Here is a 549,260-nt window from a genome sequence, read left to right on the forward strand (position 1 = left end):
GTACGGCACATATGCCATAGCGGCTGTGGACGGAACGGGATGGGTCCTCCGAACCGAGGAAATCGCAGCGAGATCTATCCTAGAAGCGGAAGAGGCCGCCATTGCTAGTGCAACCGCAGTCGCAGGGACGCTCTTCATAGTATCGGACTCAATTTCAGCGATCAAAAGCTTCAGATCGGGTCAAGTAAGCCAAACCATGGCTGAAAAACTTCAGAGGCCGGAGATAAGCATCAGACTTCTCTGGGTCCCTAGCCACAGGGGAAACACCCACAACGAAGCTGCCCACCTCACATACCGTGCAACTACTAACCGGGCCGAGGGGCAGCCTCCTCCGGAAAACCCTGAAACACTGTCACTAAGTTACCGAGATCGCCTCCGTCGGCAAAGAGAGCAACGACAGATTTCCCCGCCTCCATGCGGCGGCCTAAACGGACAACAGGCCGTGACCCTGCGCATAGCTCAAACGTGCAATGTGCTCAGCCCCAGGAGATTAGCGGCCATCCTGAAGGATGACAGCGTCTCGACATGTATGTACGTTTTGCGGCTTAGCACAGGCTGGACAGGATCACATTCTATAGAGATGTGATTGTCCCCCGCCCCCCAAAGAGCTCCTGCGGCTAGCCCCCTCACCTCAGGAATGGGAGAAAGCGCTGAGAAGCGTCGACCAAGAATCACAGTCCAGGCTGGCGGAATATACGGCAACAGCTGCGGCCCCCTGGGCCCCGTCCTAGCCTCGCCCCATGACCTGGCTCCCCCTTCCCCTTCCTCTAATATTTAATAAAGTTGTTTCCTCCCCCTCCACCCATCTTCGGCATGTGTTCCAAGGGAAGAAGCACTTCATGTACCGCGTCCAATTAACCCACAGTAAGTATGGCTTTGGCGAAGCTGTGCAGAACTTACACCTTCCTCCGATTATTCAGCTACGGAAATTACTGCCTCTGACTTTTCCTCCCTGGTCGCTTTCGCCTCAAGATATAAACCAGTTTGTACCCGGTGTAAATGGGACAAAGAGTCGCATCCCACAGGCCGCGCTCCAACAGACCACTCTCCTCTACTTAGCCGAGAAATATACTCAGCACACCTACATCTACACTGATGCCTCAACTACTCGGGAGACTTCCTCCTGTGGTCTTTATGTGCCCTCAACAAGACAAATGCTTTCTTATCGGCTGCAGCGGAGGACTTCCTCAACGACAACAAGGCTTCACGGCTTCAAAAAAGCTGTCCTCTATATATTACGCCGAGCGCCTGATCAATGGGCGATTTTCACTGACTCTAAAGGAGCCCTACAAACATTGTGCGGTCTCTTAAAAAAAAACAATCAGCCTGTTTCTTTCGACATTGCGTACTTGCATCACTTGGCCATTGCATCAGGCCACTGTATCAAATTTCAATGGATACCTTGTGGTATTCTGTCCAACGAAAAAGCAGATGAAGCAGCACGCAGAAGTCATCAACACCAGAACTATAAGCGGATTTATTTCATTAGATCTTATGCTTCCCAACTAGCTCAAAGATTTGCCTCTGAAGAAAAGGACCGGCTGTGGAGCTTGCTCACCCAACATTACCCTTTTCTTTACTCAATCGACCCAAATCTCAGATCCAGACTCGCACCCAACATTCTTCGCCATTTGGAAACTCTATATCATCATCTTCGCCTGAACTCCGCCTATGGAAATGGCTTACGGTACCACTTCGGTTAAGTGACAAGTCCACGCTGCAACAACTGTGGCTCAATTGAAAACGCGTGGATCATATCCTGTTTGAGTGTCGAGCGTATATACCGACGAGCGTGCGTTCTATGAACATTACATGCACTCGCTTACACAGAGACCTTTGTCATTTGACTGTCTTGGGCCCTTTAGCCTGCCTCACACAACAGAGGCGTGCGATGAACTTTTTATTCACATACTTAGAAAACATTGGTCACCTCGACAAACGGTAGTTATCCTCTGTCACCCTCACGTACCTTTCAAGCAGCGAATTCTGTCACCTCATTGTAGGACGGTGCATACACTGAAGGACTGAAGCATGCCGTCGGCCATGAGTAAGAAAACCCAGTGCTCACTTTTTTAAAACTTATTCCTTTTTTTTGCGCCTCTCTCCTACTCTATTTCTCTCCCCAATTCCCTTCCCCACGCAAAGTAGCATGTCAACGATCTCTCTACGCCGCCTAAAACCTCTGCCTTTCATTTAAGGACTCTCTCTCTCTCTCTCTCTCTTGATGAGTGATGACAACTTCGGAAAATGTCACTCGAGGTCTTTGTGAGGGCAAGATGGCCAAGTGGTGACCGAGAATGCGGAAAATAAGTCGAATGTTTTCCCTGATACAATCAACAGTGATATATACAAGGTGTTTCAGTGAGCACTTTCAAAACATCTTTATGATTGCCTGTGGCAAATTCAGTTTCAGTCCATGAGCTCGTCTCCTCGAAGAGTCGGACATTACGTAAAAAATATGAAATGCATATTCGCTAATTAAAAAAATACACTAATGATGTTTTTTAACTAATTACGCTATGGTACATATTGCAATTTACAAATACTAGCTGGTGAGAGTGGAAGGCATGTCCACTTGAAAAAAATTGTGTGGATGACACCATTTAAAAGATATGCGCCGTCAAACTTGCAGTAAGAATGCGCTGTCGTTCCATTTATGCATTGAAACACTAAAGTAACTGGAACGCCAATGAAAAGTTTGGGAACTAATATCTTGAAACTGTCGTCATCCTGAGAATTCGTTCCAAGTAGATCCGCCTTACGAACTGCTTAGCTATAATTTGTAAATTGCAATACGTGCCATAATTTAAGGTAATTATTTCAAAACTTAATGAGCAATTTTCTTTAATTACACTATTATGGATCAATATTTTTTAACTAATGTCCGCCCCTTCGAATAGACCAGCCCATGGACTAGAATTGTGCTCTCTGCCACAGGCAATATAAAAATAAATTGAAAGTGTTCGCTGAAACACCCGTTATGTTTCAATTGAATTATCTCTGGCAAGCACGATTGTTGCAGAAGTTGAATCACTTCGAGGTAGTCATAGACTCGTGCATAGTGCCAGGCCACGTGGAAGCTCAAATGAGCGAACATTGGACTTGCACACATTGGACAGCACTAGCTGACAAGCTGTTACACAAGAATCTTAGAAATAAAGCTTTGCATAACTGCAACATGGAGCCTGGATGTTCCCCATGATTTCTACATTAACGGACAGACTGTCAATTATGAAAGGATTCATCAATGTTTAGGCATCATAACTGGTAGGAGCCTTCCACGGAGTCCCCATTGAGCATAACCTTAAGGAGAAACTTGGCCATTGCGCATGCCTTGAAATTCATGTGTAGTAACTCCACCAAAATCGTGTTACACGTATATGTGACAAGCAGTTACTCCCTCAAATGGAGTTGACGGTAGTCTCTTTTGTTCACAGAGTCCGCGAGGTCCTTCTGTTATCCACGCCAACGGGGGAGCACCACTCTCTCCTTCCAGCTCCTTCTTTCCTGCAAGAAAACTCACCGGTGATCAGGAGCGGCCGGAGCAACGACATGGCAAGAGTGGCCTGAAACGGAACGATAAAACGAGCGAGTGTACAAAATGGTGCGCCTAGTATAAACGACACGCGCTGGGGAAAAAAGGTGGGAGAAAACAGGGCCATTCCGACAAGCGGTAACTGCACTTTTGCAGAGGAGAAGAAAGGGTGTTGAGGAGGGTGGCATTGGGGAGCAAGGAAAAAAAGGAACACAGCGCTGTTTCGGGTACGGTTTGATTACCTGGTGAAAGGGCCATTTGAGGCCCATTGTGGTGGTCCGGCAATGGTGGCTCCGCGGAAGCTCCCTCTAGCTCTTCGCTCTCGCCCTCCCCGCAGCGCCAACTAGCGGATTTCCCATCGGCGGTTTGGCGAGAATGTAAAGTGTCCCACTCTCCCCACGGTTTCCTTCTCATCCTACCTTTTCTTTCTCTCTCTCTCTTCCGCGGCTGCCGTACGCGAAATAAAAATGTAAACAGAAAAACGAAAGAGCGCTGCGGCCGACCGCGAGCAATTTGCGGACTTGAAGCCCTGGATCGTTTGTTTCTCTCGGCCGTCGGGACGCACCTTATGGAACAATAAAGCTCGGCTCTGTGATTGTTGAAACAAAAGGTAATGGCCCCCGAATTGCGCTGCAGTGCCGTCTCTTCCGTTATGTGTGTGCGCTTGTGTGTATAGAGTTCAGCGCCGTGCCTACACTGTTCGTTTTACTCTCGGTGTTTTTTGCTCATTCTCGGTACAGCGCGGCGCGTTGTAACGACTTTCCATTTAAACGGAAGTGGACGCGCTCGGGTGGCCTTCGGTTCATTAAAATGATTATGAGCATCACGACGGCCGGCCATTCGAACGCAATACGGTGGAAGATGGTTTTTTTTACAACGACTTGAGTGCCGCCTAGTAATATGGTTCTTTCTTCTCGGAGAGGCACGGCAATTCAAACCGAAGTTTCGGCGCTGGCCGAGCAGTTCTGGGGCAATAAAAATTCGGCGGGAGGTTAGCTGTCGGTTAGTTTCTTAGGGAAAATTACTGACGCGCGCTGCTAAACTCCAGCACCTAACCGAAGCAAGCTATATTGATTAAAAGGGGTGTGAAAGAAATCAGACAAAATAATTAATTTTGCATTTTATTGGTCGCATGCTAAAAAAAACGGTCCAGTTTATTTTTCGAGGCGTTGGTCCGCACACATTAAGTTTATATTACAGGCATATTTATTATTAAATTCATACGCGTTGTATATTTTGCTTCTCACAATCAGCAGGTAACTAAAGGAACGGACCCCGACTTAAGGCCGTTGGGGTAGCGCTTCAGAAATAGCGTCGCTTTTCTTAAGAGAATTGTACTTAAATCTAAGAAAAAACGAGGTAAGACGAAATTAAACGAGCCTTTTAAGAGCGCTAGCTGCTGAAATGCTAACTCTACCTATCAAAAAAGGTCACCAGGTCTCCAAGCTGCATCTGGAGGTCTATTCGTATCGCAACCTAATACTCCGCGATAAAGGAAGAGGGCCTCAGCTGTCGTAGCAAGTGATAACGCGGCTATAAACGTAAGTTCTTAAAACATAACGTGCACGAACATACGCGGATCGGGCAAAAATTGGCAAGATTCCGCCCGACTATGTCCTAGATACGCCTCCAGTCCATCAACAGCCTCGAAAAGTAAGGAGAAAGAAACACTGCTACTAGCAACTGATTCGTGCAGCGCAAAAAAACTCGCAAGAGCTGCTGCTCTTTAAAGCTTTCTAGAGGGCGATTAGAAACAATCGGAATAGCTATAAAGTATTTCTGAGTCCTCCTATTTGTTTACCCACCGGGGGCCGTTATTAGATCGGCATTCAAAAGGTACGCGCCTTGTATACTCAAACAAAAGAGAAGCGGCGGCCGCTTTTCACAATATAGCATGCAATATGCTGTCTAGATCACTACTATCATGTTTTGCCTTTACAGAAACGAAGCAAAAATGCAGACGTGAAGGTCGTCCGATAAAACACCCTATTTCATCGCAACGCCCGTTTCTTTCTTCGTTGGTTTTTTCGCGCTCCGCGCCCCTGCCTACGTCGTTTTATCACCTTTCTTCCTCATCCTCTCCCCCTCTGGTCCCCTAATTCAGCGGCGCCTTCCTTTGTCTCCCGCGCTCCCTGCTCTCCGCACGCGCCGTTCCGCGAGCAGCCAATAAACGTTCGTCCCCAAATTGCTCCGCCCCGCGTTGACACTTCGGCCGGGAGCGCGCCCTCCCTACTTCCCCTCAACTAACCGTTTTCTGTCCCGCTCCTTTTCCTCCTTCCTCTGGTCACTTTGGAGAGACCGTTTTCGGAGGCAGCGATCGCGACAAGCGTGTGTCGGAGTGAGCGCGTCTTGCTTCACGCGGGCGAGGTACTCCCGACACGACGACACACCTTCTCTTTTGATGTTATCGCTAGCTAAAAATAGCGCAACGAACGATGAAACGAAAGATGATACGCGTGGGAGTTATGAGGTGTGGAATTACTGATTAGCTGCCAAAAAAAGCCTCCTGTTTTACATTAAATCGGGTTCGGTTTGCTTTCTCTCTGAAATTGCCTATGCACGCTGTGAAGGATTGGCTGATGAAGGCTAATGTGATGAAATCACCGTCTACGTCGTTTTCGCCGGCGCACGCAATCGTTCTCATCATTCCATCCGCCTTTGCACTTAGCCGCCTTTAAAGCGTACTTTTTTGCGAGCATTACTAGTATGCGGCGAAGCCTACTGTAGAACTTTTGTGGAGGCAACGTGGTGTTTTGTTCTGGATTGCAACGCCCTGCTCACGGAGCATTTTAGTCGCTTGTCGTCCGACAGCCTGCAGGATTAAGTGGGCATCCGCCCTCGTGATACCGCTAGGGCCGTATAGAGACCCCATCCTGAACCGCACAGCGAGTGTTACTGCCCAAATCGTCCGACATTTGCAAATATTGAAAAGCACTGTGTAACGTTTTCTTGAGCGTGAGAATTAATAGCACGCATCGGGAAATGATGTTCCGCCCTGTCACTAATCGTTGTTCCGTATCGATCGCGTGTTCTCTTTCGTGCGCCCTTCCACAGCGCCTCAAAAAGCATGCACTCTGGACTGTTGCGCGCGAATTCAAAGCTCACTCAATGCCGCTGTTCTGGTGTGCAGGCGGTCGCGCAAGCCAACCACATGCACTATCAGCAGTCCGGTGGGGATTAGGACGGCGTTTCGAAAGCTCTCCTTGCAACGGTCTATACAAGGGGGCTATACTGGAAAAGATTAGGACAACGAAATTGGTGTCAAATCAGGCGAAGAGCGCGACCGTCGAGCAAGCGACGACTATCGTAGCTGGTTGAGAGCGTACGGAGGCAACTTCCAAGTAAAGATTATAGCTTGTCGAGGATATCAAGTGAACGTTCGCAAGGATGTCCAAATAACAGCGTATGTTTTCGAAAGCAAGTATAGTGACGTGCCGAAAGCATTTGAGAGGTATCGAAGGCGTGCGGAAGGGTCAATGAACGCTGTGAAAGATCGAAAGACTGCGAAACGGCTCAGGATGGCGGCGAAAGCTTAGCTGTCGTTTGCTGAACTCACCACACGTTGGTGCAAAGAATATTGCTTGTTCTCTCTACGCTGAGGCGGAATCGTGGCAGGAATCGCTGACGGACGCATCAACTAAGGAACGTTTGCTATACCACCCATAAATCTGACGCAGGCAATGTTAATAAAATTTCTGCTTTGTCCACTTCTCACATGTGTGTCCACACGTATACGCGTGATATTACTCGTCTGATGCTTTGGGAACGAAATTTTCTTTACGCATGCGTGCTTGTGCTTCTATAAGTCCGCAAGATAAGCTATATGAAGGAGGTAGACTGTGAAACTGTGCAAGCGGCTTAATTGGGCTTTTCGACGCATGACGCGAGCAAACCAAGGCAGACCGCAATGAACTAATGCGAATCAATCACGTCTAATACTTTACCCATTGCGAAACTAACTTGGGCCGGAAGCATATCTTTAGGACATGACTGAGGGGGCTTCGAACTTTACTGCCACAGGTCTCGGTGCTCTACTTACACCGTTGATCGTAAAGTGTACCATTACGAGCGCCCCACTTTCGTGATCCTTTTTTGATACACCGTTGTAGCCGACAGCACCAAACTGCGCCGTCCGAACTGAATACCATCCGGAACAAGTCTTTCTCGCTGCCCGTCGCTATTACTCCCCGCATCGTGGCCTTTCCATTTAGGTATCACTCCGTGCCACGTAATCACCGACATCATTAAACAAGCCCACTCGTGGTGGACTCGGCCCCGGCTATACTGGACACAAACTCCGGTTGAACGGAGCGGCGCTGCTTCTCCTTCGTCCTACACCGGGAGAGCCCGCGCCTCATTGATCTCTCCTGCTTCGCGGAAAAGACCTCCCACGCTAAATCAATCTGCAGCGAACGCGGTCAGCGCTTCGGTGAAGGCGATGGTCGGGGGTTGGGGGGGTAGGGGGGTTGTAGCTCGTCGGCTCCGCAGGCGGTCATTAGGCCCATCCATCCCCATCCGCGCGCGCACTCTTTATTTCGCACCCTGGGTGCGCGGAAGCTATTAGCGACCTCTGACGCCAGGCGAACGCACCACCTGCGAACCGCACCGGCTGGCGCTACCTCAACGCTGTCTGCGTCGACTGAGCCTAAAGGGGGGGAGGGGGGGGGAGAGAGAGCAGGACGTTAGCTTAAAGCTACACGTACGTACATTCGTTGAGACTCGAACGACGGCTCTTTTTGTTGGAGACGGATGGTCCTTCAACCATTGCCTCTCTTGATGCTCAGTCGAAATATTCGCCTGTGGTTAAGCCTCAGCATTTCGACTTTTACGTGCATATGACATCTTCTTGCACGCATTTCAGACACCGGTTTCGTTACATTATTTTTCTGAACAAGGTTTCATTGACCAATTGAAGGTTGACGGTGCAGCAAAAAAATATAAATTATAAGCTATGACGGCTCCGTGGTGGTGTTGCCGTGTTCTTCTTTGCTCTTGCGCTATCGAATGTAGTTGAAGTGCGGTATAGTACTGAGAAATGCGAAATTGTTAATATACGTTGTCATATGCTACCAAATTAAATATTCCATGGCGAGTTAGCGGCAAATGCGATAGAAAAGCGCAAGCGTTAGGTCGCACCTCTTTCAGGTGTCGAATCCATGATTTAGACCACTTTCACCACTTTGCAAAGTGCGGTTCGGGACAAATTTTTCAAGCGCGAAAAAGACACGGCACAAAAGGAAGGTCAAACACAGGTGCCGTGTCCTTTCTTGCGCTTCAAAAATTTGTCAAGCATGCGCCAACCAGGCCTACAGAAAGTTATTCTAAGCCGTGTTTTCAGGAGGTGACTCGGCGCACGTACTGCCTCTTCGAGGAGCGATGCGCAACTGACGGTGTTCCGCAGCAGAAGACCGTAAATTTCACTATATACTCGTTGTGCATGTATATATAGTATACCCTAAAGTGACAGAAACCGTGCCCAGGACACGTGCATGCCATAAACAAAGGCGAGATAACCAGCAGGAACGAAACGCGACCGGGACAATGCCAAGCCCCTGTAATATATATATATATATACGCTTTTCCAAGCGATGCCATCCCTCTCTACCATGTGACCGCCTTCACATGCACTTTTTTTTCCGCTTTGACACTCCCAATGCTCACGCAGCAAGTCCGCATGAATGCGTGCGCCAGGCGCTCTTTGTTCTGCGCTGGGGGTAATCTGCGTCCGTACACTTTCTTGTTGGACGAAGCTTTGCCATCCCGCATTCTTCGTAGCCTCCGTCCTGCCTCGTCACCCATCAGCTCCTTATCGGTTGATGAGTTATAGAAAACGCCGGTGTTCCTAAAAGGCAGAAAAAAAGACGTATAAAACCTCATTTCTGTGCACGTTTATATATGTAGTCTGATACATGGAGGCTGCGCGAAAAGTACGTTGCGAACGTCAAAATTGACTTTATTTGCAGTAAAATGTAACCAAGGTGTGACCATACTTGTGATGACGCTATATAGCAGCGAGGAAACGCGGAAAATCAAGACATATGAGTAAACCTGAACACGAGATTGCTCTTCTCAAAACACACTCTGAAGAGATGTCTGCTGCTCAGCTCCTTTCCATGACGCGTCTGTCAAGTAATTTTCTGATTTACGGTTTCTGAATTTCTGACTTACGGTTTCTCGCTGACCACGTCATGGCTGCACGGCCACAACTGCTTGTCTGTGCGTTTTCACTGCACATTATTGGTTTAGGCGCTGCGTTGACCCGTAATGCATAACCAGCTTGCCCGATGTTCTGCCATACCAAGAGTAGATATACAAAGGCAGCGTCCTACAAAATAAAACCGATCGAGCTTCTTCAGAGCCCGAGGTCGGTCGACGAACGCCGTTCCCCGCCACTCCACTGCGGCGCGCACCTCCACTATAGCACAGCGCACAAAACAACACGCGGCGCTTTTCCTGTGGCCCCAGTTATACAAACAGGTTGTGTATGTGCGCCCGGGGTGCCTGCGTTACGACCCCGTTATAAGCGTATTATAAAGCCCCCCACGCCGCGGGGGGTGCCACACACCGTTTCGTAGCGTAAAGAGCTCCCCTATATACTCCCCCCTCCCCCCCCCCCCACCCACTCCCCATCCACGCGCACACACACCTTCTGCTTTCTCTTGTGGTACCCCTCACTTGATTCCTTTTTGCCACAGAGCGGCGCTGACAGCCCCGTTATTGATGTAGCCGCCGGCGGGTTTACGCTGGTGTCACAAGACGGCCGCTCGCGATAGGCCACCATTGCTCATCGCTTTGTTCGCGCTAACAACGCGCCGTTCTTCCCTGAATGCGGAAACGCGCGGGGATTTGAGAAACTTCTCGCCGCTCCTTCTTGCTGCCCACTCAATCTCGGGCATGCTCCTTATTTCTTCGCTCCTTTACCGCAGTCACCCCCCCCCCCTGCCTAACCCCCCCCCATCTTTTGGGTATCTCTTTCAAACCACTCCGTTTTCTTTCCTTTCTTTCTATTTATTTTCCATCTTTCCATCTTTTCACGAAAGCCGCGTGTTCGTGTTTCAACGTCTATTCGCTGTCAGAGCGCAACACCCGCTTAAAGAGCCCTATTTCGAAGTGTTCCGCAGGTATATCCTCTCGAGCGCTTGCTTGTCGTGATTTCGCGAAAGGGAAGGACAGGTGCGATTTATCACTATACGCTGAGAATGCGTCGCCTTTTCCTTTGTTTTCGTTCTCTCTTCGTTTATTACTTTTTGTGTAACTTTTTCATGTCCTGGCAATTCGCTCAGCCAAGTGGGACTGCGGGCGCTCGCTCATCGGTCTTTTCACAGGGATTACTTTTGAAGACACGTCAGTCGAATCGCATCGGTATACCGCGTTCGAGTACTTTTAGAGCCATGGGGGATCGCGAGTGCTCTTTCGACAGAACGTTTGGGCTAGAGTAGATTATTATAATGGCGCTAAGCTTGACGCTGTGCTTGGGTCAGACGCACGGACACACAGAGCCGGTCAATTACCGGGTCCGCCTGCAGCTAACAACTTCCTCCGCCTCACACAGAAACACTAAATTATTCCTCAAAACTCTCATTGAACTTCAAGGTTACTGGAAGCGCTCTTCCGTTGCGCGTAAAATACGGCTTCCTGACGGGCCGACAATGTCATGTAACAAGAAGCTAGAGTTGCGGTGTAAGTGTGTAAGTGCAGCTTGACTTTAAAAGATTGTCTGTCTGACGAGCAACAACTGCATAGTCACGCAAGGCATGTTGCAAGTCCTCAAGGTCATTGCACACAGAAACCATTAGCGAATCTGACAACTGAAGCTTGCACTTAAGGCATCGTTCACTTAGGCCACGTTGAGCCATGATGCGGTGAAAGCACGCTTGGCCCTGTCTGCTGAGCCCTCGTGGCATTTGAATGTTTGCGTATGTTTGCGATCCTTTTGTACATCACATTTTTCACCCAACGCCTTGAGTAACACGCCAGGCCGCCAGCAAAGCTAACAAAACACGTCCACATATTCATCAAAGCTATAGAGACAACAAAATAAAATGATAAGTCGAGCTAAATTGATGGATTATTGGTCTTTAAGTGTACCTTCGTTTTCTGTGTGCCACTTGATTGCGTAGAAAAAAGTTGCCGAAGGTACCACCGCATGCTGCTCCTCAATTTTAACCACCCGCGCCAAAACGGGCGAGTTGACGTAATCTCCACGTGACCTACTTCTGCGCCGTTCTCCGTGAATAAATCAGTGCTGACGTCACATTTTAGATACCGTAGCCCGCAACAGATGGCGCCTCTTCGATTTGCCATTTTCGCCATTTTCTCGCGGACAAACGCTCTGTTCTCGCTACAAATTGCGAACTCGTTATTCCTAAGCCTAATATTTCAATCTAGCTCGACTTAATGTTTTCCTTTAGTGTCCCTCGAAAGTCATCATCATCTCTCGATCTCCTTGTAAATGTGCAGCATATATCAAAATAAAAATCATTTCGTTTAAAGTGGCAAGTTCAACGGACTGCTGTGCGCGTACCAACAACGCTGCAGCCTATGCTTAGAAAACCGGGATTCGGCAACGCGGACCAAGCACGCAGCGTTGAGACACACATGTACTCACGCTATATATATGCTCTGCGCCTCGCAACATCTGGATACACATTTCCAACTCGATATCGTCCTATGAATGAAATGCGCTGCTCACCATAACAAAAAAAAAAAAAGAGGAAGGCACTCACCGTGCACTGAGGCACAGATACGATTTTGTACTGAATCTGGAGGCCCGTGTATACGTGTGCTGAACTCAGGAAACGCACGCCCGCTGTCAACGTTCCCTCGCTGTATACGCGAGAAAGACGGCGCTCCTTTCGATTCGGCGGTCCTCGAAAGAATCCATTTTGCGGACTCTCCCTCCCAGCGAGGGAAGAATAACAGCGCATCTGTCTTCCGGACCGCAGAGGTCCCGTCGTGAGGTGGGACAGCGCCTGGATTGCCCACTTACAGCGATTCGCATTCTTCAGCCGTCTAATGGAAGGCTTCGTCGGGGACCCGGTGGCATAGGAAGCGCAGCGCGCGGACTGGGGAAATTCATCACGTTGTGGACACGGGCTCCCATTACAGGCGTTGTCCGTCTGCACACGAGAGCGTGGATGTGCGTCTTGCGTGGTCGTCACTCCGCTTGCACTTCTATCTGGTAGATATCGTGCAATAAACCTTTTTTTCAGTCTTGCCTCTGTTCGCAGGTGGCAACAGCGGCTTCCTTGTGGGTCAGCACGAAGGGAGTTTTAATGCATTAGCATTATAGGATGTGGAAGCGGGGGAAAAGCGTATTTGTGCGAAGGGTGGGAAGCCGGTCACGTGGTATAGGTGGAGAGGGGATGGGAGAGCGCAGAAGAACACGTGTATCTACATACAGTTCAGAAAAAAGGTGCACACATACGAAAAATCCATGTTTACTTGCTTAAGTTTCGGCCGTGGCGAACGAAGCCGAAACGCTCTTGATGCGCAAGCGTCAAATGGCCCATTCAGCGAATAAAGCCGTCTTCTGTCGTGCGTAGCAGCGAAGCGGCACCTACAGGCCCATTGGCTGCGAAGCGAGCTCGCTTGCCCACAAGGAGTTCATAAGGACCGTTCATCGGTGTTCACAACTCATAAGTGCACAGGTGTCATCGGATTTCTTTTTTTGTGTGTGTCTTGAATACGTGCATATATATATATATATATATATATATATATATATATATATATATATATATATATATATATATATATATATATATATATATATATATATATATATATATATATATATATATATATATATATATATATATATATATATATATTCGAAAAATCTAGAATCACCCCCGCCCACTCTCTTTTCGCTGCGACATCACGACGAGATGGGTGCGAGAAATAACATTTTATTTTGCAAACATTCAAGAGAAAAATCGGGGCAGACAGTGAACCCACCGTTTGTGTAGGATGCTCAGTCACTATCGCTGCCACTCGAGTTCGTCGCACCGCTTGAACCGCTGCTCTCGGTATCCCACAGCAGGTCGTCTTCCGTTCCGTCGAAGTTGCTTGTGATCGAGGTACTTATTAAATGATTTGACCACAACGTCCACTTGGACCCTCTTCCACGAGTCCCAAATCCACTTTGCGACGGTTGATGGGGGCGCTTTCTGCAGCTTTCCCGTCGGCGTCCTAATTCTTCCGGACGCGTGGTCCGGAAGCGTCCAATGCGTGGGTCAGTGACCCATCGCAGATGAGTAGGGTGCTATTGACAGGCCGTTTCTTATTATAGGGCATGACCACGGTCCAAGCACTGCTCACAGTTGGAGAACGTCTGCCAAGGATGTTCAAACAGTCACGCAGGCGAACTCGCTGCCGATCATACTGAGCACATTCTATATGGTAATATATGCTACTCTTAAGCGTCGAGGTTGTCACGAAAACTATAATCTGAAAACGTTCCTCTTTTAGTACGAGGCGAGATGCGAGGCGCGTAGCCAACGTCTAAATGCATATACGGTGAATGATCGTGTCGAACATGCCGTCAGTCTTTTGGTTCGATGGCAATCTCAGAAGTGGGTCATCTCTAGTCGTAGTACGGTACACTTATGCATCATCACTTCGGTAGTAAAGACACCCATCACGTAAGGTCTTGGGTAGGCCGGGTGGGGAGGGCGTACCTTGTTGAGGAAAAGGGGACGACTACCCTTAGAAGCGACTCTTAATCAAATCGCTTCCACGATTCGGAGATACACTGAAAGGTCAGTAAGATATCAGCGGGCAGAATTCTGCGTGAGTTTGCGGTGTTCATACTCACGTCAACAGTGTGGCGAGTTAGCGTCACCTTCTTTGGTAAGCCCTGCACGCACAAGACCTTGTGAGCTATCGCTGTGGAGCGGAGAAAGACTCTTTCTGGCCCTAGAAGGCTATTTTTGCGGATGTCTACGCGGCTCGCCGATAGCTACCACGTCCTTGACCTTCATGTTCAAGGTTTCATGCGCTTCCGCGAATTTCTGGCATCTATTGGGGAAACAAACGAAAGTCGACGTTAAAACTGAAAATTGTGCGACAATGACCACTTGGACTACTTTACCAGCTGCCGTTGATGTGTCTATTAGGCATCCACCGTGAACTTCTAAAAAGGCTACGCGTGAATAAGAAATGTATCCGTTTGTTCTTGGGTTTTCTTCGTGCAGTCTCAAAGTCACGCGTGTGGCCCGGTGTCTCCCATTGCGTCTCCAGACTTCCCAGGGGCAGTTGACCCAGTGCCTCGGGCCGGTGAGTTAGCCTCTGGCAAAGCCCTTCTCCGAAGAACCGGCGTTGCGCCACGATGCCACTTTTAAGCTGAGTATGCTACGCGCCCTCAGTCTATCGATTCCGAAACTAAGAAAACGTGCTGGGCCACCCTGGGTATGTTCCAGTATCTATCTATCTATCTATCTATCTATCTATCTATCTATCTATCTATCTATCTATCTATCTATCTATCTATCTATCTATCTATCTATCTATCTATCTATCTATCTATCTATCTATCTATCTATCTATCTATCTATCTATCTATCTATCTATCTATCTATCTATCTATCTGTCTGTCTGTCTGTCTGTCTGTCTGTCTGTCTGTCTGTCTGTCTGTCTGTCTGTCTGTCTGTCTGTCTGTCTGTCTGTCTGTCTGTCTGTCTGTCTATCTATCTATCTATCTATCTATCTATCTATCTATCTATCTCTTACAATACTCACAGGGTCCATTTGGCCTTATGGAGGAGGTAAATATAATATCCATAAAAAGAGAACATTAGAAATGAAAACAAACAATGAGTGAATGTTTCTTTTAATCATATATGCAGAACTAGCGTGAACTATATGCAGGGTGAAGTCGCTGATAAGTCTTTGTGTCTTCGGTGCAGGTAATGTAGGAGGGAAGGTGGTTCCACTTGGTAGTCGTCTTGGGCAAAAAAGAGTCAAACAGTGCATTCGTTCGGCAAAATGAACCGAAACGTTTTGCGGGTTATCGACTCTGGAAGACACATACACCTGCTGCGGCGCTGGCGCGCAAGGTGTTTCGTGAAGGCATCGCCACTAAATCGACACGACGGCACGCCACCCTCGCTCTCGGAAGCCTGTGTTATCCGAGCGTTCCTTGTCCGCGCAAGGTCTCGCCTGCGTTTATGTAACTGCGCCGCGGTAGCCGCTATAAGGAAATTAATCTATGAAAGAAAACTGAATAAATTCGAAACGCAGAACGTTGGCGGCAGTGAGATTCGAACTTGCGACCCCATGCTCAGATGATGAGTACCTTGTCCACTGGGCTAAACCAGCGCCTCCAAGATAGCAGGTTTGTGTACTATTGTTTACTATGCTATTTGGACCGATATTTCCATAGACAAGGCCGGTGTGACGAATGCGGTGACGTCAAAATCACCGCGGCTTACGTTTCAACTCGCTCGCTTGCCCGCGAGGAGTTCATAAATCGAATGACCGCTCAGCGGCGTTCAATTAGACATTAATGCTTACGCATTCACAACTCATAAGTGCTTGTGTCCTCGAATTTTTATTTATTTATTTATTTATTTATTTATTTATTTATTTATTTATTTATTTATTTATTTATTTATTTATTTATTTATTTATTTATTTATTTATAGTACTCTCAAGGTCCGGAGTTATTACAGAGAGGAGTGGTATTATAATACATAACATATGCAGATAAGTGTTAACCAAAAGCATTGCACACGACAGTCTTTAAGTTGTTGGAATCTTGGATGTGAGCGATAGAAGCAGGAAGGTGGTTCCAGTCGACGCATATTCTAAGCATGCAATAGTGACATGAACAGGTTCATGCGGCATGCTGGCACTTCTACGTTTACCTTGAAGCTGTGATCTGTCCTGGGTGTAATATATTTTGGGTGAAAAAAGAAAAGAAACGCTGTCTTTCAAAACTCAGTTGGAATGGTAGATTTTATGAAAAAGGCAGAGGCGGAAACACTTATCACACGCTGAGAAGAGGGGTAAATTTAGTGTTCTTTACATGTCCGTGACGCTGGCATGACGTGAATAATTCGTGAGAATGAAACGAGCTGTGCGATTTTGTATATATGCTTTCGACTGCGTGGATTGGTGTAATTTGACTATATGGTTCCAGATAGAGGAGCCATATTCGAGTTTAGAGCAAACCACGGTTTTATAAAATGGTAATTTGAGCGAGACAGGTGTATTGTTGGAAGTTCCGGCGCAAGTACTCAAGCATGCGGTTAGCGTTATCCTGTACAAGTACGCCACAACAGGGTGTTTGTGATGTATACATCACAATTCGTACAAGTGCCTTGGCCTGTATACAGGCCAAGGCACTTGTACGAAAAAGAGTGCGCATTTGGGCTGGTTGGTTCATGATTCCGAGCAATAAGCACTTCCGAGCAATAAGCAATAAGCAATAAGCAATAAGCAATTCCGAGCACCACGTTAGTGGTGATGCATGTGTAAGCCTCCCGTCCATTTCTCTCCTTCCAAAGGAGATTGCCTTCTTATCACATTAATTGCATTCCCCCTGCGCATGCCCTATCCTGTAGATTCTGTAGTTTCAGATAGCGGCGGAGCATATATATGCTGACTGACGGAATAAACACACTTTGGTTGTTAGTCAGCGCCGTTGTCTGTGTCCCTTCACTCGTCCTGTCGTTTAGCGCTGTTTTTATTGCTCGGAATCATGAACCAACCAGCCCAAATGCGCACTCTTTTGCAGTTTATTTCTTCTACATCGGGCTCTTTTCCTTCGTGTGTGCCTTTCTCGTGTTTCCGTTCTTCAGTCATTTGCATCAATTTGCTCGCCACCGCAACTTGTAGAGCTCGCCTCTACACTTACTCGCTCAAGCATTCTTACCTACCGCCGGAAGTCGCCATGTTGTTCGGGGGACTGATGCCTTCGGAGGGCCACATCAAGAGAACGTGCCGAATTTTGCGCTCTGAAGCATTTCGACAGGTACGCTTCTACACCGACTGCTTGCAGGTTGTGAACCAGAACGAGCTGCATTTCCACAGTGCTCAGAAGAAGTTCCATCAAGATTTGCGAATGGCGTCTCAGACAGCAGACTTCCTGTGGGGCAACTTGGTGGTTCGACTGCCTAGGAGAGGACGTAGGAATCCGGGGCAAGGCCAGGAGGTAACAACATTCGGGGATGCCTCAATTCCCAACAATGTCACCGATCTACTCAAGCTTGGTCCTAAATTTTGTGAGCACCCTTCTTTGGACAAGACGGAACTGCTCAGCCTCGTCAGGACAGCTGCCGGTAGAGCAAGAACAGATGAAGCTGACAGATGCATCAGAGAAGGTGTCGACTGCCTGCCCCAGCAGGTCAAAAAAGGTAACACAGTTCGGCTCCGCACAGCAGTGACCGTCCTTCGAAATGCGGGGCTCAAGCTGCTCCTATCCGACAAAGAAGGCGGTTTTGTCGTGATGCCTGGTGACCTGTACAAGAGCAAAGCTGATTCGGCCATTCTAGGCAACTTCAAGGAAGTGCATGGGGTGGCTCCTGCGAAGGTCAAAACACAGGCTGTTCAGCTCTGCGAAAAAGCCGGACTCTCCAAGTTGGCCTCCTCCATAAAGGCCTGCAAGGAAACCAGCCTTTCGGTGTTTTTCAGTGCCAAGACGCACAAAGAACTGTGCCTGTTTCGGGCCATTGTTTCTGAGCGTGGAACCTGGCAACGACAATTGGGAGTGTTCCTGCAAAAGTTTTTGTGCCTCCTCGACATGGAGGACCCCTTCCTCATAAAGACGCCAGGTACTGTCTCCACCTTCCTCCGTGAGGAATGTCCAGAGGCCGTCCGAGCCTTTTCCGTGGACATCAAGGACTTGTACTACTCCTTGCCTCAAGATGATGTATGCATTGAAGTCGGCCATTGCATAGACAAATATGGCGTGCTTAGGTTTCAGAATGCATGTGGTATCAACGTCGACAAGTTTTTAGAGCTTTTAAGGTTTTATATGCTTTCCACTTTCGTTTCAATGGAGGATAAGCTTTTTATACAGAAGAAAGGTGTGTGCATCGGTTCATGTATAGCCCCTGTTCTTAGCGACATTTTATTAGCCAGCTATGACCGCAATCTTGTAACTAAGCTTAGCCAGACAAGCACTGTAAAAGTGATGCGATACGTCGATGACTTTCTAATTTTTTACAATACTAACGCCACTGACGCGCAGCCTGCTGCTGCTATAATATTTGACTTGTTCCGCACAGTTCTAGATTCTTTCGAATTGACCACGGAGCATCCGTCAGACAACAAACTCCGTTTCTTAGACTTGGAGCTAACGTTCTCAAGCAACCATGTATGTTGGAGTTACGCTCCTCGGTCTCATAAGCACCTTCTTCCATTTTCGTCCGCGCACTCAAAGATAGTCAAGCGCGGTATAGCAAGTTCCTGCATGAAGGCGGCCCTCATCCGGTCATGTGACCACCAAGTGGATGTAAGCTTCGAAAAGCAAGTAGCCAGACTGAAGCTCGCAGGGTTCTCGGTACCACTTTTGACCAGCATTGCCGAAAGCCTCGTAGCGAACCTTAAAGGAAAGCAGTCGGCAGCTGCCCTGTCCGAGAATCGCTCACGGCAAGTGGTTGCGGTAATACCATATGTTCACCAGGTTGCGCACAACCTCAAAAAAGTTGTCAGTAGGGCAGGTGTCAGGTTGCTGTTTACTGCCAAAAATAAGTTAGGTAGCCTGTGCCACCAAGTTAATAGGGTAAGCAATAACAACAAAAAAAGTTGTAAAAAACAGCACAGACAGAGGTTTGTAGCTGACTGTTGTGACTGTGTGGTTTACAAGATCCCTCTTTCATGCAAGCGTTTTTATATCGGCCAAACGGGGCGTTGCATCAACGACCGCATGCGTGAGCACTTCAACAAATTTCAAAAACGGGCAAAAGATAGTCAGTTGTCGCTACATTGCAATGAATGCGGCTGCAAGCCATCCTTCGAAGGTGTAACATATTTGTCAAAATATCGTGATGACCGCGCACGCCTTATATCCGAAGCCTTCCACATTCACGTTAGTGGTGATGCATGTGTAAGCCTCCCGTCCATTTCTCTCCTTCCAAAGGAGATTGCCTTCTTATCACATTAATTGCATTCCCCCTGCGCATGCCCTATCCTGTAGATTCTGTAGTTTCAGATAGCGGCGGAGCATATATATGCTGACTGACGGAATAAACACACTTTGGTTGTTAGTCAGCGCCGTTGTCTGTGTCCCTTCACTCGTCCTGTCGTTTAGCGCTGTTTTTATTGCTCGGCACTTGTACGAATTGGTTATTTCAGAACATATTGCATTAAATCTCGTGAACAAAAAGTTTGAGATGACGTCTCAATGGATGCCCTCATGTTGGTATTGATGGTAAAGAAAGACCTAGCAATTCTCTTGCCGGCGAATCGCTTTCAAGGCAGTCATCGGCAAGGAATCCGATGAGTGGCCACCCTCATAAAGCGACAGTACATCGTCACTTTCAACCTGTTTGGACACCGCGACAACCACCCTTCACAATGCACGAAATTGATCGGCCTACATCCCGCGTATTATTGTTTTATCGTTTCGGGACAGTCCTGACTTGGAACACCAGGTTAAGACATTCGCACGAGCGCCCTATTCACCGACTGCGGAATCGTTTTATTCAAGTGAAGGAAATACAGTGATGTTCGGCTTCTTAATTACCATGCTCGCGCAGCGTTTAACAAATCAAATGTCATGTCACAATATTCGTCATCCGTCTTGCCCGCGTTTCATTTCTTTAACGCTGCGAGCCCGGTGCTTCCCAGTCACGAACGGCATGCTCGTTATCAATGTGACGCAGCATTATCGACAGGAAAGTAGCGAGCGCCGAGTTTTCAACAAAATAAACGCAAGCAAGGCAGATGACGATTATCGTTGTGGGACAAATATACACCCCAGAGGGTGCAACCGTCTTGAGAGTGTACACTCCTACACTCTTAGAAAAATTTACACCCTTTGGAAGAGGAAATGAAGAAGCTGATTAGGGCCCAGGATCAGACCTCTCAAACCCTGGCAGTCCAGAGGGCTCGCGACAGGGCCGTCAGGTTCCACCTGATGGTCTCCGAGTGGGCCTAGCCAGGTGGCGTGGCGTTTGCTTACGTCTCTAGTGGACAAAATAAAGTTATTTCATTCACTCACTCACTCACCCTTTGGGGCGTATCTTGTCCCACAACAATAATCGTCATCTGTCTTGCCCGCGTTTCCTTTCTTTAACGCTGCGAGCCCGGTACTTCCCAGTCACGAACGGCATGCGCGTTATCAGTGTGACGCAGCGTTCTTGACAGGAAAGTAGCGAGCGCTGAGTTTTTAAGAAAGGAAACGCAAGGAAGGCAGATGACGGTTATTGTTGTGGGACAAATATACACCCCAAAGGGTGCGACCGTTTTAAGAGTGTAGGCAGAGTTACACCCTTTGGGGTGTATCTCTGCCACACAACGATAATCGTCATCTGCCTTGCTTGCGTTTCCTTTCTTGAAAACGCCGCGCCCGCTACTTTCCTGTCTGGAATGCGATCTCATATGCTTACACTCTTAGAAATATTTACACCCTTTGGCGCTTATCTTGTCCCACAACATTAATCGTCATCTGTCTTGCCCGAGTTTCCTTTCTTAAAAGCTCGGCGCTCGCTACTTTCCTTTCGAAAAGCTGCGTCACACTGATAACGCGCATGCCGTTCGTGACTGGGAAGTACCGGGCTCGCAACGTTAAAGAAAGGAAACGCGGGTAAGACAGATGACGATTATTGTTGTGGGACAAGATACGCCCCAAAGGGTGTAAATATTTCTAAGAGTGTATAACGCGCATGCCGTTCGTTACTGGTAAGTACCGGGCTCGCCGCGTTAAAGAAAGAAAATGCGGACCAGATACACTCTTACACTCTTAAAACGGTTGCACCCTTTGGGGTGTATATTTGTCCCACAACAATAATCGTCATCTCCCTTGCTTGCGTTTCCTTTCCTGAAAGCTCGGCGCTCGCTACTTTCCTGTCGAGAATGCTGCGTCACACTGATAACTCGCATGTCGTTCGTGACTGGGAAGTACCGGGCTCGCAGCGTTAAAGAAAGGAAACGCGGGCAACACGGATGACGATTATCGTTGTGGGACAAGATAAACCCCAAAAGAGTGTAAATTTTTCGAAGTGTGTAGGCAATGTTACACCCTTTGGGGTGGATCTCTGTCAAACACTCCACTCCTAGAAAAATTTACACCGTTTGGGGCGTATCTTGTACCGCAACGATAATCTTCATCTGTCTTGCCCGCGTTTCCTTTCTTTAACGCTGCGAGCCCGGTACTTCCCAGTCACGAACGGCATGCGCATTATCACTGTGACGCAGCATTCTCGACAGGAAAGTAGCGAGCGCAGAGTTTCAAGAAAGGAAACGCAAGCAAGGCAGATGACGATTATTGTTGTGGGACAAATATACACCCCAAAGGGTGCAACCGTTTTAAGAGTGTCTTAGAAAAATTTATACCCTTTGGGGCTTATCTTGTCCTACAACAATAATCGTTATCTGTGTTACCCGCGTTTCCTATCATTAACGTTGCGAGCCCGGTACTTCCCAGTCACGAACGGCATGCGCGCTATCAGTGTGACGCAGCATTCTCGACAGGAAAGTAGCGAGCGCCGAGTTTTCAGTAAAGGAGACGCAAGCAAGGCAGATGGCGATTATTGTTGTGGGACAAATATACACCGCAAAGGGTGCAACCGTTTTAAGAGTGCACAACGATAATCGTCATCTGCCTTACTTGCGTTTCCTTTGTTCAAAATGCCGCGCCCGCTACTTTCCTGTCGGGAATGCTATGTCATGCTAATAACGCGCATGCCGTTCGTTACTGGAAAGTAGCGTGCTCGCCCAGTTAAAGAAAGGAAATGCGGCCGAGACAGATGACGGTTATCGTTGTGGCAAAAGGGTGTGATTTTGCTTAAGAGTGTACGAAAAGCGCGTTCATTAGCAACTCTTGATAATCCTCTTGTAGTGAACATCCAGATTCTGCAGCAGCGGAAGATTGCAAGGTCGCTCGGAAAGTCTGCTTTCGCCGCTTTCGCTTTCTAAAAAAGCGCCATCTCACAAACATATCGCGAACAAAGTATTTTCTTTAATAATGCCGCCCTGCCAAATACGGCGGATTTCAAAAATGAAACACCAACTATGTGCGGCTGACGTCATCTTTGTTGCTCTCGATTGCATAGAGTCTCGGTTGCTTTCGGAACTTGGCGTAGCAGAGATCTTCGTCAACTGGTAAGGAACATCTGTTGTCCTGCCGATACGAAGGATTACACCACTCTGAGTTCTCCGTGATCATCAGAAGGTATGCTGTCTCTCTATATACGTGCCTCACAAACAACATTTAGCACTCTGTCAACCACAAGTCGTAAGGTGACTCGAGACCGCGGATCCTTTTGCGCAACAACGCTGCTGCTTCATCGATTTACTTTCACAGGAACGGTCGTTTTCGAAACACAACTGTGTGTCCGTTATCGAAGCATTTTCTTCGTTTAACGTTTCAAGAAACGTTGATGTAGTTCGCCGACACCGTGCCGAGTTTCTTGAATGGATCGCAGCGTGTTCGCCATATTGAAGAACCATGACTTATCTAACAACAGCGCGATTTTATCTGCATTGTTTTGTTCTTTTAGTTTAACGTTGTTGCTATAAAGGCAGAAGCGAAACGTCCTCGTGGCAGTGGTATTGCCCCTGCGTGGCCGGCTCGACTAAGCGCCCCTAGTTTCCGCTTGAAGGAGACCGAACTTTCTCGATCTTTCCACGTTCACGGAGAACTTTCATCAGTAGTTTCTGCACTGAATTAAGGCTGCCTTATCTCACTACAGGTAACTACGGTCATTCTTTCTCTTCTATTAAAGTAAAAAAATACTAAATATAGTCCGCAACTAGTCTGTCTCGTGTAGCGTGACGCTCTGTGAGTCAACCGTCTATCGGTTCATGTGGCATACAGCAGTAAACTGCAATTTCCTTGCCGTGTCATTGCTGATTGTTTCGCCAGCTGCAAGTTTACGTATGCGCCGAATGTGAATATTCGCATTGTCTCGTCGGTGTAGCGGTAACAGAACTATAGCAAATGTGACAAAGCGTCGTTCGTGCTTACTGGATTTCGGCGCGTTCTCCGTAAGACTGCAGGCGTTGCACTGATTGTCTGCTTTATTTTGATTAACTTTCCTGTGAACTTTTCGTTGAAAACCTGATGAACTGTGAATGTTCGTGATGGATTGCCCCATACCAGTCAGTACAGATGGATGCAATCCTTTTATCGGACTTGTGTCGGCGTTGGTAACACCCCTGCGAACATCTGTCTACCGTTTTGCGTAGCAGGTAAACATTACTAATGAGTATAGAAAAAGGAAAGCTATGACATATTGGCATTGGAATGATTCTGCTGTTTTGAGTAACAGGCATCGCGGCGCTTTGTGCAAGTTCATTGAAATGTATAATGCGTCTGTTTAATTAATATTGTGTATATGAGGAAGCTTTGGCGGAGATGAAAAGTTGCGAAGGAGCTGCAGTGCAAAGAAGGCATTCGAGGTGTTTGACACTGAGCAATAAAGTTTGCAATTTGTGAGGTTATTTAGCGTTCATCTCCACCTTTTGGAACAGATATAAAAATGTGGTCCACTAAGTTTTGTGGAGGTGGCAGAACACAATTTTTTTTATGCACGCTTACTTTTCATAGCATGCTGTTACTAAGGATGATGCAAACAATCTTGCACCAAATATCTTTTTTACTGGTTTCTGTCAGTCAGTAATGGTGGAATTTTCATCAATTCTGTATCACATAATTAACATTCATGCACATTCCTAAATAATTTTAACTTTAACTTAATTCCAGCCATTGTGAACTTGCCAGCAAGTGTGGTTTTGCCATTTACGTTTGCTGGTTTTAGCATGTTTTGGCATGCTAAATGAGCATGGCACATTTAAATGCTTAAGTGGAATTGAGGTATTCCATCATTGCGGGCACATAAAAGAGTGACGTATCTCGAAAATAAAGAGTTGCAATAGGTGTGAGTGGACATGTATTGATTTCTTTAAAACCATTTCATAAATCGCAGGCATCTAATAAAGTTCATAGTAATCAGAGTAAATATTAAAAAGGGCCATGAAGTTTTTCTGAATATAGATGAATATCAGCTGTTCTACAAGTATGCCGCGAATTGCAAGCCTATCATGCTTGTTGTCAGTATTTATGGATATGTTTTGGTGTCATTTCAAATGTGCCCTGCTATCATGCTCCTGGCTCACTGCAGAGCGTGCCTGTGATATGTTATTATTGCTCCTGGACTGCTGTACTTGTAACACTTCATGGTGTCTTGATATTTGCCAGCTGGACTAGTACTAGAACATGTGATGTTGAATCACTGTCCGAAAGCTGTGACATTTGCCTTGATGCCTGCCAACTGTAGTTGACATTGCGCTGCTGCTGGTTTCATTATTTCTTTAGTTGAAGCTTGCCCTTTTTGCTCCCCATCTTCTGTGCCTGCTACCTGTGTTCTACCTCCTTTGCAAGGCAGTAATAATTTTTCTGTGGCGAGTTGTTACCTGAAAGCTCGCTGTGTGTATAGATATCTGTAAACAATTTTATATATGTTCCGCTAAATACTATAGGAGGCACGTTTTCAATCTGCTGAGTGCATCGGTGGTTAATTGTAGGCTGGCATTGTTAGTTACTTCTTCAAGCATACAAAATTATCACTTGGCAGTGTCTCAGCAACACTAGCACACACGCAGCTAGTACTTCTACATGATGTGATGGCTAATTGGCTATGTCATTGCACTGCTAAGCCCAAGGCTGCAGATTTGTCACCCAGCTGCTGCAACCACATCCCTGGGCAGAAATGCGTACTTACCAAGCTCTCTCTGTGTGTGTCAAAGAAGCCCAGGTGGTCAGAGCTAATCCTGAGTCTACTGCCACGTCTTTCATTGCCCACGGGTTACTTCGCAGTTATATTAAATCAAGACCTGACAAAATAAGTGCATTCATCTATTCATCCAGTGGATGGTGTGGCTTGTAAGAGAATTCTCACGCCAATGATTGGCAGCTTATTAATGTTCATTGATATGCTTATTGTCAAATTGATCAATTTTCTTGTAATAGCTAAACCTCCCCAGTTTACATGTTGTAAATAATAAAAATGGTGGGGGAGGGGAATTTTTTTTTCCTCTAGTCCTAAGGAGGAAAATTCAGCGAAATAGTTATGGTTCTGGACAGGGTAAAAACTCACATCAGATAGGGAATGGAAGTTGTGTCTTGATACTCATTCTGGTTTTCTTTGTCTCTGTTGCTGCCCTCAGGATGTCCTACTATGATGCAGAAATGGGAGGGCTTGGCAGCACTTATAATGGAGCATCCGCCTTCTCGGAAAAAGCGATCCGCCATGGTAAGTAAGCACTCAAGTCTGACTTGAGTCTAACCAGCATCCTGTTTTTCTCGTTGTTATACTTGTAAGTTTCGCATGTTACCCATTTTATGCCTTGTACACCTTTCTGAAATGTCTAGAAGCCACTATGTGCATAACAGGACTTGTCATCAGACCACGTACTTAGAATCACTTGGAACATTTTCTGCTCCCAAGCCTCGGACATTGATCAGCGTGGTTTTTGCTCCATCTCCTGAGCGTTGGTGCCATGCGCATATCATGAGTGGCATGTCACAAGGCCTGGTGACAGATGTTGCTTAGGCGCTGGTTTGTAAACTTTTCAAAAAGTGTACATCACATGAAGTGCAAGCAGGAAAAAAAAAGGGGGAAAAAAAAGAGAGAACATTTGGACACCTATAATGCAGGATTAAGTACATCAGGGTGCAATGTGCCATTACTGCACAGCCAAATGCCTTATTTTATCCACCCGGGAATTATGATGGACTGCTGGCAAATCTACTGGGTACATACTTTTATGCCACATATAGTGATGTAATCTGTCATAAAAAAAATAATTAAAGGTGTGATAGAAGATTATTTCTGCAATTTCTAGTGAATTATGCTAATTTGAATTTAATTTTGTTTTTATGTAATGTCAGTCATGCCATTTTATTTCATGGAAATAACAATCACTCACTCAAAATACATTTGTAAGTTATTTATTGGCTTGCAGGCGTTATGGGACAAGAAAGTTTTCTTCACCACTGCTGGTAGGCCCTAGCAAGTCAAGCTTCTCACAAACATCATAGTACCTTCAGTAATGATGTCATGCATAGCAGCATTCTGTGCTCTGAAATGAAATTAAGCCAGCCTATGTAAACAGAGCATTCAATTTGCATGCAGCTCAAGGTCCATTTTAGTTCCCTTCACATCACTGCGTGGAACTATCTAAAACAAAAAGTGCACACAAATCTACATAGCGGTACTGATGGGGTTACACAATTGCCATTTGTTGGGCGTGTTGGTAAACTGAAAGCATATTTAGCGCCAGCAAACAAGGACGGAAGGGAGACGACACCACAATGCACTAACTTCAACAACTTGATTTTCAGGAAATACACCTATATAAACCATGCTCAGTGGCGCCACCTCATCCAAATCTTAACCATCCAAAAAAGCCGTCTCCTTATCTAACAAGTCGACCAAAGGGGCACTAACACACGTGTCACTATTCCGCCTGATATCCTGATCCTCAATAATCTCTCGCACGTCTTTATCTTTGTGCTTTGCGAGAACGCGGCAGGATCCATACACCGGCGCACAGTAGGGAAGGTTATCAGCAGCAGGGTTTCCGGAATCAGTACAAGTTTCGTTCGTAGAAGGGCTGCTAAAGAGGTGGAGGTCAGATAGCACAATTCGCGACATGGCAAATCAACGGGTGGAACGCAGAAGGAAGGTAGCGGTAGTGCCCTACCTGCATAGAATGGCACATAATGTTAAGAAAATGGCTTGTCGGGTGGACACAAAAGTGATCTTTTCAGCATCAGAAAAGCTGGCAAAAATATGTCGATTAACGGACCCGTACCGTAAGCCAGCTGCCGGATGCTCTACAAATCATCGAAAAGCGCCAGTGGGTTGCGTAGAAGCTGTTGTATATGAGCTTCCGCTGTCCTTTGGGAAAAAATACATCGGACAAGCAGGCAGATGTCTTAATGACTGATTATGGGAACATAGCCTAAATGTGAAAAATAAGCAATACGGTCATCTGTCAGTCCACTGTCAGGAATGCGGCTGTGCGCCGGTCTATGGATCCTGTCGCGCTCTTGCGAAGCACAAAGATAAAGAAGTGCGAGAGATTATTGAGGCTCAGGCTATCAGGTGGAATAGTGATACATGTGTTATTGCCCCTGCGGTGAACTTGTTAGATAAGGAGACGGCTTTTTGGGATGGTTAAGATTTGGATGAGGTGGCGCCAGTGTGCATGGGCTATATAGGTGTATTTCCTAAAAATCAAGTTGTTGAAGTTAGCGCATTGTGGTGTCGCCTCCCTTCCGTCCTTGTTTGCTGGCGCTAAATATGCTTTCGGCTTACACAACTGTCATAGTTGTTTCGGAAAGGTATTAGAGGTTGTCTATAAACATTTCAACACCATTAACAGTTGTAAGACACTGTCAATGAGGTCAACAAAGTCTAGTGCTTTACATCACCATAGCTGCAAAGCTGAGTTCTGGGTTTGATAATGCAGTAATAACTATCATCCTAGTTCAGTGCTCTCTCTTCTCTCCTCCAACACAGTCATAGCATGGATGCTGTCAAAAGCAATTAGCCACTAAAATTGCTGCAGCCCTGTGACCCGATGGCGGGTGCCTGCTTTGGCAAATTTTACTGACCCTTGAAGATGCTGAAATGCTTAAAATGTGTTTCTGGTGTCTTGACTTTCCCTTGTTCTGCCTTTGGTTGCTGCTACTCTTTTGCAAAGAGCAGGGGAGGTCTGGCAGCTTGCAGAAGATTCAAGCGTGCCTATGTTTCTTAGGGGTCTTTTTCCTTTTTTTTTTTCAATTATGTTCTACCCTATTATTTTGTTCTTGTATTGCTTCTAAAAACACTGGGTTTTGAAGGTCATGAGTTTAGTAAGTGTCACAGCCATCCATATTTCAAACAAAACTATGCGCCATGTATATAAACACGCACCCAAAAGAAAAATATTTAATTTGCACTGTAAAAAATCCATGATTGCCAATGAGACAGAAAAACAAAACTTGTATGTTGCGGTAAAGTGATCATTTTTTTTCTGTTGCTGTATTGTTACTCATGTACTAGCTTTTCCTTCCTTTTTTTTTTTTTTTTGACACTATCTGTGTACCACCTCTCGTTCAAAGTTTGCTATACTTTCACTTAATCTGACTGTCACTACAAATGTGTTGAGAACATCATAAAATGTTGCATTAAGCCAAGGGAGACAGCTTGTACTGCCCCCACAATGCTCACTGACGAGGGCCCTGTTGGTGCATATCCTTGTTTTAGTTCACGTAAAGCTTTTCGCATGGCTGTGAAGTGACACCTGGAACCTATAGCACGAGAGGCAAGGTTTTACACACGTCTCTGACCAAATAGAACTCGCCAAGGTTTTGCAGGTTTTCACAGTGCTTAGAGTGATTCCCTCTGCACGCAACAGCAAGGTTGCTCTTGCATACGCTTACCTCCCATTAAGTATGTTATAATTACATTCCTGTAGAAAAGCAGATCATAATGCCTCTTGATAAATTCTACTTTAGCTGCTGCAATGGCTTCATGGCTATGGCATTTTACTTAATGAGAGCAGCATTCCGGCCAAGTTGGTAATCCATTACTAAAATGATATTGCGCGACAAAAAAAAAAAAAAACGACACGGACGTGAGAGAAGACGACACACCAAGCTTGGTGTGTCCTCTTCTCTCACGTTCGTGTCGGGTTTTTTTTTTTTTTTTTTTGGTCGCACAATATCATTTAAGTAAGGCATTTCACTGCAGTGCACGAAGCAGTGGGTTCAATTTCTGGCCGCAGAAGCTACATTTCAGTTACATTGGGATGCAAAAAACGCTCATGTACCACACATTTGGTGCATGTTAAAGAAATCCATATGGTCACATTTATTTTGTAGCCCTCCACTTGGGGATTTTTCGTAGTCTGTGCATTGCTTTGGCAAGTTATGCACCATCATTAAGTCAATCAGTCAGTCAATCAAATAAGGTAAACCTTATTACTTTTTGAAGAAGGAAAAACTTTGTTTTACATAATTTTCTCACAGTGACCTTATTGAATTGTTTTTGTATACAAGGCTTGCATTATATCATTTGTTGAATAATTCATTAATTTGTTTGTTTGTTTCCATAAATATTCATAGTGCTATGCATATGTGACAAGCCAGATTATGTAACATGTCAGTCTTGGACAGAATTTGTGGTTGTTCTGTATAAATCCTTGTCTATCTCTCACCACTGCTGCTTTGCTGCAGGGTTCATTCGCAAGGTGTACGGAATCCTCATGGTGCAGCTGGCCATCACAGCAGGATTCATTGCACTCTTCATATTTGAGTATGTATCGCATAGGTTCATGGCACATTCATATTGAACTATATTTTGGTTCTTTTAATTCTCTGTGTAACCATTAGTATGCTGCCCAAAGTACTTTGCACAGTGTCAGGACCAGTCTGAAGGTATTTTGTTATCATTACAGCATGTGTTCACATAGCTACTAAATTCTGTGAAGGCATGCCATCACACTTTTGCTAACATTAATTCTTCTTTTCATAGCAACAGTTCATGTTTCTGCAAACAATTGAAGCTGGTAACATTTGAACAGTAGAATGGAACTTCACAGGGATGCAGTTATATAGGCTCTAAGAGAAACACTTGAGTAAGTTTAGATTTCGTTAAGATTTATTTACACTATGCTTGCCTTTCTTTTGAGAGAAAATATTTATGAATAGGGAAAATAAATGCTTAACTTCTCTTCTTCAATTTTGTACCCAGAACACCATTTTCAGAATTTCAGAAACTTTATTTTCCAAACAGTGTGCTGGAATGTCAGCTAAGCTAAATGCCACAGAAGCGGCTTTATATTGCCAAGTTAAATGGCAGCAGCAATTAAGGATACACATCTCAATATATTACACAGGCCATAAACATGGTAAATAAAGACAAGTGAATTACAACAGACAGAGTATGTACTAACGTATTGGTATACATTCAAGACATGACCAAATGGCACTAAAGTTTATTGCAAGCAGAACAAAGTTCAAAGGTTCAGTAACTAGAAACACAAGGTAAACATATTTCTACAGTACGTAGGAAAATGATCTTAGGCAGGATTGTACAAAAGTAATTTCACAGCTGTTATTTATTCCAGCCTTCTTCTAGTGGCATGAGTGGGATGCCAGAAACCTCGTTGTATATTCACATACTTTATCTGCTCTTGTGCAGAAATTGTGCACAAAAGTTGCTAGGTTGAGTCATGGCTTCCTGTCGAACAATTCCTTTAGTAAAAAACTTATAACAGTGAGCAGACACTGCTGAAATCTGTGTGATCTCATGCAGGGCTGTAGCAGGAACTTCGAGGTGGTGGCAGCCACGTGGCTTTCATTTTTTCATCTTTCATAGAAAGACACCATCATTTCATCATTCATGGCAAGACACTTCAAAAGTGTCATCTACCAGTCTGACTTAGACAAACGTTTCATTAATGCATTTTCGCAGCACAACTCTTTCTTTATTGCGTTGTAAACTGAGCCACATTGTAATGCTTTCCTCTTTCGCTGCTCCTAGGCCAAACGTGCAACTATATTCACGACAGCACCCAGCACTCTACATATCTGCCATGTAAGTACAACATCAACTGTTATTTGGGGTTGGTCGGGACTTCTCCACCAAGCCTGAGTTACTCATGCAGCCACTCTATTGCAGGGTCATAACGTTTGTGCTCATGATCGTGCTTGCCTGCTGTGACGCTGTTCGTCGTGCGTTCCCTATCAACTTGGTTCTGCTCTTGTTATTTGTGAGTATTGCACTGCTCTCTCAACTATGCTTTATGAGTCTTCATTTCTTCCTCTTATCTTGCACTTCTTCTTTTTGTCATGTCTCACAGATGTAAAACACGACAAACTCCTACAATGTGAAGGCTTAATGAGCACATATATTTGCCATATTGAAGGCAAAAGCAAACTTCACATGTAGCGGCGCATATATCTTGACGTATAGAAGCTCTGCCTAGTATAGAAGCTCTGCCTGCACTAGCTTATCTGTAATGGGTGCATGCATGGCACAAATTAGCTTGCACACACTAAGCTGTCACATGGATGGGGTGATAGGGGTAATATTAAGCAGTAATACTATGCACTGCCCAGCCACGTACCCGGAGGGCCCCCCTCCCTGACCACCCCACCACTCCTCACACACTCCTAAAGCGATGCCAAGTCAGTGTTAAGACTTGACAGCTATTCAGCGGTCAACATTTTGTTGGCTTTTTCACTCCTTTTGTATGGCGGTAGTTATTGGCATCTCTTGAAATGTGAAGGCCAGTTTTCTCGTAGATTCGGTGCCCGCGCAATTAACTCGAGGTGCATTGAGTTGATCACCATCTATTGCTATGGTCACGTGCATCACTGTTGCTTCGTTAGTTCAACCTTCTTTGTTTAGACTGATCCAGGGACCAGGAAAGGGATTCAGTTTTTAGTGAGCTGGTCTGTATGCTCATGGAACGAGTTGCGGCCAGAGAAAACGCCAACTTTTCCTTTTGCTTCATTATTTCCTCGAGTGATGGCTCGCCGCAATGCTGGCAGATCCCCTGAACCATATACCCACTATGTGGGTTAGAAAGGTTGAAAATAAAATAATGCGAGACAGCATCCATCATCAAACCATGCAATAACCTTCAGACCCATAAGCAACATGACTGTCACCCGTTACCTCGTCTGTTCTTTCCCTAATTGTACAGCACTTCTTGTGCAAAACTGTCAACTGGAAGCAAGAGTCGCAAGGAGTTGCGAAATTAAGCGATCTACTAAGGGAAAGAGCCAAGGCAAGAGCCAAACAGGAAGGAAAAGCAAAAATTAACAAATTTTACCGTTGTTTATGAAAATATTTATGGATCAACATCTTTCTATTTGAAAACAAAGTAGAGAAAACTCCGTTGGAAGTGGAGAACAATTCCGTGTGTTCTGAATTACGCTTCTACAGTTACCAGTCAAGCCGCCTGACAAAGCCACTTCTCTGCTGTGCTTATGTGGGTGTTTTACTAATATTTCGTGGTGGGCGCAGTACCTCTAGAACAGCAGCACCCTGCGCTCTGTGTGGTTGTATGGGACTGGCGGCCACGCATCATTGCGCAACTTCCCAAATAACAATACGAGTTGGTTTTGGCACTTGGTAGAGCAGCAAACGAGGGATCAAAAAGAACTGTGATTGTTCCACAAATATATAATTATCTATAATTCTTTCAGAGCTAACATAAAAACGCTACTATAGTCGGATACAACTTAAGTCTGCAGTGAAGCCTCGCCCAAGCCCTCATAACCACCAGTCACTGTTCCTCCGCGAGGCTGCAAATAATTCATACTTCAAACTTTTCCTGTTACCCAAACAAGGTGCAAACCACAAAAATTTAATTATTAGAGCATTTTTATATGTTTTTCCTCGCCTATCATAGTTGAATAGTGAAAGCCTAATTCTTTATTGAATTGAAATAAAATGCTTGCTTCGCTGCAACTATTTATTGTCACAGTTTCACTTCAATTGGCAGGGAAGTTTCATGAGTAAAATGGGCTCAAATGGGAAATGAACTGTACCACAGACTTTTGAAAAGAGAAATGCTCAGACTCCATACACTTTGTCCATGTCTGTTGCACACCTCACTGCTTCCGCCGATGAAAAGACTGCCAAGAACAGCGGACTCTCTGGAGCTATCAAGTTCAACGCCATTTTGAAAAAGCTGCATGACGATGATTTTTTTTGTTTCTGTGATTGGCTGGCGGAGTAATACAACCCTGTGCGGTCCGTGTGCCCTGGTTGCTAACTACTGTTTCTTTTTTTTAAGTTGTATTCTACTATAGAAATCTTTATTTTACACTTTCGCTTGTTTATTTGTTCTTGGCAGTGTTCTTCCTGCGCTACTTTCCTACGCGAGTCTATTTGATCTAGTTCCTTGTTTGCCAAGTAAAGGAGAGATGTATCTCAGAGGCCTAGCCTACCTGTGGGATACACCTTATTTCACTTCTCTTTTGTGGGTTTACGCATCTTTATGGTGAATAGAGGGTGTTATTCATATTTCTACTAGCAAGGTGCCCCCCCTCATTTGTGTAGAAATGTTACCTTGGGTTGCGCCCCCCCCCCCCAAAAAAAAAAAAATCCTGGGTGGGTGCTTGGCACTTCCCACATTTCCAAAAGTAGCCCTCTAGTGCATGGACGTGTGGTTTTGTACTTCAGTATTTATTGACATAATGACCTTTCTGGATGAACCATGCAGTAAACGGAGTCAGTATGCAGCATTTACTACTGAAGTTGCATTTGATATTTGCTGATAGTCTTGCCAAAAATGTCTGTCAGCAAAGTCATTGTGCAGTTGTGTCTTCTTGTAAACGTATTCTTTTTCACTCCCGTTTTTGTAGACTGTTTGTGAAGGTGTTCTGCTTGGCACGGTCTCAAGGTAAGTTCTTTGCATTTATTAGCCGGAATTTGCTGGCACACAAACTTGTAAGCATCATAATACTGAGTCTGTGGTTATGTTACTTATTGCACCACTGTTTATCAGCTATAAGGTGACAACGCACTTCTTCATGAGTTTCTTGGTTAAAAAATTGTCTTCGCTTTATAGTGTGGTACACACGAAGAGTGGATCTCTGCCATAAAGATATGCAAAGTCAGAAGCTCCTGCGTAGCCAGAACTTGCAATTTGCTAACCTGCAGAGGTTAGCAAACTTGCTGTAGTACACTAGTGCTAAAGGGGTGTGCCAGCAATTGTTTAAATGTTTCAGCAATATAATCTTAATTTATTGATGGAGTGAAGGAAAATCAGTTGATGCATTTTCATCTTAATCAAGGACAGCTGTTCCTCACGATTTTAAGTGTAAACGGTCGCCTTGTGTGAGCCCTGGCCTCTCAGTTTATTGTCGTTGATAAACCTAATAAAGCAATTGACATGCGATTTTCATTGCTCTTATTCCTTCAGTTTCTACGAAGTGAAAGAAGTGATGATTGCTGTGGGAATCTGCACTGTAAGTAGGCCACAGTGTTCTTACATATTGCAAGTTGTTGTCAAGCCTTCTCACTTTAATAATTTGGTATCACACTTGGCTTTTTATTTGCGCTTTTTTTTTCATTCACATTTTGTGCCAGGTGTACTATAAAAACTGTTTCCTTGCCTGCCATGTAGTGACAGTCGAACCAAGCTGACCTCGGAAAGATTTTTCATTTTTCTACATTTATGACCTGAATGGTCTTGATCATAAAATCTGTTTCACATTGCATTAGCAGCATGCACATAAAGGCTGTGTTTGTTATTAAAACATTTTTTTCCTATCTTGGATAGGTTGTATGCCTCGGGCTGACCCTGTTTGCTTTCCAAACAAAGGTATGTATCTCACAGGAACCGACTTCCTTGCTTACAGTAAAACCAAGTTTGTGCTCGCCTCTTCATGCTGCAATCTTCCTTTTTTTTTTTTTCTAGTGGGACTTCACCGCAATGTCTGGCATCCTGTTCGTCTGCGCCTTGGTCTTCATGTGCTTCGGCTTTGCCCTGATCTTCATCAAAGGAGATGTGAGGCCTAAGTCACCTTTTTTGCGGAACTTTGTGTCTCCCAAGCTCTTCACTGATGCAGCTGTTTTCCTTTCCTCAGATTGTGCGTCTGGTTTACGCGTGCATTGGAGCCCTCCTCTTTTCTGTGGTAAGTTCACATAAGAAAAAAAATTATTCTGTGTTTGAAGTGCTAGCTTTAATCTTATTGGATATTGACACTTCTAGCTTGCCATTGTTTTATCAATTTTACCATTTTATTACTTGGACCAAAGGAGATGAGCGAGTCAGCAGCTGTGCCCACCTCGAATTTGTAGTGTAGTTATCATTTTGCATACATTTGTCAAACTTCGGTATTGCTGCTGCACATAGCATCAGCCCGGAATTGTATTGATTGCAAATTATTTTCATGGTCAGCAAGAAATGCTGATGGAATTCTTCTTCTTTTTTTTTTCACTAGTATGTTGCTTTGGTACATCTCACTACAAACGATTTTGTGGCGCGGAAGTCACGAGAAAGTTAAACTAAACTACCTTTAAGATTCTCCACTCGGCCTAGATTTTAGGTGTACAATGTGCTGGCGCATGGGGAAGTATACAGTTCACATATTAATTCTAGGGAGGATACAGTGCTTCCAGTGCAATTTAATACAGACCCTGTGCTCTTAGGTGTTCTTATGGTCAGGGGTTTCATTTCTGGCAATTACATCCAGCATTAAAGATGGAGCAATAATATTTTTGAATGAGATGCCAAAGAGGCCGGCTACTATAGTGGTTATACTTACTGAAAGATCACTTCATACCTAATGTTGGATACCTAGTACCATAGCAGTATTTGACTCTGTTACCTAGTGTCTGACTTTTTTTTCTCCTTTTTTTCTGCTCTTGTGCACTATCCCACCTCTTTCCCCTGTGCCCATTTATCACGACCACTTCCTTAGTACCTAGTTTTCGACACTCAGCTGATGCTCGGTGGCAACCACAAGTATTCCGTGTCGCCGGAGGAATACATCTTTGCAGCGCTGAGTCTCTACGTGGATGTCGTCAACCTCTTCCTCATGATCCTGCAAATCGTTGGTTATGCCAACAGAGACTGAACATCTGGTTAGTTTTCTTCATCAGTGTCTCTTCTTGGTTCCCCTCCTGGCTGGTGCTGCATGCTCATTCGGCTGCTCAAGTTGCCTCCACGTTGCCCATGCTTTATATGCTTTTGTTTCGTTTGTCCACTTATTTTTCTTCATGCATGGGTTGGCACTCCTGCTAAGAAGCACATATGCCTTTGCTTTCGCTTGCTCAGAATGCTTGCATTTGATTCTCTGTGGAACCTTCTTGTCTAGTGCCCATTTTTCTGCCTTCCACATTTTCAAATCTTCTTTCTTACCACCTATTTCTTTCTGTAAATTCAGTTTGAATGTTCTCTTTATTAGTTATTAATTGCTACATAACATCTCATATTGGCTTTCCTCCAGTGACACATATAGTCATCTCCCCTATTGCAAAAACCAGCATCTTCCAGTGCCTTCTAGTGTGAAACCAGCGAGTTTTTTGGCACTGGATCGCACTGGGGATGCTGACGCTCAATGGGAGTCACTGGGACACCAGTGAGAATGCTGGATAAGAACTGGATCACACTGGATGAGATGCTGGTATCACTGCTATGATGCTGGGGCGCACTGGTTTGTGCTGTAAACACACTGGTTCTCGCTGCAGTTCACTGGTTCGCACTGGTTGAGTTTGCTCTGTACTGGTTTCAGTACGCAAAGAGTATAGACGCTGTTGAATATTAAATACTTTATACAATTTCATCGCTAGATACTAGTTTCTTATCCTAAATGGTGCTATATCTTGGGGTCATAAAAGTCTATTTCGTGTCGCAGCTTGGCATAAATGTGCATGAGCTGCCCTGCTTATGCGTGCATGTTTGACTCTGAAGGTCACTTTCGTTTTTTGCATTTCCCTTTTGACTGGGTGGATAGCTATATTCTTGAACGAAACCATGCAAATGCAGATGACGCCTCATTTTTTGTAGTTTGTATGCAACCGATGCCTGTGAGTTATAGCTGTTGTTGCATTGCTGTGGTGTCGACACGAAACCCAAAAGTCACTTAGACGTGTACAAACGGACAACCAGAAAGCCTGCCGTTGATTGATATTATCGCACCGATTACAAAGCTGAGGCGATTCATGCGTTTCCTCTTTTTTACTAAAATATAATAGATAAAAGGCTCTCAGGCTCAAATACACACATCTTAGCAATCGCCCGGTACCCGCACCAAGGTCGTTCCCTTCCACCAAAGCTTAAACATAGCGTATCCGCAGAGTCTGTCTACATGCTATCGGCCTGTCTGGACTCAGAAATCAACAAGTCTAACAAGGATAAATCACTCTATATTTAAGCTTTCGCATTGGTGTTCCTAAATAAACAATTTTTTCGTCAGTACAAAAAGCGATGAGCGCCAATGCGACGTTTATATTATAAACATCGGTATATGTGCTGTCACCAAAGGCTGCCAGCACACTCACCTATGCTTCTCTGACGAAGATATGTGACTAGACAGACCTGTCGATTGAAACACATTGTTAAATTAAGAATACGTTGCATATCCTGTGCACGAAGAACAAGAAACAGCTATCAAAATCTGCAGTAACAGCCCATACAGCGGCCGGGTCGGTGGTTTATTGAGGACCTTTTTCGAAGTTAAAATATCGATCTCAAAAGAAAATCATCATTATGGCACTTCCAAGCATACTATTGAATACGGATAACTTTTTCTTTCTGATACAGGCATAAGTCTTAGTTGCAGAGCGATAGTGCATCTACCATGTCTATGCGAAACAAACTGCCGCTAGGTTTTGATATGGTTAATTATTCACAACGGTCCATGTGCTGGCGTGGCATAGTGGTAAAGTGCTGGGCTTGGGATCTACAGGTCAAACGACCGAATCCTCATAACATTTTTATTTTTACTTCCTTTCTTATTATTTTTTTTTTTATTGCAATGAAACTCGCTCTGTTGCTTTCTGTATTCAAACAAATACATGTGATGGCCAAGCGCCACATATTTCGCACTCTGGAGCTGCTTTTCGCACCAGTACCCGGTGCCTTCCCAGTATGCCACGTCTGCCCAGTGCCCCGGCATCCAGCGTGCAATACTGGGCCCATAATCAGGCATGGCACTGGACATCGGATACAGGGTTTTGCAAGAGGGTCTGCTCTCTCTCTCTCTGTCTCTTTCTCCTTTTTCTTTTTCTTCAAAACATGGACTGCATGACTATCTTGATACTGCATGGCTGAGGACAAGCTCAACCCATCTGTGTTCTTATGGCTGTCGTATTTAAATGTCTGGTCTTGATGTCAGTATTGTGTACCATGCAGGCAAATGCTCTGTGTATTCATCTTTTGTTCACATCTATGCATAAGCAACAGGTTGAAACTGGTACTTTTGGGTATTGTTAAATTTGCAAAGATTGTGACTTGTACATAGAATTCTATGTCTGCATTTAACTTGGCACCTTATTGTGAGCACCAATTCTACTAACCAACCTGGAGTGCAACGGTGTTTAGTTATTCTTGGCATTGCAGAAGTTTCATTCTTCTTTGTGCCGACCTTTCAATGCAAAAAAAAATAGCGCTTGGAGACAGGCAACCCATGCCTTGTGCTGGAAGCGCATGTTGTCATTCAGTCAGCAGCAAATGCTTCCTTAGAAGCTGCAGTGCCGTGCTCATTTTGCAGACAACTTCCGTAGGGGCACAGGACTTGTAATTGAGTCTTGTGTATTTGCTTTGGCACCGTCTTAGCTTATGATACATGTCATTAACGCTGTGCATTAGATCGAGAAGCTGTCAGCAAACTACGGCTTTACAAATGTGCTATGTAAGCGAACAAGCCAGATGTGAGAGCGCGGTGAAAAGCATTGGCATAGCCAGGCACTGGCGTAGCCACTTTCATGATGTTAATAAACTTGAGGAAAGCTTTCTGTTAGGCTACTTTGTACATGCTGTTAAGAATGAAAACAAGGCAAAAAAATGGGATAAAAAAGACCTACAGAAAGTCAATTTGCACATGGCAAAATATACGAAGGACGGCAGTGCTAGGCCAGGGAAGCTAAGAAACTGCCACAACAAGTAGGTGGGAGGGCAGGTAGGTGAATGGCTTCTAAATCCATGCAGAAACAGAAATAAGGAACATTAGCGGCCGCCACACCGTTCTACAAGCCAGTGAATATTAATGAGTATGACAGTGACTAATGGAAAGAAATTTCGAAGGGATACTAAATGCAAATATTAAGGTAAAGTGATAGATTAGTGCTTGAGAATCTCTAAGGCATCATTATTATAGCAAACAAAGCTTTAATAATAAAATCGAAAAATTGAAGTTAATGCGGGACATCATTAGTCTTTCCCGGGACATTCAAGTACTTGCCCGATGATGAACACACTGCTCAGTTAAATTCTCTCAGTAGTACTCAACCACTACCTGCAAAAAACATCCTTTGTATTGTATTATAAGATGAAATAAAATTCTACTTGTCCAGTTCTATTTCATATTTAGGAAAAAAACTCATTGAAATTGCCCTTGACAACGATGCGGGCGGTCGAAAGGTTTCGTTTTCGCTCAGCTCTATGCCACCCATGCTTTTGGGTTTCAGTAGTTTCATTATCACATAGTGCTGCACTGGTTGTGCTGGCTAGTGAAACTTGCACAAACTGCAAGTAGCAGAGCATTCAACTTTCATGTCACGTCACGAGATACCCGAATGATCTACACCACTTGACCAAAAAGCAGCTGCAGTGGCGAATCTACCACTCTGTCTTGGCTCGGTACCACCCTCTGTCAGGCGCTGTTCTACTCATGGACGGCAGCAAAGGGTGGTGATGGCATGTGCAACGTTGCCACTCCCTCGATTGGGTGGCGGGAGATTTGAATTTCGAAAAAGGTATTCGGACCCTTCAGGTGCAATTTTCTCGTAAACTAAGTCTTCTCTTGGCATGAAACAAGCATTGCAAAGTTTCTGGAATGGTATTTAAACAGTTCATGCCAGCTTAGTATTTGCCTTTAGTGTCCCTCTAAGAAGGTGAGTGTCATCAGCTGAGGGTTACTTACCCCGTTGTCACATGTGTTGCTTACTGCAGAGAGCCCATCCTGGCTAAACGTCTCGGTAATTTTCAGAATAGATGGTTGTCGGGAGACACGATGCTTTCCAATCTGTCATAGCTACTGGCCCTTGTTTTACTGCGAAGTAAACAATGGAGTTTTACGTGCTAAAACCACGATTTGATTGTACGGCAAAATACAGATGCCGTAATTTTCACTAAGGCTTCTAAACACTAAGCAGCCCTGCTTCTAGCTGTCTGCCTCATCAGTTGCCGAGTGTAATCAAATAACAATACGAGTCGCGTGATGGCTACGATACGAAGATCGCAAGTTCATTCCCAACGTCTCTTCAATAAAGTCGGACAGCAGGTCACCGAAAGTGAGTGAAACTTGCATCATATGATACTATCAAAGTTCTAGCGCAGGGCTTTGTTCCTGTATTCTTAAATTTGAATGATATAGCATACCCATCACACCAAAAACATGATTGAGTGATAGGCAATTTGCAAAATAGTGCCCGCCCTCTTCCATATGTAGCCGTGGCCATACCACTCCCCTGAAGATATTGCTGGAAAACAGCGGTGATCTCCACTGTTACCTGGGCTGCAACAAGTTGCGGCCTGCAAACAAGAAGACACGATAGTGTGCTGTTTTATTGTTTGGCCCCATTTTCACGCTGTTCGTTTTTCCAAGTCATGTACCAGCTAGGTCACTGACGTACGTTATACAAATGCATCAATTCGTAAACTATATTTATTTATCATCATTTTTAAAAATATCAAAGATGATAGCATAATTTGATACAAGTGGCTGCATGCCTTAGCAATGAAAAACTTTTGTCCAAAGCTAAGCAAAGTGTTTTGGCGACACAAAAATGTGCATCCTCGTTAAAGAATTGTTGACCGGGGAGTGCTAGGAGTTTGTCTTTGCGTGATGTACTACCGTTATATATATTAACAGAATGTTATGGTGCTCCCGCACCGCGGGATGCCGCGCGCAAAGGTCGGCGCCATGAAAGACGATGAAACATGTGGGCTGCATATTCTTATTCTGGCCCGCCATAAAATAGAATTGTCTATCTTATAAGACGCCCTCTTCAATCTACATTACATTTTTGTGGTGGAGGTGCGGTGTACATGCTACCATTCCCAGATCGATCACCGCCTACAAGATCAGTACGAAGTCCGGTCAAGCTGACTCCAGTTCATGTACAGATAAGCTGTTCACTTCAAGGACTCCCACCTGAGCACGAGCCTCTACCCAATCCAGTCAGAAGGATGACTACATCTGTTCCGTCTTCTTCCATAGCGGTACCAACCGAGGTCATCCTTAACCAGCTGCGAATCCCCACATCCTTCCATGGGGACTCCTTCGAGGATGTTGAGGACTGGCTCACTCACTTTGAGCGTGTCGCAGAATTCAACGGCTGGACTCCAGAGCACAAGCTACGCAATGCCTACTTTGCCCTCGAGGACTATGCGCGGACATGGTTTGAGAACCGTGAGGTGGCCCTATCGACATGGGGCGAATTCCAACGGCAGCTAATCAGCACATACGCCAGCCTTGATCGTAAGGAGCGAGCTGCACCTGCAATTCAGGCGAGAGTACAGCGGCCGAACGAAAGCATCACAATGTTTGTCGAAGATATATGCCGACTTTTTCGATGCACGGATCCATCCATGCTGGAAGAAAGGAAGCTCAGGAACTTAATGCGCGGTGTCAAGCAAGAGTTATTTGGTGGCCTAATACGCAACCCACCAAAGACCGTTGCAGTTTCTCACGGAAGCCATATCAATGGAAAAGGCACTGCAGCAGTGAACAAAGCAGTACAACTGTGACATGTCGACCTTATCGCGTGACCCTCTCGCTATACCCTTGGACAATACCGATGCCTTGCGGCAGCTCATTAGGCGGGTTGTCCGAGAAGAGCTTCAAAAGCTTCAGGTGGCTCCGGTATCGGTACCGCGAGTCGCTCTGGCTGAAGTCATCTGGGAGGAAATCAGGCAGGCAGTATGAGTCCCGGAGTGAAGCGAGACATCACAGCACGAGGTACGGTAGCCACAGCCTCGCATGTCGTATGCGGAAGCTGCGCAAAGTTCATTGTCCGCGACTTTTTACGATGTGCGTTATGTCCCGGACTTTCATGGTGTGCGCGCCATTAAACAAGTAACTGGCAAAGTCAGGACTCGCCGCATGCCATTCATGGCTGAAACACGACCACCCCGCAAAAGTGATGTATGGCGCACTGCAGACTGGCGGCCCTTGTGTTTTCTTTGCGGTGAAGCCGATCACCTCTACAGGGTGATCAGGATCACCTCCTTACAGCTGAGCTGGGCTCTGTGAATTTTCACTGAATGCACCGTGACCACACAATGGTGAACACCCCTTGGAGATTGAAGCCTACCTTGCGGACGCCAGGACCTCATTTGCCCCACGATTTCGTGTCCCCCGGTCACCGTCACCCGCCCAAAACAGGTCTTCCAGCCCCGTCTTCACGCTGAGCGCAACAAGGCGTCGCTCACCCAGCCCTGCCTTCCAGGAAAACAGTCCAGTGACCTGCAGAGGTGAGGTCCCTGACGTTGCGAACGCTGAAGATCCTCCACTAAGACGAACGCGATATGACGTAATTGAGACTCAGAAAAAGCAGTGTAGTTTGGTGTCAGTACCTTGCGACATACCTGTTACCATAGATGACCACGAAGTCACAGCGTTAATCGACATGGGTGCGGACACGTCTGTTATGAGTCAGAAGCTTGCGCTTATACTGAACAAGGTTTTGATGCAATGGACCGGGACTCAGATTCATACTGCAGGAGGGCACATCATAACTCCAATGGGCCGGTGCATGGCACGAGTCAACATTTGGGGCTTCACGTACATCGGCGATTTCATCATTTTCCTGAATGTTTAAAGGAACTTATACTCGGCATTGATTTCCTTCAGGCGAACGGTGCCATCATCGACCTGCAAGAGTCTAGAGTCGGCTTTGCTACTACCCAAGCCATAGCGAACAGCAATGACAATGACCGTGACATCGCGCTTCGCGTATCTGACGATCACGTCACGTTGCCACCCAAGAGCAGCATGCTTACCCTTGTCCCATGTGACATGGAGGACGACGCCAAAGGAATTGCTGAGGCAAACATCCCCCTGCTTCTTGAGCGCCACATTTGCATAGCCAGAGGGCTTCTTCAGGTGCGAAACAAATGTTCAGTCATCTTGCTATCAAACTGTACTGCGAGGAACTACAATCGCATTTCTTCGCGAAATCATTGATGTTACTGACATTGCCACTTTGGAAATCACATCATCTCGGCAATCTGAGTTACCCAGCCTAAAATAACGGATTCACGTTAACGCTGCTCTGCCAGACCATCAGAAAGACCGTCTACTGAGTCTCGTGAATGAATTTGCGGACTGTTTCTGAACATTGTCCGAAGTATGGCGCATGTCCATCACAAAGCACCGTATTATTACGGACGAGTCCGCACGTCCCGTTTGTCGGCATCATTACAGTGTGTCTCCAGCGGAAAAAGAAGCGATCAAGCATCAGGTGAAAGAGATGCTCCAAGATGACTTGATCCAACCATCAACAAGCCCGTGGGCCTCCCCGCTGGTGTTGGTCAGAAAGAAAGACAACACACTACGCTTCTGTGTAGGTTATAGAAAGTTGAACCGTGTCACCAAGCGCGATGTTTATCCATTGCCACGCATCGACAATGCATTGGATCGTCTACAGCATGCCAATTTCTTTTCTTCATTAGATCTTAAATCAGGGTATTGGGGAATCGAAGTCGATGAACAGGATCATGACAAAACAGCGTTTGTGACACCTGACGGGTTTTATGAGTTTAAAGTTTTCCCCTTCGCTCTCTGTTCTGCACCTGCCACCTTTCAGCAGATGATGGATACCGTGCTTGCTGAACTCAAATTGCAAACCTGCCTTGTATACTTGGACGACGACGTCATGTTCTTGAGCACGTTTGACGAACATCTTGCACGACTTGAGAGTGTCCTTGCAGCGATCTGTACTGCCGGCCTCACCATCAAGCCTGAAAAATGCTACTTCGGGTTCCTAGAGCTCAAATTTTTGGCCATGTCGTTGGTCCTAAAGGCGTCCGACCAGACCCCGACAAGTTAGCTGCCGTAGCCGAGTTTTCGCCACCCATAGACAAGAAGGCTGTCCAACGCTTCCTTGGTTTATGCGCATATTATAGGCGCTTCGTAGAGGGATTCTCGAGAATTGCTGAGCCTCTGACACGGCTCATATGCGACGATGTGCCTTTCATTTGGGCGGACGAGCAGCAGCAGTCGTTGAATGAATTCCGCAAGCGTTTGCAAGCAGCCCCAATACTTGCTCATTTCGACGAAGATGCCAGCAATACGGGTCATGGCACAGTTCTTGTGCAGTGGCAAGCTGGTGCGGAATGCCTATTACTTATGCAAGTTGCAGACTCACCAAGGCTGAGAAAAACTACTCAACCACTGAAAAAGAATGCTTAGTGGTTGTGTGGGCAATTGGTAAATTCCGACCCTACCTGTGTGGTAGACCCTTTAAGGCTGTCAGCGATCACCACGCCCTGTGCTGGCTTGCCAAACTCAAGGATCCTTCAGGCAGACTAGCCCATTGGAGCCTGCGCTTACAAGAGTACGACATTACAGTTGTCTACCGACCTGGAAGGAAGCACAGCGACGCTGACTGTTTGTCAAAGTGCACCACTCCCTACGACGTCCTCGGACCCTGACCATGGCTTGCCATTTGTCTGCGTTATCGACGCCCTAAAGATGGCTGAGCAGCAGTGCGCTGATCCTGAGCTGCTGCCGCTGATCGAGCACCTTCAAGGAGTTGAAGGTGTCTTACCCCGCTCGGTCATGCGCGGCTTATCATCATACTCTTTCCACGACAACCTCCTTTACAGGCAAAACTGCAGAAGCAGTCCAAATACGTACCTCCTTGTCGTGCTGTCAGCACTGCGCTAAGACATTTTGCAAGCCAGTTAAACCGGCTGGCTTTCTCCACCCTGTGGACCCTCAACCACTGTTCCAACAAATAAGAATGGATCTACTTGGGCCATTCCCAGTGACCTCTTTGCGCAACAAATGGATAGTCGTCGCTACTGACTACTTAACCTGGTATGCCAAAACTGAAGCTATTCTGCAAGCAAACTCGTATGAAGTACCCAAGTTCTTTGTACGCGACATTGTCCTATGACATGGTGCACCATCTGTTCTCGTCACCGACCGCGGTGCAGCATTTACAGCCGAACTTATGCAGGACGTTCTCCAGCTGGCGCATTGCTCTCACCGCAAGAGCACTGCGTATCACCCTCAAACCAATGGATTAACTAAACATCTGAACATATGCTCTCCATGTATATCGACGTAGAGCACAGGACGTGGGATAAAATTTTACCCTATGTGACCTTCACGTATAACGCTGCTGTACAGGAGACTACACAGTTTACGCCGTTCGAACTTGTATACAGGTGCCACATCGCGTCAACACTTGACACCGTGCTACCTCTGGTTGATAGTAGCCCAACCAGCTAACATGCGGAAGAGTTTGTACAAAGAGCAGAAGTAGCATGCCACCTTGCTCGGCATCGTATCCGGAGCCAACAGCATACCTACACCCTTCAATAACAACCAGAATCGACGCGACGTCCATTACAATACCGGTGCCTTCGTGTAGGTCTGGACGCCCATCCGTCGCCGTGGACTCTCGGAAAAGTTGCTCTGCCGGTATTTTGGTCCCTACAAGGTTACACGATGCCTCAGTGACGTGACCTACGAAGTCGTCCCCTGCAGTTCTGACCCCGGTTCACTCCGTCGTCGTCCTCGCGCTGAAGTTGTTCATGTAGTGCGCATGAAACCTTACTATGCGCGTACGTGAACCCCGAGATGCACCTGAGTAGCTCCATTTTCTTGTCGCTGAAAGAACTTTATCACGCGACCGAGACGGTCGCTTTTCGCATGGGGCGCATTTGACACAATTTTGTGAGGCTCCCGCACCGCGGTACAGCACGCGCAAAGGTCTGTGCCATGAAAGAAACTGAAGCGCGTGGGCTGCACATTCTTCTTCTGGCCTGCCATTAAAGAGAATCGTCTATTTTGTAAGACCCCGTCTTCAATCTACTTTACATCTTGTTGCACACTACCTTCTTTGTGCTCAAGCTCTGCCAGCTGTTTTAGAACATCCCAGTTGTGGAATTCATTTCATTTCATATGAACCATTCTTTGCTTAATCATGCAGGCACTTTGCAGTAGGTAGGTTCCTTTCTTACTTCGTTTCAGGCATATTCAATAAAAAAAATTAATCAGCCCTTCCTCTCTGTGAAGAAGGACGAGCAGTGAAGCTGTGGTGTGCTCTACCTCAATCGACGCATCTATGGAAACGTTGTTGTTGTTGTTTTTGGATACAGACAGCGAATACATCTTTTTAGTGTGCAGTGATTTATTATTGTTCTTTTATGAAGTAGCGACGTGTGCAAGTACCGCCGCATGGCAGATGGGAATTCCACAGTATTTACAACTTCACTGTGAACTACGTAATTGCGAAAAGTAGGGGAAATTAGGTATAATGTTACAGTCGTTTTAGCAGCTAATTGTCGTATAATTTGTTTCGGTATAGTTTCAGTAAAACGATTTACAGCTGTTCTCTGTAACCACACTCCCTCCGTACACGGCGATGTATTGACAGCAGACAGGAATTCTGTAACGTTTACAGCTTCACTGCGAACTAATTATGACAAGTAAATGAAACTCGGCGTAACAATAGAGTTGTCTTAGCGGCCAATTGCAGTATTTTTTCCAAGATACCTTCATTACATTGAGAGCTACCGAGCATTCGCAAGAAACTGTCGACATGATGCGTATATGGACGGACATCATCCACCTCCAGAGGGTAGCTGTATACAGCTTCTCTGTAAAAATATCTGTATGATACTGAGATAAAACAGGGATATCTCAGCACAACAGCCCGATTTGAAAATGGTTAGACCACAGTTGCACAAATACATTTCTCAAGCCAATGCTAACTAGCTTTTTCAGATGATTGGTGTGTGTGTTGTCGCCTAGCAACAACTTCTTTAGAAAAGTAAGACCATGTATGTGCGTGCCGGTTTCCATTAGGCTACAGACACAGAAATAGAATGCCACCACCAATTTGCTGCTCTCATCGCACACACTTGCATCACACACTATTGCTCACCTTACGCAAAGTTGGTGACATCCAGTGACACTCTCCAGAAACCCAAACTATGCAAGATAGCTAGCTACTTGCATAATGCTTCGCATAACATTGATGGCCATGGTGTATGGCTTCTGCATATCAAGCTTTATTTTTTCAGCAGTGGTGAGCAAAGGAAAGTGTGATAGTGTAAAGTAAAATAGAAAATCTGCAGACTTTTGCAGCCTTGCAAAATTGCAACCAAGTACCCAGGAAAGCTCTTTACATCACTCTTTTCAAACAACTGCCAGTTGGGGTGCAGTCCTCGTAGTACACCGTAGTAGCATAGAGAACACTGTTGCTCAGGTACATCTATGAACGCTGGCTCAGTCACTAGGTTCCATGACTATCGCCATCAACGCTCACTCAAGTACTTTCCAAACAGTGGAATCACTGTCTGCACTGTGGCGAAATTGTTGCTACAGCTCTGCTGACCACATGAGAAAGCACTAACACTGGCCAGGGTCTGGTGCTTATCCTGGCTTGTGCTTATTCTGGCACAGCACCCTTGAAACTGTACACTCTTGCAATGTGTGTGCTAAGTTTCACAGTGAAATATCTGCACATTCTCCTACATGGACAATTTTAGAGCCATTTTGCTACCCAAAAGGGCATTTTTCAGCTGTTTATCACTATTGTGACACGACTATAATCACTTTGGGACTTCGAGATCTTATCAGCATTCTTGACTGACAATCACCGAGGCACATCGCAATGATTATAATTTTACATTACCTTGTGGCTCTCTTATTCAGCCTACAATTTGTGGGTTTTGATTGCACGTTCTTGCAGGTTTATATTCTACCTATACAAGGTTTCTGTCTGGCTCACCTAGTAGTTACCGCATTTCACTTCTATACATGCTTAAACACATCCATAAATATAAAATGTGCAGGCAAGCATTGTCATTATTTGAAATGTTACATATTCAAAAGAAGTAAATGTATCTTGAATAGGGATGGGAGCTGTCTTTGCATATGTGTAAATATTTATTGTAAGTGTACATATGCACACATTAAAAGAATGCGTCTTCGACAGCTTGTTTTGACATGCCCACATTGCCATTAAATTTGCTTATGGCCAGATGTTATTTATACGCCACTGATAGAAGACAGTAACCTCAAAACAGCAAACCATTACTCCACAATGAAACTCTTGAAAGGAAGACTGATTTGTGTACTCACTCAGTCAGTGTTTTAATTTATAGTTCTTTTTGTTGCACTTTCTTCCTGCAGTACCTCATCTTTGACACGCAGCTTATGATTGGGGGGCGGCACAAGTACTCCATCACGCCGGAGGAGTACATATTTGCAGCCCTGACACTCTACATGGATGTCATCACACTCTTCCTCTACATCCTGGAAATTGTGAGCCGTGCCAGTGGCGACAGGCGGGGTTCCTCCAGCTATGTCTGACATCATTTTTGTTGTCTCCTGCCGTGTCGGCTTTCTTCGTTACATTCCTGTGCCGAGCGAGTGGCTGCGACATCTGATGGTGCAAAACTGCGCACAAAAATGCCTGTTTTTCTTTTACATTCACGGCAAAGTACCACCTTTTTCTTTCTTTCGTCTTCTTTGTCTTTTTAGCTGTTAACCATCTCTCATCTTTGTCCTTCTACCCATACAAACGTGTACAGGTGACATGATGTACAGAGTAGAGATTTGGTATTTAACAGTACAGTGGCACAAGTTGAGCCGGCGAGTAGAATGCAGACCTTGCCTTTTTCTTGGACAATTAAAGCCTGTCTTTTAAATGTATAGCCTATTGATGGTGTAGAAGCAGGGCCAATGTTAACTCAAGAATAATTGTGATCCTACTGCTGACATGAATATGCAACAACTCCAGAACCAGCAAGCTGTGTTGAATAAGTCTTTGGGTGTTTTTACATCGTGTTTTGTTGCGCTTGTTCTAGTAGGCCTACCCATGTTGTTGCACAGCAGAAAGAAAATGTGAACCTCTTTTCACGGCTGTTTTATTAAAGGCAATCATGTGGTAAAGTGCTAATGTTTGCCAAGATGTCCACAGTGTTGTTGGTCTTGTCGCCATTTCACAAGTTTTTAGGATCCAATCGATTTGGCTTGCTCATTGCTGCTCCATTATGCTGTTTCATTGCAACCATGTGCATAGCTTTCCTGATGCACGGCTTAATATTTATAATGTCCATGTTAAACTTGGTCTTCTCACTTTTGCACTATGCTGATGTGGCTTGTAAACAGCAAGTTTGCTTAAAATTTCTGCTGGAGTTATAGTTCCTGACTATCTCAGACATGTTCAGTGTGACAGCTGAAACTTCATGTGAATAAAGCAAGTATGTAATAATATGAACCATTCTAGCTCTCATGCAGAAAGGCTTGTAGTTTTCAACTGCATCAGGAGTTGGCAAAATATAGCCATTCTGTTTCTGCATATCATGTTTGCCATTTGGCTTTAATTATACTGCACTGCTAGCTGAATTACAGTGCAAAGATAGATGTCAAAGTTTTAACAAAATGCCACTGCTGTAATCGTAATAAAGGGACACTAAGGAGAATTGAGCCATATCTGTAAAGTACATTTTGTGAACTGTAAACGATTCATTCTTGCCTGAAGTGAAGGCTCAGTGCACATGAAAAAGACTCAAAAAGGAAATAGGAATGGCAGCACATTGAAAGTCTGACATCAGCTCTATGTGACATCATAAGCTTTGAGAGCATCTGCTCGTGCCTCATTGTTGCTAAAAAAAAAAAAAAGATTGCTGTTTCCATGACACTGCAATTAACTTTTCACAATCGCGACTTGGGCGCAAGGTCTTTAGGAAGGCAAGTTGGGCCATTTCTCCTTCATTTCCCTTGTTTCTAATAAATTTTTTTCTGCCCTAGAAATGCTGATAGAGTATTAAATGAGTAATCCATCCATCTAAACTATTTTACCAATTCTGTTTAGTGTTCATTTAAAATAAGTCTCATATCACATGCTTGGCAAGTGAATTTGTTAACATGGAATGTTTCTTGGATCCAACACCTGAGGAAGCAGCAGCGTGGCCCATGGTGTCACCTTTGGCATTGACCTATCTTGGCCATTGGGTTATTGTGTGAACCTGCTATGTATATCGATCAAACATAATGGCTTTGTAAAGTATGTTAGAAAAGCTACTGACTGTTAGTCAGCTTTTCTTTGTATAGAGAGAGAAATGTTTTATTGTATATTGCTCAGTTTCTTATTGAACACTACCGTCAATTAGTGAGAGGGTGTAACAATCCATCAAAAATCGGCTTGAAGTTGGTAGATGATTATACAAGGTGCTTTCTGTAGCACCAGGTCAGCAATAAGCATAATGTTGCAACTTTTCATTATTTATGTTTGATATTTCAATGCTGTAATTTTTGAAAGTTTGATTTTAATATTTGCAGTGAATAAATTTTCTATTTAAATGGTTAACCACTGAGCTTTATGTAGAAGTAAGCCGTTTGCTAAATGGGTCTCATACATTCCTTTGAGTGTCTGTGCTTTTTTTTTTCATACCTACGCACATTCTTTGCAATAAGTTTAGCATGTTCAGTCTCTGTTCATGTTTCTCTGCACAGAGATTTTCTTTCTTTAGCTTACACTTTTGTTTATTCAAGGTGAGGCTAGTTCACAAGTTACTGAGGCTAATTGTCTAGTCACCCATTTTTGTATGCATGCCTGGTGACCTTTTATAATAATATCAGAGGTGCCACAAGATGACTATTTACCAGATCCGTGTGAGTAATGCATTTCTTTTGTATTGCCATTTAAAATGAGCTCCTAGCTGTTTGTCGCAACGTTTGCACCTTAATGCGCCATGCCCAAGCAACAGGAAAGTTCCATTGCACATCAGATCTTGTGCATACCTACTACTTACTTGGTGCTTGTTCTCTCGTGACAAACGTTGAACAGACAGCGGTGTGATATAGCCAGGTTGCTTACACATATGTCAATCTAGCCCAGATCGCATTCACATTATTTCGTGGTCCCATGTGTGTCCCATGTACATATGTTTTTCCTGGATATAGTGTATATGCACCTCTTCGCGCTGGCAGCTGGTAGATCAATACAGTTCACTTGCAACTAATCGTTTGTGATTGCAGCTCCGTTGTACACAGCCGTAGCTCAGTCGTCAGTGTATCGTGTTGCTGGCAAATAAAGATTCTACTTTAACTGTTGATGGCAATTTCATTCATGTCGCAAGACTGAGCATGGCTAAATTGAATGGTGCCATTTAAATTCCTATTTTTGTAGCCGAGATTCACCTCTACACGCAGTTTCCCATGTGAGATGGGTTGGGTGCTGGCCATGTGCCGACTATGAATACAGCATTAGTCAAGTTTAGTTTATTGGCTATCTTTCAATAAGCCACCTAGATGTGAAGATTCTCCGTTAGCTTTGTGTATGTAGGCAAGAACAGAGCCATAGTATTTCACTTTCGTTCTGTTCCCTGGTGGATCCTGGAATGAGTGAAGGGGTGATGGGGTGCTCTGGATCTACTAGTGAGGATGGAAAGACTCCTTTCATCCAGGCAACTGCAAGCACACTGCGAATTGCTTTTAACAAATGATACTGTGCATATCAATCCTTGTCACATTGCCAAGAACTGATTTACCTTCCTTGAGTTAGCATTTCACACTGTACCATGCAGCTGTTTATATTTGCTGCCTTCATACATGCTCGGAAATGTGCTGTCAGAAGCTACTTTATCATTCCGTAGAACAGGAAGAGTGCTGCAAGGTTGTGTAACCAGACAAACATGCCTAAATCAAGTGTTTATGCACAATAAAAAATTATCCACAATCCATACAAATTAACGAATATGCTGAACTGAGAAAGAATGTCCTTTTTGCACTTCAGGTAGAGTTGATGGCAGCAATCTGACGACGACGGTTCTTCACCTGAGCCTCTCGGGAGAAGGTGTGGTTTTCCCCTATAGAAAAATGAAAAAAAGCAGTGCACATTGGCCAAAAATGGGGAACAATTAGAAGCAAACGACCCTTTCCTATGCAAGACAAGGGACACAGTCCACCGGCACACTTTTTATTGGCGGCTAGCTTAAACAGGCGAGCTTAAACTTCTAGCGCACATATGGAGGATTCGCTTTTTACACAGTTACAAGTGGCTGTTTCTCTCTCTCTCTTTTCGCCAACTTTTACGTGGAGAGGCAGCAGTGCTATAACGCCGAGTGTTTTACCGGAGCGTAGCCGGAGACTGTGGCTCCAGCGCAGTTATCGGCGCTTCTAGTGAGCATGCGCAGCGACTTCCACTCTGATCGCAGGGCGCTTTTTTCTTAGCGAATCCTCCTGGAGTTTCCCGACTATAGCTCCTGATGCATGCTGCTGCTTTTTTGCCGAATACAAAAGAAAAATCATATAGACAAAAAATATAATATAAACTACACAAATAATAACATAGTCAACTTTATCCCTTTGTCTCTTGAACCCGTACTCATCTCGGCACACTCTGTCCTCGCCATTCTTCCCCCGACGAACATAACCTTCGTCCTCGTGACATATCACTGCGTCGACATCTCGCAGTCTGCGTTCTCATGAACTGCAGTTTGCATTTCCGCTTAGATGGTGAACGTTGCAGCGCATAAACATTGTATCACATCATACAATTGTGACTGGTGCGGAGCCGTTGTGACTATACGCATCGCATTTACTGTTATAGTCCATTTAAATAACCATTCCACACAAATTTCAACACGTGCACTTTTACACCCACGCAGGTTTTGAAAACTGCACATGCGCTTGCTGGAGCGCAAAAGCTCGAGCCCGCACACCTTGCTTTTGCCGCACCTCGCGAGGAATGGCGGCTTCGACCCACAAGACGCGCGCCCAAATGGCGCCCACTGGGCTCGCGATTTTCGCCTGGGTAGACATCGTTTCGCACTTTTCTGAGGCAGCCAGAGCATCGTTGTCTGGAGCAGGTATCTCTGCTCGCGTCACGCTTCGACGCGTGTGATCTGCACCGCACCATGTGCGCATGCGTAGGCGCGTTGGCGCGAGCGGTCGCGCGCCGGCAAGCGCACATGTAGTTTTTAAGAGGAAGCTTTAGCTTGTGTGCTCTTATCTAAATACATGTAAAAGAATTCTTTTTCGGCAACCAGTGCACCAAATTTGGCGAAGTTTGTCGCATTTAAAAGACAAATATAAAATCTAGTGACTGTTGCTTTCGAATTTCCTATTTAGGTCGTAAAATAGGCGTAAATCGAACATTTTCAGAAAACAAAACTGCCAAGTATACAGCTCTATAACTCGGCAATGAAAAATGATACCACAATTCTGTGAATTGCATCTAATGGTATATTGTTACGGGGATGTTGGGAGTATAAGACTGTGTTTACAGTGCATATACAAGCAGAGTCATTGGGGTTAAAAATGGCTGACTAGTAACAACACGCAGCAGCCAGCCGTGTCGCGATCTTCTTCTTCCTCTCTCTCTTCATTCATCCTTCCGTAACAATATCTAAAGCGGAAAAAATTGTTATATATTACACATGAATCTAAAAATAATGGAGTAATATTGAAATGCAGCTTTTGCAGAACCTTCGTACACAACGTAACGAATTTATGTACGATATAAATTGACATATTGAATTTTTCCGCTTTGAATGATCTAATGGACGCCGTTGACAGAAACGAGGTATATGTTCTTGATGCAGAGCTATTAATTTGTAAACTTCGTGCTTCTATTTTTTTCGAACTTTTGGATTTTTGAAAATGTTTTTGACAAAATTCAAGCACTAAATCGAAATTCCGCTCCCCACAGTCACTAGAATTTAACTTTCTCTCTAAAATGCAACACATTTAATTGAAATTGGTCCAGAGGTTATCTCAGAAAAGCGTTTTTGCGTTTTACATGTAATTGAATTGGCCGCGTTGGAGTTGGGCCCGAGCTAAAACCAGTGGCCCCCTAGATATCAGCGTCTATGCTTGATCTGTGATACTTTCCTGCGTCGTGGTAGGTGTAAACAGAACCTTGTGTGATAAAAATGCGCCCTATTTTTACCCAGATAAGTATAAACGTAAGGTATGTTATATGCTTTCCAGTGACATGGCGAGTGGTGCTTTTATGAAGGTGTTTATAGATACACTACACTCTTAAAAACGTTCTTTGTCCATTGGGGTTTATGTTGTCCCACAACGATAATCGTTATCTCGCCCGCATTTCCTTTCTTTAACGCTGCCAGCCCAGTACTTTCAGGTCACGAACGGCACGCGCATTATCGGCGTGACATAGCATTCTCGTCCAGAAAGTAGCGAGGGAATATTTTTCAAGAAAGGAAACGCAAACAAGGCAGATATGACAGATTATCGTTGTAGGCCAAGTTAATCCTCAAAACGTGCAAACTCTTTTAAGAGTGTACTTAGACCAAATTTGGTCTGAAACTTACTGCTATGCAGCACCCCACGCAGCGTCCCGGCAGTAAAACCATAAATCTATAGTGCTTGTTCCAGGACGACCCAGCGTGCCCCTAGCGGGTTTACCGCTGCCTCATTGAAATCCGGCGAGCTTCGTGCCTACTGTGCAATTCAATGTTGGAAGACGCATTGGCTTTACGCCGGGAAACTCCTCAAGACGCTGGTTCTTGCAGTATGGTTAGATCACGCCACGGTCATTCAATACTGATCCCGCTTAAGTCACTTTTTTGGATACAACATACTGTGTCCGATGTAGGGACTCTAATATTCAAAAAAGAAAAAAAAAAGAACGCCCTCATTCAGTGGCGTAGCTAGGTCGTCTGGCACCCGGGGCCCATAGGTCTTCTGTCACCCCCCTCCCCGGGTGTAGCCGGCGGAAAGAGGGGTGTCTTCAGACGTATATGACACCCCCCCCCCCTCACTGGCTCCTTGCACCCGGGGCCCACGGCCCCCCGGCCCCCCCTGTTGCTACGCCACTGCCCTCATTCGTAGTGAATGAATGGACAAAACTTTTATTTGAAATCACTGGCTGGCGGTTTCTTCAGTTGCGGGGGTACGCAATGGCAGTTAGTCGGCCCGGAGTCCCAGAAGTGCTCGTCCAGGTCGGAGCTGAGCAGTGTGGATTCGTAATGATGACGTGGTGATATATGGATGCTTTCAGGCTTATGGAGTGTTGTGTTGGCGTTTGTGTAAGGTAGTGTTGACTCAGGGTAAATGTAATGGTAAATAAATGTCTTGGAGGTGGGCCGTTGTCTTGCACTGCAATCAAAACAGAGAGCTACTGCTGATGATGAACCCATTTGCCGATTATGGCTTTTTTTATTAATTTGAGCTTGTCGACATTTTAAGATGAGCAGGGTGCGTTTTCCAACGTACCTCATCGGCGGCACCATCGCTCAGGTAGCTGTGCGCCTTGTCCTCACGCCATCCTGTATCACCGACGTGACGTTTCGCCTGACGCCGTCGAGGAAACTGGTGAACCGATCTGGAAATAGCGCCACGGTTACGTGCCAAGATAAGCCTACGTACAGCTAAGTACTTTTGGCCCACCACAAACAAACAAGCAACATGATTGCGAGCAGTTTTGCAGCAGGTGATTCCAGGAAGACGTCATTTATTAGCGAAGTCATTTTATTATTATTTCGCTGTATATTTCGGAACCCCTTTAAGCTTATCTCGTGCTTTCGGCCCGCGTTTAGTGACCATTGCTTTTAAATGAAGCAGTTTGCCCGAATAACGTCATGACAATTCACTTTCAGCCTCGTATCCAAAACTACAAACACAATGCGTGCCGCGGAATTCCCATTAACTTTGTTCTACAACATATGGCATAAAGCTTGCTCGCTGTGCCCATTCCATCTCCGAATAGAAAATTCTGTTTATTTAGGCGCAATTGCAAGAAAAGTAGGAAGATACCTATAAAGAAAGGGGTCAGACAAGGAGACACAATCTCTCCAATGTTATTCACTGCGTGCTTGAAAGAAATATTCAAGTTACGAAATTGGGAAGGCTTAGGAGTAAGGATCGACGGCGAATACATTAGCAACCTTCGGTTTGCCGATGACTGTTCTATTCAGCAACACTGTGGACGAGCTACAACAAATTATTGATGTCCTTAACAAAGAGAGTGTAAGAGATGGGTTGAATATTATTATGCAGAAGACAAAAATAATGATGAATAACCGGGCAAAAGAACAAGTGTTCGGGATCGCCAGTCAGCCTCTAGAGTCAGTGAAAGAGTACGTTTACCTAGGTCAATTAGTCACAGGATACCCTGATCATGCGAAGGAAATTCACAGAAGCATAAAAATGGGTTGGATCGCAAACGGCAGACATTGTCAGCTCCTGACGGGAAGCTTACCATTATCATTGAAAAGGAAGGTGTATAATCAGTGAATTTTACCGTTGCTGAGATATGGGGCAGAGACTTGGAGACTGACAAAGAACCTTGAGGACAAGTTAAGGACCCCACAAAGAGCGATGGAACGAAGAATGCTAGGCATAACCTTGAAAGACCGAAATAGAGCGGTTTGGATCAGAAAGCAAACGGGTATAGCTGATACTCTAATTGACATTAAGAGAAAAAAATGTCGCAGGGCAGCTCATGTAATGCACAGGTTACATAACCATTGGACCATTAGCGTTACAGAATGGGTACCAAGAGAAGGGAAGCGCAGTATACAGGACGGCAGAAGACTAGGTGGTGCGACGAAATTGGGAAATTCGCAGGTGCTAGTTGGAATGGGTTGGTGCAGGATAAGGGTAATTGGAGGTCGCAGGGAGAGGCCTTCGTCCTGCCGTGGACATAAAATAGGCTGATAATAAGATTCATGCTCTGGTTAAAATGCATGTACACGTACGAGTGGCTGCGCGTGTCTGTCTATTTTAGTTGTTGCAGCCCGTGTTGACGTGCATATGGCTTTAAAGTGGTGGCTTCTTTCCTTCTTCTTCTTCTTTTCCTGTTCGGTATATAGCACAATATAAGGCAATAACAGGCTTTCCGAACATGACCATCGCGGCTGCTACGTCTCACATAGGTAACGCGCGCGGTTAACAAGGCTGTTCGAAACAACGCGCATTTTCGACCGTTGTATGTCAGTCACGGGACACGCATTTTTCTCTGGTGTGCACGCCGCATGCATGTAGTCAGCTTTTGTCCCCCATGCCCACCTGGGGGAACCTAAACGTTGTGAATTCCACTCGGGCTGAAGTCGCCCACTCACCGATTCGCTCTTGCGTGTCTTGGCAGAATATGCGCAGTGAAATTCACATGAAATCTATTGCATATATCATATGCACAAGGGACACTTTTACGCGAGCGGCCTGTCCCGAATGCTTACTCATGGCGCCGGAGATGTCGTCGGACATTCGGCCGAAGACCAAGTTGAAGGCCTGCTCCACATTGCCCTCCAACGTTTTGTTGAGGACTCCCTGCCAGAAGCGAGTGTCGATCAGGCCGCCGGCTGGCTGGTCCTGGCGCTGCAGCGCGCTCCTGGCGCGAACTTCAGTGACGAGCACTGCGGAGAGCAGCGTCAGCAGCAAAACGAGCGCGCAGGACCTTCCGTGTTTGTGAGAGACCATGATGGATGCCCCAAGCCTGCGCACGCGAGAGAGTGACGTGCACGCAGTGTCGTACACTCAGTGGATCCGCTACGTCCTGAGCAAGCGCGTAGCCAGGATTCTTTTTTTTTTTTTTAAGGGACGGAGCCGGGAGGGCTAAGCTGCATTTCGGGGTTGGGGTTGGGGACTGAGGTTTCATAATTGGCCGTTAAGTTTCCCATGCTTGGTGCATAATAACAGAACTATTGCCTAAAAGCGCCTTGTTTTTCTTCTTTTCGCCGTCCATGTCGTGCGCTTGGCCTGCCGTACCAACTAGCTCGGATCCAGACCCTTGTTCAACATTACCTTGAGCAAGCCCTTGGTCTGCGTGAAGACGTCTACCATCTTGTACATCGTGTCTAAGACGGGTGTTGAAAGGATATGCGCCTTTATTTATAGGCTGCGTGCCAGGTATAAAAAGGAGCAGGACGCCGGCCAGAAAAATTTCGGGGTTGAGGGGCCTGACACCCGGTAGCCCCCCGCACCCCTTTGCCTACGCCACTGGTCCTGAGGCATGGAGGCGCCCGGGATTGGTCTTCCTGTCTTTTACGTTGTGTGAGGGAACGCATACCTTGGAAAAAAAAAAGTTTAGTACGCACGTATCGATTGTCCCCAAACAATAACAATCTTTCTTGCTTGTGCTTCCTTTCTTTAAACCTCCGCGCTCGCTCCTTTCCTGTCAAGAATGCTGTGTCACGCGTGTACGCACATGCCGTATATTACGATTATTTTTTTTGAGACAATATAAGGCCCAAAAGTTGCTAACACTTCTTAGAGTATGTTTGTTCTGGCTTTACAAAGAAACAAACTTAGAAAAAGTATACCCCGATTCACCATAATGTGGCTGTGCAGGCTTTATGGAAACTGCGAGCGGTTTTCAGCCATTCGAGACTGCTCGAGCCAGTACAGGCGATGTCCTGACGTAGAGGGACACTCTGCGCGCGACCATTTCATGCTCGCGCTCCCTCACCTGATGACGCTAGCTGTGTATATGCCTTCCAAGTTCCACTTCAGGGGGCTGTACCAAGTATTAGGGACGTGAGAGGCACGTGTATCGGTGGGATCGAGGAATTCCGGAGTAATTTTGACCACCTACAGGTTTTATTGCGGTAGCAGTTATATGGACGCTCGAGTTGTGCCGGAGCCGTCGTGCGGTCGTGTTATTGAGCGGATGTTCAGCTTCAGAGTCAACCTTTACTCGATGCTGTACTCAGTCTGCAATAATACCTTGCTTCTCCGTCCTCCATGTCAACGTATTTAATGCACACGTCCGCTTTGTCTTAGTGGTTTTGGCGCGTAAAACATCAGAATTGAATTTTCTTTTTCTTAGTGACGTTGCCTGGGCCGACTAAAAGAGCGCATTTCTGTGTCTTATGTGTAAAGAAAAGAAGAAAAAACGGAAAGCGCATTAGGAACCCGGACGTCCAAATACTTATGCCTGCACCTGCATTCTGAAAACAAAGGGAATGAAGGAAAGTCCGTTTTATGAATAGGTGTTTGTTCCATGTTCCAACACATCTTCAGAGTGTTGTGCTTTTACAGCCTAAAAAGTTTACCCTTTGGGGGCGTACCTTGTCCCCGTACGACAATCGTCATCTGTCTTACTTGTGTTTCCTTTCTTGAAAACAGCACTTACTACTTTCCTGTCAAGAATGCTATGTCACTTTGACAACTGGCATACTGTTCGTGACCTAGAGCTATACGGGCACGCAGCGTTAAAGATAAGAAAGAAACGCAAAAGAGATGAGGGTTATTGTTTGGGGGACAAAAACCCCAAAGGTTGTAAATTTTTGTTGTAATCTGGAAACAAAGGGAGTGCCGAAAACTCCTTTCGGATAATAGGTGCTTGTTTCATGTTTGACTCTATTTTCAGTATTGTTGCGCATCTAGGTGGAGTACATTCGTTATGCTTGCAGTGATTCTTCGAAGCAGAGAGGACGGTGATACGAAAATTGATATATATATATATATATATATATATATATATATATATATATATATATATATATATATATATATATATATATATATATATATATATATATATTGAAGTAGACGCGCGTATGAAGCGGTTTATTGACGTTTCGGCCGAGGTCCGGCCTTCATCAGAATACATTGCATGGTGTCAGTACAGTTAATATACATGTGCCTATCAACCAAATGAAACGTCAATAAACCGCTTCATACGCGCGTCTACTTCACTGTGAATATTTACCCGGACCCGGAACTGCTTTTTTCTGGTGTATATATATCATGATATCATATATATCATGAATCATGGTATATCATATCAGTCAATCAATGATATAATGTCATGTTTTATTGCGATAGCAGTTATATGGACACTCCAGGCGCATTTCTGCCGTCGGCGTCGCTGTCGCCGTGAGGTTCCGTATGAGTGAAAGCGTGTGAGGGTGAGCTGGCGAACGCGGTTCAACCTCGCGTGCGCGAGCGAGGAACGCGGCCCGGGTGCGTGCCCTCTCCTGTAGCGCGCGAGGCGGGGGGTCAGGCGAGGGAGGAGGAGCGTTCTTCTCCGGCGGCTGCTGCCTCGATGTCCTCCTCTCCCGCTGCTCCGTACAGAGTGGAGGCAACCGCGGCGTCTACTACGGCGTTGGCCACGCGAATCGCGGACGCGTTGCCGGCGCTCGTGTGCCTTGAAAGTGATCTGCAACGTGGCCAAACCAGCATGTTTCTTTATGGCCAAAGTGCGCGCCCGCGCGGGTCTCATCTTCGAAGCGATCTGCGATGTTTGCAGAGTGCGCGTAGTGCCGATATATTCGTATGCGCTGTGCTTTCGACGTTTCGTTCACGTTGAAGCGAGAGATGCATGAAGGTCAATTCGCCAAGCTGCTACCGCGATTCCTCACTCCAGAATTATGATAGCGAGTTTCCGCGCTCATCGAGCGAGATGTGTTCATGTTTACCTGTGCGTGCTTGACACCGTGCTGGTTAATTTAGTTAAAACATGTTGGCGGGCTAGTTGGTTTAAGTCCATGATAGAATGTGTAAGCGCGACTGAACAAGGACGTAGAAAGAAGGAGGCACATAATCACAGCGCTGTCTCTGTGTTCCTGTTTCTTCCTACGTCCTCGTTGAGTCACGCTTACAAATTCCATCATTGTTAATTTAGTTAGCAAGCGAATGTTTAAAAGTTTATATCGCCGATAAAACTACTATCCTTACTTCGCACAGCTATCTACGAATTTGCTATCGCAATCGGTGCTTCGCCTTTCGGGCGGAACTGCGAATTTTTTGCTGAACTCCTTCTTTTCTCAAGAGTTCATGGAACATAATTGCAGTTCTCAGCCTTCGTGGTTCTTCTCAGGCATTCTTTCCCACTCATCGTTGTCCTATCTGGATGACTCCGTTTATTTACCCCGCTCTCGTACTAAATGAAGCGAATTCACGCCTCAAGATATATGCATATCTACCATGGCGATGCGTGTCGTTATGTGGACCTTCTCGATATAATGCCGCTAATGGTCGGTATGAACGCTAGCGTGCATTTATGCCCGCGCAATCTTATAAAAGCTTTTCACGATATTCGATTATTTAACGCAACGTGCTGGACCAATCATGATTAGAGTTCGTAGAACTTTGTGGCGTTGGTGTTTACCAAGAAGGCCGCGAGTGCCCATTATTTTCCACGCAGAGTGCGCATATCTTGAAGAAACTTAACAGTGAATTAGTCTAAAGCGCTTGGTTCCTCATTGAATACTCCTGCTGAATTTCTTCAAATGAAACAAGGGCGTTTATTACCGAAAAATATATGAACAAATCCCCCTATATGGACAGCATGGATTTGCGAGGGATTGTCGCTTATTTGTTCCGTTTTTGTTCACTACTAGTAATGACCCATGAAAGTTGCCAGACTAAGTTTTCATTTATTTTCGAACGCGATACAATTGTCTATTTTTTTAACAATACACGAGGTGACCATTTTTATGTATTCTGGAATGTTCAGATTTCGCCTGTCGCTAGATAACGAAATTTTAGTCCTATATAGCCGGATTATTCAGAGAAGTCGAGATTACTTATACGAGAAATCGAAATACATATTCAACTAGTTAAAAGTCGCTAATTAACTTCTTATTTGATTGCATTACGGCACGTATTGCAATTTGCAAATTGTAGCCGGCAAGTTCCAGTTCAAAGACAAAGATTATGCCATCTGCGACAGGCGATTTTTGAATATTCCGGGAAATTTAAAAATGATCACCCCGTATAATCAATTAACTAGTCCAGACTAACACGTACGTTTCTGTAATGTATAGCGTCACGATTTGGTGCAGAAATACCTACGTAACGCACCGCCTGTCGCAGCGCTTGTCTTCGTCGTTCTCTTTGGTCCCCCTGTAAATGCATACGTGCTGTAAGTGATGTTTGCTTCTTTTTAAAACCTTTCAGGCATACCTTGCATGCATCTGCTCACAGTATAAGACATTGGCTCTTTCTTTTAAATCTACCAGTCTATAGCAGAACGTAGTACTGATTTCTACATGTAGCGCGTCACCTTAAAATTTCTGCCGCGAGTTCCCAGTTCGATATTGTTCGCATTTCGGCGACGACACGTAAACGAGAAAAAAACATAACATAGGGCTATTCTTTTTCGACGCCTGAGCACGCACCCAGGGAACGGCCTAATGTGGCTCGTAAATGTGCGGCGATCATCCACTACGTAGAAAGAGCACGGCAACTCACCTGGTGTGGGGAGTGGCCGCTGCTTGCTTGCTCTATCGCGACAACAATAGCACACGCTCAGATCGAATCTGGAACGCATGTCGGATGGGCGTCCCTTTTATATGTGTACGCTCGCTTGCAGAAGATGAGTCCCCACGCTTCATTGGACCTAGCTGTCGATGCCTTGTGTCTGTCTCCCCTCCCAGGCGAGAGCGTAGCCCCAAGGACAAAGTCTCGGGTTCGCTTCAACACTGCGCGAGTAGCGACGGCGCCGATGAGTGCGTCATCATGTGTGCGCGCGCTCTCTCTCTCTCTCTCTCGCACGCGCGTTTCCTCCGAGACAAGGCTTCCGTCGTGTTTGACATCCACTGTTTACTTTCCTCGAAAAAGGCACACACGACTACGGCTGTAAACGCGTGTTAAAAGACCAGTAGCCAGCGATGAGTGTGCCAACGACGCAGCCGTGACGAGTTCCTGGCATCCATGAGAACACGTATAAAGGAGCGCTCTCACCAAATCGAACGATTGCGCGGTCTGTTCATATGAGTGCGTATTTTCATTTCGAAATGAGGTCCCATTGTTTCCCTGAGCTGTGTTCTCGCCCGTACAAGGACTAAGGTCACATCCTTAATTGTGTTGCCAAGGAAGAGGGAGAAAAATGTGGAAACCAATGAGTGCTCGCGGTGGCATTGGATTAATCATTGGATTAAGTGTTACACTAAGACATATAGCCTTCGACAAACATTTTATTCTGACAGAGGCTGCTTTTCGGCTGTATCTCCATGAGGTCGTTGATGTAATGACAATAAAATGTGTGAACTGACTCGGGCTAACGTAAGCGAGCTGTATACTGAGTACCGGCTCGCGGGCTAAGCTATCCGCCCGACTCTCATTTGCCCCGTTTCCTTCTTCCTTTGTTTGTTTGTTCTTGCTTTTTTTATTTTTTCCTAAACGTCAGTATTCGGATTTGTTTTGTTTCTTTAGCGGGTAGCTCCGCTCGGCACGTTTGGTACTGCGTCGGAAAAGAATGCGAAAGGGGCTGTCGGGAAGCATATCCAGGTCGACAGGTCATGGTGATGCAGAAGTAAGTCTACTGCCGACCTTGTGGTGATGCTGTTGCCTTCTAAACACGAAAACATGGTCGGATTACGAAGTCGAGTGACTCAAGAGCTTTGATTTCGTCGCAGGCCCTGGGCTTATATAGTATATATGTATATCTTCTCATCAAGCGGGCCGAGTGCATTCAGAGCTCGGCTTCAGACTAACGTTTTTGAGATTGTTCGCAAAGTCGTGTGCAATACAATTGTATGTTGCCAACCCCGTCACCTAACTAGGGCGGAGGAAGTTGTGCTTAGGAGACTGCGGGCCGGAATTGCCTCTACACCGGCTGTCATCGGTGTATATATTTCCCTTTGCCGTGAGTGCTGCTTTCAGGATTCGCTCCAAGTGAAGTGGATACGCCAATTCCGAACTCGCCGGCTACAATTCGTAAATTCCAACATGCACCGTAAACAGCTAGAAGCCTCATTTCTGGAATTTTGTTAATTAGTCGAATATGCATTTCGATTTCTCGTGTAAGTATACCAACCGAGTGATCCAGCTCAAGGGCTAGAATTGTGCCATCTATCAGTCGATATTTCGAAAATTCTGCATAGCCTAAAGAATGATACAATGCAGTACATAAACCGCGCTATGCATCAATGCAGCGTTCGCAGCAATCCCAAAGGGTTTGTTTCAGAGGAGGCATCGGGTGGGGAGCCGAGCAACAGCTGCAGGGTGCGCGTTCCACGACGCCTCTGACGCTTCATCAGGCGGTGTCGCTCTTAGCGAAAAGGAGCCGATGACGCACGACAGCGTGATTCAGACTTGTCAAGACTTCCTTGCTGCGATGCGGGCGCCGCGGTCATTGGCGCAGTGGTGAAGCCGACTGAGCTAGGTTCGCAGCGCGCTCGTGCTCCCTACGCTTGCCCAGCGGTCATCTACGGCACTCGACCTCCTCATATTGAAGGCGCGTGACAAGATCGCTTTTTTTTGGCAGGTTTTTAAGCACTTCGTTCCGCTCGCCAACCTTCTTCGCCTTTGTAGAAAATTACGTGTGTTCCATGGCGCCAGAAGGGCTGCAAGCGCGGACGTGCTCCTAATATACCTCTAATAAGCCCCTAATACACCTTTTGGTGTGAGTTATATAGACCGACTTACTCCCTTGTACATCATTAGGGTGTAAGTTACTTAACAGTGTCGCGTATACCTCACTCGAACAGACAAGTTTCTTGTGTGGTTTATCTTAACCACGGTAATCAGTAATTTTTGTGTCTGGCGTCGCATTTCAGCGGCTGCTTGTTGGAGGTCGGCTATATAGGAGGATACTAATCGCTTTTTATAGATTCTAATCCACAAAAAGGAAGACGTTAAAGAATTGAAAAATTATAGGCCCATTAGCTTACTCCCAATATTATATAAAATATTCACCAAGATAATATGCAATAAAATAAGGGCAACACTGGACTTTAGTCAACCAAGAAAACAGGCTGGCTTCAGGAAGGGATAATCTACAATGGATCACATCCATGTCATTAACCAGGTAATCGAGAAGCCCGCACAGTACAATAAGCCTCTCTATATGAATTTCATATATTACGAAAATGCATTTGATTCAGTAGACATACCAGCAGTCATAGAGGCATTACGTAGCTAAGGAGTAGAGGCACGTAAATGTCTTGAGAAATGTCTACAGAGATTCCACAGCTACCTTAATTCTACACAAGAAAAGCAAGAAGATACCTATAAAGAAAGGGGTCAGACAAGGAGACAATCTCTCCAATGATATTCACTGCGTGCTTGGAAGAAGTATTCAAGCTATATATCAAACTGGGAAGGCTTAGGAGTAAGGATCGACGGCGAATATTACTGCAACCTTCGGTTTGTAGATGACATTGTTCTGTTCAGCAACACTGGAGAGGAGTTGCAACAAATGGTTGAGGACCTTAACATGAGAGATATTAAGAGTGGGGTTTAAGATTAATATGCAGAAGACAAAGATAATCATGAATAGCGCGGCAAGGGAACAAGAGTTCAGGATCGCCAGTAAGCCTCTAGAGACTGTGAAGGAATACGTTTACTTAGGTCAATTAAGCACAGGAAACCCTGACCATGAGAAGGAAATTCACAGAAGAATAAAAATGGGTTGGAGTGCATACGGGAGACATTGTCAGCTCCTGACTGGAAGCTTATTATCATTGAAAAGGAAGGTATGCAATCAGTGCATTTTACTTGTGCACATATGGGGCAGGAACTTGGGGACTGACAAAGAACAAATTAAGGACCGCGCAAAGAGCGATGGAACGAGGAATGCTCGGCATAACGTTAAGAGACAGAAAGAGAGTGGTTTGGATCTGAGAGCAAACGGGGGTATAACCGATATTCTAATTGACTATAAGAGAAAAAATGGAGCTGGGCAGGTCATGTAATGCGCAGGTCAGATAACCGGTGGACGATTAGGGCTACAGAATGGGTGCCAGGAGAAGGGAAGCGCAGTCGAGGACGGCAGACGACTAGGTGCGGCGATGAAATTCACGGGCGCTAGTTGGAATCGGATGGCGCAGGACAGGGGTAATTGGAGGTCGCAGGGAGAAGCCTTCGTCCTGCAGTGGACATAAAATTGGCTGCTGCTGTGTTGCTGCTGCTGCTGCTGCTGCTGATGATGATGATATGTGTCCATATGGTGGATTGCCGAATCTGTATGGTTGGCGGTGTAAACATAGATGGTCGCTTTGTGTACGTCTCTGCACAAGCGCAACTTTGGCCAACCCACCTACGTCGGCCAGATGCTCAGGATTCTTCTAACCTTGCGGCCCGCTCAAATTTGACGGCGCACGGAGAAGCCACGAACTTTCTGCAAGCCATGTTTGAGAAGTGTCCGCATGCCCAGGGTGGCCCTCCCCTTTGGAACCGGCAGTGAGAGGAGGAGATGGGCGCGAGAGCTCTCGGAAGTGAAGTAAAATATGGGATAAGCAGTTGCATCACTGAAAAATGATAGATTTCAGGTGGGAACAGTGCTTAGGAGATTCACAAATCGAGGGAACATATATAGAAGAAAGAAACGACACGTTGCGAAACGGCTCTTTTTTTTTTCTTTTATGCGCGTGTCCCTGTCCGTAGCGCTGCATATATTCCCGTCTTATTATGAACAACCAAGTAGCCGTTGCCTTCATGCAGGAAAGTTTGTCATCGAAGGGCGCTTGGTGCGCGGAAAACGTGAATGCCGGATTAAAAGAGAGAAGAGGCAAGAGAATATGAGAAGTGCGCATAGTTCACATGCACGGAAAAACACACACCAAGCCTCATGCTGAACCATGCTATCGCTATACATTAGTGAAATTTAGAATGCTATACAAGGTGTACACGGTGCATATTCCCTGCGACACCTCTTTCGCAATGTATATAAGCTGCAAAATAGTGCGTCAACGTGCTTGTGTTCATTGGTTTCGACCAACGTTTGCACGATAACCGAGTGCAGATCATGTAGCCGGAGCATATATAATTTATGTACGAGTGCACATCTTTCAATGTTGGCGACATATCAGCTCGAGCGCGAACGAATAGCGCGGAATTGTACTCTGAACAAAGGCGCACTCTGTGCCGGTCCTTTCTCGACATATAGTGACCAAATCACTCCTCACTATCTCTGTGTTATCTCTGTTTGGCCACTGTATCTACTCTCCTTTTGGCAACACCTCTCCATTATAGTTATCAGTTCGTCGACGCCTATATGCACGACAGAACCTTCCGCGATAACGATATATATGCCTCACGGCCAAGCGGCCAGGTCTCATATCGTAAGGCGTTTCTCCGAGTTCCGAAAGGACATGCGGGCGAGGTTTTTCGTGCGATCCGTTTTCGTGTTTTCTTCAGTTATTGGATAGCACTCGGGTGTGACAGAGAACCAGCGGCACTGCAGTAAAATGGAACGAAAGGTTATTCTTTAATTGGCTATCTGAGTTGTCCGGTCCGCAAACAAAACAGAAGTTCACATGAAAACGCAGGCTCGAAATAATGAATAGTGGTGGAACAAGGAATATGTCGCTGCAAAGCCAACGTTGAAATGAAATTAAGTTATGGCGCTTTACGTGCCAAAGCCACGGTCTGATTATGAGGCGCGCGCCCGTAGTGGGGGACTCCAGATTAAGTTCTACCACTCGGGGTTCTTTAACGCCCACTAAATCTATAAGTGCACGAGCTTTTATGCGAAGCATACTAGCCGCACAACCACGCTCTTCCTTGCTGCGCCGCGCGCGGCCGCGTAGCTACCATATGACGTCATAACAGCTGCAAAAGCGGAGTCTCAACTCGTGCGCTCGCCTGCATGAGTTGTTTCTTCGTCTAGCCGAACCAAATATAGCCAAGCAACAGCAGTTCACCAGGCTTAACAGTGGTTCAACAACTAAAATAAAGGCTAGTATGCTTCGCATCCTGGGCTTAACTTTAGCTAAGCCACAGCCATTTTTTTTGCATTCTGCCCCCATCTAAATGCGGCCCCTCCTTGGTCGGCATCGAACCCGCGACCTCGAGCACAATGCCGTAGCCACTCGATACCGCGGCGTTATAGGGTAATCAGACTTGCATTTGCTGCAGGGCGCCAAGGCAGCGGTTGCTGCTCTCGAAGACAAATCTTGTCGGAACTTTGGCTCCAGCGACACATATTCCGTTTTCTGTGCCACTGTTCAACACTTCCAAGTCGACAAAGCGCAATAAGAAAAGTAAGGCAGATCCAACTCGCGTATTGGAATCTTTTCGAAGCGGTTAATTAAAGGCTATAAAATTGTTCATCTTCTGCAACGGGTTTTGCAGCACGGCGATTACGTGCATGCCCGCAGGCTGCCTAGCAAGATGGCGGGACACTGGCACCCCCCTCCCACCAGGCGCGTGACGCGCGTGACCCACGCGTCCGCGGAACACTGCCGTCCGGATCGGCCCACCTTTCATTGCGCACGCTGTAAAATAACTCACCCCCTTAAAAGTGAAAAAGGGTGTAAATGTGTCCATAACTCACGTCCTTAGGGTGTCAGTTATATAAATCACACCCTCATGGTGTGAGTTATAGGGACATTTACACCCTTTTTCACTTTTAAGGGTGTAAGTTATTTAACAGTGCAGCCTTGGGTACCGCCCACCTTACTCGACAAGAAGCCGGCCAAGCAGACGCGCCATATCCCGGCAAAGAAGGAATATATATAGCTGCACCCTAACGTACAATTCTGGCGCATATTGATATAAGGCACATTTTGTTGTTTCACTGACCCCCGTGGCGTGGCTATGGCGATGCGCTGCTAAGCCCAAGGGCGTGGACCAAATCGCGGCTGCATTTAGATGGGGGCGAAATGCGAACACGCCCGTGTACCATGCATTGGGCGCACGTTAAAGAACCCCATGTGGTCAGAATTCATCCGGAATCCCCACTACGGTGTGTCTCATAAACATATAGTCGTTTTCGCACTTGGAACATCAGAATTTACTTGACCTTATTGCTACAGCAATTATATGGACACCCCAAGCGACTTCTTGTCGTCGGCATCGGCGTGAAGTTCCATATATATTGTTACGGTGAAGTGAAGGAAGACGTTGAATTGGACTAGAGAAAGACGAAGTCTGGCGGTTGCCTGAACGCCATATCCATCATTTGTAAATATAAGTTATTTTACACTCGTGGGCCTGCTTTCTTCCCGCAACATTTTGGTGGAAGGTGCGGGGTACCACCACGGAACTTCGCAGCGGACGTCATCTACCTGCTGCCACAATGGCAAATCAACCGACACAAGCGACAACGCCTCGGCAGCCCGTGCCCACGGTCATCCTCACTCACCCACGGGACCCGGGAACATTTTGTGGCACGGACAACGTCGACGTCGAGGACTGGCTTACGATGTACGAGCGAGTGTGCGACAACAACAGGTGGGATCCTACAATGATGCTTGCAAACGTAATATTTTATCTGAAGGGAACTGCGAAGCAATGGTATGACACACATGAAGCTGACCTAACGAGCTGGGATGTTTGCAAAGAAAAAATGCGAGACCTGTTCGGCAGACCTGTCGGTCGTCAGCTGGCAGCTAAAAAAGAACTTGCGTGCCGCGCTCAGACGTCCACAGAATCCTATGTCGTGTACATACAGGATGTGCTGGCCCTCTGTCGCAAGGCTGATGACAACATGACCGAGGCAGACAAGATTGGCCATATATTGAAAGGTATTGCAGACGATGCCTTCAATCTCTTGATGTGTAAGGATTGTGCCACTGTGGATGCAATTATTAAGGAGTGCCGGCGCTTCGAACAAGCGAAGGGCCGCCGCGTCATTCAAACTTTCGACCGGTTGCCCAATACCGCCGCGACATCTTCTTGCGAAGACCCGCCGCGGTTCGTTCAGCCCGCAGGACCGGAAGAAATAACGCGCATCGTTCGCCGTGAGCTTGAGGCCATGGCCCCGGCTCCCGTTCGTTCAGACTGTCGGGAAAGCGTACCCGCTATCTCCCTTATACAAGCGGTCGTTCGGGAGGAAATAGCAAGTTTGGGCATTCCATCTCTCTGCTCAGTCCGCCATACCAACACCTACCAAATTTCTCCGACCGCTCGCTCCCGGACGCAAAGCTTTCCACCACTCCGTCGCAACCCAGCTGAATGGCGCACAGCGGATGATAAACCCATCTGTTTTAATTGTTCCGGTATTGGACACATCGCCCGTCATTGCCGCAACCACTGGTCGTCGCCTCCTCGGTGGTCGTCTCCGAGTCACTACAGCCAAGTACCCGACAATCGCACTTTCTCGCCCTATACGCCGACTAGGAACGTCAACGCCGACAGTGCTCCACCAAGATCCAGCCGATCCCCGTCTCCGCAAGGTCGTAGGTCCCGTTCGCCTCTCGTTCACCGCTCTTCGTCCCCTTCTGCAACCGGTCGCTTCGCTTCGGGAAACTAGGCGGTGCAGCTCCCGGAGGTGAAGCTGCAACTCCGACCCGGCCCACAAATCCTCTATTGACCCTGCCTACATGTGGAAACCTGCTGGACATTGAAGTCGATGGCGTTCCTGTTAGATCTCTCGTTGATACAGGAGCGCAGCTGTCAGTTATGAGCGCTGCTCTCCGCCGCCGGCTCAAAAAGGTTCTGACCCCCGCCGTACCGTGCACCGTGCGAGTCGCCGATGGGAGTACGTCACCTGTCCTTGGAATGTGCACAGCACGTGTGACCATTGGGGGCCATTATACCGTTGTTCTATTTATCGTCCTTGAACACTGCCCACACGACCTAATTCTCGGCCTCGACTTCCTTTCGAAACACTCTGCCCAAATTGACTGCTCCGCAGGTGTTGTACAGTTGGACCTGCCGCTTCCTGCCGACGCAACCACTTGTGCTCCGCACCGCTTATGTGCTGCTGAATTTGCAAGGCTGTCTCCACAGGCTGCTACAAATGTCCTGCTGACGCCCTGTCCTCCCGTACCTGATGGCGAGTACGTCCTGTCGCCGCTTACTGACGTGGTTTTGTCGCGTAATATTGCCCTACCGAGCACCTTAATTCGGATCCGCGAAAACTGCGCTCGCGTGCCCATCCTCAATTTTGGGTTCTCGTCACATGTTTTGCCACACGGTATCGCCATAGCGCATATCACTCCTTTGGAAGAATTTCAGATTTCTTTTTTGACCTCTGAATCCTTCCTCAGTACGAACGGACCTTTGTCATCCACTCCTTCGTACTCGACGCCTGCGGACGATGTTTCTAAGATGATCGCCCCCGACCTTCCTTCCGAGCAAAAAACAGCTCTTCGTCATCTCCTGTCATCTTATCGGGACATCTTTGATTTGGACGACCGTCCACTTGGCCAGACATCTGTTGTCACGCATCGCATCAACACCGGTGACGCCAGCCCCATTCATAGGCGGCCATATCGTGTCTCGGCAACAGAAAGGGCCATCATACAGAAAGAAGTAGACAGGATGATGGACAAGGACATCATTGAACCCTCCAGTAGCCCGTGGGCATCACCGGTTGTCTTAGTAAAGAAAAAAGATAACTCGTGGCGCTTCTGCGTTGACTACCGTCACCTCAACCGGATAACAAAGAAGGATGTTTATCCCTTGCCTCGCATTGATGACGCTCTTGACTGCCTTCACGGATCCCAATACTTTTCATCAATTGACCTCCGCTCCGGCTATTGGCAGATTAGCGTCGATGAGATGGACCGCGAGAAAACCGCCTTTGTCACACCGGACGGTCTGTACCAATTTAAAGTCATGCCCTTTGGATTATGCAATGCGCCAGCTACATTCGAGCGCATGATGGACTCTCTCTTGCGCGGCTTGAAGTGGTCTACATGCCTGTGTTACCTCGATGATGTGATTGTGTTTTCGCCGAACTTTGAGAGCCACCTGCGGCGCCTCACAACCATACTCTCCGTGTTTCGCAGGGCTGGCCTTCAGCTAAACTCCTCCAAGTGCCATTTCGGTCGCCGTGAAATTAACATGCTTGGTCATCTCGTCAACGCCGCCGGAATCCAACCTGATCCACAGAAAGTTCACGCCGTGCGAAATTTTCCTGTACCTTGTTCAACGAACGATGTCCGTAGTTTTCTGGGCTTATGCTCTTATTTTCGGCGATTTGTGAAAAATTTTGCGGACATCGCTCACCCTCTCACTGACCTTCTTAAGAAAGACGCCTCTTTCTCTTGGGGACCGCTACAGGAGAAAGCCTTCTCTACCCTGATTGAGCGGCTTACCACTTCCCCGATTCTCTCCCACTTTGACCCTTCTGCGCCCACTGAAGTACGAACTGACGCGAGTGGTCATGGCATCGGCGCTGTCCTCGCTCAGCGTCAACAGGGCCAAGACCGTGTCATCGCTTACGCTAGCCGCCGCCTTTCCACGCCCGAGCGAAATTACTCCATTACTGAGAGAGAATGTCTCGCGCTCGTATGGGCGGTCGCGAAATTTCGCCCGTACCTTTTCGGTCGGAGCTTCTGCGTTGTCACCGACCATCACGCCCTCTGCTGGCTCTCCTCTTTGAAGGACCCAACTGGACGACTTGCACGTTGGGCATTGCGCCTACAAGAATATACATTTTCTATTATATATAAGTCAGGACGCCTGCATAAAGACGCTGACTGCCTGTCCCGCAATCCCGTGGATCAACCGGACGATACCGATGCAGACTCGGACATCAGTATTCTGTCCCTCTCCGGCTTCCTCCACATTGGCGACGAGCAGCGCAAGGATCCTGTTCTTCGAACACTTATGGAACGCCTAAGCTCCTCGCCCAATGACCCGTCCCTTCGGATGTTCACCTTGCGCGATGGAACTTTATACCGTCGTAGCGTTCGTCCTGACGGCCCGGAGCTCCTCCTAGTCGTCCCCAAGCACCTTCGACTCACCGTGCTCCAGCAACTTCATGACGCTCCTACTGCTGGACATCTGGGCGTCACTCGTACTTACGACCACCTGCGGCGCCGCTTCTTCTGGCCTGGCATTTATCGCTCTGTGCGCCGTTATGTCGCTTCTTGCGACCTGTGTCAGCGCCGGAAGACGCCTGCTATGCCTCCCGCTGGTTTGCTTCAACCCATTGATATACCTACAGAGCCCTTCTTCCGTGTGGGCCTCGACCTCCTTGGTCCGTTTCCAATTTCCATCAAAGGAAACAAATGGATTGCTGTAGCAACCGATTATGCCACTAGATATGCCATCGCACGAGCCCTGCCAACCAGCTGCGCTACAGATGTCGCCGACTTCTTACTAAAAGACGTCATCCTGCACCACGGCGCCCCTCGCCAGTTGCTGACGGATCGCGGCCGCTACTTTCTATCGAAGGTCGTTGATGATCTGCTCCGCTCCTGTTCTACAGAACATCGGATTGCTACCGCGTACCACCCTCAAACGAACGGCCTCACCGAGCGACTCAACCGCACACTCACTGAAATGCTCGCCATGTACGTCTCCAACGATCACCGCGACTGGGACGTCGCTTTACCATACGTCACTTTCGCATACAACTCGTCCCGTCACGACACTGCCGGATTTTCACCATTTTTCCTTTTGTACGGCCGCGACCCCACCTTGCCTTTTGACACGTTGCTACCTTCCGCAGTACAGTCACCCAGCACTGCTTACGCTCGCGATGCTATTGACTTAGCCGCCCAGGCCCGAGATGTCGCCCGTCATCGCCTCACAGTCTCGCAAGCTTCTCAAAAGCGACGCTACGACCTTCGGCACCGAGACCACCATTTTTCACCTGGTTCCCTTGTCCTTCTCTGGACGCCTTCACGTCGTGTCGGCTTGTCGGAAAAATTACTGTCCCGTTTTTCTGGTCCGTACCAGATCTTACGCCAACTGTCCGACGTGACCTACGAGATCGCCCCACTCGGTCAGCCTTCCGTGCCTCCCAACTTAACCAGTGATGTTGTTCACGTCACCAGGCTCAAGCCCTATATCCCCCCAATAAGCGAGGCTGTTTAACTTGCACCGGGACGGAGCTCCCCCACCGGGAGGGTGATGTTACGGTGAAGTGAAGGAAGACGTTGAATTGGACTAGAGAAAGACGAAGTCTGGCGGTTGCCTGAACGCCATATCCATCATTTGTAAATATAAGTTATTTTACACTCGTGGGCCTGCTTTCTTCCCGCAACAATATTTAGGTATATATGTACTCTATGTGCTACGCCATGCTATATTAAACGCAATATATGTGGGTTATATTGCCACACCGTCCTATCACTAAAGTTGCTCATGCCAGGTCTTACATTCCTGAGAAAATTAGGAGAATGGCAGCCCATGCACAGACGAATGCCATGAAACAAAACACCGACAGCGCATGACTTTCATTTTAAATCTCAGACTTAATAATTAGGAGTGCGAAACAATAACAGAGCTCGAACCTTAAAATGGTGTAATTTTATTGGCGCGGCTGTGCACTATACATCTGGAATCGGCCCTAGAAAGATGCTTGAAACATACCCGATACGGAAAAGTAAAGTCGCCAAGAAAGACGTTGGTTTTAATTAATGAACATAAATGAAATTGTCTGGATGGCAAGATTCAAACAGACAGAGGACCCCTAGCACAAAAGCTCGTGTTTAATTAGTCAGTTTACGTTTACTTCAATTCATACTGCCGCTACAGCTACCAGTCTTACACATCTTGTAATATTCTAAGACGTAGGTATATACTATATATATCTATTCATTGCCTCGCCCTATATGGCGAAACTGTGATATCTTTATAATTGTTTCACTGAGTCCGCCGACAACAGGCCCCGGCCATTCGTTTACTGAGAAAGTCTTGGATGGTTTCTGTATGAATTTTCTCCCTCAGGAAGTCCGCCCAACATGTCACCCTGTGCTCGACGTATTCAGCCCACTTGCGCTTGGTTGGTTTTGGTGGGTTTTCATCTATGCATTCGGGCTTCGCGTGCTTTGATAACAACTTCGTGCACGTTTTCCATCGATATGCTTGTGCAACTTCGACCGTTTATCGCAGCGTACGCATTAATCGTCTTCCTCGCACAACGTGCGAGTGTGGCAACCGCATGCTGCTTTTGCACCTGTTGTCTTTTGTGTGTGTGTGTGTGTGTGTGTGTGTGTGTGTGTGTGTGTGTGTGTGTGTGTGTGTGTGTGTGTGCGTGTGTGCGTGTGTGCGTGTGTGCGTGCGTGCGTGCGTGCTCGCGGTCGTCAAGTGAAGTCTGTTCAAGCACGTGTCTTCGGGCGCTTGACACAATGCACGCATGTTTGGTCAGTAAGCGAATGTAGGATGTGGAATGTGAGTGAGTGAGTGAGTGAGTGAGTGAGTGAGTGAGTGAGTGAGTGAGTGAGTGAGTGAGTGAGTGAGTGAGTGAGTGAGTGAGTGAGTGAGTGAGTGAGTGAGTGAGTGAGTGAGTGAGTGAGTGAGTGAGTGAGTGAGTGAGTGAGTGAGTGAGTGAGTGAGTGAGTGAGTGAGTGAGTGAGTGAGTGAGTGAGTGAGTGAGTGAAACAACTTTATTTGGTCCGCTATAGACGTAAGCAAACTCAACATCACCTGGCTAGGCCCACTCGGGGACCATGAGGTGAAACCTGACGGCCCTCTCGCGAGCCCTCTGAACTGCCAGGATTTGAGAGGTCTGATTCTGGGCCCTAATTAGCTTCATCATTTCCTCTTGGGTGAAAGGGGGACCGGCAGAGGCGCAGCCCCACAGGACATGTTCGAAGTCCGCATAATCACCACACAGAGGGCAGTCCGGGCTTGGGAACCGTTCGGGGTACATTGTGTGCAGCGCCGCGGGGCTCGGGTAAGTGCTTGTTTGCAGAAGTCTGAGAGTGACTGCCTGTCAAGAAAAAGAAATGGACATGGGCCGGACATGTAATGAGGAGGGAAGATAACCGATGGTCATTAAGGGTTACGGACTGGATTCCAAGGGAAGGGAAGCGTAGCAGGGGACGGCAGAAAGTTGGGTGGGCGGATGAGATTAGGAAATTTGCAGGGACGGCATGGCCACAATTAGTACATGACCGGGGTTGTTGGCGACATATGGGAGAGGCCTTTGCCCTGCAGTGGGCGTAACCAGGCTGATGATGATGATGATGATGATGATGATGATGAGAGTGACTGCCTGGGCCCTGCACAGCGAGGAGTGCGGCAAAGGCAGGAGTCTTCTTGACAGATAATTATGTTTGCAAATTTCTTTGTACGAGCAGAGAGGCTCGGGTCGCCCAGGAGAGGACGCGTTACCCAGCGCAGGGTCAGTCAAACCTCGTGCAGCCGAGTGAAATTTTTGCTGTGGCTGTCAACTAAGCTATGGCTGTCACTGATTCGCCCTTCGAGCAAAAGCTGCAACTTTCTTCTTTTCTTTATTTAGGTCAAGCTTGGCATTTTGGCATATTTGTTAACGGTTCAGTACACGAACATAAACGTTTTGTGACATTAATGCTGGAATCTGTGCAGTGCACAAGCAGTGAATGAGATTACACGCTGTATAAAATGAAAATGAAGGCAATTGTACGACTCGCATTTAGTTGTACATAATTTAATCATCCGCTACACAGTAGGTTCGCTTCGTACCAAGATGCACGTTGATCTACAAATTATATTTCTTTTAGAGGAATGTTTTTCAGCGTTTTCGGTTTTCCATAATATTCGTCGTACTTTTTTCCGGTTTTCAGTTCACCCCCAGTCCAATTCTTTACGACCTATCGCCAACTTTTTTTGTGTGAGAAATTCTTGCAGGGAGCTTACAGTATTTTTTAAAGGTGCATTTTCGGACGCGGTGTATACGTCTGCACGTATACCACTGTGTTTGCGTCCGATTAACACAGAATAACAAACTCCGAGAAGGAGTCCACAGCAAGTTTGGGCACAATGCCATATACGGCGATGTGGCTACGAAAGACCGCGAATTTGATATTCGAACACGAATAGAATGAGTCTTTATTTGAAACATTATGCCAGTACGATTAATACAAGAAATAGGGCTCGCCCCATCATTGCCATCACTGAACGCATCCAGTTTATCCGCCATAGTGACCTTAGTGTGAAGAATTCAGAGCCGCGTCAGAGCTCCTTTCACTCCTCTGCGCAGCCCCTCTCCCCCTCAGCAGTGGAGTAGCCTAATATATTTTTTTAGGGGAGGGAGGCAGGAGGAGGTGCACCCACTTGACCAGGGATGCGGAGGGTGACTGGGGTAGGGGTTGGACAGGCCACATTCGAACATAAAAATGGAGGAGGGTGGGGGCGTGGCTGGTGTTTTACTTTCTGGATACAGTGTACTAGAATACACTGTGCTCTGGCTACGCCACTTCGTTCAGTGCTTCTCGTTTTCAGTGCAGCAACAGGCAAAATTAGAGCAAACATGGAACAACAACAACAAAAAAAAAGCGCCAAAGATTGCTAGGCTTTTAGGCTGAAGCGTGACGTTAACCTCAACATGGAGGTCCCTCATAAATACCCTTCGTGTACTTTTCAGCAAGTTGCATAATCCATCAGCGCGAAGTTCAGTGCAAGTGCTAAATGCTCTTAATCCAGTGCTTGCCTCGTGCAAGCCCCGTGGCTCGCCTGCAGCCTCCTATTTGCGCAACGACCACTGGCCCTTTGGTCGTCCCGGATGTCATCAACGCAGATCACCAGCTATGGAACTTTGGTGTCACGGCGCTTCACTGCACACACAGTGATCACTTTTTCTTTCCTCTTTTCTTCTTTCTATTCCCACTTTCCTTTACCCCCAATGTAGGCAAGCAAACCGGGCGCTCGTTTAGTGGACCTCCTTGCCTTTCCTTTTTTTGCCGTCTCTCTCTCCAACGAGGTTGTACTAAACATTTAGTATAACCTCATTGGGAAGGGGCACTGGAAGGGTGCCACGACAGTAATATGGGGTGGGGGGCGTCGTCTGCCCGCCCGCGCCTCCCTAGAGTCACCTGACGCTGTAGCTAGCAGCTGCGTGGCGATCGCTGTCTTACCACTGCTGGCGTCACGCGGCGCACTTTTGATAGGAATTGAGTGCGATCGAATTTCTTGACTACGATTGGCTCCTTCCACAGTTTGCGCTAAGGAGCCACTCGCGATCAAGAAATTCGATCACGATCGGTCTCGATCGTGATCGAAAGTGTACCGTGTGACACTCGTATTAGCTATCTGCTAATTTAGATTTCACTGATCATTTCCACAGAATATGGCGTACCTTTTTCGGCTTGAACTGGAAACGCTAAAGTGACACTACGTGCAGAGTCCTTTGCTACGTGTAAATTCAAAATTCCCGCCCTGAACCCTGTCCCAGGCACGGCGCGCATAGCAACGGGTGGTGCGAAAAGCTCCGTTTAATTAACTTGCGTTATATATAATAGTTACATCATATTGCACTCTTCTGTATGACACTGGCATTCCGTTGCTCTCAATTTTAAAGGTCCAAGGCCCAAAGTGCCGACTTTCGACTGTTGCCGTCGACGTCCCAGGCAGCGTCAGGCACCCCAACGTTTTACATCGCTTTGCTTTTGCTTACGTTTTAATTCCTTGCAAGCTTGGGACCAAAAACAACAAGCACCAAGACGTAGTACCCCCGTAATTTTATCAGTTGTGAAAGTAAAGAATATATCTGTCGGTTGGTTGTAGGTGCACCGTGGAAGCTGTGTGTGGGGCAGCAACCAAACCAAACTTCAAACATCGGGTCCACGTGTCATTCTACCGGATATCCGGCGGCGAGAGCCCAATCACCCATCGCCACATTCCCCGGCCATCATTAAAAACTCCCAAATTCGTTCGCCGGCGTTTCGGGACATGCGTATAGTGATGAATAGTATTCTTTAATTTCAGCCTTGGACATATAGTAGTTAGGTGAGTACTCCCCTGTACAATTTATCTGTATTGTGCGTGCACGTAGTGCGCATCTTCGGCGATGGGAGTGAAGTTTCCAATGCCGGTGTCTTACCAATGAATGAAAGGTGCATGCTGCCCGCAGCTGATCGGTAAGCTCAGAGCCGATCAGCGGCCGGAGCTTCTGAGGCTTACTTTAACATTCGTGATGTTGCAACGTCTCTTGACGCTTAAAGTGTGAGCCCGAATTTATCGACACGTTTTCCTCCATGAACTCGTTTCAGGTCCCACTCTAATCAGTAGCCATGGCATTTTCGTCAATCTCGCGACTGCGCCTCTCATGGTGTGTCGTCGCATTGTCAATAATTAGCTTCTATAAAGGTGAGTAAAAAATATCCTCCCTTGCAAAATGCTTGTGCCTTCGCTTGTTGTAATTACGTTGTGTTTTCCACGGCAGGCAGGTGCACGTACTGAAGCACCGTCTCCTATGTTTACACAAGTCTGTACTTGCTCGTACGTTGAACGAAACCTTGGTCGACGTTACCCTAGACCTCACTGCGTCTATATGGAAATTTACGCGCACAGTTGTCTTAAATATATTGTTATAGTCTGCCTGTTTGTGGACACCTGACGCCACGTTGTATCACGCTTCGCGTGGGACATATGTTCGACAATGTTTCGTCATCGAGTTCCCTCGTGCACATTCGGACTTGTTTGTACTGAACGATCTTTTCTTTCTGCATACAGAATACAAGCAAACCCTATTTTATTTGTCGTGCCTCTGGACCTGTCATAATGTGCGCAGAAGAGCTTCACGACTGCCGCATCATGACATACTTGCGAATATACGCATGTTGCACAAATGTTCCGACTTGTTCTTTTTTCTTTTTTTTTCCAGTTGAATGTATTGCAGTCATGTCTGTGGACCTTGGCGTTGAGTGGATGAAAGTTGCCATTGTTTCAGTGAGTTTATCATACACTTAATTACTGTGTTTTGTCATATCACGCAGCATAGTTATGCTCCTTTGGTAACTCTTCATAGAATAATGCAAGGTGCAAGGAAGGCAATACCAAGTGTTCGAAAGGATTCTAAAGGCGGCACATTTGTTGAGACATGGACAAACACTAAATTACACGCACCTGAGCGCTTGTGTCTGTGTCTTAATGTTCATCCGTGTCAAGTGCGCCTCCTTCAGAATGATTATGACTGAATGTGTTCAGACACCATGGCTTAATTTAAACTAAACTAGCCTGAACAAAAAGAAGTCTCCAATGTGTTGTGTTTAAATGTAATTGACGTAGGCTGTGAGGTGTAGGCTCGAGAACTTGCTTGATGTAAAACATTGCAAGGCATCTGTGTGGTACGGTATTTGCTGCTACCATTGGCTGCGAGGTTTGTAACTTGGGCAGATAAATTAGCTAACCATTGTGATGACAGTTCTAAGATGCAAGTGCACTTATATTGGAGTAACATGACATACCTAAGTGATTCCACAATGATTGTTTACCAAATTTTGTATATAATCATCTTTTTTTTCCAGCCCGGAGTCCCTATGGAAATCGCATTAAACAAGTAAGTTCTTCCTCTTCAGGGTTTCTTGGCAATAACTGCTCTTAAGTATTTATTGGGTATTGTGAGAATCTGAATTAAATGTGCTGCTTGCATGATTTCTTTGCCTTTTCTTTAGAGATTCGCAACGAAAAACGCCAGTTGCTATTGCATTTCGAGATGGGGAACGGCATTTTGGTGAACAAGCTGTCTCAACGGTAAGTGTGCCTTGCTTGCAAGCATCTATGTCTAGATCACATTTGGTAGCTCCTTTTAATTCTGTTATTTTTTATTCTTGCTTAATGTTGCAATCATACAGTCGTTATTAAAGGTGCATAGAGTTTTGAATAAAGTTTTGGTTAGAGCAGAACTCAAAGTTGAAGCCACAATATTTTTCCATAGGTAGCCAAGGAGCAGCTGCTGTAAGCTACAAATGTTGAAGGTATTCCAGAGAATAGACAAGCTATTAATAAACGATCACTGCAAATAACTATACTACTACCCTGTGCCAGGCAATGCAATTATGAGAGATGTCACGTGATGCATTGAAAATGGTGCATTATGTTTTTACAGATCTCTAAAGGCAGCAATACCTAGTTTAATTACGTGCACACAAATTCTGTTGGGCAAAACGTGCTGCTTTATGAAATCCAGGACTACTACCAGACTGGTAGTGCTGTGGTGGTATTGCAGAGCTTGAGGTTCATTTTAGAAGCTAGCAGAACAAAGAAAAATGCATCCCAGCAGTATATGGGCCACAATTTTTGTAGCTGAGTCACTCTGAAAGTGATCAGTGTAATGCACAGTGCCATAAATTAATAAACCTCCGACAATCAGTTTAGTTCCTTCCAAGAGCATACAGTGGTTTCTTTTTTCGACGCAGACCAGACAAACAAGATAGTTTAGCATCCCACAACTCTTCCATATGCTCTTTTTGGGTTTTTTTATTGTTGTCGGCTTTTCTATTTTCTGGTCACGATGACGCCTGCAGTAACATTAAACCTGTGCTAATTATAGTTAGAACAAAGCCCAGTCACATTCCTTATTGTCCACCAAATGTAGAAGGCAGTTTTAGTGTAAGGCAATTTGCTTATTCTGGTACCCAGTGGCTGGCTTGTTCATGCTTAAATTTTACACAAAGGTACCATTTTGCGGTGTATGCTGCCTGGCAGCACATTTGGATGCATTACTTGCATATTTTGTGTACAGTACAGTCTACTGTGACACTGTAGCTCAAGTGCTGGCTAAAGTGCTGCAGTCCAGAGTGGATGGCTCTCGAGTGGACAAAGTGGAGGGGCCGATGGGGGGGGGGGGGGGGGGGGGTGAGAGTGAGGACGGCGGCTGGCAACAATCAACTCTATTAGTTCCAGTAACCGCCACTCTGTTCGTGTAACAGTGTTTAAAAATGTTAGTTTTACCATGTCGTGATTTACAACAAAAAAGGCGCACTATAGTTGCATGACTAACACAGCGGCCAAAACAGATTGAGGTACTGTGAATGGTCAGGACCTACAACAGAACTAGAACCACAACAAAAATGAAACGGCCACCATGTTTATGAAAATGTAACTGGAGCAAAAAAAATGAATACTGTATAATATAAACTAAAAAAAATCTGGTCTATTTATTGTTATCCAGTAGGACAAAGAAAATGCAATTGTCAGGACATTTGGCCGTCCCAACTGGGTCAAATCAGGACAATCCTGCTAAATTTGGGGCTGTTGGCAACCCTACTGCAGTCAGTGCACTGCCCCGAAGTGTAAAAATGTGCCAGTGCACAAACCGCAAGTCTGTGCAGAGCTGCTCACTTCCAAATTCATGTGTTCCCCTTAACTTTGGACCGCACTGTGCACATTGTGTAAAGTGCATAGCCTCGGAAAAGAAACAATAACTCTGTCTTTGCTATCATCAACTATCGTATTGGACAATGCTTGGGTTGACCGGTTCACCTGGCTTTTGATCTTGCCGTGCAGGGGGTCAGATTTCCAGACAAGAGCTACTCGCACTTCCTTGACCTGTTGGGCAAGGACAGGAACAGCCCTGTAGTGAAAGAATTTGAACGTCGCTTCCCATACTACCAGTTGGAGGCTGACCCAAGGACGGGTGGTGTCCTGTTCAGGCACCCAGAGGGCATGGTCTTCAGCCCTGAGGAACTACTTGGCATGATTCTGGCTTATGCAAGGGAGTTTGCTTCAAATGCTGCTGGTGAGATTTAACAGAGTTCTCTCTACTTTCTGAGTGAGTAGTGACTTGCAGGGATTTGTTGTCTGGCCATGGTAAACCATGTAAAAAAGTAAAAAAAAATGGTTGAACGTCTGGAAACCTATGGACCTTTTCTTTAATGGCTTGATGGGGGTTACCATGTTGGTGGCTGGACAGGGGCAGTTTCGTGCTGGTTGTACTGAAACATGCTGAAGGGAACAGGTGCATAAGGCTCTTGCATGTGATGACAACAGACCAAAAGTCATTCATCTCCAACTGTGTGGAAGTGTTTATAGTGACTAAACAATTGAGGCATGAAAGTTTGAACACTAAAAAAAAAAAGGTACTTTTGAGAAATTTGCTAAGGACTTAATGTGGTGGTGGACACAGATGTACCGCAGTGCTACAATATTCCATGCCACCCCATTCTTTGTTCTTCCCCTGTATTTTATGAGCACAGTAGACCATGTAGGGTCCTTGTTAGAAGGGTTTTAGTGCCAAGGTGGCCGGATGTAGTCGAGCCAGAGAGTGAATGGCCATCTGAGCTTTCTTTTCTTTTTTCTGATGTGCACAGCTCTGTTTATGCAGCTATGTCCATTATAACACAATATGTTCTTAAACATGGTCAATTCGCAATGTCTCAAGGGCATTTGAAGAAAAAAAGGATGAGCCCTACTGTGACTAGGACACTCCTTTTCCCACCTGAACAGACTAGCTTGCAAAGCTTGGTTGTAATGTTTTCACTGTGTCAACATGACAAAAATACCGAAATCCACAATACAGCCCTTTCTGTAATGCTATATGGGAACAGTAGTGTTAAGCTTGAATAATTAATCCAAATGGTTCCAGAAATATTTTTCTTGTTTATTGTTTTTACATGGTTTCCTCAAATTAGTGCTGGTACCTGTAGCCATAGGGCTAGCATTTGACAATCTTCACGGCACAATGGCACTCCAGAATGGCTCCAAGTCTTTTTTTTTCTTTTTGCTTTCCACCACCCTTCGCCTGTTACAGACCAATACATACCCCTCCCTCAGACGCTATCACACCATATACCCCAACATCTACCCGAGCCAGACGTGCAAGGTCTGTAAAACTCAATCAGCAACACTCCCCCGCATGCTATGGGAGTGCAAACATCAATACCCAGACCTTAATCCCGTGACTTTCGCGTCGAGGTGGCACGCTGCCCTGTGCAGCTCCCATCTCGACGACCAACTCTGGGTGACCCGGCAGGCCTACGAAGCGGCGAAGAGGCAAGACCTCGACGTCTCATCGTGGGAGGCCTAGGCCCAGCCGACTAAACTGCTGGTGCTCATTAATGTTCACTCTCTCTCTCTGCTTTCCAGGACAGACAATCAAGGATGCAGTGATCACAGTTCCTGCGTTCTTCAACCAGGCAGAAAGGAGAGCACTCGCTCAGGCTGCTAGCCTTGGGGGCCTGAAGCTTCTTCAGCTTATTGGAGCCAACACTGCCGGTGAGTCTCTTGTTTTTGTTTATTTCTCAGATTCTGTTTAATGCTCGCATGTCAGCCTTTAAACTGGCACTCATGTTTCATTTTCTTCTTTTTTTTTATCAGTTTGTATATCTGAACTCGTGCGTACGACAAATATTGTCATCATCATCAGCCTATTTTTATGTCCACTGCAGGACAAAGGCCTCTCCAAGCGATCTCCAATTCCCCTGTCTTGCCCTAGCTGTTTTACAACTTTGTAACTCAGCCATAAAATACAATACCACAGTTTTGTTAACTCCATCTAATAACACCTCTAAAGCTGATAAAATTCTTTGATTTATACGCTGCTCTGAAATACAGCGCTAACTTGTGAAAACATTTGCAGTATTCTTGTAAAAATTGTAATGATTTCATCTAAGCTGTAAACTTGCATATCACATTGTGCACATGAGATGCTCTAACAGATGTAATTTTCCAAATGGCGATATCCTTTGTTTGTTTGTTTGTTTGTCCAGAGGCAAGACGGTGAGTCGGCCTAGTTGGAACAAATTCATCTTAAAACTTATTGTGCGCAACAAACAGGGACGAAGAACAGAAGAAACACAAGGACGAGCACAAGGACAAGCGCTCGTCCTTGTGTTTCTTCTATTCTTCGTCCCTGTTTGTTGTGCACAATAAGTTTTAAGATGTTTGTCCAGAGTTGCAAATTTGTAAACTTGGTGCTTTTAGTTTTTGTGAAGCTTACCAATCTGCAGGAATATTTGTGAAAAATTCCGGGTTATAAATAAAAATCTGCTTCCTACAGTTGCTAGAATTTAACCTTCTCTATTAACCGTGACAAATTTCATTCAAGTCGGTCCAGCAGTTGTCTCATAATAGCATTTTAGCATTTCACGTGTATATGAATAGGTAAATCAGAGTTGGCCCGTAGCGAAAGGTTCTTCTTAAAGCTTTTGCTATGCTAAATGATGCAAGGCTTCTTTACGACTTTGAGTCGACCATGTTCTCATTGTTGTAATGTATTCACTTTTCATATTTAGCATCGTATGCCGCTTGATCAGGCAGCAATTGCATTATTCCTGGGCAGGTCTGAGTGCATTCCTGGAATTTGGGCTCTTAAAGTTTATCTGAAGTTCAGCATCATCTTGGTCATGTCTGTTAAAACAAAAATTAAAGAAAAATTATGATTGCAGTGGTGTGTGCTAGGTAACAGGCATTCTGTGTCCTCCTTTTAATCCTTTTGCAGCGGCACTCAACTATGGTGTTTTCCGGCGCAAGGAGTTCAATGACACGCCAGTGCACATCCTGTTCTACGACATGGGCACTGGCAGCACCACGGCCACCATTGTGGCCTACCAGACGGTCAAGACCAAGGACAAGATTCTCGCTGAGCATGTGCCTCAGCTTTCCATCAAGGGTGTGGGGTGAGGTTCCTTTGCAGGTTACTTTGGTCAACTTTGACAGCTGCTGCTAATGAGTGGTGCCTAAATGGGACATCTTGCATGTTCAACATATAGGAATCTGTGTCAGTTCGGGCAGTCTAGTAGGTTCGTGAACAACATGTCTGCTTCAGTGGCTAAATCTAAGGCATAGAATACAGCATATGTGTAGGTGACCTGAACGACCAATAACAGATTATAAATTGCACAGTTGCATTGTTTTTTCTTTGAACCACTCCCATTCTTCAGCTTTGCTTCTTTACATTCATGCTAGGCATAATTTTATGGGGCAACCTTCTTTAAGGTAAGCTTGGGAACACCTAATTACCTATAGATGTGAATAGGACCACTAGTTTTGCGTGCTGTCCTTTTTTTTTTTCCGTGGATCATGTAGTCATTTCTGAGCAGCTCTACAAGTAGACTGTATTGTTAAATCTCTTAAACTGTGCCAGCTCCACCATTTGTTGTTTTATTGGATACCTTAGTTATTAGAACTACCCTGACAAAGTAAATAGTTAAGGTTCCTGATCCATTTTAAGTTCAAGCTGTGTGCATGCCTGCTGAATATGTGTTGCTTGACTTGCTACCTACGCAACACTTGTCCCCTTAATGGTAGATGAGGTTAACAGTGCATAGTGTTTCAATGCCGTGAGGTGTGCTGGGTTCTTGTACAATGCAGGTCGTTGTATAATGCGTTTTAGTTTATAAATGAACTAGGCTGATGGTTGTAATTTATGATGTGTGCACCAATTGCAGCCAGCAGGTTCTCTGGTTTCTCAGTTATTACTTCATATAATTAGTGAATTTCTTTTTTATCTTTTAACAGGGCACCTATAACTTTATCTGTTCACTTGTTGCACTGTGCTCAGTTCCCTTTCAAACTTGTCACATTGTATCAGTTAATATGAAACTATTCGACTTGTGGAGAGCACAATTTACACACGACACCAGTGGTTTGTTAGCACTGAAGACTCTGTCCTACTGTATGATGGTAGCCATGGTTACATAACTTGAACAATTAGACACACCCGTGCATTATTTGTACTCTCCAGTGCTTGGAAAGAGTTGGCTATTCTGTTTGAAACAGGTATGATCGTTTCCTGGGTGGCTTGGAGTTCAAGCTGCGACTGGGCGAGCGATTTGCTCGGGAATTCAGTGCGCTGAAGAAGACAAAGCAGGACGTGTTTGACAACAAGCGTGGACTAGCCAAGCTCTTCAAGGAGGCTGACCGTGTCAAGAAAGTTCTAAGTGCCAACACTGAACACGTTGCTCAGGTGCGATCATCGAGCCTTTTCTTCTTTGTGGGCTTGAACAATCTCTCGGTTATGGAACTGAAGGGAACCTTAGACTATAAATAGGGAAAACGGGATTAAAACCTAGGTTAACAAATGGAAAACACACTTTGTAATTGATGCTGGAAAAGTGCCATTGCATCCTCAAAGTGTTATGTACTTATACAAAGAGAAACTTTTTAATGATAGCTGGAGATGTTCGCGTTGTGAAAGGCCTCACATGCTACACCAGATAATTTGGGTGAAAGATGAAGTTTAACGCTATCACTTGTTGCCCACAGGAATGTGCTGTTGTGCAAAAAAGAAACGGACAGCTGACATCCTGGAACATTTGTGGTTTGTGTAAGCAGAGCTGCAAGTTTTTTCATAGAAACAAACTTGCTGGCATTTCTGAGCTCCATGCTACTTTTGGGGAGACGTGGAGCTGTAAAGCCTTTCCCGTAAATTACTGAAACACTGTTGACTGCTGATACACACTGATTTCTTTATGCATATGATCTGTTATAAATCTGTGGACATTCCTCTGAGAGAGAATTGGGCTTTCTTTCACTGCAGGTTGAAAATGTAATGGAAGACGTGGACTTCAAGTTCCCTATCACCAGGGTTGAGTTTGAGGAAATCAGCGATGACCTGTTCAAGCGTGTGGCCGCACCAATCCACATGGCCCTTTCATCTGCTGGCATGACCTTGGTGAGCAGTGCGCTTTAATTCTAGTGCATTATTGTTCCCATGGCTGGTATAGTGCAAAAAATATCACCCTTTTGCTGTGACGTGGATTTTAATGCCAGCTGCTAGGGTCTAGTTAATTTTAATTCTTAAGGTTGCATTGTATTCTGAAAGTTTTGAGAACATTTACGGAGTTACAATAACCCGAATACGAAAAAGTACTTCGAAATCTGCGACATCACACTAATATACCAGTACTGGGATTTCGGTGTGAAATTCAAATAGAACCTTGACCTTTACTTTGTCTTCTAACACGTGTTCAAATTGTTACCTCATTATTAAAAAAAAAACTGATGCATAAAGAATACTATTAGTGCAAAGAGAAACACTAAAGCAGTCTAGTGTCCATTTAACTTTGTTGTCTTTGTTCCTGCATTTCCCAGGGTGAAATCGACCAAGTGATAGTGGTGGGTGGCAGCACCCGCATTCCGCGCGTGCAGCAGGAGCTGCACGCTGCCCTGGGAAGCAGCCGAGAGCTGGGCAAGAGTGTCAACGCAGATGAGGCAGCGGCGCTCGGTGCTGCCTATCAGGCCGCCTACCTCAGCAAAGGGTTCAAGGTCAAGCTCTTCCAGGTCAAGGAGGCCAGTCTGTTCCCCATTCAGGTGTGTGTGGCCTGCTTGGCGATGGAGCGACCGTCCTGAACGACATTTGCATAAACGTAGTACTAGTCTTGCACAGATTTTTAATGTATGTCAGTGGTGCGTGTGTGCAATGCATTGCTGCACACACATATCGGCGCAGCAAAATACGTTTGGCAAACCAGCACTGCGGAATCTCGCAAGGTGGAGGAAGTGTCATGAAAGGGCAAATTGTCATCCACTCGAATGTAGCAAAGGAATCCATACAGGAAAGGAATCCCATACAGGTTTCTTGGAAAGAAAGCATTGCAGTTGAGGAAAATTTTATTCTGGTTCGGGATGAAACTTGTCTGGGTTTTCTTTGCAGCTTCGTGCTACATTCGGGTGAATAACAATTTTACCTTTTAAGGTAAAGTATGCTGTATGTGCTTCATCTTAAACGAAAATTTGCCTCAATTTCATCCATTGTTGCCGGTAGTCTGTTACAGCTGGGCCTGTCAAAAGGCAGAACTTGTTGCAGGATTATTATAGACAAACCAAACCATGCGAGAAGTATGGGATATTGTATCCGAAAGTACTATCTTGTTTACTCGTGTGAGGTCTCTACTTCTTTCTTTCTTCACTTCTTTTACCGGGTGCAGACCTTACTTAAGGCAGGCTTATGGCTGCTTACTGTCTTAAACCGTGCTCCTACTGCAATGCAGAATAAAGCAACCACTGACGGTTCACTTTGAATACTTTTATTCAACCATCTTCATCTTTTCCGCTGCCCTCCTCGTTCATTGAACTCGCCTCATCGGTGCCCTCCCAAAGTTGGTTGTCCTTAATTTCTGTTCATACTCTTGGAAATTCTAATCACCTTGAAGCTGTTAATGACGGTATTGAACAAGACTGCACGCCATGCATTCAAAATCCATGCGCACACTTCTTGCTGCAATGCCCCCTTCAAGCGCTTGGAAACACGATGCAGCTAAACAGTGTACCACAGACACTGCTATTGAAGTATGTTGAACGTGATTCAGCGAAGTGCTGTGATGATGATAATGAGGCCATCATTGGCAGGACAGTAACTGGTGCCACTTAGTAGCAACTAGTGGAAACCAACACGTTGGTATGTGCATGTTGCTTAGTGAAATTTCTTTTCTTTTTGAAATTGGGATGCTTCAAAGCTCGAGCTTCCAAGACCTTGCATGAAGGTGGGCCATAAATGAGTAGATACGGTATATGTTGTATGCGGATTCATTTTAATGGGGCATGAAATGTATAAGTTAATGATTGGAAGTTTCTGCACCTAGAGACAACAATATGCGTTTAGGTGGAGAGCCTTGGTACCCTCTCGACTCTTCAATTTTCGCCAATACAGGGTTCCAAGTGTGTTTCAAAGCTAAGATGTTGTACCATGTAATGTTGTATGCTAGGCATTACAAGGTGGGTGCAGGGTGCCAATGTCTCGCCTTAATTTGATGTGCTACCTCTCGCATAATTGTGGTGACGCCTTGCATCATCATGTGTCCAGAGCACAAGCGCACATTAAACCACTTCCGCCACGGGTAGTATCGGCAAGCGAAATAGCAGAAGGTACAATCCCGGGACTTAGAAGAGTAGCTTTCTGACCTTCTGCTAGAAGTGCATACCCAGATGTTCTGGGTTGTTCACTTGCATTGATAATGCCAGATGTAGCTAGCTACATTGATTGATGTAAAGGGCACATGTGCTGCTTTTTTCCATACGTCGCCAGCAGTGGGAACGAGAACAAGCATTCACTTGCACAGCAACAAACTGTTCCGTTTTTTCATTTCAAACTAAAGGGCCTGAGCCCCTCAAGCACATAAAAACCACTGCCTTTTGCTTTTGCTGCATGAGGGATGCTAGAATAACCTATTTTTGAGGAGTTATTCAAGACTATAGACTGATAAAAATGCGTAGAGTGCTTGCTTGCATATTCTCTCATTATTCTTGCACCCTCCTTAAAACCTTGTGTGTGCTTTAAATGTTATATATATTTCACTGCTTCAGAATGAAATCATTCATTGATAGTTAGTGCATATGTGCCGTTTGTCTTGTTGTTTACACTGTTTGCCATGAATAAAGAAAAAATCAGACATCCACCCTTTGTAGCAATTGCTACGAACAGGTGGATGTCTGATTTTATCTTTATTCATTACTTCTCTCCACCTTGCGGGTTTCTGCAGAACTTTTACGTCAAACTGTTTGCCATGTTAAATGAGAACCAAATAGACCAGCTTTGTGCTTCCTCACATCCTTGCTATCCCTTTTTAAGTTCTTGTGAGTACCTCGAAGCTTAGTAAGTTACCTCTGAAAGCTTCCCGTGATTAAAATGCTTGTACTTCAAGCTTGTCTCTTCTTGTGTCTTTTTTGGAGGTGAAAACAATAGTGCTGGCTTTATGTAGCATTGCTTTAGGTGTTTGTTAATAGTAGAAGCTCTGAATAATTCGAAATTGTCAAATATTCATTTCTCTTGGAATATAATAAATAATGCGCATTGGAGTACCTTGAGAGATGGATGCAATCGAAGACTGTTCTAAATAATACTGCTGCACCAGGCTCAGTAATTTCCTTGCATTCCATGAGAATTCCTGGCTTCTACGTAGCCTGTGTATGTGAGTTCTCTCGATTTCACCATGTTTCCATCTCTGTGTGCGGTGCTGTGGTATAGCACTTCTGTCCTTTAATGCACGCTGCACTCTATGTGCAACTGGTGACGTGCTGTTTTCTTGTCTCATTACTGTCACTGTCAAGGAGTATTAGATCACTGAAACCAGTAGTTTCTCATTACACGCTCCTCAATTGACCGGACATCGCGTTGCAAATGGCATTAAATGCATGTGTCAAGTAATGTAAACACCTTTTTTTTTTTTTAACAAAACAGACCTCGCACAAGCTTTATCCCCTTCAAGTGCCAATTAATTGTGTCCATTGAAAATTTAGTTGAATTGCATTTCTTGTACTCTATAAAACTGCACAGCTTCAGAATGAATTAGTAGGAATTTTCAATCTTTTCAGTGAGTTTTGTCAAGCTTTTATGCGAGAACTCCTTATAGGATCATCAGATATAAGAATGACAAATATTTTATGTCTAGTATACTTGGAAAGCACCTATCCAGACACTATAAACATGTGCCTGATCTATAATGTTGTGAAGAAGTGAACCTGCTACATGAAGACAAGCTTGCACTGCAAGGGCAAATATCCATCCCACTACCTTCCAACTCAATTTACTAAAGCACATTACACTCTTAAGCATGAAAGGCTTTTAGCTCCTGTTGTCGGTGGCTTTCAAGTGACCTTGAGCCAAAAGCCAGAGCAGCTATCTGGGCACTCAAGCGAGAAATCCAGACAAGTTGCAAGAACCAAATGAGATCCCCCACCCTTTATACAGGACCGCATTACGTACGTTAGTTACTCCCAAACAAGTAACAAAAAAAAATATTGCTTCCGAATTCTTTCTAATATTTGTTCACAATATCACTCAAGCTGTAACTTCTAGTTCGCTGAAGTTTTATTTGTAATTCCTAATACCGACATTCGAAAGGCAGATACAGGGCGCCGTACACTTCACCTCTGGGAAATGGAATTTGCGGATCTACTGCGCTCGCCGAGCTGCTGTGTGGCGTGGCACTGGACATGTCTGGAAGTGCTACTTTGCCCTCAATATACGAAGCTCACCAAGCTGCGGTGTGGCGTGGTGCCGGAAGCGTCTGATGCGCCGCTTTGCCTTTATGGAGGAAAGAAAAAGTTAGGAAAAAAAGCATTATGTCACACAGGCAGCCTTGGTGAGCGAATGCTCTGTGAAGCCAGCCCTTAGCTCAGTGGCGGCCCAACAAGTGGCCTCTTGCTTCGAGATCACAGAGCAAGAATCGATTTGCTGAGACGTTTGGTCGTGCCTCCTTCAGGCGCTTTTCTTCTTCTAGGTGGGTAGTGTGCTCGGTCTCCCTGGCGTCTTTCGCTGCCTCTCGTGTCTCCTTAAGCTGGTTTTCTTCTAGCTGGGCAGCACCATATGGACTATTGTAGGATACAACTTTAAAAAACATCAGTTTGCAACCAAGGCACACCAACCACACAGGATTGTTACTCTGCCAGCCAAGTACAGGAGCAAACAAAATTGTCATCATGTGACCATTTCAAAATGGCATCGTACTAGATACTTCCGCAGCGTCTGCTGTTCTTGAAGACTCTTTTCACCGGCGGGAGTGATTAGGTGTGCAAAAGAGACGGACGAAGTGTATGAAGCCTGAGCTTTTCACTCTTCAAAAGCCGGCGGCACAATTCATTTCACTGCTGACCCCGTTTTACTCATGAAACTTCACTGCCAACTGAAGTGAAACTTGACAATGAATAGTTGCAGTGAAGCATGCGTTTTATTTCAGTTCACTAAAGAATTAGGGCTTCACCATTCCACTATAATAGACAAGTGAAAACGTACAAAAAAACAAGCTTATAATTTTATTTTTGTGGTTACTGCCTTATTTAGGTAACAGGGAAACTTTGAAGTCCGAATTGTTTGCAGCCTCGCAGAGGAGCAGTGGCTGGCGGTTATGAGGGTGTGGTCGGTGCTTCACTGCATACTTGAGTTGTATCCGACTATAGCGTACAGTATGGCGTGGTGTAGTGTGATGGGGTGTGCTGCTGGCAACTTGCGCTACACCCATTTTAAGATTGTGGCTAGTATCATATCCAACCAATCTGCTTTGCCGGTTGCCATTTCATGCTCACATCTACTCTCGATTAGGGGAAAGCGTTTTTTACTTAAATTTGGGGCACAGGTCCAATCAGAAGTATTATTAAGATACTTTTTACATATTTTAAGTATAACTTTAATCGGTGCTTTTGATTTTGATGCACTATCTTAGCATGCACAGTTGTGTATATAGTGCCTGAAGGGTTTATATTTCACATTGTTTAGAACTGAGAAAATATTAGTATATTTGGTTCAATATTCAAAGGTCTTTTTTTTTTCAATATCTGTATTCAATTTGATTTAGAAACCTCTATGTTCTAACACCACTAATTCGTTTTCTTTTACGCTCTGGATGTCGCAGGTGGACTTCAGCCGAGATGTTGACACGGATGGCGTCAAGAGCACAAAGGTGGTCCGGCGAGTGCTGTTCAACAGAAACAACCTTTACCCACAAAAGAAAGTGATGACTTTCTCGCGCTACACGTCGGACTTTGACTTTGACATTAACTACGGGGACCTTAGCTTCCTGTCCAACAATGAGCTTGGGTGAGGTGCTTCTCCCTACTCTTGCTGGTTTTGTATGAATTTGCTGTTTTAGCCAATCGCTTTTGTTTGCAACCAGTGTGTGTACTACATGGGATTCTGTTTTTTCTTCCTTTTCGGGGACGCGCTTTACTCTTGCATATGAATACTTTCGTCTGCTTTTGTTGACTGACCGGCCAGAAAGTCAGCACTGCATGATGTAGTACTGGTAGTGGTTGAGAAAAATATCGGGCTAGAGGCTGTTGAAGAAAAGAAACATTTGTAATCATCACATATTTATAACATATTACCATGCAGCATTAAGAGGTAACATAAAGCAACATACTTTGTAACAAGGGAAGTTTGTTTTAGAAACTCATTGACTATATTTGGGCTGCACTTGTTGCAATATTGTTTTTTTTTAGTGTGCTTGGTTATTGAGTTGTGTTAGTGCTTGAAACCTCTTGCATTCAGCTTTTGATGATATTCTATAGGGGCTGCCTTGCTTTTACTAAAGGTCCAAAAGAGATTTGCAGTACATACAAGCAAGCATACAGACTAGTATCTCCAGCATGAGGAACTTGTGTTTGTAGGCTGTTTTCATTACCATATTTATTCAAATATGAGGCAGTCATGATTATTAGGCGAGGGTGCAGTTGGGGTATCCAAGAAAAAAACTTAAGTATGCACACTAATATAAGGTGATATAGACTAGACGATGGATTATTCAGAGTTGGCTGGGATTGCCCGAAATACTAAATTGCTAACACAGGCAAAGCACAAAATGGCTACCATTAAATGTGGAGGAAGGGAGCTTCAACATGCGAAGTGCGCGTTATATGAAAATTTTGCCTTTAGGGGTGGCTTCATGGCAGCGCAAGATTTTTTTTTTGTTTTAGTGTGGCTTCATGACAGTGTTTGCCGTGAGGCCACTCTATAAGGTGAAATATGCGCGCTGCCATGAAGCAACACGTATATTGTATTTAAAACTTGCATATAAGCCGGGGGTGACTTGGAGACTAAGGATGCTGGGAAACAACCTGGCTTGATATTCGAATAAGTACAGTAACTAAATCATGTGGGTAAACACAGTAAAGGCATTTCCACAGGCAGGCATCAGCTATACTACTGGCCAAGGCCAGAATGTTTCTATGAAGCCAATAGGAGTGATTATTGTGGTGATGTTATTGACTTCTGGCCACAGAGAGAGGCTTAAATAAGCTAAATTTGTTTAATAAGCTTCAGTCTAATCCCTCCTATCATCATGGCTATTAAGCTTGCCTTTTTCCATATCGCTGCCTGACTGCTAAGGTGTCAGTGATAAGGTAGTAGGTACATTTAGCCATAATTGCAATGTATTTTCTTGGTGTGGAGCATATTTGTGTGATTTGCCTGAGATTAAAAAAGAAAGCCTATAAGGCATTAACTGTGTTGCCTGGCATTTATTCCTAGCTTTGCTCTGATTTTGTACTTCTGTGCTGTGTTCTGTGAGAGTTCCATGTAGGACTGCTCTAAATCATCAAGACCCTGTTCTCCACCTTTCCTGCGCAGCAACTTTGGATCATTGAACATCAGCAAAGTGTCACTGACTGGAGTGGCGGAAGCGATTCAAAAGCATGCCGTTGATGCTGAACCCAAGGGCATCAAGGCTCACTTCAGGCTAGATGAGAGTGGCCTGCTTCACCTAGACTCTGTGAGTGCCTTCTGCTTTCACACTGAACTGAGCTGTGCTTTCCTGCAGCGTGTAACATAAGCACCCTCTTTTATGCACCTGTAGCGATTACAGCTTATAATTTCTGGCTTGTGTTTATACTTAACAAGAAACAAGAAACCTTTACTCAGTCAAACCTCGTTATAACAAAATTGCATCCCACACAAAAATACCTTTATTTGCAGTAGTCATTATAAGCACAGACGCTGATATGATAAAAAAAAAAAATTGTGGTGGGGTCTAAGCAAAAGAAATATAAGCGTGATGCCTCTGAAGAGCCACAAAAGGGCCTCCACTCTCCTGTTGATTTTGTTGGCTCGTTGGCTGCTTTCCTTGTCAAAGATGTCACATGAACATTAAGTTTCAAATCCTACTGCACTGTCATTAATATGCAAGTGTGTGATTGGTGCCATCGCACAGGACCAGCAGGTTGGCTTGCTGGCTGTGGGCTAGTGAAGCCAAGCTGTTAGCCAAAATGCATGTGCATGTCCAGAACGTGCCAATTTAAGTTGCTCATGCTGGGTGTTTAAAGGGACAGACAAGCACTCAGAACATGAATCAAGATAACCCTGCTGAGGGGAAGATTGCCTATGCTGGGTGTTTAAAGGGACAGACAACCACTCAGAACATGAATCAAGATAACCCTGCTGAGGGGAAGATTGCCTAGCGTATTTGTTAAAATGAGCCATGTTTTTCTTATCAAATTCGGATTTATATTTTGAAATTCTTCATTAAAAGTCGCAACAAATGGCCTTAGGCGCCCCATACGGCAAGAACATGAAGATGCATAAGAGGTCTATCACTTGACCTTTTATTAGTCTAAGTGGTTCCTGGTCTATCTATTTGTATTGAAATGTAGTACTTTTTTACGGTTATGACTCTTTATAACTTACAGGCTGCAGGTACGCATTCATTTGCAGTGAGCAGAAAAGTGGTGCTGCCTTTACCTTCTTTTTTGATGAGTTGGCTTGGCTCGTCTATCGACAGAATAACGATGACGGGGCCTAGCCAGCCATGACGTAGGTGTGTACTTGGGGATAAACGCGATACAAATATAGGAAAGGTCTGTATAACAACACAAACTTATTGTATTAGCCTTTTATTTTCAAATGTTGTTGAAAAGATCAAAATGTAGGTGGTTAACCACATATGCACTCACCCCTTTGAAAGCAAAACGATGGGCGGCTTTCACAATTTGTGAGGCGAGCTATCGGTATTGCTCTCGCTACTCTGTGTTGCTGGAGGAGGGGCTCATACTTTTTGAGAGGCTGCTCTGATCGAAAAATTCTGCTTACAAGATATCCACGCGCTTTCGGAGGAAGTAACCACTGCAGGTGTAAACACTACAGAGGGTGAGCTTTGTGTTGCACCATAAAGAACTAGGCCTTTAAAAAATCGGTTATCAGCCCCTGTAACATTTATTGCTACCACAATACATATTCGCAGCTGTAAGCAAGTAAATGTTAGTGTCACTGTAACAAAGCTGGCCTCAGATCTTGCATTCTTGATGTCATTGCAGTAGCAGATGTGTTGAAGCAAAGCATGGCCTGCCATATTTGAGATTTGCTTAGTTATATATTGCAATTTTTTATATCCATGCTCATTATGTTGAGGTTCATGCACTGTTCATGTGCGCTCTCTCATCACATGTATTCATTATGCTGTTCAAACCATTGGGTGTTAGTATTTATCAAGGGGGTGCATAAATGCTTGACATTTTGAGTATGAATCAAATACTATCTTGAGTCAAAGTACAGTAGAACTTCGTTCATACGTTTTGAAAAACCACGAGAAACAACATACTAACCAGGAAAACGTAAGATCCAAAGTAACTAAAAAAAATTTGTCAGACTAAACTATGGTTGACATCCATGTAATGCGAAGCGTCGCGCAGATCGTTCCGGCACGAGACGCCGATGCGCGTCGAGCTGGTGGTGCTCCGTCGGTTGGAGACGTGTTTTGTTGTTTTCCTATTGCGTGGTGTTTTAAGAGGGCAACGAGTAACTGAAACGAAATCAAGCTGATGGGCGAGGCTGGATGCCGCCGAAGCGAAACGCGGCACCCACATTGTGCCACCTGCAGCAGGCAACTGTGGCACATTTGGATTATCGCCTACTAAAAGCATGCAGTACGCTATCAATGGCACTGCGCACCTCGTGCTGTAAATCAGATAAGCGAAGATGCTTATCGTAATAGGTTTGGTGGTGATAACTCAATGCGGCTTGTGATGACCCGTCTGGAGATTTGCTGGTATCGGAATAAGAACATGTGTGCGCCATCTTTTTCACATGCGACGGGCGGCTATACATTGTTCCCGATTGCATGCGCCTCGCGCCTTTTCTTGCTCATATGGGATATAACCGCCGGAAAACATGTAAGATCGCAGTCTGCAGCAGAGAAGGTCGTCGTGTTTCGGTTATCACTCAGTAAAAGCATGTGCTACGCTTCTGGCGGCACCGCGCACTGCGAAACAGATAGGCGAAGATGCTTATCGCAGTAGGATTGGCGGTGATAGCTGTGAATGCCACATGCAATGACCACAGAGAAGATTTGCTGGCACCAAAATGAGAAATCGGATATGCAGGTTCAGTGCAAATAGATTGAATCCTGCCATGAGAAAGCATCCATGCATATGGTCTAGCGGCTGCACCAAGTCTGTGTTGCAAGCCAACCGGGAAATGCAGTGGTCTTCAACTGAGAAACTTGTTGATAAAGGAAAATGTTGAATGTTGAGAATGTTGAGTTACAAATAGAGTTACAGAAATAGAAGAAAGTTACTTTTTTATTTCACCACACTTCCTTGTTTTTTCCCTACTTTTAGAATGGAAAAATATTCTAGGCGACATATGAAGCCAATATAATTCTAACATTAATATTCAATTAGAATATTTCACTATTTGAGCATCCCTGCTTACGAAGATGTGCTATCATGTATGTACTTGCACTAGGGCCTGGAGGAACCTCTAATACTTCTGCTCAACAGTGCTTGCTTCTCATGTTGCTTCAGCACCCACCCTTTTCTTTCACCCGTGGCTTCTGCAAGAATGGCATTATCTAGAGTGGCGAGGGGTGGGACTCGTATTGCTAGCTTTCTTGCACTTGCTTTATTTTCTGTTTGCTTTGGTCATGTGCTCTCTCTGTGTTGCATTTTTGCTTGCTGCCACAGTTAGCCCGCACCCCCACATTGCACGAAACAAGAGTGCATTAATGCTTCAGATTTCGTTTCCTTGCAACTTGCCTTCCTTCTGAAACTTTCACTAATGGGCTCCCCCCATTGAGTGGTTGACCTGTGATCAATGTACAGTGACCTGTGTGTTAAGCTAAACAAAGTTAAATTTATACCACTGCTTTGCTGACCTTGGAAGTTTTTATAAAGACCATATTTTGTAGTTTACCTCGTAAAAGCTATAGAAATCTGGTGTTGATACTTGCTTGGTTTGTCCAGCAGACTGAGTAAGCATATAACAACAGCTTCTCATTTTTACTGGGTGAACCTGTCAAATACTTGTGGTAAATGCTTTTTTGTATATTAAAATGTAGCGGTGTCGTAAATTTCAATGCCATCAAAGGGGCAGCAAATGCAATATCTTAAAGTTCGGATCAACACACAGGTTATTGTGCATATTGCATGCTTATTTCTGTTTCATTTGCTTTGCATTGCTTGCCTTCTATGCTTCCTCAAACATTTTTGCATGCAAGTTGAAAAGAAGAGCTGGAGCTGGTTGCCATGAAAGATGAAAATGGGATAGAGGGTCTGGAAATGGTAAGCCATGGAGTGAGTAGTGACAGGATGCATCGAAGGTATGCAAATAAAGCGGACAAGTTTTGCCACGTTTGGTGCGCACGAATGGGGAGTAGCTTCGCTGCTCACACTTTCACTATTTCTTCATGCACAGGTCAGTTACCTTTTCGACAAAAAGGTTCCGATTCCTGGAGTGAAGCAAAAGGTTATTAAGAAAGACCCGCCTGCTCCCAAGCCGGTAAATTGTTTGCGTGTGTGTGAAGAGGTAGCATGGTCTGCAGGAGCGTTTTTACCCATTGGTCATGCCGTCAGTAGCTAATGATGCAGTCAATAAGCCTTCTTTCATCTTTTGGTTGTGGACAAGGTTGCTGGTATGATTATGCTAGAAGTTGCAGTTCCATTTTTTTGGTGCAGAACATGGAGATGTCCTCATACCTGTAACGAAATTGATTTTTGGGCACCATTGCTGTAAATTTCCGCTCACAAAATTTAGTTTCACACAGATTTACACAAAACGAATATTCGTTTGAAGTGTAACTGCACCACCCATTTCCCAACTTGCAAAAAAAAAAAAAGTTGAAAGCTTCATTGTTGTTTTGAGCACTGATGTAACTGTTACTCTCCTTCACTGTTTATTTTTTGGAGCTAGCCATCTAAGGCAGCCTTCTTTACACTACCATCTCTGATGCTTCTATTGGGTGTAATTGGAAGCTGTCGCTTCGGAGCATCTTTAGAGCTTCATAAATGAAATCTGGTTTAGTACGGAATTGTAAATTAAACTCCGTGCTTCATGCAATGCCAGCATGCTTGAAAGTGCTTGCTTGGTGTAGTGAGTGTCCGACAGGCTGTTGTTGTGTTGCTCAGGGTTAACATGTGGGAAGGCAGCAGTAGTTTGCTAGCATTTCGCCGTTGCATCTATGTTTACCTTGGGCTCCTTGTGTACCATATTGCTTAATTGTATGCATCATTGTTCAACCTGGCTGGACTTAAGTTCTGCTTGTTCTTCAGCAATCGAGCTTTCGCAGTGCATTTTGCACTAATGTTGCCAGTAAGGTTTGTATTTTAGAAAATCGCGTTATAAAGTAAGATGCACATGCTATCTGAAGATCATTGCTTCGTGCTGTTGATTGGAGGAGAGATTCTGCTGCGCTGCATATTTCTCTGCACATAGCGTGTGTTATATATTTCAGTATAACTTTCTTACGCTTGCCGTTTGCCTGGAATTATTGCTTATTTTCTGCAACTAATGTGAGCGCAAGTGCGATGATGCTTGGGTAACGTGTTGCACTTGACTGTTGATGTGCAGTCATGGAGTGTTTATGTCCCCGTGGGCCCAATTATGTCAGTTACCTTGAGAGCCTAGAGCAGAACAAGCACTTGACTTTTTGATAGTACTGTAGCCCAGAAATAATTCTTGCACCATAAAAAAACAGGGACGAAGAAAATACAAAGAATTCAGTGACAGACATCAGTATAGTTGTGTGGTTGTGTCGCTTCTTTTTGAGGTGTGTTCATTTGTCTGTCTTAGCAATGCAAAATTTTTTTGATGTCTTTTATTGTGTCGACATCATGCGTCTGTGACAACCTGCCTGTTTTAAGATTGAGAAAGTTTGAGAGTCAAGCATGCGTATTCGTGTGAGATGATATACGCTGCTACATAGTACTAATTTGAATGTAAACATTTTTCTGAAACCAGTCTAGTTGAGAAACATTTGAAATCACACTAATTAAAGAGACACCAATCATATCGGATTAATTAAATTTACCTAACTCGATGGTGGAGTCCCTTTCACCATCGGGGGCGACTTCATGAAGCTGCAGCCTTATTAAATTTAACCCAACATTTTGGAGTTTCTCCAATTCCTTTGGAAGGACTCCTAAATATGACTATATGTGACCCTCCTCTTAGGCCAGCTTAAGTTGAATGAGTTACTTGTCGCATTAAATAACCTTTCTGCTGGTAATCACTGCATCCTGAGTGACTTCATTTCATCATTTCATCATTTTATTTCAAAGATAAGTTTATGAATGGGCTTGTCTGTTGGTGCAACCAAGACTTATTGGTTTGGTCTGCTTTGGGGATGACAGGCCGAGGCAACCTTTGAGAAGATCATGGAGGAAGTGGTTCCTCCAGCTGAGGAGTCAACATTGTCACGGCTAGGAAGCACCTTGGGGAAACTGTTTTCTGGAAGTTCAGATGAACCCACAAAGGTGAGTAATTGAGAACTAGCTATTTTGAAGAATAGTTGTGGTGCAAACTGTACTTGTCTCAACATAAATGTTCTCTCATTTCACGCATCCTTAACTGAATATGTTTGTTTCAGTAACTGCCTTTGGCATTGTACACTATATTCAAATAAAACAAAGTGACGAATATTACCCATACAGAACATGCTTACTGCCTGCAACAGGACACACTAAGTTTGTGTGAATGTTAATTGCAAAATTGGTCAAGTGAGGTGCCGCCAGTGGCCACAGTGGGGAAGCAGTGCAAGTCCTTGTGAGCACTGAATATAGAGATTAACACAAACTACTTAAATGCTTTTTTTTAATTGCAAAACACTTGATTTAGGCTTTTAAAAGGTCTGGATGTCTTGATACAAAACTCAAGTCGTTGTCTTTTATAGCTTGCCTTTTCTGGGAGGATAGGAAAGCTTTTGCAACTTGGCCTATTAGGCTGTCAAGAGGCATTGGGAAATCAGTCATACCTAGTCTTGGACTCTTTTGGGCCCATATCACTAGAATCTAGCCGATGTAAACAGTGCAAGTCACTGCTGCAACTTCAACTTTTAATAGTTGCTGTTTCGTATTTAAAAGATTAGGGTTATAGTAGCACTGTACAAGAATAATGATAGCCAAACACTAGAGACAACTAATGTGGATATTTCAATATGCTAAAGGTACTATATTGTTTCAGAACACTGTGTCATGAGCAGATGCTGCACGTGTTGTCTTGTATTGACTTCTGTGTTTTAAGCACATCAGAACTTCATTCTGTGCAGGAGGAGAGTGGCCAGGAAGCTGACAATAATACTGTGCAGGCCCAGGACAATACCACTGCCAGCCATGACACTGAAAACAGAACCCAGGTAAAGTACTTGCTGTGTCGCATTTGTCTGGAGCTTATTATTGTGCCCTGTTGTGTGAGCAGTACGACCTAGATTGGTGCTGGATTTCCTTGGCTGTGAGGCACATCTTACAGTAGCAGTTAATTTAGTTCCTTATTTTAAAGCACAGCTCTGAGGCTCCCGTTCCTGCAGTGACCGTCGGGGTCCTACTTCGTAACCGAGCAAACAAGCACAGTGAAAGATGAGAGTGAACGCAGAGCGCTGTGGAAGATGAAAGACGGGGATAGCAAAGAGAGCATGAAGAGGAAAGTGCAGGTGGAAGGTGAAGCGAAAGCATGTGGCAAAAAGTGGAAGAGGAGGCTGTGGCGAAAGTGTAAGAAAAGCTTAGTGCCATGCATGGCTAGCTCTGCGGCGACGATGGCTACGAGATGGCGCCAGAATAGCGCACATTGTCTGTATGGAAACAAAGCGCTGCATGAGCAGACGTCTGTCGGCAGTGGCTGCTGTGAATTGCGCCCATGCGTCATGATTAGCGAGGCAGCCGCGCCACACTTCGCTCCGTTTGCAGTGTGCTGCATGAGATGGATCGTCTGCGCCAGCCAATATATCGCGGAATGGAAATGCCTATGCAGCTGTGCTCAAATTTCGCATCAGGAAGTATTGTAATCTTCGGTGAACTTTTGTTGTTTTTATTTTATTCGTAGTGTTTTTTTGAAGACTGGTTCATTCAGTAGCAACACAAAAATTTTAAGATCAGGATGTCATTTCACTGATGGCTGAAATTCCAGATGCACATTTAAGGGAATTGGAGAGGCCCTTTGTCAGATTAATCTTTCGCTGCATCATAGACTCATGGTTAAGGATCTGTTCCCTTTAAATTGCACAGTAAGAAATGCTCTTGGATTCTCGGATACTGCACAGTCGCCTTGCCTAAACTTCTAGAAACAACAGATTTTATTTATCTCTTTCTCAATTTTTTTCGTTTGCCAGAAGTTTGAAATTATCAGAGTTGAATCAAACATGGTCACAAAGATAATTATTGGTACCATCAAGGTACACAATGGCATGAATATAAAGTGTACATGTCATGGCTTTTCATGCCATATTCATGTCCATTCAAAAGCCCCCACTTTTTGGGAGGGGTGTTTTTTGGTCCCTGAAAGCCAAAATAGGTCTATTTCTACATAAGCGAAACCCTTGTTTGACTTATTTCAGTTGTGTAGTTTTAAAGGGCACTAAAACATACTTAATCCATATTTTAAAATTTGAATTAATGTTTTGATTTGAAAGCCATTTGAATTATTGCTAGTTCCTTATAGTTCTCTTTTGTGATTAGATGGCTGGGGGATTATAGCAGCCTGTAAAGATTTAAAATATAAGGCTAATTATTCCCTCAGTGAATGCAGTGGTGGAACTATACTTCTAAGGCGATAAAGACATTGGAAAGCTTAAACTTGCTGCTGGTGCAAAATTCTGGTGTTGCAAGAGTCTTAAGCAGAGCAGATTAAAGTGAATCTGCCTTCTAAGTGTCACTGTGGCGCACAGTTCAGATTTGCTTTTGGATTTGAATGTAGATGCGAGTACTTCTGATTTTGGCACCAGTGACGCACCAAAAGTAACCCATAAGCGTTTGTCCTCAGCGAGCCGCAGTGCGCTTAGCCAGTGGACTTGTGGCAGCACGCCATGGCGGCTGCAGTAGCTACGCTACATAGAAGACCCCAGCTACATGCAACTGTAGTTCATACGTGCAGGATTTGCTTTGTGCATTACAGGGCTTGAGTGCATACTCGCGTGTATATGCTACATACAGTCTGACCATGCTACATGGTGCGAATCGGCTTTATCCATCACCAGCTTGACCGATAGATGTAGCCACATACCAACTTGTGCATTTTTGAAGTTGTATCAATTAGTCTGCCAAGACGTCTAACCAGGAGTGGCCAGGAGTAAGTGTGCACTGACAGGCGTGCGTGTGGTTTTACCTTAAAGGGTCCCTCACCAGGTCTGGCCATATTGAACTGACAAGTGCACTAACAATCGTGTCTGATAAGTATTGCATGGCTACGCGCCGTGGAAAGAGTTGAAATTTCAAACCAAATGCCGTTTGCCCTTCTCTTCGTTGGTGCCGCTCTCCCTGCTGGAGTGGTAACATATATGCACAAGTACGCCTACGTACATGTATATGCTGCGGCATCGCTCAGAATGACGCATGAGTTTGAGATTTATTTAAGGCAACATTTATTTGTGTAACCTGTTGCTTCAGTAGGCGAATTAATGTTTAGAGAAATAATAAAACACACAAACTGAATGTCTGTGTTTCTGTTTTGCTTCGTACTGTAGCAAGAGATGTACTTGCGTTTCATCTGCTTGTTTCCATGTCATTCAGTCGTGCACATAGACACTGAAACTATGTCATATTCTACTGTGCTCCAGCGCGCAATCATGCTCCATGATCTGTTTGTGTCTGGATCGGTATTCATGTAGCACTGACTTATACCGCTAGTCAGGTGTTCTCGTGCACAGCGCAGACAGTCCTTCACTGCATGAAACAAGACAAACGCAACAGCTTGCATGCGACACCATCAACGGAAATGCGCTGCACAGCAAAAAACGCGAGGGAAAGAAAAAGAAGGCTGGGTGCGTAACATATGCATCACACAATCCTCGAGCTCCGATATGAGAGAACGCAGGAAAGGAATTTCGCTTGCGAAGGCTAGATGGGGCAATTGTAAAAAATGTCTGTGTTGGTAGTGAAGCTTGCCTCTTGAAATCATGGGTTCGTGGCACTGAAATATTTATTGCAGTTATTAATGAACCAATTTGAAAAATTTTTCTTGTAGAACACTCTTCTGAACAACTTCCAGCATATAACCGAAATGTTTTATGTGGCCTGGTGAGGGGCCCTTCAAATTTCGCTTGGTTCGAGGCTAGTTGAGTGTTCAAAACTAGTTGAAAATGGCGAGACTTGCCGGCTAGACACCGATGACCAGGGTGGCCAAAGTTCTACGGGGGCGGCCGCGGCCAAGCATACGGGAGCAGATGATAGTTGGCTTCTTTCGGAAGTACATAATTATTATTAAATTCGAAAGCACATTTTCGCTTACTTCAGCCTGCTTATTGAATTTCGTCAATAAATATACACAGTAACAGTAGGAAGAAGCGCACTGATCCAAACACTCTTCTTGATAGACGTCAGCTATTGGCCAATGCCAGCCGGGTATGGGAATCTGCTTTATTACAAAATAAAATGTTCAGAAGAGAATGAGGAGCAATCTTATGTTAAAAAGGGAACGTTTGAAAGAAAAGGGGCTTAGTGCTCCGCTTGCGAGCACCACCCGCCGTATACGACAGCAAAACTGGTCTTAGATGTTCACAGCAGCGTATGCTATCTCCAGACTTTTTTGCCAAGCCCAAGGAGTGGTTCAGGACCCCTTTAATCTAGTGTTTCACATAATGCCACACATACATTATTTTACTTTTTACTGGTGACTACTTTTCTCTAGATTATCACTGTCATCAAGCTATGGTTTGGTGCAATACATGCCTACTGTATCTGGAATTTCTTGAACGTTGTTGTCAATTCTATAGTGAGAGACTTGCATAATCGAATTGTGCATAGGTTAGTGGCGGGTTACATTCACAAATGTATGCAAGCACCAGTGATTAATAACTGTATGGTGAGACATGTATAAAACTCAGCTCGTTAAATTAGATTTGCTAACCGACAACTGTGCTTGCTACTATTGTGATTCTAGTGTTTCTTGTCTTTCTGGGCTCAAGTTCGCCCACCTAATGAATTAGGTTATTGACTCACACTTATGGGCAGTTTTTGGTTCTTCACCATCACTAAAGTGTGGCAATATTTTTGCTTGTCTGTGTTCAGTTATTTCCTTTCCCATTTGTGACATTGTGCTGTCTTTTGATTGTTTCGAAGCTTGCACACCTGCTCATTGAATGTTAGCTGCCCGCCGCAGTGGCTTAGTGAGTGTGGTGTTGCACTGCTAAGCACGAGGTCGCGGGATCAAATCCCAGCCACCGTGGCTGCATGGGGCGAAATGCAAAAGCATCCATACCCCATGCATTGAGGGCACGTTAAAGATTACCATGGTGGTCAAAATTAATCTAGAGTCTCCCACTACAGCATGCCTAATAATCAAATAGATTTTTTTGGCACGTAAAACCCCAGAATTAAATTCAGTTTAAAAGGACATTGAAGGCAATAACTAAGTCGACGTGGACTGTTCAAATACCACTCCATAAACCTCGTATCGCTTGTTTCGTGCCACATAAAGACTTTGTTTACGAGTAAATTGCATCAGAAGGGTCCAAATATCTTTTTTGAAATTAAAATCTCCCTCCACCCACACGGGAGAGTGGTGACGTTGCGTACACAATTGCCACCTTTTACTGCTGTCTGTGATTAAAACGGCACCCAATCGACTGCGGTACCGGGTCAAGTCAGAGTGGTGGATTCACCCCTGCAGCTGCTTTTCACTCAAGTGGCATAGGCCATTCTGGCATCTCATGACATCACATGGAAGTTGAATTCTTTGTTAGTTGCTGTTTGTGTGAGTATTGCGAGCCAGCAAAACTAGCGCAGCACTACGCGATAACAAAATTACTGAAATGCGAAAGCGTGGGTGGCACAGAGTCGAATAAAAACGAAACCTTTCGTCTGTCCACGTTGTTTGTCAAGGGTAATTTCAATGTGTTATGTTTTCTAAAAATGAAATAGAACTGGACAAGTAGCATTTTATCTTGTCTTATAATGCAATACAAGAATGTTTTTTGCAACAAGTGGTTGAGTACTAGTGACAGAATTTGACTGTCATCGGGCAAGTATTTGAATGTCCCGGGGGAGTCTCTGATCATGTCCTGCATTTATCTTAATTTCTCGATTATTAAGGCTCTCTTCACAATAATATTGACGCCTTAGAGATTCTCGAGCTCTTATCTGTCACTTTAGCTTCACTTAATGTTGGTCTTTAGTGTCCCTTTAATGATTGCTGTGCACATTTTGTAAATGTGTCTGCAGGCTGAACAGAGCAGCTTGGGAGGAGAGGCTGCGAGCAATGAAACTACCAAGACTACGAAGCTGGTCACAGTGAAAGAACCGGTGACCATTCGTTTGACTCTCGTGGACAGGACAGAATTCACTGCTGAGCAGCTTGCTGAATCCGTGAAGAAGTAAGTGGACAGAACAAATTGCACTGTTTTGTATCCTGCTTTCAAGCTGCGTGTACACAGCTGTGATTCGAGTTCGTTGTGTTCAGTTATAGCGCATCGTGGCCATATACTTTATTAACCTTGCTATCCACAAAACACCTTCGAACAGCTTTAGGGCACTTAGGTGACAAGCCAGAACAGGTTTTGTAATCATGGTTTTGTGCATCTGCAATATGCAAAGCACACAAGTGCTGTTGAGCTTATTGAGATGCGCAAGCCTGTGTGACCGCTTGTGATGAATGGAACAATGAACATTGCATAACACGCAACAATAGTACAGCGAACAAAAACACATGGGGGCGTGTTGAGGTCGAAGTGGTCATGATTCTCGTCCAATGCAAGGCCTGCCCTGGGCTAAATTTTTTTTTTTAATTTGCCATGAGTGCACACCGTTTGTGGGATACGTTCTACACATTTTATTACAATCATTTAGTACCTTTAGATGCAGCACTCAATCAGTAGCAAACTTTGAAGAACATTAACTCGCTTATAATTACATGCACATACCCTTAAAAATTGTTATAGCTATCTAAATAGGCAAAACATATTGAGAATATGACATATGAGAATCACTCTTTTTGCACTCACACAAAGCTTCGCTCTATGTAGATTCCAACTTGTTGGCTCTGCTGCCCTTTCTTTTTTCTTTTTCCTTGTGTATTACACGCAGCCACAATTAGCTTTCAGTTGCTCGCTGTCAGTGCCATCAGACCCGTCATTCTGGTATGGCATATAACAGGCTGTCTCGAAGTTTTTCCATTCTGTGGTTATTGAAACGAATGTACCATAAGCAAATGCCCAAATGTATGCTTGTTTCAAAAAGAAAGACAATTTTCGGTAGCTGTATTCGATAACTATTGATTTGCAGGCTCTCTGATCTGGACAGCAAGGACAGGGCAAAGCTTGCCAGGGACCATGCAAGGAATGCTTTGGAGTCATTCCTGCACGAGACGAAGGACAAGATGTACAGTGATGAGTACGAGAAGGCCTCAACTGAGGAGGAGCGCCAGAACATCATTGCCAAACTGACAGAAGGCTCTGACTGGCTCGAATATGAATCGGATAATGCTGAGACCAAGGCAAGCAGGCACTTGCTATCTTGATTTCAGTTATTGAAGCAATGCTACATGTGTTGCAGTACCTATCATGTTACGAGCACAGCAAGAAGGGTGATGCTTGTGGTGTGGTAGGATGGCGAGTTTTTCATCTTAACAGTGCGAGCATCTAATGAAGGATTGCTATGCACCATGTGGGTGGTATCCAGGCATGTATGTAATTGTAGTGCGTGTAGAGAACTTGTAAAATGAGCTGAGCCGGAGTGGCACTGCTTCCTGTTATGGAATGTGTCATTCCTGCTGAATGATGGGCATGAATTAGAATTGGTATAATAATGTGATTGTGAGAAACTGCACTGGCACATATTTTACTAGAGAGTGACAGAGTGACAGAAGTTGTTAAGCAAGTTTTCAGATCATGTCAAAGATAACTTGCAAAGCAGCAAATAATATTGAAGTGAAAAATAATCTTTTTTTCAACACCTTCTTTATCGACAAGCCTTCAGCTTGTATTATGGAGATGTGCTTGCATACTTTGCTGACAAGGAAACTTAAGGTATTTTGTGCATTTTGCATGCAACGTAATCATCACAAAGTGCCAGTTTTAAAATGTGGCATCAAGAATTATTTAAACGCTTGTATTGTGTGTACTTAGCTGAATATAAGGACTTATTTTTTTTTATGTAGACCTTCAAGGAAAAGCTGTCTGGTTTGACGCGGCTTGTCAAAGACCTGTTCGACCGTGTGCAAGAACACCGAGAGCGACCGGGAGCCTTCGTTGCCCTGAACAACATGTTGAATGCTAGCGAGGTTTATCTGTCAGCCATCACTGGCCTCCAGGACCAGGTCTTCACTCCTGTTGAGATTGAAACGCTGTCCAGGATCATCAATGAAACCAAGGTAAATAGGTTTTGTATTCACAGTTTATTGTCATAGCATTTTTGTCATGTCACTTTGTGTAAGTAAGGCATCTACGTACATACCTGTTGATAACAAAAACTTTTGTTTTGAACAAATCCTTTTAACAGTTTAGGGCAGAATTGTAGAAAAAATAACTTCTAATGTTTCTTTTTTTTATTCATTCTATGTCCTAACAGCAAGCTGATTGCATGTTCAGAAAATGACATAGGCATCAGGTGTCATAGGTACATTGGTATTGCATGGGTATTACCATCACATTCAGTGCTCCTTTCTGGTAGCAAAAGAAAACACTTAGCTACAACACAGAAACAAAACTGAAATGCATGCTTTTGTTACTGGCATTCAAAGTTCAGAGCAGGATGTGCGAATAAGATTTGTCTTTTGAAGTTCGTGCAGAAATTTTCTTCCACAATCGATACTCGACTCTTCGCTAAGTGGGATAAGTTGCTGTGGGTCATGCTGTTGCTGGACACAAAGTAACACAGGTAAAAAAAGTACCCGTGATGTGAACGGCCCGGCCGTTGTATTTCAGTTGAGTGTATGTGTTGTCTGCATCTAGAAATTGATGAGTTCCTATATATGGCTCTTCCAGCTGTGCTGCTTTCTCATTCACATTACAATTTTGAACAAAAGTGCCATTTCACTGTGTATTTTGTTCAGCACCACGTTTGTATGCAGTACTTTGCTGTTCAGTACAAATCAAAACACACACATTTTGCAGTGACGTTGCCTGGAAAAATGCAGATTTTTCTCTTTGTGGAACAATCTTCCGGCCACTTTTTATTGGTCTTTTGACTGGTGGCGTCTGGTGAGCCATGCAAGATGGGTGGGAAAATAGTGTAGATGTTGCTGGTCACCTTTTCGCATCACTCATTCTGCCGCTGATGTGGCAACCCAATCCTCTAGCTGCCAATTAGTCTAGTTGAGGCTCTACCAGAATTGTCATAAGTGATGCAGCAATTTAGCCTAGACATTCACATTATTATGACACTTAAACTTGAAAACTACAATTGCAGTTATTATGGAGTACTGTCCTACCACTGTTAGTATGCAACAGTATTTAGGCTTGAGCTTTTTGTCTTCCTCCAACAGGACTGGCAAGTGGAGCAAGTGAGGATACAGGAACAGACTCCACTACACGAGGCACCCAAGGTGACCCTGCGAATGATCTTCGAAAAGATCCAGCTTTTGGACCGCGAGACCAAATACCTGCTGAACAAGGCCCAGCGTGCACCACCGCCAAAGCAAACTACCAAGAAGCCCGAAACACCAGGTGAGTCTCGTGGGATTCTAGCCCGTGCTCTTGGGACAAAGGAACGACAACACAGTAGTGCAAACAATCACAAGGGCATTTATTGCACCTTTCATAGCTCAATGCCTGCTAGCCGAGTTGCTATCCACAAAACATTCCGATGGGTGCGTGAAAAATCTAAGAAGTGTGACTCACCGCGACCGGATATGTTCGCCCCATGCTGGACACCAATGCGTGGTCGTTCGCGTGTACGGTCACGCAAACGGTGGTGCATTCACACGAGGCCCACGAGACGGTCCGCTCAGCTTGCCGAACCCGAACCAAAGAGGAAGCGCCTTCTCCTTTCCGCGCCCAAGTAACCCCGCCGTGAGGTGGCATTAGCAGCGCAACACTCGCGCCATCTCTCGTACTGCGCTTCAACCACACTGATCGCCGTGAGCCCCAGGCCACGCGGCAAAGCCGGATTATAGGAGCCGGGAGCTATGCAGGAAAACACCGTATCAGGGGACGCGTGAGAGTCGCACATCCCCAGAGTCGCGCATCCCCACAGTCTTGACACCAAATTGACAGCTCACATACTCTATTTTGCAGAAATTAGGTTTGTACTACCATCACCTTATATTCCTTCAGCAAATTTTGTACCATTCTAGCCACTTATTTTTGCAGATCGATGGACTGTACAGTTGACTATGACAACTACAGCAGAACCTCGATGATATGTTCCTGTTCATACAATATCTGGGTGCCAGCTTTTGCAATAAAAAATCTAAGAAGTTACCCAATGCAGCTAGCTCCTCTTTTGCTTGTTAATACGTTCCGAAAAACACTATCTTCTGGCACCAAAATTTACTACATTGCCAAACAACAATTGTATGATATGTTTTGTGGCTGCTATATCCCATGTAAAAAAGAAAATTTTGGAGGATGCGTAAGCTTCACCTTCAATAATGGAATGTGATATAAAAAAAAAAAGATCTCTGACTGCTTCTTGTGCTTCCTGGCAACTGCAGCTTATGTAACCGTAATGTTTACTGGGAAAAGCTGGCAGTGAATGCTATGCACGAAGGCGGGCTTTCTGGTATAAACACAGCTTTTTGCATGGGCCACGATGCGACGGAGGCGAGCGCCATCTAAAGGTGTTGCGAGCAACCGGCCGCACCGCTTTATAGCCTGTGAGATTTGCGCGTCCTGGTGGGCTCGAATCTCGGAGGGCATGGCCGCTCCATGAATGGTAGAAACGCTGGAAAAGGGGTTTATGTTTTCAGCTTCCTTGTAACAGAATTATATTTGCCTGTATGTTCAAATTTCGCTCTGATGCTATCATGTCTGTAGGTTGTGTGTAAGTCGTACTTTACGATTTTTCTGGCATATTTTACCTCAAGAAATTCAGTTAGTTCAGTAACTTCCTTGCGCTACATGGAGGGCCTGCTTAGTTGGGTATGCGTGGTTCGAAATGATTTTTGCTGAAACGGCGGTCAACGCTGGAGGCGGGACGCCTACGCCGGATTGTCTGCGACACGGGGCCCTTAACGGTGTCACATTAAAAGATGCCACTAGGAGCCCGCCATGACAGCTTCCCCACTGTACACCTCCGCCCATATCACGTGAAAATGCCGGCATGCGTGCAGTTTCCTCTTCCGGTACCAGCAAATCTCCTTGCGGGTTGACAAACGTGGCATTCACAGCACATGTGGGATAGTGCTAGAAAGTGTACTGCACGCATCTAATAGGCGATAACCGAAACGCATCACCCTTCCCTGCTGCAGGCGGCGTGAAAGGAGCATCATGTTTTGCTCTGGCAGCATCGTATTCCGGCATCACCCACGAACCCGATTTCATCTCGCTTTCTCATCACCATCTCAAAACACTGATCAATAGGAAAGCAACATAGCAAATCTTGGGTTGCTCATACCCCACCAGCTTGTGCCGCAATGATTTTCGCCAAGTGGGCATGCCAAAACTTCCTGCTAAAGTGTACTGCCTGAAAAAGCTGCTGGCCCATGACCGAATTCGAGGAGCGCAAATGTAAGCTTGTGAAAGCTGCAAAAATGACAACTTGCATCTGGAGCCGCTCAAACCTTGCCAGCTTAGGTGCGCATTGGCGTCTCACGCTTTAATGATTCCCACAATGTTTCCCATTATTAAGATGTCAGCTATAGTGGAGTTTCCCAAATCATTTAGTGACTTTGGATTGCACGTTTTCCCAGTTATGTAGTACATTATATCTCGTGTGTTTTTCCAAAACATATGAACAACGTTCTACTGTATATTGTACACAAAATACTAAATTGCTTACTACCTACGATTCAATAAGCCTTTTTCAGAAGCAGTGATGTCCCAGCTGTACTGGTGGAAAACAGTGACACTGGGTTTCATCGTGATGTTACCTTTGTGAGAAGGCATCCTTATTTTGATCTTGAAGTTTCCATGTAGTGTCATAATCTTTAACATTAAATATGACTAACAGCTTGAACAGGTGAACTTCTGAAAAGAACAGGAACCTATACCCTCTCTCACTGAACATGTTGAACTCTATTGAATGAGTGCACCACCTTCTGCAAGATCTGTTCTCTGTGCGAGGTCAGGATCTGCCTTGATATACAAGCTTTACTAGTTTTACTAGAAGCTGCACACACTTGTGAGGTCTTGTACTTGGTGTTGCTGTAGTATAACTACTGCTTATCTTGCATGTTGTTCAGAAGTTTTGCCTATTTTGCCTGTTCTAGAACCTGCAAAAGAGGCTGAGGAAGAGGTTGTGGCCGATGTTGAGATGCCCGAGGGTCCAGTGCCAGTAGAACAGCCGGCAACAGGTAAGAACCATGGAAGGCTGGAAGGTTGGCACAGTTGGCACTTCTTGAAGCACTTAGAAACAGTGGAGTAAACACTGTGCAAAAGAAGGTGCAACACAGCTGTTGTAGAACTAGAAAGAAAAGACTACTGCGAGTTTCTAGTAGTAGCTTTCTTCACCCTGACAAAGAAACTCGCAAGTGAGCAAAGTGTAAGTGCGTCCTTTCTGAATTTGTCGCTTATTGAGTCCACGCTAATGTGCTGATACCGTCTTCCTTTTGTGTCTGAGCCATGTCTTGAGGAGATCTGCACGAGCACAATGAGGGCTTAGTTGTGACATTTTCTTATGTCTAAATTGCAGTTTTTCACTGTCATAGGCTGGCAATGGAAAAAGTGATTGCAAGAGGGAACTGAGAACAAGTGATGCTTACACTTGTGAACAATTTTGTGGCGATGAAGAGAATGCTATGGAGGCAAAGCACGTGCACTACAGTGCTCCTGAAAATAGTTCCACAATCACATTCACATTTAAGCTGGGGAAAAGAAAATATCAACATCTTGTACTTGTATAATATACAGCCGAACCTCAATAAAACAGAGTTGTACTTGCAGCAAAAAAACATTGTTAAATCACGTGTTTTGTTAATTCGAGGTGTTAAATTAATTTCACCAGTAGTAAAAGTAATTTCGCAAATTCCCAGGACACTCCTGGTGGATACTAGTATCTTGTCAGTAAGCACTTGTAAACAAATTGCAAGAAGGTCGGGTCATAATAGGGCAGCTATGAGCATCGTACACTGGAAGCATAGCGCGCAAAGGATGATCCACAAAGACTAGACAGGACAAGCACATTTTTTTCATTTAGCGCTTGTCCTGTCTAGTCTTTGTGGATTGTCCTTTGCGCGCTATGCTTCCAGTGTAACTGTTTTACCAACCAGCCCAAGCCTATACTCTTCTGAACGAGCATCGAAGCATGTGGTGCAGATTTTGCCAAGAGCAATGCATCGGCGTGGCTCACGGCTTCTGGGGTTTGCGCGTGTTGCGTCATGTTGCGCTGTAAATCTTGGACACTGTGGCAATGTGCGTGCACGCTGGAAGCTGTGGCTTAATGCCTGCAGCCTTCATAGATGGTGCCCACAAATTAAAAGCAAAAGTGTAAAAATATTAATATTTGTCCTAAAAAAAATGTTCCAGTTTTGCTAGAAAAGCATAGCATAATTGGTGATAAAAAAGAGACAACTACACGAAGTAAGATTCATAGTTTTATTGGTGTCACACGCGCTCGGGCAAAATGAACAGATCTCACTCAATGACCACGAACACTCTGTCAAAACACGAGTGAACGCTTTGCACTACATCTCGGAAACTTAAGATTACACAACTACACACCATACGCAGTGGCACATAGAGTAATGATTCACGTTACATAGATGTCAACTACAGTTGAACCTGCCAATTTTTGTAGTGCCTTTGGGTCTTACATTTTCCCAATTAGCACATTTTTTTCGTGCGTTTTTTCTAAAATGTATGTATGAGATTCTACTGTATGTTGCGCAGTAACATGTGCACAACTTTTGTCCTGTAACTTTCCCTTCCATTACATAAAAAATTTTCGTTGAGTAAAGAAACATCTCAGATACAGAGCAAATCGTACTGTTTCGTGGAATGTGCACTGATATTGCTTCTTGCTCTATGCTTTTATAGAAGGGGAAGGTGCTGCTCCCTTCGAACCTGTGGAGCCAACACCTGAGCAACCCGAGGATGGCCAACACACTGAGCTTTGAAGGATCACAAAACACTGCACTCTAATTTATGGACTCGTCACTCACTGTCTACGGCAAATCAGCAGCCAGGAGGAAACTGTTGGGAAGGGTTCCTTATTTTCCTTTAATTTGTGGTTTTGTACATATATTGCCAGAGTTATTATTTAACGAGACTGGAAAGTAAGGCCGCAGTGTGCTCATTGGAGAGTGCAGCAGCAGGAGAATGTTTCCATGAAACAGTCTTGGCACTAGTTTCTTTAGAAGCATCTTTGATGCCGTTTGTTCAATGTGCTTGGCAACATCACATGGGAGAGAAGATTGGGAGCCCTATGAAAGTGAGAAGTTCATTTTCTTTTCTTCGTTCATGGTGTTAGCTGTAGAAGCCACCAGCAAATGGATATTTATGACTTCTTCATTTTTTCATTGTGCAGAAATGGATTTGCTGGAGGTCACCCATATCACCGTACATCTAGCTTGTAAATGAGGAGTTACGCTACACAAAGTTATTGAGCAGCATTGCAGCTTGGTGTTACAGTCGAATTGGCAGACAGAACTGTAGAATATGTTTTTGACGTTTCTAGACTTCCATTTGAATAGGTGATTGTGACTTGATTGAAGCCGGTGAACTAGCACTCTTTGATGAAAGTGTAATTGGCAGAATCTGGTGCAGTTGTTTGCTGATAATCTTGATTGGCGGATGCTAGTGAGCTAGTATACTCAATAATTGGCAGCCAGAAAGCAAGCTGTCAAAGTTGACCTTGTGTCATATTTTGCAAAAGCCGGTGAAATAGTACTCATTGGTGCTGTAGAAACTCTCGCATGAACATTCACATTTCTTTTGCTCATTTAAGCTAAGGTGTATTGGATCACTTGTTACTTTGGGCTTACTTTACCAAACCTTGTATAGGGGCACAGACGAAACTGTCTGTATTGTTTTGTATGCACTTCTTTGTGCTATGTGCTCATGTTGGTAGCTGCTGCTCAAACTTTTAAAAAACTTTTTTACAGGCAAGTATTTGATCAGGCAGCCTCGAATAGTGATATGTCAGTCTACCTTTTTTCTTTCTTTTTTTTTATGTACTTGCATATTTGGTTGCACAGTGCCTCTTGCATGAGATATTGGCACAGTGCGGCAGGCCTAGAAGTGTGTTCCTTTCCACATGTGTGAGTACTGGAAAATTTTATTTGCGTACGACACTGCAGTGGCCACACAAGTGAGTGAAGTGAGAAGGAGAGTGGGCAAGACCGAGTGAATGATCCCTGACCAAATGCAGAATGCCATGTATTTTTTGCGTGATGGTTCTCTACACCTTGTACATATTGACTGATAAATGTCCTGTTTGCAAATAAAAGTTGTGGTCTTGTCGTATCCTCGTATCTTGATGTCTTCCTTTTGTTGTTTGTGTCAGGTGTAATGTGATTTGACCACCTTTTTAAACCTCTGAACGGGGAAATGTTTCTTCTGAAACACGTAGGAGACAAATGCATTTGAGAAGCTGATGACTGCACACCATGGGATGGAACGTATTATGAACGGTGTAATAATTCGAGACTGGAATTCGACATAGATGAGGGTAGATGGCAATCTTGTTGAGGTTAGTGGGAAGCAGTTGAATTGGGCTGATGTTATAATGCATAGAGCATATGACTAGTGGGCTGAGAAACTGGATTTGCGTCAAAGGGCAATGCAGGCAAAAAGTGTAGAGTATTGGTTGATGTTATGAGATTAGGAAATTTGCAGGCTTGGGATGATGATGGGTGTCGTGACGGAGAAACTCGGCATGCAGAAAGACTTGTCCTGCAGTGGACATCAAATAGGCGAGTGATGATGCTTAAGTTAAACATTCCTTCACTGTGTCTGCATTATCTGCTGTATGGAATGTGTCGTGTGACATCCATTTTTTAATGCATTAGCATTAGGTTTGTCAAACTGAAAAAAAGTGTGTGTGTGCAGTGTGGGAAGCTGGTCATGACATAGGGTGCAGGTGAGAGCTTAGAAGAGCATCTATGTATGTATGTATGTGTATATATAATGTGTGTGTGTGTGTGTGTGTGTGTGCAGGAATAGGGTAATATTTTATTTTATTAACAATCATTCATCATTTTCACTTTTAATTGATTAATCACTTTCGATGCATCATTTTTTGATTGACTGAAATTATTGCCAGGCACATTAAAAAATGTGGAAACAAAGCTATCCAGTTTTGTAGGACCCTATTATAACGTTTAAGAGGTGCAACAAAGTTAGAAATAAAAGTGTATAAGGTTTGATAAAGAATATCTTTAATCTGTTAGCCTAAATAGAGTTGGCAATAGTGCCCTTTGAAAAGATAAACAATATATGTATGTTATAAAATGGCACTATGAGCAGAATTAAGATACCTGGCACTAGTGAATTCCTATATGGTACAGTTAAACAACAAATAAGATGGCACTAAAATATGCAAGAAATTGCAATATGCACATGAAAAAAAAGTTACTGGTTTAGGATATTGAACCACATGCGCTTTTCTACAGAGCAAAGGAACGTTAATTGGCTGGTATGTTTGGGGGAAACCAACGGCTTCTCTGAATGGTCACACAACTGCAGCATGCGAGAATGGATGATACGAGGGGAAGTCAAAAAGTAAAGGGACCTTTTAGAAAAGGTACATTTATTCTATTGATAGAAAACTAAAACATACATTATTTTTCTACATTGCCTCCCTGCACTTCAACGCGCCTTGCCCAACATTTCACGTTTTTTGATACCTTCGGAAAAAAAGCTTTTGTGTTACACCTGTAACCAATTTTGCATTGCATCAATGACTCCTGCATCAGTTGCAAATCTTCTTCCCCTGAGCGCGTCCTTCAATGGTCCAAACATATCAAAATCACTTTTATCCAGGTGTGGGCTGTATGGCAGGTGTTCCAGAAATTTGAATCCCGACTCCTTTATTGTTTCGGCTGGCCGTTTGGCAGAATGTGGCCGAGCGTTATTTTGCTGCAGGATGACGCCTTTTCGCAGTTTTCCACGACCTCTGGATCTGATTGCAGGTTTCAGTTTAGCTTGCAACACATCACAGTAGTTTTCACTGTTCACAGTTTTGCCTCTTGGGGTGGAATAAACGGCTACCACACCTTCCATGTCCCAGAGTAATGTTAGCATAATCTTACCAGCTGATGTTTGGCGCTTAAATTTCTTAACTTTTTGTGAAGATGAGTGTTTCCAAACCATCCTCACAGCCTTACTTTCCGGTTCGTGATGGTGTACCCAAGTTTTATTTACAATAACAACTTGCTGTAAAAATCCATCTCCCTCGTGACAATAATGGGCCAAATGTTTACAAGAGATGTCCAACCTTTGTGCCTTATGCTGCGTAGACAATTCTTTTGGAACCTGCCTTGCACACACTTTCCAAAAATTTAGCCTGTCATGTTAGATGGAATACCCTGAACCATGACTGATATATAAAGTACCTACTGGCAATTTCGTCCGCTGTAATTCGTCTGTTTTCCATCACCATACCCTCAACGACTTTCAGATTGTCCTCGGTCGTTGACATCATTGGCCTGCCCGATCTTTCCTCATCACATAGAGAAGTCCTTCTCTGTTTGAACGCTCTATCCATTCGTAGATCTTGCTTCACGATAAACAACTGTCGCCATACTGTGCTTGCATTCGACAAATAAGTTCTGCAGGTTTAACATCTTCCGCAAACAAAAAGTGAATCACTGCCCTCATTTCCTCCTTGGTGCAGATTGACAATGGAGCTGCCATGTTTAACGGTCTGCTACACTCTAACAACTAATGCTTGAATAAGAGTGACACGTCCCCTAGTAGTGTTGTAGATGACGCTAATTCAGCGCTGGATACTAACAGTGTTGCCAAACCCTAGTGCAAGAAATTGCTAAAGTCCCTTTACTTTTTGACTTCCCCTCCTAGAATAGAAGCTATAGATTTGCTGGAATCGACACGAACTACATTGCTATGTCAAATACATGCTCCAGACCGTCGCAAATGCTGTGCTACATCTTGGCTGGGAGTGACACGACAATCAATGACTGCGTGGCCATAGTGTGTCTTGAATTGCGAAGGCATTTGAAGCCTCCGGCTTCGGTCAGTGTGCTGGCGTGTGCAGTGGGGGGGAAGACCGGAGAAGTGCTCGGCTTGGCATCCCTCGGGTCTGTACCTTGGGACTCGGAAAAGTAGTCGACAGTCGCTCTACCGCAGCCACAGTCACTGCTCGTGCACCACCATTCTAGAATGGCTTCAAAATTTTTGCTCCACTCCTGTCAAACTCTCGAAAACGACTGATCAAAACTTGTGTTACAGCGAAAAAAAAAAAAATAGTAGTGCCACCCAAAAGAATTTCGATAGCAAATTAGTAGATAGCTGTACGAAGTAAGCATAGTAGTTTTATCGGCCGTATGAACTTGTAAACATTCACTTACTGACTACGTTAACAATTATAGAATGTGAAAGCGTGACTAAACGAGGTCATAGAAAGAAACAGATACACAGAGACAGCGCTGTCTTTGTGCGTCTGCTTCTTTGTACGTCCTTGTTCAGTCATGCGTATACATTCTATCATGGATTTAAACCAACTAGCCCATCAATGTGTTTTAACTAAATTAACCAGCATGGTGTGATGTGTGCACAGGTAAGCATGAACACATCTCACTCGATAAGCACGGAAACTCGCTGTCGAAATTCTGGAGTGAGGAATCGAGGCAGCAGCAAGCGAATTGCCTTTCATGCATCTCTCGCTTCAATGTGAATGACACGTCAAAAGCACAGTGCATACGAAGCTACCAGCACTACGTGCACTCTGCAAACATCGCAAATCGCTTTGAAGATGCCCGAGCGAGCGCGCACTTTGGCTATGTCGCAGATTGCTTTCAAAACACGCAAGCGCTGGCAACGCATCCCTACGGTGTCCACTAAAGGCATCTACTACAGCCCTCGCGATTCGCATGGCCAATGCCGTAGAAGGCGCCACGGTTGTCTCCACTCTGTTAAAAGCCCTTGATGATTTGAAAGTAGTGACACTCTCCTCCTTGCAGCGCTTTCCTCCTCTATTCTCCTCGCCTGCCGGCTGGGAGCAATGGGCATGGCGCGCTTTTTGTCCTGTGCTGCTTCGGACGGGCCGCAGCATTCTATCGAGGTGCGTTATTTTGGGCCAGTTGCGTGCCCCAGTGGTGTTGAAAATTGTGACAAATGCTGATAACAGTATTGATAATGCTGAAGGCAACGTTTATGAGGAGGTTGGTTCTTTTCTTAAAGCCATATGAATGGGGTATACTGATGTAAAAGGAGCTTTGAAGCAAGTTCTATATTCCAGACAATTTTTCTGCCACATGATGAGATGCTTTACTTTGTGCGTCTGATCTAGTATTGCTTATGGCACATCCCTGTGTGTGTGGCTTATTAAGCAAAAGCCTTAGATCTATGTTTTAAGGTCGAGTTGTGAGGTATAGAAAATATCACGTGACCCAAGGAAGGTCGGAAGCAAACCAAAGCATGTCCAGCCGCGTATTTAGAGATAATTACTGATTAGCAAAGTTAATGCTTGATTAGCGATTGTATTAAGATGAATTGACTTAAACGCAATGTAGACTAGCTAGCGCTCATCACTTGCAATACCACTGGTATACTTACCACTAATTTTTTCAGGGCCTGCATTCATATGACTGATGCCCACATCGACGTACACTGAATATGATAGCTCCTTTACAAGCCGCTATTTCAATTTTCACTAAAACGCTACGGATTCTAGCAATCGCGAAAAGTGCAGTCGAGAGGCTGTATCTCCGCACATAAATGTTCAGAGTGGAAAGCATAATCTTCAGTGCTGCATTTCCGTCTGAATGACAGCAGTAGGTGACGTGCGAGGTGATGGAGTCCCAGCAGAATGTTAAGCATACTGAGGACGACCCCATTTTTATCCAAAGCACAAATTGCCGCAGCAAAAAGCTGGTATCAGGCCGAAAGAATTTGTTTTAAAATGCAGCGTTAGGGGGGATGGATTGCTACAAATGATAAGAAACGCGCTTCACCTCGCAAACAACACTGTTCTTTGTCGGAACAAAGTTATTTCAGCCACTGCTACCTGCACAAGCCTTCACGCTTTCCTTGTGCATGGTATCATAAAAACTGCATAACCGGTTTCAGGCTTCTTGCGGCAGTTATATGCGCAGCAGCACGGCATAGCGCTAGCACGGAGAGGAGGAAACGCAGCGTACAACGTTCACTACCCCGAGCTAAAGCGCCTAGCCAGCCGAGTTGAGAAAAATGGCGCGGACGAAAAAGAAAAACAAGCAAAACGCAAGACCCGCGCGCTTGCAAGGGCAACGGTAGGGTGACCAATCGTCGTGCAGAAAAACGGGTGCAAGACTACTTCCCACGGGGGGGGGGGGGGGGGGTGCGGAGTACGCGCAAGGGGCGAGGAGGAGGGGAGAAACTTTCAAATTGGTAGTGACTACAGTGACGGGGCCCGGCACTTTAACATCTGTACTACAGTGACGGGGCCCGTCTCCACTTTAACGTCAACACTGTAGCGACGTCAATGGCCGCACTTCTTTCAAACAGCATTCTATGCAAACAACTTCGAGCACTTCACGGCAGGCAGTGAACCTTATTAAGGTCCTAAGGAGCGACTCCGAAACTCTCTTATGAGGGAGGGGCCGCCGCGAGCCGCTCCCACGTTGGGACGGGCAGGCCGTACCTGACCGCCTCCTCTCACTCTTCCGTGGTGAGATGATCGTGGTCCCGTAACGAGGGACACCGCCAGAGCATGTGTTCTAAAGGGCAGAATGGACCTCCGCAATCTGGACACGAGCCCCGCACGGGCGCGGCGTTATAGGTTGCCCCTGTGATCCACAACGGCCGCTGCGAACCGGTCGGACGAACCGTATTGGGCGACGTCGACGAACGCGACCGATCGTGGATCGTCGGCGACGGATCCGAGAAGTGCGGCCGCCCGGGCCCGGCGTCTGCCTACATTGCGTTGCGGGTGCACGTTGTGCAGGAACAGCGAGACCGTGACGGCCTCCCGCGACCACGCGTCGAGCGCGCACCGCCTTTCCCTGACGGGTTAAAGTCCAGCGCCTCCAGGATCCGCCTCCCCGCAGGCGAGGAAGCGAGCCTGACAACCTGGACTAATTTCTGTGACTCAACCTCATGGAAGGTGTTGTTGACCCCCAGCTGCATGAGCTTCGCGGTGCTGGCGTCTATATGCCGAGCACTTCACGGACCGCGATATTTTGTTGCAGTACTGTCCCCATTATATTTCACATCCGGACCCAACCACTAGCTTGCGGTTATTGGGTCCAACAATCTTTTGCGTATGCACTGTAACACCTATGATGATTATAATAAAGAAAGAAGGTTCACTGTAATGGAAGGGGAATGATAAAAAACACATAAAAAAAGGCACGGCACATGTTCCTGCTTGTGTAACGCCAGACAATGAATATTCCACTGAATTAAGAAAAAGAATCAGCGGGTCGCTTAGAGAACCGATAAACATGCAGTTCGATGAAATTTGAGAAATAATGATATTGAAGCTTCCAATACTTTAGAAGAAAAAGAAAATTAAGACTGTATCATCGCGACGGAACATCACAAGTCGCCGTAGGCGTCGAAGACCCTAGATAATAACGAAATTATTTTTGAACAGCTCCGATAGTGTCCATGCAACAATGGTTGCTTGCGTACTGTCAAATGCGCATATGCTGCGGCATAAAGCTCAGGCACGGTGCGAAAACGTGCTCGGAGCGAAAGCGAAACATCGTGCGAGGACATGCATGCAGACGCGAAGTCGGTCACCGTGAACCCGCGCGATCGCTGCATTAACTGTTATGCTACATTTAGTTACACAAACAGCCATCCCACCATAAGAACATACTTCACATAGTTTTCTCGGCGATTGCTTACGTTTCACGCAAAACGGTTCGGGGGAATCGATCGCGGCGACCGCGCGCAGTGTCCCAGCTTACTGTACGTAGTAGGCAGATAGCGTCTGTAAACCATTCTGTGCTTTCTGTTTGTCCAACATTATCATTTTAAAGGTAAAATACTGCCATTTCGAGAGTACTTGCACAATTGTTCAGGAGGGCTGCCACGTAGTATGTTTATTTAGCGCCGACGCATGTGAGGCGCTTCCAACAGATGGCGACTCCGTAATCGCCCCCAATACCGACATATGATACCGACATCGTGACGGCCCCGTCGCTGCAGTGCTGTTGTTAAAGCGACGGGCCCCGTCACCGTAGTGTAGATGTTAATGTACCGGGCCCCGTCACCGTAGTGCAGATGTTAAAGTGCCGGGCCCCGTCACTGTAGTCACTACCTTTCAAATTATTAAGGGACTTTACACTCTGTACGGAGCGGCGGGCGAGGAGGACATCGAGGCACCCTAGCAAGCCGCCGGAGAACAATTCTCTTCCCTTGCCTTATCAACACCTGACCTCCCTGCCTCGCGCGCGACAGAAGGGCACGCATCCGGCATTCGGGCCGTGTTGCTCGCTCGCGCACGTGAGATTGAACCGCGTTCATGGGCTCACACACGCTTTCACTCATGCGGAACCTCACGGCGACGCCGACGACAGAAATGCGCCTGGAGTGTGTAGTATAGTGTCGCCCCCTGTCAGATCTCTGTGTCATCGTACAAGTATGTTTTGTAGTAGTTTAGCTAAATGGCGCACCCCCCTTCTGTCATGTGACGAGCTTGGGCCAATCTGGAGGTGTCATCTGGCGTGTGAAGCCTTTATTAGCAATAAACGGCCGCGGGTCGGCCGAGTCTTCGTTCCTGTTTTCATCGGGAGCAGTTAGCTCCGAGTCTCCTTCACTGCGCCGGCGCTCGCGCGCGTTCGCTAGCCGGGGCCCCCCACTTGCCTGTCGCTGCCGACACAACAGAGTTTCCGTATAATTGCTATCGCAATAAAATATAAGGAAGGGACGATTATAGAGACAGAGTGAAAAGAGCGCTGTCGTCGTCCCTTATATATATACATCTTTTTTCCGTGCCGTTGCATATCCCCACGTGGGAGCGGCCCGCAGTTCTGTCTAATAAATTAAGTTCTTTGTCTGTCTCAGCTGTTGCATAAGAATTTTTCAATGAACCATGAAAGTAGCCCCATGAACTAGCCCAGCAAGCAACCACTCGGCGATTAATCGACTATGTCTATATTATTGAAAGGTGAGCATCGATATAAGATTCATCGTTTTGCGGGATACTTTTAATAGATTAATCGTTCGTCGATATTACCAACCCTATGCAGGAAGTTTGTTGAGTGAGCAACTGAACAACACTTTGCAATGTGCGGTGAACGCGGTTTAAGTTGTGGATCCAGGACCTCAAAGAAGTGCATGTGATGTAATGCTAACGCATTTCTCCCTCATTTACCGCCAAATAGATCGTCACTTTAAGCGGACGAGCATATATATTGCCCCTAGCTTTCAGGATACAACCTCTTACGTTTTTTGTGTGCGTATGAGTGGTGGTAATTTATGTTTGCATGCATGATTAATAATTATGGTGACATGAAATCATTTGACCTTGCCGAAACTTGACATCTAGGAACTCTCCACCTCATCAGCTAAAGAGTTACTGTTGAGGAGACATGTGTTAATTACTGAACTTTTTCTTGCAAGAAGAGTCAAGGAGAGTTATAATCAAGCGCCATATGTTCATTTTAGTGAAAGGCTAGTGTTCCCTCCACAAGTGGTGAATCTGAGGAACGTCCACGAGTCTATATTTTACGTGCCGTACATGACCTACACAGTGTCACACTTTACTGTCATATATAGTTACGCATGACTAATATGCTGCTGCGTGATATGGGATGCCACAATTTTCTGTCATGCTGTTTAAACTTGCGTATTCCTCGCTTTTCTGCGCACGGCCATAGCACGGCGCTACTACACGAGAGCTACAAACGCGTGCCACCGCATGAATTTTCTCGAACAAGGTTAAAGCATGGTTAAAGTTTGAGGGCAAGTTTTCAAAAGTTACTCTAGCGAACAAAATGAGTGTCGATGCATTCGTCTGCTATTTTTTCCCGCACTATGCACGCCTAATTATTGTGTGAAAATCTACGCTGTCATGCATCGGCCTCCGAGATTGTCATGCACACGATGTATTCTTTTTATGTGAGTAGTAAATGTATTTGATATTAATATACCAAGACTGTGTTAAGCAATAATATTAGCGAGTCCAAGGACCGAAATTCAATATGCAATACAACATACAAAAATGTTTACGCAACGCTCGCAGAAGTGTTGATGAATCCGCGGCCTTACCTTAATCACGGCGTCTGTTTTGTTTTGTATGAGCGCGAGCTGTCGGGTTCAGATTTTTGTTTACTGAATAGATGCGGCTACCGCGCAGCCAGTTCGCCGACGCTATTACATTTTTTATCTTGCCCGGCTGTCCTCGTTTGTGCTCGCCACAGATGGCACGAGTTTCTCGAGACCGCTAACCTGCTCTCTGGGCTCCGAACGTTTTCTGCCCTGACCGGCTGCCTCAAGTGAGCACGCATTGCGTTGTAACCGATTGTTTTGCAGCTGTATCCGTGCTTTGGAGGTATTTAGTTAGCGCTATTTACCATCGATGAGATGTTTTACGTTATACACCGATGTCGAAGCAGCTAGACGCACTGATCTATGCGAATTCATCCCAAACACGCTAGCGTGTACCTAGCGTTGGTGTCATTGTAGGCGTGAATAACTCTTCATACCTGGCTCTTTTTAGGTTGTAGAAGATTTTCGTTTATTGCGATCTTTGTGATCTTTTTTCCTGCTGAGTGAAGGGTCATTTGACTATAACGAACATTGTAAACATATGGGCAAGTTATCCGAATCAGCTGTTGTGCAGAGAAGACAGCTGCAGTTACTGGCGGGCATAGAGCAATCGTACTTAAATATAGCGGATGATGCTTTTAAACCCCTGGCATTGGCAGCGGACTGCACTCTTCAGCAGTGCCTATGCGAAACATGATCGGCTGCACATTGGTGAAGCTTAGAACGATGCCGACTGATCGTAAACAGCAGCGGCAGCTCACCTTATGTTCACAGACAAACCCTCATGTTGTGACATTCAAATTTTGCCTGCGTATGCAAGCAACATTTCCTAGTTTATATTTCATAACGCTGCGTTGAACAAATACATGGGTGTGGGAGACATGTCTCTTTTGTCATCAGAAACTCGCTTTGAAACGCTAGGCACCTACGGAAGTAATCGATGCTCCACCAACGGTTCCTACAATCTCATGACAAGTTTACCAGAATAAAAAAATAAATAATAAATCAGTATACGTAAACCAACAACTCTCTTGCTTGGTAGAAAATTTTGCATGGAAGTAGCATTTAACTGTGTGTTTCGTGCGGTATGCTGTTTTCGTGCTATGCTTTCCTGCATTGTTCAGAATAAATTGAGTGTATTCCCCAGTGCGTGGCGCAGTCAGAACACAAATCTCTTCACTTCAGTTGCAAAATAAATCGTGGACATCTTTCAACTAAAAGCCACTTTCTTTATATTTTCTGGTAATCGTTCCTCGTGGCTTCAAAGACAGTCGCTTTGATAAAGCATTGGCATTGGATTGCAGTAGAACAGCACAGTATGATCTACTTTCTGTATGTAGCATGCCTCCACTGTCATCAGTCTTGTTAGTGCAACAAGCTGCTGCCAAGTGGCACTCCACTAGAATAAGTGTAAATGAGCCTGTGATTTAGACGAGAAACAGTCCATTTTGCTAATGTTTTTGTTAATGTTCTAAACCTTGCCATTTGTCAGCATGAATTTATTATATATGAGTACTTACCTGTTGTTTGCTCTTCACCTTTAGTGGAGCCGGGCATGAGCTTACTTGGTGCTGCTGATGACCTGAAGTTCGACATTAACCATGATGAAGAGGACGAGGCTTCAGCTGAAGTTAGAAAAAAGGCTGAAGAGGTATGTCTGTTTACCGCCTACCTATTGGTGTAGTGTAAGGCACAGAATGTTAATGGGGTAACTGCTGTCATAAATATCCAGAGCTTAGCTGACACCTCATTAGTAAAGAGTATTAACCACAAATCACAAAAACTTGTGCTGTGTGGGATAGGAGTCATCTTACAAGGCCATCGTCCTGCAAATTTGTTCAAATGTAAGTTTGGGAAAAGAGGCATCAATATATTGACTGCATTTCGTTTCTTCAAATGTTTATGTAGTTACTGTTCACTGTTAACTCTTTTCTTTCAAGTTACCACTGAAAATGTGTTCATTTTTGGTGCCTTTATGTTTTAACATTTTATTTCAAGACTTGTTAGTCACAACCCATGCCATGGTACGTGAAATAGAATCCTGATCTTTGATGTTTTGAATGGAAGTAAAGTAGAAATAACTGCTCAGAGAGTTTTGAGAATTCTTTTGTGAAGCTTCAAGGACAAAGAAGCACCCCAAGAAGCATGAATGAAAGTATTAATGTGCAATTTTTACAATAAGTACTGAGAGCAAAAAAAAAAGACAGCTGAACTATACAAAGTACTTGCCTTCCTCCTAGCTCCCTAATTCTGCTTAGACAGCACAAGAAATATTTTACACAAATTTGCCAGCGTGAATATCAGCCATAGTGATGCCCATGCTATGCAAGAAAGCCAATTTTTTGCAAATGTGAAAATGGGTAAGCACCCACAACACAGGGCACACTTGATTTTGCTTATTGTAGCAACCACCTGGTTCCTTTTTTGGTGCATTCTTTAGGCCCTCGAAGAAATGGTTCTCAGGTTGGGGGGCATGCACAAGACTCCTCATACTTGAAAGTTGATTATTTGTTCGACCATGTTTTCTGTGCAAGCAAGCTGATCTAGTCGTGCGCCTTGAACAGGTGTTGGAGACGTCACATGCTTTGTGAAGTACTGTACAGGCCTGTATGGTAATGTGCAGAATTGCACAGTATTGTGAAGCAATGAATAAAGGCATTTTCACAGGCTTCAAAAAGTAAGAGATTAGACTGCTAGTCAAGCTCCCGCTGAAGGTTGATCTGGAATTTACTGTGTGCTCTTGTCCCCACGTGAGGAAAAAAATGAGGTTTCACATGATACTGGTAAAACAATCATCAAAACAACACACACTCCTGAACACGTATAAATTTTTGAGACATCATTGAAACTGTGTAGATGTCGGATCGGAAAATTAGACAACCTTAGAGATGTTTATCTGTCTTCACTGCTGCTATCATATAAATATTGTCTTGGCAAGTTGACCTAAGCACAAATTTATCTTTTTTTGCTAGGAGCACTGGAGGCTAGCTTTTACGAAACCTCCTGCAAAGTTTTATTCTTCCACAGTCTCCAGTGTTCTGAAAATTGTCAAGTGTGGTCGTCATTTTATATGTTGCATGGTATTGCTCCTGGAATAATCCGAATGGAAACGTTTGACGTGTTGAAAATTGCCAATCAAATCAATTGATTTCTTTGGGCCGGTAAGAAATGAGTTAACTTGCAAATTGAATTTGATGAAAAGATTCTTGTGAAGCGCACTTTCAATTTCCTAATCAGTCAAATAAGTTGTCGACAGCACTGTGATGTCAGAAGCGTGGCACATAAATTTGCTAAAAAAAATGTGGCAGCTGTTGTGGCTGAAGCTAGCACAATTTTTTTCTATAGAGAAACTTGCCACGTTTCATTGCAGTTTAAGACTCTACAGTGCAGCAAATGTGAAACTTCGCAAGCGGGCATTTCTGCACATCCACATAACTGTACAAGGATGCTCGAGCTCATGCCCAAAGCGCTGCTAATGCAGAGGGATGTGTGTTGAGTGAGTGGTGAGCTATGGATAGGGGCACCACCTCACACGGTCATGCTTTGCTTTCATTTGAAGTGCAGGGTTAAGCAACTTGATTAATAAAAAGGAAGTATGCAGTTTGGCTTACTTGCAGAACTTGACATGAGGCCTATTAAAAGGTCACTGGGGAAGAACATTAACTGTAGTGTGAATAAATTGGGCTGCAATAGCAAAAGAGCAACTGTGTTGTTTTGAAAGATTTTTTTACCATTACAAAACTGGTTCAGTAATACTCTTTCGCATCCCTTCAACACCATAGCTGTTTCAACATTTGCACATGCTCTGTTTAGTTTAGTGGGATGTTATATCAGCTATCTGGCATCTCAAAAGGCAACTAGAAATTATTTGATAAAAGAAGATCACAAAGAAATTGATGTTTAGGAAACATTCAGCCATTCTCTGTATCAACTTTATAAGTCTAGCATAAGATATTTCTGTTGTTACTTGCAGCTTAAAAACAGAAAAGATAAAGCTGCAAATTAGGTGTTGCTACAATATTTAACATTGTTGTGCAGTGGTTCACTACCAGTGCTACAGTGATAACTGAATTTAATTCTTGTTATAGCTGCAACAAGCAGTTGCAAATGGGTTTGATGACCTGGAGGGACTGTCGGATGACGATGATGAAGACCTTTCTACTGACCAGTGAGTTTCTTTGGCTTTCCTTCTTGACCAATGTTACCAAAAGTAAAGAAATAAGGTCATAATCACATTTGTTTGAGCCACAGGAGAGGCACAAGAACCAGATAATCTTGATGGCAACATTACCATTATTTTGATTGTGGTTGCATTTTTACCTTCCATTCTTTTTTGTAGACCAACTAGAAGACATAGATTTATTGATGGGTTTTAACATCTCAAAGCTATGCATGGGCTATGAGAGATGCCGTAGTGGAAGGCTCTGGATTGATTTGGACTGCCTGCGGTTCTTTAATATGCGCCCAAAGCACAGTTAGCAAGAATGTAACATTTCACTCCGATTAGATTGTGGCATTGAAAGCACGGCAGCAGACCGCCGTAGCCACGAAGTCACCACTGCGCGTGAACTGGCAGATGCAGCCATCATTAATAGAACTTGCACAAGCTTTGCTGTTTTCTGCCATATTGATGTGTTTCCAGCTGAGCATAGCACTTGTTCTTTATGTGAAGGCATGAGTGGTAGTAATTGCACGTGATTGAATGTTGGTCGCCTGTGTGTCTTGCATTTTCACACATCTTGTCAACTATCTAGAGGCTAATAGTTTTTTTCCTACTTTGCAACATGGCTTCCATAAGTTTTTCTTGTGTGAAACCCAACTTACCTTCACAAACAACTTACATGCTTTATTGTAGATTGTATGTTTTAGATTTCGCCAAGGCTTTTGATAAAGTTAATCGCTCTTTACTGTTACATAATCTAAGTGTGGTAAATATTCACCTGCAAGTACTTGATTGGATTCGCGAATTTCTTTCCTGCCGTGTCCAGTATGTTACAGCTAACAGCTGCGATTCTCCATTGGCTCCAGTCAGTTCCGGCGTACCTCAAGGGTCATTCCTTGGCCCCCTTTCATTTCCGATTTATATCAACGATTTAACTGCTAACATTTCTTCCCAAGCTTGTTTATTTGCAGACGACTGTGTCTTTTGCCATAAAATAACCAACAGTTCAGACATAACATCACTTCAGTATAATTTAAACATTGTGGTAGAGTGGTGCCGCATGTGCCGCATGGAATTGAACATTGCTAAATGCAAAAGTCTGCGTGTAACTAGGCGTGATGTTATCTCTCCGTCCTATCTTCTTAACAACACCCTGCAAACCACAGCTTCCTATCGCTATCTTGGCGTTTACATATGCAGTGACCTATCATGGAAACATCACGTTGATTATTTAATAGCTAAAGCGAACCAAACTTTAGGTTACTTGAAAAGAAACTTTTACCTTGCCCCACTGTTACTCAACCTGTTATTTTGTACAACCTGCGTTCGGCTCCAGCTAGAATACGCTTCGTCTGTGTATACGCTTCGTAACTTTACATTGATACAGCGCATTGAGGCAATGCAAAATCGCTCCGCTTGCTTTACTTCAGCTAACTATGATCGAAATGCCAGCATCACAGAAATGAAAGCTACTCTTGGTCTTCCTTCCCTAGCCAACCGTAGAAAGCAGTCACGCATTTGTCTTTTTCACAAAATGTACTACCACAACGCCACTCTTCGATCCTTGTTCATCCAACCAGCACCATTTCGCTCACACGGGCTTGATCATCCCCATAAGGTTAACATGCCATATTTTTCAACTACTGCAGGCTCGCAATCATTTGTCCCCAGAACCACAAGGGAATAGAGTCACTTACCTTCCTTCATAGCGGACATAGCTGATTTCAGCTGCTTTTAAAAATGCCTTATCAAACTTATTGTAGTACCAGACATGACTTTCTTATGTATAGTTTACTCTACAATGTATGTAATTATTCTGTATAGTGCTTCGTATATGCTGTATAATGCTTTGTATAATTATTCTGTATAGTGCTTCGCTCCTTCTGTTATTGTTACTTTTCTTGTTCACTTTTACTTTGTAGGCCCCTCCTCTCTGTAAGGTATTTATACCCTGAGGGTGTTGGAAATAAATAAATAAATAAATAGGAGGGCAGGGGTCTAAGAGAGACAATGGACAGGCTGCAGGCCTCGCCCATCTACTCATTCTTCCTCGCACACTGGCCTTGAATATAGACTTCATTACACGCCGTCTTTTCTTCTACTGAAGGCGTAATTATGAAATAAATTGCAGTATATTGAGTTGGGTCAACATTTTCAAGTTGCATCATTTTGTTGAAATTTTCTCATTTGACATGGGATGAAAAATGTAACATGCAAATAAACAAAAGTTCTTAACACGACTTATGCAACTGTGCGTGAGACAGTATGAATCTCTACTGAGGTAAGAAAAAGTAAGTGATAGTAGCTGTAGGACGTGAAAGCAAAAAAATTCAGTGACGGTGGCTGTAAGAAGTGAAACAAGGGACAGGAAAGCAGAAGAAACAGAAGCCATGGTTTAATGAAATGATTTCACCACAGTGCTTGTGGTGATAACATTTAAGAGAATAAAGAACTCGAGAGTGTGATCTGGAGTGGGCAGATTGTGTATAGTGGGTGGCTGCACATGTACTTTGCTTTCTGCTATGTTATGTACAGTGGTCTAAGGCTTCTTCAAGGACCTCACTGCAAGGTTACTCATAATTTTTTTTGTACACATATACATCTGATTGCTGTGATTTGAAAGTCGCATTTGTTTGCTTACCAGAGTCCTGTATTCTCAGGTACTTCAAGCCGCCAGGGGTTATTGGCTATGGAGGGACGACTTCTACTCCAAATCAAGAAGGACAGGTAAGTTCTTAATCTCAGCATATTCTGTACTGGTACTGCCTCCTTCACAAACTAATGATGTGAGGTAGAAAAGAGTATGAAAGGAAAGGTAATTGCTTCTTCACCTCATGATGGCATACATTGTACTGTTGCAGCTTTATTGTTCCAGCATTAATAAAAAGTGCCCAAGGAAATGGACAGGAATAACGAAATCATGCTTGAAATGCTTATACATAGTAAGGCTAGGCTGTAAGCTACCCAAAAAGACAAAATGGTGGCTAGCTGGGCTTGTTGGTATGAGCACTATTTCAGCAAACAGCGCAAGAATGGAGCACAGAAAAGGAGCACACGAGGCTGGAAATCAGTGCCTGTGTTGTGTGCTCCTTTTCTGTGTCCCGTTTTTGCGCTGTTTAATGAAGTAGGAAGACAAGTAATGTTTCCCAAGTGTATTGCACAGAGCAGTTCAACTACAAAAGAATCTGAGTGTGGTTTTGAGTGCAGCTGTTTACAATTGAGTGTTGACTTGGTCAGATGACATCATGTTTAGTGGCTAGGAATGAGACACAGGTGTTTACTGGAAAGGAACTATGCGGTATTGAGGAAAAGGAGAAATTATAGGGATGTCACATATTTATTTTGATTATGTAAGCACAGTAACATTCTAAATTACCATCGTGTAAAGACCAGCATGTAAAATAAAGTTGTTATACATTAAAATGCATATTAAATTATTATTGAGTGATGTTATTAGTCTTTAAATTGCTTTGTTTGTTAGATGCTACTGATAGCTGACGAAGTGGTATGCGTTAAGATACAAGAGCTTGAAGGCAAAGTTGTGATCTGTTTTGTAATTCAGTTTTTTGTTTGTTTGAAGAATTCATTATGCATACATGCCAAATCTCCCGCAGTTTCCATAAAGTTTATGAACATGGGCTTGTTCTATGATTTTACTAATTTTGCGCCAAGTATTATCAAAAATAAATCCTGTTCATGAGACAGTTAGACTTGTCAGTCTCCGAACCTTCTGTTGGAAGTTTTCTGATGCTGTAAGGAGGCAAGGAGGGCACTTGCTTCGAGCAAGTTAGCACAGACAAGCTCCTGAACCAGGCAAAACTATTGGGAGTAGCAGAGTTGCAAAAAAAAGTCGCTGTTATCTAAAAACGGTGCATTGCTTGTCAGTCTTCATTGTTCCAAGCTTGCTGCTGCTTGTATGCTCCGTCTAAAGCTAAATCACCATTAATATAGTGCATGCGTATCCCTCAAAAGGCGTGTGATTAGGGACGCATAAAAAAAGTGATGTAATAATAACCTCTTCAATTAACCTCTTTCGTGGCTACTTGAGTCACTGGGTATGTGCCATTGAATATGTCCCGCTATTCATTGAAGCTCTTTGACGCCAATTTGGATTACTGGGTATATCCAGAAGGAAGCATGAGATTGGAGTCCGGCTGCAGTACATGCCTCACGCAGGACGCATTTTGGTGGTGGAAATATGATGTGTCACTATGTTTCTTCAGTGCTAATCACATTAACGTTGGCAGTCATTCTGAGATGATTTCAGACAATTTTTTGAGGCATCGAATTTTCAGAGGCCGAATGTGAGATTGCTGTATGTTATGAATCGACTAATAAGCTCCAACATGACCTTTACAAACAGAACATGACCATTAAAACGGCGAAATGAAAGCTGTCTGACCAGCAGCAAAATTCGCCTTACAACAATCAGCTCAACAACATATTGAAATAGTATATGCAGATTCGCAAGGCATCATTAGGATGTGTGCAAGTGCAATTAACAAAAACCCTCAAATTCAGCAGCTATAAACTGCTGCCAAGCAATACTGACACCAACAAAAGCTTTTGTGGTCAAATGGGTTCCCGAACAGGCCTGAATTTCTGTTACTCAGCAATGCATGATACTCACACTTGTCATGTTGTGCTACTTTCTTCATTGCATGCCTTTACGATGGTTATCATAACCAATGCAGCTGCTTGCAATAAACTTTTTCGCAGAACTTTGTGAAGCAGCCATTTGCCACACCACATTATGCCATGGGCATCCACCAGAATGTGCCTGGAGCTCACGTTCCCAAGCTCAACATGTACGCCGACAACTACGCCAATGGCCTGGATCTTGGGAGTCCGACGCTGCACGGCCATGGCATGGGCGATGGCTTGAATGGTGGAAGCAACGGAATCCACCAAAATTCATCTGCGCCTCTGAATGGCCAACATCCCACTCATCCCCATGGGACTGCCTTGACGAATGAAGCAGGTGAGCATAATGTAGGTCATGTGCATTTTCCTCAACAACTATGGGCACAAGTACAGCTTTTGTCAAACGTATCCAAACCATTGATCACGACCACTGCTGGAGGGTTTGTGCCCTATTATCAACTGCAATTTCTACTTGCAGATCAGTAGTTGAAAGCATTTGTTTTCCACTTGTTTTACCCTAGCATTACGCATACTAATGAGAAACAATTATTCCAATTTGTTATCCTTACTAATATTTGCCTTTGTGGTCCCTTTATGTTACACAGTTGGTGGTTTTCTAAGCATTACCACAGGCCCATCAGGCATTGAGAATTGTAGAAAAATGCAAGGGATCATCTTTTCCAGATGACTATGTTCAGCTCGAGGTGATGTACAAAGCGCGAACGAGGGAAGTAGAACGGCTAAAGTTTGAGCTGGAAAATCTGCGAGAGTCATCTAGGGCGGAGATTACCTCGTTGCAGGACCAGGTGACTACCTTGCAAGGTTTGTAGAAGCTTATTTATTCCCTTACATTCAAGAAATTGTATGACGATGAATGAACATGGCAGTCAATAACAGTGCAGGCACGATGCAAAGGTGACATGCATACAAGAATTTTCATGACCTGTCTTTGTATCCTGCTTGCATCAGTGTGTCCGAGCATTCATGTGTTGCCAAGCACAATTGATTTGGCAAGTTAGCTGTTACATCTTATGTAAGGATAGGCATGGCTGAATAGGCAATGTGTTACTCTTAATAGTGAAAGCTTTGATGATAAAAAATTATGGCAGAACCCATTTCATGATGACTGTCGGCATTACTGTGATTAGCTTTCAAGCAATGTAGGGATACAACATATTGCTGAAATCATGTATCTTTATTATCTGTATTGGTCATTCTGACTTTCCTTGCTTCAGCTATATACAGTAATCACTGTGCCTACTACCAGCCCACATTTCTTTGACACTTACCTGCCATAGTCGTCAATGAGCGCGATGGCATGACAGTTATATAACAGCGATGGAAATACGAAATGACGTTGATGTAAAAGATGGCATTATGTTGACGAAAACGAGGTAACGATTAGGAAATTATGACGATGGTATAATGAGGACAATGTGATGCTGGCATGAAGATAGTAATAGGGTGACAATGAGTTTATGATGACAGTAGCGTGATGACAACCGGATGAGAAAGCTGGAATGACGACAATGGCACAACCATAATAGAATGACGATAATGGTTCAACAACAACGCAATGACTACAACAGCATGAAAATTGTGGCATAATCACGATTAAATGACAGTCACATGATTTTGATGGAATGACGAAGACTGAATTACATGCACATCAGTGGTACGGTGTAGGCAGTATAATGACGATGGCATGATGACAATAGGCTGACGTTTCTGAATGAAGTAGGGTGTTTAAACTACAGCCTTACAACGACGCCATGATGACAGTAGATTACGCAGACAGTATCATGACGAACGTATGAAAATGAATGCATGATGACGACTCGGTGATGACTATGACACCACAACGACGGCATGATGAGAGTCACATAATGAATCTGGAGTGATCATGACGGCATGACAAGCACCAGATGACTAATGTAGAATGATGACGATGCAACAACTACTGTATTTATTGAATCTAGGCCGATAGTTTTTTAAATATAATCATATACCAAACTCTAGGCTCGGCTTACATATAAGGATTTTAAAAAATGCGCCAGTTTTTAATTGAGATTGATAAATATAGTGCATAGCTAGCGCCATCTAGAAAAGTCAGTATCGCAACCGCTACTAGTTGTGCCAGTAGCCAACTGAATTACATGAGCGACGTCGCCATTTTGACCTGTGTTGGTATCAGCGTGTGGTGTGGCAACATCGTAATGTCACGAAACAGGCGATGCTACTATAGTGCTGCTTTCAAACGAAAAGTTGTTGTAGCCGCAGAGGTATAGTCAAACATTCAAGCCAGGCGGGACTTCGGCATCGATGGAAAAAAAAAAAAAAAAATGTCGCAGTTACGGCAGAAAGATGAAACATCGATTGCAAAAGCAAATTAGTGAGCAGCTAGCTGGCTATACAAAGTAAGGATAGTAGTTTTATAGGCTGTATAAACTTGTAAACATAGGGATACTAACTAAATTAACAAGCGTGGTGCGCACAAGCAAACGTGAACACATGTCACTCGATGACCGCGGAAACTTGCTATCAAAACACTGAAGTGAGGAAGCACAGCAGCAGCAGTGATCAAACTGAGTTTCGTGCTGTGTCTCACATCGACGCGAACTATGCTGTGAAAACACACAGCACAGCCAGACTCTGTCCCCGTTGCAGATGGCTTTCAAGATACAGTGGCCCGGGCAAGCACGCATGGCAGCGCGGAGTAGAATTGGTCACGAGTCAGATGACATAGCTGGAATGATGATGATGTAATGAATGCAAGCGCATACCTAGTGGCCCAAGCTATTAGACAACCACTTAGTTCGTGTAGGAGGCGTGACGTAGGAGGCGCAACGGCATCACCACCATGATCACGTACCCAGTCGGCCTTGTGGAAAGACTGCTTGGTCTGCTTTATTATTAGGAAGGACAGGGCCGGACTAGGAAGGACAGGGCAGGAAAAGGCAGGACAGGGTAGACAGACAGACGGGGATGGACGGACGGACAAATAGGCAGGCTTAAGATGCCTGAAGTAGGCAAAGAATGCCAATTGCATTAACTCTTTGAGGGTCAGTGACGTAAATATATGGCGCCGCAAACAAGTTCAAAAATGGTTAATGCCGTATATTTACGGCACTGTCTGTGCATTTAAAAAGCGCCCTAATTTTGTAACCTTTGATTTTCTATCATGTGCTGCCACTATGTGGGAATACAGGGAATTTTTTTTGCGCGCCTCCCTCTCTCGGTTTTCATTGCATGGTTTGTTTTAAAGCTAGTTTGCTCCCGCACGTCTATATACTACTGCTCGCGCATTGGCGCACGGGCGGGCTGGCCGGTAGCGGTTTGGGTTTTTTTCCGCGGGCAGTTTCGGCTTCTTTCGCTTGCAAAATTGATTGCTATCTCATTACTAATCGCTCAAAGGGCGACCACTTGTTTCTTGCTCGTTTAGTGCTCACAAGGGTGTGCATAGGAAGGATGCCATCGTGCATGCGTTTCTGTTAAATTTTTTTTGGACACTCGCAAAAATTAATTGCCTCTGATTGGTGATAAGATGAAGATTCGTGGAAGTTTGTCACACGTTTTGCTTTTTTGGCGAGCACATAACCACACAGTTTTCTTGAGTGAGTGCACCTACGCAATTCGATTACTCTATGGATGTAGATATTAGTGCAAGAGCAGGAACATTTGAATCTTGCGAAATACTCTCGTGTGCGAATTTTCAAAGCCTTGAACTATGTGTATAACAATGCATCAAATTTTCAGTTCTTATATGTTTATTTCTTTTTTTATTGTTGTTATTCATGAATGAAGAGTGCATATATACCAATGCAAAATAATTTTTTCTCACTTTACGATCACCCTAGAAAAATTATTGAAAATATTTTTCAAGATAAGTCCCTAAGAAGAATTGGAATCTGCAATGAAAAAAGTCGACCCTGGCCAGCCGTGTATGGCGAAAAAAAGAAATCTACCCTCAAAGGGTTAAAACTGTAGCAGCACCTATGTGCCTTAACTGTGTGTTCCATAACTGATTAACAAAATTAATTTTATGAAAACACTAGGTGATGGTGAATTCAAGTGTATAGCAACTTTCCTTTTTTGTGAATCTCTTATTGGTTTTATCTGGATGAGTGGTTTTGCTGGGCTGGAGCTGTTAAATAATTTGCCCTCACACTGCCATTTGATAATCTCCTGGTTACCTCTGTTAAAGACTCTTCAGGCTGTGAATGCAAAGCTATAGTACTAAAGCATACCTGTGCCGGCACTGCCTGAAATAGTCCTCAAATTTTGTCTGCATTTTTCTGATATGTGAAATTGAAACCATATTTATTTTATTTACTAGAGGACATAATTTGAAGAGGCATTATGTTTGTTGGCATAGGTGCCATATTTTTACCTTTAGTTTAACTTCCAGCCTCAACTTGCCTACTTGTTGATTTTTTATGTCTGCTGCTATCTCTCTGTTTTCTTTGATGCTTCTGTAGGCATATCTAAAGTTGACAGCTATATTTACAATAGTGTTATCAGAAAATATTTTGTCATGTGCCACATTTTTCTATTGCTTCTGCAGCCAATGCCAAGATGTACATGGAAAACTGGAATCAAGCTAACCAAGCCCTAGCAAACAAGACCACTGAGAATGCTGAACTGTCTGTTAAGCTTTCCACCGTTCAGAACCAGCTGGAAATTGAAGCTAAGTCCAAAGATGAGGTTGGTTTCATTTCTGAAGTTTGAACACCTGACCTGTAGATTCTGATTATACTAGTGGACTTGTTAGGGTGAAGCTAATTGTTTGCTGTGTGGAAAGTCATCTTCATGTGAGCCTTTCTGGGACAAAAATAAAATGTAGTTATTCAACAGAAGACTAGCTTTAGTCCAGATGTGATGGTACTGTGATGACTATTTTACAGCATTTCTTGAAAAGTATTTGGCAGTATTTAATAAGAACTATTGGACAGTGAGAGAGCATATAACCTATCTCATAAATTACAAGTGTTGCTGCAATAGTTAGAGAGTAATGTGTAAATTTCACATTTGCTGCTACGAACGTGCAGATGGTTTGTTTCTCCACTGCTTGCGTGATAGGTTGCAAATGATGGGTCTCAGATGAGTTGCAGAATCATGCATTCAGTCCATCTCGTTTTTAAAGCAAATATTTCTTTGCTTACCTTCCAGGAATTTGACGTGTTGATGTCTTGTCTAGTCTGATAGGCTCGGTTGGGTTTCATTCGACTGCTAGCCAGCACTTCGCTAGCTGGTCAGCTATCTGGTGGCTGGCAATGAAGGTAGAAATTCGTGCCTGAAAAAGAAGCCCGTGCAGCTGTGCTGTCATTCATTTGAAACCATATTCACTGGGTTGCAATTCTACCATGTCAGAGGGAAAAAACACTGGCTACAGTTGGCAGGCTGTGTTCAGTGATGCTCTGTGGCATCCAGAGGTTTAGATGCTGTGGTTAGTAGTTTTGCGTCTCTCCGTAAGGATTGTTGTTGGTTAAATAATAAATTGCTACATGTAAATTGAAACAATGTTTTATCTGCCCTGTGTGTTCACTCAGGCGCTGGTGCCTCTGGGCAACAACTGCTGCTTTCCCTGTAGCAGAATTATATGGGAAAGTACCCATTTCCATTTATCTCTCTCTCAAGAGAGTTCTATAGGTCTCATTATCCCTTATATACAAACATACAGGCGTATTCAACGATGTTGAATACATAATCCCAAATCTAATATGAATGGAAGAGCAAGGACTATTCAAAAATTTTTTGTATATTTGCACACCCCTACTTAAAACAATTGCTGAACACTGAATGCATGTCTGATTTGAGCCAGCAGTGTACTATAATGCTTGGCATATGCATTCTCATTTGGAATTAGTTCTCTTGCCTGGAGCTTTTGTGCTTCTAGTTCTGCAGGAGTGCATTAAAAGGGTGCATTAGTGAAGTTTGAGCGTAGTGATCTTTTTGCCCACATTGCCCTGTAAATGTGCGTTTTGCATAATCTTACATTGCAATCTACATTTTGTATAGATAATTTGAGCCCCTCCACAGTGGCTATGGTGATGTGCTGCTGAGAAAGAGGTTGTAGGTTGGATTTCTTACTGTGACGACCACATTTCTATTGGGGCAAGCTGCAGAAACACTCGCATGTTTAGATCTAGGTGTGCATCAAAGAACCCCAACGGGTCAGAATTCATCCGGAGCACTCCACTACTGTGTCTCTTGTAGTCCTGGTGTTGCTTTTGGAAGTTAAGCTCTGCGAATCAATCAATCACTAAATCAGATTAGTGTGAGTCTGATAATGAAGGAAACAAATTGAGATGTGCTGTCGCAAGCCATTCCATGTTTAACTAATGTCGGGATGTCAAAATAACAAGCAGTACTGATGGCTGTGCCAAACTATCAAGATTTCTTGCAGTGATAAGGCAAAGTGTGTTTACACATTTACAATATTTTTTTTTTGTTTGCCAATTTTTTTACTGTATTTGCTCATGTGTTCATTTGAAGCTCATGGAGAAGATGAAGGTGGCAGAAGCCACGATCAAAATGCTGCAGGAGCAGGTTTCGGAGTTGAGCAGCTCAGACGGCCTTGTGCTGCTGAAGCGAGACTATGAAAACTTGCTACAAACACAGAAACAGAAGCACCAGGACGAACTATACAGCATGCACCAGAAGATTGACGAACTGAGCCGAAACTTGGCCGCAAAGGTGAGATTTTCTAGCACCTTATCGTGGGTCTTTTGGCTCACTTGCCTCATGACTTGTGCCTTTCATCGATATTTCTGATTATGCTTGTCTTGTGTCATCTGAGCCCTCCCTATGCCTACAAATTTCGTGATGCCATCACTCCATCTAATCTACTGGCATTATCATGTGAAAAGCACAGTTGCCCGTTAGCAAGGTTATGTCTCAGCACAGGTTATGTGTCAGGTCGCTTGCATCTGTGGGTGGTGTGCGTGGAGTGAGGCGCCTTTGTCTGCATGTCATGCAGAAAGTTGCACAGTTACTAGGGAGTTTTAGAATAGGGGCCCCAAACGTTTTGGGGCCCCAAAGAAATAGCGTCGAAGCCACTGCGCATGCGCAAGACGCAAACTGCGTTCGGGTTTTGCGTTGGGAACGCTATTTCACCGATTTAGCGGGAGCCCAAATAGCGGCCCCAAAAGTTTTGCGACGGCAAACATGGCGGCACCCATCGAAGCGATGGCTCTAACCTAGCACAAAACTGGGTTCGATTCGTGGTAACGCGTGAAGTTCACAAGCTAGGAGAAGTGACTGCGGTTATCGCTTTCTCTCAACTAGCGTGTGTTATGAAGATTGACTCATTAGTCGCCGCTGATTTTGAATTCGATTGTGGATTTTATGGCTCGTAGGCCTAACACGGCTAAGCTTGGCTGGTGAAGGCTAGTAAAGTTGGTTTGCTCAAAACTAAGCGCAACTAACTGTTTGCAGCTTACAGAATAACTTCTAAATTGTAATTAAACGCGAATACACGCAAATCAAAATTATTATTCCTCTCATAAAATGGTATATCTTATTTAATTATTTCTAATAGCTTTTCTTTGACGCCGTAGTGGCGCTGTCAGCGCAAGACGCTATCCGCAAACGTAAAACCCTATTCTAAAACTCTTCACTCCTACATGTCCCAATACTGACACCCGCAAAGCTCTTTGGGGCCCCAAACTATTGGGGCCCCTATTCTAAAACTCCCTACTGTATATGTGTGTGATGCTCTGCTAGCTTCCTGTTTAGTTTTAAACGGTTCACCTGAAGCTCAGTGCTTGCCCTTATTTTTCCTGTGTTGGTTCCAGCATGCGTCTGACATTGAGGCACCATCTACCCCACTACTACTATACTTTGGTAGTTCTGTGCCTCCTTCATTACTGACTGTACAATTTTTTTCGAAAGAATTGAAGCCATCATATGCATGACCACAGCCGACTCCAGGATGTCTAGTCAGCCTTATATTGTATCTGCAGTATTTAGTATTTCAATGTTCTGGAGAAGGAAATGAAAGCAAATTTAGCGTCAGCAAACAAGGAATGAAGGGAGACGACAACACAATGCGCTCCTTCCGTCCTTGTTTGTTGGCGCTAAGTATACTTTCAATTTACCAACACGCCCAACAAATGGCAAAGGAAATGAACTTTTATTTTCGGCCTTTAGAGCTTTCTAACCCTGGAAATTTCACGGGCACGACATGACACAGCCAGGACTGAGCAACACTCATGGTCCTAATGGCTTTGTTTCTTTCAACAAAGGCTGTATGTACATAGTAGTACTTACACTACTGGAAAGTCTCTTGCATACATTCTAGCTATTGGTATGATAGTGCAACAAACTGCAACTGGCACAAATACAAAACAGATAAGCATGAGTGCTACTCGCAACTGTTTAATGACAGGAGACTGCCCAATGATATATGCGGTACATGGGGCACATGCACCCAGCTGTATTATGTATCACCGTGTCACTGCACAAAGGAACCAGGACATAACAAAAACGGCACAAGTCAAAAGGCAGCGCTCGTGAAACCACACTCGGCAATGCTCAAACTTGTGTATGCCTCGTCCATGAAGCATTCTTCTTGATAAGGACACCTCCAAAGCCACTTGAGCCATGTTCTTGACATTGTTGCCTAGATGCCTTGTCTTCTAAAGTTGCACCTCATATCCACTCGTAAATGCGTGTACTTATGTTGCTTATGTACAGGCAGGGGCAAAATAATATGAGATCTACGAGTGTGCACCAAACTGCATTCTTGTGCCCTTTAACATAGCATGCGCCTTCTTTTCAGAAAAGGCATTGTACATACATGCCCTTTAACGCTTCTGTGCTTGCCACCATACCCATTTCTTGCCCGTGTAGCGCCCTCCCTTGGGCAGTGCCTAGAACCCGGATAGCGTGCGCCTGCATGAGAAGAAAATAAAAATGGCGCCTGGCCATGGCACATGAAGCCACGGCTCGCAATTCTATTCTGGTGTTGGTTCGGGTAAGCTGTCTCTTTCCTTTGCTCCCGAGGCATAAGCCTACAAGTGGTGACCGAGAAGTAACACAATGACTGATCTACTTGAATCTCCATGGAACAGGACTCATGTCCGCAAGACGTCTCGTCCCTGCAGCTTCACCTCCCACCTTCCTGGCCCCAGAACCCGCAAGTTTGGTTTCACCAGATCTGGGCGCAATTATGCCTCTACCGCATCACTTCAGAAACGATGCGTTACTACCGTGTCGCCTCAGTCCTTCCTCCTGATGTTGCCAGTGAGCTCTCGGGATGTTTTCTCAGCCACTATGGGCACTACACCTTATCAGCACCTCAAGACCAAGATGCTGGAGAGATTCATGCTGTCGGAGCTGTCTTACAGCAGTGCATTAACTTCGAGTGGACACCTTTGTCTCTTTACTCTCGGAAGCTACTTCCTGCTGAGGCCTGCTACAGCATCTTTGGCCAAGAGCTACTAACCATCTACATTGCGATACAGCACTTTCGGCGTTTTCCGTAAGGATGCCAGCTTTACGCATTGACCGATCATAAACCACTGGTGTATGTTTTTCGCACCAACTCATCAAAGTATGTGTAATGCGAGCTCCACTGTCTTGCTTATATATCTGATTTTACAAGTGACATCTGTCGCGTGAAAGGTGCTGATAAAACTGCCGCTGATGCCCTTTCTCATATAGCTGTTGTTGACTCTCCATCTCCATCTGTCGACTGGGCCGCATTCTCTTCCGCACGGCAGAATGACAGAGAACTCGCCACTTTTCGGGAGAACCCCCGCTCTCTCCGACTACGGCTTGTGCCCCATCCATGCTCACCTGAGCCCTTGTGGTGCAATGTCTCAGCAGACCTTCCCTGTACTTTTGTTCCAGCTTCACTGCGTTGCACCGTTTTTCATTCTCTGCACAACATATGTCACCCAGGTATTCGGGCTTCTCAGCGCTTTCTCACCCACTGCTGTGTCTGGCCTGGAATTAACGTGCGTGCTTGGACACACTCTTGTCTGCCCTGTCAAACAACAAAGGTCTCCCGTCATATCAAGACGCCTCCCCAAGCCTTCTTAGCACCTGGCCATCGTTTCGACCATGTTCATCTTGACATCGTGGGCCCTCTACCAGTGTCTCAAAGTTATCGTTATATACTCACTATGGTCAACCGTTTTACACGCTGGCCGGAGGCTGTTCTCATTCATGGCATCACCGCTGAGACTGTTTCCCTCGCTTTTATTTCTGCGTAGGTATCTTGCTTTGGTTGTTCTGGCACCATGACAACAGATTGGGGACACCAGCTTGAGTCTTCCCTGTTTGCTTGCCTTAATCACATTCTCGGCGCCAGATATTGCCGTACCACTGCGTATCACCCGTGTGCCAATGGCATGGTGGAATGCCTTCTCTGACAACTGAAGGCCACCCTGTCTGCCCGCCTCAATTGCGCCACCTGAGTTGACACCTTGTCCCCTGTGCTCCTGGGTTTACAGGCCCTCTCCGTGCAAACCTACTGTGCTCAGCAGCAGAGCTAGTGTATGGTAGTTCTCTGCGTCTCCCCAGAGACTTATTTACATCACCGCATCCACCAGCCCAGCCACAATAATTCCTACAATGCCTCCAGGACTGTGTTAAAGACCTCTGGCCCACTCTACCCCGTCCTTCCCGCCACAATACAATCTTTGTGCACCCCAACCTAGCCACTTCAACATGCGTTTTCATGCGCCTTGACGCTGTCTGACCACCACTAGCCCTGGCCAACGATGGACCGTTCCGCATCCTTCACCGCACCCTGAAAACTGCCACCTTCCTACAGGACGGCCTGGAAGAGACAGTGAGCTTAAACCGCCTTGAGCCAGCTTACGTGGAGTCTGCAATGGAAAGCCTCGTTTCACCGCCTGACCTCGTGCTAGAGTGCCATAGCCGGCCTTCAGTCCGGTTTTGACTTTCAGTCCAGGTGGGGGGCCCTGTAGCGTTCTCCCTCGGTGGCGCCTGGAACCTGGATAGTGCGCACCCGCATGAGAAGAAAACAAAGGTGGCGCCTGGTCGTGTCACGTGAAGACATAGCTCGCAGTTATATTCTGGCATCGATTCCGGTCAGCTGTCTTTTTTCTTCGGCTCCTGAGGCATAAGCCTACACCAGCATGCTGTCGGTATTGCGATGATTGCAGGAGATGCACTAGGAGAGCAGTGTCCTTTTCAGCTGTCGGGGTGTGCAGTGCATTGTCACAAGTCACAAGAGCCGAAACAGCCACCGCTCTCCTAGCATAACCTTCTGCATTCGTTGTGATTCCGACAGCACAGTGGCAAGAAATGGGCATAGCGGCAGGCGCAGAAGCACTAAAGGGCATGCGTGCACATTGCTATGTCTTGAAAGAAGGCGCTTGCTCCATTAAAGGGTGCAAGAATGCAGTTTGCAGATCACATATCCCATATTATTTTGCCCGTGCCTGTATATCTCTGTCAACCGAGTGGCATGATTTAAGGACTGTGTTGTGTATGACATGCTGTTTTTTTTATAACCCGGCATTGCTCATGCGTGCAGGGGGACGAGCTGCGGATATGCAAGGCTCGCTTTGAGGAGCGCGAGAGACAATTTGAAGCGAGGCTTTTGGAAAAAGCCGACACTATCAACCAGCTCACACAATCTCTAAGCAGCAGCCAGAAGCAGTGCCAGCAGTTCTTGGAAAACAGTGAGTATGACAGTGGGGGTGAGGGGTGGTGCTATGGGGCCAGTCTGGCTAGACTAGTTCTTATTCCAGGTAGATCCATGTGACAGACAGCATTACTGGTTTGTTGAGGTCTTCCTGAGCATAAAAAGATGAATGTGAGAAGGTACACAGAAACTTGAGTGCTAAATAATGAAGACAAAGACAAGAAGGTACACAAGTACTGAATTGCTTTAATAGGTGCATGCATCCTTGCATTTGTCTACTTCATTTAGCAGTTACTCAACAGTATCATGCCAACTCGCTTTAGAAGCTTTTTTCTTTTAGTTTATTGCCAGGCTTCACATTTTTAATGCTGCAATGGAAAACATGTCAGCTAGAACAGCTTCTGTTATGGTAGTTTCGCCAGAAATACACAATATATTTTTTTCACCAAATTAACCTTAGCCTTCAGATTCTGCATGCTATTACAAGAGTGTCATGAGTCGTGCTCTTGGTGTGGTTGATTGAGTGTAGTTGTATTGTAAAACTATGGGAGGAAGAGAGGGGTGGGGTGAGTGAATGAAGAAGAAAAGATATGATGGTCACAGGAATGTTTGTGATGTCCTCTGCGATTAATTTTCTGTGTGAGACAAAAAGAATTGCATGCTAAAATCTTCCTTTTGCCTTCTTTTAATTCACATATTTATTTACTGAAATATTTACTTACCAACTTGCTATACGCTTCATATCTGTATCAGTTAAATTGAAATTTCACAGTACTGTGTTACAAATTTCTTTAGGGTTATTGTCCTCAATATATTTATTCTTTTGAACCTTTGTACCGCTCAATTCATGGCCAATCCCCCAGAATGGGTCGCACCATTTCACCAAGGAACAACCAACCAACCAACCAGCCAACATCATTTGACAATAATGTAGTGGCCAATGTGGTCATAAACTGAAAGGGTTTACCACGAAAAAGTTCACCACGAAATCGCATAAGAATACTGTGCAGTTGTACATATTGCACAGATGGCATTAGAACACTAGTTGGCCACTTATCACCAATCCTCCTTGATGTTTCCACAGTGTAGCACCTTTACAATTTGAGAAATGTAATCTAACTGAATTGCCTTAAATAATCTTTCTCTTTAGTGGCCACAAGTATCACAAGCACTATGACTAAGAGTTAAAACACTGTGAACCTAAGATTGCATTACCATATTTATTTGGTTCACACCTTCACTTTTTCCGGAACAATTTACTAAAAAATGACATGCATGCTATCTTCAGGTTTGAAACAAAAACTGCAATAGTGATGAGCTGTAGTCATTGGCATTTATAGTTTTTGTAATCAACTCAAGTCCACTCGTAGCTGTACGAGCTGTGGTAGCTTCATGCTCATTTGTACATTTGTTACAATCTAGTATCGAGCTGTGGTAGCTTCATGCTCATTTGTACATTTGTTACAATCTAGTATATTCTAAATGCTATAGACTGGCATGGAATGATAGGCTTTTAAGAAATGCGGTATCTAAAGTTCCGCCGATGCCACTGAAGATTGGATGCTTTGGGCGGTTGATAGTTATGTGGAAGCCGCCAACAGTGTTGAAGAGCACCACTGGGTATACTGTAGCAAGGATACAGTAAGTTTTGTTTTTCGAAGTCAGAACAAATTGAAGTTTCTCTCTCTGTCTCTGTTACTATGGAAAATTGGTGAGTGAACAGTTGACGACATTGTGTTAGTAATTTCTTAAAGTACGAAAACCGGGGTGCGCCTTAGAATTGACTAAATGTAGTAACTTGGGTGGCTGCAATAAAAATCTCTACTTTCCTGGCTTCCTCTTATCCAAAAGTAAGTGCATGTTTTCTATTCATGTGCTTTGCTTTGTGTGTGATTGTCAGTTGTTTTGCTTTAAGGCACACCCCACGACTCGAGAAAGCTCCTGGAGCAGTTCCAGGTCCTTCAAGAGGAAAGGGGCAAGGAGAGGCAGAGATTAAAACGACTAGAGGTATGTCTGCTAACACGTATAGCTGGAGTTGGACGCTGAAACTGCCACATGAATGTTTCAGGAGGGAGTTGATGATCTCTATCAGCTTCTTGTTCCCAAGGCGAACATGGCTCTCTGCAATCCAGAACTATCAAAGAGGTGAGGAAAATAAACAGGCTTTTCACCTGACTAACAAGTATTTATTGCACTATACTCGGAATTCCAGTGAGCACTGTAACTCTTCAAAATAGTGCTGTGGAGATGCAGAAGTCATCGTCTATTTTTTGTTTTTATTTGTGACAGATTATGGTTGCACCAGTGGACCTCAGAAATTGTGTAGTAATCACTATTAAGTCCTTGATTAACTGAAAATTAATAATGCACATTTTAATTTATTTAATTTAGGCCACATCGCAGTTGTGGAACTGAATTCAGTCGGTGCTTAAGGTATGTCCATTTACTGGAGGTCTGGAGGCAAAGACATGTTTCACTCTATTGCCTGCAAGACCTGCTATGAAGTGGGCTGGTGTTTTATTTATTTATTTATTTATTTATTTATTTATTTATTTATTTATTTATTTATTTATTTATTTATTTATTTATCTGTTTTTACAATACTGCAGACCTTGTATAGGTCCAAGCAGGCTGTATTCAAAAGCATTTGAATAGACACAAGGAAAAATGCACACATCAATCAGTAGTAGGTACAATTGGGGACAGCATCGAGTTCCATCCATTAATAGTTCGTGGAAAAAAGGAATACTAAAATACCTACTTCAGTACATACAAAATATGTAGTTAAAGTGCTGGGTTGGTGGTGCCGGGTGTGTCTAGTTGTTAGGGGTTCAGTATAAATTAATGGTTCAATATTACTAGTAAGTGCCAAACGAAAGTCCAGTGGCAATTTTTTTCTTCGTAAAGCTAGTAACTATATACTACTTGTTACCATAAGTTCTCTGGGAGAATCATACTGGAAAAATTTATAAAAAGTAAACCAAACTGCTTTTTTATGCGAAGCATATTACGAGAGCTCAACCCAGCTCCTCAGGCGCGGCGGTGTCGCCTTGAATACCACGTGACACCGTGACGTCAAGACAGAGGAGAAGTGGCTTTGACTCAACTCTTGCAAGATGGGCTGGGTGGGAATCGAACCAGGGTCTCCGGAGTGGGAGACGGAGACGCTACCACTGAGCCACGAGTACGATGCTTCAAAGCGGTACAAAAGCGCCTCTAGTGAATGCGGTGTTGCCTTAGAAACGAGCTGTTTCTAAGGCTCAGGCGTGCGTCGCTTGCCCAGGTGCACATTTCGTTGCCGCGCCGAACGCTGCGTTGCTCGACGCTCACCGCGTCCAATGCGGGGCGTCCAAGGCGAAGCAGAGTAACGCATGAGTTGTTTCTTCGTCTAGCCGAACCAAATATAGCCAAGCAACAGCAGTTCACCAAGCTAAACAGTGGTTCAACAACTAAAATAAAGGCTAGTATGCTTCGCATCCTGGGCTTAACCTTACCTAAGCCACAGCCATTTTTTGTATTTTTTCAAGCTTTTTGATGTTAACTTCGGTATATGGATCCTATACTACACATGCATACTCGAGTCAAAACTCGAGGAAAGCTTCCTGGGAAATATATAAGAAGCATAGCTAACACCTTAAATTGCAAGTTTACAGGTGAACACTGCGAGAGTGGAGCACATATGACTGGCAGCTTCATTTGACTCGATAATATTTTTCTGCGGAAGAATCCTTAATTGCACATACTAGCAATGTGTTGTTTCTGTAGTAGTTCAAAAATACTTTTGGACCGTTTGTCGCTGCTGGTGTTTGACATCTGTGCACTTGTCATAAAAAGCCAACGACAGGCCTCAAGTGGAAAAAGAAAGAACAGTTGTTGTGTAAATCTTTTTTTTCTTGTATGTCTTTGGACTAAAAATAAAGTCCAATACCTTGTGCCTTTTTGGAATCATGTTAAACAGTTTGTATTTCTGAGGTGCGGCTTAAACTTTGTCTTCCTGGGTGAATACAGCTGTACAGCTTCTTTGAAGTAGTCGGCTCAACTCCCTTCAAAAGATGTCAACACCGAGATATTTTGTTGCCGGACAGCTATAAACATGACATCGGAGTGTGCTTTTTTTGCCCCTGAAGGATTTCACTCTGATTCATTGGTTTACGACTGGTCAGCCTGCTCTGAAATCATAGCAGGTGGTCAAATGGAGTGAAACGATTGTAGTGTAGTAGCTGACGTTGACCAAGCACTGTGCAGAGCACTGTGCCCCACTGCCGAGGTGTCGCTTTAGGACATTTCAGGTCGATCAGTCACTCATATCATTCCTCTGTACCTCCTTCTGCAGTGATGACAGCCTAGCGGCACGGTCGCTCAACAGGCCAACCTCCGAGGATGCGATGTTGAAGGTGCGCCTATGCTGTCGCGAGGTTGGGCACCTTCGCTCCGAGGTCCTTAGGGCAAGGGACGGGCTCTCCCATGCCGACCAAGAACTTGATGAGCTCAGAAGAAAGCTCGAGATGGCAGAGGTATGTTCTTTGCTTGTCTTTGCTTTTAAAACAGGTGAACAGATGAACACAGGCCATCAAGTAAACAGCTCTTGTTTGTTTTTCTTTCTGAAATGCTGGTACACAGTCGCTGACCGATAATTCGGACTCGACAAGGACTGCCAAAAGATACGAATAATCGGAAAATTAGAAATACAAGATTGGCCCACAAATAAGTGACTTTTTTCCACAAGTGGCTAAAAAGGGTGTGCCAATTAAGAGATTGTCACTTTCGAATATAGCTTCAATTTCGTGTGACAAATGCAAAACGCATAGGTGTCTATGAGTGATGGCATTTTTGCAGTCTAAGCAGTTAAGTGCTAATCGTGTTAACGTATCACAATGCAGGAATGTTGCTGGTGTTGCATCCGGTGCTAGAATGAAAGTATCTTCAAAAGTGATCACCCAAGAATATGACCCTAGTTTGTCAACATGTTTCTGCGCACACATGCGCTTGCCTTTGCGTGGTCGCAATTACGTAGCGGTGCCTCTTATGCCATTCCTTTTCACGCTTTTGACACTTCGTCAATGGTCAGAGCGACGCTCCACACACATTACCAACATGACCACCTGGCCACGAATAGGGGATGATAAGGGTGGCATACTATCGAGCAGAACACAATGCTACGAAATTGACGCTCTGGATGTTGTGTGTGGCTAGTGTGTGTAAAATGTTAGTAGTACAGGCACTGTGTGACTTAACCCAGGCGCAATAATTTATGTGTTGGTTGCCAAGCTGTGTGTACAGGCAGGGTGTATTTTCATGTCTCTAAAAGGAATAAGCCTGGTGTGTTTCTCACAGGAGCGTTTCATATTTCCAGTTGTGCGCTGCACTGCGTGTAGTGAAGTTCAATTGTCTTGCACGTTGGTTGCAAATGTGTTTAGTGCCGACATCTGCATCACTTACTGTTTGGCATGGAACATAAGTTCTGTTTCCAGATTGTTTTGCCGTCTTACAGACCTGTATTACAAGTTATATGCAAACCAATCGTCGCTGTAGATAGACAAATTACAGTCAATGCATGCACTGAATTCCCATCAGTGATTACTGGATTGAATAAGCTTCGGTAGTATTGGTTTCGACGAGGCGCCGACGACCATGCCAGCGACGTATGAAGATGACAATATCGCTATTTCTGCTTGACTCAGTGGCCAAATTCGCACACTGTCATGCAGTTGGAGTCCAAATTATCGCACGGCATGCACTAAGATGTTCAACATTTTGATCGTCCTTAAATATTAAGTGTATGGGCCTACTGGCGGTGCCATGGAGCTGCCCGAATAATCAAGGATGTTCGAATTATCGATCGGCGACTGTACTACACGACGGTATACCCCTTTATGCGATGCACTGCAGGCTCTTAGAGAACAGTAAATGAAATGATGAACAAGTTTAAGACTTCCTTCACATGGGCACCTTTGAGCTCTCTGAAGATAATGGAGCATGAGACTTCCTAAAGCAGCTTGACTGCAAGGGAGTCGTCTCATTTCACATGGTCAAAGCAACCAGTGTTTAAGAAAAAGGTTGCCAGGGGCACATTAGGTGCTGCTTGGCATATGTGCTCACTCAAAAGTATCGCTTCTAATTTTGCCTTAAACAATTTTACCTAGCATTGTTTGAACAAATAAATAAACAAATAAAAAAATAAATAAATAATAAAAAAATTTAAAGCTTTATGCTCAAGATTCACCTATATGGTTCGAATTATTGCGGTTCGTCGTAACGTGTGGTGACTGTATTAGCAAGTTCAGCTCTAAATGCACCCTCACGGGCAAAATTAATCAACCCTTCTCCTTGGGTTTTGACCTCCATTTTTGCATCAGCTAGCAGAGCTGTCGTCGGTGTTTCTACTTGAGATGTTTTTCAAGTGTATGACTTAGGTTACTGTTCTGTCAAGTGATGCCTAAACATAGTTTGACAAATGCTGAGGGGTCCGTTACTTTTGCATGCATGTTGACATGAAGTATTGAAACTGGAAACTTATTGAGGCGCAAATTGGTGAGATACACATTTTCCAGTTCCGAGAAAAGGTTAAATAAGTTACTGGAGAAACAAGCCGAGGTGCTTCATTGTTGTAACTTTTATCTCCTCACTCCCATTCTGTCTTTTTCGTTATGTTACAATTAGAAGTGTCAAAGTGGGGAAAAAGAGCATTTGTGTGAAGTGTGAGAAGCTACTATATATAGTATATATATTATTACGATATGCTCAAGCGATGCTCAAGAAACGAGCCGCTGCGAGATTGACGACGAAGTTGGTCGGTGCGCTTGGCACACCGACCAACTCTATATATATATATATATATATATATATATATATATATATATATATATATATATATATATATATATATATATATATATATACTTCGCTTGTACTTCGCTCCTCAAAGACACAGGACTTGTGTCGAGTGAGCTGCTGAATAACACTTTGCAATGTGGTGAATGCGGTTCAAATCATGGATTCGGGACTCAAAGAGATGCAACGCAATGCTAATGCATTTTTCTCTCGCATTTGCTGCTAAATCACCACAGAATGTTTTTCCTTATTCAGAATGAATTGGCCAGGCTGCAGGATAAGCTTCAGGGCAGAGATGGTTCGGAAACAGAGTCCCAGTTTCAAGACATGAAGGATGAACTGACAAGGCAGGTCCAGGTAAGAATGTCGGTTTAATTCTGAGTGTACAAATCGTACAGCAAAATGAATGCACAGAGAGTGCTTAGACTCACAGTTGAAGCTCTGTTAGGCCTGTATGCACAGATATAATTAATACTGCTACAACACAAAAGTGATTATTTAATGGCTAATAATAGGAAGCAGCGAAAAGCTGGACAGGCTGTTCATGAGTCACTACAAAGAATTTAAACCAGAAAAGGGGTGCTGTACTACAAGAAGTAATTCCCTATGTAACAACAATAGAGTAATAGAACTGTTTGACAACAACAACATAATGTACAAGCTGATTTTCAGTGCAATGAAACAACAGGTAGATTGATTTAAGCTGATAATTATTGTATAATAACAGTTCTCAGCCATAGATCCTTTGATGAGCTCTTGCATAGTGTTGCAATGTCGGGGTTGGATCGGCCATTAAGGTTCCGTGGCTGGTGATGTGCCAGGTTCTGGGCGATTGAGAGGTCAGGAGCACTGTTGAAATGATGAGAAAATGGGTTTATTTTTAAATTTACCTGATGATGGTTTAGATGTACGAGCACGAGTACAAGCACACTTTTCAAGCTCTGCTTTTTAAGCACTTCGATTCCCCCTTTCTCTTGTAGAGGAAATTCAATGTCCATCATATTGGCCAATCGGAACAGTCTCACAGTCTGCAAAATTTCACCCATGGTGGATCTTGCTCCGCCTCTGGTGTTCAAGCTCTGAACCGTGCTTGATGCAAAGCAGATGCAATTTCATGGGAAGCCTAGGTCGACGCTGTTCCCACGAAGTTGAAGTTGTCAGCATAGGCTTTTTGCAGCAATTAGCATGTTGCACAAGGTCGAGGACCCCTTCACAGTTTGGGGTCTCAGACTCGTCTCGTCCATCAGCTCCAGGTCCTTGACCAAACGAACACGCAACACATAATCAATAAAGGGAAAATCAGACATCCACCCGTTCGTAGCAACTGCTACAAAAGAAACCCATACGGGTTCCTCAACAGAAAAGCCTCATAGTTGAAGAAAAATTCATCCTGGTCCGGGACTTGAACCCGGGACCACCGCCTTTCCGGGGCAGCCGCTCTACCATCTGAGCTAACCATGCGGCTAGCAGATGGCAGGGTGAAGTCGAATTTGTCGACAACACGAAGCGAAGGCAAGAGTTTGACGTAGTAGTTCTGTGAAAACCCGCAAGGTGGAGAGAAGTAATGAATAAAGGGAAAATCAGACATCCACCCGTTCGTAGCAATTGCTACAAAGGAAACCCATACTAGTTCCTCGAAAGAAAAGCCTCATAGTTGAAGAAAAATTCGTCCTGGTACGGGTTCGAGTCCCGGACCAGGACGAATTTTGCAGTATGAATTTTGCAGTTTTGCGGTTTGCAGTGCTGCAAACCCATGGTTTCAGCAGGTGTGTTCCACTTTCAAGCGAGACACTCTTTCCACTCGCTTCATCTAGCCTCCGCTAGCGAAATTCGTTCCTTGCGTTCTCCCATGCTGGACTCCGAGAAGCGAGTGATGCATATGTCACGGGCCCCACCTGAATTCTTTTTTCTGCTTTTTTTTTTTTCAGTGCTGCGCACTTACGCTGATAGCATCGTGTACGAGCTGTTGTGATTCACGCAGTGCACGAGGACACATGACTAGTGGTACAATTCAGTGCTACACGAATACTGAAGCAGACACAAGTGGATCGCAGAGTGTGATTGCATGCTGGAACACGGTAGAAAATGGCATAGTTCCGGTATCTGCGCACGTGACTGCACGACCGTGGGAACGAGCAGAGGAAGCGGAAGTACATCTCTTTTGCTTCGGTGCAAAGTAAAACAAAAAACACCCAGACATTCCGTTTGTGTGTTTTATTATTTCCCTAAACTTCAGTTTGTCAATTCAAGCAACAGATGACACAAATAAAAGATGTTGCCTTGAATAATTCTGGAAGTCACGTGTCTCAGTAATTGAGGTCACATTGCGAACAGGAGTACGTAGGCACAGGAAAAGGTGTATGTCACCATCCGGCTTGGAGTGGGGTCAACGCGAGGGAAAGGGAAAACGGCATTCAGATTGAAATTTCAGACCTTTCCACGGGGCGTAGCGATGTAATACTTTGGAAACACAATCGTTAGCACGCATTGTATGCTCTGCGCTTGTCAGCTCAACATGACCAGACCTGGTGAGGGGCGCTTTAAACCTCACCATGAAAGAGAGTTGCTTTTCTAATATAGTGCAAAAGACACTGTAAGATAGTCTGAATGATTTTGTTTCATTGAAATTATCATTGCACACTTGTGTGTGTCATGTCAAAAAGTTCTTGCCATATTGCAGCGATATATCGAAAAAAACTGGTAATAGCATGACTCGTACACAATAAAAGGCTCACTGTAGCGTTGTCACCGATGCTTCAGAAGGATGATTTACCAAGAGTGTTGGCATAATGAACCCTTGAAATGTCATGAATGCCATATGGACCCTGTGCGCTCATTTGAGACTGCCCATTGTAGAGCTTTTTAATGAAATTTGTTGCTGATCCCGTTGCCGGGAGCATGCTGATGGACTTTGTTTCTTCCTTGCAGACCCTGGAAGCCAAGCTCTGTCAGGCCGAGGCCGCCTGCGAGCAGCTGAAACTGCAGGAACGTCAGCTACTCTTTGAAAGAGAGGCCCTCCTAAGATCCTGTGCAGAAGACAAGGCTCAGGCGATTGACATGTGAGCAATCCAGCATTAGCTCTTTTTACAGCTACAGCTATTATTGTAAGCTCCTAGTTTGCTTGGCTGTGTTTGTAGTTGGATACGGCATCTATCTTATTATGCTCAATACATGTAGATAAGCACCAGTGTAACAAACTTTTTTGTTGTGTGTGTAAACATAATTTTTACTTATTGTCAGGGGCAGATAACACAGTGTTTCTGCATGACCTGGGTTTCTCAAAGATGCGGACATTACCCGGCATGAGAAATCAACACGGATAATTGACTACAGTCAAACCTCTATATAACTAACATGGACATAACAAAGTATAAAGCATTCTAGCTGATATCAGTTTGCAACAAAAATATGCTTATTACAAATATTGGATGTAACTAAACAATTTTTGCATCTGATACGAATTCATTATAATGAAGTGTGACTGTAATTAAGAAAGTGCACTAACTTTCTAGCTAATTATATTAGGGCACATATTCCATATCCCAACTGAGCAAGTGAGCTTGTATGGCATATACATACTAAAAGGAACTGCTTGTAGCAGTTCAGAGATACCCAATCACTAAAATGCGTGGCAAAAATGCATTGGTATTGCATTTAAGCTCGCCACAAAAACTGACACATAAAAATTCCAAGATTTACTTTGCTGTGATGGGAATGTGTAAGAATATTTTGTTAATTGTTCTTTTGTTCATCCTTTCCTTTCGTATTATGCTTTATGTTTTCATTGCTGTTTTTTTATTATTGCTCAATGTATTGCTGTTGCTTTTTCTAATATGTGCAGCTTTATTAATGATTGCATCCCCCCCTTATGTAATACTCTCCCCGTGAGGGCCTATAGGAGTAACATGAATAAACTTGTTTTGTAAAACGTAATGTAATGTAATGTTTTGTAAAATGTTTTGTAAAAACGTAAGTGGAACAAGAGTGCCTTTTTGCTGCAAGTTGTACAGCACTTATCTCGAAAACTGGTACTAGCTTCGTACTTAGTTTCAAGGGGGTGTGCCTTGTAAACTTATTGGCTTCAATTCCAACTTGTGTTCAAAGTCAGAGTTAAAGTGCAATAAGGACTTGGTCATTAGCTAATTATTTGTTTGATTAATGTCTGCCTCTTTGAATACTCTACCTCATGCAGTAAAATTACATTGCCTTCCACAGGTAATGTTTAAATATTCTGCTCAGACTTTAAAAAAAATGGTGTACGTTACTTGCTGGGCTATCACCACTGTTGGTCAGCTTTGTATCCTTATGTGTTCTTTATGTGTCAAAAACAGTCATTCACCCTAGAGTCATTAGAGCATATGCTTGAAGGTTGTGTGCTACTTGTGTAATGACAACAAACTTGACTTAGGATGCATGATGTGCATAGTAGGCTCCAACTGTAGGCAAAGGCTTTGACTCCCACTTGAACCATTAGTCCACATCACACAACCTTCATAGTCAGTTTAGTCATTAGACTGTATGCTCTTGAGGGTTATGTGTTACGCAGTAAAGTCTTTATCACCCTGCTGCTATTCTCAGTACTGTTGAAACCAAGGAAGAGGATGATTCATGGTAGTGGATCTTCAGAGTCACGGAAACTATTGTCACTTTGCATTTAGGGTGAAACAGCCTTCTTTTTTAATGATTGTCTGTTAGGATAAAGAAAGCTGGTTCCATGAGCGTTATGATTTTTATTTAATGTTTTATAGCTACACAAAGTTTAATTTCAAGTAAGAGTAATGACAGTTTAGTGAAATAGCGAGCACAGATCATCACGGAGTGTTAGAATAAGATGGTTGCTAAATATGAAAGAAAAAAAAAGTAACTTATTTGCAACATTATTAAGTGTGCCCTGCATTTACCTGCGCTGGCAATATAGCTGTCTGCACTACCCATCACGCCTATGTTGCTAAAAGAAATACATGAGCTTTCCATTCCATTCCTGCAAAGCAAAACTGCGAGGATGAGAATGAGGCAAAAAAATAAAAAAACCTAGCACTTTCTTGTGAATAAGTGTATGAGTTAGGCTTGCTTGTAATAAACAGAGCTGTCGAGTGGCTCTTGTACTGCTGTACATGTTTTGATGTTCTTCAGGTGCAAGAACTCAATCCTGGAGATGCACCATAGTGCCATGAAGAGGCTCAGGGAAGAGCTCCTGTCTTTGTCGGAACGTGAAAAGGAGCAGGTCGCTCACGAATACGAGGCAAGAATACAGGAGCTGAAGTAAGTTTTTGTCTTGGCTGCACTTATGGATGCCAAATTTCAAGTATCCATAAGGGCAATGTTAAGGGAAAATATTAAGTAAAGCTGGATCAGTAAATTATGCTCCTGGAATAACCAAACTCTTGTAGCACGTGAAAACAACAGACAGAAAAGGGATTCGACAAATACAAGTGCTACGAAAAAGGGATCTGGGGCTTTTATGGGCTAAATAAGTTTGCTTGTGGAATACCAACTACGGTATACAGTCGAGCGAGAGCTCCATGCTTCGGTGGCTATGGTGTTGGGCTGCTAAGCATGAGGTCGCGAGATCAAATCCCGGCCATGGCGGCCGCATATCAATGGGGGCGAAATGCGAAAACACCCGTGTACTTAGCTTTACGTGCCCGTTAAAGAACCCCAGGTGGTGCAAATTTCCAGAGTCCCCCACTGCGGTGTGCCTCATAATCAAATTGTGGTTTTGGTGCATAAAACCCTATAATTAATTAATTAAGTTCCATGCTCGGGGAAAAAAAAGAATGCTTGTATATGCTCTTGGATTCACAGCATGTGGCATTCGGTGCATTTGGGCATTGTTGTGAGAGCCACTGGCATATATGACACCATGGATGGCACAGATGTCGATTGTATACATGAGTGTGCTGCCTGTAACCGAGACTTGGCGGCTGTGACAACGAAAGTGGTGAGCACTGTACACACAGCATGTGCAAACGAATAAGTGCATTATGAAAACAAATATGACTTCTTTTTGCACAAAGGAGTCGCGGCAATTACGCATGACCAGAAAAATTGCATGGAAATTGCTTGCCCCCGTGTAAAGACTGCACCTCGTCACGATTGTGAAAAAGAATTTGCGAGCCTTAAACAATTGTATACGGTTAGCGTGATCTCTCTCTTTGTTAAACTATACTTTTGGAATAACAAGAAGGTCATCCAAACCACATACAGAGATTTGGTAAGTTAGAAATGGTGCACTAACGAGCCAGTTGGCGACACCACGTCAGTGTTCCCATACCAATTCTCTGTCATGTCTTGGATGTTGTCAGCATGGGCTTGGGGCTGGTGAAACAGTTAATCAACCATTTTTCAGGCAAACAAATGCAAAGTTCTGAAAGAGTGTGACCAGTCTAAATGATTTAAAGGGCCCCTGAAACGGTTCGGACAAATTTTGTAGGCGCGTAGGGTACAGCTTAAGTAGAACATTCGCACTACAATTTAAGTGAAGCGTTACGTATTAATGGAGCTGCAAACGATTAGAAGTTACCCTCCTCCCTAGCTATGCTTTTCCTCCTCAACTCGCTCGCTGAGCGAGCGGCGCTAAGCTCCGCCTTCACTGGTTCAGCGTCACGATGCGACGTCACATCGCTCACGTCCGGTTGTTTAGGAGCACGCCCCCTCCCGCGCGAGACCTCTCCGCTAGCCGCTTGGCCGTCGACCGAGAGCTATCGAAGCAGCGTGCGTTGCGAGCATTCTGTCGTAGCGCCAAACGTGTCCGGTACTCCGCTAAAAACAGGCAAGCTGGTCATTTCGGCAAATGACTGGAGGCATAAACTCAAGCTGATGAAGGAACTTTAGCGTAGACGTACGTGAGCAGCCTGATCAGTCTGCACGGTCCAGACACTTGCTGGCGCAGCGCTTAACCAGTCAAACAAAGCGCTAATATTGCTCTAACCAAGTGAAAAGCATTTTAAACATTTATAATTCAACGTGTTGATGATTACACTCCTGCGAAAAATACACACCAGCAGCAAAGAATACGCTTCGTTGCTGCTACTGTGTATGGTTGAGCTCTGTGCCACCAGGTGGCTGCACCGTGCAGACCGTTCACATTTGCCCTTCTGCTCATCTCGTGGCTCATCCCGGCACAGTCAAGCGGCCAGACCCTGTCCCCTTGCGCTTGCGTTTGCCCTAATAATGGACTCGCGGTTTGCAGGTCGCTAGGTTTGCAGTCCACAAGGCAACAAAGTCGAATCATAGTGCTCGCGAAAAGACTGAGACCGACTCTGACCGCGGAGCTCTCGTCAAAATGGAGTACGTTGTAACATAAGCAGACGACACTTGCTGTGTGCCGGAAGTGCTGAAGTGTACTAAAAAACTATTCTTGTGTATTCTCTTTAAGTTATTTTCTTTTTACAAAAACAAAGTAACTAACATTCCAACTATTACGAGCATCATTTGTTCACCATAAAGTTGGAAAAATTATCGACCACGCGCCCTGGTCAGCCAATCAGATAGCTCGCCCATGTGACGCAATATGGGTTATTTGCATCATATGGGTAGGGGCGGCTTAAAATTCCGCCGAGCAGTGCGCTGCGATCGGCAGCGATGTGTATTTTTAAAACCTTATAATAAATTACACGCTTTACGCAGAGCACTTAGATGCATCAATTAAGGATCAGAAGAACCTACTCTAACGACTCAGTACGTTTGTAGAAAATCGCCAAAATCGTTTCAGGGTCCCTTTAATGTTGGTTTTCAGTGTATCCTTAACAAGATACTAAATATATGCAATTTTATGGCTGCTTTCTTTCTTTGCCACTCTGTTTCTGTGGTAGCCATACTACTGTAGCTGTTAAGTGCAACAAAGAAAAGAATAGTATTGACCCATGCAATTTCTATCAGTTTCGGTGTCATTTGTTGAGTCTGGCATGATTTTGTCCTGTGGAGCTGACCGCGTTGCCTTCTGGTTGTAACAACCTTGCAGTGAATAATGTGACGATGATCATGATGATTTTACATGTAAGGGGAGGAGAGACCATAGAATTTATGATGTGGGTGTCGTCATAAATGATTTAGCGTTATAAGTAAGCAATTTTCAAAACAATATACAGTCGACTTCTGTTAATTCAACCTTGATGTGACCGACAAAATCTATTGAATTATCTGGTGGGTTGAATTAAACAAGATGCAGTGAAAACGTCAGATCCTGCCACTGATTCATTTGGCAGTATCTGCCCAATTCTAACAGGCCCCGGGATCAAATGTGCGCCCATTTTCTATGTGTTCAAAGTGTATGTCCAGAGCTCCTAAACAAAGTAGAAATACAACACATAATTTTTTAGCAAGAAAAATGGGTAAAAATCTAATATGTGTTGCCCACTGGTGGCCGCTTTCATATAGTCGGCTTTTATGCAATACAGCTGCATTATGCGGCAAACCATACAAACGACTTGAACGCGGTTTCATTAATTAATTTTTTTTAAAGGCCATTCTGGCATTAGAGGAATTTATGGTCTCTAGTTTAATTTTCTTGAAGGGAAAAAGTTGTGTGATGGAATTTGGTAAATACTGTAATTGGACATTGTGAGCTACTATTATTGCCCCATAACAATATCCCGAGGGTAGGCAGAATATAGGCACTTTCAAAGGGAAATCTTTCTTTTTTGATGTGTGTTTAATGCATTCACTGTCCCCTAAGCTTTGCCAAGACAGACGTTGCCACTAAAGGGGTCACTATTTAAGTCACCATAGGGGTAAGGCACATGCATGCTGACTGGTCAAGTTTGAATTATGCAGCGAAGACCAATATTAGGATTTAAATAATGAAAGTTTAGACCCATAGAAATGCACAAGACCTTTGGTTGGGATCAAATAAAATCAAACAAACTGGAATCAAATGAATGGAAGTCTACTGTATGTAACTCATTTTAGGGGCTGTGTTAGAATAATCTTGACATGCTGATCTGTTTGAAAGAGAAATAGTACCCAGTTAGAAACGTGATAGAAAATGTTGAATGACATTAATTGGAACCAGCATCCATAGAAGCACGAGGCAGTGATCACTTGCTTACCTAATCATCCAAAAGGGCCTCATCTCTGTTTGTCAACACTACTTTATCATTCAGGTCTTGCTATGATTATGACAAGTGTCAATTCAAGTACCAAAATTGATTCTTGTACAGCTGTGCATTGAATATTGCGAAAAAATCCAACTATGTGCAGGTTACACTTCAATTGCTTAATTTGTTCCAGCACACGCTAGATTGTCAGAAAGCATTATGGATTCTACAATGGACCGGATATCAAGCTGAACAGATGCTATGCACACTTGCGGGGAAATATTTAGAGACCACGGCGTCAGCAAAAAAATTTGGAGGACGCTTAAGCTTCGCCTTTAAGAGTGGAATGTGGAATGGAATGTGGAGTGGAATGTGGAGTGGCATTCAAAGATCCCCAACTGCTTCTCACGCTTCCCGGCAACTGCAGCATTATCTAAGCATAATGCTTACCGGGAAACACTGGCAACGAATGCTATGCACGAAGGGTGAGCTTTCTGGTAGAAACGCAGCCTCTTGTGTGGGCCAATGCCGGAGGTAGTGCAGCGCTGCGCCAAAAAAATTACATCGTTTTAAGTTTTCTGTTATTGTTTTGCACTTTTAATAATGTCTGAGAAGATTTAACATAAAAGGCATGTGCTGTCAATGTTTTGTTTTGTGAAATTTGCTTGTGGGCTGTCCGCCTCAAAATTTCGAGGAATAGCTTTGTCAAGAATGTAAGACAAGGTATGAACAACTTTAGTGATAGAGTGGTTTGGCACGATAACCCACACATGCCGTATGTCATATAGCAAGGCATGGCATATACGTATACCTAAATATATATGGGAATTTTCGCTCACGGTGTATGCCGCCACCGGACACCAACATTAGATTTTCTGTGACACAGGGCCCTTAACGCTATCCCATTAAAATTAAAATTTCTTCTAGCACTGCTTCTCAATACATTACATTGGTCGAACATGGACACATAGACTGTACCGCTTTGTTTCAGCCGGCATGCTGCTCAAGTGGAAAAGCAAAAAACTTTCACTGTTGGTCACCACGCTCATGCTTGCAACTGTACATTACCATATGGGTAACCTAATATACAACTTTCTTTTTTTTTTTCCCGGTTCCAGCTCAAACTACAGTACCTTGCAGCAGACCATCAATGATGTGAAAGAGCTCTACATACGGTCTTGTGAAGAAAAGCGTTCGCTTGAAGCCCAGATCCAGGAGCTGACTAACAGAGAAAGAAATGTAAAGCAGGACACCGAACAGAGGCTTCACAAGGAGTTCAAAGAAGTCCTGCAGAAAGGTGATTATGTAATCTCAGGCCTTGCCTGACAGACTTGACCTGAACCAGAAGTTGGTTGACACTTCTTGAAGCGAAGTGTGCACAGCCCATCTCTAATTAAAATTATTTGTTCACATCAATAGAAGTACCTGTGCTGAACTAGCAAAAGTTCACTGTACTGTTCAACCTCATTATAATGAACATGGATATAACAAATTATCGAAAATAACAAAAGCAAATTGTCTGCATGTGACGAATACGTACTTATAAGGAATATGGGATATAAGAAAGTTATTTTTGTGTCGGATGGGTGAATTCACTATAACAAGGTTCAACTGTATTCTGCCATTGTGCAAAGGCATGATGAAATATTTAACTAGGCACTTTTATTTAAAAGCAGAGGTCTTTTCTTCGTATTATCGAACTGTCTTTGTTGCAGTTTTCCTTTTCTGTAATATGACAATTAGCAGTATAAATTATTATTTTTTTTTTTGAATCACGGGTGACGATTTTGGGACTGCAGTCTCTTTTACAGGTATTAGAAGCTATGGAAGCTTTGATGAGTAGCAATTTGCAAGGTGTTCTAAAATACAGTCAAACCTTGATGTAATGAGTTATCGGATATGGCGAAGAAAATGTAAAATTTGTTTTGCCTATTTCCTTCAATGAGTATCCTGCTGCTGCAGTGAAACCGAAAATGCAAGATCTAAGAAAGTATCAGAGACATTTAAATGAATATTTGTTTGCTCAGCAGCTCGACATATGAATTCTCTTAGCAAGAATTTCAAATACTCGACAAGAGCAGTCAGAAACGGCACATTTTGGACATGCGTGTGCACTTTGGTTGTTGGCATAACTTAGCTGGTCTGTAGCTGGCAAGCCTCCAAGTCAGTACCGTGTGATTATACCAATTGAATTGTTGCATGTTAATGGCAGTGTGAGGTAGCTTTATAATTTAGCATTCTCAGGTGCCATGCACCGGTATGACGAGCCACAAACAGGCCATGAAAGTGGGTATGAGACGCTTTGCTAGTCTGCTGGAGGCACTATGCTTGTGTTTCCTTTGCATAAAACTGATCACACTTCTGATATTCAGTGTACAAAGTGGATATCGGAAATAACCAAGGTACTTCTGTGTCGAATGTGACTTCATTATAGTAAGGTTTAACTATATGCCATACAAAAGACGTATGTCTATGATGTCATGGCTCTGCTTCTTCATGAGTCCTTCATGAGCTAGTTTTTGTTAAACGTGCATCCAGAACTGTTGTGATGATCCAAGCAACATGCATTCAGCTGTGTGTTTGCCATGCACTTCTAGCCCGGCCCGTGTGGGAGGAAGAAATGATGAAGGACTTCAAGCAGCAGCTTGAACAGGAGAGACAGAGGTGGCGGAAAGAGTTCGACGCTGAAAAGCAGGTGGAGTTGGCGGAACTAACTGAGCGGCTAGCCAGGGAGTACGAGCAACGGCATTCTCAAAAGGTGCACTCTCTAAGACTTCTTTGTTTTTCCACTTTGTGCACACCTCAATTGCAAGCAAGTTTTTTTTAGACAGTTAATGTTTCTGTGCTATAGAAGGGTCATAATGTGGCTGGTTTGGCCATCTTTCTTGTGCTTTTTACATTTGTTGAGGATAGAATAACATATTCTGCAGCTGACAGGTCCTAAAGCAGTGCAGAGAGACGTTTATCTGACTTGGCGAAAGCTTTGCAAGGTAGATGTGTTCGGGAAGTTCTCACAAAGCAGGTCATTTATGACATTTGCCATTGAGTCATGTCGTTTTGCTTCCGTCTGCACTCTAGTTCTAGTGACTTTTCTATGTTAAAGACAGCAGCATACGCTGATTGTAGCTGATTGCATTTAAGAAGTATGCAGTTTGCACAACATCCTTGTTTAACGGTGTTCACATTTCCAGGCTGAAAAAGATGCGGAGAAGCAAAAGGAAGCCTTCATTCATAAGACAGACCAGCAGATTGACCACTGGAAAGAGGTACATGTGTGTATTGTCCACTACACTTTCCTTCAATCACCATAAAGTCTCACAATAAATGAGAAGCGTTATGATAGCTACAACTCGTTCAGTATGTACATACTAGTGCATCCATAAAACTCGTAAATGCACTTCCAGATGAAAGTGAGAGATTGCTGACAATTGTCCGACTCGGCAGACAGTTTTGTTGGAGAATTCATACCCCACGTTTTGCTGTTCATTGTGCGAGTGCACGTTAGATGAGCCATTCATGATTGGCCACCTTGAAGTAGTACGCACAAGAAAAATTGATGAGACAAATGGCAGGCTTCAAACGAAACAACGCACAACTTGCTCAAAAGAAATCACAATAGTAAATTAAGCCAGTTATTCACACAGCTTCTTTCTCATGAGTGCCCTCTGGAACTGGCCTTTGGTGTGGCGATCATATTTTTATCATGCCAGTTGCTATCATCAGTAGTGGATGCCAAGCATCAGCCAGTAGGACAACACTCTTACACATGAGAAGTCTTGTAAACATGGGTTCCGCACTGTCTGTTTTCTCTCTTCTATGAGACCCAAATGCATTTGTTTTCGAGACAGCTTGTTACAGACAGTTTGTTATCATGTTGAATTTTCTGTTACAAGATGTACCCACCCCTTATGTAACACCCCTGATAAAGGGGCCTTTAAGGAAATAAACTGACCTGACCTGACCTGACCTGACCTCTAAAGGATATGGTTACTTTAGGGTTATTCCATTTCCTGAGGTAGAGAGAGCTCGTGATTTTTTTTTCTCCAGTAGGCACTGTCGCACATGCACAAAAAAAAAGAAAAGAGCAGTAGTTTACTTTTTTCAACTTGCCACTTAAAACAGGTGGTGTCCAAGCTGCAGACGCAGATCGAAGAGAAGGACGCCGAGCTGCAGCAAGCGCTGTCTGCATCAGTGGAGAAGGAGTCGCGACTGAAGCAAAAGCTGCTGAAGTTCCAGAAGAAGCTGCAGCAGGTGGAACGCGAGAGCAAGGAGCAGCTGCTCGCTCAGGAGAGGCAGCACGCTGACAAACTGGCAACGCTGAACACACAGCTGCAGCAGCTGCACATCCAGCCACACGATGGCCTCACCAGCGGCACTCAGGTCTGCCTGTACGGTCTTCCTAGTGACGGTGACTGGTTGACGGCACCGGAAATAGTGGACAGGGGCTTAATATTGAGTCGATCAGTTTCTGTCGATTATGGTGTCAAATAACTGCGAAAAGATGCGAAAACAACAGGACAGGAACGAGGGCTCTTTCCTGTATTGTTGCTCCTTCACATCATTTCCGTTTCCACGGGGAAAAAATGGTTTCAGCAAGTTATCTTTTTTTTTTCTTGTGTCTTAGTTGGTGTGCCATGTGTTGTCATCAATAATTGTTCACATGTAAATGAATTAAGTGTAGTTGAAATTCCTGCACAGTATCGATAACATTATCTTTGTGTGTTTTGCAGAAAAGCATGGTGGAATTGATGGATAAATGGAGTGGGTGGTTTATAGACTGCCTGGACAAGGTGTACAGTAAGTTCGAGAATTTTTTCGTGAAAAACATCATACTTTCTTTTTAATCCCCTGCACTTCCCATCTCATTTTTTTCTTCTTTCTCTTTCTTGTTTTTTTTTTTGGCTCTCGGCAACAAGCACCATTTCAAGTAGTAGTGAGTTTGCCAAAAGTAAAGTTGTTTTTTATTTGTAACATCTCTCATGATTTAGTCATCGAGGTTGCGACAGTTATAAGAAAGAATTGCTTTTTCCAAAACTCATATACGTAATCTTCCAAGCATTGTGCTGCTGAGCATAAGGTCGCAGGTTCGACTGTGACTGCACCCTGTGACCATATTCTGACGAGGACGTAATGCCAGAAGAAAAGAAACTCCTTGTGTACCAGTGATTGAGGGCATTTTACTGAAATGCAGATGGTTAATCTGGAGCTCTCTCATTGCATTTCTCATAGCCCCCTCTGCTGCTTGCGATGTTAAACCCAAACAGTCAATAAATCAAACAATTTAATTGGTAATTTCCAGCTTGTGAAGAAAAAAGACATGTAATATCCGACACCTTGTTTTCTGTACTTACAGAGGACATCTGCAGCTACACAGAGCAAGCGGAAAAAGCCAAAAGTTGCGAGATGCGCCAGCTCCTCCGCGGCTACCACGAGTACCTTCTCACGCAAGCACCATTTCAGCAAGGACAATTGCACAGCAATGAAAACATTCCACCGAGAATGGCAGCTACACCGCCATTGCAACGCCTGCAACCGCAACCCAGGACTACGCCTCCGGAGAGACTTTTCACCAGGAAGTCCGAGCATGCACGCGAGATGTTTCCGTCTCGTCTCGCTTCCAGGAGTGCCAAGGAGGCGATGGTGAAGTCACACTCAAAGCCATTGGACCTAAACCTTTCCGAAGTGTCGGACGGCAGTGTGTTTCTGCCACCACCATCGCCCATCAAAACATCGTAGTTCAGCTATGGAGAAACAGCGCAACTTTCTGCAGATGCGTCAAGTGTGTGTCTGTGTGTGTGTATGCAAGAAACATGGAGTGCCGAGTTCACGTGTCACCTTTCTGTGCATGTTTTTAAAGGCATATCTGCACTGTAAGATCCACATAATCTTGCACGTCTTTCATCATGTCATTCATATGGGAGGTTACAAACGTGGAGTTGTACGTGATTTGCATATAGCGAAAGCTGAAAATATGAAATTATGACAGCATATGCAGAACCATTTCAGTTGGAATGTCAATTGCTTATTATGGTGTGAGTTGAAGGTGATCGCACCCAGCAAAGAAAAGTGCCACGCAATCTGGCAAGTCATGTCTAGAAAGTACAAATGTGCCTTTAGTGTAGGGCTACGATGTTGCAGTGATGCATTTTTTGATGGTATTCCTTGTTGAATTTCGTTGGTGGACAGAGTGGTGCTCTGAATTTGTCTATTTCCAACAGGTTGGGGGAGGCAGGGAAGAAAAACTTCAAGTGCAGCTTGAAAAACACCCTGTCGCCTGCATTATCAATGGGATCAGCTGGCTGTGGACAATGAATGAAAAGAGTGGCATAGAATCAAGCAGAAGACATGGCTACAAAATTGTAGCCGTGGTTGCTGTATGTGGCTGGTGTGTGTCAAAACTTTGTACAGCCTCTGCGCAGTAATTTATGTGTTGGTTGCCAAGCGTAGCATTGTGCCTACAGGTAGGCTGTATTTTTCATGACTATTTATGAAAGGAATAAGCCTGGTGCGTTTCTCATAGAAGCAGTTCCTATTTCCAGTTGTGCACTGCGCCATGCGTAGTGAAGTTCCAGTTGTCTTGCACGTGTGGTTGTAAATATGTTTATGTTAAACTCCTGGCATCATTTACTGTTTGGCATGGAACAGAAGGTCTGTTTCCGGATGGACTTACCATCTTATGACACTGTATTACAAATTTTATGCAAACCCATTGTTGTGCCATTTACTCGTTTTGTGTACGTGTAATCCTCACCAAGAATGTTCACTCACTCACTCCTGCTTCATATGCTTGTGTATATTTTATAAAACATACTCATGGGGTTTCATAGCACATTTGGGGATGTTGACAAGGCTGTGTTTGGCTTAATTTTTGCAGTGTACATATATTAATCTTTTTCTGGTTTTATGTATCTCGGTGACGGACTGACCTTGTTATACTGTGTGCTTTATGTGCAAGGCATATTTGCTCACCTTTCTTTTTTATCACGCGTATTTTATGCAAAACATTGAACGCATTTAGTGATTTGACTCCAAGTGAAATTTTGTTGATCCAGAACCTTTAGATGTGAACCTGTCTTTGCACATACCTTCTTCCACTATCAGTACTTTAGAGGGTTCCAGTATGAAAAAGCCTTTGTTTTCTCTACTGTCTTGAGCTTTAACCTTTACTTTTCAATATACACTCTTTTCTGTTTTTCCTTCTCATACTCGGTTTCATTTGTGTAAAAGAAAGAAAAGAAATAAAGAAATTGAACATAAAGAAATTTAACAGGTTAAACAGTTAAGACTTGAAATATTGTTTCAGGCTACGTTATCTAACATATGGAGAACATAAATATTGTGGGCTTCATGAGACTAGCTTGTACGATCCATGGTTTGAGATAACAACAATTAGCTAGAATGCATACATTCAGTTTTGTTAATATAAAGAACTGGAGATTTACAGCATTAAGACAGCTATTTTTCTCATCATACATTCTGCTTGGATCGCCCTGTGTGCCAAATTTCATAAAGTTAAGCCGCGATTGCAACACTTCTTTATTATTATTATTTCTTAAAATAAAATGTGGGTCCTTACGGCGTTCTGTGGGGATCTTGTTATTCCTTGATCGCTTATTTGATGTCGTGGTCTCTGGTTTGCATTATAGTTTGCCGCTAAGGAAAAAAAAACAAAAATATTTGACTCTGTGGTGCCATTTCCGATTCTCTCGCGTGTGTTGGCGGGTCGTCATGACGTATTTAAATAAACTGTTGTTACGAACCTGTCCAAGCGTCGTTTCTTTTCCGCGCCACATTGTCAGCCTGAAACGCAGAGAGAAAATTGTCCACGTTTTTTTTTTTTTTTTTTTTTTTTGCGGACTGAAACGGAAGACAGACGGTTGCGTTCTGCAGTTGCCAATCTCGAGGTCGGCGTCAGCTGGGTGACGGAAACTCACGTGCGACTATTTACATACGGGCATTTTGAAATCAACTTCCGGTCGTGTACATCCGTTCCGTTCGGAGAGTGCGCAGAATCTGGGGGCGTCGAACGCGCAGCCATCTTGGTGTTTTGGGTGTAGTTGAAGGGTATTATATCTGTGATAATCGGCCGGCACCGAAGCCCTGTGCGTTCGTCCGGAGTGTATTTTATGAATTAAGAGGCCCCTCCTCGTCGCGAGATATTTATTGCAGCTGATTTCAGCCTCGTTGTTCACTCGTCGCCAGTGGGGCACAGGAGTCAGCGGCTTAGGATGGCCAATAAAGATGATGAATACGATTATCTTTTCAAAGGTAAGGCAATTTTATGCTCTGGTTACCGGTGCTAGTTAGCTGCGGCGCGTAATTTGTGTCTTTCTTCGGCGCTCTCAAACACCTACTTTCGTACCTGTCCCTGTTTGCCGGAGTTGCCTAGTCCATTTCAACTGGGTGAGGCTTCCATAGGCTTAATTTCGCTGCCCAAGTTTTATTTCCTCAACTTCCGAGGAGCTTTTGTACGCGGATTTGTTGACCAGGCATCCGCGACTTCGCCGCCTGACTTTTCTCCGGTGATTTAATTTCACTATGCCGTTTCCCGGTGTTTTGAGTGGGGGCGGACAGTAGGCAGTGACGTTTGTAGTCGGCAGTCTGTTTGACCGTGTCACGGCTTCTTTCGTCTACAGCAGCACCTGCCTCTTCATCTGAAGCACAGTTACAACATTCGTTTCGAGTTCCTTTCAATAAAGGGCTCTCCAAATGCGCTTCTTGGTCGTCTAACTGCGATGCGCAACGCCTACTTCTCCATAAGCCTAGTTCAGTCGGTTCTCTTTGACGTTGTCTGTGTGCGTGCGTGTAGCGATTCTGCGAGTTGATGTCATCCTGAGCGGAAGATGACTGTATGCTACGTGCGTGTGTGCGGCCGTGGGCAGCCTTTCTCTGGACTTCTTGTCTACCGCGCTCGTGAAATATTGCTCCAGTGCTGCTGACCGGGAAACCGCACCGTACTCTGTGCTCATTCAAGGACGCGACGTCAAGGAAAACATTGAGGACGATTGTCGGTTTCGCTCGGTGTCTAGACGGCAGTACGTCGCGATGGCAAGGTTCATATCGGAAGGAAGATCTTTTGGCGTTGCCGCCCACCACGTTATGCGAGAGCCATATGCAGTGTCTGCGTACTAGGTGAAACCAAGATGACGAGACTTGTCGTCTTGGCCGCTAGATTTTTATTCGTGTAATCCCTACTCTACCGAGCTTCCGAGGAGGTTTAAGATTTGAGGTTTACACCCACAAAGCAGCGCCGGAATTCCAGCTGTATCGCTCTTGATAACAGGTCCTATGTCAGCAACTCAACGCCAGCATAGCTTTTGTCACATTACGTGTTTATCAGCCGGTGTTCATGGCACGGGATAGACCGATAACCGGCTGACCCGAAAACGTGCTGTTGAATATGAAGATATGATTCAGTAGACACGCAACTGGGTGCGGTATAATTAATCCATCTATTGAGATTTCGCCTTGCACTTCCTTGGCTGATGCACGATGGCCTTAAGAATTTGTGCTTTCTTTGTTACAAAGCTTAGTATTAAGTTCTCGCCAACCTTTCAGATTACAGTAGTAATTCGTAGGCAATATTACAAATTTTGCTCAAAATGGTTCTCTACAAGGGTGACATAGCTGCTTATCTCTCTCTGTATATATGCTATGCAGTCTGCTGCATGCACGAAGGCTTTCCTAGCCAGAACGTGCTATCTCCTGTGCTTTTATACTGCAGTCACACAAAGTAATGCTGGCCCTGAAATGCGATGTGACTGAAGGCTCTGAAAATGAACACCAGCAAAAGGGAGCTCTTGTACACTAACACTGCGCTTAACACTTTCGCAACACTGCAAATGGTCAGAGCCTTGAGCTGTGCCCAATATGGTTCAGTTGCTTGCGCTGTATAGATCAGTTTGTTGCTCCTTGCACATTGAGGCATTTCTTTTTCAACAGGAAGGCTAACGATGTCTTAATATTAAAATTCTGGAAAAGATGTAACTTAGTACTGTTCTCAAAAAGAGATCATGTACAGGCGAGGGGTATATTAAAATAAGAGGGCGCTTGTGTGCTCGTTTAACCGCAAAAATGAGTGCACTTGAAATGTTGGGGTTTCTGGATAAGTGCATTAATCGTTTATGTCATTGCTTATGTCGCCAAAAGAAGTTTAGTCATGATTTTGTGGCGTTTTACTGTTTGTGTCTAATTTCAAATAGTCGAGTCACTTGGATGTTTGTGCCCAGGGCTTGCTACTGCATGGTTGGATGTAAAGCAGGGATGTGGTGCTGTGGGTGGTTGTATACAAGGGGGGACCCAAAAGAAGCAAATTTTGTTTTTCATATTATGCCACTAAGTGTATGTAGCAGTGCCTTGACAAAAGCCATCATAGAAGCAAGTCATTCTGTGCATTGCTTTGTTTTGAAGGGGATTAACCATGACACGTCTGAGAAACCATCATGTGTGATCATATGGAGCTGTCTCTGCATAAAACTTTTTCTTTTTGAAAAAAAAAATAACATTCACAGAAATTCATGGAATGCTTCAAGAAGCGTTCAAGAAACAAGCCTTGAGCCTTACTAAAATCTACAACTGGTATTGTTGATTCAAGTTTGGCAGAATGAGCATTGGAAGATGAGCCTTGTTTGGGTCTTTCTTCAACCAGTGAAACAGATGAAAATGTTGATTTGTGAAACTATCAACCAAGATCACCAAATGGCAATCGACGAGTTATCAGAGAATACAGGCATTAGTGTGCATGCCAACAAAGTTTGACTGAGGTATTGCAGATGAGGCAAACAAAAATTTGAAGGGGCAGCATTTGGATTGCGTATCGGCTGTAAAAGCAGCTCTACAGATGGCCCTTGACAGGATCACAAATGAAGAGTTCCTAGGATGCATCGAAACAGTGGGAAAAAATTAAGTGCATTGCAGCTCAATGAGACTACTTTGAAGGCAACTTTTTTGTTTTTTTCCTTAAAAGAATATCAAATTCTTCACTTCAAGAAAGTTTGCTTATTTTTGGACCCCCCTTGTATTTGTTCTAAAATGGCGACAGTGTCCCGAGAATCTGAGAGCATCAGAACAGCGATTTCGTAAGGGCTAGGGTGAAATGAAAATTTTGATGGAAACAAAATTTATACTTTAGAACTTGAGCTTTTGATTCTTCTACATGACAAGTGGGCGCCTTAGGTTTAGCATCTTACAATAATGATTGTGCAAAAGTGCCATAAAGCCACCTGTGTGGTTGCTGGCAGTTATTGTTTTAGCTGGACACTGTGCCAACTTTGGCAAATATCAAATGTACGGCTGGCATGTTCAGCATTGGACTTGTCGCCATTTCTCGCATACTTGTGTAACAAATTTTCTGCGAGAACGAAAAGAACATCAGGTTTGCATGTGTGGTAAAACACTTATGAAAGAAACGTCACAAATTGTATTACTGCACACACTGTTGTTGCGCATTAATGCATGGGGTCAGGCAGTGACAATTGCCAGAATTATTTTGCTCTGGCGCCAGTGCATTGTGTTGCACTGCTAAGCTTGATGTTGCACAATCAATCCTGGCCATGGCAGACCGATATTGATGGGGGCAAAACGCAATAACGCTCATGTACTTAGATTTGTGTGCATCCTATAGAATAGCAGGTGGTTAAAATGAATCTGGAGTCCCCCACTAAGGCATGCATTGTAATCACATTGTGGGTTTGGCACGTAAAATCCCAGAAAGCAATTTACTGCGGTGCAAGCAAATAGTCGCTATTGTTTCAATATGCTCAACATCCACAGTGACCTTGTATCGTGAGCAATGCAATCCCCTGTGCCCTTTACATAATTATACATCACAAAGAAATCGTCTTTGGAAGTACCATTTTATGTGGGCCAGGAACATTCATGAGCAATATTAGCAAAGTATGCCAGCAGCTTGCAAACTTCTGCACTTGACCTAAGGTTGTATCTCGCTCAGAAGCAAGACTGCAATGATTGCCAGCCTAATGTGCTCTCTTATCGCCGTTATCATATAGCTCTGGTACCAAGATGCAGCCAGGAATCTGCTCACAGGTGTGGCCATGGTGAAACAAAGTGTGTGGAACTGTTATCGCAACATGAAACATATCTTCGTTGGCTGCTTCGTAACAGTTTCACGTCTTAATGAGACTGTTTTAACCCTTTTCTGTCAAGAAAATGTGCAATGCAAGAATGTTTTAATGGATTCTGGATGGACCGTGTCACAAGGTGTTGCCACAATCACTGCTGTTTCCGGCTGCATCTTTTCATGGTAATATGTTGACTATATGTGTGCACCCAGTTCAGATGCTTTCGTAGCTGATCACCGAGTTTATTACTTTTGGAGATGTAAAACTTGAGTCTAGGGAGCCAGTGCGGACTTGCAAAAGAAACTTGCACTCTAGTGTCCTTTCTGTCACTTTGTGTCTTAAAATTGCTGTGTACATTTACAAAGTGGATGGCTGAATCGCGTTGACATGTTTTAATGCCCATTGTTAGTGTAGCACAATACTGAACATTGCATTGTGCAGTCAAAGTAGTATCAAAAGGCATTCAGTGGCATTCAGAGTAAGACTCCTGCTGCAGCTAGCTTCTAATGCAATAGCAGCTGATTATTATTGCCCCCTCAACCACTCTAAGAGCAGCTTGCTATAGTTGGCCTCCCCAAAATCAATCCCTTATGCAGATGTGTTTCAGAGAAATTTACTCACGAAACTATTGGCTGACATGTTTGTGTATTTAACCTTGACTTCCTCTAATCTTCCGTTACAGTGGTCCTGATAGGGGATTCTGGCGTTGGCAAGAGCAACCTTCTTTCGAGGTTCACACGGAATGAGTTCAACTTGGAGAGCAAGAGCACCATTGGGGTGGAGTTTGCCACACGCTCGATCCAGGTGGACAACAAGACAGTCAAAGCTCAGATCTGGGACACAGCAGGCCAGGAACGCTACCGTGCCATCACTAGCGCGTGAGTCTTGCTTGCTAGTAAATGTGTGCTTAAATGTATAATATGCAGTAACTTGACCCTCTAATGCCAGTTGTCGAGAATTCGTGATCTACCAAATAAGTGTAGCCTATGCCCTGGAGGTACATTTGCTGGCCCAAGTGCCCGCTGTCACACATTCGCGACAATGGCTTGTGGTGCCATCTAGGAGCAACAGTGGAAGGCTGGCAACCGTTGTTTGGGCTTGCGGTCGATGAGGAGCTCACATGTGAAACATCAACTATTATCAAAAATTTTTACAGAATATAAAGAACATCAGTTTATGCTTCAAGAATTTTCACCGTATTGTTTACATCTGAGATTACAACAAGCGTGTAGTGAGCTTGAAATTAGTAATTTTTTTTGCGTTGCTACTCTGGCCACAGTTTGTCGCGTATTCGTGCCATTTGGCATTTATGGCATTCAGTGGCTTTAGCAACAAGTTGTCCTAACACCAAGGAAAGGCCTTGTTTTTCAGGAGGCAATGGAATTTAGGATTTTTTTTATGGTAAAAGGGGCTTCGCACATGCCTTCTGCCGCATGATATAAGTAGTGACAGCTGTTTTAAGAGAGAAAAGTGTTGCGAAGTTGGTGCCTGGTAGCTAGTGGGCAGCATTTTGTTGTTGCGAGGGGCACATATTGAATGGGGCAGTGGTGCAGGGCAGGGCGGTGTTCTTGCACATTTGTGCGAGGTATTTCTGCTACAGAAATAAATTTGGGGGGTGAGGGTAAATGTCTACTCTAAAAAAAAGTTAACACCCTTTGGGGCTTGTCCCCAAACATTAATCGTCATCTGTCTTGCTTGCATTTCCTCTCTTGAAAACTCTGTGCTCGCTGCTTTCCTGTCGAGAATGCTGTGTCAAGCTGATAACATGCAAGCCATTTGTGACTAGGAAGAACCGGGCTCGCAGCGTAAAAGGAACTGCTGGCAAGACAGATCATAATTATTGTTTGGGGGAAAAATACAACCCAAAGGGTGTAATCCTTCTTTTAGTGTAGTGTGACCCCCCTCCCCCCAGCTACACCTGCAGCTTACAGCCTGCGTTAGCATTGAACACTGGCTGGCCATCAATAATAGCACACGCCAACCATAAAAGGCATGTCCAGTTCGGTGTGCGCGCAAAATTCAGTGTGCACCTCTGTCTGAACAAAAGTGCCAACTATTTGCAGTATTTTCAGGAGCCATAGGTTACCAGAAAAGGTCACGTTGGCCATTTGATAAAGGTGTGGTCAAGTTTTGTGCAACTAAGACAGGAACTGGCCTCGCTCATCTCTTGCAATATGTGTGCAACATTTTCTGGGCGTAGTGCCAGGGGTTGCGAATTCAAAGTTCATAGAAAATTAAGTCTTCACACAAAGTACTGCTGGCATTCAATTGCATGGGCTAAATGAAGTTAATATCGCCTGCAACAATTTTTTCTTCTTTGTCTTTAATAATTATAGCCTTCAAGTGTTTAATGACCTTACCAAGACTGGTATTTATACCAGTTTTGTTCATCCTGATAGTAATCATCACCACTTGATGCTAAAGAGTGTAAACCACGTGCTTCCTAGCCTATAAGCGGCTATCAATGTTATCCCTCCTTGTTTCACCGCTGTTCAAGCAAATTTTTTTCCTTGTTGGTGAAATTTGTCCCTCGTGACGCATTTGTTGCAAACATTCATTATTTCATTAGTTCACATGTCCAAAACATAGGTGGTAGTAGTGCTGAGCTCAAGGATTCCACATACCGTATTTACTCGCATAATGATCGCACTTTTTTTGTCAGAAAAATTAAAGCAAATTCAGGGGTGCGATCATTACGCGGATTAAATTTCCCGGGAAAAAAAAAAATATTTTTTCGTCCGCGTTTGCTGCGGGATGCGAGATTGCGGGTGCGGGACACCAAAACAAAAATGGCGGCTAGCGGAGCGAGCCGAACGCGCCGAACGCGATTTTTTTTTCTTCTCGTGAGTACATTACGTGCATTGAAACAGTTTCTTCCGTATTAGTGATGAATAATATCGTTAATATCGGCAAGTTTGCGGCAATAATGTAGCCATGTACACTTTGAGGGGACAGAAATAGGTGGGCGCGCTTAGCTGCCAGTGACAGAAACACATGACGGGCATGCTGCGGAAACTGCGGCATCTGTCTTCACTTCTTTCCGCTAAGGGTGGGCGAACATCTTAGCTGTGTTACAAGCGTCGGCGTATGAATAGGGCATACTTTTAACGTATCAGAGTAAACGTGGCTACTATCACTGCCGCGCGCGATTTGTTGCGTGCTCACGAGTGCAAAAGCAGATGAAAAGAATCGAAATGCGCCTTTATTGTTTTTGTTGACATCAGCCATTATAAAGCCAACCCATAATAAAGGCAAGTTTGGTTGTACCTCATTTTGTCATGGAAGTGCGGAAAGTGATGAAAGTAATGAAATGAGGCATCTACTTAAGAATGTTTAGTGCGTGCAGGCCGCTTGGCTTGTCTTGAAGAGTCGTTCGCGTAGCATTCGACAGGTGGTAAGCGCGATCATTATTCGCTAGACTTAGCACACGACATATCGCTGCGGCAAGTTCGGGGTGCGATCATTACGCGGGAAATAAAAAAAATCGAATTTTGACGACAAATTTTAGGGGTGCGATCATTACGCGAGTGCGATCATTATGCGAGTAAATACACGGTAGGTTTCCATAATGTTCATTGCAGCAGCAGCTGGGGGGAGTTTCTCACAGTGCAGCAGTCGAGGGGATGGCAATGTTAGCATGAAGTGGGAAGCAGTATTGTTTTTTTGATATCTTGTTGCTCGCTTTGCCTGCTGTCAAGGTATTGCAGCTGAGCAAGCAGGAGTAACTTGAGGATGCAGGAATATGCACTGTGCTAGCATTTTTCAAAGCAGCACCAATAAAGCCCCTTAGGTTCCGGCAGCACGTGTCTGTCTTGGAAGGCTACCTTAAAGTACAACTTTGAGGGAATTCTGAAGGGTAATGTTAAACAAATATTAAGTGACAGTGCTTCAAAATGTTTTAGGTGTCTGATTCACTGGAAATGGACATTTCCTAAGTGAGAGACTTGTCTAAGCATAGTACAGGATTTGTCACCACTGTGAAAATACTGTACCAGCCCCGACCCTACAACTAATGCCCATATATATTTGGTCACATGAAAAGCAGGTTTGTTTCATTTCAGTGTGAAATAACTTTTTTCTTCCAAACAGAACTTGACTATGCTAAGTGTTCAAGCTACTCTATTGGTGCTTTTTATGGTGTGCAACATCGTTTCTGTATGTGCCTGCCGTATATAGAAGTAGAGATGTGGCAGAACAGTAGCCCACAAGTGAGTGAAGACATCAGAAGATTAAAAGGCATGTATATCAGCATGCATGTTCGTGTAGTGAACTGCCAAATACAACAGTGCACTGTGAATCAAAGCAAGTGATAGCACCTGGAAAGGCGTGACCTTCAAGATTTTTGCCACAGGAACATTGAGGGACATTGTGACAAGCCTTTCAAATAGCTTTTTCATGATGTGCATGCACAGTTAGCAGTCTTGCTGCTGTTATTGGGCCATTCGATGCATTGTTGGTTTGATCCTCCAAAATGCTGCGTCATTCTTTGCTATGAGCACTGTAGTGCCATCACTGTGACACCATAGAGAGCTAACTTATTGCGGTTAGTTAAAGTGGGGAATGACGTGCATCATCACATTGCTCTCCTTCATCATGGGCAATTTGAAATTTGAATGCGATAAAATGTGGAGCCTTTGCTTGCAATTTTCTCCGAAACTTGGCATACAAAGAATGTCACGAAATTTGTATAAGGACAGTTTAATCTGGATGGATTCATTGTTTGTCTGCCTGCATAGCCAAATTTGATTCAGAGCCAAACTGTGCAGTGGAATAAAAGCTACGGTTACTACAGTTACAGCTATAGCAGCCGCTAAATTTTGAAGGCTATGCTTTTGCTACCTGGAGGCGCTGGAAACTCAGCACGGCTGCCTTTTGTCATCAATTAAAAAACTGTTTCGGAACTCCCACACCACACAACAGGTAACACTACCAAACTTCTAAAAAATCAAGGGTACAGCCATTACACGAGTATATATATTTCATCATAGCATCACATATATTGTGCAGAAGTTTCAGGTTTGTCTTGAAGGGGCAGTATGCTGTTTTACAGTAAATGACTCACTCCACTGGTAACTTTCTGAAACATGGGAACATGCTACATATGTGGCTATGTGCATGATATCAACAACACATTAAGAAATTCCCCCAGTGGGAATTGAACCTTACTATGCATTATGAGGTATACTCTGCCATGAAGCAAATCCTGAACCTTCTAAGATGGTGCGCAGATTGTTACTGCAGCAATCACTGACATTAGTTTTGAAATTTCAGGATGGCACAAGGCACATAACTCATAAAAGTATGAGAATGTGTGAGGGTCCTTGGTTGCTTCACAATGAAATTATGAGGCACATGCCTGCTTGTGTCATGCACTCATGAGGTGTCTTGGCATTGCTACATGGAGGCCTATGACTGCTTGGGTGCTTGTGTAAGAGTAACACTGATCTTCCTAGATTTCACAGCAAAGCTACGCATAAGACTTATATATTTCCCTCCACTTGCCTCACCTTTGCATCGAAGTACTCTTACAATCCTATGCATTTTTCGTACACTTGCAGACAACTTTGTGTGGCAATGTAGAAAAAGCTACGTCGGCAAAGCACGCACAAGTGAGAGTGCTTCTGAAAAAGTCACATTTTCATCCATATTAGTTAAAGCTGGGAAAGAGAAACCATAAACACTTTATTTACTACAATATAAAGCAGAGCATGCCACTGAGTGCTAAATTTGACCTATTTTTATGCTTTTCTGTGTTTGGGCAAACACAGAACCGTCACACATGGAAGCTGCATCTGTTCCAAGAGGCCAAAAGTGCTGTCAAATGCTACTGACCTACTTCATACGGTAATGTGTGTGTTAACGCTCCACCCTTGTAGCTTTCCCTTACTTGCCACAGAAATTTGCCTGGAGGTGTAATGACTCGAGTAAAGTTGAGCCTCTTCGTTCCACTGATCATTCCTCTGCATAACAATGCTTCTGCATTGCATCATGGTTGGATGTGTGCTGTGCCTATGTGCAGGTACTACAGGGGAGCTGTGGGTGCACTGTTGGTGTACGACATAGCGAAGCATCTGACCTACGAGAATGTGGAGCGTTGGCTGAAGGAGCTGAAGGACCACGCTGACCAGAACATAGTTATCATGCTTGTGGGCAACAAGAACGACCTCAGACACCTTCGGGCTGTGCCTACCGACGAAGCAAAGGCCTTTGCTGGTTAGTGTGGTTTGCACTACAGCCCACTGAAATTGGAATACTGAGGCCCTTAAAACTGTTTTGCTTATCATTGGTGCCTCAGTAGGATTGCCTATAATCCATATGAAGCTACATTTGCATGAGGCAAAGTTCAAAGAAATGGGCAAGTGAAAGCAAGACAGATGATCTACGCTGCCTGAACCAAGAATTCAATCTAGTCATTGGAATGGATCAAATTAGCTGTAGCTGGCAGCAGCTTTAATAAAACACAAATTTACAATAGCAATACTCAAAATAGGCAGGAAAACCATTACTTCTGGCCAAAATACATAAGAAAATGTTGTGGCAAAATTTTGGTTGCAGTTATGATCATATTCTTTTCACTGGAATAGCGGGTGCATCAAGTAGGATAGAAAATCGAGCCTGTCTGAAAAAAATGTCTGAGCAATCGGTACCTAACTATTTGTATTCTTTTAAATCAGTCGTGCCCTAAACTAGATGCAAATAAATAGTAAAATTATCAATGTTACTGTGATTAATGCAAGCAAGCTTTGGTGAATTCATTGCAAAACGCCTACTTTTGAAAGTTGCCCAGCATGCACTAGTCTAACAGGTATGGTAAGCAATGGTGCTTGTCTGAAACATGCCATGCCTACAAACCCACTTTTCGTGAACTGGTAGAGAAAGGCATGGTGTTCTTGCAATTCACTGATTGTGCAAACAGTGATTGGCCTGTGTCATTCTTATGCTTCCTGCTGTGCCCACATTAAAACATGTTCCACGTGGGCACACACACACACGTAAACCTGAGCAACAACTGTGGGAGGTGATCCAGCAACTTGCCTATGCTCCGGCAGTAATTGAACATTATAGTGTCTTCACATTGTGCATACCATTATTCTGAAGACAGCCCAAGAAAATGGCACGTAGTGGGTCCACACTCCCTTTGAAGAGGCATTAAAAAACTGTTCTGAAGTTTGCATTTCAGATTATTTGAACGTTTACAAGATTTTACTTGGAGTTTGTAAAAGCTTTGTTGAAATCTACAAAGCTCATTTGTGGCAAGCAGCCACTATAGCATGTGGCACATCGGTCTTGTCAGAAAAGTCTGAGATTGTAATTTTAACACTAAATATACAATGTGAACATTGAGAATGACTCTGTAGGACCTGGTTATTCTTTCACATCAATATTGCACTTGAACCAGACCTTAGTGCATCTTGCTTCAAGGTCTCATCTGCAGGTTGTTTTTCCTAGGAAGCCGTTTTGCAACTAGCTTGCTTGTCAGCCATTTTGCTGGAGAAACCCTTGCAGAAACCCAATTATGTGAGGATAATAATTGCTGAAGCTTGAGTTTTGTGGGAGAAAACTATAATTTGCCTGCCTGTTTTGGCTGCACCTGTCATAAAGTGGCCTTGGAGTGATTCAGTGCTCAGAAAGTAGTTTTAATTTGTAATTAGACATATAATCATTTACATCCTTGCTGTGGTGCCAACTTGTGGACGATGCCCTAAACTAAATGGTAGGAAGGAGTGGCACTTGGGCAGCAGTCTATGCTAATTAATGTTTTACTCTTTTGGATAGGATTTAGTCTTTTCTGTGCTTTCTTTCTTTAACCACTAAGGCCCAAGAAAATCTAGCCACTGCATTTTTTGTTTTTGGTACATGGTGTTCCTTCCCTGCAACAGCACCAGTGAATTTCAATGAATTTTGCTTTAGTTTAAAAGGATGCTGTATAGTGTAAAATACACACTGCACCTTTTGGAATCAAACTGGAAGTAGGTCTTCAGAAAAAGAGATGCTTAAGTTCAAGGATAGTGATAACATAATTTGTTGCAAATTGAAAGGGGAAGAATACATTGCTTTGTGACTTCAACAGGAAGTAAGATTCTCTTGTCATTTTCTAGCCTATCTTAGAGATCAGAACTGATTGTTTCAAATAGTGGGTTACACAAAGATTATTACATTGCTCATTCTACTTGGTTGAGCATTTCCTTTAACTCCATCAGCCTCCTTTCCTTCCTATTTCTTGCAGTTTGTAATATGTTTGTACATGATCTTTATTTAAGGTGTCCTTGAGATAATCTTCAGCCCTTTCAATGTGTTCCAGCTTACCTGTAACATAGTTTTCTGTAACAGTGATTGTGAAGACAAGGTCAGTGCCATCTTCATCAGCTGCAAGAGTGGGAGGGATAATATCAATGTGATCATGTTCTGTATATCTACCACCTCCTCGAAGCATTTTGTAGTCAGCACAGCAAAAATTGTTTTAACTGACAATATGAACTTCAAGAGCAAGTAAATTTCAATCACACACAAGAACAAAGCGTACATATATACATAGCATGTACGGTGGGATGCATTTATCTTTATTGCCTTCTGTTCTACAATTTGCATGTGAAAGAAGCAAACATTGTGTTGTGAAAAAAGACAAAGGACAGTCATCCTCACAGGACAAATTACAGCTGAATATCGTGCATTGTTTAGGATATGTGAAGTGAGCTGTTTCAAGGGATTACTGGCTTGGACACTGTCAGGAAGCGCTCTCGGATTTTCTTAGAACATCCTTGGAAAAATGCAGACCATTCTTTTCTATTGGTGCCAAGCCTTTTGTTCTGTTATAAGTGCTATTATACTAATTATTTCCATCTTCAGTTGATCTTCAGTTTTGTTATATTAAGGTCTACTCACTGGTGGCATATTTGCTTTTGGGCTTTGCAGGTATAATATTTTACTTCAACCCGTGTACATTGATTTATGGCTTATTGATTGCATACTCCAGTTTATCACCAGTTTTCAGGCACTTCACTATTCAAGTAGTAACCACTGCCATAAAGGTGCAGTTATTGTCTGGCATAATGCAGGCATGCATCATGCACGGTGCATTTCATCACTATGCGCAAAGTTGATGCTCTTGAGTCGAGTCACTGCACAACCAGAATGCCTGGTGACGTAAGGCATGCTGTGGCCACAGCTGATCACCACACTACTGCTGGCCAAGTTCAATGCACTGAAGTACACAGGGCACCAATTTTTGCCTATACTGGTGTCACTGGCGTGACATATTGGAGTTTGCTGGCCATAGCCAGGCATACTGGAAACTCCGGTCTGTGTGTGGCCTTAAAAGACGCTGTGCCAATTTTGATGAGGGTTCCTGCATTTAAAAGAAAAAGAATTGAAATCTACCATATGAAGAAAATTTTTACTTGTGCCTTAAAATTTTTAGAAATCTTGTACATTGCAAAATTTTGAAAAACTCATCTATCATGTTTGCGACTCTATAGATTGACAAGGAAAAATATCAGAATTCTGTAAACTGCACCTAATACAGTAAAACCCTGTTATAATAAAGGGGGAATGGGAATCCTATATATCCATTACAGTAAAACCTCGTGAAATTGTCCCTTGTTAATTCAGATAATTTGAGCTCATCCTCTGGTCATGGCAGGTATATTAATTAATTAGTGCAATAAATCTTGTTAATTCAGACGTGTTTGGTCGCACATCGGTTACTTCAGACTACTCTCAAAACTTGGGTGACGCAAAAGAGCAAAAATGGCGCTAGCGTCCAACCGAAATGGAGTGGCGGGGTACGCATTGCCACAGTCGCCAGCGAAAATCGTACGTGAATGATGGCAACACCAGAATGCTTCGTCCATATTTGTGCCTTTACAGCCTTTATTCTTGCATTTACTGCCACACATAACACCGCATCGGCCGCGTGCCTTCAAAACTGCGTTGCTGCCATCCATGATTGCGTCGATAGCGCCCGCAGTTTTGTCCGCAGCGGTTGTGGCAAACAGTAGTTTCATTCTAACTCGGTGTAAAGCCATCGAGGTTGAAGAGCACCGGCTACATCGTGATTGACAAACGATCTGTTAGCAACCAGCTCACTGGCTAAAAATCTGGATGTGTGCGTGGTAGTGAAAAGCGTCTCGGGAAGACATGCGCTTCGCCGCGAAGTTGCGAGGCCTTCGCCACTGCAAGCGCTAATCAGTCACGTGATGAGAATTGCAGCTTCCGCATGGCATTTGTGCAAAATACAAACACGATTTCCTGATTCCTTCAGTAAATAAGTGTGTTGACGTAGCAAGCATTTCTTTTTCTTGATACTCTCGATAATTCAACACTTGCTTAGTTCGGACAGCTTTTTGGGATGGGTTCTGTGAAATCCAAATTAATGGGGTTTTACTGTACTACATATGCTGCAGTATGAATGCTTGAGGATTATCAAGGGGAATTTCACTTAGTTTGTTATATCCGTTGTTTCATTTGATTGTACTTCTAAAGTGGACAAAATTGATGTAATATTTTGCACCCCTCAGAAATATATAGTTAATTTGGGAGTAGGACTTTTGCAAAGCCCTTTTAAACCTTTTAACAATTTCATGCAAGCTGTAAATTGCTGAACCTCGCAATAACGAAATCAGCGGGGAACGCGAAAAAATTTGCTTTCGTAGGAGTTGCGAAATGAGGCGGCACCAATACGTAATGTGTAGCAGAATGAAACTCTACCGTCAAAATTCCGTTGGCCTACTTAAGCTTTGCTCGAGGATATAGAACCGAATTGCTGGTGACACAGTGCACCACACGCGTCGATCAGCTGTGGCAACACTAGTATTCAGCACACCTGTACACTCGGTTAATTTCTTTCGGAGATAAGATGACTCTTGCAAGATTTTGGTAACTCGGCACCGGGCACAGAGCAACAGCACTCCTTGCATGTAGCAGCATTTCTCCACCACACGCAGCTGCCCGTAGGTGCTGGCATGTCCGGCACCGAGCGTAAAAGTGATCGTATCTTGGTATATCCAAACTTAATTGATCTAGATTACGGCCCCTTCGTGCATATCTACGTCCGGCGCCAAATCCATACGCAATGCCTGTGGGGTGCCACCAAAACCTGCATTCTTGAAGCAACGGATGCGTATTCCTGGACGATAACTCAATCGCGGCCCGATGTGTGGCACTGCACGCTGCAATCGCCATAACCAATTACGCGTCGGTGGGACATGGATTTCCTTGTTTTTGCTGCATTTTTGTCACAGGGGTGTACATTACGCACTGCGCTAGGTGCGCAGCTGTGCAACCGTCATCACATGTCAGTAGCGACATGTGTGCTGCTGCAAACGCGCCATAAACAAGATGGCGGCCATGATGTGTTTTCAGCACATGCATTCACTTCTAGCGCTTGGTTGTTTTTGTCAACAAAAATGGTGGCAGCCAAACGAGTGTAATGTGGTGGTATTTTACACAATCTTAGTGCAGAGCAATTGCATTTGAGCTCATCTTGTAGCCAGCTAACCTTGCGCGAGTAGGTAATATGCGGGGTTACATTCCGGCAAATTTCATTGATGCGGGATTCTTGGTCCAGTGGTTGCCTTGTGAAAGAATTCTTGTGTTTTAGATGTATTTGAATAAGAAAAGCTTTCTCCGAACCTTTTCTTTTGTTGTTGTTGTTGTTGTTGACATATGTTTTCTTCTTTTTTGTGCAGAAAAAAACAAGCTCTCGTTTATTGAGACATCTGCGTTAGACTCCACGAATGTAGAAGCAGCGTTCCATCAAATATTAACAGGTGAGGCAACAGCTTTTTATTTTAATGCTGTTCATGGTGCTTTTTGTTTCATCGAAATGCTTGTGCTGTCTGATAATTTGTGCAGTAAGATCTAAGTTGGTCAAACCCTGAAGGCCCAACCGCATGAAATGCGCTTAAGTGTCTAGTTACGCGACTTCATCTCCATACACTGACAAAGGGAAAGCTGACCCGCCATACGATAAGCACACAGTGCAAGCTTCATTGCATGTAGCACAGTATACTGCTAGATCACCTTCTGCGGAAGTGTTAGTGTTTGGGTTTAAGAAATGCTTATTGTGAATTTCAATATTCTAATTTTTCTATTTAATGCATTAATAATCCTTCGAGGGCCAATTTTTTTGTCAAATGCAACCCCCCCCCCCCCGGGTAAACTTATTGCAGATTAACATCTTTAGAGTGACCTATTTTGAAAAAAATTTAGCATGATTTTCTTAGTGACCATAAAGTTACAGAAAATATTTTCTGTAGGTAGATATGCATTGTTTGTTCATGAATACAAATGGACTTGCATTAGTAGTTATAAGAAGAGAAATGTAAATACAGTGGAATGGATGTACTATTCCGACTCGGCACTTGAGAAGTAATCACGGCTCGAATCGCTTGCAGAAGAGCAACCAGCACTCATATCCATAGCGTCTCAAACTGTGCATGGGAGTGCACGTAAGAAAGCTCTGTGGTTGTACGCCCATCAAACATGAGTCGGAAGCTTGCAGTAATCTTTCGTTTCATTGCCAACAAGGAGCAATTGGTTTTCGTGAGTCTCAAGAATAGAAATGCAGGCATACATGGCAGCGTCATTCATATATGGCAGCATTTGTATATGCACTTAACCGTCTATATAACGAAGTAACGGAAATCGGCAATTTGCTTCGTTATATAGAAATTTTGTTGTATTGAAAGTTTATCTTTATGCAGTCGGCAATCGATTTGCTTACACAGAAAGAGGCCGCAGAATTTCCCGAATTATCAGGCAATCGAAAATAGCAAACTTGAATCGGGGAAAAAAAAAATCATTTTCATGAATTTGGGAGCCGGCAGCGAATGATATGGTTTCGAGCCACGACTATATCTTCACATCAGCAGTACGAATTAAGCAAAGCCAGCCACGCTTTCGTGTCCACTCCACCCCTGTGGCTGATAGCGTTGCCTGCACTGAGACGATGTTATCATGAAAAGTGCAGGCAGCAGGGAGCAAATGCTTCGTCTGCCTCGCACTCCAACGGGGTCGCCGAAACTTGAGATTACGCAACCTCTAATACTAAACCTGCGGTAAAAAGCTTGCATGATGCCACATTGTCTCGGCACACCCTCTCTTTGCACACAAGGCAGATTACCTCTAAAACAGGGTGCGCAAATGCATATTCCCGCAGCCACGCTTAAAGCCATGTGCAACCACAGCCGAGATGCGTGCCAGAAATCGCGATGTGCGCCAGGAATCTCAATGCGTGCCAACTTACCCCTCACCCCCGTGCCGCTTGATCTCATTATTGCAAGCTTGCTCCCCCTCTTTCCCTAGCTCACGTGGGAAGGCAGCATTCGAGAAAGAGAAGCCACCATCTTTCTTGTGTCACCCTTGCACGCTTTCACTCGCACCTAAAGCACAAAGTTTGCAGGGAGCGAATAGGTCTTATTGCCCTTGAACTTTATGCAGAATGTGATGCAGCTCCACTTAGTCACTCTAAATGCACCGCACGCAATTTGAGAGGTGCGTTTGCAAGTAGCCGCTTTAATACAACCGTTCGACCACCTGCATCCTGGAAGTTTCCATGTATATACTCGGCATTCCTTTGCAGTGGAAGCAAAATTTTGTCAGGTTATAAATCGCACGCACACTTTGTTAAATTGAGGTTCAAAGTACATGGTGTTCTGTGGGCAAGAGGTTGTGAAAAGTTAAATACTTCAAAGAACGAAATTCACGATGTGACGAAGTTTGTTATATCGAGGTTTAATTGTACCAGCACCTGCCTGTGAACAAATGCAATAACACTCGTGTAAGCAATAAGAGCAACCATCTAGCAAGGACCCTTGAGATATTAAAAACCAGATATTGGTTTTCGCGAGTGTGACAAACGGAAGCAGCCTGCGAGACGGAAGTCAAATTAACTGCCGCACGTGTGTGGATGCGCAAGGTGTCATAAATGTGCCGGCAAAAGGAAGCCATGGAATTAAAACAGACTGTGGGTGAAAAAAAAAAATTTTTTTGTATCTACGCAAAATGGTAGGCGGCCCTAATCTTTGACTTTAGTGTCTCTTAGTGGCACTCGCACCTCAGCGTTGTTCTTTTGGTAAAGCGAGTGAACATCTTTCCCCTGGCACAATAAGAGGGCGAGAAGGAAGTGCACCTTACAAACACCACCTAGACGAGAAGGCCTGTGCGATTGGCGAGTGACGTCGCGAAGAGGAGGCTGGCGGCGTGCTCAGAGATACAGGTTGAATGAAGGGATCGTGCCCTTATGGGCAACGTTAACCAGAGTGCAGTTATTTTCTATTTTTTTAGGCATAGTTGAGCAGATGGCCTGCAGCGGACAGAGGGTGTTCCAAGATTTTTTTATTTATGCAACACTATTTACGCGCTGCATTATTAAACAGCCCGTCCATAAAAAATGAAATGGTTCAACCATAGGATTGAGAATGAATTTCGGGTAAATGACAGGGAGCATGGCTGATATTGAAAAGTCGCAGTGCTGTCCTCTTCTTCAGAGTAGCTTCTTTGTCTTGATTTATCGTCGGCGTCAAAAAGTTTGCTGTTCAACAAAATGTTAGCACTGCACCATAACACATTTCATGACAGCTTCACTGGTGTGCCCTTCACATTCGGGACACATGTATTTATTCCAGTCTAAATTTCACTTTCGAGGCATTATTACATACAGTACTGCAGTCCACATATTTACACCACCTCAAATGTGTTTAGCAGTGGAGATACAAAACATTCGTGCAACTATTTACAAAGAAACAGCTGCCTTATACGCAGAATTCCAGCTTTTGTCTTCTTTGCCTTAGCATTGGCACCCAATATTCTGTCATTGATCATGTGGAAACATGAACACATGGTTTTTCGGCCCCGAGTTGCAATTGCTCCAGCGATTAGGCACGCAGCACTTATTAGGCATATCCTGGCATGAATGTAATCCATATTCTGCGGCAATGAAGGCTTGCTGGACACACAACCGCAATCGCAGCACAAGTGCAGAGACTACATGCACGGTTCACGTCCAGAAGAAAAAGTAGTTCGAAAGCATGTCGCAGCATACCAGGACTTTTCTAACCCCGAAGCTATCCAAAGAGCGGCAGGGTTCCCGGAACACAGGTGCGCTGCTTGTAGCTTCGTAGCACACTGCACGGAACTTGTATGTGGGCCTCTCTTGCATGACGTAGCTCAAGGGGAGAGGGTACAGCCAGAAGGCCTTGAGTTCTCCAGAGGGCCACGTCATCAACGTGATGGACACTGCCATTATAAAAAAAAAGGCAGACGGACCTGCCTGCCTTCTGCGTGTTGGCATCAAAGGTCTCGGGCCAGCTGCCAAATATGGCCCGGGTAATCAATGACTTCAGGTTCATGGTGTACTGTACGGGCAGCCTACGCTTTTCCTTGAAGCAGCGGGGCTTATTGCTTTTGCTGATTACAAGCAGTGGTAATTTGTTTGTATGGTCCATGTTGGCAGATAACAAAATTGTTAAACGCCACTGGCTGCGTTTATCCCCATGGTATTTCTGGCTTTTTAAGCCCAGGGTCTTTGATGGAAGCATCTCTTAGAATAAGGCTGCCTCATCCATGTTGTAAACGTCTGAGGGCTTGTACTGGTCCAGTACTTCTTTGTTGGTCAGCAGCCATGACTACGTTGCCACAGGGTCGACAGCTGCTGCTTCCCCAGAAATGAATTTGGCCACTGTGTCATGGCGGGCAGTGAAACGGCTCAACCAGCCTTAACATTATTGTGCCTGAGCATGCACGCGAAGTCCACCTCCTTCTGCTGACGCACTCTGCCAGATAATGGCTCTTTGTTGGCATGCTGTTCACAAAACCATGTAAACACCACCTTGTCGATGACTGGGAACGCCACAGCCGTCACCATTTTGTTCTTTACACCCATACCGGTCAGAGTTCGCTGAGAATGGAGGCCTTGTTTTTCAAAATTGTAGACATCGAGCTACACGCAGTTCAAAATTCTTCGGCGATCTCCATTTTATTCCTGCCCTTTTCAACCTGGGCAATAACTGCAGCCTTAAGGCTGTTTCACATTGCACTAATGGACGAAAAAAATCATTCTGCCGCGCACATCACAAAGCGATTTTCGCCGACAGCTTTCACATGCTTCTACGGCAGCACAATTTCCATCACAGCCGTGCACAAGGTTATCCCTTGCTCACGAACTACCCATGCCTGCATCATTTAAGGGGGGACGTGGTGATCAAAAGTTATCATTGCTTATTTAGTTTCTTCTCCTGATTCTAAATATGCAGTTATTTTTTCTGTATGTTCATTATTTCGTTACATAATTAAGAAAGCAATGTCTTTTGTTCTTACTACAATAGACAAATTACTGCTGCACAAAAATAGACAAATGACATATGGACCAATAGCAGAAAGCACAAGCTTCCCAATATAGGAAGCAGTTTTATGATTGGATCAATATTTCTTAATTTATAGGGCACTGAACCCCATTGTTTTGAACATGGCCATGCATTAGTCACGCAAAAGACAAATTTTAAAAACTTTAAACAATGAAACTTGAAAAACTGCTTCTTATGTTGGGTGCTCCACATATCTAGCTTCATGCTGCAAAAAAAATTATTATATCCATGATAGCTACTGATATATCACAGTAAATGTCTTGCTGCGTGTGCAAAATTAGGATTTCGAGAAAATCAAGAAAACAAACAAATGTCACATTTAATTGTGAAGTCACAAATGTGTACATAAACACATTCCCAAAACATTAGTAGGCTCCTGGGACATAGTCAGTTTGGGCATTAGCACCTCTGTGGTTCTCTTTGAATAAGCACTGCACATTTTGTGCCGATGCATGCTTGGGTTCAGATGCAGCTGATGATCGGCCCCGCTCTTTTTCCTCCATGTGCTGCATACACTTTTGGCCTGAGTTCATCCAGAGTTCTTGCAAAATGCTTGCCGAGGTTCTCCTGCAGCCAGCATTGAATTTCATCACTGTTTCCGCCACTGCAGCCTCAACACTCAGTGCTCCTTCAGTGCGAGCGCCCATATTTGCGAGTATACAGGCTTTCGTTGTTCTGTGTTTTGCCTCGCTGGCAACATTCAAGCAGCATCTTGTCAGAGAGCCGTTGGTAAATTGGCAGTAACGCCTTGCTTACATGAGTAGGTAAATTTTAGTGGTGCTTCGGCACAGGTTGGCCTTTGGTCTTTGCAGCATTTTGCCGGCACCAGGAATCGGGACCTTCTGGAAGAAGGCTACGATTTGAGATGACATCATTTGATGTTACGTGATAGTAGCTTGCCATCACGGCCTTCTCTATGGCCTCTATGTCACCAGTGTGGGACTTCAGATCCCATCCATAATAAGAGCTCAATTTGTTGACCAAATCTCCAGTCAACCTTCCTCTTCCACCAAGTGGTTCTGAGCCAGGCCCCCTGTGCTTTGTTGACAGGGCATTACGTAGTGCTGTCCCATCCTCTTATGGACAAGTTTGACACAATCCTCTTTTTCAACTTCTATGAAGCCATATACTTTGGCCTCCTTTGGGGCAGAGAAAGTATGGCTGTCACTGTCCGACAGCACAGTTGTGTATCTTAAGCTGTACTTTTCCAGCGATCTTTTGAATAAAATGAGGCCAGCCTCCACCGCCATTTCACCAGCCTTCTTATCCATATTTTTTGGACACTCATGACTGGCTTTCTATTCTTCGTATGAAGGGTCACCAGCTTTTGGTCCACGCTGACAACCGGCACGAAAGTTGCGCAGCACAACGTAGTCCAGGACAAGTCCCGTAAAAAGTTCAATGACGGCGCCAACACTGATGTGCGAACTGTGCCCGCGAGCCATCCAAGACCCGTCATGCGATGCAGCAACGTTTCCCGGATTGCCGAAGTTTACTTGGCTGTAAAGCTGCCGGACAGACTTCGCACATTCACTTGTAAGCGTTTCAGCTGCCCGGGTTGCGGCAGGCGTCAATTTCGTTTTGACGTACCCCTGCCATGTTTTCGCATGCAGCCCGCGGTGCGATATATTCATTGCTGCGAAAATATAATTGAACGCAGTTTGCCGATGGCCGGTGCCTTGCATCGCGCGCGCAGCCAGAATATTAATGGCAAACGAATTCACCCGAGTCCCAGTCACATGCGGCGAGCACCAGGCTTACTGCAAGGCCATATTCGTGTTCCGTCTGGCTGATTGTCGCGCTACCGCCGCATGTAATACAATTCATATGCTCCAGCAGTGCAGTTCACTGATTCCAGGCAAACCACGGTGAAAACAGTATCGCCAACGGGCCGGCTGCGACATCGCCAGCGGACAAGATCTCAGACTTGCGGCTCACTGCTGCGGTTGACGTGAGCTCTTGTAGTTTCTCGTCAGATCTCCTTTCGATTTGCACCAAATGTGAAGGCATCAGCATAACAGTGTCACTACAGGCGCAGCTGGCGCTTTCGTCGCACCTACTCGTCGCACCACCTAGGCCTAACACTCTGTTGGCTCCATCAGTTTCGTCTCTTGACGCTGTTGGTGGCTCGTCCTCAACAACTTGCGACACTGTGGGGTGTTTTTTGAACTTGTTGAGCATGGACATCTTCCTTTTCTTTCCAAACTTGTGCGTAGAGTCAAACTATTGAAGCTGAGGAGGCATCGTCGCGTGTACACGCACAATGATTGTATAGAACATGGAGTCTCACCTGTGCCTCTGCTGGGGCTAGCAGACAGCTCAGGAGTGGGCCCAGCCAATCACGTGGTGTTATCTTGTCACGTGCATGCGACAGCGAATGAGAGTGCACATTTCATCCATGTTTTTCCGCCGGTTTTTGTATTGAACTGGCAAGCCTAACGAAGCAGCAGCGCACAATGTTTGAAGCTGAAACCCTGTTCTTTCAAATGAGACCAAGATGGCTGCCCTCAAGGCACTTGTACGCGAGCGCGGCATCATTGAATGTGTGTCGTTTTAGCGTCGACACACGCGAAAAATCGGCTGCCCTATCTGTTTTTAAATTGATAGTATGGCTGAAATATGACCTTACAAGATTGGAAACTTGGCAGATGAGGAGAATAATGGATGTAGATTCGAGAAATGCTATATTCCAAAATTCGTTTTTTTTATTTGTGGGGTCTAATGACCTATGTCCCCCACTTAAATGAAAACAGCATGGAAACTAGTCAGATATTAAAATTTTCCTATTATGATTCTATAGTAGAATAAGTACACAACTTTTCAATGGTTAAATGTGTTGAGGCTTTACGATGGCTTTTAGATGCGGTGAGCGACACTGCACAACACCGCAAGTATGAGTGCGCAGCTTGTGCGGTGTCGGTGTGGTTGTTCAGTTTATTACTCTAGCTTTGCTGTTACTATGGGCGCCACAACTTTTTCAATATCAATTCTGCAAACCAGGAGTACCGTGATCATGATAGCTGGACCAGTGGCCATGCTGATCAAGAGAAAAAGGGTTGGGGACTCTTTTCCATCATAAACAACTGTTCTTAAAAGGAGAGCTTTGTGCACAGGGGCTAAACCTCCCATTATAGCGAAACCAACATGATGGGAGCAGCTGACATTACCGAGCTCTGGGAGCACATCACTACTGACACTGAAGCAGGTAGTGCTTCGATGGAGGAGTTTGATAGTGCTGCCTCATTCTGTGAAGGGATCTCTGACGAGGCGACTCTTACCGCCAAAGACAGCGGCGTTGTGCGACGGAGGCAATGGCAGCAGTGGCAGCGACGATGAGACAATTACCCATCTTTGTTCCCGAACCCAGTGTTCACGCAAAGTGCACTGTCATCCATTCTAGTCACTTGTTGATTTTGTGCACACTGCAGTTGTGAACCTGAAACTCATGGGGGGATGTTAGCAGTTGGCGAGGCCCGGATTTACTTGCTACATGTGGTTTTCAAACGTAACAACATGCATAGTGCATGGAAGGTCTCTTTGTCTTTCAATGTGCCTTTAGACTTTTGATGTGTGCAGGTCTTTTGGTTTGAAGCATGGGTGTTCTCAAAGTACTCACTGTTGCTTCCTTTGTTGTGCAGACATCTACCACATCGTGTCGCAAAAGCAGATAAGGAGTGAAGGGGACAATGATCCGTCTCCATCTCGAGACAACATCCCCATCACTATTGCTCCCACGGACCCGACGGACAACCGCAAGAAGTCGTGTGCCTGCCAGCAGTAGCATGTTGGCTGCTGGATACACCACTTGGCTGCGCAGGGCCCCTGTAAAGTAGGAGGGACAAGAGAAAAAAAGAAACGAGGAGGGCACAAGAGCACTCCTGCACTGTGGCCTTTTTCTTTTTCCACTTTTGTTCTTTCCAAATGAAAAAAAAACTGCCCCTACGTTGCCCTCTGCCCTCTTGCTTTTTTTTTAACAGTGCCCCATTTCTCGATTCAGTTTTTTTCTCTCGTTCAGATGACCCCCAGCTACTGCCCCTCCCCTTACCCATATTTTTTTTTTACCAAGGAATGGCTCATTTTTGCAGCATTGCTATGTTTAGCACCAGCGTTGCTCTCGTTTAGAGATCCTCAGTGTTGAACTGAAGCAGCATTGCTCGTGAACTGTGCTACAGCGGGCCGAGCGTACTGGTGCATTCAAGTCACCTGCTCAGTGTGGCCCTTCAGTTGTCTGAAGGGAGATGTCAGATCATCTAGTGAAAGGTGCAAGCTAATATCTTATTTTTTTTTTTTGAATACCAGTCGGGATTTTTTTTCTGCCATTCCTGATGCTGCTGTATGCTGTGAGAATAAAGAGGACACTTGTTTATTTAACACAGCTGCACTTCTGTCGCGGTAATGTTGTTCTGATACACTACATGTGTATTGGCTAGAATTCAGTGGCTTAAGTTCACCTTTTCAGCGTAAGTTGCTTTTGAGGAGGGACATCAGTGATGGGCTCTAAATTTAACCCTAGTTCATTGTTTCTGGATTCAGAGCTGCACGTCAAGCTGTTCTCCCCCTAATTTAGCCTCGAAATGATTCAAAGTGCCAGGTGTTTTGTTGTGAAGGCGTGCTGATGTCATTGGTCCCTAACTGCGCCTTAGCCCAAGCAATCTTTCCATTGGGTGTGTACTTGCAGCAGTAATTTGCTGGAGGCTCCTCGCCTGGGTAGTCCTTTTTTTTTTCATATTTTTTACTCGGTTGTCATAGGTGTTCTGTATTCAGCAGTTGCTGTGACGGATTGAGTGAGCGAGAAAACGTTTTGTGGAAATGATCAATTTGTATTTCGATGACTGTACAATGGATGACGACATTGGTTGCGTGGACGATTTCTTGGATGCCATACGAGCGTGTGCGAGAGAGAGGAATCTGCTATGCATCTGCGGTGCACCAGCACCAACTGCCCCAGCCAACAGCCTCTGTTTTGCGCATGTCGCCCCATAAGCAAGGGCTGTGGCAGTGAGCGCTGGTGTACGTGGAGGCCCTGTCATCCCGTGTATATATATATAATTACCAATAAAGTCCCCAATGTCTTCGCTTATAGTGCTGCTGCTTTTTCTTCTGTGGCATTGTAATGAATGCTGTGTCATCGGGGGCCTCGTGACAGCTTCAGGCCATCCAGCTGTGCATTTTTGTTGCTTGTATGGCTTGTAGGGATGCCTTTGTAGTTCTGTGGGTTCTGTAGTCGATTGCTTTTTGCACATCGGTAGCACTTAGGATTGTTGTCCTATCTGAACCCTGTCCTATCCTGTTCCTGCAAGGACATTAGTCTTATCTCTCACTGAAGTGGGCATTGTTCTTTTGACTGAGTTTAATGATTGTGTAAATGTATGCAGCCAGAATAATTTGTCAGGTGCGGGCTGATAGTAATTTTGCTTATTAAAGCTTCTGCATAGCAGTGCAAAATCTTAAGTAGCTTAGTACTGCTGAAGCAACCTGCATTCGTAATGCTGAAGAGCATTTGCAGATAATTGCTTATCAGCTTAGCTGATTTATCGTGCTTTGGCACCTCCCAGTCTCAAATGTTTTCGGGGTGAGTTGGCAGCCAAATTGACCTCCATATTGTACAATCATTCCAGGTTGCCTCCTCTGCACAGCTTTGCTGTCTATAGCATGCATCTGCTTTCCTGCTCCCCCTATTGCGCTTTGCTTATCTCTGCACAAGCCTGTACGCATTCTGCAATGGGAAATGGCTCATTGCACTGCCAGCATGCACTGCTGCGATTGCGTTATTAATGTAATGGCGCAACACGAATGTGTACGAAGTGCTTCGTGCATGGCACGAAGAATCGTGGTTTAGATTCTCGACACCATATGTATGAACACCCGTGCAGGCAAGCAGGGAACTTTATTCAGGTCCTGAGGAGCGACTCCGAAACCCCCTTACGAGGGAGGAGCCTGCGCGGGCCGCTCCCACGTCAGGACGGGGTATTTACAAGGTACAGCGGGGAGTGGCACTTGCGCAGACGACGGACGTTTTCGCGCATGCGCGAGTAAGAGCTGGTGCGAGGAAGGAAACGTGGGTCTTTTGCTCCTTCAATACGACTCTGCCTAGGCTCTGCGTTTTCCGCTAGGCGTGCCGGCATAAGTCGCGGTGCGCGGTAGTGCCGAACTTAGCGTCGCAAGTTGGCGGCTGGACGTAATTAAATTTATTCAGTCGCCGGTTCTACTAATTGAAACAACGTGTCATTATTTCGCATTATTGGCGGCGCCTCCAGGACACAGAAGCGGCAACCGGGACATCAAAGCTGGAAGCCTGACTGGTCCGTGGGTTTGGACTCGCCGAAGCCTGCACATGCCAGGCGTGTGTACAATAAGCAGTCCGCTATCGCGGATAGACAATTTTTTAAGCGAACACCCCCTGGCACGCTCCGGCTTCCGCGGCCCCGACTCCAGCTTTGATCCCCCCGCTACTCCTTGGGTGCCCAACCTCGGGTGCCCTCCTGAGGTCTCCGTTTGCCGTTTATATATGCCCTCCTGGAGCAGTGTTTGTAAAAAATGCAATCTATCGTCGCGACGAAAAAAAGCGACCCACGACTTGTACAACACCAGTCAGAATCTTGCCCCTTCACATGCCGTGGTAGCTCAGTGGCTATGGTGTTGGGCTGCTGAGCACGAGGTCGTGGGATCGAATCCCGGTCATGGCGGCCGCATTTCGATGGGGGCGAAATGCGATAACACCCGCGTACTTAAATTCAGGTGCACGTTAAAGAACCCCAGGTGGTCAAAATTTCCGGGGGCCTCCACTACGGCGTGCCTCATAATCGGAAAGTGGTTTTGGAACGAAAAACCCCATAATTTAATAATTACCATTGCCCCTTCAGAGAGAGCGATTACCGAATGGGGGTGTCCGTGCCCATTGTCGCGCCGGCAGCCAGCGGCGGAGCGTAAACAAAATGGACCGCACTCCGGAAGGCCAGCATGCCTAGGGGACCAACGCATACGACACACGCTAAGAAACGCCCTCCGTAGTGCCAAGGCAAGACTCAAAGGCCCCCAGATTGTATATCTCGCACCCGCTCTTATTTGCGCCTGCGCAGAAACGCCGAACGCTATGAGAAATTTCACGACCCGCTGTACCTACTAGCAATTTTAAAAACACCGTCGGGACGGGCAGGCCCTCTGGACGTCTCATTGCTGAGCGGCGAGGTTGGTGCTCTTGAGCGCCTCCTCCCATTCTTCATCTGGGGTGAGATGATCGTGGTCCCGTAACGAGGGACACCGCCAGAGCATGTGTTCTGGAGTGCAGAAGTGATCTCCACAATCTGGACAATCGGGCTCGAACGAGTCCGCGTACCTGCTGACCCTGACTAGGCTGGAGTAGGACCCGGTCTGGAGCATGCGAAGGGTGGAAGACAGGCCTGGAGAGCTTGGCGTGGGGCATGGGATGGACCCTCCTGCCGAGCACGTGGGCCAGCTCGTTGGCGTAGGAAACGACTGGAGAGACGCGAGGCCCCATGTGGGCCTGGCCGATTGGTAAGGCTGATGAACGACTGAACTTTGCTTGCAGTGGCTCTGCCGCTGCGCCAGCTGCACCGAGAGGCAAACTCTGGTACACCCTGCTGAATTTTAGCAAAATGCGAAATCATCGCCTACTATGCGCGAAAGGGTTGCTCGCGCTTTCAAATAACTTTCAAAAACGGAACTACACCCTCAAGAGCCGTTTTACCGCACCATCTAGAGTGGCATCGCGTGGACCAGCGGCTGCATTAGCTCCACGGTAGGCCGAGTCAGAACCGTACTGAGGTTTCTTCCGTGGGTTGCTGTCTGTATTCAGTACCTCCCAACCCGACGCGTGCGGGTCGCTTAGGCAACGGGATAACAGGGACAACCTCTATTTTCTGGCGCCAGCGATAAAAAAAAAAAAGTAATTTTTCGGGCGAACTATTCTCATGGTGGCAGATTAGCCGGCGAAGCTGTTGATCGCAGATCGAGCAACTATGGACAAACTCCGCGTCCAGAAACAGTCTTGAATTTAGAATTCGCCCCGGTGAAACTTGGCGGTGGTAACTCACGCTTTTGCCGCTTGGACGCGTACTCAAACGACTTAGCTTGACGCTTACGAGCGGCCTCCATTGCACGATCTTTATCGGTAGCTTGCGCTCGTCGCCGACGATTTGACTCGCATCTGCTCTAACTGGCGTTATTCGGAGGCAAAGCCACTGGCCGCATTCTACGCTTTCGCGCGGGCACCTTGTAGTTGGTTATAGTCGCGTCTCTGCTGTCGACGCCTCCCCTCGTACTCGGCTTATTCAGCCGTGCGCGCGATGCATGGTCCTGCCACTTTTCCCATATTTGTTGGTGTCGCAACGATATACCTCTGCAATGCACAATCCGGTTCTTAACGCGGCGCGCATACCCATGTTTTCCACAGCAGACGCAGCCGGCAGCAGTGGCGGCTGCGTCTTTCACCTCTCTCTCAAACGCTCTTTTCATCAGAAGGCTCTGTCCTCACTCTCTTCTGTACGCTTTATTTCGTCATCATCGGACGCTTCATTTCGTCATTCCCTTAGACGGCTGCTATTGGCCGATAGCTGACATCAAGCTGCGGTCTCCTACATGGCGCAGATACCGCGACCGCGGGCGACGGCGGACAACCGCGTTTGGCTTATGTTTAGCGCGTGGTAGGCACCAAAGGCGGAAAGTTTAACTGCGCGCCACGGTGACACTTAGAAGTCGCCCCGCCTTCTTAATGAGGGCACGCCCCACTGCGCCGTAGGCTTCGCAGTTCAAGGCATTGAAGTGGAACGGGAAAACAGCAGAGGCCAAGTTTGATTGCCATTATCTCCGCTTCTACAGAACGCATTGAAGTACTTCTTGTGGCAAAGTATTTCTGAAATAGCCTGTTTCCACTTCGAATGCCTTTCTCCACTTCGATAAAAAGTGGTTCAAGGCCCCGTTAAAGAAAGGAAAGGCGCGCAAGATAGAAGGCAGTTATCGTTGTGGGACAAGATAAACCCCAAAGGGTGCAGACGTTTCTTAAGTGAAGGTGGGTAACAGATTAGTAGCATCTCAAGATCCTTCGCCTCACCCCCCTCAATCTCATTTTGTTCAACGTACTGATTCCTGAAACTTACTGGCCCATGTGCGTCATAAGTCTACGCAAAAAAAAGAAAGGGGGGGGGGGCGGAGATTTCGTAGGCAACTGCCGTCCCTATAGCTGAGCGTACTCTAAATGGTGCCACAATACCGCATCACAGAATCGGAGCCTCGAGCTGCGTAGTCTGGCTCTTTTGAAAGGCACCCTAAAGAAAAAAAAAAAACGTGAGCACTGTTACTAAATCGATCGCCTTCTTACAACACAAAAAACGGCGACCCCTGCCTAGTAGCTATAGATATACGATGTGGTGCTGCTAAGCTCGAGGTCGCTGGTTCGATCCCTGCCGCGGCGGCCGCATTCCGGTGGGGGCGGAATGCAAGCATGCTTGTGTACCAATGCATTGGGTGCGCGTTACACAGAATCGGTCAAAACTTCATTATGCTTCATTATCAAATCGTGTTTCTGGCTCGTAGAACCCCGGAATTCAATTTCGAACATTTTCTAATACCTTGCCGTGAGTCGAGGCTTCGCCAGAACAGCCGCCAGAAGAAAACACGCGTGGCGACGCCTCTTTGATGTTCCCGCTCCAACTGTCAGTGACGCCATTGATTTTGATGCCGTCTGATATAGGATCTGTAATAGGTAAATGCTTTATTGGTAAGGATGGGCATCATTGTGCTCGCAAGCAGCCAGGGACTGAACTTGGCTAGCTGCGGAGGCATTTACTGAACCACAATGGTCCAGAATACGGGGGAAAGAAAAAGTGCCTGCTGGGATTGATCGCTCACGGCCAACGCCGCCGACACCGACGCCGACGACACCGGCTTTTCTGCGACACGAGCTCCTTAACGCTATCGCGTTAAAACATGAAATCGGCGGCATTTGGTGACGCACTGGCCCTGTGGTTCTGGTACGAGATTCAAGAAATGGAACGGCGACCTTCATTATCTCTACCAGTAAACATATTACCGCGAAATTCAGTAATTAAAATTGTGCTCTGAAAGATTATCTACGTAAAATGATTTAGTGCTTCTCTTTGCACGGTTTCATTAACTTTGACCGCCTGGGGTTCTGAACAAACGCGCACCCAATGTACGCGACTGCAAGTTCATCAACGCGGTTGCTTGAAGCGGTGATTGACGTGCGGGAGCACATAACTTCAACGGGACCGCGTGCAGCAGAGGCCTGAATTTGCAAGGCGTTTTAGTCGCAGTTTTAGGCTAAACATTTCTTTTTAATTTTCATTTGTCAAGCTGACTTCCCAAGATCAAGTTGGATTAGTTGTCAGATCATTGTTTTAAGAGTGTGAATATTAGCTTCTTGCTTGTGTTATAACTTGTAAGATTTTTCGTATACCTAGAATGAAAAAAAAAGAGAGCTGTGCTGGCGCCAGCGCTACGTCATCTGTAAGCCATACACGATCAAATTGCAATTATAGAAGTAATAGTACTACTGAATCCCGCATCGTACACCGTGCCTACCAAGATCAAAACTCGCATTACACTTGAAAGTTGCCTGCTTAAGATAAAGCACCTAATCGCCCGGTACTTGAGAAAAGAAACTGTCCCTAGTTGTAATCGCTGTCATAAACGCGCATCCCGCATTTTGCGCTGCGTGTAAGCGAACTTTAGGATCAGTTATTTTCGATTTGCAGATATGTACTTCGATGGCGTGCTCGCCTTCTTTATATCCACCTCTCTTTCTCTCTCGGCTAGGGTGAAAAATTTGCCGCCTCACTTTTGCTTGCTGGTCACGTGAGGGGGGAGGCCCTATTGAAGAAAACTATAGTTTTCGTCAAAAGCACCCCGCCCCCCCCCCCCCCCCTTGTTTTTTAACCGTGTCACGCACCAGAGAAAACTTTCGGGCTGTTCCGCGGCTGAAAAATTATTGCGTGCGCATATTGGTGCTGGTACTGTTATGGCCGCCGTTTACGAGTTCCTTCTTGCGTCGGCTTTTTAACTTGCCAGGCGCTATAGAGATCAAGCGGCCTATCAAACGCGCCGCCGATGTGAATGATAAATTGCTGCGCTCAATCGCCTTTCACGAGGCTTTGGTTTCACGGCCGCTCAGTTACTATTTAAACCGTTACCCGTGCTGCTATGCCATTCTGGATCGACTGTCGTCGAGGCTGCGGTTGCGATGGTAAGTGTGTCTGTGACATTCTATCCAGGCTTTCTGCACAACGCTACCGGAAATGACTTCTCCGGTATAGGTGTTGTTTGTCGGAAATTGAACGCTATGGAGCGGAAATGTCGGGGGTCTTATCGGGCGAGTTCGCTTCCTTTGTGTAAGTTCCACTGCCCTTGGGTCATTGATTTTGGCAACCACCTGCGGTAAAGAATTTACGCCCTCAATGGTAAAATCGCGCAGACCGCATTCGACATTAATAGCGTTCGCAAGCGAAATTGCGTACAGAAAGAACATCGCACATGATCCGTACGCAATTGGGGCTCTCTGGTTTGAGTGCTTTAATTTATGTACGTAATCTTTAAGTACGCTAACAAATGACGTCATATAATAACGTGGCACCCGTTGCTCCCACCTCAGTGCGAAACGTCCCTATGGTGACGCTCGCTTTGTATTTGGCCTGTAGGGAGTCTTCATATATGCACGCATGCCCAGCGCTTGAGCGTCTGTGTGTATGAAGGCTTGATGTTTTCAAGAACGATTCAGAAAGATGGATAAAAAGAAATGGCTGGCTAAATGTCACTTATAAATGTGTACCTCAAAAGCGTGGACACGGAGTACATGAGGAGGTCAAGAAAGTTTGCAGCCAAGTACAGGGTAATTGAAAGTCTTAAGCAAACAGCTAGGACTCATTAAAATGAAAGTGAACGAAACAGAGACGGTAAATTAGATGCAAAGGACTGAAACATAAAAAATAATGAACGGCCACGGTGATTTACAAGACTGGCAAGAAAGAAATCGGGAAGGAAAATCTGTATGATAACTCGAAGGGCATGTATGACATTGCTTGCTTGCTATTTGAGACCCGAGGTGGCCTGCCTGAGGACTAAACCGCACGCAGGCAAATATCCGCCAAAGGATGAGGCATGTGCGTGCTGCGGTAAAAGTCCAGTAAAAGTAAAAGGCTGCAGTAAAACGACTCGATACATCGTAATAGAATGTCAAGATATATTCATTCGGCGAGATCCGCAGGAAACGTCGGCCTTCCAGAATTCGCTGGGTTTCAAAGCGAATGGAAGCATTAACTGGGCAGCAGTAGAGAGATAAGCAAGAAACATTTAGAGTATCGGCAAAAAAAAAAGGAAAAAAATTGATAAATCCACATATGTCACAGGCATAGGTAACTGTGCAATATGTGTAGATAAATGTTTTAATGCAGATAAATATCAAGGAGGGACAACCCAAATGCTTGACCATTACGTCTGTACCAATTTCTTTTATGTTTGGGTTACCGTATCTTAAAAGTTTTGAAGGGAGGCGCACCGTATCGTCCCCCAGAGCGCTTGCGTTTAAGCACTCTACATTGACCTATTCACCAGAGGGTGTAACCATGGGAAAAACACCCGTAATACACCATTAAATTATTCGATCGTACATAAAGCTTTATTTTCACATATTATGGTTTACAAGCGTGTTAGGTTGTAGGCGTGTTTTGATAGCATCATTGGTGAGTCCTGCCAGTGCTCATTATCTTACAAAATAATCTATCGTTAAGTAAAATGCGCTTATGCTACGACTTTCGCTTTTTCGATCTTTGTTGCCATGTGATGTGAGCTGTGGGCAAGCAGCGCTGTTTAATCCTTTTAAGGCAGGAATAGGATAATTGTGACACTGTAATGCGTTCACTGTGGTGTTGTCGTGTCGTCGAAAAAAGAAAAAGGAGACCCTGTTCTTGTTTAGTGAGTACTCTGGTAAGTATACCTCTTCCTAAAGTGCATCTAATTCGTTAAATAAGGGTCTAATTGTGTAATTACTCACCGGAGAATCTAAGGTTCTCAAATGAGTGTGCGATAATATACACGTATAAGACGTTGCATGTAACTTCATTGACAGTATCGGAAAAATCTGATTCTTGCACGTTTTTCTTCTAAAAGCGACCTTAATTCTGGAAGATCCAGCGCGTCAAATAACGGCTAAGGAGGCCGCTCGAATGTGCAAATTAAAATTTCGTGGATGGTCGCGCTTCAGTAACTCCTGCGAGTGCAGGCAGCCATTCACAGTGGGTAATTACTCTGCCTTTCAAGTGAAAATGATTTCTGTCCTCTACGTGGGCGCGGCCAGCGGTTACAACGGCCTCCCGTTAGGAGGTCCTGACAGTAGCTCTTCAGGATCGAATAAAGTTCGTTGTCTGTCTGTCTGTCTGTCTGTCTGTCTGTCTGTCTGTCTGTCTGTCTGTCTGTCTGTCTGTCTGTCTGTCTGTCTGTCTGTCTGTCTGTCTGTCTGTCTGTCTGTCTGTCTGTCTGTCTGTCTGTCTGTCTGTCTGTCTGTCTGTCTGTCTGTCTGTCTGTCTGTCTGTCTGTCTGTCTGTCTGTCTGTCTGTCTGTCTGTCTGTCTGTCTGTCTGTCTGTCTGTCTGTCTGTCTGTCTGTCTGTCTGTCTGTCTGTCTGTCTGTCTGTCTGTCTGTCTGTCTGTCTGTCTGTCTGTCTGTCTGTCTGTCTGTCTGTCTGTCTGTCTGTCTGTCTGTCTGTCTGTCTGTCTGTCTGTCTGTCTGTCTGTCTGTCTGTCTGTCTGTCTGTCTGTCTGTCTGTCTGTCTGTCTGTCTGTCTGTCTGTCTGTCTGTCTGTCTGTCTGTCTGTCTGTCTGTCTGTCTGTCTGTCTGTCTGTCTGTCTGTCTGTCTGTCTGTCTGTCTGTCTGTCTGTCTGTCTGTCTGTCTGTCTGTCTGTCTGTCTGTCTGTCTGTCTGTCTGTCTGTCTGTCTGTCTGTCTGTCTGTCTGTCTGTCTGTCTGTCTGTCTGTCTGTCTGTCTGTCTGTCTGTCTGTCTGTCTGTCTGTCTGTCTGTCTGTCTGTCTGTCTGTCTGTCTGTCTGTCTGTCTGTCTGTCTGTCTGTCTGTCTGTCTGTCTGTCTGTCTGTCCGTCCGTCCGTCCGTCCGTCTGTTGTATACAAACGTGACTTCAACTTCCGACAAGCAGCAAATCGCGCATGCGCCGTTGCACTCTGGAATGTTTTCACGAGAATGTTACAGACTTTAAGCAGATATTAACAACTTCTTTATGGGACACGGTGCATAATTGTCTTACAGTAACATACTAAAAAGGACCTTCTTGAAAATAGCTTAAGAGAACGGAAAAACTCGATACCCGCCGCGGTTGCTCAGTGGCTATGGTGTTAGGCTGCTGAGCACGAGGTCGCGGGATCGAATCCCGGCCACGGCGGCCGCATTACGATGGGGGCGAAATGCGAAAACACCCGTGTACTTAGATTTAGGTGCACGTTAAAGAACCCCAGGTGGTCAAAATTTCCGGAGTCCCCCACTACGGCGTGCCTCATAATCAGAAAGTGGTTTTGGCACGTAAAACCCCATATATTATTATTATTAAAACTCGATAGCTGATCAAAATCACGTTGTGTATCTGTTGCTATCATGGGACTTCGTTTTAAAGCGCAGCTCTTATGCGGCCGCTCCTGTGGCGAGCGTGGGCGTCGTCCTTCGTAACGGAGCGAAGGATGAACGCGGAGCGCAGCGGAAGATGAAAGACCGCGATAGCGAAGAGATCGCGAGGAGGAAAGCGGAGGAGGAGTGCATGGCGAAAGCGTTAGAAGAAACGCGTAATGCCGTGCAAGACAGGCTTTGCGGCGATGACGGCTACGAGATGGCGCCAGAGTAGCGCGCCGTCGTCTGTGTGGAAGCAAAGCGCTGCATGAGCTGTGAATCGCGCCCACCCGTCATCTACGCATCGCCTCTCGCGATCTCCCGATTAGCGAGGAAGCCGCGCCAGACGTCGCTCTGTTTGCAACATGCCGCGTGAAACAGGTTGTCCGCGCCAACTAGTATATCGCGAAATGAAAACATGCATATACAGCTGCGATCAAATTTAACGTTAGGGAATATCGTAATGTACCTCGTTCTTATTATTTATTATTTACCTGCTGCTTTCGACCAATGGAACATTAACCTTCTCCCATTTAACGGCGACCTTCACTATTATTTCATTTTCATTACCGCTGGAACGATACCGACCGCGCTCCTACGTTTTCGAACACGCAGCTGCGCCTGGCAGTCGTCATCATCTCAGCGGTTGGCCATGCCAGGACGGAAGAGAAATGCACGCCGGAAGGAAGCATAGTAAGGAATCAGTGTTTTAGGATTGAAGAAATAGAAGCTCGCAAAGCGCACTTTAAACACGAGATATACGCTTGTACTGCCATGCCCTGACTCAAGGTGTTTAAGCCTCTCTCACGAGGAGAAGCAGGGGAGATTACTCCCATGCACTTATGGATTGCTCATGTGTGCGTGTGTGTTTAAGCAGGGGCCTCCTAACGGCGCAAAGCAACGCGATCTTGCTCATCTCTTGCTCTTGCTGATCTTGTCGCTGACTTGGGAAGTTACCGGCCAGTCCACGCTCGCGCTGTTAAAGAATCGGTCGGCTGGACTTTGGTAGCTTGTGCAAAAGCTCCAGGTGGACTACATTTTATAAGGCCAGATCGTAGGTGCACTGCAGTAGTGAAGAATTGAATTCATTAATGTTACGTTCGTGTGTGCGTTTAATACGGGGTGATAATTTGTAAGTATTAGGGAACTTTTAAAAATCGGCTGTTTCAGATAATACAATTCGAGTCCTTGAGCTGGATTATTCAGAGAGGCGGACATAACTTGCACGTAACTTAGACATCACCCCGTATAGTGTGTTTCTTTAAAAAAATTTACTTGCAAAATCAAAATAAAAATTTTCGACTTGTCACTTTTTTGCATTACATGAATGTCTAGTACTTCTAAACCCTAGATGAAGTACTCGCCAGCATCAGCTGGAGTGCCAAAAATAATTTCCTATAAAACTTGCTTCTGCCAACCAGTTACGCCATCATACTCCTTCGCTCCGTTCCCACGATGGTGGCGCGGGTTGCCAAACGCGAGTGCAAGCAGAAGACACGCGCGCAGCCATCTTGCTTATTATAATTATATTTTTTATTAGAAACACGATCATAACTAGCCCCGTTGCTACACAACGTCCACAAGTTCTTCTTGTTTCATGAGGCTACGATAACGTCGACACGAGGTCTGGCATTTCGAGATCAACTTCATATTAAATTGAAATATAAGTGTTCCACAGGGTCATACTTGCTATATGTCACCACGTTACGCGCGACACCTGTGTGGTTGAGAGTTCCTGTAACCTCGAAAACACGCACGCATGCATGTAGACACGCGTATACACTTGCGCGTGCATGGTGTATTCAGTATGTCTGCGGTGGACTACACCAGCTTCACTGACATAAGGAAATGACACACGAGATCTATGGTACGCGAGGAAGCTTCAGCATTTCGGTATTGCGATGCCGTGAGTGAAGACGCCGCATCGGTGGGATTTCCGGTCAAACCGCCGCCGACGCTGCTCTTGCAGCATAGCTGCGACGATGTAGAGAGACTGTTTCAACAAGCACTTGAGCTGGAGCGGGATCGTGGGTGTAATCTTAACCACAGTGCAGTGAAGGCAGAGTGTTTTTTTTTCTTTCCGGCGACAGTGTTCTGTGGCAGTCACCTGAAATTGCGAGATAACTTTCTTAGCGTCCTGATGAGTTAATTAACTATTTGTAATGAGATTATTGGCGGCAGTTGCGAAATGTAAGCCACTGAAATATCTCAAAAGCGTTTCTACATGGCAGAAACACTAGGAATATGGCACCAATTTCAACATATTTGCCCTGAAAGGCTGCCACGGAATACATTGACGCTTCATGCAATTCTGTTCCACAAAACCATACCCAAGAGACTGAGAAAACGGCACGTTGAATGACCATGCATTTCGCCGCAAGTTTGGAACGTGTGCCATTTATTCGTAGTATACTTTTTCTCTTATACTTCTCCGCTACTTATTCATGAGATACTGACTCTCACGTACATTTGATACATGTACATACAATTGTGTTGTTCTGTGACAGTACACAAACACGTTCGTGAACGTTTTCGACAACCTGTTTGTGTACATTTAAACATAACTTAGTCGGCACTAAATTTGTCTTTTCTACGTTGTCAGCTTGTACTAAACTTAAAGGGACGCTAAATCGTAACAATAAATCAATTTAGACTAATTAAGCATTGTTTGAGGACCCTGCAGGCAGTCATGAAAAAAATCGTCTGATTATTAGATGAGAAAATGAAGGTCCAAGTATCAGTACTTGAATTTCGCGCCGAAACCCCAGCGCCGGTACGTCAGCGTGACGTCAGGGATTCCAAAGTATGTTTTCGCATTTGGGCCGCGTTGGCTGAATAAAGATTCCCGAAACTTGCCCTGTTTAGTATTTAGTTCCTTTAGTACATAATGTAGTCAATCTGTACCGCTATAGATAATTAGTAGGCCCTATAGAAGATGCCCTCAAAATCTAAGACGTCACAGCCCCCAGGTGCGGGAACTTAAGTAGGCGTCGCCGCCCGCATTTCGTTCTTGCGCTTTTTCTGCCTTACCAAACGTCTTATCGTTGTAAGAGTGGTGTTTCTGGTGTTGTAGAACGGTAATTTACTGATGCAGAAGAAATCATTTTTCACTTTAGTGTCCCTTTAAAGCCTATGTCGGCTTTGAGTGAGTGAGCGCCAGTGACTTAGAGTACGTGAGTGTGAACGCGAGTGAGTCTTGACATCAGTGCAATGAGTGTGAATGGACTTTCGTGCGAGTGCAAGTACGCGCATAACCGGAAAAAAGAAAGAAAGAAAAGAGATACGCGTGAGTGAGTGCAATTGCCCGCTTGTGTTGGCCGCGCATATTGGCGACCTCCTTTCCCTTTTTCCCCCTTTCATCTGTAGGTAGCCCAGGACATCCTAAATAACGTTATTCTGTTGTAACACGATTCCCACAGTGCGGTGTGGTAGCGACGCTTTTGTATAGCAACGGCGCAAGATGGCGGCGGTTGTGTAACACGAGCCCTGCCTGCCTGCTCGCCGCTCTGCGTGCGTGCAGTGCCACTTCCTGACGCAGCCGTGCTGCCCGACGCTGACTTGCATCCGGTTCACGCGCACCAATGGCATGAACGGCATCTGCATGCTGGACGTGCACTCGGGCGACGAGTACAACGTGCCCATCTTCTCGACGCGCCAGGGACGCGCGGAACACAGCACGCCTTCGCTGCCGCCACGCCCGCCGAGGTTCACGCTGCCTCCCAAACCGACGGCGCCAGATGGCGCCACCAACCCGGCGACGCAGCACTATTGCTGTACCGCTCAGTTCATCTGTCACCGCCGCTAGGGGGGGCTCGTGTTGGTGACGAGACTGAGGCATTTCCCTTTCCGCGACTTCAGGAGACGAAGGTGATCGGGGGTATTATTCCTGGACTGCTGTGAGCCTGTCGGAGGTCGCTGTGGGCCTCTCTGATTGGCTCAAAATGCCGCCATTGCCAAATTCGACAACATGGCGGAATTTGAGGATGTCCAGCATAGTATACCCGGGTATGATTAGCGGAAATACAAACTGCAGGTAATGGCCCACGTTAACAGGCTATCTTGATTGCGAACTCTAAACCAGTTTACTCCCTTTAAGGTGTTTTATTGTGTCTTTAACTAAAGCAACCTTACACCCTAGCAAAAAAAAAGGCATTTCCGCAAACCAAGAAGCCCACTCAGTGGGTGCGTTGAGTTGCCATCACACCCTTTTCTGTAAAGGGTGCAAAGCATGCCATTGCATTCATTTCTTAGGAGCCATGCTTGCTATCGCTATTCATTGTCGCGCCTTGCTATTCCAGTGAATAATCATTAGGCAGCACCATTCAGAACCGCTAAAACGTAGTATACTTGTTGCATGGAGCAATAGAAGCCACTAAAACCTGCATGAGAGAAAAATGGCGGAGTTCTTTTATCTCTTCCTCAGATCTACATTATGATATGGCGACAGTTACAACACATTCAAGCCCACTCTTTACACATCACAGCAGCCCGACCCAAGCATACGCACGGAATGTCCGCATACTAACACTGCTCGCGCTGCCTACACCAATGCACCTTCTAACAGGCTTATATAAACATGGTGTTTCGGCGAGCAGTGTGGTGCCAGTGGGATCAACTTTATTCTTCGTAATTAAACAGTGAATATCCATGGACTGCTTGTTTTAATATAGTCAGCTAATGGGCACCTAAAATTTACACATAACTGTTAACATAAAATCGTACTCTATTGAATGCCTTTCGACTAGCGACTTCAAATTATGAGCACGGTGGCGACATGTACAAAGAACAGGTCGCTTTAACAGCTTATAACACCCCTTAGCATCAAAAGGGTCTTTTAGGTGAATAACACATCTGTACGGAAACGAAAAAGAAATTTTTAGTAATCAGAACACACTAACACCACCATTTTTTGCAAATTTGTTTGTCAAAAGGGTGTTTTTGGTGCTCGAAATCTCCTTAAGGCTGCAAGGTGGTTTATAGTGAACTTGAACTTCGTTACATCTTATACCCGCTGTTACGTGGGTACTTAGTGCACAGTAACCTTCTATTTTACAGCGACCGCTGTAAACATGGGAGGGTCTTCGTCGGCCGTGTTCTGGAGCAGTACCTTTTGCAAACCGGTCCGTGAGAGGCGGAACTAGAAGCGATGCAGCACGTCCTTTCGCCCACACGAAAGGCCGACGCCTTATTTCTTCGTGAATAAAAACAAAGGTGATCATGCATTGCATTCAGTTGTGCGTCACCTGACGAGCTGTCTGTAATGCGCTACGAAATGTCTATGAAATGCCCACTATGTACTCGGTCTCCGGACGTCTGTATATTTTGCCGTGTCTGCTTTGCGCCATCATAGGAGCGTATAGCGCGTTTTATAACTACCTAATTTGTTATTTTCTAATTGGCCTCAAGCCTGCAATAGCCTTCCTAACGCGGGTGTTCTATCACTTTTCATATATTAGAGAGCTTTAGATTAGAGGGACGCAAGCGTTGGGGCCCGCTATAACGCTTGGGGCCACAACGTACGCTTGCGACACCCTATTCTAAAGCTCTCTACTTTTTATTTTCTCTTTTCCATGAGATTAATACTAGATGAACACTTTAGAACGTGTTTGAGTCAGTGAGTATTGAACTGACTGCAAGTTGAGAGCAGTAAAGTTAGTCACAAAGCCTGCAGAACCTTGCAACTCCGCAAGGATCGTTCCTTGCACTTTATTTGTAGGTAACCAAGTTTATCATAGGCAAACAAAAAGTTTCTTTGTAGGTAACCTCGTAAGTTGAAATAGACTCCAATATTGTGGATGCTAGAGCGGAGCTTCCTGTGCATCTCGGTTTGCTCATCGGTGTAGCCGGGAGGCTCTATCGCCACAGTTGGTTCAGTTCGTACTCTGATTAACCTGACTGACGCGGCCATGTTTTTTGTGGTGTAAATGCGGCTTCACGTTGCGGCACAGCGTCCGCACGTTCGTGTGTGTGCGGTGCTGTGCGAAATGTGTTTGCACAAAGGCTTCACAAACAGATGTACAGTTGGTCACGAAAGTTTACGAGACGCGGGACTTGCGAAATAGCCGAATTTCCGCGAAGCCTGTGCACGTAGCCTCGAATTAAAAAGCATCGATCCGTAGTAGCTTTTGCGAACTACACTGTGATCCCGTAAATTAGAAGCTCAAAGCCTTAGCAGAGGAGAAATTCGCATTTGTCGTGAAAACCGTGCCCCGTAAACTTTTGCGGAAGGCTGTACTCCTTGCACGTAGTGCACCCATACGTTTACATGAGGTTTCACATCGTGTATTGGACTTTGTGCATGTATGCGGTGTGGTTCACTGTTAAAGGGGACGCTCATTGAGAGGGAACGCTCAATGAGAGCAGCATTCCTGGCAAGTTGGTAGTCCATTACTTAAATGATATTGCGCGAAATAAAAAAAACCGACACGGACGTTAGAGAAGACGACACAGCAAGCGCTTGGTGTGTCGTCTTCTCTCACGCCCGAGTCGTTTTTTTTTTTTGTCGCGCAATATCATTTAAGTAGGTGAAAGGTGTCCTGAAGGACACCCGGCTGATCGTGAAGGTGTAGAGGGCACCTCCTACGTCGGGACGAGGAGTCCTCGGTTCTCCGCCGCTTTGCGGACCTTCTGGACAGCCCAGAGTTGGTCTTTCACATCTCGCTGCTTCTAAGAGCGTCGTCCCACTTGTTCTTGTCCTCCAGGTAGGAGGCCTGCGTCGCGCATCCCCACAACACGTCTCCCAACTTCACATGTTCACCCCACTGTGCACAACTGAATGGTCCGTTGTAGTCCGGGTCGATAGGGCTCATACGCCAACGATTGGGGTACGAGTTCGTCTGTATTTAATGTTCGGCTACCAATTACAGCTGAATCATGCAGGCTAATATCTAATGTATAGATTTCAGTCCGGTGCCTCTTGACAGCCTTTCTTTTTCTCTCTCAACAAAGCGGAAGTCTTCAAGTTATATCGTTTTATTACTATCTAGCTTTTTTTTTTAAATGGACCATGCCGTACACGATAAACGCTGCATCGTATTTTTGGGTTATCATCTGTAATCTTCCTCTCCCTTTTCATTATACCTTTGTGAGAACTAGAAGGCCAAAAACAAGCTCTTCCGACCGATCTCTTGTTTTTCAGGTCAACAACGACTTCTTTTTTATCGCTTATAAATGACAGAAAAGTTTTTGTTCTAAGCGATTGGATTGGATAAACTTTATTAAAGGTCTTGCAGGACACGCGTCAACGCGCAGCGGGCGTCTCCCACGCAGGGATACTAAGCGATATCTCGCTTTTAATTGGAACCGTTATTAAATAAGCAAGCTGGGCTAGACACACCACTAACTTTTCGTATACTTTTATCATACTCTAAAATGTAGGTCAACATAAAGAATGATGATCGAAACTGCCCTCGCTATACAGGGGATCATTGTCCACGTCATTACTGGCCGAAAGTTCTCATCTTTATATTTACAGAATGTTCAAAATTAAGCTTTATGGTCTTCTTAAAACTAGGCACTGGGAGGCACGCGAAGACCAGCTGTGCAAATAAGCTATGTGGCCAGGGGGACACAAAGTGAGATTATAATTATCGCTGTCAGCAGCCCAATGAACTAAAATTGAGTAATTAACTTTTTATTGACTGCAATAAGTGGGTACGTTTGTATTCAGAAGTTAGAGGCAGCCACGTTTCTGCACAGTTTCAGTTGGAAGAATTCCTCTAGCGTGTCTGTGCTCCGAGATATCCGACTCCAAATTGTAATTGTCGTTCGCACGATGACGTATGCAAAAGAGGATCGGCGCAAAGCTCCTCCCTGGTGTGACGCGGCTGTTGCGTGCGGCGTTTAGTCTGGCAACAGGGCGGAGGCATAGGCAAAGATGATAACTGTTCCCCTTCCCCTCTGGGCTTTGTGTCCCCCCTGCCACATAATTTATTTGCACAGGCGGTCTTCACGTGGCTCCGACTGCCTTATTTTAAGAAAACCATAAAGCTTCATTTTGAACAACCGATATATCTGAGAAGACGCAATACGCTGATCGTTGCGACGATAGCGAATTTTGTGGGGCCGCAGATTGTTCGGAGGGTCGGGCACTTCTTTTTTTTTTATAGCTTTGACAAGTTGCTAGCTTTTATTAGAGCTGTTACCAGTTAACATGATGGAACCCCCACAGAACCAGGATCAATCCGACGAGAAACGAAGCAAGACGAAACAGAACAAGCATTTTATTCAAATATGTTGGCTATAATGCCTTCGTTTCTTTGCACACTCAGTGATAGCCATTCAGGTCGAAGCCCTTTCGCTCGCTTTCTTTTAATTCGCTTACTTGTGATGGAATAATGATTACACTAGTGACATATAGGTGAAAGTAACAAATGACATAACGAGGTAATAATCGACAACAGAAATGATGGCAAGACACATGGCGGCAACTTCCGGCTGTTCGCAAGAAAAAAAAAATATGTCTGGCATCTCTGTTCGAACAGTTTCATCGCATTCAAAACGCTTGTATGTTTGAAGCGCGTATGTACAGAATAACACTCAAAAGCGATGTTAACTTATACGAAGACCTTAAAAAAAGAACTATGAGATAACAGCAACAACAGAACACGTTGCTCCTCTTTATCAAAATATAGCCTCCGTTGGAAACGTATAGTGCCCGCCCTCCTGTACATCACGTCATTGTATGTGTTCGTGTACAACTACACATAATAGGTGCGAGTTTAGCGTTTGCGTATTTTTACAGCGAGTTGCAGTACCATACCGTCGTGGACCGCAATCTGCCACCTTGGTAACACATTTCGTACGTTCGAAGCCCATTCCTCGCACGACTGGCTCTAAGTGGAGCCTTTCTCGCATGTCCGCGGCTTCATGAGGTATAGTCTATTTATTGGGCTGGTGGTGCGTCGTAGGCGCCGTTGAAGTGCGCCGGCAGCCGAGCTCTCGTGGCGCTGTCCTGCATGTGAGAAAAGAAGGTGGGGCACGTATTTGCATCGGTGATCTCTGCTTAGTTCGGAACGCGCCAGTCTTATCTGGTAAGCACTCACGAGCGGCCATTCAGACGTCCTGAGTGAAAAATCAATCAATCAATCAATCAATCAATCAATCAATCAATCAATCAATCAATCAATCAATCAATCAATCAATCAATCAATCAATCAATCAATCAAAAGCTGCACTCGCAGACAACTTTCTGAGGCAATGTAAGGAACGCAGATTTTTTGGGCCAGTTGGTTCGTTGCAATAATTGAGGTCATAGCGCTAGATTCACACGGACAAGAAAGACGACAGGACGTCCGCTATAACCCTTCCTATCGATAGTCAGGATAGCTAGTCAGGGAGTGCACTTCCTTTAGCATCAGGGAGCGTCTTTCTTGTCCGTGTGAATCCAGCGCTATGACCTCAATTAAAGAAAGGAAACCTGCGGAGCTTCTGCACTTGTGCTTTTGACTACCGCGTTTGGTCTCCTGGAAAAGATACGGGATCGGCGTAGCTTCCACGTGCGAAGGTTTCGCATTTGCCCAAATACGGAAGTGTTTTGTGGCCATTGCGCCACAGAACACGAAATTTATCATCATCGTCAGAAATGACAATATCAAGCCAACGGTCCGTTCATCAAAGGTATTTAGTGCTTTCAAAACACAACACGGCATTGATGTAAAAAAAAAATCGTTTGCCCGAAGGGTGAAGCACAGAAAACGTTAGCAATGTCTAGAGTAACACTACATGGTTTAGAACACACTGAAAGGCATATCCCTTATAGGGACCGATTATGGATTTGATCCTGGAGCTTGCCTACGGCAAGGAGTGATGTCAGGGAGGAGCTGTCTGATCCAGTTAACTGATTAACTGTGGCCAAACAAAGAATATTGCTGGAGGCAATGGTTAGACAATGGCACTTGTCCTTCCTCAGCAGCGTTTATGCGCATTGGCGAGCAAAACTAGAGAGACCATGGCATCAGCGAAAACTTAAAACATCTAGCACAACTGCGCAACCTGGAATTGTCTCAGCGGATTGCGTTGGTCGAACAGGCGAAGGTATGCGCCGATTTACGCGGTGAATAAACGGAAATGCGTAGACTCAGTTTTTCTTTAAAAACGTAAGCCTATAATCAATTAAAGCGACGGCGCAGACAGCTGTAATCACTTCTCTCAAAAGCGCTGGTTCTATAGTTTACATCACTTCCCATGCTAACGGAAATGCTTACACCGATTTACGGGATAAATAAACAGAAATGAGCTGATTGACTTCAGACCAAAAAAATGGCCAGGCTTGGCTTGGTTAAGCCAAGAATGCGTTGCATATTGCGCGAGTTGGGGACCAGCATCTCCTCCGGCTGTCATGACGTCACGTCACGTGGTTGCGCTAAAGGTCAATGGTGGCTGCCCGGCCGCGCCCGAGGGCTGAACTGAGTGATTGCAATATGCAACGCATAAAAATAAAAGCAACTTAATAACAAACATAGCAAACTTAAAAGAGAAAAGACCCACATATGAGACGCGCAGTATTGAACAATGGCTCATACAGTCAAACCTCGATATAACGAACACGCATATAACGAATTATTGAATATATCGAACTCTTCCGAAATATTTTTGTCAAACACATGTATTTTTAACTTCCTATAGCGAACGCGGTTTGGCATAAAACGGATATAACGAACTTCGCGACGCCAAGCCCTACCTCCCTTTACTAGTAGGCGGCAGGCTTCGTTGCACTACAGATGTGTTGTGCGGCGCAGCAAACGTTCAGGACTACCTCGCAGGCGCTGACAGCTCCACAGATGCCACGTCGTCATCGAGAGTTGACAGCCAAAGAAATCGTCCGCATCTCGTAACCGCTGACAGCGCCGCTTCAGCAGCGGCGTGATCGAATGTTGCTTTTGCGTTTTAGTGTTTGCAGTGGCGTGGCCGTCGTAGCGTTGTGTGGAGGCTCTTTCGGTGGTCGTGTCGAGTGCGGTGCGCGGGTGTGCGTAGTGCTGTGATGGCGATGAATGTGAAAAAAAGAGTGGCACTGACGTTAAAGACCATGCTCGAGATTATTCAACGTGCAGTGCTATTGAGGGCAGTGGGTTTGCCCTTGTTGAGTGTTTGCAAACTGTGGAACAGGGCGTGATACTGTATGCGATCAACACAAAGAAGCAGGCCGCGATAACGCAGTTTTTAGTGCGTAAATAAATGAACGTGACCCAAGTAAGCATCGTTCGAGTTGCTGTGCCTTCTCTGATTGAATTTTGCTCCTCTTGCATGTATTTTTTACAAAATTTTATATTACGAATTATGGATATAGCGAACTAATTTCCGAATTTTTAACTGTTCGTTATAACGAGGTTTCACTGTACCCTCAATGGTGGCTGCCCGGCCGCGCCCAAAGGCTGAACTGAGTGATTGCAATATGCAACGCATAAAAGGTAAGCCCGATAAGATGTCCATGCAGACAGGTGTATAATCACTTCTCACAAAAGCGCTGGATCGACCGTATACATCACCCACCGGCCTCATGGCAGTGTAATACAAGTGCTTACATCGAGTGACGGGATGAATAAACAGAAATGAACTGATTGACTTTTCAGACAAAAAAAGGTAAGCCTACAAGATGTCCGCGCTGACAGGTGTACGATCACTACTCACAAAAGCGCTGGTTCGACCGTATACATCACCCACCTGGCTCATGCCAGGGTAATACAAGTGCTTACATCGATTGACGGGATGAATAAACAGAAATGAACTGATTGACTTTTCAGACAAAAAAGGTAAGCCTGTAAGATGTCCGCGCTGACAGGTGTATGATCACTTCTCACAAAAGCCCTGGTTCGACCGTATACATCACCCATCTGGCTCATGGCAGTGTAACACAAGTACTTACATCGATTGACGGGATGAATAAACAGAATTGAGCTGACTGACTTTTCAAACAAAAAAGGTAAGCTTATAGCCCAATGAAATGTCCACGCAGACAGATGAATAATCACTTCTCTGAAAAGTGCTCGGTACTTCATATGCATTACCCCCCTTGGTCATGCAAGTGTTATGCAAGTGCTTACGCCGATTTACGGGATGAATAAACAGGAATGAGCCGACTGACTTCTCAGACAAAAAAGGTAAGCTTACAGCCCAATAAAATTTCCACGCAAACAGGTGTAATCACTTGTCTCAAAAGCCCTGGTTCAGCTGTATCCATCAATCCCCATGATACAAAAAGGCATACAACGATTCACGGGATGAGTAAACAGAAATGTGCCCGTTGTCTTTTCCGACATAAAAGGTAAGACACGCGCCATGTACGCGGGGACGCCCATTTACGCGATGAAGGGACGAACAGGCGCAGAATAATTTTGTCGAAAAAATTGAAAAACGGTAAGGCTATAGCCCATGAAAATTTCGTCTCAGCCACGTCAAATAAGTTCTCTAGAAAGCACTGGTTCTTCGTTTACATCACTCCCCACGCATGCGCGGACGCCCATTTACGCTATGAAGGGACGAACAGGCGCAGAATAATTTTGTCGAAAAAATTGAAAAAAGGTAAGGCTATAGCCCATGAAAATTTCGTCTCAGCCACGTCAAATAAGTTCTCTAGAAAGCACTGGTTCTTCGTTTACATCACTCCCCACGCATGCGCGGACGCCCATTTACGCTATGAAGGGACGAACAGGCGCAGAATAATTTTGTCGAAAAAATTGAAAAAAGGTAAGGCTATAGCCCATGAAAATATCGTCTCAGCCACGTCAAATAAGTTCTCTAGAAAGCACTGGTTCTTCGTTTACATCACTCCCCACGCATGCGCGGACGCCCATTTACGCTATGAAGGGACGAACAGGCGCAGAATAATTTTGTCGAAAAAATTGAAAAACGGTAAGGCTATAGCCCATGAAAATATCGTCTCAGCCACGTCAAATAAGTTCTCTAGAAAGCACTGGTTCTTCGTTTACATCACTCCCCACGAATGCGCGGACGCCCATTTACGCTATGAAGGGACGAACAGGCGCAGAATAATTTTGTCGAAAAAATTGAAAAACGGTAAGGCTATAGCCCATGAAAATATCGTCTCAGCCACGTCAAATAAGTTCTCTAGAAAGCACTGGTTCTTCGTTTACATCACTCCCCACGCATGCGCGGACGCCCATTTACGCTATGAAGGGACGAACAGGCGCAGAATAATTTTGTCGAAAAAATTGAAAAACGGTAAGGCTATAGCCCATGAAAATATCGTCTCAGCCACGTCAAATAAGTTCTCTAGAAAGCACTGGTTCTTCGTTTACATCACTCCCCACGCATTCGCGGACGCCCATTTACGCTATGAAGGGACGAACAGGCGCAGAATAATTTTGTCGAAAAAATTGAAAAAAGGTAAGGCTATAGCCCATGAAAATATCGTCTCAGCCACGTCAAATAAGTTCTCTAGAAAGCACTGGTTCTTCGTTTACATCACTCCCCACGCATGCGCGGACGCCCATTTACGCTATGAAGGGACGAACAGGCGCAGAATAATTTTGTCGAAAAAATTGAAAAAAGGTAAGGCTATAGCCCATGAAAATTTCGTCTCAGCCACGTCAAATAAGTTCTCTAGAAAGCACTGGTTCTTCGTTTACATCACTCCCCACGCATGCGCGGACGCCCATTTACGCTATGAAGGGACGAACAGGCGCAGAATAATTTTGTCGAAAAAATTGAAAAAAGGTAAGGCTATAGCCCATGAAAATATCGTCTCAGCCACGTCAAATGAGTTCTCTAGAAAGCACTGGTTCTTCGTTTACATCACTCCCCACGCATTCGCGGACGCCCATTTACGCTATGAAGGGACGAACAGGCGCAGAATAATTTTGTCGAAAAAATTGAAAAAAGGTAAGGCTATAGCCCATGAAAATATCGTCTCAGCCACGTCAAATAAGTTCTCTAGAAAGCACTGGTTCTTCGTTTACATCACTCCCCACGCATGCGCGGACGCCCATTTACGCTATGAAGGGACGAACAGGCGCAGAATAATTTTGTCGAAAAAATTGAAAAAAGGTAAGGCTATAGCCCATGAAAATATCGTCTCAGCCACGTCAAATAAGTTCTCTAGAAAGCACTGGTTCTTCGTTTACATCACTCCCCACGCATGCGCGGACGCCCATTTACGCTATGAAGGGACGAACAGGCGCAGAATAATTTTGTCGAAAAAATTGAAAAACGGTAAGGCTATAGCCCATGAAAATATCGTCTCAGCCACGTCAAATAAGTTCTCTAGAAAGCACTGGTTCTTCGTTTACATCACTCCCCACGCATTCGCGGACGCCCATTTACGCTATGAAGGGACGAACAGGCGCAGAATAATTTTGTCGAAAAAATTGAAAAAAGGTAAGGCTATAGCCCATGAAAATATCGTCTCAGCCACGTCAAATAAGTTCTCTAGAAAGCACTGGTTCTTCGTTTACATCACTCCCCACGCATTCGCGGACGCCCATTTACGCGATGAAGGGACGAACAGGCGCAGAATAATTTTGTCGAAAAAATTGAAAAAAGGTAAGGCTATAGCCCATGAAAATTTCGTCTCAGCCACGTCAAATAAGTTCTCTAGAAAGCACTGGTTCTTCGTTTACATCACTCCCCACGCATGCGCGGACGCCCATTTACGCTATGAAGGGACGAACAGGCGCAGAATAATTTTGTCGAAAAAATTGAAAAAAGGTAAGGCTGTAGCCCATGAAAATTTCGTCTCAGCCACGTCAAATAAGTTCTCTAGAAAGCACTGGTTCTTCGTTTATATCACTCCCCACGCATTCGCGGACGCCCATTTACGCGATGAAGGGACGAACAGGCGCAGAATAATTTTGTCGAAAAAATTGAAAAAAGGTAAGGCTATAGCCCATGAAAATTTCGTCTCAGCCACGTCAAATAAGTTCTCTAGAAAGCACTGGTTCTTCGTTTACATCACTCCCCACGCATGCGCGGACGCCCATTTACGCTATGAAGGGACGAACAGGCGCAGAATAATTTTGTCGAAAAAATTGAAAAAAGGTAAGGCTATAGCCCATGAAAATTTCGTCTCAGCCACGTCAAATAGGTTCTCTAGAAAGCACTGGTTCTTCGTTTACATCACTCCCCACGCATTCGCGGACGCCCATTTACGCGATGAAGGGACGAACAGGCGCAGAATAATTTTGTCGAAAAAATTGAAAAACGGTAAGGCTATAGCCCATGAAAATATCGTCTCAGCCACGTCAAATAAGTTCTCTAGAAAGCACTGGTTCTTCGTTTACATCACTCCCCACGCATGCGCGGACGCCCATTTACGCTATGAAGGGACGAACAGGCGCAGAATAATTTTGTCGAAAAAATTGAAAAACGGTAAGGCTATAGCCCATGAAAATTTCGTCTCAGCCACGTCAAATAAGTTCTCTAGAAAGCACTGGTTCTTCGTTTATATCACTCCCCACGCATGCGCGGACGCCCATTTACGCTATGAAGGGACGAACAGGCGCAGAATAATTTTGTCGAAAAAATTGAAAAAAGGTAAGGCTATAGCCCATGAAAATTTCGTCTCAGCCACGTCAAATAAGTTCTCTAGAAAGCACTGGTTCTTCGCTTATATCACTCCCCACGCATGCGCGGACGCCCATTTACGCGATGAAGGGACGAACAGGCGAAGAATAATTTTGTCGAAAAAATTGAAAAACGGTAAGGCTATAGCCCATGAAAATATCGTCTCAGCCACGTCAAATGAGTTCTCTAGAAAGCACTGGTTCTTCGTTTACATCACTCCCCACGCATTCGCGGACGCCCATTTACGCTATGAAGGGACGAACAGGCGCAGAATAATTTTGTCGAAAAAATTGAAAAACGGTAAGGCTATAGCCCATGAAAATATCGTCTCAGCCACGTCAAATAAGTTCTCTAGAAAGCACTGGTTCTTCGTTTACATCACTCCCCACGCATTCGCGGACGCCCATTTACGCTATGAAGGGACGAACAGGCGCAGAATAATTTTGTCGAAAAAATTGAAAAAAGGTAAGGCTATAGCCCATGAAAATATCGTCTCAGCCACGTCAAATAAGTTCTCTAGAAAGCACTGGTTCTTCGTTTACATCACTCCCCACGCATTCGCGGACGCCCATTTACGCGATGAAGGGACGAACAGGCGCAGAATAATTTTGTCGAAAAAATTGAAAAAAGGTAAGGCTATAGCCCATGAAAATTTCGTCTCAGCCACGTCAAATAAGTTCTCTAGAAAGCACTGGTTCTTCGTTTACATCACTCCCCACGCATGCGCGGACGCCCATTTACGCTATGAAGGGACGAACAGGCGCAGAATAATTTTGTCGAAAAAATTGAAAAAAGGTAAGGCTGTAGCCCATGAAAATTTCGTCTCAGCCACGTCAAATAAGTTCTCTAGAAAGCACTGGTTCTTCGTTTACATCACTCCCCACGCATGCGCGGACGCCCATTTACGCTATGAAGGGACGAACAGGCGCAGAATAATTTTGTCGAAAAAATTGAAAAAAGGTAAGGCTATAGCCCATGAAAATTTCGTCTCAGCCACGTCAAATAAGTTCTCTAGAAAGCACTGGTTCTTCGTTTACATCACTCCCCACGCATGCGCGGACGCCCATTTACGCTATGAAGGGACGAACAGGCGCAGAATAATTTTGCCGAAAAAATTGAAAAAAGGTAAGGCTATAGCCCATGAAAATTTCGTCTCAGCCACGTCAAATAAGTTCTCTAGAAAGCACTGGTTCTTCGTTTATATCACTCCCCACGCATGCGCGGACGCCCATTTACGCGATGAAGGGACGAACAGGCGCAGAATAATTTTGTCGAAAAAATTGAAAAACGGTAAGGCTATAGCCCATGAAAATATCGTCTCAGCCACGTCAAATAAGTTCTCTAGAAAGCACTGGTTCTTCGTTTACATCACTCCCCACGCATTCGCGGACGCCCATTTACGCTATGAAGGGACGAAAAGGCGCAGAATAATTTTGTCGAAAAAATTGAAAAAAGGTAAGGCTATAGCCCATGAAAATATCGTCTCAGCCACGTCAAATAAGTTCTCTAGAAAGCACTGGTTCTTCGTTTATATCACTCCCCACGCATGCGCGGACGCCCATTTACGCTATGAAGGGACGAACAGGCGCAGAATAATTTTGTCGAAAAAATTGAAAAAAGGTAAGGCTATAGCCCATGAAAATTTCGTCTCAGCCACGTCAAATAAGTTCTCTAGAAAGCACTGGTTCTTCGTTTACATCACTCCCCACGCATGCGCGGACGCCCATTTACGCGATGAAGGGACGAACAGGCGCAGAATAATTTTGTCGAAAAAATTGAAAAACGGTAAGGCTATAGCCCATGAAAATATCGTCTCAGCCACGTCAAATGAGTTCTCTAGAAAGCACTGGTTCTTCGTTTACATCACTCCCCACGCATTCGCGGACGCCCATTTACGCGATGAAGGGACGAACAGGCGCAGAATAATTTTGTCGAAAAAATTGAAAAACGGTAAGGCTATAGCCCATGAAAATATCGTCTCAGCCACGTCAAATGAGTTCTCTAGAAAGCACTGGTTCTTCGTTTATATCACTCCCCACGCATTCGCGGACGCCCATTTACGCGATGGAGGGACGAACAGGCGCAGAATAATTTTGTCGAAAAAATTGAAAAACGGTAAGGCTATAGCCCATGAAAATATCGTCTCAGCCACGTCAAATGAGTTCTCTAGAAAGCACTGGTTCTTCGTTTATATCACTCCCCACGCATTCGCGGACGCCCATTTACGCGATGAAGGGACGAACAGGCGCAGAATAATTTTGTCGAAAAAATTGAAAAACGGTAAGGCTATAGCCCATGAAAATATCGTCTCAGCCACGTCAAATGAGTTCTCTAGAAAGCACTGGTTCTTCGTTTATATCACTCCCCACGCATTCGCGGACGCCCATTTACGCGATGAAGGGACGAACAGGCGCAGAATAATTTTGTCGAAAAAATTGAAAAACGGTAAGGCTATAGCCCATGAAAATATCGTCTCAGCCACGTCAAATGAGTTCTCTAGAAAGCACTGGTTCTTCGTTTATATCACTCCCCACGCATTCGCGGACGCCCATTTACGCGATGAAGGGACGAACAGGCGCAGAATAATTTTGTCGAAAAAATTGAAAAACGGTAAGGCTATAGCCCATGAAAATATCGTCTCAGCCACGTCAAATGAGTTCTCTAGAAAGCACTGGTTCTTCGTTTATATCACTCCCCACGCATGCGCGGACGCCCATTTACGCGATGAAGGGACGAACAGGCGCAGAATAATTTTGTCGAAAAAATTGAAAAACGGTAAGGCTATAGCCCATGAAAATATCGTCTCAGCCACGTCAAATGAGTTCTCTAGAAAGCACTGGTTCTTCGTTTACATCACTCCCCACGCATTCGCGGACGCCCATTTACGCGATGAAGGGACGAACAGGCGCAGAATAATTTTGTCGAAAAAATTGAAAAACGGTAAGGCTATAGCCCATGAAAATATCGTCTCAGCCACGTCAAATGAGTTCTCTAGAAAGCACTGGTTCTTCGTTTATATCACTCCCCACGCATGCGCGGACGCCCATTTACGCTATGAAGGGACGAACAGGCGCAGAATAATTTTGTCGAAAAAATTGAAAAAAGGTAAGGCTATAGCCCATGAAAATTTCGTCTCAGCCACGTCAAATAAGTTCTCTAGAAAGCACTGGTTCTTCGTTTACATCACTCCCCACGCATGCGCGGACGCCCATTTACGCTATGAAGGGACGAACAGGCGCAGAATAATTTTGTCGAAAAAATTGAAAAAAGGTAAGGCTATAGCCCATGAAAATTTCGTCTCAGCCACGTCAAATAAGTTCTCTAGAAAGCACTGGTTCTTCGTTTACATCACTCCCCACGCATGCGCGGACGCCCATTTACGCTATGAAGGGACGAACAGGCGCAGAATAATTTTGTCGAAAAAATTGAAAAAAGGTAAGGCTATAGCCCATGAAAATATCGTCTCAGCCACGTCAAATAAGTTCTCTAGAAAGCACTGGTTCTTCGTTTACATCACTCCCCACGCATGCGCGGACGCCCATTTACGCTATGAAGGGACGAACAGGCGCAGAATAATTTTGTCGAAAAAATTGAAAAAAGGTAAGGCTATAGCCCATGAAAATTTCGTCTCAGCCACGTCAAATAAGTTCTCTAGAAAGCACTGGTTCTTCGTTTACATCACTCCCCACGCATGCGCGGACGCCCATTTACGCTATGAAGGGACGAACAGGCGCAGAATAATTTTGTCGAAAAAATTGAAAAACGGTAAGGCTATAGCCCATGAAAATTTCGTCTCAGCCACGTCAAATAAGTTCTCTAGAAAGCACTGGTTCTTCGTTTACATCACTCCCCACGCATGCGCGGACGCCCATTTACGCTATGAAGGGACGAACAGGCGCAGAATAATTTTGTCGAAAAAATTGAAAAAAGGTAAGGCTATAGCCCATGAAAATTTCGTCTCAGCCACGTCAAATAAGTTCTCTAGAAAGCACTGGTTCTTCGTTTACATCACTCCCCACGCATGCGCGGACGCCCATTTGCGCGATGAAGGGACGAACAGGCGCAGAATAATTTTGTCGAAAAAATTGAAAAAAAGGTAAGGCTATAGCCCATGAAAATATCGTCTCAGCCACGTCAAATAAGTTCTCTAGAAAGCACTGGTTCTTCGTTTACATCACTCCCCACGCATGCACGGACGCCCATTTACGCGATGAATAAAGGAACAGGTACAGAATAATTTTGTGGGAAAAACTGAATAAAAGGTAAGGCTATGGCCCATGAAAATATTGTCTCAGCCACGTCACATAAGTTCTCTAGAAAGCACTGGTTCTTCGTTTATATCACTCCCCACGCATGCGCGGACGCCCATTTGCGCGATGAAGGGACGAACAGGCGCAGAATAATTATGTCGAAAAAATTGAAAAAGGGTAAGGCTATAGCCCATGAAAATATCGTCTCAGCCACGTCAAATAAGTTCTCTAGAAAGCACTGGTTCTTCGTTTATATCACTCCCCACGCATGCGCGGACGCCAATTTACGCGAGGAAGGGACGAACAGGCGCAGAATAATTTTGTCGAAAAAATTGAAAAACGGTAAGGCTATAGCCCATGAAAATTTCGTCTCAGCCACGTCAAATAAGTTCTCTAGAAAGCACTGGTTCTTCGTTTACATCACTCCCCACGCATGCACGGACGCCCATTTACGCGATGAATAAAGGAACAGGTACAGAATAATTTTGTGGGAAAAACTGAATAAAAGGTAAGGCTATGGCCCATGAAAATATTGTCTCAGCCACGTCACATAAGTTCTCTAGAAAGCACTGGTTCTTCGTTTATATCACTCCCCACGCATGCGCGGACGCCCATTTGCGCGATGAAGGGACGAACAGGCGCAGAATAATTTTGTCGAAAAAATTGAAAAAGGGTAAGGCTATAGCCCATGAAAATTTCGTCTCAGCCACGTCAAATAAGTTCTCTAGAAAGCACTGGTTCTTCGTTTACATCACTCCCCACGCATGCGCGGACGCCAATTTACGCGATGAAGGGACGAACAGGCGCAGAATAATTTTGTCGAAAAAATTGAAAAACGGTAAGGCTATAGCCCATGAAAATATCGTCTCAGCCACGTCAAATGAGTTCTCTAGAAAGCACTGGTTCTTCGTTTACATCACTCCCCACGCATGCGCGGACGCCCATTTACGCAATGAAGGGACGAACAGGCGCAGAATAATTTTGTCGAAAAAATTGAAAAACGGTAAGGCTATATATAGCCCATGAAAATATCGTCTCAGCCACGTCAAATGAGTTCTCTAGAAAGCACTGGTTATTCGTTTACATCACTCCCCACGCATGCGCGGACGCCCATTTACGCGATGAAGGGACGAACAGGCGCAGAATAATTTTGTCGAAAAAATTGAAAAAAGGTAAGGCTATAGCCCATGAAAATTTCGTCTCAGCCACGTCAAATAAGTTCTCTAGAAAGCACTGGTTCTTCGTTTACATCACTCCCCACGCATGCGCGGACGCCCATTTGCGCGATGAAGGGACGAACAGGCGCAGAATAATTTTGTCGAAAAAATTGAAAAAAAGGTAAGGCTATAGCCCATGAAAATATCGTCTCAGCCACGTCAAATAAGTTCTCTAGAAAGCACTGGTTCTTCGTTTACATCACTCCCCACGCATGCACGGACGCCCATTTACGCGATGAATAAAGGAACAGGTACAGAATAATTTTGTGGGAAAAACTGAATAAAAGGTAAGGCTATAGCCCATGAAAATATCGTCTCAGCCACGTCAAATAAGTTCTCTAGAAAGCACTGGTTCTTCGTTTACATCACTCCCCACGCATGCGCGGACGCCCATTTACGCAATGAAGGGACGAACAGGCGCAGAATAATTTTGTCGAAAAAATTGAAAAACGGTAAGGCTATATATAGCCCATGAAAATTTCGTCTCAGCCACGTCAAATAAGTTCTCTAGAAAGCACTGGTTCTTCGTTTACATCACTCCCCACGCATGCGCGGACGCCCATTTACGCAATGAAGGGACGAACAGGCGCAGAATAATTTTGTCGAAAAAATTGAAAAACAGTAAGGCTATATGAAAAGCTAGCCCATGAAAATATCGTCTCAGCCACGTCAAATGAGTTCTCTAGAAAGCACTGGTTCTTCGTTTATATCACTCCCCACGCATGCGCGGACGCCCATTTACGCAATGAAGGGACGAACAGGCGCAGAATAATTTTGTCGAAAAAATTGAAAAACGGTAAGGCTATATATAGCCCATGAAAATTTCGTCTCAGCCACGTCAAATAAGTTCTCTAGAAAGCACTGGTTCTTCGTTTACATCACTCCCCACGCATGCGCGGACGCCCATTTACGCAATGAAGGGACGAACAGGCGCAGAATAATTTTGTCGAAAAAATTGAAAAACGGTAAGGCTATAGCCCATGAAAATTTCGTCTCAGCCACGTCAAATAAGTTCTCTAGAAAGCACTGGTTCTTCGTTTACATCACTCCCCACGCATGCGCGGACGCCCATTTACGCAATGAAGGGACGAACAGGCGCAGAATAATTTTGTCGAAAAAATTGAAAAACGGTAAGGCTATATATAGCCCATGAAAATTTCGTCTCAGCCACGTCAAATAAGTTCTCTAGAAAGCACTGGTTCTTCGTTTATATCACTCCCCACGCATGCGCGGACGCCCATTTACGCAATGAAGGGACGAACAGGCGCAGAATAATTTTGTCGAAAAAATTGAAAAACAGTAAGGCTATATGAAAAGCTAGCCCATGAAAATTTCGTCTCAGCCACGTCAAATGAGTTCTCTAGAAAGCACTGGTTCTTCGTTTATATCACTCCCCACGCATGCGCGGACGCCCATTTACGCAATGAAGGGACGAACAGGCGCAGAATAATTTTGTCGAAAAAATTGAAAAACGGTAAGGCTATAGCCCATGAAAATTTCGTCTCAGCCACGTCAAATGAGTTCTCTAGAAAGCACTGGTTCTTCGTTTACATCACTCCCCACGCATGCGCGGACGCCCATTTACGCAATGAAGGGACGAACAGGCGCAGAATAATTTTGTCGAAAAAATTGAAAAACGGTAAGGCTATAGCCCATGAAAATATCGTCTCAGCCACGTCAAATGAGTTCTCTAGAAAGCACTGGTTCGTCGTTTACATCACTCCCCACGCATGCGCGGACGCCCATTTACGCGATGAAGGGACGAACAGGCGCAGAATAATTTTGTCGAAAAAATTGAAAAACGGTAAGGCTATAGCCCATGAAAATATCGTCTCAGCCACGTCAAATAAGTTCTCTAGAAAGCACTGGTTCTTCGTTTATATCACTCCCCACGCATGCGCGGACGCCCATTTACGCGATGAAGGGACGAACAGGCACAGAATAATTTTGTCGAAAAAATTGAAAAACGGTAAGGCTATATATAGCCCATGAAAATTTCGTCTCAGCCACGTCAAATAAGTTCTCTAGAAAGCACTGGTTCTTCGTTTACATCACTCCCCACGCATGCGCGGACGCCAATTTACGCGATGAAACGACGAACAGGCGCAGAATAATTTTGTCGAAAAAATTGAAAAACGGTAAGGCTATATATAGCCCATGAAAATATCGTCTCAGCCACGTCAAATGAGTTCTCTAGAAAACACTGGTTCTTCGTTTACATCACTCCCCACGCATGCGCGGACGCCCATTTGCGCGATGAAGGGACGAACAGGCGCAGAATAATTTTGTCGAAATATTGAAAAACGGTAAGGCTATATATAGCCCATGAAAATATCGTCTCAGCCACGTCAAATGAGTTCTCTAGAAAGCACTGGTTCTTCGTTTACATCACTCCCCACGCATGCGCGGACGCCCATTTGCGCGATGAAGGGACGAACAGGCGCAGAATAATTTTGTCGAAAAAATTGAAAAAAAGGTAAGGCTATAGCCCATGAAAATATCGTCTCAGCCACGTCAAATAAGTTCTCTAGAAAGCACTGGTTCTTCGTTTACATCACTCCCCACGCATGCACGGACGCCCATTTACGCGATGAATAAAGGAACAGGTACAGAATAATTTTGTGGGAAAAACTGAATAAAAGGTAAGGCTATGGCCCATGAAAATATTGTCTCAGCCACGTCACATAAGTTCTCTAGAAAGCACTGGTTCTTCGTTTATATCACTCCCCACGCATGCGCGGACGCCCATTTGCGCGATGAAGGGACGAACAGGCGCAGAATAATTTTGTCGAAAAAATTGAAAAAGGGTAAGGCTATAGCCCATGAAAATATCGTCTCAGCCACGTCAAATAAGTTCTCTAGAAAGCACTGGTTCTTCGTTTATATCACTCCCCACGCATGCGCGGACGCCCATTTGCGCGATGAAGGGACGAACAGGCGCAGAATAATTTTGTCGAAAAAATTGAAAAACGGTAAGGCTATAGCCCATGAAAATTTCGTCTCAGCCACGTCAAATAAGTTCTCTAGAAAGCACTGGTTCTTCGTTTACATCACTCCCCACGCATGCGCGGACGCCAATTTACGCGATGAAGGGACGAACAGGCGCAGAATAATTTTGTCGAAAAAATTGAAAAACGGTAAGGCTATAGCCCATGAAAATATCGTCTCAGCCACGTCAAATGAGTTCTCTAGAAAGCACTGGTTCTTCGTTTACATCACTCCCCACGCATGCGCGGACGCCCATTTACGCAATGAAGGGACGAACAGGCGCAGAATAATTTTGTCGAAAAAATTGAAAAACGGTAAGGCTATATATAGCCCATGAAAATATCGTCTCAGCCACGTCAAATGAGTTCTCTAGAAAGCACTGGTTCTTCGTTTACATCACTCGCCACGCATGCGCGGACGCCCATTTACGCGATGAAGGGACGAACAGGCGCAGAATAATTTTGTCGAAAAAATTGAAAAACGGTAAGGCTATAGCCCATGAAAATATCGTCTCAGCCACGTCAAATGAGTTCTCTAGAAAGCACTGGTTCTTCGTTTACATCACTCCCCACGCATGCGCGGACGCCCATTTACGCGATGAAGGGACGAACAGGCGCAGAATAATTTTGTCGAAAAAATTGAAAAACGGTAAGGCTATAGCCCATGAAAATATCGTCTCAGCCACGTCAAATGAGTTCTCTAGAAAGCACTGGTTATTCGTTTACATCACTCCCCACGCATGCGCGGACGCCCATTTACGCAATGAAGGGACGAACAGGCGCAGAATAATTTTGTCGAAAAAATTGAAAAACGGTAAGGCTATATATACTCCCTTGAAAATTTCGTCTCAGCCACGTCAAATGAGTTCTCTAGAAAGCACTGGTTCTTCGTTTACATCACTCCCCACGCATGCGCGGACGCCCATTTACGCAATGAAGGGACGAACAGGCGCAGAATAATTTTGTCGAAAAAATTGAAAAACGGTAAGGCTATAGCCCATGAAAATATCGTCTCAGCCACGTCAAATAAGTTCTCTAGAAAGCACTGGTTCTTCGTTTACATCACTCCCCACGCATGCGCGGACGCCCATTTACGCAATGAAGGGACGAACAGGCGCAGAATAATTTTGTCGAAAAAATTGAAAAACGGTAAGGCTATATATAGCCCATGAAAATTTCGTCTCAGCCACGTCAAATAAGTTCTCTAGAAAGCACTGGTTCTTCGTTTACATCACTCCCCACGCATGCGCGGACGCCCATTTACGCAATGAAGGGACGAACAGGCGCAGAATAATTTTGTCGAAAAAATTGAAAAACAGTAAGGCTATATGAAAAGCTAGCCCATGAAAATATCGTCTCAGCCACGTCAAATGAGTTCTCTAGAAAGCACTGGTTCTTCGTTTATATCACTCCCCACGCATGCGCGGACGCCCATTTACGCAATGAAGGGACGAACAGGCGCAGAATAATTTTGTCGAAAAAATTGAAAAACGGTAAGGCTATATATAGCCCATGAAAATTTCGTCTCAGCCACGTCAAATAAGTTCTCTAGAAAGCACTGGTTCTTCGTTTACATCACTCCCCACGCATGCGCGGACGCCCATTTACGCAATGAAGGGACGAACAGGCGCAGAATAATTTTGTCGAAAAAATTGAAAAACGGTAAGGCTATAGCCCATGAAAATTTCGTCTCAGCCACGTCAAATAAGTTCTCTAGAAAGCACTGGTTCTTCGTTTACATCACTCCCCACGCATGCGCGGACGCCCATTTACGCAATGAAGGGACGAACAGGCGCAGAATAATTTTGTCGAAAAAATTGAAAAACGGTAAGGCTATATATAGCCCATGAAAATTTCGTCTCAGCCACGTCAAATAAGTTCTCTAGAAAGCACTGGTTCTTCGTTTATATCACTCCCCACGCATGCGCGGACGCCCATTTACGCAATGAAGGGACGAACAGGCGCAGAATAATTTTGTCGAAAAAATTGAAAAACAGTAAGGCTATATGAAAAGCTAGCCCATGAAAATTTCGTCTCAGCCACGTCAAATGAGTTCTCTAGAAAGCACTGGTTCTTCGTTTATATCACTCCCCACGCATGCGCGGACGCCCATTTACGCAATGAAGGGACGAACAGGCGCAGAATAATTTTGTCGAAAAAATTGAAAAACGGTAAGGCTATAGCCCATGAAAATTTCGTCTCAGCCACGTCAAATGAGTTCTCTAGAAAGCACTGGTTCTTCGTTTACATCACTCCCCACGCATGCGCGGACGCCCATTTACGCAATGAAGGGACGAACAGGCGCAGAATAATTTTGTCGAAAAAATTGAAAAACGGTAAGGCTATAGCCCATGAAAATATCGTCTCAGCCACGTCAAATGAGTTCTCTAGAAAGCACTGGTTCTTCGTTTACATCACTCCCCACGCATGCGCGGACGCCCATTTACGCGATGAAGGGACGAACAGGCGCAGAATAATTTTGTCGAAAAAATTGAAAAACGGTAAGGCTATAGCCCATGAAAATATCGTCTCAGCCACGTCAAATAAGTTCTCTAGAAAGCACTGGTTCTTCGTTTATATCACTCCCCACGCATGCGCGGACGCCCATTTACGCGATGAAGGGACGAACAGGCACAGAATAATTTTGTCGAAAAAATTGAAAAACGGTAAGGCTATATATAGCCCATGAAAATTTCGTCTCAGCCACGTCAAATAAGTTCTCTAGAAAGCACTGGTTCTTCGTTTACATCACTCCCCACGCATGCGCGGACGCCAATTTACGCGATGAAACGACGAACAGGCGCAGAATAATTTTGTCGAAAAAATTGAAAAACGGTAAGGCTATATATAGCCCATGAAAATATCGTCTCAGCCACGTCAAATGAGTTCTCTAGAAAACACTGGTTCTTCGTTTACATCACTCCCCACGCATGCGCGGACGCCCATTTGCGCGATGAAGGGACGAACAGGCGCAGAATAATTTTGTCGAAATATTGAAAAACGGTAAGGCTATATATAGCCCATGAAAATATCGTCTCAGCCACGTCAAATGAGTTCTCTAGAAAGCACTGGTTCTTCGTTTACATCACTCCCCACGCATGCGCGGACGCCCATTTGCGCGATGAAGGGACGAACAGGCGCAGAATAATTTTGTCGAAATATTGAAAAACGGTAAGGCTATATATAGCCCATGAAAATTTCGTCTCAGCCACGTCAAATGAGTTCTCTAGAAAGCACTGGTTCTTCGTTTACATCACTCCCCAAGCATGCGCGGACGCCCATTTGCGCGATGAAGGGACGAACAGGCGCAGAATAATTTTGTCGAAATATTGAAAAACGGTAAGGCTATATATAGCCCATGAAAATATCGTCTCAGCCACGTCAAATAAGTTCTCTAGAAAGCACTGGTTCTTCGTTTACATCACTCCCCACGCATGCGCGGACGCCCATTTGCGCGATGAAGGGACGAACAGGCGCAGAATAATTTTGTCGAAATATTGAAAAACGGTAAGGCTATATATAGCCCATGAAAATATCGTCTCAGCCACGTCAAATGAGTTCTCTAGAAAACACTGGTTCTTCGTATTACATCACTCCCCACGCATGCGCGGACGCCCATTTACGCGGTGAAGGGACGAACAGGCGCAGAATAATTTTGTCGAAAAAATTGAAAAACGGTAAGGCTATAGCCCATGAAAATATCGTCTCAGCCACATCAAATGAGTTCTCTAGAAAACACTGGTTCTTCGTATTACATCACTCCCCACGCATGCGCGGACGCCCATTTACGCGGTGAAGGGACGAACAGGCGCAGAATAATTTTGTCGAAAAAATTGAAAAACGGTAAGGCTATATATAGTCCATGAAAATATCATCTCAGCCACGTCAAATGAGTTCTCTAGAAAACACTGGTTCTTCGTATTACATCACTCCCCACGCATGCGCGGACGCCCATTTACGCGGTGAAGGGACGAACAGGCGCAGAATAATTTTGTCGAAAAAATTGAAAAACGGTAAGGCTATAGCCCATGAAAATATCGTCTCAGCCACGTCAAATGAGTTCTCTAGAAACACTGGTTCTTCGTATTACATCACTCCCCACGCATGCGCGGACGCCCATTTACGCGGTGAAGGGACGAACAGGCGCAGAATAATTTTGTCGAAAAAATTGAAAAACGGTAAGGCTATATATAGCCCATGAAAATATCGTCTCAGCCACGTCAAATGAGTTCTCTAGAAAACACTGGTTCTTCGTATTACATCACTCCCCACGCATGCGCGGACGCCCATTTACGCGGTGAAGGGACGAACAGGCGCAGAATAATTTTGTCGAAAAAATTGAAAAACGGTAAGGCTATAGCCCATGAAAATATCGTCTCAGCCACGTCAAATGAGTTCTCTAGAAAACACTGGTTCTTCGTATTACATCACTCCCCACGCATGCGCGGACGCCCATTTACGCGGTGAAGGGACGAACAGGCGCAGAATAATTTTGTCGAAAAAATTGAAAAACGGTAAGGCTATAGCCCATGAAAATATCGTCTCAGCCACGTCAAATGAGTTCTCTAGAAAGCACTGGTTCTTCGTATTACATCACTCCCCACGCATTCGCGGACGCCCATTTACGCGGTGAAGGGACGAACAGGCGGAGAATAATTTTGTCGAAAAAATTGAAAAACGGTAAGGCTATAGCCCATGAAAATATCGTCTCAGCCACGTCAAATGAGTTCTCTAGAAACACTGGTTCTTCGTATTACATCACTCCCCACGCATGCGCGGACGCCCATTTACGCGGTGAAGGGACGAACAGGCGCAGAATAATTTTGTCGAAAAAATTGAAAAACGGTAAGGCTATAGCCCATGAAAATATCGTCTCAGCCACGTCAAATGAGTTCTCTAGAAACACTGGTTCTTCGTATTACATCACTCCCCACGCATGCGCGGACGCCCATTTACGCGGTGAAGGGACGAACAGGCGCAGAATAATTTTGTCGAAAAAATTGAAAAACGGTAAGGCTATATATAGCCCATGAAAATATCGTCTCAGCCACGTCAAATGAGTTCTCTAGAAACACTGGTTCTTCGTATTACATCACTCCCCACGCATGCGCGGACGCCCATTTACGCGGTGAAGGGACGAACAGGCGCAGAATAATTTTGTCGAAAAAATTGAAAAACGGTAAGGCTATAGCCCATGAAAATATCGTCTCAGCCACGTCAAATGAGTTCTCTAGAAAACACTGGTTCTTCGTATTACATCACTCCCCACGCATGCGCGGACGCCCATTTACGCGGTGAAGGGACGAACAGGCGCAGAATAATTTTGTCGAAAAAATTGAAAAACGGTAAGGCTATAGCCCATGAAAATATCGTCTCAGCCACGTCAAATGAGTTCTCTAGAAAGCACTGGTTCTTCGTATTACATCACTCCCCACGCATGCGCGGACGCCCATTTACGCGGTGAAGGGACGAACAGGCGCAGAATAATTTTGTCGAAATATTGAAAAACGGTAAGGCTATATATAGCCCATGAAAATATCGTCTCAGCCACGTCAAATGAGTTCTCTAGAAAGCACTGGTTCTTCGTTTACATCACTCCCCACGCATTCGCGGACGCCCATTTACGCGGTGAAGGGACGAACAGGCGCAGAATAATTTTGTCGAAAAAATTGAAAAACGGTAAGGCTATATATAGCCCATGAAAATATCGTCTCAGCCACGTCAAATGAGTTCTCTAGAAAGCACTGGTTCTTCGTATTACATCACTCCCCACGCATGCGCGGACGCCCATTTACGCGGTGAAGGGACGAACAGGCGCAGAATAATTTTGTCGAAATATTGAAAAACGGTAAGGCTATATATAGCCCATGAAAATATCGTCTCAGCCACGTCAAATAAGTTCTCTAGAAAGCACTGGTTCTTCGTTTACATCACTCCCCACGCATGCGCGGACGCCCATTTACGCGGTGAAGGGACGAACAGGCGCAGAATAATTTTGTCGAAAAAATTGAAAAACGGTAAGGCTATAGCCCATGAAAATATCGTCTCAGCCACGTCAAATGAGTTCTCTAGAAAGCACTGGTTCTTCGTATTACATCACTCCCCACGCATGCGCGGACGCCCATTTACGCGGTGAAGGGACGAACAGGCGCAGAATAATTTTGTCGAAAAAATTGAAAAACGGTAAGGCTATATATAGCCCATGAAAATATCGTCTCAGCCACGTCAAATGAGTTCTCTAGAAAACACTGGTTCTTCGTTTATATCCCTCCCCACGCATGCGCGGACGCCCATTTACGCGGTGAAGGGACGAACAGGCGCAGAATAATTTTGTCGAAAAAATTGAAAAACGGTAAGGCTATATATAGCCCATGAAAATATCGTCTCAGCCACGTCAAATGAGTTCTCTAGAAAACACTGGTTCTTCGTTTATATCACTCCCCACGCATGCGCGGACGCCCATTTACGCGGTGAAGGGACGAACAGGCGCAGAATAATTTTGTCGAAAAAATTGAAAAACGGTAAGGCTATATATAGCCCATGAAAATATCGTCTCAGCCACGTCAAATGAGTTCTCTAGAAAACACTGGTTCTTCGTATTACATGACTCCCCACACATGCGCGGACGCCCATTTACGCGGTGAAGGGACGAACAGGCGCAGAATAATTTTGTCGAAAAAATTGAAAAACGGTAAGGCTATAGCCCATGAAAATATCGTCTCAGCCACGTCAAATGAGTTCTCTAGAAAACACTGGTTCTTCGTATTACATCACTCCCCACGCATGCGCGGACGCCCATTTACGCGGTGAAGGGACGAACAGGCGCAGAATAATTTTGTCGAAAAAATTGAAAAACGGTAAGGCTATAGCCCATGAAAATATCGTCTCAGCCACGTCAAATGAGTTCTCTAGAAAACACTGGTTCTTCGTATTACATCACTCCCCACGCATGCGCGGACGCCCATTTACGCGGTGAAGGGACGAACAGGCGCAGAATAATTTTGTCGAAAAAATTGAAAAACGGTAAGGCCTATATATAGCCCATGAAAATATCGTCTCAGCCACGTCAAATGAGTTCTCTAGAAAACACTGGTTCTTCGTTTACATCACTCCCCACGCATGCGCGGACGCCCATTTACGCGGTGAAGGGACGAACAGGCGCAGAATAATTTTGTCGAAAAAATTGAAAAACGGTAAGGCTATATATAGCCCATGAAAATATCGTCTCAGCCACGTCAAATGAGTTCTCTAGAAAACACTGGTTCTTCGTTTATATCACTCCCCACGCATGCGCGGACGCCCATTTACGCGGTGAAGGGACGAACAGGCGCAGAATAATTTTGTCGAAAAAATTGAAAAACGGTAAGGCTATATATAGCCCATGAAAATATCGTCTCAGCCACGTCAAATGAGTTCTCTAGAAAACACTGGTTCTTCGTTTATATCACTCCCCACGCATGCGCGGACGCCCATTTACGCGGTGAAGGGACGAACAGGCGCAGAATAATTTTGTCGAAAAAATTGAAAAACGGTAAGGCTATATATAGCCCATGAAAATATCTTCTCAGCCACGTCAAATGAGTTCTCTAGAAAGCACTGGTTCTTCGTTTATATCACTCCCCACGCATGCGCGGACGCCCATTTACGCGGTGAAGGGACGAACAGGCGCAGAATAATTTTGTCGAAAAAATTGAAAAACGGTAAGGCTATATATAGCCCATGAAAATATCTTCTCAGCCACGTCAAATGAGTTCTCTAGAAAACACTGGTTCTTCGTTTATATCACTCCCCACGCATGCGCGGACGCCCATTTACGCGGTGAAGGGACGAACAGGCGCAGAATAATTTTGTCGAAAAAATTGAAAAACGGTAAGGCTATATATAGCCCATGAAAATATCTTCTCAGCCACGTCAAATGAGTTCTCTAGAAAGCACTGGTTCTTCGTTTATATCACTCCCCACGCATGCGCGGACGCCCATTTACGCGGTGAAGGGACGAACAGGCGCAGAATAATTTTGTCGAAAAAATTGAAAAACGGTAAGGCTATATACAGCCCATGAAAATATCGTCTCAGCCACGTCAAATGAGTTCTCTAGAAAACACTGGTTCTTCGTTTATATCACTCCCCACGCATGCGCGGACGCCCATTTACGCGGTGAAGGGACGAACAGGCGCAGAATAATTTTGTCGAAAAAATTGAAAAACGGTAAGGCTATAGCCCATGAAAATATCGTCTCAGCCACGTCAAATGAGTTCTCTAGAAAACACTGGTTCTTCGTATTACATCACTCCCCACGCATGCGCGGACGCCCATTTACGCGGTGAAGGGACGAACAGGCGCAGAATAATTTTGTCGAAAAAATTGAAAAACGGTAAGGCTATAGCCCATGAAAATATCGTCTCAGCCACGTCAAATGAGTTCTCTAGAAAACACTGGTTCTTCGTATTACATCACTCCCCACGCATGCGCGGACGCCCATTTACGCGGTGAAGGGACGAACAGGCGCAGAATAATTTTGTCTGAAAAATTGAAAAACGGTAAGGCTATATATAGCCCATGAAAATATCGTCTCAGCCACGTCAAATGAGTTCTCTAGAAAACACTGGTTCTTCGTTTATGTCACTCCCCACGCATGCGCGGACGCCCATTTACGCGGTGAAGGGACGAACAGGCGCAGAATAATTTTGTCGAAAAAATTGAAAAACGGTAAGGCTATATATAGCCCATGAAAATATCGTCTCAGCCACGTCAAATGAGTTCTCTAGAAAACACTGGTTCTTCGTTTATATCACTCCCCACGCATGCGCGGACGCCCATTTACGCGGTGAAGGGACGAACAGGCGCAGAATAATTTTGTCGAAAAAATTGAAAAACGGTAAGGCTATATATAGCCCATGAAAATATCGTCTCAGCCACGTCAAATGAGTTCTCTAGAAAACACTGGTTCTTCGTTTATATCACTCCCCACGCATGCGCGGACGCCCATTTACGCGGTGAAGGGACGAACAGGCGCAGAATAATTTTGTCGAAAAAATTGAAAAACGGTAAGGCTATATATAGCCCATGAAAATATCGTCTCAGCCACGTCAAATGAGTTCTCTAGAAAGCACTGGTTCTTCGTTTACATCACTCCCCACGCATTCGCGGACGCCCATTTACGCGGTGAAGGGACGAACAGGCGCAGAATAATTTTGTCGAAAAAATTGAAAAACGGTAAGGCTATATATAGCCCATGAAAATATCGTCTCAGCCACGTCAAATGAGTTCTCTAGAAAGCACTGGTTCTTCGTTTATATCACTCCCCACGCATGCGCGGACGCCCATTTACGCGGTGAAGGGACGAACAGGCGCAGAATAATTTTGTCGAAAAAATTGAAAAACGGTAAGGCTATATATAGCCCATGAAAATATCGTCTCAGCCACGTCAAATGAGTTCTCTTGAAAGCACTGGTTCTTCGTTTATATCACTCCCCACGCATTCGCGGACGCCCATTTACGCGGTGAAGGGACGAACAGGCGCAGAATAATTTTGTCGAAAAAATTGAAAAACGGTAAGGCTATATATAGCCCATGAAAATATCGTCTCAGCCGCGTCAAATGAGTTCTCTAGAAAGCACTGGTTCTTCGTTTATATCACTCCCCACGCATGCGCGGACGCCCATTTACGCGGTGAAGGGACGAACAGGCGCAGAATAATTTTGTCGAAAAAATTGAAAAACGGTAAGGCTATATATAGCCCATGAAAATATCGTCTCAGCCACGTCAAATGAGTTCTCTAGAAAGCACTGGTTCTTCGTTTACATCACTCCCCACGCATTCGCGGACGCCCATTTACGCGGTGAAGGGACGAACAGGCGCAGAATAATTTTGTCGAAAAAATTGAAAAACGGTAAGGCTATATATAGCCCATGAAAATATCGTCTCAGCCACGTCAAATGAGTTCTCTAGAAAGCACTGGTTCTTCGTTTATATCACTCCCCACGCATTCGCGGACGCCCATTTACGCGGTGAAGGGACGAACAGGCGCAGAATAATTTTGTCGAAAAAATTGAAAAACGGTAAGGCTATATATAGCCCATGAAAATATCGTCTCAGCCACGTCAAATGAGTTCTCTAGAAAGCACTGGTTCTTCGTTTATATCACTCCCCACGCATTCGCGGACGCCCATTTACGCGGTGAAGGGACGAACAGGCGCAGAATAATTTTGTCGAAAAAATTGAAAAACGGTAAGGCTATATATAGCCCATGAAAATATCGTCTCAGCCACGTCAAATGAGTTCTCTAGAAAGCACTGGTTCTTCGTTTATATCACTCCCCACGCATGCGCGGACGCCCATTTACGCGGTGAAGGGACGAACAGGCGCAGAATAATTTTGTCGAAAAAATTGAAAAACGGTAAGGCTATATATAGCCCATGAAAATATCGTCTCAGCCACGTCAAATGAGTTCTCTAGAAAGCACTGGTTCTTCGTTTATATCACTCCCCACGCATTCGCGGACGCCCATTTACGCGGTGAAGGGACGAACAGGCGCAGAATAATTTTGTCGAAAAAATTGAAAAACGGTAAGGCTATATATAGCCCATGAAAATATCGTCTCAGCCGCGTCAAATAAGTTCTCTAGAAAGCACTGGTTCTTCGTTTACATCACTCCCCACGCATTCGCGGACGCCCATTTACGCGGTGAAGGGACGAACAGGCGCAGAATAATTTTGTCGAAAAAATTGAAAAACGGTAAGGCTATATATAGCCCATGAAAATATCGTCTCAGCCACGTCAAATGAGTTCTCTAGAAAGCACTGGTTCTTCGTTTATATCACTCCCCACGCATGCGCGGACGCCCATTTACGCGGTGAAGGGACGAACAGGCGCAGAATAATTTTGTCGAAAAAATTGAAAAACGGTAAGGCTATATATAGCCCATGAAAATATCGTCTCAGCCACGTCAAATGAGTTCTCTAGAAAGCACTGGTTCTTCGTTTATATCACTCCCCACGCATGCGCGGACGCCCATTTACGCGGTGAAGGGACGAACAGGCGCAGAATAATTTTGTCGAAAAAATTGAAAAACGGTAAGGCTATATATAGCCCATGAAAATATCGTCTCAGCCACGTCAAATGAGTTCTCTAGAAAGCACTGGTTCTTCGTTTACATCACTCCCCACGCATTCGCGGACGCCCATTTACGCGGTGAAGGGACGAACAGGCGCAGAATAATTTTGTCGAAAAAATTGAAAAACGGTAAGGCTATATATAGCCCATGAAAATATCGTCTCAGCCACGTCAAATGAGTTCTCTAGAAAGCACTGGTTCTTCGTTTATATCACTCCCCACGCATGCGCGGACGCCCATTTACGCGGTGAAGGGACGAACAGGCGCAGAATAATTTTGTCGAAAAAATTGAAAAACGGTAAGGCTATATATAGCCCATGAAAATATCGTCTCAGCCACGTCAAATGAGTTCTCTAGAAAGCACTGGTTCTTCGTTTATATCACTCCCCACGCATGCGCGGACGCCCATTTACGCGGTGAAGGGACGAACAGGCGCAGAATAATTTTGTCGAAAAAATTGAAAAACGGTAAGGCTATATATAGCCCATGAAAATATCGTCTCAGCCACGTCAAATGAGTTCTCTAGAAAGCACTGGTTCTTCGTTTATATCACTCCCCACGCATTCGCGGACGCCCATTTACGCGGTGAAGGGACGAACAGGCGCAGAATAATTTTGTCGAAAAAATTGAAAAACGGTAAGGCTATATATAGCCCATGAAAATATCGTCTCAGCCGCGTCAAATGAGTTCTCTAGAAAGCACTGGTTCTTCGTTTATATCACTCCCCACGCATGCGCGGACGCCCATTTACGCGGTGAAGGGACGAACAGGCGCAGAATAATTTTGTCGAAAAAATTGAAAAACGGTAAGGCTATATATAGCCCATGAAAATATCGTCTCAGCCACGTCAAATGAGTTCTCTAGAAAGCACTGGTTCTTCGTTTATATCACTCCCCACGCATTCGCGGACGCCCATTTACGCGGTGAAGGGACGAACAGGCGCAGAATAATTTTGTCGAAAAAATTGAAAAACGGTAAGGCTATATATAGCCCATGAAAATATCGTCTCAGCCGCGTCAAATGAGTTCTCTAGAAAGCACTGGTTCTTCGTTTATATCACTCCCCACGCATGCGCGGACGCCCATTTACGCGGTGAAGGGACGAACAGGCGCAGAATAATTTTGTCGAAAAAATTGAAAAACGGTAAGGCTATATATAGCCCATGAAAATATCGTCTCAGCCACGTCAAATGAGTTCTCTAGAAAGCACTGGTTCTTCGTTTACATCACTCCCCACGCATTCGCGGACGCCCATTTACGCGGTGAAGGGACGAACGGGCGCAGAATAATTTTGCCGAAAAAATTGAAAAACGGTAAGGCTATATATAGCCCATGAAAATATCGTCTCAGCCACGTCAAATGAGTTCTCTAGAAAGCACTGGTTCTTCGTTTACATCACTCCCCACGCATTCGCGGACGCCCATTTACGCGGTGAAGGGACGAACAGGCGCAGAATAATTTTGTCGAAAAAATTGAAAAACGGTAAGGCTATATATAGCCCATGAAAATATCGTCTCAGCCACGTCAAATGAGTTCTCTAGAAAGCACTGGTTCTTCGTTTATATCACTCCCCACGCATGCGCGGACGCCCATTTACGCGGTGAAGGGACGAACAGGCGCAGAAGAATTTTGTCGAAAAATTTGAAAAACGGTAAGGCTATATATAGCCCATGAAAATATCGTCTCAGCCACGTCAAATAAGTTCTCTAGAAAGCACTGGTTCTTCGTTTACATCACTCCCCACGCATTCGCGGACGCCCATTTACGCGGTGAAGGGACGAACAGGCGCAGAATAATTTTGTCGAAAAAATTGAAACACGGTAAGGCTATATATAGCCCATGAAAATATCGTCTCAGCCACGTCAAATGAGTTCTCTAGAAAGCACTGGTTCTTCGTTTATATCACTCCCCACGCATGCGCGGACGCCCATTTACGCGGTGAAGGGACGAACGGGCGCAGAATAATTTTGTCGAAAAAATTGAAAAACGGTAAGGCTATATAGAGCCCATGAAAATATCGTCTCAGCCACGTCAAATGAGTTCTCTAGAAAGCACTGGTTCTTCGTTTATATCACTCCCCACGCATGCGCGGACGCCCATTTACGCGGTGAAGGGACGAACAGGCGCAGAATAATTTTGTCGAAAAATTGAAAAACGGTAAGGCTATATATAGCCCATGAAAATATCGTCTCAGCCACGTCAAATGAGTTCTCTAGAAAGCACTGGTTCTTCGTTTATATCCCTCCCCACGCATGCGCGGACGCCCATTTACGCGGTGAAGGGACGAACAGGCGCAGAATAATTTTGTCGAAAAAATTGAAAAACGGTAAGGCTATATATAGCCCATGAAAATATCGTCTCAGCCACGTCAAATGAGTTCTCTAGAAAGCACTGGTTCTTCGTTTACATCACTCCCCACGCATTCGCGGACGCCCATTTACGCGGTGAAGGGACGAACAGGCGCAGAATAATTTTGTCGAAAAAATTGAAAAACGGTAAGGCTATATATAGCCCATGAAAATATCGTCTCAGCCACGTCAAATGAGTTCTCTAGAAAGCACTGGTTCTTCGTTTATATCACTCCCCACGCATTCGCGGACGCCCATTTACGCGGTGAAGGGACGAACAGGCGCAGAATAATTTTGTCGAAAAAATTGAAAAACGGTAAGGCTATATATAGCCCATGAAAATATCGTCTCAGCCACGTCAAATGAGTTCTCTAGAAAGCACTGGTTCTTCGTTTACATCACTCCCCACGCATTCGCGGACGCCCATTTACGCGGTGAAGGGACGAACAGGCGCAGAATAATTTTGTCGAAAAAATTGAAAAACGGTAAGGCTATATATAGCCCATGAAAATATCGTCTCAGCCACGTCAAATGAGTTCTCTAGAAAGCACTGGTTCTTCGTTTATATCACTCCCCACGCATGCGCGGACGCCCATTTACGCGGTGAAGGGACGAACAGGCGCAGAATAATTTTGTCGAAAAAATTGAAAAACGGTAAGGCTATATATAGCCCATGAAAATATCGTCTCAGCCACGTCAAATGAGTTCTCTAGAAAGCACTGGTTCTTCGTTTACATCACTCCCCACGCATTCGCGGACGCCCATTTACGCGGTGAAGGGACGAACGGGCGCAGAATAATTTTGTCGAAAAAATTGAAAAACGGTAAGGCTATATATAGCCCATGAAAATATCGTCTCAGCCACGTCAAATGAGTTCTCTAGAAAGCACTGGTTCTTCGTTTATATCACTCCCCACGCATGCGCGGACGCCCATTTACGCGGTGAAGGGACGAACAGGCGCAGAATAATTTTGTCGAAAAAATTGAAAAACGGTAAGGCTATATATAGCCCATGAAAATATCGTCTCAGCCACGTCAAATGAGTTCTCTAGAAAGCACTGGTTCTTCGTTTACATCACTCCCCACGCATTCGCGGACGCCCATTTACGCGGTGAAGGGACGAACGGGCGCAGAATAATTTTGTCGAAAAAATTGAAAAACGGTAAGGCTATATATAGCCCATGAAAATATCGTCTCAGCCACGTCAAATGAGTTCTCTAGAAAGCACTGGTTCTTCGTTTATATCACTCCCCACGCATGCGCGGACGCCCATTTACGCGGTGAAGGGACGAACAGGCGCAGAATAATTTTGTCGAAAAAATTGAAAAACGGTAAGGCTATATATAGCCCATGAAAATATCGTCTCAGCCACGTCAAATGAGTTCTCTAGAAAGCACTGGTTCTTCGTTTACATCACTCCCCACGCATTCGCGGACGCCCATTTACGCGGTGAAGGGACGAACAGGCGCAGAATAATTTTGTCGAAAAAATTGAAAAACGGTAAGGCTATATATAGCCCATGAAAATATCGTCTCAGCCACGTCAAATGAGTTCTCTAGAAAGCACTGGTTCTTCGTTTATATCACTCCCCACGCATGCGCGGACGCCCATTTACGCGGTGAAGGGACGAACAGGCGCAGAATAATTTTGTCGAAAAAATTGAAAAACGGTAAGGCTATATATAGCCCATGAAAATATCGTCTCAGCCACGTCAAATGAGTTCTCTAGAAAGCACTGGTTCTTCGTTTACATCACTCCCCACGCATTCGCGGACGCCCATTTACGCGGTGAAGGGACGAACAGGCGCAGAATAATTTTGTCGAAAAAATTGAAAAACGGTAAGGCTATATATAGCCCATGAAAATATCGTCTCAGCCACGTCAAATGAGTTCTCTAGAAAGCACTGGTTCTTCGTTTATATCACTCCCCACGCATGCGCGGACGCCCATTTACGCGGTGAAGGGACGAACAGGCGCAGAATAATTTTGTCGAAAAAATTGAAAAACGGTAAGGCTATATATAGCCCATGAAAATATCGTCTCAGCCACGTCAAATGAGTTCTCTAGAAAGCACTGGTTCTTCGTTTATATCACTCCCCACGCATGCGCGGACGCCCATTTACGCGGTGAAGGGACGAACAGGCGCAGAATAATTTTGTCGAAAAAATTGAAAAACGGTAAGGCTATATATAGCCCATGAAAATATCGTCTCAGCCACGTCAAATGAGTTCTCTAGAAAGCACTGGTTCTTCGTTTATATCCCTCCCCACGCATGCGCGGACGCCCATTTACGCGGTGAAGGGACGAACAGGCGCAGAATAATTTTGTCGAAAAAATTGAAAAACGGTAAGGCTATATATAGCCCATGAAAATATCGTCTCAGCCACGTCAAATGAGTTCTCTAGAAAGCACTGGTTCTTCGTTTACATCACTCCCCACGCATTCGCGGACGCCCATTTACGCGGTGAAGGGACGAACAGGCGCAGAATAATTTTGTCGAAAAAATTGAAAAACGGTAAGGCTATATATAGCCCATGAAAATATCGTCTCAGCCACGTCAAATGAGTTCTCTAGAAAGCACTGGTTCTTCGTTTATATCACTCCCCACGCATTCGCGGACGCCCATTTACGCGGTGAAGGGACGAACAGGCGCAGAATAATTTTGTCGAAAAAATTGAAAAACGGTAAGGCTATATATAGCCCATGAAAATATCGTCTCAGCCACGTCAAATGAGTTCTCTAGAAAGCACTGGTTCTTCGTTTACATCACTCCCCACGCATTCGCGGACGCCCATTTACGCGGTGAAGGGACGAACAGGCGCAGAATAATTTTGTCGAAAAAATTGAAAAACGGTAAGGCTATATATAGCCCATGAAAATATCGTCTCAGCCACGTCAAATGAGTTCTCTAGAAAGCACTGGTTCTTCGTTTATATCACTCCCCACGCATGCGCGGACGCCCATTTACGCGGTGAAGGGACGAACAGGCGCAGAATAATTTTGTCGAAAAAATTGAAAAACGGTAAGGCTATATATAGCCCATGAAAATATCGTCTCAGCCACGTCAAATGAGTTCTCTAGAAAGCACTGGTTCTTCGTTTATATCACTCCCCACGCATGCGCGGACGCCCATTTACGCGGTGAAGGGACGAACAGGCGCAGAATAATTTTGTCGAAAAAATTGAAAAACGGTAAGGCTATATATAGCCCATGAAAATATCGTCTCAGCCACGTCAAATGAGTTCTCTAGAAAGCACTGGTTCTTCGTTTACATCACTCCCCACGCATTCGCGGACGCCCATTTACGCGGTGAAGGGACGAACAGGCGCAGAATAATTTTGTCGAAAAAATTGAAAAACGGTAAGGCTATATATAGCCCATGAAAATATCGTCTCAGCCACGTCAAATAAGTTCTCTAGAAAGCACTGGTTCTTCGTTTATATCACTCCCCACGCATGCGCGGACGCCCATTTACGCGGTGAAGGGACGAACAGGCGCAGAATAATTTTGTCGAAAAAATTGAAAAACGGTAAGGTTAAAGCCCATGAAAATTTCGTCTCAGCCACGTCAAATAAGTTCTCTAGAAAGCACTGGTTCTTCGTTTACATCACTCCCCACGCATGCGCGGGCGCCCATTTACGCGGTGAAGGGACGAACAGGCGCAGAATAATTTTGTCGAAAAAATTGAAAAAAGGTAAGGCTATAGCCCATGAAAATTTCGTCTCAGCCACGTCAAATAAGTTCTCTAGAAAGCACTGGTTCTTCGTTTACATCACTCCCCACGCATTCGCGGACGCCCATTTACGCGGTGAAGGGACGAACAGGCGCAGAATAATTTTGTCGAAAAAATTGAAAAACGGTAAGGTTAAAGCCAATGAAAATATCGTCTCAGCCACGTCAAATAAGTTCTCTAGAAAGCACTGGTTCTTCGTTTACATCACTCCCCACGCATTCGCGGACGCCCATTTACGCGGTGAAGGGACGAACAGGCGCAGAATAATTTTGTCGAAAAAATTGAAAAACGGTAAGGTTATAGCCCATGAAATTATCGTCTCAGCCACGTCAAATAAGTTCTCTAGAAAGCACTGGTTCTTCGTTTACATCGCTCCCCACGCATGCGCGGGCGCCCATTTACGCGGTGAAGGGACGAACGGGCGCAGAATAATTTTGTCGAAAAAATTGAAAAACGGTAAGGTTAAAGCCCATGAAAATATCGTCTCAGCCACGTCAAATAAGTTCTCTAGAAAGCACTGGTTCTTCGTTTATATCACTCCCCACGCATGCGCGGACGCCCATTTACGCGGTGAAGGGACGAACAGGCGCAGAATAATTTTGTCGAAAAAATTGAAAAACGGTAAGGTTAAAGCCCATGAAAATTTCGTCTCAGCCACGTCAAATAAGTTCTCTAGAAAGCACTGGTTCTTCGTTTACATCACTCCCCACGCATGCGCGGGCGCCCATTTACGCGGTGAAGGGACGAACAGGCGCAGAATAATTTTGTCGAAAAAATTGAAAAAAGGTAAGGCTATAGCCCATGAAAATTTCGTCTCAGCCACGTCAAATAAGTTCTCTAGAAAGCACTGGTTCTTCGTTTACATCACTCCCCACGCATGCGCGGACGCCCATTTACGCGATGAATATACGAACAGGCGCAGAATAATTTTGTCGAAATAATTGAAAAGAGGTAAGGCTTTAGCGTATGAAAATCTCAGCCACGTCAAACGTCTGAGCCTCGTCTCAACCACGTCAAACAAGTTATCTCGAAAGCACTGGTTCTCTCAGTGGCATAGACAGGGTGTGAAACACCGGCCAGGTGCCGACCTCCCGCACCACCGAAAGATAGTCAGTGTAAGTTTTCGGCTTATCTTGAACCCCAACACTCCCCCTTCCCCGAGAATTTTTCCCCGTCCCCGTTGTCCCCCTACGGAACGAAATTTTGTGCAACGCCACTGCGTAGGCTGTAACGAAAAATATTTTTTTTTTCGTGGCCACCAGGTGACTCATACTTTTGCTCGCGACTGTATAGACACACACGTATAGATAAACACCGCTAAATAAACTATTTCGTACTTACAGGTATAGCAAGTAGTCTTGCCAAACATGGCTGCACCGATATAGCTTGTTCGACCACTATTGATCACTTCAAGCCTCCATTCTTTTCCGCGACCTTTCCTTATGTTTAACCTTATCCATCGGGTTGTAATTGGGACCTTGAAATTCCATGTCGCAGACGTGTTTAATTCATCATGCATGATGCACTGGTGTGTACACGGCGGTTTAAAAGTGGAATCGCGACGTTAGTATCGCACACGTTCCCACCGGTTGCTGTTCGACCATGGCGATCTGGTTTCCCTTGGTAGGCGGTCTGGAGGCGGCCTCATCGGCGCCGACAGTGTCGGCCTCCACTTCCCACGACGGACAGTCGTCGAAAAGCTCGTCCTCCTTAGGAGGGTCCAGCAGCGGAAGCCGCATCACCAACCCTGCGTCGACCCAGTGGGGGACAATGAGCTCGCCTGTCAGGCCTGTTTTCACGTGTTGCGCAAATTTTCTGCCCACCACACAGTTTCGGTAGCGCTTTTTGCGGAAGGAACGAACTTCGCGTGTTGTGACAACAGGGAACTTAAAATCATTTCGGAGCACACAACGGTGCGGCACACTAAGGACGGAGATGACAGAGCTTTTGCATGAACATAATGACATGAACTTTAGGGCTGTGCGAGTGTTGGAAACTTTCGAATGGGTAATCGAATTGTCACCATTAGGAAATGCGAATACTTTCCCAATAGCTTTCGAACATTTCAGAAGGTGACCTGCGCAACATGAATCAACGAGTTGGAGCCAAAGTGCGGTATAGATTTTTTCGCCCGCGGGCGTGGTATAGACATGAAACATGAGAAGTTGCGTAGTGGAGCAGGCAATGCTAGGTAGCCATACTTTATTGGCTATACAGCGATCATGCGCGCTCTCTGAAGAATCCTGTGCCTGCGAAGGAAATACGTGTTTGTTCCTAATTCTCCATTTATGCTTTTAATAAACGATCGTTCATAACCTACTCCTTAATGAAAGAAACTTGCTAACTTTAAGTATACAAGCATGTGAAAATTGTGATAACTGCTATTCATTATTAGACAAATATTGGATTCGCTTCTGGCAGTTCTCGATTCGTATACAATTCGGTTTTAAAAATCCCTGTTTCCACACCCCTTATGAACTTAGGAGACCGTTTAAGAATAGGATTTCTTCTTCGAGAAACGATATACACTGCTAGTTTCATTAATCTAATGTAATTTGCCTCTATTTTCTTTTGTTTTGTCATGCCCTGTCTCGATGAGTCGGTCCTGCTGAGACGTAGATAGCACCCGCGGAGAGCCTTTATGCTGTCGTATAGCTAACATTTTATCTGTGCTCACGCTCCATTGTTAATCTATCTATCTATCTATCTATCTATCTATCTATCTATCTATCTATCTATCTATCTATCTATCTATCTATCTATCTATCTATCTATCTATCTATCTATCTATCTATCTATCTATCTATCTATCTATCTATCTATCTATCTATCTATCTATCTATCTATCTATCTATCTATCTATCTATCTATCTATCTATCTATCTATCTATCTATCTATCTATCTATCTATCTATCTATCTATCTATCTATCTATCTATCTATCTATCTATCTATCTATCTATCTATCTATCTATCTATCTATCTATCTATCTATCTATCTATCTATCTATCTATCTATCTATCTATCTATCTATCTATCTATCTATCTATCTATCTATCTATCTATCTATCTATCTATCTATCTATCTATCTATCTATCTATCTATCTATCTATCTATCTATCTATCTATCTATCTATCTATCTATCTATCTATCTATCTATCTATCTATCTATCTATCTATCTATCTATCTATCTATCTATCTATCTATCTATCTATCTATCTATCGGTACCTCACTGACCTGTGAGCAGGCCTCCGACAACGGCGATAGCGAGCGTGGACGCCATGGCGGCCAGCTGGTAGAGCGCCTGTGTTCCCGCCGTGCGCCCTTCTCCCGCCACCACCTCGACCGTGTAGTAAAGCACCTGGCTCAGCTCGGTCGAGTTCTCTGGGGGTGCCCGTGCCGGGTACAGCGTGTACAGGCTGCAACGGGCTTAGTTTTGATTCAGTTTTTATTTTCGCTAATACACTCCGTTATACATGTGCAGTATAGATGTAGTCGGAGGCGAAGTTAGAAATGCGAGGCCTTCATTCTGTGGTTTTGATTGTACGCTCATGCTTCTCACTACTCGTTGTGATGTTGGTACTGGTTTGGTTACCATATCCTGAATATTACACTTTTAAGGGTTACCTCACATGTCGTTGTAAGGTAACACAGCGCTGTGTCCGGTGTGCCTTCTCTCGTGTCGTGCGCTTCTTTGCGCTAACAACTATTAACGTGTAAATTTCCTAATTTTATCACCTAATTCCTAAATCATCAATTGAAGTATTTGCAATGTAGCCAAATTAGCTAATGGGACTTAGTAGGTTAGGTTGGGAACCAATTTGTGAAAGCATGTTGATGTAAGGATGGTCAACAGCAAATAACGCTAAAGGGCATTGCTGCAATTTCAAAAGTCCGCTTTTCATTACTGCACCCTGTCATTACTGCACCCTGTTTTCAACGCTATACTTTCTGAATAAGTGTTACTGTTTCTTGCGTGCATACAGCGTGTGCTATATGCGTTGCGACTGCGTGTACCTGTAGTTGTACTCATCCTCGGTGGCGCTGGCGGCGATGACGGCACTGGTGATTCCTGCCAGAATTCCGGGCATGCCGTGCAGGTTGTTCACGCCGCAAGTGTCATGGATCCTCAGCTTTCGGGACAATAGCGGCTGTAATTAAGTTCAGGATGTACACACTTCACTGTTAGTGTGAGCTGCATATACTCATCAATGTAAGGGTTAATGTAAGGCCAGTGAATTACTATTGCGGAACTTACTCGGCATTTGTTAGGCGGAAAACTTCCTAGCAGAAAAAAATGATGCCGGACGGGATTTTCTTCAAGTTCGCGCCCAAATAACGGCACTGATTACGTCGCAGCGATGCCACGAATTTTTTTAGTTTTTTTTCGTGCATTCGGGGTGCTTTATGTGCAACAAGAGTTTAGCAAAGCTTCGAGCCTGATCTTTATCTTCAGATTGAACGTGATTGTGCTTATCATTGCGAGAGCAATTATACGGGCATTCCAGAGAAATTTTCGTCGTCGTCGTCGTGATGTTCCGTATCAAGTTTAGCTGCGATAGCACTGCACTTGGACAAAAGCTCCGTGCGACCAGGAGGTGGCTGCACCGTGCTGGCCGTTCGCGTTTGCGCCTCCGGTCATCCGGCAAAACGCCCAGCCCGCTTGCGTTTCCCGTAATGGCATAATACCGTCCACGCTAACGCTCTCTATTGGCTTCGTGCCTCCTTGCTGCACTTGCCGGATCGGGCACAGGCGTGCGTGCCACAAGTATACAAGTAGCTTGGTTTAGCTAGCTCCGCGCGAACAGGTGGCTGCACCGTGCTGGCCGTTTGCGCCTCCGGTCGTCCGGCAAAACGCCCAGTCCGCTTGCGTTTCCCGTAATACCGTACACGCTAACTCTCTCTATTGGCTTCGTGCCTCCTTGCTCCACTCGCCGGCACGGGCGCGGGCGTGCGTCCCACAAGTATACAAGTGGCTTGGTTTAGCTAGCTGCGCTATGTTGCGCGCAGGCCTTTACTTGCAGGTACAACATTGGGCCTTCGAAAGTATCAAGCGTAAGAGTGCAAAAGTTCTGCAGAGACTACAGAGGTATGCGATGCGCACCGAAGCGGCGAGGAAGGAGGCCAAGCGACGGGCCGACGAGATACGCGCGGCCGTGGAGCGCGGGTGAGAAGAGCAGCGACGCGCTGCGCCGGAGAACAGCGGCACGCCAAGCGGATGGCAGCCGAACAGGCCGCTGAGGCCGAGCCACCAAGCAAGCGCTGATTGGTGCACCGCCGCTTGCGGGACGCGGACGCGTACTTTCAAAAACACTTTGTCAAAGCTCAGTGTGTCGCGGCGACTGCGACCGGGTGTCGCGGCTCGCGCCTTTGGCGGTCCTGAGCGAGCGTTTCCCCGGCAGGACGTGAGTTCGTTCGGACTTTGCGCTTCGTGCAATGGAGAAATGCATCGCATTGACTTAGATAATCATCGAGGATTGTTTCTGTTGTATTTTTTTTGTAAGAACATTAAGCGACATGCTGTTCAAGCGGGGATAATTTCTAGTTATCGAAGGTTTTGAAAATTTTGAAAAATCCACTGAGACGGAACGTTGCGAGTTTAAAAAGATGTGCAGGCCCTTCAAGTATTCTGTGAGGCGGCGCTCATGGAGCAGGCTTAAATTTTAAGAGTGGAAGATTAGACGATGGCGAGGAATGTTTGTTATAACAACGGCATGCAAATCATCATATGCATAATAATGTGATTATCAGTGGGCAAGCAAAAGGAGATTCAGGTTTGAGCCAACATTTCCCATGGGAACTTGTTTTCGTCCGGGCCTCAACTGCAGTCTGCAAGATCACATAAACTTTGGTGCGGAATATGCTTGTCGGTCTTTTGTTCATGTTTACGGTCAAGCAATTTTTGCTTGTTTTCCCCACTCATCTACCCAGCTAATGTTAGCCAAGCTACTCGAAGAAAAAAAAAGTATATCATGGTGCGGTATACGATTACATGACCCACGGTGGTCGATCGTCAGACCTCGAGATCTGACGACCGAAAACCGTAGGCCTTTAATCGTAGCCTGCACTGTGACTTCTTAATCTTCTTTCTTTTCTGGACAGATTGGGTAACGTTAGCTCGGGCACCTATACACCCACCTTTAAACGTCGTTTTCAAATGGCATTGACAGTCCTGCCATCGGTAGTGTGGTTCAGTTTGCTTAGAAACTGATTAATAATTTAGAAAATAACAATGAACGAGGTGCCGAAACCGAAACGGGTAGCTGCTTCGTGTGACTTCTACGAAGAGTCGATGCGAAAATGATGAAGCTCATTAGGGCCCAAGACCAGACCTCTCAAATCCGGGCAGTCCAGAGGGCTCGCGAGAGCGCCGTCAGGTTTCACCTGATGGTCCCCGAGTGGGCCTAGCCAGGTGACATTGAGTTTACTAGCGCCTACTGTGGACCAAATAAAGTTGTTTCACTCACTCAATCACGTCAGATCCTACACTATCGCAATCTAAACACGCAGAACGTGTGCTAAACACCTTGTAAACGTGGTGCCAATTAATGCCAAAAAAGCGAAGCTGAGGACATCTTCTGACGACACGGGGAGCTTTTCCAGCTCTTTTTAGCGAGACAGCGACGATTTGCGAGACGATGTGAGCGCTGGAGGATCGCCATTTGCTTTTGACCCGTCGCCTCTGCACGAGGCAGCCAACGAGCCTCAAGCTCAACGCAGTGCGGTGCGGCAAGACGAAGAGAAGCACAGGTCCTCAAGTCTGTCAAAACGACGATGGTCGGCTGTCGTCTCGTAGCAGAAGGAGCCAGTTTCGTCCTTTCTGGGCGAAGTGGCGGTGCCGACTCTGACGTCATAAACACAGGGTGGCCAACAAAAGGTCATACATTCGTGGGAATGAGTCGGGAACATGCAGCCAATCTTTAAAATTCATGTTCAGGAAAAATAAATGGCTTGCGGTCATATCGTTCGCCACAGGTAAACAGAGTGCAAAAGATAATGCATATGTGTAAAATTCTGTTAAGATCTATGGACGTCGAAAAATTGCCGGAGTTGATCTTTAAGTCACCCGCAGTCAGCCCTACCGGAGAGGCATAGAGAACAGAGCAAGATTTCAGACAGAAATAACCGTACAAGTACGCAGTCAAAACTCAAACAGAATAACACACAGTTGTTCTTGACCTTTGAGACAACGGGCAACGTGTGTTCCTCGTGAATATCATCGAAGGCCGTTAACACTGGAATGATTTGGTCGATAGAGACGTATCGGCTAGTCGTTCGCATCACTTTTAGCGAAATCGTTGTAAATGCTCATCATTACTCAGTTCTCTCGCATTCCAAACTAGGTCGACAACGCTCTTCAGAATGCGAAGTTTTTCAGAATTCATTAGTACGTGGACATTTGTCCTGAGCGCGGTGGTCCTGCGTGTTCCGCAATCGTCTGAGACTTAATGGAGAGAACGATGGTCCTCAGAAAGTTCATTCGGTGCTGGAGGCCGTTCCCTCATTCACTTGAGGCGGCCTCTATGCATTTCAACTTTTCTTGGACCTGATCGTCAGTATCGACGACAATCTAATCGATACTTCGTGCGTGCTGTTCGTGTTCGTAATTAGTTTACGACTTTATTCATGAAGGAATAAAAGCAAAACACAACTGATTCCCTATTTCAATATGGTATTGCTGGTTAGCTTATGCTTGCTTATGTGTTGTTGTTGTTTATGAAATGAAGAAACATGAGAAGGTATATCCGACCACCTAAATGTTTTTGCCGATAATGCAATAACACATACATTAAGAACAAGGGGGAAATGAGAAGCATACAAACATTACACATGGTAACACAACCACAAGCACGCTCTGATCTGATCGATCGCCTGAAGAACGATCCAGCACTTAACAAACAGCCACCGCACGGACGTATCGGAAGCAGACCGAACAAATTGCTCTACACGGAGTGGTTAAATCATTCGTTTATTACTTATAAACCCATTACTTCAGTTTCTTTTGTCGGGCTAACAAATAGCAACATGTGTAGATACGAATATCTATGCTAGTTTTTATCTATACCAGAAGGCCCACCAAATAAACGTCCTAGAAATCACAACGCCCAGCCTTCTGCAGAAACGGGTATCTCAATTATAGGGCGCAGAGTTGGTTAAAGGGGTGCTATTGGGAACATTAAATTGGTTTAAGCTGGTTTTTTATGCTTTAAAAACTATGTCCTTGTTAATTTTGAGGGAATAGCTTCTTTATTAGAAGAGAACATGAAAGTCAGAATTTCACTTTTTTCAATTTCGCACCGCAGCCCCAGCATCGGCACGTCACAGTGACGTCACGAACTAATTTTTTTTCGTATATTCGCCATTATCATTCAGTATACGTTCTTGAAGCTTGCTGAGTTCAGCCTCTGGGTCTGTTAGAATACAATGTAACCCTCATTTGCCAATTAAAAGTTTATTAGGGCCGAGCAGATGCCCTCAAAATATATGACATCAGCGGGGCGGGCTGGTGCGACAACTTTGTGGTGGCGTCGGCCATCGCGGCCTTTTGTTTTTGCACCTTTTCTGTGTTACCCTGTTTCTCCTCATGGTAAGCGGGCTTCTTTAGTGCGTAAGCATGACAGGGCTACTTCCCTCGAAAATCTGTCCGTCCGTCTGTTTGCAATGCGGTGTACTGATGCGCTACGTAGGCATACATGGGACCTCTCTCTCTTTCTTTGTACATACATATATATATATATATATATATATATATATATATATATATATATATATATATATATATATATATATATATATATATATATATATATATATATATATATATATATATATATATATATTATATATATATATATATATATATATATATATATATATATATATATACACGCAGGAAAGAGACGACGAACATTTAGGAAGACTTATGTACTGAACTGAACGTCCGAGTACAGACTGTAGTCGACAGTACCACTGTACTCTGACGAAGGCTGGTCCACCAGCCGAAAACGTTCAGTACATAAGTCTTCCTAAAAGTTCGTCGTCTCTTTCCTGCGTATGTTACGTCGGGTCCTGCGTGCTGAACTTTGAAGAAACCCCCTATATATATATATATATATATATATATATATATATATATAATCTGCAGTAATTTTTCTTCCCTTACTTGTATTGTGGCAAAATAACACCACTCAAATAATTTATCTTCTCTTTAGTGCGCCATTAATGTAAAGTTGAAAAGTTACAAGTTAAAGGTTTCGCCTTTCTAGTGGCGGCATACGTGTACACACCCACCGTTACGAACTTGAAGCCGAAGACGGACAGTGCCCCGGCCAGGGAACCCAGGATGAGCGCGCCGTAAGGGTGCAGCATCATGTCAGCCGTGGCGCCCACCGCGACACCGCCGGCTAGCGTGCAGTTCTGCACGTGCACCTGCGCGTGTCGAGTCATGTCGAGTCATGTCGAGTCAGACTGATCACTGCCACGACAGGTTTTTCCGCGCCAAGCCCTCCAGAGGCTAATTACCCACCATATTAACTACTTTTTTCTATCACGATGCTCTTTTGCATTTAAATAAAAGCTTCAATCAACAGCCAGCACAGATGTTTGCAAACTCTCTCTTCTTTGTGGCTCTTATTTGTTCTATATGCAACTAGCATACCCGGGGCCCCCAAAAGACGCCAACATTTCGTTTACAAACAAACAAACAAACAAACAAACAAACAAACAAACAAACAAACAAACAAACAAACAAACAAACAAACAAACAAACAAACAAACAAACAAACAAACAAACAAACAAACAAACAAACAAACAAACAAACAAAAGAATGAATAAATAAATACAACAGCTCTACAATGCATACGCAGCTCAGTCGACTGTGCGCTTTAGAGTTAAGCCATCTTTAACGTAAACTAGAAATACACTAAGAAGACAATGGAGTGTCAGGAGAGGAGGAGTGTCAGGAGCGTCAGAAAGGGAGTGTCACTTACAAAACGAACAGGCAAGCTGACCAGCTCTGTAACGGGTCCACTTTTTCGTGTTCCTTGCTCGGCATGTTGCGAACGAAACATGCCGAGCAAGAGACGTCGCATTTTTCCCAAGAAAAAGCATCATCGCAGCCGTTTTGCATGCATGCTATGAGAAGTTTCAGACAACACCGCAAGAACTAGATGTGGAAATGGAGGGGAAGGGGGCACGTCTGATATGTGCTTCATGTGTTCTAGGTAGAGTGTTTGTCTGTACATGTATGATATGCTACAACAGCATCCCACCATTGGACTCTTACACTATACATGAAAGCCGCAGTCATAACGATAGTAAAGGTTACTTCCTGAGTAGAATAAACTACTTAAATTCTTATTCTGCAAAGTTACGGAAGAACAACAAACATTATTTTGGTGAAATCACGCAAAAACAAGCTAACACGAAATAGAAGAGGACAGAAAATATATGTTACACAAATTGCCATACTTTTGCTGTATTTTCAAACACACGCACACACACGTACACAGACACGCACGTACACATACACGCACAAATTAAGAGTCAATCCGTCGGCCATTTGAGGCATGTGTGCGCTTTGGATTCGTGTAGCACAAACGACATAACAGGACATTCAAGATACAGCGTGTTGCTTTGCTGTACTATGCTATGCTGTAGTTTACAGGAAGATCTTGACATTCTGGGTAGTGCCCGCTAAGGTGCCAAGGATTAAGCAGTAGGGGCTTATCCAGGACATGATGGAGGGGATATGGAAAACACTAACCAACAAAACAGCAGTGCGATTCAAAATTGAAGCCTAGTTTGAATGCGCAATCATGACTTCAGCAGTTCGGTGCCCTGTCACTTCTTGCTTCTCGGCTTTCTCACTGAAACAATTGCTGTTTAACGCGTTTGCAATAATAAAGTCCTTAACGTTTCATGTCAAAACACTCACTTTATTTAAATGTATGTGTTTAAAAAATAAATAAATGGAGCTTACCATTTTTGCTTTCTTCGCGAGTTCGGTGACCCTTTCAAAGCGTTTTTTTAGCTGTAAACAAGCTTGGTAGTTCTGCCTTGTACGAGATTTTATTCGCCTATAATGCACTGTCTATTCTGAGCGAATGGCTGGATGGTGCCTGAGTGGAGAGGGGGAGGGAACTATAGCCTATGATCCACTTATAGCTACGTCCTCAGAACAAGAAAATTTAGCTAGTTTCCGATGTATATAGACTGACCTAAAACCTTGCGCCAGTGAATTCATGTATGCTCTTGTAAAGACGACACTGCGTTACCACTGTCTTGATTCCATGCAGAGTCAAAACACGTTACCCTTTAAGGTAGTTCAGTCCTGCATGGTTATCGTACGCATGTACCTAAGTCTCAGCGTCGATGAAATTGCGTCCTTATACGAGCTTATTTCTGATGATATAGTTAATGCAAAAGTTGAAATTGCCAACGTGCCTATTATTATAAGGCACTATTGGGCTTTAACGATCTATACCAATGTACTTCTACTCGGTAAATACTTGCCATTGTGAAGCGGTTCTTTGGGTCGACCAACGCCGACACAGCGTATGAAGTGATGGTGCAGGCCACAAGCGCCAGGAATGTGTTGAGCACCGCGCGGTGCCTGGCATCACCGTATGCAGCCACCGCATTGAAACTGGGCCAGAACACCCACAGGAAGAGCGTCCCTGCGCGCGGCAGAAAGGGGGTAAAATAAGGAGTGCCTTGAGCGCTTCGCAAGTTCGCAAGCTAGGTTTGGTCTCTGAATGTTGTCACAACCTACAACTTCGACTTACCAGTTAAAACGCTCTCGTTCTTTGAACTAGCAGCATGTTGTCACAAAGACTCATCCCACGTTGTAATCACAAAAGAGAGCGTCCTAAACCGTGCTTATACGGTCTTATCATTTTAACTTTTTTGTAATATATCTTCCTTTCTTTCTCGTGGTAAAGACTATAGTTAGCAGAGTTCACAGGTGCTATCTTATTATCTATTCACGTGAGTTATACAAGAACGTTCGCCCACAAGGGAATGCCCGCTCGAATTTGATCGGTGGTCAATAACGCAAATTCGTAAAGGAATTGGTATAGGTTGCTAATTAAATCGAATATACAGGTTTACTTGTGCCTTTAGCTGATCAAAGTTTTCTAGAAAGAATTTTCTATATATATGTTGCAACAGAACTTTCTAGAAAGTTTGGGAAATAGTATTTGCTATGGTAAACGAATTGACTACTCGCACGTGTTATTGTTTCGGATATCTCGCAACGAGACCATCAGTAAGACGATAGCACAATCGGCTTTGTGAGATGTGCAAGGATATCATATTACATTTCTTGTCGTTTCATCATAGTTAATTGCTTGCCTTTCTATATTTCCTTTTCAGTAGTGCCTCACCGATCATGGCGAATATGTCCGAGTGGTAGACGGAGCCCTCTTTGCGGTGGTCGCAGTGCTCCTTCCGGTTCAACACGAACGACACTGCCAAGCCGAAGTAGGCACCGAACATGTGTAGGAAGATGGAACCGCCGATGTCGACCGCCTGCGAGTGTTTGCATAATAGGAATTTCGGCCATGCCGTACGTGACTGTACGGCACCTTACCTGACCCTACGGTAAGGTGGTAATCTGCTGCCTTGTACCTGCTGCATTTTACTGGATTGAAAGGTTTACTGTACACGGCCAAGTTTAGTACTGCATGGTAAAATGCCGTGCCTAGAATTCTATAGTTGCTGCTCCGCACAGACATACAAGGAATGCTAAGTCCCACATATCTTGCGCCCTGACGAAGTCCGCTCGTCGAAAATCCCCTCGTCCAGGCCTGATGAATCTCCTGTTGGGTCATTGTTAATCACTTAAAATCTCCATATACTTCTAAATCATGTGTCTTGTATGGACGTCGGACACATTTGTATTTCTTGAACGGCCTTTGCCGAAATTTCTGAGCTCATTGGGCGAGCGCCCCGAGCCGTGCAATACCGGCCTTCAAATAGGATAGGATCTTTTGCAACGCAGTAGCGTACGCAGCCCAGTAAGCACAATAATTACTGAGCGTTTTACGAGTGCATTTTACGCAGTGCCAAAGGCTCTAGGACCACAAATGCACTACTGAGCAATGAAATTACATAAAGTAATGAGTAAGCAACAAGGAAATTAACAACATTTAACACATACGGACACGTCATAAACACGCGATAGAAGTGCCACCACAGGCACGTGAACCGGAAGCCCGGTCTAGCAATTGGGACGATCACAGCATCCTGACATGGGAAGAAGCCCACACGCCCTTTGATATATACGTATAAATATATGTGGCATGCCAAATTTCACATACGGCAGCGGTCCACTCCCTTACGCATCCGGGCGCCAACTACTTGGATTTTCTTTTTGTTTTTGAGTTAGTTCTTGGAAAGCCTGCGTGTTGTCAAGCGACAGTGCGCGACGTGGAGGCGCAATACAGATCCGAAGAGCGGATTCGGATATAACTCGGTCTTGTAAACACCGAGTTCGGATTCCGCCGACGGTCATAATTTGTTCCCGCAGGCAAACCTCGAGCGAGACTTGTATGTGCGGTGTTGCGAAATCATCTTCCGAATTCTTTGCCTGCTGGAGACGCCGCCGCGGATTGGAATGGCCTAGCGATATTGACCACGTGTTGATTGCGTGTAGGGCAGCGGTCCACTCCTCCACGCGTCCTGGCGGCAACCGCTTGGATTTCCTTTCAGGTTTTGAGTGCTCGGAAAAGCCAGCGTGATTTCGTGGCGAGTGACGAGTCACATTCCGTGCCGTGGAGGGGCGGTACGGACGCGAAGAACAGATTCGGGGAGCTAAAACTGAGTTGTTAACAAAAAGTTGTTAAAACCGAGTTCGGATTGCACCGATTGTCATAATTTGTCCCCGTAGAGAAACCTCGAGTGAAAACGGTGTAGGCAGTGTTGAGGCGCTGTCTCCCGAGCTATATTTGCTGGCTATTGGATTGACCTTGCGATAACTTGTGCGGGCTTAGCGTTTCTCGCCGACGGCGTTACTGACTATACGCGGGAATGCGAGAGGGAATCGTCGTTGTAGAAAGAGTGAAAATAGGGGCGCTATATTGTAAACCTATTCCAAAATTTTCTGTTTCCATTCTCCAACCAGCCCTCCACGACTGGTAAAAAAATTTCAGGGCCAACCTCAACTTCCCCTGTCTGCCACTCAACGCCACGAAAACCGCGACAGCTCCCCATCTGAAATGAAGTGTACACACTGATTAGTCATGATTAAACAGAACGAAAAGTTATTATTCCTGATTCGACGCCTTTCCGCCATTAGCTCTCTGCTATTGGTCAAAAGTTGTCGGGCTGCGCCCCCTTCAGTTGTCAGTCACACGACGTTACAAAACCACGAAAAGTTACTGTGTCAGAGTGACGTGTGCGCGTTAAAGACGTATTAATATGCCGAACAAAACTGAATTTTTTTTCTGAATAGCTAGAGACTGCCCCGTTCCGAAAGGAATAGATGATGACAGCCCGCCGATCGCTCAGGCACTCGCTATTCGCACCTGCCGGTGAGCATGAATGTATTTCCATACAATAAACTTTTTTCCGTTGCAGTAAAACGTTATCGAGCCCTTTCGGCACGAATGCGACATCGCTCTGCCAACTATTCCTGACTGAGGATCCGTTTTAGCGGCATTCTTAACCTTCTGTTGAACGCCACCGTGCCTTTCGACCAGTCACCGCAAGCTAAGGGGAAGCGGACCAATCGCAGACACCGGCACCACCCTATTCACCCGGTTATCCATTTTCACCATGTTGGCTCGGGCCCCTCAAAACCCTCTCCCCTTTAGCGTGTTCCTAGCCTCTTGTCAGCCGATTCGATAATATAAATCGCTCAGCGCATACAATATTATTCGTTTTGGAAGAGAACAAAGGTGACTTCCCATGAACGAGGAGAGCGTTTGAATAGGCTGCTCAGACAACGCTGCTGTTCACCGCCCGATGCTCACGTCGGTGGTTACATAAATTTGACGTCAGGTGATTGGAATAGTTTTACGTTATACGGCCCGAGGGTTTGTTTTCCAATATTTTCGCTTTTAAGTGTAAGCCCATACCTGCGGGTTTGTGGCCTACCAAATTTTTCCTGTCATTGGCAATTGCATATTTAGGACTGGCCAACTGCGCTACCGCCCTTTTTCTTTATCTGTCTGACCTATATTAATCCGGGTGATACCTTGTCCCTTAGTCTGGGCAAGGTTGCAGATAGATCAGTGAGGCTCCGTATAATGTAAGTAAAAAGGAGTCTGGGCTCTAACAGTCATTGAGTCATTGAGACAGTCGAAGAATGAGATAGTTCTACCTCTAATGTTTAAGTTGCAATTCATTTGCTTTACGTCTCACGTCTCTACGTATAACCGTTTACGTTTGTACACCTGTGAGCAAAAGTAGACGGACCAGGGATTGTGCGATAAAGCTCATTTTCTCCTGTGTCTGTGAAATAAATGTGAAATTAAAGACTGCAGTCCAAATTTGACCTTACCAATTTTCTAGTGCACTCGTCATTTTCCGTATATGCGTGTTAATTTACAAAAGAATTTTGTTCTTTCGGCAACCCTGTGGTCCATATACTATTACTCACGGATGTAAGCAGAAGTTCAAAAAGATTTCTTAAGTGTGTAAAGGACGCACAAGAGTTGTGTCTGGTGCCTCTTCGTATGTGTTTGTTGCACTGGATTAAGCATTTCGAAGCTCTGAAGCACATTTTCTTTGTTATTCAAGAAGTGACAGGTTTGGATTTTTTACAGCGAAGCTGTGTACCTCTACCGTCCAAGGAAATTTTCGTGTCGTAAGCAAAAAACTCCATATACGTAGGCCGATCCCGGATGCAGTGCAATACCGGGCCGACCCGCGGTGGAGGTGAAGCGGGCGTTAAGCACTCCCCATACGTGGGTCGATACCGAAGATAGTTCAATACCGGGCCGACCCGCAGCAGAGGTGAAGCGGGCGTTAAGCACTCCCCATACGTGGGCCGACAGCGAAGATAGTGCAATGCCGGGCCGACCCGCGGCGGAGGTGAAGCGGGCGTTAAGCACTCCCCATACGTGCGCCGATCCCGAAGATAGTGCAATACCGGGCCGACCCGCGGCGGAGGTGCAGTTCGCGCTTATGGGCCCACATACACAGCTTCGCTGGTCATCCTTCTTCACAGAGTGGAAGGACACCGAGATTTTTTTTTGTACACGGAAGCTCGAAGAAGGCGCACGGAAAGAAAGCGTGATGTCTACAGAATAAATAACGAACAAGCCAGTATCCTGGAATAGCAGCCACACGTGGCTGGCCACTTCGCGCTAACGGAAGGCAACTCGAGGGAAGGAAACGATTCTGTACTGGCTCAAGGAGGCGCGGCGGGAGCGTACCGAGTGCTGCAAGTCCGATTCGCACTTTTCAGGGTCGAACGACTACGCTGGCAAGGGAACTGCAGAAATGCACGGGTGTGCGCGTGCAAACGAATCTGATTCCTTAGCTGACCATATATATAGAGAAACGGGCAGTTTTATTATTTGTACTAATAAAATTTTTCTCTGTGTTTGGAGGAGAAGGTGGCACAGAAAATTTCTTTACTTCCCTCCCTCTTTTTTTCGTATTGCGATGGTTTGTTAACTGGGCCTTAGCAGGCTCATGAACAATTCTCCTCCTGACCAATTCTCCCATAAACCGTTGATTACCAAGTCCGAGCTGCGCCCCTTCTAGCTGTTTGTGCTAACATCGCAACGGACGAGCCGTACTCGCCCAGGCCGCAGTTTCGGCCGCTTCGCTTGCCGGAGACTAGCCGCGCTTGCCTACTCAGTTCGCGTTGTGAAGTTTAGGTTTCGGCACTTGCGTGGGGGATCCTGCAGTGGTTTCGGTTCCTTTCGTTGCCATCCGTTCACGTAATTACGCCCGAGCATTACACTTGTGGTGAGGGAAAGCATTTTTATCAGATCCGATGTCTCTAATTTTTATTTCGGGTAATTATGAGCGATAAACCGCGCGTATAAACGTATTTTGCAAATCCTGCAGCAATGAGCCTGGTTAGCCGGGCTCAGTCCTGGTTAACCTCCCTGCCTTTCTTTTATCATTTTCTCTCTCTCTCTCTCTCTGCAGCAATGCTCAATAATTTGCTGCCATAAGAAAAAAAATTGGGAAATTATGTACAAGTTTTTATGAAAGAATTTGGGAGTTTTGTAGATAAACTGTCAGTCTATAAGTCAAAAACTACAGAAAAAGAGAACGACCAGGACGACAACAACGACATCAAATGCAAGTTTTGGCCACAATGATAACAAATCCTCTAAATGACACCATAAGCCTTCGACACACTAGCTGAAAAACGCGCGCGGCATCGTATTCTTGGGGCGCTATAACGTAAAACTATTCCAAACTTTTCTATTCCAATTCTGCTATCAGCCCTCCACAATTGGTGAAAAACTTTTTTCGACCACCCCCACTTCACCTGTCTGTCACGCGACGTCACGAAAACCGCGATAGCTCCCCATCTGATATGATGTGTACACACTGATTACGCATGATTTGACAGAAAAAAGAAAAACAGTGATTTTTGATTCGACCCCTTTTCGCCATTAGCCCTCGGCTATTGGTAAAAAGTTCTTGGGCTGCACCCACTTCATCTGCCTATCATGCGACGTCACAAAACCGCACAAACTCACCGCGTCAAAGTGACGTGTACGCGATAAAGATGCATTAATATGCCGAACAAAACTGAATTTTCTTCGGAATAGCCGCAGGCTGCCCCGTTCCGAAAGGAATAAAAGATGGCTGCCGCCAATCGCTGATACGCTGGCTATTTACACCTACCGGAGAGCATGGGTGTATTTGCGCATAATAAAACTCCTTGCGTGGACGTGTAACGTTTTCGAGCACTTTCGGCACGTTTACCACCCCATTCGGCCAACTCTTCTTTCCTGAGGCTCAGTTTTAGCGTCATTCTTAAACTTCCGTTGCATGCCGCCGTGATTTTCGACCAGCCACCACAAGCTAAGTAAGGGAAAGCCAACCAATCGGAGACGCCGGCACCACCCTCTTCATCCGGTTATCAATTTTCAGTGCACTGGCTCTGCCCCAGCGAATCCCTCTCCATTTGAGCGTGCTCCTCGCCTCTTGTCAGCCAATTAGATACGACAAGCCGCTCAGTGTAGGCAATGTTATTCGTTTTTCAAGCAAACAAAAGTGACCTCCTATGAACGAGGAGAGTGTTTGATTGGTCTGTTCAGACAACACTGCAGGTGAGCGCCCGGTGCTTGCGTCGGTGGTTACGCAAGTTTGACGTCAGGAGATTGGAATAGAAACATATTGGAATAGTTTTACGTTATAGGGCCCTTGCCGCCGGAGGGATCGGTCCAGGACGAATTTTTCTCGGCTTACTGCGTGCCGCGGACAGAGGAGACCACTCAGAGCGGCCCCTTCAGTGACGTGCGCGCGGGAAATTGGTGTCATGCTTACCCACCCAACCGCTCGATTCGCACTCACGTCAGCTCCCGTCAGCTCTCGTTCGCGCCTGTTTAGGTCGGCTTGCTTTGTGATCGTTTCTAAAAGGATGAGTCAAACCGACACGTCCTGATGGAAAGGTTTTTGGATAGTGCGTCAATATCCGATTCTGTACGACGAGATGGACCTCCCTAAATACAAGTAGCCGGAGGCCACACCCAGTACCCCCTTTTAACCTCGTTTTTTAAGCGCGACGACGCCGCGACAGAAGGGAGCATACCAGCACGATTACGCTCAAAGTGGCAAAGGCGCTGTAAACGTAAACGCAGCGCCAAGCTGTCAGCAGACGAAGGTAAAATGTGCACGAAATTTCGCACCATCACGCAGAGAAAAAGAGAGGAGACAAGATTTTCACGTCCGCACCGACTGGCGACCCACCGCCAGTCGGTGTGGACCCACTGCCCTCACAGCATTTTACCGACGCACCGCTTGCGTTTTCCCCAGAGTTACTGGTATATTTTTATGGTGTGGGCAGAGGCTTTGTTTTTATTACTTGACGCCTCAAAATAACGAATGTGTAAGCTCCCTTTAGTTGGTCCCTATAAAGTGAGCATATACAGTAACTACAGTTTTTCCTCCCGTGTGGATGTGCCTTAGAAGAAAAAAAAATATTTTTGTTGTAGAAGTGACAGAGATTTGTTCGATTTCTTACTTCGATAGCACGTCGGCCACATCTCTTTTGCCAGAGTGAAGTTACACTGAACGGTGTCGTAGGGGAGCTTTGGTATGTTTGTTTATGAGGAGTGCGAGAGTTTAGAGTAAATAATAGAATATTTGACGTGCTCGGTTCCTAACGGGTTTTTTTTGCAATATGTCGGGAACGATACTGGGTGATCAGTTTGGAATCGAGGATGCCGTTTGAGAATTCGGCAAGTATGTTACAAACATCGATGTTGCCTTTAAAGATCCGTCCGAGGATACTTATTCCGTCAAGCTCATCTGCAACAAGTGCACTGCTCCCACAACTTTGTTGCTTGCCACGACAAAATCGTGTGTCCTGACTGGCGGGTGTTCTGCCCCGTCTTTCTAAACTCGCGCCTCCAAGATACCAGCAAGTGCTTCTCCAGACTGCACACTTCCGCATATTTCTTATCAAGCACTTCCAGTTCACGATAGGCAGCCTGCGGTCACCGTCAAGTGGGCTTGAGAGGTTTCTGTTTACTGTTGTCTCAAAGCTCTTGAAGATAACCCGCACCAAGTGCTAGCGCATGCGGTGGAACGATAGCTCAGTGGTTACAACGTCCGGTGTTTTGTTTACCTGGGTTGTCCACAGGCGTAGTCTTTAGAATATCGTCGGCGGGATCAAAATATTCAAACTTCCTTTGGGTGACAACTGCGTATCATTATGTCAGAGGAATGCTAACTTCTTAAACTGTATTGTAGGCTGAGCATTTCCCGACCGAAGCATCTGTATCTTTGGGAAGGGATGCTTATGCTCGTGCGCTTGAAAAACTTTCATGGCTACTGTATTGAGCGAGGGACGGTGACCCCCAGCCTGTGGCACGCGCGATCCGAAACATATAGGACGAGACAGGTACAGGATGTAGGAGAAAACTACGAATATTTTCTGCGATAAGTTGAAATTACCTAGCAGGTACCATAATCTGAAGACTGGTCTCTATATACGACGTTACAGCTGAGTCGTTATACCCTCGATTTATTGCTTTTGAACTTCTGCTGACTACCGTTCGTACACTGTACTTATTTAGTTGAGTAACTACTGCCAGAAAACTAAAGAACCATCTCGAGCGAGGGAGAGAGGGAAAGGTATGGTGGTGGTGAATTGTAGCAACAGGCGGGTTTAGCCTGGCGAACAAGGCCGGCAATTGCTCCGCCCGAGCGTCTCGCACAATACCGCTAAAGGGTTTCACCATATGTCCATCCAACCAGTCTCTCTTAAGAAATCGATGAGGAGACTTGAAGTTTCTTTGCGGGCTATAACTGATCCCTCGGGAAAAATAAGGTCTTGCAGGCGCGCATGCGGAAGGTCCTTGCTTTGCAGATTTTTCAGGAGAGTGTCTCTTTCATCTTGGAATTGCTGGCAGGACCACAAAAAGTGCTCAATGTTTCCTGTCTCATTGCATGCCGTACAGTTCGGAGAATTGATTCTCCCCGTTTTAAATAACCAGGTCGGTGTATTAGCAGATCCTGTCCTTATTCGATATAGAAGTGTGGCTTCCTCTCGGTGCAATCTCTTGGTTACGCAGGGCATATGCGGTGGAACCCAAAGCGACGCAAAGTGATTTCGAATGTCAGATTTTTGCACTTGATTACTCTTTGGAGCCTTGATTTTGGGAGGATGATAGAGTGCTGCGTATGCATGCGCATCAGCTTTTTCGTTTCCTGAAATTCCAATGTGGGAAGGAATCCACTGAAACTTTACTGTGAAGCCTTTGTTGTTGAGTTCTTTCACGATGGCTAGGGATTTGCGTGGGAACTTGAGGGATGGCAAACCACGCTATGTTTGTTGTAATGCAGCCTTTGAGTCCGTAAGGACAACCACATTCTGCGGAGGCAAAGTCTTTAGTTTGCGCAGAGCAGAAGCTACTGCTACGCCTTCCACAACTGTCGACGAGGCTATACAGTCCAGACGGCCAGACCACGTATATCTTAGAGAGGGAATATAGAATGCAGCTGCATAGCGGTCTTCGTCTGCCTTGACAGAGCCATCTGTGTATACTTGTAGGTGATTCGGGCAAATCGTGTTCAGGTGTTCCAGGACTAATGACTTGGCTTCTGCAGATGGAATGCAGCTCTTTGATTGCAATCGTGGTACACTTTAAGTTGCATATGATGTCCTCGAATGTCCAGGGTGGTTCTATCCTTTCCCTCTGTCTCGAGCAGCGCAACCCTAATACGCGAAGCGTGGTCAATGCTGCATAAAAATGTGAGCGCGGCCGGTTACCTATACGTCGTAAGAGGGCTCTACCGGGCGTAGACTCACTCAATCGTAGGAGCTGGATCATCAGAGCCTGGGAAGCCTGAAGTCGTAGCGGGCGTGACTCAGCTTCGTAGAGCACTTTCTTGTTTGACGCTGGCTGAGGGACTCCAAGGCAAAAAGGTATCTACTAATGGACATGTTGGCCTTTCAATGGAATCGGCTACATCAAAGCTTTTACACTTTCAAATAAAGGCATCTACTTGATGTGAAATAAATCACGTGTGGGAGACAAAAATCATGTAAAGATCAAATAAACACACCCTATGCTCTACACAGTCCGATTTCAGAGAGGTATATGGACACTAAGCAAACAATTTCAAGTACACGAACTGATACACAATGTGCTTACCCTACCGTACGTACGCTGTGGAGAATGTGCAGTCTGCTTTTATGCCAGGGCGCTGGCACGCAAGCAAAACGCTGTGCATATACCTAGATATTAATGCAATGCCTGAAGCAGGATGCGCCAGGATAAATTCGGAAGTGAAGTTGGTGTGATGACGGTGCGCGTACCTTGAGCTCGCCAACGCCGAAGTGCTCGTTGCAGGCGAAGAGCACCACTTCGACGGCGGCCATGACGACCAGCTGCAGGGGGCTCGTCTTGCCCAGCACCGCGCCGAACGAGATGAGCACGCTGGCTGCCGCGAATTCAGCGCCCACCAGACTGCGTAGCACGTAAGTAAGTGGTTAGATTGAGCGCACTGCAAGTCTGTATACATCATGTGGCCGCCTGAGGATGGCTATTATAGACCCTGTCTACAAAACATACAGGGCGAGGCGGGTACAAGCTGTAGGAGAAAACCGCCGATGTTTTCTGCGATAAGATGGCATTATCTAGCACGCATCATATTTCGAAGACCCGCTTGTGTGTGTGTCCCTTAATGCATCCGTGTGAAAAATGTTTCCGCACTGAAACACTATACCAAAGCTGTCGCTGAGAGTTCCAAAGGGCTTATGTTAAAGCCTTCAACTTGCTGCATGTAACCCCGTAATGGCCAAACGCAGTTCCACGTCAACGAAAATCAAAACAAATTGCGAAACTTTATTTTTGGCCTCGGAGAGTACGTTTGTACAAAAGAGAAATACAGGCCGATGAAATGTTAATCTACTCATAGCCTATAGTACTGTAATTGTTAGTTAGTAATTGTTTGCGGAACCATCCACAACTGAAAACTCGCTACAGCGTATAAAAATTGCCAATATAGGCCCCGCGTTAAGTTTCCCATGCTTAAACTAGAACTTCGAGGGATGGTAACAGCGCAAAATGTATGATAAGTTGGGCATTATAGGGCTAAGATGCGTGTCCGGCGATGCACGCCTCGATTTTGCATTATTGCGTGTTTTATTTATATTTTTCTTGAATTCCAGAAGTCACAGAGGAAAAGAAAACAGTACGAGGAAATGTAGAGAGGTTATACTGGGAAGTAATCTGGTTTTCTACCCTACGCAGAGGAATAATTATGAAAAGCTAAAGAGAAGATCGATGAAAGATGAGAGTTGCTGCTAGCGTGGGATGACAGCCTTTCAAATAAAAGCTGTCGTTTTTGTTTCTTTCTAAAGGGAGTAACGCTTGAAAAGCCTGTTGGGTAGATATCTGTCGAGGTCAGGGATCTGGAACTCTATACCCAAAAGTAAGAAATGAATAAAAATAACTCTTCATGTATACAGTGGACAGAAAGATATGGTTGTTGCTTCGTTCAAAGAAGTTGCGGCCTTGCCTTCCCCAGCTACTCGATTGCTATCTCCTTTACAGGAACTGCTACTCCACCTCCCCCCCCGCCTCCACTAGAGAAGAAAGAAAGGAAACGAACAAGATACGGCATGTTTATAAGGCAAAAATTTTTTACGAGCTTTAACGAGCACCTAGTTCAAAGAAACCCAATTACCTGATCAGTAGTTCCTCGCAGCTCCTTTGATAACTACTTAATGCCGTTCTTCAAACTATATAATGATTTTTTTTTCAATGAAGGTACCAAAAAAAGAATATAGTTGAAACTAATAGGGTCAACAGATTTTTTTTCTACCACACTCTACACTGTATTTACATTCATTAGCTGAAACACATGTATGGTGACATAACTGCAACAAAAAATGGTTAGTGCTGACATGAACTTCGGGAGTGTGCCCCATCCCTCCAACATCTCCCCTGCGTTTCATGGTGCCAAATATTATCACTATCAAGTTTGTAGACACCAAAAGGACAGAGGCAAGAAGGAAAAATAACAAGCTGGTCACTGCCCTTGGAAGGGGCGCAACCCATTCTTGCTCTTCAATTACCGTGCAGCCCCTGAATGTACAGAGTGCTTGCGTATCTGTTTTTCATTTCTCTCACTCTCCTTCTTTTATTGCTCAGGATCAATACACCTGTAATAGCATAGCATATGCCAATCCCTGCAGTTTTTATTAAGCGCTTTTTTTTCTTTCTCTCTCCATAGGAACAAAGCTATACTCGCGGACAACTTTCTGTGGCAATAAAGGGAAAGGTATACAGGCGCGTGGCTGCTGCACGTGTGTTACTGCGCCAAGTAGTCCGGCAGCGTTTGACCGTGCTTTTGGTTGCTCGGAACAGACGCTGAATCGACGCAGCTTCCACGTGCGACGGTTTCGCGTTTCCCCAAACGCGGAAGGGAAAAGCCGCAAAAAAAGTAAACCTTTGCACCCAGTGGTGTGTTCTGCCTCATGAAACTGTTGCTAATAGGGTGCTTATGTTTTGTCTTCCCCAGCCTAAACTAAAGTGGATTAACACACGGAACTCTTTTCAGAAGCGCTCTCACTTGTGCGCGCTTCGCCTGCGTAGCTTTCCCTTCATAGCCACAGAAAGCTGTCCGCGAGTATAGAGCACTCATTTTCTCTATTCCACTGTCGATACGAGTTCAAGGTTCAGCTTATACTTTCAAAGTGATTTTCGCTGCCAGTGCTGTGTAATGAGAAAATTCCATCTTTAGATGCCCAGGGTGCCCCGTCGTTGGGGTCGACGGTTCAAGAAAAGGTCTGACGGGTCCCGAGGGGGATGGCATCGTCACACGAAAGGTCTCGTGGCCCCGTGGTTGACCTATGCGCGCTTCGGTTGCGTCGCTTAGCGCGGCTAACGATGCCCGGTGATCGATGGCTGCGCGATATTTCGATCGGTAAGCCTCGCGACGCGGCTGTACCGGTCAGTCTCGCCCACCCAAGCACAAGCACGTCCGAGGACTTTGGTCAAATTCGAGGAACAAATCAATTATAAACCGCCATTCGTGGACGACGACCCGCAAGGTTTGCAATTGTGCGTCGGAAGCCTCCCCGTTTTTTTGCCGTCCTAAGCACTCTCTGTTTTCTGCATCGTCGTTTGCTTTTTTGCTGCAGGGATAATGCAGGGCTATTGTAAGGTAATTAAGATATGGCTAAGCGACAGATCTGCGGAGATGTCCTGATACACTTTGGCATAGAAAATTTACAAGATTACATTTTGGTGTTTATCGTCCCGAAACTGATAGGCGGGCTGCAACTTATGAGGGACGCGTATAGCGGAGATCTCTCTCTCTCTCTCTCTCTCTCACTATTTTTTTTTAAAGTAACCCACCTGATGTTCTTTAACCTACAAATAAACTTAAGTAGACGCGAACATTCTTGCATTTTGTCCCTCATCGAAATGCAGCCGCCGTGGCCCGGATTCGAACGCGCGACCTCTGGCCCAGCAGCAGAATTAAAAAAAAATAATTATGGGGATTTACGTGCCAAAACCACTTTCTGATTATGGGGCACGCCGTAGTGAATTTCGGAAATTTCGACCACCTAGATCTAAGTACACGGGTGTTTTCGCATTTCGCCCCCATCGAAATGCGGCCGCCGTGGCCGAGATTTGATCCTGCGACCTCGTGCTTAGCAGTCTAACACCATACAGCAGTAAAACTGCATAGCCGTGCTGAAGAAAATAAAAATTAGCTGATAGCGATAAAAAAAATTATGTTTATCACGATACGGGCGTTTGACTGTGATTTGAGAGCAAGTCGTGGAGGCTTTCTAAGGCGCCGCTACCAGGCTTGGATTTGGCGTGGTAAAGAAATACAAGCTACCATTTTGGAAATCGCGTGGAAGATTCTAGCTATTAAACTTCGTCTTAACTGTCCACAAAACAACTTGCCAAGCCCCTGACTTTGATAGAGCAACGTGAAAGTTCTTTGTGGTCTTGCTGCCCTCTAGATCACGAGTAATGATTTTACAAATACCGATATTAGAAACGAGCATACTATGGCGTCCTTGTGTAGATTCACCGTGGTGGATATCGAAGCCACTTTGTGGCATGCGGTCTTGCGAAATACGAGACAGCACAAGTCGTTGCACTGAGACTCGACTCATCGGTTCTGACAAGCGTTTGCCGGGATAGTCAATGATTTTACCAAAAGTGACTTTTCGCTTCTTTTATATAAGCTGTCGTAGATACCGAACAAATGTCGTTCGTGGGATTTCTTCTGTACCGCAGATTTGATATATCGTTCACGTATCGGGAGATCAATGCTTGTCTTTGTCGCGGCCTTACTTGCGTTCTCTTGGCATGACGTTTGGTTTTCCCGATCCATGCTATGCTGCTCCTTTTTTTTTTCAATGAGGTACGCCATCAACTGCTACAACGCAGGCATCATCGCATATAAAAAGAACGCATCATTAATACTACTCACTGCTCGAATCCTTACTGATCCAAGAGGGGCATCAACTGGGCAGAAAGTACTGTCAAAAGCGTTTCAATCCTAGCATGCTATAGCGCGTAATTATGTCATTTTGGTATACTTTGCGAGCTCCGTTGACAGCCCGGAAGAAATAACCACCTAATATGTAGCCTGGTGTCTACTGTAGCGTCGGGAGAAGGTGGGTGTTTTTAAACTGTACGCGCTATTTACGTTTGCCCTCTATATATGTGTTTCCATTTCTCGTGTTAAGGGTCGCAAATCGACATCGGAAGGTTCTTCTCCTTGCAACGTTTCACTTTCTCCAATAAAAACGCTTCTACTCTAGAACAAATACAAAGAAAAAGTATCTGTGCATTTGATGCTAACAAGCTGACTAAGCGGGTTGTAGCAGGGTGTTAAGTTTTTCGAGACATACACCGACAATATGCTGTCATTAGTGTCGCCGGTCTACGACGTGCCACTTCCTTTTGTAAACAAAGTCCACAAATCACTTGGAACCTTCCGTACGATCGCACTGTTGAAGTCTTTCCAAATAACTAATATATCATGAAGTTGCGCTGGCATACTAACTTATAAACATATGTCGGGCGCATCGTTGACATTAATTGCAGAATAGTGTTGTCACAGGCGCAGGCTGCATAGCTTGCGAGTGTGACATGTCTCCCAGCTACGCACCACTGCGTACGTATGTCGGGCACTGCACAAAGCGTGCGCATTAAAGATTGTACACATCGCTGACGCTCACTGGAGGGACGGATGCAGCCAAGTAAGCTTTGGAGCAGCTCTAGGAGCAGCAAATTTTGCACTTTGGAGCAGGTTTGAAGCACGAAATGTCTGTTTTGGAGCAGCTTGGTAAAGGTCAATATGAGTGAAATACAGGCATAGGATGAAAAGATGTCCTTTCCTTATTTAACTTTGCAGAACACTACTAGGTTATGGCACAACAGTTCCTGTGGAAGCCTGCAAGGCGGGGAAAATTCATGACAGGGAAAAATTGTCATCCACATGTCTCTAGCATGAAGCTACAAGGAAGCCCATACAGGTTCCCCAAAAGCCACCACACTGGATGTGCCAACTAAATTTGGCCAATAAAAAAATAACAGAGGGCTTTCCGCTCATAGGCTTGTGTTATGCCAGTCTTTTCTCCTTCTCAAGCAGTTAAGATTTAATTTTAATGAACTAAAATTTATTACTTTACTTACTCAATAAGGTGCCCATGAAAAGGTTGTGGAATGGGTCAAGAAATGACCGATAACAACGTATATAGCCTAAGCCTCATGTGATCCTTGATTTTCCGCACCCCCCCCCCCCCCTAGAAAGCACAAAAAAACGCAAGAGAAAGGGTACGATTTTTTATGCGAAGCATATTACTAGAGCTCAACCCAGCTCCTCAGGCGCGGCGGTGTCGCCTTCAATACCACGTGACACCATGACGTCACGACAGAGGAGAAACGGGGCTCCAACTCGCGCCGTCGCTCGCGGCGTCGCGGCGGTATATAAGCAGCTGCGCTTGCCTCTGCTGGACACTCACGAGGTGAGATGCCTCCTGGAGACAGAGCTGCTCGTTGGAATGAGAAGCGAAGGTTGCGGCGTGCTACAGAGACTGATCTTCTAGGTGGCTTTGCTACGGCGCAGCGACTACGTGCCCCGCATCGGACGCGGTGAGCGTCGAGCAACGCAGCGTTCGGCGCGACAACGAAATGTGCGCCTGAGCAAGCGCCGCACGCCTGAGCCGACGCCGACGACACCGGCTTTTCTGCGACACGAGCTCCTTAACGCTGTCGCGTTAAAATAAAGGCTAGTGTAAGGTCGCTCTGATTGTTCGGGTTCTTAAGTCTCACGAATCGGCCTCGTGCTTTGTGTATAGAGAGGGGGTTCACTTCCCCCCATGTCAGCGGGGCGACAGTTACTGTGTTATGCGGGGTCACAGGCAACGCGCGGGGTTGGGTGACGCGTCGCGGCAGGTGCCAGGCGGGCGTGTGCCGATTCCTGGGAGTCAGTATTGTGCGCACGATGTTGGCAGTCCGCCGACGGGTCACACAGACCAGCCTTGAAACGAACCGCTGTACAAAAGGTATTGTGGGTCTGGCGCCCGAGTCCCTGACTAATTGGAGGCGCCGCCGAGGTTAAGAAGGACTTAGCAACTCTGACTCCGTGCCGCATGCAGTGAGCATGGACCTAATCCTCTACGCCTCCGGAACGTAATCGCCAGCCTTGTTGTTGGGTGCGACTGCCTGCGTGGTGTCTAAGACCAGCTTACCGTGCACGCTGTAGGAATGCGGTGCACACGTAAAGAGTGCATTCGCACGACGGCGTCTTGGAAACACGCACTCAAAGAACTTTGTCTTGTAGACAATAAATTTGAAGGACAAGGAGGGTCATCCGTCTCCCAGACGGCCAAGCTTTGAGTACAGCGGCTCTTCGTGGTGCCGGTGCCCCTGCTTCCGAGACATGTGCAGCCTAGACGCCGTTGGCATTTGAAACGCTCTGGCGATAACTTGTTCGGGCCTGGCGTGTTTTGCTGAGCCGGTCACTCACTACGGAGAAAGGAGAGGGCAACGGAGTTTTGGCGAAGAAGGAAAAGAGCTTTGTTTTCCAATATGTTTATTTTTAAGAGTAAGCCGATCCCTGTGGGTTGTGGCTTAACAAACGGTTGACTCTGATTGGCAACTGAACCTGTGGGACGGGCCAACGGCCCTACCGCCTTTTTTTCTTTGTATATTTGGGCTATAAAAATCGGGACGACATGCTGTCCCTCAGACTTGGCTGAAATCAGGATTGCTGATAGATCAGTGAGCCTCCGTACTATGTACGTTAAAACGAGTCTGGGCTCTAACAGTCATTGAGACAGTCGAAGAGTGAGACTTTGTTTCTCAATTGTTCAAGTTTGTAATGTATTTGTTTTACCTGCCATGTATATAGAAAAGTTCACGTATAAATATTTCTTGTACATCAGACCTCATCGTTTCCTGCCTGCGTTTGATCAACAACTGCCGATCATCGTCCGATAAGCTTCAAGTTCCAACGGTGAAGCGAGGACGGAGAACGAACGAAACTTTACTGGCGCAGCCGACAGGATCGGCAAGCCCCACAACGAGCAACGAGCAGCGAGCCAGGCGCAAGGCATCAGAGGGCTACCAGCCAATTCCGCAACGGTTGCAATTCATCTGGACGAGGACGTCAGGCGGCGCCCCCAGCTGCAACGGGTGAGCGGGATTCCTTGCGTTTTGTCTAGGTTGGCATGGCTGTTGTTCAGTGAGGTTAATGGTGTTCACGCGCAGAACAGCAAATGCGAGTGAGGCTAACGTAAACATTGATACGGCATCTGAACGAAGAGAGGGTCAGAGACGGCAGGAGCTGCAACGCGTCGGAGAGACCGAGTCTGAGACGTCGGATACTAAAATGGATAGTGAGACGCAAGGCGCTTCGCAGGCTCCGAGCACGACAGATCCAGAGGCCATGGCGGTGAGGCGCCTGGAGCTGGAGCTGGAAAAGGTGCGCCTACAGCTAGAGTGCGAGCGCATTGCTCTACGGAGAGTGGAGCTCGAGCAGTCGAGCAGGCCGCCTTCGGTGTCGGAAGGAAGCGATCGGCGCGGTGCCATCACGGATGGAATAGCACAATGTGCTAAAGTGCTTAAGGCATACCGGTTGCCGTGTGACGCTGACGTTCCGATATGGTTTCATGAGGTCGAAAAGTTGTTTGCATCTTTTCAAGTACCGGCACATAGCCGTGTACATTTGATCATGCCGGCGCTGGCCGAGCGGGTTCGTTATCTGTTGCGTGGCCTTAATGACGAGGAATGTACAGATTATGAGACTGTAAAGAAGGCAGTATTAGATGAACTTAAGCTCACGCCAGCTAAATACTCGGAGAGGTTTGAAAGGGCATCTAAACGAAAGGAGGAAACTTGGGCTCAGTTCGCGTTCCGCGCTAGAACCTATTTGGCCTATTACCTTCAATCTCGAAATGCGAACACCAAAGAAGCTATGACGGAGCTTATGGTCGCTGACCGTATGAAAGCCAGTCTAAGCTCAGAAGCCCTTGAATATGTTCTTTTGCGGGAGGGCGAAGATTGGTTTAAGCCAGTGGAGGTGGCGAAAGTGCTCGAGACTTTCGAGCAAGCTAAAGGGAAAGGACGAGCAACTAAGCCAGCCGCAACAGCCTCATTGCCGCAGCACGCAAAACTAGCTGGCCCGCAGAGGACAAATTTAAGATGCCACGTGTGTCATATACAGGGTCACCTAGCCAGAGACTGCCCAAAAGCTTCAGATAAAGAACCGCAGGGGAAGCCACCAACTGTTCAAAAACAAAGGGTACAGAAGGTTGCTGTTGTAAGTGAAGAACCTCCACCAGAGCAAGAAAGGGTGCTAAGCGCTAGAGTACATGTCGTAGCTCAAAATGCTAGCTCGGGGAGGTCGAAGCTGGACCTAATCCCTATCATGTGCGGGGATATAGCAACGGAAGCTGTGTTGGACACAGGTAGTGAGATAACGGTAGTCCGTAAAAGTATGTTGCCCATCGATTTACAGGAGCCATCACGAACAGTAAGACTTGAGTCGGCATTCGGAAACACCATTCGAGCTAAGCTAGCTACGCTGCCCGTAGGCATGCATCGCCCGGGGGCTGTGATACAACCGCAGAGGATCGATCTGGTGTGCGCGGTTACCGACGAACTTGCAAACGGGGTTGACTGCCTGCTGTCAAAGGAAGATTGGGAACTACTACGGGCGCAGGAAAAAGAGGAGTTTGGAGAGGAAAATATTCCGCGGGTAGGGGTCCGATCAGTCGAAATGGTCGATAACACTGAGCCGGACTGCGGTCTAAGTTTCGAAGAAACGACAGAGCAAATGCCTAAGTTGCAAGAGAATAGTTTCATACAAGATGTCACTGGGGTGCCCAGTCAGCGGGAGCTAGAACTAGCCGAGAGTGTAGCTGAGTTGACAGGCACCGAGTGCCAGAGCAAACATGCTCTAGTTTACAATAGGAGGGCACGGACTAAAGAATTTAATGTCGGGGACCAAGTACTCCTCTTTGACACAGGTTGGGCAACCAAGATAGCTGCCATAGAAGGTCTTGTGCCACCTCACACAAAGAAAGAGTTGCGAAGTCTGTTGGGGCTTTGTGGGCATTATCGGGACTATGTCTCAAACTACGCCGACTTGGCGAGCCCGCTTACAGCTTTGACAAAGCGAGGGGTTCCTAATTCAATTCCATGGTCGGAAGAAGCGCAGTGCGCGTTCGAAAGTCTGAAATTAGCTCTCTGTCAGGCTGTCGCCATGAACACGCCTGAACCTCATCAGCCGTACCGGCTATTCACTGATGGGTCGGCGACGGCGGCCGGTGCCTGTTTAGCTCAAATGTCAGCGGACGGAGAAGAAAAGCCGATCGCTTTTGCTAGCCACCGCTTTAACCCGACACAGGCGCGCTGGTCGACTATAGAGAGAGAAGCCTTTGCCATTATTTGGGCACTCAAGAAATTTGACTACTGGCTTTTCGGAGCAGTGGTGAATGTTGTCTCTGATCATAACCCACTGTCATATTTGACAACCAGCACCCCGCAGGGGGCCAAGTTAGCAAGAAGGGCGCTTTCACTACAGCGCTACAATGTAACGGTGCGTCACCGGAAAGGAACATGTAACGCCAATGCTGATGCATTGTGAAGGCTCTCGAATCGTTCATGGGAGCCAATCGAGTAAAGAGCAGAAACGAAAGGATAGACAGAAACAGCCATGCCAGCTGGGACAGGCGTGAATGTTCCCGTTCACCCGAAGAATGTGTGTGTGGGACAGTTCAGCCTTGGTGGAACTTTCTGTGGCTGTTGTCGTCTATGTGTGTGAGGGTTATAAGACTATGGACATACTCTGTATATAACCTGCATATGTTACTTTACTGCTGTTGTGCCGTGCAGTGCGTTGGAGTGTTCCTGTACATACATCAGTGTTTCTTTTGCATGCTCACTGTCATGAATGTGTTGAGCTTTCGCCTTTTTTTTTGTCGCTGTGAGAAAATTGTTTTTTTTCTCCGTGGTCCTTTCAGTTAATTTTCCTGTTCCTTACGGACTCCGCAGCACCCGTGTTGGGCAGCGTATGTCAATTTTCTTTGACGACGGAACCTTCAGAGCCTAAATCTTATGATACAGCGCCCTTTGGCTCTTGTAGTATAGCTGGGAACATTGTAAGCCCAGTATACTCTTTAGGAGGGACGTGTAAGGTCGCTCTGATTGTTCGGGTTCTTAAGTCTCACGAATCGGCCTCGTGCTTTGTGTATAGAGAGGGGGTTCACTTCCCCCCATGTCAGCGGGGCGACAGTTACTGTGTTATGCGGGGTCACAGGCAACGCGCGGGGTTGGGTGACGCGTCGCGGCAGGTGCCAGGCGGGCGTGTGCCGATTCCTGGGAGTCAGTATTGTGCGCACGATGTTGGCAGTCCGCCGACGGGTCACACAGACCAGCCTTGAAACGAACCGCTGTACAAAAGGTATTGTGGGTCTGGCGCCCGAGTCCCTGACTAATTGGAGGCGCCGCCGAGGTTAAGAAGGACTTAGCAACTCTGACTCCGTGCCGCATGCAGTGAGCATGGACCTAATCCTCTACGCCTCCGGAACGTAATCGCCAGCCTTGTTGTTGGGTGCGACTGCCTGCGTGGTGTCTAAGACCAGCTTACCGTGCACGCTGTAGGAATGCGGTGCACACGTAAAGAGTGCATTCGCACGACGGCGTCTTGGAAACACGCACTCAAAGAACTTTGTCTTGTAGACAATAAATTTGAAGGACAAGGAGGGTCATCCGTCTCCCAGACGGCCAAGCTTTGAGTACAGCGGCACTTCGTGGTGCCGGTGCCCCTGCTTCCGAGACATGTGCAGCCTAGACGCCGTTGGCATTTGAAACGCTCTGGCGATAACTTGTTCGGGCCTGGCGTGTTTTGCTGAGCCGGTCACTCACTACGGAGAAAGGAGAGGGCAACGGAGTTTTGGCGAAGAAGGAAAAGAGCTTTGTTTTCCAATATGTTTATTTTTAAGAGTAAGCCGATCCCTGTGGGTTGTGGCTTAACAAACGGTTGACTCTGATTGGCAACTGAACCTGTGGGACGGGCCAACGGCCCTACCGCCTTTTTTTCTTTGTATATTTGGGCTATAAAAATCGGGACGACATGCTGTCCCTCAGACTTGGCTGAAATCAGGATTGCTGATAGATCAGTGAGCCTCCGTACTATGTACGTTAAAACGAGTCTGGGCTCTAACAGTCATTGAGACAGTCGAAGAGTGAGACTTTGTTTCTCAATTGTTCAAGTTTGTAATGTATTTGTTTTACCTGCCATGTATATAGAAAAGTTCACGTATAAATATTTCTTGTACCTCAGACCTCATCGTTTCCTGCCTGCGTTTGATCAACAACTGCCGATCATCGTCCGATAAGCTTCAAGTTCCAACGGTGAAGCGAGGACGGAGAACGAACGAAACTTTACTGCTAGTATGCTTCGCATCCTGGTCTTAACCTTAGCTAAGCCACAGCCAGTTTTTTTTTAATTCAGGCGGCAACGCGTGCCCGCACCAGTAATTTATGTGGTCTCAGACGTAAAGGTCATCAGTTCCTTGTGTATATTTCGAACGTGCAAACCTGGGTCACAGTCCTGAGAGTGAGTGAGTGAGTGAGTGAGTGAGTGAGTGAGTGAGTGAGTGAGTGAGTGAGTGAGTGAGTGAGTGAGTGAGTGAGTGAGTGAGTGAGTGAGTGAGTGAGTGAGTGAGTGAGTGAGTGAGTGAGTGAGTGAGTGAGTGAGTGAGATAACTTTATCCAGTCCACAATAGACGCGAGTAAACTCAACGCCACCTGGCTAGGCCCACTCGGGTCAAGTCTTGTAAATGTTCGGAAAGCGAACCGTTACGAGATCGCGCTACGTCGCGTGTGATAGGGAGCGAAGCTGCGCGCCGAAAAACTGATGAAGCGGGGAGAAAGAAATGCGGCCGCTCGTTCCCATTGCCACTGTTTGACAAGGTTTGCGTAAAGATTGGTGCGATCTTTGGTGCGCAGAAGCGTCGTCATGGTCACAGCATTTTTTCCGTTTGTTCTTTTTCTTTACGGCCTTTCTTTCTCGGTAAAAAAGAAGGTCTTCATGAATCCCAGTTTTTTTTAAAATGCCGCTATCGGTCATTTGTCAACCACATCCACAACTTTTTTCTTGACATCTCATCGATTAGGTAAATTTATAAATTCAGTTAATTAAACGCTTTCTTGCACAAAGAACGGGAACTATTCACAACACCCACCAAGGTACAGTGAACGCCGTTCGCGTAGTTCCCTCTGGCAATTTTCAATTCTCGGCGACCTCCAGTCAAGATAGCAGAATACCGCACAATAAATGTGAAGTGACGTACTGGTCATTTCACGTTTGCCAGTATTTCACATCGCTTGCCGAGAAAATGTTTTAGGTTGTTTTTGAAAGCAACAAAGGGATAAAAAATGTTCACTGGCTTCCCGGTCTGCGTCATTGAGCAATATTTTGAATAAGATCAATTATTATGGATTATTGGCGGTTTCGCTACAGGCGTTACAAAGCCACTGTCAAACGACTACCGATATTTCGTGCGCCGAACATTGGTTTATTAAAATTCTTGCGCTCGATCAGCGCAAGTCCGGTCGTGAACATTGTTGCCACGAATGCTGTTTGGGAGGTTTGCGGTTTCGCCGAACGTTAGATTCCGACCACAATTTGGCCGTTGAGGTTTACCAAATATGCAACCTTACACCATGAGCTTGTGTTCTGAGGCGGCAAAAACCTGATTTTGTGTGGTGTGGCCTGGCATACAATAGTGTAGCCTGAGGGCAAATTTGAATGACGATTACCTTTGCCATTGGTTACTTGTGACCAAGAGGTTTCATGAAAGCAAGATGTTCCTTTGTCGGCGTGCCGCACTGTCGTACCAGTAAGCGGACGTGGTGCACGCGTGAAATAGATTTATAACGTCCCACGTACGGCGTTCGTTCTTAAGCGATGCAGATGTACCAATAGGGCGCAATATCGAGGGCTAAAATGTATACTTAAACTGATGAGCTACACACTAAGGAGACTGCGTGACCTTATTAATTCAGCGAGGCTTTCCTTCCATACCACCCGCTGAAATGAGCACCAATTCAAATGATGTTTAGCTGGTGCACATATACGCAAATGCGTAACACTTTTATAAAACCTTCGTAATGCCTTGTGTAGCACAAAACGGTTTTGATTTTCATTTATGGCCTACTTACAATTATGCCACCAAACGAACCCACACTCCGAAGGCGCCTACGCTGAAACGGATTGCTTAGGTTTGGATTGAAGGGCTAAGCGCTAGCCAAGGCACGTCTATGGGCTTATATGGGCTGTGTGGTTGCCACTGAACAAGCACATCCTGCTAAATTTGGCAATTTCGTTACAAATGAGTGTTTTGGCGCAGGTTGGTGCAGCTCGATGGTTCGGCGCAAGAGGGCGCATTTGGCGCGGCACTTCCATCCCTGTCACTGTAGTAACTCATCGTCAGCTGTATCGAGACGAATGGGGAGTTCTCCCCATCGCCAACCCCAGCGTGGAGCAGCAAGTCAGAGACATGCACTTCCAGCCGACCATGGACATTCTTACACAAGCAAAATTGTCATTTCTCTCTCAGCATAGTAACGTGTTTTCCCGTTCAGTGAGATCGTTCCCAACGATGCAGGTTTTGGCTTCTAGCGCGAAGTGAAACACGGACACAGAAAGGAGCAGACAGGACGAGCGCTCGTCCTGTCTGCTCCTTTCTGTGTCCGTGTTTCACTTCGCGCTAGAAGCCAAAATCATGTTACCGTACCAACTCGCCCAACTGTCTATCCTTTTGCATGCAGGTTTGGCTTATACCTGAGCACGTCGACGAGGATCCAACCTTTTCGGGCGTGCCAGACGCCGCGCACGATCGCCGCCCACTGGATGCTGAGCGCGGCGATGAGCAGCGTGAAGCCCAAGGCACCGTAGCCGTAGCGCTTGAGAAACGTCATCAAGAATCCGAAGCCGACGAACAGCATCACGTTCACGTCCTGGAACACTGCGCAACGGATACAAGCAAGCAGCAAGCGCGTGAATGAGCTGTATATATGACCGAATGCCGGCGCACACGTCTCTGTAACGGAGATTGGTCTTCAATAACGTTAAAGAATAGATGCAATGATACTATGGAAAACCGTATTTGGGTTCTTGGGCCCTGTAACGCAAAATTATTCCAATATGTTTTTATTCCAATCTCCTGATGTCAAATTTGCGTAACCGCCGATGCAAGACAACCTCAGGGTTGTCTGAACAGACCAATCAAACACTCTCCTCGTTCATAGGAGGTCACTTTTGTTTGCTTGAAAAACGAATAACATTGTCCACACTGAGCGGCTTGTCTTATCTAATTGGCTGACAAGAAGAGAGGAGCACGCTCAAGTGGAGAGTAATTCGATGGGGCCGAGCCAGTGCACTGAAAATCGATAACCGGCTGAAGAGGGTGGTGATTGGTCCGCTTTCCCTTACTTAGCTTGCAGTGGCTGGTCGAAGATCGTGAAGGCATGCAACGGGAGCTTAAGAATGATGCTAAAACGGATCCTCAGCAAAGAAGAGTTGGCAGAACGAAGTCGTAAATGTGCCGAAAGTGCACGAAAACGTTACATGGCCATGCAGAACGTTTTATTATACTCAAATAAACCCATGCTCTCCGGCAGGTGCGAGTAGCCAATGCCTGAACGATCGGCGGCAGCTGTATTTTATTTCTTTCGAACGGGGCAGCCTGCGGCTATTCAGAAGAAAATTTAGTTTTGTGCGGTATATTAATGCTTCTTTAACGCGTACACGTCACTTTCACGTGGTGAGTTTTGCGGTTTTGTGACGTCGCGTGACAGGCAGGTGAAGTGAGAGCAGCCCGAAAACTTTTGACCAATAGCCGAGGGGTAATGGCGAAAATGCGTCGAATCAGAAATAACTATTTTTCTTTTGTTGAGTCAAATCATGCATAATTAGTGTGTGCACGTCATATCAGATGGGGAGCTATCGCGGTTTTCGTGACGTCGCGTGGCAGACAGGCGAAGTGGGGGTGGTCCAAAAAAGTTGTTGACCAATCGCGGAGGGCTGATTGCAGAATTGGAATAGAAAAGTTTGGGATAGCTTTACGTTATAGCGCCCCTTCTTCATGATTAGCCGGGCAGTACTTCTTTAGCCGAAGTTAACAAGTTGTCTGAGAGACATGGTTAGAGGACAGTCGGAAAAGTTCCACGTCTTTGCTGCTATAGCGTGCAACTTCAGTGTTCGTACTCGATCGTCATCCAAAAAAGTATGATTGTGCAACAACATCCGCAGAGGGAATCTAAGGACGACCTTTCCCCGCTACCACCTCTGCTGTGACCCATACGACGCCATTGCACAACGTGCCCCACCTACGTGGGCACGGCGTCATCAGTGCTGCGTCCGTCAACCAAAAGGGCGAGCCTTCTTATGGAGCTCGGTGTAACCACGTTATGAGCCTACCACGTTGTGCAAGTTCACGTTTAGGGTATTGCTTTGGTGTTCAAGCTGGTTTGCGCCGTGCCATGGGCTCGACTCCAGAAAACCGACGCCGCGCATGGTTAAGGTGTGCGCACAATAATTTATATGCTTAGATTCTTATGAATAAAATTATTCAAACGCTTCCCTTCAACACTTCTAGTGCTGAACCTCGCCCACCTGTCAGTGGGCTCGCATAAGCGTTCAGGACTGCTGGGAAATTAATTTCGCGAATGTTCTCATTCAGTTGGGTGATTACTATTAATATGCACTTTGCGAGTACGCTTTTAGTGAAGAAGTTCGAAGCGTCCAATGGAAAATCACATCAGTGTTTTCTGAGAAACATAATTAGTTATCTTTAAATTTTAGATGTATAAAAATGCAAAGGTAGGTTACGTTCGATGCCAAATTCATTACTCAAGCAACAATAAAAAATAAAAAGCAAGAAAAAACTATCAACGAGCACTATACAAAAAACGAACACGTCACAAGCACCCAAATGGTGTCGGGCACCGGCACCGTGAGCACATTCCCGTAGCTGAAGCAGCTTACCGATCACACAGAAGTAAAAAAAAAAGATACACATAAGTCCTTCCACAAATACATATACAAGGACAACACGGCGTGACATCTAAACTAAAGAAAGAAGAAAAAGAAGCACAATGTAGAGAACACAAAAGACATGATCTGAGTTATAGGCAGTTCATAAGATTAGCCTCCACTAAAAAGAAATCACGAAGGACACTCACGGCACGCTTCTGCTTATCAGGGCATGACTACGGTCCACGCACTTTCTCACTGTGAAAGACGGGTCAAGGATGTTCAAACCAAGTTTCTACAAACGTTGGTTCAAATGGCCACGAGGGCTAACCCACATTTGGTCATACTGAGGACGTTATAGTATGCTCCATAGAAACGTCAGAGTTGTCGCAGAAACTACAATGCGATTCTTCTTGTGGTACAGAAGAAGTGAGGAGTGTAGGCCATGTCTAAGCGTAAACGATAGAGGAGCGTGTCGAACAAGTGGCAAATCTGGTTCGGCGAAAACCTCAAGAATAAATAAACTCTGTACAGGAGTGAATTAAGGCATGGGTAAATACATTTCAATCTGTTTCTATTCCATTTCTGTGACCGTTATCTTGCTCTGTAAACTATTCTTTGCTAACTATCCGTTTCCGGTTGTATTTTTAATCTTGCGTTGCATGCCGCCGCGATTTTCTGCCAGCCACCGCAAGCTAAGAAAAGGGAACGTGACCAATCGCAGACGCCGGCACTGCCCTCCTCGTCCGGTTATCTACTTTCCCTGCTATAGATTGAAATCTCAGACCCCCCGAAACCATCTTCACTTTTGCGCACCGTTAGCCTTTTGTCAGCCAATCATATAAAAAAGATCTGCCAAGACGGCTGATGTTATTTGATTTCAAAGCAAACAAAACAGACCTATAGACCTTGAGAGCGTCCGACTGGGCTGGCAGGGTAGCAAATCGGAAGCTGGCCTCTGAGTTACCTCCCTGCCTTTCCTCTCTCTCTCTCTATTGACTGGGCTGTTCAAACAGCACTGCGGGTCATCGCCCGAAGCTTGCGTTGGTGGCTACGTACATATGACGTCAGGAGATTGGAACAAAAGTCAAAACTGAATAGTTTAAAGTGCCCACGGCCTGTTCGTCGAACTACGTGTCATTGCACAAACCAAACTTTCCCTGCTATAGATTGAAATCTCAGACCCCCCGAAACCATCTTCACTTTTGCGCACCGTTAGCCGAATTTAGTAATTTAGTATCATTCGACTTAAACCAGTGTGCGGACACTTCGATAAATTGCAGATGAGGCAGGATTTCACAAGTTTCTTTCGGAATACCTCTCTAAAGGCGGACATAGACGTACGCGTCACAAAGAACCATTTTCCCTGGAAGTCATCCAAAGCATAGCTCCTTTCTAAACCTCTCACGAGCTGCATCTTGCGCACGCGGCTCCTTTTACTTGTGCGCATGGCTGTCAACACACGCGAGGTCAGGTTTATTTGTCAGCTAAGCTGCGTGCCCGGGCGCATAGCGCACGAAACATTCTACATGGTGCCGCCAAGGCTGCGCTGGGCGCGTGCGTGCATTCGTTCGTGTAGACCGTCGGCCACAGCCCGCGCACGTTACAAGTGAGCTCGTTTTCACCGCGCGTGCAGGAGCGGAACAAGACCTTCCATACAGGCATTCTTTTCGCCGCGACAGCGTAATCGTGTCGTGTCACGAAATCAACAATCGCTGGTCACTCCTGGCATCTTCGCTTGTTTTGAAGCCTCGCAGGTGAGGCGTACGGCTTGGCTGCAATCCCATGTTTAACCGCAAGAGGAAGGATCTTTCTGCGCGCTCCGGGCAGAAGGTGTCATCCACGAGGGGCTGAAATTGTCATCCATCGAGGGTAGAGAGAACATACAAAGGGAACTCATACCGGTTTCTCAGGGTGAAAGCAATTCACAGTTGAAGAAAATTTCATCCTGTCTCGGGAATCGAATTCGGGATCAATGCCTTTCCGTAGTGAACCTAACCTAACCTAACCTAACCGGAAAGCTAGCAGATCACAATGCGAAGCCCAATCGATCTGCAAGACAAATCGCAGGGACACCGTATATGGTTGGATGACACAAGGTGACATCCACTGCAGGAGGGTCTGAGTGTTACGTCCATACGTCTTAGCCACTTTATGTCAATGCGACGGCAGGCAACTGCCTCCAGAAACAACTGCATTGCCTCATTTATTCACTTACTTTAGATAAGTAGCAATATAAAGATAGTTTTGGATCCCGCCCATCTGGAATAGCAGTCCTCATTACCATGTAACGCCCATGAATGCATTGCGCACGCCGAGGCTAAATCAGATTGGCATGCCATTCTTTGCTGCAGTGGGCTCACAAACAAGTTTCTCAATGCATTCGGTGGGGTTAGTGTATCTATTAAAGCGCCTCTTGCGATATTGGCAATCGCACCAACCCGCAGGCGGATAATAATAATTATTATTAGTTATGGAAACATACAAGTACACAAAAAACAGGCAGGGAGCAAGCTGACAACTGCTACCGAGAGGGCCACAACGCCTGCCTACTCTTTCGGGAGGAGGGAATGAAAAGAGAAGATAGGAAACAAAGAAATAGGAAAGAAAATATGAAATAAACAAATGACAGAGACACGCACAAAAGAACGTAGGAACACGGAAAATAACGTCTCTAAACAGGAGGCCAAATCAGTTTTCTGCATGAAAGTTAGCAAGGCTCTATGGGCCTGGTCGCGTTGAGCAGCACTCCCTCTCGGAAACAGGCAATCGTCGAGGGTCGTACAGTTGAGTCCAGTCAGCCCATATTCCTTAATTGGCAGTGCACGTTGTGTGACGAATGCGGGACACTCCAGTATAAGGTGTTCAAGTGTCTCCCAGGAGCCACAGGACGTACACGACGGACTGTCTACGCTTCCTTGACGATTCAAGCGTTCGCGCACCAACACCGAGCCAACTCAATTTCACTAACAGTGCTCTACCACTTCCAGAGGCAAGCCACGACCACGAATAAAAGAACGCGCAGATAATACATAGGGCAACAAAGAGAGCCGATTTCTTTTTAACAAAAATGAACCGCTTCTAAATAAATTTGCTAATAGTTGGTGCATCAACAGGCGCGTTTCCTGAAGTAGTTTGGCGTCCATTTCCAGGGAGCACAGGAAATGCGGCCTACTATAGATTTACAGTTAGCCGCTGGCATTACATTGTTCGAGCAATCATTGGCGATGCCCTCACTTCGGTCTGAAATTTTTTTTTTCCTCTGTGGTGCACTTTTTATTCAAGTAATCACTTCATGAGGGACGAGAAGTACACTAAGAGCAAGACCAATATGGTGACCAACGGGTAAATACGTATACACGCACCGTTGTTGTGCAAATCGCATTCGTGTCTAGCGTCTATTTGTCGTGTGGATACACACTTACACACAAACACACACACACACACAAATCGTCGTGTTTCGACTCAAGTCTGATATTAAGAGGAGAGAGAGAAAGGCCAAGGCTGCGTTTTATGTCGGTAGGCTGGCACGCGTTCTCCAGACACGGCCCGTGCGTGGCGTAATAGCTGGACACCGACAATGCGCGAGTAATTGGCCAAGCGGTATAGCTGCGGGGCAGGCGGGACAAAGGGAGGGCTCCCACTGCAAAGAGGCCACCGTTAAGCGCCACCGTCGCACGCGCGGCGGCGACACGAAAGCAAAAAGAAAAATGAAAGAACAGGAAGGAAGGCGAAATAAAGAAAATGTCTAGCTTTTCAACTTGAGCAACACGAACTACCCTTAGCTACAGTGCCTATTTTGTAGCTGCTGAAGGGGGGGTGGGGGGTTCATGCCTCAGCCCCACAGGCGCCGCTCAGTGCCGGCATCCCACTCCTCGTGCATCTTTCAATGTCTCCTACGAGGATGGAACAAGTTAGGTGTTGATTGACATGTGCGTTGCGACAGCCGTTCCTTTCTTTCTTCTGCAGAGTTCATTTTTGTAACTTACAAGTGTAAGACATCTATTACCTCACCTCAGAGAGAGAGAGAGAGAAAGAGCGAGAGAGAAGATGATGCATAGAAAGGCAGGAAGGTTACCAGAGGTAGTTTCGGTTGGCTACCCTGCACGGGGGGAAGGCGTAGGAGGATAAAAAGAGAACATTAGTGCAAGGGGAATTAAGAGAGAGAGAGAGAGACGAGCAAAAACAAACTGCATACACTATAGAGTGGTAGGGGGCGGCGTTCTTAAGGTCTCCTGAAGGCCCGTAGACCTCAGCAACTCACCCATACCTATTATAAAGAAAAGGAATCACAATCATCAGCATCACCAGTGCTGCACACCAACAGCAGCATTTCTTGAAGCTCGTATTGCGACTGAGGAATATAGTGATAGCTTGACTGAACGAATTATTTAGAGGACAGATAATAAAACTGCACCTAATACACTGCGATGCACAATTAATGCTTCAACGTGCGCGCCACAGGCACGTCTATTAGGAAAAAAATAGATAGAATATACGCAATGAAGGATTAAGACCACGTTTCACAAATTTTCTGCGACGTAACACAAGAGGTTGACTACCAAGAAAAGTCAAGCAAGAGGCGAAATCATGCGATAAATAATGCGCCTACAGTTGCTATGAGCACATGAAGGAAACAAGCAGCAGAAATGCGCGCTTACTTTCATCTTCTTTTTGGTAGCAATGTACATAAGAACTCTTATAAATGGAGTAGCCGAGGGAGAGAGAATCGAGATCGAAAGACGGAGGTTAGCCGAGCACAACTTATTTATCCAGAATTAAAAATTAGTGAAAAAAGTTCCACCGGTTCCTGTAGTACGCGAAATAGATAAGGAGGTTGAATGAGAAGAAAAAAGAAAAAAAAGAAACATAAAGCGGGAGAGCATGCCCCCTACTGAAGTACACATCACTACAAATGCCAGGCTGCTGAACAATTTTTGGCAGAACAGAATGATACTCCCCCTCCCCCTTCTTTTATGCATAATATGATTAATGCAGCGTACAATATTTGTCAAGCACTTCGAAGCCATCCCGGGTGTGGCAGGCTTTATCGATAGGCTCCGCGGCAGAGCCCCTCTTCATCCGTGACAGAGTAAAATTTCACTGAGGCCCGTCGAAACTTTTGACGAAGACTGCGCATTAGTTGGGAACGCCACGACGCCGGCGGTCATCATGCAATGATGCCACGAGCATGCGTTGGCCCGCCTGAGTGATTCCCTGGAACGAGTAATCGTTTTCGACCACGCCAGTCACGGCCGCTTTGTTTCTTGGCCGGCGGGTACAATTAGATGCGCGGAATTTCGGCTTGCTCTCCCACTTTACCTGCCTCCCTCACGTTGTCACGGGATGCGCGCGCCGCTGCTGACGTTTCTTGTGGTCGCAACCGGCTGCAAATCAATAGACTCGCCGCACGGTGCTGACGCGCATGGGTGCGCAGCTTGTGCGTTCAAGCTTTTACCTGTTCAACGTTCGGACGGGTTTTCGCTGTTTCCGTCGTAGTAGATCTGTGTAATTTGGGTCAGCTGCTGGCGGCGGCCAAACCATTTATTTGCGAGCGAACGCGTTATGTAGTTGGCGCTGACACAAACGTAGCGCGTTGTATCGTGACGTCTTACATTCGTGACCTCGCCTTGGTTGTTAAGAAGGCGTTTGTTTCGTACTGCCGACCTTTTTGAATCCGCCTGTTGCGGTAACGATCGAACGACATAATTTTTTTTGTAACTCTAACATAAGGGGTCGGACCATTGTTACTGCGGATTAACGGCTGAAATGTTCGTCTTTCGACGCATGATATCGTGGGTTGTAATATCTGGGTAAGGAGCACTAGTCACGTAATAATGAGAGTGGCCTGTTAACGCCTGTGGATACTTGCTTTTGTCTAATAGCATGCGCATGCAGAATATTTAGGTCTTAACTGTGTGCGCTATAAATGAACTGCCTTTATTCATTTGTGGCTCAGCAACGGTGCAGCAAGCACACTTTCAGCCACTGAATGGGAAAGTCACAGAGCAGGGCTGCGGGACTGAGACTGGTGTCAGTAGATTCCAGCATTTGCTTGTGCTACCCGAACACGTTTACCTTGCCCTAAAGAAAGAAAGAGTGGACACCCTTTCGCACTAAATAATAGTTCCGTCAGTATCGTTAAAAACGACTTATGCCTTTCTACCGAAGAGGACGTGGTCGCACGAGTTCGCGCGATGCCGAGTAATCACCTTGTCGACATCGGCGCTACCGCACACGCACGCACGATCGTGTTGAAGACGTCCAAAGATTTTGTGCGGTTAAATAAACATTCACAGCATACTCGAATAAACCCGCCGGACTTGTGAATACCCGGTTCTGAAAGCCTAGCGTTCGACTGCCCGGCATCGAAGGAGGACGCGTCTGACATTTGCCTCCGAGGTTGACCTTGGCTCTTGGCTTTAGCACTGTTTCAGTTTCCGGACCCTACATGTCTGCTACGAGGGAGAGTGCATAGATGGCGTAAACAGGTGCATATACAGCACGCGTACATCGCTCTCCGAACTCATCGGCTTGATCACCTGGATTACCCTCTTTATTTTTGTTTCTCACCTGCCTGTGCACAGTATAGCAAGCCGGAGAGATAGACTTTCCTTCGCCTCCACTACCCCCCTACCCCTTACCAAGTCAACCTAACCATGTCTCCTTCAATGAACGTATATCAATATCTCGAGTGACTTTTGGCACAGATGGGCGTTGTGTCCCGCGATGAGTGAGTGTCATGCAGTATTTTAAATTTCAAAACAACAACAACAACAACAACAACAACAACAACAACAACAACAACAACAACAACAACAACAACAACAACAACAACAACAACAACAACAACAACAACAACAACAACAACAACAACAACAACAACAACAACAACAGAACAACAAAAGAACAAGATATTCTTCATAATATAGCTTTGCATGTTTCCAGTCATCATTATTATATTTTTTCAGCAAGCACCGGCGTGTAGTTGCTCCGACCTTAAGCGCTTGTCCCGAAGAACTCTCCCCCGAGAAAAGCTCTTTGCGTCCGCCCCAGTCGATCGACTTCCTGGTACGAAGAGCCGTTGACGCGCAGTCACACGGGTCGAGTATTTTGGTCGCGCAGCCTGGAGGAAACGGACGTCTCAGTGACGGGCCCGATGTCGTTGACAGATGTCCTGCGAGGCCCCTCGTGCCATTCGAACCGCGTTCTCTAAGCCGGTCGGCTCGCGCTGAGCGCGTCGACACCGACACCCAGCCGCTCGACGTTCGAGAAACAACGCCCATCGTCCCCGGTTGCGCTTAAGTGGCAACGACCCGTGGTTCTGGCTGCGTTCCAATACTCGCCGTAGGTGACTAAATAGACAGCAAAGCGCGCAGGCGGATATCTTAGGTGTCGTTCAAATTTTTACGAAGCTGGTAAAAATGCATCGCAAATGCTGCATTGAAGTCAAAAACGATGTAGGCGTCACTTTGCTGCCCAAGCAAGACGGTGGCTGAGGCGGTAGGCTTGGAAACTCGAAGGTAAGGTCACCTACTCACACAAAAAAGAGAAAAGAAAGTAGTCACGCTCATTCTATGCGCTTAATGTAAGCGAGGTTATGTTTTATAGTGAAGCTGTTAGTGCGACTATAGAACCGCTCGGAAACGTTATACGTCGTATATATGTTTTCAGGGTGTCCTGGAAAAAAGTACGCCGTTCACCACGTTTATATTAAAGGAAATGAAGGAGCACTGGAGGAAAGTGCGGGCAAATGTTGAAGTGTGTGGGTTAGTTAGTGTCCAAATGAAACGTGCTAAACCCTCGTTTATTGCCTGTTTAGAGGTGGCATATGAAACGCTTACGATGTTTTCCCGCTGTTTTGCATGGGAAAGAACCAAAAGCGGCCGCAATTCTATATTTGAAAAGAACGAGAACCATGCTCTGGGTGACCAGTAGATTAATTACAGTATTTGCAGCAAATACTGTATTTTAGCATTCCATTGGCGTATTGTACGAACCGCATAACAAGTTTACTCAATGTCACAAAAGAAGTTGGCATGACATAAAGTTTCCATTTCAAGAAAACAGGGGTATCTTATACATGATGTGTATCAAAGTTTGAAGAGCGCCAGTTAAATACAAGCATTGTGAAAGATTCCTCAAGAAATGGCTCAAAAACATTAAACGGCCGTTGAACAGTATGCTTCCCAGAGTCCCGAGAGAACTCTACGTAACACCAAGTTAACACACAGCGGGAATAGAGAGCGTGTTAGGGGCGAAGTGTGGCAAAGCTCTCGTTTCAGGATTAATTAGGAGCATTGTAAATGACTACTGAACTCTCGTTCTCTCTATATATTTTCTATTGTCTCTTTTGTTATGCGAGGTTTGTGTAGTAGGCTTCAGCGGTGTCCTCAATAAGATAAACGAATCAATTTGTGTATATTTGGTGCGACTAAGGGACATGCTGTTGAATACGACCTTTTCAGTACATTGCGTATGTAAGCGCTCCGGAGCATTACGAGTGTGTTTTATGAACACCGCAGAATTTTTCCAACTGTCCTGTGAGAACTATATTAGCCACTGAGATTAAATTAAGTGAAAATGGGGAAGTATGTCTGACAGGTATGCAAACGTAAATGTGTGTAGGTAAATTAGTCTTTTTCTTTTAAGATATTTAGCAGGTAATGGAAACCGTTATATATACCGCCGTCACAGCACCACAGCCTTGACCAATAAAGTCCGAGAGGGTTCCTTTGCTCTCGCTTTTAAAAAAAGTGACCATCATTGCGTCGCGCTGCTCCAGCCGCGACATTGGGCACCTACGCTACACCAACTGGGGCCGACCAAAAATCCAAGAAGCGCCGCCGCTCAAAGGGGCTCCGCGCGTAGACGGCACTCTCTCTTCCGTAATCTCGTCACGACGTCGCGGTGTTATAAGGCGAGCGCGCGAGCGGTCTCCCTTTCCCTCGTCCACCCTGTTGACAGAAGGCGCGGGGAGGGCACTCACTGGAGTAGTACTTCTCGATGGAATTATCCTTGGGCGCGTTGCCCCCGAGTGCCTCGGACATGCTGTTGAGGCCGTTGGAGGCGTCGGCCGCCACCTCGTACTGCACGCACAGCGCGTACACGATGATCAGGGACACCTGCGAGAACGAAATCGGAAGATGAACGAGAGCGGTGAAGCTCACAGGTTGAAGCAGCTCGACGGTTATTTGTGTATTAGAAGGGAGGCCACTTCGGGGCCTACCTATGCCAGAGGTTTATCGCTTATACTTAACGCTGCTCACAAGCGAAAAAAAAAATGTTAAATAGTTCGAACATTTATGAGTGTAACATTACACATTGTACAAAGAAAGCGCGAAAATCGCACTGCATCGCTGACACGTATAAGGGTAGACACGAGCGCCGCGGAGAGGGCTAAAGCTGCGCTCTAGTGGATCTTGCAACGCCAAGTTAAAAACCAAGACGTTCAAAAGGAAATTCACTCTTGAACCTAAAACGTGGAGCTAAAAGAGCGCGTCGGCTGTCCAAAAGCACCATCGTTTACGAGAAACGCTACTGACGAGTGAAAAATATGAGACACGCAACCCGAAATAAAGCGAACACGTACAATTCAGTCGCATGTGCCACAAGAGCTTAGAAGTCTGCAAGCAACACTTTCAGCCTTTGATGTGTTCGGCACCCTGAAGTACATGCAAGTGGCGTTGTGCGCATCAAAGGTTGTCATCCTTACGTACTCCAGCGCTGTCCTTATAGCAGACTACGCTGATGACGCCCAGTTGTGCGTCATCGTAAAGTCTTCCAGCAATACATCTCGTGGGGTATCCCTCGTTGGCCATCCCTCGTTGGCCAGTGGATGTCTTCGTAGGTGGGTATCGCCGGAAATGACGAGTGGATCGACAGCTCACAGCAAATGGGACTATACCCAGGGAATCCCATCTAGGCTTGACGACGCTCGTCTGTTGATTCGTCGCCACCTCCTCAAGCAGCACCCAGATCAGCGTGTTGCAAATGGATCATTTTCCCCCGGTTTTGTGGTCGATGCTTGCCTAATGCTAGAGCACCGTTACTGCAGTTAAGGGTCGGCCCTGACCTGGTGAGTGAATGTTTAGACCTACAAGGGTATGCGGTCGCGTGATTATTTTGGTTCCCCTGAGTACCTGATATTACCTGATATTGGGAGTGTCATGCTTACCTTGCGCAGCGCACGTCGCTTCTAAGGGACTGTAGTCTACTTGGCCTGCAGGTTACGGCCCTCGATGATTGCCTGTATTCGAGTGGCTGCGCTTCTCGGTGTGACCGGGCTCCATTGCGCCCCGCCTACATTCTTACAAGAAATTGACTTGCCTTCACGTTTCTAAAGCATTTCTTTTTCTTTGTGAGGGGCGAAATTTGTTGCCTATCTTTGTTTTTATTAATAGGCTGTGGCTAAAGGTAAGTCTGACGTCTCCCGCCAGCTTTCTTTACAGGTACGTTAGACAGACTGGCATTGTTTTTATGGAAGTGCATTCGATTAATCTCGTTGGTATTACAATGTTTTACGTTTGGATATGTCCGGCATAAGCACGATGAACAGCTAAATAAATGCTTCCCTCATGTGAGCGCCTATTTTGTATGTTTCGTGGTGCAACGTGCCTGTTTCGGCGCAGCTCGTTCCGATCAGCGTGCTCATCATGTTTGTATAACTGCCGCGCACCTGCTTCTATAGCATTGGTGCGCGCTTACACACCAAGAAAAACGCACTACATTCGGTGCCCCTCGATGCGACACTGTGACAACGTATGCTTATCGCCAATAGAGCAATCCTGAAATTACGCTTCGCTACCGATCCACTAAGTGGCCTGATGGAAAAGCATTCGTGTTGCAACAATTCGTAATTGCGAAAATGTGAAAGTTGAAACTACAATCCACAAGTAACAGAATCGTTAACCAACGAAAGCAGAGAAGCGCAATTATCCTCCGTGCACTTAGCTACGCCGACCGCTCTCCAGAGCTTTTTGTTCACGAACAGGCGCGAGTGATCCTTTTCGTATACCATTTGCGTTGTCGCTCAAAGCAGCTGTTTCTTGATGCTTCTTCGGAGCTTTCTTTAATCATATTTATATAGGTAAACCCTTGACAAAAATGTGAAAATTAGTAACGCGGGATGCAGCGTCGTGTTAGACATCATATCGCTCTGCATAAAAGCATTCTTCGGCTGTGTATACACACTTTGATGCTGACTCGTTATGATACTTGGAATTACTCAACGATTTCGATTAGACCACAAATCGACATCTACGGCTGCAGAACTTGAGGGAATACGAGAGGCTTTCCGTTTTATGAGAACGCAGACACCCCATAAATGGACGATATTGTGCGATGCCAAATCAGCGCTACAGGCGCTAAAATACTTTTTAAAGAAAGGACCATACTATCTGCTCATGCTGGAAATCGTGGAACTTTATCACAGTGCCGAGTTAAGTGGCCACGTGATTACCTTTCAATGGATGCCTAGCCATTGTGGTGTCTTTGGTAATGAACTCGCTGACAGTGAGGCAAGATCGGCCTCCTCTTCCTCTGATGAAGTACGGATTGCCTACTCGCGACCTGACACCAACTCCATGATCAAGGCACTCATGCACGACCTTACAAAGGCTTACAGAACCCACTCTGATAATATTCACAGATGTCTACATACGATTGACCCAGACGGTAAATTCTGTTTGTCCCCGAAGCTTACACGGAGCAAAACATCATTGCTACACAGGATTCGGCTCGGCGTTGCTTTCACCTGTCGCTACGCACACCTCATCCGCCAATCGAACAACCCTGATTGTGTACACTGCCAGATGCCCGAAACACTGCAACACGTACTGTGCGACTGCCCAGCATATATGCTGGAGCGAAGGACGTTAGACAGTTTCCTAGCCATCGTTGGCAGACAACTACTGTCGGAGGAAGCTATTCTCGGCCCATGGCCTGACACTGCAATTTCAATGCGTGCCACAAAAGTATTGTTGAAGTTCCTGCAGGACACCAAGCTCGACGAGCGGCTCTAGCGAGGCAACTGTCTCATGTACATAAGCACTCACCACTGCTCTTATCATCATCATCCATCCCAATACTTTCACTCCCCTTCCCTCTTCCCCAGTACAGAGTAGCAGACTAGAGCGCACTAGCTCAGGTCGACCTCTCTGTCTTTCCTATCAATAAATTCTATTCATTCTATTGACTCAGAGGAGTCAGTGGTGTATAGATGAGATTCTGCGCAAACGGGAACGATAAAACACGTAAAATAGCTCACCTCGAAGTTCGATGGTAATCAGGGCTAACGCGGCTAAGGGCTCGTTTTCTAACGAAACATGCGGAGGCTGTTTGTGTTCAGTACGACATAGACTAAATCTCAGACGTGAACGTATACGTAAAACGCACACAAATAAATATTTTTAGAAACGTCGAGATGAAAAAAAAAAAGAAATATGCTGAAGAAAGCTGAACAGTTTGCAGTCAGTGGTTAATACTGGAAGTAGAGAAACTATCAAGTCGGCCATTTTGCTAGCATTGGAGTAACAGCTCCAAGTGCTGCGCTGGCTACATGGGTTTGATACCAGTTCACGAAACTTTTTGTTGTTTTATTTCCTTTTTCTACAGCGGAGCTAGCTGTTAGCCTCTCGGTGGTCGGCATTGTTTGTGTCCGCGTCCGTGAGCAAAAATGTGGGCTGATACCGGCGATAATAATATTGTTGATACGCATAAAATACTTGGGGTATACTTTTCATCGAACTTAAGTTGGGATGCTCACGTTAATTACCTATGTAGGAAAATCTCATCTGTAACCGGAGTCGTCTCTCGCTGCCGTAGTCTGCTGCCACTCAAGGCCAAACTTCAAATATATCACGCATTATTTAACTCACATCTAAATTATTGTACGTTGATTTGGGGCACAACAACAAAAAGAAACATAAATAAAATACTTGTTCTACAAAAAAGGATAATTCGCTACGTTGGAAACATTGAACGTCTGGGAAACACACGCAAATCATTTGAAAGGTTCAGTATCGTTCGGGTTGACAATATTTACTCATACCGCTTGTTGAACACACTCTACTTTTCAAACAGAGAACTGTCGGACTTTATTACAGCCTTATCATGTCTAGAGCGTCGTGTTATTACAGTACCTACAAGAAACACCCATATATGGTTTATACCGCGATTTCGTACAACTTATAAATATCAAACTTTGGCATACAACGTCCCAACAACACTAAACACGTATGAAAACACAACCAGTTGCAGTAAAAAACAGTTACGTTCTTTCTTTTGTTCTATTGTTTGCTAGTAAAAGACTCAGTATCCTAAAATATCTACTATATATAACATATATGCTGCTTGCAAAACGGTTATTAAAAACATTAATTTTTTGCAGCATTTTTAGAGTGTTTGTGTGAGTGTAAATATGCGGTACTATATGTCGAAATTTACATATGCATTTTCATGTGCATCGTATTTCAAATGTATCTGTGTGATTTATGAATGTTATATTATGCATTGTGATCTGCATCTTTTTCATTTTTTGTAACAGTGTATCTTAGTACTTTTCCTCTGCACTTTGTATAGCCGCTGCCATGTAACGGTTACCTGGGCCCCGTCAAGCCGTTTTTACGGCTTTTAGCCCAGCGGACCTTCCAGCATATTGTCTGGTAAATAAACTTGAATTTGAATTTGAATTTGACAGTGCCGGCCACGAGCTCGTACCCCTGTAAAGCACTCGTAAAGGTGAAGCGAACAGCGTATACGTTCTTCGGAATCACGCATACACCCACCGTGGTTGCTCAGTGGCTATGGTGTTGAGCTGCTGAGCACGAGGTCGCGGAATCGAATCCCGGCCACGGCGGCCGCATTTCGATGCGGGCGGAATGCGAGAACACCCGTGTACTTAGATTTAGGCGCACGTTAAAGAACCCCAGGCGATCCAAATTTCCGGAGTTCCCCACTGCGGCATGCCCCATAACTGTTGAAAACCACCACTACGGTGCCTTTCATATATAAAAGAACAAGCCTACCAACTGATTTCAATGTTGTTGAAGCACCGCATTAGTCGACGCCGTGCTATGAAAATTACCATTAATCTAAGTTACCGTCACTACCATTACTCCAAAGCAATAAAGCATTGCGTACCCCCCTCTGCAGTTGTAGTGGTGGTTTTCAACAGCTTCGCTGGGCATCCACTTTTGCAGGGCCGGGATGGTGAGTCAATATATTTTTACTGTATTCTTTGAATTTTTTTGTAAATAATTAACGACGCGTTTTCGAGAATTGGATTAATTTGTGTTTAATTTATGCTGTCTAAATATTACCTTAGCACAGAAAGTGTTGCCAACATGCAACTGGATTTCTAGCCATAGGCTGTCGAACCAGGTCGATCGAACGGAATACCGAGCGGAAACGGTAATTCACGCGTTGCTCTTTTATAGCTATATATGTGACGCACCAGCTTTAAGGCCGTCGACGCTGCGCATATACTTGGCCTGTTGCTTTCCACAGCTTCCCTGTTGCAATAACTGAAGCCCCGTTTCGCGCAACACTGCGTATAGAGAGCAAGAAAGTGACAATCACTTAAGTATACTTACGTAATTCGAATGCGAAAGCACTATGACTTCTCAAATCAAATGCTTACGTCCACGATGCGTGACGTCATACATTGTCACGTGTTCTTCACAACTCTACTTCTTCCGACTTTAATCCACATTGCTCTAATTTGTATCAGCCTTAATCCACCTTAATCCACATTGCTCTAATTTGTGTAAGCCTTAATCCCCGTTAATCCGTCTTGCTCTAATGTGCACGTAATGAACCGACCTTAATCCATTTTAACCCACACTAACGTCGCCGCCAGATGGCTGCGACGTGGCGTATGCAACGACGCACGCACTAGGCACACATACAGTCAGCCAGAACCGTGGAGCCGCCGTGGCGTAGGGTGAGCGTGCTCGTCTTGCACCTCCGAGACCCGTGCTTGATTCCCGCCCAGACCCAGATGTACCAAATTTTATTTTCAAAGCCGTTAGTTCACTTTGCTTACACGAACCTTATGAGAAATTTGACGTCATTCGAAACATTTTAGACGTGTTTTTAATGTTTGCGCCATCGGCCATATCTCTGCAACCATCGCTTGATCAGGCGGGACATTCTGCCTCATGGGACATATAATGTTTTCGCAGTGATAAACAGATGTGCCGCACGTCCTCACACTCTGTAGGGATGCTTCGCACAGCGCAGCGGACTGGGACAACGTGTGCGGTCCAATGCCATCCACAAGCTGCTCTTCCCTACGTAGCTTCCTGGTATACATAATAAACATTTTTTCGTGCGATCGCTTAGGGCGTTGTTACACCCTGAAGCGAGCTGTTCTGCAGGCTTTGCAAGTATTGTGTTTGCTACACTGTATATATACATATAAAAGAAACGCCAGACCTTGAGGATAATTACTTGGACGTGTTGGCATATGGTATTGTTCACTGTATACATAGCGTGAAAGCGTAGGGCGAGCAGGCACAGAGGTCGCCACACATCGCTCTGTGTCATCCCTTCTGCAATGCTTGTTCTGAGCTTTTCTCGATGTGCAGTGAATTATGCCCTCGAATCCGCGCATACCTTAGGCGGCAGCAGGCCAGGCACAGGCGCCTGGGGGTGGGGGAGGGGAGGCACGCACAAGTCACTTTATATGTGCTCATGCAGGTGCTGCTTCTGTCATCTACTCTTGATATAGTTTAATAAAAAAAATGGGTGTCCCACATTTGTAGCGTAGCAATCGTTAATAAAAACGAACTTGAAAAGAGAATATGCCTATGAGCTGTCTTCAGGTCTCAGAAGGACTTAAAAAATTCCGGCAGATTAAAAGATTACGTAAACAAATTTATACGGACATCAAAGTATAGGTTGGTTTGGTTGAAAAGGGGAGAAAGAAAAAAGTGAGAGTATCAAAGACTTTCCACTGTGAATCCTATTTTCTTTCCTGGCTTTCATATTGGGTATTTCAACAGCTGTTTAGGAAAGTGGGTTCACGAATACTATATTGTGTAGCACGCAACCTTGAAGAGTTGAAGCACATGACAACTGTGTATACGACGGTTGTCCGATGCGTATTGATCTATTTGCGCGTGTGGGGCCTTTTGCCTTCATCACGCTTAACGGTGATTCTGCGCATTCCTCCCGAACCACGTGCATTGACTACACAGCAAACACACACCCATCCATTGAATGTAATGACCAGTGGCGTAGCTAGGTCGTCTGTCACCCGGGGCCCATAGGTCTTCTGTCACCGCCCCCCCCCCCTCCACGGGTGTAGCCGGCGGAAAGAGGGGTGTCTTCAGACGTATATGACACCCCCCCCCCCCCTTCTACTGTCCCCTTGCACCCGGGGCCCACGCCCCCCCCCCCACCCCTACCCCCCTGTTGCTACGCCACTGGTAATGACTCTGGGCTGATTGTTCGTTTTTGACGCTTAAGGCGTAAGTACCCGTGTACGCTGCTCGAAAAAAAGAAGGAAACGATGATCCCCCAGAGAGCTACAGACGGATAATGGCGCAATAAACTGAACGGCTATCCTAGCGTTACGTTTGGCCTGCTACTCCAGGTGCCACTACAAATTTTACGAACATGTTAGTATAGTCGCGTTTCGCTTTTCACTGTCATGATCTGAACGTCCCGATGAGTCGACTACGCCAGCCTGTGATGTAAAACTTCGCCGGCACCGACACGGATGCCAACGCGCATGCACACACGTGGACGCCGACGATTATCGGGTGCTTAATGAGCCGTCGCAGCTATCGCTTTTTTTGTGTGTGTGGAAGAGCGACCGACAGAACATTGTTTGCAGACGTTGCTCGGCAGTTTGAAGCCCACCGTGACGGCGTTCTTAGAGGAACGTCGTTCGCACGGTGGCCACCACCACTGTGCTTCCCTCATACAAGCGCAGCGCGGATGTCTGTTCCCCACGCGGCATCCGTTTTCTACCGCGCCGGGAGGCTCACCTTTCAGCTCTGTTGCCAGTCGACGGCTGACACCCGAGAAGGCGTGAGCAGACGCCAGTAGTGCACGAGTAAGGAAATGTGTGCGCGTGTTGAGCATCCGTAGCACTTGCTCGTCGCTGGCGTTACATTCGCACCATCAAAAGCGTGTCTTGACTCTTGAATGAGGGATGAGACAAGCAGGCACTCTACACCTCATCCTCTGTAGGTGCGTAGAGTGAGTGCCACCGCCTCGTATCGCGAATCCGCGCACTTACTCGAACACTGCTCCGTTCCCATGGTCCTTTAGGTAGAAATCGCGCCGTGTGTAACGGAGAGATGTAGTTTATAAAATCCCACCTAAAATGTATGCCTTACTTGCATAGTTCTTTCTTTAATGGCAGTCCTAAGGCATGAAGGGAGGTGCAAGAGCGGAAACACTCAGAGAGCACGTTCGACTATCCTCTTGAGCGTGTTCTTAAACTAGTAGGTACCTACGAAAATTCAAAATTTCAACTACAAATGGGTGTCTTTGCTGTTTTATTTGCATTTTATTCGAGAATTGACTATTCGAAGCTGTCGTACATTGGTTAGTGTTTGAATAAAAGGCTAACCACACAAACTGCAGTCTACAGAGAGAAAGGTGCAAGTGGGAGGCGGGGGGTGATGCTTCCGAATTACTCTGCAGCATGGGAAGCGCGGTGGCAGCGCAGAGGCACCAGTTACTGAGCAATCGCATGGAGTGGGTCCAGTACTTTCCTGTCAACTGATAAGGAATGCCCCTTCTTTACACAGCCAATGAACTTGTTCTATCGATCTAGACAAAGCAATTTATTATGTGAACAATCTCAACGTGTTTGTATCCCTTGAAAACCATGTGCGGTGCCGTACAGTGTTACCCTTTGCTCCTTCGATGCAGCACTACATGCCATCTAGTCACGTGTTGATCCTGTGCTTCATTACTGTCGTTGTGGCGGTGCATCAGATACGGTCACCTCTCAGCTGTTCCTCATTTACGAGCGCTTCACTTGACCGGACGTCCATTTGAGAACGACATTAAACGTATTAATCGATGTAAATAAGTCTTCGCTTCTGACGAAAAAGTCTCCAGATAACTTTTATATCTCACTTTGTTTAGAACGAAGACAACATTTGCTTTAGATTTTGTATTCCAATGATATTTCCCTTTTTTGTTCATATATATGTATTCGATTTGGTTTGGAAATTTTACGCCCCTTTAAAACAGGTAATGTTGCTTTTGAAGTGTGTAGAGTGCCCCTTCAGCACACGCAAGAGAATGCTGGAAGCTGTTAGCAATGGCACTCGCAACTAGTGTTCTCATCAGGCAATACCACTGTTTCAGGAGAATACCTTTTTCTATATTTTTTTTCTTACTTTGCATGCTTATTCACATATCGACAGAAGGTTTCCGACAAATGTTTGCTTGTTGCGAGCACATCAGAGTATGACGCGTTGTGAACCTGGCTCCTCTAGGTGGACCGCTCTTAAAGAAAACTTTATCAGCAATCAAGCATTCATATTCACATAAGTTTGAAATGAATGCCACTAGACCTGCCTCCAGACACATATATCCTTTCATGAAGAGACATCTACGTTAGGTACCGAATCGCCGCCTCCCTCCGCCCCCATCTTCGCTCCTTAAATAAATATAAATTTTGAAGGTACGTTAGACTGTATATAGTGATGGGGTGATCACCACATGAGGACACAATAATGTACTTGCATCTATTCCTAATAAAAAAGAAACGTATTCTTCATGACACTTGTATCCAATAACCTCATATGACATACGGGAAAAACGGGTTTTTATATGGCCTCCTATATATTTCATACGGAATAATTGGATATGGAAGTTATGGGGCATATGAGTTTTTTTTCAATAGGGATGTTATTATGTTGGTTATAGTTACGGGAAATATTCTTCCATGCGAATTTTGCGGAGAAATTTCTTTTATTAACCTCTTATATTAATTACTCTTTGCAAGAGGTGGAGAAAGTAAGTAATGTTTCCACCTGAGCAATCCTAACTGGTATACTTAGCAATTTATCTCTTAAAACGAGGGACCACAGGCGCATTCCAGTCAAAAACAGGGTGACTTTTTTACCGTTTCCCAGCTACCAACGAACTAGCCATATGCTGTTTTTAAAACTACTTTGTGTGTCATAAAAGATTACACGAACGCGTTGCTACAAACTCAAGGACAGAGTCTTCTGTAGTTGCACTCTCTCTTCTTCCATGTTGCATTTGTATTCGCAGCTGTATTAATCACAGCTGTATTCAGTGGAGCCATACGGTCCTCGGTGCCATCTACATTCCCCAAAATTCACTGACTCATCGAAAGCTAACTGGCATCACATTCACAGAGCCGGAACAACACACTTTCGTGGATCGCCCACTCCAAATATCTGTATTCCCAGCTGTATTAAGCAAATCTGTGTTCAATGAGGCCATGCGGTCATAGGCGCCATCTACATTTCCTTAATTTCACTGGCTCATCGAAAGATGTCTGGCATGACATTTACAGAGCCGGAACAACAAGCTTTCGGGGAACGCCCACTCCAAATATTAACCCCCCCCCTTACTTTTTTTAGGAACTCCCGCGGTGGCGTTCAGTCCATATTTGAAGATTTATGCTAGAAGCAGAAGACTACTAAAGAAGTCACATGCGTGCAGTGGCAAGCGTCTGCTTTGCAAGACGACTACGCATCCCATGCTGTCACGGCGTACGCAACTACGGACGCGACCCGTTTCCGCGAGCTATGTGCAGTGGGTGGCAAGAAAAAGACCAGGAAAATTTTACTGTGGATGTGTAGTGAACTCTCTCCTTCCCCGGTGTGGCTTCATTTCGCTTAGGTGGGAATATTATTTCTGCACAGGAGAAATTTACTGACGGAATTATCGTATTTAAGGGCGAGTTCGATGCAACAGGCACATTCAGCAATGGCGAAAGCGAACTCCTTTTGTTTTCCTGCGGACAAGAATCACCTAGCTCATCGAGCCTTGAACCAGTGATAGTTATTTTTATGAAAAGAATAAGAAAAAAAACGCGACATGGCTGACTATATACGCTTATTCGAGATTTAAACATTCAGTAATAAAAGAACTCACCCACAACATGCACAATTTATCATTCTCCTACCCGAATTTTCTTCCAATGGAACCATCGTGACTTTAGATTGCGGAACTTTGGGACGACGGTTCATCATAAGTAATTTAACACCCATCTCACGATTATCTAACCGCACAATTGGAATCCATTGAGAGCTGAGCCACCCGCTTCATCAGCTGCCAGTACTGGACCTACGTCAGCGTTACGTCACTAAAATATTCACTCACCCTGCCTTTGCTCGCGCCGTGACCTCACATCCGGCGCTTCTGCCTGCTTCGTTCTTTTTACTACATCTGAATCACGTCCCGTGCTGTTAAAACCATAATCTAGAGTATCCACTTGCATTAACCATAGCCATTGCTGTGAAGTGTCTTCTCTGATCACATAGTTTCACGCACCGACCTCAGGAATTCTGCGATAAGCTGTACATTTTACTTCGCATAACTTCTTACGCCCCTCTCTTGAACAGATATATCACGCATACCTTGTAAACATGTCCAATGCTACATTCCTGAATATTTTGCTTATTTTTTATGCCCTTTTTATGTTTTCAAGAAACGCCGCGCATTTTTTTTTTTTTGCTACTGATGTTTGCCGTTGTCTGCTGTTTTATCCTCCCTATTGGTCCTGAATGTAGATTTACTGTTGTTGAAAATTCTTATATTTTTCTTTTATTGTCATTGCCGTTGTAACTGGATATGTCCCCCTTTTGTAAGCACTTGGGCCTTTCAGGAGGACATAAATGAAATGAAATTAATGGCTGAATAAGAAATGCATGGGCATTTTAAAGGACGACCACCGGGTAATTATTAGCCGTGCGCATTAAAAGTAGAAAGAAAGCTTCGCCGTTTCCACTGCCGCAGGAGCATCTTACGTCCAACACACTCCTGCTGATCAGATCTTTGCACTTCAGCGAAACGAAGCTATAGATCGTTGGCAAGGGAAGATCTAAATACACCCACCAGCTCGATTTCCGCGGTTCTTTTACCTGCAAGCGCAACACATTCGCGCTACCGCAGCAACAGGACACGCCAAAAGGTGGTTTGCGGGAAAAAAATACCTGTAGGAGCAGGAGGAGGAAGGCTAGCTTTCCCCGCTTCCACATGACTGCCGGGGCGATCGGTCCTGGGGCTCGAATAGTTCGAATCGCTCAAATCCCGGGCGCGGAGCTGTGAGCGCAAGCGGGGGGCGCCAACACCAGAGCAATACACTCCGCGTTCTGCCCGCTGGCAGTGGGCATCACGTCGTCGCTTGCCCACGGCACTACCAAACGGGAGGGCGAGGGGATCTCGGAGGGGGCGGGAGGGCGTGCGCCGCCAGGGTTTGACGAAGAGGGGGTTTAGAAGGGGGTGGGGGGAGGGAGAAGTCGTAACGGAGAGAAAAGGACTTTGTCATGTCGCGCGCGCGCGCACGGAAAGACACAAATGGAGACTTGCGTGCGACCGAGGCACCGACTGGGAACGAAACGACATCTGTCGTGGTGCCGTTGCAACGCGACGTCCTTTTTTTCGGTTCGGGTCCCCCCCTCCCCCCCCCCCTTTTTGTGCTCTTGCACGACGGACGCAGACCAGCCTTCGCGGTTGATTGGTACACGACGCGAGTTTCGCGAGAGTATGAGACCTTACAAAAGTATAAGCGTCGGTGCCTTTATTTCTATTTCTGGCACACACGCCGGTCAATACGAAATTACAGTGCACTCGGCCAATGGGCGGAAAGGCATCATAAACAAAGGAAGGGAGCTGTAAATAATGAACAGTGAAGACGACTGTTGTAAACAACAGCAGCAGCAACAACAACGGCGGCGGCGACGACGATGACGACTAGAGGAAGTAGGCCGATGCTATAGGTTTACGTCGAGCTAAACATGCGTATGCGAGTTGTGTGCGCTTAGTGATCAAATAGTGCGCATTACTGCGCAGGTTTCGGATACGTAGGCATCCCGTTGTTCGGCGCTGTTTATAGAAAGTTGTGCCTTCGGAGAGCTGACGCACCTTGGGTGTAAATTTACAGCTTTGTACGGCAAAGAACACAACTGATAACTATACAGGTGGACTACTCACTTCACCACAGTGACAGCGTATGGCTGGATTTGGAAACGCTTATTGTAAGCACGAGCAAAATTGTGTAATGCTATGTACGGACAGACAGACGCAGAGGATGACAACAGCTAGCGTTAACTTGACATCGTGACAACATGACACGACATAGTATTGAACAGTTTGAAGTTGTTTAAAACAGAGACGTACCACTATTTAATTTTGCGTCATCTTACACTTTTACCTCCGTCGTGAAAATGAACGCTGAAGTGCTGCGAGATAAGCTATCGCTCTGATATTTGTGCGGGCCACTGTTCGCGCGTTGACATCTCGTCGCTTTTCTATCCCCAGAGGAAAACAATTATACCATACGTGCAGTCAACCGCAAAAGCTTACGGGACGCAGGATCTGCGAAGAAGGTGAAATCTCGCGAAGCGTGGTCACACTGCCTCGAATTAAATGTTCCAGCATGTAGTAGCCATCGCAACCTACACAGAGATTCATTAAATACGAAGTGCCATACCTTAACAGTGCAGGAATTTTTATTTGAAGGGGAAACCGCATCCTGTAAACTTTTGCTGTTGACTGTACATATCCCACGCACTGTGTGAGAATCGTTGTGCGCGAAGTTTTCTTCAGCCAGCAAGGCGAAATAGCGCATTACGAAAAGTGACGCGCTGCAGATTTTAGCGCAAAAGCGTCCCGCAGAACTTGGAGGGAAAGCGGAAATTTTATTCAGCATTAAAACATGTTGAGTCATAATACATGACGTGCTTGATCTCGCAGAAAAGTGACACAGTACAATACGAGAAGCGCAGAGAATTTCGGCGTCGAAAACATCCCGTATACCCATAGGGTCCTTCGTTTTCGAATAAAACCCGTTAATTTCCGATTTCTTTTCCTTTCTCAACATCGGGTTAACCACGATTTCTACCCCGAAGCGGGCCGTTTAGTAGAGGATAACAACAAATGCAGGTGTTACAAAACTAATGAACGCCGCCCATCTTTTGTGAGCAAGGGGTCAAGGTATATCATATTATTAATAATTGATGAATGTGGTACATGCCTTGTTATCGGCTATACACTCAAGCGAAAACTGGCATACGTAAACATGTGATATATTCAATACGCGCTGGCGTTGAGTGAGCGAAATCTTGTTGCATTTTTTAGTGCCCGCGTTCACAGAAATACGACAATGGCGTATAGAATCGCATTTGCCGAACGTCGCGTATCTGTGTAGACGGGTCAATGCGCTAGCGTGCGAATTAACGCACCGCTGACGTTGCTCCGCATTGTGAATAGTAGCGGGGACGTTAAGAGGATGTTATACTCAGGTACGTTACGTTCGAAGAAGGGTGGCTGATTCGTCCAGTTGGTATTCCATTCCACTTCCACTGGAATATGGTGGTATTCCGTATTCCAGGACAACAGACAAGGACCAAAGGCCCCGACAGGTTGGAGACAGAAATGCTTCTAATGCGTATGATTATGTACGTCAGCAAGGGCTTGTAAGATACGGGAAAAAAAGCGTCACATCACCTGCGAAGCATGCCTGTGTGCACTAATTTTGCACTTTTATTTCTTTGTTAAAAAATACATAGGACAAAGTAAACAAGATATGGCCGAACTCGTCTCTGTTTTTTGTTTTCATTAATGTGGATTCTTTGTTATGTATAATGTATTAATAATGCCTGACAACGAGGATTTGTTGAGACGAGTTCGTCATATGATTTGCGAGCAGCTGTCATTGCTATAACGTGTTCTTGAGAGAGCGGTTCTTCCACTCAAAACCACAGAATTCAATTTGAGAGTGTTTTCGCTTGTTTAAATAGAAACATTTGTGTCCAAAACGAGACGACTCATTTTATTATTTGTTTGTAAAACTTACCAGAAAAGTCCCCAACTTTGGGCCACCAGACAGAAAAATCACCCGAGTTTGGCCCGGTGTTCCTCTACAAAATAACAACCGATTTTTAGCCCCCGAACAATATGCAAGATCCGAGGACGAAGGATCCTACGTATACGTTTTGTCTTCAACGTCAGCTATAAGATGCGCGCGTTTTCATTTTATAAGTAAATTGTTGATATACGACGTGGCCGAAAGCGCCAAGCATACCAAAGCGCAGGCTTGCACGAGTCAGTGCTTTGAGATTCACTTGAGAACATTAGCTATACTAACTAAATTAACAAGCGTAGTGCCACGCGCGCACAAGGAGACGTGAACAGATCTCACTCGATGAACGCGGAAGCTCGCTGTCAAAACGCTGAAGTGAGGAAGTGCGGCAGCAGCAGCGAGCGAATCAACCTTCGTGCCGCCTCTCGCTTCAACTAAGCGGCGAAAACACAGCGCACACGAAGCTATGATCCCTCGGCGCACATAGTCTCTATACTCATCGCAGATCACTTTCAAGATAGGGCTTGCACGGCTACGCCACACACAGCAGCCGCCGGAGTAGAATGGCCCCTCCCTTCCCTTCCCCTGAAGCCTTGTGCAGGACGGAACCCGGCGCGTTTCCTCCCGCTTTCCTCCCTTGAGCGCTCGAGATTGAGCCGCCATGGTCGGCTCACCCTCGCAAGTCTTCACTCGCACATACCGCATACGGCGCTCGGTGTCGTTTAAAGACTTTAGAAGTTAGTTAATGAATGTTTGTTAATTAGCGACGAATTACAACGTATCACCCATCACCCCGCGGTCGCCACTACCGACGGCATGTATCCGAAGGAACCGACCTCTTGTTTCAAAACGTCCATTTTTAAATATCGCTTAATGTTTTCGTAGAATCCCGGTATACTGTACGAAGTACCGTTACATATGTAGTAAACGTGATATTATGGGCGAACCAACTGAGGCCACCAAGGTAATAGTGTTCAAAAGCGATAAGCCCACGTTTCAAAAAGATGTGGCAGACTTGCGCGACCTTGCAGGAACAAAACCAATTTCCAGCGAAGCTGTCTCTTTCGTACAGTTGCAATAGGAATTTCAGTTGCCTGTAATTAAATAACATACTTTGGGATGTTGCCCGTACATGACGGGTCCATTGGAAACCTTTGTCGCGTATAACGTTTTTGAGCACTTCTTACGGAATTTTTACGAAGGCAGTGATTCATACATACACATTTTATTACGCCAGAACATTTATTATTGGCCTACACATGGCTCATAATGTGCCCCTTATTTTTGCCAAATATAAACAAGGCGCGTTGTTTGGTTCACTGAAGACACCGGAGAAGCCAATTACAAACCTCTTATGACGCATGAGACTAGGCAAGAAACGAGGGTTCGGCAATTATTTGCAACACTTTAATTTAATCGAGGAACGGGAACGTTTCATTACAAATTAAAGTTTTCACTGAATTTGAAGTTGGTATCCCTCACAGTCGTCGTGGGGCTCTGGAAAACATTGCGGATGGCAGTGGTATGACACTGTGGAACGCTAGAATAAGTGATTTTCTACAAAGACTGTAATTAACTTACACAGTTTAAACATTTATCGTTCGTCACTCACAGCATGCTTCCTTATTCAACGAAATATGAACACTTTGCCTCACATAGTTCACCGAGAATCCCGGGGAAAAGCAACTAGATGCCTCGTAAAACGCTTAAAATTCGGATAAAGACGAGTATTCGGCAGTTAACTTGAACGCACATAGTTAAGGTACACACTGCAGCCTTTCAGTGCACTTCACCCATAACGTGGTTTCCATTTACTGCAAATAGAGAAAATATTTGCCGTCTTTGGTCCTCCCAGCTAGGAAGTGGGGTAACTTTTTCAGGATATTTTCGCATGCCTAAAATAAGAGCTTAGTGGTTTTCATTCAACCCTCAATTCACACACACTTCACATTTTGCGTGCATATCGGCCCTAACATTTCCCACGTTTGCTTAAAATATAAATTTCGTTAATAATATAGTTTTTTTTTCTGTTAACAGTGAAAACTGGCACATACCGTTTTTTGAGCGTTTCTAGTCGCCTTAACAGCTTCGCCGCGAAAGAAAAAAAAAAGAGAGATAGACATAGAGAGGTGCTGATTTTAATACAGGCTTGAAGTCCTACACCTCACCACAGCCCTGGCACAGTGCTACTCATGACGAGTGGTGAAAGGTATGGCAACAAATTTTCCACGAACACTTGCACAATAGGCACGTACACACTTCAACTTACTTAAAAGGTCTGGTTAAGCGAGAAGGAAATGTATATATTTCGATGAGGGGGCGGGGTAGGGGGTGGAGGCTAAAAATTAAGGGCGCCGTTTCTTCGCCATGAGGGAAATAACTTTCTGCGTCTCAAGCCGCTCACATCACAGGACACAAGCGCAGTGGAGCCGCCCGAGGCACCCTACGCAAGCGGTGGCAGAACAGAACTGCAGACATAACCGTAGTTTCTCCGCAATAAGGCCGCTGGTCTTCAACAGCAACACGGCATGTGCTCTAGCAGAGCGCGCATGCCTTTCGTCTTTAAATAAAACCAAGCTTATCATAGGAAGGAAAGGAACAGAAAAAAAATTGGAGGACGCTTAAGCTTCGCCTTCAAGAGTGGAACGCGACAGCGTTCCCATCGACCCGCCAAGGGGTGTAAGACAACGGGCCACAGGGCAGCCATCACTTACGAGGCGCCCCGCATCGGACGCGGTGAGCGTCGAGCCATATGGTCGAGCAACGCGGCGTTCGGCGCAGCAACGAAACGTGCGCCTGAGCAAGCGGAACGAACCAAAGAACTCGGTATCTCGGGGGGGGGGGGGGGAATGATGCACGCCAGCCAAACGTCATGATCGGCACGGGCAGAGAGATAGACAGATAGTGATCTAAAGGAAGCAAAGTCGCTTGATTCTGCAGAGGGAGCAAGGCGAAGCGTTGTCATGGGAGAGAGATTATTCCCAGCCGCGACCCACCTCGCACAGCTCCAATGCGCGCGTGGCGCGCCATCTGTCGGGGCAGCGCCGTACATGGAGAGGAGGGGGTCTTCTGTGTTTGCCGCAAGATGGCTCTGCGTGTGCGGAAAGCGCAGAAGAAATGCAGCAGAAACGCACTTCGCTACTCGTGTAATTGCGACTTCTGTAAGTTACATGTTCGTAATTACCGATATACACCGCAGTATAACTTTCCACGGCTCGTTTCGAAGGCAACACCGCATTCACTAGAGGCGCGTTTGTACCGCTTGGAAGCATGGAACTCGTGGCTGAGTGGTAGCGTCTCCGTCTCACACTCCGGAGACCCTGGTTCGATTCCCACCCAGCCCATCTTGGAAGTTGCTTTTTATTTATAAAGTGCCTGCCGTGATTTATCGCTCACGGCCAACGCCGCGGACGCCGACGCCGACACCGACGCCAACGACACCGGCTTTTCTGCGACACGAGCTCCTTAACGCTATCGCGTTAAAACGAAACAAAGCACCACGTTGCCACCCATGAAGTTTTCAATTTATTTAACATTTGTGTTAACAACAAATGTCCAATACACAGGCAGATTGTTCGCTTCAGCTTGACTGGTGCGCTTGTCTATTATATCCACAGGTTAGGAACAATGCATGACAGCCTACGGTATTCGCGGGCCCTCACGGCAAGAGAAAAAAATCCGAGGACACCTGAATACTTCTTAAGGGTTGTGAATGCGAAAGCATTAATGTCCAATTGAACGCCGCTAAACGGTCCTTTGAGTTATGAACTCCTCCCGGGCGAGCGAGCGCGTTGAGACGTTTGGCCAACGCCTCCTTAGATAGCACAAGGCCGGTGCGTGTCGATACGCGACGTCACGCTACCTCGCCCGACTGCAATAGGACCTAATGGCGATGCTCCCGAGTAAGCCGCGGTGATTTTGACGACATCGCTTTCGTCACACCGGCCTTCGCAATGAAAATTTCGGTCCGAGCAGCACGATGTCATAAATCAGAGTGCACAGGGCTGCGTTGGCTCAGCCCAGTGGGTAAGACACTCGAATTCTGAGCGTGGGACTGTAATTTCGAAACTTACTGCCGCCAGTGTTTTCCTTTTAGAATATGTTCTGCTCTTTATGCAATGATATTCTTATAGTGATCACCGAGGCGAAGTTGGAACGCAGGCGAGAGCTTGCGCGCACAAGGAACGCGCGGATAACAAAGGCTTCCGTGATAAGTGGCTCCTCGTAAAGAAGGGGAAGTTAGATAACTAAACCCCTTTGGTGGGACAAGTACATTAACACGCGGACAGGTAATGGAGGCAACGTCACTACTGTGAAGTCAAAAGCTATAGCACGGGCCGCAGGGTTGGTTCATCACTCGCTGTGTCGTGAGTCGGTTCTGGCCAGCGGGCGACTGCAGGAGACGCACGAGCCAGGCTGAGCCAGGGCCTTCTGGGCCGTCGTTACGCCCGAATCCTCGTCTCCCTCGGCGATGGACTCGCTGTCCTTGCAGCTGTCCTCGCTGCCACCGGCCGCGTCCACACCTGCGTCCGCGCGAACAATCGCTCGTGTGGTTAGCTTACGGTGCAAACATGGCGTCGTGCCAGCTTGCTTACGAAATTTAGCGGATCGCCACACTCTTGCAAGAAGCAACTGTAGCCGGCACCGTTCGGCTTCACAACGCCAGCTGTTAAGGACTCACGCTTTGCGGCGTCCATCCACAGTCCGTCCGTCCGTACGGTCTTCGGTGTGCGTAGGAACGATTTTCAGAGAATCCGTACCAGCAGGTGAATAGATGTAGCTCGACACTTTGCAGATAGTGCTGGTGGCACTTTAAAGCTTGTCGAGTAAAAGCCTAATGTCTGCCATTAATTAACCAATTTCCAAGGAACCTTGAATGCGTGAGCGGGCAAAAACTGTTTAACATAACCTTCCGCGATTTCTTAGGGAGGATTATATCACCCACTGGCATTTCTCAGCAAATTACATCTTTCTAACAATTTTTCTGATCAACTCATCTCTCATTCATTGAGACATCCGTTGCTTTTGGTATATTTTCTAACGTATTTATTTGTTGCAATATTTTTTATTTCCTTCTCTAGCATGACGTTACAGCTCTCTGTGTTACGTATTATTTGATATTGTTAGCATTTCCAGTCTATTTATGTTTCTAGTTTATGGTAATTGGGTGCTTAATCAGTTTTTTTTTCCACCGTCTCTGTTGGCATTTCGGCCTTGCTTTTTGTATTTGAGGAGGGGCCACAGAAAGCCAGATCTGTAACAACTTTCCATGTGTTCTTACTCCGGAGCGTAACATTAGGTATTGTTTGTGATTTTATATCGAAGAATCCTCACAGATAGAATAATAGGGATGTCGATGTAATGAGTTACACATTGTATGTAGACCCATCGTACATACTAGTGAGGTCTTACAGATCTTGTGGTGCAATACTTCTGTGTTAAATATGGCGCAAATAATTTAAATGGTCGCGAGGAACATTTAAATGAATTGGGAAATTCTTGCGGGCATTTAAACGGGTTTTTCTCCGCCGACGCTCTACTTAATGCATGCCTGCTAAAAGCCTTCAGAAACCTGCTCAAGCATTTCGGAAGCGCCTGAGTCAGGTAATCAAGCGAAATAGGGCACAATCATCGGTGGTCATGTAATTAACCTGACACACATTGTATCTAGCAGTGAAGAAACAGAGCAAGAATGACGTAGAATTCAAGGTTACCAACGATTATGCTTTTCGTATAGCGATACCAGACGTTGAAGTAGAGGTGCGACAGATCGCTTTTACCCAATCGAATATACACGGACATGTGTCGAGCAGTGCGGGTTATGGCGTGGCAGCATCCGTTGGCTACCTGTGCGGTCAATCTCAATAACCGGCTTCGTCGACAGCGCTAGCTCCAACGTCGACGCGTTTCTTTCTCCGTATTGTGTAGGTCTCTCGTAGCCTGTCATTTTGTTCTATTCTTTAGGCCAAAAGTACTCATGCGGTAACTGTTCTTGATTAGTTCGTTTGCTTCTCCCCGTCCTCTTTCTACAGCGGGCTTCCGGTTCCGACGTGACGTCTTGTAACTTCTTTAGTTAGCCACCTTTGAGCAGTGACAGCCAGAATCAGTTACCATTGCCGCCTTGGCGACGTACCCCTCACGTGTTCTCATAACGGCGTAAGACGATCATATTATTCCGCTTGAATCTGTCCGCAGCATTGACCTTCTCAAGGATGGAGTTTGTTTAGATCGTTTCTTCACAGGCGTTAACGCAAGCAGCTGCACCGACCATTTCTGGTATTTGACTAGAAAAGCTCCGCAACGTGCCAAGCATCACAGAAAACAACTAAGCAGTTATATGCGTAGTATCAGCAATCTCATAAAAAAAAACTGAACTCATTCGAAAAAAAAAAACAGCTTTACAAAACGTAAAGTAAAGCTAAACTATTGGCAAACAAAATCAAAACGTCGCACTCACATTTTGCACAGATGGCGGCGGCTATTAATGCTTGGAGGCCTGAAAACAAAAACAGTGCAAAAAACAAAAAAGTGTTTTCAAACGATGTGGGGAGGAGGAGGACGTCGCCTGCAACGGACACTGCAACTGTGTCGTTCAAAGCGGTATAGTTGAACTCTCCCGATGCAGAAGAGAAGATATCAGCGCGCTGATCCTTCTCAGGTGGCCTCTCCCCCAAGCACTGTCTGTGTGCAGACAGTGCTTGGTGGAGAGGCCACCTAGAGAGGCCACCTAGAGAGGCTTAGCTACGGTGATCTGAACAGGACCGGCGTATTCAACAAGATGTGTTCGAAATATTGATTTCGCTGGCTGTGATTGTGACATATTCAAATTTACCAAATAGTTGCTTTCTGTTTCTAATCGGTATATTTCCCCCGCTATTTCTCCATCGTCGGTATTGGCTCATAAATTAAGATTAGCCGTGCCTGATTGCGTCTCCACGTAAAGAACGGATTAAGTGTGCTTGTGCAGTTTTCTCTCGTATTTCATCTCTGAAGGGATAAGCTAAGCGGCACTAATTTAGTACCGTGCTGCAATCATTCTCTTTTCTTAGATTCAACGCTCACATTTTTTTTTCTTCTATCACACTGTCGCTATTCCAACGTAACTAAAGCGACCTGAAAATTACTTATATAATAAGTGGACTGACTTCGATGGAGAAAGCGCTGCTAGATGGAGGTTAATTAGAGAAATCAGTGCAGCATATAACGCAACAAAGATAGAGCGAATAGCGCAATTAAGGTACGCTCGGAAATTGTTTCACTCCAAGCGAAATCATATCGGTGCCAGTGCGATCGAGACAGTGCATCGTTGTATTGGAAAGTCTGGGACAGATGTATCACGCAAAGTAGAAAAAAAAGAAAAAAGAGAGAAAAAAATTAATAATAATAAAAAATTATAAAACGAAAAAAAGTTTTTTTAATTATGGGAGTGCACGCCTAGTACACTAGGGGCGATTAATTCGTGTAAGCCGAGTGGCTGCCCATTTTCTCCAGAAATGTGCTCGCTATTGACGAGGACCGACAATAAGGCTTTAAATTTTACGTTCCTCGACAAAATAACTATAATCGCAATGTTAACAGCTCTTTCAGCTGTATTCCAACAATCGTTGTCGCTGTGTTCTATAAGTGAACCACGGATGGCCTATAAGGGAAAACAGGGGGAAGGCGGGAGATGGAAATTCAAGACGATGAGCAAAACGAGAACAATTGGTGAAAGCGGGAGCCAACATTTCGACAAGTGGACTTGTATTTTTCAAGATTTCTTCTTCAAAGTTTCAAGATTTCTTGAAAAATACAAGTCCACTAGTCGAAATGTTGGCTTCCGGCTTTCACCTTGTTCTCGTTTTGCTCGTCGGGTGGTCTATAAGTGGTTTCCAAGTTGTCTACGTTCACGCTCACGCATACGTACCCCTGGAGGAGGCGATGAGCGAGTTGACGAGGTCCATGCGCGAGTCGAGGCTGAGCTGCTTCTGGGAGAGCATGAAGCGGCGCACGCGGCGTCGCAGCTCGGGGCTCTCCTTGCTGGTGAGCGAGAACTTGTTCGAGTAGCGGCTCACCAGCTGCCGCAGCGCCTCGTCGCCCTCGAAGAGCGCCACGTAGCTGCCGTTCACCACCTTGGGCGTCATCGGGCTGTTGGACAGCAGCAGGCTCGAACCTGCGCGCGCACGTTCATCGGGTCGTGAGAGGTGTGTGCGCGACTCATTCAACTGTCACCACATTCGTACACCGTCGTCCGAGTTAGGACCAGTGAACCCGCCGTGGTTGCTCAGTGGCTATGGTGTTGGGCTGCTGAGCAAGAGGTCGCGGGATTGAATCCCGGCCACGGCGGCCCCATTTCTATGGGGGCGAAATGCGAAAACACCCGTGTGCTTAGATTTAGGTGCACGTTAAAGAACCCCAGGTGGTCGAAATTTCCGGAGCCCTCCTCTACGGCGTGCCTCGTAATTAGAAAGTGGTTTTGGCACGTAAAACCCGATAATTTAATTTTTTTTATGACCAGTGCAGCAGAAAGGCTCCAATTGACTTCCAATTCCTGCTTTCCTTACTTTATTTTTTTGCAAATTTCCTAAACTGCTAGTTCCGTGAAATGTCGTGTTACTCCGGTTACGCTTGGCGTCCCTTTTGCTGTTATCATAGACGACTCGTCATGCTTTCTATGTATATCACATGTTTTTTTTTTTCGACCTATCTTTTTTTTTGTATAAGTGGCATCAAAGCAGCTCGATGCTCAATGAACGTTTTCATGTTGATCTGTGCTGCGACGCTCAAATGAAGCTCACCAGGGTATTAAACTTCAGAGAAGAAGTCACTCCCCTTTCGAGAGGGGCGCCCAACAACGATGGAGTCACTGGAAGCATCCGAACGCACCGCGACATTCAAAATGAACGAGAAATTGCAGGGGTGCACGCACGCAGCGACCGTATTGCGAACCTGTGTCCCTTCCGTCGCCGGCATTTGGGGGCGATAAGCTTAGCGTATTCAAGTCCCTGTGGCCTCCAAGATTCAGGCCCCAGTGCTGCTCGCAAAGCTCGGAGGCCGTTGGCTAGGGACGCAAAGCCCTCGTTTCAACGTCTCCTACACGGCTGCTCACCGAATTCGGGATCCTGCTTCTTGAGCTCGGCGAGAGTGATGCGGTGTGGTGCCAGCTCCCCGGCCATTTGAGAGATTATCTCCCAGTCGCGTAAGATATCCTTCTCGTTAGTGTGCGTCGACGTCACCACGTAGCGGATCACGTACTTGCCCTTGAAGGCGGCCGGCACGCAGTGCAGCTTACCACCCGTGTTAAGGCGCTTCAGCAGTTTCTCCGTGGTTGCGTTGGGGCCCTGCATCATCACGGCACAGAAAGGGGGGAGGGGTACTTAATGTTAGTAGACATTTCGTCTTATGGGTCTATCGTGGCAACCCTCCTGCATCTGGTCGCCCTCTTGATTAACCCTGCATCGAGTTGAAATTGAGTTTCTAGATTTTTTGTTACGAACGCGCCACAGTGTTCCGACTATAAGAAGCAGCTCAGTCCGGTTTGGTATATACTACGGACTGCTCGCACTAGTAGCGGCGAGAAATTGGAGTGGCGCCCCCTATCGCGAGTGACGTCACGGCCAGGATGCCGCCCTCTCCGGCTCGCTCTCTTCATGAATGCCATAGGCACTAAGTGCGCGCGAACTACGAGACCTGAAGGGTGTCTCGGCTGTCTGTTGTCAAGCCTGGAAGGCAGTTTGATTTTCTCGAACCAACGCGACTCGTGAAAAACTGAGGCTTAGATATTAGAAGCTGTGTAGAGCTGAATGGGTCTACAGCTCTTGCAATGCAGAGGTGCACCGTACATGTCGCTAAACTTCGCTTTAAAAAATGCCCGTTAAATCAGCGTGCAAAAACTCCTACGATAGTCGGATCAAAGCGCGAAATTTTTCTTTATTACATGGGTATGACAAACATGATATTTCACACAGAACAGCAGCATTACTATTTGGTGGGAACATTGTAAATGCGCATAGAAGACGGATATCCCCTACAAGACTTCCATCGACCTTCTATTTGTGTGATTTGTTCTAGCCACACGTAAGCACTGTAACAATGCCTAAAAGAAGAGTTAGGCGCGCATTTTTTTACGGATTAATTTGCTACAACTGTCTCCGTGCTCTGCAACAGCCGCTCAGAAAAAGCGCCATTCAGGGCTCTTAGCCCGACTTCGTGTCATAGAGTGTATGCTTCACGAATAACTGAGAGAAATCACCTGGAATTAGAAAAAAAGTTTAGCAAAGAATAAGCTTTATGGCGTGAGACAAACGGTGGACCTATTTCAATGAAAATTGATGCATCTGAGAGAGAAAGTTAAACTCTACCATTGTAGTGCAAACAATCAAGAGGGAATTTATTGCAGCTGTCACACACTAGTGCCTGCTGGCTGAATTAAACCCATAGAACATGCCAATGGGCGCGAGACCAATCGAGGACGTCCGACTCACCGCGACCGGATAGCGAGCTAATATGTTCGCTCCCATGCTGGACACCCATGTCTAATCACTCGCGTGCACGGTCACGCGAACGGTGTCGCGTTTGAAGGATCGTGTCCGTCCATTCCGGCGTCCTGCTCCTAAGCCTTTCGCAGGACGGAGCCGCGAACGGTGGGCGAGCGCTCGAAATATCAGCGCCGCCCGCCAACCACAAGGCCGGGGTTACTCCGGCGCCAAACCCTTTTGCGCCTGAGTAACCCCGTCGTTAGCTGGCGTTGGCAACGCAACACTCGCGCCACGTCTCGTAATATGCTGCGACCACAGCGGTCGCCGCCGCCGCTTAGCTATGCGGAGAAGCTGGATTACAGGAGACGCGAGAGCCATGCGGTGAAAACAACATCTAGTCGAGGATCCCCACAGACAGTGCACCAGAAACAGATATCGCGTTTCTGTAAATTGCATCTTTTATGCTATCTCAAGCGGAAACAAGTTGTCTACGAGTTCACAGGCAACTTGTAGTTGTTACAGTGCTTAGGAGGTTCTGTAAGAATCTACAGAAATTAGCGGTACATTTCAGACCAATGCGTAATTCAACTGTGTGTATGTATTATTAGATGCCGTGTAAATAATTGTCATATCGTTTCTTTCTTATTGCATACATGCAGAGTTTTCACTTGGTAGTTGAGTTTCTTTAGCTTTTGCCGTTATAAAATACTTTCTTAAGAAATTATGACATAAATTGAAAGTTCACTTCTCATCATTACTGCTTGTAACGCTCTCTTTTTAAATGCAACGAACATCATTAGAATTGCTGCGTTGGTTGCCAGAAATATTTTCTCTTTCCCGTACATTTGAATACGAGCTCGTGAGCAAAAAAAAAGATCATTTTAATATCGAGGGTCAAGATGTTCAATATAATTAGCTCACATAACGCAGTAGCCTCTATTCGATGATGCGGCACACCATTTTCACAACGGCACCGATGTGACGTCGTTATGGCGAAGTACTCTCTCCTCGCTAAGCACACCCATTAATTACAACATCGAATTGAAACCAACCACGAAGCAGTCCTTTACAGCGGAAGTAGGAGTGCCTACGCAATACTCTAGGCAGTAGAGCCGAGCTTGTGCTGCCGTAAAGAGCAACTCTAAATTACCTCGTGCAGCGCGACGTTCCGAAACACCTGTTTTAAGCACAAACAAAAATGTTCACTTCATCAGTCCACGCAGCTCCGCATAAAGAAGACACCACAAGCCTCCTTGAGCGTACTCGATTTTAAACGCTTCAGTGAATTAGTATAACTTCAATGTGTCCCGCACAGCTAATGTGGCTTCGAGTTGTTGGCTGCAACCGCGCGGTCTAAGCAGTTGGGTCCTGGACATCTGCGTCAAATTTGCAAAACAAACGTGTTCATAACTGTTCCTGAAGCTACGTAAATCTGTAATGTGTTATATTGTAGAATAAACACTGGCCACTTCCTTTCTGTGTACTGACAACTGAGAGTCTCAACTCGTTTCACTTCAGTTACTTTTATTAGTTACTCTTATAAACGGCGTCAAACATCCTACGTTTGGTAGACAGTTTCCAGAGCAAATGGCGCTGGCATAATGGCGATTTCAGCGTTAGTTCAGTCCCCATGGTTCTGCCGGACGTTTGAGTCGACAAGTGCGAATATTGGGTGTTTTAATATGTACTGCTGGTCATGAGGAAGCCTGTTATCGACGGTTGAGGTAAAGTTTTGTAAGTATATATGGAGGTAGCAAGGCGACACACACGTGCATGGACTGAGGAGGCTCATCGTAAGAACCGCAGACAAGCCAGCGCTTGCATAACGGCGAGGAATGAATCCCTGAAATAAACTCACCTTGAGCCTGAAGACAACAACGCCCAGGTGGCGCTTGGCGGGAATCTCAAAGCGCTTGTCCGCTTGCACGAGGCTCTCAAAGATCTCAGCCATGTGAACGCCCTGTGGAACAGCCAACGATGCGCGCCATTAAATGTAACTACGTTCGTTGTTTGAATGCGCAGCACTTATTGACTAAAACCGCCGCTGTTCCTCGGCAGATCACAACTGGGAATGTCATCTGCAGTAGCTTTCAACATTCAACATACTTAGCTGTTAATTTCACAAAAAAAAACACCATGAGTATGACAGACGCTCTGCTTAATACACGTAGTAATGTTCAAGTACTTGTGCTTCTTGGCAATCCATAGTTATAGACCCAAAAGTAGACTTAACTTTCCGTCAAGTGCAACCAACTTCACCAAAATCAGTTCAATGAATACAGATCAAGAAGATTGCTCTTCTTCGGCGTATTCGTACAAAGTTTCTGGAAATAACGCCTTCACTTACTGTAGACGATGTTACGATACCTCGGTGCGTTTCGTTGAGCTATGCTTTGCTATGTTATCGCATGACACGTAATCCAGTGTTCTGTTCTGTGCGTCATGGTTTGCATTATTGTGATAATCATAAGTTAATGATGGAAGGACCGAAGAGCCATGCCCACAAGTAGAGCACAATCAAGTAGCCTTATGTGTGCGCAGAAAGGCAGGTATCATGTTGACTTACACTCGGCAAGGCATGCAGCTTTTACAGCTAACGCTGTGTCGTCCCGGTGAAAGGGAGACATGCGCACACCCGCACGCGTTCTTCAAAATAATAATTTTAAAAAATCCCTGCATATGTGGCGACAGACTCACCCTGCGAATGTGGTCCTGAATACCAGCCACGCCGTAGTTCCTCAGGACAAACCACAACTTGAGGCTGCGGAAGCGACGACTCAGACCCACTTGCCAGTGCTGTTGGTGGTACCGAAACAAGTTTTTTTCATATAAAGTTTTATGAAGTTATTAAAGTTAAAAAAAGTTCTTTATATATCCTGCTTCAACTCACCGTTTCGCACTACGACTACTGGATGGTTTAAATGCTGTTGTATTAAATGTAGAGGCTGTTAAATGGGAATTTCGGAAGTTCTCCTTTAATATATGACACAAAAAAACAGGACAGGTACACCTTTGCAGCTGTCCTGAGCTATGTGGGCGATCAAATGCAGATTTCATCATCGCAAATAACGAGTGCAATCCTATTAGCACACCCTCACTAATCACTGATGCACATTTTATTATAACATCGTAATGTAAGCAAAACACATATAAGAAGCGTACACGAATACACGGAAGGCGCTAGTAAGTTGTGTGCACATTTTACTCGTGCTAGTCTATTATTCCAAGATGGCATACCAACAGGCCCACGTCGATAACGTAGTTGACTTACATAATTGTACCTTCCAGAGCAGAAAACTGCATTTTCCTAGGCTTATTCGTCCCGAAAAATTCTAACGTAATGTCTGTCGAGGAGCGAGCGCCATATTAAAGGTTTTTAGCTGGTACGCTATTCCGGTAAACGGTAGCGGTTTGGGCGGATTACCGGATGGTCGGGGAAGTAAACGTGAGCGGCCGGAGCGGTGAAGCCGCCTGGTGTTGTAGAGCTCAACCAGACAAACGCATAGCTAAAACTGCAGTAACTCACCATATCCTGCTTCGCCACTCATGCAAATTTTTGGCAGCGGCGTAATTGTGAACACGATTACGCCACTGTCGAAAATTTACACCAGCAGCAAAGCAGAATATAGTAATTAGCTCTGTATTTGTGTGGTTGAGCTTTGCGCCACTAGCTGGCGCCACCAATCTGGCCGCTCACGTTGACGCCCCCGCTAAACCGGAAAACCGCCCGCGCTTGCCCGAATACCGGACAAGCTAAAAGTCTCTATTGTGACGTTCCCGTACACTGTTTAATAATTCCGCACGTTTGGCTCTGGTTTTCCCGCAGGAGTCTGTAAAGATGACTAAATGTGTCCATGGGAATGATATGAAATAAAGACTTTGCATTTATTATGTTTTACGTGGGAGGTTGCAGTAGGGCGCCATCTGCTTCCTTTTTTGGCAAACTGTTGTAACCACGTGCTTTGGCAAAAGTGAGCGGTGGGTAATGCACAGTGGCGTAGCAACAGGGGGGGCCGGGGGGCCGTGGGCCCCGGGTGCAAGGGGCCAGTGAGGGGGGGGGGGTGTCATATACGTCTGAAGACACCCCTCTTTCCGCCGGCTACACCCGGGGAGGGGGGTGACAGATGACCTATGGGCCCCGGGTGCCAGATGACCTAGCTACGCCACTGGATGCATGCGCACGGCGGCGTAGTGCTTGCTCAGCACCGGAGATAATAATGGTTTGTAGTGAGTGGGCACGTTTGCACGTACGTTCAAACGATAAGCGCCCTCAGCGAAGGCTCCGTTTTGAGTGAATATCCGGGCCATTTCAATCGCAATTTAACAACAGGTATCTCAAATTGAGGGCCTCGAGAGGATGATTCCAAGAACTGAATTAGTATCTGAGGTGCTATTTCTGCTAATTTGGCCGTTTAAACCAGTGAGGCATAATTAGTACGTTAGTTAATGAGGTTCATCGCAAACAGCTTCACCGGAGTATATGAGCATAGTACAATAGCCGCATTGTGTTATACGCCACATGATCGGAAGGGGCTTAAAAAGAAAATACCAACAAACGCTTGCAGACAGTATTAAAGACTACACCTGTGTTCATATGCTACTGCTAAATAGCTTGCACTGGCAGCGCCTGTTGACGCTACGCGTGCTACGCAGCTACATACGCCACTACGCAAATATGTATAAAAATTTACAATTTCGTACGCAACGCTGCGACAGTGTAAGCCATGTTACACGTTCAATGCCATGTGGAGAGCGACTCGCAACCGCCCGGTTCACGATGTGATGAGCTGAAGGAATAACTCCAGCAAGCGCTCAGCTTTGACACCTAACACCCCCTGAACACTACGACGCGAAACCGCCACCCGCAGCTGCAACTGCCAAAGGCACCAACCAATGGTGCATGTGCCAATCGCGCGCATCGAGCCAACACAAGACAATCCGAGTTGCCCTGTTACGATGCCTGGTAATGTTTTGTGGAGCTGTTGATGTATAGGCATGCAAGCGAAAAAGCTTACGAACCGCGGGATGTGAGAGTACATTGAATGTCCGAGCTGCTTGTGACCGCAGCCATTGAAACCGCACAACAATTTGTTGTTCGCATATATTAGTGCAGGGCGGATATGCGAATACTAGGTTACGTACCCTAGCGGCGTCAATATTCATCTTCTTCCCGGCTCCAGCGGTCCGTAAGCGTTTGCGGTTCACTATACATAAAGCGGCTTGCGAAGATTTAGAATGCATTCTGACTGTTTCCAATTTCTTTCGACGTGCATTTGAGGCTGAACAGCACGTGTTTCCTACAGCGTTCTATCGTATTATGTGTAGATTCACATCACAATATTCTCCCGAACGTCGGCTATAATTAATGGCTCCGCGAGTAGAACGACAGCAACACAAACTGCTAAAACACCATGATAACCTAGACCTAATTTTGCGTGGGCTATCCTACACGTATCTAAGCGAGAATCGTAGACCAAATTATCTTCAGGAAGCTCACCACTCACTTTCCGTCAATAAACGGTGGCACGCTTATTAAGTCGGATATTAAAAAGAAATTATGGGGTTTAACGTGCCAAAACCGCTTTCTGATAATGAGGCATCCCGTAGTGGACGACTCCGGAAATTTTGACCACCTGGGTTTCTTTAACGTGCACCTAAATCTAAGTACACGGGTGTTCTCGCCCACATCGAAATGCGACTGCCATGGCCGGGATTCGATCCCGCGACCTCGTGCTCAGCAGCCCAACACCATTGCCACAGAGCAACCACGGCGGGTAGTCGGATATTCGGTGCCGATGTTGCGAAAAACCGTCGCTTCACGAGAGAGGTGCGCTCCGGTCATGACTTGTTTGCGATTGTTCAGGTACAAGCATGCGCAAACGGCCAGGAATCACTGGGGTGGTGAAACTTCAGTTTTTCTCACAATTGGTGGCTCCGATTAGGGTTATGTCGCATGCATTAGCGTTCGTTGCCCCAGGTGATAGAAAGTCTGTTTAGGCGATAAGCAAAATGGCTGGATGTACACTTCATTGCGTTTTGTTTGTTGTGAACTATTTGGTGACATGATGCGGACGCACGGCAGCTCCAACCAGAATCCCACACACAAATACAAAAAGAAAGAGAAAGAAAACGATGGCAAAAATAATCTGTGATGATTATCTGAGTTCATGCGAAGCATTTCTGAATACTATGAAGGCGCAAATGCAAATGTGTAAAATTTTTAATTATTTGAGCTGTGTGGTTGTTTCTTTTCGTTTTTCGGGGGTAGGCCGGTGCTGGTGGCTTGTGACGCCCCATGTCACGTGATGCTCCCAGCTCTATTACTGCGCCACTGCAACGCCAAGTGGGCGAAGCGACAGCATGGTAAACGCGAATGCACCTTTTTACGAGAAACCGCTCCGAGGCGCTAAGTCACTGCAACTGCACTGTTGTCACTCTTTATTCTTTACGAGGGACTTGCGCATATGGTTAAAATTTATTCATACGTTCAAGGTAGGCCCACGTAGCCGAATGGTTAAGACACTCGGCTATGGAGAGGGGTGGTATACCCTCGGTTTGATGCGCGCCGCCGCCAAGCCGCGGGATTTTTTTATTATTTTTTCTCTAAGTGTGAGCCGTTCGACGCCGGATCAGGTCGGAAACGATTTTTCCGCAGCGAGTAGGCAAAGAAATGCTTCGCGTTTAAAATAAAATGCTAGACTTCTGAACATAAAATCTGGGTTGTTGATCATCACAACTTGCATCGCGTTTGCAGAAGTACGTATTCTATTTTGACAGCTCCACGAAAGTACAAGAAACAATTTATAATGTGGCAATATCCAGCACGTTTCGCAAGAAATCGCACTTGGTCGAGGTTGTAGTGGTAAAAAAAATGGTTAATGATGACCTTACAAGTGGGACACGGTGCTGGGAATCGCGGCTTTATGTAATGGATGCGTTTTTGGATGGGTTTTCGAAGTGCTGTGTACGGTAAAAATAAACAAACACTAAACGCGAAGCTTTGTTATGCCATGATTGCAAATGCATCAGTGCCACAGGATTTAGGTATGTTAAAGGAATGAAAGTATGCGAAGTAAAAATATATGGAAAATATAATCTCAATAAAGGAAAACATTCGGAATATTGCCCAAACTGTGACTGAAAAGCGCGAACATACGCCCAAAAAGGAAGAAGATGTTTACAGTAGCAATACTTTTGATTGCGCCTGTTATACAAAGGAGCCGTGAAATAGACTAATGAGATAAGATAAGGAATATGCGATCGCTGCGTACGTACCATGAAGTCCACAGCGTAACCTGAAAAGAGAGCAGTCGTTGTTGAACAAATGCATATATTGTATGTATGTATGTATGTATGTATGTATGTATGTATGTATGTATGTATGTATGTATGTATGTATGTATGTATGTATGTATGCATTGTATATGTATATATATATATATATATATATATATATATATATATATATATATATATATATATATATATATATATATATATATATATATATATATATATATATATATATATATATATATACAGTAAAAGCTCGTTAATTCGAACCGCAAGGGGAAGCCGCTTCAGTTCGAATTAACGAAAGTTCGAACTAACGAAAGTGAAGGAGGGCAACAGTACACTGTGATTTGGAAGCAGTAGGGCATGTCAGAAATTTGGCGTGTCAGAAAGTGATGGCGTGTGCCGCGGGCACACGCCCTCTTCAAGTCGAAGCTCTGGGTTCGACTGTGCCACACCACCGATGTCCACCGAAACGAACGTTAGCCGAGGCTTAACACCATCACAATGAATCGCGACGGCCGATACCTCCTAAGCTGAAAACAGAGGTGCACAACCGATGAAGACTGCCGAGACAAAGACGCTGACCATGTGAAGGTGGCGAAGGCCCTCATTCGTTGGTTCTTGATTGCAAGCGCAGCTGCGACGTACTTGATGCGCTGTGTTTTGGAGCTTGCCGTGCCATCTCCACACAACATTAGCAGCTGTGCAAGATTTGCAAAGCCTCCGAGATTCGCAACGGGCAAGAAGTCTCGGAGGTTACGTAGAACGGAGAGGCGGCAGCCGCCGCTGCCTTCTAGCTGACCCCGCGTCGGTTAGATTTTTTTTCCCATTTTGCCTTCTCTCGCCGTTCTCTCCGTTTCGGAGGCAATACAGCCTTGTGTGTAGGCAGTAGGCGCGTTTCTCTGGCCGTGTGCCAGGCGAGCGTAGTTCGAATTATCCGTGAGGGAACCTTCTCGCGTTCGAATTAACGGACTTTTTTTTTATACATAGACTTCTGTGGAGCTTGGCCGGACCAAATCGTACAGTTCGAATTATCCATAAATTCGAATTATTGAAGCTCGAATTAACGAGCTTTCACTGTATATATATATATATATATATATATATATATATATATATATATATAGAGAGAGAGAGAGAGAGAGAGAGAGGACGTGCATAGGGGCTCATAACCAACCTGAATTCTCGTGTTGAAGATACAAGGGCTCCACATTGAAAGCGTGATGAACTGTGCTGCTGTTTTTCACCCTGCGATAAGTAAGACGGCGATGAGCACGTCTGACGTTTCTTATAAAGCAAGAAAAAACCAATAAATATATTTTCGTAGACTGTTGGTAAACAATATTTTCAACGCTGGTTCTCAAAAATGAAAGCAATCATTTGCTGATGCGTTCATTCGCGCGTTTCTTACTTTCGTCAATAAGTGGACAGGCCCTTTAATTTTCTTGACCTGGAAAGATTTTGTTATGCTTCCAGAAATACGACCACCAGCTACAGATACTGCTTCGCGCCGGTTAAACCATTTCTTATTGGCTCGCTCGTTCATGTGTTTCATTACATTTTTACTTGCTCAATAACTGATATGCGCCTATTTTGTACGCGTACATTCACGTTTGTGTTATTGAATGTATGAATGAATATTTACATCGCGACGAGACTAAACATAATAGACTCATCCCCGCCCCCCGACAACACATACAATTACAAAAGAAGAAAACTATACACGGAGGTACATTAAGCATGTGCGACGCTTAGCAAAAAACTCAATTTATGTTCACTTTGCAGGGCACGACGCTGTTGTATAGAATATTTGCGATATTTGCGATCAACAGCTGAAATTTTCAGTATTATAAACAATACTCAACTATTAATCCTTTGTGTATCCAAAACGAAACTATGACCATCCTTGCACGCGTATTGCTGTCGTATTAGAGGCCTGGCGGGCGAGGTTAAACATCGGAATTTCAACAGAACGGTAAGTGACTCATCCATGCTTTGAAAAACTTTCCCTACCAACTTGCAATAAAGACAGCCAAACATCTTTTTTTTATTTTCTGTGAAATTCTTGTGAGAATAGAACGGTTAAGCGAAAAAAAAAAAGGAGATATATACGATGAAATCAAGAAATGTATGCACTAGAAGGGTCATTTGGTGAGTCAAATTACCTCACCTTGCTAACGAAGAAAACGGTATTTCTCAACGTTATAGCGCACAATTGCAGCTAACATTTGCACTGCGGTTCTCAGGTAGCAAGGTCCACTGTTATTCGACTTTTCCGCATTCGCCTTTTCGGCATTCCAGTTTTCGGCATTCGACTTTTCGGCATTCGACTTTTCGGCATTACAGTTTTCGGAACTCAAGTTTTGAGCATTCGAATTTTCGGCATTCGAATTTTCGGCCGGGTCTTTCTCACCAGAGGCAGCTGCAGTCGAAGTTGACCATCATCCACTTGGAGGTGTTGACGACGATCGAGTCGGCGTATTCGATTCCGCGCAACCAGTGTCGGTACTCGGGGCAGATGAACGAAGAACCGGCGTAGGCCGCGTCCACGTGCAGCCACACCGAAAAGCGCTCACCTGCATTCGCGCGCAAGTACAAGTAGCATTACGAGGATAGAGAGAGAGCCAAGACATTCGCACGCCAGGGCACGATTCCGTTCTTAGGTCGTGGACTTCGCCACTTCTTGCCCAATTTCAGCGAATAGCTACTTATGCTACATTGCATGTTTATTAGCATTAAAAAAAACACAGGACGTATGCACGTGGCTACAAGCGCGAAGTCTCAACCGCGCCCTTAAAAAAAGAAAAGAAAAAAAAGAAAGATCTCCCTTAGCTGCAGGACTTGAGTCTGGGCCTGCCGCCTGGGAGAAGAGCAATCCACCGTGAGGCCTCGGGTCGCGGAGCACAGCCCTAATAGACGCAACTAGCTACGGCATCACTTCAGAAGAGAGCCGTTGATGCGCGGTAGTGCCATAAGCCCAAGGCTGCATATACAGGATCACTAGGGCACGCCCCACAGAGGTGCTCGAATGCCACTTCATGTATTAATGAGTTGCGATGCGTTCGCTAGGTGTCCCCAAGATCGCACCCCAGGCTTTAACCACAGGAAAACACGCCAGAACGTCGAGCAAAGAAGCGCTCAAGCCGCACCTCCGTTTCATCGTCGCGATTTTAGGGAAGTCTTATAGGTAGCAAGAGACCTAGAGAAAGTCAAGGCGCGATGGAAGAAATGCGAGAAAGTGCTATTCTCTGTGCAGATCCTGCGCAGATCTGCGAGAAATTTCTCGCATCGTGAGCGACCCTTGGCCGAGAAAGAAACATAGTATGAGTGCAAGCTTTCAGCAACATAGGAAAGATCGCAACTTTCACTCCCTCAATATTGTCTTGCAATCGGCTTCAATTCGTTGAGATCTTGAGTGCGTTCTTCCTGCATACTTCATGCAGTGTGTCGCTTTTCTCAAATTAAGTCGTTGAAAGTCAGCGCTAAAAAGCGAACGATTTGTTCCAGTCGATATTGCCCCGTCATTTGTTCGTTCTTCGAAGAGCAGTAACCAGATCGGCCGCTTGGCACACCTACGGCAGACACCTTTATTCTGCAAACGAAAATCTTGTGGGTACGTGCACAGTGCAGCGTGTGCCTCCGGCATAGTAATGCAAGCGTGTGCCTCCGACATAGAAATAGGGCTGTTCGCTCAGATAAATAGGGCGAAATACGCTTATTTGCGTTGATTGAACAATGTGCTGCTGCTGGTAATTGGATATCTGGTCAACCGAGGCGACTGTAAATGAGAAACTTCTGAAATGGAATTGCATGTGTGTCACGGGGCGGTATTGTTCGTGTCAGCGAAGCACCGATCAACGGGCGCCGAAAGATCGCGGCAGTAGGAACCGGCGAGCAAGACGGGTACTGCCGGCCACTCGGGCAAGCGGCCGAAATTGGCAAAGGCGGGTTTAAAGATGATTATTTTTCTTCTTTAAAGCGCAGGGAACTACGGAAAAGAGAAGTTATTTAAACGCAGGTATTCTTTTTTTAGGGGGGGGGGGGCGAGCTAAGCAGTTTAGAAGCTGAGCCTATGATCTGCTGAGAAGCGTCGAGGGGATATAGTGCCGTCGAGGATCGCCTCGGCCGCCTAGCCGCGTCTGAACTCCCGAGTGACTAGTTGACTTAAGAGACGACAAACCAACGTCTGCAGCGAAGCTCACGGTAGTTCCCCTCAAGTAAGCTCAACCCACTCGAGGGAAGTCGTCAGATCTAGACTCCCGGCAAACACAGCACAGCAATCGCATCTACCGCAACAACATCGGCTCGCCAGCGTGCTTCCGGAAAGCTCTGCCGTTGACTCCACGGCTTATGGATTTGCTGCTGCTACCCGGCCATGCGTATGCCATCATTTGTCTTCTTTTGAGCTCTGGTTTAGTGGACCACTGTTAAGTGTATTCTTGTGTAGTGTTAATTTTTATATTCACTGTTAATTTCTCGCTGCATTTATTTTGTCGTCATCAGTGATCTATATTAAGTCCATGTGTGTTAGTGTTCTTGTGCCTTATTTTTTAATTTGTGTATTGCCATTCGATAAGCATTTCTATCTCTTTATTTTCTTTCATTCTTCTGACTCTGATCCCTTGACTCTGTTAGCTTGAGTACGGAAGGACCAACCGGCTTGCATACCCCATCGACGACTTCGTCGACGGCGAACGGGTGACAAGCCGTGACAATGTGGTACATAACACAAATGAAATTATTGCCACAAATCAATAGCGCATCACCAGACACTCTCAGTATAGAGCGCCCTGCTTGTGGAAGGAATTCAGTGCTTACGAGAGCACAGTGCATCACTTTTGAAAGTATTCCAACGCGCTGAGTTAGGCCAAATAAAAGTTGTGTGCTTTGGCTAAATCGAGACAACCAATTTGTAGGTGGCCTAAGACAAGGCATGCACATTTAACGACTGCAAGCTATTGAGGATAAATGAATAACTCGGTGCGCTCGCTTAGGGACTCATGCATCTGCGCAAAAAACGCGATTCCCCTAAAATAGTATCACTCGGTAGTCTCCATTTATAACTTTATTTATCTCTTTAGACTGCAAGTGTTAAAAAATAAATTATGAGGTTTAACGTGCCAAAACCACTTTCTGATTATGAGGCACGCCGTAGTGGAGGACTCCGGAAATTTCGACCACCTGGGGTTCTTTAACGTGCGCCTAAATCTAAGTACACGGGTGTTTTCGCATTTCGCCCCCATCGAAAGACTGCAAGTGTTGTTTCCCATATAGTATTCGAGGAAAAACGCATACTAGGGTACATAGGATCAAATTGTACAACATTTGATTCGTATTCTTAATTTTGAATATTGGCGCACCCCCTACAAAATAATAGCACTAATGTTTCACCCAATGGGATGGAAGCTAAATACAGTTTTGCTGCAACAGCGAAACGAAGCACCTTCAAAGGAATCATAAAAATTGTCTCTTCCCTTTAAGTTTGTCTTGAAAACTCACATATTTCTCCGACTTCTAGAAGGTTGTCGAAAGCGACTGCGCCAGTAGTCCCGAGAGTGGCACACACCTGGCGAGAGAATAGACAGACAGAAAAAAACACGCAAACGAGACGTTCAGTCATATTTTAATCCGAGATGCTACGAGCAGGTGGCAATAAGTCATCACAAGTTATTTTTGCGTGACTGCATCTTAGATTTATTGGTGTCATTACTACCTCATCTTCTGCCCAAAATAATTGCTGCAACGCGTAAGAGACGCCTCGTTACAGTGATCTACCCCTCCGCGAATATCCAGAACTTGTCTCTTAAGCCAATACTTATATGGGTTGTTCAATAAGGACTGAGGCTGATGCTCTGCATTCTTTATTTCTGAAAACTATTCGTCGGCAGTTTTATTTCTTTGTATATACGTGCTCACTAGCAAGTGAAATGCACGCGTCCTGCCGTTTTTACCCGGTCTAAATAACGAGAGTCAAGCCTTCTTTTGACACCTGCTTCAATATCGCCTCCAGTGTATCAACTGCGCCTTGTTCCATGTCTTGTTTCCTGTCAAAGCAGGTTCCCTTTTTTACCTTTCTCCGAGAGAAGGAGAGAGAAACAACTTTATCGAAATAGAAACTGTGCTCGGTTACCATACTCCGAAGCATAGCAACGGTCCCCTTATTCGTTCTACAGTCGTGATGCAGCACTCACTAACTTACGGCAAAAGCAGACATTGCTTTGACAGGGATTAAGGCGTAGTTAAGACATCATGGGTGTTTTTTAAGTAGTTGTAAAAATACGGCATCCCCCATGTTGCCTAGGCTTGGCAGAAAAGGTGGTACGAGTGTAGTTAACTTACTGGGAATCATAAAGAAAGGGTTAGAAGTGCTAATGAATAATCTTTAGAAATAAAAATTTCGGTGCATCAGTCCAAGTCCTTATTGAGCAAACCTCGTTTAAACGAATTACAAGAATCCGCAGTTAATAGCTTGTTAAACTGTGTGCGTAGCTATATATTATATGTATCGGCTATACGCATGTATCTGGTACTCGTCAAACGGCGTTTGCGATTCATTGGGACATTGCACATCCACCGCCAACAACGAAGGAAGGTTTGAACAGTGTGAATAGAAGCATTGCTTTCTCATTTCTAGAAAGCATGCTTAAAAGTGTGTACTCGAAGTTATTCAAGCGTGGAAGTAACTTCTAGGTTGCCACTGGTTTTAAAATATAGGACGTGTTTTTGCATACCTACAGAGAGAGAGAGAGAGAGAGAGAGAGAGAGTACAAGGAAGGTAGGGATGTTAACCAGTCAATAATCTGGCTGGCTACCCTACGCTGGGGGAAGGGAGAAGGGCAAGAGAAAGAAGGGAGAGAGAGAGGGTATAGAGACGTGCATAGACAGTCGTTGAAACAAAGCCGCTTGTGCAAACCAGACGTTTTCAGAAAATAGCTCATTCAACCTACAGAATAACGCTGCTGTTGTTTCTAGTGTTCCCTTAAAAATGAACAATGAAAATAAGTGGTACTCACGTAAAAAGGGATGAGTCCCTTTTCCCGATCCTTGTCCATGGCTTCCTTGAGGGCACAGCCGCGCATACTGAGGTCGTCGTGCGACTCCACGTAGTGCATCTTCACCATGCCGATGAGTCCGGCCTTCTCTACTGACGAGTGCGCCTGTGATTGAACGCACGTGACAGGAGCATTAATGCCAGTGATTACCTGGACCAGTAGCACTAAGGTGCCAGTGACCGTTATATTTATTGATCGTGTGAACCTGTGGCACCAAGGAGGACGACGATGTCTGCTAGAACTGCACTATGGCACAGCACGTTAAAAAAAAAATTCAAAACGACCGAGCGAGTGCATGCGCCAATGCTTAGAAGGGTTTCTGTGGCGAAACCGACGTTCATGTGAGTGATGACTGACATTCTCAGCCTCTGTGGATTTGCGTAGCAGCGAAGGGTTAAAATCGCCTGACTTCCTCGACCGCGAATCAGGACGCAGAGCAATGCAATTTGAATAGTTGAATAAGGTGAAGAAGTACTATTTGTTGGCCTTGTGAGGGTGGGAAAGGATCCAAGGCTTGTTCTTAAGGGGCGAAAATACTACAAATTATATCCAACTTCCTGATCAACAGCGGTCGACCTTGTTCGACCACTGTCGAACAAATGTTTGAATCGCATTTCTCACAGCATTGAAGCCAAAGGGTCACTCGTGTCACCTATACATCCTATTCATACATTAGGAGCATTCGATCCACTGTCTCAGAAGTTCAACTCATCGAGTGTGCGTACAGAGTACTCAATGCTGTGAGGCATGTCGATCACGTGTTACAACCAATCCGCTTGCCTCCATTCTCTGTCGTCACGGTCAGATCCCCTATCCTTCCTCTCGGAGCAGAGCAGGTACGGAAAATAATATGCACGTGTCAAGCAGGCCTCTACCACTCGCAATACAACATTTTCTCTGCGACCGACGTGGTCCCACCTGGTCCGAGCAATAGGCCACTAGGCGCGCGTTGATGTCGCAGTCGTCGGTGTCCGGGTACTCGTGGCGAAGGAGACGAATCATCTCCGATCTCGCCGCCAGCAGCGCCACCAGCGTGCCCTCGCTGGTCGTGGTCTGGATGACGCCGCCGCCTCGGCTGTGCTGGTTCGAGTGCAGGAAGTGTTCGGGCAGTCCAAGTGCCTTCGCCAGCCAGTCCAGCACGATCGTCTCGAGTTCGGTGCTCGCTGGGCTCGCCGCCTGCGCGGTACCACGGTTTGATTTGCCATCCGCCGCATGTGTAGTCTATGGGCAATCAGTTTTGTGGAATCGCGTACATCATCTATTAGTTCATCATCATCATCATCATCATCATCATCATCATCATCATCATCATCATCATCATCATCAGCCTGGTTGCGCCCACTGCAGGGCAAAGGCCTCTCCCATATTTCTCCAACAACCCCGGTCATGTACTAATTGTGGCCATGCCGTGCCTGCAAACTTCTTGATCTCGTCCGCCTACCTAACTTTCTGCCGCCCCCTGCTACGCTTCCCTTCCCTTGGGATCCAGTCCGTAACCCTTAATGACCATCGGTTATCTTCCCTCCTCATTACATGTCCTGCCCATGCCCATTTCTTTTTCTTGATTTCAACTAAGATTTCCTATGAACACAACAATCTATTAGTTCAATGCTGCTCAAACAGTTCGAATTAAGCCACTGAGCGCGGGACTGGCGCGACTGCGGTTTATTCTTGTGCGTCTTTGCTGGAGATACTGTATCCTTAATTAAAGCTGCTGTGGAGGAGGACAAAACCTTTACTCACCCTAAGAAAGTTTTTATCGCGATTGAGGGATGTCGCAGCAGCGCCATCACACAACCCAGCATTAGCAGTTCCGTTAGGTGGGCGGATGAGATTAGGAAGCTTGCAGGGACATGACCACAATTACTACATGACCGAGGTAGTTGGAGAAGTATGCGAGAGGCCTTTGCCCTGCAGTGGGCGTAACCAGGATGATGATGATGATCGCTGCGCCTCTCGACCCTCCGACGATCGTTTGGTTAGTCCTGTCATTCCGCAAAAGTAATATGAATGTACTCGTATATTTAAAACTTTATTTTTTGTTTCCAGGATACTGCAGAGGAAAGTGTCATAAAAACCGCTCTATGTCAGATACAGAGAAACTGATACAAAAAAAAAAAATTCGCCGGTGATTACGATACTTCCTAGTGCGAAATTTGAGCGCAGCAACGTGGTGCGTATGGGAGACGGAAGTATTATATAGAAACAAAGGCAACTTGTTAGTTAAAGAGGCGCTGGAGGTCACCAATGTTAAGCGAGATCCACTTCTGAGACCCCTGGCGCAGGTTATCGACGTATTGAAGACACTCTGCGTTTAACGGCTAGAGAACGCCTTATGCGATTGATATCTAGCTTGAGCTGTTTCTCTCCAGGTCATTTCGTAGATCACATGTTGTCACGACTGAGATGATGGTGTATTCCGTGTAGGATTTCTCTTTGCATCCATGACAAAAAAATGAAGGATACTCAAGGTACTGTGTACTGTGACGTACTGCGACAGCTTAAATGTGACACTACCTTTCAGGCCAATTCGCGAACTCGTACAAACTATCGTGCCTGTTTTCTCTTCCTTTTTATTTTGTTACCTTTTTTTTCATCTCAGTATCACTTTGGAGATTTTCTAGCAGACGCCTTCTTAATACGAAGGTGCAATGTGCTTAATAATGAAAAATCGCTCATAACCTATTATACGAAGGACTACCAAAACCTTACAAAAACGCGCCTGGGACCGGGATTCTCTTATTAAAGCGCAGTTTCCACCCTCCCCCATGCGAATGTTCTCGAAGCTTCCGCTGGCCTCCATAGAGCTGGTGAGAAATTGAGAGTCTATACTTTAATCGCCATCCTCCGGACCTCCGTTTAATAGTGAGCACTTACCCAGGTGAAGCCGAGGCAGGTGATACCATCGGATAACATGTCTCCTAACAGCGACGGTGGTGAATTGAGAGAAGGGAAGTAGCCATGCATGTACGGGCTCTGCCAATGAGTGACCTGCAGGAATAGCGCCAGTCGAAAGAGAACGGTTTAGGGCTCACGTCACCTCGGGTAGACCACAAACTATAACAAATAAGGGAGCAGGGCGAGGGTCCATACTCACCCCGGGCATGATCACGCGCTCGATGTCATTGAAGATGTTTTCCCACGGCTCTCCCTTTTCGGGTGCGTGATCCGGCACGAGCTCTCGCATGTAGCCCGGCTTGACGTTGGGGAACACGCGCCTCTCCCTGATGTTCGTCAGGTAGTCAGCGATGTAGTCCACCATCTCCTTGCCTGCGCGGTCGGGCAGCGCATTGGCCGCACACGCGTGGTTCGCTTCATACGGTTGCACAAGGACCCGGTCCTCAACGAGGCATTTTTCTCGGCATCAGCGGAGTAGCGGGGCAAGGAAAAGTGGTTAGCAACCAAAAAGCTACTCCCAGCGCATAATTAACACAGGAATTCTGCAGACCTTTCACGAAACTTCCCGTATGTGTGAGGGTAAGGATGATTGGAGCATGTTTCTGAGCAAGAGAATGCCATCGAGCAGAACAGAAAATATGAAGAGTGAGAGGAGGCCAAAGACGAAGTGAAGGTGGGGTGCTGATAGCCATACCAACGCCCTACCTTCAACTTCGTCTTTGGCTTGCTCTCATTCTCCCTGCTTTCTACTTTGCTGGGTCGCATTCCCCTGCAAATTCCTCTATGCAGTTCAATAATTTTACACGCATGCCATAGGATCCATTCTGTAAATACAAGGAATTGAGAGGGATTGCTTATCGACTCCGTAAAATATGTTAGAAAATTGCGTGGAAAGCGATAGAATTATTGAACTGCATATGAAAAGGTATCAGTAGGAAAATGCACAAGCCTTGGCAATAAATGCTGTCATTCACTTGAATTTAGTATAATGCAACAATGAATGGTACCCACGTGGTTCCTTGGAAAGGAGACTTAGGCAGTTGATGAAGCACTGCTCCCAACCTAGGAACACAGGTGAGTGTGCTGGGACCGCTTCTGTTTAACGTTTACATTAATGACACCATACACTTAGACAGTAAGGCAAAATTCATTATATATGCTGATGACAGTACTGTTATTATGGCTGAATTATCCCTTGAATATACGCGAATTATCGTTCTAATTTAACGTGTTTTTAATGAATTTATCCGTGTGGTCCAAGGAAAATCAAATAAAGGTCAATGCAGTAAAGACGAAAGTGATGATTTTTACGACGAAGAATAAAAAAACAACGTTGAACAATACCATAAATGGTCGACAAATAGAGATAGTTGATACCTACAAAATTATTCGAGTCTATTTTACATCTACATCAAACTGGGGCACATACGTCAACTATTTGTCCAGAAAGCTACCTTCTATGACAGGTACTGCATCGCGCTGTCGCAGCATGCTCCCGGCATTCAACAAACTACAAACACATACTGCATTGTTTAATTCGCACCTAAACTACTGTGCATTAGCTGGTGTACAACTAACAAAGCTAATATGAACAGACTTCATACCTCATGCAAAAAAAAATTTCTATGCCATATCGCAAATATGGAACCGTTGTCAATGACGAGAGATGTGTACAAATTGTTTATTATTATTCGAGCCCGACATATTTTTATATACCATTTATTATATGGGATGCAATTTTCACGCACACTTGTAACAAATTTTAATAGCACGATTGACATGTTTAGAATACCGTCAACCTATGGTAAACGCAAGAAATCCAGACATATGAGTGATGCTACATTTAGAAGAGTTAACTGCTAGGCTAGTTGGTGATCTTGCATACTGAAAAGATATTGCACCAAAAAACAACACACAAGAAAGACGACGACACCACCGGTGTCGTCGTCTTTCTTGTGTGTGTTGTTTTTTTTTGCGCAAGATCTTCTGAGTATTCATGATACTACACTTCCGCACATTTCGTTATCAACACCAGTCACTAGCCTATAATAAGTACGCAGATGTTAGAGGTTATAGTCGAAAGGAACTTCGGTTATATTTTGTTCAGTTATGAGTTGTATTATATTTTTTTTACTTTTTTAAAGCTGCGTAACACTGACAACATTGCGTGTGAGTGTTTAATCATGCTGGCCTAATTTGACGTGTTACTAATTACAATTTTCTTATGCGGAGACGCACTTGCTTTCTTTTGTTTATGTACTGCTTTCAGTTTTGATGGCCAATGACGTTGTCTTGTTATTGCAGCTGCAGCCATAGTTTTATTGATATTAATAACCTTCGTATATATTTACCATTTCGTGGCACGACATATACTTGTCTTACTATGTACTACGCTGACGTTGCTACGCAAGGTGTTTTGGGCCCCGTCAAGCTACTGTCGTAGCTTCTAGCCATAATGAACGCCCAGTTTTTGTTTACTGGAAAATAAAGGTGGATATGGTTTTGATTTCGACAACCTTATGACCTAAAAAAATCACACTTCCGACAAAGCTAGCCATGAGACCAGCGTTCTTGCAGCCCTTCACAACGCTTTAGCTTAATAGAATGCTCGTCTTGTGCACACAATTCTTTATTCGTGAAATCTTACCCATATGAATAATGGTTTCTTGCTTCGTCAATGAAATAAGTAAATTATTTTGACAGTGCATTGTGGGATTGGCGTTCGCGGGCACGTTAAGTGTCAAAGAAAGAAGTTCTGTTTACTTGGAAACATATTTCTCTGGGGTGTTAATATTTACGAGGTGACGAAATTCAGTGTTACTGCGCGTCTCGTTGCTTACAGAGGTGCCATGGATGTTCTGAATACGCAGTATTCAGCTGAAATGCTGCCGAGGAAGTTCTTTCTTCGAACGAATGCACTTGCATGCAGAAAAAAAAGGATTTCAGTCTTGTCCTATTAAAACAAACGTTAAACCAAACCGCTTAACCATTTCGAACGTATTTTTTGTCGTTTACTAAAAAAAATAATTCGATCTATCGTGATCACCATAACCTTTATTTAAATACTTCTTTTAAGAAAGTCGCAGTTTCGCACAAAAGACGAAACATCGATTGCGATAGCAAATTAGTGGACAGCTATACGAAGTAAGGATAGCAGTTTTATTGGCCGTATAAACGTGTAAACATAGGCACACTAACTAAATTGAGAAGCATGGGTGTCACGCGCGCACAAGTAAACATGAACACATCTGACTCCATGACCGCGGAAACTCGCTGTCAAAATGCTGGCGCGAGGAAATGTGGCAGCAGCAGCGAGCGAAGTGATAATCGTGTTGTCTATCGCTTCAACGCAAAGTGAGCACCGACAACGCACAGAACACACAAACCTACGAGCCACTGACGCACCTAGACTCCACCCCGAACGCAGACCGCTCACAAGCTACGCCCGCGGGAACGCGCGCAGTCGCCACATGCGCACTTGCAGCCGGAGTAGAACGCCGCCCCCCTCTCTCCCCTCCCCCCAGTTCCTCGCAACGTTGCGTGCCTCGCGCACGGCGGAAGACGGCGCGCTTCCTCCCCGCTTTCGTCTCTTTCCACACGGGCAAGATTGAGCCGTGATCGTCGGCTCCCCTCGCGCGCCTTCACTCGCACATACAGCGTAGGGCGTGTGCCGACGTGTGCGACGTGGGCGTGTGCGTAGGGCGTGTTATCGCCCTTGGACTTTATACGGAACCTCACAGCGACGGCGACGGCGGAAATGCTCTTGGAGTGTCCATGTAGTTATTATAGCAACAAAATAAATTATTCCATTTTAGCTAACGGAATATGTTATAACATTTACAGTGGACACATTTCAAATCTTAGTTTCCATTTACTGCTTATCTGACCCGTTCGCCTCTGTTTTCCAAAAGGCTATATTCAAGAAATACTGGAAATGTGGTGGTAAAATGTCACATATCACTTCGGGCTACTTTTAGTTCTAAAACAGATGCTGTTTGCATAATGATGATCTCTGTACTAGCTGTGATGTTACATGCTTCTAAATATGGTGCACAGTTTATTATTATTTCATTCTCGTGATTTTTAAGCATACATTTTTACTAACAGCCACTGAAATGCAACGTTCTATTACTTTCTTGTTTTTAATGCGTAACATTTCATTCATGTTTGCTTCAGCCGTTGCGTGATGAAAGCGCTCATACATTTGACATATATTGTAACTCGCGGCCCGAGCTACAGATAGCTTCATCTTAAATAAAAGTTAACAAAGGAAGAAAAAAAAAGAATTACAGAATAAGAACGTACAGACAACTTTGTGCATCTCGTCTGTTCGACGTATTGACCCGAGTCTGTTCTAGCAGATCAGTCGCGTCATCAACGCGTTTAGAATGGCAAAGGACAATTCATTCTCCTTGCAGGAAAAGATAAGCGTGGCTGAATCGTTACAAACGAGACGCAGAAGATCAATTAGAGCCATAAAACGCCTCTCGTAACTCAGCTTTAGCTTCAGCGCGTGCTGAATTTGAAGCAGTCGGGCACAGCAATGGCTGGGAGTTGAGCCATTGTGACCTTACTCCGGGCGCAAGCAATAAAAAGTCCGCTCAAAGGTCGTTACGGTATTGGTTCATTTTAAAGCCTGCAGGGCTGCACGAAGCTTCACGCTGTTGCCGGAATGTGAATGAGGGCCCGTTCTTTCATTCTTCGCAGACGTTGTGCACGAAGCTCTTGCTGCGGTATAAGGGCTCGTATTTTATTCTGACTTCGCAAACGACTTGCTTTCCTTTAAATGTCCGTTTTGCATCTCAATTTCAACGCTCCTTTGCGTAATAAGAGAAATACTCAAGTTGTGCAAGAAATGTGACGAAGAGAATAAATTGCGAAAGAAAAAGAAGGTGGCGAAGATACAACAAATGCAACTAACAGTTAAAACATAATATCAACATAGCGAGATCTAGTTATACGTCATAGACAGGGCGAAACCACTGTTGTCGTTCCATTAATCCGTTAAAAGGGAAAATAAGAAGGGTTTCTTAAACAACAAGTCCACTAAATACCGGTTTTAAGGATACTAAATACCGGTTTTAAGGATGCTGCCGACTTCTGTACTTTCGTGAAGCGTGTATGTATGTTTGTGCGAAGCAGTAACAGAAACGTGTGAAAGGCGCATCGATTCGATAAAGAACCAGAATGCACGGGCTGTTGATGCTACAAACGCAATGAACTAAATCACGGAGTGTAACTTCCTCTCCATCATGTCACCTCTTGAATTTTCTCTTTGGACTGACACCATTAAAAAAGAAAGAACACCTAATTCTCATCTCATACAGCTCGAGTGTTAACAACTATGATCTACTACTCAAATTTGCCAGTCTGCATAAAAACAAAACTTATTTGTTAGTAAGATGAAACAACAACAACGACCAACAAAACATCGCTTACCTCTCTTGCGGTATTCTTCAATGTCCATGGTGACCTTGGAACAGAACGGAAATAATCAGATGGTTGGATTACTAAAGCAACCTGGCAATTCGCGTTATACGTGCACCTACTAGTTACAACGACGTAAATTTTCAAAGGTGTGCCCCTAATAAAACGGTCGCTGAACCATGAGAGCGATCAAAATACTGGAATCAGGGCGAATGCGGGACTACTACTATATATGGACAACACCAACACTTTCTTGTATTTGCTCTGTATTTCGCTGTGTTTGCTGTATTATGTTGCCATAGCAACAAGCGCGGCTACGTAACAATATTGCTACATGAAAACCAAATCCCGCAGCATAAAGCTTGTATTACTTGTGGTCACATAGTAAACCAAAAACATCGTGCTCAGATTTCGTCTGCGTTCTATGAAAGTGGTGAGGTTCAAGGCTTGGATCAACAAAATTCCGACTATGAGTAGAAGCACCATCCACTTTGCAATATTTAACAAGATTAGGGCGAATGTTGCCCCCTATTTTGTATGCGGCAATCTTTCTCAGGGGGAGGAAGTCTTTTTGCAGAGACTTCACACTCGAGTGGCCCCGACATGTGCAATCGCCTGAACTTGGTTCCTATGCCTGAAGAGCCTGTGAGCGGTTCAAAAGCGTTCAAGCACCTACAGCAGTCATTCATAATCTTTTGTGGCTCTACCCAGAAATGCGGTCCAATCGAGATAAAATTGTAAGTGTTGCCAGCTTAGGGAATGATCAAACTGAATGTTACTCCTTGACTCAAGGACGGTAAATTTTATAAGCAACTGCATGTTTTCTTACGCAAGGAGCCATCCCAAGGCTTTACTTTTAAATAGTCATATAATGTTACACAACAAACTGTTTACAGCTTTACAAGCTTTACAAAAAGAAGGGTCCCAGCTTTTCGCAAATCATACGGTTTGTTCATTGTTAAAACAGATCATATTGCTACATTACATTGGGCGCGTAAAATTATCCACTGTCATGCTTATAGCTACTGCAGGGATGGCAATCTGGAAATGCTTGATAATTCTGCCACTCGCCACCCATTCGCAGTTTGCCATGCCAGAACGTCTCGCAAGAGTTGTGATGAAGGTTGCTAAATCTTCAGCAGCAGTTTTATATTTGGCTCTTCATGTTGTATGTCTTATTACGTGCCAGGGCGCTCAGTTCGACTGATAAACTGGTAAGTGTCAACAATTGCACTGGCAAACCGTGTTTTATCATTGTAAAAGCATCGGCATTAAAGTATCTCAATGTTCTCATATTTAACAGTCTTGCTATCTGTATACCTTGCACTTATTATCCACTAGGACGGAACATCGAACCACAATTCTTTGCTGGACTAGTCTATTTGCTATTTGACTCTTCGAACGAGATGGCGTTCGTTCCAATTCCAGCCATCATTTTAATATCCTCAACACAAGTTGGTAAGACTGCTTCAGTAGCAGCTGAACCCCCAAAGCTTTTTCAAATTCACAGGCAACATCCAACACAGGTATGTTTTTTTTTTTTTGAGAACGTTGAAATTTATCAGTCAATTTCTCTTCTTGCATGAACTAACACTCCGACACATTTCATAACAAGCTGAGCTGAGCTTGAAAGTCGGAGTTTCTGCAACCGGGAGTGGTTGTTGCTTCGAGGGTGCCCAAAATTTATCTACCGATAAGCCCTAGGAGGTAACATAGGACATCATCAATCATCACACGAAAATTGCTGACTCACCTGGAGAAACCGTAAAAGCACGACCGTTGAGAACTTTACTTCAGACACGGTGCCTCAAGAAACGAAATACTAAATATGCGCAGCGAGATGCGAAACTCACTTCTGAGCGCTGCGTTGCGGGGGACTCGTCTAGATCGGATGAGAACTTGGGGGTGGCACAGCGGACTGGTGGGGGCGGGGGAGGGGGGTGCAAGGGGGGGGTGTGAGAGCTAAGAAACGTACCCGCGAGAAAGATACACGCTAACGAATGCCCACGAGAGAGGGAGAAAGCGCCTGCTGCTGTACCCAGTAGTCCTAACCTGGCAAGAGCCTTCACCGCAGCGACGTCTTGGTCCCTAGAGCCCCTGGGCTGCGTTAATGGCATGCCACTAGTTCGTTCGGACAGAGAGTGCCTTTCGTGACCTGTCCTCCTGCCTGCTCGCCGTACTTCGGGCCAGCAATAGCGCAAGACTCGACGTATTACGACGCGCGTATAGCATCAGACCCTCCAACGGGGGTCAGGTGTCTTCCATGGCTTTTCGTCCCTTCTTTGTCTGGCTTCCGCAAACGTCGCTCCGTGTTTGGAGGCCTAATGCCGCGAATAACGGCACGGCGCTCTCGGTTGTCGGCGGCTGGCGCAAAATAAGACGTGTGACGGAGCCAATCAGACATGCCTACGTCGCTGCGAATGTCCTCCACCCCTTCACCTCCCTCCCCCCCCCCCCCCCGCCACGTTTCTTCTAATATAAGTATCAAGAAAGGAAGGTGTGAAAGCTGCGAAAAATAACAGTCACTGAACCTAAGTAATTTGACGCCTCTTTTCTTTGACTTTACGTTTAAGCCCGTTGCGATAGAAAGAAAATATATAAACGGGTGTTATCTATTCGTGAAAGCTCAGGTGAATTTTACGTACCTAGGAGGTTGAAAACGTATCGAACATTTCGAAAGAAGTAGTTTTACACGGAAGACAAGAAAGGAAATAAAATTAGTTTAATAATCTTCACGTTAACTTCTGATGAAATAAGAACGACAGTTAGTGACATGTTTTGTTGGGCATTGAACTAGCAAAAAAAAAATACGATATTGTCGTAGTGAAAAAATTTATGCCGACGGTATCTATGTCACATGGTTGTGTGCTACACGTGTTTGACGAGCAGCTTGACGCGCATGCATGTGCCATGTTTTTGAGTATATGTTGCCGTGTGAGCAGTGTCCTCTTTGTGATATATATATATATATATATATATATATATATATATATATATATATATATATATATATATATATATATATATATATATATATATTATGACCATTATTCTCGCAAAGTAAAATTTGTGTGAAGGAATTATGGCATTTGTAATGTTCCTGACCAAGAGCCCGAATAGGTTCTATGCTGGAAGGTTTCAACTTTACCAATCATAAAGGGACAGCGTTTTAAGGTCTGTGATTTAATTACAGGCAACTGAAATTTTTATTGCATCTGCTCGAAAGAAACAGCGTTGCTTTAAATTGAGTTAATTGAGATTATGTGGGGCCACAAAAGGTCCGCACTGTTTTTCTTTTTATCTATTTGTCTCTCTTTCTCTCTGTCTCTTTCTCTCTGAGTGCGCTATTCCTTTTGCTAGCTTTCTGCCTCCCCTTACCAGTTCCCCAGTGCACGGTAGCAAAGTGGATATTTATTGCCTTTCGCATCTAATTTATATATCTCTACCTGTCTCTGCGTATGATCTTTTCTCCTGAATAAAGTTGATAAACATGACGAATTAAAAGGATGCTTGATCCATCCGTATGTGATGCCATATTCAATTTTGAATGGGAAACACGGAGTTTGACATGCTGATTTTATTGCTTTACGCTCCTCAACATGAAAACGAAAATATTAACTTCAAATTTGAAAACAATAAAAATTAGGGGTGTGCGAATATTGAAATTTTCGAATACGAATCGAATACGAATAAGGCAAAAAACTGTCTTCGAATATCGAATCGAATATGTGTGTAGTATGAAAAAGTTCAAAACGAGTTAAAAATAGTTTTATTACCCTTTTAAAAATAATATTGCATTTTACAAGGCTACTTGAGGTTAAAGAGGCACTCATTATAGGTAATGCACTCAGGTAATGTCAGGTAATTCTCTCAGACAGGTAATGCGCTTGTTACAGGTTAATGTGAAGGAAAATTAACTACTCAACATGTTCGGAAAGTAAGCGCTCTCTATGCATTGTGACAACATTTCCACCGGTAGAAAAGACTCTTTCACTAGGAACTGAGGTGGCAGGGATGGCCAAGTACTTCTGTGCGAGTGTACTTAAAAGCGGGTACCTGAAGCGGCCAATGGACTGCCACCACTCACAAGGATCCTTGCCCCCTTCCAGGATAGGCTTTTTCACATAGTCTGTAACTTCCCTCTGAGGGGCAGATGCCAAATGTGTCTTCTCCTTGTTCATCACTAGATCGTCAGAAGCATTCCATACACTCATATTTTACATATATACATATATATACACTAGATATGTTATTTCGTATACTTCCAGAACCCGAAAGTACATCATATATCGTTATGAAAGAGTCCTGGAATAAATCTTGGTAAAAAAGAAACCGAAACTGATCATGTCTCACGGGCTTGATGTAGACAGACTAAAACAGCCTACAGATAACGAGCGGATCATGCGAAGTTCTTTGTGAACAAACATGTTGTTAGGAGAATGCGGAGCAAGCCTATAATTCGTTAATTGCGCAATTATTCGCAGTCTGTCCGAATATTCGCCGTTTAGATCTACTGTTATTCGGCCGTCCTCGAATATTCGGGAATTTCCGAATATGCATTTCTCGAATCGAATACGCTTCGAATAAGGAAAATATTCGATTCGTATTCGAAATTTCGAATATTCGCACACCCCTAATAAAAATTGATATTAACGGTTAGTGTTAATCTAATATCTCCCCCTTAAATTACAAAATCCTATTTAAGTATTCTTCCCTTCTTATCTACACACTGCCACCCAATTCCTGGCCGATCCCCCGTAGTGGGTTGCTCCACATCCATAGGCATCGAACCAAACGAACCAAAAACCCATCCGCTATCACCATCACCGTAGGCAGTCATCTGAGAACGAGAACGAGAACGATCCACGCGCTCACGTTCGACGCTCGCGTTACAAGCTCGAGAAGACGCACTACCAGCGCTGTATCGAGAACGATGCCTTCCGGTGCGCGGTCGTCCCAGGACAGGAGGAATGTGGACGACGAAAGGCCCGTCGATGAGAGTCCCGAGTTCTGTGAGTTAGCCCTAGCACCGCTTTACCATCATCTCCCCACGGCTCTGGGGGGTCCGAAGTTTTACGCTCTCGCGCGACAGTCGTCCTAATAAAGCCGGGCGTCGCGACAGTTCGAAAGCCTGCAGATTATCCTGTACTCTTTAGTGCATGTTGAAGCGGAGTGGCAATGTGTCCAAGAGAGTTGTAATCTGGGCTTGTTAGTTTTTCGTTGGACATCGCGAACCGCACAGGTGATGGAACGAAAGAGATACGAGCAGGACATGCGAGTTGTTACCAACAGGAAATCTGAAGACGACGTACGCGAACAGGGCAGTTGTATTTGCCCTGCTCTTCGTATTCGTTTATTTAGGAATCCTTAGAGTCCTCAAGAGTGGCACCGATTCAGATGATCAAAACTGCGCAATTTATAGTACAATGACAACTACAATGTACAAAATATCGTCCAGTAGAAAACTAGTAAGAGGGTACTTAACAATGATGGAAAAACCAGCAACGAATGAAAAAAAAGAACAGGATGCTATACCAGAACAGGAAATTATAAGCACGACAAATAAAAAATAGAAGTAGAAAATCATATGGTGGCACACTGTTTGTGCTAACACGGCGCTTGTCTCTCGTCTGGTCACATCTCTTGTCTCGTAGTTTCTGATGTTGGTCATCTCGAAGGCATTATGTGGACGTCGCCTAAGGATTACGCTCATCAGCTGTGTGTTTGATCTGCGCAGTTCCAATTTCGCTCATAATGGTAAGAAATCCACCGACGCAGCGACCTGCCAGGGAATAATTGTTTTTAATATCGATAAACCGTAGTAGTCGCGTTCTCGCGCTATTGTTGTGCCCGTTGAAATTCGCTACAGCTAGTACGTGCATAACTACTCCTTGTTCGCTCTTTACAAGCGCGATAATCCTTAAAAAATTACCTTTTTGTTATTTTGCCGATTATATCTCTTTCCATTCCTCCAGAGAAAAAGAAAATTAGCGCATCCCATCTTAATAGTGTCCAACAACCAGATTCAGCGGATGACTGTAAGAGCTGTCAATTTGTGCAAATGGCTGTAAGCCTACCTGAACGTTCCTTTTTTTTCGTATACTAAAACCCCCGTATTCACAAATGCAACTTAAGTTGAAGCCCATGCTTGACTTGATCTAAATGACGCCTATCGTGAACGCTCCGAAGGAAACGCAGTGAGCTTCTTCGGGCACGTCAACAGTAGGCGTCATTTAAATCAAGTCAAGCATGGGTTTCAACTTAAGTTGCATTTCTGAATACGGGGGTACGAAAGAAGACATATTGGCCGTTGTGGCCTCCGAAAAACATGCACGAGCTCTGCCGCCCTCAGAGTCTGTACGGCGCGCGAATGCTCTCACGAATTGCTCTCATTCGCACACAATAGCTCTGGCTCACTCAGTGCACATTGTACAAGGGACGAGCTTTTGGCTAAACTACTTCCGGTGTGGATCGCAGGTCTATCCACAGATCTCTTGCCGTGCAATTTCCTCACTACGTGAAATTTAACGAGTTCGGGTGTTGGCTTTAGTAATTTCGCGTAATGTTAAGAAAAATGCTTAGCTTGTTCTCAGCAAGTTTCACTATAGGCCTGTTCTGTTTTCAACAACAAACTTAATACACAAAGCAGCTACCTTTATGCCCCGTGTACAGTACGGTCCGCACGAGTATTTCACGTTTAAACATATTTAGCACGCGCTCTATCCTCTGAGTATGTACCACGAAGTACGGTGTACTTTTGAGATGCAACTCACTTCTCTTGATAGGGCGCAATGAGCTGAAGTCACTGTAGTCGGAGACCAATCCTTGGTACCCTTTGCACGTCGATGTGCTGATGAGAATACTATAGTGACGGTAGGTCTGGAGCTGATTGAACTGTGAGCTCTTGAACGTACCACACGATGCCACAATGCAACGAGAACGTGAATGCATGAACTACTATTGCGCCGCCTAGATTATGCCTTTTGTTATCGGCAATGGCGCTAAGCAGGTGGTAGTTCGTTCTCAGAACAAAGCTTTTCATAACCCGCTTCAGCAGTCGTGGGCTTCGAATAATTTACTAGCAGTGTACAATCTAATTGTTTCGATCCAATTGGCCGTCACGGAAGCTATAATCGACGCCACTTTAAGACATGCTTCGCGCCAATTTTAATGACGTCTTGATAGTATTTAAGAATAGTTGAACAAAAAAGCTACCGGATCACTTCAAGCTATCCTTCAAGAATAAAATAGCCCGGGACACGTCAGGACGGTGTTTGTTTTCTCACAGCCACACTCAACCACTTTCAGACACTTGTAGTTTCATCCGGAAGCGGCACTTCGGAAGCAAGAAAACGGCGGACTCAATCAATATTGCTCGAAGAAAAAGAAAATCGGTAGCATTCTATTGACGCACACGTCATGGTGTTCTGAGGCCTTCCTCTCGCAGCGAACGTAGGGCGATTAATAGTAAAGCCGCAAAGATGAGCAACGCGAGGCAGGCTGATGTTTATATGGCTGTAGCTCTATAGATGATGCACGTCTTTTGGGTGCGGTCTGATGGCATGCTATGAGCAATATCTTGGTGTGCGAAGCTTCTCTCGGTCGTTGTGTCACATATGAATTCTATCAACAACTTATGTAGACGACGTGAAGGTCCAGTGGAAGTACTTTTTGCATTGTCCAGTATGAACTTTCGGGAATTCGAATTATACCTATCCTTACGCGAGGCTTACACAAAAGGTGCATCCTTATTTGCAGGGTGAGCGCAACTGAATAAGAAGTCAGTATTTTCTGATGTTGCTTTTGCGCTGCTCCTCTTTACGTTCTCTTACGCAGCCATTCTCGCTATCCGAACTCTGTTCGCTGTGGTGTGGATCGCCACCACGGCCGTCGTCACGTTCACAACGGAGAAAGATCACAGCGACCCCGTGTCATACCCGCACTGTGGGCCGCTGCAGGGTGTCGACGAGATTTTCGAAGAGCGGAGGCTGCACGTTTACTACGGCGTTCCATTCATGCAGCCGGCACTGCTCCACAACCGATTCAAGAGGCTCCCGATCCTGCAGCGACCCTGGCCGTTCCTGCTAGACGCAAGGATCCAGCGCAGCTCTTGCCCGCAGCCGTCCATCAACGTCGGCAAGATGACCCTGTACAACACGAACACCACCGAGGACTGCCTGTACCTCAACATATATTTGCCAGCGCGAAAGCTGTCCGAAAGCATGCCCAAGTACCCTATCATCGTGTTCATCTACGGAGGCGGCTACTACTCCGGCGGCAACTCGTTCCCTTTCTACAGCGGCAAGTACCTGGCCGCGCACGGGAACGCCATGGTCGTGGTGCCTAACTACAGGCTGGGAGTGTTCGGCTTCCTACGGTCGTCCATTCTCGGCTTGAAGGGAAACCAAGGCCTGCATGACGTGCACCAGGCATTGCTGTGGGTGAAAAGCAATGCTGCGGCCTTCGGCGGCGACGTTCACAGCGTCACGCTCATGGGCCACCAGGTCGGAGCTGCTATGATCGGTCTGCTTCACTCCTTAACCGGAGCCTCTGAGCTTTTTCACCGCGTCGTCATGATGAGCGGGTCGCCTTATATGCGCCACTGGAAGGAAGACGGCCAGGCCAGGGCACGCGAGCAAGAGCAGCTCATGCAAAAGCTGGGCTGCCGGGTAGACCCAAAGGCTCTCCTCGACTGCCTGCGTGGCAAGACGGCAAAATCTGTGCTCGACTTCGCCACCAAGCTGAAAAACTGGAAGACGATGTTCATGCCCAGCGAGTACGAGGACATTCACGACGACGCCAGCGTCGATCTGAAATCCACGGCCGTTTCCAGGGACCTCATCATCGGCACGACGGTGAACGAGGGCTCGTACTACGCCAACCTGTTTCTTGAAATGTTCTCCAAGTACGACGCCTCCAAGCTCACCCGAATCGAGGCTATCAGGTATCTCGAGAACGTCACCGCGAGTCTGGGCTTACACGGATACAACGACTTGGTCTACTACTACGACCAGAAGTACAAGGACCACAGTGCGGATGTCTTCTTCGCGAATGCCATTGGCGACATAGTCGTCAACTGCCCCATGAAGCAGTTCGCCCAGGACATGACCAGTGCGAACACCAAGGTGTTCATGTACGTCTTCAAGCACAAGCCCTCGTACTCGACAGGCCGTCTCGAAGGAGCGGCTCATTTTGACGACATCTTTATTTCACTTGGCCAAGCTCTCGATGCGCCGGCCCTGAACGTGAGCGTGGTTGAGAAGGAGCTCAGTAGGGAAATGCTCCGGATGTGGGCCCGCTTCGCTGCGAACGGGTGAGTCTCACGCGTACGTGACCTCTGTACTCACCCTCTCTATAAATATGTTCGATTTGTCGTTGTATAGATTGCCCAAGACTCCGCTATCAAGGCGCTGCTTTTAGCCAACAAGTGTTCGTGTATACGCAGCGTCTCGGGATCTAATCGTTATGGTATCTAGCCTTTATGACAGAAGAGCTAAAAGAATCGCGTTATCCTTTGTGCTTTACGTTGTTTTGTTGCGTTCCTCAAGTTTACAATAACTGACGTGCTTTTGCGATTTGATGAACTGCGGCTATTGTGTTCCAGCGAATTATTAATGGGATGGAAATTTATGCATTTATCACTGCTAAGTGAAAGCAATGCCTTCAAGCACTTTATGAAAAAATTTACCTCGAGGTGGTCATCATACCTGTCGCAAAAGCTTGCACTGCTAAAGTTAATCATAATCCATTATTTGGGTCCGTATTGTCGCGGCCGCATCGTCACTCACTGCGGGCGAGCACGTCTCTCGTGTACACCGCTCAGCCCTGATGGATTTCCATTTGACGAACACTCGGGCATAGTCTAAAAATGCTGCACAAGCTCCGCTCTCAAGGATGCGTACAGCCGATGCACTCTGTTGTATCGAACTTTTCGAGTTCCGAGACGTTCTTCTCGAGAGCCACCGATACTGAGACCCCTTCATGTCTACCGAGACGTCATTGAATTGCGCTAACGTAATTGGCTGGCTCATCTGTACAGATTCCCTTTGATGTGAAAGGCGGTGTATTTTCCACTGTATTCTTAGGTTGTCACCGACTGCACTGACATCTGATTGCGCATATTTTCTGTGCAGAAGTCATCGTATGAAAGAAACATTCGCTCTGGGTAGCTACATCGTTAACAAGGGCCACTGCCTGCTCTGTCGTTCTAAATACTTTATTGACTCGTGTAAGGACCGCACTTTTTTCTAAATTTTTACGAGGTGCGGCCCTTACAGGGGACCGAACCTTTTGGTTGAAATTGTGCGTACTCCGCATGTACCAGTGCATCAGAGATCAACGCGCAGCTCTCGCCATCTAACACCAGCACGTGAAAATTCGTCGATGAGCGCGCGCTGCGTCGGTGCGCCGAACACGATTTCTTCTCCATTGGAACATTTTTTTTTTACAGATTTAGGGCTTTCAAGTTGGGGGGTGTGGCTCTTACAAGGGTGCTGCCCTTACACGAGTCTACACGGTATTCCGAATTACACAGAAAGTTGCGCATCATTTATGCCAACATTTATAGGCTGTCACGTGGGTATTAGAGGACACCACGTAACACTATATGCGACAAGACGGTCGAATGGCGGCAAAGGTTGCCCAGCTCTGGCGGTGTAATATTTGCGGAAAACACAGTTCCAGTAATTTTGAAACGAAGGCGAAACCGCCGCTCCGCAGGGATCCCGTCTCGCTGCGAAATGTGACGTGGCCGCAGTTCACGAAGGGCGAAGGAGTCTACCTCAACATCGGCCCCGAACCGACGTTGGCCAGCAGGTACCTGGAGGGCGAGTGCGACAAGGTGGCTCGCGCTCTCTTCAACTAATAAACGCCCGCTGACGTCAGCACCCTCCTCCTGCTGTGGTCCTCTGTGCTTTATTTTCAGCGTTTGCATCAGAGCGCCAGTAGCCTGTGCTGTGTCAGCATACTTACTAATGATTTATTGTAGGTACGACGTGCTGACATGGGCGTAATAAGGTACTTGCAACACTCACGCTATACTTCAATGACCTGTTTAACATCCATAATCCTCAGCACGCGCTACGTGTTCGCTGGACAATGTCCTCCAATGAGGTTATGCAAAGTTTATATAGGGTCTAAAACCTGTGATTGCGCATACCGCTCAACCCTGTCCGACTAAGTTTAACAATGTGCTCATGGTAATGATCACATTGCGAGTCCTTTTTTTTGGTTGCTACTATCGTTCATTAGAACGTGCATTTTTCTATGGTAGCACACTCTGTAATCTGTGTCTATATCTTGCCGTTTTGATATAGATACCTAACCTTGCTGGATGGATGGATGGAAACAACTTTATTCTGAATCCGGCAAATTTGACGACCCGGGCTCAGGTCTCCCATGAGGGGACTTCGAGGCCTTGCCTCGTCGCCGCCTCTCGGGCTTGCTGGACAGCCCACTCTTGTGTCTTGAGGTTGGAGCTGCGCAGAGCGGCGGCCCACTTCGACGCAAGAGCCTCCGGAGCTACTGCCATTGTAGCTGATGTAACCCGACACTCCCACAACATGTGTGACAGCGTCGCTCTAGTTGCCTGACATAATTTGCAAAGAGCAGTCGGGTATTGCGCGGGGAAAATGTGCTGCAATCGCACCGGACTGGGGAACGTTTGTGTTTGCAATTGTCGCCAGATGACTGCCTGGCGACGTTTCAGCATGGGGTGAGGTGGGGGCAGCAACCGCCTGCCTAGCTGGTAGTGCTTGGTGATGTCATTGTACCTGACCAGGCGTTCTCGCGTGTTTTGAGCCAACAGTTCTGAACTCGAAGAGGCGGTCTCCGATTCTGCGCGGCGGGTCAGTTCTCGCGCAGAGCGGTGTGCTACCTCGTTCAAGTTAATGAGGCCCTCATCGGTGGGGGTTGCAACGTGCGCTGGAAACCATATGATGGCGGTGTTATCTAAGTGCTGTCGACCAGCTTTCCCTAGAATCTGGAGAGCTTCGGAGGAAATGCGCCCCCGCGCGTAGTTGCGAACTGCGGATTGCGAGTCACTAAAAACTACCTCGCAGAGGGGGTCAGTAAGCGCAAGCACAATTGCTACCTCTTCTGCTGTTTCGGGGTATTCTGTTGCGACACTACACGCGTGCGTAAGCCGGGAGCTAACGTCTACGACTACCGCCGTGAACCGGTGTTCTCGTGTGTATTCTGCGGCGTCTACAAAGCGCGTAGTCCTCTTTCACCCAAGGAGCGCAGCAGTGCCTTGGCACGGGCCTGGCGTCGGCCCCGATTAAATTCGGGGTGCATGTTTCGAGGTATAGGGGCGACAATCAGCGTGTCGCTGAGGTCAGGTGGAATGACCTGTTTCTGACCGTGTTGGACGTGGTAGTTGAAGCCGAGTTTCTGCAGGATGTAGCGGCCCGTGGCTGTCAGAGACATGCGTTCGAGTTGAGAGGTTGTTTGCGCATCCACAATTTCCTCAAGCGTGTTGTATACCCCCAGCTGTAGCAGACGAGCAGTGCTTGTGGACTCCGGTAGGCCAAGGGCGATCTTGTAAGTCTTGCGTATAAGGGTGTTGATTTTCTCCCTTTCAGTGACATTCCAGTTGTGGAAGGCAGCCACATAAGTGATGTGACTGATTGCGAAAGAGTGTATGAGGCGCATGACACTGTCCTCCTTCATGCCCGTGTGCTTGTTTGTAATGCGTTTGATCAGGCGGGTAGCCGCTGTAACCTTGCCTTCGATTTTGCGAATAGCTTCCATGTTTGACCCGTTGGCTGTTATATGCATGCCTAGGATGCGTATCTTCGGGACTCGGGGAATGCAGGAGCCGTCTTGCGTATAGAGGATTATGTCGTCACATTGGCGCGATTCGGCTGTAGGCTTGGGCCGGCGGCGCGAGCGGTAGACGAGCAGCTCCAATTTCAGTGGAGATAGTCGGAGACCTGTGTCTTGGAGGTAGGTTTCGACTGCAGATACCGCTGCTTGTAAGGTGCATTCTATCTGACCATCACTGCCCTTGTTGACCCACAGGGTGATGTCATCTGCGTACAAGGCGTGATGGAGGCCATCGATCTCGTCGAGGTAGGCCGGGAGACCCAGCATCACGAGGTTGAAAAGGAGCGGGGATATGACCGATCCTTGAGGAGTGCCGGTGCTTCCTAGTGTATGTTCGTCGGATGTCATGCTGCCGACCGCGAGGGTGACTGTGCGGCGCGACAGGAAGTCTCTGACGTAGTTGTAGCTTCGCTCACCCAAGTTGAGCTTGTTTATGCGGCTCAGGATTGCTGCATGTGCTACATTGTCAAATGCCTTTTCCAAATCTAGACCGAGGATGGCCCGGTTGCCACTAGTTGGGTCATTGATAATCTGGTGGTAGAGCTGGAGCATGACGTCTTGAGTGGAGAGGTGGGACCGGAAGCCCACCATAGTGGGTGGGTAGGCTCCAGTGTCCTCGAGGTGGTGGTTGATGCGGGAGAGGAACGCGTGCTCCATCACCTTGCCAACGCAGGATGTGAGGGAAATGGGCCGCAAGTGATCGAGGCTGGACGGCTTGCCTGGCTTCGGTATCAGGACTGCTTTAGAGCGTTTCCACGCCTCTGGGATGCAACCTGCTCGCCAGCATTTGTTGATGTATGCCGTAAGAGCGGTTATCGAGGCATCATCGAGGTTTCTTAGAGTCTTGTTCGTAACCTTGTCGGGACCAGGTGCTGATTTGCCATTAAGGTCGTGGAGAGCTGCGCGGATCTCTGACTCATGAAATTCTTCATCGAGTGTCACATTTGTCTCTCCAGTGTAATCTCCGTGTTGAACATCGGGCCGTTGAGGGAAGTACTTGGCTAGCAGGCGTGTCACGAGCTGGTGATCACTCGTGGTAGCCTGTTCCTTGTGCAAAAGGCGTTGCAGGTTTGCTTGCTGAGCAGACTTGCTCTGCGTTTCCCCCAAGAGGTGACGAAGGAGGCGCCACGTACTGCCATTGTGGAGCTGCCCATCGACCGCGTTGCAGATGTCATACCACTGTTGGCGGCTTAAGGTCCGGCAATGTTCTTCCAGCTGGCGATTGATATGTGCGATCTTCTTACGAAGCTTTCGGTTGTGCCTTTGCTTTTTCCATCTTGCGTTTAGTGACGTCTTGGCTTCCCAGAGGTGGGCTAGTCGGCTGTCGATCTTGTCAACCTGGACTTCGGGTGCGAGCGTCTGCGTCGCCTTGTTCATGTCGTCGTTGAGCGTCTCCATCCATGCCTCGATGTCATCGATGTTCTCCTCACCTCTCTGTTCAGCTCGCTGCTTTCGGAATTTGTTCCAGTCCGTCCATTTGAATAGCTTAGGAAAAGGGGGTGTACCCGCTTGAGGAATTCGTGTTTCTATGATCATGTGGTCACTACCGAGATCTTCAAAGGTATTGCGCCACATTGCTTGAGGGATGTTACGGACCGCCATCAGGTCTGGTGTCGTGTCCCGTGCCGTAGAGGTGCCCGTGCGGGTCGGCGCCGTGGGATCGGTAATAAGAGTTAACTCGGCATCATGTAGGTCCTGCCACAGGCGTCGACCTTTGGCGGTAGTGTAGCCATAGCCCCAGGCCTCGTTCGGGGCGTTAAAATCTCCCCCGACCAGAAAAGGGTTTGCGCCCGCCAAGGCAAGCGCCCCTCGGAACAGAGAGAGGAAACGAGCCCGTGAGTGAGCCGGATTACTATATACGTTGAGGAGAAATACACTGTGGTTGCGTGTTCTATTGGGAAGGAGCTCTACAAGCATGTTTTCCGCATGTGTGCCGCTTACGCTGTGTTCTTGCGCTACTGTCCCTTTCCGAATTAAAATTGCAAGTCCGCGATCAACGGGAATCGGCGAGGCATGCGCAGTGTAACCTGGAAGCTTTGGTACGGTACCTACTGTTTCTTGTATCATTACGATGTCGGGTTTGGGTTGCGCGTGTCGTACGTATTGTTGCAGCTGTGGTTGCTTCTTAGTGAAGCCCCGACAGTTCCACTGCCACACCACGAGCTCGTTAGTGGGGCTGGCCATCGTGGTGCTGTACTTGTGCGTTACCTGAAATAGGGCTAGAGTGAATGACTGTAGGGCCCATGGTGGGCATCATTTCCACGCCTGGGCGAAGGCCTATGTGAGTCTCGATTTTGTCTATATGGACTTCAACCCTGTCTGTTCGAGCAGTGAGGTTATTGACCGCAACGCCGATGTTGCGGATCCCGGTTTGAATTTCTGAAAGCAGCTTCCTCATTTCTTCTTGTTCTTTCCGCCAGTCATTTATCGTGACATGTGCTTTGCGCCAATCACTTACTGCTGATTCGAGGTTCTCGAGCTGTTGAGACTCGGAACTGGCCGCCGCGCGTTTCTTTGTGGGCGGCGCCGCACTGTCGTTACCGTTCGTGACGGGAGTCGGGACTAAAGGAGGTTTAGGTATAGATGTCTGCGCGATCGACTGTTTAATCTCTCGAATTTCTTGGGTTAATTGTAGCACGACGGTACGTAATTGTGCGTTTTCGCGCTGCATTTCTTCTAATGCCACATCCCTGGGGTCCCTCTTATTATTGGGTTCTGAGGCAGTAGACAGTATTGGAGTCGAGGCAGTAGCTCCCTGAGCCTTGCGTCTCAGCGAGCCCTTAACCGCATCTGCCCAGCTCACCTTGTCAGGTAGGTCCGAATCTTGCTGGCCGGCTTGCTTCGGACGCCGAGAGCTCGAACGGCTACGGCTCGCCCTGGGAGATTTGCTGCGCGCCCGGCTCCGAGACCTGCTCTGTCGGCGGGATGGAGACCCCGCAACCGAGCGAGACCGGGCCCGGCCTCGAGAGCGGGAGCGGGAGGCAGGTGGGAAATGTTGGTCGTAGGTCTGTTGCTGTAGCTCGAGGGCGGCCTCCGCAGCTGCCCTCTGTCGGTCTCCACGTCGTTTCTTAACAAGATATGGGGTCTTGAATCGAGCCTTGCAGGCCTTGTCCGCAGTGGGATGCGCTCCCCCACAAAGGTGACACCTTGGCGTGCATGTGTGATTGGGGTCTGGGTTCGAGGCTCCGCAGCCTCTACACACACGGTCTTGGGGGTTCGGGCAGACGTCCATACGATGGCCGACGCGTCCGCACTGGTGGCACACGTCAATCTGCTTTCTGTACAAGGTACACCTGAGCATAGCACCCCCGTAGTACACCCACGTTGGTACTCGGCCACCATCGAAGGCGATGATGACCGACGTGGTCTTGCTGAGTCTTTTGGCCGCTAAGGCACTCGGGTTCCTCTTGTTGACGATATTTAGGCGAATGTCTTTCGCGTCTTCTTCGAGAGGAATGCCTCGGACGACTCCCTTGACTGTATAGTCGGGCGCAGTTTCATATGCCCGTATCTCGAACTGGTGTCCGTCGACCTCAAAGCTGTCGAGTCGGCGGTACCGTTCTGCATTAGGAGAGTGAGGGGTACTCACAACGATGATATTTTGCTGAATATTTGGGCAGACAATGTCTTCCGTGGCGTCTTGTGGAGATACCTTTGCTGCCCTATATAGGGCCGAAGCGAGGCGGACGACCCCGACTTTTGCAACGTTCAAGCCGCCCCGTGGCCTGATAACTACTTTGTGGTGATCACGTGGAAGAGTGGGCATCTTCCCTGCCTTCAGAACTTGCTGCTTGTGAGCGCGCGGGCCTCGCTGCAACTTGTTCGTGTCTCCAACGCCGGTTTGGGAGGCTGATGCAATGTTAGGGTTAGCGCGCTTGCCCCAAGGAGAAAGTCGTTCACGCGGGCCAATGGTGCACCATCCTGCTTCTTTGGAAATCTCGGTGGGTGAGATGTCAGTTCCTGCAACTTGTATTTCCATGGCAGCTTGAAGAAATTTGACGCGCAGCCGTAACTGTGGCTCACGTAGCGGCCGGAGCCCTAAGCTTAGCAGTAAGCTTAGCTCGGCGGTGCAGCGGCTCGGCAGAAATGGTCCAATAAAGCGGTGAAAATGCAGTTCCCACCTTGAAGACGAATATCGGTAGAGTCAGGATAACTTGCGGGAGATGATGGTGCAAAATTACAGAGATATTGTGCATAAACACTGCGAAATCATTTACGAAAGACAGAGCCGGCGTGAAGTGCATCCGCTCCCTTCGGCTTCTTCTTCTTCCGCCCCTAACCTTGCTGACTAACCTATTGCGAAGCAACACTGCGTTTACTCATGAGTATGAGTGACTAATTGGACGGGTTAATTCGTTATTTGGAGTTATGCTGTTTGCTGGTTGCTGGAGGTTTTGACTGGTACGACAGAGTAACGGCGCTGTGCTCAACTCGGTGAAGTCGACGAAGAATTCCCAGGTTAGGATCGCTAGCGAATATGGGGTTAGTGCCAGACGAGGGAAGAACGCCGCAACCTAGAGACTCATATCGAAAAGTTTTCAGATGGATGCGTTTGTGTTTTGCTATCTTTAACAAGCACGTTTTTTTTTTACTGCGAGAATTTGCTCAAATGGAGAATATTGGGGAGGTCCAAAGCGCATTTTGTCATCTATGTGAAGCGAAGCTTTCATGTAGCCTTTAATGAAATGCAAGAAGTTTGCCCATTTCGTTTCTGCGTCCTTGGCGTTTTGGAAGCTGGCAAGCGCGCGCGTGCTCTGACGCATTGCTAAGGAATGTGGCAAGTCGTATACATTTCCTTGTAGTTATTCACTTCTTCATCTTGAATGTAGCACTTACTTCTTTGCCAATCCCTCATTGCGGGTATGTGCCACAGCAGGGAAATCATCATCATCAACACGCGGCGATCATTTCAAAGAGCAAGTTGGCGTTGGCACGATGCGATAAGATTGTGGCCAAGTGGTTACAGAAAGTAGGCGTAGAAAGGACAGGAAGCTTTGCTTATTTTAAGCGATTTGGTTGTTGATGAAGTGCATTTGTTGCAGTGAGGATATTTAGATGTCATTTGTTTTACCACTGAAAAATTCCGTAGAGAACATGGCGCGCAACCTGGATACCTATAAGGGTAGTAAATAAAGCAGTACTGTTTGTATTCGGCAAGACAGAAACTGTAGCACCCATCCATCCAGCAAATATTTTTTTTTACCCTGGTCTCCATAACCCACAATGTACCACCTACCGAGCGCCCCGGGCAGATCTTTTCCGCTGTTTGTGGGGCTGCTCCAGGCCCATGGCGGTACAGCCTATTCCCAACCCTTCCTTTTTCTCGTGGGAGGCCGCTATTCGGGCCACTTGCTCAGATGACCAGCTCTGGCTTGTGGACCGTGCTTGCCTAGAGATGTCGGCCAGAGGCCTCCGGGACGTCTAGGGGCCCAACCAAATTTAAATAGATCCAATAAAGTTTTATCCATCCATCCATCCATCCATCCATCCATCCATCCAGCATCCGTGGTCAGGAAAATTCGGGAGGCTCGCAAGGAAAACTTCGCTTTAGGAATATACTTGCAGGATTACCACGTTGGCCACCGTTTGAAAAACAGCATCTCATGCCGGGAAACTTCAACAAAAAAGGCGCGCATGTAAGCAAGTCTTCAGAGGCAAACGACAAAGAACTTAACGGATCGCGTGGGGTATAGGATACACCAGCGCCTTTCGAAATATCGAAGGATAACTTTGAGAACGCGCTTGCTTGAAAGCACAACACGGAAAACAGACACGCAGGTTAGCAGGACACAAGTATGCCGTTTCAAAGGAGCCCCAGCATCGGATATAATGAGCGCAGTCGAAATATACGCACGCGGTGCGAACCACAAGGCTTTACGTAGCTTTTCTTTTTCCTCTTTTTTTTCGGCTAGAGTTTCTAGTTGCTGGCGCTGTATTTTCGATGGTTTACTTTGAGGTAGCGTTCCCAGGCAAGGCAGTTGTCATCATGTAGCCGAAAGCAAGGGGTGTAGTTCTTACGGCTTAAATTCAGCAACAGGGGGCCATTTGGCGCTCAACAGAGGCCACTAGTTAACATGGATTTTAGGCACATTACGTATATAAAAATTAGATAAAGATATGCAGACCGTACTCTATTAAAGCGTTGTTATCTAGCGCTGAATGAACAGTGAAAATAAGACAGGCAATCCAGTTGTTTAGGCAAGTCACAAAAAGTGTGTTCACATAGCAGAACGAATTCAAAGCAGCGAACCTTATGTAGCAGATGAGCATGCCATCCACCGCACCACACCGTCTTATTTTTTTTAACGTCGCGTTCTGAGGTACAGAAAATCGGAGCGCTCGTGCCACTGCTCGGGCGTTCGTCGTCGTCTTCTTCCAAATCGCTGACACATCGATGCCGCCAATCATGCCAAAAAATGCACATTTAATTAATGTAAATTTAACTAAGGTACTCGAACCCTAGACCTTTGGAGGGAGTCGAACTCACGACCTTTATTGCGAGAAAAGAGTAATAAGAAGTAACAATGCATTCGAATGAGAACGTCAAGTAATTTAATGGATGCCTCTTGAGAGCGCAGGCATTCGCCTTCACCCTCTTTGGCGTACGCCAAAGTGACTCTCAATCTTTTTTTTTTAGTACTAGAAAAACGGAAATAATGAGACTGTCATACTACAGAGATAGTATCACCACACATTCACTCAAAATTCGGGGAAACACACGAATGTATCCAACAAGTACATCCTGCACAGGAAAAGTTTCTGCGCAGCATATATACTCCACTCATAATATGCTTTCTGAATACAAATATTTATTAGGTCTCGGGCGTTTGGCGTGTCGATCACAAATTCGATATCTACACAGACTGTATCCACGAAATAAAGCTTGAACGTGATGTCATACGGAGGACCGCTAGTAAAGCTAAATGTCTATATTTGAGTAGCATGGTGTCTATATGTTCGATATAAATGCTGTTAGAGAATGTCCTAAACAATATAGCATATCTATACGCATTCCCTTGGCTGTTTTCATAACGACCACATTGTGTTCATTGTGGTGAGTGCAATACTATATAGGAGAACCACTCGAGCACCGCATCCCAATGGCACGTTCTGTTTCGATCGTGTACCGCTTATTAGGCGTACACATTACATTTTTACAATGTCTAAGAAGCACACTACTTACACGCGCAATCTGGTGACTGTGTAAAAAAATAATTCCAGCAGAACACATCTCACGATGAATGTTGACGTTAATGAGATTATCATTGGCAGTGTAGTGACAAACCTTATTGCCATATTCCTCACTCACACCCATCAAAGAAATGTTAAAGTATTGTTTGTCATTGATGAACGGCACTTACCAACTGGCATGTACCCACTAGCTCATAATCATTGATCCCAGTTGGCGTGAAAGGAAAACAGTTGGATACCGGCACGGATATCGGAAAGTGCGTGAAGTATTCTAAGAATGTTAGTCGCTATAAAACGCTTCAGGTTCCTCACTGGCTACCCAGTGGGACAGCACGTCGCAGAGAAGTTGGCACTGGCGAAATAACGAGTACCTAACATGCGATTAGCTCAGCGATTCAGCTGAAGGTTGCCTCACCTATTTATTGCCCGCGCCCAAGTGTCTTAAGCAAGTCTTCAACTTTGCAACATGCCTCCCAAAGGCCTTTCTCGAATCAGCTGTCCACGCTGCCTTAACTTCGCTTCTCACTAAATAACAATGAAACAAAAAATTTGCAGACTCAACACTAGTTGACGCCTACGCAATGCGAAACATTCATGATTTGTAGAGACCGGTTGTACGAATAATGTAACCGTTGTGTAGCGAACAGTGACGTAGAGATTATACCTATACTGTAGTGTTTATATTTATAGTAAGTAAGACAGAATGCTTGCACTGCTAAGATATAATAACGAAAGCAAATTAAAACACAGGGTTCACATACCCAGTGATACACACCCAGTGCACATGCCCAGCGTCACATACTTTTAGACGGCTCTTTCACCGGACTGGCCCGCTTAAACGGCGAGATACCCCGCCCGCTCGCCCGTTCATTCGCTCGCCAGAAAGCAGTTGCGCTCGGGGAAAAATACTTCACATCAAAGGGTAGTTGGGGAGAAGTAATCCAGATTGCGTTAAGTAATAAAAGAGCAGTAGTAGAATTCGTGCAAGAGCAGGACGTCGGCCCAAATGGGAACTAACCACACTGATTGGCTGAATCGGCAAACGCCTGGAACTGGGCAACTGTCGGCGTTACTGTCGGCTTCCACTGATGGCAAGGTGCGGGTTCCGTGGGACAATCGCAGCCTATGCTGGTACAAAGGAAGGCAATGAGTGAAGTTAGTTCCTTCAAATCAAATTTGAGACTGCTCGCGTCGCAGGGCCAAGGCACAGCATCGCGCGGCAGTAATTCGCACGCTATACGATTAAAGCGCGAAAAACTATACACAGGACATAGCGCGCTGAAGGTGCCTGAAAGAGAAGATTTGGGACGCATTAGTAGTTGTTCCATGGGAAGTCGTGCTCCGGATCTACAAATCTAAAAATTGAATACGTGTTTAAGTATTCTTCTATAACTCGTCTGGTAATTAGTGCACAAATATGATCATGGCATCGGAAGAGGACTGATGACTGAACACCGTAGCTTTCATACTGTATATTGTCCAGTTTCTTTACCAGGTGAACGTTAGTCAGGACACCCTGCATATTGAAGCAACAGCCTTTATATTAATTAACAGATCAACTGTTTCCGGTTTATACTCCGTAACCTTCATATTCTGCAACATGTTACTCCGTAACAGTTGGCAAAACCAAGGTACCTATTTTTATTATGGAATAACAAGGTTTTCAAGTTGAAGCCTGAAGATTGCAATGCCGCATTAAGCAGTTGAATTTTTATTTTCACAGGGCTGGTCGAACACGGTCCCTTCTCTGCCATTTATGTAATGCGTCGGGGACAATTGATCGTTTGTTTTTGTTCTGTCATAGATTCTCGCTACAAATAAAAATACTTCTCGAGGCTCCGTTTTGCCAAGTCTTGGAGCTGGACTTCCGCTACGTGGATGTGTTTCTTGCAATGTGCAATTTAATTTTCAACACAAGGTTATTGTTGTTGTTGTTGATGATGATGATGATGATGATGATGGTGATGATGGTGATGATGGTGATGATGATGGGGATGATGATGATGATCTGAGTGGTGGTGGCACATACCCACAGTGGGGGATTGCCTATGAATCGGGTGGTTAAATTAAGCGGATAAAAACAAGGGGATTAACAATTTCACTCAAGTTACAAAAAGGAGATTGCTGCGATAATTTGATATAATCCTTCTGCTTACTTGAAAATTCTCATGCAAATTCTCAGTTTTATTTCTTTCCTCAACAAGGCAATTCCCACGTGATTTCTCCTTTTTCTTTTTTTACATCTTTTTGTGCATATTATCGATTCATTTCTACCTTCTTTTATTTAAAATGTACCGCTACCTTCTTGGCTAATCCCCCACCATGGGTATGAGCCAAAGATGAGCCAAACATTGCTTGTTATGAGCCATAAATCATCATCATGATCATCATCGCCATCCAGAACGATCTGCGCCCTCGCGTTCTTGTTGCGAGCTGAGAAGGCTTACAGCAAGCACTGTATCGAGAAGGATGCCTTCGAGTACCGTGCTCCAGGGAAGGAGAATCGGGGACGATGAAAAACCCATCGAAGACAGTCCCGAACTCTGTGAGTAGCTTCAGCATCGCGCTTGTCGATCTCCCGTGGCCCTGGAAAATCTGTCGTTGACACTCTCGCGTGTAAATAAACCATAATAATGCTGGACGTCGCGATAGAGAGGATAGTTCGAAAGCCGTGGCTTTTTAGCATTGTCTAGTACATATTAAAACGGAATCGCAATGCTCCGTGAGAGCCTACGCTAGACGTTCTGTGGCGACGGAACGCAGTAGTAGGGTAGGGACGCGGTTGCGCGTTCCAGTGCTTGGATGCACCACAGGAAAGAAAAGTAGCGCTTAGGCCGCTGGACTCGTTTAAAATTTCCTGAGTCAAGTCTGGAAGTGGTGGGAGTTGCCCACGCGAAGTAGAGCCACTAGGTTCAGTTAAGTGCTTATTAGGAAAATCTGAGAGCGGAGCACATTTACTCGACAAGACAGGCCCTGAATGAGGATCTACCCGAGTTTTACCCCCTTCAAGAGGAAGCGGTACTGTTACGTTGCACCCCGAAGAAGCACACACCGCGTTCGTTCGAAGCTCGTGCAACCACTGCCGGTGATCTGGCACGTGCTCTATTATTCGGGGAATTAACAACACTAGCTTTTCAGTGGCGCTAGTTTTCAGAGGCGTATATTGCAACACCTCTTCTCCCCAGATACTGTAACACCTCTACCCCCGAAACTTGCCGCTGGCGAAACGACGGTGGGCGACAACACTCCGAGTCGACGCACGGGCGTACTTTCAAGGCGGCACAATCAAAAGAGACGCTTCGTCGAAAGACGACTTCAGACTGAAACTGAAGTACGTTCGGACAACTTTACGAAGTCCCTTGGTTTGGCGCACACGAAAATCACAAGGCTCTCGGCGGATCTCAGTGACTGGTCGTCGCAAACGACGCCATACTGAATTTGCCATGGGTTCCTCTAGGCTATGACGTCATGACAACAGGCGAACGCAACATAATTGGCTGGCGCATTTATACAAGTTGGATGGCGGTAGATTTGCTTTGTAATTCTTAGGTTGCACCGACTATAGGTGCCGACTGCCGGAGAGGTGGTGAACAGCGGAAATACGAAAAAGCTGCCTTGCAAGTGCATAATACGTTAGTGGCATACGTGTAGATGATATAGGACAGCTTGCATTTGTGGTTCATTCTCATCGCTAAAATGTTGAGGCTGCTTCCTCCCACCGTAAATACACTTGACGCTTCTTTACGAGCGCGAGAATTCTTGAAAATTTAAATGACCACTGACTGCAATTTTTTTTCTTTTTGGCTTTTCCACCTTGATGAGTTCATGTACGTTTAATAATCGCGGAATGAAACCATGAAGGCACTGATGGGACGAATAATTAGTAACAACATTGTTAATTATGATGCAGTGTCGCGTCACTTCCAAACGAGCGCCGAAAACTGCAGCTAGCCAAGTTGAGCACCGCGGAAGTTGCAACTGGCCAAACGCGTGATCACATGGTCTCACAACCCCGTGACGCTTATTGAATTGTCTGTTTCGGAATTCTGCTAGTCGCGAACTGGTTACGCTACATAATTGCATTTTGAATCGGAGTCGTGGTCATTGTTAAGTGAGGCTGAGGACCTTGTTCAAGTCAAAATCACTGCCATAGGGATCAGCGGTGTATCCAGGGTTTTAATATTGTTATCTTGGGAGGCAAGGGGGGAGGGGGGGTGCTCGGTCTCTTTTTCATTGCTGTTCATTCTCTGTTCTTTGTAGATTATGTTCATAATCTGTTCATTGCACTTTCGCAACTTTACAGAAAATAGATAGTTCATTCCATTAAGGGAGTAACTTGTACTCCCATCATGAGTGCAGCTTTCATGTAGTACTAAAAAGTCAAATGGTGGGATAAAGTTTTAACAGATCATATATGTACAAAAACCACGCCACTTACGCACCGAACACATCAAGTAGAACATACAGATGTATTCAAGAAGTTAGGTTTGAGGCAAGAAGTTCTAATAACAAAAATATTTATGACGTTAAGAGGACTATTATATAATATTACTCCTTTTATTATTCGAAGCTCCCCTTGGCAGTTGCGTTGAACACGAACTCCATCACTAACTTATGTAGACGACGTGAAGGTCTAGTAGAAACTTTCTTTTCTTTTTCTTTCATTAATGAACTATCGCCAATTCACTTATTTCCCACCTTTACTAGAGGCTTACACGAAACGTACGTCCTGTAGTTCCACTGCGACTACACTTGGCCCGAATTCGGTCTCTTCTAATGTTGCTTTGTGTGGGTCCTCTCTGCGAATACTTACGCAGACATCTTCGCTATGCGGTCCCTGTTCGTGGTGGGGTGGATCGCCGTTGCGGCCATCCTCGCGTACAAGATGGAGAAGGAGTACAGCGCCCCCGTGTCGATACCGCACTGTGGGTCGCTGCAGGGCGTCGACGAGGTCTTCGAAGATCGGAGGCTGCACGTGTACTACGGCGTTCCCTTCATGCGGCCCGCGCTGCTCCACAACCGATTCCGGAGGCTCCCAGTCCTGACACGGCCCTGGACATTCCTGCTGAACGCCAAGAACCAGCGCAGCTCTTGCCCGCAGCCGTCCCTGATAGTAGGCAAGATGACCGTGGACAACACGAACACCACCGAGGACTGCCTTTACCTCAACATATATCTGCCAGCGCGAAAGCTGTCAGAGAGGAGCATTGCCAGGTATCCCATCATCGTGTTCATCTACGGAGGCGGCTACTACTCCGGCGGCAACTCGTTTTCTTTCTACAGCGGCAAGTACCTGGCCGCACACGGGAACGCCATGGTCGTGGTGCCCAACTACCGTCTGGGAGTGTTTGGCTTCCTGCGGTCGTCCATCATCGGCTTGAAGGGAAACCAAGGCCTGCATGACGTGCACCAGGCATTGCTGTGGGTTAAAAAAAATGCTGCGGCCTTCGGCGGCGACGTCCACAGCGTCACGGTCATGGGCCACCAGGTCGGAGCAGCCATGATCGGTCTGCTCAACTCCTTTAGCGGAGCCTCGGAGCTCTTCGATCGCGTCGTCATGATGAGCGGGTCGCCTTACATGCGCCACTGGAAGGAAGACGGCAAAACCAGGTCACGCGAGCAAGAGCAGCTGATGGAAAAGCTCGGATGTCGGGGGGATCCGAAAACGATATCCGATTGTCTGCGCAACGAGGCGGCCGAATCTGTGCTTGACTTCACCGCCAAGCTGAGAAACTGGAAGGTAATGTTCATGCCAAACGAATACGAGGACATCCGCGACGACGCCAGCGTCGACCTGAAAAGCACCGCCGTTTCCAAGGACCTCATCATAGGCACGACGGCTAACGAGGGCTCATACTATGCCAGCCTGTTTCTCGATATGTTCTCCAAGGGCGACTCGTCGAAACTCACCCGAGTCGAGGCTATCAAGTATCTCCAGAACGTCACCGCGGGTCTGGGTTTCCATGGATACATTGACTTGGTCAACTACTACGACCAGAAGTACAAGGACCACAGCGGGTATGTCTTCTTCGCAAACGCCATCGGCGACATAGTGGTCAACTGCCCCATGAAGCAGTTCGCCCTTGACATGACCAGCGTGAACACGAAGGTGTTCATGTACGTCTTCAAGCACAAGCCCTCGTACTCGACTAGCCGTCTCGAAGGAGCGGCTCATCTCGACGACATCTTTATTTCACTGGGTCATGCTCTCGACGCGCCGGTTCTGAACGCGACAGAGGCTGAGAAAGAGCTTAGCAGGGAAATGCTACGGATATGGGCCCGCTTCGCTGCGACTGGGTGAGTCCCACGCGTACGTGGAATCCGCACACGCCGTCTTTTTAAGTATATTCGATTTGTCGTTCCGGGCTGCTCTGGACTCCGCGAGGCTTTGCATTCAGCCAACAAATGTTCGGGTATACGCAGCGTCTCGGGCCGTCCTGCGCATTCCGGAACATAAGTCAATATGCTCGTGAGTATACTGACTTATATTCGCTCCATACTAACTTCACAGGCGTGAGATAAAGAAAGCTTGAATGAGTGGGCTTAAGTATGAACAGGGTACCGGTTAACGTGAGTACGTACGAACGTCAGTGACGATGATTTTGAGTAGACGTGAGCATGAATGTGAGTGACCGTTGGCGGATGTGAGTACGTATGTGAATGAGTGCCAGTGAATGGTAGTGGCTTAAGACCAAACTACGCGTACTCTTGGCGGCGCGCGAAATCTCGCGTACGAGGGCTTAAGCGTGCGCAGATGGTGTAGGACAGATCGTATACGCGTTGAAGTGCGGCGCGAGCACGGATATCTTTTCGAGAGAAAAAAATTTGGAGGAAACTGAAGCTTCGTCTTCAAGAGCGGAACGCGATGGCATCCAGAGATCTCTGACTTCTTGCCATGCTTCCCGGCAAGCGCTGCTTTCTTACGGATGCGCGGAAGCGAGCGCCATCTGGATGGTGGCGTTGCATGGAACATGAGCGGGCCACACCGCTCAATGAATGGTAGAAACGCTGGAAAGGAAGTTTGTGTTTGAGTTTCCGCGCAACAGAATTACTTTTCCTGGTATATTCAAATCACAGTCAGACGTTACCATGTCTGTAGATTGTGTTAAGGTCGTACGCATTTTACTTTGTGGAGTTCGATTAGTTCAGCAATGCCTCTTTACCACGCGGAGGGCCTGCGTGGTTGTGGTTCGGAATGATTTTTCGCGAAACGGCGTCCAACGCCGACACCGTATCTTTTGCCACACGGGGCCTAACGTTATCGCGGTAGAGAATGCGTGGTGTTGCCGAGGTTCAGTGGAAGTGACTATATGAACGCGAGTGAGTGTTGGTGATTGTGTAAGGGCGCGATAGGAACGTGAGTGCCGACAAGTGTGAGAGCGCATGATAGGGAGTGAGTCACAGCCTACGAAAATACTGGTTAGTAAGTAAGACTGAGTGTCCTTTTAGTGGTCCGGTACGTCACTGGCCCGAACCTGATGGCCCAGAACGACAAATTAAAGACACTCAATGTAGAACAACTGAGAGCTCGGAGAGTTGGAACCGATCGTGCGCGATCCACAGCATCACGGTCCAATGTACCCTAAGCTCCCTATCGCCAAGCAACTTACGACAGATGTGGGCAAGCTTTATGTTTGTGAACGAATAGTGCGATGCGACGCAGTAATGTGGAAAATGTCTAGTTAGAGTGTAGCAGGGGCATAGGGCGCATACGAAAATAACGGGGCCCGTATACACAGAAAGTTCTTAAGCTAGCTCATGCTGGACATATTATGGGCGATGGCTGCATCGAATGGCAAAGAACAATTGTGGACGAAAATGTTGCTGAATGCGGTCCTGGAGGCATACGCTGATATTTTTTTGCACTTCTCGCTATCCATAGCTTTGGACGATAATCTCTAGTAGAGAGATCCCTAAGACTAAGTGTTTATATAGATACCATTTGCTTCCTCGAAAAAGCTAAAGTAGCAACACTTTCTGCAGTACTCGGGTACCGTATAGTTTTGCTAACCGTTGAGACTAGTCTTTACAACATAGTTGAAAAAAAGATCCCGTCCTGTGTGTTTCCCGTCATTCGTTTGTTTCTTCGCGCTATTTGAGTTTTACGACTACCGACGTCAAAGGTATTTTGGCAATTTGGTCAATCGCGAACTCTAAGTTCGAACTAGGCTGTAATGGTATATAAATTGGTGCATTTGTCACTGCTAAGTGAGAACAATGCATCCAACGACTTTACGGACAATGAACATCTCACTTTCGTAAACAGCGTGACGTCACGGGCTGTGCGCAGAGCGGAGTGCGAAGCGTATGCAATGAGCTGGGGCGCTATTCTGGACATTCCGCCATTTTCTTCGATGCGTGACGTAGGCGCGACGCAAACAAAATGGCGCTGGTGGCCCGGTTTTGCTTACGTAACGTGACGCCAACTTGACGTTTCGCCTAAGAAACTGAAATGAAGGCACTCAATGTAGTGTTATCGGTAAAGCAAAACAGTTTTCCACCGCAGTAAAAATAAAGCAGCTATCTCAAAGCGTATGATTATTCTGTCGAAAACGCTTCTCGCTTCCGTCGTCTGCTGCGTACAAGCCGTCGTCTGCTTCATTAGCTCGGATGCGTGTCCCTGGAAAATGGAATGAGTCATCGCATGTTGGAGCCAATGCACTTGTTTTCTTTCTTGAGACAACATACGCGACCTACCAGTGGTGATGCGAGGACGTTCTAGGCCACGTTATCGCTATTTCGAGAAACGCAAGTGACTCAGCCCGACTCGGCTGGCTGAGAAACAGCCGAATATCACTGATGGCGTTGCGCGCGCCAGAGATATCCACTAGAGCGACGCAAGCGCCGGCGCTGCCATCTCTTGTTCATTTCGCTGGTTACTCGCACCGCGGGAGGAAACTTCAAGGCGCCGCCTTGCGTACATTTCTTTTTGTAAGTTAGAAAAAGGCCGTTGTCATAACTTTTGATTGTGCGAAAAGGCATTAATCTCGATTACAATACAAATGCAGCAGTGAAAAGTGGACAACATTGCTGAAAGTTTGCTATATTCAACCAATATTATTTCGTATAAACCGGTTCTTTTAAAAAACGATGGCCCAAAACACAAATGCCAACACCACCCGAGAGCGATGCAAATACTATGAGCACGCGTTATGAACAAAAGATTTTCGTGGCGCCAAACGACGGGGAAAATGTGGCGATACGCATTCCTCTCGGCTGCCATTGCATATGGCTTCCCATTAGCATAATTCGCGCGGCTCGTCGCAGCAAAAATTATGGCGGAAAATCTCAGCAATGGCGGCCCTGCGCAACGTCACACATCGTCAAAATGACGTTTACGAAACAGCCCTTCCTGTGACGCTCCTCATGAGATATTCCTTCAGCCAATCAGCAAGCTGGCATGGCGTATATCTTGAATCGCCACCACAGATTCGCGCAATTGAAGATGCATTGCACTGGCTTCTGCACGCTACCGCTCACATTCTTTTTGAAGCGCTAACATCACAATATATCTGCCAAGGACCAAAAAAATGTATTAGTCCATAAAATTTGCAGCTCCACGTCACGTTTCGTCATCTTGATGAAAACGCAAAATTGCATTTTGCAATACTTCCGCTTCCCGGCACAAATTTCAAAACACGGGACCTTTTGACAGCCAATCAGAGAGTAAACATGGCGGATAATGGCGGCCGTGCAGCCGCCATGCGTGTCCAGAATAGAGCCCCTGGTCGGCAAGATATTGCGCTCGCGCCATGGCTATCATGGCATCTGCAGCGATGGATTTGTTACAGTGCGTAAGCTCGCTACCAGACGCTGCCTGTCAGCGGTACGTCGATAAGCTATTTGCCGGCGGCGAGCAGCAACCTGATCTTTTCCACCTGGCCGGCGGGAAGAACGATGAGAGGTGTTGGCCGAACGTGCCATTCGGCGACTTACATAGCCACGTAGCGATACGCACGCAACACCATTCGTGAAGTTCGATGCACGCAGGAGCAAAACATGCTTACATGTGACTTCTCTGATAAAAAGCGGCATGACCGCGGATCGAATGCAACTGCAACGAACATAAGGAGCGCACTAGACGAGCGCTTCCGTTACGAACTACGATGTGAACTGTCGCATTGTTTAACGCGATAGCATTAAGGATACCGCGTCGCACAAAATCCGGCGTCGGTGTTCGCGCCGCCGTCCGCGTCCGACAAAATCGCCCCGAACCACAAAGACCCTCCGCGTGGCGCACTGGCGTTACTGAACTAAGTGAATTTCTCAAAGTAAAATGCGTCAGAAAATTCGTAAAGTACAACTTACACACAACCTACAGACATGATAGCGTCGGATTGTGATTTGAACATGCGAGAAAACATAATTCTGTTGCGCGGTAACTCAAATACAAACCCTATTTTCCAGCTGCAGTTTGAGGTCTGTCTCAGTAGGGGAGGTGTGGCCCGCACGGTTCTTCTGCTCAGCGTAGATGCGCGCAATGATGGCCACCAGGGAAGCACACTTACCGGCCTAGTGAAGTGATCTACGCACGTTCTGTCAGCGCCCGACGGTTGTCATTTGTTGTGGCTCATTGTCAGCATTCCCCGCTTGCCGCCGCTTCCGCTTCGCTTGGGAAACTGAATATGCCGATGCGGCTGCCGTTCCTTCGCGCGATTTACGCATATAACCACCCAACAACTCGCCAGCACGAGGAGCCGGCTAGACGGACGCGCACGAAACAACTAAAACATAGGAAAAAATAAAGAACACCCGCGATACACGAAGCTGTCAGTACGAGCCAATGCGCGTGCGTCGTGTTTTTGCCCCACCAAACAGCCACCCAGATGTACCCGAAAATCACGTGACCGACTCGTCGTGACGTAGGCCGGAAGAGATTTACTTGCACAAAAGTACTCATCAAGCCTCCAGTGAAAGTTTGCACTACCAAGAAAATCATGGTTTGCTGACAGTGTTCGTAGTGTTGGGGACGCAAAGTCATCCCATGTGGACAAGCATCTGTCTCGTGTACACTGTTCAGCCGTTGTGGATTTCCGTTTCACGAACACTCGGTGACAACCTAAAAAAATAATTAAAAGCTTACAAGCTCCGCCCCAAGGACGTGTACAGAATCCGCACTCTGCTCCATCGAGCTCCGAAACGTTTTTCCCGAGAGGCAACGATATTGAAACAGGTTCGGCTCCACCTTGACGTCAAAGAATTGAGCGAGCATTACTGGCTGGCTCATCTGCGCTAGTTTTCTTCGAGGTGAAAGGCGTTGTATTTTTCCACTGTATTTATTAGGTTGTCACCGATTGCAGTAACATATGGTTGTGCACCTTCTCGCTGCAGAAGCCATCGTATGAAAGAAACATTCACTCTAGGTAGCCACATCAATAACAAGGGTCGCACTACCTGCGGCGACGTCTTAAGTATGTCGTGTTACAGAAAGAGCTTTGCAGCATTTTTTTTTCTCGAGCATTCAACTGCAGTCGCGTGGATATCAGAGAAATTACGTAACAAGACATCCGAATCGCACAGAAGGTTGCCAGGCTCTGGTGGTATAGGTCTTGCGAAAAACACCGAGTCGCTGATTCCGCTGCCTTCTTGCGCCAACACTGATTATTTGAGTCACTTCGAATTGGGGGCTTTCCCCCCGTTCCACTGACTTTATTTTTCCTCGAGTTGCGGCTTGCGTTGTGAATTAGGCGAAGTGCATTTCCACGTTGTTATTCTCTTTTGTGGCTCGGAAATACGCTCTGCGTGGAAAGGGAGAAAACCGGGGCAAGTCGCGGTGTGTGTGTGTGTATGCGTGTGGGCGTGTGTGCGCGCGCAACCCTTCTTATCTTTGAGACAAAGCTGGCCGGTGGGATGGCCGCGGGGCGTTCGGATCTGTTTTCGATGGCCCCGATTGAAGGCATGTGTCGCCGTGAGCGTTAAAACGAAGGTGAAACCGCCGCTCCGCAGGGATCCCGTCTCGCTGCGAAACGTGACGTGGCCGCAGTTCACGAAGGGCGAAGGAGTCTATCTCAACATCGGCCCCGAGCCGACCCTAGCCAGCAGATACCTGGAGGACGACTGTGACAAGGTGGCCCGGGCGCTCTTCAACTAAAGAAAAACACCAACGGACGTCTGCAGCTCCCCTGCTTCGGTGTTAATTTCCTGTGCCTTATCGTCTGCGTTTGCACATTATAGCGACAGTATACTGCGTCATTACCTATTACTGACGTTCTGACATTGAGGTATCTTACGAAGGTTGGCGTATTGACGTACTGACAATGCTGACGAATAAGTTGTAACTGAGTCAGTATTTCAACGACCTGTTTTAACAGCCAGAATCCTCTGTATGCGGCACGTGTTTGCTACACAATGTAATTAAAAGATTTTGATTCATGATTTATAATGGCACAAGAGCCAGAAGTTACGCGTACTGCTCTCCGCTCTCCTACAATGTTTAACCTTATGCTGATTGTAATAGCCATGTTGCTAATTTTTTTTATTTTACTGTCATATTATTTTATATTTACAGAACGCGCAAGTTCGTTTCTATGACCGTGCATTTTGTGTAACCTGAGTGCTTTTCTGTTACCGCTCCGGAATTAAAATCTACTTTTACTTTTTATCCTTTTTCGAAAGCGGCACAGCCTTCTACTCTTAAGATAAATGAACAGTCGGGCTAACTGATCTTTCATCTCCAATATTTGTTTCTTGCTGGTTTTTGATTACTTTAATTGGTCACAAGTAGGAAATTGACGATAATCTATTCGGATCTGCAGGAAATATCCGCTTGACGTTAAAGATCGCGGGAGTTATCGGCCACTCATGGAATCTGGGCCTTGTGTGTCCACTTTACTCTTATGACGGTGGCTCTTGTAACGCGCTCTTGAGCGATTACTGACGACCACTGTTCTCAATGCTGGCTTCTTAGCCGGCGGACACTGCGTAGGCTTCGTCACACACCGATACGGTCATCCGGCGGATACACATGCCTGCAGCCGGAAAGTAGCCATTCCCGAAGTTGTCTGCGAATCTTTACTCTTTTAAACTTTTACTCCCGCGTTGTAGGTCGTTCCTGACCCCTCAACACTCCGCCTCAAGAAGTATCAAGAAGCAGGTGGCAGCGCCACAGCTCGAGAGAAGTGATCACTGCGCTGTATCGAGACCACGGCAATTCTTAAGCAGCGTAGTGCCTTTTTCACCTGTGAGACGGCGCTGTGCTCAACTGGGGGAAATGGAGCAAGGTTTTTCAGTCGAGTATCGTTTGAGAATTCGCCGGTGAGTTCAGCTTTACGATGGAACGACGCCGCAACCGCGGGAGACGCAAGTCGGTGGCATTCACCGGTGAAGACCGTTCGTGTTCCAATAATTTCAACAAGTAACACAACTTTATTTCTTGAGGGGGAAATTGCTCAACGGGGAAGAAAAAAGAAAACTTGCAGGAACATCACGTAGGTCCCCGCTTCGACGAATTAAAAGATCTGCAAAAACTGCGAAAAGACGCACCTATGCGCGCCTATGCAAGGCTTCAGACTCGCACGACGAGCGAACTAACGGAAGTCGTTTAGTATAGGCTGCACCAGCGCCTTTTAAGTTACCGAAGGGCCATGAATGGCTATACTGAGATAGTCAAGTCTTCAGCGCGTGATGTCGCCCGCAAGGTTCTAAGCACAGTTCTTTTTGGCGGCCGTTCCTGGTCGTTGGCGCCGCATTCTCGATGGTTCACTTTCGGTGACGTCTCTAACACTGCGCGTTAATTGGCTTGGACACTGGTACAATGACCCCCCTTCCACTAAGTCGTGATGAGGCACGCGCGAAAGTATTCCGCCGAGAATACAGGCTCTGGTTCGCCGCTGCTCACTCGCGAAGCACGACGGGAAAGTGCCGTTTACAGCACTTGAATTGTACACTCCCTCAAACCAGCGTCGATCGCACATAACAGTGTGTGCGGTGTCGAGCTCTCGCACTATATGCTCAGGTGAAACAGGCATTTCGTTGGCCGGGATAGTGCTTTCTAAGTGGTTAAATCTGCACAAACCACTCGGCGCTGGCGGTCTTCTCCACTGACCTGCGGTTCGTCACAAAATCCGGAGACTACCCCTGCACACTCGAGGTCCATTAGTTTCTCTTCTACGGATCACTGACGCGATTGTGTCGTCGGTCAACTGGCCACCGCGTTGTCCGGTGACACCTTGAGGTAGCGCTCCCAAGCACGGCAGTTTTCGGCGTGCGGCTCCCAGCCGACGGTGAAGTTCTTTGGGCTTAAATTCAGCAGCAGGGGCCACTCGGCTGTAAACTTGGGCCAACGGTTACCGCGGATCTTGGGCACTTTCCTGCGTGTACAGAAATTAAAGTAATGCAGGTGGTACTCCCATAAAGCGATGTTAAGCGAATAAAAAGTGAGAATGATACTAGCAATCCATTCGTAAGAATTTCAAGCAAAAGAAATTGTCACATATCGGGGTGGATTCGAAGCAGCGAACTTTGAGTGGCAGATGAACATGTTATCCACCACATAATACCTTTCTTTACTATGCATACAGGACACTGAGAGAGTCATACTGCAGGGATGACATCATCCCACTCACTGAAAACTTGGACGTATGTGGGTAAAGACCCACATACGTCCAAACGCATCATGTGCGGAAGCAGGTCCTGCGCCGCATACATATTTCGTACATAAGCGGCGCTATCACGAAAAACAAAATACAGTAAATCGCGTCCGTTTATCACGTCGACCTCACATTCTATATCTATACATACTGTGTCGACCGAATAACCTGAACGTCATTCCATGCGAAGAAGTGCCGGTATTCCCACATGGTAGAAACCCATAACTGAGTATGGCGCGATATCCATGCTCATTATAAGTGTTTCTTGGATAATGTACAAAACAGTAAAGTATCTCTACACACATTCGTAGTAGTGTTTGCATAACGATCACACTGTGGTTATTGCGGCGAGTGTAATAATTTACACGAGAACCACACGCGGATATATACCCGTCTAATACATCGCACCTAAATGATGGAATTTGTTTCACTTGTTACAATGCGAAAGAGATCGCACTATATGCACCCAGAATGTGGTGATGACGTAAGAAAAAACAATTTAGGTTCAACAGTTCATTCAATAGGTTCATTCAATAGGCAATGGGGCACCACACCAGAGGGAGGTTGTCAATATGCATGCGATTAGCACAGCGATTCGCTGAAGTTTGTCTGACCTATTTCATTACTCGAGCCTGTTGAATGCTTAAAGTAAAGCTTCAACTTTACAATAGGCCTCCCAGATCGCTTGTTCCAATCATCTGTTAATTCTGGATTAATTTGTCCTCTCACTAAACAACGGGACAAAAAAAATTCCGGCAGAACGCTTTTCACGATTGCTGTCGACGTTAATGCGATTAGCACTCAAACAATGCAACGGCGCACCGCATATATTGCCGAAGACTGCCTTTATTTACGATTTGTACTGGTAATTCTCAGATTTCTGTTGCTTCGGCTGTCGTTACCAATTGCACATTTCCCACGATCCTGTGGGAATCGGTGTTAAGCGAAGCTTTCTTCGATGTTTGCGCGAACATTAAGTGTATGGCTACAGATCGAAATGCGGCCGCCGTGGTCGGTAGTCGAACGCGCGACCTCGAGCTGCGCATCAGAACGCCACGCGCACTGAGCTACCACGGCGGCTGTGGGGTGGATAATGATGATGACAAGGCTATTTTCGTGATTATGCTAGTCGTTAAGAGAGTAGCATATTTGAAGTCTAGATGCTGGTACTTTGTGCCCTGTAAAAATTTTGGCATGCTAGGCGGCTTCAACTTAGTCTTCACCGGTGCCTGCTGCAAGGGTGTGTGTTTTTTTCCGGCTTTTAAGAACACAATAACAATACATGCAATAAAATATACATACAAACATGCAATAACCAAGCCCGAAATAATCCATTATTCGCACTTTGATATGATTATTGTTTTTTCTATTTGAAAAAAACTAGTTGTGCAATGTTTCGGTTTCTAAACACTGCAGGTGCACTCCGATGGACATCTGCCGCACTTCCGACCACTAGGAAATCAAACGCTCACGCTCTTTCCCCGCGCTTTGGTTCAGGGATCGCACAACGGCGGTCGTCGTAATCGTGAAGTTGTCTTCGTTATCGCGTCGTCGCAGTCAGGTTATCTCTTCACACCAGGCTTCACCGTCAATGTAGTTTGGCTAGAGCTACCCTCTCGTTAGGGCGAAGAAGAATAATTATGCAGATCCAACGCGCATTTTGGTATATACGTGAAGTGAAACTTTCGGGAAGTTGTATTTAAATGCAACAGAACTTTTCGTATACTGCAACGCGTTTTTCCGCATAGTAATAACGTGCTTACCCGGCAAATCAGCATGACCCGTAAACCCCCCACCACGCGATGAACGTGACCCGCGCCACCGCGGATTGCAGTGTCTCACTGGATCGGTCCGCTTTATTCAGCCCACTTTATTATGCGTTCTCTCCAGGACCGACCCAACTTACTCGGCAAGAAGCCGACCAAGCAGGTGCGCCGAACCCCGGGAAAGAAGGCACAGAAGGCTTCGATTTATTAAAGGAACTATGAGTTTGCAGACGCATATTTGTTTCCCTGATTCATCTAGGTACCATGTATCGTTTAACTGTGTAACTCCATAGAGAACAGAGCCGGCCACTAGCACATCGGTATAGGAGTCGCACAGATTGGGCTGCACGTAAACCGATTCGGTACACGAGTGCGGTCTCGTGCGTGAACCATTGGAGGAGACAGCAGCAGCGACTGTCCCATCAAGGTCCGGAAGGTCTCACCTACAAAGCTGCCCTATAAGGAAACTTCACCGCCACCGCGGATCAATCTCGTGTCCCGTGCGTAAAAACGTGCAGTCGCCAGTCGGACTCCCCGACCTCTGCGCCATCACGCAACTTTGGTGCTTGGAAATTTGTTTGGGGTTTTGTGGGACACGCAGTGCTCTAAGAGTGCCACGTTTGTGCACGCAATTTGGAGGTCGTGGCAAGCGATATTGCAGCCGACGAAGGGGACATGGTGTGCATTGCGGAGAAGATGGCGTGGACCGCTGCAAGGAGTTTGCTGCATATGGTGTCGCTGTTGAATGAGAGTCGGAGAAATCGCTAAAGCTTGTCTCTCTTTAGACTGTTCTTTCTCATAGCTTTATAGTTATTTTTCTTCTCGAACTAAGGCCCTCGTTCTTCGCGTTAGCATATCAAGCAGCGCACGGAAACACGACAGAAAGAAGCATAATAAACGTACAGGCCAACCGCTGCACTCGCAACTACTTTCTATTTCGAAAAAATAAAAAAAAAGAACAGAGTTAATATGCAGTGTTACAGTGTGCTGCTTCATACGTTAAGATGACTGCTAGCCAACTCGCCTAAGTTTCGGCATTGCTTAACCTATTCTTTTATTGTTTAACTGTATTGAAACCCGGAAAAGCTGTGCTGGCGTGTGCCACTTGCTCACCTTTCTTTCTTTCTTTCTTTCTTTCTTTCTTTCTTTCTTTCTTTCTTTCTTTCTTTCTTTCTTTCTTTCTTTCTTTCTTTCTTTCTTTCTTTCTTTCTTTCTTTCTTTCTTTCTTTCTCCGTTTACGCAGGAGAGTTGTGATAAAAGCAAACTGCAGTGTGGTGCCAAATAACACCTGTACATTAACACCTTGGGCGCCTCTGGCAAAGTGGCCGTTCTGTATCATACGCACGTATAAGTCGAACGCGGTTTCGTTCCGTCTGACAACGCCGGCGAACGCTGGAACGGCTGAGCCAAATCTCGTTAATTTAGCCTTAGCGCGATCGCAATCATTGCGCTGCATATCGCAACAGTATAGGCGTACAAGTTCGCCTCGTAATGCTCGCAGAGAAAGCTATAGCTGCGTGCGCTTGAGAGAGGCACGATCGGCAAAACGAGGCACGTGTGCACACAGTGTGCGCAAGGCTATCCGTGTGACCGACCGCGGAATGCGCGCGGGCGTTGGCAAAACCGCGACACCCACTGTGCTTACGACACTACAAACGGCTCTCGTGTTTCTCGAACGTTAAAAAAAAGAACAAAGTGTGTGTGTAATAATAATAATATATGGGGTTTTACGTGCCAAAACCACTTTCTGATTATGAGGCACGCCGTAGTGGGGGACTCTGGAAATTTTGACCACCTGGGGTTCTTTAACGTGCACCTAAAACTAAGTACACGGGTGTTTTCGCATTTCGCCCCCATCGAAATGCGGCCGCCGTGGCCGGGATTCGATCCCGCGACCTCGTGCTCAGCAGCCTAACACCATAGCCACTGAGCAACCACGGCGGGTGTAAGTGTGTGTGTGTGTGTGTGTGTGTGTGTGTGTGCGTGTGTGTGTGTGTATGTGTGAGAGAGAGAGAGAGAGAGAGAGAGCTCACGCTTTTCGCAGGACAATCGCTTCCTTTCCTTTGGGCGACCTAGCCGTCCTCGACGCTGTCGCGGGGCACGCCGGAAGAGTAACACACGCTATATAGCGCTCTGTTCGTGAACGCGCGTATCTGCGCTTGCCCGTGTGTGCGCTCGGGCAAGGGAGGTGTAAGTGACGGCGTATTTCGTCCAAATTTGACCACACCGCACAATTTTTTGAGCATTTTGGATTTCTTTAGCGTTGAGTAAGGGATAGCGTGTGCTAAAACCTCAGTACAAGATAATTTCGAGACGGTGAGTCAAAGACGTGTGTGCCTGTGTGTGTCTGTGTGTGCGCGTGTGTGTGTGGGTGGGTTTCAGCCAGTATAATGACATCCGGGGTTTTACGCACCGAAACCCCTATCACAATATTAAGCACGACGTAGTGGGAGATCCGGATTATTTTCTTCACTCTGGGGTTCTTTAACGTGCATCTAAATCTAAGTACGTCAGCGTTCTTGCATTTCGCCCCCCCTCCCCGTATTATAGGGCCTAGAAGGAATCTGTATGTATGCCTACACTGTCTCTATTCCGTTTCTATGTACCACACTATCCAAATGAACCCAGACAGCCCACAGTAAACCGCACTCTGCTAGCCACGTGTAATTAGTTCTCAGGTCCAAGGACATTACGAGTATGAATTAGCTGGTTCGAGTTCCACTTGTTCAAGTACATATAAATTCGACAGTACCAAGTCAGTGAGTTCCGTCTTTATTTTTTTGTTCACATTTACACTTTATTTTCATTTTTCACACTTACATGCATGCAAGCATTTATCCATGAATACAAGGCTATATCTTGCGCAAGAATTAAGTCGGGGAAAAAGTTGTAGGCACTTTCAGGGAGCGCTAAATCACTGGATGTATCACTCTCGGCCTTCAGCATTACTGGACAATTCACCTCTGTATGTACTTCTTTTTTTTGTTTTCTTCTTGCCAGTTGACAGCGCCGCAAAATGCATCGCCTCGAACAGCGGGAAGCCTTTCGAACATTGAGAACATTACGAAACAACCCCTCCCCCTCCCTCCCGCTTGCGGCCCAACCTCACATAATTGACTTTTTCTCGTCCGCTGCGTTGACGGACAGTAAACGAACTTTGATAAGCCTCGAGCGGGCGTGCGCTCCTCGTTTGCATTCAAAACCGCCAGTCGAGCATTTTCTCATTCCACTAGCGTTGGCAGCTACTGAAAATTCAGTACTCCGAAATGGCGTTTGCTACGCCCCACTCACAGGCAGCCGCGGGCGCACAAAATGTTTTCAACGACTCCCGTGTACCGCTGTCAAGATGAGCGTTACGCAAGCAACCAACAAAAGGCAGGAGCTCCTCGAACCGAGGAACGGTCATCGTTTGCCAGTTCTGCGCAGTTCTGTCCAAGTCTCTAAACTCTTAACAGAACTCAACATGTAGGGCCTGACTTAAGCCGAGTTTTGAAGCAAAGCTTCCTAGCCGAACCTTGCCAGACTTTATACTGACCGTGGCCGCTGCTGCTGTATTGTGCAAGGAGGGTTCGTCTCGCCGAATATCTCACACACAAAACAGGGCTCATATAACGAAGTGGCTTATAGATGACCCAACCTATACAACCCCAATACACATGTGACGGTGGCCGGCTCTGTTCTCTACGCAGCGAAACAAGAAACGGTGCCTAAAAAAATTATTCATATTCCACACTCTCTGGGTATCGATGTTATACGCGAAGCATTTTGCAGGCAGCTGATTATCCGGCACTGGATAGGGTTCCACATAGCGTTACCAGCTGGACTAACGTGCGTGTATAAATCGAGTAGTTGTGTGCGTGTGACGCAAGGATGTGTGTGCGTGACGGCAGCAGCAAGACAGCGACGACGACGATAGTATGACGGCTATACGGCATGATTTCTACTCCGGCTGTTCGACGCGAGTTTACGACATACCGATGGTTCGGCTTACGTAGTTGTAGGTACATGTCTATGTCACGTAGTACATGTTAAAACGACAATTAAATTTTTACTCCGACGAAGAGAACCTGTTCGACCTGGGCCCGTCGTGAAAACGGTACAATGTCGCACATCTTCTACATAGCGTTAGCTGCTACAAAGAGAGGATTGTGGAATGTGGGTGGAAGCTGGGGGGGGGGGGGGGTTACTATACTATACTGCACAACAACGGAACGCTCTAGAGTAAAAGCTACAACTGGAGTCAGCCACTCGTATCGTATTAACAAATATTTTCTTCTGTAACAAAACGTTCGTATGAAAGGTCGCCTTCGTTAATACTTTCGTTATCATGGCTGGCGGCTCCTTGTTCTTACGAATTATTTTGTACTCGCAGACAACTTTCTGCGACATTTCTGGGAAGTTTATAAAGGGCAAGCGATCGCGTCACGTAGAGTCCCACAGTCTCATTCACGTTTGTCTATTTACTCTGTGGAAAATAAAATAATAAACACCTTACGTACTACGGTACATCTAATAAAGTAACACACAATACACGGTTAAGTGTTACATTCGAATATTATTTTTTCACCACTCTTGCGCGACGAGGAGACAGGATCTCCGGTCCTCCTCGTGGGCGGCCTAGGCCTAGGCCACGAATTTGACAGATTTTCAATAAAGCTGTTACCACCACCTCTTGCGCGACTGGGCAAATGCGAAACCATCGCAAGTAGAAAGCTACGCTGATTCAGGATCTGCTGAACCGAAACAGAAAGCGCTGTCAAACACCGCCGGATGGCTTGAAGCAGTAACACACAGGTACGTGTAGGAGCTCTACCTTTCTAGAGTGGCCTCTAGAACATGAGTGGCCAAAGCAGTGCGCGAATACATGAATCTATTTCCAGCATGCTCTAACCTCTGTTGCTTTCCCTTCTTTGCCACTGAGAGTTGTCCGCGAACCTAAGCGTGCGATCTGTTTTGCGCATACGGGCCCTGAGGGCAACTACGCGAATACACCTCTACTGGCTCCGCGTGTTCCTCTTAATCAGAGCGTCTCCTGCTCATCTTCAAACGAGTCTCGAAGGAGGCACGCGTTTCGTAGCTCGCACTACGAACGGGGATGCCTAATTCTGCACCCATGAAGTATGCCAGGCCGATAAGCTTTGAGGTGCACGAAGCCAAGCCGGTGCCACCACAATCAAGACAGAGCAAAAAAAAAAAAAACAGTCATTTCACTCAGGATGTCTCAGCCTCATCTGGCTTTCTGGATGTATCCCAATCCCACCCCCATGTGCGAACCACATCTGACGAAGAAAAATAGATTGCACAATTACGTAACAGAGCGGCTTGCAAACCAACAAAAAGAAACTGCAATACGTTCATACAGATATGTTTTTTTTTACTGTATAGCCCACTTTGCTCACCACCTTTTCGCGCATCAGTCAAAGAACGATCCAACAAACGAGCAACTTTCTTGAAAGATGCTATAGCTTCTACGTGAGCCGAAACTAGGATAGTTATTCATCACAGCCTATACTATAGATCTGCTAAAAATCAAGCCCGATAGTATGCGACGGTGTGCTGAAGTATGCGATTGTCAGGGGATTACGAAGCAGTGAAATCTTATTAAGTGGCGGTACCCGCAAACCAACAAAGCGATCAGGAGCACGCAACCGAATGTCTCGGGGGAACGGAGGCTGCTGAATATTCAAACGAAGAAAGTTGCTGCCGTCGCTGAGTTTGCGCGTGCACGCACAGGCGTACTCGGCAAGGTTGTCATATCTGACAGGTTGACAGCAAGGGACACACAGACGTGACGGATCCTATACGAAATGTTTCCAACGGCGCTTGTCAGTCTGCGTCAGGAGGCAACTAATGTAAGCGATCAACTATACGGCTGCGTGAAAGGAATGACAAGATCGCTCGAGGCAACGTTGTTGTTAGTTCTGCGCAATAAACAGGGCCGGCGTTGGTGTGAAGTGTCGAAGTCGCATGAGCTCTGCCGCATATTCAATATTGTCGCACGCACATTGTTTTGCGTTTTGCTGGTGAATATTTTTTACGTCATTATCGCTGCTAGCAAAATTAAGTTATCGCTCGGCGCAAAACGCACCTGCTCTATCTGCGTTTCTTTTTTTTTTTTCTTGTATTTCTTGGTTTTTACGCGTGAGAACCACACCCATGGTTTGGTTTGACGCACACCATAGTGGGAGATACCGAAATAATTTTCATCAACTGTAATAAGTGCAATGGCATCATTACTCTTGACCACATGCTTTGGCAGTGCCCCGCGGTCTTCACAGACTGTGACAAGGAACAAGAGTGGTGGCGGCAAATGCTACATAGTGAATCACTCTCTGACCAATTACGGGCAGTCCAGAAGGCCCGCGGTGTGGCTGGAGGGCTCGGCCTGACAGTCCCAACGTGGGAGCGGCCCGCGTCAACCTAGGGTTGACCTTCAGGACCCAATAAAGTTCTTCATACCATACCATACCTGCGGTTATTTATTGTGCACCTGAGCACACGAGTGTTCTTGCATTTCGCCCCCTTCGGAGTGCGACTGTCGGGAATCGCACCCGCGACCTCGGGCTTGTAGAAGCGCAACGCCATGGCCGCTAAGCCATCGCGGTGGGTCCGAATTTTCTTGAGTGCTAGCTGGCGCCAGTTATACAGCAAACTAATCGCGTCCTATCAGATCGGGCGCCCGACGCGAATAGCATTGCAGTACATTCTCTAATGTACGCGTGCATCAGCGATCACTTTGGAATGTACGGTGATACACGGACGGACTTGAAGCGCCAATTCAATTTGGTGCTTGCCCCCTACACGGTTGTGATTCTAGTGTTGCTTGTTTTCCTGCGTGCACATTCGCCGAATAAAGGGTCAGATCTTAAATTCAGTTTTGGTATAGTGTTTGATTCATGGCCGCCACTACAAGACCTGACAATTTGACAGCGTTCAGGCAGTACCACGTTTTTACTGCGACAGCAGTTAAAGGCTCGAAACTGCGTGTTCTGCGTCCGTCTGGCCTTTCCGTTACGCCGGGGTCGTCGTCCTCATTGTCAATCGCAATAGTTATCGCGTCGTCGTCGTCGTCGTCGTCGTCGTCGTCGTCGTTGTCGTCGTCGTCGTCGTCGTCAGGACACCTTCTCACTCTCAGCTTCCCCTTCATGCACCGTAGTGTGAAGAAAAATAAAACTTTGCCCCTCACCCTGAAATGACGTCACCAGAGAAGTGCAGCTCCAAGCCGGGCGCGCTTCGGGGATTGGCCATTTGCGCGGAGCTTTGTGCGTCACGCCGGATTCGGAGATTGGCGGCTGCCTGCACATGTATCTCGGGGGCCACCGCAGGGAAAAGTACTGTAGTGAAACGAATGCGACGTTATGCGCATAAAGAATGCCTCGTTCTTGAGAAGATGGCACCCTCCGCTGCGAGAGCCTCATGGTGTAGCAATAGACGCATTCAGAGCCGCGGATGGCTGCCGATCTCTTTTCTCTCACTTCTGCAGGCATTTGTGCGATGTTGTGACACGTCAACGCCCTAGCGCAACGTCAAACGTGTCTGTGCAACCATTTAGTTAAGCAGGGAGCAGGTTCGGGCTAGCTTGTTGGAACTATCAGCGCGAAAACAGAAGTTGGACACGAGAGAAGTAAAAGAATGAATCACGGCTCTGACTTTCACCTGACCGTTTAACCCTTTAGTTGTCTCCGAACTGGTTCTAAGCTCTGTGCACGTGCAATGTATTACCGCTACTTCCGCATTCGCAGTCCAATATCGTGGCGTTTTTCTTTCATTATTTTTTTACGTTGCATAGACAGCTTGACGGCGTAATATAATTCTGTCGCCTTTGCTATATGACGGCGATAGTGACAGTCATCTGGTATACAGACTGGATATTCTGGCGTGGCCTGAAGATTGCGAGAGAGGGATATGAAACGATTGAATAATGAACGCATGTCCCATCCAGAAAAGTGAGCTGGCAGACACGGTTGGTTACCTTTTGATGTTCGTCATGGCTACAAGTGTTATCAAATATGCGACGTAATTAATGCGCGTCCCGAGGATTACGAATGAGCAGAATGTATTCAAGTGCTCGACGAAACCTCGTCTGGCGAGTAAACATACTGGTGCCAATGCTCTTCATTTTCCTTTTATTTTTGACGAGTGCATGTTTTCTTGGCACCAATGAGCAGAATGAACAGAGAGGGCGTGGAACGTCTCAGAATTAACACCGCAAGCAAACACGCGCCATCGTGGCATTGCGTTCGTTATGATGACCAACTTGACACTTATCTATAGTATGCGGGATGATAAATCAGCGATAAGCGGGTAATGCGAAAGACTAATACGAAAGCAACCGGGCGTGGGACGTCAGGAACTTGCAGAGTGGCAGCAGATGTACGCCACAAAAACGTACACAGACGAGGGCTAGGCCTTGGCTCGTCGTTTGGGAGCTAACCTCCTTAGTCAAGAGACTAAAAGGCACGCGAACCACATTGCAGGGGAGCGCTAATTCTAAATCCGGCTCTCCTGCGAGGGAATTCCTCGCCAGACATTCTTCCTCGTGGAGCTCGAGTTTTTCCTCGTCGCTCCTGCGCGATCTTCGTTCGCTTTCTTTTCACGGACGTGACCATCATGAGATCGCGTAGGAAGGCGCTGCCAGGCTGCCACTCGAACGTTAATGACCTCCCACTCACGCTTCATTCCGTTCGAGTAATAATTAAGATAAAGAAGAAAGAGCGTCAGGAGTGACAAGCGGAGGCTCTCGCTATTGAAGCGTCGTCTCGGCATGGCCGTTAATCATCGTGCGACCATTTCCGCACAGCGTGTGGTGGGGCGCGCGAATCGAAGGAGTTGGAGCAACGTAAACATGCTTTCGGAACGACCGTTTTGCCGACCGCGCGTCCTTCGGCTGACGAGGCGCTTAATTCTTTTCCAGCCACCGCGGCTCTTCAGATTTGGCTTAAGTGGCGAGGACTTGCGGCGACGTGGGCGCCACAGCGGGAGAGCGGCGACGCACTCTTCGGGCGCGGTGGCGGACACGCTGAGCGTCAAAGCGACAAACGAAAAGGCGCACTTCTCAAGGTTGCCGAGCCCTCCTTTTTTTTTGGAGCGTGTCGGCAGACATTTCTCTTCCCTCCTTTGCATCTCCGCGCGTGCGTGTACGTTCGCGCACGCATAAGCAATCTGCCCCGAATAAGGGACGGACCGAAAACGGAGGCCGGCCACCGTATACGTATAAACCACGCCGTGGCCTAGAATTCGGCGCGAAATTTGCATTCGCGCTCGTTTCAGCGCGCGAACGAGAAACGCATTTTGCGGGTCGGGATTGCCCGCGGCATGTTCTTGACACCGAGAAACATGCACCGGTTGCCCCGCGAGTTGTGCGCCATAAGTCGCGAAATGCACGACACAGGAATAAGCTTGGGAAGTGTATATACTGACGTGCGATAACGGCTGCGCATTGCGCAATAAGCTGCGACGGACCAAAACGTTCGGGCGTTGCCGGCTTGCCCGAATTCAGCTCTTTCTGTTTTCTCCAAATCTTAAGCAGCCCATAAATCCTGGTTCTCCGTGCACTCATACTTATAAAGTCCTCATTAATACCTAACAACCCAAATTCTAACGCATCATAATTGCTGCGCTGAGTTTTGCTGCGCTGAGCTTGATATTCTTCAAAATCCCGGTTTAGGCGCGAGAAGCTTAGCGAATAGCCTGTAATACCGCCTTTGATACGATGGAATTGTGGGTAGTTTAGCAAACAAATGATTCATTAATTACCGTGCTAATTTATCTTGCGTAATTACCATTTCATAATTCGTTTATGGTACTAATGTACAACTCTCGACCAGAAATAAAGGTCTGCAAAATATAGTTGACGCAGCGCTCACCAGAAACCACGACAACAGACAAGAAACGCGCGAGACATGCAGGGCATTTCTTTCTCTGTGGACCTCGCTTACTTGTGAGCGCCGCTCGAACCACAAGATTAGCATGTACCAATCAGCTCAGTTATGAGCAAGTTGTAACTTTCCTTGGTGTATAATGGCGCCTGGGCTTTGTGATGTAATTCAAGACACCCACTTATACACGGAAGGCTTTGGCCCAGTACTCCAACTGGCGTGCTCAGGAAGGCCACCTCTACGATATCACCAGTGCTACTGCATCCCTTCCCACTGGAGAATGGGCCGTGACGGTCGCACTCACCCTTTCCTGGCGAACGTAGACCATATCTGGATGAGCTTCGAGCTGAACTCGAGTTCCTCCATGGTGGACATGTGCATGTCTCGGAACAGCGTTCCGAACACGAAGAAGAACTCGTCGAAGTGGGCCACTCCCAGCCAGTCCCCCCACCAGCTGTACGAGGGCCGGTGGTCGAAGTAGTACATGTACACCGTACGGTTCCTCGCCGCCAGGTTCTCGGCAAAGTAGTTGACCGGGCACTGGAACAGGAAGTCTCCGATGGCGTCGCCCGCGGCCGCCAGCGCTCCGCGGCCGTCTTCCGGTCTGACGTCACGCAGGTAGTGTGACGTGACCTCACGGGGACTCTCGCCCAACACGTGGTGAAAAAGCAGGATGAGGTAGAAGCCCACTTCGTCGCGGGTCAAGAGCCTTGGGTCCTCTTGGCGCAGAACCTTGAGTAGAAGAGTACAAGACAGAAGAAAGGCACCTTTCAAATCGCAAGAAATAAGGACGACGACCTCCGCAAGTTTGGTTGAAACGCTTGATCGAAAAAGAACGTGAAAAACAAGGACACAAGGAAGAGGAAAAGATAAAATTGGGAGAACATATACACACGTAAGCGGCGCTGAAAGGTGCCCAGAAAAAAAAGGGGGGGGGAGGGGGGGGGCAGACGCACCAAACAGCTATACCACTGGATATCAATTGGCAGAGTGAAAGAAAGAAGAGAAAATGCCGGAAGGTCAACAAGACGAGCTTCCGGTTTGTTACCCTACTAGCGGTTAGAAAAAAGGATAATAAAAGAGTAAAGAGGCAGAGTGAGCACTGTGCGCGCGCGTAAGGATGCAGATGAGAGCTATATATAAACAGCCATTCAGGCAGTGGGCAGAATCTGAATAAGTTATTTCGTCGTCAAGAATAGCCTTGTGGTGTCGTTTTTGTGTGCTTCTTTTCCGTCCGAGAAGCTGCCACCAGAGGGTAAGTTGTAGGTTGCGAAAGAGAGTTGACGGACCGTTCCAAGCTCCAGCTCTTCCGGCATGACGTGTGGGAAGAAGAGACGAAATTTAGACGGATAGAACAAGCTGTCAGAGGGGTCCACTCACCCAGACCTAACGTCGAATTACAGCGGTGAGCATAATATTTGTATCTGCATGAAGAGAGGTTGATGTGGAGAAAGATTGATCTGTGTCCGAATCTGAGAATCAGAAAGGAAAAGTCAAAGCAAACCTACTTGCGCACGATATGCAGCTCACAAAACATATTGAGACTTCCTCGAGCTATAGGGATTCGCCACCCGGCTACACTATACGTGACCTAACAGCGCCGATGTGCGAGGCTGGGTGACAAGCTATATCGAGGAAGTAATTCCACAAGCGAACTATGGTAATAGCTTACCTAGTCGCTTGGTTGTATATACGTAAATAGTGTCGTTTCCTTGCTTTATCCTCTCTGCTATCCTTTCGCCGTGTCCTTTTATTCCCTTTCCGCCTTTCCTCTATTGCTGACGAACATTAAGGTGTCAGCAAACTGCGCTAAAAAGTTACAGTGAAGTAATTTCAGTCGCTTCTCTTCAAGCGAAGTTTGTATTGGGTCATAAGTGGCGTCGTCGTGGTCACGCGATAAAAGACCAGTTGTTCCCAGAGCATAGCAGCTGCGGGAAAGAAAGGGCGGTTTGGTGAGTTGACAGCTGCGCCGGCGCCAGAGCGTGAGTCGTTAGCAAGGATTCCAGCTACATAGGCGCGCGCTAACGCCACGCGCGCTTCCAATCTGAGCCGTTTCGCTTCCGCAGGGGAGGGAAAGGGCAGGAAAGGGTGTCGCACGCACTGTGCCGGCTTCGTTTTTGTTCAATTCAGTCTCAGGAAACGGCTGGAACGGACACGCGTTGTGCGTTGCCCCGAGGAACGGGTAGCATTCGACGAGCGGCGACAAGAACTCGCCCGTGAAAGGGCTCGCCGTCGGGCGCCAATCCAGACGTTAGAACCGCCCGAGCGCAGGCAATCCGACAGCAACGGAAGAGGACCCGAGCTGAGGCAGCTGGATGCCGAAGCAATCCGGCATCGTTACCTGTGGGTTACTTAACCGTGACGAAGGTCAGGTGCGCGCAGGACAAGCTTCGCGTACCTCCCTTTACCTGTAAGGAAAGGGTTGATCATTTTTTTTTTCGTTATATAATTCTATAAAGAACCACTTACTACTACTAACCTACTACTACTATCCGCCAACACTAAGTGATATATAGTATTGATATACTCATAGCACGCTAGAACACATGCTATGGGAATGCCAGAAACTAATACAGGACAATGCGAGCGAAGCCTCCATCGACAGCCTCCGCGCCCGAAGGCAAGCCGCGGTGCTCAGCTCGAACCTGGAAGACCCAACTCTGGGCAGTCCAGCGGGCCAAGGAAGCCGCCTAGAGGCAAGAACTCTTGGCCGTAACCTCGGCGGGTGCCGCAGCCCACTAACTCGCTGGACGCGAATCATTCTGATTCGAAATAAAGTTTTCTCACTCACTCACTAAGTGGTATCAGCGTATACCCTGCACTGCCAACAAGATAAAACGCAAGTTCACGTGTTGTCTGTCATAAATGAATGGACATTTTTACAGATTAGGCTAATGAACTTAAAAAAAAGAAAGATGTTTAGCTCCGATGTGATTGCCATATGAGCTAGCGCACTCACGCTTATACATGCATGTTTGACGTCACCGCACTATCGTGCTTCCTAACGCGGATTTCGCGTCCGGTAATGCGCATTCTATTAGCAGGACGAGACGATGAGTCAGGACACCGACGCATGTATGCATAATCGCCGTGGAATCAAGCATGGAGTCGTGATAACGTGAGACCGTCTCCCCCGTAAACACATTTCCCTACGTTTTGGCAAGAACAGAAATAAAAAGGTTTTGTTTAACTGAAAATTTTGTTGTGAGCACATAAAGCATGACGGAATGTTCTTAACCGAGTGCAGTTTCGCTGAAGCTCGAAAGACCAAGGCAACTTAAGCGCACAATTTCGATTACTTGCACCCTTTCTTTATCCGAGTGACCAACTCGGTGACCTATAAGCTAATATAACGGGAAGTTAGCTAAGTAGGCAGGTATTCGTGTATATATAGCTCTGACTCATCGCTTCTTATGCATGACCGGCAACCATCAGTCTTGCAAGATCAGGAGTCGCGATGGTTGCGAGAGGCAGTGAGAACGACGGAGAAACATCTTTAACGACACTGAAAACAATATTATAGAGAGATTTCTCGCACATCATGTTCAATACGGATTACAAAGCATTCTGAGGTGGTAACAGCTATCTGTTGTTACAAAAAAAAAACAGAAGAAAAATAAAGTACGCGTAATGGAGTATCGCTTCATCGGAGGGTGCATGCGCACATGCAGACTTGGCTTACATTAGCTCACCGATAGAGAGAGAGTGAATTTGAAGATAGGAAAGGCAAGGAGGTTAACCAGCATTCGCTCACCGTCATCGGGCTAAAATAAGGGCGTGGGAAAAATTATAACGAGCACTTACGTTCGGTTTACGCTTTCAATTCAAACTTTGAATCACTGGCGAATAATAATTCACCCACAAAGCGAAAACAGTCCTTTTCTGAATTTACTCAGCCCGTCGTCCGCTATGGGAAGGAGAAGCCAGGCGGCAGTCAGTGGGAGCGCCCACGCAGCGGCACTGCAAAACGTCTAATGAAAAGAAGCATTGTATGAAACGTGTAGTACGTGTGTCTACAATAAAACGCATGTGCTGTTTCACACAACCGCGGTGCTTGTTCAGATAAGAGCGGAATTCGTGCACACATCTTCTCATAATATCAGGATGCCTTCAAGCATAAAACCAAATTTCACATAATTTGTTCACACAATATGCCTTTTAGCTGTCATAATCAGCCTATTTTATGCCCACTGCAGGACTAAGGCCTCTCCCTGCGATCTCCAATTACCTCTGTCCTGCGCCAACCGATTCCAACTTTCGCCTGCGAATTTCCTAATTTTATCACCCCACCTAGTCGTCTGTCGTCTTCGAGTGCACTTCTCTCGGCTACCTAACCTGCGCATTACATGGCCTGCCTAGCTCCATTTTTATCGCTTAATGTCAATGAGAATATCGGCTATCCCCGTTTGCTCTCTGATCCACACCGCTCTCTTCCTGTCTCTTAACGTTACGCCTAACAGTCTTCGTTTCATCGCTCTTTGTGCGTTTCTTGACTTGTCCTCGAGCTTCTTCCTCAATCTCCAAGTTTCTGCGCCATATGTTAGCACCGGTAGAATGCATTGATTGTATACCTTTCTTTTCAATGACAGTGGTAGGCTTCTAGTCAGGATCTCACGATATCTGCCATATGCATTCCAACCCATTTTATTATTCTGTAAATTTACTTCTCATGATCAGGGTCCCCCTGTGAGTAATTGCTAGGCAAACGTACTCCTTCGCGGACTCTATAGGCTGGCTGGCCATCCTGATCTCTTGTTCCCTTGCCAGTTTAATCATTATATTTGTCTTCTGCATATTAATCTTCAGGCCTACTGAAGCCCTACTACAGCCGGCACAATCCGAAGACACCGCAATTGTTTCTTTTTTTGTGTGTGTGCCATTCCAACATACGAGCATCGGTAACATCTGTAATATGCAACTTTAATAAACCTAAGCTAAAGGGGCCATTACTCTGTGAGAACCGGCTCTTCACAGGAGTCATCGCATCGCCTTTTACCTCAACGGTACACTTTTGTGGGAACTCTGCCGAGTTGTCGAGAGAGAGAGAGAGAGAGAGAGATACAAAAGGGGAGGAAAGACGTAAGTACCGGCTGGCTGTCCTGTGCTAGGGAAAGGGTAAAGGGAATAAAAGGTGAAAGAAGAAAAGAAATTTGAGAAAAATTCGCACAATAGCGCGATGCTACGCCGACCTTTCGAAGCAACAATCAAGGTCAGGCACGTTTCAATCTCTGACCTTGACCATGAAGTAGTTGACGAACGGGCTGCCCTCGTTCCTGTTGGTGCCGATGATGACGTCCACATCCGCGACCTCACCGCGCTCGATGAGCGCCCGCGGGTCTTCCGGGAGGAACTCGTCTCCGTAAGAAGGGAAGTAGCTGGCCGGGTTCAACACGTTCAGCTCCCTGTTGGCCGCCATCAGGGCCGACGCGTTGGCCCAGCGCAGGCACTCGAGCACGTGATGCCGGTGGCTGGACAGCGTCACGTTCTCGTCGGCGCAGTCCACGGCCTCGGCGAGGAGCTGGACCCGCTCGACGCCCGCCTTGAGGCTCGCCGGCTGCAGGAGGTAGGGGCTACCGCTCTGCAGGATGGCCCGCTTGAAGAGGCCGCGACTGAGCGGCGACACCATGTGGAAGCCGACGGACATGGCGCCCGCGCTCTGGCCCATGAGGGTCACCGACTCCGGACGACCGCCGAAGTGGACGATGTTGTCGCGGACCCACCGGAGCGCCGCCAGCTGGTCGAGGAGACCCATGTTTCCCGGCGCGTCGGGGTGGCCCGCGCTCAGAAAGCCGAAGACGCCCAGCCGGTAGTTGGGAACCACGACCACGACGTCGCCCAGGGCTGCCAGCTGCGTGCCGTCGTAGAAGAAGTAGCTGTTCCCGCCGGTGTCGAAGCCCCCGCCGTGGAGGAACACGATGACGCTCTTGGCGCCGCAGTTCTCGATGGTGTTGCAGTGCAGCGCCGGCGTCCACACGTTCAGGTAGAGGCAGTCCTCGGTGCTGTTCGAGGCGTCGACGGTGATGTTCTTGGTGACGAACGTGTCGTACTGCAGGCAGGGAAAGGGCGCCTGCACCGCATTGTAGATGCCCTCCCACGGCTTGGCCGGCGTCGGCTTGCGGAAGCGGAGTTCCCGCAGAGGCGGCTCGGCGAACGGAATGCCCAGGAAGGTGTCGATGGGCTTGTTGAAGAACACGTTGGTCCGGCCCATCACGTATCCCGATCTGGTGGACACCACCGGGTGGTCCTTGGGGCGAATCCCTTGGGCGGTGCGGACTCGCAAGGCGGCCAACAGTGCCCCGAGGAGAATCGCCGAGATCGCATTCCTCTGTACGCGGAAGGAAGAAAGGGAAAACGTAAAGCAGAGCGGACTTTGTAGCGGGAAGCGTTTCCGTGCACGACACGCACATACGCGCCCGCCGCAGGCGGAAGAAAGTAATAAAAATAGTCTCGGATAGACGGAGAGGAGGAGGCCGGCCGCACACGCTGTCGCGTTCCTCTCTTCTTCATTTTTTTGGGGGGGTGCGCAATTTGAGGAAACGAGTGCGTACGTGAGATGGGCTGCCGTCCTTGTCTGTTCGCGTGTGTTACAACGTTTGCGTCTCCGCCGGTTGAGATTCGAAAGGAAGCGCAGAGTGTCGTCTGAGACGAAGAATAAAGCCGCGACGTTTTGGCTCACGGGGAAGGACGTGAAAAGTCGGTCCTCGTTCAGTCAGCCAAATTAGACGGTAAGTGGCACGTCTCGGAATAGGAAAGTTACGTTCAAAACAGTGTGGGCTTAAACGTTACATGTGTTCGCAATTTTATGGGCAATATTTTCACTGTAACAGCTTGCGTCAAAATGCGGCAGTCCTGCAAAGACGGCGTTCTCATTGAGGTCTTCAGAGTGATCTTGCATATTTTTGGACACTTGTTCCGTGGATGGAGAAAAAAGAAAAGACATACTCTGAACTGAAAGCCATGGTTATCCTAGTTTTTAATGGATATGTAGCGTCCTACCATCTTCGGCGATATTAAAATAGCTCAGGATTGCAAAGTGGTTGGGATTCTTAAATTATTAGGGAAATTAATGCGACAACTCTATACTTAGGAGATAATAAGAACGTCGCATAGGTTCTTTCCCCACATCAACATTACGCCATGCCTTCTTTACCAAAGTCCGGAACGTATTATTATGACATGTGACAAGAAATATAAGGCGGAATATCTTTTTAAGTTTGAAGCTTTCGTAAGTTATGAACTGCGTTAAGTTATATTAGCAGCTACGTTAGTCGCATACATCCAAATGGGCTAGCGATTTGACGTAATAGTTCTGCGGCAACCCGCAAGGTGGAGAGGAGTAGTTAATGAAGGGAAAATGAGACATCCACCCTTTATTTGAGCTAGCACTTCATTTGAGGCAACATCAGGCGCTGAGCACATGGCGACTTCTCACAAACGAATCAGCCTCCTGTTATAAATAAATAAATAAATAAATAAATAAATAAATAAATAAATAAATAAATAAATAAATAAATAAATAAATAAAAGTGGGAGGTATACCTATTTCACGCGTAAGCGTATTACAGGAGCGTTACCCCACCAATCTAGCCTAAACTATATTTCGCTCCGCCACTCCTTTAATTTGAACACCCCAGAGTTCCGGAATAGCCATGCCCGGCAGCTGTGCAGGGAATTCACCGTCATAACACTGCGTGTGGCTGAGTGTTTAAACATCCACGGTCCCGCGAAAACCTATACGCGTGATTTCACGTGGCCCGTATCTTCTACATGCATGTCCCCTTGCGGAGTGGGCTGCATTGTAAATCATCCCGATGCATTCGATGTGCTACCGCGTTACATCTACGCAAGTCGGGCTCAAAGCAGACACCTTTTAGCCGACCTTACGCTCATATCATTTTTGCTGTATCACGCATTGTAAAATTTCACGCTGTCCCTTCTCCCCCTTATGTAATGTCCCATCAGGGTATTTAAGGAAAAAAATAAATCACGATGATAATTATGATGATGATAATCGCTATTAGCTAAGACCACATCCACTTTTGAAAACTTACCAAGACGTGCGTGTTGGTTGGGCATATAGCCATTGAGCAACCATTTAGGGTTAGTAACTGCTGAGTAAGAAAGGGTTTGATGACTGAAACACTTGAATTGCTATCGATATTACTATACTTTAATGCCTGTTTCTAATGTAGTGACAGCTAGTGTGCAGGCTGGCTTAACGCAGTACGACTTTATATGGTGCTAGTGAACTTGGCACAAGAATAGCAAGCACTTTGTATGCGAATGCCGACCGAGCCATTTTGTAGCACTCAGCTAACGGTCTTATGACTTTCAATGGATCTAAAGGTTACGTTAGAACAAGCAAGGTGAAGTTGCTTTTGTTAGATAGCGTTTCACGGCCTGCCGCTGGTAAAGGTATTTGAAACGTGAATGTCATCATCCGGTGGGAATCGACATGAGAATAATTAAAAACAGCGACTGCCATTTCGGTGCTTTGAACTCACGCGCTCAAGAGGCAAGACGTACAGACAAAACAAATAGCCAAACACAACTGAAACTAAGGTCTTTCTATCGACGTTTCACTTCCACATTTGCTGTACCTGTGGAAGACACTTCCAGGTTATGTGAGCAACAAATTACCAGCGCTACCAACAAAAACAAAAAAAAGTCTCAAAATTTATCCGGCAGACTATAGAAAGGAAGGAACTCACTCCAAGCACTTGCATAGTTATCCTCGCTCTCGACGCGGGCATCCAATGTTGTCTTTCACGGTCTATGAAAAATTGAAGATCAGTCTCTTCTCATCTCTGCTCTTCCTCCGGAAGCGTCCGCACAGTATATTCACGAAGCTGCTCAGCAGCAACACACCGGTGACTGGAACGACGGAGAACAAAGTACGCACAGCGCTATGGCACAAGTGTTGGTCAGTCGTAGTTTTCCCTACGGGTGAACTCCCGAGGTCGAATCTTCGACGGCACCGCTCAGCGTGGAGATGCTGCAGCCAGTTCCACTGGTGCCGCTGTCCGTTCAATGCGACGAATATTCACGCCACCGCCGAGATCACCGCTGCTGTCACGCCGAGGAACGTCGTTGCCGCTGACGCTACAGAAAAGTACCGTCTCGGCTGCTGAATTCGCCGACGAGTGTGAACTCCATGGTTGATGATGACGCCTGGGTGTGGACGCCGGTCGGCGCGCTAAACGACGGTGATGGCAGTGGCATCCAAAGTCCACAAACACACACTCACGCGCGCACGGAGACGCAGTTTTCGGAGTGGGTGGCGGCGACCGGCGAGGATTAATATCCGAGTCGCCGAAATCGCAAGAAGCCGCGCGTGTGTGTGTGTGCGGTTCGGTCGCCGCGGCCAGGGAGAGTGGAGAAAGGCCGCCGCCAGCCATCCGAGTGGTTGGGGGAGGCGAGACCCGCCGGAGGGTGTTCCTCCGCCCGCTCTTTCCCTTCTGGAGGGGAAGACGCGGTGGCCGTGTCCGCCAGCGGCTGCTGGAAAAGCGCTGGGCCGGCGAGGGACACCTTACGCTAAGGAACGTTCCGTCGTCGTATATACGTAGTACACCGGACTGGGAAAGCGAGCGAGCCCAGCAGCAGCAGGAAGCTTAAGTGGAAGGGGTGCATTTTCTGCACCCCTCCCGCCGTTGGTGGGACATCCTGTCCGCGCGCCCGCGCCCCGGCGCAATCACGGTTAGGGGGTCACTGCTGCCGTCTCCTCGCTCCAGCTACCTCCGTTAGGATCGCGATGCGGTATATACGCAGCGTTCTGTGGCGTGAGGCTCCCGGCGTTCCGATGCTCGGTCGAGCACGCGATTCGCTGCGCATTGACGCGTCGAATCCGTGACCCGCGCGCTGTGATAACTCCGCCGCCGAGCGGCCGAGAGAAGAGCCGTTTTACAATATGCAATGGGAGTCGCGAGAAGACGAGGATGGGTGTCTTGGTATGTGCGTGCTTCGGCGTTCCCGTGCTTTGTTCACTGTGCGGGGTGGCGTACGTCTCTCCTTTGTCCTTAACCTCGCTCGCACGTCCACCTGCACCGTCATCGCGGGAAGCCGTTACATAAAGGGATGATCGCAACCGTGTTGCGAAAGTGCAGAAAGACACCGAACTGATTATCTGTTCTTGCTTCTGCGTTACGGCGGGCTAACGTCAGCGACGGAGATAGTGCTCAAGTAAAACTCTTGCTTGGGCTACTTGGTTCATGCTTGAAGTAGGTAAAGGCAAGGCGCAGAAGACCAGGACTTAGGAAGAAGAACACAAACGCCCGTCTTGTCGTTTGTGTTCTTCTTCCTAAGTCCTGGTCTTCTGCGCCTTGCCTTTACCTACTTCAAGCAGGAGATAGTGCGCGTGGTGTTCTACGGCACCCACTGTGCTGGTGGGTCCTGTATGCATTCGGACAAATGTAAATTGTGCAAGGTTTGTTTGTACAACAAACATTCTGATCTTCCTAAGACTCTCGCTAATTGCTGCAAATTAACTTCAGCCTTTACGACGATTTAGTCGTGTACGTGTTAGCTTACCGTCTGCATTAACGACTATATGTTCATTAACACTGCTCTAGAACTTTATAAATGATTATTTATTAAGCACCCACTTTCTTGCTGCTATGATCCGCTTTATAATCGTATTGACGTATCGTTAGCGTTCTCGCTTTTCGCGTATTTTCATATGTTCCTTACATTGTAGTTTCTGCACTTTTCGACGTGCACCTGCTGGTTGCATAATTCTTGGTTTCCATAACTTTTCGTCGATGGTCCCGACTTACAGTCTTTGACTATGAGATGCGCGAATGAACTTTCCTTTATTGGAATCACAAAAGTGACTGATGGATCAATCAAACTTCAATTTCAATTTGACTCACTGATTACCACGATGTATAGCTCTCTCACCTTTTTACCCTTTTGTGGTGAATAATGGCATGAAAACGCGAAAGGTTCCTTACAGCCATGCACGTAATGGTAAAGCGTAGCTGACCCTAGTAGGCTGTTTAGCTTTACATGGAAAACATCGCCGCTGTACTTCGGTTTCCTACTGTCGTTTTCCTTACACTTGTGCATGGTAAATTGCAATTATGTGCAATAGAATGTTACATATATATGTACCCTTACACCTCAATTATCACGTATTTTCTTACATTTTCTTGCATGGCAGCCTGTGCCTCACATGTCTGCCCTATAGCATGCAGTACATCCATTCAGCCACCGCTATATCCATTCAGCGAGTGGTTGGTTACGCCTCAAATTGCTTCGACTGATGCACTGAGAAGCGCTGTGTAATATATGACACACTCGGACCGGTGGTAAAGACTTACTCATTGAAGTATGCAAAACTCGCAACACCTGTCCAAATGTTCGCAAACTATCCGCACCTTGCCATCCTACGCCGACTAATACCAGTCTTCAAAGAATTCAACAGTAACCAAACGGCGCAATTTTCTTTTCTTCAGACCGAACCTTCGGTGCATTGAAACCCGCATGTGCCTATAAGCTGGCACAATGAAGCGAGCTTCCTCCTACCAAAGTCCTTGGCTCGGGTCCTGAGCGGTTGTACGTGCTACTCTCTTCAAACGACGCCTGCATGAACCCACACACAAAGCGAGGCGCTCAGAGGCCTTTAACCGCGCCCGCCGTTCCCTTTGACAGCGGCGCCTCGGGGGGGGGGAACCGCCGTTTTGTCTCTCGGGCGCCTCTGGCAAGTGACGCTTGCCTGCGTGGCGCAAGCAATGGAGAAAACGTCGCTGTCATCGTCCAACATTGTAACGTCAATACACTTCCCTACCCCTCCTCCATTTCACTTCTGTTGGTCGCGCAGACGGCGGTGACGCGCGACGACGGCGTGACGCGCGCACACACACACACACACACACACACACACACACACACACACACACACACACACACACACACACACACGCGCGCGCGCGCGCGTTGCGTACCTGAGCTTGCATGGCTGTGTGAACTCAATCACGCTCGCGATGACAACACCCCGATTGCCCCATCGGCTCGGCCTCAGGCAAGCCGAGCAGGCTACGTCGTCCTCCTCTAGCGCGATATAACGGAACACGCGTTCGTTCACGCACGCGACGTGGGCCGCCGCGACCCCCTTGCTCGAGTTGCGTGCAGCGCACGGCCGGCGTCGCCTCTGCTCTTACGGACGTCCTCGCTTCGGCCCCGACGGTGCTTGAGCACCGCTTTTGCAGAGCTAATAAAGCATTTATCTAACACCGAATGTCGTGTGGGGCCTTTCTACAGGGAGACTTGCGAGGGTGGTGAGTAAGGGTCCGGGCGAGGGGCTTTACGTGCACGCTCACGCATTGTTTCAATGGTAATGTGCGTTCTAGTACTGTAATCTTGAGCGACTGCAATAACTTCAGTCATTTACGCACTCCACGGTAGACCGAGGCATATCTTGAGGGCTTGGACTTGGATGCTTTGGACTGTATTCATGTTAGTTCTGCAGGTGTTGGAGATGACTCACAGGGGTTCTCCCTCAGAACCGCTGGTCGAACAGAACGCTGCTTAGCTGCGTGACCTGATGCGAACCGGCGTACTTAACCTAACATCGCCGCGATGTCCGGCACAAACGTCTTCCGGCCATCGCTGACCGAAACTGCGTGTCACTCACGCGAACAAGTGAACGACGCCTACGACATACACTGTAGCTACGCAAATTTGATCGAGGAAGGGGAGCAAGAACGAGATCAGTTTGACATCGTAGCAGTGAAGACCGCTGTCGGTGACGTCACTAATTTGCATCGGACAATGATGGGCAGCCAGATCGTGTCGACGGCCGATCTTCTCGACAGAGTAAGCTTCGAGCGCTAGCTCGCTGCCTGATCGACGCATGCAAGGCTAATTAACAATATACAGACGTGGAGCTGCCGGCGCGAAGTAAAAGTTGAGGCAGCCTGTCGAACTCAACGCTACGCGGTCTTGGTCGTATGTCAAGCTTGTCAACCTTCTTGTTGGCAGCACGTTCGTTTACTTTTACTCTTGTTTAGAGTGTCACCTACAGCCGTGGGCTTTCACTCCAGAGCTTCACTTCAAAGACCTTCGCTAGTTACGTCAAACTGATAAAGAACGGCAGCTTCCTAGATACGCCGAAACAGGGCCTACGTGCAGCGGTTCTAATCACTCCAGGCTTAGTCAAGGCAGGTACTGTGCTATGGCTCGAGTCTTTGTCGAAGAAAGGAGGATGGCTAGCGTTTGCACATATCCTCTGCCAGCTCGGTACAACGGGGCCTCAGAGAGCCGAACTCAGATGCTACTTCCGTTAGTCGAACTTCACTACAATGCGTCCATCCGGACACGAGTCCCACGTTCGTCGTCACAACATAAACTCGCGAACAGCAAGCATAAGAATAAAGATGAAACTTAAAGAAAATTGAAGAGGCGAGCCTCTGAGGGCTTGTTACTTCCGATGAAATTAACATAAGAGTGACAAAAACGAAGGTGAAATAAAAGGTAAATGTATAATCAAGCACACGTGAAGTCCGGGCATGCGTTAGAACCTTTAATATGGGGTTCTGGTGTACAAGATCATTTTGCCGCACAACAGCGAAAAATATATCGAGGTTTTGCCGTTTAGCACAAGGTCTACACCAATGCTACCCCACGTATGCGCAGTATCATTCTCTTTAGAAGTATTAGGCACAGTATTATGCGCACCTCCGCCAACGTGACAACGTGTCTGGCACGCTGTAACGTAAGGTGCTCAGCCACCGAGTTAAGCAGCGTGCTACGTGCTCAAAAGGAAACAAGTAATTTTTCACGACTCAGGCTTTCATAGTGTAGTTCCGTGCACGTGTCGGCGGTTTCGTGTCACCATATTAACTCACAAGGAAGCAAAACTATTACATAATCTGAACGACACTGCCTAAACCAGTAGAGATTGTTAAATTTCTAATCGGTTATACAGTCGGGCACAGGTGGTCCATAGAACGATGATGATGACAAAACATTTACTACAGTAGACGGTTCATTGGCCCAGAGCGTTAAAGAGATCGGAGGGATTAGGAAGAAAATGTCAACTATGGGTCGGCTATCGAGAAGTGTACACACCGGTTACATCCTGCGAACGATGCCCGACTTCTAAATAAAGGGGTAAAGTGCTCCCAAGACATATCGGAGCCCTGTAAAGAGATGTCCCAATCACCGATGCCGGCCACTTGCCATGGGTACTTCTATCGGAGAACCGCTAAGTTGGGTCACTTCTATAGCAGATGCCCGATCGCCGAGACGGTCGCGAAGGGCTGCACGCTAAGCAACGGGTCCGATTCATGTATTTGCTCTTTACGGAAAACGAATTACTCTAGTTGAAAGAAATATGGGCATCCATTTATTAATAGAGCTGACGACACCAACCGAGGCCACCTGCTCTGAACCATTTATTCCACTGCAACATAGTTACTACTTAGGGTATAGTAAATAAAGTATACAAGAATAAAGATGCGAACTATCAAGAGAACGCCACCTTGCAACTTTACACAGTATATTGCATATTATATAATATATGTGTAATTTCGGGCTCCGCATGAATGTAGTAGATATACCACACTGCTATTAGTCTGCATATGTTGGTGTATGCAGGCCACCTGAAGATGCTCAAAAACGCAGTCAACGACAGGGGCCTAATTCACTGAGCTTTTCGTCCCTATGGGCTGTTTGCTACATGGCAGGCCGACTTCGCTAATTTGTCCGACATTACAATTGCCTTGTATCTGTCCTTATGTACATGTTACAGCATAAGAACCCTTTTGTGCGTAAATGTGGGCGCAGTACGATGAGACCGTAAGTTAATGTAACGATATTTGTGGGAAATGCTTGTAAAAAAGCAGAAAGGTCTTTAACTATCCATTGACCACGGACGTTAGCCCAGGAGTGCAAAAACTTCAGAAGTGTAACGAGGTCGCCTTTCTGCGTTGTTTCACACATGGCGAACGAATGACCGGGCTAAGTCATTTAAACAAATACCTTACTTCCATCCATCATTACTAATACGCAAACACGGAAAGAATGCCACAACCACATTTCTCCTCGATATGTGCTCGTTAAATAGGTCCTTGAACCAAAGCGCTCCATGTAGGGTCAACAGTGACAGCGTGCGGGAAAGTGAAAAGAAAAAGAATAGGTCCGACCTCTCATTTTCGCTCTGCATCGTTTCGGCTCCGCACACCTGGATACGGTTGGCGAAGTACGTGTATAGCAATGTACGGAGGACACAAGCGCCCAGCTTTGCAGTGAGACAGTCCCCCGGCCCCCTACAGGCACCGCCGCCTCTGTCGAATTTCTTCTATTCGGGTCAATGCCGTCCGGCGCACAGTCGGCAACAGAACAAAACGCCTTCATCGCTCCGCTGAACGCCAGCATCGAGAAAAGAGCGCGAAAAGAAAGCACAGAACCGCGACGCCAATAACGGCGAGTGGCACGCCGTTATCGCACCTGGCGATCGCGCCAAGGATTGCCCACTTTCTTTCGTTCACGGCGGATACTCCAAGAATCGATAGAATCGAAGGAGCAGTAAGAAAAAGAAAGATCGTGAAGTACCGCTTAGCAAAGCGTATAGGAACGACCCGGAGAATGTGTGGGTATGCGAGCGCCCGTTTAACTCCTCGCAGAACTCCCAAGACCAAAGTCAGTAGACGCCGATGTGGGCGTGATGGGAACGCCTTCTTCGCGGCGCCTCTTTGTACGCAAGGTCAACCCGCGATCCGTATACTTTGTGATCTGCGACGCTTCGTGTTTCAAACTCCCAAGGTTTAACGACTGCGCGGGCGCGCCTATGGCTTATTTTACTTGTAAATTCGATGAGAAGACAGCGATCGGCGCAGCGTGAACCAGGGTATATTGGAAAAGAAGTCCCATCTGACAGCGGTAACGAGAGAGAACATATACAGTTTGGTTGCGCCAGAAAGTGTGTGCTCTTCATTCGTGTATTCTGCAGCTCTAACGAAGACTTTTCTTTTTTAAGCAGGAGCCCCCCTCTCGATCCCTTCAGGATTTCCGCGTCGCGAGGCCGTGTATCGTGCTCCGTCGAATTTGCACCGGCGGCGCCCCAAACACCAGACACTGTAGTCATACTTGTGGCCCACCTCGATACCACAAATAGTTCCACCACTGCTGTGCCGGATCTGCAACCTGCCTAACGGAAAGCCAAATATACGCATACCGCGACGCAACCGAAGCGTGGAACGGGGCGTTACGTTGCGAGAATCTAATTGGACTAATCTAATGTGGCTCTGTGGATGCCCTCATAGAGGTCTACCGACTATCTTAAAAAAAAAGTTATTGAAGGAGTGGTGCTCGAAACTGTGGCCTGTCTCAATCCCGCACCGAGAGTTTCTGTTCAAGCCTGAGCTGCCACTGTGGATACTGCGTTCTATAGCGAATGCTTCCCTTTCCCCGTGTTGTACGCTTATTATTTTCGTTGACTATACGCTGTTTTACACTGTGGGCTCCTTGCTTTAAAAATGTTTGCGAGATGGATTGCTTCTTCATTAGGGAACAGCTGAATTTATTGCAGCCATCGGCCTTCAAAAAATTTCCCGCTCTGTATAATTTGGCGTTAACTTCTGAACGAATGAATTCATTCAAGGACGGCGTGACATCGATGAGCTCGATTCACGCATCCGTTCTCACGTCTCTTGAGTAGACGAGCACTCATGTAATCAATGAAAAGAGAGAGATAGTCTTTAGTATATCTTTAGTATGTCTTTAGTGATCAGAATGGACGATAGGTTGCGAAATTTGCATCATTCCCACGAAAATTTGCAAGGTTACCTGGAGAAGTAAAAAACAGTTATCTTATTCTTAATTCCCGAAACTGTCCTCGACATGTTGACTCCGCCATCGTGAGAAACCTGCGAGAATGTTAGAAGTTGGAGCTGACAGTATCCGTGAGTTTGTCTCTACGCCAGGTACAGAATGTGTGAACGGTTTAAGCCTTAATAGCTCGTGTCGGTCTGGGAGTAATTGCTCTACAGGGTGGTTTCTCTGACTAACGGAGGAATGCTACGTTGAAGCACGTCCAAACTGCTGAGGAACGCTGATAAGGCAGCTAAGGCGAAGATATTTCCTTGTATCCTTCAGACGTTGAAGCCTTCGAAATGCAAACTTTAGCAGATAGATCTTTCCGCACCATAACGTCACTCGACATTCATGTTCAAGTACTTGTTCAACACTTAAAAGAACCAGTGTCCCAGTTCTCAAAGCTCTTTCGAAGTTCGTTTTGTCATAGTGTCTGGCCACATTCGCTAAAAATATGACCAACATTACGATTTGCATCAACTGCTCTTCCGAACTGTTATACTAACACAAGAACTTAATTGTGAGAACCGTCCTAGCTAATAGCTCTAAATAGAATCCGAGGACATCTAAGCACTTCTTATGATTTGTGAATGCGAAAGCGTTAATGTCCGATTGAATACCGCTGTGCGGTCCTTACCCCCGTATGCAGAAATGCAACTTAAGTCGAAGCACATGCTTGACTTGATTTAGATGACGCCTGGCGTTAACGTGCCCAAAGACGCTCACTGCGTTTCCTTCGGCGCCTTCTCGATAGGCGTCACTCGCATCAAGTCAAGCATGGGCTTCAACTTAAGTTGCATTTCTGCATACGGGGGTTAGAGTCTCGCGCTGCGAGTAATGCTACATGCTGCGCGAGGCAGCAAGAAGTAGCAGCCTGCGGTGCCAACGCCGCATGCCACCGACGCGACGAAGCCCATCGGGCGACGCATCGAAGTGATGCCCTCTATCCTCACGCAACACCTGGCGCGCTAGCGCGACACCCTCTCAATATTGAGAGGGTGTTGGCTAGCGCAGCAGCAGGTGTTCCCTTTCGCTCTCTCTGCTCCGTCAAGGCGCGTTCGTGACGTGGCGTCGCAGCCAACGAGAATCTATACTCGCGGACTACTTTCTGTGGCTACGAAGGGAAAGCTACGGAGGCAAAGCGCGCACATGTGAGAGCGCTTCTGAATAAAGTCCCGCACTTTAATCCACGTTAGGTTACGCTGGGGGAAGAGAAAACATGGGCAGCTTATCAGCAACAGTTATAAAGGAGACAGAACACACCACTGAGTGCACAAGTTAACTTATTTTGTGGCTTTTTCGTCCCGCGTCCGGGCAAACGCGAAACTGTCGCACGTGGAAGCAACGTCGATTCAGCGTCTGTTCCGAGCAACCAAAAGCACTGTCAACACTGCCGGACTACTTGGCGCGTTAACACATGTGCAGCAGCCACGTGCCCGTAGCTTTCCCTTCATATCCACAGAAAGTTGCCCGCGAGTATATCTGCCGCTTCGCTGCTACAGACGCCGGCGTTTTTACTCTATGGGCCATTCGACGCTTTCGCATCAAAAACAAAGAACAGAAAGCTACTAATTTACAGCGGACAATTTAAGCGCGTACAGTAGCGGCCACGCCTGCAGACGCGTCACACCCTTATTAAAGTCGTTTACTGCCTGCACTTACTTTTCCCGTGACTCAACGCCAACGCCCTTGGGGACCAAGCGGACAAAACTCTGGGCGCGCCTGCGCACATTTCAAGAATGCAAATTCTGCCTCGATTCGAATGCAGAGCTGTTTGTTACTCGCGCATATACGTACTCTATATAGTGAACGTTCTTCCGCGCGAAGAAGGCGGAAATTCATTTTCCTCGGACCCCACTTTTATGCCCGGGGCGTCCTCGTCGCGTTGAGCAAGCCTCGAGAGACCTCGCCAACGTGAAGCCGCGGCAGGTCACGTTTCGCCCAGCACAAAGGACATCGTGCGCCCTGTTCATTACGCATGGTCGAGAACGCTTTGCGAGCGGAATGCTGTGCGACCGCCTTGTCAGAGGTGTCCGCCTTCTACGAGAGGGCTCGCTAATTGGTGATTCTCATTTTCGCCTTCAAAGAGGACCAAGAGTGCGTTGTGTGGCATTTCGCATACGGTAGGTAGGCGGTGAACTTCTGTTGCGTCATGGCCTACACATGCGAGTGTCTCTAGTGTCTTGCATTTTTGCCGTTCTGATATTTCGACAGAAAATTTTGGAGGACGCCTAAAGCTTAGCTTTTAAGAGTGGAACGCGACAGCATTCAAAGACCCCTGACGGTTTTTCGTGCTTCCCGGCAACTGCAGCTTATGTAACCGTAACATTTGCGGGGAAGTTCTGGCAGCGAACGCTATGCACGCAGGCAAGCTTTATGGTATAAACGCGCCCTCCAGCATAGGTCACTCTCCTGCTATTGTTTCCCACTTTTAATATTTCATTCTGTTCTCTGTTCACAAAATGCCGAGGAATAACTTTGTATAGAATGAAAGACAAGGTATGAGTAACTTTGGTGGTAGAAGAGTGGTTGGGTATGCGTGATTCGGAATTTTGTTCGAAATTCTTTTTGCCGAAGCGATGTCTGACGTCGGATTTTCTGAGACACGGGGCCCTTAACGCTCTCGCGTAATAACGTGACAGACAAGATGTACAGAAATGTGAGATTTACCAGACATAATTCTAGTTGGATACTCTGCGTGAATTGAAGGTGGTACAGGGATAAAAAGAGAAAGTTCTAATAAAGAGGATAAAGAAGATTAAAGGGCAGTGGCGTAGCTAGGTCGTGTGGCAACCGGGGCCCATAGGTCCTTTGTCCCCCCCCCCCCCCCACCCCGGGTGTAGCCGGCGGAAAGAGGGGTGTCTTCAGACGTATATGACCCCCCCCCCTCCCCCCCGCCATTGCTACGCCACTGATAAAGGGGAATCAAAGAGAAACTCCTGATATAAAAGACACGGAGTAGTACAGAGCTATGGATCTTAACTAACATGCACCATAGCGATTATCAAAAAGAGTACAAAGGTTTTCTTTGACTTGAATAAGAATACATACATGTAATTTATTTCACAATTCTAGTGCTCCTCGCGCCACAGTAATTCTTTCACGTAAGTAGAGCTTGCCACCATCCATCCCAATCGCGCTATAGGTGTTCTGTTGGTGTAGCAAAATCCTAAGGGCTAGAGGTATATCATGCAACCAAAGCAAGTTATTTCAACCTAATTTTGGCTGGTGACCAAAAGTAGAATTTGACTGCTGAACCACGTCGAACTACATACGTTTCCATGGACGACAAAGCTATTCGAATCATCGTTGTCATGAACAACCGAGCCGCTTTTGAGCGGGTCATGCGCGTTCCCATTTTCAGGGCCTCGAAAGGCTGGCCTTCTGGCTTGCTGAAATCGGTTGGTTCAATCGTTGTTCACCTGATGAACATTTCATGTGCGCACCTCGAACATAGGAAATCGCCCACGTTGCCGCCATCCTATAACATTTTGCAGGCTCAAGACTTCGCAGGCGAATGAGCGCACATCGTTGTTTTGGCGTGTAAGGCCCCAGAATATGTATATTTTAAAATTTTTATTTCCCTCTTTCTCTCATTTTCTCTTCTTTTGGAGGAGAGGGAGCGGGAAAGGGATCCTTTTCTTCTTGTAGCCATCTTTATCAAATTCTATTATCCCTATTTTTTATTTTTATTTTGTTCTATTATCCCTCAGCCATTTTCTGGGCACCTCAATTAAGGTCTTGGCATCCCCCATAAGCGCCATTATTATGGTTCTATATACGGTGTTTGCTGCACGAAATACTAACATTCTAACCGGCAAATAAACTGTAATGTGTCGAATGGCCCATCATATTACAGCATGTCGCCTTCTTCCAACGACCGTTGACGGTAAGTGTTGCTTCATGCGCATTCGCGAAAACTGTGGCGCCAGTTGCCATCGGGGCGAATAACGACTTCGCATCGTCGTATTCTCCGCGCAAACGAAGGACGTGACAAGCGGCGAAGGAGATCGCGGACTGCGAGCATCTCGACACCACAGTCACACACGAGTAATGCCCCGGTGACCTGAGAAATGAAGACAGGAGAAAAACAAAAACGGGAGCGCGAGTGTCACTGAGCCAACCCGATAATCGCGGCCTCGCAGTATGTGAAGCAGGCGCAAGAAAGAAAATGATTTTAAAAAAAACGACCTGAACAGCTGATCCTCTCAGCTGTGCTTTTTCTTTTCTTTCTTTTTTATTTTTGTTTCTCGCGTGTTTAGAACAGACAGTATGAGAGGACGAACGACGCCGTGAAATACACGGCGTCACCGTATCTGCATAAGGCGAGATTAAAGCCAGCTCGGTCTAGCCCTCTCCTAATGGAACAACGGACAATTCGGGGCCAGCAGATACTGAAACAGGGGCTCCGTGTCATTTCGCGGCTGATTGGCGAGCGCTGTGGAATGTCGTTCCGTTTAACGACGGAGCTACTACCGCGATCGACGTTGAATCTACGCGTCGAAAATGCCCCCCCCCCCCCCCCCCGTGGGGGGTAGGGGTGCCCGAAGGCTCGAATTGCTTAACGTTTCGTTTCTAGTCCGAATGGAACCGAAACGCGGACAGCTATCCGCATTCACAAAAACGACGGCGCAGCCGGCAAGAAAGAACACGGTTGTGACGGGGTCAGTGCACAAGATGCAGATTCTTTCTCTCTCTTTCTTTTGCATATGTGAGAACACTTACTGGTGCGGTGCACAAGGCATAACAGTTCCTCTCTTGTATATGCGAACGTTTAAATCCACAACTGTATCTCAGCGTTTAGTTTGTCTTACAGATGTGGTTTACATTTAACACCTTAACCTTAACGAACACCTTAACCGCAGATTGCTAGTGGCTCACTGGCACATCTCGTTCTTTTTTTTTTACGTTTGCCGCACCTCGCGCAAATTCCTTTTTTTTTTCTTAATATTGGGTTTCACGTGCCAAAACCACTTTCTGATTATGAGGCACGCCGTAGTGGGGGACTCCGGAAATTCCGACCACCTGGGATTCTTTAACGTGCACTTAAATCTAAGTACACGGCTGTTTTCGCATTTCGCCCCCATCGAAATGCAGCCGTCGTGGCCGGGATACCACTAAAAAGGAGAGAGAAAAGAAAAGAAAAGAATACACTTTATGTGAAATGCTTCGGAATGTTTTCATCGTGCGTCTGTTTATTGAGTTCTCAGTCCGAGGCCTCGTCGCTAATATAGAACCGAAAACAGCGTCGGTCCAGATTAACAGAGACATGGGACCGTCAACATGTACCCTTCCCGCGCCTCCTCTAACTTTCAACCGCCACGATGATTCCCTCGTCCGCCAAGCACAAACACTCACATTGGCCTCCGCAAGGCCTCATCGAGCAATGCTGGCATCGAGATCGCTTTTTAACGCGACTCTCATAACACATGGTGCGCTGAGGTTTATCAGTTTAGAGAAATGTATACGCAGCACAAACGCTCACACTGGCTTATCTTCCGGTTAACCTCTTTGATTTCCCCATTTCATCTCTCTCTCTCTCTCTCTCTCTCTCTCTCATTTATGTGCGTGCGTGCGTGTGTGCGTGTGTGCGTGTGTGTGCGTGTGCGCGCGCGTGTGTGTGTGTGTGTGTGTGTGTGTGTGTGTGTGTGTGTGTGTGTGTGTGTGTGTGTGTGTGTGTGTGTGTGTGTGTGTGTGTGTGTGTGTGTGTGTGTGTGTGTGTGTGGCCTCCGCAAGGCCTCATCGAGCAATGCTGGCATCGAGATCGCTTTTTAACGCGACTCTCATAACACATGGTGCGCTGAGGTTTATCAGTTTAGAGAAATGTATACGCAGCACAAACGCTCACACTGGCTTATCTTCCGGTTAACCTCTTTGATTTCCCCATTTCATCTCTCTCTCTCTCTCTCTCATTTATGTGCGTGCGTGCGTGTGTGTGTGTGTGTGTGTGTGTGTGTGTGTGTGTGTGTGTGTGTGTGTGTGTGTGTGTGTGTGTGTGTGTGTGTGTGTGTGTGTGTGCGTGTGTGTGTGTGTGTGTGTGTGTGTGTGTGTGTGTGTGTGTGTGTGTGTGTGTGTGTGTGTGTGTGCCCGCGCCTGTCAGTTGAGGCTATACCCAGACGTCCTCCACACCTACAGGACATGTCCACGCTGTAAATAATCCCCGCATATCCGCCAACCCTTGCTTCTCCTCCCTTACCCTCCCCACTCGTGGGTGAGCCGGATCACTCCACCAGAACTCCTCTGCCTCATGCTATGGCGACTCCTAGAGCAGCACGTCCAGCAGGTTCAATGAATTCCCCTACCTCAAAACAACGTCTGACGTATTGGAAGCGACGATGGCTCGATCAATAAGCTGTTCAAACAACAAAGTTGATCTCTCGTTCCCAGAGTACAATACACCTCTGCCCCATTACCGAACGTGCCAAACACGAACCCACGAAGCACGAATACGAAACACCAGGCATTTTGTGGTTGGTAGGTTGCCGTCTCGCATCGTTTCTAGCCTTTTTAATAAAAACAAATACTGCGCATGTGCAGCGCACACAATGGAATATATATAGCTTTCGAGAAGCGATTACTTGCTTAAATGCTACAAAGCTGCAACTCGCTTTGAATTAAAGTTATTACGTGCCTGCTCGGAAAGATGGAAATGCGTGGTAACCCCGCACCCCCCCCCCCCTCCCCTTGTGACCCACGCGATCATGGATTACACTGTCTACCGAGTCGGTCCACTTTACTCGGCGAGAGACCGACCGAGCAGATGCGCGGAACCCCAGAAAAGAAGGAACACACAGCTTCGTTTTAATAAAAGAATTAGGCGCTTGAAAGTCTATCTTTGCTGCGCTGAGGAAATTTAGGTATCGCTTGTTGCTCCGTCGCTTACTACCGTGGAGATGGAGAACAGAGCCAGCCACCGGCACATCTGTAGCGGTAGGGCAGTACGGATAGGGCTACATATAAGCCAATTTGTTATACAAGCGCTGTCTTGCGTGTGAGCTATTCGCCAAGACAGCAGCGGTAGCACCCAGCAGCAACAGCAACTGCAATCAACAAAGTCCGGGAGGGCTTGCCTAAAGGAAAAGCTTCGCCTTAAAATTTCGTTTCAGATGAAGTGATGGAAACATCGTCACCCAGCACAACGTTACACTGTAACCATTCGGCCCCATGTCTTTTTCTTCTTTTCTTTATCGTTGAGCCAAATCTCTCGCGCCAACGCCGCTCTTTCAAACAGCTGACACGTGGGTCATGTCGCATAGCACGCGCGCACGGGAGCGCGTGCATTTCCATTAGGCCCCAGTACCCGTGCCCCCTGCAGACGCAGAAATGAAACGCTCGAATAATAGCCTAATTCGCCACTGTCTTTCGCGTGCGTGACGCCCGCGTTCCCATTCTTCCCAAGGTTGCGGGCCGCTAGCGCTTTGGGACGCCGTGTTTGACCGCGTCGCCTTCGAGATCGGCCCACATTCCTCCAGTCCTTTCCTTGTAACAGCTCATGCGCACGCAGACGCTATTCGATATTATACCACTCTCGGGATCGATTCAGGTCGTAAGGGAACAGGTTGTAACTTTTACTTTTTTAATTATTTGTTTTATTCCGAAGTACAAACGAAAAATCCAGTCGTCAGGCCTTCCCCATCATACTATCGTCGTCGCCGTAGTTATCGCATTGCTGCTGTCGTCACACACGCATGCTTCCGTCACACAGGTTGTATTAGGTAATGCTTTGTATAGCCCCAAATGATACTGGATATCCAGCTATACCTGCTAAATGCTTCGCACAAAGTTGATTTCTACAGTGTATTGAATGTTTCTATTGTTTCTCAATCTTCTCTTTCTCCCATAAACCGAATAGCGGTATTCCGTTGTTGCTTTTTTTCTCTTTGTTTTTTTTAACGCGGCACGTTTTATTGGGAGCAATGAAGCAAAAATAGAATATGTCAAACATACATATTATTCGCACAGTGATTATTTACGTCATGCAGTGATTAATATAGCAGCTTATAGTACTCAGGCAAGCTGGTGACACAACCATGATAATGCCAACGAGAGCTGCATAGCATCCACCGAGACACTCACCGCCACGTGGTTAAGATGCTGGCGCAACATCCGAGCGACCTTATCGCACTCCCTATGGCACGCGTCCGACGACCTAGATGCGATCATTCTCTTCGCCGATCCGTAATTCTGATTTGGTTCCAGTTAAGCACTGTGGAAGGAGATGCAGCGCAAAGGTCACGTCTTCTCGTTGCATTGCAAAAAGCTTGCGGAACGCTTGCACTATATCGTGCGTTCTTGAAACCCCTACAAAAGTGGTTATAGAAATTATGTTGTGTTTTTGTTGACGTTTTGTTCAATTCAATCAAAAATTTGAACTGCATTGACATGCCCTACGCGATTTTTTCAACGGTAGCCCCTTCACGCAGGACCCTCAGTCTTGTTGGTAGTTCTTTGTTTCTTTCTATTCTTTACCCCCTTTCCCCTGCGCAGGCTAGCAAACTGGACGTGCGTCTGGTTCATATCTATCTATCTATCTATCTATCTATCTATCTATCTATCTATCTATCTATCTATCTATCTATCTATCTATCTATCTATCTATCTATCTATCTATCTATCTATCTATCTATCTATCTATCTATCTATCTATCTATCTATCTATCTATCTATCTGAATATATCTATAACTGGAATTTATATAACTATAACTGAACCCGCCGTGGTTGCTCAGTGGCTATGGTGTTGGGCTGCTGAGCACAAGGTCGCGGGATCGAATCCCGGCCACGGCGGCCGCGTTTCGATGGGGGCGAAATGCGAAAACACCCGTGTGCTTAGATTTAGGCGCACGTTAAAGAACCCCAGGTGGTCAAAATTTCCGGAGTCCTCCACTACGGCGTGCCTCATAATCAGAAAGTGGTTTTGGCACGTAAAACCCCAAATATTATTAACTATAACTGAAATTTATCTGTCACGTGGGCATGTGGGACACGATGCGCATAGACCAACAAAACGACACGTTCTCTGAAAATGAGCATGCCCTTTCGGCATCATTGCAGTGATAGGGATCTTTTTTATCTTCTTTTAATGTGGGGCTGACGAGCCCGCTATTCCAAAATTATAGCTAAAGTGTGCAGTGAGTTAAGAGAGATGCCGTAGCAGGGGTCTCGGAATTATTTCAACGTACACCACACACAACGTGCAAACATAGCCGCTTGGACATGGCGATTCAGCACTTATACATTTCGCGAGTACCTGCACCTGTACATGATTGACGGGTTGGCGCTGCATTACCCCGATCATGCGCGTTTTGCGCCTTCCTATTTTTCCATCACTGCGCGACATTTCAGTAGCTTGAGGGCGTTTGTGTCGCCCTTCTCGTGCTTCCCATTTCCTCGTCTTCACGCCCGCGTTTCGGTCACATGAATTCCCACAAAGTGCTCAATAACTTTCCCTCGTTTCAGGCTAAGTAAGCAGTTAGTACTGTCTAGATTTAACAGCGAGGAGTTTTTAAAAAATAATGGTGCAGATTATTGGCCAGGAAGAAGAACTTACACGAGGGAGAGAGAGAGAGACAGAGAGAGAGAGAGAGAGTTGTGAAGCGGTGGTTATCGGTTCTAACCATCGCGCCCGAAAGAGCGGGTTGGCGGCAATCCCGCCGCGAACAGGACAACGAGTGCGCGCTGGATCCCTCGGCTCTTCCGACAGTGCGATCGCGCGCGCGCACACACACAACGGGAGCAGCGCGCGGAAGATGCCGATGGGAAAACAAGCGAGGAATTCGCCGGCAGCGCTCGATCGCCTTGTCGCCCGTGCGGTGCGCGGCTGCCCCCTATAAGCTGCGCGAAGCCGCGAGCGACACGCTCCACTTTCCGGGCAAAGCGCGCGCGCCGACAAAGCCCCGAAGGTTGAAAAGAAAGAAAGACCGAGAGAGAAGTGAAGAACGACTCCTTTCCTTATCGCAAGTTCTCGCGTGTAATCTTCCTCGCGAATCTTCAATCTACGAGGAAGTCGGCCGCCTCCCGGCGTTTGGTGTCCTTTTCCGATGCACACTGCGGGATAGTTTTGCCTCGCCTTTGTTTGTGTGTTTGCCGGTGTCTGAGCGTACGTCCGTGTTTGTGTGTGTGTGTGCGTGTGAGTGAGTGCGTGTGCACGGCCACGCGCCTCGTGGCGCTGCAGGAATGGGCTGCGCGAGCGAGCTGAAGGCGACCGAAGTTATCTGCAGAACTGGCGCCCGAGCGGCGCTCTTTTCAATCGAAAGCCGAAGCCTCATTTGAAGGCCGAGATAAAAAAAACAAAGAATTGGTGGTCGCTGAGTTCGACCTCTCCCCGATCCGCCGCCTTGCGTAATGGAACTCGGCCGATGCAACGATCGACATTTTTGCAGCCTCCTCGCCTTCGTTCCGGTGGATCACTTTTTACAACCAAATACCGTACGTGTCCGTGGCTGTCTCTCCACAAAGGAGAAAACGTAACGGGCACAACGAAGAATCTTTGCACACTCAGCTGTTAGGGCGGGCTTGGCAGCAGTACGAGTGTTGCAGTACGCATACCTTCTTAGCAAATGTAAATAGTGTCAACCTCCTTCAACCCTTTGTAGATTGAATTGCACATTGCTTTCAATGCACTTTCTCTAAGTTAACTCGGTAGTGATCACGGCAAGGTTTCCTCCCAAATATGTAGTCAGATGGCTGCAAAACTGCATGGAAGTGGTTTAGACATATTCTTGGCGTCAGCATTCCCGAACTTTAACATCAATTGGATTTAAGCAATTGTATCGCAACAGGTAATGACAATCACTGGTGAAGTGCATTACACATACCTCGAGATGATTGGAAAATTTAGGATATAGCATCAAGATATAGAAGGGGATAGCATGGGCAAAGAGATGGGATGGGGGAAGGCGGGCCACTCGCCGCACGGCGTTACTTCATCGTCTTTGTATTTAGGTAGACAAAAGCATATTTTACAAGCACAAACGTTAGAAAATGGTCACTTCCTCCTCGTACATAGCCTTCCGCACCTAATCGTTGTATTAAAGAAAAAAAAAACTGGGTGTCGGTAATAAGAACCGACCCGAAAAGTGATTATGCCCCTGAAATTTCCTTGGGTATCAGGGAGCTAAAGCGAAACTTTTCTTGCGACCTCTCCCGGACTTTGGTGACAGTGGCAGCTGCTGTGTTGTCGAAAAGCTACCCGCACAGAAAATAAAAGACTCACCTGTCCAATGTTGTGACCAAACCTCGGTGTACAAGCCCGACACCCGCATGCTCTAAACATCAGGCCACAATCGCGCGCATACTTCTGTCCTGAAAATACCAACTATCTTTCTGACATGACTGGCGGACACTTTTACGTTTCGTGGCAAGTGTGAGAGTATACGTGCGCGCACGCCAGCTTTCATTGGGCTGTAGACGCAGGAACGAAACGGGCGAATAATAGCTAACCTCATCCACTGCCTCTTGTGTCGTACCTCTCTCAGCATAGGCTTCACCTCAACATTCTCCCCTCGACAGACGTCAAACATCGCCTTCATCCTTGTGACGTCACTACGTCTACGTCTCATAGTGTGCCTTAGCATTTGCATGAACTGCTGTTTGCATTTCGGTGTTAGCGTGCAACGGCGTAGCGCACAAACACAAACAATGCATAATGCTTAATTACGGGATTTCACTTGCCGAAACCACAATCTGATTATGAGGCACGCCGTAGTGTGGGGACTCCGGATTAATTTCGATCCCATGGGGTTCCTTAACGTGCACCTAAATCTATGTGCACGGGCGTTGCTGCATTCCACCCACATTGGAATGCGGCCGCCGTGGATGGGATCGAAGCCGTGACCTCGAGCTCAGCCACTGTAACGACATAGACACTGGACTATACCGCGTGGGCCACAAACATTGTATTACTTTAAATTTGTGACCTGCGCAGTGCATAAGCGGTGCATGACATTACTTACACGTTGCATAGGATGAGAAAAAAATTTACGCATTGCATTTAGTTTTCTTAAATTTTACTTAACTGCTTCCCGGAAGCTTCGGTTCAGATAGTTTCATGCATGTGTGTTGGATTTGCATAGCTGTCTTCTGATTTTTACTCAAAGCAAAAAATTCCAATATGCCAACATACCAACAATATTTGAAGAGTACCACTAGACCTATGCTGAAGGCGTGGAAGTTTTTAAACCGTTCTTATAATCGAAGAAGATTCGCGTACTTTTTTTTTCGTACGCGTTGTTCTCTGCGGGAGTCGACATATTTACGCTTAAACGAGATCTAGCATACAGCTGTTTGGTTACCTTGAGTACCAAACTGCCTCTTATATATATATATATATATATATATATATATATATATATATATATATATATATATATATATATATATATATATATATATATATATATATATATATATATATATATATATATATATGAAGCCTAGATGTAATAAGCCCCGCTTACCGTACAAATCCGCCCATCAGAAAATTGTTAAAAGGAGCATTGCCAACATATGACTTGGAAATGCGTTTAAAAAATCTTGCCAAGACAGTGTTTACGCAAGCCTGAAGAATCAATCGGCGGAAAGGTTCTTTAAAGCAGGGTTTCCGAAGTCCTTGCAGGTTTCTGTAGTAGAGATGTTGCTGAAAAGGTGTGTAAAGAGTACCACTCGGGATACAGCAAATGAACTGACTCAAAACAAGCGAAAGGTAGTGGTTGTGCCCTACCTACATAGGATGGCACACTGTCTTATAAAAATGTGCTAGTCGTCTGGACACAAGAGTTGCTGCTTCAGCACCAGAATAACTTAGCAAAGTGTGTCGGGTGGCAGAACCGTGCCGAAAAGCTGCGATTGAATGTTCTAAGAGACATCTGAATCCTTTTGTGGTTTGAGAGGATGCAGTGACGTGTGAGTTACCACTGCCCTACTTTAAGAAGTACGCAGGACAGACAGGACGATGTCTTAACGACCGCTTAAGAGAGCATAGATTATATGTGACGAATTACCGTGACGGTCATCTGTTATGGTCACTGTCTGGAATGAAGCTGCGCTCCTTTGTTTGGTGATTGTGAGGTTCTGGCCAGGCACGGAGATAAAGAGTTACGCCAGATGATTGAGGCACACACTATCAATCGAAGCATTCAAGGCTGTGTAAGCGTTCCGTCTATCGACCTGCTAGATAGAGAAACGACCTTTTTGGTAAGCTCAGTTTGACACATTGATCAGGTGTGGCGCTACCGTGGATGGTATATAAAGGTGGTTTCTTCTCGGAATAAAATTGCTGAAATTCGCGCATTGTTGTCAACGTCTTCCTTCCGTCCTCGTCCACTGACGCTAAAGATGTTTTCCCAAGATCGAGTGGTACTTTCCCTTTCTTTATAGATGCTCTAAATTCAGTCCTTGAAGCATCTGTTTCTATTGCATGCTACCTCACTGCTAAAACACAGAAAATAAGACGCAATGCTGTCGCCAAGACACGAGTGTATCAATAAGAGCAGACAAAAAAAAAGGCCATACACGCTTCATTTTTTTTCCTGTTCAAATAAGTAACGCAGAAATATAAGGGACGGAGGAGCTTGCAAGTGTGGGGAACGTTCTTCAGCTGAGTGTTGCAGAATGCTGCAAATGGACCCGCTGAAGCATCATCGGAAAGTGAACTACAACGTTGAAGAAATATGTCCGCATTCGGGGATCGAAACCGAGACCGCTACATCAGCCTCCTGATCGCTCGGACGTCAGAGCTACTGCCCCGGGAACGACATCAGTGCCGAAATCGATATCAGGGCGAGGACCAATTTTGCAACTGCAAAGCTTGCAGTCTTTACTTCACGGAGTCCAGGTGAAATATTTAACGCTATTCAGGCAGCGTGCCGTGTACATTCGGATAATTCAAATGTTCCTTCGAACTTTCGGAAAACGTTTAGCGCTGGGACAGAACAGCTTCCCCACCAGCCTCTCCCTTCTCGGTTTCGTCATACCATAACGCACGCGTTGCTGCCAGAAATCCAATCGGGAACCCAAAGATCACAACGTGACACCCAAAACATCGATCAAGTCTACGGGCGGATTCACGGGTCGCCTACGCCAGGCTGAAGAGGAAGCGAATGTTCAGCTGCCGTTGCTCACAAAATAGCACGCGGAAACGGCGCCATCGCGGGGACACATTTGTCATCCGTCGGAAAAGCGAGGGACCAGAAGAGAGGGAAGGAGCGAAAGATTGCCAAAATAGTCAAGACGCGCGTATACAACAACGTAGGCCACGCCGCGCGAGCAAAACGCGTTCGGTCGTGGCATTCAGTTTGTGCGGCCCGAACCGGTGCAGGCAGTGCCCATCGCGCGAGTTCGCGTCGCATCTTCGCGCTCCGGTGGGAGAGGGAGTTCCCGCCCTTCTCAACCGAAACTTCACCTTCTCCTGTGCCCTCTCTTTCCGAAGGGGGTCGTCGAGCGAGGAGGGAAGGGGGTGGGGAGTGAGGTTGGGAGGGTCGCACACAACTCGGTCAAAGTCGTCCGTGCAACGCCTACCTGCCGGCGCCAACGCATCGGGCATATATTGACTGACACTTTCGGCGTCTCGCATCCGCACTCACCCTCTCCCAGCGCGCACCGGTTTCGGCGGTCGTCCGTCCGTGCGCCCGATTTTCTATTTCGGGAAGCCCGGGAGCGACGGCGGGGCCTTGATCATGGAGCACAGACAGCGCTGCACTTTGTGTGAGTGCGTGCGTGCCGGCCAGTATAGCTATAAAAAGGAGGTGGCGGGCTCCTCTTTCGGAACGTCCGGAACGAGAATCCCGTAACGGTAAAATCGGTCGAAGCCGAATGACCTATACAAAACTCCGTGGCGACGTTCAGAAATGCTTCCGTGAGCGCCGATGTCGTGGATTGATGTATGCTCTGACGCCCTGGCTTGGCTGCGGTCAGCCGGCCACCCATTTCCTCCGGTTCAAACACGCAGACCTCTATTCGAAGTGCGGCCCGTGACAACGCGGGTCAGCGGCAAAATCGAAAGTTCGCGCCACGCTGAGGAGCGCGACGCGCCCACCGACGCGCCTCAGCACTCTCTCACCTACACTCCCTCTTCTGTTTTCCTCGCCAGTTTTCTCTCGCCATCTAAAGTATCGCCATCCAGCTTACCGCTCCTCTTCCGACAGCACGAGGAAACAGGGTGAGGGGAGCCGGGAGTGTAAGATCTGTTGTTTTGATAGCCACGCGGATGTCGTGGCGTTGGTGGCGTACTCTGGCGCAGTTCTCGCAAAACGTTACGTTGGTTCTCGAGCGCTTGGCTTGCTGGCTTGCGTCGGTAGCCTGCTGACGGGTCGAACGGGCTGGACAGATAGCGCCATCTCGAAAAACTACTGAGAAGCTCATGGGCTGCCGCGAGGGAACGAGAGGTTCATTTGAGGGAACGCTAGCTGTTTGCGCGCAGGCGCGAGTATGAGAGGGCGCGAGAAAGAAAACTTGGGGGCTTTTGCTTCTTGAATGCGACTCTGCCTAGGCACTACGGAGCAAGTTGCTTAGCGCGTGTTCTAGCTGTTTGTCCCTAGGCGTGCCATAATTGCGGAGTGGGGTCGAGTTTGTTTACGCTCGGACGCTGCTGAAAGGCCGCCGTGACGGTGACTGACTCAGCGACGCAGGCGCGAGTAAGTCGGTCCGACGCACCATCGAAGGCAAAGTTCTGGCTGGTGTTGCAGAAGACGCAGGGCAATGCAGTGCTGAACTTAGCGTCACACGCTGGCGGCTAGACGTAATTATATTTGTTAAATCTTGTCTTTTACTAACTGAAACGTGTCATTATTTCGCATTATTGGCGGCGCATCCAGGACACCGAAGCGGCAACGGGGACACCAAAGCTAGAACCCGGACTGGTCCGTGAATTGGGGCTCGCCGAGGCCTGCGCGTGCCGCCCTGCTTCCAGCTTGATCCCCCCGCAACCCCTTGCGTGCCCTGGAGATCCTGCGCCGCCTGCTTTATTATAACCTCAGGTGCTCTCCTGAAGCCTCCGTTTGCCGGTTACGTGTACCCTCCTGCAGCAGTGATAGCAGAAATGCAATCTATCGTCGCGACGAAAAAAGTGACCCGCGACTTATGCAACACCAGTGAGAACCTTGCCTCTGCAGACACAGCGATCACCATATGGGGAGTCCGCGCCCACTGCCTCACCGCGTGGGCAGCTAGCGGCGGAGCGTAAACAAATTCGACCGCACGCCGCAATGCCGGCGTGTCTAGGGGACAAACGCATACAACACGCGCTAAGAAACCTCCTCCGTAGTGCCTAGACAGAGTCACATGTTCAAGGAGCAAAAGCCCCAGTGAAAAGCCCTCACATTTTCTCTCTCGTCCCTGATCTTACTCGCACCTGCGCACAAACGGCTGGCAATCCCTCAAATAAACGTCTCGTCTGCGAGGGAACTTTAATTTTTGCTCTGTTCAGTCAGGTGACTCGCACCGGAGGCCGCTGCTGGCTTGAACATGTTAGTGTGCGTACATATGCTCCGTACATCTCGTAGTTTTCCAGTATATCTCTGGTCAAATCCTGTGCAGCGAATTAGAGCAGATGTGTTGCAACTGTGGAAGCAGCATCAATTAAGGACTGCGGGCTAGCATTAATTCACTAGCATGAACGAGAGGTAGAAAGCCAGAAGAGTGATCTGAAACACTGATCTCTGCTACACGCTTATTAATTCGAAAGCATTATATGCCCCTTGAAGCGGAAAATCCGGGGTCCGTTGTTATCATACTATGTACCAAAACCCACGTGACCACGTGATGACATCACGTTCCCAGCGCTGGGCTCGCTGCGGTTCGCATTGCGAAATCACATGGCGAACAGCCACGGCGTCACACCTAGCCCACTCCCAAGATGGGATTAAGGTAGACTAAGATTGGTACATATTAGAGTAAGGTAAATTAAGGTGGAGATTTAATGTGATTTCTTAAGTACTAATGCTTTCGCATTGAAATCACGTAAGGATATCTAGGTGCCTGTAATTTTTTTTTTTTTCATGCCTTTCTACTGCTAAATAATTGGACGTCAGAGTGCGTGCGCATGCTTGCACGGAAAAAGGCTTCATGGAAATGCATACAAACTACCTTTTGACTGCATCCCTACGGATGGCGAAAACTATTTGACGAGAGAAAGCGAGACAGAGATATGAACTTTATCTTATAAACGGCTCATTATTCCCGCGTGTCGCATTGTATTCCGTTTAAACTTGGCGCACAACATCCGGTCACAAGTGGAAATATTTATTTTCATTTAAAACAAGACTTGCTCACATTACGTCGGAACTTCTGCCTTATGTAACACATTTTGTAACTGCATGAACTACACATGATATCACCACGTGGTTTCCTCGTCCCGTGCTGGCCGCGAAGGTTAACTTCGTGGTGTCATGTTTATTTCAGCTAGTTCTCGTTTATGTGCTGCAGACAATTGCTTGCATATGGTAGCCGCAATCCACCTCACAAACTGTCTATACGCCCATGCGTGCTTATCGACGAGTTCATTAATTCATTGTGCACATCTGTCAAAGCTGGCTTCTCCGCAATAAGAGTCGTTATGCGGAAAAGCCAACTTCAGTTGCTTTCTTTGCTTCAGCGGTCTGTACGTCGGAAGCACAGTTTTTTAACCGAGAGTGTTGCCATCGTACCGCAAGCTTCGTTACAGTGAATTACCGAACAAATGAGAAAGAAGATCAACAGGGAATGTAGCCCATGTTGTTACGGCGCAACACGTAAGGAGGACTTCATCAAAAAATGAGTGGGAGACCGATGCATTTCGCCGCAAGTTTGCGCACTTACCTATCGAAAGTTGTGATAGTCTCGGGACGCCTATGTTTCATAATTTATTTATTTATTAGTAATTTATTATTTCTTTGTTGGGTTGTTTACATTATTCGATTTCATAATTCCAGAATGTACTGGCTCACCGGAGTGGAGCGAGCTTATTCTAGGCATCGTGGGCTCGGTACCTTGGTCGATAGCTGGTGTCTCTCATCAGGAAGTGTAACTAATACATGCTGAGGCAGACAAAATCTTACATTTAATACTTTAAAAATTCGGCCGCCTACGTTTATAATGTGTATTCTTAAGACCTTCAGTCACAAATTACTATGCACTGTCAATAAATGTGTCAAAGACAATATTATTTCACGATGCTGCAGACTTTCTTGACAAAAAAATACCGACGATTACGTTACTTCCTAATGCGAGATTTGAGCGCAGCAAATAAGCTGTTTCACCTTTTCGATAGATTGAGGCAAAGAAATCGAGCAACACATGTATGCGCTATCACAGAATTTTTTTTTTATTTTTCACACGTATTCCTTTAACAAAGACTCCACTAACAGTTCTTGACAGTCATGAAGGAAGCTTTGTGGTCGGAGAAATAGACTGATATATGTTCGACTTGGTACACCAATGCTTGATTCTCAAAGACGTTCACAAAGACGTTCACAACTGGGCCCTTAATGCCATATTGGCCTCCGCCGTGCATCAGTCGTCGCACTTGCATGAATGGGATTCGCGGAGATACGAGTCTTACACTAACCGCATTAAGTTGTGGAAGGTGCGCTGGCCTCGAGGGATATTTGTAACCGTTTGTTGTCGGAATAACAACCAAAACAAGCGCGAACGAGACCGACCCAACAGAACCAAACAGGCGCGGGCGAGAGCTGTGGCGCGAGCAGACAATAGTACGAAACGAGCGGATCGGCTGAGACCAGACACGAGTGCGCATCGAGCCGTAAGGAGGGTCCGCATGACACCAGCATCGCGCGCGCACGTCACTGAAGGGGCCGCTCTCATTGGTCTCCGCCATTCGCGGCTCGTGTCCTTCGTCTCCCACTCCAGCGAAGGGGGGCGGAGCTGGTTACGAGGCCAACGCCGACGACGACGCGAAACCCAGGAACGGACGCCAAAGAGCTGCGCTCTAAAAAAAAAGCAAACACGGCAGGAAGATCTTTTCCGCATTTCCTAGTGAACCCTCGTAATTACTCAGTAAGTAAGTTTTGACATATCTTGCAGTCAGTGATGTCGCTTTTTTTTTCAGAGAAAGACTTGAAACACAGGCCCGCACCACATGCACAAGATAATTATTGGCGGCAGGTATAGCGAGGAACGAAAAACTACGACTTCTCTATTGCTGAAGGAAGGCAGCACGTCGAAGATTCCGTCAAAATTGGTAACGAATTTAGCATAGTGGTCACGTGCAGGTGTGTAGCCGGATAAAGGGGGCATGCCGGGCACGTGCCTCCCACCTCCTCGCCCTCACCTCTTAAAAAAAATATTCAGATGCCGCCAGGGCCCAAGGGCTCGAGGCCGTCATTTAGGTAGAGGCCTAGGTCTCAAATCTGCTGTGCACAAATAAAGTTTATTCCTCCTCCTCCTGGCTGCGCCACTGGTCACGTGTAGCAATATTCCGCAATCTGAAGTGAACAAGGAACAACTGACCCGCAGCTCAGTTTCTACGGTTATTTTCTAGCCACTACTGAACATAACTGCCAAATATATAAAAAAAAATTACCGACGATTACGTAACTTCCTAATGCGAAATTTGAGCGCAGCAAATAAGCTGTTTCACCTTTTCGATAGATTGAGGCAAAGAAATCGAGCAACACATGTATGCGCTATCACAGAATTTTTTTTTTATTTTTCACACGTATTCCTTTAACAAAGACTCCACTAACAGTTCTTGACAGTCATGAACGAAGCTTTGTGGTCGGAGAAATAGACTGATATATGTTCGACTTGGTACACCAATGCTTGATTCTCAAAGACGAGATCTATACAAGTGCCTCGCGAGGTTGTCACAGCCGTGGGACGCGTTACGAGCGAGAGGAACGGGATGTTCTCCCGCATAAGTGTTAGGAAATTGCTGTTTGTCTTTATGTCAACATTAACGTCCCCCACTACTAACATCGGTGTGGATCGATGGACGGTTAATGCGAGTTGCAGGAAGTGCACGACGTCTTTCGTGAGTGCGGTAGCGGACTCACGAAAGCGGTATCAGTCGGTCGCTGCTAGCGCTGGGGGGATGAAAGGGGGGCGGAGCTGGTTACGAGGCCGACGATAACGCCGACGACGACGCGAAACCCAGGAACGGACGCCAAAGAGCCATTTGTGTAGCCAGCCCTCCTCCACAGTCTCTCCTCCTCCCTTCCATCATCCTCCCTCGCCCGGAGAGCCGACAGCGCGCATGCGCGGCGGCGGAGCAGCAGATTCGTCGGCGAGCTGGTTACGAGGCCGACGACGACGACGACGCGAAACCCAGGAACGGACGCCAAAGAGCTGTGCTCTAAAAAGAATTGTTAAGTTAATATGTCTCACAATAACCTTCTAATTGAGCAAGGACTTCCTTATTCGTTTAATCGGTTCCTAAGGCACGGATCATTTCTTTACACATTCCGCGGAGCACCTTTAAATATATACATATATATATATATATATATATAGTTGCCAACCGCCGCGACTAGGAAAAATATGGTGTCTTGCTGCTGATCACGTGATCGCGGATTCGCTTCTCGGCTACGGAAGCAGTATTCCCAAGCAAGCATAATGGAAAGAACGCTCGTGTGGGGATCGAGACAGAGAGAGAGAGAGAGAGTGATAGAGAAACGAAGAGAGAAAGGTAGAGAGGTTAACCAAGGACATGCCCGCTTGACTACCTTACACTTGGGGAGGGGAAAGGGGAGGAGCATATAATCAGGGATTTATACAACCCCCCCCCCCACTCAGGAGGATTCCCACACACCCCTAATATTATTCCAGACTAACCACCATCGCCCTCCCCTCTAACAGACAGGCACTCCTACTGGAAAAATATTACGATGATCCCACGCACTTGTGGTAATCGCTTTATGAAATGTTTACTTCTTGCGGAGCTGGACGCTACGTGGCCCTAATTTTGAGGCCCGATTTTGATGTTCAGCGCGCAGACGCAGACGACAGTGCTGCACTGCGACCTGCAGGGAGCGGAGAAACCTTGATGCCGCGGTAAACGCAAGATACGTCCCTGCGTTTTCGTCTATACAACTGCCGGCGCTGAGAGTTGCGCGCCGTACTATAGTCGTGGTTAATGGACATCTACAGGCACTTCCCTGTTATCACGGGTTTACCTACGCTCGACCGCACACGCTCCGTCGCCCTGGAGCTGCCTCTCGACTGGAGTCCCAGTTTCTTTCTTCTTTAAATTATTATTTCGTGAATGTGGCCAGCCACGGTTGGCCTAGTATAGTTTCCTTGGATATGGTATGTACCGGATTGTGGCGCACATAATGTGCATATATACTTTTTGTTCTTCGTTGTTATATTTTAATTGTGTTGTATGTTGTAATTGTGTTTGAATCATACTGTACTAAGTTTTGAAAACGTCTGCACTTTATTCTATCAAGATTTGTAGATTAATTAGGTACTTGCTTCACTTTGTTCTACATAGAAAAAGTAATAAATTTTGTGCAATAAAAAAAAAACCTAAACGCTGCCCCTTATGTTCCTGCAATTTTCAAACGTGGTCACAGAATGCCATGAGTATTTAAATAACGTAATGCATTCATAACACCGCAACAGGGAACACGCATTCTGGCTTTCTATATAGCTTTCGCTCGTGCCGGCATCTCTGTGCCCGCCTGTCTCCACCTTTGTTGTAGTACTTTTGCGCAACATCAGCTCGACATGCACCAACAAGGACGAACTCTCTTGTAATATGTGTTTTAATATGCTTGCTTAAAAGGTTAATTAGTGTACTTCTGCAAATTCGCAGGTTTTCCGTTATCATTTGTGACAAAAAAAAAGTGTGCAGTCTTAGTTAAATAAAACAACGTGGTAAAAATAACCCTAGCCCCTTGAACCCCCCTCCTTCCCCACCTCCCACGTTGTGGTAACACCCCCCAAAAGTCGAAATCATGGATCAACCCCTGTAGATAATGAAGAAAGATAAGAAAGATAATAGAGTCAGTCATTGTAAGCACATTCACACAGGAATGTCCGCAGTCACAAAGGTTCGTGCAGTCCAGTCGCCTTCAATATGTGCGGAAGGGCCTCTGTGGCCTTTTGCATGCAAGAATGCATAGGCCATGGCCGTGGCAAATCGCACTTTCATTGGGCGCTAACGAAATTAAGCTAGTCTAAATTAATCAAGAGCACTCTATAACGTTGTAACTGTTGCTTCGGGACGCTCAACCTGATCGATCGATTAATCAGCCAATCAATCAACTGGCACCTAGAGAACTTTCGCCTGTCTTTTCGGTTATTCCTTTGCATACCACGCACACGCGCCTGAGCACAGGAATGACGCGCAGGCATACTGAGATAAGCATCGCTTATTGCAATTCGCCTTGAATATTTGAAAAGAGCCCGTCCTCATGAAGGAGTCGCGTTCGAAATTTGTTGAGATATTTTTTTAGTCTACGGTGCACCCGGCTCATTAGCGTCACCAGGCAACTTGGACGTCGTTCTTGCCACATTTACCAGCGCTTGCATGCAACATCGCAGCCCTTGCGTGCACAAGGTGTGGAGGAAAAGTGTGATGCTTTACCGAACACTTCATTTTTCGTGTGATACGTCTTATGCTATGTTCAGACTACGTTCGTAAGGCGCCGATTTTTCGTAACATACGTAAGCGGAAGCGCAACAAGAGTATGCGTCTAGTTCAGACTGCGAACGTAAAGGTACCAACGTGCGCAATTCTCGCAAAAATTGTGGGTGAGAGTGTTAAAGGGTCGGCAACATTTACAACTGTTATGTTACGACCGTTGCTACACAGCCAATGATCGATAAGCTTTCGTCTTTCAACAACCGGTGACGACACTTCCGTCCTTCCGTCTGCAGACAGCTCCGGGCGCGGGAAGTGCCATTCCGCCATTCCGTGCGCACGATTGGCTCTGTTCGTGAAAATTTTTGCAGTGCGCCTTGCGAGACTGTTTTCAGTTCATCTGGTTTATCCGCTGAGGATATCGATGGCCGCAGATGCTTGCTCCGAACTTCGATGAGTGGTCTCACTAGGTTTTCAAGGAAGCGGAGCTGCTGGGGCGACATACGCATGATGTTATAAAACATCGCAGCGTCACCAACTCGGAGCTTGGCGATAAGGTTGTGAAAATCGCCGTCCACGGCCCTGTCGAGAAATACTTGCCGCACCCAAACCCTTCTGCGTCGCCTTCGTCGTCTTTGGGCGATTGAATACATGACTATAAGTTTGTTTTGAGCGTGAATTTCTTCGATCTCGACCAGCGCTCGCATGTTGGCAGGAGCCATATTGGACCGCTGGTGACGTCGATTCTGCAGCTCCAAATTTGATTGGCCTGTTGTAAAAGCCGTAATTTAAGCAGCAGTAAATGTGAACAAAGGTGCCGGCTTAACTGCCGTAACGTTTTTTACAGCCGTTAGGTTCGATACGCCAAAAGAACTGTTACGCGCGTTACGACCGTAGTGTGAACATAGCATTATCCAGGTCGGTCAGCATCGGGGGTCGCCTGCTAAAGCCGCATGTAACGAGAACATCTTATGTTATTTCTCGCTCATATCTTTGTAGCCACACTAGCCAAGCCCTTTAGTTTGATATCGTTGTGTACAAGTCATTGCTCGATCATGCACGTGTCGTGTGCGCAAATGAAGCCGTTGTCCTGTCACGAATGACACAGTCGGAGCTAACTTTAAACCTATCGCCCAGGCGTGCAGGTAGGCAAAGTTCGGCAGTATACGTTTGTTGATCCCAACGGTAGTATAGTCACGTTTGAGAGAGCCCACTCGGCCATAGTATTGGTATAATCGATCAAATCGTGCAATTTCTTGCAGAAATTTCGTGTTTGCTCGGCTATGGCGCTCCTGCTGCGTACGAGACTGAGGGTCCAGAAATGGCAGGGAAGAACTCGGAGAGCAAAACAGAGGGATACTAAAGACCTTTCGCCACGGTGGAACGTGTATGTCTCCATAGGCGCTCGCTAAGCGCAGGAACCTCAACCATATGTTAGTGCGTCGGGCTGTAGCACCGCAGGGCGGTCTCGGGCGCAGTATGGGGGGCCATTTCTTCTGCGTCGTGGTGGCCAAACACCCTGTGCAACGCAAACGAGCCCACTACAAATAGGAAACGAGCACAATTGAAAAAAAAATAAACACTATAAGACTCCCATCTAGTTGTAACGTAAGTTGAGCACGCAAGCTTTCTAATGCGTGGATAAACGCAAGTTGCGTATTTGGTCTACGTCATTTCTGTAACCTACAGTGCCCATACACGCCCTCCGCAGCACGCACGAGACGTTTCCCGTACTCCACTGCGGCAGCGTCCCTCATACAGCCTAACCGATTTCATGATCAATTTAGTGATCTCCGTACGATGGATTTCAGAGGTCGTTTAAATGAGCCTGGGATTTTCGAAAAAGGCTGCACTGCTCACTGTGGATGTCCATAATGTATTCGCCCACGGATCTAACATATATTTTATGCCGTCGATGTTCGCTCTACTCGCTTGTTCAAGCTAAAGCGAAAGCCGTAGAGTGCACACCTTCCTGTCGCTTATCCCCCGAACGTCCGCGATAGCTATCACTGAAAGCGAAGACAAGGTTAGGCTTGTGTTGTCAGTTTTCCTCCACCATGTCTTTTTATCAGAATCAGCAGTCGAAACTATCTGTCACGTACACGCCTCGAGCACTGAGACCGGCTATTGGTCTTCAGATGGAATGGCGATCCCGTATGGCGCTATACTCGGTCACCCGCTCTACATGCGCTCTGTCGGCACCTGCACCGTTTGCTCTGCCTCATTTCCACATACAGGAACCAGGGAAGAATTTTATAGCGAGTCAGTTACCGTACGATCTCGGTATACTTGGAACATTCCACCGGTGTCGCAGGCGCAGATGCAGCAGCCGTCTAGCTATCGAGGTCCTGTCGATCATCTTCGGTGGCGTAGCCAGAGGGTGGCACACCGGGCACGTGACCCCCCCTACCCCCCCCAACCCACTGCTCGAAAAAAACAAAAAAAAAATCTGGCTACGCCACTGATAGTCTTTAATGTCCAACGATTCCAACAGCCCATGCCTGGGGCTGTAGTACTTCACGCGACAACCTAAGGAAGACACGTTCGACGTGCAAGGGCCAACTGCCGTTGTCGAGCGAAGGCAACACACCCTGCGCGATGCGATCACGTCTCTAAAAAAAGAAAGTACTTGCGGTGGTCGCGGGTCACAATCGGCTCTGGCCGATCGGGTCATTACGATTCCATTCTCCGCCGTTCACCAGACAGATGCCGAAGAGTTGGTGCTTCTTGATAGCATGATGAACTCGAAAAAAGGCAAGGCGGATTACAACCTTCTCTCTTGACGCCGCTCCACGAAATGCATGTCGGTCGCGCACGCGTTGTTCGTGGATTCAGTGGGGCCACAATGTAGAAATGTGTGCTCTCGCCACACGCACGCACGCACGCAGGCACACACACAGACGCGCGCGCGCGCGCGCACGCACAACCACACACACACACACACACACACACACACAAACGCGCGCGCGCGCAGGGAAAAAAAGATGTCTGCGCCTACACAGCGCTTGTGTTGCGTCTTGAAGATTTCCTGCGTTGCAAGGACGAATATAAAGGCAGCACAGGCCACAGAATAATAAAACATGTTGTAGGGTCAGCGTCAAAGCTTCACAAACTGATCTGAGAAAGTTCTCGGATTGAGATTTACGTGCCCAAACCATGATTTGATTAGGAGGCACTCCGCCAGTGAGGGATTTCGGATTAATTTTGACCACCTGGGGTCTTTCAAAGTGTACCCAACGCACGTTACGTCGGCGTCTTTGCATTTCACCCCCATTGAAATGCGGCTGGCGCGGCCGGCATTCGATCCCGCGCCCTCGGGCTTAGCAGCGAAACGCCTTAGCCAATACGCCACCACGGCGGGTTAAGAATATGACATCTCAGAAAACATTGAACTTCCTAGCAGTTTGTGCTTGCAGCCAATAAAACCGTGCGAAAAATACTATGTCGTTCTCAAAAAATGTATGTTCATGCTGCAATTCCCAATTTTGCCGGCCTGCTTGCCCAGGCTAAGAAAACATTCGTTTTTTTTTTTTTTTTCCACGGTCGGTATCGGAACGGCGCGTTCAGTCGACGTCGTCCCGCTTTGGACGACGCCACGAGAGTGTGAATGCAGGGTTCCTTATGAAGGAGTACTGCTTATTATGGAGCCCCAACTCAGGTCCAAGCTCATATCAGAGCTCTAAAAGCTTGATGCAGCGTACAAAGATTGAGCAGAAAGAGCCCAAAATTTACTATAAACCTACCTTAATAAACCGCCGCGGTTGCTTAGTGGCTTTGGTGTTGCGTTGCACATCACGAGGTCGCGGGATCGTATCCTGGCCGCGGCGGCCGCATTTAGATGGGGGCGAAATGCAAAAACACCCGTGCACTTAGATTAAAGTGCACGTTACACAACCCAAGGAGGTCAAAATTAATCCGGAGTCCCCCACTACGGCATGCCTCATAGTCACATAGTGGTTTTGGCACGTAAAACCCCAAAAGTTAAATTAATTACGTAACACCTTTCCTAATTACTTCACAAAAAAAGAAAAAGAAAAGAAACAGCTGCCACACTTGCGTCATAGGAGGTGACAATTTGCGAAAGTGCGCAGCAAAGAAACGTTTTACTGGTCATTTTCGCGCTACACGCGTGGAAGACATACAAAAGTCACCCGACCTAGCATTGCGTCTAACGGAAACTGCAGTCTCGTGATGCAACTCGCGCGGGTCTACACTCGGTTTGCCGTTTTGTACTTTGTTATATATTTACATATTCGTAACGTGTTTAACGACATGACATGTCATAGCATGATACGAAGAACTGTACACAAGATGGGTGCGCGGGAGTCTGTTGCGAGTGTGGCCACGGTCACCAGGAACCTGTGGGAACGAGATACTTCCTCCAGAAGGAGCACAGCTTCTTCCGGAAGTCAATGCCGTGTGAGTAGTTCTTGAGGTTGATGTTCAGGTGGAAAGCGTGATCACGTGTGAACCTTGGCCAAAGTTGGCCCCCGACCGTGGGCGGCTTCCTGAAAGTAGAAGAATGGAAGAGAAAAAAAAACGTGCGTCAAAATTGCATCGTCACGGTGCATTGTCTAGAGTAGTGCCACTATGCGCCAGGGGTTCCAGCTACTACGGCGTTCTGCTGCAGAAACCGAGTCCGTGGGTTCGGTTTACAGCCGCGGGAGACACATTTCAAGGGGGCTGAAGGTACGAACGCTTGCCTACATAAATTTGGGTGTACGTTAAAAAAAAACTCCGGCTAATTTAAATTAATCCAGAGCCTTCCACTAAGGGGTCTACTCCCCTCCCCCTCCTCCCCATATCACAGCTCACAGTAGCCAACATTCGCTTGAAAAAAAAAAAAAAGCCGTTTTGCCGCCGGACAATGATCTGACCTTAAAGTGTTGGATGCGTGCGTACGCCGCTCACCAAGCATCGAGATTAGATAAGCGGAAGCTCAGGCAGGCAAGTCTAATATTGCGACGAGTGTGGGAACTAGTCTTTTGCACATCACAAGAGCAAGCAAGCCCACGTAGAGGTATACCAAGTATACCATAAAAGGTACACACAGACAGACATCCGTTCGCCCGTTCTTTCTGGCGCGTTGCCCTCGCACTGCTTCACACCCACCATGAGTGTTCGAACGCAATGAGTGGACGACAAAGATGCCAGAGGGCGCTGAAGTTCCAACGCTTGGTAAGTATTTAACATTACGTAAGCAGCTCCCGCAGGCAAGGGTACCACGTGGTCGGCGCTCCGATCCAAAGCTGGTCCTATTTGCGAAAACCGTCTTCATCCTCATTATCGTCATCAGTGCTCTTTGTGCAATTCGATGTGATTCGAAGAGACGTCGTTCCAATCATAATGATGCTGCTAAGGAAGAAGACGGAAGTGTCGGAAGAAAGAAAGAAGGAAAGAATGGAAGAAAGAAAAGAAACAAGTAAATATTCAACTGGTTTTCGATAACTTGCCGCGGGGAGCGATACAAATGCGGGAGAAAACGAAAGCCGGAGCGAGCGACGACTGTCTTAGTATCACTCGTAGTTTGGCTTGTTGGTGCACATTCAGTAAACATAAAGTAGCGCGACCTGGAACACGGACGAATCACTCGTCCCTTCCTCCATCTTCGTCCGTGTTCCAGGATTGACTGTCTTAGTACCTGTCTTGGCATAACATACATATATATATATATATATATATATATATATATATATATATATATATATATATATATATATATATATATATATAATTTCTTATTGGCCCTCTTCCCGAATTTTTCTTATGTTTCGATATTACCATCTTCTTTTGGTAAATTAGCTGTTTGCGAATCTATTTAAGCGCACCCATTCAGTCCTTACTTCAACAGGCGCGTACGACACGTACTATCGTCACTACAAGTTTCTGGGAAAACAGTGCTTGGGAAAAGAGTGGATTTTCGCTTAGCCTGCCTGTGTATAGGCACGCACGTATAGCCTGCATTGTACAGTTGCCGTCTACGATATACAGCGCGCACGACCAAAGGTGTGATCCACTTAGAGGCTGCTTTCCCTTAATTATAAAACGTTTCACTTACTTGCTGCGCAAGATTTTGCCATCGATAATTACAGCCCGTGTCATAATTTTTGGAGCTACTGGATATGTCGTCGGGAGAACGTTCGTCCATTTGAGCCCCAGAAGTTGATCGTGACAGCACCGCCAGCTTACTCCCCAGAATTTCGCAGTTCTGGATGCATCTACAGAAGGCTTGCAGCACAACCGAGCGCGACTTTCTCACTGGCGAAGGGACTTCAGATCTTTTGACAAAGACTGTGCGTCGTCTTCCATGCGCTGACCGCATACGTCTTCACTAAAGTCATGAGTCCCGTTCCCTCCCTGCAATGCCGGGCCGACCCGCGGCAGAGGTGAATCGGGCGTTAAGCACTCCCCATACGTGGGCTGATCCCGAATATAGTGTAATGCCGGTCCGATCCGCGTTGATCCTGGCGTTAAGCACTCCCGATACGTTGACCGATCCCGAAAATTGTGCAATACCGGGCCGACCCGCGGCGGAGGTTCAGTTCGCCAGTAAGGGGCCCACATTCACAGCTTCGCTGGTCATCCTTCTTCACAGAATGGAAGGGCACTGAATTTTTTTAAAGAAGGCGGGGGGAGGCGTTAATTTGAATGCTGAGAACATTTGTGAAACTGGTTTTTGCCATGACAGAACTTAATTGTGTCACTCACGATGCCAACACCTCTCTTCACACATACACATAGATCAATAAATAAACCGTAAGTACACACAAACTACGCGTATACGTGTGCGTGATGGAGTTATAGTGTGAGGTACATCTTCTCATATCGCCGAACATTGCAATATCTTCTCATGTAGAGAGAGAGAGAGAGAGAGAAGGATAGGAAATACAGGAAAATCAACCGAGCGAGCGTACCATTTGCTACCTTATGCTGCGGGTAAGGGAAGTGGAACAGAGAGTTTGCAGCGCTGTGCACACATAACAGGGCGCTCAAAAGGACTATAGACGGTCACTGAGGACGGTGCACTTCAAAAAACTGCAGTAGCACACGAATAACTTTCTGCGCCAGCGATGGATGCGGCCACGGCCCGAGAATTACTGTCTAAGAAAATTTCCGTCCAGAACATTTTCTGAGACGAGAGAAGTATTTCATGCATTTCGGCACGATAGACAGCACATATGTAACCTGTGAAAATCGCAATGGAACTAATCTTGCGAACAGCCCACGCGCACGCAGAAGGAAACATTCTCGCTAAGCGCAAGCTCATGAAGTGATGCTCATTTAGTAATTACTCGGTAATGTAGCAGTAAAAGGGCAAATAAAGGCGGTGCCGTCGGTGAGCACGCTTCCACGGTCGAGTGGGAATCTCTCGATAAGTTCGTTCTTTCCCAATGATCAACGTCACGTGGGGCCGGAGAACGACCACGTTTCCCCTCTCTGCTGTCCTTATTTATCTCTTCCTTTTCTTCTTCCTTCGCCCCCCCCCCCCTCCCGCCCCTCAGCTCAGCGCTGCGTTCAACCAGCTGTGGTCTACTTACTACTACTCGGAGATTTCAGAGGCGATATTTCCTGTCCCATGCGGGGTGGTCGCCCGCCAACTTTTCGCTGCAGTTAAGACAGCATTTCGTGCCACCCGCAAACGAGAAATAAAAAAAAACAAAAAAACGTCGCGGTCTGAAACGCAGTAGCGAAGTAAAGCAGAACGCATCTACGTTCCGTCTGCGGCTGCTCAATCTCTGGGCTTCCGTCTTCCTGGTAAAGGAAAATCTCGTCGCGGAAGTCGAAGCGATTCGCTCCGCTTGGTTCCTCTCTTTATTTTCGTTATGGGCTTCGCTATCGCTTCGCGGGGACTTTCTTTTCCAGCACGCGTCCTATAAGCCCCGATTATCCACCGCTGAATGGGCGTTTCCGCAGCTTCTCCGGGCGCGTTTTAGTAGGCAATGTTTCTTTTCCCTCTCTCCTTTAAACGGAAAGAAGAAGCGTTGGCCTTGGAACTTCGAGTCAGTTAAGCGTTTGTCTTCTTTGTGGTGGGACCCAACCCTTGCAGTTTTGTCAGCAGTTCGGCATGGCGATAAGGTCCTGTCTTTGTTTTTAGTTCAACGTTGCGCATTGGTTACGTTAGCTCTTTCCGCAAGGCAGTATCGCTGGGAGTTGTGCTTAGCAGGAGCGTTGTGGTTTCGCAGCCGTGTAGCTACAGATGGAGCTCTGACAAAACGAGCAACGACGCATCCCGTTCTCTTCCAGCAGCGAACGTGGTAGCTCGTCTTGTTCGAGACAAGACGTGCAGCTATACAACCATGAAACCATCCAGGACGTTACCGAGCCCAGCTTCCTGCTTTACTGTCTTGCGGAAACAGCTAACATAAAGCTAGCTTACATCTCGATAGAGGAGGCGTAGAGGATAGCAGAGAGATCACGGATGACATGGCAGGAAGCGATCATCCGCGTCATGGATCGTACGCAGGGCGTGGATGGATCACCCACTGCCAAGTTATCCCCCGGAAAGACTATATCTGGTACGTTACTGTGGCCAAGTTTCTTCCTTATAATATTTAGCAAGCAAGCTTACTCAGTCAATAAAACTTTCGCCACGAAGGTATCAGATTGTTTGTCGATACGAGAAAAAGATTGCAATCTATAAGAAACTGCATGCAAATGTTGGATGCCATTTCCGTCGGTGTACGTTGCGGCTGAAGCGCGTTATCTGTCAAGGTCAACGGTCAAATACGTTGCAACACAACACGAAGAAAATGCCGAAAAAGCAAGAAATTGGGGACAAGTAATATTTCCCAGAACTTACTTAGCTGCTTGTTGTGCTGCGAATGATGAAATAATTGGCAAGCAGCATATGCGCAGCCCAGTGCAGGGTAGCGTATAACGCTGGTTAACTTCAACTTCCTTTTTTCTCACCCTCTCTATCTCTCTCTCTCTGGGGGCACATAGATACAGGAACAACTCAACATCGACCAAAAATAGAACGTTTTAAAGAAATGCATAACGCAGACTCCTTGTGCTGAATATAGGCGTCGCAACAGTGCCCACACTAAACATGTGACGACCATAACGGGAAGACTGCCGCTTCAGCTCATGTTTTATTCATTTAATGTTTTGCCTTAAGCACAGTCTCTGAACTGACTTCCGGCGATATATAGACAGAAAGTTACGGAAGAGCCAACGTTTCTGGCCCTTCCCACCGACGCTTTCACTCGTGCCTGAGCTATATTTATGCCAACAAAGACGATGACGCTATTGTTTCATCGTTCTACGGGCGTCACCTCGGCCGTTTTCATATCGTAACGGGGACGTCTCAGTACAGTTATACGGTGCTATTTTATCCCACGCTCCATTGTTGTTCGTCCAGGAGTACTTCCTTTTCTTTTTTTCCTTTTTTCCCTTTTCCCCTTTCTGACTACAGGAATACGTCAGCCTTTCGTTTCATAACGTTGCGAAAAGGATTCCCCAGCAGGATTCCGCCCTTTTATTACGGTGTTTAGCCCGCCGCGGTGGATGATTGGTTGTGGCGTTCTTCTGCCCAGCACAAGGCTGCGAGTTCGACTCCCAGCCACAGCGGCCACATTTCGATGTCATCTGAGGGCAAGAACGCTCGTGTACGATGTTTCCGGTGCACGTTAAAAAACACACATTATCGAGACTAATTAATCTGAAGCCCATCACGTACGGTGTATACCTCATAGCTCGGGAGAAGAACGTTAATCTGACAATTTAACAAATTTTTCTCTTCGGTTCCTTCGTATTTCATGCAGTGAATGTAGTACCGCTTAGCAAATGCTCGCCCGGACGAAAATCACAGCGGGAAAATTTTCGTCGTAGCAACATAGTTATTTGACTCATACTGTGATTCACAGTTGTCACGTCGAAAATTCCTGTTGCAGTGACATAATTTTTTTAAAAATTACAATCTGAAGCCTTGTGGGCAAGATAAGCTAGTTCTTGTCTTGGAGACTGAAGCATCTGTCGTTCGTCTGGTGGCTTCTTACAATGAGACTTGTTATCTCGTATTACACAAAGTTTCGGAGTCAGGACGTGGCATCAGGCTTACGAGAGAAACTTTCTCCGTATTTTGAACACCCTTTGTCGCCAATTTTAAGTTGTACGCCTTCTTTATATATGTTTTACTGAGGCTCTCACACTTTTACCGAATGATTGGGAACGAAAAGTAACAGTTCAATATATAAATTTGTTCGAAAATTTCCCACAACACTGGTCGCGCATAGCGTTTAGTGAGCAGTTATTATTGCTCTGATCATATTGAAACCCTTTGTTTATTTTGCGCAATCATAGTTCGATACGCTCTACCTAGACCTGAAGATTCGAATTGGGAAAAAGAAAGTTTTCTTGGGCGAGCTGATTCATAACGACGAAGTAAAAATCATAGCGCAGAGAGACGAGGACAAAGACAGAGTGCAAGAAATCTGCTTCTGCCCCGCACATTGCATCTTTGTCCTTGTGTTTTTTGCTCTATGATCTTTATTTCTTCGTTAATTTAAAACTTATTAGATCGCGATAGAACACCAATTCTGTCACTTTATAAATATGACTTTCGTTATATAGAGACAGGGAAGAAAAACACACCGGACAACACATTGTCTGGCATCGAGAAGCTTTGGGCTTAGAATCTGGATGGGCTAAGTAAAGTTTGACGGCGACAAATTTCAACACTCATACGGACTGTTTGCGCGACCCCTGTATACGTCAAAACGAGACTCCTATTCGTACGAATTGCTACTGGTTCTGAATATAGGAGCATGCGTGGGCTCACCCAGTTCTCGCAAACGTCGACCATATGCGCATCATCCGCCTGGAGAGGACCCTTTCTTCATCGGTCGAGTGCTGCGGGTAGAGGAGCGGGAAGCCGAACACGAAGCCCAGCTCGTCGCCGTGCGCCACGCCAGTCCACGGCTGGTAGACGCTGAACGAGGGTCGGTGGTTGAATATGTAATAGTACACGTTGTTCTTACGCTTGGCGTACGCCTCGGCGAACAGCTGCGACGGGCAGATGAGGCTGAAGTCGCCCACAGCGTCGGACAACCGATTCAGCGCCATCCACGAGTCCGTCTCGTTCAGGTCGTTCAGGTACAGCTCGCGGATGGGCGCGGGATTCTTGCCCAAGATGACGCGGAAGACCAGCAGGCTGTAGAACCATATCTCGTCCACGGTGATCTTGGTGTAGTCCTTGAAGTTGAATATCTTCCAGAAGAAGTGGTCCACTATGCCCGTGCCTTCGTTCCTGACGTTGCCGATCATGAGGTCGACGTCCTGGAACTGGCCCCTCTCTGTGGCCAGGACAGGTTCGAAAGGAAGGAACTCGCTGTAGTAGGCCGGGATCATGTAGTGCTCCTCGACGCCAAACACGTCCTTCATGGCCCGGTATATGCTCGAGCGGCTCCTGGAACGAATGCAGTCGATGACCTTTCCGGGTTCGGCGAGCACGTTACCCCGCTCGCCGACGGGGCAGCCGAGGCCGACGGCCAGCTGCTGGACCTTGAGCTTGCCGGTGAAGGTGTTGTCCGGAACCTTCCAGTAAGGAGTTCCACTCTGCATGATGACCCGCTTGAAGAGACCCCTGGTCAGTGGTGAGAGTAGGTGGTAGCCTATGGAAACCGAGCCGGCGCTCTGGCCGAACATCGTCACGCGATCAGGGTCCCCGCCGAACATGGCGATGTTCTTTTGGATCCACTCGAGTGCCAGGATCTGGTCGTACATGCCCATGTTGCCCGGTGCGTCGGAAACGTTGGCGTTCAAGAAACCGAACACGTTGAGCCTGTAGTTGGGCACCACCACCACGACGTCGCCGAAGAGGGCCAGGTATCGGGCGTCGTATACAGAGTAGCTGTTTCCGCCGAACTGAAAGCCGCCGCCGTGGAAGAACACCATCACGGCTTTGGTGGTGCATAGCCCGATGTTCGGGTGGAAGCAGTACCGGGCGGCCGTCCACACATTCAGGTGCAGGCAGTCCTCGGTGGTGTTCGACGCGTCGATGGTGAAACCCTGCGTGAGTTCCCAGGACTTCTGGGAGCACGGAGGTCTCTTGTGCGTGGCGTAGTGGATGCCTTTCCAAGGTAACGCCGGCCGAGGCTTGCGAAACCTGAGGTAACCCACAGGTGGCTCTGCGTAAGGTATGCCGTAGAAAGCGTCCACGGGTCTGTGGCCGACGTTCAGGCGCACGCCGCGAACTATCCCGGACCTTGTGTGAGCGAACGGCTGGTTCGGATCGTCCCGTATCCTGGCCTCGGAAGGGACCACGATGACCGGCGAAAGCATCAGTGCAGTCGCCGCAAGAATTCCGTGCACCCACCTGAAAGGTGGAACGAGGCCTTGAATAACAAACGGGCCGGCGTGCGAGCTGAGCGCGACAGCCTGAAAATTGAATCCAGCTGTTCGAGACCGACGAGGCACGCGGTTGTCAAATGGAAAAAAATTCAACCCGTATAAGAGCGATACCCATTTTGCATGTTTGAAAGGACCCGGGGACTCGCGGATAAAGCGCATGCATGCTGATTGCGATGCCGGTTTCCTTAATTCCTTCTTTAAGCAATATTAAGCAGTAAGACGCATAAGCGTGATCAGAATTGCCCTTATCAATTTGGAGCTCCTAGAATCTGACACTGCAATAATTAAAAAAGAAGAAACGATAAAGACACGTTACATTTCAAGCGAACAACAGAAAGGTAATTGCTCCGCGATGAAATAGGTCTATAATGATTGTTTCAATCCAAATGAAGCGTTCGTGCACTGTTCTATTGAGCAAAAATTGAACGCGAACAGGGCGATTTTAACGTGCACACAAATGCAAGAATTCTGTTAATATATTCCATACAAATGTAGAAGTTGTCTTCCTGGTACGTCGTACGTCGATAGCCAAGCATACTAATACATGCCGCTTTCTTCAAGCTTAATTTTACAATACTCCTGTCAGGGTTGTAATTTTGCTACTCTTGTTCCGCTTAACCACGATAGTGTACGCCTTTTCCGAAGACGCGCATATATACTAAGACATTCCTTAATTCACGTCATTACTGTAACCGCGTACCACATCTGTTTCCTCGCTGTCACTCATGCCCAAACACATTCAGCAGGGCAGAAAACTTACGGAACGCTCGGGCGCGCTAGACCGCGTACATTGCACCGTGCGCAGTGAAAGTAGGAACGAAGCCGTGCATCTACTCACATTCTCTTATCCACGCTCCAACGCAGGAGGGGGGCCAACCACTGCGACACAGGGACGACGCGGTGTGGCTCACGGAGAAGCCTCGGCAGCACGGAAAGCGTGCACCGGCGTGAGACGAGGGAGGCAGACCCTGTAAGACGACGCGTCAAGACGGGCAAGCGGGCGTGACGGCGCTTGCCGATGCAACGACGGTGATTCGCGCGCACCGAATGCGAGGCCCCCACGTGCGTTGATCCCGTCGATGATCCCGTAAGAACGCACGACTGTCACTTTTCCTGGGGCTCACCACCGCTGCGGCCTCATCTCCGAGTAGCCGGCCGGGCCCGGCTATGTCTTCTCTACGCGCGCACACTCACACTACAGCCGTACTCGTGCGCGCCGCTACAACTCTGTCCCCTTTCGCACGAGATACGAGCGAGCGTGTGTGTGTTTTGAATCGTCCGCTCGCAGATCGCCGCTACAGCCCAGTGGGTGACCCCTCCGAGCTCCTTCTCTAACGACCCCCTCTCCAGTCTGCAGGAGGGTGAGCTTCCTGAAGCGAGAGGCCGCAGCTGACAAAGGCAGTGGCTGGCGGGCGGGCGGTTGGTGTACCCTCTCCGCTTCTTAACGAGGAAAGCGAGATGAAAGAAGCGGGCCACTAGGGACGTCGGCACCCAAACATTTCGCGGCCGACGACATGTCGACGCGCTACCAAATTTACTGCCTCTCTTTTTTTTTTTCTTCACTTTTTCGCCGTCCTGGAACGCAGGGAAAATGGTGAACCACCGTGGGACACGTAACCGAGTATATTGTTCGTTGAGCAGTCCACAACAACGGAAGGTGTTTGTTCGCACCGTGAATTGCCGGTATTGCTACCTCCAGGACACGGAACTGCGTTGGTTCGGTTCGAATTCGAAGAATAAATAAAATCGAGTATTTCAAATGAGTGCACGGCGAAAGAAACCACTGGGAGTAGCGGACCGGAAACCTCGCTGTTAGAGGCGTAGGCTGCGAGTGAGAAAAATCCAGGTATACGCACACGCACGACGTACTCGCTGGAGAGAAAATGTTGGAGCTGTGAAATGAGATCGTAACAAACAAGCCAAGAAAATAGCGCAGCGAGACTGCATTGTTCGAAGGCCAATACTCGAGCCAGCTCCGGCAAGATCGAACCTTCGCGTGCCATGAAACACTTGAGCGGCGAATAGAAGATTGCAGGCGTCAACGTAGTCCAGAGGGTCGCGCGCACAAAAGAACGAAGCTGTCGGAGTTGTCGAAGCAGGAGTGTTCGGATATGATCTGGCAAGGTGAACGAATTCATATAATTGCTTCTCCTTGAAGCTGTCGCCGCGCTCTTTGTAGTTTAAAACATTGCTGAATGTTAATTCCATATTGTGCTGCTACAGCATGAGGAAGCTAAGGGTAACCGAAGGGCACAAACACACGAAACCTGGGCAGTGCTTCAACTCTTCTAGTTGGCACATAGGATAGTACAGTTGAAACGTTTTAGAATAATGGCCGTAACAGTGGAGCAGGCGAAGTAATTAATACAATTCCCGATGTATGTTCTTATGGTGATCGCACTTGCCCATAATTTTGCCTTATAGATACTTTTCTACTAGACATTCCTTCTTTCACCTATTGCCTAAAAATTATAACTCACATAACGTTACACACTGGTATTTTCACCAGTCCACGCATAAAAAAATTTACAATAGCATAGCATTTCTATATTGTCGTCCTGGGCCCTTAAAGGCATTAGCCCTTGCCCTGGCTTCTTAATGAATATTTTCGGTGTGACGCCGCTCTTTGAAACTGCATCTAATACATTACACAGCTCTTTACTAGTAGGCACATCGCATTTCTCACAGCCTGTATAATGTGTCGTTGCTCGTTGAAGCTATCAAAAGAGAAAAAAAAATCCAAGTATTATTAAAACTGAGGAAGCGCAGGTTATCGCTCAGGATACATATATCACATGCGATACAATTTAGTGATGACAGCATTAGTGACAGTGCTGTTTTTTTTTCTTTTTGTAGTGTCTATCACTGTACCTCGAGGTTTAAAAACAAATTTATTATTTATTATTGAATTCCCTTCAACTTAGACTCGTCGCTTCCTCAATGCCCTCCCTAGTTTACTAACTATCGACCTGCCTGTTGAAGTTTGGCAACTCCTCCACTTAAAAGGTTTCCTCATTCCAGCCGATTATTCCGTCATTGCTCATGCATGCAGATATGTACAAGCGAATCCGCAATGGTTACGCTAGCCGACGGCTCGTCAAAAACAGCCGCCGCTGCGCGGTTTCCATTCCTCCGCATTCTCGGACGCACGATCGGCACAGTTCTCCCCTCCGAACGCGCGCTTTTGCCACAATTTTTTTTTCCAAAGATCGGAACTCGTTCGAACGAAAAAACTCAACTCTGCGCGAGGGGGGGGTAGGCTTTCACTCGGAGGCACGGTGCTCCAGAAAGCGGGCATTGTGCGCCGCCGTCGGTCGGTGGGAGGGGACTGGCTTCGGTGCACGTGATGATGCCCAAGAAACAAATATAGCCGTCACGATTGCGAGTGACCTAGTGCGGGTCAGCGCGTCACGCATTCCGCGTTTACACAGGCCAGGGGCTTTGGACGGACAATTTATGCGGCCGGCGGATGCTCCCAGTCTTTGTGTACGCGAGCCGTCCAGTGCGTTGGCACACGCGCGCATTCAACGACGTCGTTGCACTCAATGGTCGCGCGCAGTGGTCAGCGCAGATGCTATCTCGTACGGCGGCGACGACGCGTCTAACCGCGCTGAGGCCACCGCTGAGGCCGGCGCGCTCGTCGAAGCTGAAAGGCGTATACGCTCAGAAGAGGACGGGCGAAGCTTATTCGGGCCTGCAATTAGCGGCCGATCGCTTGCTACTGCGAGTATAGAGTCGATCGGTGAAACAGAAGGTACATAAAGAGGTAATCAATTACGGGAATCGTGCCGATATCGGTTGCAGAGTTCGCCTTCGCTCGCGAGCTTGCCCTAAAGAAAGCACTGTATACAGAGGAGAAAGGTTTAGGAGGACTAGAAGAGACACGGACAAATATATGTATTGGAGCAAGGGTGGAGAGGTCGGCCGAGAAAGAAGCACGCCTCTGTCACCGTGGTGCATGCAGGAAGAAGCGAAGGCATTAAGGTGTCGATAACAGTGGAGTGAACTATGCATTACGTATATATATGCACTCACATATATAAAAAAGTAGGCAGAGTCCGGTGGCATATATATTAGCATCGCCTTATAACGTGTGAAGCGGCGCACAGTACACGGCACCAAAGAAGCAGAATGAAAGAAAGCCAATTATTCAATTCATCGTGTCGGACACAGCGCGCTGCAATCACACGCTAAGGTGTTTTCGTCGCCAACTCGCGCAACTGTCAACATTGTGCAAGCATCTGTCCTATCTCACACACAAGCGCCTTGTATGCCAGTTCCTACTCTGTTCAAGTTCTGATACAGCTGGGCTTAGAGCCTTGAATGAAGGCCGTTAAACTCAAGGAACCCCATTGTTACGCGCCGCGTGCTTTCCACGGACGTCTTGGGATGCCAGAGTCCTTTGTTCTGAAAGCGGGCGACCGTCCAAGAGAAGCAGGTTCAGGAGAGAGGACGGTTGTTCTCGCCTTTACAGGTTGCAAACCAACAATAGGTCAATACAGCAGTTTACTGTGTAGTATGTCTTGACTGAGCTCTCGCCAAATAGCAAGGGTCGGAGGTGGCCAGAACGTAATAATTACGGCTATTTATCGCGGCGACCCTTGCATGTGGGATGTGGAGGAGAGCGGGATCATAAGAACCGCGATGTGCAGCTGTCCTCAAATCGAGGCGCCGTCTTCGCTTAGCCCCGTAATTCTGCAAGGTCCGAGCTACGTTGGCGCCCCAGCTGAGGGCCAGACTAACCGGTTAAGGGCAAAGGCAGGAACCCTACTGTGGAAATGTTCTCGACGTTACGGAATGTGTTTTATCCGAGGCATTCGATGCCTCCATCTGGACTTGTAATACAAATGCAGCGGGGTTGCAAGAAAACGCAGCGTTCGGGACCAGTTAGCAAGCGCATTCGTAAGTATATTCGCACTGATCGCCTGTCATCGAACAGGTTATGTTGGCGCCATGAGCTAAATAAGAAAAAAAGAACTCTTTCAACAACCCAAGGAGAGACACTTCTAAGTGAGACACTTAGAAGACGCACATTTAACCGAATAAATATGGGGTGACAAGTGAAAGGGTCCCCTCATTTCGGTGCCAAAGTTAGGACAGAAGGATTTCTCTTTGTCAGAGGGTTTAAGTTATTTGGCAAAGACGGGTCATCAGAAACGACGGCGCTGAAATGAGATCGACAAAAAGGCAAGTCATCTAGTAGAAACGATGGCACATGTTGAAGTTGACAAAGATGAGTCATTTTATTGAAGCATTGGGCGGTGGATTGATGATGACAGGGACATTTCTTCACGTCAAAATGTCGAACGGCACCCAGTAGCCTTCTGCCCCTGTTCGCCCATATTTCACGTTATCTTCGTATTTTCCGCATCCAACAGGCCATAGGTGTCCAGACGGAAGTGTTCTACCACGCTATGCGTATTGCGTGCAGAATAGAATGTGTTAGATATTTCGATATTTTGTTTATCGGCACGAGCAGCCCGAAACCCGTGAAAAGAAATGCGAATCGAGAGATCCAGAAATTGTGGTGGTGGTGGTGGTGGTGGTGGTGGTGGTGGTGGTGGTGGTGGTGGTGGTGGTGGTGGTGGTGGTGGTGGCGGATTGTAGCTACAGGCGGACTTAGCCTGGCAATGGAGGCCAGTAATTGGTTCGCCTGAACGTCTCTTGCGATGTCAACGTGGTATGTCACCGCGCGTCAAGCAACCCAGTGTCGCGCAACCTCCCCCACCTGCTTGCATGGCATGTGGCGGCTTCCCGGATAATGCTCACATTCTGTGGGATTGTCCGGGGAGCCGTCTCGCTATTGAGGCTAGCCTTGCCAAACTCTCACCCACCCGTAGACCTACGACACTTGAGGAGTGGCTGGCGGACTCCTCCTCCGACTACGTACGTGCCATGATGGAGCTCATCACGACGCTCGGCTTGGCAGACAACTAGAACAAAGCTGGCGAACCCGGATCGGGGTTCTTGAATAAAGTTTATTCTCTCTCTCTCTCTCTCACCAGATCCAGGAACGCAATTCTGAAGGCTTTTTTCGTGGCTCCAGTGCGCACGGTGAACACAGAAGGTCGTATATTACAGACCACCTCCAACGTTTCCTTTCTCACGCAGAGGTGGCCACACAGGGAGCACGAGCGTCTTTCACTTTCTCCTTCACCAGCCGATGCGGGCGCGCGCGAGCATACTAGAGCGAAGGCCGCGCAGCGTCTGGAGGTCTAGACTGCCGAAGAAGACGCTGCCATCCGGAGGAGAACGGGTCATTTAGCGCCCGCGACCCGTTCGGTCACCGTTCCCTCCACGACGCGGCTAGGCGTGTGTGTACACGCGAGTTGTTACGAAAGCAAACGATCCCAGCCGATGTATTGTCTCGGCGGACAACAAGCGGTCATTCGTCGCTTTCGCCGCCCCTTCTTCGCCTCGGCCGCCGGTTACGTTTCTTTTTTTTATTACGTCTTTGTTCGCAGATCACAGCGTCGGCGGTGCGTGAAGTCCTTCGTGCCGCGCCGATGCTCAAGTATGCGACGTCGACCACGAAGACTCCGGCCGTCGTAGCCCGGCTTGTCGCTCCCACGCGCCGGTCGGTGGATTTGGGGGGAGCCGTGGGACGCTGGTGCACGTTACTTGCGGAGAATGTTGTCTCGATCTGAAACTTTAAAGGGCCGTACTTGAAACTTCGACGAGAGGAAGCCGTGAAGTTATATACAGTCCACTCAGAAGGAGACAGGGTACGATTAGTAACAAGGACCTCTGAGCGCCAAGGACGTTCAAGTGCGATCGAAACGGTTACTCCGCGTCTTGCTTTTGTGTGCGTGATCCGATGCTGTAAGGCACCGATATTACAAACGATGAGGGGCCGAATTAACGAAATTCTCCGTTGGGAATACTGTTTGTCGCTGGCCAGCCGCATCCTTTTGTGGCATAAAATTGGTAATAGGTATGGTGAACATATTTTCTGACACCCTCTTTTTCTGTAACGGACCTGACTTTTAGAACCACGGTTTGGCGAAGGCAAACGGAATGCATTTGATTACGCAAGTTAACTCGCACGTATTTTTCCCCTTTCTTTTTTCTCCAGTGTAGAGTAGCAGGCAAGAAACACGCTCGAATCCAGCCAACCTCTCCGCTTCTCTCAATAAAGAATCCTCTCTCACTCTCTCTCTCTTCTCGTACGCAAAAAGCAATTTCATATTCTGCGGAAGAGTAGTGAATCAGCAGTTCTAATTTTGGGCTTTTAGACTTGTATAAGGACCTCGCGCCTCACTTCTTTTTGGTTCTGCCATAGGTACCCGTAACCACCCGGACATGAATACAGTGCTAGCCGGAGGATGACCCTTCCCAAAATGGTGTGTAGCTATTTTCTTTTCTTTCACCTTAAAACAAGCAGAAGTGTGCAGCACAAACAGTCGTGTCGTTGTTAACTTCGTAACGGAACCCCGGCCCCTAAGAGTGAGCAACCACATGGAACGCATTTCCTACACATATTTTTGGCGTGTCGTCGACCTGCATGCGTCGGCCCGTACATATCACACCTCACCATAACCGCACGCTATTATAATGGCTACAGTTAACGAGTAGCCCGAGATACGGGCCTGCATCTAACGGAATCCTCATGCGCATCCTCGAACAGAGAGCAGTCTGAAGTTGTCAGAACAAGCGCAAACAGTGAAACAAAAGGATACGGGACAAAGCCAGGGAAGTGCAGGCCCAGGCAGTTAATGAGGCCAATTAGGGCCTTGACCCACTCGGACTCATCGTTCCTAGTGGACAACAAAGGGTCCCGAAATATCCCCCTGGGCGTCGCCATTGCAGTTCCTGCGTGCCCAACGGCAGATGCAGGCTTACTATAATAGCGGGGCAGCGCAGACCAACGCGGGTACATTCATTCGACACCGTCCGTGCGAATCAAAAGAGAAGAATAGAAAATAAAATGCAAAGACAAACTTGGCCAAAATCACCATCTCTCGAAAACGACCGCTAAGTTTAACAAATGACCGAGGCACGGGTGACAATGGAACGTAGGGGATCATGGTGGTGTTGGTGGTGGTGTTGGTGGTGATGTTGGTGGTAGTGGGGGGGGGGGGGGGGGGAAGGGTAAACGCGTTTAGTTTTCACACGCGGCGCATGCGTCCCTGAATTTTTACATGCGAGGTATATAGCCCTTTGCTTTCTTCCCCGCGTGGCGTGGAAATGCTTTCTCTACGAGAAGAGAAAAACAGAGGGAAAGGAAAGGGAACAAAAGCTAAGTGGGCCCCTCCCATCTTGAGGGCAATTTGCATGCGAATCAGACAAGAACTGTGTCATCGAGCTCGGGAACAAGGGAGCCTGTATACGCGCATGTAGGACAAGCGGTGGTGGCACGGGTATCAGCTGACCGCGTATGCCCTTTTGTTTTCTAACCTTTTGTGGCCCTCTCTCGGGCGCTCGGATTACCCGGCACTACTGGACGTATACTTTCGCATCTCGTTGGAAAGGAAGACCAGACCAGACGACAAAACGAAGGTGCTCCGGCCCCGTCGCGCATCGGGTTGCATTGTGCCGACAAAAATACAAACATGCAGAACGAGGCGTGGTGCGGCAGTTAGCGGTGGATGTTCCCTTTGTTTCGACACTGCCATTGTCACGGAGGGGGGGCGTCGGTGTCGTTGACATCGGGAGCAATATGCGTGCATCCAACTGTTTGCTCCGTTGTCGCAAACAAGTGCTCACTCTTAATGGAGGGAAAACGAATTTGGCAAGTATGAATTTGGCAGGCTGGTAGCATATATCGGTCAATCGGGGTTATCTGATGCTGGGATGTTAGGATGCAAATTACGTGCATGATTGCTGCAATTATCGCCATATACATCCCGACCTCGTGCAACGTTAAAGCAATCTGCAGGAGCCGTTTGCCTCTCCAAGGTTGGTCGTAAAGAGAAGGGGTTCCTCTATGCAGTTCAGTGCGGAAGTGTGGGACGAAATTTTCTGAATAGATGACGCATAGATGCTCGGATACGTTCTGTTAAAAACAACTAGATTAACAAAATCACAGCGGCCAAGAAAAGCGACCAATGTAGGCTCTGTTCACAAACAGGAACACTCACACACATAATGTGGGTGAGTGTGGGTGAGTGTAAACCTCGCTCCCGTTTTCTCATCCCCTCGTGAGCAGCGAGACTGACTGGACAGCCTGGCTCAGTTCCGGGGACGTCGACCGATAGCTTGAACTGGTGGACTGGGCGGAGAAGGCCAAGCAGGCCCAGGGCCTTACTTGAGCCCGATCCGTCAACCACGTCCCGTTTTACCCTTCCCCCTTTCAATAAAGTTTCGTCATCATCATAGTTGTTATTGTTGTGGTTGTTGTTTAATTGATTGGTTCATATATACCCACAACGAGGAAGCGGATTGGAAAAGAATCGAATGGACTATTTAAAATGACAACCGCACATAACCGTCTCGTGTAGCCTACCTTTTCTCTAATTTCGTTTCGTATTTCTTTTCGGCGTGACGCTTTTCTACGGTAGAAAAAAATTTGGCAGGCCCCCCTGTGGTTGACATCTACGCAATACGAAGCATCCACGATTTGTATAGAACGGTTGTATGAATATTGTAAATGTTAATAGTAGAGATTATATGTTGTAGTGCTTCTATTTATAAGTGAAAGAGAATGTTCGTAATGGCAATATATAAAATCGAAGCAAACTGAAACCCAGTGGCACACACCCAGCGACCCCAGAAGCACTATGATATCTGCCATATTTTCTTCGAATTTTATATACGACTGACACATCTCCTTCGAGCGACTGTTTTAAATGTACGGCTAAATTTGTTCTCGAAGCTTGACGTGGTCTTCACTTCACCAATTTCATTGGTTTGTCCCGAATTCTCAGCAACCGCGCTAACCCATCGCATAACACCATTCGCTTCGGCTCACTCTTGTTTGCGATTGCCATTTTGCCGACCGTCGAGCCAGCGCACTGGAGACATACGCGAAGTCGTCCCGTCCGCACCGTCAGGTTCAATCAATGCACAACACACTACATTTTGTTTATTTCTTTTTTTTCTTGCCTAAAGCTCTTTAAGCAGGCTGCCTCAATAGGACAACGTGGTCCTGACTAGACGCCCATGAGCGCTACGGTCGCGTGACTCGTTGGCAGGCAGTATTGTTGGCACCGATATACTTACTCCACTGAGGTCGACACGAACGCCGAGACGAATGACGGCCCGAATTCGCTGCAGTGTTGCAAGGTTTCCAAGTCGCTGACGGCGTGGCGAAACCATTCGCCCGGCCTTAGGCCACTTGCACGAGCGATAAAATCCACTAGTTTCCTTTTTCCTTACTTTCTTTTTTCTTTTACTGACGCTTAGTTTTCCCCATGTGCCTCGCCGCGCTTGATTTGAATTAATGTCGCATTCTTTATTGTAAGCCACGCCACTATCAGCTATATCGTCTTCGCTGAGTCGAGAATAACAAACAGAAAGGACAGCTACGGACTAGAGGCACGGAAGGTGTTCACATATGCAGGCTTAGCGCATGTAAAAAGATGCATGCCTTATAAATATTTAATGAACATTCAACAGATTACGTAAGGGCTGTGGCCGGAATCGATCAGAAGAGCCGTTCCACAACACGGCGACCATCACGGTTCATGTCGTTTTCTTACTGGAAGATTACGATATCTTGGAAGGTAACCTCCGTCGCTTTATGCGATTCCGAGACGGACGGTATAATGGAGCCGTGCAACACCATTTCCCCGAGCAGCTGCCGTCGCTTTGTGGTTTCGAGTGTACAGGGTGTCCCAGCTAACTTTAGCCAGAGTTTAAAAATGTGCAAAACCCGTGTAGCTCGACAGAAACAAAGTAATGTTGTTTGCCGCCACTTTGGGGTACTCAAACTATATTTTTTTTAATCCTGCCTAGCTATATAATTAGTCTTAATTAATCAACTTCTCAAATATAACAAGATGAAAAGTGTCAATGAGAAAATTTTAGAGCGACATGAAAAACTCCCGATACAGCTTTCTGTTCCTCAATACGTGCTACATAAAAGTATTTTTTCCGAGCGTGAAAGAAGCCCGAGAACACAAGCAAAATGCCTCGAGCGACCAGTCAGGCGGCAATTTTTCCAGAGAGATACCAGAGATATACGGCAAGTATACGGCTCGCTCAACTGTCACCTTTGTGGAAACGCCCTTCCAGTGCCGCCGCGGTGGCATCATTGTAAGGACGATCACTTAGTCGTGTTTTGGCATTCCGGTTAAAAAAAGCTGGGCTCAGAAGAGGCTGCGAAGGTACGTTCTGGTCACATGGCTTGCGTTGTGCTCTGAAAGCATATCCAACGCAGCAGCTACTAAGCAACCACGGCGGGTCATATGGGAACACAGGAGCATCTATATATAGGATACCATATAGCGATGAAGAATTATGAACACGGGGAATATATATATATATATATATATATATATATATATATATATATATATATATATATATATATATATATATATATATATATATATATATATATATATATATATATATATATATATATATATATATATATATATATATATATTGAATGCGCTGGATATATAAGCTACTAGATTTTTGGGCTTCTTCTGCTCATCGTTATTACGTTCATTCGCGCTTTCGCACTGAACTTGATATGATATTTGAAGAGAGAAGGAAGCGTGGTGTTGTGTTCACATTGTTTATTAACGAAAGAAAGAAACAGAGAACGTCGGACTACGGCGATTCCATATAGCCGAGAGAAGTGAGACAATCACACAATCACTGGTCGGATAGGCACAGTACACCCAGTCGCCTGAGCGCGCTTGCCATTAACCTTTGACTCGGCGAAAGCGGGTGATCGTATAGGGCACTACGTGCTGAACAATGACTTCCGCATCGCAGATACTCTGAGGAACGATTCCGGCGGAACAGTTTGAAGCTGATTGTGCAGACACACATCAAGTCGTGATCTGGAGCGGTGAATGGCATCGTTATTTTCGTTTTAAAGGATACGCAAACCTGGTAGAATTATAACGTGAGAAGCTGGGGAGTTTTTAACACACGCACGGTACGATAGTGAAGCAGCTAAACGACGGGTGTATGTCAATCATGCTTTTCCAGAGAACAAAATAACATTAACGTTTAAAATACCAGAGGGAAAGCGATGCACCTATATAAGTGAGAACCCCTCTGTCAATTGTCAGCTCCCTCTGTCCCCGCAGTAATGCATCACTGCGACATATGGAGAGAAAATCGAAGCCAATTGTTCCCCGAAAACTCTTCCAGCCACCCACCAGAGCGAGTGCGTAGTAAGCCGAAAGTAGGGCTTCGATGTGTCAACATCTGACTCTTGATGTGATGTACTGACGCTAAGATTTCCCCTAAATACGCTTACCAACACACCGACACAACAGCGTACTTTAAGATGAAAGAAATTTATCTTTGTTCTCACAAATAGCAAGCTTCGCTCTACAGGCCGTTCTTTACCAGTGGTATATATCTCCAGCAATTTCGTGCGTGCGCTTTACTCCCTACTATAGTGCGGACAACGGAAACAATTGCCCAGGGACAACGTGCCAGTTACTGGTGGCACAGCGTATACTTCGTACAGACGTTAGACACTGACGTTAGGCACGAAAACTCTGACGGTAGACACAAAAACATGAGTTCGCGCCAGCCCGAATATTTAACCTATTTGCTAGTGAGAATCATTTAACTTATGGTTGCTCGCATTAATGAACTAGTCAGGGCTCGGTTGCACCGAGCTACCATGCACCAAGGCTAGCGTGCGTCGCAATCTCTTCGCGAGTTGTGCTTCAGCCGCGGACAGACACGCGTGTACAGGGCACTCACGAAATAGAAGTGTGAACTGGCCTCGTGCTTAATTACTGCCAACTCCTACTTGGTCCCGTCTGCACATTTCCTTTTTACGGCTGTCAAAAGCGCTCTTTTTTCACGTCGAACTTTTGCCCAGCTAATAGCGGCTCCGGTCGCCATTCAAGCGAATGCGAGGTGCCAAGCGACGTCAGACGATATGTGGGAAGAATACCTAGATTTGAAAAGTTGAAAAATTGCTCATTGGTCCGTGCTTTCTTTAAGAAATGCAACCAGAAGGGTCAAGCCTCTATCAAACTGGCCACAATACAAACACGAAGTCGCCATACAAACATTTCACCAACATCTTGCTCGCCCGCGTGACAAATTCACGCGGCTCGATCAGCTTCCGGGTGAATGAAATTACAACCATTTGCGTGCGTGTGTGTGTACGTGTGACACATCACGGAACGATTTCTCGTGTCATGTGCCTCGTCCTTAAAAAAAAAAAAAACTTGCTATTTGACACCACAGAAAAGTGCACGGTTGTTGCCGCTCTCTTCAACTGTCGCGGGACGGCTTCGACGCCAGTGATTATAAAGGTCCTTGTTCGAGACTAAATGAACAACAGAAAAAAGTGAAGAGCGCCAGCAAGTAACACTCACTATTTTCTGAAAGTCTGCGACCTGCGCGCATTGTACACTGTGGTAGGTAAAAATAGCGATTTCGCACTCGAAGGCGCATCCTATCACCTCCCACATTTTTCAAACCACGATTGGGCATCACCAGACGAAACAGTTACCGCTCATTCTCATTAAGTTGCACTCGTATGCCTAAAGAACATCCTCAACTAGAAACAACGACATCTTTGCTAGCTGATGCAAAAACGGGGGTCAAAACCAAAGGAAGCAGGGTCTATTACATTTGCACACGGACGTAAATACAAAGGTATACGTCAATGTGAAACGCGTTGCAGCATACCATCACCGTTCAATTTGTCATAAGCGGAAAAGCAGAGTTTGCATTTTCCAGCGACTAGCTGCTTGGCGAGAAAGCAGCTCAACTCGACTTAAAGAATATATCAGGATTGTTCGAAACATGTGGGTAAATCGAGAACAATCTCACTACCTAGAAGATTTCACGTGGTGCGGTCACATCAGGCAAGAGGAGCGTCTTAAAAACATTTCATGAGCAACCCCTTTGTTTGACGTCAATTCATTTTGTTTATCGCAGGGACAGCACACCCCGGAGCAATCGGGAGCGGCGGAAGCTGTTCGACAGAGTGCTCAAAGGCGTGAGAAGGCAACGCTGATTTGACCACCGAACCGTGCGACACCTCCGCAGGGCACGCTCAAGTAGTAGCGTTGAGCAACTTGATTATACATCTATTCGTACTTCCGATCACATTAAGTGCACGACTGCGCAAAGGGTAGGATATAGGGCCCGATGGGTCGTCAAGATCTGTGTTCAGGTATAGGGCTAACTGGAACATCGAATCCCGATAGCTAAGCAGGAAGTGACCCTGTTTCGGCTATTCCATTTTACTCGAGAGCGCAGAAGCGTCGTTGCGGGTGTGTTTATAGGCAATTGTCACACCAGCAATCTCTCTTCCTGTGTCCACATGCCTTCCGTGTCAAAGTGCAAAGCTCTTTTGCACTCGTTGAATCTGGTTGCAAGATGAATATCAGTGATGACCTTATAGCTGTGCATTTCCTTAACAGTTTACTTATGAGGAGTCGGCGCGGAACTGCAAGAGCATTGGGATTGGGCCGACGGCTACAGTTGTGGCTCGTCTTAATTTGAGACTGCTAATTGTTACCAAGCTACATTGTTCACGGTGGGCTGGCGCCAGAAGTGCTTGGCAGACGCGAATATGGGTATATATGGCTATACGTGTACGAAACGGCGAGTGGTCACCTGTCCACCATTGCGCTGCCTGACCAAGCATCCGCACTATAGCATGCAGTGCTCAGAATCACAATGAGAGCGCTGAAACCACTCTCATCGCACTCCAGCTTCCGACCACACGTTTGTCACAACGCAATCACAAGAATCAGCAAGCAAATTAATACGTGTCAGTAGACACAAACAGAACGTTCTCCGAGGGCTGACGAGACATATACAGTCATCGTCATACTTGACCCGAGCACTACATACAAACACCTTCTTGCTTCTCTAGCGGAGGATGCCGGATATTTCTGGTTGGGTTGCCTTGAGTGGCTCTAGCTTAGTGCAGCTTCATTCCAAAGCATTAGATCTTGGCCCCACAGCCGCTATTTGTGTCTTCACTGTTCGGGTTTAAGTCTGACAGAGGATGTACGTTTGTCGATCCTGCTCACGTCTGTTTTCTTTTCTTTCTCGCGTCTTTTGCGAAACGTCATTTATTGCCTAAGTCCTCGCCGTTGCGCAATTCCACGTTAAACCTGAGGAGTACCGTACAAACGCCAGCTATAACGTCTAACACCACGTGATCAGTTGTAATTGGCCGTCGCTCTTTAATGTACACATGTGTTACATTTCGGTTGTGGGCACAGTGGAGAGCTCTGAAAATTATCTCGCTATCCGAGGCATCTTTAGCGTGTCCCGAAATGTCGGACAAGTGTAAATTTTCGCATTCCTCCACTGCGGGTGTGCGTACAAATACGGTAGTCGTAGCTGGGTGTCGAAACCACGACGTTACATGCGCTCATCAGCAGCAGCGACGGCTGTCAGTACAGGTTGTGAAAAGTGAAAACTTCTTTCATCCTGGTGTCCTTCCTGGTCCGACTATTTTTACCCAAGCATAATCCTATAATCTCGTATTTCGTGCCTTCCTGTCGGTTCTTTCTAGTAATCCACCTGCTCGCGCGCAGCACCGCGCACGGATATGTGGTTATACAATTATAGTGCGCCCCGCTGGTTCCTTATGCTGCCGACTGTTGCTGGTCAAGGAAGGCCTGCACCACGGGCAGGGTGGTGACACGCTCGTAGTGCGCCTTCAGATGCGCGTGGCTGTCCAGGGCCCCGTGGAAGCGCTGCAGCAGCTGCACGCACGAGAACGTCACCGCCAGGTCGGCCCACGTCAGCTGCGCACGGCAGACACGGCAACGGGGACTGTGAGGCATTAAGGGGCGCCCGTGACTGACGTAGCGGAGATTTGCGTGCTCGCCTTGCTGAGCTTTCATACGTAATGGTGTACGGGATCATTCAACGGCACTTCACTTCTCTTTCTCTGCGGCCCCGCCCTTCTCATCAAAGGGACGTCAAAATGATTCATTAGACATTCGACGCTTATACGACGCTGACGTAACTATCAACTATATTCAGCCATTGAAGACTTTGAAGCAGCAGGACCAGTTTTCTTTTTTTTTCGATTATGCATTTCTCTCGCCTGTGAAATCCTTGATACCGTATGAAACATCGAAGGAGCGATAGGCGTATACTCAGGCCCGTTTAACCGGTGCGACCTTGCACACGCAAGTTAGACATGATGAATAGGGTGTACTTTCGGTACTACTCAAATGATTATTAAAGCAGGGTAATTTCAAATTCATCATAAGTCATACAGCTAGAATAAGAAGAAGAAGAAGAGGAGGAGGAGGAGGAGGAGGAGGAGGAGGAGGAGGACAAACAGACAGACACATAGATAGATAGATAGATAGATAGATAGATAGATAGATAGATAGATAGATAGATAGATAGATAGATAGATAGATAGATAGATAGATAGATAGATAGATAGATAGATAGATAGATAGATAGATAGATAGATAGATAGATAGATAGATAGATAGATAGATAGATAGATGTTCCAAGGATTTTCTTTTATATCGTTACCAGTGTGACCGCGTACAGAGAGGTCCTTGTTGAATGAGACAGGCAGAATTCATCACGCGCTCGTACACTTCCCTCTTAAACAGCGCGGAAATAAAAGCAGTTCCTCAGCGCATACAATTCCCAGATTCACACAATGCACTCTCAAGATAATTTTGTTGCCGCACACAGGCTCGCTTAATGCGCAGAAAGATGTCTGTTCTATCTGCTGTTCCTGGTACTGCATCGGGAAAACTCCGCTCGATCGTGCGAGCCCACCGGGAGCGCAGCAGTGTTGATTCACAGCGGGCGTGCGGCGTCGCTCATAGCAGCCTCTCCGCCACCACGAATGCTCGCGCTCGTGACGAGTGGGATAGCCGCGTGTTGATCCCAGAAGTGGGCCGGGTCAAAGCAGTGCCGCGGCGCGCCGATGGCTGCTAAATATGGAGGGACGGCTGGTCGGACTCCAAACGTGCGCACCGGAGAACCCGTGTCCCACGCCACTGTCGAGGAAGAGGCCGCTAGACGCCATTCACTTAGCACCGCCGCATCCAGGAGGGAGTGGAGGCGGGGTGGAGGGAAAGGGCAGAGGGTCAAGTGCGCCCGCGCTTTTGGGCCCTCGCTGGTGCTCGTCACGCTTCGCGCCGCTTCCTCCGTTGCGCGGCGGGCAGCTTTTATATCTGTCATTTTAACGCGATAGCGTTAAGGAGCTCGTGTCGCAGAAAAGCCGGTGTCGTCGGCGTCGGCGTCGGCGGCGTTGACCGTGAGCGATAAATCACGGCAGGCGCTTCATAAATAAAAAGCAATTTCCAAGATTGGCCCGGTGGGAATCGAACCCAGGTCTCCGGAGTGTGAGACGGAGACGCTACCACTCAGCCACGAGTTCGATGCTTCCAAGCGGTGCAAACGCGCCTCTAGTGAATGCGGTGTTGCCTTCGAAACGAGCCGTGGAAAGTTATACTGCGGTGTATATCGGTAATTATGAACATGTAACGTACAGAAGTCACAATTACACGAGTTGCGAAGTGCGTTTCCGCTGCATTTCTTCTGCGCTTTCCGCACACGCAGAGCCATCTTGCGGCAAACACAGAAGACCCCCTCCTCTCAATGTACGGCGCTGCCCCGACAGGAGGCGCGCCGCGCGCGCATTGGGACCGCTGCCAGGCGCGTCGCGGGACTCCCTCTCCCCTGACGACGCTTCGCCGTGCTCCCGCTTTAGATTACTATCTATCTCTCTGCCCGTGCCGATCACGACGTTTGGCTGAGACGACGTTTGGCCCCTCCGAGACACCGAGTTCTTTGGTTCGTTTCTTTCGCTCAGGCGCACGTTTCGTTGCCGCGGCGAACGCTGCGTTGCTCGACGCTCACCGCGTGATAGGTGGGCGCTAAGTCCGATGCGGGGCGCATCGTAAGTGATCGCTGTGCCGTAGCGCATTGTCTTATACCCCTTGGCGGGTCGACGGGAACGCTGTCGCGTCCCACTCTTGAAGGCGAAGCTTAAGCGTCCTCCAATTTTTTTTTTGTGGCACCTTTGTCTCGTTTCTTCGCGTTCCCTTTCTTTTTCTCTTAATTTATTTTTTTTTCTCGTAGCACAGCGGCGCTTTGTTTATCCCGGGAACGAACGAATAATAACGCCCTTGACACGCGGCAACGAGTGCGAAGTTAAACCCGATATATTGTCGTGATCACAGCTGTCAGGTTGGATACCACAGATACGCGGAGATGGACGGCGCTCTTGATGCCCACCTTGGAGGCGGAACTGGTCGTTTCGGGCCGTTTGTACGCGAGTGACGCCTGCCAAGGGCTGTCGTCTCCGACAGCGTGTATATAGGCGGCTGTCACGACGAGAGTATACGCGGTTGCCGGTCGGCTATAGTCATGCGGATAAAATTGAATTCCAGATGTTATTTGCACTGCTGCACGCAGAGGTCGTGCGAGACGCTAAACTAGTAGATACGATTGCTTTGCCGTTCTCAGGCAGCCTGCGTAACAGTGCGCCAAGTAGAATTTTTTTTATTTGAACATTCTCTAACTGTCACCGTGAGTCGATCACCTGTGGTTCGGTGTTAACACCACTGGTGTTAAAATTATCGCTTTGTAGGCGTCCGTTAACCATTAACACGAGTGTTGTTGCTTTTGTAGGTCAACATATCGTTGGCAAGAAGTGCTATTCGACTGTCCAATTCCGCCGTTTCAGCAAATAAAAAATATACCTGACAGCCCTTCCTAAATAAAAAATTTGTGAAATTCGCAACAAGCAACAAGTCGAATTATACAGCTGCGAGGTGTACAAGACAGCACCTTCGGACACGTGTCCTCAATGAGAGAAAGGTTTGCACGTGCATATGCAAACACTGCATCTCACTGCTCTTTTTTCGAGACGCTACCATAACTACCTCGTCACCGTTACATTTTCTAACTCTTATTCCATAGATATGTGCCCTCTGAAAGAGCACCCTTCTTCCTTACTTCTGTTAACTATATTCCTCCCTCTTTATTCTTTGTGTCGAGATCAGGACGTGCTTCTCCTACCTGGTTGCCGACGAAGTACTCGGTACCGTTGTCCTTGAGGAGCTTCTCGAAGTACCGCAGGTATCTGGGCACCTTCTCTCGCAAGTCCTTCGCTTCGGCGAGTTTCTGCGGAATGAAACGCGAGCGTATTCACCAGGGTGTTCGTTGTGAGCCAGTGAAGAGCTCTAAAAACTCCCATTCTGGTCCCTTGTAATTTCGTTTGTCGTAGTCCACCTGCTGAACAGGAGAAGCGGAATCGCTATCTGTGTGCCCTCTTATCTTATATTTATCGAGAGAGCGATCAAGAGTATCCGTGCTGCCATCGAGTTCGCAAGAGAGTGCGGACTGCCGTCTTGAAGTCCCTCGAATACTATAGCGCTAATCACCTTGCCCCAATGACGGTTCGAATGCCCGTTTGTGACACGTAGACCCAGTCACAGCTTGGCTGACTTGAATAAGAATCCTGCGGCGATAGAATCTCCCTTTTGTTCCAAGTGAAAATTTCTACACAGACCACTATTCTGATGTAATAGGAAAGGAAGCCCTGCCGATCGTACATATCATATATATCGCGATCGGAAATTTCGCGCCAGGCTTTTAATCTCAAATCTTCCATAATTTCTCTTGTCGAGAGATTAGCGGGTCTTCACAAAAGGCAGATTTCATATTTTTTTTTATTTTGACAATGTCGCGAAACCCCAGCCTCTGCAGTGCGTGCCATTGGATAACCATACATTATCATTGTTGTATTGCACTTGCGTCAAACCAGCTATGTCAGGACAAGTAGCCTGACAGTAACTCTTCGAACAGTGTATTAGTCAATGACGTGACTTCAGTCGACACGTCAATATTTATTTAATAAAATTGACGTGCTGCATACATGAGGGGAACCAATACAGTTATCTACATTGGAAACAAATGAGCTAGCCATACATGCTAAATACCAGCACCACCACCCCCAGCACCACCACCCCCATCATCATCAGCACCGTCAGTTCCACTGCGGAACAAAGGTCTCTCCCAGTGACCTCAAGTTGGCCCTGCCCGGCGTCGGGCCCGACAACCATCGTATGCCTCTGAATATCCTATAATTCCACCAGTTTAAACAATCTATTGCCGCTACTTTCACTGCGATTTCTTTCTTTAGCACCTACTCTGTTAGTCTAACTTAGCACTGTTCATCTGCTCAATATATTAGATGACCTCCCCAACTCCACTTGACCTCTAACACAAATACAGTATTATAGGTATACCAACGTTTGATCTCTTCTTATGTGTTAATATTAAGCGTATCATTTTGCTCTCTATCGCTCGCCGTGTGGTCCCTCAAAACGTCTTTCAAGTTTACTTGTTATTCTCCAAGTTACGATCGTATAGTATATAGCTTAGAAGAATACGTTGATTATACATGTTTCCTTTTGCGAGAATATCGTTGCACTGATCTTACCCACCGCTCAGTGGCTATGGCATTGCGCTGCTGAACACGAGGTCGCTGGTTCGACTGCCGGCCGCGGCGGCCGCCTTCCGATGTGGGCGCAATGTTGAAGAAAAATAAAGGCGCTAGTGTATCGCGCTTTCGGTGCACGTTAAAGAACACCAGCTGCTCAAAATAAATCAGTAATCCTCCACTACGGCATGCCTAATAATCAACTGCACGGTCTCGGGACGTTAAATCCCACAATTAAAAAAAATATATTAGTAATAGTGAAAGTAACTGCCGTTTATAATTTAATAGCACATTCTGGTGCTCGTTTGAGAGCTATCAGACTCTTCTGCGAGAGAGAGAGAGAGATTAAACTTTACTGCTTGACCAGGCTTCTTTCACTTGAGCCCAGAGGTGGAGATAGCGAAAAACAGCTTTAAAGCCGTATTGCGAGAATAACTGGATGCGGTAGTGATAGTGTGGCTTGATTATCATCAGCGAATCAATTTTATGTTAGCACAAACGCTTAGTTGCCCTTTTACGTGACCTTTGTACCACTGCCATAGCGCACTGAAACGACCACCCGGATATGTTATAGGAAAGGAACCTGGCAGATATTGCCTGGAACATTCGTTCAGGCTCATTCGTATTCGTCTGCAGAACTCTAATTAGCAACCGTATATATACGTATACGAAATGCTAAGACATGTTAAGTGGCGCCTGTAAACTAGTGCGCACTAAGCGACCGTCAAGTTTGTTTCGACCACGGCAATCCCTTCCGATACGATGCTGCCGGCAACGTCGCGAGTGCAAGGCACAAAGCAACGGCCCGTCGGACGCCATGTCTGGAACAACTCTGAGCTATTCCCAGCGACTAATCGAATGAAGATCACAGATAGCGTTGGGCTGAAGCGCCCGAACAAAACTTTCGGGAGAGACAACTACAGCGATCTCGGGCGCTTCGATTTTTCATTAAGAAGGTGCGGCCGCCGCTGGTTTGGGCTGGCTCCTGTACGCCGCTGCGCAGGTGAGCAACGGTTCATTTATTTCCCCTGCACTTGACTCTCATGCAAAGTGCTCGGCAAAATGGAACGACTTCATGACGTCATCAATTAAGCTCGAGGCACTGTTAATGTCGTATGGCACCGCCCGCCCGCGCTGTTAGATGTTAACGAATATAAAAAAGCCTCCTGCCGTTCTTATATATATATATATATATATATATATATATATATATATATATATATATATATATATATATATATATATATATATATATATATATATATATATATATATATATATATATATATATATATATATATATATATATATATAGAGAGAGAGAGAGAGAGAGAGAGAGAGAGAGAGAGAGAGAGAGAGAAGTAGTCATTTATCTCCGTCAAGACTGGCACTCGACAGCATTTTCTGGCCAATCTATCCTGTTGTCAGCTTGATTACAATTTTCAAAGTTTTAATATTCCGTACCAGCTGTCCCGCTGGCCCGCAGAATTCTCTCTAAGTCCGTTAGAGAAAGACCTTGCTCTAACCAATTTGTGAATCTATTACAGAAATAATCATAATCAGTTTATGTTACGCTCTCTTTTGGACGGACACCCCCCAAGCAAACTCCAATTATAGCCCTGCCTTACGTCAGTTGACACATTCTATGCGTGCACATTTCTTGATTTCCTCGCGCCACTATGCTTCTCCGGCGTCCTCGACTGCGCTTCCTTTAACTCGGCACCCATTCTGCAACACTGTAACAGACGACCGTTTATCTGCTCTACACTTTACATGGCTTCATAGCTCCATTTATTCCTATCAATCCTAATTAGGATATCGGCTACCTCCGTTGGCTCTCTATTCCATGCAGCCGGCTTCTTGTCAGTCACTTAACATTACGCCCACCATTTTCTCGGTCCATTGCTCGTCTCGTGGTCCTCGATCAGCTTCTTCTCAAGCAGTCTCTATTGCAGAATAGTCTGCCCGTAAAAACTGCACTATGGCTGCAAACAACGTGAGCTCCCACAAGTCAGAAGCTTCGCCTCTTCGCCCTTTCCCGCACAATGTACTCGGTGACAGACGCAGTGCGTGAACCTCACAGTGCTCTCGATTTGGGACACACGCAGGCAGTGCTCACGAACAGTTCGTAGCGCAGTGGCATTAACAGGCATGAGTGTAAGTTCTTTACAGATGCACCTCGAACATCACAATTCATCTACACTTCCTACCTTCCCGATTCCCGTCTTTCTTGCGGCGTCAGGTATTAGGAGCCCATTTAGGCTTTACCGCTTGCATCCTCGGGCTCTACGTTGTCTTGTGTCACGTGGTACGTGCACGCTGCAACTTGAACTGCACCACAGGGGCCTGCCACGTCACGTTTCGCGTGTTTGTGCATCGGGCGATATTTAACGGTCATCACATGTAAAGGAGAAGACGCACCGAGGCGAGACGTTGCGGCACCGAGGCGATATTGTGCTGATACTGCTAAGGAGTCTAAAGAGCTTGTGGCAGACGCAATCCTATGGCCTGTACTTCTTTATCAAAACTGCTAAAAACCTTGATATAATTTGCAGGCACTGCGGTAGCCGGCACTGCGGTAGCCGGCACTGTGGTAGCCGGCACGTACCACCTCAAGGTTTATAACGGCCCTCAGGAAAATTTCTGCTGTCCAGAGTGGCTCATGTGAGGACTCCGGCATCGCAGCTAAAGACTACAGTTAGAAGTCTTTGAAGGCTTTTAGAAGCTCCCTCTCAGCTGACGCTGTTCGTGATGCATGCCTCCTAAGAGTTTGCCTAGCTCTGCTAAGCTTTTTTCGTCCACTCACGTCTTCCTCCGGAGCTAGTCTCTGCGGCTTGGCGTGACGCACGCTGGAGAAGAGGGAGGCGATGCCCGTGACGATGGTGGCGCACTTGGTAGCCTCCCGGGCGTCCTTGCCTTCGAGACCTGCGTGGATACAGCACGGGTAGGTCTAAATTTTTACAGCGGGTACATTTAAGTACGCTGATACAAATGTTGATTGATTGACAGATTGATTGATTGATTGATTGATTGATTGATTGATTGATTGATTGATTGATTGATTGATTGATTGATTGATTGATTGATTGATTGATTGATTGATTGATTGATTGATATACGAAATACTGCGGCTATGAAATACAAGACAAATATAGAGAAGCAAGTGTACGTAGCACATATGATATGCTTCTGTACTCGCTACACTTTTTTTTCCCGGACCCAGAGCGCCTGTCGGCAGTATATTTGGCTATGTCATTTGTGCAGCGTCTATAGGAAAGTAGTTGAACCGGTAATCACTCACCGTACTGCCTGGCGATGTAGACGCAGATGGCGTAGTCCGCGCCCAACATCTCGCCGTCCGCGTACAGCACGGGCAGGGAGCCGAAGGGTGCGTCTGGATGGTCCCAGTGTTCCGTCGTCGTGCACAGCGTAGAAGAGTCAGCAGGTGTGTCAAAAGCAAAGAAAATGCACCGTTAAATGTTTCCGCACTATTCTTCATGCTTTCTCACAGTGCGCAGCTTCATATATGAGAAAATAACTGTCTCGAATCTTATGGCAGACCGTAAAACATTTCCACGGATGACGACTGCAATTGGTGCGCCTGAATGGATGCAGCCACGTAAACTTTTTGAAGTATTCAGCCCGCTTGTAAATTCCGTGTGCGGGGCGTTGCTGTCTACATGTGTGAGAGATAGTGAGGCGCCAATACATTCTTTGTTGTTGTGCACCTACACATAACGTCTGGATGCGCCTTTCTCTCGCGCAAGCGCCCCGTTATACGAGTTGAAAGCTCGGAACAAGTATGTCGCGAAACGGCGACAGACACCTCTATGTTATGAAAAAAGGCAATTACAGTTTATACAGACCTGTGTCCCGTAGATCCTAAAGTAAAGCTTTCGAAACTTTGTTCGGCCAAGGTATTTAAGTTAGTGGCGAGCTCGTGTCCCAAACGGCAGTGCAGTCCTTTCCGCTTGCTTAATTAACTAATGAGTAAGTCAGTGACACTGCCGAGATCTCGCGATAAAAATCGCTGAAAACCTTGTTTACGCCGCCCTCGATAATTTTACGCCCAAGCGGTAAAAAAACTTATTCCTGACACGGTGACCACAGTGAACATCGCTCTTCCGCAAAAGTCGGGTTTTCCTCGAGAAACCGCGACTGTTAAACGAGTTGGATGCTCCACAAAAGAACAATAAGCAAACAAGCGTTTAAGTCGTCCGCAAACTTTATTTCCTCCGGCTTGTAAACAGCGCGAAACTCAAAGAAGTGGTTTAGTGTGTCTGTATGTACACACATACATATTTGTAGCTGGCGTGCGGCGTGTGCGGCTGCAGCCCTTTGTGGAGCGCAGAAGCACTCTGGCGTGAAACGCGCTCGCCGAGCGAGTCTGGAGCAAATCAATTTCCTGTGCTGCACCGCGGTCACGCTGGGGGGGCCGCCGCTGCTCAGGACAGCGTTCACGGAGGCGCCGCGACGCTTATACAAGACCTGTACGCCGCTATAGCAAGAGCAAAGGCGAGGTAGTTGCCCAGAATGCTTCGTTTCAGTCGGTGCAATACCATTGACGTTGCGCCCGGGAACGGAAATTCGGTGTCTCCCTGCAGACACGCGCCACTGCACCTGGCCCATTTCTCGCGTAATGAGCTGGTTATACGAAAGTCGTCCGAAATAGTTATGCGAAAGGGACATTTCCTTAATGTGTTCGAATCGGCCATACGTTGTCGTATCGCTGCATACCTTCCTCCTTCTTCCTGGACGTCTTTTAATTCCAACTCTCGGGTCGAGTGAAAGGCACGCATACAGACACAGTCAAACGACCGCGCGCCGTGGAATGGGTGCACGTTAAAGAACTCCAGGTGTAACGCTGGTTTTGGTGGTATACTCTGCGCAATTCTTTGAGTCTGTATGCCCGTGCGTTTATGACTGGGGCTGAGTGAAAATTAATCCGGAGAATGACTCAAAATTAATCCTGGAGCCCGGCGTGCCTCATAATGAGACCGTAGTTTTGGCGCGGAAAACCCCAGCAATTATCATTATTAAACCCAGTCATAAACGCGCAGGCATAGAAACTCAAAGAATTGCGCAGAGTACAACCAAAACAAGCGTTGTGTATATATATATATATATATATATATATATATATATATATATATATATATATATATATATATATATATATATATATATATATATATATATATATATATATATATATATATATATATATATATATATATATATATATATATATAGCTAGCTAGCTAAGGCGGCAATCGACAGTCGCATGTGATTTCCATTTCTAAAACCCCGGTCTCCATGTGATGGCAGGAAAGCCGTTCCTTTACGCATAAAGCGTTTACATCCTCGCGTGTTCCAAGTTCGTAAAAAAAAAACAAACAAACAAATAGAACAAAGTCTATCATCAGTCTGTCCCGCGGCTAGCGTCGCGTCGTTGCTCTAACTGCTTGGCTCGCCGCACCTGTCGCTGGGATAATGCGCTATAATCAATGCTGCGCCTGTCTGCCATTAGGTCACATCACGAAGGCCACTACAGTTAATGCCTTCTCGGCTCTGGTTGGGGTTATGGTATACCTCGTTCGCGAAAATGCGAGCCTCCGCAGCGAGCGCATTACGCGGAACAGCATTTGCAGTCCGGTAAGCGCACACGGTTCGTTTACCGGCTTCCGCCTCGGCCGCCTTGGACTTTTCGTAGGTGACGTACTCGAACTCGACGCCGGCGTAGGTGAACAGCAGCGCCGCGAGGCGGCCAGACGAGGGAACCTTGTAGTCGACCAGCTTGTACTGCGGCATTTCCGGCCTGCGTCAAGTGATCGAACAACTCAGACACAGTACCTGGTGCAAAAGCGTTAAGCGCTCGAGTCCCCATTTAAGTTCGCGGGTTTCGGTATTGGCCCGCTCATTTCTCTCAAACAGCGCATGGAGTAATGAAGGGTTCTGGCTAAACGCAGGTACGCAGAGGCCCAGTTTACTAGCGTGACGTCATCACTCTTTCCAGGCCTTGCGTTATTAAGATTATCCTACTCGCGCAACGCTTGCAGTGATTGGGGGAAATGAAAAATTGAAAAACCTTGCTCAAAGGAACTTCAGATCTCACGAAAGATGTTGCAGGAACATTGCCTAGTAAGGTATAACGTTGACTTTTTTATTAGATTTTCTTTTTATCTGAGGCTTAGCTGCAAAATTGCTGCGTCACTTGTGATTTAAGAGCGAGAAGAAAGTGGGGTTAACAGAAGGTCCCGATTTTTATTAGCCACATAAGCGGCCAACAAACACTGACACCAAGGACAACATAGGGGAAATTACTTGTGCTTGGTTACTTGCGCTTGGTTTATTAAGCAGAAGTAATTTTCCCTATGTTGTCGTTAGGGTCAGTGTTTGTTGGCTTTTTATGTTGTGATTTAGAAGGTGGTTTAACTGTCAACTAGGAGATGCAAGCTTCCTCAGTAGAGGCATTGTTGGCTAGGTTCATCCACCGACGTTTTCTCTGTACGTACATGCTGGTTTGTCGTGAAAGGAGTACGCCTAACAAGGATTACAGAAGGTATATGCGAGTTCGATCATCACCTGCTGATACATTTTAGGAGAATACGCGTCCTGGCGCTTTCCTAATTCAATGTGAGAACAAGGACAAGTAATTGTTTCGAACGCAAAACTGAGGCTGATCCGCCATCTACATCCCTTGTAAAGAAAGTGTACAGGCCAGAATGCCTAAAACCCTAGGTCATAGTGGGCCATATGGGAAGACTCCCAAGACACTTATGGCGCTATAGAGATACGGGTAGCGATACTAGGATTCCTGCCAACACACAGCACAGTGAAAACTGGAGTGCAGCCCGTACACCGGTATACAGTTCCCGTTGTCGATACAGTTCGCAGGCGGTGTTGAATGACCCGCCCAGACAACAGACGTACTGTCGCGAGCAAAATCTTGGAGCCCAATGGTGCCACATAAAAAATATATATATATTTCTATTTTCTTCGCAGCCTGTGCATGTCGGCTGAAATTAAGTGGCACAGCCTAGGCCAGTGAATTTATTGCAGCAATGTCAGATTGCAGAGCTGTGCTATAGAAAAAAAAACGAATTTTCGTTGACGTACGTAGCGGTCCCCGAACTTTTGCTTGAAAGTATAGTACATGCTCAAGACGTACCGATGGTATACATTATTATTATTATTATTATTATTATTATTATTATTATTATTATTATTATTATTATTATTATTATTATTATTATTATTATTATTATTATTATTATTATTATTTGCTCCCATTCACTACAAATACAGGCGGCAGAAGTAAAAACGGCACTAACGCCGCTTGAGTTGCCCTTGGCCCCCAGATGCTGTTGTCATCTTGGCATGGTTATAGTGACGTCTCGAACTGATCCTCAAGATGTCTTAATCTCTTCCTGTTGTCCATCCTCGGGAAAGGTAGAATATTTATTTATCATACTTTTTAATAATAAACTTGAAAACAAGATGTGCAGTCTGCTGAAGTAGGGATGCGAGTGTTTAAAACGCTTTAAACGTTTCTTCTTTCTTTTTGCGCAAGTATTACTACCTTTAGGGGACTTGCTTTAATGGCAGCCTGATTAGTCAGTTATGGGTTACCTAGAACGTACACCAAAATCAGCACAAGTGCGTTTTCTTCCCCCTTGTTTACGCTACCTCCGTGGACATGGAAAATCAAGCCCACCAAGCTTCGTCAGTTTCGTCCGATCTCATTTCTCGAGCACACACCTGGATCATGTTAATGTAATGAAAAACTATTTACTAGCAAACATCAACACATTCCATATAGACATGCTTCATATAAATTAGCCAGTTGCATCTGCGAAAATCCTTTACACAACACCTCTTCTTTAAAAAAATCATGTGCAAGCATACAAACCTTTTAACAAGGTCAATTACGTTGCTCTCAAGTTGTCGTTTGTAAAACGGTTCGACAGCGCATGTCCCCAAACAATTCTACGCGTATGCACATACAGAGGATGCACTCGCATCCATGGGCATTTAGTTCGTTATGTACTCAGGGTGTACTCACGACGTGCGCACAAGAATGAGAACGTCTGCACATGTTGAGAACGTCCGCAGAACGTTCATTGGCTGTATAGGCTAGTCATAAAGAGCACAGTCGTGAGCATTACGGAGGACAAGAAAGAACACCAAATTTGTTAAACATGACATGCGAACATGTACACACACATTCCACACTGAATAATTTATCACATAGGGAACACTTTGGCGCGTACAGGTGCTGGGCCACGATGGGCCAGAGCAACCGCTATGAACCAATGCATATCTTGGCGTTTCTTGTCGCGCTGTACTCTGTAAGTTTACCGCATCAACCGTGCCCCTTGAGATGCTGCGAAACCTCAGAAGCGAGCAAGCAGACTCGTCGAACTCGTTCTTTCCTTTGCACTGAATAATCGTGCCCCAACATGCAACGCGCTTCACGTGCGTTGGAAAGGGACAAGCGAGAAACAAAAAAAGAAGGGGGGGGGGGGGAAGAAACGCTGCGAGCTGCTGCAATCATATCTGTATCGTCAAACGTTTAACGCTTTCATAGCGGGTCTAGCAGCCGCCAAACGTGGTCGCACGCGTTGAAGGCGGCAGTGCAAACGCCGGTGTCTAGGGTTGTACCGCGTCGCTGCTGTGTACGAGCGCACTGCACGAGCGCGTAATGCAAAAATCACGCTCCCACCTTGAAACGACGACGACGCCGGGGATGGCGCGCGCCCACGCCGTCGATGAGGCGAAGCCCAACTGCCTGCGCGGAAGGGAGGATGCGGAGCGGTCGAACGGGCCGGGGCTCGCGTAGGCACGACGGGTGCGTAGGAGAGGGGGGGGGGGGGGGGGGGGGGGGGGGCACGCGACGCCACCAGGTGCCCGGCTCTGGCCTTGGCTCCCGGTTTTCGCCTCCCGTCTTTCCGCGAATTAGAGACGCGGTCACCGATCTCGGATTCCCACTTCCGTCGGAGCGTATCCCTTTTCGGCGGCTCAGGTACAGTGCACTGTAGCTCAGGCGGAACGCGGAATTCAAGGAGGGGCGTCGAATAACCCGTTCACTATTTGTACGCGGAATCGCGATGCGCACCGCTCTTGCGTGCAGTTATATCAACAAACGACAAACAAACCACCTATTTACTACAGCGGATGCGTTACACCTAAAGGTACCACAGTTCTTGGCGAGCTAGTTTATTGACGTTAATTAAACCGTCACTATCTAAGAGAACGTTGAGCTCCTTGCTAGATCGACTTCTACAAGCGCCTGTCCGTGCGTGCTTGCACGGCGTACCTGTCATATTGAAAGACAGGCATTTAGTACATGGAAGTTCGTGCGTAAGTTTGCACGGGGCCCGTCCCCTGGCTGCCGTCTCGTGGCATATAGTGATCTGTCAGTTAGCGATACACTGGAGAATGCACGACGCGGATAATTTTGTCTCGATCCGTGTTTGGCGCCCGATTACACGGCTTGTGGCCTCGTATTACTGCGAAGAGGGAAGACAAAATGTAACTTCGGCTGGCGGCTAAGCGTGACCAAGCGTAGAGAGGTCTTACGTGGCAAGGGAGGGAAAGAAATTTAAAAAGGTCGATGCCGGCCAGTCAGGGGTACGACGAGACCCGTGAGAATTTCACGAGCTGTTACCACACTCTGCACCGTGCGAGGCGACTCAAGGCTTCTTTTGGCTACCGGCTCTAGCGCGCGTGGTCTACCGAGTGAAATGCAGAGACAGGGGTTTTGCACGTGGGCTTCTAGTCTTTCAATCGATATTTCGCGCCGTGCGTGCCTCCGCGGAGTAGTGGAGAGTCAGCCCTTGGCAAAACTCGGAACGAAATCGTAGACGGTACTTCTACTACAATTTTAGAATGATAACGCCAGTTCAATTAGTTCACGGCTTTTGTAAACTTGACACCTTGTGTTGTAAAATATCGAAGCCCAACGAAGAGAAGGAAAGGGCGCCATCGTAGCCCTGGCGCTTTTTAAATGTTCTCTCCAAAACCCTGCTCCCCCCCCCCCCCCCCCCCCCCAGGAAGAACTTTCTGAAGTTCTCCCTGGAGATATGGAGACAGCTCCAGGATGTCGAGCCAGAAAAAAAATACCGGTTCGGTTCGGGTTCAACCAGCAACCTCAAGACTAGCTGGCTCAACGCGCTCCGTATTCGTTCCGACTCAATTCCGGTTCGGGAAAAAAATATTATAACGACTCGCAACGCTGAACCCGGGTTGGCGAACCGGTTCGGTGCAGTAAACTTTCCTTCTACATGGAAACACGCTGCACAAACACGCTGAGCACGGCCCATGAGCTATTTTGACAGGAGTTGTTAAACAATGGGTTCCTTGACACATGAAAGACAGCAATCGATGTTTGTACATGATTATCAATGATTTTTCATGTTACACAGCAACACCAGGCGTGCACATAAGATACAGCCATCTTAGGCAATGGCCTCGCAAGATTGTTCTGCACGCCGTGCGGCGGCTCGACGTGTCCGTGCGCTCCCTTTCTGCATGCGTTTCTATCGTCATTCATACTGAATACGCGCCGGACAAGTAGGAAATGGTTGATCGAGACGTAAAAGCGCGCGGATTTCGGTATTTGTATATGCAAAATACGACAGTCGCGACCGAATTATCATATAAGGCGTTTTTCGTAAGTGGCACATTGAAATTTGGAGGTGTTTCACTGAAGACATTATGAAACACGTTTTCGTGAATATATAAAAAAATTAAGATACCTTAAGTATAATTTAGTAACACCCATGCAGAGGGACGATAAACTAAAATATTCTGCAAATAAATTATAAAAAGTGACGGTATAGTTAGCGTGCTGCGCGATCATCAAGTGCACAGCTGAGAGCATAGCTCACAGAGGAATAAAATTTGTCTGAATTAAGGAATCCACAAAGCAAAGAAAGAAAATAAACACCATGGAAATGCGAGTATTGGTGTTCGCTCGATTGTAGAGATTTCTTAAAGCAAAGAAAGAAAATAAACACCATGGAAATGCGAGTATTGGTGTTCGCTCGATTGTAGAGATTGAATCTCTGTGAGACAGAGATCTCTTAATGATGCTGTTCGGTATGCTCTCAAAGAATGCCTCGTAAGCGAAATGAGATGCCGCCTGAATTCCTAAAGCCTAAAGTAAAAGCCATGAAAAGCCTAAAGTAACGTGATGCCATGACCTAACTACGATATGCGGGAGCACTGCTGATAGTAAGCTCGCATCACTGTTATCGAAGACAGCGCAGGACAATGACGTTCAAAGGTCCGGTTGCTTCGCAGATGAGAGACGAGTCGATCATGATGTACACAATATATTACATGCAATTACTTATTCGTAATCAACGAATTTCTTGGTAATACTGTAATTTGATTATTACTTTGCCTACTCGGCAACAGTCCTAGTAAATAAATTAATTTCGTTCAGTAACCAGTTACATTTTTGACGGAACAATGCTCTCACAGGCAATGCAGCTTTGAGAACTAGAGTCCAAAGGGATAAAAGCATCTACATGAGCTGCCTCCATCCCACAATCAGCGTCCTGCAGCTATGCCTGGATCACGTGAACGTGACAGGCTTGAGTATTTCTGCACTTCTCTCAGAGGTCCGACCTCCTAGCTTTTCTCGTTTAATAATTTTCTCTCCTTGAAGCGCTTACAGGCGGCCTTGAAAGGTGATGAGATCTGCTGCCGAATTCTTCGCTTAGTGCGCTCCACGACTTATCTGATATCGACACACGTTTTTGGCAGGTAATGTTTCCATCTGTTCGATATTATGCGTGATTCGTATACACCTCTTTTAGTGATTGCGACACACAAGCAGTATTTCCAGGCCTGAATAATATGCAGCGTTACATTAAATTGCATTAAAGCTTTGAGCACTTTGAGTGACGGAGTTTCAATGACCTTGATGATGCAGCATAGATCTGGGCGTTGTGATGCCGAAAAGGATCACAGTAGCCGCGCGGTTCCGTGCTGTTTCTTTCTCTTTTTGTACACTCGTCTTGCGTCGCCGCCATCGCTGTGATTTTAGCGACGAATTTATTAGTAAATAAAACATAATAAATAACGTACATTGATGAGAACGAGCGAAGAGGTCTTTCGATACAATGTGCAGTTTACGAATGGTTTGCGTCACCACGGGGAAATGATCATGTATACATGTCAATGGCAGAGTTAATTATAGTATGATCCCTGCGTCTTCGTGGGGTATGCTTAACGCCTCGAGCAACATGGTTGAGCCATTTAATCTTATTGCGATATCAATTGCATGGACACCCCACGTGAATTTTCACTATCACCGTTAGATTCGGTATAAAGTCAAAATGCAATAATATTGAATCCTGCGCGCCGTATGCTGGGGGTGCGAGGGAAAGTGCGCGAGGGTGGACGAGATGGAAAGGTTGGAGTGGCTTGATACGCGTCGTCCGTCCACGTGCCAAATGTCGGAGCACGTGATCAAGGACGCCATAGTGGGGGGGGGGGAGATTTCAAAGCGCAGTAATGTTAAAGTGTACTAGACACTCCAGTAATGTGATAAAGTGCGCGCTGAGGCGTCGCTGAGCGCGCGTCTCCAGGTCTCCTCCTTCTGCCCGGCCATACCCGCGCATGGCTGCCAGCGCGGCTGAGCGCATACGCGGCCCAAGCGCCGTATCTTGGAGCTACCCTGCGGCGGGTGCAAACGTTGGGCGAGCCGAGATGGCTAGTCACTCTATACGCGCTGTCTTCACGCGCGCCAAGAGTTTCGGGTGGCGGAAGCTCAAGTTTCGGAGACGCCTTGGAGCAGGACGAAGCGCTCGCCTCCTTCTGTCTCCGCTATTCATCACGCCAGCGTCGAGAGCCAGTGTACGCAGTCATCGAGTGAGACCTCATGTTTGCCTGTGTGCTCGGGACACTACTATTGGTAACTTAATTGATAAGCGAATGTACGCTGCAATTTATATGGCCGATAAAACTACGAACCTGGCTATACGTCTAGTTGTATAATACTTAGCTATCGCTAACAGTGCTTCGACTTTCTGGCGAAACGTACAAAGGCGCTATAAAATGTTCACAGGCGTTACTGCGTTTTCGTTTTTTTTTTATAACGATATCTTTATTTCTGAAAGTGCGTTGAACAGAAATAGTCATGTGCTAACCAAACAAACAATATTTTTGCGTAAGAAAATGGTAACGAGAATTACTTGCAATAGTGTAAAGCATGCTTGACGATTGCGAAGCATGACAGAGCGTGCCCAGTAAAACAAAACAAAAAAAACGCCATCAGTCCAGTTGGATCTTTCAATGGGACCCAACTGCGTGGTTCCAATTGGACAGCATCGGAGGCCGAAGTTCCAATTGGGCTTCATGAGAAGTCCACTTGGTTCCAGTTGGACATCACTGGAGCTTGGTATGCAAAGTGGTGCCAACTGATCCCAATTGGAAGTCGCTAGATCTTGAGTAATCTCGTTAAACAACAAAATAGTTGACACTAATAATAGCACAATTATAATGTTATCTTTCAAGTAAGAGATATCTGAATTTTGGAGTGATCAATGGATAGAAGCATTTAGCTTTCTGTCAAGCTAAAAATCTCTCTTGAAATTTTACCGATTTCTCATGAAACAGTGGCACCACTTGGTCAACATAATTTTGCTTACATACAAATAGTACCTGACATCTATCACTCGTAGTGAAATAGTACGTGAATGTTGGGTTTGTCAATGAACAGAATGACCGCAGTGTGTTCATCCATGAACATGGCTCTCAAAGGAATTTCAAGTATATCCATGTCATATCAAGGTCAGGGCCCACTAGGTTTCTTTCTTGTTTCTTCCCCTTTGTTTTTCGTATTGGTCCCAACGAGTTCAATTCAGAGACCAATTGGGTCCAATTGTGTTCAGGAACCAATTGTACCTGTTTAATTTTTCCACGGGTGTCCCAAAATACAATTGGAAATATAGAATTCGTTCCAACTGGAAATTTCCAACTGGTATAAGGAAATTATTTTAGTGGGTGGTGCATATCTCACGTTCGAGATAAATCCCTTGTCACGGCAAAAAAAAATTTGATTTTTCAGGTAAGACAAAGTTTTATTTATGCAATACCAAGTGACTATAGAATTAAGAGCGAAATCTAAAATTTGTAATCAAGTACAATACCACTCAGCCGACGCGCAATTTTGTGGAATGAGTCCTGCGAACGTGCTTCACTCACTCGGCGCGATGTTTTAACGCGATAGTGTTAACCGTGTCGCAGAAAATCCGGTGTCGTCGCCGGCGTTGGCTACCCGTGAGCGAAAATTGCTGCATATGTTTAGGTATATGTATATGCCACGCCTTGCTATATGACACGCGGTATATGCGGGCTATATTGCCACACCATGCTATCAGTAAAGTTGCTCATACCGTGTCTTACATTCTGGACTAAGTTTTTCCTCGGAATTTTGAGAATGACAGCCCACAAACAAATGTCACGAAATAAAACATCGAAAGCGCATGGCTTTTATGTTGGACCTTCCCAGGCTGCGATATTAAAAAGTGCGAAACAATAACAGGAACCTGAAAATGACGTAATTTTTTGCCGCGGCTGTGCACTACCTCCGGGATTGGCGCACGCAAGAGGCCACGTTTCTACCAGACAGCTCGACTTCGAGCATAGCGTTCGCCGCCAGTGCTTCCCCGTAAACATCCCAGTTACATAAGCTGCAGTTGCCGGGAAGCATGAGAAGCGGTCAGGGATCTTTGACTGCTATCGCGTTCCCCTGTTTAAAGATGAAGCTTAAGGGCCCTTCAAGTTTTCACCCGGCTGCGAGCGGTTCTCGCATTTCGCCCCTATCGAAATGCGGCCGCGGTCAAATCTGTAACCTCGAGCTTAGCAGCGCAACTGCGCTACATACAACGTCGGGTGGTGATACAGCAGGGACAATTAAATATTCAACGTTTGTTGTCTTACTAAGGCTGTCATTTATAGAACTATGATCTGAAGTGAAGGCGCTAAAATGACGGAGGACAAAGAGGAAACACACACACACACAGGGCGCGGAAACACACACACACAAACACGCCCAACTATCCATCCTAACGTCTTATAGAACTAAAGCTAGAAAAAAAATACAGGCAGTAACTGCGAGTGCGCCGTGTTACACGAGACGCAGAGCGCGAGAAAACCAACGAAAACGAAGGATGTTTTCACATAGTTAGCTATGAGCGACTGCCTACCTTTAAAGGGCCCCTCACCAGGTCTGGCCATACTGAGCTGACAAGCACAGAGCATAACACTGCGTGATAGCGATCGTGTCTGCAAAGTATTACATCGCTGCGCGCCGCGGAAAGATATGAAATTTCAAACCGAACGCCGTTTTTCCTTCTCCTCGCGGCCGCCGCGTTCGATGATGATGATGATGATGATGATAGCAACGTTATTGTACCGCCGGATAAGGAGGCTCTCTATTCCCCGTCCCCGGCACACAGGCCTAGAGGACGGGGGCCGGGACCTCCGCGATTAGAAGCAAGCAAGGAGGTCTTGACTCTTCGCGGCTTCTTCCGCCAGGCGGATGGCGTGTTGCTGTGGAGTAGGGCCCTCGCTCCGCAGCAGGGCTTCCCAGGCCCCTCTACAACTTATGTCTGCTTTAGCCTCTGGGTAGCTAGCGCATTCCCAGATTATGTGGTCGAGGGTCCCTCTCGCCCCACAGTGTTTCCACTTATCGTTTTCTCTATCATGTATAACATGGTATGCCCAGACCGGGTTTACGAAGTTCCCAGCTTGCAGGCGCCGCCATGCGACTGCCTCTCTATTGTTTAGACTTTTATCTGGTGGTGGCACCACTCTCCGGCGTAGCCGATAATTTTCGACAATCTCTCTATAATTTTGCAGACGCTCGTCCATGTTCTGGCAGTAGGGCGGCTGTAAGTAGAGAACTCGGGCTAACTCGTGGGCCGCCTCGTTGCCAGGAACGGACGTGCGTGCGGGCCGGGTCCAAATTAGGCTAATTTTTCTGTTTAGCCGTCTACTGGAACGAACCCTTGCCGCTTCCGGCGAGATCATACCCTTTCCAAAATTCTAGATGGCCCTTTGCTATCACCAATTATGAAATTTTGCTTCCGTTTCGCCGCGCTGGAAGCTGGAGGATGACGCCCTCGCGTCCCTGCGCCTACGTACTCGAGTCCGCAGTGTGAGGCATTCGCTCGTGGTGACACGTGACTTCGACAATTATTCAAGACATGTCATATGTGCGATCCGTTGCTTGAATTGACGAATTGATGTTTAGAGAAATAATAAAAGACACAAACAGAATGTCTGTGTTTTTTTTGTTTTACTTTGCGCCGAAGCAAGAGATGTACTTCCGCTTCGTCTGCTTGTTCCCACGGTCGTGCGGTCACGTGCGTAGGTGCCGAAATTATGCCATTTTCTACCGTGCTCCAGCGCGTGATCATGCTCTGCGATCCGCTTGTTCTGCCTCAGTAATCGTGCAGCACTGAATTATACCGCGAGTCATGTTTCCTTGTGCACAGCGCGCAAAATCGTGCGAAGCGCGAACGACACACAGCTCGCACGCGACGCCGTCAGCGGAATTGCGTAGCACCGGAAAGAAAAAAAGCGAGGAAAAAAAACGAGGATGAGGATCGCGTGACGCATGCGTCACGCGATCCTCGAGGTCTGGTATGGGAGAACGCAGGGAAGGAATTTCGCTTGCGAAGGCTAGACGGGGCGAATGAATAGAGCGTCTTGCTTGAAACTGGAGCCCGCCTGCTGAAATCATGGGTTCGCGACACTGGAATATTTCTATCGCGGCTATTAATTAGCCGACTTGAAAACTTTTTGCGGCAGAACGCTCCCTAGAGGACACGTAACTACCAGTGCACAACCAAAATTTGCTATGGGCGTGGTGAGGGGCCTTTTAACGCAAGAAACCAGTTCAGCGACTCCATCGCGGCGACCGTGCGCAGTAGGCGTTCACTGTACATATTCGGTTAAAAAAGAAAGCATTTGTAAACAATTATGTGCTTTCTGTTTGGCCCAAGAGTATTATTTTGACAGCCGTTTCGAGAGTACTTGCAGAAATGACCAGGAGGGATCCGCGTGGTGTTTTCATTGAGCGCCGACAGCCATTGAGGAGCGCGCCCTCATACTACGCAAGCGACGCGCTTCCGACAGATGGCGACTCCGTAAGTACTCGCCGCCAATGGCCGGAGCATAACAGGCGACAAAGGCGTGTCCCCCGACTGACGTCACCAGTCACGCACGAGGCTACTGTAACCCCACTACTACCCAAGCCCATTCTCGCACACAACGCAACTCGTGAATCCTAGCAGTATGCTAGTGGAATGCACAGACTGAATAATTATTTCGAAGAATCATTTATTTATTGAGCACCCGTTGTCACTGTATGTGCTTTAACCGTTTCGTGCTGAACCGGTGACCAATAATATATTTACGGTCAGGTTTTGGTTCTGGCATGCCCCAAGAAATTCGGTTTGGGTTCAGTTCCGGCTAAAGTTATGGTTCAAGCAAGGATTTCAGTTCGGGTTTAATTCGACACCCCACACAGCTCGACACGTGACTTAATTTATGAAAGGCATTGCAAATAGGATTCGAAACAGTGTCCCGACGGCAACAAGAATGCAAATTTACTGGAAAAATCCTTACGCCATTTTTTTTTAGTAGTCGGTCACCATGCTGACGACGCAGCTTGTGCAGATATTTAAGCTATTTGAATATCGTCTGTGACGAAATCAACAGCAGCACTTCATACACAAGTCACAAAAACCTATTAAAATAATAATAACAATAATACCTCATCAGTCACACAATCAAGCTTTGATGTTATTGCAAGCTGATGTTGAGGCACTTTTTGATTAGCCATCGGATAACGAAATGTATGTAAATAAAAACAAAACCACGCCAGTATGCTTTAGAAATCTTCACAAGAGAGTCGAGTTCAGAGAAGTTATTGTACTTCATGGCAGCTCATGTACAAGGTGTCAATGTTCACCTATACCATTCTGTTCAACTGCTGTTAGGTATATTAATTTGGGATTGCACTTCATTGTGGAAACATCCTGGTATGCTCACGTGCAGGACACATAGTTAAGTGTCTCACTGCTTTCTGTCCAATTATATCGAATTAAGCACAACAGCTCCATTCATCTGCATACTACTGTATTCAAAGCCTTGGGCAAATCTATCTTGCGGTACAGTATTACTGTGTATGCTTCTTGCTCTCAGTCACGAGCTCAACAAATTGAAGAAGCTTTACGTAGGTCGTTGGCTAACATTTATGGTACAAACTGTGATCGATTAGACACTATTTAAAAAATGATGGCTGCTGAAGCTCATTTTTTACACCACTAATGCTGGTAGTGGTTATATCCTCCTCAGTCCCTGTGAGCCCAAATTGGGTCACTGGTTTAAGTGTGTGTAGTTAGTTGTTAAAGCGAAGGACCTCTCTCAAAGTGAATTAGCTGCATTTCTGGGTTCTAGTTTATGCACCGTGCATGAGGTGGCAAGATCAGTTGCATCCACAGATGGCCTCTTCCAGCAAAAGCACTCGTCTCCAACTTCATGTTGATTCATTGTCGTTATAGCATGCTTTGCAACAACGCTTTTTATGTTTTGCAAGCTTTTCCTAAAGTTCACAGATCAGACGTGTATAATTTATGTGTAGACGACGGGCTGTTTTTTGCAGCTTAGGAGACTGACTTTGATGTCCGCAATGGGGGCCTGTGGGTCTTGCTACACTTTATGGCTTCTAGCAAAATATTTGACTGACAAAAAGATTGAGGTGTTCTTGCAAGGTAGCCAAGCCAATTTTTCGGATCCAGGTAAATCTGAAGTTGATGACGCTGAGGGCTGTGGCGATGTAGAGATGGAGAGCGAAAACAGTGGTCAAGACATTGAAGTCGACACATACGATCTCTGGCGAGCAGCAAACGCACACCCCGAGTGAAGAAAAATTATTTAGGAGGAGCATAGTTGATGAATACTACAAACACGAAAACTCAAAATGTGCTTCCCTTTCGTTGCCATCAGGTTTTCATGTGTCATCAATGATAACGATGATGATCAATTCTACTGCCCATTGATGACATCAGATTTGACAGACAGGACACTTCCCAGACCACAGAGTGAAGCTTGAATCACCTAGATGTAGAAATACTGGTTGCAAGGTAAATCTCGAGTGCAATGCCTCGTGTGGAGCGTTTCTTTGTCTGCAGAACTGCAACTATTTTTTTTTATTGGTTTCACACCCATCGAGTCCTACAGGGCCAAGCAGGTTTGAGCACTTTGCTCTATTTATGGCACCTAGTTTTCATTTTAGTCTTTTTGCATGCTTAAGTGTGAAACAAACCTTTTAAAGCAGATCCTTCAAAAATTTTGAATTTGATAAGTTGCCTGAGGAAATGATGCATTTTCAGTCTGTAAAACAATTGAAATCGGCTGTTACCTTTTAGTGTACAATACTTTTGCTTTATGCTACTTTTCTGTTCTGTTAGGACACCTTATGAATGCTATTGCCCCTCGTTATTTTTTTTTATTTCAATTTATTTAAACCTTTATTTCTGATATTGATTTTTGAGTCATGTATGTGTGCTTATTATAGATGCACTATTTTGTATATTACTATTTTGTATTTTGGAATAATATGTAAAATAAGTGGGTGGGTGTGTATGTGTGTGCCATTTGGGTATTCTCAAATACAGCGAAGAACTGAATTTTTTTATTTCATTTCCTCAATACAGCCAACTCCACTACATAAAAATATACATGAACCCATTTATATCGGAATTTGGTAGGCCAGGCGTCTTTTCATAACAGCCATTGCTCACTTTAATGGTGTTCTATTGTAACAGCCAAAGTTATTTATCACGTAGGCTATTGCATGCGACTCATTTATGGGAGTGCGGTACAAACAACGATGAATAGTTAATATCGTATGGGTACTTACTGTCCAAGTTGGCAACCATGGTGCATTATTTCTATGCTTGTCACACTGCGGCTCCCAAAATAAAGCATTACAAACTAGCGAGCTAACACTTTTGTCATTTATGTCTACACTCTTAAGTATGACATGCATTCTGACAAAGCCCACACAACATTGGCCCGCATTGCCTCGAGAAACAGCTCAGTTACAAGTCGGCATAAGCTTGTATTGATTGCAACTCTCATGTCATTTTGCTACAGTAACTCGAGCACTGCCTCGGATTACCAACTAACTCAGGCACACAATGCGCCATGCCTACAGCTGCAGAATAAAGACATTCCCAGTTCACTTTCTGACTATTTTATTTTTCAGTAAAGTAGAAATAGAGAACACATGATGATGAACTTGACTAAACTGATGTGGCTACCTTGAGAGAGAAAATGTAAGGGAAAAAAAAGCCCAGATGGCATTCTCTCAATGCACATAAATTATAACAGTTTTTTTCTGAAAAATAAATACACACAAAAACATAACATATTACACACAAGGCACCGGTCACACAGTTAGGACAGAACTTGCACTATTATATCAGAACTGTCACTTCAATGCAACACATAGTTTTCTGAAAAACAAATACACACAAACACATAACATATATTACACACAAGGCACCGGTCAGACAGTTACAACAAAACTTGCACAATTATATCACAAGTACCACTTCAAACTGCAACACATTACAAACAAGGCACTGCATGATCACACATTTAGGGCAAAGCTAACACGGCTATATAACAAATAACATTTAAAGAAATTTCCTATTAAAACAACAAACATTTAGAGTGCGGAACACCAGCCTTATTTCAGTGCACTACATTTGGTTTTAAAGCTGCTAATCTTTTTTTCACCTCTTAAAAAAAAGAAATATCGGAAAACAGCTAGTCTAGCTGAGGGGGCAGATGCTTCGCATCTCTCCCCATTAGGATGTAAACTCATTAAACTGAAGGTTGTACACACCAACCGCACCATGCAAGTAATTTAAGACGTAAAGTCTGTCCTTGTCAGACACATGAATCCCTGAAGGTCTGATGATCCCCGAGGCCATCTTCACCACTGTGATGAACTTTCCATTGGCATCAAATGCCTGAAAGCAAACGAGAAAAATAAAACGAAACAGTAAGACCACTGAACGTTTCCCTTTATACACTTTGTTCAATTTTCGTTACAGACCCTCCAGCATCTAGCCGATTGCTCCTAAAAAAGATTTTTGTTAGGTTCTTTAAATAATGCCGTTAGCAGTTCCAGGTAGCATTGTTTTCAGCCATCCTTATAAAAGTTGAGAACAGTGCTAGCTTTACCTGCTAAAGGCATTTGAAGCAAATAAACCATTATTCAAGACATTGTTTACAACTGTTCTTTTCTAGGAGCAGGCTGAAAACAATGCCAACTACAACTAAATAACTCAAATCAGAAAATTCAGGTAACCATCAGCCCATGGCCCCATTGGCATTGCTAAGGGTGCCTGAGCAGTCACATTTTCTAACTGAACACAAATATTAGAAAAATGCAGGTTTCAAATATAAAATCCCTTAAATACCACATTCCTTTTCCTGCTTCTAATAGCATAAAAGGCAACATGGTGGCGCACAGTGGTAAAAAAAAAAGAAATATAAATTTAACTGCATCCTGATGGACTATGCAGCATCTGTTTGGACATTTTGTATATTAAGAAAACTCATAAGTGCAGATTTTGGCTGGCTAACAACTAGTGCTTTACCATCTAGTGGATCCTACAAGGGGAGTTCATAAAGTTTGTATTATGCTCACCACAAATTTGAACGGGCGTACACAATAAGCATGAAAATAGGCCCATGTCTCTCCAGTTTCTTGTGCAATATAAAAATTTTCTATATACATATATCAAAACATCCCTAGGACAACTAAGCGAATATTGCAGAGCATATACAGGAAAGTTGGTTGAAGCACAAGCAGTGAACACCATCAGCAGTGCCAAACTGGTGTTAGTGTGTGCTGGCAATGTCCCAGCTTATGACTGTTGCGAAATAGTGCTGAAGATTTTAATGAGGTCGAACAAGCCACGACAACAAAAATGATGCGGCCGACCATAGTTTGATGGTCAACTGCAAATTTATGCACCAGTTGAGGCCCCAGTACTTCTTGACCAACAGGCAACTGCTGAATGAATAATGTTGCCGGTTAACATGACAGCGGGCTCAGATTGATCTCCCACCCAATCTTAATCTCTGTGTTCTTTCATGGCAACACATAATAAAAGAATGACCTACCCTTCCCCTACTAGAAAATGGGGGTAAGTGAAGCTTGTCTTGCATGCACCTGACCTTTGTCACAGTTAAGTAACCCACAGATAACAGTGCCGCATTGCCTTGGCCTCTCACTCCCTCAGCGCAAGATCTTCTTCTCGTAGCTGTCCAATTGCCTGGGCTCGGGTGGGTCTGAAGGCGCGCTTACAGTCCGACATTATCGGCACGTGGGTGAGCGTTGCTCGTCATCGGGCAAGTCGAAGTGCATTGACTATGCCTGGTTACGTTGGCTGTGCCAGTATGTCGAACTATTGGTCGAACTATAGGTGCCGCTGTTCTTGCCAACGTGATGTAACGTGTACGCGCTCTCATGCTATGTCAGACTATACTTAGTTATGTTTGCCCTTGAAGGGACCCTGAAACGATTTTGGCGATTTTCTACAAACGTACTGAGTCGTTAGAGTAGGTTCTTCTGATCATTAATTGATGCATCTAAGTGCTCTGCGTAAAGCGTGCAATTTATTATAAGGTTTTAAAAATACCCATCGCTGCCGATCGCAGCGCACTGCTCGGAGGAATTTTAAGCCGCCCCTACCCATATGATGCAAATAACCCATATTACGTCACATGGGCGAGCTATCTGATTGGCTGACCAGGGCGCGTGGTCGATAATTTTTCCAACTTTATGGTGAACAAATGATGCTCGTAATAGTTGGAATGTTAGTTACTTTGTTTTTGTAAAAAGAAAATAACTTAAAGAGAATACACAAGAATAGTTTTTTAGTACACTTCAGCACTTCCGGCACACAGCAAGTGTCGTCTGCTTGTGTTACAACGTACTACATTTTGACGAGAGCTCCGCGGTCAGAGTCGGTCTCAGTCTTTTCGCGAGCACTATGATTCGACTTTGTTGCCTTGTGGACTGCAAACCTAGCGACCTGCAAACCGCGAGTCCAGTATTAGGGCAAACGCAAGCGCAAGGGGACAGGGTCTGGCCGCTTGACTGTGCCGGGATGAGCCACGAGATCAGCAGAAGGGCAAATGTGAACGGTCTGCACGGTGCAGCCACCTGGTGGCACAGAGCTCAACCATACACAGTAGCAGCAACGAAGTGTATTCTTTGCTGCTGGTGTGTATTTTTCGCAGGAGTGTAATCATCAACACGTTGATTTATAAATGTTTAAAATGATTTACACTTGGTTAGAGCAATTTTAGCGCTTTGTTTGACTGGTTAAGCGCTGCGCCAGCAAGTGTCTGAACCGTGCAGACCGATCAGGCTGCTCACGTACGTCTACGCTAAAGTTCCTTCATCAGCTTGAGTTTATGCCTCCAGTCATTTGCCGAAATGACCAGCTTGCCTGTTTTTAACGGAGTACCGGACACGTTCGGCGCTACGACAGAATGCTCGCAACGCACGCTGCTTCGATAGCTCTCGGTCGACGGCCAAGCGGCTAGCGGAGAGGTCTCGCGCGGGAGGGGGCGTGCTCCTAAACAACCGGAAGTGAGCGATGTGACGTCGCATCGTGACGCTGAACCAGTGAAGGCGGAGCTTAGCGCCGCTCGCTCGGCAAGCGAGTTGAGGAGGAAAAGCATAGCTAGGGAGGAGGGTAACTTCTAATCGCTTGCAGCTCCATTAATACGTAACGCTTCACTTAAATTGTGGTGCGAATGTTCTACTTAAGCTGTACCCTACGCGCCTACAAAATTTGTCCGAACCGTTTCAGGGGCCCTTTAAAGGATAGATCGGTGCGCCGACAGCGAGCCCTTCCATGAACGATTTCTCGCTGCCGCTCTTCGTAGGCTGCCCATTTCTCGGGGGAACGCATAATGCATGGCCCTCCCATTTGTTTTCCCAAGACTGAACTGAATGGAAAAGAAGCTGGCACAGTGCTCATGAAATTCTTTGGAGCCCCTTCCCTCCACAGTGGAAGCGAACCGGCTCTGATTGGTTGCACGTGTGGCGTGAGCATGCACCTATCTATGCAGCTGGAATCCTTGCTAATGACTCGCACTCTGGCGCCAACGCAGCTTTCAACTCGTCACTTTCCTGCAGCTGCTCTGCTCTGGGAGCAACAGGCTGTTTTTGTTTGTTTTTTTTTTTTGCGTGACCACGACAATATTACTTGTGAGCCAAGGCAAGCTTCACTTTAAAAAAATTTATGAATGCCCCTCATGACGGAACCCTAAGAAGACTAATTTGAGCTGTATTCGTTTAAACTACCCTTCAGCAATGCCATAGAAAAGCTACTGTCACCATGAGCAGAAGCTCAGAAAGCCAGAAAAGGGGATAAAACGAAAGACAGGCGGCATCCACGCAGTGACCTTTCTGCACCAGCTCGCAGTGAGGTTATGGATTTTGACGCCATCTGCTAGGGCATATTTGTGTTGCTTTTTTTATCGGGTAGGATGGACAACATCGCTGCAGCACAGCTCCGCACAGACTGAACTTTCAAAAACTTTTGCTGAGTCATAACAGCCCATATATATGAAGAGGCTACTTCATGATCAGTGACCGTCGACTGATACATGTCAGGAGAGCTTCAGCACAAAATGGGGAAAACAAAAAGAATGCAATGATGAGCTTTATTTCCTCTTTTATAACAAACCTCCTAAACACTAAACTAACAGAAATAGATAGCTAAAAGAATGCTTCTTCAAGGTGAACTGAATGAGTGCTTCTCTTCAGTGTCCCTTTAGCATGTGTGAGGATGCCTACACAGTTGAATATCATTATATCAAAGTTGGATCTGACACGAAAATATATTCCTTATTACGACATTCGTTATAACTGCATATTCACTACACAATGCGGATACTGACGAGAAATATTTTATATTTACTTTGTTATATCCATGTTTATTATATCGAGGTTTGACTGTACTTTGCATCACAAACTCTGTCTAGTGCAGCAAAGGCTTGGGCTCATTTCAGCCAATCAGTAGCAAGAGCTGGCCGCATTTTCTAGAAAGCAGGGCCACTGCATATGTCCCTGACCCTTCTGTTGCCTCAAGGGCAATCGAAGTATGCAATAAATGAACAGACCATATCTGTAAGGATGGGTCATTAGCATAAGTGAGGAAGGGGGCAGCAGGAGCACAAAGAGAAAAAATTATGGCAGAACCCATGTCATGATGAATGTCAATGTTAATGCAATTAGCATTCAAGCATTGCAGTAACACACCGTACTGCTGAATTCTTCACTTCTGTGTAGCTGAATTTTTCAATTTTCTGTTACCAACATCATCTTCACTTCTGTGTAACTCAACACTCCTCACTCAATGCACACTCTTCTCTAGTCCCATTCTGTTCACTTCACTTCTTTCTCCACACTTGATGCCACCTTTACTACTTTTGTGAAGCTGAATTCTTCAATTTTCCGTTGTCGACATCTTCACTTCTTGTCTCTTGTTTATTCGGCGCCCACCTAGTGGCACACACATGCCCAGTTGCATGTGCCCAATGGCCCAATAGCAGTTGAGGCAGACTGAATGAAGGAATGTGCAAGAGCTTGAGGTTTATTATACCTGCATCACATATACATTTTTCATGGTCTTCCAGTCAGTGGTAAAAAAACTCAATAGGGTTCCACAGCTTGCATGCAGTCATCTTCAACAACCACTGAACTCAACAACCATTTAGTGAACAGGGTAGTTTACGCAAGAGGCTGCCGAGATGTCAAGGCCCTTAATAAATTAACTTTATAAATAAGGTATAAGGTCTTGTTCTTGTCATTCACTGTATATTCGGCGGGGGCAAAATGCAAAAACGCCAGTGTACCATGCATTAGGTGCATGTTTGAGAACTTTAGGTGATAAAGAATTAATTCAGAGTCCCCCACTACAGCATTCCTTATAATCAGATCGTTGTTTTGCGCATGACACACCGGAATTTAGTTATTTAATTCTTTGCATACCAAAGTCTTGACTCAGACCGCTTCGATGCTTCCGGGTAGGATATGAGGGCCTATTGGCTATCTGCCTGCACATAACGTTCACACACTACTGCGTGATGCCTGTGGTTGAAAATCGACATGTCACATCTGCTACCGTGGCCATTAGTGGCGCATGGTGCTGGCTAACACTCCCAGGACCAGTGCTAGTACACATACATAAATACCCCAAAAAAGTGAATAAGGGGGTAGCTGATCCCCGTAGCTCAAGTGGTAGAGCATCATGCACATAATGCAGAAGGCGTGGGTTTGGATCCCACTGGCAGCAAATTATGTTTTTGTCCACTTTCATTTCCTTTTTTTGTTCCAATTTCTAATTTCAATTAAAAATTGGTTAATTTCCCCTAATATACTTCCATCCCTTTATTGTCTATTGGCTTCACATGGTTGATAATAACGAAATTCAGGGCCCTCGGTTCTCCTTGTCATTAAATGAAATGCTAGGCTGGTCACCTAGCTACTCTAGCACAACAACAATTTATGTTCAGTGGCTCAATTATTTTCGCACCTTCACAACTGGCATGAGTGACACAAGGTAGCGATGCGGGCCCCTGCAAATTTCTTCCCACCACTACTGCCAATCATAAACATGACCATGGGAGAAAATAAAGTCTTAATATGCATTCCTAGCTACTTTAATAATTTGGTTTGCAACAAAATAATGTAAAAATGTAATACAGCTAACAGAAGATGAGGGTTAATCTTGCTGAGGAGATTTTGGTGGCCTAATTAAAGAGCAGTACGCTTGTGGAAACAAATATGAAAAAAGATAAACATACGCACTCATGATTGTCTTTGTGTTAGTGCCTGCACCCACAAGTGTGCTGCCTTTACTCCAACATTCATATTTTCTGCACCACCCTTAATATGGGAATGTGGTTCATAATACATCATAAGCTAAACGGCACCTCTTAGCATCAGCAATTCCATTGGATAAAAGTATGACTTCAATATGTTGCAAGTGGTTCAAGCTGCAAATTACTTTTGAAAAGATCAACGTACAGAATATGCTGTAAAAGCACACTGCAAAGCGACGGCATTTTCAGTCATACGGAACATGCATGAACATGGCTGTTCACTCTCCACCTCAGAAAAATTTAGTAAAATGCATTCAATCGTTCTCGAATCGACACAGCTTTGTCTGTAGAGTAAGCAGTATTTCATCAGGCAAAGACAGAAATAGCTCACTTGCAACTCTGAACGAAAAGAAAGGAAACCGAGGGACCGATTTTTATTAGTTATATCATGCGAAGCCAACAAACAAATACACCACAGACAGCATAGGGGAAATTACATGTACGTTAATTGAATTAAAGAAATGATTAATTAATAAAAATGAAAGTGGATGGAAAAACAATTGGCTGCAGGTGGGGTATGAACGCATGTCTTTGCAATACTCGTGCGATGCTCTTGCCAAGCGCCTCACCTCCGCCGTCAAGGCCGTGAGGTGTGGCGCTGGCTCACACTTTTAGGTTTAGTTCTAGTCGATAAACACATACTACACCCCAGAAAGTGGATGGGAAAACGGTACCGCAGTATCTCAATTGGTAAGAGCATTGCACCACTAATGTGAAGAAGTGGGTTCGTGCCCCACCTGCGGGCAGTTTTTTTTCCTCCACTTTCACTTCCATTATTAAATTTTTTTTTTAAATTCAATTAAGAAGTACATGTAATTTCCCCTATGCTGTCCTTCATGTCTTTGCTGACTTTTTATGATATGACATGTGGTAACAGTATTTTATTGATTTTTCATGTTAAGTGTTTTCTTTTTTTTTTCAGTTATAATGGAGCTGCAAGAGCACAACGCTAACAAAAAATTGGAACTCTATTCTAAAAAGAAAGGCCCACAGAATCTCAGCACCATCAGGAGATCTGGTGGCTTGAACAATTTTGGAGTCACAAATTTCAATTTGGAACAGTACACTCTAAATCTGGAGCAGCTCAATGAAGTAAGCAATTGCAACTTCAGTGAAAGACGGGCAAAGGGTAGAGGTTTAGAGGGCAGATCTTAGGTGTCCGTTCCTGCGGAGAGCATCGGCATCCTAGCTCGTAACCGAGTGAATAAGCACAGCGATAGACACTAAAAGCAAACATGGAGATGAAAGATGGGGACAGCGAAGAGAGTGCAAGGAGGAAAATGCAGGACAAGGGTGCGGCGGGACTATGAGGTGCAAAGCGGAGGAGGAGGGTATCATGAAAGCATGAGAAGTGTAGTGCCACCATGCACGACAGGTTTTGCAGCGACGATGGCTACGAGATGGCGCCAGAATAGCGGCGCGTCTGCCTGCGGTAGCTGCTGTGAATCGCACCCACACATCACAATTAGCGAGGTAGTTGTGGCACACTTTGCTCCGTTTGCAATGTGCTGCATGAGACAGATTGTCTGCACCAGTCAATACATCGTGAAATGAAAACAGATATACGGCTGCAGTTAAATTTCGCATTAGGGAGTATCGTAATCATCAGTGATCTTTTTGCAGGGTAAACAGTGCTTTTAAGAATGGCCTTACATTTGTTATCGAACTAAATTCTGAGAGTGCAAAAGAATGCCGTTTTCAACTTTCGTGTGTCTACCATATACAGCAAATTCCTGATAATTACATCTCCCATAATTCAAACTAATGGGTAACTTGAACAGCATTTTGAGCCCCGTCGTGCCGGCAGACATTTAGCCCTTTAAGGGCCAGAGATGTAAATATATCAACCTGCGAACAAGTCCCGAATAGTCGATGCCATTAATTTACTAAACTGTCTGTATGTTTGAGAACATAGCAATATTTAGGCTATCTGTTGCCCAGCTTGTGCTGCCATGCTGTATGGAGAACTTTTCTTCGTGACCCGTCTCCCCTCGTCCCCATTGCTCCATTTTAAATCTACGGTTTGTTTACACCGGAGCATTGACAACCACTTGTGCATATGTGCATGCGCAGGCATGCAGCGGTTAATTTTGGTTTCGTTTCGCAGGATGTTGCTGGTTTGTAGCACTCGCAAAAACTGATCTCTATCTGGTTTTTAATCTCTCAAAAGGTCACCACTAGATTCTCGTTCGTTTTAATTTGCTCACAGGGGTGCAGTTAAATCTGTTCAGAAGTGGGCACTGGTATTACAAATGATGTCATCGTATAAAAACAATGCTGCCATGTCTGCATTTCCTGACTCACAAAACTGATTGCTCCTCATTGGTTACGGGATGAATGATTACTGCAAGTTTCTGACTCATTGTTTTTATGAAGGGCACGCTACAATCAAGTTTTCTTCCATATGCTCACATACATGGTTCAATAATACTCTGGACGAGCACACCACCAGTTGCTCTTGTACAAGTCAGTTGAGCAGCGATTCCTCTGATGTGGATCACAGCCCAAGTGCAGAATCGGAATAGATGTATTCCAGTGTATCTACTTTTTTGTTCTTATTATAAGTATTGTGAGACTAGGTTTAGGCAGCCAGTCTTTTTATTCTCTTGAGTGAGAGCCTCACCACCAGGCACCAAAACGGTGATGATGAGTATGTATGTACAAGTGAGAATACAAAGCGTATGAATAATGCTCACACTAATTTTCCCGCACGCAAGCGGCCAGCCAGGCCGTGACTTAGCCAGGAGGGAAACGTCGAACGAATCGTTTGAGGCGCAAAACGTGAACGATCTCCGACCCATGATAATGATGGTCCGAAGAAACGTCTACGGGAGTAATGCGACAGTTCACGGGGGATGTTTGTTCAATAATAATGTAGGGTCCAAGGAAGCGGGATTCAAACTTCTCACACAAACCAGGCGTATGAGTGGGCGTCCAAAGGAGCACTTCCTCTCCAGGACGAAAGGAGACGTCGTGACGAGAAATGTCATAACGTTACTTGCGATCTAGCTGACTGACTTCTGTGTTGAAGCGAGCACGTTGACGGCATTCCTCAAGTCTCGAGACGAACTGTTCGGGTATACTGGCCGAGGTGTTAGTTGGAGCATTGAAGAAAGCGGCGTTGATGGTGAATGTTGGTGAATGGCTGTAAACTAGGTATAAAGGTGAGTACCCCGTAGTTCGTTGGATAGCGGTGTTGTGAGCAAAGGTCACAAAAGGTAAAAGCTTGTCCCAGTTGTCGTGGTTTGGCCCAATATACATTAATATCATATTTATTGGTGTGTGATGAAATCACTCTGTTAAGCCACTTGTTTGAGGGTGATATGCCCTCAAACGGTCGTCCCTTGACTTGACCGGTCAAACTGTCAAGGGTCGTCTTATGAATTGTGCCACAAGCTCCGAGTACTTCTGCAATTATTGTTGACATGAAAGTCTTACCGTGGTCGCTTAACAATACACGAGGTGCACCATGACGCAGCACAATGGCATCCAGAAAGAAGTTGGCAACGTTGGAGGCCGAACTAAAGCTTAGCGGAGCAGTCTCTGCGTAACGTGTGAGCTGCTGAACAGCTGTCACGATCCATCAATGACCTGCTAATGGCAACAATGGCCCAACAATGGCAAATGGTGTCTCGGGACATGTGATGGGCTGTAAAAGCCCAACAGGAGGTGAAGTCGGTCGTTTCCGCCGTTGACACTGGACGCAAGAAGCAACGTACTTGGCCCCAAAGGCAGACATGCCTGGCAAAAAAAAGAAGAAGAAAAAAAACAGAGAGAGAGAGAGAGAGAGAGAGAGAGGCTCCCAACACGGTGGTATGTTTTGTGGAAACCGAAATGGCCAGCAGATGGGTTGTCATGAAAGGCTTCAAGGACTTGTGTGCGCATTGAACGTAGAAGAACAGGTACCCAGTGGTGTCCGTCCGAGTTGTAAATGTAGCGGTGCAGCACATCGTTGTCAAGCTTAAATAGTTGCAGTTGACGTAATCTGGCATTTGGTGCAGAAGTAGTTACACACAGGCGTTGGATAATGCTGTTGCAGTAGGCGTCAGAACGTTGACACAAGGCGAGCCGAGTGACGCGATTGGAAGATAATGTGTCAGTAACCGCTAGAGGTAATAATGGGAATGGCGACTTAGTCTCATCATCAAATGGCGAGCAATGGAGCGATGTAGTCGAAGATAATAGTGGCAGCAGGCAGCGAGAGAGAGTGTCGGCATCTCGATGCTTTTTCCCAGACTTGTACACGTCAAAATCGTACTCTTGTAAGTGGACCACCCAGCGACTAAGGTGTCCAGACAAATTTTTGATTGACGACAACCAGCATAAGGCGTGGTGGTCGGTTATGACTGTGAAGTGGCGTTCCTAAACATATGTTCGAAATTTTTGTATCGCCCAAACTACTGCGAGACATTCCTGCTCTGCGATCGAGTAGTTCTTTTCGGCAGTTAATGCACGGCTGGCATAGGCAACAACTCTCTCTCTCGTGAGGTGGTATCACGCTGTAGAAGGACAGCACCAATCCCATGGTCACTAGCGTAAGTGTGCCAACAAGTTGGTGCGTTCTCATCGAAGTGACAGAGGACAGGGTCGGTGATTAAAGCTTGCTTGAGGGCTTGAAAAGAAAGTTCACAGTTATCTGTCCAAGGGAAAGCAATGCCCGACGTGGGCAACTTGTGCGGCGGCAATGCCACGGCAGCAAAATGATTGATGAAGCGGCGGAAGTAGGATGCCAGGCCCAAGAAACTTCTTGTTTTTGATTTTCAGGGCGAGGAAAGCGAAGCACGGCAGCAACCTTATCGGGATCTGGTCAAACCCATATTTGCTGATAAGGTGGCCCAACACTTTGATGTTCCTTCTGGCAAAATGGCATTTCTCTGTGCTGGGTTGGAGTCCAGCGTTGGAAGTGCATGTGAAAACTTCGTCCAAACGCTCAAGGTGCTGACGAAAAGTTGTAGAAAAAATAACGATGTCATCTAAAAAGCACTGAGAGGTCTGCCACTTAAGGCCACGTAAAACTGTGTCGATCATGCGTTTGAATGTTGCAGGAGCATTGCATAAACCGAAGGGCATGACGCTGAACTCGTAAAGTCCGTCTGGTGTTGCAAAGGCTGTCTTGTCCTTGTTCACTTCGTGCATGGGGATTTGCCAGTACCCGGATCGGAGGTCTAGACTAGAGAAATATTCTGCACCCTGGAAGGAGTCAAGGGCATCGTCGATTCTTGGCATCGGATATAATACGTCTTTGCACGTGACCTTATTAAGGGCTCGATAATCGATGCAAAATCATACAGAGCTATCTTTCTTGCAAACCAGCACAACAGGAGATGACCCAAGAACTGGATGGTGGCCGAATGATGCCTCTTTTGAGCAATTCATCAACGTTATCCGCAATGATTTTCCGTTCTGCGGAAGACATGCGATACGGGCAGCAGCGTACAATCGAACTGCCTTCGGTTTCGATGCGATGTACTGTGACAGAAGTGCGCCCCAGAAGCTTGGAGTGAACGTCAAATAAGGCGCTGTGCTTTTGCACGAGTGCCAAAAGGTCTTCTTTCTGCGCAGCAGTCAGATCTAGAGTTCGTGCAGCCGTTCAAGCAGCGGCAGCAGTATGACAATCAGTTGTGGTAGACATAGGTGGTGATTCGGTGTTAAGCGGTACCAGCGAAAGAGATTCGGTGTCAGTAAAGCAAGTCACAGTAGTGCCCTGGGACAGCACAACTGGTGAAGAAGTAGGGTTACGAACAGCGACGAACGCTCTATCGTCCTGAAACCGCGTCAGGCTAGGAGTAAGGCTAAACCCACCAGAAATGCAGTGACTGCTCGGCGCAAGGAACACATCACCATTAAGAATAGTGACAGAAGTCAGTGTGAGACTATGCTCATTGCCCGCGGGAATGAAAGTCAGTAAACGTGACGAAACGTAGGCTATGAGCATTGACAGCGGAAGAAGATTCAGTGCCTGTCATATGAATAGTTCGCTGACGGCAAGAGATGGAAGCTAAGGCGAAGGACAGGAAGTCCCACCCCAAAATCATCATGTAGGTACACGAAGACAGCAGGATGAACTGAATGTGGTGAAGGATGCCATCAATGAAAACACGCATAGTGCAAACACCAGAGGCCTGAACAAGAACTGCATTAGTGCAACGAAAGGGAGGGCCATTATATGGTGCCTTCACTTTTCGCAATCGAACACACAACTCAGTACTAATAACGGAAAGCGATGCACCTGTGATAACCAAGGCTTCAATTTGGACACCTTCAACACACACCAAAAGTACATTTGACGGGCGCTCTGGAGGAGTTTCACGTTGTCCAAAGGATGCAGCTTTCCCTCCTTAAGCTGCACCATTTAATTTTCCGGGCGGTGATCGGAGGACGAAGTAGCCGGTCGGAGAGGTGAAGAGGAGCGCTGCATCGGTGATGGAGGGTGACGACGCGGGAAACGCAACGAACCGGCAGTGTTGAGGTCCTGTGGAGATGGGGAACGTCGTGGATAATAATCGTAGTAAGAACGCCGACGTTGTGGTACAGGGTCAGAAAACTCATCCCTTTCAAACCCGTCATAACAACGTCTTTCATCTTGCTGACGGCGTCGGCAAAACCTTGAAATGTGGGCACGGATGATGCAGTAGTAACAAACCGGTCGAGGTGGGCTCCATGCGTTGTAAGACGGAACAGGTGGTGGTCTTGTAATGATAGGACTCAGGGACATGGGCAGTGCAGGTGCCTGTTGTGGTGGCTGCTGGGAGGGTGGCACTATAGGGGCAACCTGAGCGTAAGTTGGCGTAGGAATAGGATGCGGGCTCGGGACTTGCGGCAGGTCATGGCAGCTATCTCTTCCCTCACAATATGGCTTAGGCCGCCACCAGGAGGCGTCAGATGAACCTCAGGAGGGTTTGACGAAGCTTGGGCATGCAATTCCTTACGAATGATGGAGCGAATCAAGGCACGTAGCTCGCTGTCGTTGGACGCCTTGAAATCAGATGTGCCAGGGTGTAAGCAGAGCACATGAAGCTCACTGAGACGCTGACACATACTGATCATGTATGCAATGGTAGTGGGACTCAGCACTGCAAGAGCATTGAACGCCACAGTCCCAATACCCTTGAGCAGGTGGCGTACACGGTCACTCTCTGCCATCGAGGTGTTCACGCAGCGGCAGAGGGCGAGGACATCCTCTATGTACGAAGTGTAAGACTCACCTGAGTGCTGAACACACTCAGGAAGCTTCTTCCTGGCGATATCGGAGCGGACAGAAGAGTTCGCCAAAATCTGGCGTAGATGGTGTTTAAAGGTGCTCCAGTTAGCGAAATTGAGCTCATGATTGTAAAACCAAGTTTTCGCGATGCCGGTTAGGTAGAAGGCGACGTGAGCAAGTTTTGCGGATTCGTTCCAGCAGTTAAAGTCACTCACGCGCTCGTATAGCTCCAACCAGCCTTCAACGTCGTCACCTGGAAGCCCCGCAAACATCGGGGGATCTTTCTGAGGGGTGGTGACTGCCAAGAAGGAGTTCTCGCAGGAGCAGGCAAGATGAATGCCGTGGTATTGGTCTGCTGGTCTTGCAACATGGTTGAGTGCAGTTGGTAGAGGCGGCGACTCGAGCGGAGCTCCGGGGATGTAGCGTAGGTGAAGCTGGAGAGAGACCAGGAGCGAGAGGGCGAAGGCACCGGACAGCACACTCCACCACTTGCGAGATGAGGTTTAGGCAGTCTCTTCTTTATTCTCTCAAGTGAGAGCCGCAGCATCAGGCCCCACAACGATGATGAGTATGTACAGGTGAGAATATGAAGCGTTTTAATAATGCTAACAGTATTTACGCAAACCCATCTGTATTCATGAATAAACAATGAATGTTTACCTATACAAAATATGATTTGTCACTTTATGGTCACTAAAAAAATTACAGTAGACTTTTTTCAAAGTCCCTCTGAAGATTTTAAATCTGAAATAAAGAAGAACCCTGGGCGATCACATTCGTCCAAAAATATTTGCTCTCAATGGGTTAAGTAAAGAAATACTATTAGTATTCGAACACAAGGGAGGGAAGTGGTTATGTCAAGTGAAATTCCCATTTTCATCCCACCAGTCATTGTGTTTGATGACCGAAGACAAACTGAAATTATAGTTGGAATGCTACAGCATACACAGTTTCGTTCCTTAAAATTTTTTTTCATACCAATGCCCAGGCTCTTTGGTGCAGCTCTAGCGTATTCTGCGTATCGTGTATCGGCAGGGTCCACTTGAAGATCGTAAGACAGCAAACCTGCACTTTTGTTCATGTTTGGTTAGATGGTTGCTTCACATGCTGCAGGCATTCTTCTGATAGTTTGAACAATGACTTGTCAAAGAATGCTCTGTAAACTAATGTGTTTCTGACCATTATTAATTATTTTGCAAAATGAAAAGCATGCTATTCCCCCATGGAAGCAGTTAGGGTATTCACACTCTGACCTTCATGCATCGTCATTTATGCGGTGAATGACTGGGCATGCTTGGAAGCTGTAGTGAATCCACTTATTGGCATTTCCAATGCATGCGTTACTAACCACAGCAAAATAGGTCATTTGTGGTACTTTTATCAATGCAATCAGGTTTGCAGTGCAAATACTTTACGCTTATCACTCGACTGGCACAAACATGTACACTCGCCCACAAGATATTGCGGGGCGCGCAAGCGTGTGGTGAAATGACCCTCCTCCCCTTCTAGCGGCGCACATCTGGTGTCGAGACCAACGCCTGCGCGCATGCGCAACCCTCCATGACTGCAAGCGTGTATGTTTCTGCATTTCCTCCTTGCACGCCGGCGATATCCTAATGTAGCTGCGATCTGCCCCTCTTGCGCTATGTGCTGTGGCGGCTTCGACGGGTAAAACTATGTGAAGCGCGAGCTTGCGCGCGCTGCTGTGGCCGCGTTTTTTCGAGTCACGAGCGCTGATGCATAAGGCACAGTGGCAAACGCAACAAGTCATTTTTTTTTTCTGCGCTGCACCTTCTCGTGGCCAATCTTCTTGTTTGTTTTTGTTGTTGTATGTTGTATGTTGAAATAAACTTGATTTGATTTGATTTTTATGAACGGGGCATTCTCGAGCAGAAGAGCGTGGCAGAAAATGCGCTCAATAGAAGGGGACAGGCAAGACGAAAATGAACTCTTGATTCCCGTCGTATGAGCCAAGTTTTGCCCATTGAAGCCGCCACAGCACTAATCGCAAGAGGGACACCTCGTGGCTACTTTCGGAAATCGCCGGCGAGCAAGGAGGAAGCGTGGAAACATGCAAGCTTGCAGTCTCGGAGGGACGTGCATGTGAGCAGGCGTCGGTCTCGACATTAAGGGTGCGCTGCTAGAGGGAGAAGAGGGCTGTTTCGCCACGTGCTCGCGTACCTCGTAATATTTTGTGGGCGAATGTACATGCACTTCTTTCCGTTTTCGTTTCCACATTCACGGCTTAATGAGATAGACATCACAACCACTGCAAGGCGAAAAAATTTGCGGTGAGGCCTCTCTCCCTGGTTGTACATTGAAAGTTCAGACCTTGCTTTTTCAGGCTTAACATGCGGCTATGCATCTCTCTGAGCACCAAGCTAAACACCACTAGTAGTTCAACTATAATTTTAAGTGGCTGACTCATTGGAAATGCACAATAAAAGCTCGCAATACGTCCCAATTTTTACGACAAATAGGTGCCATGGGCAACATCGTTTTCACATTATCAGAGCATGCATACATGAATGATTTTACCACCTTTAGAATTAGCCTAGTGTGGAGCGTTTGGGAGTACACAAGGTAAAGTGCTTACGCTCACTACAGGCCTGTGCGGCAAGTGAATTTCTTGGACAAACATTAAAGATTCAAATTAAATGATGGGGTTTTACGTGCCAAAACCCCGATCTGATTATGAGGCATGCCGTAGAGGGGGGGGGGCTCTGGATTAATTCTCACCACCTGAGGATCTTTAACGTGGCTCCAATGCACGGGTCACAGGCATTTTTGCATTTCAGCCATATCAACATGCGGATGCTGTGGTCAGGATTTGATCCCGCGACCTCGCGCTTAGCAGCCTAACACCATAGCCGCCTTGCCACCATGGCGGGTATTTGGCAAACCTTGTTGCTTTTTAAGCTGGTAAGTATTAAAAGCGTACTATTAAAACAAAAAGAGCAACATCAACTTTATCTACAAATTGCTCTTTGTCCGAGCCGCTGGCACTAGTACAGTAAAACCTCGTAAACTGTACCCGCTTAAACAGTAGTTTCGTTTTAAAAGTAGTAAAGTCAAATCCCCGACTCAGCGGCCATTGAAGATATGTAATGTGTTTTGTATCCGCATAAATATCCACGAAAATAGCACTTTTGTCGCCCATAGCAAATAAACACTGCACGTTTTTTTCCCTTTTCATCACACTCTCTCTTCCGTTTTTGACAGGTAAGTGGGCGACCTCATGCTATTTCCGTTAAGCAGTACTGCCGTTTAGTACGTGCTCTTTCCGAGCTCCGGCCAACTACGGTTTAACAAGGTTTCACTGTACCACATTTAACACAGTACTTTGAGGTCGGGAAAGCACAGAGCAGGGGCAGGAATACACTCCAGCATCTTGGAGCAGCTGTCGGAGTTGGCAAAACCTTCTTTTGGAGCATTTACACCTGTGTTTGCAGCAGGCACAAGATTTCCCTACAAGCATGCATACAGCAACAAAATTTTCTTTAGCCTTCTCTTAGTTTACATAATCATTTGCTCATAAAAATTAGGAACATCATCGCACACCATGAAATGTGACTAGCAGCAGCAAACCTACACTGAAAACAATATGCTGCCAGCAACGCTGTATGAAACCCCACAAGTTAATAAACATTAAAGGGACCATTAAAGAGCAACACTAACTCAGTTTAGTTTGATGAAAAAAAAAACTCTGTTTCCTTCAATTTTGCTCCAATAAGTGGATTATCAGAAGAGAAAATGAGGGTCACAGTTCTTTTGTTAAATTTTGCACTGAAAACAATGCGCTGGTACGTCAGTGCGACATCACTAATTTCAAAGTACTTTCTTTGTATTTGGTCCTACGTGGCTCAGTAAAGGTTTTTTAAATTTGACAATTAAGAAGTCGTAGGAGTACATCCTGCTGGGCTAGTTGGTGATGCAAAGCTGTTAGAAAAAGAGCACAAATTAACGCACATTTTAACCAACGACTTAGCTTTCTACATGCTGGCACTTGTCTTCTTAGTCGGTATATATGTTTATTTGCGCTCCTCTTCTAAAAGCTATGCATTAAGAACTAGCCCAACAAGAGGTACTCCTACAACTCACTTCTTCTACAGTGATTTGTGTTCCTCCCTTTCCTTCAACCAACGACTGAGTTTTCAAAATGGTGGCTCTCGTCCTTTTTCCTTCCTCTGTGTACATGGTAATTTGTGCTCCTCCTCCAATAGTATTTTGGCTCTAACAGTATTTGGCTCTTCTACAATACGATTTAGTATAACTTCATGAATAAATGGTTAACTAGGTTCAAGCATTTGAAATCCATGACATCACGGAGAGCTAGTGCAGGAACTTCAAGGTGGCTTTGCCACATATTTTGTTTTTGGTCTGGCTTACCAAACTTCCTCTAACAGTAAGAGGGGCTTTTTTGGTACTGAGATTGCTGGACACGATTGTGGACCTGGAAACATGTCATAGACACTGTGTTCTGGACATAACACATTGTGCGGTAGTTTCCTAACTTTTGCACTGCCAAAATTATGTCATGGCAAAGCAATGGTGCAAGTTATATAAAAAAGACCATTTTGAAGCAGTGTGGAGCAACAAATTTAGGAGAGCAGATTGGAATTGGAACAATTGGAATTAATGACACAGGGAAGTGGGGCAGCACAGGCAGCTGTATGTTACAGTTGACTTCCGTTTGACCCTGATGGAACTGACTGAATTTATTTATTTATTTGGCGGGTCAAATTAAAAAAAAAATACAGGAAAGATGACGGAACATATCGTTGATTCACGTGGCAGTTTTTGCCCGACTAATATACCCCGAATCAAACGTGCGCCTGCTTTCTACGAGTCCAAAGTAGAAATTTAATGTGGAAATGTCATTAAAGCTCCTACACAAAGTGGAAATACTAACATGCAGCTGATTTTCTAACAAGAAAAATGGGTAAGTGTCTAATACGCATTGCACAATGGTGGTCTGTTTCTAAAGTCAGCTTAGTCATGTGGTTCCTTACAGTCAGCTTCGCCGCAATACACATGTGTTATGCAATAAAGTATACAACTACTGCAAAGGCGGTTGTCTGATTGCACCGTGCAGACAATTTTCGACCGAATTTTCTTTTTAAAAAATTATGCGCATTGAAGTAACTTAAATACCGTAATCAGACAGTGTCAGCTATGGTTACTGTCTCAAAATCTTCCTAGGGCAGGTCGAAAATAGCCATTCTTGACAGATTTTCTGACGTGTTCAATACATTCACCGTCCCCTAAGCTCTGCCAAGAGAGACAGTACCACTGAAGGGGTCGCTATTGTCACCATAGGGGTCAGGCGCAATCATGCAGACTGGTCAAGTTCGAATTAAGTGGCAAAGGTCAATACTGAGTTCGAAATAACTAAAGTTTCGCCCATAGAAATGCGCAGCCACCAGCCAGGACCTTTAGTCGGGATCAAATCAACCAAAATATTTATTAACTGGAGTCTAATCAATGGAAGTCGCCTGTACAGCATACACAGCCTTGTGCCTTCAGCTCCCCACATGATAGCATGGGATTGTTTATCAGGGAGTAAAACAGTGGTCTTCTTGTTTACACAATGCTAATTATGCTGGTTAAGCACTAACCTGCACACGGTTGTTCTTGCTGTCTCCAATAAAAATGCAGCGTTCCGTAGCACTCACACCAGATGGCTCGAATATCTGGCCCCGGTCCTTGCCCTTGGTGCCGAAAGTAGACACCAGCACCCCTCTCATATCGGTCTTGTACATGCAGCTCAAACCTGCAGTAGTGCAAAAGGCGCAACTGGGCTGATTTTACTGAAGTACAGCTCTTAATGTATGTACAATATTGCAGACTGAATCATCACAAAAATTTCGTGATACATACGTGCTGTCACGCAAGTTTGAAGGGGGGAAAAAAAAAGAGAAGTGGCAATATGTACATTCCTAAATGTTGTATGTTTTCTAAGGTGCAACTTTGCTACACAGCAATAACACAGCAAATTGGAGCAATATTGTGTGCATTTCGTGTCTTCAGCTGCATGCATGGTACTTTCCTCCCAGGAGTACAATGGTCTGCTGAAAGGCACATAGCATTTCTTACAAAGGAATGCTGGTCGCACAACGTTTACTCCTCCTTACCGTAGAGAAAACTGCCTCTTTTGGGGGGTTACACTACATTCTTTAGCTGAAGAAATAATTGCACTTAAAATTTTATGCAATGCATGAAAAGAAAGCCAAATAAATTCACTTTTCAGGCCTAGAAATTTTACTAATGAGTTCTATATGGTAACAAAAAAAAATTTAATCGCCAAAAATAACACTGTAGAATAAAAATGAACAAAACTTGTAAAGATATGTTTGCACTTAACTAAAAAAGAAAATGCTAAAAACACTTCAAATGTACAATATGTTCCGCTATCTGATAGCCACTATTTGTAAAGAAATCAGAATTTTGCCTTGAACAGTATTCCTGCTACAAAACATCAGCTGGAAACCGTGTACTAGGGGCGTGCCACGTGGCAAAGTAGACAAAGGGGCTTTGCAAGTCGAAGTAAATTTTTTATCTTGAGTTTTGTGGTCATTATAGGACTTTTTGCAACTAAAAATTTGTATCCATTTTCAGCTGGCTGGTGCTTAATGGCTTGAGAGTAGAGACAATTAGAGAAGCCCAAACTTGCGGTGCATAGACAAAAAGCCCAGCATCCTCCAGAACTCGCTGCTTAGCCTGGAGCTCACTGCTGTTCAGGCCATCGAAAAAATCGACTACAGACACAGCAGAATTGCGAGATTTGCAATGTTTCGTAGGTTGCACGATGTTTGCGGAGGTGACCATTTTCTCTTTTGAGCTCCTGTGTTTCTAAAGCCTGTTCAAGAATCGCTGCCACATGGAACAAGAACAAGCTACACAGAAAACGAGACTAACACTACTTTAGGTGTGATAGCACAGTGTGCCCATTAGTGGTGCGGAAGGTCTCAAAAATGGTGCTCAAAACCACTGTTAGCAGACTAATGAAGGCCAAAGGGCACGGTAAGGAAAGAGTTGATGATGACGAAAACATTTTATTGAAAGGAAAAGGGGAGGGGAGTTAGGAGAAGGGTGGTCGGGTTTTTATTCCCGAATTCCATTGGCTAAGGCCGCCGCCCTAGCTCTTTCCACGACGGCTCGCTGGTCCTCGGGGGTTGAGCTGGACAGGGATGCCTCCCATCCTTCCCACAATGGCTGTCATGTAGTTTCTAGGGCACTATTAGCCTGGCAGGCCCATACCATATGGCACAAATCTGCTTTCTGCACGCAGAATTTACACTCGGCCAAAAAGGATTGTGGCTCAATAGCATGTAGCTTGACTGGGTTATTAAATGACATGGTTTGTAATCTTTGTAAAATACAATCTTCCTATTTATCTAATCCCTTGGTCGGGCCCGGGTATTTTCGTCGCGATAAGCGCAAGTGCTGCAATACATCTGCATAAGTTATTAATGGCACTGGGAAGTCAGAGTCTTCGGGGAGGGAGGGGGAGGGACCCCGGGGGAGAAAAGCTCAGGCGGCAGCGTGTGCACACTCATTTCCCTCTACACCCTTGTGACCTGGCACCCAAATCAGCTCTTCACGCGAAGCGAAGACCCCAGTTTGTTTCAGGATCCTGCAAGCTAGCGGTGCACTTTGACTCCGCGTGTAATTTCTATATGCAGTTTGCGAGTCTGTAATGGTGTATTCGGAACTACGATGTGAAGCCGCCATGGCGATCACCACCTCTTCCAATTCTCCAATTTCCCCGTGCCAAACAGAAAGTCCATTGACCGTCTGCCCTTGATGCACCACCGATATTGTGGAGACTCCTCCCATCGGACCCGCAGCATCCACGAAGAAGGCTCTCTCTAATTTAGAATTGATCTGGTCCATCTTCTGTTTTTAGGAAAGGGCAGTGTCGTAAATTTGCCCTCCACTCTTTCGGAATGTCTTGTGTTGTTACCGTATAGTAAGGACAGCTGATATTCAAGTCCTCCAGTACCTTGCGTCCCATTTTCGTTCCTGCCAATCTGGCATATTGACTTAATAGGTGGGCCTCAATTATCTCATTTGATGCTTTGTGCACCCCCAATTGCAACAATCACTCTGCAGATGTTTTGACCGACAGTCCGAGTGCCTTTTTATATGTTCTGAGCATGACATCGAAATGCTTTAATTGCACCTCCTCATCTGAAAGTACGGAGCCATGAACACAATGCTGCTGAGCATAAAGGCTTTGACCAACCGAAGAGCGTCGTTCTCCATCATCCCTCTCGTCTTATTGCTGATACGTGTGATCATTTGCATTACTTGTTCGCGTGATGTACGGAGTTGAGTAATCATTGCTGCGTTGACACCCTTGTTGTTAACCAGTAGTCCCAGGATATGCACTGTCTCCACTTCAGGGATCGCAGGGTCATGCACCCAATTTTGACCGGGGCTTCATCTTCTCGTCTGCGCATAATTAGAAGTGCCAATTTTTCCGGAGAGCAGCACAGTCCACACTCCTCGGCATATTTTTGGACTGTCGAAGCAGCTTCTTGGAGCGCCTCTTGAATCTGCCCCAGACTACCTTTCGTCACCCAGACCGTGATGTCATCTGCATAGAGGGCGTGCCAAATTCCTTCTATGCGATCGAGTTGTTCAGGAAAGAGTTAAAAAGAGAAATGCACAAAGTATTGATGCCGATTATAAGTGATACAACAATTACAGTCGGTGACGATTACTGTGAGTCTAACTGACGTCAGCCATGTTTTGCACTACCCTAAACTGGTAAGCATGGCCTGGAGGGCGCTGTTGACCGGTGTTTCCACAGTGCCACTTGGGCAGCCCATCATGCCCATACCACGCAAGCACGGATATGTGTGCGTGCTACAGCCCTATCATATACTCTGCTTCATAATGTGAACTCATCTTTTTTCAACCAAGAACTAGACAAATTTCTTGACAAGTTTCACTGCCCCACTGTTGCTGCAAAGCATCTTGATAGCGATATTGATTAGCAGGCTGAAAAGCCTGCTGCGTTTGTGCCATGACAAACCGACTTTCCCCTTGATATCAAAAGGAAGGGAGGTGAGAACAAAAAGATTCTGCAAAGGTTCTACAATTTCTTTCTTTGTTTTTATCCTGTCATGCTGCACGTTGTAATCTACAATAAAAAAATGGCTGAGAAGACACACTGCCCAACTTCCACCCAAAATTTACTAGAAACATGCACAATGACGTCATCCTTGACATTCCTCTCAATGTTGCCTTGAAGCCAAGTACAATAGGAAAGCAACAAGAGCTACTGTCATTGTGAAGTTGCTGCGTATCGACCATGTTGTTCGACGTGCATGTGCCTTGCATCATGTGGTGATATCGGCCTATCAATGCGGTCCAAGAAAAAAAATCCTGCACTTGTTGCACCATCTACATGGCAGTTACACAGTTGTCAAGCTGCTTCATGCGATGACAACAGGAAATGCCTTTGCTGTGAAGGCAGGCCTCCAGCTTCCATGATCAGAGGAGAAGTAATGAAATAGTTGCAGAGACTTGTTTCTGTAAGACGAACAGTGCGCACAATACACTGCATTACTTGTGGAAAGAGATCACAGAGAAACCAGTACAGTTTGTTACTGGATTTGAGCTTGTGATTTTCGCCAAGTTGCTCATCACAGTTTTCAGGTTTTGTTGGCATTCACACTGTGTTGTGAGAGATAGTAACTGGATATGTGAGCCCACTTTTAGATATTTCCTACATTCTCTCATTTTCAGGTGGCATATTCCTTAAAGGGGCCAAAATTACCCATCAAGATTGGTGAATAAACATACTCCGCAGACAGCATATGCTGCTGTGAACATTTATGCCAAATCATGCACTCGTGTGCAGTTTGTGGGGTTCAACAGCGGAGTGCAAAGTCCCCTGCCTTCCCCTTGAAATAAGCGGGCAGATTCCCATAGAGCACTGCTATTGGCTAACAGCTGACGCCAATCAGGAATCATGTTTGGATCAGTGAGCTTCTTCCAGCTGTTCCTGTGTATATTTATTGATGCAGTATACTAAGGAGGCTCAAGTAGGGGAAAATCTGCATTTGAAATTTCTACAGCAACTGCGTACTTCCGAAAAAAGCCAACTGTCATCTACTCGAGCACACTCAGCAGTGCCTGCCTGCGTAGGATGGAACTGTGGCCACACTGTTTATCGGTGCCGTAGCCATCGGGTCTCACTAATTTCGATTAGTTTTGAGTACTTAACCATTATGCTTGCCAGCGAGCACTCAGTCCTGGCCAGATGATTTGACAGAAATCGCTTTGTAGTGAGCTATTGATAACGCTTGAAAATGCATAATTTTGATGTGGCTACCAGTGTGTAGGAACGAAACGAAAACGAAAAGTGAAAAAAATATATATGCATTTTTGAATGGAACGAAATGTAAACCAAAACATTACTATTTTGTTTCAGAGTGAAACCAAATATTTCTTATTGGTTTTCGGTTCAAGGGGAAAGTTGGCATTCCGAAACAATTGACTTTAGGCAGCGTCAGCATTAGCGCGTACCTCAGGGGTCCACATAAGAGCATATCTCAGGCAGGGATAGTGTGAGCGATAGCCGGTCAAGCGCTCCACTAACCTAAACCTGCCGCTTGGTGCAATAGCAGATCAGCATCACAGCAAAACATAGAGCTTGCAGGCTGAAGAGCTTATTGTTTGTTTTCTATGGGCAAAACGCTTTGTTACCGAAGTTTTATCGTTCGTTCAAGTCCGTTTTATGAAAGCAGTGGTCTCACATTTCAGCGAGTTTGCGCGATGACGTGCTGCTTCTGAGTTCGTGCTCAGTACCTTTGACTCAAGGCACCGAGCAAGACCTCAGAAGTCATAAATCACTTACTGAGAAAAATAAATACAGATTTTATTGCTACATTGCTTCGAAAATTTTGTCATGTGAACCAAAACTGTTATAAACCATTACGGATTATTTATTTATATTTTTTTTGGTACAGAGTAGAACTGGAACGAAACATTTAGTGGAATAAAACAAACTAGAAAGAAAAGCATTCTGTTCCGATACTCTAGTGGCTACTATCCATCAGTCAAGCTGGTGCAGGACAAAGCTGGTCCGCATGATTTAGCACCGCCAGACTGGAGCACATGAGCATGAGCTCACACTCCAGCCCTGTTGTGCACATAGCAAACATTACACTGTATTGGCACCATAACCACAGTTAGCCACTACAGTTGCATGTAGCTGTGTCTGCTGCGTAGTGTAAATACCATGGCTGCTACAGGGTGCTGCAAAGGTACCGCTCACTGAGCCTGCTGCGGCTCACTGAGGACAACCGCAAGCTCAGGTTGTTCTCTGTGGGTGACATGGCTCCACGCACGTGGCTAGCCAACCTGAGCACCAACATCTGAGCAGAACAGGCCATCTGCTTCTCGAGTTGCACGTGCGTAAAAAATGGCGTGATCAGCTGCGCCACCACCGCACGAAGATGGTTGTCGGGGAAGTGCTTCGAAAAAGTGCCAGGAATGCCGTCACCCATGGAAGCCAATGCTTCCAATTGCCATTCAGGCCAGCTAAGCTGCTGCGAATGCAACTGCCGCAGTCACACTCATTCCCACTGCCGCGCGCCTGACACGGCAGGCTGCAAATTATTTTACCTTGTCCAGAAGCCGTGAACAAAGCTTGTAATCTTGGGAATCCTTTCAACGCGAGCCTGAAGTGCAGCATCCATTGCTTAGCCTAGGTGCGCACTGCCGTCATCCTCACAAGTGAACGCAAACACGTTTCATTCAATCGTCAGAAATTGTGCGACTGCCGTAAGATAGGTGCGAAAGGAAATAAGCTACTCGTGACACTCAATGCAAGAAAACAAAGCTGCACACAGCTATCAAGTACAGTGTAGCACAGAAAAGGGATGAGACACCTGTGAAGACACCATGAACTCAAACATAAGTTGAGGGATAGCCTACAAGCTCTGAGCTTCTGAGGCTTCGTAGGCACTAAAATCAGAAGTACAGTGGCATCTTATGTGAACATCGAAAATCAAATTTGGACTGCACGCCAGAGTGATGTTCAGGAGGCGGAGTGTTGTGGGCACAGCCTCATTCCACCATAGCCTTTGCAGTGCAAGGCCTTGAATAAGAAGCAGGAGAACTATAAAGCAGATCAGTGGCAATCTTTGATTGCCAATAACTCTACTTCTACTGAATACAATGGAGTACTTTCTTCTGCATTTCTGAAATACTGTATTTAAAGATCAAATGCATTTCTAGGTTTCAAACAAAAGTGCTTCAAGGTCATTCTAAGTACACAGGTCTCTCTGGAAACATGGAAAGATATCTAAAAATCATTAAAATATTTAGCAAAAAATAATTTTATCACCAACAATGAAAATGAGTCTTTGCCACATTTTAACCAATGGTTCTAACAAATTCAGGCGCCTCTCAATACATGACTAGAAATAAAATCTGCAAAGTACATCTCCAACTCAAACAAGGTACACTTCTAAATGGTATACAGTAAAGCCTCGTTACAACGAACACCACATTAACAAACTTTTCAAATTAACGAACTTTTCAGAAATCTCCTGCTCACTTCTTATAGCTTCAATGTAAGTTTATTTCAGTACAATGAACTTCAGTATGCCGAACTTTTTAGAATAACGAACGTTATTCAGCTTCCCTGCCTCAGTACTACAGACTAATGTTACAAAATCTGGGGATTCTTAGATTTACATGTATCCTTCACAGCAACCGAAACAATAGGCTCGCAGACAAGGCACAGAGAGCAGATGTCGCGGCGCAATAGGTTTGGAAAACCTGAGATGGCGCCCAGGAAAAAGAGAATGCGGGTATTCAGAGGCAACAACACATCAGGTTTTGCAAGTACATGCTCCGCCCAGAAAAGTGTTGCCTAGCAACGGAGGCTCATCTCTTCCTTCTTTAACTCTTCTATCTGCACATGCCTCTTTCTTTTGTGCTTCTTACTGTGGCCATACTAGCTACACACGTGGTGAAATGTAACCTCCACTTGCGGGGATGCCACGTGGTCACACTTTGCACTTTCCAGATGGTGTCATTTACACGCGCATGCACATTGACTTAGTTAAGGTGTCTGCCTTGAGCGAGACAGTTGCGGTGTCCACTGCGAGGAATGTGGAAAACAAACAAAACCAAGAAACATTGCGCTTCAGAGGCAACATGGAGCTACCTTTTTGTCGGTAGTTTTCTCAGCATCAGCGTATGTTTTACACGTGTCACTCTTATCATACGGTGCTTTGGTGGTGCATGGCGGCCGCATCTATGGAAAATGGCAACATTGCGCGCTGATAGCCAACAGCGACGTTTTCATGTATAGCTCATGTGGTGACAACTTATGAACTGATGTGTTGATTGGCGGATGGTTAATTTTGGGACTTTCACTATAACGATCTTTCAGAATAACAAACAATTTACCATGGTTCCCTGAAGTTATTTATATAGAGATTTCACTGTATTTCAGTTGAACATTCTCCCAGTCTTAGGCTATTTCAGGACAAGCCACGTGATGTCAATATGGTCTTGCTTTGACACAACTCACCCCTCAACACAAATTCGTCTGATCACCCTGAACATCGGTGATGTACAAAGAGAAGATGAGTACACAAGCCCAATAAGCTGTTGCTGCTCTGCCTTTGTGCACAGATTCTGCAGCTGTCAGAATGCACATGAAGCCAGACACGTCTCAGATGTAAGCAAGACACTAGTGCTGAAATAGAAGATTTACATGCACAGCAAACCAAAAATTACCGAATGTAAAAAATAATGCATGATATATATACGCAAGTCCTGATAAGTAACATAATTACTCCAACGTGCAAATATTCTTTTAGAAAAAATTTACCTTAAGTTTACATGTGCTTCAGATTTGAGTATGAAATGAAAACTACATTGGTGACAAGTTATTGTGATTGGCATTAAAATATTCTGTAATCCAATGCAATCGACACGTAGCAGCTGAAGCAGCTGCAGCAGCTTTATGCCGGCTCCGTAAGTTCATTATGCTTATAATCTTAGCACTATAGTCAGGCTGCCATGGTTTGCAAGGTGTTTAAGCGTTGTGGTATCTCAAGTATCATACATGGCACTGAAGACGAGATGGATGCTCTGGGTGGTTGATAGTGATGAGGAGGTCTCCATCAGCGAAGATGAGCGGCGCCTGGTCTGCTGTAGCTCAGATGCCATAAATTTTCTTTTCCAAAGTGAAAATAATTCGCCATTACTCATCCCTTGCCATAAAAAACTGGCGAGTGAACAACAAGTATGAAAATCAGAGTGTGTGTTACAATCTAGAGCACTGTATTTTTCCTTTCTGGCTACAAAAATTAGGCGCCCATTACAATTAACGTGCACATTAGAATAGAGTAAATGCAGTAGGCCAGCTCAAATAAGTCATCGTCGGGATGTGGTATGACATGCACTACTGCGGTCGAGCTGTCCGATAAGCAAGTGCCAGTTATGCAAGGGCAGTGCAAGAAATGTGCTTGATCTTCTCTAAACAAATTGCCTGTTCTCATGACGAAGCCTGGGGAGGTATTCTGTAAGAGTCTACCTAGTGGACATGTCAATTTCATCTGCTGCTGAAGCGCTGATTGGCTATGGCGCCTTGTGCTGCGGATGCGCAGCGCAGCCCGGCCAATCAGATCTTCAATACCAGACGAAATGGACATATCCACTAGGTGGACTCTTACAGAATACCTTCACTGGACCCACATTTTGACTTTGACTGCCATGACTACTGCCCCAGTACTGTGCTTTGCTTGGCTCAGTAGAACTAATAGGAATGGATCCACGGCTACCACTAAATTGTTACAGAAACATTAGGCCTTTTCACCGCCTTGTGCACCTCTCATAGCCTAGAGAGGGCTCCCATCAGTACTTCAAATCAGCCACGGATGATGCATCTTCACAGAATTTATTTCATCATGTTAGGAGAATTTCGTTCTCCACTCCCCATGCTAACAGCAGTTTAAGCTCACCTAGGTCAGAGACAAAGATGTGGCCCTCGTGCACATCCATGAAGCGGCATTTGGAGCCAGCAGGTGGCGATGGCACAAGCGGCCCATACACCATGCATTGCTCAAAGTTCCCTGATGCACTGAAGCACCGCAATGTTGGCACAGCATCGCCAAGAGAGAGGGTGAACAAATTCTCCTCCCCTTGAATCGCCAGACCTGTAATGCGAGCAGTGACAACATACAATGAAGCAGCAACAAAGGGAGTCATCTATAGAGACTAATCAAAGTGCAATTATGGTGAGATGACATGAGAATGCAACTTGCTAAACAGCATTCGTGGAACTGAGGTCCAAGAACCCTAACCCTCTACACCACTACTACCGATGTAACTTGGAGAACTTTCCCCCTACTTCTCCCAGGCATACTTGTTCTGCATTTTAAGCGCCACGGCAATTTGTGCAAATAGGAACATTTTGGACCCATCGCGGCATGAAGAGTTCAGCTGAACAAACAGCAGGGTAAACTTCAGACAATATGTTGAGCGGATGTCTTGATGCTCTGCTGCTCAATCTCAGCTGTTCTATGGCAGAAAATACATGGCAAGTCATCACGGAAAATCCACCAGTGCTTTGGCAGACTAAGAAATTTATTAAAGGGGCCCTGAAACATTTAACTCACCACAGAATAGCCTCACTATTACAGTACGTTCTCCCACAAAGATCAAGCTGCAAAAAAATTTTTCAAATCCTTCAACTAACTATAAGTGGAGTTATCGCAACAATATACCTGGCTCTCTCTATTTTTTCATCTCTACTAGCCAGCTGGAAGCTAAACAGCGGAGAAGGCAAGAAAATGAAGCTCCAGCTAAAGGCTGAGAGCCGCAGTGGCGAAAGCGCTCGTCTTAGCACCCTGAGGTAGCTGCGGTAGACTACGCTACATAGCATGCCACTGCAATTTCAGAGGCCATGAGCAGTGCAACGATGAAATGAATTTTCAATCTTTTTGAGATCATGCATACTTTTTATTTAACTCAATATTACAAACTACATAATATTAAGAATGTTCTTGCGATCACAAAATGAGCTGATAGTGTTGGTGGGCCAGGTGCTTTCGGTGACAACATTACGGATGCAAGAGCAAACGCCTACTCACTGCTTTTGACATGAGATTGTAAATTCCCTACTACTACAGGAAGTGCAATAATACTTGGCTCACATATTTACAAGAGCCTCGTTAACATGTTAGCAACATATTTTTACTGTGTTCATCAAAAAAGTGTTTCATGGCCCCTTCAATCTTTGATAAATATTGCCTGAAACGAAAGTGGTGACAAGGGACTAGCTTTGATATAGCATGAAATGTCTGCTGAATAAACATGCAAAAATATATATATATATACATGTGGCAGGGTGCGAAGAGCAGTCAGAAAAAAAAGCAGTCAAAGGGTTAGAAGTGCCTGAAGCTTCAACAGGGTTTGCTATGAACATACTACTACTAACAAACATTTGTGAAAAGGAGCCACATGGTTGGTGCAACAACGACTACTTGATTGTGCAAAGTAACATCTCTCATCTGGATTCTTATACAGGGTGTCCCAGCTAACTTTATCCAGAGTTTAAAACTATGCAAATGCCATGTAGCTGGGCAGAACCAAGGTAATGTTGTTTGCCGTCACTAAGAGATACTACTCAAATAACTTTTCCTGATTCCACCCAATTAGATAATTAGGTTTAATTAATTAATCAACTTCTCAGCTATTGTAATTAGATTAAAAGTGTCAATGAGAAAATTCTAGAGTGACATGAAGAACTCCCGAGACAGCTTTCTGTTACTCAATATGTGCTACATAAAAGTGTTTTTCCAAGCGTGAAAGAAGCCCGTGAATACACGCAAAGGGCCTCGAGTGGCCGGTCGCGCGGCAATTTCGTGTGCATTTGCAGGCTTCTGTAACACTCCGAAAAACACTATGTAGCACGTATTGAGCAACAGAAAGCTGTATTGGGAGTTTTTCATGTCGCTCTACAATTTTCTCAATTACACTAATTCATTAATGCTAATTATCTAATTAGATAGAATGCAAAAAATAATGTATTGTGGCAGTAATGTGGCATTCACATATTTTTGAACTCTGGCTAAAGTTAGCTGGGACACCCCGTATATCAACCAACAGCAAATGCTTGCAATTTCTGCAAACCTGCAGATTACAAGTGTGCAGATGATGCACTAAGCACCAAAAATGTCATCCTCGCCACTGCAACATATGTTCTTGTTGCTACAGCTTTTTTAAGCACCTGTTTCCTCAGTGGATGGCCTTGAGGTATAAAAAAAAATAATAACGAAGACATGATCACAACCTTCAAAATCAATGCTATGGACAAAGCACACCATTATGCAACAGAAGATGTCACAGTGCTTCCTGGCTTGTTTATACTTTCTTTTGAAGTAACAAATTTAGATTCATCATTATCATCATCATCAGCCTGGTTATGCCCACGGCAGGGCAAAGGCCTCTCCCATACTTCTCCAACTGCCCTGATCATGTACTAATTGTGGCCATGTTGTCCCTGCAAACTTCTTAATCTCATCCGCCCACCTAACTTTCCGACGCACCCTGCTACGCTTCCCTTCCCTTGGAATCCAGTCAGTGACCCTTAAATTTAGATTGCATGCATAATTTTTTTTTTAAATTCCCAATGCAGTTTCTTGAAACATAATAACAGCCTTTGTAACAGTTCAGAAGATTTCAGAGAGCTCACCGGGCACATTCAAGATTTGTCACTTTAACTTCTAAATTTGTCTAGTGTGCGTATAATGACCACAGAGTATTTGGAAATCATTCACAATTCACTGAATGCATGTAACATGCCTTAAGCAGCAGTCTCCAAATATCTCAGACTGCTGCACTGTGTAGGCATTTACTTGCAAAGTTCAATGGGGAAACAACAATTTGCAGCACCAAGTCTGCATAAATGATGTGATCACCTTTACTGGCACACTGATTTTACAGTTTGTAAGCTCCATATACCCATAAGGCATTGAGACACCTTCAGGAATCAGTGGACCAGAAAGGATAAAAACAAACGGAGCACTGACCTGTCCACAGTTATTAACACTACGCATAAAAATGCACATTCCTTGATAATGAAAGCACTACATTTTAATAACCAATACAACTGTTTCTGAGGACACATTAGTGTCGCTGGAGTGTCACAATTGTTTTTAAATTTTTCCCATGTTATGAGACAAAATTTCAGCCTCCCCTTTTCTGTTGCTCTGCAGTAAAATTTTCCTTGTTTCTCTCACATATACAAATTTAGTCCCAAAACATTCCTAAAGCACCTAAACATTTGGCTCAAAAAGTCACATTTAGGGCATGCTGACCTAAAGGGAAGGCCTATCCATCTAGCAAACATTCAGCAGACTGCATTGAATTCGGCACGTGCTCCAGTGCTGATGTTACTATGAAGAAAAATGACAAAACCATGTACGATGTCTCGATGAAACGTTTCTCTCCTGAACCTCACACAAAGCATTTGTTGGCCTTACACACTTTCAAACTTCAAATTTATTATCTTAATTTAGCAAGCAATTCTCGTGCAGCTACACTGCCTGCTTCACATAAACCTGTTTCAAGGACCGTACCTAGCTATCAAAATAAACATCACTCAATGTCCAGTTTTTTATAAATGCAAGGCTTTTCTTAGCTAAGTCGAGACCAAGGTCAGACAAGCTCAAAGATGTGATGACATTTTGACGACATTTTGGCTCTGAAAAATGTGGAGATGAGTGCAGTCTAAAAATACGGACATAGTGCGAATTAAGGTAGCCTGATTGCCCAGTATTGGATTGGACATAGTGCAAAACACTGGATAAAGTGCAAATTAAAGCAGCCTGCGGCAGCAGGTGATGCACATGAGTGCCGACATGAGCTCTAACACCAACATGCTACGATTGTCCTGCTCTGCCATTTCACTGCCTTAATGACATTGTGACCATTCTTTCCTTGTCATGTCAGTGATCTTTCAACCATTTTTTACTACATTGCTGTCACTGAGTCATCTTAGGGCTGTCTCCACGCCATCTTCAAACCGTCATCATCACAAAGTCATCATCATCCTATTGTCGTAGCAATTGCACTCATTCACCCATTGTTCAATTCATCTTTTATATCAGCTTTAGGGAAGAAACCAAGGGTGGTGAAAAAAAAGCAGTGTTAACCATTGCTTGACTAGCTCCGTCACCCTGCACAGTCAGACAATGCCAGTACATGATACAGATCGATGTATAACAGTAATTGCATATTCTATACAATAAAATGCAAAACGAAATGCCCCGTCCAAAATAATATTTTTTTACATTGACTCACAATTCAACTAATAAAATTAACTGGTTACAAAGTATATCGTTATGGGGATGTTGGGACTATAGAGACTATTTACAATATATACACAAGCAGAGTTGATGTGGTTAAGATGGCTGACCAGCAACATCACGTAGCAACCAGCATCTACCGATATCCTTCTTCCTTTCACTTCTTTTATTCTTCCGTAAGAGGAACCCCGGGTGCTGAAGCACCGTCTCGGCACATGTTATGCAAAGAACGGCAAGCGAAGTATGGCTTCAGCCGCGAAAATTGCACGATGTCAACAGGTGTCAGACTTGAGGACGGATCACTGTAACGGCGAGTTCTTGTAATTGATGTTAACTTGACGTAGGACTTCATGAGGCCCTGTGTAGCGAGAGAGAAGCTTCTGGGAGAGGTCGACCCGACGACATGGTGACCAAAGGAGCACTCAAGCACCTGGGACGAACTTAACATCACGATGACACCGGTCGTAACGCTCATTTTGCATATGCTGGGAGGCTAATAAATGGGATCGGGTGACTTGATGTGCCATGTGAGCGCGAGCAATGACTTCACGAGCATACTCAGTTCCAACATGTGTCACAGAAGGTAGGATGGTGTCAAATGGCAATGTCGGGTCACGACCAACAAACAAAAGATAAAAGGATGACTATCCTGCAGTGTCATGTCGGGACAAGTTCTATGCGAATGTCCCATAGGCCAGCGTGGCGTCGCAGTCGCGGCGATTGTTGGAGAATACATCGACAGTATCTGTGTAAGTGTTCGGCTGAGATGTTCCATAAGACCGTTCGTTTGTAGGTGGTAGGCGTTGGACAGCTTGTGCTTGGTGACACAAAAGTGAAGGAGGTTGTCGGCAACTCGAGACAAGAACGAGCAGCCGCGATCTGTAAGTAACTGTGGTGGAGAATGACATTGTGGAGGAGAAAATCAGCAACGTAAGTTGCGCAACTAGTTGGCAATGCCTTTGTTATCGCATAGCATGTCACATAATCAGTAGCGACGGTGATCCACTTATTCCCTCTAGTTGTCGTCGAAAAAGGGCCAAGCAGGTCAAGGCCTACGCAAAAGAAAGGTTCAGAGGGAACTTCAATTGGATGGAGTCGTCCAACAGGTGGTAGGGGAGGTTTCTTCCGGCGCTGACACAATTCGCAATGTGGCGCCATAATGACGCACAGAGTGGTAGAGACCCGGCCAGTAGAACCGGCGCAATACACAGTCGTACATACACAAAACTCCCAGGTGTCCCGCCGGCGGTGCATCTTGAAGTTGTTCGAGAACGACAGATTGCAGATGATGAAGGACAAGAAGCAACTCAGGGCTGTCAGGGATGACGTTGTGGTGGTAGAGGATGCTGCCATGCGGCACGAACATGTGGCCCATGCTGTCGGTGCTGCCAGATTGTGCTTCAGCAATGATGGGCTGTAAGGATTCGTTGCGTTGTTGTTCAGCGCGCATGTCGGTCATGTCAGTAAAAGCCATCACGCAGGTCACTGGATTATGCGCAACAGGACCAGGAGGATCCACAGGGTGACGAGAGAGGAAGTCAGCATACTTGTACAGACATCCAGACTAGTAGTTGACAATAACTGAAAATTCCTGGAGCCACAAAGTCGAGCGACCAAGCTGTCCTGTCGGGTCCCGGAGGGAAGACAGCCAAGAGAGGGCATAGTGGTCTGTAACGACCAAAAATGTGCAGCTGTACAAATATGGCCAGAATTTGGCGACAACCCAAACTAAAACCAAGCACTGCCGCTTGGTCATGGAGTAATTTCTCTCTGGAGGTGAACAAGGGTGGCTGGCGTAAGCTATCATGAACTCAGTACCATTCTGCTGTTGGGTGAGAACAACGCCGATGCCGTGGCCGCTTGCGTCAGTGTGGACTTCGGTCGGTGCAGATGGATCAAAATGGGCAAATATGGGAGGGGTGGCCAGGAACTCGATGAGAGCGGCGAACGCGTAAGCCTGCTCTGGGCCCCATGAGAATGACGTGTTCTTCTTTAGACGATCTGTCAAAGGACGAGCAACGTCGGCGAAGTTTTTGACGAAATGGTGAAAGTAACAACACAGGCCGATGAAGCAACATGCATCAGAAACAGAATGTGGCACAGGGAAACTGCGAACAGTACGAACTTTTTCTGGGTCTCATTGTACACCGGATACGTCAACGAGGTGTCCTGACACGGTAATCTGACGCCATCTGAATTTACATTTCGTGGAGTTCAGTTGGAGGCCGGCTTTTCGGAAGACCGCAAGAATTGCAGCGAGTCAGGTAAGGTGGCTGCCGAACATAGGAGAAAAAACAATGTTGTCAAGATAACAAAGACAGGTGGTCCATTTGTAGCCTCGCAGAAGAGAGTCCATAATAGGTTCAAATGTTGCAGGGGCATTGAATAGGCCAAAGGGCATGACTTTGAACTGATATAAACCATCAGGTGTGATGAAGGCCATCTCGCAGTCCATTTCATCAACTGAAATCTGCCAGTAGCTGGATTGAAGATCAATGGACAAGAAGTATTTAGCTCCGTGGGCTTCCTCCTGGAATGCTTTATGATCTAAAACTGTCATAACTGATTTCATATCCCTCAAGAAATGCACCTGAATGAAACATTTTTAAGGGTACCTGAAAAAAAATTTTTTTTTTTTCGGGATCAATGGTGTCCCGCGTTACGTGGTGATGAAAGCAACACTTATCACGCTGGGATGTTCTACGCAGCCCCAACTTCGAAGAACAGTTATGGGCTGTCCAACAGGCCCACGACATGGTGGAGAAGCTCGGCCTCTCTGTCCCAACGTGGGAGTGGCCTGCTGCATGCCCCCTACAAGACCACAACAAAGTTCATCCATCCATCAATGGTATTCAACATATTAAAGGAGGTTCACACACCCTGTGCTGGCCAACCGTAGTAAAATCGGCTGTCATTATTGTTATTGCTACCCAGTTCGAATAGCGAAATCAGTTGCTCTTGTCATTGGTATAACCATAACAGAACAATAAATGTAATGGAAAGAATACATTTTTAGGCCATAAAGTTTTAATAATGATAGCCGCTCTACGTATCACAAAGGGGTCTATCTGCCTGGAGGCTTACTTCAGCTAGTCGACGCGATGTTGCATGAATTTGTTTTTCTCCTCAGAAAAGGTTTTCAAGTTCTTGAAGGTAAACGCTCAACAATCCTAGAACGTGTGAAGCTGTTAAACACATGAAATACAAAAATGCTCCATTCACCTCTGCTGATGCTGAGCACTCATTTTCAGCTTACAAGCTTATTTTGAGTGAGAAGAGGCATAATTATGAAGCCACAGAAGGTAAAAGGTGTTCACCTTACTTCAGAGTGACAATTAAAAAATTTTTATAATCAGCTGGCAGCACTAGTACAACAGCTAGGGCTTTGGAAAGTCTTATGCCGTTTTACCGAAAGCACACCATTGAAGAGTGAAGCAAAAGGTCTCTCAGCCAAAAGGTCTATCAGCAAAATTCCACGAGCAAAACATTTAACAAATTATGCTTCATCTCATTCAGCAATTCCTAGTTCACCTTTGAAAACTAATGTTACTGATATTTACTAATAGCAAAGCTATGTGTGGTTGACGATTGCTCCTGCCAAGCTAATTGAGCCATTAATGCTAGTTGTTGGTGTACTGTTCTTGTTTGAGCATATTCTAATGCATTCCTGTAGACAAGTATAGTTTCTTTGCAGCCAACACTACATCATGATCCTCCTTGTTGCTTGCATAATAACATGACACAGTCCTTGCTTTTCTTTAATATCACGGTATGCTTTTCCAGTGAACTTGCCAGCTTCAGCCAGCACAGCATCACATTACTGCTTAAATTCTATTGTCCCAGTTGCAGTCCGTTGCCTACACAGCATCATTATTTTAACATTGCAAGTACTGACAAGCACATTTACGTTACATGACAAGCACCTTTACTTTTTCTACATTCGAAATGACAGCCCTGTTTTATTGAGGACTGCTTTATGGCTCTCATCATCAGGAGTACAGGTATATCAGTCCATGTTTCATGCATCCATTAGAGTTAGCTTGTGTCTCATCCTCCCATTAGAAAATACACTGACCTGGATGGCTATACCACCAAAAACTGTAATGAAATTTTGATTCCGTGAAGATACTGTATGATGCATGTGGTCAGCTACCTTCCTACATCACAACAACATGCTTCATCACACCACTCACTGATTCCACTGCTTGTGTAATTTATGGGTGCTGTTACCACTGTCATCTCTCCTTTGAAATAAACCATATGTTCTCACCTGCTTGACTGCAGATACATCCTGATTGACAAGTTATGTGTCTGAATTCTTTTCATTATGGAGGTTAGCAGTAGGGTCAAGGGCAGAAGTCACAGGAGCTCCTAGACATTATCATTTGTGCGCTGTCACCTATGGAAGCCACTCTTCACCCAGCCATTTCAATGAGAAAAGGAGTGCCGAATGAGCACAAAAAGCTGTCAGCTTATCATACTGGGCACAGCAGCACCATCAGCACAGTATTCTCCAATACTTTCATAATGCTAAAAAGCATGTAGGCCACTGCTCGAAGCATAAGCATCACAACACTAACAAAAAGAGGAATGCCACAGAGTACTGCATCTAGTGCATCTAATTAAGCCTTATAATGCCTAGGGTATTGCATATGCTATGTTAGTTACTTTTTCTGTTATTTATGCACGGAAAACTTTAACCATATTCTACAGTAGCATTACTTATATGCTACTAATGCTAACAAAATTTTAACCCAAATAACGTTCTTTTTTTTAAAAATAAATGGCCAGAAAAAAAGGTGAAGGAGTCGTTCTATTTTTTCCTTGCTATGGGTCTGTGTTTGGCAATTACAAGGTTAATTACATAGCAGAACACAGTTCCTTCATTAAAGAGACACCAGATGATGTGCTCAGCAGTAGCAATGTCTTTTCTTCTTCTTCTTCTTCACTGTGTCCTGCAGCATGCACTGACATTAGACCAACGCCAACCACCACTTCAAAATCATATTAAAGAAACTTCACAAGTCCCTTAAAGCCGTACGTGTTCTCCGAGGACACAATGCATGGCAGCTCATGACTGAAGGCTTATCACCCACTTTTTTGAATACCACTCACCATAGGGCTTGCACAGGCTGTTCTTTCCTAGTGTACGGATGAACTCGCCATTCTTGGAGAATACGTAGATGCAGAAATCGTCCTTCACAGCATACGATTCGTCCTTGAGAGCCACAACTGCCGATGGTCGGCGGAAAGACTCTGACGAGCCAGCTGGAGAAATATCAGGCAATAGTAAGCATTTCAAAGTGCACTCTGTGGGTCCCTTTAAACAGTACTGGACACATAGAGTTTTTTGCGTGTGCTTTTCTCTTCAGCAATAGAAACAACCTCCACAGTTCAACTTATTGCCAACAAGAATGTATCCATGACACGGTCTTTGAAAGCGCTCTGCTGCTGGTTGTAACATTACAACAGGAACCGACATGTGAAAAACTGCAACTGCCTGTGTGGCATAAACAAAACAATGGTTGCCAGTATGACATAGCACTCCCCCCCCCCCCCCTCCCAAATGCATAGCAGTACTCCAAAACGGGTCTTCTGCAGCTGTACTGGCAATATCAGATGCCATGTCATGCCGAATGCTACTATATGTTTCAAGCCACTCCTGCAGACAGGCGTTGCATTTAAGTAAATAATGTGTCGACATACTTGCGCATACAAAAGCAGCACCTGCGAGTTCTGTGTAGTAAGGAAATTAACAAAAGTGCATTTTCATTCACGCTGAAGTGCACGTAGATATAACAAATAACAGCTTATGCTGAACACATTACATAATGGGAGCTGGTGCTCCATGTTTAAAGTCTCAGTGCCAGTCCTGTCCCTCGTTTGCACAATTTTCTGACTTATGAAGGCATTGTTCTCATTTAAAATGACAGTTTGAGAACGCTGAAACAATATAATTCTACTTCAATTTGGCTCTAGCATCCCCTTAAATGAAGAAGAAAGAGCACAAGAGACAGCATAAAAAATTTGTTGCCTCAAAAGTGCCAGTTCCCACCCAGATGTTTGGCTGTTCACTGCACTTAGTCCATGCCTGTTGAAAGGCTCTCTGACTATATTCTGCACTTTTGAGGAAAGCCCAGCTTGTTTCAAATGAGAACTATGAAGTTGAAACAGAAGAGCAAGGTTCCCTGCAGTTGAGCATGAGATTGTAGGTTTGATTCCCCGTTAAGGTGTCATATTTTGATTGGGTCTGTGTATACAAAGATGCTGAGTGGTCAATTAACCTGACACTCTCTGACAGCTTTGGAACATTAAACTCAATCAATCAGTCTACCACTATGTAATAGCACAAGCACGATCCAGCGAGCTCACTGTGTTTAAAGTGTCCCAAGAGCAAGATCTGACTACAAACACTGAATGCACCCTTGCACACTTCACATCTACAATACTTGCCTACTACCTCTTAGACCCAAGGACTGCTTCAAGACGTCCCTTTATTCACTGAGCAGTCTACAAAACTGACTGACTGTTACCAGGGTGTCTGCCAACAGACATTTTCAAATTTCCCAAGTTTTCCAGGTTTTCCCTGGGCAACACAGAACTTTATTTTATGTCAAGACAGGCTGACACCACATCATCCAATGCTGTCACTCTTAAGTAAGCATTAAAAAAAAAAGAACAACTTAATCAAGCTTGAATAGTAAGGAGCAGTGTTTATTTTACTTAAAATAGATAACTACGAATAAAAAGAGATGCATACAGAAGCAAATATTTTTGAAAATGAGCTATTTCTATCAAGTTATAGCAAGTTCATTGGTATTAGGCCCAAACTTTGTCACAAGGGAGATTTATTTCTCAGCAGTTGGAAAGTCAACCTCAAATGCCCTCACATACTCTTAGCCCATGCACAATGCCTCCCTTTTGTGTTTCACTGCTTTAAAGAGTTTATTTTGGTTTGGATGAGGGTCACCTGCATCTTTGCGTCAGCCAACACTTTGCTTTTTGAGCTCAAGCTCCTTCAAAGAAGAGGCGCCACAGTTCCTTTCCCGATCGTTCCTCAATGCGACGGTTATTTCTGTTCTTGTCCTTGTTCCGCCTTGCGTTCGCCCCACAGACCATTTCAAGAATCCACTTTGTCAGTTGTACAGTCAATTTTTGATTTTTCGCACTCCCTATGGGCCACAATAATGACTGAAAAATCAAATCGGGCAGTCCGAAAAAATAAATGCAGCTCTTTTACTGCCCTTAAGGGCTCAAATCCTCACAGACATGTCCGAAAAAACTTTGAAGGCCTGCCAGTACACTTATTAGGCATATTGGTGCTCGTCCTTTGACAGGAGACTGCGGGTTCACGCATGTATGATTATGGAATATGTACTGTGTCCCGTGACAACTGCCCCCTACCACGCTTGTTAAGCTTCACCGCAATAGTTCACATAAGCTTCACCGCGTAACGTTGCTGTGCTGAGGCGAAGCTGCCTTTTGGGAACTAGCATTATGCAATGCGCCATGCTTTCTGAGCTTCAAAGCCAATCACAAGGACTGCAGAGGCGGAGTCGCTGCCATTACTGACAGCGGCGAATTCTTTCAATGAAAAACACGGCACCAAACGCAAGAACCTTAATAGTGAACAGCGAAGCAGCTAAGCCTAGCTTTGCCACGTTAGCAGATCTGCGTGCGAGAGCGCTGGTTCGAGGCAGCGAGATAATCAAAACGGCGGTGTTGGCTTTGATTAATGCCATTTCGGACCTACGGTTGCGGCAAAAAGTATGGAAAATTGGACAGTGAAGGGTTCTTGCGTCTGAAATTACAGACGTTCTTATACATTGACTCTATAGAGTATGTAGTGGTGCCGCGAAGCCGTCCGCATTATCGGGCATGTCACAAAAATCGGGCGCCCGAGAAGTGGTCGTTGACTCCAGCCGACAGCACGGTGTAAAAGACAATTCGTTACGATTCCTCTCTTTTAGTCGAGCCAGCAGTGGGCGACTTTCGTTCCCTTTCAATAAAATGTCAGCTAATCTTCCCTGATCGCAGCACAAATTCCCCGAGTTTTTCGAGACTATTCAAGATCCCTGAGAATTCCCAGTTTTCCCGGTTGGTAGACCCCCCTGGTTACGCTTTTTCCCCTCTAAAGGCGCTATGCAACATTTCAAATGTGCTAAAACCACCAGCTCAGCTCATTCACTAGATAACGCTGCCAAGAGCACCTAATTAAACTTTACTTGCTACACATAACAAGAGACCAGCCAAGGTTGCTCTAAAATTGCTGCTCCTTTTTTGTAGTTCTTTCGGATCCCCACTCTCATTTCTAGGGTGAAGACGTCAAGGACACGGCCCATATTGCCTCGATTCATCAAGACCTAAAAGCCAAGTGGTTTTAGAATTCAAACAACAGAAGCCAAAATCAGCACAAGTGGCTAAATTGTGCAGACCCCACGCACTTTGGGAATCGGTGTCATGCGACGCACTTTGAAGGTAACTGGCTATCTAGCATTGTTTGGGGTTCTGCAAGGCAAAACCAGCAGGACCAATGCGTTAGTGTAAATTGCATAGTTGTGTGTGCAGGTCGTGAGTCTATGTGTCTCTGATGACAGCAGCATGACAACGATCACACTGAATATGATGGTATGGTGCCAATGGCATGAGTTCTACACTGGCCGTTAAACTTGAGCTTACAATATGGCAGGCCTTGGTTTCTACATTGGTAGTGTACAAGCTTAAGCAAGAGAAACACAGATTGTGACGTCATCAGCAACTACATGTTATGCAATTGTAAGTACCTATGGCTATTTCATGTGGTGTACGTTAAAACAATGATAAAATTTGTACTCCAGCGAAGATATGTTAAAGCATGATTAATTTGGGTGGTCATGAAGTCAGTACAATAGCCCCGTTTACATGAATGCGACAGTGGCGCATCGCATTTCCAAGCGCATTTGGGAAAGGCGATGCGACGCCGTTTACATGTAGCGCCTTAACTCTCGCAAAAACGTAGCGCCACATGGTGTCGTATAAGTGAAGTGCAACCGACTTCCGGTGCAACTGGTTTCAGGTTGTGGGCCGAGTGCACGTTGGTGGTTGAGTGCCGAGAAATAGACAGTTTTAGTTTAGCGTACGCAACTTATAGCGTACGCTATACGCTATAGTGTAGCGGACGCGAAGCAGCGCACGTTTTTTGCAGCTTTAGCTGGCCAGCGAGATCTTCGGATCTCGGAGGCCATTAGTCGTCGTTGCGGCTACTTTCCGACTATAGCGATAGGTAGCGCTGACATCTCGCATGTTTCTTTCATTAGGCTTCGCCTCGTTCGAAACGAGAAGCGATCTCGAAAACACCACAAGGTTATCCATAATACCCTGTCGTCGAAGCGGCCTGAGACTAAGCGAAAGCCGTTTACACATTCATTTGCTGCGAACGAAGTGCATTTTACAAAAACAACGCCAAATTCAATTCGAAGCGGGCAGCCGGGACCGCTGCCATGTTGTTTGGCAATTCCTTCCCATCATTCCTAATGCGACGATCCTGCGTTTACATGCTCCGCGAGAGTCGACTCGCGCCCGTAAATCTACCCTCGCCTGGCGCATTAATGCGATGCGCCTTTCTAGCGCATTACTGCTGTTTACATGAATGTGATGCGCTAGAAATGCGATGCGATGCGACACTGTCGCATTCATGTAAACGCGGCTAATGTCACACAATTTCTATGTAGCGTGTCAGGAGGAAAATACTGACGGAAGTGCACCGGTCCCAGAGGTAGTGCAATCTAACATTGCACTATCTACAGTGTGGCCCCTCAGAGCATGAGCTGTCACAAGGAACAAAGACGAAGTGGCAGGGGGTGCATGTGCCAAACCTTTCAAACACCTGGCTGGCTTTGGAATGACAGAACTATGGGTGCTATCATGACTTAATGGTTAGAATACGAGGCTGCTGTGCTTGATGTCAGAGGATCGATCACCCCCTGCCTCCCCCCCCCCAATCAGTCACACATATTGTATTATTATTAAAGCGAAACGATATGGGAAGCTGCCTAACTACCTATCTACCTACCTGCCCCTAAGTGGCAAGGATGAGGCAAAGAACTTTGCATTAAAATGCTGCAGAAAAAAAGCAGAGGTACCTCACTGCAATCAAAGGTGCACTTGCTTGTGTTCCAACATGAGAACGAGCACAAGCAGTCGGTATTCATGAAAGTCAAATATCTGTGCTGTCAAGGCATTGAGGCAAGCTACAGCATTAAGATCACTCGGGAACTACCACAACCTATGACTATTACAAACGTCAAAATACAAATGTCAAAAGTGTTCTTCACAACCCAATAATATCAGCCTACTCAGTTAGCTTAGAGGAACTTATTCATGGATTAGTCACTTAATACTTGTAGCAATAAATGTGGTGCTAACACAGTGTACAAAAGAATGGTGATAGGAAGAGTGCTACATTCACCAACATTAGGCACTAGCTTATGTTCATTCATCTTTATTGCATCTGTCATGTTAACACTGCAGCTGTTCGCCAACTACACAGTTTGAAATACTGTAAGCTTATAGAATGCATTAGCAGAGGACAATGTTGTATGCATGTAGGCATGTAGCAGTTCTGGGCCACAAAATTTCTAGTTTCAGAGTGTCCAGCTTAAGCTTTGACAATTCACTGCACACCTTAAGTCTAAAAGGCGAAACCAAAGTGAACCACCAAACAACACGAGGAAAGATGAAGTTAAAAGTATATGCAGCATGCAGCCTGTCGATGGAATCTCTGGGACACTGCCCTCTAGGAGCGGAATCATGGATTTGGGAGAGCTACAAAAACGGAGAAGGAAAATAAAGATACAAGTGCAACAAATGTTTTGCACATAGTGCTTATACAAAACTGGTTAGAAAAATTTTTGCAAAAAATTTTTCTCAAGGGATGTTCCTACAAGAACAATGCATTTTTGCAATCTTGTTAAAAAAGTGATGCAAAGCCTTACTGAAAATATGCTTCTTGCGTCTGCCTTTCGATTAAGTAAATCATAAAATTTTTCAATAATACTTTTGTTTGGCTGAGTTGGTTCATCTTGACAGCGTTCATATAACAGCACTAAGGATCAGGACACAAAGAACACATGTGAACATATCAGCGCCTGTCCTTTCATAAGTGCTCTTTTCAGCCTCGACCTTAACACTGTTATATTGTTAATCTAAAATTGTTGATTATCATACACAAAACCAAATAATTAAATTCAAAGCACACACAGATGTGAAAACTTTGAAGCTGATGCGAGTTAACGTCACTGTTCAATATATGCCCTCTCAAGAAAAACTGTCCTAAGCAAGTTAGGGGAAAAAGAATGCAGGAATGACAGCTTAAGAATAGTTTCACCACTCTACATGCTCTGTTGTTTCTAACAATGCATACCTCCTAACCTAGGAGCATTAACATTAGCAAAATTAAGATGCATTTTCTAAAGGATTGCCCTCAGCACGCACCATTTGTAGAACACACACACACGCACACATCCCCCCACCCCCCAACTTTAAACATAGATATGCAGCCAACAAACGGCAGCAAATTTCGAACAGAACAAACCGACAAGCAACACACAATTTTTAGATTACAGCAACTTTGCCAGCGACTTTGCCACTGACTTTACCTGCTTCAGGAACTTGTCTTTATAAGCTTGCTCAAAGAAGGTATTCCTATGGCGCATTTTCACATTCGGAAAGCTTCTAAGGGAATGGTTGGAGGACCAATGAAATAAGCTTTTTTAGGAACTGTACTTACCTTTAATAAAATGTGATAAAATAAAAAAAATTGTATGTCCAAATTTGCAACCTTTACAGATTATTTGGTAGAGTTAGCAAGTGTGATAATGTGTGCTTTGTTTATGAAAGACAAGCCAACCAGCTATGGAGACTGGTTACTGATAGCAGAACTTCAGGCAGGAGTGGTGAAAGACACTAATCAACAAGAAACACTCACGAGTGAAACTTGCTTTCTCACATGCACTCATAACCATGCCATGAAATATTGCAGCAACTCACAACTCATGCAGTAGTGGTATGATATGCCAAGTGAAAACTGTAATGGATTGATGGTTGCGGTTTCAATGATAAACTTGTATTTCATGCCACCATATGTGGCCTTCCTTTCTGTGTGTGAAATCTAGCTGCACTATTGTGGTGGCCATGACAGCCACACACTTTTCTTACGAGCCATTAATCTATTTTTCTTCATTCAATGTTGTCATCTGTCCCTTTTTATGCACAACTCTCTCTGTTGATTATTTGCATTAGTGCCAAGGGGGAGTTCATTCTCCTTTACAATTCTTGCTCTGTACACTATGACATTTCATCTCACGTAAGGAGGAAAGTGGCTGTGCTCACAAAAGATGGCTTTGTGAAGAGGCCTTCCTTCAGGGTCAAATGTCACAACTCTGTTCTGGGAAGTGTCAGCAATGATTATATTTCCGGATGGTGTAGCTGTCACACCTATTGGAAATGCAAACTTAGTGTTCTTGTAGGATTCGAATTCCAGAGTCAGCTTTGCAGTGATGGTTCCTGAAATGACAAACAAAGGTAGGTGTAGTAAAGATATGCAAATATAGGCTGCCACACACCACAGCCAGAAGGGGACATTACTGAGTGAAAAAGCTTTTTTTTTTTTCATAGATGCTTCACATCAAGCAAATAATATAGAAAAATGCAGTACCTTACTGACATACACTGCAAGCAAATATGTTGATTATTGCTACCCTAAATCTAGTATCCTGCAATGTGTTCAAACTTTTTTAGTAAAGATATGCAAATATAGGATGCCACACACCACAGGCAGAACAGAACATTACTGAGTGAAAAAGCTTTTTTTTTTCATAGATGCTTCACATCAAGCAAATAAAAGAAAATAGAAAAATGCAGTACCTTACTGACAAACACTGCAAGCACATATGTTATCCCTGCCCTAAATCTAGTATTCTGCAATGTGTTCAAACTCCATCTTTTTAGTAAAGATAGATAACAGCACAGCTTGATAAAAAGAAGTGTAACACTGAAGCTGCATGACTGATATATATAAAAGCATTGATCACCTTTATTCATTTATAATCAATCAATCAATCAATCAATAAAAAAGTGAGCTTTATTTAAACAATTGAAGGAATGCGTACAAAAATAGTTGGACCAATAGCCTATGTGCCTAGTAGCTGGCCCAATACACAAAAACACATATAGAAGTCAACCAAGTATATATCTGCTCAATGAGTAAGAACATTTCCATTTCCTTGTCAGTAAGGAGTAAACAATAAAATCAATATCACACCGGTTATCGGTGACATGGTAACTCACCGTGAACACAGCGCTTAAGCGACACGGACAAGAACAACAAGAATAGTGTGCTATATTTCAGCTGAATTTCTATTTTGAGAAGCAACATACTTATACCTGCACTACAGTACCAAACTACAGAAACAGACAGGGCCAATCATCGCATGTGCAGTCTAGCAGCGTCCAGATAAGCCACTTTGCTCCTACTCAATGCTACAGGTGAGGTGCTGACATAGCTGGCATGCTAGAAGATGCATTTGCGAACAAGCTCACTTACACCATTTCCCACGTAGCTTCAACCCGTTTCTGTACAACAGTTCTTAAATAATGTCTAATGTCCACAATCATCACAGCGCACAGATAAATGCTTATCCTGATATAGGTTCAACTTTTGTTTGTGCTCTTTTAGCCTGCCAATTAGGCATCCCGCAGTTTGCTCTATCTATATTTTACCATGTGATAAAGACAGGTGGTACATCACACTCCATACGCACAACATGAAAGGCTAGTGCTTCTCCACAAAGCCTTGGTGCACAGGCTTGAACTCATTGTAGTCTTGCAAATCCTTGAAAGTTTCTGGGGAGCAGAAGATACTACAGAAGCTTTTAACTTTCGGATCACTTTATGTGAAAGGCTGTGCACATACAGCACAACTGCCTTTTCCCTATATTCTTCATTGTGCTCACACATGCCATCCGTTTTCTTAGCTTTTTCAGCAAACATTCTGCCACTGAGACAAGATAGTTAGGGTACCCTGCAACAAACAGATGCTCTTTTTGTCTTTCAAAGCTCTCAAACATCACATCAGGGCAAGATTTGCAGAGCACATTGACGAGAAAATATTTGCGATTGCTCAGTTCACCACTTTTGAATGTGCCAAAGCACTTCTGTAAGAGTATGTGTCTTTTTTTACCCGAAGGCAATATTTCTAACATAGAAGATTTACAAAGCTGGATGTCTTAAAAATTGGATGTCATTTGCTGGAAACTTATGCATAAAGACTAGATTGTCAAGACACTCAGGAAAGTAGGCAACCACATATGTCACTGTCTGAGCTTTATTTGAGTTTGAAGTAGATACATACAACACTAGGTTACCGTCCATGTACTTAAAAATTTTAAACATCTTTGAGACCTTCATGTTTTCCTTTAGCCGTCTGTGATGTTTGGCATGAAACAAATCACTCAAGACATCTCTAACCTAATTCACTGCACAAGTCAGTAAATAATGATAATATAACTGCACCACTAACACAAGGACAGAAGGAAAAGAAAGGAGACATGCCAACGAATGCTCAAGTGCATAAAAAGAAAAAATAAGGAAAAAGGAAGAAAAAGGAAGTTTATGGTGGCTGCTGAGGCAGCTATGCAGGTAACGGAACTCCTGACACAGGCAAACAAGTACAAAGTGTTATTTGCAGCATGGACACATTACTTACCTGAAAAACCAACAGGCTCTTTCTTGAGAGTTGAAGTTAGAGACACCTTTTTGCTAGCAGATGAGCCCTTTGTCGACGAGTCGGGAGCAACGGTTGTTACAACATAGGTTGGCTTCAAGGGGTCTCCCATGCTTTTTCCACCATCTGCAAAACTTAGCAATGCAGTAGCCTGCACTTTTTTTGCAAGATGGCATGCCTATTCTAGCTGACTTGCAAGACAACCTTTCCAACTCACCGGTTAGTGGAGCTGCTGCACCAGGCTTGCTATTAGGCAGAGATGAAGCAGTGAAGGCAGTGTTTTTCCCTTTGGTGATGTCCACGGATTGTACGTTGAGACTGACAGGTTGTAGAGGTTTGGAAGAATGCAGGCTGCTGTAGCTTGACGAACCCAGTGATGATCCACTTATAGCACTTTTCTGACCCCTCAATGGTTCATGCTTTGTAACAGTTGTCTGTTGACGAGGGAGCTCAATGTGTGAGAAGAACTTGCTGAGAGCATCTTTTGGTGGTGGTTCTGAACTCTTGCCAGGAGGGTCAGAGAGGCTCGGTTCTACCATTGACGATAATAAGCTTTTTACAAATGGCTGCTGAAGGTCACTGAGCAGATCATTTGTATTTGTCGTGACAAGCTCTTTGCAATGCCCTTCAGGAGCAACAACTGGCCTCTGAAATTCTGTTGTAACAACAGGTATAGCCATCTGACCTGTGGCATTTGACACACTGGCACTGCCAATATCCATAACCCCTGCTGCAGCAGTGCCGCCAGGTACCGTGCTTAGGTTTTGCGTTCCGGTGTCTGCAGATTCAAGTTCATGCGGTCCCTTATGTGCCACTGCACCTTGAACAGTTATTTTGTGGGGACTTCCATTAATGTGCTGGTCAAACAGTGTCACATGGACGTCATAGGTTCCTTCCCTAACAGCAACAAACTCCAAAAGGTACATGCCATTCAGAAGATCGGTATTTGATACTTTTACCTCTTCGTTGCCTCCTTCATGATTAGCGGAAGCTTTGGCATAGTGAATAAGCTCAGGGTCATAGCCCATGGAAGACATGTAGTACATCATGACACTGCTACCGACATGGTACTTATGTTTTTCATAATTGTCGATGAAGCGCATCCTTTGCGGTAAGACGGTACAGGCGCGGATGTAAGCAAAGGACTCGCACCTGAAGCCCTCCACGCACCTCAGTTCCAAGGTCAGCAGGGAACGCACGGCGTCAGACCGGAAGAACTTAACAGGATCGATTACTTGTCTCTTGAGCTGTATTTGCTCGTCTATATGGCTCAAAAAATTTTGCTTGTGCTTGTACGCACTTTCAACTTTGCGAACAAGCTCGTCACGCAACCGGAAGAGCTCTTTATCTATCTGAGCCACGGCTTCTACTTTCTCCGCTTCTATCATTTTACGGAGGTTTTGCACGGTGGCGTGCATCTCTTCCCCCGAGCAACCTCCGACAGAACACAGGTCAAGCGCTGCAATCATTTTCTCAACTTCTATCATTCTATGGTGGCCCTCCGCGCTGTGGTGGTTAACGTTCCCTTCGGCCATCTTTTGATGAGAATAACCTGTGGGGTTGAAATATAGCATGTTATCCAGCGCTGCCGTAGCCTGGTGAGATCGTTAATAAATGTGCTTGTCTAATGTATTAATACACAGGCACTGCGTAAGTGTAAACAGTTAACCAAAATTATACTTACAATTTGAGACAGCTAGTAGGCTTGAGGTTGAGACCGTTCAGAGGCGTGCACTACGTTAGGCAAAACGCCGGCGTCAGTTGCCACACAAGCAGACGCGAGAGTCCGCGACGCGCTGTATACGCCACTTCAATTTTCAATTTCATCAGATCACATTTCTAGAAGTCCCAAAGGTTATTTTAGACCGTCGGAAAGCTTATGAACACGATCGTTCCGACGCTACATGCGTGCTAGCGTTGGCCGCATTCCAAAACAACAAGCGCGCCGCTATGCGCCGGGATGATTCACGTGACTGCTCCCATGGTCCACGTAATCGTCACGTATTCTACCGCACACGGCGCACTGTCATGAGCTGTGAGCTGTGGTTGGTCGTTGGTGGCTGTCGTCTGCTTTTCAAGAGCGGGCGTCTCCGGCATTTCTTATTCTACGGCTGCGCGGCCACACCAACTGTGCAGACCACACTAACTGGGCCGCACTAACTGGGAAGGCGTCATTCACACTGCACGCAGAGCCAGAACACGTGTTTCTAGGACTTCTGCAAAGCAGATACCATGAAGGAATGAAAACGTTAGGAGGGAGCATACCGCAATGCGATTGAATCCAACCTGGTAGCCCTGCACGAGATCGCACGTCAAAGTACGCGGCTGGTTTTAGCATGGTTTTGGTGTTCCCGCTCTGCAGGCAGAGCCACAGCAGGGCAGCCGAACAAACGCGCACCGAATAAATACTACTGGCATAGCCACGCATAGCCATGAGAAACTCTATGGGCATAGCCTCCTACGTATAGTGTTAGCCGCCTGCTGTATATTGTCGTGAGAGGAAAAGGTAAGCAGTCAGTTCCAAGCGGACGGCCGTTTACTGTTCATTTCCGCAGCAGCTACCGCGCACACTTCATCCTCGGCTTCTAGCGTAACTAGCACGTGCCATTAGCCCTCCCTCAAAAAAGAAATAGAGAGAGAGAGAGAGAGAGAGATTACTTCTGCATGCGACTAGCCGAAAGATAGCCCCACCCCCCCCCACCCATCAAAGAAAAAAAATAGTTGGGGAGATATTAAATGCCACAAGGAGAAAATGAAAGAAATGAGAAAGACAACGGACGTGACGATAGGGGCCGCACCACAAAGTTGGTGGATGGGAGTCAGGGCGAGTGGTAGGAATTCGTCGTGGTGACGTGAACAATGCAGTGGCGTAGCAAGGGGGGGGGAGTGAGGGGGGGCGTGGTCCCCGGATGCAAGGGGCCAGTGGGGGGTGGGGAGGTTTCATATACGTCTGAAGACACCCGGAAATTGTCGATATCCTCGACTACACCCGGGGGGTGCGGTGCGGGTTGGTTCTTTATTTACGACCTATAGCTACGCCACTGGAACAATGTCAGAGGAACGTGGTCTATGGGAGTGGCGCGAAGTTTCGGCTGGAATAACTTCGTAGTTGACAGGACTTAGACGATGCAAAACTATGTAAGGTGCAAAGTATCGGCGCTATAATTCTTTTTCTGAGCTGCCTCGTTGACGTATAGAGGTCCAAAACCATACGATACCTCCCGGGTTGTATGTGACGTCTCGATGGCGTATCTTGTATCGACAAGCATCTTGACTTTGTTGGGATAGAATTTGTTGCCATGCAAGGTGCCGCGCTGCTTCGGCACGCTGAACAAAGGCGCCTGTATCTGGTGTGGTAGGTTGAGACGAAGTTGGTAGAAGCATCACGCCGAGCATATATTGGTGACGTCTGTTGCGTCGCCTGTTTCTCGCAGCTCGACCGGTATTACTCTTGGGTAGCGTGGCGTTCTCGGCCGGCTGCAGGCGTGCTGTAGACCATGGCGATCAGGCAGGGACGAGACGATTTATAGTGCGAAACTTGCACTGTTTGTTCAATGGTTGGTGAAAGATGAGAAGAGAATGAATTTTAAAAAAGTACATTGCAGGGCCGCTTAAGTAGGCCCTCTAAAATCGTAGACGGGATCTTGCTCACGTCAACGTCACGTGACAAGCACTGAGTCTGGTTGTGGATGGGCTGCTGATCCCTGTCCCAGGGGACGTGCGCATGTGCTTCTCTCCGCTGGCGGCTACACGTGCGTCGGGGAATCGTAGGCGGCGTTGCCCTTCTTCCAGGTGACGTTCGCGCGGGCTTCTCTGGCGGCTACACCTGCGTCAGAGATCGTAGGCGGCGTTGCCCTTCTCCCAGGTGACGTTCGCGCGTGCTTCTCTGGCGGCTACACGTGCGTCGAGATCGTAGGCGGCGTCGCCCTTCTCCCAGGTGACGTGCGCATGTGCTTCTCTCCGCTGGCGGCTACACGTGCGTCAGGGATCGTAGGCGGCGTTGGTTCGCGAAAGCGTTCTCCCCTTGGTCGCACACTCAAAGGGGCCTGTCGTCACTGCGGGGCGCCTGCCAGACTGGCATCCCCACGAGACAACCATAGCAAATTAGGAATTCATCTTCCGTTCCGGTTGAGCAGGGTCTTTTGAGCATCCTTTTTGCCCGGGGTGGCACAGGCCAACCGTAACAGCATCTCCGGCGGGGAAAGGAAGGTCCCGACGCGTAGGGGCCAGCAGCCACTGGGCGGAGGATCGGCGTTTCAGTAGCAGAATTTCCCTCACGGGTGACGAACCCTTGGTTCGTAGCTGGTAGATTCCTGGGTGTCGTTGGTCAGTCCTTGTGGCGCTCTTGTGCCTTTTCTCCCTGGTCCGGTCCGGTCCACGGGACTTGCTAATCAGCCTCGCAACTTTTCGTCTCCTGTTTGGGCAAGCAATCACCCTAGAACAGTGCAGGACCCACAACCACAAAGCAGCGAGCACAAGGCCGCCCTTCCCCAAGATACACCAGGCTTTACAAAAAAAAGAAAAAGAAAACCCGCTACTGCTTTCCCATTTTTTTCACGCGTCCTCCCTCCCCCCCCCCTCCCCCATGAACACTAAAAACAGCCATTTCTTGGAAGCGTTAAGACGTGGTTACTAAAATCAGCTAGTAACCTTCGTAATAATAAAAAAAAAACGTATGAAAAGAAATACAAACGTAAAGATGCCACGGAAACCCGAGTGAGCATGAGGCTTTCGTTACTAAGGTCAACGACTCAGACCGTCAGTATTGCCTTTAAGCTTACCCTTCTTGTAGCGAATGTCGAAGGTGTACTATTGAACAGCCAAGCTCCAGCGCAAAAGACAACCGTTCTTCGTAGACATGCACTGCAGCCATGTGAGGGGACAGTGGTCAGTCTCTACGGTGAACCTTGAACCATGCGATATAGCAAGCTAGCTTCTGCCCCGCCCATACTACGCAGGCGCATTCCTTTTCTGATGCACTGTATGCTTCCTCACGAACTGAAAGCTTTCTACTGGCGTACAGTACAGGGTGTTCGTTTTCGTCATCTCTCTTTTGACAAAGCGCCACCCCCATACCCCGGTCGCTGGCATCACACTGAAGAATGAATGGCTTAGAGTAGTCGGGCGCGTTCAACACTGGCTGACTCGTTAGTGCTTTCTTCATCATACTAAAAGCTTTTTCTTTTGCGTCATCCCACTTTACCGTTTGTGGTTCTGTTTTTCTGCGAGCATCTGTTAAAGAACTTGCGATCTCGGAATAACGCAGGATATATCTTTGGTAATAACCTCCAAGCCAAGGAATGACCTGATTTCCCGCTTGGTGCGTAGTTGCGGAAAGTTGTCAATTGGGATGCTCGAGTTAGAGCGGGCGAGCCATGCTGCCACGTAGTTCCGGTGCTCGACGCTATTTTCATGTGCGCAAACCTTTTCTTCTGCTCTTTTCCAATCAGAAAAGCGGTGCGTGATGAAAGCACTGGGCTTGATTGAAATCCAATATAGTTTGCACCTAAAACAGTAAACGGAACCTTTCGACTCCGAGTACATTAACCAGTGTCGCTCGTGCGCCTCCCCATTTACAGCCTTTCGCACGAAAAGATGAGGCGACATATAGCGTTTCTGCGTTTTGTATATCCTTTCGGATGACGGAAAATTTTCTGCCCGATTTCGAAAATACAATGGCCCTTTCTCAAGGCATACACTCTGAAAGCTGACAGTAATAACATCCGGCCACTTAGCAGGGTCACTTCGGAGAATCTCGCATTGTACTGTTGCTGCGGGAGTGTCGGTACTTCTCTGTTGCCGCAACGAGAAGCCGTCTCATTCGTCCATTCGAGGCACACTTTGTGGGTGGGAACATGATTGTTTGAAGCCAAACTACCAGGAAACAAGTGAGTCGGTTCTTGGAGTGTTGTTTCCTGGCGGTCGTCAGTAGAAGGAGACTCATCGGGGAGGTTTGGCACCTGTTGATCAGCAATAGTAGAAATCGGGCGTGGCGGACTGGCCACCTGGAGTTCTGTGCCAGGGGCCCGGCCGAGTAGCATAGGCGTTGCTGACTCAATAACAGAACGGGGCTCGGTTAGCGTCGGTTGCTCAGAAATATGGATGACCGAGCTTTGCACCGTCTTCACAGGATCCAGACAACCAAGATGAGTCAGACCTTGCTTTTTGCCAGGAAACCGTGATGATGGAATTGGCAAGTCCTCCACAGAAGCACAGTCCGTACTATTGGGAATTTGACACGGACTCTGGGTAGAGCGATCATACTGCTCTGCGGAAGCTGCATTCAGTAGGTGCTTGGTCATCTTTGGTAGCTTCTTTTCACGCTCTTCTCTTTCTAACTTCGCCTTTAGTTTAGACGCACAACTTTGACGATTCCGACCGAGCATTTTCTCATGAATGGATGCTAATTGTTCACCGGGCACTTCGTCAGTCCGATGCGACCGCAGGTGTCCAACGCTGGCCGTCTCGATGACTGGCGCACGCTGCCTGGATGGTCCGTGGCTGGGGAAAAGTGGTGCGTCCCCCAGGAGCTCCTCAGCGGGCAGGCTTATGCAAGAATAACCGGCGGCTCGGGGCTGAATCGCAGCCCCCGATCAACTTCCTTTTATAGACGCGCGCCGCGTCTGTCTGTTACTAGCGCCAAAGCAGGCGTTCACATACGCATAGAGTTCCTTGTACAAATTCCCTCCTTCTTCGTACAAACTCACTCCTACTCCCGTTCCGGTCTCGTCTTCCTATTTGCTAGGAGCAATCGTGTGTTCTGGTAGGTTCTCGATTTTTCTTTCGCCCCGTCGACGCCGAGCCCGAGAACGAAGGGGAGGGGGCGACTCCTGGCGCGGGCGAAGTTACGCGCCCTCCGTCGCCTCTGAGTCATCTTTTTCTACTTCTTTCTGGAAAGTTCGGCAGCCAGTCTGACTTACCTTTTCCGTCGAGCGCGTGCGAGGGTGCGCAGCCACTAGGCAGAAATGGGCCCGGGAGACAGGCCTTTGTGTCCAGCTCTCCAACTTCCCCCTTCACTCTTCCACAACCCTAGCCCGAACAGTGAACATTCCATGCCCCACGGCACGCGGACAAAAGCACGTGTGAAATCTTTTTTCCTTTCCTGCCTAGACTCTGCCGTCAGACTCATCATCTGCTATCGGACTCATCCTCCGCCGCATAAGTTACCATCACGGTAAAGAAAAGTCGAATGGGAGGCACTGTTGGAAGCACATTCTTACTATGAGAAGGACAGCGGCGGAAATATTTGAAAGGTGGACGGTGGCGTGGTGGTGACGAGGGGCAAGGGAGGTTTAGGTCCTCATCCCACAGTACATGTTTTAGGTGTTTCCCCCTTGCCCCTCCTCTCCAGAGAGCACTGGACAGACAGAGTGACAGGAAACCACGAAAACTCTTCCAAGCAAACGCACCTTGCCTCGTAAGAAAGAGGGCCCCGCCGGGGTGGCGGGGGATTCCTGTTTTTGCAGCTCGACAAGCTCTGCCCAAATGATCAGGCTAAACGCACGCTGTTACATTAGGCGGGGGGCCCCGTCTGCTCGTTCTGGTTTTCTCGCTTCACACATGTCGCTCGAAGTTTCGTTGCCCATGGTTCCATATACTAAGCAGGTTAGAATAAATGGGCCCCCTCCTCCTGTCCGAGGTGAGGCCCTGGAATGCAGCCCCCTTAGCGCCCCCCCCCCCTAGTCCAGCGCTGGTAGCGTACCTCACTGCTGCCGACCAGTTGTTGCGACGCCGGTTACTACGCGCTCGACCGGCGTTACTATTGGATAGCGTGGTGTTGTCGGCAGGCTGCAGATGTCCGGTAGACCATGGCGACCAGGCAAGGACGAGACGATTTCTAGTGCGAAACTTGAACGGTTTATTAAATGGTTGGTGAAAGATAAGAAGAAGGGAATGAAGGGAAAAAGTACATTGAGGGGCCCCTTAAATAGACCCCCTACAACTGTAGACGGGATCTTGCTCATGTCAACGTCACGTGACCCACATTGCGTCAGGTTGTAAATGGGTGTCTCCTCCACTTTCTCAGGTGACGTTGTTTTGCGGCTGGTCCCATTTTCTCCGGTGACGTTGTTTTGTGGCTGGTCCCACTTTCTCCGGCGATCCTAGACGGGCCCGCCTCCGCAGGTGGCACCCAGCATGGTGACGTTGTAAGCCCTCATCGTGGCTTTGCAGCAGGTTCCACTTTCGGTGGGCCTTTCTTCAAGGCGACGTTGGTTCTCGGAAAGCGTTGACAGTTCGTGAAAGGGGTCACTCTTTGAGTCGCACCGTTTGTGAAAAGTGTTCTCCCGCACACACACAAAGGGGCCTGTGAACACTGTGGGGCGTCCGCCCGACCGGCATCCACTCGAGACAACCATAGCAAAGTAGGAGTCCATTCTTCGTTTCACGTAGGCATGCACGCACACGATGGGGCCTGTAAATACTGCGGTGCACCTGCCCGACCGGTAACCACTGGAGACAACCACAACCAATTGAGAATCCACCCTTCGTTTCGATGGGGCATGGTGGTCGAGCATCCTTTTTGCCAGTGGTGCTACACGCCAAGCGTAACAGCAGCCAGCCTTCGCAAGCGCCCTGTGAAACCAGTCCCTTTGATAAGTGGTGGCCCACACGTGACCTCTTGCGTCGAGATCACGGAGCAAGAATCGAGATTTGCTGCGACATTTGGTTTCCAGTAGCTACGCCACTAGCTTTTATGCGATGCGCGCTTGTTCGGCTGCCCTGCCATGGCTAACACTAAAACCAACCGCGCAATTTGACGTGCTATCACATGTTGGGCAGACAGGTTTGGCTTTAATCGCATTGTGCGTTGCTCCCTGCTAAGTTTTTCCTTCCTCCTTGGCTATAGACACCATGGTACAGCCACGGCTACGATACAGCACTGACCGTGTTTGCGACCATTCAATCATGTTTTCGACCTTTTCTGACCTTTTCTTCCTTCTTGCACCTATGTGTCCTTCTTGTCCTTGCACCTTCTTGTCCTATGTGAACGGGGCAGAAAGAGCCCTCCAACATTCTGTCGCGTTCTGTGCACTGGCAATATAGATGGTTCACGAATCAGAAGCCGCATTCGTTCTAGTTTGCTTTGGAGACTAGCTCGTCCACCCCCTCCCCCAAGATTGGGCAAACATATGAAACAGCTCAGCTTAAATTAAAATATCCGCTAAAATTAAATCGTGGGTTTTAACGTCCCTAGGCGGCACAATGTACTTTGCGCGCGCCGTATAGTGGAGGGATTCTGATTAACGTTGACCACCTGAGGTTCTTCTAGGTGCACACAAAGCTCGGTAAACTAGCGTTGTAGAGTGGAGCTGTCAGGTGCCCGTTCCTGCGGCGAGCGTCGGCGTCCTACCTCGTAACCAAGCGAACGAGCACAGTGAAAGATTAGAGCGAACGTGGAACGCAGCGGGCGATGAAAGACTGGGATAGCGAGGAGGAGGGTGCAGCGGAACCATGAGGGGGAAAGCGGAGGAGGAGCGTATGGCGAAAGCGTGAGAAGAAAAGCGTAGTGCCGCGCAAGACGGGCTTTGCGGCGATGATCACTACGAGATGGCGCCAGATCTAGTAGCGCGCGTCGTCTGCATGGAAACAAAGCGCTGCATGAACGGAGGTCTGTATGCGGCTGCTGTGAATCGCGCCCACGCGTCACAATTAGCGAGACATTCGTGCCACACTTCGCTTTAAACGAACTACCGCTTATAACGAAGAACAATTATTGTCCAGGTTAGTTAGCTGCAACGATAACGCAATGATTTAACTATATATATATATAGCTCTGTGCAAACTTTCAACTCAATACCTTTGATCATTCCTTTCATTGCACCGATTGTTCACAAATTGCAGATTCATCTCTGTGAAATTATGCAAACCATGTATTCATTCGTGCTGGTTTAATTAATCCCAGCTCATTTGTATATGCACGTTCGGACTCAACTCGCGGCTCAATACGCGTCCATGCCGTGGTTAGCCTCCACAACATAACAATTTCAAACGAAAGAATTGAATCTCATAGATTCGTCCCAACGTACTTGGGTTATTAGCTGCCAAACCTCTCACGTGGTGCGCTCGACTAGTGCCAATTTTATTAGAAAAATTACATGGTTGCTCTTTGATTGTGGGCATTGTCCCACAAATATCTATCTATCTATCTATCTTTATATATATATATATATATATATATATATATATATATATATATATATATATATATATATATATATATATATATATATATATATATATATATATATATATATATATATATATATATGCCCGTATACAAGAAATGTGACACATTCGCTTATTTCGCTTATCTTGGCCACCATAGTTAAAACACATTTATCCATAGTAACAGGACTGTATCTTGATATTGGATAAGCTGAATGACAAAACTGCAAAATTTGTCCTTCATTCATGCGAGCGTTTTTTCAGCGCCATCTTTCTTGTGCAGATCTCCTGTAATTTGTTTTTTTCAGGTTGTAGAAAAACTAGAAAATGAGAGCTCAGAGCAAATAAAAGCAATAAAAAGTACACGTCACACACAAAAAAAAAAACTCGTTTCCGCCCGGGATCTAACTGGAGACCTAGCGCGAGTGAGGCGCATGTGATAACCGCTACACCGCCGAAACCACTCCTGACGCTTGGCTGTCTGGTTGCCAACCCGTCAAGCGATAACTCATCACGAGAACTGTTTGCCCCGTATTTACGTTAATATCAGCTAATTCGATTTTTCTTTTACAGCGTAAGAATCTAGAAAAGAAGAATAATCAAATAAGCCCATGTGCTTTTTGAACACTTCTCGTTCGAAAATTGTATATTTCGAACCAGTACGTGATTTTGCGATCCCCTACGGGGTCAAATTAATGAAACTAATGAAATGAAAATATTGGAACCCGCCGTGGTGGCGTAGTGACTTTGGCGTTTCTCTGATAAAGACGAGGGCGCGGAATCAAATCCCAGCAACGGCGGCCGCATTTCGATGTGGGCGAGATACAGAAAGGCCTATGTACCATGCATTAGGTGCACGTTAAAGAACACCAGGTGGTCAAAATTAATGAGGAGTCCCTCACTACGGCGTGCCTCATAATCATACCGTGGTTTTCGCGCATAAAAACCCCAGAATTCAAATAATTATAATGAATTAATGAAATGAATCGAATTAGTTACGTAGGGGCGTTTTCTAACGGAATTAGAGTATTCGGGAGAAAAATAATTGCCTTCGAATGTCTAACCTAATCAAAGTTGATAATCTAATTGCTCCTCAATATGTTCGCAGCGCGCTCAAACGTGGCTTTTGAACATGCGACACATGCAAGCTTTCCGTAGCTTTGCCTGCACGACACGAACGCTCATGCTCACTATAGTTTGTTCGCAAATAACGAACTCCATATAGCTTCGAATCGAATACGAATCAAGCATCAAAAACTGCATTTTCGATATTTATTCGAATTATTCGAAATATTGCACATTCCTAACTGAATGAGAAAAGAAATGTTCTCGAGTCTCGTTGCGCACGAAGTTTGCCTGCGTCGATCTTGCATATACAGTGCAACATCTTTATCTAATAACTTTTTGGACCTCCATCATCATTTGTCATACAGGTCAGTTCGTTGTAAGGATCGCGCCCCCTACCACTGGCAGGTAGAGCATGTTCAGCTGCACACAATTTTAACTTGCCATTAATTCATGAAATAACTTGGGAAGTTAAATCAATATTGCTTTTTTCCTGCATACTTGGTTCGAAGGAGGGTACGACTACAGACGACGCTATGGCAATGAGGTTCGCGGCATGGGCAGCGGCGAAATCGGGAAGTGCAACAGTGTACAGCTGCATTCACGACAGCTGCCTTCGACAGTATGCCTATACTGCTTGGACACGGACTGTCGGGCAGTGTAACAACGCCCTGCCCCCTCTCCCACCCCCTCCCCTAATTTACGCTGACGCCTCCTATGCGCACCTGTAGCGGCCACGAGGAAATTTGGCGGCGGTGATACATGAGTTCATTGTAAAGCATATCCTTCGGTGCTATGCTCCTCCGTTGCACAGTCAGATTTGTTGTATGGGTCTCCGCCGCAGAGGCGTTTACAAAATACGCATGGCAGATGTAGGAATTCGACCGAGACAAACTGTAAAATAATTTACTCCCTTAAAAGTGAAAAGGGTGTAAATGTGTCTATAACTCACACCCTCAGGGTGTGATTTATATAACTGACACCGTAAGTGTGTGAGTTATAGACACATTTACACCCTTTTCACTTTTAAGGGTGTAAATTATTTTACAGTGCATGCGACATCCTCCGTTGTGCAGGTCGTATCGTTGTAGAAACGTTCGTTGTAGAAACGCTCGACCGTAGTCGAGCGCCATTACAACGAACGCCTTTGCTACAAGTATATACATTTACATTTACGGCATGTAATATACGTCCGCGCTTTTTCAGGTACGGATACAGAGTGATCTTTATAGTCGCCCATTTATTTTGATCCATGTTTCTGAGGGACTTGCTTTTGAATTCACACGACGTAATTATTCGTCTCTTCATTCCTGACTTCTCCCTGTCACACTTAGGGCCTAGATTTGTCGCTGCCCTGCCACGGATATTTGCAAGTGCCTGCAAATCTCTTACATGCATTGTCCGCTACTAGCGCCATGTCGTCCGTATGCATGAGTCCGGGGACCTTCTGTTGCATGCCATTTGTCCATTACGAATGTATAGGATATGTGAAACTCTAACTCACTGTTTTTCAGTCGTCTTTCTTTGCCCTTAACATAAACTGTCAACTATAATGGAGGAAGAGAACATGCTTGTTTCCATACTTGGTGAATTTCCACCACTTCATTACATTTCCGGCCTTCCCATGCAATTTGCACTCGGTTGTCTGTATATACCGCCCTCAGCAGCTTCACGAAATCGTCATCTATGCTTTCGTGCTTGAGAATATCCCATAACAATTACCCGTCTGCGTTGTCGTATGCTCCTTTAATATCTAGAAATGCTATTCCCATAGGTATCTTCTAAGGTACTGAAATCTCTATGCACTGAGTTAGTACAAAAATTTTATCCACTAAGCGTCTGCCTGATATTGAACCTATTCTGTAGTTCACCAGTACATTATTTTTTTTCCACCCGCTTGCATATACAGTCTTAATATTATGGCTTGCATTACCATTCGATGTATCACCGACGTTACTGTAACAGGCCTGTACCAGCGGCCGTGCCTGTACGAGCTCGTCTTTTCTTTACCGCATTTGCCTTTGTAGATGAATTTTTTTTCAGTATTTTTTTTTCAGCGCTTTAGTGCATGTGCATAGAGAAATCGAAGTTGACCATGAGTTGAATTTGTTTATTCAAATTAAAGCTTCCTCTTAGGCCTTAAGCCACAGACCTTGACAGGCCAGGCTGTGTTGTGCGGCAGCGTATATATGACTTACCTTGAAAAGCCAGCTGCATCGATTCCACAGAGACTGAGACTGCGAGACCACCACACACAGGTTAAAATTAATGTTCTTTCTTTTCCTTTTATTTCGAAAAAGGCTTAACAAGTCTTAAGACAGAGCTGTAACAACCGCTCGCTGAACGAGAGAATGTATGAAAAGACGCTGAATTATGGGTGAGAGTCGATCACACGGAAAGAACTTGCAAACTCGTTCCAACTACTCTGCGCTTTCGTCTATAGAAGACTCCTATGGTTTGAACTGTATATATATATATATATGTATGTATGTATATATCTATAGATAAATAAACAGCGAAAAAAACGTGCACTCTTCTTCTCGCTTTCTTCCCCCTCCCCCAGTCTTCGCCAGCAAGTTCTTCCCTTCACATGACTTGCATCATTGTCGAGAACTCAGCGACAGTGTCCGCGCAAAAGAATTTTCACCAATGCCCGCATCACAACACAACCCGCGGCTATCGCGGTAATCTGCCGGCGTCGATGAAACTTCACAGCTTAGTGAGAGCTATAAGGACAGTGGGACAAAGAAGCACTTGGTATTCCAGGCAAAGCCGCGGTATTCATGCTTTCAGTAAACTTCCACTTCCTCCATGCGGTGATGGTTAGGAAGCAACATTTCACGTTCATGCATAACAAACACGTATCTTTATTTTATTTTTTTTAACGTTGTAACGCTCAGCGCATGTGACGCGATGCTTCTCTCTAAAACACCTAAAACACTCAGAATTTGACAATAGTGAAAACTTGACCTGTTTACTGTTGACCATCATTTGACCTAGCAAAACGTGCATGTGCATATATCATGCATGCATCACACGTTTTATGCCACAGGGCAAACTATCGAGAAAGAAAAAGAAACTGAATCTAAGGGTAGTAAGGCTTTCTACCTATATTTTTTGTCTGGCTTCGCAGCTTTACAGGCGCAAATTTTTAAATTAAAGGTCCTGAATTCACATTGAGCAGAGTATCACGTTTTATACGAGGCTCACATTACATCGTTTTAACGATCCTGAAGAACTTCTGTTGGCCTTTTGCCATGGTTAGGTCTTTCTAAATCGTTCGACTCTGCTGATGCGTCAGGACATGCTTCCGGGACTTCATTCACGTTAAAAGTCTCAATTTGTAGATTTTTTTCGCACACGGAAAAACGAAGTGTTTACAAAGGCGTCAGCGCAATTAAGAAAAAAGAAAAAGAAGGGAGAGGGGATTGCAAAAGAGAGAGAAAATGTGCAGGACAAACTGAGCCCAAAATCAAAGCAGACATCGAGTGGAGGCCTCTCATCGTGGCGAGCATATTCAGGATATCCCACCTAATTCGAAGTTTACCAAGCCAGACACCAACACAACGGTTCAAACGGGCGTTTAAATCACGGAGGAAAAGACTAGAAGGGAGTGTCACGTGACAATTTTGACGCCTGGTCATAAACATACAAAGGAAAGGCCCACGGGAAATAGGCCCTCACCAGTTGACCGGCAAGCGGTGATCTTTAGCCGCCGAGTGCACGCAGAGTATGGGGAAGGGTAGGTGGCGAGGGCCGACTGTGATAAGTGTGTCACTAAAGGCTGCCACAAGCCAATGTGCCTCGAGAGTTCCGGCAGCCATGGCAACGCCACCTCATAGTCTAGATGGCGTTGGCCAGGGAGGGCCTATTTCCCAAAAGCAAATTCGCAGGTGGGCCTCGAAGGGAGGGATCCCTCCCTTCGAGGCCCACCTGCGCGTTTGCTTTTGGGCCCACCTGCGCGTTTGCTTTTGAGACAACCTCCTCTGACACCGCCCCTCGAGGGGCGGTGTCAGAGGAGGTTGTCTCGCTGGGGAGGTTGTCTCTACATGACCAACACGAGGTCTGTCGAGATGAACCTTGGGTCACTTCGACGCCACCAAGCCACCCTTTTTTCTCTTTCTCTCTCGAGGGAATCCTCACCCTCACGTCCGCACGGCGTTCATGTTGACCGAAAGAAAAAAACGTGCGAAAGGTGAACGGGGACACCAGAAGGCCTTCGCGCTTTCAGCTGTGACGTCGCGTTCTGAGCCCAAGAGCCGACAGGTTTCGATGATGACGATTATAATGATAATGATTTTTTATTGGCATCCCCTTTGAAACGGAGCGACGACAAGTAGTCGCCTAGCCTGCTTGAGCTAATGAGGTATAATTATACATCAACTGCACTCTAGCATTTAGCCTATCTCTCCTTGGATTTTTGTCTCTTCGTCAGAACCTCCATTTCTATGTTGTACACTTACTTATACCTGTAACAGCCCCGACTCCATTGACTTTTTTTTTTCACTAGTGCTTCAAACATTTCTTGCATATCTCGACTGCTGACCAGCAAAGAACGCGAGCGACGCCTCGTGCGGTCGTCTTTACTGCACAGCTCGGTTTCCGGCGGCAGAGCGAACCTTCCCTGATGATGTCACGCTTATAGGGAAGAGGCTTCCTGCTGTGTAAAGGAGTCGTTCACTGTGCCGGCCACTTCAGCATCCTGCGCTCTTGCAATCGCAAAAGGAAATGAGAAGAAAGCTTAAAAGGAAATAAATTTCTAATATAGAAACAAAACCTTCGAAACCGACGAGACATGCTCCAGGGCTTCTTAAAGTCGCGGACGTAAACATTTTGTTCTGTGAGCCACGGCACAGAATGTAGGGACGAACGCATCGCTTCAAAAGCAGTACGTTATGTTGCGGGGTAACCGAGCACACAATTTCAAGACGTGACATTACGCCTCCTCCCCATCCCCAACCTTCAAAAAAACACAACAAATAAAGAAAGAAAACCCGCCAGACAAAGGCAGATCGGTGATACACGTCTTGCGAAGATGTGTCAGAGACGTAATACATGAGAAGAGTTGAGAAGCAAGAAAGAAGAAAAAAAATAGAAGGACGCGAATATTTCAGCTCTACGAACTGCGAGAACGTCATACGCTTTGCCAAGATCCACACACACTGTTTGCGAACGTTCGTTCAATTCGTTCAACGCTGCCGCCGAAATAAAACGCGGTTATCGGCGTACGAATATCCGGCATTCAACGAGAGTTGAATTCACTGCCTGACAGGATGACGGAACGCTGAACTAGCGCGCGGTATAGGGTGTCTGCGCGGTAAACACGCATCTCTTCTGTTGTGAAATCAGCACTTTTCTCTTCTGTTGTGTCTGGATCGACCCGCTGAACTCCATAGTATTCTCACCTACTTATTTCCTTCTTCCCGTCCTCGAACTGTTTCTTGCAAGTTTCAACAAAGCTTTCTTTGTGCAGCTGGAACAGGCAGACCAAGGTTACGTAATCCGAACGCGCAAGAAAAAGAAAAAAAATATATACATATAATGTTCATCTTTGCGTCACGAAAACTTGTTCGCACAAGGTACAGTACACCCAGGGAATCCCACGGAAAACGAATTTTCCGGGGGCGCGCATGAAACGGACCATACATAATATATCCCGGCTTTGAATGGACAAGATGCGTCTCAGCAGATAATACTTTCAAGCACACTGTGGAAAGAAAAGCAAACAAACATTGCCGAAACGCGTATGCGCTGAAATCCGCGCAGACAGACTGTCGCGTATCGATGAGTCTACACAGTCTGTACACACTTCGTAACCGCCCCCTGTTCTTGCCCGCATTAGGAGTCACTGCATCTACGTAAACTCACAGAGACAGTCAACCAATGTATCACATGATTCCGTGAACACTATACATATGCATACAAGGAAAAGCGTTGCCCGATGCGGACGAATTACTACGATATTGCGCCGCAGAAGTTTAACCGAGAACCGGGTGTATTATACATGCAGCTCTTGGGTGCGTTCGACGCCTGATTTCACAAAGCGAGAGTGCGCAGCCGTTAAAACTTATTTCGCGCCGGTTGTGATTATTGCTCTGTTTTCTTGAGATCTCGTGAGAACTTGGCAAAGACTGCTATAGAATCAGTATTAGCTCTCGAAGGCTATATTTTTTTTTTTTCTGAGTTTCCCTCACTTTTAACGCGGGAGAGTGCTTAAACCTTGCCGGCTCCGAGGAGGCGTCTCACTAAAAACGTTGTGCCAATATAACGTGCGCAACCTCATCGAGCGTGCATGCGTGGCGAACGAAATGCTAAAAAATAAATAAACAAACAAATAAATAAATAAATAACAAAGAAGCTCATTGCGCTTCTTTATTCGGGAGGTGGAATATTTGATTTGAAAGACTATTAGGACAACGTGCACTGTATAACCTGACTCACTTTCAATTGCGCGCGCACACACACACATACACACACATGCTCCTGTCTACATGCTAACGAGTTCGCGATTATTGAAGCTCTGGTGAACAGCAGCAGGCCAAGAAATGGTATGCGCGTCGAAAAAACACAACCGAGTTCGAAGGGCGGTGCAGCTTTTGCGTCGAGTTCGCAATCTTTCATATATATTATGCTATAATTTCTATAATACGTTCAACACTTCGTCCCTAGCGGATTCTACGTCACCCTAGAATACACTTAGCATTTGTTGGCGTCCTATTATAGAGTGCAAGGGAGCCGCTGCGCTTGTTCCGCTTTTCGAACAGCACTGCTGTAGCCGCCCATTAGTTAGATAAGATCAGAGCATGCCTATGATCAAGCTGTGCTTCCGAGCGTACTCACAGCTCTATCAAAACACTGGCTGAAAAATTACGAATAATTGATTTAAAATGGGTCGAGAGGTACTGCCGCAGACGCATAGGCTAGAGTACCGAATGACGTAGACGCCAGAAGCAGCGCTTGGAGTGACATCTTGTGGAACTCTGTTCAGCCAAAGCGTGCATAATTTTCACTGCAGTGACCAGCCATATTTAATTCATCTACTGCCGTTGATGCATCGGCATAGCCATCAGGAAGGTGCTTTGTATTCTTTGTTGTGTTGAGATAGAGGCCTTTCTGGCGCTGTCACAAGATGTCGATGCCAACAGGTGCTGTTGCCGGCGGATGTACCTTCCAGTACTTCGGTGTACCTTTCCCCCGCTAGTACGTCCTCGCTGCGTTAGAGCTCTCTAATAAATACCGGGCATATGTGAGCCAGTCATATATATATGTATGCATAATGCTATGCTTACGGCGTATGGTTCAATTAGTCTGAAATCGAAAAAGTTGTCTTTTTTTTTCATTTTCGGAACAAATGTTCTTATAGTTTCAGCACAAGTTTGTATCAAGTCACTAAATGCATTGCAGTCTAGGAAAAGACAAGATTAACTTCAACTAGCATTTAATATTAGCTTCGGTATAGCACTTATGCAGCCAACTGGCTAAAGCCTACGCCTTTTGCAAGTGCGCCTCCCCTCTCCTCCCCCCCCCCCCCCGCCACCATACATCATAATTTCGTCGTAAGTTCTTTGTCATAAAAGAGGGAAGTATCAAATGTAGCTCCGAAAGCACGGACGACAACTTTACGTTTCTACGGTTGCAAAATGCAAACCTCCAGCGTCTCTAAAGACTACGAATTGGCCTATACGGCCTCTACACAGTATAGAGGGATATTATGTAAAAAGAGTGAGTGTGGTATATATTTTTTTCCTGCCAGAGAATATTAAAAAGGTAAATCCATTTGGACGAGTTGGAGGCGTTCGATCGAGAGGCCTGTCACCGGCTTCGCGTCGTTCCAGGACGTTATAGTTTCCTGCTTTTTTTTATTATTCTTTTCCGTCGAGCATAACGAACTGTGCGCGCCTACTGTAGCTCGTTGAACGGCGGTAATGAAGTGGCCGCGACGACGAGATGCCTACAGTCATCGTTTACATGGAAGGACTGACTTCGACTCCTGACGTGTGCTTGGTAACGCGCACGCGTTATACATGTAATAGCAGCGAAGATGGCAGGGAGGGAAATAACGCAAACGTAGGCACCAAATGAAATGCACTATATAGGCATCACAGCCTGCAATATTTAGTGGCGAGAGCCTCATAGTAATACAGCTCGCTACCGATTTAATGGATAGACTCGCCCGTTGCACCATGTGTCGCCACTGTCGCCTTTGACAGCAGACTGTACCAGGTCGCCATCAGCATGCCTTGTTAGCTGACGGCGCCGTTATCATACGTAAATTCACGATTTCGTCCAGGACACTCTTTCTTTTTCGACTGCGCTCAAGATCGGCGTACTTCGACAAGCGTTCACGGTGGATCAAGTATACGATGGACTATCCCAAGCCGCCTGTCAATCGTATGACAGTGAATCTCGGTAAATTATATGAACGCCCGTCGAGAAGCGGGTAGCCTCTAACACCACTAAAAGTTAAGTAGTTGATATCTCGAGCTAGAGACTGCTCACTGTAGACGATCCAGTTTTGATGTTTTGTTCCGCATGGGGCGACACTAGACGAAAGTGGAAGCCACGAAACGTACGGATGAATTAACGCTGGAGCCCTGTCGGCTGCAATGATGATCAGCGTTCTTGTCGCCATGCAAGGCCAGTAACCGTAAGTTTGACAGACTCGGAACCATATTTGCGCAAACCACAAAACGTGTATTGTTAAAAGGGCCGATGAGACTGCGCTAGATGCAGCGAAATTCACGTATGCTTTTGTTGCCACAAAGGCCCTATAGGCCGTTAGACCAGAGGCGGATCATTGGGATGCCATGTGATATTGATACTCAGTTTGGTTCGTAACGGTTTTGGACTTCTAAGCAGCAATTTATTTCAACGTGTCCAATTTAGCGGTGGTATGGCTACCTAAAAGAGGGGCAAAGCTAGGTAACGTAGAAACAAGCAACGTGAAGTGGTCAAGTGCAAACGGGGTTTCAATTTCAATTTCGTGCCCTTCGACAGAGACACGCCGATCGATCTGCGAGCCCTATGGAGTCTCTGTCAAGTCAATCGGTACCAAGACGCGGACGATCGGCAAGAGTTTGTTCTCAAGCAACTCGTCGATATGGTTTCATAGACTGGGAGGACGCGTCATATTGCTCGCACGGGATCTGTACATGCTATAGGGAAAGGCATTTTGGTCGAAACCAAACAAGTTCGGCCTTTGCAGAGGACATCAACCCGCTGCTGTCTGTCATCCGAGACAGTGCAGTAACATGCGTGTCTGGGACACCTAACATTGCGCCCGAAGCGAGGTTGTGTATGTGTGCACACCAGGAACGCATTTCATTGGTGCGATAGCGTGGCTATGTTACATGGTGCGGTTCACGGCGTGCTTTTTCTTCTCCCATACGAAAGCGAGCTGTATTTCGGGGCCCTATAGCATCTGCGAAGAGACATACAGACGGAGCCTCATCAACGAAACGCATTTGACTTGAGCAGAGTTTGTACTATGTGAACATTACTCAATCGTTGAGGAGGGTTACGTGTTTGCCCGGTAACGGTGCTACCGCTCTGGTGGGAACATGTTGCCCGCGTCCCAGAGAAACACGAAAACAACAACAAAAACAATAAGAACAATGCAAATGTGAAAATGCGGTAGTAACGATTAAAATGGAGCAGAGTCAACGCATACAGCCACGGACGAAAGAAAGTCGCCTCTCTAGAAGTGACTTCGGGGAGGGTACGCAACGGTGGGGACGAAAGTGAAGCGGTGAAGCCGCGCATGACCACGACGACGATGCGGACGCCGCGACGACTGCACTCGATGCAGCTGAAACGAGTGAAGTGGTGACTATGGTTAGTATAACCTCTCTGAAGAAAGAAAAAAAACAAATGTATGTACAAATGTGTATAGTATCGTCGACCTTGATTTCTTTACAGGAGAATGAGAACACCCTACGAGTACGCTACCTGATTGACTATAAGGCATGGCCATAGCACCCTAATGTATGTACACATCCGAAGAAGAATGAAAACAAAGCAAACGGCCT

General features: G+C 46.0%; 12 protein-coding genes and 2 long non-coding RNA genes across 24 annotated transcripts; 7 read left to right on the forward strand and 7 right to left on the reverse strand.

The window, feature by feature from the left end:
* The first annotated feature begins 22,719 nt into the window (after positions 1–22,719).
* On the forward strand, positions 22,720–51,689 carry Lfg (lifeguard). Of its 4 annotated transcripts, XM_065451383.2 has the most exons (12): positions 22,720–22,877; positions 25,874–25,959; positions 29,934–30,012; positions 31,243–31,296; positions 31,381–31,471; positions 34,080–34,117; positions 34,640–34,685; positions 35,000–35,041; positions 35,138–35,227; positions 35,307–35,354; positions 36,144–36,306; positions 48,762–48,902. In XM_065451383.2, the coding sequence occupies exons 2-11, from the start codon at positions 25,875–25,877 to the stop codon at positions 36,297–36,299; spliced, it is 729 nt and encodes a 242-aa protein (XP_065307455.1). In that variant the 5' UTR covers positions 22,720–22,877; position 25,874; the 3' UTR covers positions 36,300–36,306; positions 48,762–48,902. The 4 variants fall into 4 exon arrangements, with proteins under 4 accessions (XP_065307455.1, XP_065307452.1, XP_065307453.1 ...); XM_065451380.2 differs by lacking the exon at positions 36,144–36,306 and having other exon boundaries at positions 48,762–51,689; XM_065451381.1 differs by lacking the exons at positions 22,720–22,877; positions 36,144–36,306 and adding an exon at positions 23,240–23,397 and having other exon boundaries at positions 48,762–51,689.
* Positions 51,690–52,273: 584 nt separating this feature from the next.
* On the reverse strand, positions 52,274–62,921 carry LOC135917785 (uncharacterized). The gene is made up of 4 exons (XR_011514078.1): positions 62,742–62,921; positions 57,782–58,038; positions 55,818–55,926; positions 52,274–52,444 (listed from the first exon to the last, which is right to left on the reverse strand). It is a non-coding gene; the product is annotated as an uncharacterized lncRNA (long non-coding RNA).
* A 15,744-nt stretch (positions 62,922–78,665) lies between these two features.
* On the forward strand, positions 78,666–116,383 carry Grp170 (Grp170 co-chaperone). 3 transcript variants are annotated; one of them, XM_065451377.1, is made up of 22 exons: positions 78,666–79,046; positions 79,310–79,406; positions 79,924–79,988; positions 80,567–80,598; positions 80,714–80,792; positions 82,548–82,779; positions 84,126–84,254; positions 85,480–85,657; positions 86,760–86,946; positions 87,520–87,654; positions 88,074–88,292; positions 93,329–93,513; positions 95,041–95,182; positions 99,097–99,180; positions 101,031–101,153; positions 101,945–102,031; positions 107,046–107,197; positions 108,105–108,315; positions 108,979–109,191; positions 110,305–110,485; positions 113,191–113,274; positions 114,956–116,383. In XM_065451377.1, exons 2-22 carry the CDS (start codon positions 79,331–79,333, stop codon positions 115,033–115,035), a joined length of 2,874 nt encoding a protein of 957 aa, XP_065307449.1. In that variant the 5' UTR covers positions 78,666–79,046; positions 79,310–79,330; the 3' UTR covers positions 115,036–116,383. The 3 variants fall into 3 exon arrangements, with proteins under 3 accessions (XP_065307449.1, XP_065307451.1, XP_065307450.1); XM_065451378.1 differs by lacking the exon at positions 78,666–79,046 and adding an exon at positions 79,055–79,177; XM_065451379.1 differs by lacking the exon at positions 99,097–99,180 and having other exon boundaries at positions 78,667–79,046.
* An 8,911-nt stretch (positions 116,384–125,294) lies between these two features.
* Positions 125,295–169,360, forward strand: LOC135917779 (centrosomal protein of 152 kDa-like). Its single transcript, XM_065451375.1, has 21 exons — positions 125,295–125,526; positions 126,844–126,950; positions 129,388–129,467; positions 132,122–132,188; positions 134,181–134,442; positions 134,790–134,927; positions 138,670–138,809; positions 140,601–140,801; positions 145,618–145,765; positions 147,644–147,735; positions 147,797–147,873; positions 150,062–150,242; positions 152,815–152,916; positions 155,488–155,618; positions 157,693–157,821; positions 162,716–162,894; positions 164,195–164,355; positions 164,789–164,863; positions 165,720–165,977; positions 166,328–166,394; positions 166,951–169,360. Coding segments are annotated over exons 1-21 (2,979 nt in total). The 5' UTR covers positions 125,295–125,525; the 3' UTR covers positions 167,334–169,360.
* Positions 169,361–169,587: 227 nt separating this feature from the next.
* On the forward strand, positions 169,588–195,123 carry Rab11 (RAS oncogene family member Rab11). The gene is made up of 5 exons (XM_065451376.1): positions 169,588–169,865; positions 174,360–174,555; positions 179,697–179,890; positions 185,365–185,445; positions 193,680–195,123. The coding sequence occupies exons 1-5, from the start codon at positions 169,826–169,828 to the stop codon at positions 193,820–193,822; spliced, it is 654 nt and encodes a 217-aa protein (XP_065307448.1). The 5' UTR covers positions 169,588–169,825; the 3' UTR covers positions 193,823–195,123.
* A 5,897-nt stretch (positions 195,124–201,020) lies between these two features.
* On the forward strand, positions 201,021–209,906 carry LOC135917762 (uncharacterized). The gene is made up of 3 exons (XR_010569403.2): positions 201,021–201,262; positions 205,295–205,372; positions 208,200–209,906. It is a non-coding gene; the product is annotated as an uncharacterized lncRNA (long non-coding RNA).
* A 2,979-nt stretch (positions 209,907–212,885) lies between these two features.
* Positions 212,886–305,385, reverse strand: LOC135899514 (ammonium transporter Rh type A-like). The gene is made up of 11 exons (XM_070537543.1): positions 305,190–305,385; positions 293,015–293,150; positions 281,833–282,016; positions 267,815–267,965; positions 258,237–258,381; positions 257,365–257,528; positions 255,141–255,278; positions 249,867–250,000; positions 249,087–249,268; positions 247,431–247,591; positions 212,886–213,632 (listed from the first exon to the last, which is right to left on the reverse strand). The coding sequence occupies exons 1-11, from the start codon at positions 305,232–305,234 to the stop codon at positions 213,564–213,566; spliced, it is 1,509 nt and encodes a 502-aa protein (XP_070393644.1). The 5' UTR covers positions 305,235–305,385; the 3' UTR covers positions 212,886–213,563.
* Positions 305,386–311,617: 6,232 nt separating this feature from the next.
* Positions 311,618–371,903, reverse strand: Hdc (histidine decarboxylase). 5 transcript variants are annotated; one of them, XM_065428892.2, is made up of 17 exons: positions 371,714–371,903; positions 362,224–362,328; positions 341,202–341,235; positions 335,962–336,134; positions 335,742–335,855; positions 333,783–334,040; positions 332,826–332,969; positions 331,312–331,378; positions 328,226–328,388; positions 326,990–327,060; positions 325,792–325,811; positions 321,214–321,312; positions 320,375–320,476; positions 317,148–317,379; positions 315,966–316,211; positions 314,517–314,555; positions 311,618–312,582 (listed from the first exon to the last, which is right to left on the reverse strand). In XM_065428892.2, the coding sequence occupies exons 3-17, from the start codon at positions 341,227–341,229 to the stop codon at positions 312,413–312,415; spliced, it is 1,926 nt and encodes a 641-aa protein (XP_065284964.1). In that variant the 5' UTR covers positions 341,230–341,235; positions 362,224–362,328; positions 371,714–371,903; the 3' UTR covers positions 311,618–312,412. The 5 variants fall into 5 exon arrangements, with proteins under 5 accessions (XP_065284964.1, XP_065284962.1, XP_065284963.1 ...); XM_065428890.2 differs by having other exon boundaries at positions 362,224–362,333; XM_065428891.2 differs by lacking the exon at positions 362,224–362,328.
* LOC135899583 (acetylcholinesterase-like) lies at positions 346,043–352,075 on the forward strand. Its single transcript, XM_065428896.2, has 3 exons — positions 346,043–346,201; positions 349,026–350,502; positions 351,909–352,075. Exons 1-3 carry the CDS (start codon positions 346,123–346,125, stop codon positions 352,051–352,053), a joined length of 1,701 nt encoding a protein of 566 aa, XP_065284968.1. The 5' UTR covers positions 346,043–346,122; the 3' UTR covers positions 352,054–352,075.
* Positions 363,605–374,416, forward strand: LOC135899584 (acetylcholinesterase-like). The gene is made up of 3 exons (XM_065428897.2): positions 363,605–363,750; positions 366,023–367,502; positions 373,152–374,416. Exons 1-3 carry the CDS (start codon positions 363,675–363,677, stop codon positions 373,294–373,296), a joined length of 1,701 nt encoding a protein of 566 aa, XP_065284969.1. The 5' UTR covers positions 363,605–363,674; the 3' UTR covers positions 373,297–374,416.
* Positions 374,417–374,550: 134 nt separating this feature from the next.
* LOC135899582 (acetylcholinesterase-like) lies at positions 374,551–429,507 on the reverse strand. 2 transcript variants are annotated; one of them, XM_065428895.2, is made up of 4 exons: positions 429,403–429,507; positions 392,671–393,762; positions 387,742–388,169; positions 374,551–375,514 (listed from the first exon to the last, which is right to left on the reverse strand). In XM_065428895.2, exons 2-4 carry the CDS (start codon positions 393,643–393,645, stop codon positions 375,343–375,345), a joined length of 1,575 nt encoding a protein of 524 aa, XP_065284967.1. In that variant the 5' UTR covers positions 393,646–393,762; positions 429,403–429,507; the 3' UTR covers positions 374,551–375,342. The 2 variants fall into 2 exon arrangements, with proteins under 2 accessions (XP_065284967.1, XP_065284966.1); XM_065428894.2 differs by lacking the exon at positions 429,403–429,507 and adding an exon at positions 396,149–396,955.
* Positions 429,508–430,853: 1,346 nt separating this feature from the next.
* LOC135899580 (acetylcholinesterase-1-like) lies at positions 430,854–440,731 on the reverse strand. The gene is made up of 3 exons (XM_065428888.1): positions 439,959–440,731; positions 437,550–439,085; positions 430,854–431,277 (listed from the first exon to the last, which is right to left on the reverse strand). Coding segments are annotated over exons 1-3 (1,698 nt in total). The 5' UTR covers positions 439,961–440,731; the 3' UTR covers positions 430,854–431,117.
* An 11,729-nt stretch (positions 440,732–452,460) lies between these two features.
* LOC135899614 (glutathione S-transferase 1-like) lies at positions 452,461–468,507 on the reverse strand. Its single transcript, XM_065428922.1, has 6 exons — positions 468,397–468,507; positions 465,350–465,489; positions 462,973–463,065; positions 462,478–462,596; positions 458,246–458,350; positions 452,461–454,986 (listed from the first exon to the last, which is right to left on the reverse strand). The coding sequence occupies exons 2-6, from the start codon at positions 465,480–465,482 to the stop codon at positions 454,825–454,827; spliced, it is 612 nt and encodes a 203-aa protein (XP_065284994.1). The 5' UTR covers positions 465,483–465,489; positions 468,397–468,507; the 3' UTR covers positions 452,461–454,824.
* An 11,435-nt stretch (positions 468,508–479,942) lies between these two features.
* On the reverse strand, positions 479,943–529,992 carry LOC135899579 (uncharacterized). Its single transcript, XM_065428887.2, has 8 exons — positions 529,685–529,992; positions 528,218–529,552; positions 527,983–528,126; positions 525,609–525,782; positions 518,355–518,507; positions 508,890–509,084; positions 499,506–499,660; positions 479,943–480,742 (listed from the first exon to the last, which is right to left on the reverse strand). Exons 2-8 carry the CDS (start codon positions 529,533–529,535, stop codon positions 480,578–480,580), a joined length of 2,304 nt encoding a protein of 767 aa, XP_065284959.1. The 5' UTR covers positions 529,536–529,552; positions 529,685–529,992; the 3' UTR covers positions 479,943–480,577.
* Between the last annotated feature and the right edge of the window lie 19,268 nt (positions 529,993–549,260).

The sequence above is a fragment of the Dermacentor albipictus genome, chromosome 4 (assembly GCF_038994185.2).
Source record: "Dermacentor albipictus isolate Rhodes 1998 colony chromosome 4, USDA_Dalb.pri_finalv2, whole genome shotgun sequence".
Lineage (NCBI taxonomy): Eukaryota > Metazoa > Arthropoda > Arachnida > Ixodida > Ixodidae > Dermacentor > Dermacentor albipictus.

Bases quoted from the DNA above. Each gene is read 5' to 3' on its own strand.
- LOC135899614 (XM_065428922.1), bottom strand. From the start codon at position 465,482: ATGCCGCAGTACAAGCTGGTCGACTACAAGGTTCCCTCGTCTGGCCGC. The intron at 463,066-465,349 runs GTAAACGAACCG...GGGACCATCCAG, and splicing joins GGCGGCCGAGGCGGAAGCCG to ACGCACCCTTCGGCTCCCTG. The intron at 454,987-458,245 runs GTAGGAGAAGCA...TGCCGTGCGCAG, and splicing joins AGTACTTCGTCGGCAACCAG to CTGACGTGGGCCGACCTGGC.
- LOC135899580 (XM_065428888.1), bottom strand. The intron at 431,278-437,549 runs GTGAGCCCACGC...TTCTACTTTCAG, and splicing joins TCGACGTTTGCGAGAACTGG to GAAGCCGCCCACGGTCGGGG.
- LOC135899583 (XM_065428896.2), top strand. From the start codon at position 346,123: ATGCCTTCCGGTGCGCGGTCGTCCCAGGACAGGAGGAATGTGGACGAC. The intron at 346,202-349,025 runs GTGAGTTAGCCC...TCTCTTACGCAG, and splicing joins CGATGAGAGTCCCGAGTTCT to CCATTCTCGCTATCCGAACT. The intron at 350,503-351,908 runs GTGAGTCTCACG...GCCGCTCCGCAG, and splicing joins GCCCGCTTCGCTGCGAACGG to GGATCCCGTCTCGCTGCGAA.
- Grp170 (XM_065451377.1), top strand. From the start codon at position 79,331: ATGGCATTTTCGTCAATCTCGCGACTGCGCCTCTCATGGTGTGTCGTC. The intron at 79,407-79,923 runs GTGAGTAAAAAA...TTTTTTTTCCAG, and splicing joins AATAATTAGCTTCTATAAAG to TTGAATGTATTGCAGTCATG. The intron at 107,198-108,104 runs GTAAGTGGACAG...ATTGATTTGCAG, and splicing joins CTTGCTGAATCCGTGAAGAA to GCTCTCTGATCTGGACAGCA.
- LOC135899514 (XM_070537543.1), bottom strand. From the start codon at position 305,234: ATGTGGAAGCGGGGAAAGCTAGCCTTCCTCCTCCTGCTCCTACAG. The intron at 267,966-281,832 runs GTATAAGCCAAA...CGTGCTACGCAG, and splicing joins ATCCTCGTCGACGTGCTCAG to TCTGGTGGGCGCTGAATTCG. The intron at 257,529-258,236 runs GTGAGGCACTAC...TGCCGCGCGCAG, and splicing joins GGACATATTCGCCATGATCG to GGACGCTCTTCCTGTGGGTG.
- LOC135899579 (XM_065428887.2), bottom strand. From the start codon at position 529,535: ATGGCCGAAGGGAACGTTAACCACCACAGCGCGGAGGGCCACCATAGA. The intron at 518,508-525,608 runs GTGAGCACAGCC...ATATTTCTCCAG, and splicing joins TCTTCACAAAGCCATCTTTT to CTGGCTCGTCAGAGTCTTTC. The intron at 499,661-508,889 runs GTGAGCTTAAAC...GCACTACTGCAG, and splicing joins CATCTTTGTCTCTGACCTAG to GTTTGAGCTGCATGTACAAG.
- LOC135899584 (XM_065428897.2), top strand. From the start codon at position 363,675: ATGCCTTCGAGTACCGTGCTCCAGGGAAGGAGAATCGGGGACGATGAA. The intron at 363,751-366,022 runs GTGAGTAGCTTC...ATACTTACGCAG, and splicing joins CGAAGACAGTCCCGAACTCT to ACATCTTCGCTATGCGGTCC. The intron at 367,503-373,151 runs GTGAGTCCCACG...GCCGCTCCGCAG, and splicing joins GCCCGCTTCGCTGCGACTGG to GGATCCCGTCTCGCTGCGAA.
- Lfg (XM_065451380.2), top strand. From the start codon at position 25,875: ATGTCCTACTATGATGCAGAAATGGGAGGGCTTGGCAGCACTTATAAT. The intron at 30,013-31,242 runs GTATGTATCGCA...CGCTGCTCCTAG, and splicing joins ATTGCACTCTTCATATTTGA to GCCAAACGTGCAACTATATT. The intron at 34,118-34,639 runs GTAAGTTCTTTG...TTATTCCTTCAG, and splicing joins CTGCTTGGCACGGTCTCAAG to TTTCTACGAAGTGAAAGAAG.
- Hdc (XM_065428891.2), bottom strand. From the start codon at position 341,229: ATGGACATTGAAGAATACCGCAAGAGAG. The intron at 336,135-341,201 runs GTAAGCGATGTT...CCGACCGCGCAG, and splicing joins TGAAGAATACCGCAAGAGAG to GCAAGGAGATGGTGGACTAC. The intron at 316,212-317,147 runs GTGAGCAGCCGT...GTGCGCGCGCAG, and splicing joins GAAGCAGGATCCCGAATTCG to GTTCGAGCCTGCTGCTGTCC.
- Rab11 (XM_065451376.1), top strand. From the start codon at position 169,826: ATGGCCAATAAAGATGATGAATACGATTATCTTTTCAAAG. The intron at 174,556-179,696 runs GTGAGTCTTGCT...GCCTATGTGCAG, and splicing joins TACCGTGCCATCACTAGCGC to GTACTACAGGGGAGCTGTGG. The intron at 179,891-185,364 runs GTTAGTGTGGTT...TTTTTTGTGCAG, and splicing joins CGAAGCAAAGGCCTTTGCTG to AAAAAAACAAGCTCTCGTTT.
- LOC135917779 (XM_065451375.1), top strand. The intron at 157,822-162,715 runs GTAAGTTTTTGT...TCCCGGTTCCAG, and splicing joins GCAAGAATACAGGAGCTGAA to CTCAAACTACAGTACCTTGC. The intron at 165,978-166,327 runs GTCTGCCTGTAC...TGTGTTTTGCAG, and splicing joins GCCTCACCAGCGGCACTCAG to AAAAGCATGGTGGAATTGAT.
- LOC135899582 (XM_065428894.2), bottom strand. From the start codon at position 396,190: ATGCCCGCGTCGAGAGCGAGGATAACTATGCAAGTGCTTGGA. The intron at 388,170-392,670 runs GTCAGAGATTGA...CTTCTACTCAAG, and splicing joins TCAACTACTTCATGGTCAAG to GTTCTGCGCCAAGAGGACCC. The intron at 375,515-387,741 runs GTGAGTGCGACC...CTGTACACGCAG, and splicing joins TCTACGTTCGCCAGGAAAGG to GAAAGTGCCCAAGATCCGCG.